Source organism: Schistocerca piceifrons, chromosome 2 (genome assembly GCF_021461385.2).
Source record: "Schistocerca piceifrons isolate TAMUIC-IGC-003096 chromosome 2, iqSchPice1.1, whole genome shotgun sequence".
Classification (NCBI taxonomy): Eukaryota; Metazoa; Arthropoda; class Insecta; order Orthoptera; family Acrididae; genus Schistocerca; species Schistocerca piceifrons.
Window position 1 is genome coordinate 575,249,611 of NC_060139.1, and position 576,716 is coordinate 575,826,326.

Genomic DNA, 576,716 nt, shown 5'->3' on the forward strand with positions numbered 1-576,716 from the left:
TACCCCGCGGCCAACCGTGCAGTTTGAACGTCCTTACGCAAACCGTTCAGAAGTTATGACGATTTTATTTCATATACTTCAATAATGTAGTCACTTCAGTACCACGATGCCTAGGTGCGTTCCTGGCCATGCCCTTCCGCACGCACCGCACGGAAGTGACGTGTGGTGCTTTCATGCAGTGGGTGGAGTGGGGTGGGAAGGGTGAAGGTGAGGAGGAGGGGGGGCGGTAGGGTGGTGGAGGTGCCTGGGGCCGAGTGACGCACATCTCTATAGCTATGCTTATCAGAACAGGCAGATACATGAGGACAGCTGACATTATCGCACATACGACAGCTTACTAGCTCCCCATCATAAAAAAGTGTTTAAAAGACGTGTACGTTGATGTTATTTACACAATAGACAATGATACAGTAGTCTCTCTTTCGTTTGTCACAGCTACCTGCACACATCTTTGCTGTGCCTCACATCCGTTGTATGATAATCTGCAGCGTAGACTACTATGTGTCTCAACTGTGAAGCGTGACCTTTTGTTCCTCTTGGCTCCTGTAGGCACAACAGTTTCTTTGACATTTCGCAGTTTATCGCAACTCATTTGATTTGCCTTTTTCTTGGCATAGAAACAGAATTTTTTATTTTAATTTCAGTGGTTTACGGATGAACTTGAACAAAGGCGACAGTCTGGAGTGAAAGTATTTATGGGATAGACACTGTCTTCTCAGGTTGAAAATCGAACCAATGCCCCTGTTGAAACTGCATTCTTATGGGCATTCCTCGGTTTTGCAAGAAAGTTATACAGAAGGTACATCAGTCTCATTAATAAAACAGAATTGGAACTATAAATATGTTACTGCACTAGTCGAAGTTTATAAGTTGTTAGCATCAGCTGCAAGGACGGCACACTGTTTTTCTGTACCAGCTGTACCATAAATATTTTGTTTCTGCAGTTCCCATCACACCGTTTTCGTGATCTTGTGTACTCTACGAAGGGCCGGCTTTTGGGAAAGTGTGTGTGTGTGTGTGTGTGTGCGTTGGGGGAGGGGGGGGAGGACACAAACAGGCCCACTGTCCAGGTGTAAATACTGTAAATTTAATTAACTTATAATGACGAATGTTTTTCTATGCCTTTAACATGTGTACATGTATTATTAAAGAAAAACGTTTTATTGTGGGATGTGATGCTACGATAAATAAATAAATAAATAACCTACAAATTTAATCATGTATTCTTCCTACTTTACTGTAATAAAATTGTAATTAAAAGTCATTATTTTCTTACCTTCCTGATGTTATAATTTTATATGCTAGCAGCGTATACTATGGCACAACCAAAAAACAATTTATAGCACCACTCCCATGTAATTTTGGTGGAGAAAGTAACTTCAAAATAACTTTCATTTTTACGGATTAGTTTACTTATACATGATGCGTAACTACATCGCACAATCACGGGAGAAACGAACTTTGTATTGCGCAACGCGAGTGAAAAGATTCAGAGGCACTGCCGTGGCTCTGGGACACCGTGCCGTCCTTCCGTCGTCCGGCGTGCATTACCCCCACCCTCGCACTCCTGTCTGCTGAGGCCGCCGCAATAACACTCAGGACGCCACGCGACAAACAAGGGCGCCGAGATGCTTTGTTTTGACAGGCGACAGTCGCCGGCGCTCAATGAACTGCGTCTGTCTGCGGCGAGAGTGTTGGCAGGGGAAGGGGGGACGTCAGTCTGTTGTCACGACCGCAGCGAGTGTTCGACAGCGCGCTATGTGGGTGCTGCGTAAGCTTTCACACGGAAATACTTTCATGTTAAATCAGTGTGCGATTTGCAGGGGGACCATCCCCTCCTCTGGCTTTAGTTTATGCATCCCACCCTGGGATGTTTGTTTCCCACGCACTGCAGTAAAACTTTACATATGATTTAAATTTGTGGAGCCGGACACGTAAAGTTCTTAATACAGTCTTACTATTTATATATTTGCCTATTAATTTTGAAAAAGTGTTATGTAGTAGTTAAGCATTTCAAAACATTTAGAACTAAATCATCATTCTCATGTTGTCATTGTTGCTTTCGTCTAAGGTGCGTCATCCGTTTACTTGCGAGGGGAGTAGTGTGGCAATCATACCGCAGCAGTCGTACTGCAGAGTTGGACAAGCTGGGGGCTGAAATTCCCACCCCGGGCCCTGACACAGGCTGGTGACCGGCCCGGTACCTGTGCGAACATTTTCCGTTAGGCCACCTTTTGGCAACGGCATGGCGCAGACTAACGCGCCTGGGAGAAAGCATACATTACTAAATAACGCACCATCGTCTGCTTCTAGTTCCTAGGATACTATTTCGTGGACCTTCTTTAAATACTCTTCTCTTCCACCATCGTTTTCTTTTCCTTTGGTTTTCATTTCCGTTGTTAGCTGCATGTGCAAGTACCAAGTGGGCCGCCGCTGCGATACTTTATCATCCTTTATACTGCAAGACTGACACACATGTGGCACAAATTCTGTTGCTTTGGTATAAATTAACTTGCCGCATGCAACATACGCCTTAAGATGTTGCCTGTTGTAGCATGCTACAAGACGACGCCCGCCACATTTCTGTAGCATGCCACAATGGTGCAAGACATCGCCCCAGCGTGGCGTGGCTTTAGAGCCAGGTCTGTATTGTATGGTGAATGTGATGTGTTGCGTACAAAACTAAAACCTGCAATCAGATCCAAACGTCGTGGAAAACTGTTGAAGAGGTGTCATCCTCGCCCACATTCTGCCAAACGGACGCAATAAAGGAGTTGAGATTCGAGGTGCTGGAACATCCACCATAGAGTGCAGACCTGCCTCCAAGTGATTTTCACATGTTTGGACCCTTAACGGAAGCACTACAGGGAAGAAGATTTGAAAGTGATGAAGACGTCATTGCTGCGGTGCAAAATTGGTTACAGATGCAACCGAAAAACGTATTTTCTGATGAAATAAAAAAAAACTCGTAAAACATCGGGAAAACTGCATTGAAGTCCAGGGAGGTTACGTAGAAAAATAACGCATGTTTCAGTTTTCTATCATCAGAATAAGTACAGCTTTTCACAAATGTGCCTTTACTTTTTGAATTCCCGTCGCATACCTGTAGTAGATGACTTTGTAAATAAGCTTTAACTATAATGTACTTTTAAAGATGTAACAAGGGATGGCTTTTCTGATAGTGTATACAAGTGAATAGTGAGTTTCGGCATTAATATCTATTTATAAATAACTGTTTAACCATGGGTAACGCCACGGTCCAAGCTAGTAACATATGTAATTGTACTAACCCCCTAAGACATCCCCCCCACTGGTAAAAGCACAAATCGCACACTGCATGTTATCGAACACTTCTGTTGATATGAGACGGTAATCACCGAAAGCCTGAAAGATGACCTTGCGATCTGCTCTGCCACTAAAGGAAACTCTTAAATGTGCAATACTGGGTACAGCATTGTTGCTTAAATGGTGCAAATGCAGCATAAAACCAACAGAACATGTATCCGTTGTAGTTATTAACAACTTGTAAGCTTGTTGACGTCCTAGCTGAATTAAATATTGTGGAATTTAATTTGATTGCCTGAATTTAAACACGCACTAAATATCTATACACTTTCTCCAAGAACTAATCATAACGTTTCAATTATGTTAAAATGTGTGTGAATTCCTAAGGGACCAAACTGCTGAGGTCATCGGTCCCTAGACTTACAAACTACTTAAACTAACTTAACGCTAAACACATCACTCACACCCATGCCCGAGTGAGGACTCTAACCTCCGGCGTGAGGAAAGTTTCAATTACCATTTCGGAAAAATAAACTAACGTCATTGTTGTTTGATTGTTTGTAAGTACATGTTTGCAGTCCTGAGACACACTGAAACCCTGGCGCCGCAGTGTAGCACGCCACCAGAGGAGCCAAAAGAAAATGGGGCGTCTCGCTAGTCTCCGACCTTCTTTATTTTATTGGCACTCGATTACGTCATACGGCTTAAAAGTGGCTGTCGCACGACAATATGAAATTCTCCTGAAGGCTGAGCGAGCGACTTCTAAACATCCCTCGTTCAATGAGAAGGTAGTTGAGGTGGATGAAGGATTGGAAAAGTGAGATAAATACACGCCTGAAAATGGAAAAAAGAACACATTGACACCGGTGTGTCAGACCCACCATACTTGCTCCGGACACTGCGAGAGGGCTGTACAAGCAATGATCACACGCACGGCACAGCGGACACACCGGGAACCGCGGTGTTGGCCGTCGAATGGCGCTAGCTGCGCAGCATTTGTGCACCGCCGCCGTCAGTGTCAGCCAGTTTGCCGTGGCATACGGAGCTCCATCGCTGTCTTTAACACTGGTAGCATGCCGCGACAGTGTGGACGTGAACCGTATGTGCAGTTGACGGACTTTGAGCAAGGGCGTATAGTGGGCATGCGGGAGGCCGGGTGGACGTACCGCCGAATTGCTCAACACGTGGGGCGTGAGGTCTCCACAGTACATCGATGTTGTCGCCAGTGGTCGGCGGAAGGTGCACGTGCCCGTCGACCTGGGACCGGACCGTAGCGACGCACGGATGCACGCCAAGACCGTAGGATCCTACGCAGTGCCGTAGGGGACCGCACCGTCACTTCCCAGCAAATTAGGGACACTGTTGCTCCTGGGGTATCGGCGAGGACCATTCGCAACCGTCTCCATGAAGCTGGGCTACGGTCCCGCACACCGTTAGGCCGTCTTCCGCTCACGCCCCAACATCGTGCAGCCCGCCTTCAGTGGTGTCGCGACAGGCGTGAATGGAGGGGCGAATGGAGACGTGTCGTCTTCAGCGATGAGAGTCGCTTCTGCCTTGGTGCCAATGATGGTCGTATGCGTGTTTGGCGCCGTGCAGGTGAGCGCCACAATCAGGACTGCATACGACCGAGGCACACAGGGCCAATACCCGGCATCATGGTGTGGGGAGCGATCTCCTACACTGGCCGTACACCACTGGTGATCGTCGAGGGGACACTGAATAGTGCACGGTACATCCAAACCGTCATCGAACCCATCGTTCTACCATTCCTAGACCGGCAAGGGAACTTGCTGTTCCAACAGGACAGTGCACGTCCGCATGTATCCCGTGCCACCCAACGTGCTCTAGAAGGTGTAAGTCAACTACCCTGGCCAGCAAGATCTCCGGATCTGTCCCCCATTGAGCATGTTTGGGACTGGATGAAGCGTCGTCTCACGCGGTCTGCACGTCCAGCACGAACGCTGGTCCAACTGAGGCGCCAGGTGGAAATGGCATGGCAAGCCGTTCCACAGGACTACATCCAGCATCTCTACGATCGTCTCCATGGGAGAATAGCAGCCTGCATTGCTGCGAAAGGTGGATATACACTGTAATAGTGCCGACATTGTGCATGCTCTGTTGCCTGTGTCTATGTGCCTGTGGTTCTGTTAGTGTGATCATGTGATGTATCTGACCCCAGGAATGTGTCAATAAAGTTTCCCCTTCCTGGGACAATGAATTCACGGTGTTCTTATTTCAATTTCCAGGAGTGTAGATTTCACCCGTGCTGAACCACCATTACGAGCACCGAGCTTTACCGCCTTCTGGGACCAGCTATTTCATGGATTCGGCCGCAGACACGTTGGTAGGAGCTGTATTAGGTAATGAATGAACGGGCTTGTAATCCATCTGCAGCTACAATGCAGGCTTTCGTTCGTCCTTCCTACCTGGAAAGATCCCCAGAACTCGATTTGATAGCAGGCTGAATGGTCCTTAAGCCATCATGGAGAGACAGGAACAAGGAAAAATCCCTTCTCCTACTCGGGCTGCTAGACAATCAAGCGTCTAATGAATAAATAAAATAGAGGCAACTGAAAATTTGTAAAATCTAGAAGTATTCATCATAGCAGCAAGGCACACTAAATGAAAGCTTTTTTACTGTTCGTATATACTTCTCGCTCAATATCCGATGAATAGTAACACTTATTGTGTCTTTATTGGTATCGGTCGTTAACTGGACCCCAATAAAGCTTGTGTGTACAGCTGTACTACTGCGTCTCGTGTCACACGACTTGCATTGTGTGTGTGTGTACGTGTGTGTGTGTGAGAGAGTGAGAGAGAGAGAGAGAGAGAGTGAATGAGTGCGTCTGAGACAGAGAGAGAGAGAGAGAGAGAGAGAGAGAGAGAGAGAGACATAGGCAGATGAAATGTCAGGAATGACTGCATAAAACTTTTACTTGCTTTTTATCTTCACATTCTCTAAAAAGGAGAACATATATCGTGGAAAGAAGCACAAAAAGCATACAATCTGCATTGAGGAGCAAACGTGTTTCGTCAAAGTTAATAGGTTGCGCTTATCATTTCAAATGGTTCAAATGGCTCTGAACACTATGGGACTTAACATCTGAGGTCATCAGTCCCCTAGACTTAGAACTACTTAAACCTAACTAATCTAAGGACATCACACACATCCATGCCCGAGGCAGGATTCGAGCCTGCGACCGTAGCAGCCGCGTGGTTCCGGACTGAAGCGCCTAGAACCGCTCAACCACAGCGGCCGGCTGCTTATCATTTTTGCCTTATTCATGATAGAATTCATTTTAGCTAAAATAACGATCTTGGTTTTTGTGACAACTTCCCTTCTCTTAAGGCACAAAGGAATTCAAGTTATTACCTGTCAGTGGCCATAGGTTTATATCATCGGGGCAGGTTGAAAACTGCTATTAGCTGCCAGTGGCCATTGGTTTATATCAACGGGGCAGGTGGAAAATTTGTGCCGCACCGCGAACTGAATGCGGGTCTCCTTCTTACTAGGAAGCTGCACCGACCACTTCGCCAGCCGGACACAGTGGCCACCACAACCGCACGGACTGCTCCAGCACGCCTCCCGTGAGACACAAGTTCTTAGCTTATTCCATACACTACTGATGTAGTGCCCCTGCTCATTAGCCTCATTACTCGCGGCGTCTTTCGGATACGTGAGGAAGAATAGACACCACACGTATATTCCATTCTCTTGCCAAAAAGTAAAAAAATACCGCAAAAAGCTCATTTCAATCCTAAGCGTACAGAGATTTGATTGACATGTAAACGTAGTGAAACCTGAGGTACCTCCACTTGCTATAATACCACTCCCAGCACAAATACAAGGGGCATTCAAATGAAAACGAGACACGGGGTAAAAGATAAGTAAACTGTTCACTACTTCAAAAGTATTCGCCATAGCTGTTAAAGCATTTATCCCACTGGGAAACAAGACGTTCAACGCCTTCATGGAAAAATGTTTACGGTTGGCTACGGAACCACCATGATTATACCCAGCCGTGAACCTCTTCGTCCGAAGCTAATCAAGTCTTTCCTCAGGGCTCTAACAATATGGAAACTGTCTTGGGAGGACTGGATAACCTTTTTCCTTGACTCCAAGAGCAAGTTGCACATTGACTTTTTGGAATATGGCGGCACAATTAATGCGCAGAGCATAAATTGAAGTACGAAATCATGTCCAAACGCCCAGGAATGTTGACGGACGGCATCATTCCTTAACAGAACAATGTCTGCCCACATGTTGCCAAGATTGTTTCGAGTACACTGTAGGAGTTTTACTCGAAAGCTCCCACACATTCTCTATACAGTCCCGATCTTGCACTAGGCGATTTCCATATTTTAGGAACCCTGAAGAAAGGCATTCGTAGCCGTCAATTTGCTTCGGACGAAGGAGTACACGGCTGGGTGCAATAATGGTTCCATAGGCAAACGCAAACCTTTTTCAGTGAAGGCATTGATCGTCTTGTCACACAGTGTCATAAATATATTTACAAGTACGGCGATTATTTGTGGATTAATAAACAATTTACTAACTTTTTCCATCTGCCTCGTTTTCATTTCACTACCCCTTATACATTTTTTTCCTTTTCCTGCTCTCTTTTCCACAAGTACTACATACACTAAGTACATATGAAACCTCAAAATTCTATACTAAGTTGCCATTTTTTAAGCAGCTGATAAGAGTGCTACAAATACCACATTGCAAGAAAACGTACAGGGTAAGTAATGAGACTGGCCGCCGCGCGGCGCCCCAGTCGCTCGCAGGGCGGTCTCCACCTGTACGTCACGTGGTGGGGGATCTGAGCTAACAATAGAACCGGTTCGCAGTCGCGTCGGAGCTCTGGTGCAGTGAGGGTCGAGCTTCGCGTATTACGTTGTTTGTGTGCCCGTGACACTTGTGAAAACGCTGAAGATGGATCGCTCGATAGAACAGCGGTATGCAATCAAATTTTGCTTTCGCTTGGGCAAAACTGCTTCGGAAACTTTTGCTATGATTACGGAGGCCTACAAAGAAGACTCCTTATCAAAAGCTCAAGTGTTCCGGTGGTTTAATGAATTTAAGAACAGGAGGGAATCCGTTGAAGACATGGAACGATCTGGACGCCCTTCAACGAGTCGTGTGGATGAAACAGTGGCCAAAGTGAAAGAACTCCTGGACTCCGACCGTCGTTTAAGTCTCAAAATGATCGCCGATGAGGTCTCCGTGAATAAATTTACGGTTCACCAAATAGTTATGCAAGATTTGATGATGAGGAAAGTTTGCGCAAAATTGGTTCCCCGAGTGCTCACTGCCGAACAAAAGCAACAACGAGTGGACGTTTGCCGTGAGATGTTGAATGATTTGGAAAATAATCCACACTTTTTAGACAACGTAGTAACAGGCGACGAATCGTGGACATTCCAGTACGACCCGGAGACGAAAGCCCAGAGCTCGGAGTGGCACACACCGGCATCCCCGCGGCCGAAGAAAGCAGGAATGTCAAAGTCCCGCATCAAGACAATGCTGATTGTGTTTTTCGACAAGCGGGGGTTAATTCACAAAGAGTTTGACCCTCAGGGGAAGACTGTCAATGCCGAATTCTACAAAGAAGTCCTTCAGCGATTGCACAGAGCCGTCAAACGGAAGCGACAGGACCTTGCTCAACGCTGGCGTCTCCACCACGACAACGCTCCGGCGCACACAGCGTTCCTCGTGACCTCCTACTTGACCCGAATTGGAGTTGAAGTTTTGCCACAGCTACCATACAGCCCTGACTTGAGTCCTCCTGATTTCTTCCTATTTCCGAAGGTCAAAAGATGCCTGAAGGGTCATCGTTTCGACGATATTCCGAACATCCAACGTGCTGTCACGAAGGCACTAACTGAGATAACTCAAACGGACTACAGTGGGGCCTATGAAGCTTGGAAAACGCGCTGGCAACGTTGTGTCGACGCCCAAAGCGAGTACTTTGAAGAATATTAACGTTTTGTACAAATTGGATCAATAAATTTGTTTTTCTAGACTGAGTCTCATTACTTATCTACCACACCCTGTATTTCACAAAATAATTTCAAACTCAATGTACCTTTGTAATAACTTTTACTCCTGTCTTTTACGCTACTAATGAAAATGCAATAACTCTATATCTGAAGTTTTCGTGAATGACACACTTCGTGCGTTTTTAAGTAGTTGCTATGAATAGTGGTGTAGTGAATCTTGGATGCACCTTAACTGAATTACGTTTACTCAGTCACCGACAAACTGTAGTTACGTACAGTCATTATGGCAGCCAGTACGCACTGGGCAGACATCGAGTTCCGCTTCAACAAGCGTATCTCATCATCTGCATAATAATATTATGCAGACTACTCGATGCCTATGTAGTTTACTAAACTTTATTACGACAGTTGTGAGGTGTACTGCATGTAACTGATCATCGTCGTTTGGGACAGTGATAATAAATATGCATAATCTTGAAAAATCTAATTCGATGGTGTCATATGAAGTCATTTAAAATTTACTCAAAGCATGTAGCTATCATCAACTGGACAATGGAAGAAGTAGAAGGCTTCTGACCACTCATCATTTGGGCAACGCCCCGTTTAATAAGAGCAATCCCCCATGTTATATATGCAACGGTAGTTGAGATCAACAGTTTTTCAGATTCTCTGATTCTGCCAACAAAATGTACTTATTTTCGAGTATTCCATCGAATACATCTAGTCCACGACGGGTCCTGCGTCTTCACCTTTAAGATCCGTGTCCTCGGAAACAGACGCGTAGCGACCTGAAAACTTTCGCAGGAGCTACTTTTCAGAGTGAGAGGTGAGACGAATGTGACGTGCAGAGCAGCTGGAATTCTATCAGTTCAGAGGTGGCATTTAAAAGTAGCATTAGAAGTCCAGTTTAAGTCGAAAAAATTCCTACCTTTTTTCTAAATTTTCCCATCTTTTATAACCTTGTTCCTCCCTACCATCTACAGCAGACCTTATTTCTCATTAGCACAGAGAGCTCTATGCAGCCTTAAATCAACTTCGAGATTTCCACGTTCTTTTTAGGAGGGGTTCTCCTGTTTCCAATTGTTTACGGTCTCGATTAAAAATACTCAGCCATGTGTGTGACGTCATTTTTCCTTTTCAAGACAGAGTCTACGCCCTATATCTCGTAGAGTCAGCTTCTGCTTTCTGGCAGCATTCAGATGGCGAGAAATCTCATTTCTTACCTTTGGCCATATTTGTTTACAAATTTGACAGTATACATGTGATGTGTTATGACAGCGAAATGAAGCTGTGACCACTGGAGACAGCGCCACAAGCTCCTCCAAAAAATCGTAACGCAACACACACACAAATGTCATACTAAATAATGTAAATCCAACTGATGATGGAGGTTTAAACCTTTGAAACGCGTCGTGACTGGTAACAGAAAACTTGTAGCTTCATTTAGTGTACAGCATTCACAATTTAAGGTCAATAGATTACACGACATCGGGACTGGTGACCTGAGAAGTTAAGTCCCATAGTGCTCAGAGCCATTTGAACCAGCCATTTCACGCCATCAACTTCTCTAAAGTTCTGTGAATTTGTACGCTGACAAGGAAAGGATATTTTCGTTAGCGTCTTCTCAGAACGTATCCTACACGAACCTAGAGGTGTCTCTTGGGTCGCTACTTATTTACTGTGGTGGAGAGTTTTCTTATGTATCACCGACTAATTTGGCGACGTTGTGCTTCACTGCTGTTTCATCTCCACAGCCTTTCACAGGAACACGCACGAGGCACCACAGAAGTATTTCAAACGTAGATCGATGACTGCTGAACATCTTCACAGCTTCATACTTTTAATGATCAAAGCCATATTGTCTATTATTACAATAGTACCAAAAGGAATCTTTTATGTACTATGTTTTATGTGAGAACAACTGCAATCTACGAGAGGCGTTCAATAAGTAATGCATCACTTTTTTTCCCCTCGAAGTAGCTTGGTTTTATTCAGGATTCCAATACACCATATTATTCCCCACTCTTCTGGCTACAAGTCCCTATTTTTTAACATAATCTCCGTTCAGTGCGACGGCCTTACGTAACCTTACTGTGAGGGCCTGTATGCCCGCATGGTACCACTCTACTGGTCGACGTCACCGTCGACGTCTTGCTACATCAATAACCTCCCCATCATCCAAACGCTGCTTCCCGTGGAGTGCATCCTTCATTGACCCAGACTGATGGATCTCGGAATGCTCGATCTTCGGGCTATAGTATGTATGAGGAAGTACGAAGTTTCGTGAGTTCCTCTCAGATGCGCAGATTTTTATGAGGCCTTGTGTCGTCGTGCTCAAGGAGAAGTTTATTTGCATTTTTGTGGCGACGAGGGTAACACAGTACACTTCAGAGCTCATTATTTTACCATGAGGGAGAACATCAAACAGAATGACCCCTTCAGAGTCCCAGAAGACCGTCGACATGACTTTACCGGCTGAAGGCACGGCTTTGAACTCTTTTTCTTCGGAGGAGAGGTGGTGTTGCGTCACTCCATGGATCACAAACAATTCCGAACAGTTGGTCTTCCGCTGCTTTTTATCGTTTTCGACAAGGTTGCGAGCAATCCAGAGGACACACACCTTTGAGTACCCCAACTGATGAACGAGTGTACCAGCAGTCCCAACAGAGACATCCAGTTGAGCAGAGAAGTGTTTGGTTGTGATTCATCGATCACCTCGAATGAGAGTGTCCGCACGTTCCAACAGTGCGGGAGTCACAGCTGTGTGCTGCTGGACGGCATGCGGAAGATGAGACGGGTTTGCGCGACCTTGTTGTGATGATGACAGACGCCTGCCCCAACGACTGAGGGTGCTTTTGTTCACTCACAGGTCCCTGTAGACATTCTGCAAGAGCATGTGAGTATCTGCGATGCTTAGGTTTACCGCCGAAAGAAACTCAGTGACAGCTCTCTTCTTGGAACGCGCCTCCGTTACAGATGCCAGTTTGAATGCTACGTACAGCGTCGTCACCTATCGCAACTTCATGAAACTGTAAGGTCTGAGGCAGGACTACGATGTCCCATAACAAACTCTGCATTCTTTAAATCGAAACTGATCGAGGAAAAAAAGGGTTGCATTACTTATTAAATGAAAAAAACTGAAGCACCAAGAAGGAGTCATGCGACGTAAACGAAAGTTGGTAGGCTTGCTTCTACATATGAAAGATGATGTAGGTTTAGATTTCATGTCAGTCACCTAAGGGTGGCGCTAGTAGCACCACCATAAGAATGCAAATCTGGTTTGCTTTAAATTCACTCTGTAACGGTCGTGAACGTTAGTTACCTTTGAGACTGAACGTTGTGAATTATTGTTAGTCAGGAGCGCGTTTAAGGCGACGAAGACTCCATTATCGCCGGCCAGAGTGGCCGAGCGGCTCTGGGCGCTGCAGTCTGGAACCGCGCGACCGCTACGGCCGCAGGTTAGAATTCTGCCTCGGGCATGAATGTGTGTGATGTCCTTAGGTTAGTTAGGTTTAGGTAGTTCTAAGTTCTAGGGGACTGATAACCTCAGAAGTTAAGTCCCATAGTGCTCAGAGCCATTTGAACCATTTGAACTCCATTATCAATACCTCTCTGAGTTTGAACGAGGTCATGTAATAGCGCTACGAGAAGCTTGATGTTTCTTCTGAGATACTGCAGAAAGAATTTGCAGGAATGTAGCCACTGTACATAGTTGCCGGTAGCGGTGGTAGGGAGAATGTACGGTTGCAAGAGGACCGGGCTCCTGGCGGCCATGTGGCGCTACCGAGAGGGAAGATAATCGTGTTCGGCGTATGGCTTTGGCCCATCGTACTGCATTTGCAGCAGCAATTTGAGCAGCAGTTGGCACCACAGTGGCAGAACGAACTGTTACAAATCGGTTACTTCAAAGATAGCTCCATGTAGTGTGCATTCCACTGTCTCCAAACTGCCACAGTTTGTGACTTCAATGGTATCAAGAAGGAGCTCACTGTAGGGCAGGGTGGAGGTCTTCTGTGTTTTCTGTTGAAAGCTGATTCTGGCTCGGTGCCAGTGATGGCCGTTTGATGGTTAGAAGGAAGCCAGTTGCAGGCACGCAACCAACATGTGTGCAAGCTAGACAAATTGGACCTACATCTGGGGTACGATAGCAAGAGCATTCGTGTGGTTATCCCCCACCCCTGACTGCAAAACGGTGCGTCAGTCTGGTGATTCGACCTGCTGTGCTGCCATTCATGAACAACTTGCCATGGGGTGTTTTCCAACAGGATAACGCATCACCCGCATACCGCTATTGTAACCCAACATACTCTAGAGGGTGTCGAGATGCTGCCTTGGCCTGCTCAATCACCAGAACTGTCTCCAATCGAGCAGATATGAGACATCATCAGGCGACATATCTAGCGTCATCCACAAACTGCATAAACCGTCCTTGTACTGACCGACCTGTGCGACAGGCATGGAACTCTGCCGCACATATCAACTACTTTCTTATTCGCTATCTGTCGAAGATGACGAGTACGAAACTCGTAAAAAAAATTGCGACAACACACCACCACATCGTCTGATAACCCGAGAAGATATCATCAACATTGCTATAATTAGTATTGAAGTAATTAAGAACGAGATTTTAATTACAATAGCAACAGAAAGATTTAGAAGTGCCATAGGACTAACGTTAATTAGGAATAAAACTGCCGGGGACCACTTTCGCCAGCTCACAGTGCCAGCGGCCCAGGAGGAGGAGGGAGTCAGACCCGATGCGGTGAGCGCCAAGACGCGGACACTGGAGCCTTCGCATTGCTCAAGAATGGACATGTTGCGAAGTGCGTACCAGATAATGAGAAGCGTGCCGAAAACAGATGGACCCTCTCAGCGTCTAGGACGTAGTGTCAAGAATGCACACGCGAAGGCAAATGAACTCTTTTGGACTGTCAGCAGCCGTTTTACCTGTCTTAGAAAGCAAGAATGTGTCGAAAATTCCAGCATCTCACAAAAACTGGGAGTGGCCTAGACAAAGCCGGAGAATTTGCACACGAGGTGTGTGAAAGAAGTCAGCCTGCTTAAAAAGCTGTTTTACGGATAGTTAAGGATGTTCCTTATAAATCACGGACGTCAGCAGCCTCTGAGATGAGGTACAGTCTGTCCATGCCTCATGCAGAGACAGCTGTTACAAAGACTTTTGCGTGGCTGCTCTCACAACTGCGCAATGCAGAGAAACATCGCAAGAATGTGCCACCAACGCCAGTTCTCGAGTCGCACATCAGCCCACGCAAGATCGGAAATTTCCAAACTGCATGGAGCGGCGTGATCATGAGCCAGCTATCAGCCATTAATTTTAAATTTATTCCGCCAACAATTACATCGAGAGGAGGAAAATTTCGAGAAATCGTTGAGCTCATAGATGGATTAGGAGTGAAGCAGAGGGTCGATGAGACAGCGCAGAAACGAGAGGACATGGGGGCTCTTCCGTCCATCGCCAACGTCCGCCTTCCGACACCGTGGCACCGTGACATCGCAGCTTTGGCCACACAACCCAAAGGTGCCGTACCTGGGCTTCGCCACAAAGCCGCGAGTACCGATGGGAACAGCCGCAGCGGCTGCCACCGACGGCACTAGACGTCGAATGATCACGAATAATGGATAATGGTAGGATGAATTATTTCGCCCTCCTTCACCTTAATAACTGAGTCGTGTCCATGTCCAGTCAAATCGGCCCTGAGGTGTGTAATTATTTTCTTCTGTGCTAAAATTACTGAAATAAATGCAGTAATTTCATGTTCCATTTATCTCAGTTCCATTCGCTTATCAATCCCCTAATCTCATTACCTTTTGTGCTTGACTGCATTTAATTATTGATGTCGCTTAATTGTTGGCTCCCAACGTGAGGTAATCTCACTGGTCATCTGACTGACATTTCATGTCAGAGAGCAGTGAAGAATTCTCAGTTCACTACATTGTGGCGCCCATCTTGCGACGATCTCACTGGTAATTTGCATGTGTCATCATAAACAGTTCTTGATTCAATACAGTTTGCTTCAAGCAAGGAAGGTCACAGGATGGGTGAACAAAAAACACTGGAAAGGGCAATTAGCAAAGGATGAAAGTGAAACACGGACCACTAAATCGTAGATGTAATAAATCAACCCTAGCCGAATGACATATAACAGCAGCAAAAGGGAAATAACTAAAGAGAACAAACATCTTCAACGAAAAGGAAGATGGAATTGTTTTCGGACAACAAGCAGCCAATGATTTAAAAAAAAGTAAAAATAAAAATAAAAAAAACAAGAAAAGAAGGAAATGTGCGCTACGAACGAATTATCTGAATGGGACGGAAATCGGTTGATGTGATGTATATGTACAGACATATTAATGATAACAATATCAGAGAAACTGGATGGTTTATTCAAAAGATAGAGCTTCACAAAAGTGAGCAAGGTAATAACGCGATGGTCCGCCTCTAGCCCTTAGGCTAGCAGCTATTCAGCTTGTCGTTGATTTAATAGAGCAGTCCTTCTGCGAGATATCTTGCCACATTCTGTCCAATTGACGCGTTAGATGGCTAAAATCCCGAGATGGTCAGAGGGTTCTTCCCACAATGCTTCAAACGGTCTCAGTTCGGGTGAGATCTAGCAAATTTGCTGGCCAAAGAAGAGTTTGGCAAGCACAAACATGAGCAGCAGAAACTCTCACTATATGCGGTCGGGTATTATTTTGCCGAAATGTAAGAACAGGATGGTTTGCCACGACGGGCAACAAAATGGGGCGTAGAATATCACTGTGCTGTGAGAGACCATTTTACGAAATGAAATGACATTCCAGATCATCACTCCCACCCACTTCTCGGGTCGTATGGCGGGAGACAGATAGGTCGGTATCCCATCGCTGTTTATTGAGTCTCCAGACACGTCTTAGGCCTGGAATCACGTTGACTGGAGTAGAATTGTCTTTAGTATTGATTCCCGCTTCGGAATCAGCAGCGATAACCAGCGAAGCCGTGTGTGGAGATGCCCTGGATAGCAATGGGACACCAATCTGATTATTACCCGCCGTATGGTTCGACAACCGGGAGTGATAGTCTGGAGTGCCATTTATTTTCGTAGCAGAACGCCTTAGGTTCTCCTCCCCAGCACAGCGGTGCGTCGACGATATTCTGCGCCTCATTTTGTTGCCCTTCACGCCATTCGTCCTGGACTTACATTTCAGCAAGATAATGACCGCCCGCACACAGCGAGAGTTTCTACAGCTTTTCTTCGCGTTTGCCAAACCCTACCTTGGCCACCAAGGTTGTCGGATGTCTTCGCAGTTGAGGATTTTGATGATCTAACACGCCATTTGGGCAGAATTTGGCACGACATCCCTCAAGAGAACATACAACAACTCTATCAGTCAATGTCAAGCCGAGTAACTGTCTGCGTAACGGCCAGTTTTTGTCTTGCTCAGTTTGTGACGCTCATTCTCTTGTATAAATCATCTAGTTTTTTTGATATTGTAATCATTTATTTGTCTGTACGCGTACATTGCATCTACCGATTTTCGACCCATTCGCATAATTCCTTTGTACTTTATCTTTTTTTGTATAAGAAGTGTGTTATTTTTGTTAATGCCACGGGGAAATATTGTTAACGTTTTGCATAGAGATACAAGTTAATTTTCTGCACAGATCATGTTGCGCACAACATGAAGACAAACCATATACTTCTTTCACACACATCAATAGGGAAAAATTGAGATTCAGCTTTTCATGTGCTCTATAAATTCTGAAACATCATTCACAATATATTTAACGTTCTACATGATTTCACGTGTTACTTCTGCACTGTATTGTCACAGGACAGACGACCTGCCCGCAGCACAGAGAAGCTCGCGCAGGCGCTGATGAGAGCCAGTACTGCGCCGCGTGATTGGCGGTGGTCCCCGGCGCGTCATGTGCGTCTCGTTCTTCATGCCCTGGATGCGCCACTCAAATAGGACGTGCAGAGCGTAGCGCAGAACCGTCGAGACAGATTTTATTGCAAGTGACTGCCTGTTAAATATTCATTGCCTTTCGTGCACTTTCTACTGAAATTAAAAATGAGCTAAATGAGTCTCCTGTGAGAGTAGCTTCACCGGGAAAAAGCCAAGATTCATAATTTTGAGACTCACATATGCTCATAGCACTATACTAACAACCGAGTGAAAGTACAGCTGACCTTTCGACACGCCACTGTGGATGTTACGATGAGCCACACCAGATGCTGGCCAACAGATCACTCCCCATTGGTTTATAGCCATTTAATAAAAAGTGTTGCGCAACGGATAAGATATGGGTGTTGCATCTCATAGAAGATAACAGGGTGGTCGTCTATAAAGCGAAAAAGTGATCTATATTAATCCCGTTTAATAGAAAGTTCCTTGCTAACGTGCATAGGAATAAGAAATTATTACAGGGTATGTACAATCACAAGAAATCTAGAGAATAAGATAATTACCAGTTATTGACATGGGATAGTACTGATCTAAAACGCGAATGTTCCAGCAAAGACCGATAGTTTAGATGAATGTGATCAAACTGTAATCTAGGAATTAGTTATGGGAAGATAAAACAGTGGTGGATTTACAGTACGATGGAAACGACACATGCTGAAACTTCTTTATTTAAATGTGTCTGTACCTAAACTGCAGAATGACTGGGGAGGCGAAACTTCTACGTTATTTGATTCTGAAACAGCTGAGTAAAACTGAACGTACAGAGCCTACAACACTGACCCACAATATTCTTGCGCAACGCAATCTGACTGCTCAAAAAATTAGAACCTGACTTCAAATAATTAATTTAAAAGCAAGGTCCTGACTAAAAAGAAATCTTAACAATAACCTTTACATGTCATTAAGCACTTACCTCACAAAAATCTTCGTTACGCGAACTACTGCAATACAGCGAGTGTCAATACTGCCAGCTAAATAAAAGATTCTAACTACTACAGTCACTAACTACTGATAGGCATGTGGTTAACAAAGGAAATATTTTGTTGGAAACCAATAATGTGTTTTTTACCTTAATAACGTGACATCCATTTCAGACACGAATATAAATCGTCATTGACATCCAGTACAAAGACATATAATCATGAAAATTTTCAATCTCCAGGTCGGATACTTCCAGGTCGTTAGCCCACGCTAACACTTCAGACCTCTACCCTCCATCAACGCTATCTTCTCACATTTAACATCCATAACTGCTGGCCTTTCACCTCCAACTGCCCAACAGTACTTCCATCACTGCTGGCGACTAACTTCCAACTGTCCAACAGAACTGTCGATTAACTTCCAACAACGAGTGCGACCAGCCACAGAGTCTCTTACAAAGAAAGCACAGTCAGATATCCAATGCATAGCGCTACACAGCGCTGCCAACACAGAAGCAACCCACTTACAATGCAAACCAAATTACTGACCGGGTCGTGAATTAGCTATCTGTCACTCAAGCACGAGATTTACAGAATGTATTTAATTCCAACAACACCCCTGCAAACACTCGACAGTTCTCCTATGCTGTTCGCCCAAGCTCCAATTTCTCACCGTATTCTGCTCTCAATTGCATGGGGAGTGCGAATGCTGTGATCCGTTGCTACACACCTGCTCTCTACGAGATCTCCAGACAAACGGTGTCATGCTGACAAAGTCTCTAGACCGAGTGTTCTCTTCACAGTCACTAAATGAAGCGCCACACCTCCAGACCAAGAGTTCTCACCAACACTGGCTTTTCTTCCTCTCTACAAGTGTATGCAACTCCCGTGCGGAAATGGAGAAAGCTCTGCAAAATGCTGCCCAATGATATTTTTGTTCACAAGACAACAATCCCCCCTCTTACAAAATGTTTTGCAACATTAACCTATCATTTCACTCCCACATATACGGTAAAAGGTTCTGAGTTACTGTCCCACTCCTCAGCTAACTTTTTTATTTCAGCCAATATGCTCATCTCGACGTCTGCATTTCCTGAATACTTTCATCCTGACTACTTCACTGCCATTTTTAATGTAATCAGTGAGGAGCCATCTTACAACTTTTTATAGCAGGGGTTGTCCACCCCCACACAAAGTAGCACCAGAAAATCAGCCCATCGCTTTACAACGAGAGAAGAATTCCTGTCCACTATACAGCTCTGTCGCTTTTCACCGAATGCCGAAATCTTTATCCGTTACTGACTTCCCCTTACCCAGTGTTCTCCGAAGCTGAATTGTCGGCACAAAATGGAGATCCTTCGAAACGTGTATACCTGGATGGCACAGATTGTAAAAACTAAGACTCTACTACGTTATACGATTCTGTGAATGTAGGCCCAGACCCAGTATTCGTCATCATCTTCGTTTCCACTCTATCCAACATCTGGTCGGGTCGGACTATCAATGATACTTCGCCACTTTCCTCGGTCTTTCCACCATTCTTCTTCCACAATTTGGTTCCATAGTAGGTTTCTCCTCCTTAAACTCATCTTTATTGTATCAATGAACCGCAACTCCGCAACTCCCAGGGGGCCTGCGACAAATGCCAAGTCACTGGCCTTGGCTTCTGTGCCCAGTCTGGATTATCATGGACCCAGATAAACTAAAGAGAATATTACGTACAAAACAGCCACTAGGGAATAGAAGGAATTGATATTAGTAATTACAAGCATTAATTATTTTACTGCGCTTGAGACGTGCTAGTCCACCAGGGGACTAATATGTATCAAGGGAACGAATTAAAGTTATTTTCCTGCCACTTACCAAAACGCATAACATTTTAGAATTGCGTCTACCGTCTTCGACTCTGCGTAATTATTCTGGATAGATGTTCTACAATACAAGCTCTCTGTCAAAATTCAACAGCGTAGTAGACTTCGTCTCATTTTTTGCACCGTAATTGTTTCCCCAAATCGAAAATTTCCGATTTGTACCTCGTCCGTTGTAGTCGCCAAAAACTATATTTCATTCGGTCTATAACTCACATGGATTCATACAAGCACAGTTTACAAGAAAGATTCACAAAGCAGCGTCCGCACTTACGACGTAAGCTAGCCTGGATGTCGTTGGGTGATGTTACTTGGGCAGCGGATAACGATTGATCACCAGCGTCATCTGGCGTTTGCAGCATCCACGCCTGTGTGGACAGCTGCTTGCAGTTTATTGGCGGAAACCTACAGGAATGGCCCGCTAGAGGCACCACTTCCTCCAGACTCTAATGTCTGCCAGTGCCACCCCGTAGAGCCAAGCTTATCGACATTGAATGCAGCACCCTCCACATCGAAGGCTTGCGTATTTCGTATACCTGCTGTAAACTAAACATCTAGAACCCCCACCTAAATCCATCTCTAAACTTCACTGCATCTTTACCATCATAACATCCTACAGATACGCCTTCACATATTCCACATACTTTCACGAAGTTCAGCTGATTCAGTCTCACTGAGTTAATTCATTATTGATGTAAGACTAAAAAAATGAAGCTCTCCTCAACTCGGTGGTTATATTGTACACCTCAACGTCTTACTATGCTAGAATCTAACGTAATTTTATGATTTTGCCTTCATCAGACTTTTGAACTGATTTAGCCAGCCACTTAATAAGAGTACCTGCCATTTGATCATTTTTCATACTACTGAACCATTGTCATAGGTCAAAGAAGTGGTAAAAGACAAAAAAAGCCCAAGAACTAACTGAGTATTGAACTCCTAACGTTTTGATTTATATTCTGACACTCCATAATTACGCAGCCAGCCAGCAAGCAAGACATATTTCATTAGATATATATTTAGATTACGAAGTTCATTTCTGCCAATGTTCACATAAACTGTTTAGTTGATATTCAACTTTCGACCGAATAGTCACTATCTAAAGCCCAAAATTGTTCTTCGTCCATTGATAATGACCAGTCTGCCGAAACTAGTGAGCTATTAAGTAGCAAAGCTCAGCAGCTGACAGTAATGTCCTCACTGACGCTCTCTGTCAACAATATGGCAATATGAACGAGGAATGTCTCGAGTTAACCTCACAGTTCATAATACATTTCACATTAAAATCGACATACTTATATCTCCCTGAACCACCGCGTGTTTCTATTACGCAGAAAGGATACGAACCATTGTTAAAGATAGACACACAAAGATGCTTAAATATTGTCAACAGTGGATGCAGTATACGGCAACATGCATGAGCTAAAGCCAGAAGTGTGTGAAACGTAACAGTCCACTTATTGTTAACCAAGTAATCACTTTTAGTGTACCTTCTAATTTGCATCTGTTCCATGCATTTGATTTGACAACATATTCATGAATCATTTAATCTGAATAGAATTAACAAACAATGTGGTTGATCAGAAATACACCTCTGATCAAAAGGATCCAGACACCGATTAGTGGGCATTAATAAGGGATATTTCCAATCTTCGCCTTTATGCCGACTTGAACTCACTGCCGGAGATACTTTCAGCGAGGTGTCTGAACCTCTGTGGAGGAATGGTAGCCCATTTTTCCTCAAGATCCGGAACCAGGGAAGGTGATGGAGTTGGGTGCTGGTGTCTGGAGCGAAGTCGACATCCTCGCTCATCACAAAAGTAGTCCACCGAGTTCACGTTGTGACTCTGGGTTGGCCATTCTATTTCAAGAATGTTGTTGTCCATGAACCATTACCACACTGGTGCTTCTTTATGTCAGGATGCATTGCGACTCTGATGGAATCGTTGTCTACGAACTGTTTCTCTATTGCACGCCGTGCTTAATGGTGTAGGAAGTGTTTATGTCCTCCGGCATTCAGCAGCATTTTGCTAAGCGCGATGTAGGGACTACGCCCTAACCAAGAAGCCCCTCCCCATACCATAACCTGCTGAATTCTTCAGTCTTAGCACTACATGTGATAGCAGGTAACGTTCTATAGGCCTTCACCAATTCCAAACCCCTCCATCGGGTTGCGACATGTTACAGCATGATTCATCATTCCAGATCAGTCGTTTCTAGTCATCCAATATCCAGAGGTGCCGTTCCTTAGATCTGCTCAAACGTCCCTCAGCACTGACTACGGATATATGTGAGCTGTGAGGAGCGGCTCGATCATAGTACTGCATTTTTTTTTCAAGCTTCATTACTAGGGCCTGGCATCTCACTACTTTATGCAGGCCATAACGCTCCACACAGACCTCTTAGCCAGTACCCATGGCCAGCACCGCGCAGCAAAGTTGTGCTACGCATTTGAGGCCACGAGCAATGTTGCCCGTGAGGCACCACGTGGAGCGGAGGCTGCGTGGATTTCTTTTGTCTGCACTTTGGTGTTATCTTTTTTTATTTATAGCAATTACACTTATTTTTTAAAGAAAAATAGAGGAATTTCGAAGTAGGAAATCATAAATTTGTGATATAATTTAAGAAGAGAGTAAAAAAAGACTGGAAAGAGTAGATACAGATATCCCTTCACCAATGCCACCTGGAGAAAGAGAGTTGGTATTGAGCTTTCAAGTCAAGCGTCCACGTGTGGTGCTACCCATTTTAGTATTAGCACATGAACACCTCTCTTTGGGATAGCTCTATTTCTTCAGTTCATACAGATCAAATCTATGTCGGCGTTGTTTGTTGGAGTGCTGTGTGAGTTGATGTTTGTTAGGTTACATAACAACTATTGCTACTAGGTTAATTAGTAAACAAATTCTGCATGGCTTTGGAACAATATTCTGTCTCAATGCAATCTAATTATGTATAGACTGTTCCTACATAGCTGTAGGAGAAATAACAAGCCATCACTAACCTATTTTTAATCTTGTAAAAACATTTTTGTAGAATAAAACTTAAGTTTTTTGATTAGTGGACCCATTAATTTTATATAATTTCGTTATATGCATGTTCTGTTTCCGTTGTGTACTTACACTGTTTGATTTTTCTTTCTTACTTTATATTAAATTTATATTACCTACATATTACTATATTTACAATGATGTGTTCGCTTATGTAACTGCTTAACAATGTTGGGTACAGGTTTAACGTGGCTTCTAGAACAACGTCTATCCACAGGCTATTCTAATTACTTGTACTTTTAATTAGATTAATTCATAATAAGACACAAATTGCCATCTTTGATTAACGTTCACGTGTGTAGTTGTGCATGTTTTATGTGTTTTTTTGTTATGTATGTTTTGTGTGTCTATGTTATGTTAGTGCTGTCACTGTCGCTGTCACTCGTCTCATCGTCAATACTGGAGCTACTCGGGCTCTCTATGTCGGCCTGTCTTTATCTTCTGTGCCTTCTGTGTTGGTGAGTCTGTTTGTATATGTCATGATCGGCTTCTGAGATGGTGGCAATTGCGTTCAACCGTGACCATGTATCAGGGTTTCTCAGTGCATCATATAGTGTTGCTTCCGTTATGTGTTCTATGCAAGTGCAAGGGATTAAGACCATGTCCAGTCACAAACTGAACCATGCCTCGGCCGGGGTTGACATTGCGCAACCATAACAGCTCCCTGAAATTGGGGAAAATGCATAGACTCGACACCCGTTATAGTTCTCATTTCTCTCTTTTTGCCGTGTGTCGACATGCCAATTTTTTAGTTGGCGCCTATTTTATATGCACTGTTCACTGACATGCAACACTCTCTCAGGTCTAACCTCCTTCGGTCAGTATGTTGCAGCTCGATATCTGATGGTAATATCAATCAGATTTATTCCAAGCGCCACATACAGCGAATCGCCTGATATGGTGCCGAACGCCCCAGATAGTCTAAGTAGCACGCTCTTCTGCCCCAACCTAACAGTGATCATGTTCATGACGAGAGGACTCTAAGCGTCCATGTACTAGCTGCATGGTACATACTTATGAGAGTCAGTGGTAGTCTACATCGTGGCGAATTTAATGTTGCTTGTTTCTGAAGTATAGTTTCGGCTTTGTTTGTGATTAGTTGTATGTGTTCATTGAAGCTACATTGTTTATCAATGTGTACCTCAAGATATCTAGTGACTACTTTGCGTCTTATGTCTGTGTTGTTTATTTTAATTGCTGGGTGTGTTTGTAGTGACCGTCTGAGCATTATGTATTCTGTTTTTTTTTGTGCTGCTAAGGATAATTTGTTTTGATTTCACCATTGTTGTATTGTGTATAGCATACAACTGGCCTTGTTCTCCAACATTGCTCTGGTTTTGGCTGACGTCACAACCAACAGGTCGTCAGTATACGGAACGATCCCGTCTGAACGTTCATCTCCTTCGATTAAATTCAAGAGCGGTCCAATTGCGATCACCCAGAAGACTAATCTGCAGATAGAGCCCTGTGGGCATCCTTTGGCAATCCTTTTTACAACCTTGCGGTTGCCCTCTTGCCATTCAGCCACTTGTTCCTACAATAGTCTAGAAGGCTATTGAACAGGGATCCGGGTACCTGCAGTTCTCAAAATCGTGCAAACATTGCTAGCCACCAAAGTTTATCAAAGGCGCCAGCAATATCTATAACAACCCCAACTGTGTACTTCTGTAATGTCTGTCCTACAATTTGGAAATCCTGATTATTTGCGTCGTCAATAGAGTTTCCCGGCCTAAAGCTAAACTGGTGCTGACTAAGGTCATGGAGTTTCCTGAGTTTGAAGACGGTTACACAGAAGCATCTTATGGGCCATAGCGAACGTATTTAACAAGTAAATTGCTCCATACGATTTTGGCTCTGGTGGATTCGTAACTGCCGATTTTTTAAGTCCATCTGTCCCGAGTGCTAACTGCCTGCTAATAGAACCTTCTCTTCCGTGTTTTGTCTTAGTCTAGACAGCTCGGAGTTCCAGGGAGCTTCTGTCTTACGCTGTTTAGTGAAAGTTGGTATGGGTTTTCGTTTGGGAGTTCGTAATATTCGGTGAAGTTTGTATACCCTTAGGTCTACACTTTCATCTACGTTTCCCACCGGGTTATCTCTTACACGAGTTCGAATCCCCTCCCAATTAGCGATGCTTAAAATATATTTGTTTTATGATGGTGTATGAAGTGCTGAAGCCTTAGTGTCAGTGATGACTGCGTATGATCACTTGTCGTTACATTCAGATACACACACCAATCTATTTATATATTTACAGCTATATGGTTAACAACATTTACGTCTATATTGACACTCCCACCAGCATGTCCTGTATATGCAGGTGATTGTCCTTCTTTGTTGGTGCGTGCAAGTTTTCGCACTTAGGATGTCGTTGACGATCTGACCTCGTTCGTCAGTCCGACACAATGCCACAAGGTGGGCCTGGCACTGACGTCCACTGAGTGATCATCTTCTTCCCTCTTGAGTAAAGTGGTGTCTGGTGAGTCAATTCTGGGTATGGCTGAATTGTATGGTAATACTGGGCATACAATGACGCCAGTACCTATGTGCCTGTACCCTTGGTGATTTTTACGGTTACAACATGTCTGTTGCACAACTGTGGGATTTTTGTAGTCTGTCACTTGATGTCCATTACCTCTATAGCAGCCATATCCTCTCAATCTCCTGGTATATGAGCTGTTCGGAGGGCGGGGGGCTAAAATATGAATGTCCCATTTCTGCAGTATCATTCTTGAATGCATGTGACATCAACGTTAAGCTACTCCTCATGGCATTGAGCTACAAAATTTTCGCGGCTGCTTTGTGTATTCGCAGCACTTCACAGCCGTCTACTCGGGGTCAGAGTACGCTCTCCCTTGAGCCCTTACTAGGTCTTCGTCCGTTTTCTTCATGTAGGGATCATCTGAACGCCGTCTGCAGACCTGTCTCAGGAGATCAGCAAGCCCATTCTCATCAGTAGGTAAGTTTTCCGTCCGAAGAATTATCCTATCCGTCCGCTCGGTCGTAGGGAAGCAAACGAAATAACCCTTCTCATATGTTAATCGTACAACTAATCTTTGTGCAGTTGACAGAATATCGGTTTTCTTGTGCTTACTGAGCTTTAAGTCTCTCAAACGCACTTAAGTCTTTTTGTATCCCGCCTGGGAGGCGGCGCGTGGGTAAGGAACAGGAATAGGAAGAGGTACTAATTTCTCGGTACTGCAGGTAAAATTAAGGCACCTTTACTAGCGGATAACATGCAAACATATTACATAACTTGCAAGGTGGTGCGAAGTTGAAGCGAAATGTCCCGGCTAGCTGCACCTGATCAAATGGGCAGAATATGTAGCGGAGCTCGTAGCGCTGCACAGCACCAGCTAGAGGGCGTTGCCGTCGGTGTCTCGTGGTAGTGCCAACCTTTGAAACTATGTGGCATCGTTACTATCGATACCACAAGTTTCCTAGTTCTTGATTATGACTATGTACTTGTTCGTCCTGTGTGTTTTTCAGTTCAGATTCAACGTAATCAGTTACTTCCTGCTTATGATTACACACTTGTTCACGCTTTATGTTGTTCACCGCTTACTTATGCACCTCTGGCTTTGTACCTTTTTTACATTCATCATTATGAGAGTTAACTTTGCTCCCCCACATTGTTTTTATGACTTTATATTTTGTCATAAACTTTTCTGCATTTCTGACCTTTTCCTCATGATTTTAGTTTTCATTATTAGTGGTTGATGCGGTTGTCACTACTTCGTCAGTACATGAAGTCTGCCTGGTCTTGGTTTAAACACACATCAAAAAAAGTTTGGCATCACCCCGGTTCCCAGAACTCATGAAGATGGACGTTGACTGAGGATATTGTATCACAGACACAGTCCCTTTGACTGTTCATAGATGTTACCAAACCCGCCCAAAGATGTAAACAACTATGCATGAGTAGCGCCTATTAGACAGAGGGTGTCTGACAGCCGATCAGTTCCAGTCATTCCACCAGGAAGGAGGTACACGGCTCGTGTTGCCTGTAGTTCAACCATGCCTAGACGGTCAATACCGCAGTTCGATCGCACCCGCATTGTTACTTTGTACTGGGAAGGGCTCTCAACAAGGGAAGTGTCCAGGCATCTCGGAGTGAATCAAAACTACATGGAGGAGATACAGAGGGACAGAAACTGTCGATGACGTGCCTCGCTCAGGCCGCCCAAGGGCTACTACTGCAACGGATGACCGCTACCTACGGATTATGGCTCGGAGGAACCCTGACAGCAACGCCACCATGTTGAATAATGCTTTTCGTGCAGCCACAGGACGTCGTGTCACGACTCAAACTGTGCGCAATAGGCTGCATGATGCGCAACTTCACTCCCGACGTCCACGGCGGGGTTCATCTTTGTAACTACGACACCATGCAGCGCGGTAGAGATGGGCCCAACAACATGCCGAATGGACCGCTCAGGATTGTTATCACGTTCTCTTCACCGATGAGTGTCACATATGCCTTCAACCAGACAATCGTCGGCAACGTGTTTGGAGACAACCCGTTCACGCTGAACGCCTTAGACACACTGTCCAGCGGGTGCAGCAAGGCGGAGGTTCCCTGTTCCTTCGCGTTTCCACTTCACAGTCGCATCACCAGCCGACGACTTGGGCAGCTTTAGAACGTCTGAAGTGTCGCTGATGGATTTGTTACTCAGCTGACGTCAAATGAGTAGTCCACGTTTGAAGCTACTGAGCTCTCCTGGCCGACCTAACGTTATGTTTCTGCTTCTCTACTGACAACATAATACTCTCTGCTCCCTTTCATACTGTCACATCTGCCTCTCATTTCATCTATTGATCAGTTCCGCATTACATAGCGCTATCCAGATAGTTTTGAGCAGATAGTGTATATGAATTATTTTTCCTCTCTTCGTCCTCCCTTCTGACCACGAAGTGTGTTCCGATGTGAACTGCCTTGTTATCGTATCTTTCATCTTTTCTCCTTCTACACATTAAGGAATTCTCCATTTTTGACGTTACCCCATCCCCACAGCGTTACACACTGCTCATTGTCGGGAAAGACGTATATGTAGTTCTACGTCCCAGTGTGCTATCAGCGTGGCATACAATTCATAACATCCGAGCGCGGACAAACCTCTCATCTCACCATCAGAGACATCATATACTCTAGCAGCACGTACATTTTTCTCCTACAATCTTCCATCTATCTCATCCATTTAACTGGTACTTCACCTCCCCCACCCCTCCCGCTTCTAAAAAAAACCATACCTAACTAACATTATTCTGGTTTTGGCTGACGTCATAACCAACAGGTCGTCAGTATACGAAACGATCCCGTCTGAAAGGTCATCTCCTTCGATTAAATTCAAGAGCGGTCCAATTGTGATATCCCAGAAGATTGATCTGCAGGTAGAGCCCTTTGGGCATCCTTTGGTAATCCTCTTTACAATCGGAAAATCATCAGGAACTACCAGATTAGCAAATCCTCAACAGCATAACACCATTTAAAACGTTTTGAGTCAACGCGTTATTTAATTTTTATCTTTTACATTTTGATACTAACACTTTTTTTATAATTTACTAGAGGCGAAGAATTAAATTTTGTATCGGCATCAGGCCATCTCGCCATTGAAGGTCAGGGAGTGAGTTAACAATAAAGAGATATGAATGACAATTAAGTCGAAATGCGTGGAAATAAGCGACTATGTAGTATAATGAAATGCATTACGCCAGTTCTTCCGGCATCGTGAGAACCAGAAATCCTTCTTACTATTTAAATAAAGTACACTACTGGCCATTATTATTGCTACACCACGAAGATGACGTGCTACAGACGCGAAATTTAACCGACAGGAAGAAGATGCTGTGATATGCAAATGATTAGCTTTTCAGAGCATTCACACAAGGTTGGCGCCGGTGGCGACACCTACAACGTGCTGACATGAGGAAAGTTTCCAACCGATTTCTCATACACAAACAGCAGTTGACCGACGTTGCCTGGTGAAACGTTGTTGTGATGCCTCGTGTAAGGAGGTGAAATGCGTGCCAACACGTTTCCGACTTTGATAAAGGTCGGATTGCAGCCTATCGCGATTGCGGTTTATCGTATCGCGACATTGCTGCTCGCGTTGGTCGAGATCCAATGACTGTTAGCAGAATATGGAATCGGTGGGTTCAGGAGGGTAATACGGAACGCCGTGCTTGATCCCAATGGCCTCGTATCACTAGCAGTCGAGATGACAGGCATCTTATCCGCATGACTGTAACGGATCGTGCAGCCACGTCTCGATTCCTGAATCAACAGATGGGGACGTTTGCAAGACAACAACCATCTGCACAAACAGTTCGACGACGTTTGCAGCAGCAGGGACTATCAGCTCGGAGTCCATGGCTGCGGTTACCCTTGACGCTGCATCACAGACAGGAGCGCCTGCGATGGTGTACTCAACGACGAACCTGGGTGCACGAGTGGCAAAACGTTCTGTTTACAGCATCATGATGGTCGCATCTCTGTTTGGTGACATCGCGGTGAACGCACATTGGAAGCGTATATTCGTCATCGCCATACTGACGTATCACCTGGCGTGATGGTATGGGGTGCCATTGGTTACACGTCTCGGTCACCTCTTGTTCGCATTGACGGCACTTTGATCAGTGGACGTTACATTTCAGATGTGTTACTATCCGTGGCTCTACCCTTCATTCGATCCCTGCGAAACCCTACATTTCAGCAGGATAACGCACGACCGCATGTTGCAGGTCCTGTACAGGCGTTTCTGGATACAGAAAATGTTCGACTGCTGCCCTGGCCAGCACATTCTCCAGACTGTGTCTTTTGGGAGAATTGGAGTCCTTTGTACGATGCACGATTACACTGGAAAAGGCAGAAACTTTTTTGAACGGCTCAGGCAAGGACTGGTGCAAAGTCGTAAGACGCATTTTTATCTGTGAGCAGTTATACGTAATTTTTAAGAGGCCTAATGAGTCCATAGAGGATTTTGTGCACATGAATAGAAAAATTAATATGATGAGGAAACGGAGGTGTTATAGGAAGCCGAGCAGAGTACACTCGATGCTTTCCTGTGACGTTTAGCACCGAAAATGTCTAGGAGGATGTGTAATGGTGCGCCTGTGGATCTCCATGCAGCAGTTAGGTATAAGAGATCGACGAAATGTGTTTGCAGCGTATATAAGGTGCTTCATCTGTGGGAGTAGAGGGAATGTACAGAGGCAGTAGCGCCAGCCATGGAATAATAAGGGAAGAACTGTAGGAGTAGTATGAACCAGCAGCAGCAGCAGTTTTAAGGGAATAATTGTAGATATGGTCTGAAACCTCCGAAAGGCGTTCCCAGTAAAAGCAAATGCAGTAAATACGAATGCAGAGGCGAAATGTACCATAAAGGGTGTAGTTGATGGTAGGAATTATAAGTTTTTTTTGGACAAGTGTCGATGGCCTCAAGATGTTTAGTGGATAGGAGGCAATGGGACCCACCAACTTATAATTGGTTTTCATTTGTAGCCGACCAAGTTTAGGCAGAGTATAGAAGTGGTGTTTCATGTAAGCGACGGCTTGAGCACGATCCTAGGGTTAGATTTTCTGCTTCAGCACCATGTTGTAACTGATCTTCGACGATGTGTGGTGGAAATTAGTGGGAAGACGTTGTTGCTAGAGCATCTGTCACCAGTGCTGATCTGTCGCGAGGAACATCTGCTACACAAAACAATGACCAGTGACGTTAAGGCTTAATTCGCAAGACTGTGTACTGAGTGGCACCGAGAAGCCGCTGTGGGTGAGAGGTGAGCCTGACTTACCAATTGGCGTATTGTGTATAGTGGAGCGGCTGGAGGGTAGAGATGTGTTAGATGCAGCGAGTTGTTTAGTGAAACGTAATATTGTACAGCTACGGAAAAAGAATGGAGGCAAGGTAATTCCCATCAGTGTGGATAATTTTGACACGGATGAGGTTCACTTATTAAAGGGAACGTTAGTGGCAATGTTAGAAATTCTGGCAGAAGGTACGAAAAGACACAGGATGCGGCTAAGACTGCTTTGCATAAGAAGATTAAACATTTGAGGGGAACAGAGGGATACAGATGGGAGAACTGTTGTTAGAGGTTCATAATGACATCACGCAGGATTGCTATGGGCAGCAAAGTACCGGTACACTGGCTGCCATACATAATAGCGTGAGTAGTATATGATAGTATTGATATACAAATTAATTAAACTGATCAGTTAATTACGCACCCAACCACCCAACACCCCCTTCTTCAGATGAAATAGTGTTTTTGTTAGTCTCCATGTGGGTCTCAGCCCCCTCCCTCCTCCTCACCCTCTCGCGCCCAATCCCCACTTACCCTACAGGCAGGAATTTCGAATTTTGGAGGGAATTTAGAATTTTGGCGGGAATTTCGAATTTTGGTGAGAATTTTTATGTTTCAGGGATGTGCTGACGTCTCACCCCAACACCCACTCGAGAATTGGCGGGAAATTAAAAATTTCTGCGCCCTTACCGGGACTCAAAACCCTGGTGCCCCTTGACAGAAAGCCTAAGGGCACCCCCCTAACACAATTATACTACCAGAGGCGCTTGGAATTGGCGGGGAATTAAAAATGACGGTGCCTTTCTGAGTCTCGAACCGTGGTCCTTGTGGACGGAAAGCCCACGTGCATCCCTCAGCACATGAAAACTGTTCAGAAACACGAGAGGAAGGTTAGGGTAGTGTACTTCATTTATTTTGGTTGGGGAACTGAAGTAAAGAGCGCTCCTAATTATATAATTAATCATACTGATCTGGTCCTAATCACACAACTGTATGTATAGCGCTACACAAGGACTGCCTCAAATCGCAATACAGCTCAAAAATTGACGACGCCATACAATTGGTTGAATCGTAGTAAAAATTGCTGTTTTGAAGAGCGCGCCGCAACCCGTATTGTGAAGCAGTCGCCCTCCGTTTCTGGCGGTGGCGCCGCTGTGGCAATCTCAGCTTTGGTGTCTCCCTCTGGTGGGAAAGGGGAAAGATTGCCTGTTCACGTGCATTTAAAGGGCGCTATGAACTCGCCAAGAGGTCAGTCGGAGTCAGTCAGGGAGTCGGTGCAGTGAGTCGAAAGAGTCAGTCGGAAGGCAGACACTCGCATGTTAGTCAGTCGGCTCTCAGTCGCTGTTGGGTTGCGGACTGTCGGGTTCGTCGTTACTCCGCTGTTGGACGAGTTGGCAGCCAGTAGCAGGCAGGTCCGCACGGTGCAAGTACGCGCTGGGACGGTGGTCGACGCAGACGGAAGGTCGTTGTCTGCTGAGCACTGACACCAGTATCAGTCGGGAAGAGTTGGCACCAGCAACAGTCGGGTCCGTATGGTGTTAGTATTCGCCGGGATCGCTGTCAGCGAAAGCGGACTGCCGTTGGTCGTTTGCTCGGCCGGTCGTCTTAGTCGACGACGTCTTGGATCCTCAGGATGAACACCATTTTCCGAGTCGGGATGTGGTTGGACCTTGTTGGTTCGTTGGAACTGAGCAGCGACGTAGTCTCCACAGCGCGAAGCCAGGCCGGGGCTTTTGGCGGCGGGCACGCGCTGTTGCATTCCGAGGCGCTAGCTGCGAGGGCAACTTTTCGCTTTCCTCCGAAGCAGGATCCTCAAGTTGAGTAATTAGTTACTTCATTTTAAATCTCGACTGTTACGATTTGTTCGTTATTTGTGGATTGTTGTTTCCTCAGCCGTTCACGCGTGTGATAACAAGTGGTGTGTGTTGTTGTTTAGAACCCGCAGCCTTCTTCTGTAGTGATTTGACAGTTGTGACTTGTTTTTTCTGTATTCTTTTAAACTTGTCTTGGGTGGTGTGTGATGCCTTGATCTAGGTGACTCCGAGTTAGAAGGTGTAGGTATCTAGGTTTACTCGACATCAGCTGATATTCTCTGTTGTTTGTGCAGTTGGATCTGACAGTTGGAAATTGCTCAGATTGTCGGTCGGAGTGCTAGTACCTCTGTCGATAGGAGCTGCCTCTGTGATGTTTGTCGGATATGGTGTGTTAACGAATTTATTGCTTGGAGCGTAACGGCCTAATTCATGAAACATGTTTTGATCTTGCCTATCATTTGAGAGGCGGTATCTGTGTACTGTAGAGCATGATAACTTGTTCGGCCAACCTTCTTTAATTTTATATAAGATTGCATTTCATGGACTTTTATTTAAATGGTCATTTTAGTATATAAGGTTGCCACCCTTCCACCTTCGGTGGCAAAGTTAATTTTTTTTATTTCATTGTTTTGTAGCATTTCCATCCCTCCTACGGGGTGCATAGTTTGTGTGCTTGTGTGAATTGTTAAAACTTTTGGTTTCAAGTAATCTGGTGTGTTGCAGATTTGCATCAATGTAGTCTTTCAGAGGTTGTTGTGACCGGTCGTAACTATGGCCATGTCAAAAGGGAGCGGCAAGGTTCTCAGCTCGAAAGGTCATACAGTCAAAAATTTGTTTCTTTCTGTCTCTGAATAAATTGTAACTTGATATTTAGTGGGTGCTTTCTGATTATAATTTTTAATTTGTTTATTTTTTTAAAAAAAAGGCTTTTAGGAATAAAATTCCCATTTGTTAAAACCAATTTGCTTATGATTTCATCAGTTACTCCCTGGCAACTACTTCCATGCTCACATAGTGTGATTAAATGATGAATTGCTAGTACGTAGAATAAATTCTTAAGAATATTCTTTGAAAATAAATTCATGGTTCACTGGTGTTATCCTGGTGCGAAAAGATTTCACAATACGACTCAAAACTAGTGGTATAAGCACTCAATCTCTACCCTACGACCACAAATGTGGTGTAAGGCAGTGGTGTAGGGTACTGTCTTTATTTTTTTATGAGAAAAATATTCAATTGACGAGATGCTGGTGTTGGACAGAGAGGAGTTTAAAAAGTGTATTAGCTGTAAGCATACATTTGAGGACTGTATTTGTCGCTGTTTAATGCCAGAGTTCGCTGCAGACGCCTGTTCGACAATCGCCTTGCACCCCACGCAAATGATTCCAATATACGCTACCGCAACTGATGGAAAATCGATCAGTGTCCTAATTACACATCGAAATTGTTGCGAAAAAACCAGCAGTCATAATGAATGGGTCATAATGCAACACAAGCACTGGGGAAAATCGTGATCCCAAAATACTGCAGTCAGGGCGGTGGTTGAACGTGCGTTCTCCTCAATGGGCGCTCACGAACTAACCAAAAAAATGGTTCAAATGGCTCTGAGCACTATGGGACTCGACATCTTAGGTCATAAGTCCCCTAGAACTTAGAACTACGTAAACCTAACTAACTTAAGGACATCACACACACCCATGCCCGAGGCAGGATTCGAACCTGCGACCGTAGCAGTCCCGCGGTTCCGGACTGCAGCGCCAGAACCGCTAGACCACCGCGGCCGGCCGAACTAACCAACTTGGAGGCAATTTCCCCCTTCTCTAATTTCTCCCTTTCATCATTGTAGGTACGGATAGAGGTCTGTTCTATTTTACTACTGACGGCCCACAAAGAGATCCTTCTGGAGGCATTGGTATACCATCTCCAGGCTGCAGAAATGTCACACATAGATAAAAGGCAAGAATAGAACGCTTCTTGCAATCTGTTAAATGTATTTCTCGGAAACAGTGGACCCCTCTGGAACAACAATGAAATTACTAGCTCTAAAGATCGTTTTTTAAACGTCCACTCAACCCGTGTTGTATCTGAGAGCAGAGTTTTCCCCAGCTGCGACCACAGGGCGTGGCACAAGCTCGCGGTCTCCTTAGGCAATGGCCATTCGCCATTACGAAAGGGAAATTTAGCGGCACTGCCCCGAATCCGAAGCTGTGTAGGGAGACCACACATTGGACCGTCCCCACAGCGCCACCACAAACGAGCCCCATTCTCCGATGGAGAACAATTGTATTTAATGTCAACGTATCTCTTATAATCGAGCACCTATTACAACGAAGACCACAATCGCGACAATAGCAAATGTTCCCTTTTCACGAAGATAGATGCAGTCCATTTTCTTTTAGTTTTATGAGAAAAATCGCTGTGGAGAGGTTGAAAAAAATCAGCCAACCAGTTGCAAAACAAAGATTTATTTCGATATTTCTAAAATACCTTCTTCATAAGAAGTGGTCCCTAAAAAATTATATATCTCGAGTTACAAAACTTACAGTACTAATAGAAAAATATTTGTGAGATAAGCGTACTCACTTGTCACATCACATGATGGTACATTGAAATGTCTGAAACAGAGCGGGTAGTGTCATATATAAAATTGACAAAAACAAGAATTGTCCCAAACAGTGGCTTTAGATAGCAGCCAGATAATATTTGGCGCACTTCAGAATGAATGCTCACTGGTAACAACTCTCGGCAACAGAAAATTATAACAGAAACCACAGCACAAAATATTTGCATGCCAGAGACTGAGGTCAACTGTTGTGAATATACAGGCTCAAGCGACCAGGAAAAATTGGGCTGCAGAAGTCGCTAAATACATGCACGTAAGAATTGCGCCTTGCTTGTGTTACATAACGGCTTTTTATATTAAAGTAAGCATGCAATTTCCTCTAAAAGGCTACTAAAATGTATTAGATTTGCTGGTATACATTACATATAAAAATTACTGATACATTTCCTGACACTAGTACTGCATATACATTCAGCATGCAGAAGGTAGAATTCTATTTACGAGATATCACTGTTACAAATGCTTGGGGAAAGGGGGAGCAAATATAAGCTAACCAACGTCACTAAAAAGAAAAACGAAAAAAGGAAAAAACTTTCGTTTAATACTATGGAAACTTAAGTGATAAGGAAAATGGGAAATCAGTGGGCGCTATGTACATGCGCGTAAGCACTGTGTCTAGCTGGTGTTAAGTAGCAAAATTTTACATTAAAGCAATGTGACAATCTCTTAAAGAAAGTCACTAATAAATACAATAATTTTAGAGATATACATTAAATATTCTAAAGGTGGCAGGGGTAAAATACAGGGAGCGAAAGGCTATTTACAATTTGTACAGAAACCAGATGGCAGTTATAAGAGTCGAGGGACATGAAAGGGAAGCAGTGGTTGGGAAGGGAGTAAGACAGGGTTGTAGCCTCTCCCCGATGTTGTTCAATCTGTATATTGAGCAAGCAGTAAAGGAAACAAAAGAAAAATTCGGAGTAGGTATTAAAATTCATGGAGAAGAAATAAAAACTTTGAGGTTCGCCGATGACATTGTAATTCTGTCAGAGACAGCAAAGGACTTGGAAGAGCAGTTGAATGGAATGGACAGTGTCTTGAAAGGAGGATATAAGATGAACATCAACAAAAGCAAAACAAGGATAATGGAATGTAGTCTAATTAAGTCGGGTGATGCTGAGGGAATTAGATTAGGAAATGAGGCACTTAAAGTAGTAAAGGAGTTTTGCTATTTGGGGAGCAAAATAACTGATGATGGTCGAAGTAGAGAGGATATAAAATGTAGGCTGGCAATGGCAAGGAAAGCGTTTCTGAAGAAGAGAAATTTGTTAACATGCAGTATTGATTTAAGTGTCAGGAAGTCATTTCTGAAAGTATTCGTATGGAGTGTAGCCATGTATGGAAGTGAAACATGGACGATAAATAGTTTGGACAAGAAGAGAATAGAAGCTTTCGAAATGTGGTGCTACAGAAGAATGCTGAAGATTAGATGGGTAGATCACATAACTAATGAGGAAGTATTGAATAGGATTGGGGAGAAGAGAAGTTTGTGGCACAACTTGACCAGAAGAAGGGATCGGTTGGTAGGACATGTTCTGAAGCATCAAGGGATCACCAATTTAGTATTGGAGGGCAGCGTGGAGGGTAAAAATCGTAGAGGGAGACCAAGAGATGAATACACTAAGCAGATTCAGAAGGATGTAGGTTGCAGTAGGTACTGGGAGATGAAAAAGCTTGCACAGGATAGAGTAGCATGGAGAGCTGCATCAAACAAGTCTCAGGACTGAAGACCACAACAACAACAACAACAACGTTAAATATAAAATTATCTGTTAAACATTTAAGTAGCAAAATGCTACTGCACGTAGCTTTGGTGTGCAGAAGGTAAATATAACAAAAAATTACTTCTGTTACAAAAAGTGTGGAGGAAAGAATGAAATGGAGAAAGCTACAACAAAACATATAAAATGAGATCCTTCTGCTTAACTGCACTAATACCATTTTTGGAATTTCAGCTGCAGAAACGTGTTGATAAGGCCACGAAAAATGAACCTTAGTGATATGAAATGTCAGTCACTTAACAGTAAAGAAACAATATTTTGTCGAAAACGGCTCATTCACGTATGTTAGATGGGTAAACACGTATTATGTCATCGTGAGCAGCGATTTAAATCCATCAAGGAAGTGCTTACTCGCGAGTTGAAACTGATCGTTGAAAATGTTACAGTCTCTCTTGGCAAGATGTTTATATATTTCAAGTTCTTCTAATAAATCCAATTTCCAGTGTTTTATTTCTTTATGTAAAATTACGGTTTCTTCTAATTCCCTCGCTGCATAGTCTGAAAAAAGTAAATTTTCAGCAAATGAAGAGTTATGCACATTTCCCTCTTTATTACCCAACAGGTGCTCCTTACATCTAGCTTTATTAGCTCTACCGGTCTACCCTATATAATAGCTAGGGCGCTCTTTAAGGAAGATTTTATAGATGCCTGAATATGTGAAAGAATCTTGTTCAGTTTTTAATGTATGTAATAAATTATTCTCCAAACTATTGTTCGTAAAAAGGTAACTTTACAACCGTATCTTCAAGTCAGAAGACGGCCAATCCCGTAGGACACGTTAGCTACAAACGGTATCGGAATAAACTTTCCATTTCCCACCTCCATTACTCTTCAGTTTGTTATCACCTGGTGTTGAAAATTTTTATATGCCCTTTTTTTGCTAAGTATCTGGTCAACTAAGTCTAGTTTGTAACCATTATTGCTAGCAATAGTCTTAAACAAATTAATTTCTTTCTGAAAATCGTATAGGGAAAGTAGTGTTATTGAAGAACGATTTATTGCTGAACGGAAAAGTGCAACTTTATGACACTGTGGGTAGGAAGAATCTGATGGAGCAATATTATCAAAGTAGGTTGTCTTACGATGAATATCAAAAGTTGCGTTACCATTCTGTATGCGCAATTTCAGGTCAAGGACGGCGGGTCAGGACAGCTCAGCCACGCAGCGGGCGAGAGCGAGAAGGAAGACAGCGGAGAGCGAGTGGTCAGCGGCAGATCGCTCCACATCGACCTGTCACTTTCAAACAGCTGGCCTTTACGTGACGTTACGCGGGCTCACCCTATTCCAGCGCACGGTGTCAATATAATGCTTTATCCACTTTCGCGTTGATTACACGCAGACGCAAATTATGAAGAGGCGAATGAAAGAGATGTTTGAGACGAATCAGGCGAGACGCTCATACGATTTATGTGGATTTTATATCAAAAGATATAACATGAACAAGTCTGCAATATGTGCAATTTACTGAATAATTTATAGCTTTTGAATCAATGCTCATTTTAAAGGCATCGCCGAAACGTAAAGACTGACATATTTGAATAATTTGTAGCATTAATACTTCACTGGTAAAATACCAATTTTATAAATTTGTTGCTAATAATTAATTGAAACTAATAATACCAGACAGATACGTTAACAGCATGGCAGTGTATGACAGCGGGTGTCACTATGCATATTTGAACATGACTGTCTATTGAACCTGGGAACAAAAAATGACGGAGAGGCTTCACACGGCTATAGTCCTCAGTGGTTCACAACCCCACAACAGGCCACAGCAGTCCACCCACCTCACCGCCACCCCACACCGAATCGAGGGTCATTGAGCTGTTTGTCCCCCCTTCCCCCCTTCTCCCCCCCCCTCCGGAACGTGTCATACCAGACGTGTGCAACCCCAATGGGTGGATTCGTGTGGGGGGGGCTTTAACATGATTAGTTTGTGATATTTGTAATTATTAAGATATGTTGTCTTTGTTTATTAATAATTTTATGTAGTTTTGCCTATATTTGTTTAAACTTTGTATATAGGTAAATTCTGATCAGTGCATCAGAAAGGGCGCTTCAAATCTGTATGGAAAGTGGAGCCTTGTAAAGAACTGTAATATTATTCAGTGCCAGAAATGGACAAGAACTATTTTCGCATTCTGCAAATATAATTGCAAAACATTGAAACATTAATTCTGGGCGAACTATTGCAGCTACAGATCTGTCTAATATATGTTTTTATGAGAATTTAAGTGCACATGGTGCAAACAGAATTAAGTTTTCTCTTCTGTGTAAAAAGCTATGCAAAGAAGTTGTGATCAATGGAAAACAGTTATGTGAAGTATCTTGGGGAATTTCGGATCGTGGAGCTGACACAAACCTCCAGGTCAGAGTTCTGCTCGCCTTTGTCGACGCCGCGCTTAAATTGCTCGACGTGACACTTCAGTGATAGTTCCTGTGGTTCCACAAATGCTGAACTCAACCGAAATTCACATTGTGCACACAAACGAAAGACAGAATTTTTCACGAAGAATCCGGATTTAGGGTATTTCGTTGTGGAACACAGTAGGGGCTTGTGTTTTTCATGCTCTATTTCTTTTGGTGATTGTTTCTGTAAGAAAACAAGATTTTGCTGCAAAATCGGAGCTATGCGGCGGTGTTTTCATTCGAGTGCCGCCACAATTGGCCGCTGATGCGCTACTGAGGGACTACGTTTATTTTTTGAGCATTTCGAACTGTGTTTTGGGATATTAATGGGACTTAGTTTCTGATACGATCAGATTGGGCTACAATTATTTGCACCATGTTTAGGTGATTGATACTGAAACAGTAACACTGGACTTTAACTGTGTTTAAAACAGGCGGAACTTTGAATATTTCGTGGCATCCGACATTTAGGAATTGGCGTTAGTGTCGAATGAACTTAAGATCATTGGGATTAGGCCGTGTTTTAGCGAACTGATCGATTTGATAAATGTCAATAGATGTTCCTCAGCTTTTAACAACTTCCATTAAAATTTATAGCGTTTTCGGTGTCACTCTAGGGGCTCGAGCAATAATTAAAACGGCACGTAACCGTCGGAAAATGTGTTTAGTAATGAATAAAAACATGTGAATTTTAAGGAACTTAACACAGACATTAGATTCGCCCTTTGACCTCAGCCTCCTAGACAGTGCCCTGGTTAACATTTGTAAATGTCGGTCAGCAGCATCGAAAGGATTTTATTTATGCACTTCAACTGGTGTTAAGCGCACGTTTCTGGCGTTACAACGGGTAGATCATCCCCGAGTTAGACGACGAGAACTGGCGAGCAGAAGCATTTGCAGCCGCATCCCATTCCGCCGACAGTCGCACAGCTGATATCATCACTTCCTGCAGTTTCCTTTCCTTTCTCCCCCCTCGAACTTAAATGTACATAATAAGCTTACAAATTACTTCGAGCAGAGTGTACGGAAAAATCTGGGTGCAGAGAGGAGAATGCAACCTGCTTCTCATAATTTGCAAGTATTGCCATAGATCTCTGATAGCGATACTTCTGTGATATTTAGCAATACACATTACTTTATATGCTACTTCAAATATGAGATACGTAGAAGAAAAGGAGACGTTTTTGATATTCTACATAGTTTATATTGCATTAGCGATACACAGTCACAAATCCGGCGGTAAGGTTAGCAGAAAAGTATTGTATAATCCCTTAATTTACTAAAAGTGGTTCTCCACAAATAATGTTCTTCCACAAGCCTTGAGAAAAAGAGCTATAAATTGCTACTGCCCCCATAAATAATGTTATTCCACACGTCTTAACAAAAATAATCAACATAAAGTACAGACTTAAGCTGGCCCCTATTAAGGAAATCATTCCTTTATGCGCTGTTAATGTGGAAAACTGGGAATGGAGGAGATCGAAGTCAAAGAAACGCAAACTGAGGTATTTGGGAAAATAATTCTCACGAAGGAAGGCTCGAAACTGCTATTGCGATTTCCTACAAATTATATTGTTCCACAGGCTTGAAGCTGCAGTGGGATGTATTGCACGGTAAATAACCGATTCCGTTACGTAACAACTATATGAAGAGTAACTCGGATATGTATAGTCAGCTATAGTTCAATTCTTTTATTATGGAGGCTCGCGCATGCCCGCCCAGACGCTGGAGATTGCTGCGTTGCCAGTTGCACACGACGCACGCGCCAATAGAAGCAGCGCCATAGTATGGCATAGTTCGCAAGCTTACGTTTAGGGGGGAGCGCGCATTTCATGAAGTAAAGCCACTACGGCCGCATTAACCCTTTCGCTGCTACAAAGACGTGCTCCCTGCATTCCGCGCTGTGCGCGATTTTCTCACTGCACAGCTCGCCTGTGCAGACACATCGTATTCCGACTGCTTTAACACTCTTATCATTCGATTCCACATAAACTATTTGGCCCAAAAATTAGATTTTTACACATCTTCTTGACTGATACCTTCCCCCCATAAATGAGTTAATTTTGTTTCGATGTTCAACGCAGTTATTATGCAGCATTAAATATAGTAAACCATTGCACGAAATTTTGATGAGTTTGCGGAGGTAAAAGTCCATAGAGTATACTTTCCGTATGGTCGATTTTAGTTGCCACAATGTTGAGAATGAAATGTGGGACAAGATACCTAAATTTCATATAAAATTTACTGTATAACAAGAGCTCATTTAAGTACCACATAGGTGTCGTATGTAATATTGAGAAATATTCCGTCTTTCGCGACTGTAACAAAAGTTTTATTTACACTGAGCACGTTTGGCTTTATTTTAAAGCACTTCAATCAATCAAAAGGAAGTAGACAAAATACATTAAACAAAACTGTGGACTTACAAAAACATTATGACTTGAATATACCGTCTATCAGTGAAGTGCTCTGAGCTATGTCAAATATAATTTTTGTGTGTGGCACACACAAACATCATTTATTTGCTAAAACACTGATCAGCCAACACAAACGTTGAATATTGTGTTACCGCAGCACAAAACTACGGAAGGTGACTTGGCAATGGAGGAGACAAAATACTGTCCACTGAAGATGCTTCAAAAGAGAGAAACGCGTCTTGTCTAAATAAGTCGCTTATTACAGTTGCAGAAGAGGAATATATTTCAGTACCATTGGTAAAACTGCGACTGTGGAACAAAAACAAGAAAGAGAACATGAGTACCATTGTGTATGTGCCATACCTTTCATTGATTGATGTGCTTTAAAATAAAGCCAAACGCGTCCGGTGTAAATAAAACTTTTATTACAGTCGCGAAAGACGGAATATTTCACAATATTATATACGACACCTTTGTGGTACTTAAATTAAATGAGATATTGTTATACAGTAAATTTTATATGAAAATTAGGTATCTTGTCCACATTTCATTCTCAATATTGTGATAACTAAAATCGACCATACAGAAAGTATCCGCTATGGACTTCTACCTCTGCAAACTCTTCAAAATTTCGTGCAATGGTTTACTACATTTAACGCTGCATAATAATTGCGTTGAACATCGAAACAAAATTAAGTCATTTATGGGGGGAAGGTATCAGTCAAGAAGACGTGTAAAAATCAAACTTTTGGGCCAAATAGTTTTTGTGAAATCGAATGATTAGTGTGTCAAAGCAGTGGGAACACTATGTGTCTGCACAGGAGAGCAGTGCAGTGATGACAAAATCGCGCACAGCGCGGAATGCGGGGAGCACGTGTCTGCAGCAGCGAAAGGGTTAATGAAGAGACAAAGCACTAGAAATCTCAAAAAATTGAATTCTAACGAAAATAATTCGTGAAGTAAGGCACTTCGATATTGTTTTTAAATAATGAAAACATTAAGTACTGCACAAGATTTGAACTCTTAACCTTTCACGTAGAAGCCCAACACCTCAACCGTTATGCTAACGCAGCTCGTCTTACTATGGAGCGCCATTAGGACTCTAACACGTCACGCAAAATATTGACAAACACTGTTGGTATGACTATGAATTACTCACGTTTCGTCGGAGTACAATAGGAAATAAACAATTACTGCTGTTCTTTATTGCGAAAAAGCAGTTCGTGAGATTGATACAAACACCTTTCCTTGCTATCGCCTGAATTAGGAGTCTTATTGCTTGTTTGGTTTAATTAATTAATAGAATATGAAGCAATTGGTATAAAGAATGCGTTTTCCAAACTTTCTATAAAAGAAAGTCTGCTATCAAGACATTGCTTTTGTTCTATTACCTTATTTATGACCGAACTTTTGTAAAACTCCCCCCAGGGGCTCAGCATTCATTTGCTGAGTACGGGCTTGGCGACCCCGGGGTCCTGAGCTGGGGACTGGATAGCGCCGCCAGTCTCCTGTCACCGTAAACCCCGGACATGCTTCAGCGACCACCGCATGGCGCAGCGGTGGAATGTTGTGTGCTGCGGGGAATGGTAATCTTGGCTTGACCGCCTGGATTGCGAGGAAGGTAAACCTCTATAAAAACCCCTCAATCTTACGGTGTGCTGCGCTCTATAAGATGCATGGCTGTTGGGGTGGAACAGTCGCAAGCGGGCAACCTCTGGGGCACCTGACGCACCCCAGTTGTATAAGGCATACTCAGGCACGCGGGGCTCTGTCTGAGCGGATCTTTAGTTCCCTAGCTGCTCGTGGGACCACAATGGACCCTTCGACCTCTACATTTGCCCCTACCAGTGGATTGGGTGGCCCACTGGTAGGAAAACACACCCAATCGAAAAAGCGACTTCGTGCTGGGAGTCCTCCAGCGCCTGGTGTTACTAGAGATTTATCAGACTGTCGTAACAGAGCACATGGTGATATCCAGAATGTGTTTTTGATTGTCAAACGGAAGGAAGGTAGCTTTGAGAGAGTTTCTCCCTTTTACATCCACAAGGGTCTTGAGGGAATTGCAGGAACACTGAAATCTGTGAAGCGTCTGCGCAATGGGACTCTGTTAGTTGAAGCTTCTAGTTCCCGTCAAGTCACTCCTCTTAGGAAAGCAACCTGTCTCGGAGAGTACGCTATCGAGACCGAGCTCCACTCCACTTTGAACTATAGTAAGGGTGTTGTGACATGTAGGGACTTGGTGGATATCCCCAAGGACGAGTTGAAATCTGAGTGGTCTGACGAAGGTATTGTCGACGTGCAGCATATTATGAAACGAGTTGATAGGGACCTAGTCAAATCCGACTCGTTTATTCTCACGTTCAATTGCCCAAGACTCCCAGAGCATGTTAAAGCGGGTTTCTTACGTTTCCCAGTACGGCCATATTTCCCCAACCCAATGCGCTGTTTTGAATGTCAGCGCTTTGGGCATACTACGTTGGGGTGCAATGGGATAGCTACTTGTGGTAAATGTGGTCAGCCTGCCCATGAAGGAGCCGATTGTTCATCGCCTGTGAAGTGCGTGAATTGCTCTGGGAGTCACCCTGTCTGGAGCCGGGTCTGCCCCATCTATGTCGAGGAATGGAAGATACAGGAGATCAAAACATCTAAGCGCATCCCCTATGGTGAGGCCAAGAAGCTCTTTAAGGCCATGCAGCCTACTGTGTTTACAACATCTTTCGCTTCCACTCTGCAGAAACCGGTACAGTTGGCCACTGTTGCTACACAAACGGAGGTTGCTAGTGTCAGCACTAATACCTGCATTTGCCAGTGCACTTGTGCTGCTGTGGTTGTTTTGCAACCTGCAGCTCTCCCCACAGCCGCTGAATATTTTGAAGTAAATTAAATAGAGATGGGGCCCCTCCACGCCCGCACCAACGTGGTGACCAAACCAAAAGTTCTACTGTCACCTCCGTAAACATGTTAGTTGTCTAGTATGTGGATCACAGGATGCTGGGCTGTGACGTTGTCCGTGCGTCTGGGTAAGTCTACGCATTAACACGGTCCATCAGGTGATAGGTAGTGGACGAAACGCGAGTGAGGGTAGCGATTTGAAGAGCAGAGGAAAAAAAGTGCCAAGGCTCGTGCCGTGGGAAAAAAACCTCTGCGACAGTGGGATGGGTAGTAAGAGCAGTAGTGGCTTACTAGCTGCGATAGTTCATGCAAGGTTGGATTTGTTAGTATAGGTATCATGCATCATTACCATGACAAGCGATGGCGATGTGTCCCAGTTGTTGCTGCTGCTGCATTCCTGGAACAATCAAGATCGTTATACAGTAGTGGGAGATCGGCCATAGATCATCTCACTGTGTGGGGGATGTGTGGAGCTTGTTTGCATGCAGTGTACGGTACGGCTTCCCTGTGTGGTGCCAGTTATTCGGCAGTGTACTCCAATCCAGCTGGATATCCAGTAATGGGTCTGATAAACAGGGGTCTGAGCCATCGGTCCTGGGGAGCAGATCGGGCGCGTCTGCTGCAGTTTTATAGGGCTTTCGTCCGGACGCGTCTTGACTATGGATGCACTGTGTATGGGTCAGCGAGGCCTTCGTATCTGAAGATTCTTGGCGCAGTACACCATGAGGGTATCAGGGTGGCTACTGGTGCCTTCCGTACCAGTCCCATCCCCAGCCTGTGTGCGGAGGCAGGGGAACCGCCCTCGCCATCCGGCGGAAACTCCTCATGGTGCGACGGGTGTGTCAATTCCTTGCCTGTCCTACCTCCCCTGCATACCCTACTGTTACCCGACCGCCTATGGAATGTCTCTTTTCCAGTCGTCCAAGGGCAACGAGACCATTTGGGATTCGTGCCAAGCATTTGCTTGAGTCCCTTGGTGTGGAGCGTGTGGCACCCCAGCTCCAGGGTTTTACCCGCCTGCCTCCGTGGTTGCTCCAGAGGCCCAGCATCCTTTTAGACTTGTCAGAGTACCGGAGGAGCTGCACTCCTGCGTTTGTTTTTACCTCCTTATTTTACGATATTTTAAACCAGCATGCCGACCATGTACCAGTATTTACGGATGGCTCTAAACAGGGGGTCTCTGTTGGTTGTGCTGTTGTTTTCCCTGATAGAGTCGTCAAGTTACGGCTTCCTGCAGCGTTTCCCATCTTTGATGCTGAATTGTTTGCGATCTTGTGGGCATTGGAGCAGATGAGATTTGTTCCCAGTCTTAAGTTTCTCATCTGTTCTGACTCCCTGAGTGCCCTTCTGACCATGCAACACTTGTACCCAGCTGATACGGTCGTCCAGAACATCCATGATGCCCTACTCCACCTGCAACGGCAGGGGAAAGAGGTTTTTTTCTGCTGGGCGCCAGGGCACGTCGGTATTAGGGGAAAGGAACTGGCGGATGTGGCTGCCAAAGATGCATGTTCCCTCCCTCACGTTGTTGAATGTGCCATCCCCCTCCATGCTGTTACCTCCCTTTTGCGTTTTCGTGCTATGCTTCAATGGGAAGAGGAGTGGCTGGCAGTCGGTTAAAATAAGCTGCGTCTGGTCAAGGCCACCACGCGGCCATGGCGTACGTCCTACCAGTCATGCAGGCGGGATGAGGTTCTCCTCACTCGCCTCCGCATCGGGCACAGTCCCTTAACGCACGGTTTTTTACTCCGGCGGGAGGACCCCCCAATCTGCAGTGCTTGTGGCGTCCAGATAACTGTCCGCCACATTTTACTTGACTGTCCTTTATTCTCTGACCAGAGGGCGGTGGTTTCCTTGCCACCGGATTTGCCCTCTATTTTACAAGATGACGCAACGACTGTAGTTAAGGTCTTACGGTTTTGTGTCCTGTCCAATTTGTTGCCTCGAATTTTAGGGAGAGGGTTTTAATGTGCTGCTGGGTGACTGGCTCACCCAGGCTTTAGATAAGAGGTCCGCCAGTCACGATTACCTACTTGTTTCACTTCGATTGCTGTTCTCTTTTCCTAGTGTTTCCTTTCCTTTTTTAGTGAATTTCTTCTCCTCTTGTTTTGCCTCTGTATGTGAGGATTTGTAACTGCGTCAGGTCTGTGTCTTTTAGCAGTTCTCCTTGTTCGCTGTCTGTCTTCGTCCCTTCACTGCATGTGTTCCTGTTTCTATCCGTTTGGGCGCTGATGACCACGCTGTTTAGCGCCCGAAAACCTCAAACCACACACACACGCCTCGTGTTTCCTTTCCTTTTTTGTGCGTTTCTTTTCCTCTTGTTTTGCCTCTGGATAAGAGGATTTGGAACTGCGTCAGGCCTGTGTCTTTTAGCTGTTGTCCTTGTTCGCTGTCCGTCTTCGTCCCTTCACTGCATGTGTTGCTGTTTCTATGCGTTTGGGCGCTGATGACCACGCTGTTTAGCGCCCGAAAACCTCAAACCACACACACACACACTTTTGTAAAACTGAAGGCACTCGTCCATGCTCTGCACTGCAGTCGAGATCTGGCAATGTCGTTCTCTGTTCATTGGCTGACTGTGTTTTGTGACGTCAGATGCGCAGAACGAACCTAAACTCGGCCGTCAACATTAATGACGCGCACTTTAGTTGGAATGAAGGAGGATAGGACATCATCCAGTTTGCGTGATCCTTTATTAGATTCATCTGCCATTAATTTAGTTACCCCATTTCTGGGTAAGTCTGTGGTGGATGTGTTATTTATAGATGACCTAGTGAGAGACACAATTCTGTGTTTCTGGACAGATGGGCAATTATTGCTGATGATCAAGATGCGTTAGACAAGAGAAGCAAAGGCATCTGTTATGTATCACAACGAGTCAAGAAATAAGTTTATATTCAATTAACAAAAGGAGGGGGTCTTGCAGTGCTATAAGATTCTTTAGGAAACTATCGCAGAGGCAAAACAAGTCAGTCAGAATATGTAGAATTAGAACAGATATATAATTGGTGACGGTGAATGATGAAGCAAAGAAAGTTATTCTCCAGGTGGCGGTACAAAGGACATAGATCCTTTGCTATAGGCACCACAACCTAATATGTCAAAGAAAGTATGGACAGGAACCGATAAGGACCTGCCTGCTGCCACCAGCTTAGCTACGGAGCTTGAGGAGTTAGATATTTACAAAATGTGGCTTGACTGAGCACCAGCAGCAACATTATGGGAAACTAAATGGGAAGTAATCAAGCGTTAAACATTAATGGTATCTCCAAAACCACTGGCAGACATTCCAAGCACATTGCAGTTGCAGCAAAAACTTTTGTAGAGGTGGAGTGTTGCTTAGTAGTCATTGTAAATGGTAGGAAGCATAAATTTTTATCTGTCACAGAGGCATATATATCAATGGCACGTCTGAACGTCTTGGTTAAACATCAGTTGAGTCCTCACATTACTGACACGTGAAATAGCGAGCAGGTTCAGCATTATCGAGTTTCCGAGTTGGTGTGGAATGGTTCTGGGAGAATGTGGAACTTATGTCCCATGTAGGATAAGAATACTTTGCAATCTTAGGTTTAGCTTTTCTGTTTAATGATCAGGCCAAAAATGACTTTCAGCGGTGCACAATAAAACTTGGGGAACTTGTTCCAGCAGGGAGGAAAACTGTCGCCAGTGATGAGACTTCTGCAGTTCTGAGTGAAGCTTTATGTGCTGTTATGCAGCATCGCATGCATTCGTTACCTTCTCGGTGTTCGTCAGGGGGCGGGCAGCACAGCTCCGCTCACCTAGCCATCTCGTAAGCAACTCTTCCTTAATTCTCCTTACTACAATTTACCGAAGTTGGTTTAAAAAAAACTATCTGGCTGTGTTTTCATCTGACCAATCAGGGTCTCAATGTTAACCTTAAGCTCCGCCTACAAAAATTCTGTCTATCCAATGACAAATGTTATACTTTTCGTGGTGGGGCAATGTTTTTAAAGTTTGCAACGTAACAGAGACGCGAAAAACTCTCACGCTAAAACTTGCAGCTGGTGTGGTCCTTTAGTGTTATCGTAAGATCTATACTGTTCATCTGGAGGGCTCTAGCTTTTAACATGGGCTGGGGGGTGGTCCTAACGTAACAGAGACGCAAAAAGTCTCACGCTAAAACTTGCGGCTGGGGGGTGGCCCTTTTTGTGTTATCGTAAGATCTATACTGTTCTTCTAGAGGGCTCTAGCTTTTAACACGGGCTGGGGGGTGGTCCTAACGTAACAGAGACGCGAAAAAGTCTCACACTAAAACTTGCAGCTGGTGTGGTCTTTTAGTGTTATCGTAAGAGCTATACTGTTCTTCTGGAGGGCTCTAGCTTTTAACATGGACTGGGGGGTGGTTCTGACATAAGAGACACGAAAAAGTCTCACGCTAAAACTTGCGGGTGGTGTGGTCCTAGCGGTTAGGTGGCGACGTGGGTGTCCGTCCATCCCTTATCGTAGGGCCTTCCAGCTTAACACGGTTCTGCTCTCGGCTTCTGTTCTCGTTTCTCCCGTCGGAACTACGTCTGTCTCACGGTGGGAAGGTATGACATGCATTTAGGGATTCTTGTGTTAGTCTGTGGTATTCCATTTGCTCACTTGTTACTTGTATTACTTTGGTTAATTTAATGTCACGATTTATTCGGAGCTATGTGACATACTACTGGATTTGCTTATCATGTCAGGGTTTTCATGGAAGGTGTTGGATTTGCCTGACACCTTACATAGCACCACCCTTCAAACTTAATTTTTGCACTGAAGTTAGGCAATGATTGAATCGTTGTCTAAGTCATTCAAAAATTATTCCTTTATCTAAATTTTGTTGCCTACTGTTCAGCCACGTTATTCTGGTTCTATGCTAGTTTGTATTACTAATTTATATTTTATATTCTTCCACATTATTCTCATAAATGACAAGAGAAGAATATTTTTATGCTATTATTAATTTTTAATTATTTTCTTTCTTTATTTAAGTGTGAAGTTTTTTTTTTTTAAGAAGTTTGTTGTCGAAAGTGAGGAGTCTTTCATATCGATTTTCTTAGAAATATATTTTTTTAAAATTAAGTAAAATCTATTCCTAACACATTTTCTAAATATCATGTACAAGTAAAATGTTTTTGTTTCTAGACACTCATTTCAACATTGTTACACTAACAAATAAGAATTATTTCCAAGAATTGCTTTGACAAAGAAATATACATACACAAGTATTGAGATATTAACCTAACAAATGGTACAAATGTTAAAAAAAGGGAAAACATCCAACAAGATAATTTTTTATTCTTTGTTTTTATAAGGAGAAAATAAGTAAAATATAGTTATTCTTTTATTTTTATGAGGAGAAAATAAGTGGCATGTAGTTTTAGTGTTTATTATGCCTTACTTTTGTTCTTTATATACTGTCCATTTCAGAACAAATGACTTATTTTTATCGATAGTCTATTTTTTACTTAAGTCCATAGTCAATGACTGTTATTTTGTAGTTTATTAGCTGTCTGGTGTGCTTAACTTATTTAGTTTTTCACATGTTTCTTTTGCACAATTCCTACATCACATAATTTAATTTTCACACAATCCAATGAAAGTTTAAGCATGAGGTCGGCGAATGTTTTTGCACAAAGGTGATGGACTTGAGCGAGATGGATATGGGCAAGTATTTGTTGTACAGCTTCGTTCGTTGTTCCTTGTTGGTCTTGCAAGTGTGTGTTGCTGTTGTGGAGGTCCCATAATGGAATGGAGCTGTGAGTGCAGAATCTCGTGGTTTACTGGCTTTGTATGCGTGAAAGTCATCGTTATGTGTCGTTTTTCATTGTAATATTTCACAGACGACTAGTTTACAATAGGGTAGGGATTTGGGAAGGTATGTCGTCTATTCTTCACCCATCTTCTTTCTTGGTCTCAATCTTACGAATCTTCAACTTCTGTTCTTCCTGCTTTTTCTCTGCTTCTTACTTGATTCTTGGTTCTTCTCTGGGCAGGATATGGAAATATTTATTGATAACTAGTCGCTTTGAAGTTCTCCTCTTAGTAACAGTTTGATAAATTGTTTGTGCATGTCATTTCTACTTTGTGGAAGTTTTCTTCAGTTTCGTGTATCAGCGTGCTGTTTAATAGCAGTATTGTGACTTTTACACATTTTTTTTTTTGCCAGTGGTGGCTTGCCCAAGCGGTCTTCTCGTCGGGCCTTTTTTTGATCGTTCTGCTGAGTGGGGGCGTTTCGGGGTTTACGAGCATTGTTGGTCTCGTTGTCCTTTCCCTTCTCTCAACGCTTCTGCCTTGTAGGAATCATGTCTTGCTAATTACGTCCTTTTCTTTCTTGATACTTCTTGCGTTGCAACTTGTGGGTCGTTGCATTGGGTCCTTGCTGGAGCTTTTACAATGGTTCTTACAAAAAGTTTTACTTATAATCATCTATCATATGTCTAGTACCTACATTGTTTTATGCCTTTTTAAAAGCTTTACAAATTTCGGCGCCCTTTCCATGTTACAATTCTAAGATATTTTGAGTCTTAACATCTACAAAAATCCTCAAATTGGTTTTCTTATTTTTTTGTGTAGTGTCGTGGTGTATAGCATTTTAGTATTTCATGCTGTTAGACTATCTACGCTTTATCCCTTCACCTTAATCTATGGTACTATTGGTGTTATTTTTTGTTTTTGTTTTTATTGAAACTACTTTCTTTTTCCCACCTTCCTCTCTCTTCATTCTTCTTGCTCCTGACGATCTTATCTGCAACATAATCTTGAAATATTGTGCTGATTATTTACCGGTAATAAAATTAATCTTCAAACTTGTACTGAAAGTGTTTAATAATGCCAGTCTTAGGTAAAAATACCTCTGCTTTATCTCGTAAAATACCCTCTAATTCTCTTTTACTGTGTTCTGAAATACCTTGAACTTCTTGCAATTTTTCGTCGATATCTTTATGGACTTCTAACATGAGTTGAGGCGATTCACCCTTTTGTGCATACCATTCTAATTCTTCATCCTCTTTATCTCACGTCATTCTTAATTGTTTGTTTATAACTGGTATTTCTTCTAATTTTAGCTTTTGCTCCAAGACAAGTGTGACATTCCCGAATGTCACGATACCTTTCCCCATATCTATTATCGCTCGTCTGTCATTTAAAAAATCTGCACCTATAATCAAATCTACAGTTAGTTTAGGTATAATCACGAAGTTGGCTTCGACCTTTTGACCTTGGCACGAAAAAGTTAACCTTGTTTGTCTCGTAACTTCGCAGCATTGTTTCTAATAGGACGTCTTACTTTAATCTTACATGTTTTCAGAACTGACAATTCCTCATTGGCATTACACTGCATGAATAAATTTTCTGAGATAGCAGTCAGTTCACTTCCGCTATCAATTACAATATTGACTGGGATATGCTTTACCATGGCCTTCACAATTGGTGGAATTTGAAAGGGTTGGTTCTGTTCTTCTTCTTCTTGCATCAATGAATCCTCTACTGAATCATACATGAATTCTTTTCAGGAATTTCCCTTGTGAATTCGAGCTTTCTGTAGGACAAGCTTCGACTGCTACTTCTCTCTCTTTTATTTCCTCTTCTCTATTTCTTCCTTCATTTAAGCTTTCTTCAACATCCTCTACTTTTTCCTCATCCTCGCCTATCCTCTCTTCTTCGTCGCTACTTCCACATAATCGCATCTAAATGCTGTAATTATTGCTTCATAACTTCCTTCATTATATACGTTAGGTTGTGTGCCCACTCGTAACTTATTTTCAACTTCTGTCGACTGCGCATTATCCTCATTGAATTCGCTTTCCCTGGTTTCCATCTCAAATAGCTCTGCAATACTCATTACTTCGTCCTTTCCTCCTACATTCGTTGTGCATGCCTCTGGTAATTCATCTTCCTCGTCAGTATTCTCCCAATTAATTTCGTCCCGACACGATATTGTTATTTTCTTGTCTTCGTTTTCATCTGGTCCCTGCGGATTTGTTTCTTCCTTCTTCTCTTCTCGTGATAAGATTTTTACTTCTCTGTTCAAGGTGCTGCAATTGTCCTGGGCCAGTGCGTCATTCTCTTTGGCATGGGCGTTAGCTGTCAATTCGAACGTTTATCGGGGTTTGGTGGTCTTACCTCCACCTCTTCTATCTGTATTCTCTTTTCTTGTTCAGCTTGTTGATAGTGGTTTCTTTGTTGATAATTTGTCTGCCTATTGGTTCTCCAGTACCCGTTCCGGTTGTCGTTATTCCCTCTGTAACAGTTGTTGCCGTTCCTGGGTGAATTATAGTTATTGCCATATTCTCTTCTAAATCCATAACCGGTTCTTTGTTGAAATCTATTGACGTTTCTTGGTGCAAAGTTATCACATGGTTCGTAATTATTGTTTTCTTCGTACTGTGTCTTGTGGATTCCACCGCTTTTTGCTTTCGTTTTCACGTGCGCTTCGTCTTTTTCTTGCGTCATCTTCCGAAAATATTAACTCTACTTCCCTTAGAATACCTTTAAATGCTTCGACGTCATTGCCTCCGCAACCTACTAATGATTGCTGGTATTTCAATGGTAGCTTCATCGCGCATAATTTAATCAATTCTCCGTCACTGTATGGTACATCTAAGCATAGATTTTTCTTTGCCATTAATTCGAAAAATTTCACGGGACTCTTCTCTCCTGAATTTTCAAAATATGGGTTCTGTAATAATTCGTACTTCACTCTGTTCTGTGCTTCGCTGGACCAATATCGTGTTTCTCTGCCTCGTGATGACTGGGTGTTGTGCGATGTCCTTAGGTTAGTTAGGTTTAAGTAGTTCTAAGTTCTAGGGGACTGATGACCATAGATGTTACGTCCCATAGTGCTCAGAGCCATTTGAACCAACCAATATCGTGAGAGAAACTTCTCTCTGAAATCTTCGTACGATCGGCATGTCGCTGCAACATTCTGCATGGTTTCTGGGACTGTTCCTGACATGTGTGCACATATAAAATCTAATTTGTGTGCTAGCGTCCAGTATTCTGGTAATCCTACTGGGAATTGATCAATAAAAGTTCGTGAATGTAATGAGTTTCCTCCTCGAAAGTGTTGAAATTTTCTGACTGTGAGGAAATGATCGTTGTCGTACTTCGTCATAGTTCCATACGAAATTCGCGATTCTTCGCCACTTTTGTTTCTGATCATTTCTCCCGTGGTTCTTTCCGGTTGTGGTAGATCCATTGGATATAGTCCACTGTAACTTTCGCCTTCCCTTGCGTAGTATCGTTGGAGTGGTACGCAATAATTTTCTTCCATCGGTTGTGAACGTGTAGCTGAAAGCATTGCACTGTACTCTTCGCGACCTGGCTTTCCATTGTCACGTATGTTACTTTCCGCCTGTGATTGGAATCACAAATGCATGATATCTTCGTTAATTGTTTGTTTTCCGGTGCTGTTACAGATACGGGTGTGTTGCAGACTCTGTGCTTGTTCGATCCTGTTCACTACGCTCTTCAATGGTTTGCAACAACTCTGTTCGCAATTTCTGAAAATGTCGCTTCGTTTGCGCTTCTATTTTGACTATGCGGTTATCATATCTTTTCAGCGCTGCTTTTGTGATACGATTGTGTAACACACTGTTTTCAACAATTTCACGCGCTGTACCTGCTGCTTGCCTATAATTTCGTTTATCTGTTTCTCTAGTTTCTTGACTTCTCCCTGGGTGTTGTTACGTAATGTTTGTACGTCCACTTGTACCTTGTCAATGTCTATTTTCAGTTGATTGTAACCTGTTATTAAGTTTCCTATCACTTCTCGAGACTCTTTTGCCTCGTCTTCAATATGACTTAGGTGTAACTGAATTTTTTTGTTTTGTTCTTTAATCTTACGCATTTGTCTCGTGGTTTCTGCATTCTGAATTTTAATTTGGTTCGCTATGTCCTTATTTTGTCTTGTCATGGTTTCCGTCATTAATTGTAATAATTCTGCCAGATTGGTGGGCCCTATTGCGTTTTCTTCCGACGCCCTATGCTCTGTGTTTTCGCCCAAGTGTTGGTTTGCAACCGATTGCATTGAACTGTGCGGTGACACGTTTCTGCTCGAATTCCTTGTACTCTGTGGTGAGGGAGCTCTGATTACTTGTACTAGGGGTTCTACGTATTCAAGACGCAAGTTAGAATCCTCATCTACTGTCTCTCTACTTTCCTGCTCCTCTGTCGTATGCTGACCTAGGTTTTCTGTGCCTTGACGTACATTATCCTCGTTATGGTGCGTTATATGTCCTATTTCTCGCGATACTGCATCGTCTGTTATACTGTCCTCTTTTCTCTGTCCATTTTCATGCAGGGTTTCTACCTCAATTCGGTCAAGGCCTCGATCTGCCATTGCTAATCTTTCCGAATCCCTTATTTTCTGTTTTAAAAGCAATTCACGCGCCCTACTTCGAGTCAACATACGCTCGTACGATGTCACGCGTTTCATAAACTTTTTGTTCACACAACTTGACAAACCATTCACTTACTTTTTGGGTCAGAACCAACTTGTCAACGATGTATCGGCCACCAGTGCGCTTGCATTGAGGAGAAAACTCAATTCTAACCATTTTAAAATTCATAACTTAATTATGCTGTTGTCTCTGCTAGAATGCCTATCTATTGAATACTTTATTACTATCTATCGCTGCAGCTACTGTTTTCGACTATGTATAGCTTTAAGAAAAAAAATTTTTACTACGAAAATTTTTCAGCAGGATATTTTTCTGACCTAGTTAGGCATGTGGGCGACCTTCAATCATGGTATTTTACCATCCTGGCAGGGTCGCCATTTTCTAACATTCTGCGTGGTGTCTGTTTGTTCTATATCGTGTCTCCCTACCACTTTCGCGCAACGACGCTATGAGCGTGTTTTTTAGGGAATTGACTAGTTTGAACCTGGGACCTGTTGATGGTAAGGAGACCCCAGACCACACATAACATGTAGAATTCAGAAGAGTTCAGTGAGACTAGCGATGATATAACCAAATACTTAATGACTTCAGCGTCAGCTCCATTGCACTCCCTGTAAAAGAATCTTAATACTAACTAAATTTAGTGGAAGGGGTTCAAGGCTTTCCTATAACGTCGAAAAAGCAGTTAAGTTTACCATTGGAAGTTTTATTCTACTCACAAAGCATTGTTTATAAATTACACTATTGATAAAAGGAAATTTTTTAATACAGGATGGTCAAAACCAACTGCGTTCAACAAAAATGTGAACGAATATTCCCTAAATGGGTTTCCAAGTTCTACAATGGATCGAAGGATGACCTATGCCATATCACATCTATAATCTAGGTTGAAATTAAGTTTCACAAAAGAGAAAACTATCAAAATGGTCTACAGTGACCCTCAATTATCTTTAATTACTTATCTAACTTGTCGTAATTTACAGTGGCTGATGTGGCTTCTCAATAACTATATAACAGAAAAATCATCGCGCTTCAGATTTTTACTTCAAGTGGCAAATGTGAACACCATGAGCTTTAATTGACGATCGACACTAGTATTACGCAAAAAGGGGGTGTAACAGATGAGACTTCTGCAGTTCTGAGTGAAGCTTTATGCATTGTTATGCGGCATCGCGTGCGTTCATTACCTTGTCGGTGTTCGTCAGGGGCGGCGGGCAGTACAGCTCCGCTCACCTCGCCATCTCGCAAGCAACTCTTTCATAACTTCTCCTTACTACAATTTACCGAAGTTGGTTTAAAAAAAATCCTACCTGGCTGTGTTTTCATCTGACCAATCAGGGTCTCAATGTTAACCTTAAGCTCCGCCTACAAAAATTCAGTCTATCCAATGAGAAACGTTATACTTTTCGTGGTGGGGCAATATTTTTAAAGTTTGCAACGTAACAGAGATGCGAAAAACTCTCACGCTAAAACTTGCAGCTGGTGTGGTCCTTTAGTGTTATCGTAAGATCTATACTGTTCATCTGGAGGGCTCTAGCTTTTAACATGGGCTGGGGGGTGGTCCTAACGTAACAGAGACGCGAAAAAGTCTCACGCTAAAACTTGCGGCTGGGGGGTGGTCCATTTTGTGTTATCGTAAGAGCTATACTGTTCTTCTGGAGGGCTCTAGCTTTTAACACGGGCTGAGGGGTGGTCCTGACGTAACAGAGACGCGAAAAAGTCTCACGCTAAAACTTGCGGGTGGTGTGGTCCTAGCAGTTAGCTGGCGACGTGGGTGTCCGTCCGTCCCTTATCGTAGGGCCTTCCAGCTTAACACGGTTCTGCTCTCGGCTTCTGTTCTCGTTTCTCCCGTCGGAACTGCGTCTGTCTCACGGTGGGAAGGTATGACATGCATTTAGGCATTCTTGTGTTAGTCTGTGGCATTCCATTTGCTCACTCGTTACTCGTATTACTTTGGTTAATTTAATGTCACGATTAATTCGGAGCTATGTGCAATACTACTGGATTTGCTTATCATGTCAGGGTTTTCATGGAAGGTGTTGGATTTGCTAGACACCTTACAAGGGATGTGTGTTAAATTAAAGAAGTACTCTCTACCATACACAATAAGATGTCATGTGGATGTTATGCATATAATAGCATCATCTGGGCAAGAAAATGTGTGGATTGTGTAACAGGTATCTATATGATAAATCCTCCGAGTTCATCTGTGTGGTACAAGGTGTAAAGGTGATACTGCATTGACTAGAGAAACCTTGTTCCATGGTATTGGAAGAAATATGTCACAGCCATCAGCCCACTACAGGTAGTTATGAGGGAAGCAGGTTCACATAGCCATACTGCTCATTTAAATTTTGTGATTAGACATCAGTTTCTAAGTATCGATATTCCTTGTCACTAGCAGGTGGCAGGAGACAACCAATTTGAATGGGGGTCTGAATGGGGCCATGTTTCACGAATGTATGAGTGGATGATGTCGTAATACCCCTCTAAAATCCACTTCCATCACAATATGCAGTAGCAGAGTGGTAGGCCTCTGTCGATATAGAATCTGTGGCCTATCAAGGCAGTGTGAGCCTCCTAGAACACAATGGCAGATTATCATTTTGTGGCTCAAACCTAGGTCGCAGTCAAACAACAAGAATACTTCGCAGAGTATATGACTGGTGTTGGTCGCACCACCTCCAGGCAACAGGATGATGCCTGCCAACTGTTCATGAATCCGGCAGCTGTGGGACAATGCGTGAGTGGCGTGCTTTTGGAAAACAGACAGACACGAGGGGCAACATTTAAACAAATAACAAATGCAAGTGCATACCTCCCCCTTTTCCTGTATTATCTTACATACACATGGCAGTCGTATTTATTTGAGAACCATAAAGCTTGCTCTAGTGAGTTACACAGTTTTTGACTTAAGTCAAATGATCTACATCTGACACCTATGTAGATTACATCAGTGGGCCTCCCATTGTTTTAAACTTAACGTAAGTAATTTTTTTTTATTTACTGGTATTTTAAAACTAGGCTGTGTGTCATAGTGCTGGACTTACCTTGGGCTGCAATGTTTGATAGTGATGTCATAGTGTGTCTGGGAAAACATGCAGCAACAGTTTTTGGATCATAAATTGTACCAATTAAGAATGATTAACACAGCTCAAAATTATAACACTTTAAATCAATGCATTAAAAATGTCAGTTATATGCAAAAAATCTTAGCACAGTGCCTGGGATGCCTCGTATGTGACCTGTAACGAATTTTTGTAACGTGAGAATGGTATAAGCTTGTCGGAAACGTTATTAAAATACGGATTCTTTTTTTTAGTTTCCCGCCGGTTTTACACTGTAACGTAGCAGGAACAGACATATATGAGAATTCATTGTGCAATTTTTGAGTCATGACTTAGACTAACTGGATAACCAATTATAAGAATAATAAATATAAATTATAATGATAGCAGCCCAAGTGCTATGGAAGAGGCATGGCTGAAAGTGATACGTCACACATCATTGGCCCAATATGCCTCGGGTAATAGGAGAACAGCCCTCCTGTTATACGTCACCGAATTGGCCTACAAGGTAGGGAGAAGTGGGTGACCTTGAAAGTGGCAGGTAGAGGAGGGAGTCATTAATCATTGGGTCACAAACTGCGAAAGGGAGGGGGAGATGGTGTCCTGAAAGTAGTAGATGGTGGGTCATGTATCATCCTGGATCCTTATGACAAAGATGTAGATAGGTGAATTTAGGCCCAGGGCCGCTTTGGCCCAACACTTGCATTTTCTTAGTTTCAGGATATATTTTTCAAAAAATTGTCTGTTTTCTGTGCTTTATTTGTCCTTGTCTTTTAAAAATGTTAGGGACTTTATGTGACAATGAGTTTATTTCTCGTTGTATACTACATTGTGTCTTCTCTTATATTATCGTGTTTACTTTGTGTTCCTCTTATGGTACGAAGAGTGGGAATTCGTGTTGGTTTATACTGTCAGTGTTATTGTTCCGTTTAATTTTTTTTTTAGCTTTGCTACTGTGTTACTACTGTACCTGTTGTTTGTGATTCTCAACGTTATGCTGTCCAGTTCTCTTTGGTAGTTTTGTTTATTGAGCCATGCTGTGTTGAGTTTATAAAGCATGTGTCAAATTGCTGTCAGCAAGACAGACAATAGACAGTGAGGGAAAAATACTCCATATTAAATTAAAAAAAAGACAAAACGCATCTGAAACAAATAAATATAGATAGCAGCAGAAAAAGGCATTTCAATTTCTAAAACTGATAATAATCTTGTGAATATTGCATTTCTTCTTATTTCCATATTTGTTACGAAAACTGGAGAGGAATATTGGCCTTATTCACGGCACCTTTGCATAAGGGTGAATTCCTCTATAATTGTTGTTGTTGTTGTCTTCAGTCCTGAGACTGGTTTGATGCAGCTCTCCATGCTACTCTATCCTGTGCAAGCTTCTTCATCTCCCAGTATCTACTGCAACCTACATCCTTTTGAATCTGCTTAGTGTATTCATCTCTTGGTCTCCATCTACGATTTTTACCCTCCACGCTGCCCTCCAATGCTAAATTTGTGATCCCTTGATGCCTCAGAACGTGTCCTACCAACTGGTCCCTTCTTCTTTTCAAGTTGTGCCACAAACTCCTCTTCTCCCCAATTCTATTCAATACCTCATCATTAGTTATGTGATCTACCCATCTAATCTTCAGCATTCTTCTGTAGCACCACATTTCGAAAGCTTCTATTCTCTTCTTGTCCAAACTATTTATCGTCCATGTTTCACTTCCATACATGGCTACACTCCATACAAATACTTTCAGAAACGACTTCCTGACACTTCAATCTATACTTGATGTTAACAAATTTCTCTTCTTCAGAAAAGCTTTCCTTGCCGTTGCCAGTATACATTTTATATCCTCTCTACTTCGACCATCATCAGTTATTTTGCTCCCCAAATAGCAAAACTCCGTTACTTCTTTAAGTGTCTCATTTCCTAATCTAATTCCCTCAGCATCACCCGACTTAATTCGACTACATTCCATTATCCTCGTTTTGGTTTTGTTGATGTTCATCTTATATCCTCCTTTCATACACTGTCCATTCCGTTCAACTGCTCTTCCAAGTCCTTTGCTGTCTCTGACAGAATTACAATGTCATCGGCGAACCTCAAAGTTTTTATTTCTTCTCCATGGACTTTAATACCTATTTCAAATTTTTCTTTCGTTTCCTTTACTGCTTGCTCAATAAACAGATTGAATACCAACGGAGACAGGCTACAACCCTGTCTCACTCCCTTCCCAACCACTGCTTCCCTTTCATGTCCCTCGACTCTTATAACTGCCATCTGGTTTCTGTACAAATTGTAAATAGCCTTTCGTTCCCTGTATTTTACCCCTGCCACCTTTTAGAATTTGAAAGAGAGTATTCCAGTCAACATTGTCAAAAGCTTTCTCTAAGTCTACAAATGCTAGAAATGTGGGTTTGCCTTTCCTTAATCTATTTTCTAAGATAAGTCGTAGGGTCAGTATCGCCTCACGTGTTCCAACATTTCTGCGGAATCCAAACTGATCTTCGCCGAGGTCGGCTTCTACCAGTTTTTCCATTCGTCTGAGAATTCGCGTTAGTATTTTGCAGCTGTGACTTATTAAACTGATAGTTCCGTAATTTTTACATCTGTCAACACCTGCTTTCTTTGGGATTGGAATTATTATATTCTTCTTGAAGTCTGAGGGTATTTCGCCTGTCTCATACATCTTGCACAGCAGATGGTAGAGTTTTGTCAGGACTGGCTCTCCCAAGGCCGTCAGTAGTTCCAATGGAATGTTGTCTACTCCCGGGGCCTTGTTTCGACTCAGGTCTTTCAGTGCTCTGTCATCAGTTATTTTGCTCCCTTATAATTATAAGACTAATAATATTTATACACTTGTTGTGGAAAATGACCATGTCAGTAAAACATAATTATAAGGCATCAAAAAAATTTGAGCATTTTTTCCCCACAAATCTCTCCAGTGAATGAGACGTTTCCGTACTAGTTGACGACTAAATACAAATTTTAAAGGAAACTCGTCACCGGTTGCTTAAGAATAAGATATTAAACTACATTCGTAATATGCAGTCACTTTCAAAACAGATACAAATTGTTTCACCTTATCTGAAAGTGTAATCGCGTAGCAAGCGACTCGTGCTTGCAGTTAAAGTTAACAGTGATAAGACTGAACCAAAAGTACGATAACCGTGTAAATGAATTTCGCCGAATTAAAGATTTTTGTACCATGAAGGACTGCCGCTTTTGCAGTATCTTGAAGAGACAATAATTTATAGTGTGTAGATATTGCTATAGGGATAGTATTCAATGAGAAGCATCATTATATTAGTGGAAAAATTGTTGTAAAGGGAAATAATCCACTCCAGGTGGTGCCTCGGAGGCTAAGACCAAATGTAGAAAAGATTTAAAGAAACGTCCTCTTCAAAACACGAATCTGTACCACGCTTCTGTCCTATGAGAACTCTCATAAAACTAAAGGAATACAAAATCATACACATACTTGTAGATAGGTAATGTTCGTTTTAAGAGGCAGAGGGCATAGCAGCGCGTTTCTCAGCAACCTCAAATGACGCCAAAGAGCAAAAACACGCACTGCTTATTCTACTATAATCTTGTTTTTCTTGTGCTAACCACTTCTGATGTTCTAAGCAGCTATTTTCATTCGTAGGAGTGCAACACTTTCTCATTCCTTTTCTAATGTTTCGCTTGGAGATAGCATGTGCGATGTTGTGAAACGGATAAACGTACTGTGTCATCGACCCAAGTAATAAAATTTCTTGTTGAGAGAAAATGAAGTTTCAGTTACTAATACTACAAGGACCCATAAAGGGCGAAAATCGTAGGGGAAGCCAGAGATAGAAATGTATATAACTAATAATCGAGGATGTTAAATGTTTGTACCATTGTGGGATGAGGAGGGTGGCGAAGAGATTGTGGCGGACAACCAAATTGGATGACTGACGACAAAGGGAGTATATAATGCACTTAAAATTATAAAAAAAATTAAAAAGACAGGTAGACTAGAAATTCCATATCCTGTGTTATTCTTATCGTATGTAGGGCACAAAACAAAGCAAACTTACAAATAACTACTCAAACCCACCTACGCCTGTCGTATAATGTAACACGTTACCGAAAATTAATTTTCACGCGCTGTGCCCAGCTGGAGTAAAATATGATCTATGATTTTAAATGAGCATGAAGACGATGACAGATGCGGCTGGTCCCGGCGGAGGTTCGAGTCCTCCCTCGGGCATGGGTGTGTGTGTTTGTCCTTAGGATAATTTAGGTTAAGTCATGTGTAAGCTTAGGGACTGATGACCTTAGCAGTTAAGTCCCATAAGATTTCACACACATTTGAACATTTTTGAACTAGCACATCGCTGGATGTTGCTCGGCCCAGAGGTACTGACACGGAAATTTTATTGACACGTTATTTGTACCGATCAGATATTACTCTCCGACTCACTAATTGTTTTTTTTTTTCTCGACTGCAAATTCTTTTTTTACTGATTGGCCTATATCTGTTCATACTGATGTAAAACATTTGTGATTATATTTTGTTATGTAACATTGTTTTTTATGCAAATGTTCCTGATATGAAAATCTATATAATGTAACACGTTATCGCAAATTAATTTTCACGCGCTGTGCCCAGCAGGAGTAAAATATGATCTGTGATTTTAAATGAGCATGAAGACGATGACAGATAACAGTGAAGAGCGAGTATTGGAAGCATGCTGGTGAGTAGTCAATGTATATCAGTATAAAAAAAAAATTAAAAAAATGGGATACTGTTAGATGGAGAGCAGTGCTAAAGGAGGTACAAGTAGCTTAACTACAGTCCGTTTAAAATTACTTGCTAGTTAATGTATGTCACTTGCCGCTACAGCGTGTCCACGTCGGCTGCCGGCCACCACTCGATTCTAGGTGACACACACACACACACACACACACACACACACACACACACACACACACACACGAACATGGCGGATCGCTTTACCAATGTTGTTAATGTGTAACGTGGAACAACGTTGGAAGTGGCCGCCGTGGTGTATACCGGAAATACGAGATCCTCTGTCGACATCTGGTTTTAAACGATGAATGACTGAACTGTGGCAGACGACGTGTTTTGTAGCCCTGATTTGAAACTCATGTCCTAAGCTAACCACAACCTAGGGATGTGCAGTATATCCACGAAAACGGCGGTCAACAACCTGCTTCAGAATTAAGATCACGATCGCTTTGTTCACGTCGATTAAAGCTAACCACAACGAGCAAACTCAAGACAGAACAACTTCAGTTTCAACGCTAAAAGCAAACTGTGATTTCTCGCTATCTTTGGTTACAAAAAAAGTCAATACAGATGAAGATGATGCCGTAAAATATTAGAAATAACAACAAATTAGATTTGTGTCAATTAATTGAATGAAAATAATTATAAAACTCTTTTGAGTAATTGAAGAAACAAAAAGTTCGCATCATTTGACGAGATTCGAACGTATAACCTTCTACACGTCACATTTACATGCTAATCATTGCACTACACCCGAACACTGAGGTGTTTAGTTATGTTTATAGCTATGGTGACCCAGTCGCTATGATGAACTGCAGTCCTCAAACATTCGGCTTCAGGAAATGTCGTGTGAAGTTTATCTAATGAAAGCCGATTTCTGTGACTATGACAACTGTAAATGTGACACTAAATCGTTTCTTGTGTGGAAGTATCAAGCAATGTTTGGTTAGTGCTGTATATCAGACGTGTGTTTTTCATTAGCATCATTGTATGTGTGTGTTGTGTTTGGTAGGGTAATCAAGTGTAATGAAATAGGAAATAAAAGTGCTAGACCCATTATTCGGGATCCAAACACATCAAGAAAGAAAGTCGGACAAGGAATTGGACGTGAACTGGCCAATTGCTGTGGCAGTTTGGCAACGCCGAACGATTCGGGTGTGACGTAGAGCGCTCTGATTGGAGGAAACCAGCTCCAACGCGTCAAGTGTCAGTCATCAAATAATTTTAGTCAGACTGTCGAAGGACATAGAGTGAAGTTAGTTGCAATATTCGGCGATGTGTAGAAGAGTTTTACTGACCTGAAGAAAAGAGCAGAAGATTCAGTTGGTATTTTAAGCTGAGAGGTTAATCATTGATGGGCACTGACTCGAGACGTTCGGATGGGGAAACCGGAACTAATAGTCATTACAAACGTCTATATCTTCGTCAGTAAAGAGCAAATGTGTATACGAACTAGGTCGAGTGAAGGAACTGCGTATATGGAAATCAGATATTACGAGGACGCTTAATTTGACAACAAATAGGACGATCGAATAAATTGTGAGGACATAGTGCGGGCTTTGTGCAATGTGAAGCTTTAAGATAGACGTGCACGCGAGCAAGCAAATAAATTTAATCTTGCATGTACTGTTGAAACTGCAATACCGTGTTCTGCTAAAACAACGAGTCGTATCTCATCCATGAGTTAGTTTCCATTGTATTACTTAAATCTTTAGTGTTTCAACTGCCGACAATCTGGAGCAAGACTTTGTCACATGATTTTCAGTGAAGTTGGTTCGTAAATGGTTGTCGAGGGTCGTCATTGTACCAGTCATCGACGACCGATTATTACAAGAGTGGAGCAATGATCACGCATCATCCGACCGCAGATGCCGGTAACGTGAACAAGGTACGTAGGTGGTGACGATAAACACGTATTTTAAATTGCATGCCAGACTGGAACTCAAACCTGCGACCTTTGTCTTTGGCGGGCAAGTGCTGTCGCCATACCAGTACCTCCTTCTTTGCCTTGCAAACTTCAAAGAGGTACACCTGCATACGTTTCGGGACTAGCACTCCTTGAAGATAGGATGTCGTGGAGACACGGCTTAGCCATTGTCTGCGTGGGTCCTGAGACGTGCTGTGATAGGTTAGCCAGATGAGCACTTGTCCCGATTCGAGTTCAGGGGCGTAGCTGGTGTTGAATGTAAGGCAGGACAGCAATGTTTATGTGTACGACGGAAGTAAAAATATTAATTGATCTGATCTGGTCGACTGATTATTGTCGTACTTGGCTTGTGATTGTGAGTGAGAGAGGTAGTACTTAATTGTCAGGAGTGGGTGGTGGATAGACAATAAAAAAAAACATTTCTTTTATTCAGGTTTATATTTTTTCTGCAAACATACTATATTATATAAAATCAGTTAAAACTGTTCATTGGACATATTAAATAACACAAACATTGTACAAACAGCAACAATGTTTTATTTAATTTTCTGATATGCAACAAAATTTTTCAACGATACAATTTTGCCTACATCGAACTTATCGAAACTTGCTAATGAATTTAGTAGATCGTCGTTTTCCGAAAATCTTCTTTGTAACTAAGCAGTTAGCATGTCCAGAGTTACGAAATGTTCAGATTTTAATTCTGAGCAGCGTGGTCTTTTATAGTTTGTCTCACAAACAAACATGAAGGGCCATACATCAAGTAATCATCCATCCGATTTGATTTTTTGACTTGCCTCTTCTGGGTCTGGGTGCCACTTTCGGAATCACCACTTGTCATAGACTTTGCATCTTCCAAAATTTGATGATACATTTTGTTCTGATCTCTGTTTCTTAATTTCAATTGGACGCACTTTATTATTGTTATGGCGTCTTTCAGTCCTGCAGTTCGAGCTTGCAAAGCTGCGTCTGCAGGCTGAAACATGGATAAGATTTTTTTTTTTGTCACAATCATGGGCATTCGGAATTCTAGACTGAGCATGACACTTTTAATGCCGACACTCCTCACCGTTAAATCTGTCATCATCATCATCATCATCATCATCATCATCATTTAAGACTGATTATGCCTTTCAGCGTTCAGTCTGGAGCATAGCCCCCCTTATAAAATTCCTCCATGATCCCCTATTCAGTACTAACATTGGTGCCTCTTCTGATGTTAAACCTATTACTTCAAAATCATTCTTAACCGAATTCAGGTACCTTCTCCTTGGTCTGCCCCGACTCCTCCTACCCTCTACTGCTGAACCCATGAGTCTCTTGGGTAACCTTGCTTCTCCCATGCGTGTAACATGACCCCACCATCTAAGCCTGTTCGCCCTGACTGCTACATCTATAGAGTTCATTCCCAGTTTTTCTTTGATTTCCTCATTGTGGACACCCTCCTGCCATTGTTCCCATCTACTAGTACATGCAATCATCCTAGTTACTTTCATATCCGTAACCTCAACCTTGTTGATAAGGTAACCTGAATCCACCCAGCTTTCGCTCCCATACAACAAAGTTGGTCGAAAGATTGAACGGTGCACAGATAACTTAGTCTTGGTACTGACTTCCTTCTTGCAGAAGAGAGTAGATCGTAGCTGAGCGCTCACTGCATTAGCCTTACTACACCTCGCTTCCAGTTCTTTCACTATGTTGCCATCCTGTGAGAATATGCATCCTAAGTACTTGAAACCGTCCACCTGTTCTAACTTTGTTCCTCCTATTTGGCACTCAATCCGTTTATATTTCTTTCCCACTGACATTACTTTCGTTTTGGAGATGCTAATCTTCATACCATAGTCCTTACATTTCTGATCTAGCTCTGAAATATTACTCTGCAAACTTTCAATCGAATCTGCCATCACAACTAAGTCATCCGGATATGCAAGACTGCTTATTTTGTGTTCACATATCTTAATCTCACCCAGCCAGTCTATTGTTTTCAACATATGATCCATAAATAATATGAACAACAGTGGAGACAGGTTGCAGCCTTGTCTTACCCCTGAAACTACTCTGAACCATGAACTCAGTTTACCGTCAACTCTAACTGCTGCCTGGCTATCCATGTAAAGACCTTTAATTGCTTGCAAAAGTTTGCCTCCTATTCCATAATCTCGTAGAACAGACAATAACTTCCTCCTAGGAACCCGGTCATATGCCTTTTCTAGATCTATAAAGCATAGATACAATTCCCTGTTCCACTCATAACACTTCTCCATTATTTGTCGTAAGCTAAAGATCTGGTCCTGACAACCTCTAAGAGGCCTAAACCCACACTGATTTTCATCCAATTGCTCCTCAACTAATACTCGCACTTTCCTTTCAACAATACCTGAGAAGATTTTACCCACAACGCTGATTAAAGAGATACCTCTGTAGTTGTTACAATCTTTTCTGTTTCCATGTTTAAAGATTGGTGTGATTACTGCTTTTGTCCAGTCTGATGGAACCTGTCCCGACTCCCAGGCCATTTCAATTATCCTGTGTAGCCATTTAAGACCTGACATTCCACTGTACTTGATAAGTTCCGACTTAATTTCATCCACCCCAGCTGCTTTATTGCACTGCAAACTATTGACCATTTTCTCCACTTCCTCAAACGTGATCCTATTTCCGTCATCATTCCTATCCCATTCTACCTCGAAATCTGAAACATTACTGATCGTATTTTCACCTACATTGAGCAACTCTTCAAAATATTCCCTCCATCTGCCCAAGGCATCCACAGGATTCACCAGCAGTTTTCCTGACCTGTCCAAAATACTTGTCATTTCCTTCTTACCTCCCTTTCGAAGACTGCTAATTACACTCCAGAATGGTTTTCCAGCAGCTTGACCCAATGTCTCCAACCTGTTTCCAAAGTCTTCCCAAGATTTCTTCTTGGATGCTGCAATTATCTGTTTGGCTTTGTTTCTTTCTTCAACATAACTTTCTCTGTCTACCTGAGTTCTAGTATGTAGCCATTTTTATACGCCTTCTTTTTCCTTTTACAGGCTGCCTTGACTGTGTCATTCCACCAAGCTGTTTGCTTCCTCCTACTTTTACACACTACTGTTCCAAGACATTCTTTAGCCACTTCTAGTACTGTGTCCCTGTACCTTGTCCATTCCTTTTCCAATGACTGTAATTGACTACATTCAACTAACTGGTACCTTTCTGAGATCGCTGTTATGTACTTGTGCCTGATTTCCTTATCCTGAAGTTTCTCCACTCTTATCCTCCTACATATGGACCTGACCTCCTGCACTTTCGGCCTCGCAATCCCAATTTCACTGCAGATTAACTAATGATCAGTGTCATCAAAGAATCCCCTGAATACACGTGTGTCCCTCACAGCCTTCCTGAATTCCTGATCTGTTATTATATAGTCAATGACAGATCTGGTTCCCCTGCTTTCCCAAGTATACCGGCGAATGTTCTTATGTTTAAAAAAGGAGTTTGTGATTACTAAGCCCATACTGGCACAGAAATCCAAGAGTTGTTGCCCGTTCCTGTTGGCCTCCATATCCTCTCCAAATTTACCCATAACCTTTTCATACCCTTCTGTTCGCTTTTCAATCCTGGCGTTAAAATCACCCATGAGCAGAACACTGTCCTTGTCCTTTACTCTAACAACTACATCACTGAGTGCCTCATAAAAACTATCCATCTTATCTTGATCAGTTCCTTCACAATGCGAATATACTGACACAATCCTAATTTTCTTGCTAGACACTGTCAAATCTATCCACATCAGTCGTTCGTTTACATACCTTATTGCAACTACGCTGGGTTCCATTTCTTTCCTGATGTAAAGCCCTACACCCCATTGTGCTATTCCTGCTTTGACTCCTGACAAGTAGACCTTGTATTCTCCCACTTCTTCTTCTTTCTCACCCCTTACCCGAATGTCACTAACAGCTAAAACGTCCAGCCCCATCTTACTTGCAGCCTCTGCCAGCTCTACCTTCTTCCAAGAGTAGCCCCCATTGATATTAATAGCTCCCCATCTCATTACCATTTGTTTGCCAAGTCGTATCTTAGGAGTCCCTGGTTTGTCAGTTAGAGGTGGGACTCCGTCACCTCCATAGGTCCGAGGCATTTTGCTCTGATTGTTGCCAGCATCATATTTAAAGTACCAGGGAAGCAGGTTGCTAGCCTTACTTGCCCCGAGTCCCATTGGGTTTTACCCCTAACGGCTGAGGGACTAACCGGTGGATTTGGTAGTCTTTGCCGTATGAGCACAAAGGTGACCACGACTCAGAATATGTCCGAGATGCCCAGCCTTATTCCAAAGTAACTGGTATCCTGACTGTCGGGACCACTTACTTGGCCACTCATACGTTGCCCGTGGTTCATGAACTAGGACATGACTACAGGAACCCACACCATGAAATTTATAATTTAATCTAAAGTCTTCAGAATCGATGAATAATTATGGTTTACAACTTTTGTAACCACCAAGCGCCCTGACCATTGCTGTTCGAGGAGCAGGCTAATCCTTTTTCCACCATACAAGGCATCTGTTTTGCATGGTAAATAGTTTATGTAACATGATACATTGACAGAAAATAAACGAATGAAAGCCATTTCCTAGATAGTCCTGATAACTATCAAATCCAGGCGATGGTTAGAGCAGTGGACGTAAGAATTTTTCGGCCCAATTTATTTTCCATTCTGGTCGCAACTCATTAGATTTGCGCCATCATAGCATTTGTCTGGTATACGAGAGAGGTCAATGTTATTCTCCGTGAGGGTATATAATGTTAATTCCGTAAAAGTGGGTGCATCAAGCTTTGCAGTAGTTGTTAACTGCCGACATCGGCTCGTTGACGATTCCATCCTTAGCGTAATACATTACTATTTCAATATTTCTACGGTTATTGCTATCTCTCGCCCCATCTTCCATTAAAGTAAACCAGTTGACATCAGATTCTTTAATATCTTCAACAACTGAACTTCGTCCTGCTTGAACCATTGCTTGAATTATTTGATTTTGAATATCAGTGAACGATACGTTGCATTTCGTTGTACATGACTGAGAACTTCCTTCAAATTCGTGTCTGTCAGCCACGTGTATTCAAACAAATTCTGAAACAATCCATGCTCTACATCTTCCTCCAAAATATAATTTCCAATCAAAACTAATTCGCTTACAACTAAAAATTGTATTACATCAATAATAACCACGTAATACCTGCTTTTTTATCTAATGCTTCTTGATGTATCAAAGTTTCAACACTGCTAGTTGTAAATATTGTCCTGCCACGTCGCCGCGGCTTGTGTATGACAAATGAATTTTTCGTGTTTTGGAAAACCAATTTTTGAATCAGTGGCATTTTTGCAGTTTCTGAATACTTTTGATGTGTACGAAGTATATTTGCTTCCACGAGGCAAAAATTTCTGGCAAGGATAGCAAAAAGCATCATCTTTCTCGGCAGAATACTGTAACCATTTGTATCCCTTGAACCAGTCCGTTAGAAAGACCCTGTTATTTTATTTTGGATACATGTCTAAAATAACTTGATTTATCGTTTCTCCGATATGTGCAGTATCAGAAGGAATATCATAGCGAACTCGTTTGCATAGGACTACAAGTAGCAATTGTATCTTATGCTTCCATCTGTTTTGAGGAATGAGGTTCTTCGTGGTTACATTGTACCTACACTACACTAACCAACACCACAGACAAATAACCTCTAATTTACTTATTTTAATTTAAAAGGGGATTCTCTGTACCATAGAGATTGCAATTCGGGCATACCTCCCAAACATACTTTAAAAAAGAAAAAAATAGTATGCACGATAGTAATAAACCAAGGTTAATTCGGAATTGCTTCGATGTCGCTACGCTAGTGATAAATATCCAGCACTTTGTTTTAATCTGCCAAGAGGATTCGAATCTGCGCTCAGTCCGCTGTAGAGTGAAAATTAGTTCTGATAACCACTTCGCTGATCACAGAAGCATAACAATAAAAATAGAAAGTACTAAACTGAGTATAAACTTGGGTATTATGATCTGACCCGGCTGCTGTATCAATTACACTATTAAAGCTTGGCAAGGGATTAGGAAGCAAGGGCAATTAGTCATACAAAATAATTCTGTGATGAAAAAGTTTACGATAGAGGTGTAGCAACTGTCCAAGCTGCAGCAGTTCGTAACAATATAGACTATGTAAAATTTCTCCTAGTCCAATATACGCAAAAATGGTATATAACCTGGATAACTTCAAGCGCCTGCAGAACAAGGTGCGCAGGTGGAGCCTGCACGTCCCGCCACTCACGAGAATTGTCACTCCCCACGAGGAAGCGGATATCGTTCCCCTAAAGACGACCAAACGCAACAACGCGCTTCGGCTCTGTGAGAAAGTGCATGCCTTGCGAGACAGTGTCCATGGGTTACGCCACGTTGGGACCACACTTCCACGCCGCTGGCATCGACATCCGGTTCCCCTAACCATCCTAGAGGAATCGGATTCCGACCATGGCTAACGATAGGCCTGGCACGAAATGGTTTTGAGCACTATGGGACTTAACATCTATGGTCATCAGTCCCCTAGAACTTAGAACTACTTATACCTAACTAACCTAAGGACATCACACAACACCCAGTCATCACGAGGCAGAGAAAATCCCTGACCCCACCGGGAATCGAACCCGGGCGCGGGAAGCGAGAACGCTACCGCACGACCACGAGCTGCGGACTAAATTTTTTTCTGCCTGACTGATGTAGTACTGTAACCGTCAGAGGGTGGTACGGGACTACAAGTCCCACCGCCATACCTCCAAAGTGAATTGCAGTGACGCAGTCACTGCCCTGAGGATAAATTTACTGCCTCACCAACACAGTTAGACCGCAATAGACCGGTGATGCTGTGTTGTAACATATCACAAAAAAAGTCATTGATCTTTTCGTTGTAGTAGAATTCCCCAAATTGGCACTGTCTTGAAAGTGAGTAGTTAAACAGGAGGAACTACGGCATTATACGAGCTTGAATTGGAGTAATAAACAAACCATAAACACAGTTCAATTCCCGCTTTCTAATGCTAGAATTCCGTGGCTTCGCTTTGCTTTCGGCAATGTACTAACTCTTCGGCAATATACGAATGCGAATTGGAGTAATAAAGGAAACGTTAACATAGTTCAATTCCCGCTTTGTGGTGCTAGAATTCCGTTATTTCCTCGTAAAAGTGAATTGTTGAACAGGAGGAACGTAAAAGTTATCTTCGGCAATATACGAACTCGAGTTGGAGTAATAAAAGAAACGTTATTATTGTTCAGTTCCCGCTTTCTAATACTAGAATTCCGTCGTTTCGCTTTGTAGTACAAGTGAATTTCGACAATATATGTATTCATGCTGGAGTGATAGAAGGCACGTTAATGTAGCTTTACATAATGTATGCAGTCGTTTTGTAGTAGTAGAATTCTGTGGTTTCGTTTTCTCGTACAGAGTTCATCAAAATTTGCTTACCATGCAATTCAGAACAGTAAGCGGCCATCTGTTACCACCATTCGTGGCTCACAGTTAACATGTGTCACAGACCGTAATTCTAACTTACTCCTAGACGCAGTTCACACTGAGAAGATACTACACACGAAGAGTGTTTTGTGTCTTAACACTATTTGCAGCTGTTGAAGCTCAAAAAAAAAAAAAAAAGAAAATACTGGGTGCACCCTGAGCCGAGGCGTCTCCTCTGGAGTCGATCCATCGCGGCTTGCGTATGTTTAGTTCACGGCGTGCCTAGGTGGCACTCAGGGGCTGAAGGGGAGCGAAGCGAAGGAGATTTGGCGTACGGGCAGTGAGGCCAGTGCAGAGAGCCTGGCGAGACCGCTTACAAGGAAGTGTGCGCTACTGGGCGTGCTGCACGGGATGTGGGGCCAGGAGGCATTACAAAGTGGTGACTAAATGACCTTGTGGATAACATTGGAAGTTCACTGAGGCTTTTTGCGGATGATGCTGTAGTATATCGAGAGGTTGTAACAATGGAAAATTGTGCTGAAATGCAGGAGGATCTGCAACGAATTGGCGCATGGTGCAGAGAATGGCAGTTGAATCTCAATGTAGACAAGTGTAATGTGCTGCGAATACACAGAAAGAAAGATCCTTTATCATTTAGCTGCAATATAGCAGGTCAGCAACTGGAAGCAGTTAATTCCATAAATTATGTGGGGGTAGGCATTAGGAGTGATTTAAAATAGAATGACCATATAAAATTAATCGTCGGTAAAGCAGATGCCAGACTGAGATCATTGGAAGAATCCTAAGGAAATGCAATCCGAAAACTAAGGAAGTAGGTTACAGTACACTTGTTCACCCACTGCTTGAATACTGCTCACCGGTGTGGGATCCGCACCAGATAGGGTTGATAGAAGAGATAGAGAAGATCCAAACGGAGAGCAGCGCGCTTCGTTACAGGAGCATTCAGTAATCGCGAAAGCGTTACGGAGATGATAGATAAACTCCAGTGGAAGACTCTGCAGGAGAGACGCTCAGTAGCTCGGTACGGGCTTTTGTTGAAGTTTCGAGAACATACCTTCACCGAGGAGTCAAGCAGTACATTGCTCCCTCCTACGTATATCTCGCGAAGAGACCATGAGGATAAAATCAGAGAGATTAGCGCCCACACAGAGGCATACCGACAATCTTTCTTTCCACGAACAATACGAGACTGGAATAGAAGGGAGAACCGATAGAGGTACTCAAAGTACCCTCCGCCACACACCGTCAGGTGGCTTGCGGAGTATGGATGTAGATGTAGATGTAGATTTTGTTTACGCGTTGGCCAAACGAGCAGAACTGATTTTGTGGGCCTTCTGTTTGTCGAGTAAGGCAGTAATTGCTGAGACAGAGCCGATCTTCTGGAAGCGATGGTACTACTGTCCCGAACTCTGGATCCAAGCATTGTAACTGAGTGTGTACTGTCAGCATGACTGAAGGCAGGCTTGAGATTGTACTTTTAAAGACTGCCTTCATCAACCTTGGCGCCTGTTATGAGCTATGTGGTAGGATTAAGCTTGCATGTGAACGATTTCTTTTAAATTCGTGTATTAATTTGTACTGAAGCCGGCCGATTTGGCCGAGCGGTTCTAGGCGCTTCAGTCTGGAAGCGCACGACCGCTACGGTCGCAGGTTCGAATCCTGCCTCGGGCATGGATGTATGTAATGTTCTTAGGTTAGTTAGGTTTAAACAGTTCTAAGTTCTAGGAGACTGATGACCTCAGATGTTAAGCCCCATAGTACTCAGCGCCATTTGAACCATTTGCTTTGTACTGAAATTGATGGAAATCTTGGTTGGCCCACGTGGACTGCTAATTTTAACCTACGGTTTCATCACTGGACTGTTGTTCTGCTGGGTTTATCCGATCTGTTATTTACTCGTGGGCTCACCGCTAGAACTGTGGTAAACTGTAAGAGATTTAAGCTTAATTTACCTTGATTTAAGCTGTTGAATTTTACGTGTAACATGTTGCGCACTATTGCAGGTCTCGTTGCTGTAAATTTGTAACCTAGTTAACAGTTTATTGCAATTATATGCCTAAGATTCCTGTGAATTTCTTGTACTGTCTAGTCAGCAGATTAATTGCATTTGTTGCGCTTGTGAGCTCATTCATGTTTTTGCGGTCTGAAGATACTAAGCCACAGGTATGTCGGGCGATTGCTTAAATTTGTGTCAGTCAAGCCTAGTGGCCTGGTGGAACGATTTAGTAATGGAAATTTAATATTTTAGTTCAAATTTCGGCTTCCCCTTTGTGCAGTAAACGCGAGTTTTTTCTGTTGCATGTCGACAAATTAGTTTTTGTATGCTACTGTGCCTCCCGTCCTAGTCGTAAGTACTTGCTTGTGTGGGGCTACCTTGCTTGCGTTAATTGGCCACGCCTGGGTCGCTGTGACAGTCGCCCTACGTACTCCACAAGTCTGCGATCCGCAAGGAACACCTAGACATCGGGCGACACACCTTGTTCTCTGTGATCATCCCACGGGCTCCGTCTATATGTTGTGCGAATTGCAATTAGTCCACACATGTAATGCACAAAATCACGTTTTTCTTCACTGTGGTGAGAAACTGGCCCAGGAGCTTCAGTATTTCATGTAATAACTGAAACTTTGGTTTTCATGTTCCATGAAGTTGATAACTGTATTATTTCACGTTCTTGTATCTGGTCTGTTACTGTGTTGGTTAATAGTTTTTCGCACCTAGTCCTTCCTTGATAATATGTTGTTCTGATTTCTCTAAGACAATATTGCTGGCCAAATGTTTATTATTCTTATAAATCTGATCTAGTTAATTTCTTAACGGCTGCCAGTTTCTATTTATTTAGTTTGCCTTAGGAGCTGGTTCCCCGTGGTAAATGAATTTGATTTGCTTTTTTTTTTTTATAAGAAAGAAATTTTAAGGTACAGTTTTAATTAACCAACCTGTGAATCCTGATTTTGATGTTCTTAATTAGTAGCATTACATCGTGTCAAGATTAGTAAAACAAATTCTACATTAATTGATGGCTTAAAGTGACCTTCTAAAAATGATTATTGTTTTACTAAATTGGTTGTTTTTGAATGATTACAATAACAATACGTTGTATGTGAAATTACACGATGAATGCCTTTGAAGAAACTTGAGGTCAAGCCCTTTCAAGTAAGTGTCTCCCCCATAAAATCTTTGGGGATGCAATTTGCCCATTCCACACCCATACAGTGCTATAAATACAAAACATTGTCCAACCGTGCTTTCTCGTGAGCTCTCCTAACACCAACACAAATTCCACGAATTCTACAGCAGGAATCCAGACAATGCCCACGTTTTCCGAGCAACTACCAGGTCCACTCACATTAATATGACCACAGCCTATGTTCGTCGTCGACGTGCAGTAACTACCCACAGTCGCCGTTGTAATGCAGAGACTTGAGTGGTTTATCTAACGCCCAAAAGTGCATGACCACGGACTTACGGGCCAAATGTGCAAACATTTCTAAATCGGCTAAGTTTGTAAACTGTTCGTGTGTCGCCGCAGTTACATTATATCGTGCAAGGCAAAATGGTGCGCCACAGAGCGTAGATGACGAGGTGGACGACGGCTGCGGAGATGTGTAGTGGCGAATAGACGAGCAACTGTTGAGCAGCTGACCACTCAGATGAACGACCGTTCAGCGAACGTTTCTGCGTCTGGACCTCGGCAACAGGCACCTGATTCATGCACCCATAGGGCTGCTGTTTATTGGCGTCGAAGGCTGGAATACGCCCGACAGTACCGCAACTGGACGTCCGCTGAGTGACGACAGGTGTCCTTCTCGGATGAATCATGCTTTATACTCCATAGAGCAGATGGCTGTTGGCATGTATGGCGTGAAACGTCTGAAAGCAAACACCCTCAGCCATGTCCGGCTCACGTTGATGCCGTTTGTTCTTTGGCATTTTGTCGCAATCGAGTGGTGTCTTATTTCTCCCTGAGTTACTACCATAACGAGTTGTTGACTTGCCTCTGTCAGTGACAGCAACAGCGCTTATCGATACTAGTACTGCTGTACCATCTTTGGTGTGACCGCTATATTTCCGTGTGGTGGTGTGTGTGGCAGTCAGTCGGTTGGGACAAAGCAGCGAGGAAGTGCCTGCGGCGCAGGGGCGGGCCGGGACTGCTGCTGGTGTACGTGCGCGGTCAGATTGTGAGGCGGTAGCTGCGAGAGCTACGAAGTTCGTTACCCCCCGAACCTGGACACTGAAGTTGAGTCATCGGTTAACCTGTTATGAAACTTCAACTGCTGTGGTATCTCTTCGTTCATTGCCGGTTGTTGCATCCTGGGCCGTTCCGGCTAGCAGGAACATATGGTGTTTCGGAGTCGGCGAAATTTTGCAGCCGTCTTCATGTATGGTGTTTAACTATTACATTGGTTGTTACTTATCAGTGAAGTGCACCAGCGGTATTTTCTGCCTTGTGGCCATTAATGCCCCAGTTATCTGCCCTGGCCATTAGCATAGTGTTCCGGCAGTGCGTTTTTCCTTACTGTATTGATGCTGTCCAGCACGGCGCGTAGTTCAACAGCCTTTTAGTTGTTTGTTCATATTTTTTCTTAAGGGTGGTTATTGTGCCTTGGCTGTTATTAGATGCCAATTTGGAAGACGTAGTGCTGGTGGTATCTTCGTCCTCAGCTGATATTTTCCGTTGTCGTACCATTGGTTGGGTGGAAGGGAATTGATTAGGTTGTTGGTCGGTCCTCCAGCCGTCCCTGGGTCGGGTTGCCATCCAATTATTTAACCTTACTCTTGGCTGCCTGTCTCACCCCACCTTACGTTAGAGCTACCTCCTCAGGACGACCCTCAGAACACTTCTGAGCACCATTGTTCTGTTAATTTTAGACTGTGATTTTCATTTTAATCTGATGTAATGCGTGAGGCCTTCACTGTCTATTAATTTAGTTTGTTTTAATTTTAAATAAGGCCTTCAGCCGACTTAAATTAAAAATTTTGAGGAATGATTTGTTTAATAACGAAAATTTTGAAAGTTTGTTCTATCTGGAATTCATGTTATCCAGGCCGTAAGCCCTGAGTTGTTCAATGTCTTGTGTGTGGCCTTCAGCCGAGTATTTACGTGTAATATTTTTTAAAAATAAGGCCTTCAGCCGCGTGTATTCTTTAAAGCAATTTTTTTATAATTTGTGTTTAGGCCTTCAGCCATTCTTGTTTTTGGTGTGGTTTTGGGCCTTCACTCCAGAAGGTATTGCAAGTTTTCTTAACTAGGCCTTCAGCTGTATTGTTTTAATTTGATCCTTTTTTAAGGCAATGTATAATTAAAAGGTTCTTAGGAAAATAAAAGTTTGTGTGTTTTGTGCAACTAACAGTAACTGATTACGGCCGCCTCCACAACCATAACCTGATGCGCTCTATCCTGCAAAACCAGATTTCACACACTCTATCGTCGGAAGGGTCGAGGCCGCAAAAAGGGTGGTCTGGGGAATATTTTCGTGGCATTCCCACCGTGATCTCGTCATACTGGAAAGCGTAGTGGATCAACACAAGTCCATCCCTACTTGCAGTTTGTTTTCCCTCGGCAGAAAAGCATCGACCAGCAGGACAATGCAACTGGTGTAATTCAGAGAGCACCAGGATGAGTTTACCAACCCCCTCCCCCCATCCCGGATTTAAATCTTTAAGAGAATCTGCAGGAGCACCTCGATCGAGCTGAACATCTCATGGATCGTCAACCGAGAAATCTAGTGCAGCTGGCGGCAGGCGTGGAGTCAGTATGGGTTCATATATTTGTCGGTACTTTCGAGAAACTCACTGAATCCTGCATGTTTTGCGGTGGTTGTTCAAGCTTTTGACAAGTGGTCCCAGTAATGTGACTGTGCGGAGCAGTATCAGTTATCTGACAAAGCGCGACACAAATTTTCGATATGCTATTTCTGTTGAGAAGCAAAAGGTAAGTTGGTGTAAATCGTACTGTCGTCAAAAATTCCACTAGGAAAAGTTTATTTTTAGTAAGAGCATCTAGTATTGTACTTTATTCGATGTGGTACATACATAAATAATGGTTGCAAATTAATAAACCTCGGACAATTTCTACAACTGTTGAATTTCGCAAAGTGGTATATAATTCAGTCTGAGGAGCATTGAGAAGAATCTTTGGTACAGACACAATAATGCATTCTATCTTCAACCATGTTCAGAGCCAGAAGATTACTGCACGTAGGCACATATTATGTACAGTACAAAGGATTCCACTCAAAAGAAATTATGAAAAAGAAAACACAAACGACTGGGAACAATGGGTTCGTCACACGTGTAGTACAGAGAACCAACTAAAGAAATTAAAACACAGATACAAAACAAACACAAGACACCAAAATACAGAGACCGCAGAAAAACTCACAAGCTCCTAACCTACAAAAACAGAAAACACCTGCACAAAATGATATCACTACGGAGGAACAATGGATCTGTCACACTATGTCTTGCGTATATAGACGAACCCACAGGGCGGCAAACATGATAAAGAACCAGGGCCTCTGTAAAACATAAAACTATGCAAACTATCCACATTAACTTAAACCAATGAGCAATGGACAGGGACAAATTCCAGGGACCAAAATAGACAAACCTGAATGTCAAAGTTGCGGTACAGTATAACTGCATCTACATCTACATCATGCTCCGCAAGCAACCTGATGGTGCGTGGTGGCGGAGGGTACTTTCGGTACCACTATCTAATGTAGCCAACACTTTTCCACTCGTGAATAGAGCGTGGGAAAAATGATTGTCGGTAAGCCTCTGTATTGGCTCTAATTTCTCGAATTTTCTCCTCGTGATCAGTACGCGAGATGTATGTGGGGGGTGGGGGTTGTAATTTGTTGTCCGACTCCTCCTGTAAAGTTCTGTCTCGAAATTTCAGTAGTAAATCTCTCCGTGATTTACAACGCCTCTCTTGTAACGTCTGCCAGTGGAGTTTGTTCACCACCTTCGTAACGCTCTCTCGCCAGCTAAACGATCCCGTGACGAAATGCGTCGCTCTTCGTTGGATCTTCTCTATCTCCTCCATCAGTCCTCACTGATAGGGATCCCAGATAGATGAACACTACTCAAGAATCTGGCGAACAAGCGCCTAATGAGCCACTTCTTTCGTGATATATATTAAGTGCTTTCAAGCTATTTCACTACCGTTCCACTTTCGAACAGCGCACGGGAAAAATGAACAATTAAATATTCCACGATAGCTCTAATTTCACTTTCTCCCTATGTAGAAAGGTGCCAACAAAATATTTTCGCACTCTGAGGAGGAAGTTGGGGATTGAAATTTCATGAGGAGATCCTGCCGCTAGGAAAACCGCCTTTGTTTAAATGATTGCCACCCGAGTTGGCGTACCATATCCGTGGTACTCTCTCCATATTTCGTCATAGAACAAAACGAACTCCCCTTCTTTGAACTTTTCCGATATCCTCCATCAAGCCTATATGAACCAGAGAATCTATAGCGCGTGGCAGTGCTTTAGAATATGATCGACAAGACTAGAGTGGGCAATCTCTTTAATAGACCTGCTGCATTTTCTCAGTGTTCTGTCAATAAGCCACAGTCTTTGAGTCGTTTTCCCCACTACTTTATGTGCGTCGAAATTTTGCTTGAGGAAACTGTGAACAGTGCCCGTTATTTGAGCATGCCCGTTCCACAGCTACTTGCTACTGCGTTGCGTTTCAGCACTCAGTGGGTCATGCAAGATGGAATTCTTACATTAGCATTTCGACATACGAGTCATTTTTCTCAGACATCCACGCCGTTTCAAAGACAGACAATATTGGCCACCCGGTGGTCCAGACCTCAACGCGCGTTTCTTCTTTCTCTGGGGTTACCTAAAAGGAAACAATTTCCCCGAAGTATCTGTATAGTTTAATGGAGCTCAGAGGCCTTATTCTTCAAGCTTGCGGTGAAATCACGGAAGACGTGTGCCGTAGGGTAATCACTAACAACAGTGTTCGTGTGAAGGAAGTTAAGAATCAAAATGACGGACACATTGAGCACGTGCGTAGTTAAAACAATTCTCCACAGAGTGTTTTCCATGGTAGTATATGTTTCTTTGAGTTTTTCTTGACAGTAGTGTTTATTCAAAAACAAAATGGTGACACATTTCGTGCACCAACCTGTATGTGGTTCGCAGGAGAGCTTCTGTAAAGTTTGGAAAGTAGGAGACGAGATACTGGCAGAAGTAAAGCTGTGAGGACCGGGCGTGAGTCATGCTTCGGTAGCTCAGATGGTAGAGCATTTGCCCACGAAAGGCAAAGGTCCCGAGTTCGAGTCTCGGTCGGGCACACAGTTTTAATCTGCCAGGAAGTTTCATATCAGCGCACACTCCGCTGCAGAGTGAAAATCTCATTCTGGAAACATCCCCCAGGCTGTGGCTAAGCCATGTCTCCGCTATATCCTTTCTTTCAGGAGTGCTAGTTCTGCAAGGTTCGCAGGAGAGCTTCTGTAAAGTTTGGAAGGTAGGAGACGAGATACTGGCAGAAGTAAAGCTGTGAGGACCGGGCGTCAGTCGTGCTTCGGTAGCTCAGATGGTAGAGCACTTGCCCGCGAAAGGCAAAGGTCCCGAGTTCGAGTCTCGGTCGGGCACACAGTTTTAATCTGCCAGGAAGTTTCATATCAGCGCACACTCCGCGGCAGAGTGAAAATCTCATTATGTATGTGGTCGTTCCAATTTAAGTTACTCATAATTATGATTCCTAAGTATTTAGTGGAATTCACAGGCTTTAGATTTGTATGATTTATCGTGTGACTGAAATTTTGCAAATTCCTTTTAGTACTCATAAGGATGACTTCACACTTTTCATTATTTAGAGTCACTTGCCACTTTCGTGTCATACAGATATCTTGTGCAAATCGCTTTGCAATTTGATTTGATCATCTGATGACTTTACAAGACGGTAAATGACAGCATCACCTGCAAGCACTTAAAGAGGGCAGCTCAGATTGCTTCTTAAATCGTTTATATAGTTTCGGAACAGCAGAGGGCCTATAACACTTGCCTCGGGAGCGCCAGATATCTCTTCTGTTTTACTCGATGACTTACCGTCGATTACTACGAACTGTGACCTTTCTGACAGGAAATGATGAATCCAGTAGCACAAGTCAGACGATACTTCATAGACACGCAGTTTTATTTGAAGTCGCTTGTGAAGAACGGTGTCAAAAGCCTTCTGGAAATCGAAAAATCTGGACTCGGTTTAACATCTCCTGTCAATGGCACTCATTACTTCGTGAGAAAGAAAGAGCAAATTGCGTTTCGTAGGAACGATATTTTTTGAATTCGTGCCGGCTATTTGACAATAAATAGCTTTCTTCGAGGTAATTCATAACGCTCGAAAACAGTATACGGTCCTACTGCAAATCGACGTTAGTGACATGGGTTTATAATTCAGTGGCTTACTCCAATTTTCTTTCGCGGGCATTGGTGTGACCTGTGCAACTTTTCCGGTCTTTAGGTACGGATCTTTCGTGGAACGAGCTGTTTATACGATTGCTAAACACGGAGCTATCGTATCAGCATATTGTGAAAGGAACCTAACTGATATACAGTCTGGACCATAGGCCTTGCATCTATTATTTTAAGCCGCTTCGCTCCCTCGAGAATATCCAATTCCAACTTACTTATGTCGGCAGTTGCTTTTGAATCGAATTCTCATATATTTATTTCGCCTTACTTGATCAAGGAATTTCGGAAAACCGTGCTTGGTAACTCTGGTTTAGTGGCAATGTCATGAGTAACATCAGCATTGGTATCGTGCAGTGTAGGTATTGATTGCGTCATGCCGCTGATGTACTTGACATACGGCCAGAATCTCTGGGTTTTCTGCCAGATTTCGAGACAGAATTTCGTTGTGGGAACTATTAAAGGCATATCGCACTGACGTTCGCTCTAAATTCCGAGCTTCTGGAAAACTTCGCCAGCCTTGGGGCTTGTGAATTCTTTTAAATTTGGCTTCCTTTTTCCGTTGCTTCTGCAACAGTGTCCTGACCTGTTTGTGTCTCATGAAGAATCAGTACCGAATTTTCATTAATTTATTTGGCATACATCCCTCAATTGCAGTCGATACGATTTCTTTGAATGTAAACTACATCTGGTCTGCGCCTTCATAGTCTGATTAGAAGTAATGGAGACTGTGTCTTAGGGAGGCGTCAAGCGAATTTTTATCTACTTTTCTTTAAATATGTATATTTTGTATTTATTTTTGTGGAGTTAGATATTTCGGTATTCTGTACGAATTCAGAAGACGTCTTATACATATCACCGGCTTTAAACGTGTATTTTACCCTATATATCGAGGGTAGATTGAGATCATCACCAGTTATAATTGTATGAGCGGGATACCTGTTTCATATGAGACTCATCTTTTCGTTAAACTGTTCAGCAGCTGTATAATCTGAGTCGGGGAATTGGTAAAATGATCCTTTTACTAATTTATTCCGGTTGTCAAATACGATACAACCTCCACATGTAGTGACTTAACAGCAACTATCTTCTTTGGTTTCACTACAAGGTAAACTATTTATGCATAGCAACATGCACCTCACCACCAACTGAACCCTCACATTCCCACGTAGTCCAACATCGGAAACCTCACAGATCTTGATATTGCACGATTCCCTCAGGGGGCCGAATGGAGACTCCTTCAAACTCTGTCAGGTGCTGATAACGCTGTTTCGCGTAAGTATGTGGCCTCTCATATGCCAGATAGTGATCACTCAACATATGACGCAGTTCACGCCCCTTATTATACTATATGAGATCTGTTAATAACACTAAACGCGAACCGCGCTAATACGCTCTGTTCGACCTGTCACCGAATTGCAACTCTAATCACTCAAATAAGCACCAATGGTGGTGTACATGTACGAAGTTGCATTCACATTTCACCATGTCTTCTGGGCGCTTCACTTTGAATGTCGGGCCGTGTATTTCCGGCCACTGCAGACGCTTTTCCAAAAAGTAAAGTCGGAACGGATATGGTATGGGAAGTTTTGTTCCATTCAGTTGTATAGAGACGGACTTAATGTGGAAATTATTAATATAGTACTGAAATAAGTTTGTGAGCAAGCATTGAGGAGTGTAAGTGAACTGCAGAATAAAAAATTCAATTTCAGGATTGGACGATTTATTCAAGAGAAAGAGCTCCACAAACTGCGCAAGTCAATGACGCGTTGGTCCACCTCTGGTCCTTATGCAACCACTTACTCAGCTTCAAATTGATAGTTTTCGGACATCCACCTGAGGATATCGTGCCAAATTCTGTCCAATTGGCGCATTAAATCGTCAGAATCCCGAGCTGGCGGGAGAGCCATAACCATAATGCTCTAAACGTTATTAATTGTGGAGAGATCTGTCAACTTTGCTGGCCAGTGTAGAGTTTGGCAAGCACGAAGACAAGCAAAGAAACTCTCACCATGTGTGGACGGGCTTATCTTGCTGAAATCTAAGCCCAGGATGACTTGCCATGAAGGGCAACAAAACGGGGAGTAGAATATCATCGACGTACTGCTGCGCTGCAAAGGTGTCGTGGATGACGACCAAAGGTTCCACCCCTCTCTGGGGCCTCTTCAGACACGTCTTCATGGTCATTGTGGCCAAGTTCGAAGCGGGGCTCATCACTGGAGACAATTCTATTCCAGTCAATGGCATTCCAGGGCGACACCACTACAATCGGTCTTGGTGGTGCACAGAGGTCAATGGTAGCCGGTACATGGGGCCTCGTGTGCTCAGCAACCTTTCTGTGAGCCAATGGTCGTTGTGGTCACTAAAGCACCAGTTTCACATCGGGTCGATGACAGTGATGAACCCGCGGCTGTGAGTGTCTCTCTGACGACTGCTCGGTCCTTACGTTTTTCGTACCTGTATGTCCACCGCTTCCTTCTTGACTATCTTAGGCCGTAGTTCACACGTTGCTGCCAACATCGTTGAAAAGTGGCATAGCTTCTATTCAAATGTTAAGGATCCGCCGATTACTCCTACAGACTTCTTTGAGTCAAACTACATGTGCACTGCTTACGTTTCTCTGTCTACGAACCATAGTTACTGTCTGCTGAGTACACTAAGTGAAATTCGTAAAGACTTTACTCCTTAGTATGAACATTCCCCTGTTGACTATCCTTGCCAGATGCGCACTGAAACTGTGCTGCAGCGTTACCGTTCATCACTTGGCCGCAAAAGTTTACAATTTTGCGTTTTCGGTCAGAACCTATACAAATATCACTTTGTGACCAATTTGCACTACTCCTCCATGCAGTGCCGTTTTCTTTTGGTCTTACAATGTATAAGGTACTATCTAAAAATAGACTTACTGTTGTCCGAAAGGGTAGACACTACGCATGCATATAACTGATTCACGTCGATGAGCTGTGAATCCACCACCTTCAGAGCGGATGGACAGCTATGTTCGACACCCTGCGGGAACCTCAAAGTAGTGAGCGTGAAGGACATGGGTGAAGATTGTGGACAGATAACGGATGGTGGGAATATGGGTCGGCCGATGAGCGTGCCGGGAGAGTCCGTGCATTTTCGATAAACATTGTCTCTGGATGGCGCAGTGGTTAACTCAACTGCCTAGCAAGCAGGAGCTCCTAGGTTCGAACCCCGGTCCGGCACTGATTTTCGCTCGTCGCCGCTGATTGCGCATTAAGTCCCGATGCAACTGGCATTAATACTTCCTGCCCTTTCATTTCCTTTCTTCTCCTCCATTTTCAATTTACCTAATTCTGGTTAATGTACTGCTGGCGGCAAAAGAACGTATGATTGATATATTTTTTATTTTGCTTCTGACCGAAAAATTATTTGGGGTGCTTTAGATAAAGTCGATACCCCGTATATAAAAGTGATTTTTGAATGATGACACTGATTCGGTGCTACAGTGTTCTCACGTGTACACGTCGCCACCTGACGTATTACCTAAGCGAGCGATACTTGAAAGGCAACGTCGTTGAATTAAAAGTAACTATATGGTTTCAGAGACATTTTAAAGTCTCAAACATCTATGAAGCGACGAATGAAAATTTGTACCGAGGATGGGATTCGAACACGGGCCACCTACACACTGGGCAGGTGCCACCCTGGCACAGCGCCTTCGTGGTAACTTCACGGACTACCCTAGCACGCGTCTCTTTTCAATTCATATTCCCATTCACGCCTCAGCTCACTTGGTATTTCCCCTATACTCCAATAGCGCTGCAGAGGCTCTCCAACTGTATTGGATTAGCACATCATCATCGAACGCAACAGAGGATCCAGTCTGAAACCTAGACAAAGGTGCTGTAATAAGACGAAACAGTATAGTTCCAGAGATCTTCTCAAGTCTCAAACATCTACGATGTAAGTTATACTTGCAGACTGAAGCAACGAATGAAAATTTGCACCAAGACTACGACTCGGAATGGGGCCTCCCGCTCACTAGACAGATGCGTTAACCAGTAAGCCACCTTGACACAGTGGCTTTGCACAGCTGCACGGACTACTCTAACACGTCTACCCAGTTCCAATCCTAGGTATAAACTTCCATTCGTCACTTCAGTCTGTATATACAGCGTTAGTGTTAGTAACGTTTAAAAAAAAAAAAAACCTAAGCGACGTAGATGACGCTGAAACAAGTAATTTAACGTAAAACACATGAGGTCACAAATGTCTGGAAATACCCCAAAAATTGATGATAAGCGTTGAACATATAACATCACCAGATCACGTAATCCACCATAGGTGCAGCGGTTGGACTTGGCGCGAAGGAATGATTGAGCAATAAAATACATCCATTCGAGCAAACGGTGCAAATTTCGAGCACCTTTCGTAAATGTGGACCGTAATACACGTAGAAGTTACTGCATTATTGTCCTCATTGTAACCGCGTAATAGCTGTTTTTATTTTGTGTTTCTTCCTTTTTCCTTTTTTTTTGTTTACTGCCATTACTTAGTAAAGAAAACGAGGAATTTGCTGGTAACGACGCAATTCGGAAGCTTATACTCATTTATTTGTGACGCAATACGATAGGTTTTTGTTGTACTGTACTTACCAATAAACCAGCAGAGACCGAGAGACCGATAAGTAAAATAATAAATACTACCACAATGTAAGCACGTAACACTCTAAAGAAATGTAAAAAATACTGCCTGCCCAACTTAAGACTCGAGCCATGAGCTGCAAGCGCTGAAGTCGCGCCCAAAGGCCTTGAACCACACCGACGTGAACACTTGACTTGGCTCGGGATGATCAGGTGCGCAACACCGATAAGTACCACCGCTGCACGTGCGGCGAGGTACGTCATCTGGTGTCGTCACGTGCTAAATATGTTCCATCTACTTTTGGAATTTTTCCCAACATTAGCAACCTGTGTGTCTTACGTTAAAGTACGAGGGTGAGTCAAATGAAAACCTTAAATATTTTTTTAAATGTTATTTACTGTGCAGAAGTGCTACACAGCTGTATCACTTTTCAACATAATCTCCCCCACGCTCAATGCAAGTCCTCCAGCGTTTACAAAGTGCGTAAATTCCTTTAGAAAAAAATTCTTTTGGTAGGCCGCGCAACCACTCTGCACTGCGTGGCGTACCTCTTCATCAGAACGGAACTTCTTTCCTCCCATTGCATCTTTGAGTGGTCCAAACATATGGAAATCACTTGGGGCAAGGTCTGGTGAGTATGGTGGATGAGGAAGACGCTCAAAATGCAGGTTTGTGATTCTTGCAACTGTTGTACGGGCAGTGTGGGGCCTTGCTTTGTCATGTTGCAAAAGGACACCTGCTGATAGCAATCCACATCACTTTGATTTGATTGCAGGCTGCATATGATTTTTTAGGAGATCTGTGTATGATGCACTGGTGACAGTGAATCCTCTAAGCATGTAATGCTCCAAAATGACGCCTTTTTCGTGGCAAAAGAGTCAGCATAACCTTCTCTGCTGATGGTTCTGTTCGAAACTTCTTTGGTTTTGGTGATGAGGAATGGCGCCATTCCTCGCTCACTCTCTTCGTTTCCGGTTGGAGGAAGTGAACCCAGGTTTCGTCCCCAGTAACGATTCTTGCAAGGAAACCACCACTTTCTCGTTCAAAGCGCCGAAGAAGTTCTTCACAAGCATCAACACGTCGTTCTCTCATTTCAGGAGTAAGTTGCCGTGGCACCCATCTTGCAGACACTTTATGAAACTGGAGCACATCATGCACAATGTGGTGTGCTGACCCATGACTAATCTGTAAATATGCTGCAATGTCATTCAGTGTCACTCGCGGGTTTTCCTTCACTATGGCTTCAACTGCTGCAATGTTCTATGGAGTCACAACTCATTGTGGCTGACCTGGACGAGGAGCATCTTCCACTAAAGTCACACCATTTGCGAACTTCCTACTCCATTCGTAGACTTGCTGCTGTGACAAACACGCATCACCGTACTGAACCCTCATTCGTCGATGAATTTCAATAGGTTTCACACCTTCACTACGCAAAAACCGAATAACAGAACGCTGTTCTTCCCTGGTGCAAGTCGCAAGTGGGGCGGCCATCTTTATACTGATACTGCGACGGTATGTGTGCGGCTGCACTATGCTGCCACCTACAGGCCATTCCGCACGCTGTTTACCAACTTACAGAATAACGGCGCGAAATTTCGATTTGTTATTACAAATTTAAGGTTTTCACTTGACTCTCCCTCCTACTTGTCTCAGCGTCATCTACGTCACTTCGGGGTATTTAAGTGCTAATAAGAATCACCGCGTACACTTCATTCCATGAACTGCAACTGCGCTAATTGTGAGTCTTACAAGAGGGACCGCCCCATTGTTAGATTAGAAGAGTTGGTGCAGTGATGTGAGCGCTGGAGGCGCAGACTGCTAGGAGAAGAGCGGCGCCTCTGAGCCCCCACGGTAATCAGCCCCGGTGCTTCATTCCGCTGGTGGCGCGCAGTTCCGGGAAAGAGCAGTAGGCAAACATGCTCCGCAGGAATCGGCCTCGCGAGGAGCGCAAAATTACGGACGACTGCAGGATGCGGAGGCTTGAATCACGGCTCGCCGTTTTCCATATCCTCCGCCCAACCCACAGCACAACGCGCTGCCGCTGCCGCTGCCGCCTCTTGCCAGTGAAGTAAAGGTCTGCTAGAGGATAATATGCTACACTGTAATCTACACTATCACATTTCACTTTCTCCTTTGTTATCATGGTAGGGGAGATTTGTGACTGTATTAACCAAGTAGTGTCATGAAATAAGATCCCAGAAATCATATGTTTCACCGTAAGTCTAAAAAGTTTCGAGAATGGATTAATGAAAAGTAGGGAAAAATTTGAGACGATCGATTTAATGCTTTAGCTGTTCTACATAGTCTCCTCCCAAGAGAGCACAATGCACAGAGCGTTCTTACGAGGGGGTCTTGAATAAGTAATACAACACTTTTATTCGAAAGCACATTGATTTTATTCAGGATTCCAATATTCAAGAAAGGTAGTAGGAGTAATCCACTACATTACAGGCCCATATCGTTAACATCGATATGCAGCAGGATTTTAGAACATATATTGTGTTCGAACATTATGAATCATCTCAAAGAAAACGGTCTATTGACACACAGTCAACATGGGTTTAGAAAACATCGTTCTTACGAAACGCAACTAGCTCTTTATTCACGTGAAGTGTTGAGTGCTTTTGACAAGGGATTTCGGATCGGTTCCGTATTTCTGGATTTCCGGAAGGCTTTTTACTCTGTACCACACAAACGGCTCGTGGTGAAATTGCGTGCTTATGGAATATCGTCTCAGTTATGTGACTGGATTTGTGATTTCCTGTCAGAGAGCTGACAGTTCGTAATAATTGACGGAAAGTCATCGAGTAAAGCAGAAGTGATTTCTGGCGTAGTGTTATAGGCCCTTTGTTGTTCCTTATCTATATAAATGATTTTGGGAGACAATCTGAGCAGCCGTCTTCAGTTGTTCGCAGATGACGCTGCCGTTTATCGACTAATAAAGTCATCAGAAGATCAAAACAAACTGCAAAACGATTTTAGAAGAAATATCGGAGTGGTGCGAAAAGTGGAAGTTGACTGTAAATAACGAAAAGTGTGAGGTCGTCCACATGAGTGTTAAAAGGAACTCGTTAAACTTCGGTTACACGATAAATCAGTCTAATCTAAAAGCCGTAAATTCAACTAAGTACCTAGGTATTACAATTACGAACAACTTAAATTGGAAGTAACACATAGAAAATGTTGTGGGGAAGGCTAACCAAAGACTGCATTTTCTTTTCAGGACACTTAGAAAATGTAACAGACCTACTAAGGAGCCTACACTACGCTTGTCGGTCCTCTTTTGAGTACTGCTGCGGGGTGTGGGATCCTTACCAGATAGGACTGACTGAGTACATCGAAAAAGTTCAAAGAAAGGTAGCACGTTTTGTGTTATCGCGAAATATGGGAGGAAGCGTCACAGAAATCATACAGGATTTGGGCTGGAAAGACAGGCGTTTTTCGTTGCGACGGAATCTTCTCAGCCGGCCGGAGTGGTCGTGCGGTTCTAGGCGCTACAGTCTGGAACCGCGAGACCGCTACGGTCGCATGTTCGAATCCTGCCACGGGCATGGCTGTGTGTGATGTCCTTAGGTTAGTTAGGTTTAAGTAGTTCTAAGTTGTAGGGGACTGATGACCTCAGCATTTGCGTCCCATAGTGCTCAGAGCCATTTGAACCATTTTTGAATCTTCTCAAGAAATTCCAATCTCCAACTTTCTCCTCCGAATGCGAAAATACTTGGTTGACACCGACGTACATAGGGAGGAACGATCATCACGATAAAATAAGGGAAACCAGAGCTCGTACGGAAAGATATAGGTGTTCATTCTTTCCGCGCGCTATACAAAATTGGAACAATAGAGAATTGGGAAGGTGGTTCGATGAACCCTCTGCCAGGCACTTAAATGTGATTTGCAGAGTATCCATGTAGATGTAGATGTACAGCATATTATTCATCACTCTTCAGGCTAGAAAAATCTGTTTTTCAACATCCGCTCAGTGCGACCACCTTACGCCAGCTTCCTTGGAGGGCCTGTATGCCCGCATGGTACCACTCCACTGGTCTACGTCGGAGGTAGCGTCTTGCTGTGGTAGTAACCTCCCCATCGTCCACGTACTGCTTCTTGCAGAGTGCATCCCTCATTGGGCCATGAAACGGAAGTCGGAAGGAGCGAGATTCGAGCTGTAGGGTGGATAAGGAAGACAGACCAGAAGAGTCTTGTGAGTACCTCTCGTGTGTGCAGACTTACGTGAGCCTCATGTTGCCATGGAGAAAGAGAAGTTCGTTTGGATTTTTGTGGTGAGGAACGGGCTGAAGTAGTTTCTTCAATTTCCTGAGGGTAGCACAATAAATTTGAAAGTTGGTCTTTGCACAGTGAGGGGTGCATTAAACGGAGTACCCCTTCAGGGAGCCAGATGACTGTCTCCATGACTTTACCGGCTGACGGTGCAGCTTTGAACTTTTCTTTCAGAAGAGAGCTGGTCTCGTGCCACTCAATCGGGTGCCGTTTTGTTTTCGGTTCGAAGTGATGAACCCATTTCTCATCGCCTGGGACGGTGTTCGGGAAAGAAACTCTCACGATCAGCCTCGTAACGCACAAGCAATTTCGCACAGATGCTACTTCGTAGCACTTTATGGTCTTCTGTTAGGTGGCGAGGAACCAACCGGTGGACGAGAGTGACAGCACTATCAACAGAGATGTTCACTTGAGCACCGAGGTGTCTGACTGTAATCCGTCGATCACTTAGAATGAGAGTGTCCTCACGTTCCAAGAATGCAGGAGTCACAGCTGTGTGCGGCCGGCGGGCATGCGGAAAATCGGACAGGTGTGCGTGACCCTGAAGATACACATCTCACCTAGCGACTCACTGTGCTTTTGTTCAATGCCAAGTGTCCGTAGACATTCTGCAAGCGCCTATGAATATCTGTGATGCTCTGGTTGCGCCAACCGAAACTCAGCGACAGCTCTCTGCTTGGAACACACCCCCTTACAGACACTATTTTGAAGACTATGCATAGCGCCGCCACTTATCGGAATTCGATGAAATAAAAGCGGCTGAAGCAGGAATATTCCACGATGTCCCACAACAAATTCCGCATTTTTCTCAACCGAAACTGGTAGAGAAAAACTGTGTTGAATTTAATACTGAATCCCCGAACTTGTCAAACAGTCACAAAAGTACTCCTACTGTTGTGTCGCTGTGATTACATAAGATATCATTAAGTCGCAACTACCATGCTTCCACTGACGCACATAAAGATGACCCTTTGTTCTGGGCCTGGAGGTCCCCGGAGTTGTATAGGCAAGAAGATTTTGCAAAGGAGCATGTTAGCTTGTCCCGTGGTGGCGTCCGACCGGGAACTTCTACTTACAGAGAAGGAACACAGTTTGGCAAGTGGTTAGAATTTGAAAATACAAAGACTACCATTCTAATGCAACGGAATAGGGACAGTTCTTGTATTTGTAGTGTCAGTAATGATCTGCCGTATTGGCTCCGCATATTTGCAACACGACATTTGTCATCAGCTGTACTGGGACTCACCTGTAATGCTGTAAACTGCGGATATAATAGACCAAGTTATTCTCAAAGAATCTTCGGTACATCTGTTCGATAGTAAACGAATCTTCTGGCGGAATCATGTATGACTGGCTGCACTCTCTCGTCAGTCACTTTCACTTGTCATTAGGGCGAAACTACCATGGAAGAATATTACACTACCTTGACACCGTGTTCTAGCCAGCTACGTTTCGTGACATGCAATTTGGATCAAGTTACCATACATGAGTTGTGTTAGAGGCACTCTGTGATAATTTGTTTTCGCTTGCCGTGATGATCTGCGGTTTGGTTCGCGACCGTGTGTCCTCGTGCTCAGAACAGACAAAGCTTCCAGGTGGACGCAATGGCAAGACTGTTCCCCCCAAATGATAACAATTTGTTTCATGGCTATCGTAAGGTAGTCTGCCTATTCTGTGTCCGGCAGATTGGCATGTCAAAATAAAAAACGTTGTGTTGTTTGGCCTGCAAGAATCATACCTTACTGCAGCTACCATAAGCGTTGGGCGTCAATTGTTTCATCTGCAATTTGTTGTCAGTGTATGCGATATGTGAGCTCTACTATGGCCATATTTAACTAATTGTGTTTATACGGCTTATGGGCAATACCTGCCACTAACTGCGTTAAATTAATTGAAGAGCTTTTGTCATAGATTCGGGTGATGAGCGTAAAGCTCTCATTTTAAGAAAGAGGGTATTTTTTTCTTTTTTTGTTAAAGCAGGTATACAGGGTGGTCCATTGATAGTGACCGAGTCAAATATCTCAAAAAATAAGCGTCAAACGAAAAAACTACAAAGAACGAAACTCGCCTAGCTTGAAGGGGGAAACCAGATGGAGCTATGGTTGGCCCGCTAGATGGCGCTGCCATAGGTCAAACGGATATCAACTGCTTTTTTAAAAATAGGAACCCCATTTTTATTACATATTCGTGTAGTACGTAAAGGACTATGAATGTTTTAGTTGGACCACTTTTTTCGCTTTGTGATAGATGGCGCTGTAATAGACGCAAACGTATAAGTACGTGGTATCATATAACATTCCGCCAGTGCGGACGGTATTTGCTTCGTGATACATTACCCGTGTTAAAATGGACCGTTTACTAATCGCGGAGAAGGTCGATATCGTGTAGATGTATGGCTATTGTGATCAAAATGCCCAACGGGCGTGTGCTATGTATGCTGCTCGGTATCCTGGACGACATCATCCAAGTGTCCGGACCGTTCGCCGGATAGTTACGCTATTTAAGGAAACAGGAAGTGTTCAGCCACATGTGAAACGCCAACCACGACCTGCAACAAATGATGATGCCCAAGTAGGTGTTTTAGCTGCTGTGGCGGCTAATCCGCACATCAGTATCAGACAAATTGCGCGAGAATCGGGAATCTCAAAAACGTCGGTGTTGAGAATGCTACATCAACATCGATTGCTTGCCATATTTCTATACACCAGGAATTCCATGGGGACGACTTTGAACGTCGTGTACAGTTCTGCCACTGGGCACAAGAGAAATTAGGGAACGATGACAGATTTTTAGCACGCGTTCTATTTAGCGATGGAGCGTCATTCACCAACAGCGGTAACGTAATATGCACTATTGGGCAACGGAAAATCCACGATGGCTGCGACAAGTGGAACATTAGCGACCTTGGCGGGTTAATGTATGGTGCGGCATTATGGGATAATTGGCCCCCATTTTATCGATGGCAATCTAAATGGTGCAATATATGCTGATTTCCTACGTAATGTTCTACCGATGTTACTACAATATATTTCACTGCATGACAGAATGGCAATGTATTTCCAACATGATGGGTGTCCGGCACATAGCTCGCGTGCGGTTGAAGCGGTATTGAGTAGCATATTTCATGACAGGTGGATTGGTCGTCGAAGCACCATACCATGGCCTGCACGTTCACCGGATCTGACGTCCCCAGATTGCTTTCTGTGGGGAAAGTTGAAGGATATTTGCTATCGTGATCCACCGACAACGCCTGACAATATGCGTCAGCGCATTGTCAATGCATGTGCGAACATTACGGAAGGCGAACTACTCGCTGTTGAGAGGAATGTCGTTACACGTATTGCCAAATGCATTGAGGTTGACGGACATCATTTTGAGCATTTATTGTATTAATGTGGTATATACAGGTAATCACGCTGTAACAGCATGCGTTCTAAGAAATGATAAGTTCACAAATATACATGTATCACATTGGAACAACCGAAATAAAATGTTCAAACGTACCTAAGTTATGTGTTTTAATTTAAAAAACCTACCTGTTACCAACTGTTTGTCTAAAATTGTGAGTCATATTTTTGTGACTATAACAGCGCCATCTATTACAAAGCGAAAAAGTTGTCCAACTAAAACATTCATATTTCTTTACGTACTACACGAATATGTAATAAAAAATGAGGGTTCCTACTTAAAAAAAACGCAGTTGATATCCGTTTGACCTATGGCAGCGCCATCTAGCGGGCCAACCATAGCTCCATCTGGTTTCCCCCTTCAAGCTAGACAAGTTTAGTTCTTTGTAGTTTTTTCTTTTGACGCTTATTTCGTGAGATATTTGGCCCAGTCGCTATCAATGGACCACCCTGTATATTAGACGTTGTCGTCTCAGAGTTTTGAAATTTAAAGTGCATTGGGCAAGATGGAGTACTTCCATCATTTGCAGCTTGTTATCTAGCATGCCTGTTGTAAATTTTTACCATCGAGCATAGAGTATAGTTTTATTAGTAATTAATGTAATTTCAATATTCATATCAAATGGGCCGGCAGGACAGTAGATAAGGCGATTCAAACACAGTCTGCATTGTTGTCATATTTCCTCCCCCCACCCCTCTGAAGTCACCGATAACATCACATATTGTTGTCAGATTTCTCTCCTACCTCTATCCCACCCTTTGACGTCACGCCAGATAGAGGCCAATCGCCCTAAGTAATAAATGGTGAGAAATTCAAGAAATGGCGGGAATTCAACGCAGACCAATTGTGTTACTGTGCTTCCCCCTCCTATCTGATGACATATTGTTAATGTGTCATTTGTCCTAAGTCTTAAATGGCCGAAAATTTAATAGCTGCCATATGGGCAATTGTCCGACTGATGAGATACTAAACAAAATTCAAGAGGGTCATTTGTTCTAAGTAAAGAATCCAAGATGCCAGGAGGACGTAGGTGTGGCCTGAAAATTGTAAGATTTCCTAGGTTTTCCCCTGCTCAAAATCTAAGATGACGATCCAAGTTATGGAACTAAGGACACAGGCGCAGTCTTCATAGTTGCCAGGTCATTTGTGCTACGTTTTGGGGGAAGAAAAACATGGTTTTGCACCACTTCTGTGACATCACAGCTCACTGGTACTGAGAGTACGCTTCCCTCCAGTTTAAAACTATGTTCTGTTTAAATAATTGTCACCAGTACCGGGATATGATAAGAATGTTTGTCTTTATTTAGGCAAAAGAGTGACACAATGAGAAGATCTCCCACTACGAATCCTGTCTACTCCACACCGTCTGCACTAGAGAGGTTCCAGCAGCACAGGTAAGAGCCACTGCCACAGATGCCGTCAAGGTACGCAAAACGCACATTCCACACAGTGCCGAAGCCACCGCTGCAGACTGGGCAGGTCAGCGCAGGCTTCCTGCACCACCAGAGATGCCTCATCCAACCCTGCATTGCTGTAAACCATAAACGTTGAGTCCAAAGTTTAAACTCCCAGAGTCCAAAAGTCGTAAATTGGAAACTATGAGAATTTCAAAATCCAAGATGGCGGAAATAGCGCAGTTGTTCTCCTTCTCCATACCACACTTGTACCGCCTCCACCTCCTCCGCAGACCACAGCCACCAACTGTCAAGTTTAGAACCTAAGACCCACTCGCTGTAATTTAAGAATTGCGGGAAATTCAAATATCGAAGATAGTAGTTCTGATAACGACCACTTGTATGTTGTTTGTGATGATGCTGCAGTCACCCCTCAATGCCCCTATCATTTCACATAAAATGGAGTAGAAATTTGAAAATGCAAGAAAGACATTTACACTTAAGCCCATATTGAAAAATGGTCGGAAACTGAAAATTGTCCTATGCTTAAATGGTGTGTTTTATGTTGTGTAATTGCACACACATAAGTTCCGCAACACTGTGTTATTTCAACTGTCCTGGAGGGAAATCAAAGGTGGGTGATGCACATTCGTCCTCTGGTAAGGACTTATGCGATTTGCAGGGAGCTGATAGGTTGGGATTCTATCTTTTTAAAATTCACCATCAAAACATCAGCGTGTGGGAATGCTTGGAGCAATTAAACGAACAGGTCCCATCAATAACCACCTCTTAGTTCCATTAAACACGCATGAAGTTTTACGCATCCAACAAGTTCCCTATTAGGTTAAGAATAAAAGAAGTTTATACTAATTTACAAGTCGATTAATGACCGTCAAAAACATTGCAAACACAGGTGACGGAGAAAGAATGATACTTGTCAAGGTATAAAAGTACGGTTCATGAGCCTACTTGTGTCCAGCAGCCGCGCCGAGTGGCCGCGCGGTTTAAGGCGCCATGTCACGGATTGCGCGGTCCCCCCCGCCAGAGGTTCGAGTCGTCCCTCGGCCATGGGTGTGTGTGTTGTTCTTAGCTTAAGTTAGTTTGACTAGTTTGTAAGCCTAGGGACCGATGACCTCAGCATTTTGGCCTCTTAGGAATCCACACACATTTGAACATTTTCTGTCCGGCATTTCGAGACGAAAAACGTGTATCATCAGCGCTGGAAGAGAACAACGCCACCTAGCACATGGATGATATGTTGTTCAGCCCATACTGCTACCAGTATGTTATTAGAACTGAATCTTGAGTGAATATACCTTACAAACGCTGAAATTGTCTTATGGTGTGATCTCAAACACCCAGCTGCTGTTTTCCTTTACTGTGCAATGTACAGAATGAGTTTGAGGCATTCTATAACCATCCTATTTGATACATTTTAAGTCTTTAGTCGAGCAATGGTTGACTAGTATAACCCAATCCGCTATACTCGAAGGCGAATATCCAATGTTCCAATATACACAACGATTTATCAGATAGTCAGCAGCACTGTGAGACTGTTGATGTCGATATTGTGTGGTGGGAAGTATCGTCAGGGTGAATGGAAGTGTTCCAGCAAAGTACAATGTGTCCGTAAGGGGAATAGGATGCAAGGTGCTAGTGCCGTCATTTCACGAATGTTTTCCATGTGTTTGGAACCCTTACCAAGAAGGCATGACGACAGACAAATTCAGAGACGCACTACTTGGATATTAACAGGACAATACAGCCCCCATACGAAACTAACAGAAATGATCAGGAAGCTCAAAAGGAATTCCGTGGAAGAGTGACGACATAGTCGTGATGGGTAAAGTGGTGTGAACATCTGAATGGAGTAAACACATTAACCACAGAGTGGCTACACTTACTCCAAACGAAACTTTCGCACACGGTATAGGGCATACATATAATGAGTTTTATTGTTTTTCGTATGTAGTGGCAGTTGTATTCTGTAGCTTAACGTAGAGAACTTTCAAACCTGGATATTATCAGTATGTACCTCACCAGCCGATCAATCATTTTCAAGGCACAAATGCAGCAAGAAAGCGCTGTGCAAGGTAATTTAAAATTTCGGTATGCAAAGCATATCTGGACGGAAAACACACACACACACACACACACACACACACACACACACACACACACATACACACACACACTTGCATACACAATTGCCACAACACAGCCAGAGATGACTGGCGACAGAAATTATTAGTAGTAAATATTAATAACGAATGGGCAATGTAGCATTACCTCAAACGGTTCAAATGGCTCTGACCACTATGGGACTCAACATCTGAGGTCATCAGTCCCCTAGAACTTAGAACTACTTAAACCTAACTAACCTAAGGACATCACACACATCCATGCCCGAGGCAGGATTCGAACCTGCGACCTTAGCAGTCACGCGGTTCCGGACTGAAGCGCCTAGAACCACTCGGCCACCGCGGCAGGCAGCATTACCTCCGTCCCTCTCTTTTTTGACAAGGAAGTGAACGGGAGTCCAGGTACAATTTAGGCAAAAACTTTCGTCTCTATTCGTCAAGTCACTTGCTAATTTAATCTCCACTATTTCCTTAATAACACTGTTTTAACAGCTGGAAGTGCATGTCAGAATCTCAGTGTTGTTATATTCCATAGGCTAACAGGTACCAAGGAGATTTTTTGCAACAGCAGATTTGCTTGGCTGTTCTAAGCATGTGTGATGATTATACGCAGTACAAAGGTGCTCCACAGTTCTGATGGACTGACTGATACATGACATGCACAACTGCAAGGAATATGGTAGACATGTACCTCATGCAAACCAAAGTTATCCTTTACGGCTCACAAAAGGGCTTTAATATTAGGTGGTGTTCTAAAGACATGTCGCATCATAATTTCCACGAAATACGACCAATCCTCCTAAAAATGCTTCTTGCATATGGGAAAAAGATCACAGACATTGCTGCCACCTCGGTATTATCATCACTCATTCACTGATCTGCCATTCGTTATTTCGTTATGACCACCCCGACTTTGAATTGAGCTAACTCAACTGAAAAACATAGGCCATGTGAACCAAGGTGCAAAGTACCCCTTCATGCTGAACCAATGGTGACAAATATCAGCCTGTAGATTCAATTCAGTGTGAGTTGGTTTCTTATAAATTGTATGTCCTAAAGTATCACCAGCCTTCCTCTTGACCAACACACAAAGGATGGGGAGGTAGCCACCCTCTCCCACCTCCATTATGAAACAGACATTTGGGTAGATTGAACTGAGATATTCTAGAAAGCTGTTTAAATTCTCACTACTATGAGGTCAAACAACAAATATGTTTCCAGAACGAGATTTTCACTCTGCAGCGGAGTGTGCGCTGATATGAAACTTCCTGGCAGATTAAAACTGTGTGCCCGACCGAGACTCGAACTCGGGACCTTTGCCTTTCGCGGGCAAGTGCTCTACCATCTGAGCTACCGAAGCACGACTCACGGCCGGTACTCACAGCTTTACTTCTGCCAGTACCTCGTCTCCTACCTTCCAAGGTAGCACTTGCCCGCGTAAGGCAAAGGTCCCGAGTTCGAGTCTTGGTCGGGCACACAGTTTTAATCTGCCAGAAAGTTTCATATCAGCGCACACTCCGCTGCAGAGTGAAAATCTCATTCTGGAAACATCCCCCAGGCTGTGGCTAAGCCATGTTTCCGCAATATCCTTTAGTTCTGCAAGGTTCGCAGGAGGGCTTCTGTAAAGTTTGGAAGGTAGGAGACGAGGTACTGGCAGAAGTAAAGCTGTGAGTACCGGGCGTGAGTCGTGCTTCGGTAGCTCAGATGGTAGAGCACTTGCCCGCGAAAGGCAAAGGTCCCGAGTTCGAGTCTCGGTCGGGCACACAGTTTTAATCTGCCAGGAAGTTTCAACAAATATGTTGTCTGTATATCTGGGGAAAAACATACAAGATTCAATCCTGCTGACTCCAAGGCACTCCTTGAAGTCTTCCAATTGTGAATAATAGGTGTCAACAGGTCTATTGCCAATCCACCTGTATGTTGATGAAATTTAAGTGGAAGTCAACAAAATTTTCGTTGGGCGTAGAACGAGTTCACATGCTTTTTCCATTACACACACAACTTCAGATTACCTTTTTTGCAACGACAGTTTCTTGTGGAAATTTTGCCAAGGTTCAAAGAAAACCTAATGAGATTTGTTGCATCCAGTATAGGCATAGCTGGATTAGGGTCACCATTTATCGACCGAATCGCTGCCGTATCATGAAATTTGCTCCATATTTAATAGCGGTCATCCTCAGCTTTTTTTCTTTTTCTGCTTTGTTGTATTTTTATTTTGGTGTAATGCCTCTGCATGTCTCCTTTTTGTAATTTCCCATTTTGCCCTCACAATGAAAATACGTAATAAGAAGCTGCACACGGTCCTGGTAGGTTGTAATGCAATGTAACAAATTGCCTATATATAGTCATTTTATATTCGTTTGGTTCAAATTGCCACATATGTTGCCATCGTTGCAGTGAAATTCTGTCAAACTGCCGTATGTTGCATAAAAGTTGTAACAAATTGCGCTGCCCCTTAGCCCCCCCCCCCCCTCCCTTCACACACGCACACACTCTTAAGTGAAATGTTGAAGCAAAATCGTAAAATAATTGCCCAATATTATGGCAAAATTGTAACGAAATGCTCCAGTTAACAGTACATTTGCAACGTATTGCCCACTCCCATGTTACAAGAAAATTACAAAAAATTACCTCTCCCATGTTACAATGAAACTGTAACAAATTACCCAATGTTACAACAAAATTGTAATAAAGTACATCATGTTATAGGAAAATTGTAGCAAATTTCCCAAATTAAATTAAACAGTAATAAATTACCTTATTTTACAGAGAAACTGTAACAAAATACCTCACGTTACTGTAAAATTGCAGCAGAATGCTTTCTTTCCGAACTTCCTGCCCCTGTTTTCATTGATGCTAATCTCTAGTAGCGTATTAAGCCTAGGTGTCCCTGTCATGGCATACTTCTTTAACTAAATTTAATTATCCTTCCTTTTTGTGTTTAGTAGATGATGTTTCCTCGTGAGCTATGTATACTTCTATAATATCAGCTACAGTATCTCTCTTTGCCTCTAGTAGATTTACGACGATTGTCCACTATTTATCCTCATTCAGAGCCTGTTAGGCCCAACGTTACATTTTATTATGGCAGTATGTGTATTGGCGGCTAAAGTTGGCTGCAAGATCAAATCTGAACCTAACGGGCAATCAAAAATTACGCTCCCGACAAGAGGTATTATTCATATCACTCCGTACCTTATCCAACCTACACAATTATGTGTGGAGCTCCCAGCTTTCTAGTTGTGGTGATTTTAAGTCTAAGACACCAATGGCGAGATTCTTTCGGCTCTTAGTGCACATTTCTCTGTCCACTTACATAGCTATAAGTGAGAGACCAGGATGAACAAATGTAAGCGATGTTAGTACAATATCTACAGCCTGCTGTTACGTTGAGATCTCAAACGTCGTTGCCTGTGCGTGTCTGTTTCTGCCCAAAAGATCAATTTCATTGTGTCAGCTAATGATATGCATATTGATAGAAGCTGATCTTGAGACCAGATACCATCACACAAAGCTGTGCAGTACTTTAGGAACTACAAATGAAAAACAATGAAATATTCTGTACGTATGTACTATACTGTGTGTAATTATGATGTTGCCCTATGGGTAATGTGTTTTCTCCGTTCTGCTTTTCACATCGCTTAGCCAACACAAGTTCACCAGAACTACAGCGGCATGCCTTCTTGGTAGGGGCTTCAAACACTTGCAAAACGGAATGAGATTTTCACTCTGCAGCGGAGTGTGCGATGATATGAAACTTCCTGGCAGATTAAAACTGTGTGCCGGACCGAGACTCTAACTCGGGACCTTTGACTTTCGCGGGCAAGTGCTTTACCACCTTCCCGCGAAAGGCAAAGGTCCAGAGTTCGAGTCTCGGTCCGGCACACAGTTTTAATCTGCCAGGAAGTTTTACTTGAAAAACACTACTGAACTGGCAGCACCAGTGCCTTGTATGCTACATCCTCTACAGCTATATTGAATTTTGCCAGAACGCTTCCATTCGCTCTCTATAATACTGGTTTTTACATGATCTTTCCGATTAATTTATTGCCGCTAAATGCTTGTATAAAGTCCGCCACTAATTTTGTAATTAGATTGTATCTGGCTCTTTCTCTGTTTTACTAATTATCATACATTTCAAGTTAGCATCGTTCATTGTACCCACAGTAAGTTTTTGTCCACAATTCCTTATAATTGTTCAATGACGAAAGTTTCTTCTGCACAACAGAAACCTCATCGAGCGATCTTATAGTGCTGCTGACCGTATCTGCTAAATCATGCATTAGTCATGCAGTATAACGGATTGTGATCTATTACATAAATATTTCTCGACTGAAGATTTGAAACGTTTCAAAAAGAATGATTTTACAATGCCTCAAACTCATTTGTACGCTGCGCAACGGCATATGAGGACAATTAGCTACTAACAAGTGGTGACGTCCTTCCAGAAAGACCTGACGTGTCCACTAACCGTTGCCACCCACATGAAGGAGACTTTGCCTTATAACGTCATGTATCGCTGCTTGCTCTGGTGTTCTAATTTTGCATTCCCAATGACTATGAATAACTCTAAATTTGTCGGGATTATTTCAGATTCTAACTACAGTCGAACATTTTTCAGCGTCCCACCACATAGCACACTTGCATAACGTCTCTGTGGTCCGCTGGTCATCAGCCCGCCCCCTCTCAGGGCTTGCTGCAGCGACTCGGAGCTCTCCCCGGCGCTCGCGGGTCCACCTGACCGAGTCGCCTCGTAATAACTTGCCAGCTATATGATGTCAACCCAACCCTCCATTCTTTTCATTAATCTGTTCATAACGGACACGCCACTCGTAACATCACTCGTTGGAGAACTTTTCTAGTGCTTTGCGATAAAAGTGTAACCAGTTTGTGTAAGGTTTTATAATGAAATTTGTGAGTTTTACATTCATGTTCCATACGTATCACTTGTATACTCGTTGAAGGGCACGGTGACAGTGAGAATCCAGAGGCAAACAGTACTGTTAGTTGTTTATGATCAGCCATCACTGATCCAATCTTGACTATCACCCTCGATTAGTTTAAAAAAGGACACCTCCTTGGTTGTGCCATTTATTGAGAGGCCAGACAAACGCATGGTTCCTGAAGAGGAGCAGCAGCCATTTCAGTAGTTGCAGAAGTAACAGTCTGGGTGATTAACTGATCTGGTTCTGTAACATTAAATAAAAAGTCCTTGGTATGCTGGTACTGTGAACGGCTGAAAGCAAGAGGAAACTACAGTAGTAATTATTCCCGAGGGCATGCAGTTAAATGATGATTGCAGCCTCTTGGGGAAAATATTCTGGTGGTGATGGGGGACTGCCTGGAACTCGATAGTAGGGAAATGAAAAGGAGGAAAAATAGTAGGTGAATATGGAATCGATTGAATGAATGAAACGGAAAAGTAGTAGATGAATATGGATTCGGGGGAAGGAATGAAACATGAAACCACCTGGTAGAATTTGGCACAAAGCATAATTTAATATTCGCTAATACTTGGTTTAAGACTCATGAAAGAAGGTTGTTTAGGTAGAAGAAACCTGGAGACATCGGAATGTTTCAAAAAGGGTATATCATAGTAAGACAGAGATTTCGGAACCAGATTTTAAATTGTGAGACATTTCCAGGTGTAGATGTGGACTCAGACCACAATTTTTTGGTAATGAAATGTAGATTAAAACTGAAGAATTGCAAAAACGTAAAACCGTAGGAAATTAAGGAGATCGGTCCTGGACGAGTAGAAAGAACCAGAGGTTGTTGAGAGTTTCAGAGGGAACATTAAGCAAAAGTTGACTAGAACGGGGGAGAGAGATACAGTAGAAGACGAATTGGTAGTTTTAAGAGATAAAATAGTGAAGGCAGCAGAGGATCAAATACATAAAAGGACAAGGCCTAGTGTAAATCCTTGGATAACAAAGGAGATATGGAGTTTAGTAGATGAAAGGAGAAAATAAGAAAATGCAGCAAATGAAGCACGCGAAAGGGAATACAAAGGTATAAACAATGATATAGTAAGAGGAAACTGGCTAAGCAGGAATGGCTAGAGGACAAATGTAGGGATTTAGAAGCCTGTTTCACTAGGAGGAAAGATAGACAGCCGATAGACACCGCCTCCAGGAAAATTAAAGAGGCTTTTGAAGATGAGAGAAGCAGCCATGTGCATGAGCTCGGATGCAAAAACAGTCCTAAGCAAAGAAAGGAAAGCTGAAAGGTAGAAGGAGTAAAACAGAGGGTCCATACAAGGCAGATGAACTTGAAGGCAATATTATGGAAAAGCAAGATGAGACTGCACGAAGGATTTGATAGAGCACTGAAAGATCTAAGTCGAAACAATGTCCATAGAATAGGCGACATTCCGTCAGAACTGCTGATAGCCTTGGGAGAGCCAGCCATGACGAAACTCTTTCATTTGGTCTACGAGATGTATGAGATAGGCGAAATACCCTCTGACTTCAAGAAGATTGTTATAATTCCAATTTCAAAGAAAGAAATTGCTGACCGGCACGAAAATTATCGAACTATCACCTTAATAAGCCATGGTTGCAAAGTATTAACACGAATTATCTACAGGAGAATGAAAAAGCTGGTAGAAGCTGACCTCGGGGAAGATCAGTTTGGGTTCCGAAGAAATGTAGGATTGTAATATAAAGGTCCACTTGTATCAATGTAGGTGTAATGAAGGTAGTCTACACCTATCGACGGTGAAGCCAGGTTTTTAAAGATATCCTCCACCATATTTTCACAGTATAGTTTCGCTGACCGTTCATTCCCTCCTTCATTGCGGGACAGACTTCGCCATATTTCGTAAGCCTGCATATCTTCAATAATTTCACACAAAAAGCATCACAGCTATTATTATGTTTCTTGTTGAGTATTTCTTTGAGTTTCAATACCTTTTGTTTAAATTGTAAGTAAACAACATTAAAGAGTTTGCTTTTAGTGTACACTCACATTCTGACACTCCCACTCGAATCACGTCCAGTGTCAGCGACACTGTGTCCATGTCGCAGTTTGTTGTGTCAGAGGCTTTTCCGCACCCATTTTGTTGGCTTTGCATAGATTTCCATAGTCTTGATGTCGTCGTCTCCACGCACAGACACACAGTGTTGCCGGACAAACCTGTAGACACAAACGTAAATGTGCACAAATTTACGCGAAGCAGTGTGAACAGTTATGTTGTGTGTTAAATGGCTAAAATTTATAACTTACGAAGTACCAGTTTGCTCTTCTGTTGGGTGTTTGCCGCTACAGCGAAGCTCGCTAATCACAGCTAGTAATTTATAGTTATTTGAACAAATGATTGACCCCCTGACACTGGTCGGATCGTAAACTCTTCATTAGACGTGTGCTGTCAGAATTTAATATTGGCACTATTAATTTAACCAAAGCCACAAAAGGAGCTATATGCGGCCTCAGACATCAGCTTCAAATACAGTTCCAGCAACAACCACAGTCAGCAAGGCATCAATCACCAATGATAATGTAGCATATAATGACTAAGTAACTAGTGATGTGCAGAGGCAAATGATCCACAAAGTGAACGTGTGTGTATCGAGTCTAAGTTCGTAGTAGACTGTTATATGGACGAAATACCGTACACAGGTATAGTCATACTCAAAAGTATCCCAACGACCTGAACTGCTTTTCGCCTGATTCGCATGCAACCGGCAAAACGCGGCTGTCTCGCAGGTTCTCTAATCGCTCCTTGGTACAGTCGTTTGACTATTGAAAATGGTTCTAGCGTGTCACCACTAGAAAACACTGCTCTGTATCGCAGGAACTCAAGATGCAGAGTAATACCACGATGCTACAAATATCAGGGAACACCTTATCACAGATAAGACTGTCCTTAAGGCTTGTAACCTCACATTTATTACGATAAATGACATACCTGAAATGTTACCACTCTCATCATTACGTCAGATAGGTAATGCGCGTAGTAAGTTCGTCGTATTCATGATTTCCTCTTCAAAGTAACATACAGTACTTATTATTTAACACAAAATGACATTAAAAATTTAAGTTATCCACGAGCAGCTAGTTGAGAATATGTATGAACTGCAAATGACACGACGAACCGTCTCGTTCTGCATATGGATTCAAACCCAGGTCAGGCAGACTAAGCAAAGATTTCGTGACTGACGCAAACTAACAGTCATTCCTGATTAGGCATACAGAGAGTGATATTCCTCGATGTTAGACAGTATCAGTTAGCAAATATCAACTGTAATTACATAAAGCAAACATTTTTAACGGACGCGAATTCCTACCCAACATCTATTGTCCCTGTTAACGAACTACGAGAGATGTGAAATATTGCTTCTTCACAAGTAACTTGCTTGAAAGGCCGTGAGGCAAAGCTTTGTGTTGGACAGGGATTCGAACCCAGAACCTAATCGGATTGATATCGGAGCACAACCACCTGTGACATATCGGATTTTCTCGGCAGTAGCTAGATGTTTTAACTGAAATGACGAGACGAAACATTAATTTTTTCCTTCCCAGGACTCCAACCCGGCACCTATCGCTGTTATATTCTAGAGAAAACGAACGTTAAATATGGGTTTGTTGCACCAGCAGCGACATGTGAGCATGTTTGAACGAGAAATAATATGACGAAGAGTTCAGTGCTCACTGGGAATAGAGCCCCAAACATACCGTTGTTGATTACACACAAAGGGACGTTAGCTACCGAATTTTTCTCCGCCAGCATCTCGGAATAACATCTTGAACTTACAGTGATCTCGAAATAGTTCTGAGTACCACTGGGAGTCAAAAACGTCAGATATCGTTAGTGTTGACAACGAATGAAAAAACATTAACAATCAAAATTATTATCCAACAGCAGATAGGTGTTCTCATGCTAGAGCTTGATAATACATAATGAAATCTTTAGTGCCGGGCCAGGATTCGAACCCATTCACGCGTAATATGTGGAGATGTTGAGGAATCTGCAATTTTGAACAAACAACAAATTGTAGCCGAGCTGTATTGTCACGAAGGGATCAAATTCCGCGCTAAGGGCGGACCGAGTTGCATTCTCAGTTCAGAACCAATTTTATCGACATACAGAAGCTCAGATAAAAGACGGAAAAAGTGTCCTGTGGCCCTACATAGCGTTTGTTTCGTCACTAGAAATAAATAACTAGTATAAGAAAGATTACTGGTGATAGAGTTTCTACATGTTGCCACTCCAGACTTTATTGTGGTTCAACCTGGCAGAGAAAGAATATCATCTTTAATGTGAATTTCAGACCACACTGCCATTGTATCTTCTTCACTTGGTGTAGCCAGAAGAGAATGGAATCTTTCTCTCCCTATCTAAAATCATTGACAAAAGTGGGAATCGAACCCAGACCATAGGTATAAGAACCTATCATCAGACCAACAGACCACCAAAACCTCTTTTCTGTGACCCTTTTTTGTATCATAACACCGTTGTGCCACACTGGAGGAGAATTCTGACACACAGGCTCCCTATAGTAAATTGCAGCATGTTCAGTAAATTCATTTACTTGGTTGACCGTATCGCCATGAACTAGCTGCCTCGGCTACCCAGTGCATACATTAGACTCTATTTTGTAATCACCGAAATAAAATCACGTAACTGCCACCTACACAGAAGTGCCAACAGTATAGTATACAGAAATTTAAATATGAAGTGTTCCTTTCCACTTGAGCTATTCTATTGCGCTATCTGTTTGTAAAAAACGTCGTGCAGCGCAAAAGAAAAGCTGTAACTGTTTCTCTCAGAAGTCTAGACCCGGCCATTTGCATTATCTCGCAGCGCTGTGATATGCAGAAGTTCTGGAGGAATTGTTGTTCAGCTCTGGAGCTGTTGTAGCTATGTGTTAGCTAGTAGTGCAATGGTAAGGGTCGCCCTCCATCGATAATATGCCGCGAGTTCGAATACATTTACTGCTAAATTTTTTAAAAACTCAATTCTGCTGTCTGCTGAAGTTACCAATCTAATTGAACTTTGAACATAATTCCCTTCACTTCTCAACCCAAAATAGTCGCATGTGGAAAAAAGGCTAACTTCTGTGACATTTTGTTCTTTTCAGGTTTAATAGACAGCCAGGCAGCAGATCCATCTCGAAGCTTTTGTATTATGTATGGGGAGAGCGCATCATGCCCAAATACGTCAGAAAATCATTTTCTACATTAGCTGTCGTGTGGTAGTGGCATTTTATTCTTCTTCAAACATTGTTTGACAGCTTTAACTGAGAACAAGTTTTCTACATGCATGTAATCAGTAAACTGCATGTGCATCGTCAGACTGTTATAGATAACATCAGAGAATTCGCATATATCGTTGATGATTAATTTCGCTCTCATGTTTATTATTGTTTCAACAACACTAAAGGAAAGCTTACCAAGATTGTGCACTGTATTACAAGAAATGAAATAAAACTACCCACGATAACCTAACGACGAAAGTCTGTTTTAATAAAACTGAGTATCTGTACACAAGCATGTCTCTATCGACACGAATTAGTAAAATGCTACTCACTTAGATTTTGTTTGGGTCTGTGTTTAATTGGTACGCTGTGTCACACTCAAGAGGTATGCAAATGTGGGATTTCATAAATATAGTTATGTATTTCTAGAAACCCAAAATTTGCTTGTCAGCAGCGGAAAGAGGCGTTACCTGTTGTGCAGCATTGTAAGTTTTCACCATTGCGCTTTGAGCTGAAAGTATTTTCTTGCGATTTCCTTATTGATGTTGGATCTGACTGCTTGTAGCTCTTTCACAGAGGGGGTAAAAACGTCGAAGTCAATGAGACTGGAACAGCCAACCATAACAGACGCTTTTTCACAGGTCAGCACGTTACTACAGAGATGGCGAAGAGGTATGTGTCTTAGCTTTCTCTTACGAGGCAATAGTGGCTAGAACTCATAAACCGTTATTTAAAGGACGAGATTGGTTGCGATTTCCACCTGCAATGGCTTTCCTGGCGCTGAAAACCGTAAGTTTACAATCTTTTGTTACACCTCAAGCGATAATAACTGAGATTATTCAATGGAAATGACAGGTAAAATCAAGTGAACTTTGAGGCATAATTCCGTGCACACAAAGAAGTAACTCGTCGATCATAGAGTTGCCAAACATACGTTGCCTTGTTGTCAAATCTCAGTTACAGTACCAGCAGGAAGAAGACGAACCGATGTGATCCTATAGCGGGCTGGGAAGTGACCATACCTGGTGTCTCCAAGTCGCAGCTGCTACAGCCTGGAATACGTAAGGCGTCTGATTCGCATTTCTGTAACTAGGTTTAGGGACTGGAGCGTAGTTACTAATAATACTCAGAATTGACTGTAAACCAAGCATCATAGATCAGTAACTCTCATAGTTGTTTTTATATTTCTTTCGTAATTGTACTCAAAACTAAGAAACTCATTCGCAGGCGTTTCCGTGCCTCACCGATAGTCGAGCACAACAAACAAATAAAAATAAAAAAAGAGAGTGTGTGTGTGTGTGTGTGTGTGTGTGTGTTTGTGTGTGTGACAGAGTGATAGAGAGAGAGAGAGGGGTGGGGGGGGGGGGGGGGAGAAGGATAAATAAAACAGCATGAGAGAGAGTGTGTGTGTAAAATATTGTTGCAAAGAAATTGAATCATGGTATGTAAAGAAATCTTTCATTTAAAATGGCATGTTCCACATCATTACGAAATGTCGTATTCATGATCTATGGAACAAGAATTAATGTAATCTAATCTAATAACATAATATTGATGACTAGCCATGAAGAGTCATGAATTACCGAAATTTTTGCCAGTACCAGTAACCAAATCTAAACTTGAAAATAAAAGACGACAATTTTTGTAATAAACTGGGACTCCTATCAAGACCCTTTCGTCCCTGTTAGCTAACCACGAAAGATGTCTGATATACCTCCATTCTGAAGTAACAAAGTGTGCATGCATTTAAAGGTGAAGTGCATGATGTGAAGTTCTGTGACGGAGATATGAACCCAACACGTAATCGGATTGTTAACTGAGGAAAATCAAATGTTACGTATCGGTTTTTCTTACGAGCTGCTAGGTGTTTGAATCTAAAATAAGGATACAAACTTTTGTGTCTAAGTGACAGTCGAACTGCACACCTACCGTGCATCCACGAATATACCTTAAGTATCAGTTGCTTACTCACCAACAGTAAGATGTGTGTGTGTTTGACCAGAAATAACGACCCCTATTTCGATTGTTGACAACACATGAACAGACATTGATAATGCACGTTAATTTTCACTAGCCGGTGGGCGCGCACTTGATAGGGCTTGAAATGAAATTATGAATATTTTTGTACTGTATCCTTTGGAGTAGACCTAGAGAAGATTGCAGTCTCGGGAAAAGGAACGAAATGATTGAACTATACTGTTCTGAGAGATTCAGATCCTCGAAAGAGGAATCACAGTCTAGCATCAAATTTTTCAACGTCTCTAGTTCAATCAAGTACAAGTAAAATAAGAGACCTGTTCCTGTAAATGGCTATCGGTTCATCAAATAGAATAAAATGTTCTAACGTAAGTAAGATTACTGGCGACTGTATTTCTGGTTGCCATGACTTAAGCTATGTCATTACACAACGTAAACCGGCTCTGCCCAGTTGGTAATGAAGGAACGTGATGTTTATTGCGGATTATGGATTATAACGCCTTTCTCTTGAGGTTACCAGTGGTGAAATAAATCTGTTCCTGCCTCTTAAAAGTATATTCCTGAACCCACGCAGTGCACCTGTGATAGTTCGTTCCACCAGACCATTGTGGCCACATTTCCCAGCCTCAAGAATGTGGTGAAACGGATGATGTGTTTAGCCTACAAAATTAGTCACTGTGGAAAAAATGCGAGTCTATTGTTCTGAGTTAAAGCTGTCAAACAATGTTTGAAGAAGAATAAAATGCCACTACCACACGACAGCTGATGTAGAAAATGCTTTTCTGACGTGTTTGGGCATGATGCGCTCTCCCCATACATAATACAAAAGCTTCGAGATGGATCTGCTGCCTGGCTGTCTATTAAACCTGAAAAGAACAAAATGTCACAGAAGTTAGCCTTTTTTCCACATGCGACTATTTTGGGTTGAGAAGTGAAGGGAATTATGTTCAAAGTTCAATTAGATTGGTAACTTCAGCAGACAGCAGAATTGAGTTTTTAAAAAATTTAGCAGTAAATGTATTCGAACTCGCGACATATTATCGATGGTGGACGACCCTTACCATTGCACTACTAGCTAACACATAGCTACAACAGCTCCAGAGCTGAACAACAATTCCTCCAGAACTTCTGCATATCACAGCGCTGCGAGATAATGCAAATGGCCGGGTCTAGACTACTGAGAGAAACAGTTACAGCTTTTCTTTTGCGCTGCACGACGTTTTTTACAAACAGATAGCGCAATAGAATAGCTCAAGTGGAAAGGAACACTTCATATTTAAATTTCTGTATACTATACTGTTGGCACTTCTGTGTAGGTGGCAGTTACGTGATTTTATTTCGGTGATTACAAAATAGAGTCTAATGTATGCACTGGGTAGCCGAGGCAGCTAGTTCATGGCGATACGGTCAACCAAGTAAATGAATTTACTGAACATGCTGCAATTTACTACAGGGAGCCTGTGTGTCAGAATTCTCCTCCAGTGTGGCACAACGGTGTTATGATACAAAAAAGGGTCACAGAAAAGAGGTTTTGGTGGTCTGTTGGTCTGATGATAGGTTCTTATACCTATGGTCTGGGTTCGATTCCCACTTTTGTCAATGATTTTAGATAGGGAGAGAAAGATTCCATTCTCTTCTGGCTACACCAAGTGAAGAAGATACAATGGCAGTGTGGTCTGAAATTCACATTAAAGATGATATTCTTTCTCTGCCAGGTTGAACCACAATAAAGTCTGGAGTGGCGACATGTAGAAACTCTATCACCAGTAATCTTTCTTATACTAGTTATTTATTTCTAGTGACGAAACAAACGCTATGTAGGGCCACAGGACACTTATTCCGTCTTTTATCTGAGCTTCTGTATGTCGATAAAATTGGTTCTGAACTGAGAATGCAACTCGGTCCGCCCTTAGCGCGGAATTTGATCCCTTCGTGACAATACAGCTCGGCTACAATTTGTTGTTTGTTCAAAATTGCAGATTCCTCAACATCTCCACATATTACGCGTGAATGGGTTCGAATCCTGGCCCGGCACTAAAGATTTCATTATGTATTATCAAGCTCTAGCATGAGAACACCTATCTGCTGTTGGATAATAATTTTGATTGTTAATGTTTTTTCATTCGTTGTCAACACTAACGATATCTGACGTTTTTGACTCCCAGTGGTACTCAGAACTATTTCGAGATCACTGTAAGTTCAAGATGTTATTCCGAGATGCTGGTGGAGAAAAATTCGGTAGCTAACGTCCCTTCGTGTGTAATCAACAACGGTATGTTTGGGGCTCTATTCCCAGTGAGCACTGAACTCTTCGTCATATTATTTCTCGTTCAAACATGCTCACATGTCGCTGCTGGTGCAACAAACCCATATTTAACGTTCGTTTTCTCTAGAATATAACAGCGATAGGTGCCGGGTTGGAGTCCTGGGAAGGAAAAAATTAATGTTTCGTCTCGTCATTTCAGTTAAAACATCTAGCTACTGCCGAGAAAATCCGATATGTCACAGGTGGTTGTGCTCCGATATCAATCCGATTAGGTTCTGGGTTCGAATCCCTGTCCAACACAAAGCTTTGCCTCACGGCCTTTCAAGCAAGTTACTTGTGAAGAAGCAATATTTCACATCTCTCGTAGTTCGTTAACAGGGACAATAGATGTTGGGTAGGAATTCGCGTCCGTTAAAAATGTTTGCTTTATGTAATTACAGTTGATATTTGCTAACTGATACTGTCTAACATCGAGGAATATCACTCTCTGTATGCCTAATCAGGAATGACTGTTAGTTTGCGTCAGTCACGAAATCTTTGCTTAGTCTGCCTGACCTGGGTTTGAATCCATATGCAGAACGAGACGGTTCGTCGTGTCATTTGCAGTTCATACATATTCTCAACTAGCTGCTCGTGGATAACTTAAATTTTTAATGTCATTTTGTGTTAAATAATAAGTACTGTATGTTACTTTGAAGAGGAAATCATGAATACGACGAACTTACTACGCGCATTACCTATCTGACGTAATAATGAGAGTGGTAACATTTCAGGTATGTCATTTATTGTAATAAATGTGAGGTTACAAGCCTTAAGGACAGTCTTATCTGTGATAAGGTGTTCCCTGATATTTGTAGCATCGTGGTATTACTCTACATCTTGAGTTCCTGCGATACAGAGCAGTGTTTTCTAGTGGTGACACGCTAGAACCATTTTCAATAGTCAAACGACTGTACCAAGGAGCGATTAGAGGACCTGCGAGACAGCCGCGTTATGCCGGTTGCGAATCAGGCGAAATGCAGTTCAGGTCGTTCGGATACTTTTGAGCACGACTGTACATATGGAAATAGCTGAGGGGTATCCCAAACTACAGATTACTCTCGAGATCAATAAACTATTTCATCACTGGATATAGGTGAGAATGAAATGCAAATCCCTGATACAGTTGACCAATTCACTGCATTTATAGAGGGCATCGACAGAAACATATGAAAACTAGACCCTATGTCAGTTGGATAGTTACTGTACTCTTGCAGTTTTCGTTTAATACATGATCTTGTAAAATGTCACCCTTCAGAGAGAAAAGTATTCAAAGTTGAATTCAAGGTCAGTGGCAGCAGCCGTTAAAATGATTGACTCATCCTGATTAAGAGACAAAAACTTAGGTGTCTGGCCTGTATTCCAAATTTTTGATGACATACATATGGAATTATCTGGAAATTTCGATAATGGTGTATGGAATATACTAGGAAGTAGAGAGTAGGTGCCCAATCACCCATATCAAACGTATAAAGGTTAAAGCGTAACATTCTGATGCCAGTATCAGTCTGCGACATGGCGTTCGGATTGCAAAGTTCGCCCTCTCACTTGTCTACACTGAGGACACATAGTCCAATCGAGCCGTACGTCACTCCAGTAGTTCGATGCAAAAATTATTTTCATTTCCATCATCACGCGAACCAATGCTGCAGATGAGGCGGACTGCAGTCAATGAACACCTGTGTGACAGCAGAACCAATTGGCTTGCACTGTCCCGGACCGTTTTTCGTCACAGGCACGTCACGTATAACATTTGGGTAGCAATGAGAGCTAGAGGATGCAAGGACTCACTCCAGATATGCATCTGTCCTTAATGGCACAGAACAAGTGATTAGTGATGCTTAGAAAGACTCGCACGCACAAGAATTTCATAAACCACGAATAGCGCCAGCATGACGCGAATACCCCACAGGAATAAATGGTTCAAATGGCTCTGAGCACTATGGGACTCAACTGCTGAGGTCATTAGTCCCCTAGAACTTAGAACTAGTTAAACCTAACTAACCTAAGGACATCACACACATCCATGCCCGAGGCAGGATTCGAACCTGCGACCGTAGCGGTCTCGCGGTTCCAGTCTGCAACGCCAGAACCGCGCGGCCACTTCGGCCGGCCCCACAGGAATAACATTGCCTCAAATAGTTTTCCATTCTCAGTAGGAGGATACCAGCAGAACACCTGTTAGGCTGAAAAGAACAGCCGTTTCAATGAATGCAGAAGAACCTCAGAGAACATATACTGCGAAAAGGTACAGTTAAGTACATGAGAATGGCATAACACTGGAAGGCTCGTGCGAAATATTCAACACTGAGCGTTTGCAAAATGTGGGTTACATGCACAGTTTATCGTTACAGGACTGTTTTGCCACTGATGCCAGCAGCATCCCGAGGCTGGTCGGTTATCATGGGCCTGAAGCTTTGCAGATGGAAACTTTTGTCCGATCGTATTTTCTTAATACATACAAGTGTCTAATCAATTTGCAGAAAGCTTGTATCTGCTTAAAATATATTACTAGATTGAATTTGACGCCACTGTGCAGTGGAGTATACGTATACTGTCGTCTACTTAACTAAATAGCCCACATTCTTCCATATACATTAAGTACCGAATTATAACTTTTCAGTTCTGTACATTTTCAGATCGCTCAGCTTCTATCTGGCTTTGAAACGCTATGTGACGAAATTAAAAATTCTAAGGTTTATTTGTAACGTACAAACATACGCAGAGCAAATTATAATTTTATTCTATTTTATTAATATCCCAAGTTTTCCGTTACACTTACATGCTTCTGTAAGTGGGCTGCCTCTGTGTTGACAGCGCTGCGTAGCGCTTTGCATTGGATCTATGACTGCGCTGTCTTTGTGGCTGGTCGGACTCTTTGGAAGTTAATCGCCAGTACTGTTAGGCAGTTGGAAGTTAGTCGCCAGCAGTGATGGAAGTACTGTTGGGCAGTTGGAGGCGAACAGCCAGCAGTGATGGATGTTACATGTGAGATGTTAGGGTAGAGGTCTGAAGTGTTAGCGTAGGCTAACGACCTGGAAGTATCCGGCTTGCACATTTAATAATATTCATGATTATATACCTTTGTACTAGATGTCAATGACGATTTATATTCGTGTTTGAACTGGATGTCACATTATTAAGGCAAAAAAAATATATTATTTGGTTTACAACAAAATCTTTCCTTTGCTAACCACATGCCTATTAGTAGTTAGTGGCTTTAGTAGGTAGAATCTTTTATTTACCTGGTATTATTGAAGCTCGCTGTATTGCAGTAGTTCGCGCAATGAAGATTTTCGTGAGGTCAGTGCTTAATGAAATCTTACTGTTAAGATTTCTTTTTAGTCAGGGCCATTCTTTTGAAGTCAGCTTGTAATTTTTTTGAGCAGTCAGATTGCATTGCGCTAGAATATTGTGGGTCAGTGTTGACATGACAAGAGAAAGTAAAGAGAAAGTAGGCTCAGCACGTTCAGTTTTACTCAGCTGTTTCAGAATCAAATAACGTAGAAGTTTCATCCTCTCAGTCAGTCTGCAATTTAAGTACAGACACACTCATTTAAATAAAGAAGTTTCACTTCTAAATACAGGATTCAAAGCTTGGAACAGATAAGAGGGGAGCCGTCATGAAGTCGCTTCCCTCGCGTGGCTCCCAGAGCATCCGCTGACGGCAGGCTGTCGCAGGAGGGCAGCAGAGCGGAGTGTACGTCACGCTACTACAGCCTGCTGTGGAGTGAAGGGCGCGCTGTTTACGAAACTTCCCAGGAGGTCTCCATTCTCTGTCTCTCGTTGAGACGTCAAACCTAAAGTGAAATACCTTGCCCTGTGAAACTAAAAACAGATTGTTTCAGGCCTCTTTGGAACATTTTTAATTCTGCTTCCAAGCACCTTGAAAGGTGGCTACACTGTGCCACTGCGCCAGAGATTGCCCCAAAGAGTACTATTAAGCCGCCTCCACAGTGCGTGTTAAGAGCTCATGGCAGTCAGTGCTTGTTGAGAACTCGTGGCAGTGCGTGTTGGAGTTCGTAGTAGTCAGTGCTTGTGAAGAGATCGTAGAGGTGTGTGTGTTGAGAGTTCGTAGCAGTCAGTGCCTGTTGTGAAGTCGGAGTAAGATGTTGTAGTAAAGAGTGTTGTTCCATGTTTTATGCAGTTATTTGATGGGAGAGATAGCAGATGTTATTGTGTGCATTTCGTCAATATATATGAAGGTAAAAACCACAATGTTCGTTTATTATTTGTGTATCTGAAATAATGCGTCATTACAGGTTCAGTCAACAAAGCATCTGGCTTGTGTTCTTGGATTAGAGTGTAATTGTGATTCTCTTGAGTAATTATGGTATTTTTACTTTCTTTAATTAATTCAGTATAAATGTTAATTAAAAATTCTTGTGTTATTGAAGAAGAACCATGCCAGATGCGTACGTTGAGTCACACTCCCACATACAGAACAGTTACTTTTGTGCTTATTGGTTTCGTAGATTTTATAGTTGCTGGGGACTTAATTAATTAACTGTGTTCATGAAAATTTTCGTACATTGTTTGTTGCAGTCAGATTGCGTAATAATTCTAGTCAGGGCCAACCGATTACGAGACACAGCGTAATCGGACATACAGCAACGAAAAATAAAAAACATTTTCAATTATAAATTTAATTAAGCCCCCATGCACGTGGCGACCCTGCCAGGATCGTCCCTTGGATTCTTCTGATTGTAAAAGTAGTAGACAGTAGTATTGTTGTAGTAATTTGAGTTTAGTAATTGTAGTTTATATTGCATGTGTAGATTTGGTAATTGGCATTCTTCTAATGGTATTTTTCAAAATTTATTTTTTGTTGTTGTCTTGTCTACGGGTTTGACAATCTAGTGCAATTATGTCAATTGCTTGTTAATCGTGTTTGAGGGAAACATTTCATGTGAACGGTATTGTTGGAGATAAGGAGTCCTTGTGTGTAATTTTCGTACAGTGACGAATTTTTTGTATATTTTGTAAACGATTACGCGATCAATGAAAAAGGCGGAAATGATGAATAGTGAGAATGACGAAGTTGTTAACATGGCGAACTCGCCAACACAGGACAACAGTATGATGAATAATGGTGTTGAAAACAATTTAATAAGTCGGGAAAATAGTCCGGAAACAGTTCAAAATTTTTCACAATCGAAAAATTCTCAGATTGCGTGGTTAACGACAGAAGAAATGGAGCAGTTGATGAGTGCAATATTAAATTTGGGATCTGAATTAAAAACAGAAATGGAAGCAATGACAACACGGTTATGCTCACAAATACGATCAATTAAAACAGAGATGGGAACTTTACGATCTGAATTAAAAACTGCTATGGGAACAATGGAAACACAGTTTGGATCTGAATTAAAAACAGAGATGGGAACTTTGGAAACGCGGTTAGATTCACGAACAGGGACATGTTTCAAAAACATGAAAGACGAATCAAATAAAGAAATTAGAGAGGAGGCGCAACCGATTTTGAATGCTCACAATAATAGTTTAATTTCAACAGAAATCAGACAAGAGGAACAGGACAGAGAAGAGGAAGAAAAAGATCGCGTGATAGTACAAAAATTTTCAGAATCAAATTTACAGCGTGCACACGATAAGGAAGAAATAATTAAAAGAATCGAGGAATCCGTACCAAATGACAGAATAAATAACTTAACGCAACAGTGTGAACAGTTAACTACTAAATGTGACAACACCGAAACCCGAGTCGCGACACTTACGGAAGACGTAAATAAACAGAAAGAACAAATAGGTGACTTATCGGAAAGAGTTGAGGAAATTTCAGATAAACTCACAAATCTTAGTTTACATGGGGACAGAGATACGGATGATACAGCACCATTGCCATTTGCAGAAACCGAAGAGTATCAGAACATAAATAAGCATGTTGAAAATCAGGGAAAATTTAATGAACGCGTGAAAAGGGAATTTGAGGCTTTAAAAAAGCAAGTCAAACAAATAGAAGGCGAAATCGTAGGAAAAGACGGCAAGGGAAATTTAGAATCACAGATACCAGAAGGGTTTGAAGAAAATAATTTGTTTCATTTACGGGATGCGACAAGAGAGCGCCAGGCGCGCGAACTTGACAATAATCGTCATTGGGAATGGGACAGACGCGGTAGGTCTTTGTCGCCACGAGGCGAAAATTTTGACTATAAACACTTTTTGACTGTTCGGAAATTTAAGATCTTCCGCAATTCTAAGAATGACATACATCCATGTGCATGGCTAGATCAATTTACGTACGCACTACCGCCAAATGTGCCACAAGGTCACAAACTAGAAATTATGTGCAGTTATTAGAGTCCTCAGGGGATTCACTACTCTAAGTGAATATGTGCCGTAGCGAGCATAGGGCCCCGAGCTGTAGTGGTGCTATTTCTCTTTTAGTTTTCTGTACCGCTGCCTACTCTTTTACTATTCTTTGCATCTGTCAAACCAACTCTTCGACTATCAATCTATCTAGTGAGTAAGTAAACAATAACCGGATATGACTAATTTACCCAAAAGTGATTTCGGAAATTACCGTTTGGACTTACTGTACCTTCAGCAGCATTCATTCCTAGTTTAAACGAAATTTTACCCGTTTATCTTCGTGACAATATTACTTCATATGTTGACGACTTTCTTATTGCTAAACGTTCTTGGAGTGAGCACAACAAAATTTTGGACTCATTATTATGTATCTTTGCAAGAGTTGGCATTACAGTGAACTTGGAAAAATCTGAATTTGGTCGTTCTCAGGTGAAATTTCTCGGTCACATTATTTCTACAGAAGGTATTCTTCCTGATCCAGAAAAATTAAACGCTGTTCGTAATTATGCTGTTTCTACCACAAAACGTGAGGTTCGTAGTTTCCAAAATTTTTGTGGAATGATATACTTTTAAAAAAAATTTTTATGGAATGACATACTTTGGAGAACTAACAGCTACATGTAAACACGCAGAGAGTACAAGGATACCGCGCTGTGTTTTGGCGGCGGCACATACTCAAAGCAACAATCAAGTCTGCGCGCCGCACAAGGCAGTCGTTGACCGCAAACAATTGCTTCCTACGTCACGCGCCTACAGCTGATCGAGCGCTCAGTGCGAATGCACTGACAGCCGTAAACAAATACACAGTCTAATTTCTCCGACTAAATTCTGTATAAAGCTATAAGGACTTGTTGAATTGTGATATTAACATTCAGTATTTTGCAGGATACGGTTGTATAAAGTATTTAAGAACTTCAGGTAAATTCTGTGCGTGTCCGACTTTAAGACGACCTGCTATCGAGAAATTTTCAGGAAGAATGTAATTTCGAAGAAGAAACTAATAAACTAAAAAGGGTAACTATTAATTGAGTTTATTTTTCAGGTAACATAAATTCACTTAGGTACGTACTTTAGACGTAATTTGCTGCTCGCGATTACGTGATTCATACTTTGTGCTAATTTCATGTTCTATGAATTTACGTGTGAAGCGACGTGCTTGCGTGCGTTGGCTGAATTTGACAATGATTATTAATGAACTGGGTTGTGACTTGTGTATATTGTGCATCGCTTGGCTGCACTTTGTTTTCACTGATGTCATGTTTTTTTATTAATTATGTGCCTGCTGTGCTTATTTATTTAAATTATAATTGTCATCTGATTAATTGTGCTGACTGTGGTTATGTATGTAGGTTATACTTTGTGATTTATCTGCTTGCGCCTTCATGTTTACTTATTAAGATTACATATGAACATTTAATTGCTTATGCTGATATGATGCTAATGACCTGTTTATTACGTAAGATATATGTTTACTGCTATGCGTATGGATTACATATTTATACATTTCTGTTTTGTTGTCATAACTACTCTTCAATTTAGAATATAGCAATGCTGATGTACAGTACGAACATAGAGTTTAGGTCACACTATTGTATTAATTATAGATTGTTCGCTTGGCAGAGCCTCGTTGTAGGAATTGTGCTGCATCCACTTGTTGACATTCTGTTCTCTACTGGTATATTTACTCGCTATTGCTTGTTTTGCTTACGCTCAGTGCCTTATATTTTTAAGATAAGAAAATTAACTGCTATAATTCGACGAACGACATTAGTACAAGAAAGTCATAGAAGTCACATGAGCTGAGGTTTTATGGAAGCTGTATAAATTTATGCTAATAGGAAGGAAGCTAACGACATGACATACCAATACTAGGTTTAGACCATTAACAGTTATTACATTGCATTTTTCGTGAGCAATTGAAATAGGAAGTGACACTTGACACAAAAAATACTCCACATGTTTGCTTCTGCTATGATTCTTGAAGTGGTGTACACACTGTGAAACATTATGATTATTCACACTCCGTAATCGTACTTAATTACTGAGAGTTATTCGAACTAAGTCTGTTAGAGGTCAGGTATGCATTTCTTTTATTTAATGATGGACAAGGAACCAAAATGTATCTTATAATTTATAATGAGTAGAAAATTTGGGTTAGATGGATTACACAGAGGTTGTGTGTGGACACTGTGTCTTCGGATTGTATGGGATGCTGAATTGAAGTTGCATTAGGATTTTATCTGTACTTGTTCAAGGAGACTGACTAGAGGAAAGAGTTGTTATGGAAGTGAAATGATATTGGTGCTGAGGTTTATATTTATCGACGTATTATTATAGGTATTGAGAGTATATGAAGTTGATGATTATTGGAGTTTTTGTGGACAAGAGGTAAGGTAAATGATATTGATGATAAGAGTTATATGTATCGACGTATTGAAGAAGTATTAGTGACGTATTGAGATTATGTGATGCTGATGATTATTGGAGTTTTGGTGTATAAGAGGTAAAGTAAGTGAGGAGCATATTCTTTTTTTGTTGGTCTTATGGAACAAGGAGGATGAAGATACCAGACTAGAACACTAAAATAGAAGGAAGATAGTCTATACACACACTTTGTTAAATAACTAAGCAGTATATACTTTTTTTGGAGAGAGGAAGTAATTGCATATCTTGGCTCACTGACAGTTGTTCAACAACAGTACATTTTGATCTGGCTTGGCAAACATTGGTCTTGACATGATGACTATGACGTTGACTTAACTATTATTGACTGTTATACATTGCTGCCAGTACTACTTGATACACATGATGAACATCAGATTTAGACAGAATTTCATTTACACAATTAACACTATTCAGTTACACAGTAGTACTTAATGTGGATGAGAGATGAGTGAGTGTGTTTTGTGTGTTTTCCTTTCCTAATCCTACCCACCTATCTCCTAAATATTATTTTATTTGTTTGTAGTGGCTTGCACTGACACCCATAAATATTATAGGTTTACTGGTATTTGAGTATTTGTAATAGTTAATAGGACAATTATCTGACATCATTTGTGTGTTTGTTATGATTTGTATGTGACTGTAAAAGCATTTGTATGTGCATTCAAACTATTGTTCATGCCTGAACTGTCTGATTAGTGAAGATAAATATTCTGAACTGTTACTTGCACTTTTTCAACATGATGTGTGACATTTGGTCGTGTTTAATTTCTGCTGATGAACTGTGTGATCAGTGATTGTAAAAAAATTATTATGGACTGTTACCTGTACCTTTTCTACATGATTGGTGCCACTAGGACATGTTCAATTTCTGCTCATAAACTCTGATGAACAGTGTGATCAGTGCTAGTGAATTTTGTGGAACTGCTTCTGCTGAGAGATGTGACTTTTTGCTGTCTGCACCTACTCAACATTGCTGGGTGCAACTGATGAACTGTTTTTACTGAAATGATGTCACTTGTTGGTGTCTGCACCTGCTCTCAATATTGCTGGGTGCCACTGATGGTCTGCTTCTACTGAAATGGTGTCACTTGTTGGTGTCTGCACCTGCACTCAACATTGCTGGGTGCAACTGATGAACTGTTTCTACTGAAATGAAGTCACTTGTTGCTGTCTGCACCTACTCAACATTGCTGGGTGCAACTGATGAACTGTTTTTACTGAAATGATGTCACTTGTTGGTGTCTGCACCTACTCAACATTGCTGGGTGCAACTGATGAACTGTTTTTACTGAAATGATGTCACTTGTTGGTGTCTGCACCTGCTCAACATTGCTGGGTGCAACTGATGGACTGCTTCTGCTGAAATGATGTCACTTGTTGGTGTCTGCACCTGCTCAACATTGATGGGTGCAACTGATGGACTACTTCTACTGAAATGATGTCACTTGTTGGTGTCTGCACCTACTCAACATTGCTGGGTGCAACTGATGAACTGTTTCTACTGAAATGATGTCACTTGTTGGTGTCTGCACCTGCTCAACATTGCTGGGTGCAACTGATGAACTGCTTCTACTGAACTAATGTGACTTGTTGCTGGGTGTACCTGCTAAACTTTACTGGGTGCACTGATGGACTGCTTTTACTGAAAAGATGTTACCTGTTGGTGTCTTTTTTTTGTATAAACTAATCATTGAAAGCATTTTATGTGAACATTTGTATAAACTGATTTTTTGTATATTGTGTAAACTATTATGTAAAGTCACATGTATGAAAAGAAGTTGTATTGCTTACTGTATTTCATATGTTAGGTTAGTGAAAGGTCAGTGCAAAGCCAAAATTTTTAACTAATTATGTGATATTTAGGTATTAATATTATCTTTTATTTTTGTCTGTATTTTTGTGGACGAATTTGGTGGTATTTTCACCACCAATGCTGGCAAAAATACCATCAAATTCTGGCCTGTGGAGGAGGGGCATATGAAAGGTGGCTACACTGTGCCACTGCGCCAGAGATTGCGCCAAAGAGTACTATTAAGCCGCCTCCACAGTGCGTGTTAAGAGCTCATGGCAGTCAGTGCTTGTTGAGAACTCGTGGCAGTGCGTGTTGGAGTTCGTAGTAGTCAGTGCTTGTGAAGAGATCGTAGAGGTGTGTGTGTTGAGAGTTCGTAGCAGTCAGTGCCTGTTGTGAAGTCGGAGTAAGATGTTGTAGTAAAGAGTGTTGTTCCATGTTTTATGCAGTTATTTGATGGGAGAGATAGCAGATGTTATTGTGTGCATTTCGTCAATATATATGAAGGTAAAAACCACAATGTTCGTTTATTATTTGTGTATCTGAAATAATGCGTCATTACAGGTTCAGTCAACAAAGCATCTGGCTTGTGTTCTTGGATTAGAGTGTAATTGTGATTCTCTTGAGTAATTATGGTATTTTTACTTTCTTTAATTAATTTAGTATAAATGTTAATTAAAAATTCTTGTGTTATTGAAGAAGAACCATGCCAGATGCGTACGTTGAGTCACACTCCCACATACAGAACAGTTACTTTTGTGCTTATTGGTTTCGTAGATTTTATAGTTGCTGGGGACTTAATTAATTAACTGTGTTCACGAAAATTTTCGTACATTGTTTGTTGCAGTCAGATTGCGTAATAATTCTAGTCAGGGCCAACCGATTACGAGACACAGCGTAATCGGACATACAGCAACGAAAAATAAAAAACATTTTCAATTATAAATTTAATTAAGCCCCCATGCAACCTTTAACTGCATTTCTTAATGTTTCACTTTATGAGCTTGTTTTTCCATTTATATTCCGTTTCTGAACGAGAAAATTTGAAGAGACTGCGTCGAATGAGCAATTAGAATAGAGCTGTATAGAAGATAACTGTTCTCATTTCTTCCCATTAATTCGCCATATTACGGATTGAGCACTGCAGATGTCTAACTCTGTGAAAACAGTTTCGTTTCTGCCTCTTTTCCAACAATGTACACCGTGAGGCACATCATTGAGGTGTTTCAGTCACCTGGCAATGCCATGTTGGACAATCAAGTATTCACGTTTGGCAGCGTCTTATTAAAGATTTAATATTACCATATACCGAGGTAGAATTGCGACTACTTCGTATGGACAACACTGTGGAGTAATGACACATATGAACTACCCCATATTTGAAGTCTTCTGGAACATCCACATCACTCCGAATAAAACTGGCGGCCTTCCTACTTCTTGAAAACACGAATCCCTGTCCTAGGTCACTGCAGTCACTGTATTCCACCTGTCACTACGTCCAAAGAATATTGTGGTTTATATTTACTGAATTCAGTGAGGAGATTATTAACCACTACGACACTTTGCTCGGTATTATGTGCTCCAGAAGGCGGTGTGAAGTAATTATTAATTGTCTATTAGTGCCTCAAGCAGCCTTCTAGTTCTCATAAACTGCCTCCGAGGAGTTCACACCCAACACTAGCCAATACTTTGAGGTATTTCCTGTGAAAGAATGATTTACGTAATTAAAAGAGCACATTCCGATTGTAACTGTTCATGTGTCGATAGTTTTCAGTGCCATCTACTTCATAAATGCCGTTGTTTATACAAAATATTCCCCAAACAAAGACCATTTTTCGCGTCAGAAGGAGACTGCACCATGAACCTCTGCTAACTTTTACACCATTCTATTAAGAGGATGCTATAGAACTGAGGAAGAAATTTAAAAATCGCACCTTTCAAAACGAAAGTATTGCATGTTTGAACAAGTATCTACATAAATATGAATCTGGACAGGACTATGATGGGGTGTAGTCAAATCGAGTCGACGTGTCGTTTTATCCAAAGACGTTCTGAAAATGAGATATTTATGCGCAAATGGCTAAATACTCTCTCTCTCTCTCTCTCTCTCTCTCTCTCTCTCTCTCTCCCTCTCACTCTCTCTCTCTCTCCCCTTCTTTCGCCCTCTTCCCCCTTCCCTCATAACTCAGGTGAAAACAACGTAGAGCTGGATTAAAATACATGATAACGCGAGTCTAGATCAGACCAGAAACAAAAGCATTTGATTGTACTCTTTACATGTAAGATTCGATGCACTGCCTTGCATACAACTCTTTGTTTCTTTGTTTAGAATAGTTGTTCCTGAACTCTGAAGATCCTCAATAGCCTAACCACATAAAAGTTGCTTAATAGTTGGGAGAGAACGTCTGTGACAGCCCAGCGACTGACTTTACCGGTAGAAAATTGATGGCCTTCCTACTTCTTAAAAACACGAATCACATGAAAGTCACAGAGTCACATAATAGGGATTAACGATGAATATCGAAATGTGTCCATTAGAGTATCTTTGGAGAGCACATCGTCCCTTCCGTCGTATCACTAGTGTTTTGCGGGAGACGTGAAACGCAGAACCACCGTGTTCTTTGTTGGACTTCTTCCTAATGTAATGCGTATAAGGATTCTCCACCAAGTCTCTAATTCGTGTGGCGGATAACTAATGACGGGGAGAGCAATAAGATCAACTAAAAATGATGTTAAAAGAAATGGTGAAATCACATTCGTGGTATTTAAATGAAGATGGCAACCGGATCTACTGCTCTAAATGTTACTTCCTTCCTCTACCTTCAGGTAAGTATTTGCTTACCTTGGCCGTGGTAGTACAGGAAACTGGAGCCTATAGAAGGTGTTTCAGTCGAGAAGTGTATAAACAAGTAGGGACAGCGAAAGGCCACAGGCACGAAATAGATGGCCAAAATTCATTTAATTTTTGCATATCGTCCCATTAGGATAAAAAATTTAAGTAGCCTTCACAATGTGGGAAAAAAACTGATCTACAATGTCAGATTATCAGTGGTGATAACTGCTCTCGATGGAAAAAGAAGTTACACGTGTAAAAGAATGTAATAAATGAACAAGTACGGGGCAGCCTCTGTAAAATTCATATTGAAGAAACAGTGAGTAAAGTCACTATGATGACAGGGGAGGCACTGGTTGGCGGTGTGAGTAATCTGAACTCGTAAAAGGCAGCGTGTGTGGCGAGCTTCACTAATTCACCTCAGAATGCTGTTTGCTGTCGGCTCGGTGCAAAGGAACAGTGTTGCTTGACATTGCTCGCAGTGTGTTGTGAATACATGATTTCATTGATTTACGAATATTTAATGACGCTCGTATAGACAGAGATGTAATCAACACCAATTTTCAGCAGGTCATATTGAAAATCGATACTGTCTTCTTGCATCGCTACTTTCTTATATATAACTAATCTCTCGATTATGTCCCATGCCGGCCGACCAGGGCAGTTAAATCAATCACTCGAATTGTCCAGAACGTTGTTAAAATCAATCGCGAACGATCTTACAGAGCATCCTACTCTTTCTAATGGCTCATTTATATACAAACAGTATCAGTTCTGTCACACTTCCTTGGGGTGCTCCGGAAATTACCATTACATCTGTCGATTTTGTTCCGTTAAGAGCGATGTGTTAAGTTCCTGCACTGAAGTCCTGAATCCAGTCGCAAATCCGGTCCGATACTCGGTAAGCCCGTAATTTTTCCAGTAGACGGTAGTGCGGACGGTCTCAGATGCTTTCCTGAAGTTACGGAACACGACACCAACTTCAACGCCATTATCTTTAGCGCTATGGGTCTCATTGAGGAACAGAGCGAGCTGAGTTTTGTAAGATCTCTGTTTGTTGAATCCATGTTGATTTATATGGAGGAAACTTTCCTTCTTCAAAAACGTCATAATTCTTGAGCATAAAAATGTTTCATAATTCTGCAACAGATTCGCGTTACTGACATAGGAGAGTATCCTAGTACTGTTCAACACATACCGCTCCAAATTCTTGAGTTGCGTTGCGTGCCATTTCACTGCAGTCTTAACACTTCCCAGCGTGCGTTCCACCTAACAACCGACACGTTCAGTTCCTGCACATCGTCTTCATTTCATGTCCTAAACAAGGACTTTAACAAGCTCCTTCCTGCATTTATCCCTCCCTTTTTCTCTCCATAACGTTGCTACAGCACCACATCTGTTATCTGCAACAACGATACTCTTAGTTTCTCGTAAGACATTTCCAATTCAAGATACTCGCCACTAATTTCTGAGGAAATGGTCCCATTTCTCGCCTGCTCAGGTAAACATTTGAATCTGTCTTGTAGCCTGCGGATCTCGTACCTAACTTTCCATTTAGTCTGTTATTAAGACCGTGGTCTGGTTGTAAGTAGGCTGTTTATGTTTTCTTATTGGCAACGTTACGTAGCGCTCTGTATGAAAATCACTGGCTGTGCTGTGTGCAGTCTGTGGCTATTTTGCATTGTTATCTGCCATTGTAGTGTTGGGCAGCTGGATGTTAACAGCGCGTAGCGTTGCGCAGTTGGAGGTGAGCCGCCAGCAGTGGTGGATGTGGGGAGAGAGATAGCAGAGATTGTAAATTTGTAAGACTGGATGTCATGAACTGCTATATATATTATGACTATTAAGGTAAATACATCATTTGTTCTCTATCAAAATCTTTCATTTGCTAACTATGCCTATCAGTAGTTAGTGCCTTCCGTAGTTTGAATCTTTTATTTAGCTGGCAGTAGTGGCGCTCGCTGTATTGCAGTAGTTCGAGTAACCAAGATTTTTGTGAGGTAAGCGATTTGTGAAACGCATAGGTTAATGTTAGTCAGGGCCATTTTTTTTTGTAGGGATTTTTGAAAGTCAGATTGCGTTGCGCTAAAAATATTGTGTGTCAGTTTAAACACAGTCATGTATAATTTTTCAAAAGGGGACTTTTCATGGTAAGTCAGTAGAAAAAACATATACATACATCATGTATGAACAAAAGAAAATGCAATTACAATTAACAATACATCCAGTCACCCGCAGCATTGATAATTGCTTGGCATCTCCGAGGCCTACTTGAAAGCAAAATTTCCACGTATTCATATGCATCAAATCTCAACATGCGTGAATTTGCGTTGGCAGCTGTTTCAAAGGGATGATATTTTTTCCTTGGAACATTTTTTGATGTAATGTCAGACATTTTGAATAGGATTAGCATCAGGCGACTGCGAGGGTCAGTCTAGTACCTGTACACCTTTGCCCTTTATCCAGCCGCTGTAAAGCCCGCTGCGGTTCATTAGATAATTGTTCTTCTGCAGATCGAATCTTCATTTTTGTCGATGAACCAAAATTTAGCAGCTGGCATCAAACATCTTTGATAAATTTCAAACATCTTCTGTGCATTTAAATTGTCGATTAACACGTGCAAATTGCCGAAACCTGGTTTTGAGAAACACTAGCAAAACATTTCATGAAGGACAAAGGTTCCCTGTATTGGGCCATGAAAGAACTAAGGCGATATCTTTTACCACTTGTGTGTAATGCCGGCAACGCTTTAATTAACAGACTGTACCATGAAAGTTAGTTCCAGTGTTCAATGGTGGTTTCTGAATAAAACGTCCGGTTGCTTGGAAAACAATACTACGGAGCTGAATGGCTGGTTCAGGATCGTACATCTTACTACTCTCTTGATGACGAGCAGTAGCGTCAAAACTATGATTATTTTTTGACGTGTCCATGCCGTTACTCCACCCGGGAGGAAGAACTTTTATAAACATTCAATTCTCCAAAAAAACATACCCATACAGTAATACAAATGAGTGAATGATTTTCACGAATGGCGTGCTAAACCTAACACCTAGCATATGTGTAATAGTTAAAAAAAAAATTAACGCAAGAAGGAAAATGCGTCGCAACCATGCCTCATTATGTACAACTAGTTTCGTGACATCAGTGCATATTGTACCTCGTGTACAGCACAAGTGTTGTGTTGTGTGGTGCATTCCTCTTAGCCTTCCTTGGTTTTCTGTTCTGCTGTGACAATGGTACGGGTAACCGCTGTAAGGCGTCGAATGCATCATCGAAGGGCTTTACTCTGCTAGTGTGTACAACAGAAGTATTAGATGGTAACTAGATTTTAATATTGACCGGGGAGGTCATTTCTATGACTTGATATGGACTATCGAATTTCGTTAGAAATTTTTGGTCTCCCTTTTTGGTGTATGATGATCGGTAATCAACGCTCATTGACCCTTCTCTGAAATGTGGAAGTTGACTCGCATGCTGTCCCATACTTCTTACCTTTCCTGAGCCCTTGTATTTGCTCGTCTGACTCTTTGTCAATCTTCACGTACCTTTGCCGTAAAATCATCTGCCGACTGGACGTAGAAACCTACGTAGTTCGTAACGCATTGAAGCGAGATAGCATTTTCCTTTCACAGACGACTTTGGGCGTTGAGAGACCAGTACTAACACGGACTTCTGAGTTGCATACGCCAATCATAAATTGGACATATCTGTCCAAGCCTGATTGCTGGCTGTTAATTTAATAACTTATCATCTTCGAAAAAGTCCGATGAGTGCATTCCATCGCTCATTTGTTTGCATATGGAGGGGACTTGCCCGTAACTTACGGACGTGAAGTACACGGCAGAGGTGTTTCATCAAGTCAAGACTAGAAATTCTTAACTTGATCAGTCCATAAAATTTCTGGTACTCCAAACTTAACCCTCAAGTGCGCCAACCACAAACAAAGTTGTCTTGTACCGTTCCATTATTGTTTTACACTTGTAAGCCCGTACCTATTTCTTCATCAATGCTTCAGCTAACTCATTGGTAAGATCTACTGTCGTACATTCAAATGAGCAGTAGCAATATACAATAAACAGCGAGCTAGGTGAGAAAAAATTAGGACCTGTGTCAAAAGAGATGACCTACTTTCCGAGCTAGCAGCACAATCCCACAATGAGGCAGTTGTCTATGGGATTATTAGCAATCGAATAAGCGGCTGGCTGTGATCTGAAGCAGCTGCGCTCTTTAATTCTTCAAGAGTGACATCATTGTGGAGTAACACTTGTCTGCAGCAACAGAGTGATATGATGAAAGTTTATTTATTATTGTTTAATAAAACAGTGATTTATCTCGTATAACGTAAGTTATTTTATCGTTGTTTAGATAAACTAAGACTGAACTGTGATTTCGATCACGTATGTTTACCTTGGCAACATAAAGGCAGCTATTCCTTACATGTGTACAAACGATGCTGCGCACCCACTTGTGTTATAAAAAATGGTGCACCTATTCGAGAGTTACAAACCCAGTTATTCACTAATGCCTACGCAACTGTAGCAGTCTGCTGGTCAGGAATTTCTGTCATCGATATAAACCGTAAAAAAGATCGATGGCCAACGGTATCTACTTATTATCAGCGGGGTTCTGTTAAATGGACCAAAAATATTAAGCCCTTTTGCTTGAAAAGGTTTGGATGCCTCTGTAAACCTTTGAAGAGGAGATTTTTATAGCTAAGACTAGTCTATTGCACGCATGGTATGCAATTTCGTACATACTGCTCCACATCACGTTTTCTTGTGTGCCACAAAAGTCTTTTACCTATGTTTCCATCTGTCACTCTTTGCTGCCATGACTAGCAACACATGGTCATGTGATTCTTAAATGCCTTGTTCCTCAGTGACAAGAGAACCACTACGCACTGCCCGCATTTTGTTGATTTGTATACTGAGCCCTCACGCATTATGAACTGCAGCAGTGAAATAAATTCCTGACAGTCTGCATCATCTGTCTCCACTGTCTGCCAGTCACTCGCACTTTCCCAAGCTCTTTTAGCACTTTTACCCTGCAGGTCAAAGTATCCATATTTGTATATTTTCCCAAGTGTATGAATGACTTCACAGTCAAACTCCATCCATCTAGTCAGTATGCCAGAGAGTTCCTTCAAACCCAATAGTCATTTCAGTGAAGTGTGATCTGTTGCAACTTTCAATTTCTGCCCATACTGGTAACGCTGAAAATAAGTAATTCAGTAGCTCAATAGTAGTACTTCATTCTCTGTGGTAGAGCGATTGTGTTACATTCTCTTTAGCTGTGTTATAGTCTCTTTACTGTCTATGTTCTGACTGAGAATGTAACCAAGAGCACTATTACCTGCATCACAGGAAACGATAAATTCCTTGCCAAAATCAGGACAATTAATATCAGATCTTCGATCAATGCTTTCTTCAATGCCTGGAAGACACATTCACATTCCAGTGACCATTGAAATTTGTCACTTTTCCTCAGAAAATGTTTTAGTGGTTGTGCAACCGGTGCCAAACTTTTAACGAATTTTCGGTAGTAGTTACGGGTTTCCAGAAATGTCTGTAACTATTTTGATGTTTGAAATTTTGAATTCAGAAACTGTTGACACCAAATGGGAATTGGTTTGGACATTTTCGTCACAAATAACATGGCCCTAGTACTTGACCTGAATCTGTGCAAAATTACATTTTTGAATATCTAGTGCATGATGAATGCTCTGTAGTCTATTGAATTATTTCCCCAAAAGTTTTACATGTTGATTCGTGTCTTCCAGAAAACCATAATATCATCGGGATATATAATGCCTTTCCTAGGTTTTAGGCCAGTAAAATCCCATCTAACTATTTTTTGGAATGTGGCTGGTGCATTTTGAAGCCCAAATGGCATCCTGAAATGTTGAAAATGCTTCCATGGGACCATAAAAGGATTTTGAGATCTATTTTGTAACACTACCTCCATCTGATGGTAACCACTCCGCAAACCCATTGTGGAGAAGTACTTGCATCTCTGCAAATTATCAAGCATCTCCGTGATATTAGGTACAGGATAGGTGCTGGTGGTGGCCTGAGCATTCAAGTATGTATAGTCGCAACAAAAGCGAGCCTTCTTGGTGCCATCTGTTGATGTTTTTATGCCAGGACTACAGGTGTTTCCCAAGCAATGTCATTGATGTTCATTGATGAAGGCGTCCATGAGTGGTTGAAATAGCTTAGGTATACGATATAGCTTCCTATAAACTGAAGCCTTATTCCCTGTCGGTATGCGATGTTGAGTAATCAGGATTGTGGGAAGTGGTGCTCGTGCATTAAACAAATCCTTAATCTGTAACAGTAGCACTTCCATAGCTCCCCAGTCACTGCACTGCAGACGACAAACTTTGCCTCATAATGCAGACATGTCAATGGTATGCTTATGGTCGTGGTCAGTACGCGACCTATCTATATCTTCCTCATCCAAAATATTAGCAATCATTAAGCTCTTCAGTATACCCACATGGTCCATTTAGAAATTGTTTAGGCTAACTGAAACTGTACATTCCTAATCCACATTAGCTAAATGCGCTACGCATCTGTGTAAAACAGAGTGCATAGCATCCAAACGATCATTATCTTCAACATAATCAACCAACTCCTGTGGCAGATGCTGCAAGAAAGGTGTTTTGCGTCACAGTATGAGTTATTGTTAATGTTCCAAGAGCGTAGCTTCCTAGAAGAGTTAACAAATAAATTCTCTTATTCCCACGTAAATATCATAAAAAGACCACGAAGATAAAATTAGAGAGATTCCAGCCCACACAGAGGTTCAACGTCACGTAACATCACCTTTGGTAAGTCTGTACCTACAGAGACCCAAACTAATTACCTTGCACCTCATGGTACGTTATCATAGGAACCCATCTTTAGCATGCATGTACACAGTGCAGACAGCAACATCTTCATGATCGATGCACCTTGCAACATTGCCTCGCTTGTGGCGATATCACCCATCATAAACACTCCAAGCTCAACTGTATGCTGTGAAAGACCGGTTTTAGCATGATGTTTAGTTAGGAAATCAAGCCTGAGAAATGCAGAATACACCTCACCAACGAGTAGCAGCACTTCCATGCACTCAGAAATTTTTTTAGCTCCAATGCTAAACTTGAGCATTGTTGTCCCCAGTGAACTTGTATCATTACTTCTGACTCCTTTGTACCCAAGAGGTCTAGTATGACTACCAATACATGTGCCCCTGAATCTACCGAAAACCTATGTTCCTTTCCACCAATGAAACTCCACTAACAGCATTCCGTCTCTATATCAGTTTATGCAGAACTACTCTTTATTGGGAACGTTTCCGACGGCCGACACTTTGCCATTTGTGTTCCCGACTGCTGCATTTGTAAGGTGGCTGTAATTTCGCACCTTACTAACACTCATCTACATACTTTTCCGTGAGTTGCAACCGGAATTAGGTATCATTTGTTAGGTTGTACATCGTATATATGCGTACTTCAAGAAGACTAACATTGTCACATACACCTTGTAAATAGTTGTTCACACTTATTGCGTGAAAGGTGACGGAGTGTCTTTATTATCAAATCGGCGTAATGAATGATTGCCTGTACTAGTAGAGGTTGGAACGCCAGTGGAAATAAACCGGCAGGCGTAACTCAAGCCCTGGGTGGAAAAGCCCGCACAGGTGTGTTGGTCATACTTAACACAGGAAGTAAACATGACGGACGGTCGGGGCACCTGAGCGCTGAGCCGGCCGGTGTGGCCGTGCGGTTAAAGGCGCTTCAGTCTGGAACCGCGTGACCGCTACGGTCGCAGGTTCGAATCCTGCCTCGGGCATGGATGTGTGTGATGTCCTTAGGTTAGTCAGGTTTACTTAGTTCTAAGTTCTAGGCGACTGATGACCTCAGACGTTGAGTCGCATAGTGCTCAGAGCCATTTGAACCATTTTTGAACCTGAGCGCTGAAGCACAATAGAGTGGCGGCTGGCCGGTATGATAGCTAGGCCGGAAGGATAACCGGAAACTCTGAAAATCTTGGACGCAGCAGAGAGGAACAAGGATATGTTACCTCTGAAATCACACAGGGCGGGTTATTTCCGAGGATTTTTGCTCTGAGAAGCGTACCATTGTATGGATTCGTAATTAACAGGGGTAGGTATTTCCTCGCAAACTTTCCGCACTGGACGACAAAAGACTAAAATATGGTTGGACAGTGTTTGGAAGAATCTGTAGAGAGGAAGAATATTTCGTGGTTTTGAGAATATGGTTCGCCTTCTGCACTAACGAGGGAGGGGAGCCGAGCTTTGCTGGGAAACCAACGGTGGAGAGAATGAGGTCTTCCGTTTTGACCGCCCATGTTTGATGGTCGCTCAGTATCAGCTTCTGTTGGTACAGATGGACTTGCTATCTTTGCTCTTAGGAGATGTTTTAGTTAGAATGGTTAGGTACTGTACTATTGCGAACTTGTGTGATTCTGGTCTTTACTTACTATGTGGTAGAGGCGTCGTTAGTGCATTTGTTCCACTTTACTGCAGCCGCTCACGACGGACCCGTATTCCCTATTTCTAGGAGACTAGTCTAGGGTACAGAGAGGTATACGAAGCATCTGCTGACAAAGAATGATTTTTTTGTAATGTGAATGAATCCTTTCGCTGTAGCTAAAGGTTCTGTTTCATTTGCTATCGATTTTGGCGCTATGGTGCACCATCTTCAGTCCCCTGGATGACAAAACAGGTAATCATGCGGATAACTGGGTAATCACCATCAACACCTGGACTGAGTGCACATTACTGTGACCACCATCTATGTTCGACATCAACACGCAAGAAAAACCCACAGGCGATAGGTGGAAGCCCTAGCAGTTTATACACTCCTGGAAATGGAAAAAAGAACACATTGACACCGGTGTGTCAGACCCACCATACTTGCTCCGGACACTGCGAGAGGGCTGTACAAGCAATGATCACACGCACGGCACAGCGGACACACCAGGAACCGCGGTGTTGGCCGTCGAATGGCGCTAGCTGCGCAGCATTTGTGCACCGCCGCCGTCAGTGTCAGCCAGTTTGCCGTGGCATACGGAACTCCATCGCAGTCTTTAACACTGGTAGCATGCCGCGACAGCGTGGACGTGAACCGTATGTGCAGTTGACGGACTTTGAACGAGGGCGTATAGTGGGCATGCGGGAGGCCGGGTGGACGTACCGCCGTATTGCTCAACACGTGGGGCGTGAGGTCTCCACAGTACATCGATGTTGTCGCCAGTGGTCGGCGGAAGGTACACGTGCCCGTCGACCTGCGACCGGACCGCAGCGACGCACGGATGCACGCCAAGACCGTAGGATCCTACGCAGTGCCGTAGGGGACCGCACCGCCACTTCCCAGCAAATTAGGGACACTGTTGCTCCTGGGGTATCGGCGAGGACCATTCGCAACCGTCTCCATGAAGCTGGGCTACGGTCCCGCACACCGTCAGGCCGTCTTCCGCTCACGCCCCAACATCGTGGCCGGCCGGTGTGGCCGTGCGGTTCTGGCGCTTCAGTCTGTAACCGCGTGACCGCTACGGTCGCAGGTTCGAATCCTGCCTCGGGCATGGATGTGTGTGATGTCCTTAGGTTAGTTAGGTTTAAATAGTTCTAAGTTCTAGGGGACTGATGACCACAGATGTTAAGTCCCATAGTGCTCAGAGCCATTTGAACCAGCCAACATCGTGCAGCCCGCCTCCAGTGGTGTCGCGACAGGCGTGAATGGAGGGACGAATGGAGACGTGTCGTCTTCAGCGATGAGAGTCGCTTCTGCCTTGGTGCCAATGATGGTCGTATGCGTGTTTGGCACCGTGCAGGTGAGCGCCACAATCAGGACTGCATACGACCGAGGCACACAGGGCCAACACCCGGCATCATGGTGTGGGGAGCGATCTCCTACACTGGCCATACACCACTGGTGATCGTCGAGGGGACACTGAATAGTGCACGGTACATCCAAACCGTCATCGAACCCATCGTTCTACCATTCCTAGACCGGCAAGGGAACTTGCTGTTCCATCAGGACAATGCACGTCCGCATGTATCCCGTGTCACCCACCGTGCTCTAGAAGGTGTAAGTCAACTACCCTGGCCAGCAAGATCTCCGGATCTGTCCCCCATTGAGCATGTTTGGGACTGGATGAAGCGTCGTCTCACGCGGTCTGCACGTCCAGCACGAACGCTGGTCCAACTGAGGCGCCAGGTGGAAATGGCATGGCAAGCCGTTCCACAGGACTACATCCAGCATCTCTACGATCGTCTCCATGGGAGAATAGCAGCCTGCATTGCTGCGAAAGGTGGATATACACTGTACTAGTGCCGACATTGTGCATGCTCTGTTGCCTGTGTCTATGTGCCTGTGGTTCTGTCAGTGTGATCATGTGATGTATCTGACCCCAGGAATGTGTCAATAAAGTTTCTCCTTCCTGGGACAATGAATTCACGGTGTTCTTATTTCAATTTCCAGGAGTGTATATCAGATATAAACCGTACTGCTGCGAAGCGGAAAACAATGCGGAGTATGGGCATGGTAATTAACTTTCGCACCAAAAGGTGCAAACATTTCTGAAAAGGCTAAGTCTGTTAGCTGTCCGCATGCCGCTGTGGCTGCACTGTAATTTCCGTGGTAACATGACACCACTCAAAACCGTCGCCGAGACAATTGTGGTACACCACGGGCCACAGATGACAGGGGTGAACGATGGCTGCTGTTCGCCCTATGAGGTAACGGGCGAGTTGTGGCGCTCTGAAAATATTCTAAGTTCGGAATTGGCGTGGCAGCGCTGGGGCCTCTCGGCGGGCCGCAGCTCGTCGGCGGCCGCATGGTGCCAAACGTTAGCCAGGGTCCAGGGACTGCGTGGCTGGGAATTCCATGGTGATGCTGTGTCGATGAAGAAGGCATGCCGGGAGTGCCAAAGATGGCGGACTTTGTGAAACCTTAATGGCAGCTATTTCACAGTTAATATAGAAATTAATAGTAGCCAGATGAATCATGATACGTCAAAAAGAAACATTTACCTTACCATTATTTGCACGAAGATTCTGATGGTGTAATCAGATTTTTAATACCTTTATTAGTTTTAAGTTTGGTATCCGACGATAAATTATACACCCTGCAATGAATTTCCAAAATCTAAACGGTTCATCCGATTTTGTCGATCGACATATCTCTAGAAAGCTATTAGTGTAGACCTAAATTGGTATGAATTACAGGTATGTAACTTGAATAGTACATAAGTTACTGGAGGTCAAAGTGGTCTATTACCATCTATCGTGTCAGGCTATAAATACTCCGCAGTTACACGAAAAAAACGGTAGCAGCATGTTATGTCTTTGTCTATATCCGATATTCATGAAGAAAATAGTCAACTATTTACTGTGTTTTGGAAAGCACAGAGACACTAGGCTACTGGCTTACTGCTGATCCATTCCTTTGATAAATGATTATTTAATTTGTTTATGTACTTATTAATGTGAGTTGGAACGTGTTTATGGTCCAGCCACAGGAATATTTATTTAATTTCAAGTTATTTAAATGTAAATCCAGTACTTCATGTGTTTGTGAGGGTGTGTTGGCTTGGGGACAGGGCAGGAGAGCTCTAGCCAGTCACAGCGATCTTCCAAAAAGGACACGTGGAGAGACTATATGGAAGTGGGGGATGAGAATCGTTTGGAAAGAGGACACGGGGCAGTTCTGAACAGTGCGGCGCAAAGGACAGTCACACAGGGCACGGGAAGTGCTGGACAGTACGGCGCGACGGACGCACGGTCGCGGTAAAGACTTGGAGAGTGGAGTAGTTTGCGCGTGGTTGTGAGAGATAGAAATATTTCGTAGTGTCGACTTGTGCACTTGTGAGACTTCCGTAACTTCTGCAGTGAAAACATAATATGCGGTTAGAAGTGAATAACTCGCGAGATATGTTGTTGTTCATAACTAATTACATGAAGTAGGAATCTATTGTTTCTCTGTTATGCCACTTATATTTTATTTAATTGCTGGACCATCGACACCAATACGTATTTGCAGTAATAAACGGCGTTTTAAAGGTACTACTATTATCGTACTCATAATTTAAAGGCGTTAAAAATAGTACCTGCAGATTTTATTTCATTGAAATCCTTCAATTATAAATGTTACATTCAAAATTCGCAAATACCGAGTAATAGGAACCTTCGACCATTCGATTCGTGTCTATATTGATATTCTATACTGTAGATTTCCCCCCCCCCTCCCCCCATGAACCATGGACCTTGCCGTTGGTGGGGAGGCTTGCGTGCCTCAACGACACAGATAGCTGTACCGTAGGCGCAACCGCAACGAAGGGGTATCTGTTGAGAGTCCAGACAAACATGTGGTTCCTGAAGAGGGTCAGAAGCCTTTTCAGTAGTTTCAGGGGCAACAGTCTGGATGATTGACTGATCTGGCCGTGTAACACTAACCAAAACGGCCTTGCTGTGCTGGTACTGCGAACTGCTAAAAGCAAGGGGAAATTACAGCCGTAATTTTTCCTGAGAGCATGCAGCTTTACTGTATGGTTAAGTGATGATGGCGTCCTCTTGGGTTAAATATTCCGGAGGTAAAATATTCCCCCATTCGGGTCGCCGGGCGGGGACTACTCAAGAGGACGTCGTTATCAGGAAAAAGAAAACTGGCGTTCTATGGATCGGAGCGTGGAATGTCAGATCCCTTAATCGGGCAGGTAGGTTAGAAAATTTAAAAAGGGAAATGGATAGGTTAGAGTTAGATATAGTGGGAATTACTGAAGTTCGGTGGCAGGAGGAACAAGATTTTTGGTCAGGTGAATACAGGGTTATAAATACAAAATCAAAAAGGGCTAATGCAGGAGTCGGTTTAATAATGAATAAAAAAATAGGAGTGCGGGTAAGCTACTACAAACAGCATAATGAACGCATTATTGTGGCCAAGATAGACACAAAACCCACGCCTACTACAGTAGTACAAGTTTATATGCCAACTGGATCTGCAGATGATGAATTAATTGATGAAATGTATGATGAGATAAAAAAAATTATTCAGGTAGTGATGGAAGACGAAAATTTAATAGTTATGGATGACTGGAATTCGACAGTAGGAAAAGGAAGAGAAGGAAACATAGTAGGTGAATATGGACTGGGGGTAATAAATGAAAGAGGAAGCCGCCTGGTAGAATTCTGCACAGAGCATAACTTAATCATAGCTAACACTTGGTTCAAGAATCATGAAAGAAGGTTGTATACATGGAAGAACCCTGGAGATACTAAAAGGTTTCAGATAGATTATGTAATGGTAAGACAGAGATTTAGAAACCAGGTTTTAAATTGTAAGACATTTTCAGGGGCAGATGTGGACTCTCGCCACAATCTATTGGTTATAACCTGTAGATTAAAACTGAAGAAACTGCGAAAAGGTGGGAATTTAAGGAGATGGGATCTGGAGAAATTGACAGAACGAGAGGGTGTAGAGAGTTTCAGGGAGAACATCAGGGAATGATTGACAGGAATGCGGGAAAGAGATATTATAGAAGAAGAATGGATAGGTTTGAGGGATGAAATAGTGAAGGCAGCAGCGGATCAAGTCGGCAAAAAGACGAGGGCTAGTAGAAATCCCTGGGTAACAGAAGAGATACTAAATTTAATTGATGAAAGGAGAAAATACAAAAATGCAGCAAGTGAAGCAGGCAAAAAGGAATACAAACGTCTCAAAAATGAGATTTAGGAAGTGCAAAATGGCTAAGCAGGGATGGCTAGAGGGCAAATGTAAGGATGTAGAGGCTTATCTCGCGAGGGGTAAGATAGGTACTGCCTACAGGAAAATTACAGAGACCTTTGGAGAAAAAGAACCACTTGCATGAATATCAAGAGCTCAGATGGAAACCCAGTTCTAAGCAAAGAAGGGAAAGCAGAAAGGTGGAAGGAGTATATAGAGGGTCTATACAGGGGCGATGTTATTGAGGGCAATATCATGGAAGAGGATGTAGATGAAGATGAAATGGGAGATATTATACTGCGTGCAGAGTTTGACAGAGCACTGAAAGACCTGAGTCGAAACAAGGCCCCAGGAGTAGACAACATTCCATTAGAACTACTGGCAGCTTTGGGAGAGCCAGTGCTGACAAAACTCTACCATCTGGTGAGCAAGATGTATGAGACAGGCGAAATTCCCTCATACTTCAAGAACAATATAATAATTCCAATCCCAAAGAAAGCAGGTGTTGACAGATGTGACAATGACCGAACCATCAGTTTAATAAGTCACAGCTGCAAAATACTAACGCGAATTCTTTACAGACGAATGGAAAAACTGGTAGAAGCCGACCTCGGGGAAGATCAGTTTGGATTCCGTAGAAATGTTGGAACACGTGGGGCAATACTGACCCTACGACTTATCTTAGAAGAATGATTAAGGAAAGGCAAACCTACGTTTCTAGCATTTGTAGACTTAAAGAAAGCTTTTGAAAATGTCGACTGGAATACTCTCTTTCAAATTCTGAAGGTTGCAGGGGTTAAATACAGGGAGCGAAAGGCTATTTACAATTTGTACAGAAACCAGATGGCAGTTATAAGAGTTGAGGGACATGAAAGGGAAGCAGTGGTTGGGAAGGGAGTGAGACAGGGTTGTAGCCTCTCCCAGATGCTATTCAATCTGTATATTGAGAAAGCAGTAAAGGATACAAAAGAAAAGTTCGAAGTAGGTATTAAAATCCATGGAGAAGAAATTATGAGAGGCACCCACATGCCTTGCTCATACTGTGGCATCAAGCAGTCAGGCCTGCAAGATGAGCGGTCTGCCAAGCGGGTGGATTCATTCTTATTTGTCGAGTAACATGAACTCTAGTACTCACAATTAAGTTACAAATTATTCTCCTGTATGAATATTACGCAACGCAAACGCAACTCTGACTATTAGTAATTTACACAACAGTGACTGTTCACTACGCACTGGCAATACCACATTTTCTTTCTTATTTAACGGCTTTTATCAACACGTGGCCATCGCGCAGAATATGAATGGCGCACACATTATAAATTCTGGATATCATGACAACATACAATTCCAAGGAAAAGGCCACCAATCTTTTTCTTTTCACTATCTTATTTATTCCGATAAATTCTATAACCTAAACACAGAAATTCCATAACCTACAACAATAACACTTTAGAAATTCCGCCCAGTGGGCATGGCTTTACATTGATGATTCTCTATCTTATGGTCTCGTAATTATTTAATGCTACAGTGCACTTTCTGGATAGGATGGTGGATCTTTTGCTATATCTCACACTTCGACTCTCACAACCATCATCACGAAACTTTCCTCCAGACCGAGCGGTACAAAAGGAACATGCATAACCCACTACCCCTGAAACTACCTTGCTATTCTCCCATGCAAACCACACATACTTCAATTACATGACATACACCACACTGCAACATGGAATACAACACAAGGAATAGTCACAACATTATAATCACATCACTTTCAGCTTTCCCACTTCAATTAGTATTTATCCCAGTTTCACACGACACTGCCCCACTTCGTAATTTTTCTTTCCTACTATGAACTCTGGAGGATATATGCACGTCTTCCTGTGCAATGCAAGCCAAGTGGCGTTGCTGGATAGACGGCTGACTCACCTTGCTTCTCTCTCAGAGTATTATAGTTTGAATCAAGCGTCACACGGAAACATAACGCGCAAAGTAATATTAAGTACATATTCATCATACACGCGAGTCCTCAACTGATACCATGAACGAGTACTTCTCTTTATCCTTTGTCTCATACACAGATTGAGACTCACACAGTACTCACCACGTGGAAGTACTCGTCTCTAATTTCAAGTCCTGCACACGCCATTTCTTAAATATTTTCGACTTATAGTACACTCGCTAGTAATTCAGCTTAACTTAACCACTCGGAAGTATTTCGACTTATTGCTACACGTGGTTTCATTGTGACCGTTGGTCACTTCCGAAGATTACTATGATCCCCTTAATATTACCTGCCTGACATTTAATTCTCCCCACAAAAGTTCTTGAAATAGAGAAATTATTATTCCAAACTACTCTTAAGTATTTCACATGCGTACCGTGTCTCCACTCTTTTGTCTTTACGGAGCACGCCTACGACAGGTCTTACCAACACTAGATACAGCGGCAGAGTGCTGAAACATGGCCGTTCTTCAGGTCATCTCGCACCTCTGTCGAGGTGGGGGAAGACCATGCTACCGTATTGGTCAGCCACATTTCAGCCGCTCAAAGCTCCGGTAAGTTTCATCTCTTTGGCTCCACCAAAGGTGGCCAAAGGATCGTCTCAAAGATGATCATATATTCACATTCACTATCTGCGGTTAGCAGACGACCATACATTGATTCATTTCACAGATCTCACCAAACTGGATGTAGGGATTTATTTTGTGGGAGTGCACATGTGATCAATTAAATAAATAAATTGTCATTCTTTCCCACACTGGTATCCGGCTTCACTGTATTAATTGAAATTGAGTTGTTTTTACAAAAAATATGTTGTTCTGACAAGAATAATGAAGTATGTTATACCTATTTTCAATGTCGGGCGGTACTGTACCCTTTCAATAAAGACTTTGAGGATCGCCGATGACATTGTAATTCTGTCAGAAACAGCGAAGGACTTGGAAGAGCAGTTGAATGGAATGAACAGTGTCTTGAAAGGAGGGTATAAGATGAACATCAACAAAAGCAAAACAAAGATAATGGAATGTAGTCGAATTAAGTCGGGTGATGCTGAGGGAATTAGATTAGGAAATGAGACACCTAAAGTAGTAAAGGAGTATTGCTATCTGGGGAGAAAAATAACTGATGATGGTCGAAATAGAGAGGATATAAAATGTAGACCGGCAATGGCAAGGAAAGCGTTCCTGAAGAAGAGAAATTTGTTAACATCGAGTATTGATTTAAGTGTTAGGAAGTCGTTTCTGAAAGTATTTGTATGGAGTGTAGCCATATATTGAAGTGAAACGTGGACGATAAATAGTTCAGACAAGAAGAGAATAGAAGCTTTCGAAATGTGGTGCTACAGAAGAATGCTGAAGATTAGATGGGTAGATCACATAACTAATGAGGAGGTATTGAATAGAATTGGGGAGAAGAGGAGCTTGTGGCACAACTTGACTAGAAGAAGGGCTCAGTTGGTAGGACATGTTCTGAGGCATCTAGGGATCACCAATTTAGTATTGGAGGACAGCGTGGAGGGTAAAAATCGTAGAGGGAGACCAAGAGATGAGTACACTAAGCAGATTCAGAAGGATGTAAGCTGCAGTAGGTACTGGGAGATGAAGAAGCTTGCACAGGATAGAGTAGCATGGAGAGCTGCATCAAACCAGTCTCAGGACTGAAGACCACAACAACAATAACATACTGTAGATTCAGCAGTATTTTGCTTGTAATGCGGGAACTACGTATCCCAGCCCATAGACAACGAAACCAGCCAAAACTTTTGATATTTCAACTCTGAATCGGAGGGTACGTAGTTGAGGGCCATCACCACATTTCATTTTCTATTTGAAAGCCCGCAACCCAGACGAACCAATAGGCTATCAATAGTGTCTCCTAAACGACCTGCGGCCAATATTGCAGCATATAGGACTGCACAGCGGGCATCTGGTTCAAACACCCATACTGACTGCTGTTCATCCGCGACGAAGGCTGGAATTTGCACGCCAGTACCACAACTGGACGTCCACCTCTGTAAGTAAACACCGTCCAACAATTGTTGGAAGAGTCCCCGCTGGAAGAGAGAGCGTTACGATCAGTGGTTGTTTTCGTGGGCGATCTCGTCATTTTGAAGGGCACAGTGGATCAACAGAAGTATGTACCCGTGGGGACCGTGTCCATTCCTACATGCACCTTTTGTTTCCTCGGCACGATGGCATCCGACGTATCATACAGTTCGCAGTGTACGTGTGTGGCTCAAGGAGCACCAGGATGGGTTTACAACACTCCCCCGGACACAAAACTCTACGGATTGAAACCCAACCGCGAATCTGTAGGCCACCTCGATTAAGCTGTTCGTGACATGGATCCTCAACCGAGAAGCCAAGTACAACTGGCTGCGGCACTGGGCACGGCTCCACATCACTTTCGGTAGCTTTCAGAACCTCACTGACCCTCTTCCTGCACGTCTTCGCTGCAAAGGTGGTTATTCAGGTTTTTGACAGATGGTCACATTAGTGTGACTGGACCGTGTATAAACCTGTGTCCATGACGATTTATAACTTCCTTCCTACTTTCTCAGTGTCGGCAGTGCCAGCGCATCAATAAGACTATTCTAGAACGGGAAGGAAGGAAATCGTAGTCAGCGACCTCGATTTCGATGTGCCGCCTGTCTACTTGTATCATGACCATTACCCAATTATCCGCATGATTACCGGTTTCATCATAGAGTTTCGTGAAGATGGTTCAATGTAGTGTCGAAATCTATAACAAATAAAGCGAGATCTTTAAATATAGGTAAAAGATTCCTTCACACTCGAAAACAACGTAGCAACAGCTGGCATCACCCGATCTGTCTGAAGATGTAACAGTTAATGGGGTATTTCTGGTGAGAATCCCATTTATAGTAGCGGTATGCCTTCCAATCTCACAGACAGCTCTCGTTCACTGAGTTGTACCCAGTGCCTACAGTAGCCTATGGAATTAAATACCAGCGACGTCCGAAAGTGACTTTCCTCCTTTTATATAAAAAAATAACGTTACACACAATTTATGATTTTGAAATAATTTTGCTAACATTTTAGAATGCTTCTGCTACTTTTCCACATAATCACCATTTTTACAAGCATTTTTGGTAACGTGACACGAGTTTTACCAAACCAGTTTTGTACCAGGTCGGGTCCTGTGTTCGTAACCAGACGTTCACTGTTGCTGTGACTTTATTATAAATGTTGAAATGCTCATCTCCAAGATCACATTTGAATAGGGGTAGCATATGGAAATCACTTGGGCCAAGACTGGTGAATATGGACTGCGGGAACACTTCCCCGTTGAACCTTCCGACATACGCCTAGGTCATTCGTGCTGCATGAGGCCGAGCATTATCATGAAGGAAGAGAGAAGTTCGTGAGACAAAAGTCCAGGACGTATTATTTTGACGGCAGATTGCATATTCCTCAAGACATTACAATAGCTATCTTCATTGTGGTGTTGCGAGGCAGATAGTGAACGAGTAGTGATCACTGCCTGTCCCGAAAGATGATTGTCAATTAGCTTTCCCTGCCGAAGGTGAGACCCTTGAATTTTTTGGGGTACTTTCGCCAGGATTCTTTCACAGCATACTTTGATGTTTTGTCTTAGCCTTCCCCACAGACAAAGGTTAACCCCTGCTGGATATCGGTAGCAGATTGTTTTTTGCTGCGAAAAAAAAAAAACGAAGGACAGAGCGCAGCTCATAAGTGGACACACTTTGTAGTGGTAGCTCCAAGTTGTCAGCATACTGGCAAGATACTGCGGTATGCATCGTAGCCCGCTGTGAGCGTTTCGAACATATACCAGTCGAACTGACCAGCACTCACATGTCACGGGCACAGTTTGTTTTGCAACGAAATAAAATAGAAAATCTTAATTTTAGACGACCTGTAACATTACCGCCTGCAATTACCTGAAGTTTACTAATTAAGAACATTAAATGTTACGTAAAACTCTGTCTTTGGTTGTAACTTCATAAGAAAACTGGGGCTAAATTATATCTTTGGTTTAATCTGAATTACTTTCGTAAAAATCAAGAACGATATTAATACTGTTAACTGTCCTTTAACTTAAAACTGTAAAATAGCTGCGGCCCACACTTAGCTTGGAAACAATTCGTTTGATATTGTACTAATCGTGAAAAGAATTCTACTCAGAAAAGGTATCGCACCCCGAGAAAAATAAATGACTGCAGTTTCTGATGAATGTGATATGTAAATAGTAATTACACAGAAAATGGCTTTTGAAACAATAGCTTACCAAACGAAAAACTGTCGTATTTGATTTCCTCACTTTTTATGAATGAAATCCTTTTTTTTTTCTTTTTATCCAAAATGAAAAAGGCTCTTCAAATAACTTATTCGTAACACGCAGTTATTTTTTATGCTTTGAGGAACATCATACTATACACGTGAATACAACTCACATTTAGCAATACGGCTCAGCGACAGTGATAAAGGAAAACCTAACTCCCAACAAGACCTTGAACGCAAGAGACAATAAAATGTGTGTGAATTCCTAAGGGACCAAACTGCTGGGGTCGTCGGTCCCTAGTCTTACACACTACTTAAATTAAGTTAAATTAACTTATGCTAAGAACAACACTTTCACCCATGCCCGAGGGAGGACTCGAAAGTCCAACGGGAAGGGAACGCAAGAGAACAAGAGCGCAAGAGAGTTAGACAATAAGAGAGCTAAAGAACAAGAAGACTTTCCACACTCTTATATGTCGTTTTACATTTTAACAGTGTTATCTTTGCGTAATTTTTTTATCGGTACTAGTTACAAGGTTCATTCATCGCTATTTTACATAGCTGTTTTATTCAGTAAAACTAAATACTGTTTCAATTTAGCGGACCAGACGCTGTCATTTAGAAATTATTTCCCTTCATATGGGAGAAAAGTAGTAAAATCCATTTGTGACACTACAGACCCTCGTATCACGCAAATGGTATCATTCGCATGTAAAGTCACTTCAATCCTACGTTAAGCACCACATATATATGTATTTCTCTTGTTGCAGCACAGAATACCTGCAAACTCGACACCCGAACTGGCTCATAGTTGATAAGGCATAAGAATGATAGTTGAAAATATACACTGAAGAGCCAAAGAAACTGGTACATCTGCCTAATATCGTGTAGGGAGCCCGCGAGCATGCATAAGTGCCGCAACACGACGTGGCATGGGCCCGACTAATGTATATAATAGTGCTGGTGGGAATGGGCACCATGAATCCTGCAAGGCTGTCTATAATTCCGTAAGAGTGCGAGGGGTGAAGATCCTTTGCAAGGCATCCCAGATAGGCTGATGTTGGGAGAGTTTGGGGGCCAGCGGATGTGTTTAAACTCAGAAGAGTGTTCAAGGAGCCACTCTGTAGCAATTCGGGACGTGTGGGGTGTCGTATAGTCCCGCTGGAATTGCCCATGCCCGTCGGAATGCACAATGGACATGAATGGATGCAGTTGGTCAGACAGGATACTTACGGACGTATCACCTGTCAGAGTCGTATCTAGACGTATCAGGGGTCCCATATCATTCCAACTGCGCGCGCCGCACACTATTACAGAGCCTCCACCAGCTGATACGCAGAGTCCACAGATTCATGAGCTTGTCTCTATACCCTTATACTTCCATCCGCTCAATGCAATTTGAAACGGGACTCGTCCGACCAGGCAATATGTTTCCAGTCATCAACGCCCAATGTCGGTGTTGAGAGGCCCAGGCAAGGCGTAAAACTTTCTTTCCTGCAGGCATCAAGAGTATACGAGTGGGCCTTCGGCTCCGAACCCCTGTATCGATGATGTTTCTTTGAGTGGTTCGCACGTTGACATTTGTTGATGGTCCAGCATTGAAATCTGCAGCAAATTTCGGAAGGGTTGCACTTCTGTCACCCTGAAAGATTCTCTTCAGTCATCGTTGGTCCCGTTCTTGCAGAATCTTTTTCCGGCCGCAGCGATGTCGGAGATTTGATGTTTTACGGGATTCCTGATATTCACGGTATACTCGTGAGATGGTCGTGCGGGAAAATCCCCCCACTTCATCGCTACCTCGGAGATGCTGTCTCGCATTGCTCGTGCGCCGACTATAACACCACGTTGAAACTCATTTAAATGCGATAACTTGCCATTGTAGAAGCAGAGCCGATCTAATAACTGCGCCAGACACTTGTCTCATATAGGCAGCGCCGTATTCTGCCTGTTTACATATCTCTGTATTTGAATAGGCGTGCCTATACCAGTTTCCTTTGCGCTTCAGTGTATCATGTTGATTGAAAGGTGCAGGTTAGAGATGTTGGAAGGACAGCGGGAACTGCCGTGGGCTACTGCACCGCGGCCTGCTCTGCTGTGCAGATGTGCTCGCGGAGGAGCGGTGGTGTGCAGACAGTGCGCGCAGCGTGGCCAGGAATAGCGCCGCTGTCTGTGCCGCTGCCGCCGCCGCCGCCGCCTGACGCCTTGTGGCGGCCCCTCGTGTTGTGTCTCGGCCTGTGACGCAACACAACACAGGGAGCGTCCAGTTGGCGAACCGCGCTGGCCGCCCGCCAGCCGCGTCACACGAGGGGACGCCCGGGGGAGCCCCTGCTACCTGTTCCACGCCAGGGCTCCGCGTGTACACAACTTTGCAAATAACGTCTGTTCTCTTACCACACGCACGTTCCTAACAAGGAAACGACAAGAAAACGACAAGACATTTGGACATTGGATTTGATACACCAGGGAGAATGGTAAATTGCCTAATTTCATCTTTTGTCTGTAGACAGTACAGTAGGAAGAATAAATCAAATTTGTAGGTAATTGGCATTATACAGGGTGCTAAATTCAGTACACTGAGTTTCACTCTGGGAGCAACAATGGCTCTAACCCAGGTGGACATCAAATCGAAATGACAAGCGGAGACTGTGGCGTCAGTATCAAGGATTTACTTAGAACTTTCTACACTTTTAATAGCCCATTAGGACAACATGATGTGCAGGTAGTAAGGCGTTCCACGAGGAACTTTTCATAAATAATGCACAGGTTGGTATTACTGTGGATTGTTTGATGCAACAACAATGAAAATGACATCAGATGCAGTTGGGAGCTTGAGAAGAAGGACGTGTATTTCTCTTTTCACCGTGCATAACATGAAATTGACTAGAGGCAGAAACGGATCCTGAGGTGGTCTCGGGTACAGTGACTGTTGAAGGCCAGACGTCGTATATCAAGATTGAAACTTTATGGGGCAAAAATCCTACAGAAATCCACAGTGCGTTAAGTGAAGTTTGTGGTGAGATTACAGAGGATCGTATTGCAGTGTCACGTTTTATTGGTGGTCGAATCAGCATAGACGATAATCCAAGACCCAGAGGGCAAAAAACGTCAGCAGATGAACGAAGTGTGAAACTCGTGGCAGACGCTCTTGAAGAAGATCGCAGTGCGACTTGTGAGGAGCTCTCTCAAGCTCCGGCAATTCCCTCAATATCTGTATTCCGTATTCTAACGAACGACTTGAAGGAGGGAAAAATTACTCCGATATGGGTCCCACACTCTTTGACTGCTGAAGTGAAGCAGGTGAAATCACAGTTCAATAAGTAAAGAGCTTCAGATTCTCAACATCCAAAAAAAAATTTCGACGCGTTCAATGAAAGCGCAAACAAATTGCTTATGATCACCAAGGAATCATCATAACAGAGTACCATGTGGAACAAGTGTCACAGCAATATTATCGTAACTTCATGCAAAACCTGCACTGTAAAACGCATAAAACCCGACTTCAGTTGCTCGAGGCTGGGCCACTCATTCTCCACGATAACGCACACCCGCGTATCGGCACTGCTGTACGCCAAAAACTGCGCGACTACGGATGGAGAGTGTTGCAGCGTGCTCCGTGCAGTCCGGACATGTGTTCACCAGACTTCGACTTGTTCCCGAAATTGAAAAAAACCTAAGCATGGACGTCGTTATTTTTTCTCTGGAAGAGGCTCTGAGCACTATGGGACTTAACTGCTGAGGTCTTCAGTCCCCTAGAACTTAGAACTACTTAAACCTAACTAACCTAAGGACATCACACACATCCATGCCCGAGGCAGGATTCGAACCTGCGACCGTAGCGGTCGCGTGGTTCCAGACTGTAGCGCCTAGAACCGCTCGGCCACTCCGGCCGGCTTCTCTGGAAGAGCTTTCTACCACCGCTACCCGAGCCATTCGACAGACGAACGGAAGTGGTGTCCTGGATGGAATAATAGAGGTACCGAGACATTGGGGTTCAATCATAGAGAAGCAGGGAGACTGCGAGACTTGCCCAGAAAGTAATGCACAGCATTTTTTTTCTTCAACAATTCTTTATTGAACATAATGGGAATTACACACGAAAAAATGGTGTTTTATCTACACACCCTATTTTCCAAGTAATCTCCATCCCTTCAGCGCGAAACAAGGGCGTGTATGCCCTGTCGGTACCAACCTTGTCCTGGTGGCGGAGCCAGTGCTTCACTGTGTGAATCACCTCCTCATCGTCCTCAAAATGTGTTCCACGAATGGCATCCTTTAATGGCCTAATCAAGTGGAAGTCCGAGGGGGCTAGGTCAGGTGTGACAGCCGTGGATGGTTCCCCCCGACCACTGCAAATCGTGGAGCTCAGCCGAACCGCCTTCCGATGACCTCACCCTCCGTGCCCAGCGACTAACTGTACTGATGTCGGGAGCAGATGCTCCACAGACTTTGCACAAGCGTTTGTCAAAATTCCCCAGAGTTTCCTTCTCTGCAGTGGCAAATTTAATGACGGCACAGACACCTACAGACACTATTTTGAAACTGTCCTCCAGCTACGCTATCTGTCGGAAGTGACAGAAACTTGGCCCAGTCACTGAGGAGACTTCAAGTAACACATACGTAACGTTTAGCATTCGTAGCATTGTTTTCGGCTGAGAGAGAAAAAAAAAAGTGCATTAGTTTCTGGGAAACCCTCGTATATTGAAGGACTGTAAAGATATATTGAAAAAAAGTGTAAATAATAAAAATTTGTGTGCATTATTTATGAAATGTCCATCGTTCTTAGGCGATTTCGAGAAAATCGGAAAAGAAGTTTTATGCGTCACTGATGTACGGAGCCTTGCGACGACGAGCGCGATCTGGCGGCGTCATGTGTTAGAGGTCAAGCTTCGTACCCGGTGCATCGCTAGATCGAACCCACCCATGTTTTCTTTTATTTATATTTTTTTCAACACTAGTCATATTATATCATACATAGTACATTAGGAGGGTAATATGATGAAAAGACACGCATATTTGCATGAACTTTTATTGAATTTCTAACTATGCTTCGCTGTTTACTAATTTTTATTATTACAACAGCTGATTCCTCAAACAGGGGGGCTAACAAGTACGGGGTCCCACAGGGTTCAGTCTTAGGTCCTTTACTGTTCTTGATATACATTAATGACTTACCATTCCACATTGATGAAGATGCAAAGTTAGTTATTTTTGCTGATGATACAAGTACAGTAATAACATCCAAAAACCAAGAACTAAGTGATGTAATTGTAAATGATGTTTTTCACAAAATTATTAAGTGGTTCTCAGCAAACGGACTCTCTTTAAATTTTGATAAAACACAGTATATACAGTTCTGTACAGTAAATGGCACAACTCCAGTAATAAATATAGACTTTGAACAGAAGTCTGTAGCTAAGGTAGAATTTTCAAAATTTTTAGGTGTGTCCATTAATGAGAGGTTAAACTGGAAGCAACACATTGATGGTCTGCTGAAACGTCTGAGTTCAGCTACGTATGCTATTAGGGTTATTGCAAATTTTGGTGATAAGAATCTCAGTAAATTAGCTTACAATGCCTACTTTCATTCACTGCTTTCGTATGGCATCATATTCTGAGGTAATTCATCATTGAGTAGAAAAGTATTCATTGCTCAAAAACGTGTAATCAGAATAATTGCTGGAGTCCACCCACGGTCATCCTGCAGACATCTATTTAAGGATCTAGGGATCCTCACAGTAACCTCACAGTATATATATTCACTTATGAAATTTGTTGTTAATAATCCAACCCAGTTCAAAAGTAATAGCAGTATGCATAGCTATAACACCAGGAGAAAGGATGACCTTCACTATGCAGGGTTAAATCTGACTTTGGCACAGAAAGGGGTAAATTATGCTGCCACAAAAGTCTTTGGTCACCTACCAAACAGCATCAAAAGCCTGACAGATAGTTAACCAACATTTAAAAATAAATTAAAAGAATTTGTAGATTACAACTCCTTCTACTCATTGGCTGAATTTTTAGATATAAATTAAGGGAGGGGAAAAAAAGACTAACTTAAACATTAGTGTCATGCAATATTTTGTGTAATGTAATATCTTGTACAGACATCTTTTATTAACCTGACACGTTCCACATCATTACGAAGTGTCGTATTCATGATCTATGGAACAAGTATTAATCTAATCTAATCTAATCTAATCTACAACAAATATTACACGACTATTATGTCTACATGCAAGTTAAAAACTTGTGCCTACTCATTTTTGATTGATAACGAAAGACAGTTGTTTCTCATGAAGATGCTATTAAACATGTTCAATCGTACATCGCCAATTTTCGGCACCGACGCTTAGGAAGCTATGGCATTACGCATGGTTTGTCTCCAAATTATGGGAAGAAAGGAAAATTTTTTCGAAATGTCAAACAGCTTCATTTTCCTTAGAAACTCTGAAGAATCCTTGTGCACACGGGAAAACTGCATTCATTCAGTGTAGTAGATGCCGTTTTAATTTATGTTTTCCGTGTCTGTCTGAAACACAACCGGCCGTTGTGGACGAGCGGTTCTAGGCGCTTCAGTCCGGAACTGCGCGACTGCTACGGTCGCAGGTTCGATTCCTGCCTAGGGTATGGATGTGTGTGATGTCCTACGGTTAGTTAGGTTTACATAGTTCTAAGTCCTGCGGGCCTCCCCCCATAAACCATGGACATTGCCGTTGGTGGGGAGGCTTGCGTGCCTCAGCGATACAGATGGCCGTACCGTAGGTGCAACCACAATGGAGGGGTATCTGTTGAGAGGCCAGACAAACGTGTGGTTCCTGAAGAGGAGCAGCAGCCTTCTCAGTAGTTGCAGGGGCAACAGTCTGGATGATTGGCTGATCTGGCCTTGTAACACTAACCAAAACGGCCTTGCTGTGCTGGTACTGCGAACTGCTAAAAGCAAGGGGAAACTACAGCCGTAATTTTTCCTGAGGGCATGCAGCTTTACTGTATGGTTAAATGATGATGGCGTCCTCTTGGGTAAAATATTCCAGAGGTAAAATATTCCCCCATTCGGGTCGCCGGGCGGGGACTACTCAAGAGGACGTCGTTATCAGGAAAAAGAAAACTGGCGTTCTATGGATCGGAGCGTGGAATGCCAGATCCCTTAATCGGGCAGGTAGGTTAGAAAATTTAAAAAGGGAAATGGATAGGTTAAAGTTAGATATAGTGGGAATTACTGAAGTTCGGTGGCAGGAGGAACAAGATTTTTGGTCAGGTGAATACAGGGTTATAAATACAAAATCAAATAGGGGTAATGCAGGAGTAGGTTTAATAATGAATTAAAAAATAGGAATGCGGGTAAGCTACTACAAACAGCATAATGAACGCATTATTGTGGGCAAGATAGACACGAAGCCCATGCCTACTATAGTAGTACAAGTTAATATGCCAACTAGCGTTGCAGATGATGAATTAATTGATGAAATGTATGATGAGATAAAAGAAATTATTCAGGTAGTGAAGGGAGACGAAAATTTAATAGTCATGGGTGACTGGAATTCGAGAGTAGGAAAAGGCAGAGAAGGAAACATAGCAGGTGAATATGGATTGGGGGTAAGAAATGAAAGAGGAAGCCGCCTGGTAGAATTCTGCACAGAGCATAACTTAATCATAGCTAACACTTGGTTCAAGAATCGTGAAAGAAGGTTGTATACATGGAAGAACCCTGGAGATACTAAAAGGTATCAGATAGATTATATAATGGTAAGACAGAGATTTAGGAACCAGGTTTTAAATTGTAAGACATTTCCAGGGGCAGATGTGGACTCTGACCACAATCTATTGGTTATGACCTGTAGATTAAAACTGAAGAAACTGCAAAAAGGTGGGAATTTAAGGAGATGGGATCCGGAGAAATTGACAGAACGAGAGGGTGTAGAGAGTTTCAGGGAGAACATCAGGGAATGATTGACAGGAATGAGGGAAAGAAATATTATAGAAGAAGAATGGATAGGTTTGAGGGATGAAATAGTGAAGGCAGCAGCGGATCAAGTCGGCAAAAAGACGAGGGCTAGTAGAAATTCCTGGGTAACAGAAGAGATACTGAATTTAATTGATGAAAGGAGAAAATACAAAAATGCAGCAAGTGAAGCAGGCAAAAAGGAATACAAACGTCTCAAAAATGAGATTTACAGGAAGTGCAAAATGGCTAAGCAGGGATGGCTAGAGGACAAATGTAAGGATGTAGAGGCTTATCTCGCGAGGGGTAAGATAGGTACTGCCTACAGGAAAATTAAAGAGACCTTTGGAGAAAAAGAACCACTTGCATGAATCTCAAGAGCTCAGATGGAAACCCAGTTCTGAACAAAGAAGGGAAGGCAGAGAGATGGAGCCAGACGGAGTGGTCGAGCGGTTCTAGGCGCTACAGTCTGGAACCGAGCCACGGTTCCGGTCGCAGGTTCGAATCCTGCCTCGGGCATGGGTGTGTGTGATGTCCTTAGTTTAGTTAGGTTTAATTAATTAGGTCTAAGTTCTAGGGGACTGATGACCTCAGATGTTAAGTCCCATAGTGCTCAGAACCATTTGGATTATTTTTTTTTTGTTTTTTTTTTTTGGCAGAAAGGTGGAAGGAGTATATAGAGACTCTATACAAGGGCGATGTACTTGAGGACAATTTTATGGAATTAGAAGAGGATGCAGATGAAGATGAAATGGCAGATACGATACTGCCTGAAGAAAGTGACAGAGCACTGAACGACCTGAGTCGAAACAAGGCCCCGAGAGTAGACAACATTCCATTACAACTACTGACGGCCTTGGGAGAGCCAGTCCTGACAAAACTCTACCATCTGGTGAGCAAGATGTATGAGACAGGTGAAATACCCTCAGACTTCAAAAAGAATATAACAGTTCCAATCCCAAAGAAAGCAGGTGTTGACAGATGTGAAAATTACCGTACTATCAGTTTAATAAGTCACAGCTGCAAAATACTAACGCGAATTGTTTACAGACGAATGGAGAAACTGATAGAAGCCGTCCTTGGGAAAGAGCAGTTTGCATTCCGTAGAAATGTTGTAACACGTGAGGCAATACTGACCTTTCGGTTTATCTCAGAAGAAAGATTAAGGAATGGCAAACCTACGTTTCTAGCATTTGTAGACTTAGAGAAAGCTTTTGACAATGTTAACTGGAATACTCTCTTTCAAATTCTGAAGGTGGCAGGGGTAAAATACTGGGAGCGAAAGGCTATTCACAATTTGTACAGAAACCAGATGGCAGTTATAAGAGTCGAGGGGCATGAAAGGGAAGCAGTGGTTGGGAAGGGAGTGAGACAGAGTTGTAACTTCTCCCCGATTATATTCACTATGTATATTGAACAAGCAGTAAAGGAAACAAAAGAAAAATTCGGAGTAGGTATTAAAGTCCATGGAGAAGAAATAAAAACTTTGAGGTTCGTCGATGACATTGTAATTCTGTCAGAGACAGCAAAGGATCTGGAAGAGCAGTTGAACGGGATGGACAGTGTCTTGAAAGGAGGATATAAGATGAACATCAACGAAACCAAAACGAGGATAATGGAATGTTGTCGAATTAAGTCGGGTGACGCTGAGGGAATTGGATTAGCAAATGAGACACTTAAAGTAGTAAAGGAGTTTTGCTCTTTGGGGAGCAAAATAACTGATGATGGTCGAAGTAGAGAGGATATAAAATGTAGACTGGCAATGGCAAGGAAAGCGTTTCTGAAGAAGAGAAATTTGTTAACATCGAGTATAGATTTAAGTGTCAGGAAGTCGTTTATGCAAGTATTTGTATGGAGTGTAGCCATGTATGGAAGTGAAACATGGACGATAAACAGTTTGGACAAGAAGAGAATAGAAGCTTTCGAAATGTGGTGCTACAGAAGAATGCTGAAGATTAGATGGGTAGGTCACATAACTAATGAGGAGGTATTGAATAGAATTGGGGAGAAGAGGATTTTGTGGCACAACTTGACAAGAAAAAGGGACCGGTAGGTAGGACATGTTTTGAGGCATCAAGGGATCACAAATTTAGCATTGGAGGGCAGCGTGGAGGGTAAAAATCGTAGAGGGAGACCAAGAGATGAATACACTAAACAGATTCAGAAGGATGTAGGTTGCAGTAAGTACTGGGAGATGAAGCAGCTTGCACAGGAAAGAGTAGTATGGAGAGCTGCATAAAACCAGTCTCAGGACTGAAGACCACAACAGCAACAACAACAACAAGTCCTTGGGGACTAATGACCTCAGATGTTAAATCCCATTGTGCTCAGAGCCATTTGAACCATTTTTTTCTGAAATATATCATCCTGAAATTTGTAATGTCGAAAGTAATCCGCCGATTAATCGTACATCACTGTCATAGCCTGGCATATTATAACTCTTTATCCTACTAAACAAAGTTATTTACGCCTTTATTTATCGATGTACAACTAGGGATTTCCAAGGCCGCCCCTGGTCCTTCTGTGACTACAGATCGAAGCGTCTAGGTGCAAAGCAGTTCTCGGTATCTTATCCGACTGCAGATATAAAGGATTTCAGAAATCACGACAGACATACATTTTCAGAAAAACTTAGTGCGTTTTGTCGTTTATTTGCCAATAGCTGTAAATATATTTTTTGTGATAATAAATATTAGCGAACAACCAAGCAACTCTGGAAATACAAGAAAAATTCATGCAAATACACGTGTCTTTTCATCAGATTACCTTAAACGTAATATGTATGAAATTGTATTACTACAGTTCAAAAAATATAAATTAAAAAAGGCAAGACTTGGCCTCGATCCAGCGATCCACCAATTACAGAGATTGAACGCTAATCATGTGTCCGCCGCCAGTTCGTGCTCGGCGTCGCAACACACCGGTAAATCACTGACGTGTAAGCTTTTCTTGTGTTTATCTCGAAATCGCCTAAGCAGTACACATTACTGCTTGGGCATTAAGTTGTCCAAAGGGATTACTAAAAGTGTGCAAAGTTTGAAGTAAATCTATGACGCAAACACTGTATCCTCCCCTTGTGTGCTTGGATGACAGACACTGGTGTTTCATGCTGCTTCAACTATACGCCAGCATTCATAAATCTTTGCGGTTGGCGAATGGTGACGTGCCAGTCTGTCGGCAGTGGGTGAGAGGTCTGTAGAATATGCTGAATAGTCGAACGCATCTGTATCGAAGTAGATCAGCACAGTAAGGATAACATGCGGTCTTGTGATATGTATGATAGATGACATCACAGAGACCTCGAAAATGCACAGACATCAGAAATACAAAACCAGCAGTCCAAATTACCGTCCATGCGGATCAAAGGTCATCGTATTGTGCTAACCATCGGTACCCTACAACGTTACGCCAGTTTCTCCACCGAACACCTAATATCAGAAGCGCAAGCCCCATGTCACGATGTGGGAACAGAGACCGACTGCATCGCCCCGAGAGGCGGGCAGTGAACTCCGAATTCGGAAAAATATGGTGCGATAATCTGTATTCTTGCTTTGCTAAACACAAGTACTGTAGTCCGATTAAAGTTACTTGATAGTTGACGTCCGTCACTTGCAGCTATAGTGTTGCCACATCGGCTGCTGGCTACTGCTCGGTTATAGGTGACACACAAGCATGGCCGGTCACTTCACAGATGCTGTTAATGTGTATCGCGGATCGATGTTGGAAGCGTGAGATATGGCGGAGATGCGAAATGCAGATTTTGTGCGTGCAATGACTCAACTGCGGCAGAAGTTGCATTTTGTGGCCCTGAATATAAACTTACATCCTAACCGAACAACAACGTCGTGACGTGCAATATAGCCTAGAAAACGCCGGTCAACAATCAGAGGCAGAACTAAAGTCACTATCACTTTGCTCACGGCTATTAAAGCTAACCTCTACGAGCAGACACAAGACAGAAAAATCGCAGTTTCATTGTTACAAATAAACCGTAATTTTTCGCTACCATTCATTGGTTACCTGAAACTACCCTCACACTGGCTACACGAACGGAGCAGTGCTGAGCAGTGCTGGTTAGCACTTGGTTGTAGATTATAGACGATAAGGGCAGATTCCAAATGAAAAAGAATGATGCAAAGAAAAATAAGGGCTAATAGAAATGTCAGTATGATAAGGAAAATGAAGATGCAAAAAAAATTAATTTATTGATTAAAAATGATAATGAAAGTCTTTTTATTAAAATTTGAAATAAAATCATTTCGCTAGAGATCACGAGTTTCGGACCCAGTATCATCAAAATGGCTCTGAGCACTATGGGACTAAACATCTGTCGTCATCAGTCCCTAGTATCATCTACACGACACTACGACACGACGATGCATAAAGTTGCTATATTTATGTCTCTCTTATTCCAGTAGCAACGATGAATTGTAGCCTTCAAAATTTTGGCTTCACGTAATGTTGCGCAAATCTTTTCTAACGTAAGCCGATCAATGTGATTATAATAACTATATACGTGACACAGAATCGTGTCTAGAGTGGAAGATGTAGTACTGTCTTGTTAATGCTGCGTATGAAAAGTGTGTATATCGTTATCATCGTTGTGTGTGTGCGTGCGTTCGTATGTGTGTGTGTGTGTGTGTGTGTGTGTGTGTGTGTCTGTGTGTGTGTGTGTGTGTGTGTGTGTGTGTGTGTGTGTGTGTGTGTCTGTGTGTGTTTGTGTGTTTGTAAGTGTTGTTTTGTGATAATCAAGTGTGATGAAATGAGAGATTACGGGGCCAGATCCAGGATTCGGGACCGAAACACAACAAGAAAGAAAGCCAGAAAAATTGAGCTGATCAATTTTTGTGGCAGTTTGGCGAGGGCGAAGGGTTCGGGCGTGAGGTTGAGCGCTCTCATTGGAGGAAAGCATCTCCAGCCCATGAAGTGTCAACTATGAGGTAATTTTAATCGCACTATAGAAGATAATATATGTCATTTATACTTCAGAGGTGGGTCTGGTAAGCCGGCCGGTGTGGCCATTCAGTTCTAGGCGCTTCAGCCCGGAACCGCGCGACCGTTACGGTCGCAGGTTCGAATCCTGCGTCGGGCATGGGTGTGTGTGACGTCCTTAGGTTAGTTAGGTTTAAGTAGTTCTAAGTTCTAGGGGACTGATGACCTCAGATGTTAAGTCCCATAGTGCTCAGAGCCATTTGAATCTTTGTAGTAGCTGCTAATAACGTGCGGAAACATTTGCGTAACTCTAGTCGCATTTTTAGCATTTGCAAGGAAGACTGCTCTACTCACGAATAATACATAGCGTACTCATCTACATCTACAGATAGACGTAAGTCCGCAGAACACCATGCAACGAAAGCAGCTTCTGTTTTATACAAATCAAGAGCATACACGGAATTATTTGCCCCAATCAATACAACGAATGTGACAAGAACGCAAGCAGAATACGAGCAACATATTAACAATGCTGTTCAAAGACTGCAATACACACGAGAAGTCTTAATCAGAAGCACAATGTGATGAAATCAATCCTGTTAACTATGAAACGAAAAAAACCACAGGAGACTAAAAATCATCCAGTAAGAAAGCGAGATAATGGAGTGATAAGCTTGCAGCGCTTCACGTGGCATGGCAGCGAACCGAGGCTGAGTTTCCAGAAGTCCCTATGCGAGTTTCACTCCAGTGAATTGCTCATCCCTGATGACCATGACGAATGTAATCTGGCAACCGTTCGTTAACCTCCCAGGCCCAGCGCTCGCATACGTCCATCGTGATGCATGCAGAACCAGGAATGTTTGGTGTGGTGGCACTCCAGTGTGCCCTGTTATTTTTGCGCTAACCACTCCCGGAGCGCCACACTCTATCGACACGTTAAGGGACACCGCAGCAAAGGTCGCCCTGACTGTCCTTCGTGCTCTAGATGTCGTCACACTGTCCAAGTGGATGCTTGACTTGCAGCAAACCCATTTCCTGCACGAAGATAGGTGAAGTGGCTGTACGATCCTCCGTCTCTGAGTGAACAATATGTCTCTCCTCTCAGGTGCTAGTTGCATAGGGGTGCTGAGATGCAACATAGTTTTAACTATGACTTTCCTAAACCCACTGATTCCATATTTGTAAGAGAGCAATGGAATATAGCAATGATAAATTGCAGTTTCGATAAGCAACTATCCTGCCACGCCGGCCGGGGTGGCCGAGCGGTTCTAGACGCTACAGTCTGGAACCGCGCGACCGCTACGGTCGCAGGTTGGAATCCTGTCTCGGGCATGGATGTGTGTGATGTACTTAGGTTAGTTAGGTAAGTCCCATAGTGCTCAGAGCCATTTGAACCATTTATCCTGCCACTTTCGTAACCCGGTGTGGTTCTCCCACTAATACTATGCAAAACACAAATTTCTCACTAACAATCAATTTTCAAATGCGATTTATGAACGAGAAACTCGTTGCGCAGTCTTTCCTTATATACGAAATGCAGATGGCGTGATTGCCACTTACTTTGCGCCTTTGCACTGAAATGCTAATCATTTGTATTTCGAAGCACGTTGGTAAAATTTTTGTAATTTTTTTTATTTCATTATGTTTCTCCCTGCGTTAGTAATGTGCTGTTGAATTTGACGTCATTCTGAGCAATGGTTTCTTTTCTACAGTGTTTTGAAACTGGAGCTTTGATTACAGACACACATTTGATATTTCTTGCACGCTGTCTTAATGGAGATAAAAATTAAAGGCCAGCTGTTTGTAAGCCGTTTGACGATTCATTACTGCTCTGTATTGTGTACACTAATATTTATTGATATACGAGATGTCTGTAATCAAAGTCCCAGTTTCAAAACGCTGTAGAAAAGGAACCATTACTCAGAATGACGTCAAATTTGACAGCATAATATTAGCGCAAGGAGAAACATAATGAAATTAAAAAAATTAACGAAAATTTTACCAATAGATGGCGCTGTAAGCGTCTTTACATAAATTGGGTTGGCTACAAATGATATTACACTTTCGGTGCTGATGTTCAATGTGAATGACTGCACAGATTCGGCAGCAAAAAGTTGTAGGAATGTTAGTACACCACGGCAAGGTCGTACCACACCCAACGAGAAAATCGGTTTTGATTGTCATGAGGCCAAAAACGGCATACAAAGCAAAAAGGCGTACGTGCCAAACTGTCGTGAGGCTGATGCAAGACATATTCAATATGCTGTGCACTGTTTTCTGCGACAAGTTGAAATCGAGGAACAGCATGTTTCACAACAGATCGGGGTGTCTATGGTATCACTTTCGGAATGCGATGCGCAATGCACGTCTTCAGTTCAGCTGCGTCTTAAATGGAGCAATGAACCAACGTCTGTGACGTAACCCCACAGTCAGAAGCCACACAGATTAAGATCAGGTGATCTGGATGGCCAGGCTGTACGAAAGTGACGGCTGATAGCACTAGCATTTCCGAAGTGCCACTGCAGCAGCCGCTTCGCTGGCTGTGGAACGTGCGCAGTAGGCCATCTGGCATAAAAAAGATCCTACCCACACATCCACGCTGTTGAAGGGTTGGCTGCACGCTCAGAGACCGTGAACAGTTACAATTGAGATAAAACAGCCCTCGGTCACTATTTTTAACAAATTAACCGGGTTTCAACACTGCTAGGAGTGTCTTCCTCAAAATTAAAATCAAAGAATGTTCTATAACATGGTCACAGAATTATGACTAAAAACGTATGATAATGTGTATCGCGGATCGATGTTGGAAGCGTGAGATATGGCGGAGATGCGAAATGCAGATTTTGTGCGTGCAATGACTCAACTGCGGCAGAAGTTGCATTTTGTGGCCCTGAATATAAACTTACATCCTAACCGAACAACAACGTCGTGACGTGCAATATAGCCTAGAAAACGCCGGTCAACAATCAGAGGCAGAACTAAAGTCACTATCACTTTGCTCACGGCTATTAAAGCTAACCTCTACGAGCAGACACAAGACAGAAAAATCGCAGTTTCATTGTTACAAATAAACCGTAATTTTTCGCTACCATTCATTGGTTACCTGAAACTACCCTCACACTGGCTACACGAACGGAGCAGTGCTGAGCAGTGCTGGTTAGCACTTGGTTGTAGATTATAGACGATAAGGGCAGATTCCAAATGAAAAAGAATGATGCAAAGAAAAATAAGGGCTAATAGAAATGTCAGTATGATAAGGAAAATGAAGATGCAAAAAAAATTAATTTATTGATTAAAAATGATAATGAAAGTCTTTTTATTAAAATTTGAAATAAAATCATTTCGCTAGAGATCACGAGTTTCGGACCCAGTATCATCAAAATGGCTCTGAGCACTATGGGACTAAACATCTGTCGTCATCAGTCCCTAGTATCATCTACACGACACTACGACACGACGATGCATAAAGTTGCTATATTTATGTCTCTCTTATTCCAGTAGCAACGATGAATTGTAGCCTTCAAAATTTTGGCTTCACGTAATGTTGCGCAAATCTTTTCTAACGTAAGCCGATCAATGTGATTATAATAACTATATACGTGACACAGAATCGTGTCTAGAGTGGAAGATGTAGTACTGTCTTGTTAATGCTGCGTATGAAAAGTGTGTATATCGTTATCATCGTTGTGTGTGTGCGTGCGTTCGTATGTGTGTGTGTGTGTGTGTGTGTGTGTGTCTGTGTGTGTGTGTGTGTGTGTGTGTGTCTGTGTGTGTTTGTGTGTTTGTAAGTGTTGTTTTGTGATAATCAAGTGTGATGAAATGAGAGATTACGGGGCCAGATCCAGGATTCGGGACCGAAACACAACAAGAAAGAAAGCCAGAAAAATTGAGCTGATCAATTTTTGTGGCAGTTTGGCGAGGGCGAAGGGTTCGGGCGTGAGGTTGAGCGCTCTCATTGGAGGAAAGCATCTCCAGCCCATGAAGTGTCAACTATGAGGTAATTTTAATCGCACTATAGAAGATAATATATGTCATTTATACTTCAGAGGTGGGTCTGGTAAGCCGGCCGGTGTGGCCATTCAGTTCTAGGCGCTTCAGCCCGGAACCGCGCGACCGTTACGGTCGCAGGTTCGAATCCTGCGTCGGGCATGGGTGTGTGTGACGTCCTTAGGTTAGTTAGGTTTAAGTAGTTCTAAGTTCTAGGGGACTGATGACCTCAGATGTTAAGTCCCATAGTGCTCAGAGCCATTTGAATCTTTGTAGTAGCTGCTAATAACGTGCGGAAACATTTGCGTAACTCTAGTCGCATTTTTAGCATTTGCAAGGAAGACTGCTCTACTCACGAATAATACATAGCGTACTCATCTACATCTACAGATAGACGTAAGTCCGCAGAACACCATGCAACGAAAGCAGCTTCTGTTTTATACAAATCAAGAGCATACACGGAATTATTTGCCCCAATCAATACAACGAATGTGACAAGAACGCAAGCAGAATACGAGCAACATATTAACAATGCTGTTCAAAGACTGCAATACACACGAGAAGTCTTAATCAGAAGCACAATGTGATGAAATCAATCCTGTTAACTATGAAACGAAAAAAACCACAGGAGACTAAAAATCATCCAGTAAGAAAGCGAGATAATGGAGTGATAAGCTTGCAGCGCTTCACGTGGCATGGCAGCGAACCGAGGCTGAGTTTCCAGAAGTCCCTATGCGAGTTTCACTCCAGTGAATTGCTCATCCCTGATGACCATGACGAATGTAATCTGGCAACCGTTCGTTAACCTCCCAGGCCCAGCGCTCGCATACGTCCATCGTGATGCATGCAGAACCAGGAATGTTTGGTGTGGTGGCACTCCAGCGTGCCCTGTTATTTTTGCGCTAACCACTCCCGGAGCGCCACACTCTATCGACACGTTAAGGGACACCGCAGCAAAGGTCGCCCTGACTGTCCTTCGTGCTCTAGATGTCGTCACACTGTCCAAGTGGATGCTTGACTTGCAGCAAACCCATTTCCTGCACGAAGATAGGTGAAGTGGCTGTACGATCCTCCGTCTCTGAGTGAACAATATGTCTCTCCTCTCAGGTGCTAGTTGCATAGGGGTGCTGAGATGCAACATAGTTTTAACTATGACTTTCCTAAACCCACTGATTCCATATTTGTAAGAGAGCAATGGAATATAGCAATGATAAATTGCAGTTTCGATAAGCAACTATCCTGCCACGCCGGCCGGGGTGGCCGAGCGGTTCTAGACGCTACAGTCTGGAACCGCGCGACCGCTACGGTCGCAGGTTGGAATCCTGTCTCGGGCATGGATGTGTGTGATGTACTTAGGTTAGTTAGGTAAGTCCCATAGTGCTCAGAGCCATTTGAACCATTTATCCTGCCACTTTCGTAACCCGGTGTGGTTCTCCCACTAATACTATGCAAAACACAAATTTCTCACTAACAATCAATTTTCAAATGCGATTTATGAACGAGAAACTCGTTGCGCAGTCTTTCCTTATATACGAAATGCAGATGGCGTGATTGCCACTTACTTTGCGCCTTTGCACTGAAATGCTAATCATTTGTATTTCGAAGCACGTTGGTAAAATTTTTGTAATTTTTTTTATTTCATTATGTTTCTCCCTGCGTTAGTAATGTGCTGTTGAATTTGACGTCATTCTGAGCAATGGTTTCTTTTCTACAGTGTTTTGAAACTGGAGCTTTGATTACAGACACACATTTGATATTTCTTGCACGCTGTCTTAATGGAGATAAAAATTAAAGGCCAGCTGTTTGTAAGCCGTTTGACGATTCATTACTGCTCTGTATTGTGTACACTAATATTTATTGATATACGAGATGTCTGTAATCAAAGTCCCAGTTTCAAAACGCTGTAGAAAAGGAACCATTACTCAGAATGACGTCAAATTTGACAGCATAATATTAGCGCAAGGAGAAACATAATGAAATTAAAAAAATTAACGAAAATTTTACCAATAGATGGCGCTGTAAGCGTCTTTACATAAATTGGGTTGGCTACAAATGATATTACACTTTCGGTGCTGATGTTCAATGTGAATGACTGCACAGATTCGGCAGCAAAAAGTTGTAGGAATGTTAGTACACCACGGCAAGGTCGTACCACACCCAACGAGAAAATCGGTTTTGATTGTCATGAGGCCAAAAACGGCATACAAAGCAAAAAGGCGTACGTGCCAAACTGTCGTGAGGCTGATGCAAGACATATTCAATATGCTGTGCACTGTTTTCTGCGACAAGTTGAAATCGAGGAACAGCATGTTTCACAACAGATCGGGGTGTCTATGGTATCACTTTCGGAATGCGATGCGCAATGCACGTCTTCAGTTCAGCTGCGTCTTAAATGGAGCAATGAACCAACGTCTGTGACGTAACCCCACAGTCAGAAGCCACACAGATTAAGATCAGGTGATCTGGATGGCCAGGCTGTACGAAAGTGACGGCTGATAGCACTAGCATTTCCGAAGTGCCACTGCAGCAGCCGCTTCGCTGGCTGTGGAACGTGCGCAGTAGGCCATCTGGCATAAAAAAGATCCTACCCACACATCCACGCTGTTGAAGGGTTGGCTGCACGCTCAGAGACCGTGAACAGTTACAATTGAGATAAAACAGCCCTCGGTCACTATTTTTAACAAATTAACCGGGTTTCAACACTGCTAGGAGTGTCTTCCTCAAAATTAAAATCAAAGAATGTTCTATAACATGGTCACAGAATTATGACTAAAAACGTATGATAAAGTACGGAATCATAGTGAAAGACTGGCAGTACTTATATGTTATTTAAAAAATAATAATTATGCCAAAAGGGCATTAGTCACAAAGATATTTAAGACAAAGAAAAGTGTGTTGGCGAGCCACTAAGGGCCGCTCGTTACTTGCGTGGTGCAGGTTGCAGTGTCCGTTTTACAAGTACACGTTAACAGACATGTTTTCGCGGTTTTTCTCAAATATTTCCACCTCCTTCAGATAGGTAGGAAACGAGTTTACAAAGTTTAATGCTTCTGAATAGGGATCATGATTAGAGATATAGCTCACATTGTCATTTGAAGCAATAATTATGATTATTGAATCAATATTTGTCATAGCATGTTTGTTTTCCATCTATTGTCATAAGTTTCTGTGGGTTCTTCATAAAATCACATATTTATATTTACATTAATATAAAGTTTCAAAATTTCTTTTAATGCCCAACTGGAATCACCAACTTGGATAGTTCAACATTAGCTGAGTACCATACACTGATATCCTCAGGCAGCATTATGGACGCATTCTCGTTGTTCTGTATACATTTCTGTAACCTCACCTGACTTGGAAGTAGGAATTTACAGATTAAGGGGACATTTATCTCAAGCAGCTGACTGAAATCGTGTGCGCTGTTGGTGAGAACTGGAGTCTTGCATCAAGAAGTGTATGGAATCCTTATACCGAATATGATTGGCTTTTATGCCAGTGCACATTGACTTCTAGAAGCAGAATCCGTACAAATTGATTCACGAGTATCTCACTGATTTTAACACGCTTTCCAGACGGTTCAGTCATTATTTATAATACACACTACCAAACAATCCGTAGCAACTCATTTCCTTCATCAACAGCTTGCAAATGGATATGTCACAGTATTCTGTAATTTCGTGATTACGTTTTGTAGCTGAAAGAAGACGATCCACGTGAGCAATACGAACACTCTAGTACAAAAATTATAAAAATTGAGACTATTGGTAGTAACGTCCTTACACTCACATGTTGAGGCTGAAGAAAGTTATGTATGTGTGTGCTCAAAATCTCTTGATAACGCACGCAGATAGGACGTATATGTGTAAGTGGATCAGCATCAGACTTCCTGCAGTGGCTGCCTTGTTTTAATATCTGTCTTCTTGTTTAGTCAGCAAGGTCTGAGACAAGTCGAGACTTGCTGTCATCTGCACAAGTGCATTCAAGAAATTGTTGAACAATCTTCAAACGCCGGCCGTTGTGGCCGAGCGGTTCTAGGCGCTTCAGTCTGGAGCCGCGCAACCGCTACGGTCGCGGGTTCGAATCCCGCCTCGGGCATGTATGTGTGTGATGTCCTTAGGTTAGTTAGGTTTAAGTAGTTCTAAGTTCTAGGGGACTGATGACCTCAGAAATTAAGTCCCATAGCGCTCAGAGCCATTTGGACCAATCTTCAAACATGTCACACTCCATCAAGCTGCATGTGCAACAAGTGTTTGTCACGCCACCTGTGAGCTGCGTAGCTTCGTGCAACAAATATGTTTCAATGAACTCAGAAACTGCGATTATAGTTCCACATCAGCTGTAGAATCTTTCAGAAAAAATGAAAATTTGAACCGGACCGAGACTCGAATACAGGTTTCCAGCTTGTTGCGGGCAGTCGCATTAACAGCTTCTACTATCCGAGCACGATTCCAGGAGTGGCCAAAACTCCATCTGATTGGTGTCTCTATTCCGTTGTGCTCGCACTATACCGTGATTCCCGCATCCAGAACACACACAAGCACCACGACAGATGGAGATTTGGGCCACCCCTGGAAGTGTGCTCGTATAGCCGAGGTGAATAAAGTGACCGCTCGCGATAATCAAGAAGTATGGATTCTAGTCCCTCACAAATTTTCATTTGTTCTGAAAGATTCTACAGCTGATGCTGACCCATAACCGCAGTTTGTGAGTTCATTCTTAATTGAATGTAGCTGCCGGTAGTCAACGCAATGTCTCAGACACTGCACTGCAGTAAATATGCTTGGGAAGTTGGTAATAATTTTCCGATTCTTTCGATACTTTCCAGTCCTTTCTGATAGTTTGAATAACTTGATATTCATAATACTTATTCGAAACTTTTAGAGCTTCTCATAGTTTCGATATTTTTCTATACTTATATTCCCTCATTGTTTCAACTATTTTTCGATATTTCTGTAACGTTTCGATAGTTTTCTATATTTTTCGATGCTTTCCACGATGTTTTATAGCAAAAAAAACAAGAAAAAACAGCTTTGTAAATATCAGCTGCCTTTACAGCAACAACTTTAGACTTTAGAGAAATATCAATGGGAACCACGTCTGACAAATTTTGGTGTGTTTGGAAGTTTTCTGAGATTCTTACGTCGTAAAATTTACAGAGTGTTGTTAGGGCTGTGAGTGGAAGCGCTAAGCTGCAGTACATCTGTGAAGGTATTGTTAGCTCACTGTTAAATAGCAGCTGTTACTAGCTGAGCCAAGTCGTGCGGTCGCCTGTTTATTGCCTCTTGTAAACTCCCCCCTCCTGCCCTTGCTATGTCCTTAAGTCAAGGTAGCCACGTGTAAACGGCTCGCCACAGAATTCTGATGCCACGGAAACTGACTTTGCGTCTTGGATGCACATTTGCAAACTGCCAGGAATTTTAACGGAGATGTAACCCAGTTCCGACTGAGGAAGGCAGTCAGCGCGAGATCTCTGAGAAAAGTGTCATTTGTTGTGTACATCATTATCTTTGTACCTCATTTTATGTAACGCTATGAATTCAAAAGACTGTACTACGATTCGAGATATCATTTGCGGCAAACTTTATCTTTGATTGTGACCCCAGGCTGCTAGTAAGATGACTGAGATTGACCGTTATCTGTTTTAAGCTAGTTGCGCATCTAAATCATCTATCACTTCATAAATTAACGTTTGTCGTTAAAACTGGAGGAAAGACAAGAGAAACAGGAGAGAGACAACCTTACCCGCAAGTGAAAATGAAACGCTGTTTAAAATAATTACAAATTGATCGGTGAGATCGTAGAGTCGAGAGGCTTTGATGAAGATAGATATTTTTATTAGGACCGGACTATGACGAATCCGATGAGACAAAGTTGTTGTTGTTGTTGTTTTCACTTTGTAGACAGGTTTGATGCAGCTCTGCACGCTAGTCTACCCCGTGCCAGCCTCTTCATCTTTGCGTAACTACTGCAGCCTACATCCATCTGCACCTGCTTACCATACTCCTGCCTGCGTCTCTCTCAACAACTTCTACGCGCACACTTCCCCCCTTTAACAGACTGACGATTCCCTCTTATCCCAGGGTGTTTCCTATCAATTGATCCTTTTTTTAAAAGCAAATTGTGACGTAAAATGCTTTCCCTCGCAATTCTATTCAGTACCTCCTCATTAATTACTCGTTGTACCAATATAAACTTCAGCATTCTTCCGGAGCAGCACATTTCAAAAGCTATTCTTTTCTTGTCTGAACTGCTCATCGTCCACGTTTCAATTCCATAAAAGCCAACACTTCGACAAATATTTCCAGAAGAGACTTACTGAGACTTCAATTTATATTCATTGATAACAAATTCATCTTTTTCAGAAATGCATTTCATGCTACGGCCAGTCTGCAATTTGTATCCTTTCTATTTCGGCCACGACCAGTTACTTCTCTGAGAAAATAGCAAAAAACACATCTTCTACTATTAGTGTCTCATTTCCTAATCTAATTCCTTCAGCACCGCCTAACTTAATTCGACTGCGTTCCATTATCCTTGTTTTATTCTTGTAGATGTTTATCTCGTAATCTATATTCAAGATACTATCCGTTCCATCCTCTGCTATTTCAAGCCTGTGACAGAAGTACAATGTCATCGGCGAAAGTCAAAATTTTTATTTCTTCTCTCTGAACTAATTCCATTAAGAAATTTCACATTGGTTTCCCTTTGTGGTTGCCCACAAGGGAAATTCCTCATCGTACTCAACTCAGATTTAGTGATAAGAGAGACCAGTGGACGGCCCGTCAAAAACTGAACGCAGGTCAAGCATGAAAACAGGAAGAAGGTCTACTGAAATGCGAGAAAAGGACAAAATAGAAACAGTGAACGGTCCAAGGACAAGAAGTACAGTAGCCCGGAAGAGACATGACGTAGATAAGTGGTAATGGTGTTCGCCTGCCAAGCGGGCGCTCCGTGTTCAAGCCTACATGGCGCTACTGTTCGCTGTATTCAAATTTGTGTCTGTGCCGCGGTGTAACGGCCGTTTGCAACAGCGAGTTGTAAGGTAGGGACCTATAACGACAGCTGATTCTGCACAACTACTCTATTAGCAAGCGAAAGGGCTTTCGATTGGGATCTGCAAACTTTTGATGAAAAGGCGACAAGTCAACCGAATCCTCCACCAGAAAACGCTTTTGGTGTCTCATACACGGCATTAGTGACATTACGTGTGTAGTGTGACAGGAACCTCTTATCGACGCACCTAATTTGTGCGCCTGGTAAGTGACTGAGATATGCCTCCTTGCCCGATTTATGTTTTCTTATGACAGTGAATGTGATCACTCCCAAGGAAGTGGTGAAAACATAATAGTTTATCACATAACTTGCAACAAATGAACGCAACAGTTTCACAATTACACAGTTTCTGTGTGCTCTGTCAAAACATGTTTTTAACGTAGCGTTTCGTTTTGGAAGTTTTGACTCTAGAATTGCTTTGTTGTAACGTAGTTCACACCCGTTTTATCGTTTTTTCCACTTGTGTGACATGTCTATGTGATATCTTGCCTGTTCTCACTATTCATCACGTTTACTTGCGACGGTAACACAATCTTACCATATAAGTCGTATTCTATAAGCAATGTATAGTGTGACAACTGCCAAGACTACAGAAAGAGAACAAACATTTCAGTGACCGGACGGACTGTTCACAATGTTGTGAAAAAAAAAAATGGCACAAGGGAGTTCCAAACAAAGCTCGTCCGATTTATAATCCACTATCTTGACCACTTAACCATTACACCACAGCTGGGCAATTTTTCTCGATCTTGGGCTTGTTGAGCTTGGACCATCCACTGTTTTTATTTTGATTTCTTTCACAGTTCGGTTTCCTGTTTTCATCCTTGATCTGTGTTCAGTTTTTGACGGGCTATCCACTGCCCATATTATCACCAAATCTGAGGAGGATGCGATGAGTAGTTTCGCTTGTCAGAGTACAGACTGACTACCCCTCAACAACGTTAGAGGTAATCTACGTCACTTTCTCATTTCCATCTCAATCATTGCTTCTCTTTCATGTCCTTAGACTCTTTATAACTGAGTTGTATTTTCTGTACAAGTTGCAAACAATCTCCCGCTTCACGTATTTTATTCCTGCTATCTTCTGAATTTCAAAGAGAGTATTTCAGGCATCATTGTCAAAAACTTTCTCTATATTTACAAATGTTGTAAATGTGGCTTTGTCTTTTCTAAAATATATCGTATAGTTTGTATTGCCGCACTCGTTCTACATTTTCCGGAACCCAAATTGATCTTCCACGACGTCAGCTTCTACCTGTTTTTCCACTCTGCCGTAAACAATTGATGTCAATATATTGCAAGCATGACGTACTCGTATTAAGCTGATAGCTTGATAATATTAACACCTCTCAGCACCTACCTTCTTTCGAGCTGAAATTATTACATTCGTCTGAAGCCTGAGTCTATTCCAGCTATCTCGTGCGTTTTACACATCAGAAGGAATTATGTTGTCATGGCTGGCTCCTCTCCCAAGGATCCCAATAATTCTGAGGGAATGCCGTTTATTCTAGCGGCCTTCTTTCCAGTTAGGTCTTTCAGTGCGCGTCGATTTCTTATCGCAGTGTACAGGGTGGTCCATTGATAGTGACCGGGCAAAATATCTCTCTAAATAAGCGTCAAACGAAAAAACTACAAAGAACGAAACTCGTCTCGCTTGAAGGGGGAAACCAGATAGCGCTATGGTTGGTCTGCTAGATGGCGTTGCCATAGGCCAAACAGATATCAACAGCATTTTTTTAAAATAGGAACCCCCATTTTTATTACATATTCGTATAGTACGTAAAGAAATATGAATGTTTTAGTTGGACCACTTTTTTCGCTTTGTGATAGATGGCGCTGTAATAGTCACAAACGTATAAGTACGTGGTATCACGTAACATTCCGCCAGTGCGGACGGGATTTGCTTCGTGATACATTACCCGTGTTAAAATGGACAGTTTACCAATTGCGGAAAAGGTCGATATCGTGTTGACGTATGGCTATTGTCATCAAAATGCCCAACGGAGGTGTGCTATGTATGCTGCTCGGTATCCTGGACGACATTATCCAAGTGTCCGGACGGTTTGCCGGATGGTTACGTTATTTAAGAAAACAGGAAGTGTTTAGCCACATATGAAACGTCAACCACGACCTGCAACAAATGATCATGCCCAAGTAGGTGTTTTAGTGCTCTCGCGGCTAATCCGCACATCAGTAGCAGACAAACTGCGCGAGAATCGGGAATTTCAAAAACGTCGGTGTTCAGAATGCTACAACATACTTCGATTGCACCCGTACCATATTTCTATGCACCAGGAATTGCATGGCGACGACTTTGAACGTCGTGTACAGTTCTGTAACTGGGCACAAGAGAAATTATGGGACGATGACAGATCTTTTGCACGGGTTCTATTTAGCGATCAAGTGTCATTCACCAACAGCGGTAACGTAAACCGGCATAATATGTGCTATTGGGTAACGGAAAATCCACGATGGCTGCGACAAGTGGAACATCAGCGAGATTGGAGGGTTAATGTATGGTGCGGCATTATGGGAGGAAGGATAACTGGCCCCCGTTTTATCGTTGGCAATCTAAATGGTGCAATGTATGCTGATTTCCTATGTAATGTTCTACCGATGTTACTACAAGATGTTTCACTGCATGACAGAATGGCGATGTACATCCAACATGATGGATGGTTCAAATGGCCCTGAGCACTATGGGACTTAACATCTGAGGTCATCAATCCCCTAGAACTTAGAACTACTTAAACCTAACTAACCTAAGGACATCACATGCGTCCATGCCCGAGGCAGGATTCGAACCTGCGGCCGTAGCGGTCGCGCGGTTCCATACTTATGCGCCTAGAACCGCTCGGCCACATCGGCCGGCCATGATGGATGTCCGGCACATAGCTCGCGTGTTGTTGAAGCGGTATTGAATAGCATATTTCATGACAGATGGATTGGTCGTCGAAGCACCATACCATGGCCCGCCCGTTCACCGGATCTGACGTCCCCGGATTTCTTTCTGTGGGGAATGTTGGAGGATATTTGCTCTCGTGATCCAACGGCAACGCCTCACAACATGCATCAGCGCATTGTCAATGCATGTGCAAACATTACGGAAGACGAACTACTCGCTGTTGAGAGGAATGTCGTTACACGTATTGCCAAATGCATTGAGGTTGATGGACATCATTTTGAGCATTTATTGCATTAATGTGGTATTTACAGGTAATCACGCTGTAACAGCATGCGTTCTGAGAAATGATAATCTCACAAAGGTACATGTATCACATTGGAACAACCAAAATAAAATGTTCAAACGTATTTTTTTTCTTTATTGTTATTTTAAACACCTTGTACAAAGGTGGGCTGTCAGCAGCATAGTACGCTGCTCTTCAGCCTCGAGTGGTACAATATAAGACATAAGGGAGGTACAGATGATACAATACAAATGGCGGGCAAAAAACCGTAGACACAGAAAACAATATACACGAAGCCGTTCACACTGGACAAGAAAAAACACTAACACCTGTTGACATGGCGCACAAACACGGACGACTGCGACGGCACAGGTGAACGTTGAGGCGTGACGGCGAAAGAACACTAAACACAAACACAAAGGCACACACACGAGACACTGATGTCGATGATCTCCGGCACGTGAATGTCCACTGAGCGTGTACGAGTCCAGGGACATGCCAAGAGAGGAGGAGGGGGGTGGGAGAGGGAGAGGGGAGAGCATAGATGCCAAGGGTAGGGGAGATAGGGGGGAGGAAGGAAGAAAGGAGGGGGTTAGGGGAAGCCCGGGGGTAGAGGGGTGGAGGATGGGGGGATGGAGGGAAAAGGAGAGAGAAGGGAGGAAGGGTGCCCAAAGGAAAAAACACAAGAAGTGGGAGGGGAGGATCAAAGTTGGTAGGAGGGGTAGATGGAGGGGAGGAGTACATCATCAGGGAGGGGGAGCTGGCGGAAGCCACCTTGGGAGAGGGTAAAGAGGGTGGAGAAATGGAGAACAGGTGGGACGTGGAGATACAGGCGTGGCAGCAGACGGGGGTGGGAGAGGATGGGTGAGACAAGTGGGTGAGGAGGATCGAGTTTACGGGAGGTGTAGAGGATCAATATCCGTTCAAGGAAAAGGAGGAGGTGGGGAAACGGAATGAGGTCGTATAGGATCCACATGGGAGAGGGGAGACGGATGCAATAGGCGAGGCAAAGAGCATGGCGTTCAAGGATCTGAAGGGATTTGTAAAAGGTAGGGGGGGCAGAGATCCAGGCAGGATGGGCGTAACAGAGGATGTTCAAACATAACTACGTTCTGTATTTTAATTTAAAAAACCTACATGTTACCAACTGTTCGTCTAAAATTGTGAGCCACACGTTTGTGATTATTACAGTGCCATATATCAAAAAGCGAAAAAAGTGGTCCAACTAAAATGTTCATATTTCTTTACGTACTGCACGAATATGTAATAAAAATGGGGGTTCCTATTTAAAAAAACGCAGTTGATATTCGTTTGACCTATGGCAGCGCCATCTAGCGGGCCAACCATGGCGCCATCTGGTTTCCCCCTTCAAGCTAGACAAGTTTCGTTCTTTGTAGTTTTTTCGTTTGACGCTTATTTCGTGAGATATTTGGCCTGGTCTCGATCAATGGACCACCCTGTGTTATCTACCGACTCATCGTCATCGAATTTCTCTTCCCTTCCTATAATATTCAATTTCGTTTCCTTTTTACGCATCTTCTGTATATTCCAACCACCTTTCCACTCTTGATCTTGATATTTATAGTGCTGTTTCTTTTTTCCCCGGAGGTCTCTTTAATTTTCATATAGGTGGTATCTACCTTTTCCCTAGTAATGAATGCTTCTGAATCCTTTAATTTCTCGAATTGGCATTTCTGATTTTCCATTTTCCACATCCTGTTGATCTCATGTTTTAATCTTCTGTATTCGCTTTTGCCTGCCTCATTTGCTGCATTTTATATTTTCAACTCCCGCCACTAACAGTCAGTATCTCCTGTGTTATCCAAAGCTTTCTGTTGAGCCTTTTGCCCTTTTGATACTTTGCTGCCTTTACTATTTCATCTGTCCTATCCGTTGGTCTTCTGTTCTGTTCCTCACCTCTGTTTTGGACGATCGTTGCCTACTGCTCCCTTTAAAACTCTCAGTAACCTCTGGTTCTTTCAACCTATCGATGGTCTTTTACCGTCATTTCCTATCATCTCGTCAACTTTAATCTGCGATTCATAACCAATAAATTATGGTCAGAGCACATATCTACCACTGAAAAAGTTTTGCAATTTATAATCTGATATCGAAATTTCTGCCATACCATTAAGTGGTCTGTTTCAAAACTCTCGATTCCCATAGATCTCTTCTATATAAATGCTACTGAGTGGATTCCACTCCTGGTCCTTTCCTCCAGTCCATGTTCTCCTGTTATTTTCTTTTCTCTTCTTTTTTCTACTACGGAATTCCAGTCACTCATCAACATTAAATTTTCGTGACTCTTAACACTGAAATAATTTTTTTATCATGTATTCTTTCAATCTCCTCAGAATCTGTGGAGCTAGTTGGCACATAAATTTATAATATTGTGATGGTGTTGACGTTGTGTCTAATTGGTTACGATTATGCATTCCCCATGCTGTTAGCAGAAATTTACCCCCATTCCTGTTTAATTTTTATTAGGCTTACCCCTGCATTATCGCTATTCGATTTTGTATTTATAACCTTGCAGTCACCAAAACACTGTCCTTCCTGCCACCGGATGTAACTGATTCGTTAGTGTACCTAAATTCAACCAATCCATTTATCTTTTTAAATTATCTAGCCTACCCACCACATTAAGGGATCTAACACTACACGCTCCGACCTGTAGAAAGCCAGTTTCCTTTTTCCTGATGATGACATTCTCCTGAATATTGCCCGTCCAGAGATCAGAATCGGATGGAGAGGCTGTTTTACCATCATTATTTAAGAATACGGCAGTGCTGCAGACCCTTGGGAAAAATAACGACTGTAGTTTCCCCTTATGTTTAACCGTTTCCAGTACCAGCACAGCAAATTTATGTTGGCTGATGTTACAAGGACAGATCAGTCAATCATGCAGACTGTAGCCTCTGCAAGTACTCTTCAGGAACCATAGATTAGTCTGGCCCATGGCTGATACCCCTCCGTTGTGTTTGCACCTACGTGCGGCTATCCGTATCGTTGAGGCATTCAAGCCATCCATCTCGGGAAGGAAGGGGATGAAGTGGTAACCGGTAGTATAGCAGTAAAAGGGTAACTGGCTTCCATCGTGCTTCGATCACTATTATAAAAGCGGTATAACACATTATTATCATGTCAAGTAAAGGTGAAGGACATGTTTGACTTACTTACCTCCTAACAGCAACAAATTAATGTTTTGTAGAAGACAGGTGGTAAGAATTCGGTTTAATACGATAATTCTATTATTTGTTTCTACAACAGTTTCGTGCTAATTTGTATGTGAATGAGTGAGTGTATGTACACGCACACGCGCTCGGGTGTGTGTGTGTGTGTGTGTGTGTGTGTGTTTGTGTGTGTATGTGAGGGCTGGGGGATTCTTTGTGTAACAGAAAGAAAACGAAGGAATATAATGCTTCTGTGTAGGTTGCGTTAAACTGTATCCATAACACGTTGAAAAATTAGACATTTTTATATATTACAGAGAACTGGGACCACTTTGTCGATAACCGTTATTATTTAGCAGTCTGAGATAAAAAAGTATGTTTAGATATTGCCAATTACCGATTGCAAGCAATCCACAGTCAAGTCTGTTTAAAAAAGGGCGCTCAATACCAAAAGCCAAACTCGCTGCTTTAATGTAAAACGTAATGTTGAAAGTACTCATGCTTGTTACGAAGTAATCCGTCAGTTTAGGAGGTAAGCAACCTCCACATGTCATAGGACGTAATTGGTACCAGGTGGTTACAATTAAGGTCCAGCTATTTACTGACGTACAATGTGAGCTGTAATTATGGTATGGCAGCGAAATTTGGTAGATATATTAATGCGTTAATGTTGATCCGATTTAAGCTGAAAAATAAATGGTTCCAATTTTGGCCACCTGCTGCAAATATAATGCTGTGAGTGCCAGAAAAAGGTACAGGAACCTTTCCATATGTAATGGGTTAGGAACGGAACGTGAGCAGAAAAGTTCAAGCAAATGTGAAAGGGATAATGTTGATTTTATTATTAATCGCCTTTTACACAATTCGTTCAGCATGAGCACCGGAGACGTCGATGAGATGCTGCATCCGTAAAACGATGTGATCAACAGTTGCTCTCATCAGTTTCGGTGAAATCTGAGCAACGTGTTCCTGTATGATGGTCTTCAGATGAGGGTACAAACCGAACATGTCTCTCTTCTAGATAACCCAGAGCCTTAAGTCACATGGATTCAGACCAGACTTTGAGGCCATGGATCAGGAAAACCTCTGGAGATACTACGTTCGTGAAAGGTTGCATTAAGCAGATCCCACACTGGGTGAGCAACGTGAGGTGTTGCCCCAGCTTGCATGAAAACAGTAGTATCCAGAAAGTTGCGTTCTCCCGAAGCAGGGAACACATGTTGTTCAAGGAAGTCTCGATAACTTGCAGACGCCACGGTACACCTCACAGGTTCCCTGGGTGTAATCTCTTCAAAGAAGAGCGGACCGAGAATAATGATGGTTATGAATCCACACCACAGACTCACGTGTGACGAGTGCAATAACTCTTCGAGCACGACACGCAGCTTAACAGCACTCCAAATTCGGCGGTTCTGTGTATTCACTGCACCCTGTAGTGTAAAATGTGCCTGGTCACTCCACAGAATATTGCCTTACCAAATATCATCAACTTTGATCCATGCCAGAAACCGAAAAGCAAATTCGGAACGTTTCTGCGAATCATAAGGCTTCAGTTGCTGCAGCGTCTTGATCTTGTACGGGCACCTGTGTAGAACAAGCCACAGAACTTTACGTATCATTGACCACAGGATGAACAACTCTCGTGGCACTGCACGAGCTCTGGCACTACACGGGGTATGTGCTGCGTGGTCAATTAGTTCAACACAGTTCTCGTCAGTAACTTCCACCGTGATAGGACGCCTTCCTTTCCCAGGTGCCAGACCAAGCACACTCGTGTTTTCGAATTTCGTTATCATCTTCTTTAAACTATTTAATGACATCAGGCCTCTCCACAAGCCTTTCAGTCGGCGATACTCCCTGAATACAGCACTGTTATTGCAGTTGTTCACATAAAACGGTTTCACTAACAGCGGACGGTCTCTCTTCTTGACAGATATACTGGTCACTCACATTATGGCTCGTCCAATGACAGCTTGGATGTCATACCGACATACAAACATTGTACAGCGCCATATTTGCACCTGGCGGCAAAAACTGGAACTAATTCCTTTCCAGCGTAAATCGGTTCCGCCTTGACGCATTAGCGTATCTACCAAGTCTCGCTGTCATATGATAATCACAGCCCACGCTGGACGTCACTGAATAGCTGCACTTTAATTGTAACTACCCCGTAGTACTTGAGCCAAGGCGGTAGAAAGTGACTTACAGTAATGAGATCAGGAAATGTCAGCCAACAGGCATAGATCATAAGAGGAATGTAATGGTGGGGCAGGAAAGACTTACTGTATACGCGGAACACAGTAGGTCTGTTCTACGTTATGTAAAGTTACCTGAGATATAATTCTCTTTGGAATATGTACTCAAGCCGCAGCTATAATATTTGTAGATTTTGCCAATAAATTGAAAAATCACCCATACTTGCGCTGTCCCTATAGAGGTCGGTCACAGTTGTGACTTACAGCCTTCTCTCTTCGGTAACGGAACCAAGACCTGTCGGTGTGGGCCATGCTTCCACACGCCTCTCTCCTGACGTAGCCAAGTCCAGGTAAGGTAAATACTATCACTCAAAGAGAACAATCATAAATGAAGCGAAGCAGATACCGCACTAAAGCTCTCTCTGTCCATTTAATAGCTTGTCTAGATTCTTTCGGCGACAAGTACCGTCTGCATTTCGAGCTCTTGCAAAATATTGAGGCAATGATCTTTCGGTGCTATGGATACAGAATGTTATCCACAGCACCTTTGTATCATTTCATAAGTCAAAGTAGCTGTTTCCATAAACTGTATTTAGCGATGCAGAATGGTTACACCTGTATTGTGTGACAGAATGTTAGTTTTTAGACTTTATAGGAAGTGGACAGAGCGTTACGTCGTAAGTATGCTGTGAGACTTCGAGGAGACTTAAACAAGTCATACAACACAAACAACAGTCGAACATTATTTGCCGTACTTTTATAAGCCAATAATTGACTTTTATCTCTTCGGCAAACACGAGCATAGGAGCATAATTAGAAAAGTGATATTTTTAGTCAGCTTCCCTACACTATACCCAGATTTTGCTGCAAGCCATTACCATTCTCTCAGCCATATGAAAAAGTGGCTTGAGCCCAAATCCTTTGGTACGGACAAAGAACATGGAGCTAACCTCGCTGCCTGGCTTACTTTCCAGGCAGCAGATGACTTAAAGACATAACCAATTCAAAAATTATACAAACCATGGGGGCGAAAGGTATTGATATCGCTAACATGAAATACTCACAGGCGAGGGAAATGGAACATTAACACTTATGACTTATCTGTTTATCGGATGTGATCCATTAGAAATGGTTTTTGAGAGGCTGTGACTGTTAAAACAATGGGCTTATTATGAATAATTTTTCCGCTACCAGTCACAATTTTCTCTTACTTGTGTTTTTTTTTTTAACAAAAATTATGTAACAGTCAAGAACACAACCTAAAGAAAATTGAATTTTGTAGGACATTTGTAAATCATACATTAGTGAAACGGGATGCCAAATACATTATAGTCACTCTAAACTGCTTCAATAGCCCACATGAGAAAAAACATTTAGAGTGAAACATGATCAAGAAGAAAAGCAATAATTTGTTTTTTGAGTCATCAGTCTTCTGACTGTTTTGATGAGGCCCGCCACGAATTCCTCAAAATGGTTCAAATGACTCTGAGCACTAGGGGATTCAACTGCTGTGGTCATCAGTCCCCTAGAACTTAGAACTACTTAAACCTAACTAACCTAAGGACATCACACACACCCATGCCCGAGGCAGGATTCGAACCTGCGACCGTAGCAGCAGCGCGGCTCCGGACTGGAGCGCCTAGAACCGCACGAATTCCTCTCCTGTGCCAATCTTCTCTTCTCAGAGTAGCACTTGCAGCCTACGTCCTCAATTATTTGCTGGGTATTTCCCAGTCTCTGTCTTCCTCTGCAGTTTTTACTCTCTACAGCTCCCTCTAATACCATGGAAGCTACTTCCTGATGTCTTAACAGATGTCCTATCATCCTGGCCCTTCTTGACCGAGTTTTCCAGTACCACTTCCCTCACCGATTCTGCGTAGAACCTGCTCATTCCTTACCTACTAGTCTACCTGATTTTCAACATTTTTCTGTAGTACTACATCTCAAATGCTTCTATTCTCTTTCGTTCCGGTTTTCCCACAGTCCACGTCTCCCTACCATACAATACTGTGCTCTAAACATACTAGTCTACCTGATTTTCAACATTTTTCTGTAGTACTACATCTCAAATGCTTCTATTCTCTTTCGTTCCGGTTTTCCCACAGTCCACGTCTCCCTACCATACAATACTGTGCTCCAAACATACTAGTCTACCTGATTTTCAACATTTTTCTGTAGTACTACATCTCAAATGCTTCTAATCTCTTTCGTTCCGGTTTTCCCACAGTCCACGTCTCCCTACCATACAATACTGTGCTCCAAACATACATTCTCAGAAATGTCTTCCTCAGATTAACACCTACGTTGAATACTAGTAGACTTTTATTAGCCAGAAATGCCCTTTTTACTAGTGCTAGTCTCCTTATTATGTCCTCCTTCCAACGTCCATCATGGGTTATTTTGTTGCCTAGGTAGCAGAATTCCTTAACTTCACCTAGTTCGTGATTATCAACTATGATGTTAAGTTTCTCGCTGTTCTCATTTCTGCTACTTCTTGTTACCTTCATCTTTCTTCGGTTTGGTCTCTGTCCATATTCTGTACTTATTTGATTGTTCATTCCACTCAAGGGGTCTTGTAATTCTTCTTCCCTTTCATTAAGGATAGCAATGACATCAGAGAATCTTATCGCTGATATCCTTTCACCTTTCATTTTAAACCCACTCTTTAACCTTTATTGTATTTTCCTGATTTCTTCTTCTACGTATAGGTTGAAAAGCAGGGGAGAAAGACTATTTCTCTGTATTACTCCCTCTTTAACCCGAACACTTCGTTCTTGGTCTTTCAGTCTTATTGTTCCCTCTTGCTTCTTGTACGTACTATATATTGCCCGTCTTTGCCTATCGCTTACTCTAATTTTTAACGATTTGGAACAAGGTCCATTATTTTAAATTTTACATTTTTCCAGGTCTACAAATTCGATGAACGTGTCTTGATTTTTCTTCAGTCTTGTTTCCATTACCAACAGCAACGTGAGAACTGCCTCTCTCGTGGCTTTGCCGTTGCTGAAGGCAAACTGATCGTCTTGTAACAGATCCCAAATTTTGTTTTCCATTCTCGTGTTTATTATTCTTATCAGCAGCTTGGATACATGAACTATTAAGTTGATTGTGTGAGAATTCTCTGACTTGTCGGGTCTTGCAGTCTTGACAGTTGTGTGGATGATGCTTTCCGAGTCTGATGATATCTCGCCAGTCTCACACATTCTACACACCGATGTGGATAATAGCTTTGTTGTCATTTCCCTCAATGATAGATAATATTCCATCGGAATTTCTAAAATCATTTTCTGCCTTATTTGATTTTAAGTTTTCCATAGCTCTCCTATGGAAAACAAAAGGATTTCAACAGAAGTATTTCTTTTGTTGCCCATGGTTTCTTCACAGTTATCTTTATTGTAGCTACGATTTTCTCTCCAACTTCTGCGACTGTACTTTTCAGCGGTGTCCAGTCCTCTTCAGCTGAATTTCCCGCTGAGCTACTAGTTATCGCAGTATCTATAGCCGCAGAGAACTTCGAGAGTATCTCTTCTTTCCTTAGTATCTGTATCCCACCTCTTTGAGCGTTGATTTTTCATGACTAGCCTCTTAAACGATAGCCTACTCTTCATCCTTACCAAACTGTGATCTGAGTCTATATATGCCCCTGGGTACACCTAACAATCCAATATCTGATTCCGGAATCTATGCCTCACCATAATGTAATGTAAAATGTAACTGGAGTCTTTCCGTATCTCCTTGCATTTTCCAAGTATATCTTCTCTTTCTGTGATCCATGAGCAGAGTACTCGCTATTACCTTCTCAAACGTATTGCAGCACTGTATAAGTCTTTCTCCTTCTCATTCGTACCACCAAGCCAATATTGTCCCATAATCGTTTTTTCTATGCCTTCCCCTACAACTGCATTCCAATCCCCCACGGCAATTAGATTTTCATCTCCCCTTACATACTGAATTAACCTGTAACGCCGGAAATGCATATCCTCATATTTCCATCTGTTGTAATATAAATTTTTTTCTTATTTTGTTACCTGAAGATTTGACATTTCTGTGTCTTTATATGTTGTAATTGTTTTACTATTTGTATATATATATATATATATATATATATATATATATATATATATATATACACAAATATATATATATATATATATGTGTGTGTGTGTGTGTGTGTGTCGATGTATAATTGGTTTGTTTTGTAAATATCATTTGTATTTTTACGCTGGGTCTGGCCTAGGGAAACGTATGCTATCGAACGATTACATCGATAGGTCGTGTGGAGAACCAAAGTGTTTAGGATCTTTGGTAGTGTTAACTCTGCCGCATGGAGCGTGGGCAAAGAGCAGAGTCTGGCTGGAGTAGGGCGGTGGAGCAGGTGTGTTGTGTAATACTCCCGCGAGCTGCCGCACTTTTGGGGTTTGGCAGCATGTGATTGCGCTCGTCTTGCTATGATAGTTTCTGACACGGTGTCGCGGACGGGAAGCATTAGCAGGCGCCCATCAAGAGCCCGTTTTGCCTGGTGACAGTGTCGAGAAGAAGGTGCGCCAACATCCAGCTTCTGCAACAGCGACGGCCGACAATGAGAGACTGTCGCCACCTCCTCGAGCGACGACTTCAAATCTTCAATCAATCAACAAGGAAGACTAAAGGCACGTAAAGTTTTAGAACTGTATGGTAGACCTCAGCTTTTCAAACTGTTGCAAAAAAAAAAAAATACAGCAACTTAGCATGAACCTTTGTTGCTCATTGTCCCAATTGCATTACCAAGCAGGGTCCCTTCCTTTTCCAGAATGAACCCGAGTGTCGTTGAAAATCAAACGCCAGCATTAAAGTAATATCATTCCATATCACGGCTGTAATTTCAAAGTTCAGTTAAAGTATTCATAGCTGGCTTCAATATTTGGATTACACAAGCACAAATTAAGAGTGCGAGTTATGTTACCATATTTTAGCTTACTTGTGACTGCAGCTCAGCTTGGTACATACCAAATTTTACTATTGTTAGTTGTTCAGAATCATTTAATTCAAGTTCAAAGTTAAATCTCTTATTTCTAAATTGCGTAGGTTCAAGTAGCTTTTGAAATGATTGTTGAGGTAGCCCAAGACTAACCTTATTTTATTGAATTTCGTAGTGCTTCAGAAACAAAGTTCACTATTAATTTCAGTCACTAAATTAACTTTCAATTTTCCGCTTTTATTAATTCTTTTGCTAAATTAAGTCAGAGTGTAGCGAAATTTATTACTTCAGACAAACATTCAGTTTTCACACAACACGTGTCAACCTTCAGTTGCCACGCTTTTAGTGCTAATTATATGTGCATTAATCTTTCATTTTCAGTTGTTATAGTAGTTGTCCATAGGACTGGCGACCGTAATTTTCCCCAAATCTCAAATATCTAATTAACGCCAATTAATTGTTAACGTAATGACCGCAAATTTACTTTCTTTATTAATTTTACCCTTTTCTCAAAATTAATTTCCACCAATTTCATTTGCATTTTTCCTCCCTCTTTACCGGCAAATTAACTTTGGTGACTATTGCTTTTCCCAAATTTCCATTAGGTGCACGCAGTTTAATTTTTCACTGTCATTAAGGTCGATAAGTGAGGGGGAGGTCACAACCCGTTAAATATCCTCATATACTTTTTCTATCTCTTCATCTTCTGCTTGCAACGTCCACATGTGCACATGAACTATTGTTGTTGACGTTCGTTAGCTGTCGATTCTGATGATAACAGTCCTATCACTGAACTGTTCACAGTAATTCACTCTCTGTCCTACCTTCCTATCCATAACGAATCCTACTCCTGTTATACCATTTTCTGCTACTGTTGATATTACCCTGTACTTTCCTGACCAGATCAGGACGTAAATATTACAAGATACAACAACACACAAACATTCAAAATATATAGAAAACATACTATGACCGACACCACGAGCCTTGGAACATTATGCCACCCAAACATCCATAAATAGGCAGCATAGAGGTGAATGCTACATAGTGCAATTAAAATATCTTTAAAAGAAGAAAATATGCAACAGGAATTAAACATAGTGAAACAGATTGCAATTGGCAGCGATTATACTGGTTGCTTGGTTGATACAATCCTAGAGGAAGAAAGATCTAGACACAAATCACACAACATAAGAAAAAGACAAAAACGAAAGTATATCTAGCATCCCATACATTGGCAATGTATCACAGTAGATTGCAAACATTTTCAAAAACCATAAAATAAAAATTGGGTTTTCTACATGTAATAAACTACGCCAAAAGTAATATATAACTTTAAGTGTAATCCTGACCCACACACTGGCACTCGACATGTCGGGACAAAAAGTCCGACATTTCAATGCCAGGATATACAGAGCACATTAAAGCCTATGCACACAAAAGACACACAATGTCAGCAACAGTCACACACATACACAATACAGGACACCCATCTGTAAAAGTACACCAAATGTCAAAGCACTCCACCAACTAAATGAATGGCATAAAATGGGCTGTTAGAAGAACTGGAGATATATTCACGTTACAGAAAACATGAAGATAAAATATTAAACGATAAAAAATGAAAGTGGATCAGTGAATTTCCTCAGGTGCTTGAAGTATACTTAAATAAAAATTGTAACACATAAAAATGAGGATCATTGTAAATAGATTTAAGCAAATTATGAGCAAGATTTTTAAGATAAATACCCTGGTACCAAAGTATATCATACTCAGTGGAAGACCTATAACATCATCTCTATTGACTACGTCTAAAACATCTTTGTAACTGTTTGTTTACATACGTTTTTTATTCTCATTGTATACTGTGCACAGAAAACAACGTGTCATATTTGACATGTGTGAAACGCTACACAAATGGACCCCACGAAAACTTTAAGTACAAGGTCTTCCAGATTTCGCTGTTAACTGTATATAAAGATCGGTAACCAACTAAAACTTGCGCATTTTTTTATATACTAAGTGCATTCAAGTTCTAAGACCTCCAATTTTTTTTTCTCCAGACTGGAAAGAGATAGAAACATGCGCATTGTTTTTAAATGAGGCCGCGTTCATTGTCAATACGTCCCAGAGATGGCAGCACCGTATCGCAGATGGAATTTTACCACCAGCGGCGAGAATGAGAACTATTTTAAATACTTAAAATGGCGACGTTTTCATTACTTAAACAGCATGCAATCATTCGTTTTCTGAATTTGCGTGGTGTGAAACCAATTGAAATTCAAAACTGAAGGAGACATGTAGTGATGGAGTTATGGATGTGTCCGAAGTGCGTTCGTGGGTGCGACAGTTTAATGAAGGTGAACATCGTGTGACAACAAACCGAAACAACCTCGGGCTCGCACAAGCTGGTCTGACGACATGATCGAGAAAGTGGAGAGAATTGTTTTGGGGGATCGCCGAATGACTGTTGAACAGATCGCCTCCAGAGTTGGCATTTCTGTGGGTTCTGTGCACACAATCCTGCATGACGACCTGAAAATGTGAAAAGTGTCATCCAGGTGGGTGCCATGAATGCTGACGGACGACCATATGGCTGCCCGTGTGGCATGTTGCCAAGCAATGTTGACGCGCAACGACAGCATGAATGGGACTTTCTTTTCGTCGGTTGTGACAATGGATGAGACGTGGATGCCATTTTTCAATCCAGAAACAAAGCGCCAGTCAGCTCAATGCAAGCACACAGATTCACCGCCACCAAAAAATTTCGGGTAACCGCCAGTGCTGAAAAAATGATGGTGTCCATGTCCTGGGACAGCGAGGGCGTAATCCTTACCCATTGCGTTCCAAAGGGCACTACGGTAACAGGTGCATCCTACGAAAATGTTTTGAAGAATAAATTCCTTCCTGCGCTGCAACAAAAACGTCCGGGAAGGGCTGCGCGTGTGCTGTTTCACCAAGACAACACATCCGCACATCGAGCTAACGTCACGCAACAGTTTCTTCGTGATAACAACTTTGAAGTGATTCCTCATGCTCCCTACTCACCTGACCTGGCTCCTAGTGACTTTTGGCTTTTTCCAACAATGAAAGAAAGACACTCTCCGTGGCCGCACATTCACCAGCCGTGCTGCTATTGCCTCAGCGATTTTTCAGTGGTCAAAACAGACTCCTAAAGAAGCCTTCGCCGCTGCCATGGAATCATGGCGTCAGCGTTGTGAAAAATGTGTACGTCTGCAGGGCGATTACGTCGAGAAGTAACGCCAGTTTCATCGATTTCGGGTGAGTAGTTAATTAGAAAAAAAATCGGAGGCCTTAGAACTTGAATGCATCTCGTATTGCAATAAATTGAACGGAACAGTGCAGAAACTCAGACATCAAAAACATTATGAAAACAGGGAATAGTACACAGCGAAAAACGCACTTGAAAATGGAAATCATTTTCCGAAAAGGGTTGTGTAACATATAAGTAAAAGACAATCGTGAATGGTAGCAGGAAAGTTATTTATAAACAAACTCAAATGTTGACGCGACAACGTCTTTAAGATGTGTGCTGAAGTAATTCTTCGTACTGGGTCTGTATTCTTACAGCTCATTCGCTTTTTCTTGTAAACTCTGGGCTACACAAATACTGATCTAGATCAAAATTACTGTCTGAAACTGATTAGTTTCAATGGTTATACCATGTGTTGATTTATGTTCCATCCCTAGATACGATAGTACAGACAGGTATGAAGAGAACAAATAAATTAGAATTTCATTCCAAACAAGGCACGTGTTGCAGAAAAAGTTCGCAACTCGAACACAAGCCAATAGAAACAATGTATTGATCAAACCAAAGCACTCGGAAATGTGTTCTAGACATTGTTAGAATGTTAAATCAAAATTTAACAAAAAAAAGGGGTGACAACAGAACAGGAATTAATGCTCGCTAAATAAAATTTAGATGGCGAGTGAGTTTGCGAGTATCAAAATATCTGACATAAATGGCCGTATGCTTTGACCGCATTAACGAACGGACCATACACCTTAGTAAGATACATAAATTTTAACTTGATACACGTTCCAGAGAAAAAGGGTTTCAACAGATGACTCGTAATTGACTAATAGAAAATTTTGCAAGAAGTTGAATATTTCTTTAAATGTGTGTACAGTCTGAGAAGCTCAGATAATTAATAACGAAAATAATGACATTTTAGAATTAGGCCTAGATGAGATAGGGAAAATGATTCAGGATATAAAGGAAGGAGCGGCGCCTGGGGAAGATAATTTTTCAATAGGAGTAAAAGCTGGAGACAAAGAAATAGGAAAGAATCTTGCAAAATTGTTTGCGGATGTCTGACGAGGAAGACATTCCTCCAGATTGGTACAACCCTTTAATTACTGTACTTTGTAAGAAATGAGACAGTCAAGACATAAATAATTATAGATCTATAAGCATTCTCTGAGAAATATACAATCTATTCACTAATATTATCACCAGCTGCGCAGATAAGAACATTAGACTTTAATCCAGCAACGGAACAAAGTGGCTGAGGTGTACATAGGGTGATTTATCATTTACAAACTATGGAGGACATTATAAAACAGGGAAATGAGTATTAATTTTTAAGTGTTGTATCTGCGAATATTTCTGTTCTGTTATTTCCACTACAAGTTGCTGGCCAATACATTCTCCCATTAACAGTTGTAAACGCTTGCGAACACGTTATGGTTTGATATAGGCTGAAGTATTGATACCTGTGGGTGTACGATGTTGTGTAATAGGTGTCTCTAGTAAAGGACCGTTTGTATGAAACAAATCTAACAGGAGTAACAAAGCTTCCATCGCTTGTCGATTATTTCTTTCCATGTGATTCACTTTTTCACGTAATGCAGATGCGCTAACGGTTTGCTTGCGGCTCTGATCGTCACACGGCCTGTCAACGTCTTTGTACTAGTGGTACGCAAGAATGCACGTGGTCCGCTTACAAATAAGCGAAACAGATACTGATGTAAGTAAAATTATTCCCTACGTTGCTTTATTTTTAAAGTAAAATGACTGAGAAAACAGATTGCTAAAAGCAGTAACTGAATAATCTTAAAGATAACGGATTTACAGCAGATTGTTTGTTATGGACTGTACGCACGGACACAGGGAGGTCGGATGGCTCCCTCCCCGTTCCTTACTTCATCAGCCTCCGCTGCCATGGCTTTTGACGTTGACGACATTCTGATCGGGTCTTATCGGTGGTTATTCGAAAGTATGTGACGCTGCAGCAGTCATTACGTAGCGAACGATTTGTTGTTATTATTGTCGCTTGGTGGCACTTTACGTTAAATGACATCGTCATACGAAGAAAGCTTGCGCCTGAACCAATGAGTGCGTATTGCAACGATCTGATTCTTGACTGCTATGATTGTGATGTGAAGTTTAACCATTGTGTGACTTATACGCGATGGTGTTTTAAGTTGATCATGAAGCGATTCTTAAGCTAGAAAGCTCCTTCACACTCCAAGGATGCAGTTATAAAACGTACATCGATATCTAACCGCAAGTATGATGAAAGCTACTTACAATTTAACTTTACGCAGTAAAGGCCGATACAGAAACCAGCGATAACGCAGCTCCCCAATGCATTCCATGCTTAGTAACGCTTTTAAATCGAAGCATGAAGCCTGCTTTATTAAACATAATAAAGTTTTAAGTTCCTTGAATCATTCCTCGACGGCGATTCGGTGTAGATCCCTCAGAGTAGTTGGTGAATCACGTCGTCCATAAACAGCCCTTTACAATCTATCCCAGGCATGTTCGATAGGGTTCATGTCTGGAGAACATGCTGGCCACTCTAGTTGAGCGATGTCGTTATCCTGAAGGACGTCATTCACAAGATGTGCACGATGGAGGCGCGAATTGTCGTCCATGAAGACGAATGCCTCATCAATATGCTGCCGATGTGGTTGCACTATCGGTCGGAGGATGGCTTTCAAGTATTGTACAGCTGTTATGGCACCTTCCATGACCACCAGCGGCGTACGTCGGCTGCACATAATGCCACCCCAAAACAGCAGGGAACCTCCACCTTGCTGCACTCGCTGTACAGTAAGTCGTTCAGCCTGACCGGGTTGCCTCCAAACACGTCTCCGACGATTGTCTGGTTGAAGGCATATGCCACGCCATATCGGTGACGAGAATGTGATGCATATCCTGAGCGGTCCATTGGGCCCATCTGCACCACTCTGCATGGTGTCGTGGTTGCGAAGATGGACCTCGCATGGACATCGCGAGTGAAGTTGCGCATCATGCAGCCTATTACGCACAGTTTGAGTCGTAACAAGACGTCCTGTTGCAGTACGAAAAGCATTATTCAACATGGTGGCGTTGCTGTCAGGGTTCCTCCGAGCCATAATCCATAGGTAGCAGTCATCCACGGCAGTAGTAGCCCTTAGGCGGCCTTATCGAGGCATGTCATCGACAGTTCTTGTCTTTCTGTATCTCCTCCATGTCCGAAAACATCGATTTGGTTCACTCCGAGACGCCTGGACATTTCCCTTGTCGAGAGGCCTTCCTGTCACAAAGTAACAATGCGGACGCGATCCAACCGCGGTATTGACCGTCTAGACATGGTTGAAGTACAGACAACACGATTCACGTACCTCCTTCCTCGTGGAACGACCGGAACTGATCGTCTATCGGACCCTATCCGTCTAATAGGCAGTTCTCTTTGGGCGGGTTTAGTGACATCTCTGAACAGTGAAAGGAACTGTGTCTGTGGTTCAGTACCCATAGTCAACGTCTGTCCTCAGTACTTCTGGGAACCGGGGTGATGCAAAACGTTTTTTGATGTGTGTACAAACAAACATTCCTTGTTTGTATAATTTGCTTAAAGGGAGGGAAAGGTGGAGAAAAAGGGGGAGAGGCGTTCGAAATGTTTCGTAGACAGTGACCTTCCTCGATTTTCTAAGAGTCAAGTGTACAAAATTTCATCAAGTAACAACCTAACACGCTCTTTTGCATATGCGTATGTAAATTAGGGTTGCGAAACGTAGTGTGGCTCTCCTTTTTGATGTGGACATGGTGCATTACGAGACGACGGTGGTGTTGTGAAAGGTTTGCTGCAATAATGCCTTGTGCAATCATTTCCACTATACAGAGTGTGCTGTCTGCGTCATTGTCGTGTTGTCTCTGATAAATACAGTTTTATTCGCTGTCAGTGACACTTTAGTATCGACTATCCAAATTAGTAACTGGAAGTGAGGGCTAGCTACAGACTTGCTTTTCAGTTTCCATCAGACTAAGCAAAGAGCATGTAAAAAGGACCTATCGCTGGCAACGAAAGCATTCCTGGCCGACAGACATCTACTAGTATCAAACATCGGCCTTAGATTGAGGAAGAAATGACTGAGAATATACGTTTCGAGCAGAGCACTGCGTAGAAGTAAATCCTGGACAGTGAGGAAACCAGGAAAAGAAGAGAACAGAATTGTCTGAGATGCGGTGCTACAGTAAGACTTTGAAAATTAGATGGAGTGATAAGATAAGGAACGAGGAGCTCCTCACACAATCGGCGAGGAAAGGAAGATACAGAGAACACTGACAAAAAGAAGGGATAGAACATGTGTTAAGACATCAGGGAATAACTTGCATGATAAGAGAGGCAGATGTCGACGGTAAAAGTTATGGGGGAAGCAGATATTGGAACATATCGAACAAATAATAGAGGACGTAGGGTGCAAGTGCTACTCTGAGATGAAGAGGCTGGTGCTGGAACTGGGGGGGGGGGGGGGGGGGAGGGGGGAAGTCCTGAGGGGCCGCATCAAACCACCTCAAACCACTTGAATGAGTGATGACTATTAATTTTTTTTAAATTGCTTTCATGAAGTTTACTTTTTCGTTAATAATACGGCTTCTGCTCCATTTCCAGAGTGAACACATCTAGACGGTTGTCAGTGGATAAGGCGCCCGCAAATGAAGATATGAGGTGACAGAACAAGAAGGTGATGCCAATTCAAAGATAGGTGTAGGTGCAGGAAAATGGCTGTGGAATCTGCACTAGGCATGTGTAGGGCGCTTATAATTAAAGTGCAACTACCCACGGAAGTCTAGCGTGATCTGTAATTATCGTATGACACTGAAACTTGATATTTATTCTAAGGCGTTAATGCGGAACCAATTTACGCTGGAAAAAAATTGATTCCAGTTATAGCTACCAGGAGCAAATCTGGCGCTGTACACTGTTTGTATGACGTTATGACATCCACACTGTCACTTGACAAGCCATAACGTGAGTGTTCGCGATATGGCTGTCGAGAAGAGAGACCGTGCGCTGTTAGTGAAATTTTTTTATGTGAATGGCAGCTATTACAGTGCTGCACTGAGAGAGTATCGCAAACGGAAAGGTCAGAGGAGAGGCCTAATGTCATTAAATGGTTTAAACAAGGTGATACTGAAATTCGAAAACACGCGTGAGCTTGGTGTGGCACCTGGAAATGGAAGGCATCCCACCCCGGTCGAAGCTATCGCAGAGGTTGCTGTTGCTGTAACTGACCATGCAGCACGTGCCCCGGGTGGCGCTAGTGCTCGTGCGGTGCCACGAGAGTTGTCAGACCTATGGTCAACAATACGGAAAGCTCTGTGGTTTGTTTTACCCTGGAACCCGTACAAGATCCAGACGGTGCAGCAACTGAAGCCTTATGATTCGCAGAAACGCTCTGAATTTGCTCTTCTGTTTCTGGCATGGTTCAAAGTTTATGACATTTCAAAAATGGTTCAAATGGCTCTGAGCACTATGGGACTTAACATCTGAGGTCATCAGTCCCCTAAACTTAGAACTACTTAAACCTAACTAATCTGAGGACATCACACACATCCATGGCCGAGGCAGGATTCGAACCTGCCACCATAGCAGCAGCGCGGTTCCGGGCTGAAGTGCCTAAAACCGCTCGGCCACAGCGGCGGGCCTATGACATTTCGCCAGGCAATATTACGTGGGGTGACCAGGCACACTTTACACCACAGGGTGCAGTGAATAAACGGAACTGCCGAATTTGAGGTATTGTTAAAGTAGTTGTTGTCCACGATGAGTCACGTCACTCGCTGTATGTCACTCAGTGATGTGGATTAAAAAGCACTTTCATTCTACGTCCCTTCTTTGAAGTGAATACACCAAGAGGGCTTGTCAGTTGAACCGTGACATCTGCACGTTATCGAGACCTCATGGTAAAGCATGTGATTTCTGCTTTGTAAGAGCGCAACTTTGTGGATATGAATGTTGTCATGCAAGATGGGGTACACTTCATGTCTCTCGTCTAGTGGAAGATGTGCTTAAAGAAATCTTCCACGAACGTTTATCTCCAGAGATTTTCCAGTTGCATGCCCTGCAAGAACACCTGATTTTAATCCACGAGACTTTTGGCTCTGGGGCTATGTAGAAGATCGCTTTTACCAGGGACAAGGCTGGCCTCTACCTGATCTGAAAGTCAATGTACAGGAACAAGTTACTCATATTCGACAAGAACTGCTGCGAGAAATTATTTATCACTTCGTTTTAAGTATGCCCTATCTCCGGTGCTCATAGTAAACAGACTGTGTAGGAGGTGATAAACAATAAAATTGACATTACGCCTTTCTCACTTTTTTGAGCTTTTCTGCCCACGTACCGTTACTAATCCATTACATATCTAAACATTGTTACACGCCTTTCTTGCTTTCGCAGTATAGGATTTACACCTGGCGACCAAAGTTTTAACTAATTGTTTCTCCAACGTAAATAGTTTCCGCATCAACATTAGCATATCATTTCCCTGTCACACGGTGGTTAAAGCACACAATTGACCTCTGTGAGTAGCTGCACTTTAATTATAACCATTTTGTACTAGAGATAACCTACACTGTGACTTTCTACCTTCCTTGTCTGTGTTGTGGCTTAGCTTAATGGTTGTTTTCCCCAATTCGCAACACGTATCCTCACACTATACTGATCTTGTATTTCATTGTAATTGGTGAACCAACCTAGCAACAATGCGCCTATTTTAGCCTGGAAGCGATCCAGAATCATTGAAGATTACTGATAATTACTCCTAGTTGCGACAAAGGAACTGCTGTTGATGAAATAGAATACGGAGTTCATTTTACAAGCGTCGGTACGTCCGGGCAGGAGACCGTTTGACACATAGCGGCGCCTACGCACTACGCTAAGTGCCATTTGGTTCGGCAGCGGATGGCTCGACCGCCTGACATTCCCGTCGAGAGCGAGCTCTGGTCGGCCCCTACTTGTCCCGTTAGTGCCTTCACTTCACGTCACTTCACGCGGCCCTCCGGCGTTGCGACAATCGATTGGCGCCCTCAGCGCGCTCACCACGCGTGGGTGGCCTGCAGTCCTCCTGCCTTTCGCTGCTGCTGCCAGAAAGTAGAAGGAAATTGAGCAACTAGAGACAGAAATTGAGGTACTGAGGGAAGTGCAGGTCACATTCTCAGATTTACTTTTGTCTCCAGAATACAGCTACGGCTCCCTTCCCAGCGATAAGGTGATAATAAATGACGATATGAAGTGACACAACTTTTAAATTTTGCCAGTTCAAAAGTAACCACAGCTGCAGGAAAATCACTGTGAAGTCTGCGTGACGCATGTACTAGAGATAACTTATAATCGGTCCGTACATGATAGTGCGTAGTACCAAAATGTTCCAAAAAGTCGCCCGCGAAAATGCTGTTTTTGAGGTCATATCTCGGGTTCTCTTGGTCACAGAAATAAGGGATCAAGTGTTACTGATGGCCTTTGGCCTAGCGACCATTTGTATACATAAAGGAAGAAGGAGCATACTGTAGCTAACCTACAGTAAAATTTAAACATTACATACTTCACGGAGACAGGTGGCGCAGTGGTTAAGCCATTGGAATCGCATTCGGGACGACGGCGGTTCGAGCCCGCGTCCGGCCATCCTGATTATGATTTCGAGATTTCCCTAATTCGCTTCAGGCAAATGTCGAGATGGTTCCTCTGAAAGGGCATCCGGTGGGACACATGACATTACTGTTTAGTCTCCTCCCCCAAATCAGTGCCACCCAATGACTGATCGCTGTTTCATAACCACGCCTCCTAGTGCAGGGTGAAAATTTTCTACTTTGTGTGAACTGGTGTGTGACTCGAGAATTACCGTCTTTCTCACGTTTTCGTGGTCAAGGATGTTCCCAGCGTTGGTGGCACATTGTTTCAATGATTTTCTTCATTTCCTAGTTGCTGTGAATGTAGCCACACAACATTTCATTGTATCAGCTATCTGCGTGAGGCCTACAGAATCTCAAGATTGTGCTTCTTCTAAGAATTTGTCAGCGTTCATGACTTATAAGCAAATATCTTTACTGTCCAGTAAACGTTTTTCTTTAATCAGGCTGCCCTCTTCCGCAGTTGTTTACTTTCGACACGCCTCCCTGTGCCAATTTTTGGCGTTTTGTGTTTACTATCCGTCCCAGTGCCTGTAGGGGTACGTGGCAGGTTTCTCGCTTTTCATAAAGTAATCCTGAACGTCCGCTACCAGCCAGACGTTTCACATGCTCCAGGTGTGCGTTGCTGTCACTTTTCTGTCCACGCTTTACGTTAGTTAACGCTCGATCCTCAGTTACGTGCACACTTCTAGTTGTCTGCCTGGCTCTTCGCAAGGTGTCCACTCCACAGCAAGGAGAGGGCATCCTCCACCGTGCCCCCTGTGTTGTTGCCGAATAACACCAATGTACATGTATGGGAGGGGTCCAGCTCTCCCCTCGTCCTGGGCTGAGTTTCTGGAAGTGGCGACTGTCGGACTTTTAAGCTTTTGATACAGAAAACTGAGAGTCATGGCAAAGTGGTCCATATATTTTAACTTGGTCCGTCGCACAAACACTTTAAAAAAAAAATCGAAAATCTTCACTCCTTAATAGTAACACTAATACGTAACTCACGAATGTGGGATTTTGTGGGGATATTACATTCTCAGTTGTGCCCTAGCGTGTCAAGCCCAGTCGACTATTTACGCTAATGGTTGCCTTTGATAGCTCGATAGAAGACAAGCACAAATAAACATAGATGAAAACAAGTAAACAGTACATGACGAACGTGGTGATAACGTCACAAATGTAAAAAAAAAAGTACACAACAATGGAAGCAGGATGTGCAAAAACAAAATAAATCACACGCAATAAAATACTGTTCATCTGGGAGATATATATCACAAATGAAAGAAAAAAAACTGTGCGCATGCAAGACACATGGAATGAATACACATGAAACAAAAAATAACTTTACAGTTTAATGAAGTTCATCAAAGAGTTGTATGTCACAAATGCCAACAGGGGAAACACATAAGACACTATGAATTAAGACATGTGACACAAATGTTGTCCTTCTACAGTAGTAATGTTCTCAGACAATTGGTCACGCAAGACAGTACATTTTTGATGGCATACATTACTCGACTGCCGTGGTCTAAGCCGGATAACACCTTAAAGTCTTTACCAACAGCGCACTATATTCCTTCTCAGTGAGTTTGTTTCCTATCTTATAACACATCCAAAAGTATGATTGGTATCTTCTCGATTACCACAAAAAGTACAATTATCGTGCATAATGTACGCATCACTGATCTTTGGGAGGCCTCGTTCTTATTTACTAGGTTTGTTTAGTGTCAGCTACATGAGGCACGTGAACGGACTCGACCGTTAAAAAGAAATCGCGCCAGTACCTAATTTTGTATTCTCGAGTCCTGTTAGCCTACCCTTAGATTCTAACATCCTAAATAAACTTATTCACTAAGTTTAATGGTGTCAGCAGCGCGAATAGCCTCGACTGAAGAAAAAGAAAAGAAAACAGATCATGCATGTAACTAACTTTGTATACCCTCAACTTCTAACATTCTATTGTTCACTAAGTGTATTAGTGTCAGCTGTGTGAGGCCTTCGAACGAACTCGAATGTCAACAATACAAAAACAAATCATGTGCGCACTTAACTTTGTACTCTCGACTGTTTTTATCATTTCTTTAAAATCTAACTTGTAAAATAATCCTAACATTCTTCAATCCACGTCTCATGCACTACTTTGCACAGGTAAAAGTCCTCACCGCCGAACGCGAGGTACTTCCTGCGCCTGTGTCAACTGCAACAGAAATCTCATCAAATATTGGTGTGTGTGTGTGTGTGTGTGTGTGTGTGTGTGAGAGAGAGAGAGAGAGAGAGAGAGAGAGAGAGAGATTCCTAGTATCCACGCTAGTATCATTCCATTCTTCTGATTATGATATAATGAAGCAATATGATGAAAAAATGAACACATAATATTACAATTAAGTACACACAAAAAAACAATAACCTACACGGAAAAGGCAAATCATTGTTGTAATCTCGCTCTACGGGAAGTCTCATATTGTCAAGTGCAGGCGGCTGCTCTCAGCCTCGCGCTGCGCGTAGTGTTGGCGCACGGAACCCGTGCTCACATACATGCGACCGACCGTTGCATCACCTCGCCACATTCACACCAAGTTCCCACATTTCACGCAGGCACAAAAATGACTATTTAAGCGTAATAAGTACTTACTAACTACTATGACAGAAAATATGTTCAGAAAATACGAGGGGCTGTCAACTATCATCCACAATTTTCTTCAGCAGTACTGCTATTTCCTACTCTATTGAGTCACATTATGCTCTCAGGATGCACGCGTTAAATACCACAACCTCGCATTCGATGTGTAGGCATTCGGCTTTGTCTGCAGTGTTCCTTGCTTCCAAGTGAGACATCAACTTTTCTCGCCACTTCGACACAACCGAGCGAGGTGGCGCAGTGGTTAGACACTGGACTCGCATTCGGGAGGACGTGGTTTCAATCCCGCGTCCGGCCATCCTGATTTAGGTTTTCCGTGATTTCCCTAAATCATTCCAGGCAAATGCCGGGATGGTTCCTTTGAAAGGGCACGGCCGACTTCCTTCCCAATCCTTCCCTAAACCCATGAGACCGATGACCTCGCTGTCTGGTCTCCTTCCCCAAACAACCCCAACCCAACCCCAACTTCGACACATATGAAATCACCTGCGATCCTGCGAAATCAGTCTCACACATTTTTTTCGACCATGGACGGAGCAACATTATCTTCTACAACTGGCGAGTGGGTGTATACTGGAGGAGCAGGTTATTAGTATTTAACTTCCCGTCGACAAAGAGGTCATTAGAGACGGAGCATAAGCTCGGATTAGGGAAGGATGGGGAAGGAAATCGGCAGTGCCCTTTCAAAGGAACCATCCCAGAATTTTCCTGAAGCGATCTAGGGAAATCACAGAAATCCTAAATCAGGATGACTGGACGCGGATTTGAACCATCGTCCTTCCGAATGCGAGTCCACCGTGCTAACCACTGCACCATGTCGATCGGAGGGCGTATACTGTACGTGTACTTTGTTGGCGACCTCACAGTCCTTCACAGATACTTTGCTGTGTCTTCCGCATTCTCTGTTCCGCATGAGATTCTTTCTTTCAGGAGTGCTAGTCCTGCATGGTTCTCAGGAGAGCTTCTGTAAAGTTTGGAAGGTAGGAGACGAGGTACTGGCAGAAGTGAAACTGTGAGGACGGGGCGTGAGTCGTGCTTCGGTAGCTCAGTTGATAGAGCATTTTCCCGCGAATGGCAAAGTTCCTGAGTTTGAGTCTCGGTTCGACACATAGTTTTAATCTGTCAGGAAGTACTAACGATATTGTCACACGCTGAGCATCAGAATATAGTGAATCCTTCAAAAACCCGGTGATATGACGTCGTATGCGAATTACCAATGAGATCGCCCCTAGGAGTAAATAACTGACATCACTAATTCAATGAATTCAATCAGCAAAGTGTTATTAGATCAGGGGACTTAACATGCGAGTGGAACAGATTAGTTATAGCATAAAACATGAAATGTACACAGAGAAATAAATTACAAATCTCAGGGCCGATTAGACTGGACGTGGACACGATATAGTTGTTAAGGGGAAGGAGGAAGAAACAAATCGTCTCTCCATACCTCGTGTTTATCCGTCGTGTGGTGATGTCGACGGCGAGGGTGAGTCGGCAGCACTCACCGGCGACCCGCGGCTGTGCGGCGGAGGCCCGGACCGGCCTCCACGCTGACAGCTCGTTGTGGGTTGCGAGGCCGAAGCTGGGATATCAAGGTGTCGAGAGGCGGGTGTAGGTGACTTGCTTCTGAGCTGTCTCATCCACTGTCCTTCTCTTCTCCGCTCTCTGCTAAGCTCAACGACTCCTCGAATTTTGCTGACACTGCGTCGTCATTGGCGGGCTAAGTTTGCAGTGCCGCCCAGTGACTAATCCCTGTTTCGTGACCACGCCTCCCAGTACAGGGCGAAAATTTTCTACCTTATGTGGACTGGTGTGTGACTCGATAATTAGCATTTTCATCACGTTTTCACTGTCAAGGCTGTTTCCAGCGTTGGTGGCACATTGCTTCGATGGTTTTCGGCATTCCTAAGTTGCTATGCGTATAGCCACACAACACTTCTTTGTATCAGCTGTCTGCGTTAGGCCTGGAGAGTCTAATGTTTGTGCTTCATCTAAGAATCTGCTGGCGTTCGTGACTTATACGCAACTTCCTTTGAGCCGTGCGCGGCTCGAGTTTATCCCATTTACTGTTTGCCGCCTCGTTTTCTTATTCCATTCACTGGCGTCACTAACTTCCTGCCTTACTTGCCCATGAATGGCAGCAGCAGCAGCGCGTATCAATAAGTGCACTGTCGTACCATCTCTGGAGCGATCGATAGTATTTCCGGGTTGTCCTGTGTCTCAGTTCGGGACGGACCAGCAATGCAGTCAGGATGCAGCAGGAGTGAAGTAGGGGACGGAGCGCCGGTGAGGCACCGACAGCCAGTGCTCGCCGACCGCTGGCGACACACATCAACTGTCCGACGGAGGGAGATTGGAGCGGGACGACCGCTTGTTGGTCGTTCGGTTGGTCGTCTTATCGGCCGACGTATATTTGGTCCTTTCACCGTTTCCAGGCCTGCAAGTTGGTCGGTTGGCGTGGAGCAGCGAGGAAATCTCCGGGGAGCGTCGTTTGGCCGAGGCTGCTGGCGACGTCCACGCGCGATCGGAGTGTATGGTGCTGTTGTACCAATTGCTACGACGTCCGTGGCTCGCCAATCCTGGACACGAAAGTTGAGTTTTGACTTAATCTACCAGCAAGTCACGACTGTTCACATTGTGTCGTTTGGATTTCGTTGTCGGCTGTTGGGACATTCCCGCGAGCAACAACGTGTGTTTTCAAGTTGCCAATTCTAGCCACCCTCTGGTGGAGTTCAACTGTTCTTGGTTATTTTGAATTGAAGTGCACCAGCGGAATCTTCTGCCTTGTGCCCGTTAACGTTCAGGTCACCTGCCCTGACCGTTGACGTAAATTCAGGCAGTGTATTTTCCTCATCATGTTGTTGCTGTCCAGCACAGTGTGTACTTTGACAGCTCAATGTATAATGGGTTGTGGGCACCAATACCTTCTACGTTGTTCCATTGAACTCCCTGTTGTGTGCTGGGCGTGTGGAGCGGAAGTTATCTTGTCGGTCGGTTGGGTTGACGTCGGATCGAGAATGGTTGGGCCGACAGCTTGTCTCAACTAAGCGAGCGTTAAGCCGCTTTCACACTATACGGTTTTGACCGTACGGCAAAAAGCCGTACGAGTTTTAGCCGTGCCTGTGTTGCTTTCACATTACACGGCTTTTTGACGTGACCAGTTGTTGGTGTCTATTCAGTTTGCTTAATGTGTGTATCAAGATGAACCGTAAACGAGTTGTTGCTTTGTGGTTGCTTCATCGTCGCCGCAAAAGAAAAGGTCGTCTTTTGTGGGTACACCCCATTAACCAGAGAAGAGACGAAGTGGGTTTATTTTATACACTCTTTGAAGATTTGAGGAACGACGGAAATAAATTCTTTAACTATTTCCGAATGTCTATTACCTCGTTTGACGAATTACATAGAAAACTAAAGGATGTGTTACAACGACAAAACACACAATTCCGCAATTGCATCCAACCTGTTCAAATGCTGGCTATCACGTTAAGGTAATTTAATACATAAAAACTAGTTCTGTTTATTTACTTATTTATTTGTGTTTTACATTTTTATTACGCTCAGATTATGAAGTAGAAAAGTCAATATCAATATCAGCAGTTGAAACCAAAGAGTTTGTAGCAGGACTGACTGTACTGTCACTTTGTGGCGACAGGCTCTCTGCAAAAACGTTGTAGAACTGCGTTGTTGATGGTGGGCCTTCATGGCTACTTGTGGAAGGCGAAGGGTATGGTGGTGGCACTTTATTAATTCGTTGATAAGAACTGCGACCTTGAGAAGTCTGTAATGGTTGTTCGAGAAAAGTAGTTGGGTTTGGTGCAGCTGGAGGAGGACGAATCTGATGCGTATGGTAAGAGGATATTGGAGCAGCATTTTCCATAGGTGAATAAGAATAAGCTTGAAATCTATTATTATAGGGCATGGGAGGTGTGTAATGGGTAAATGGAGGAGGTTGAGCTGTCAATATATTTCTCCTTTCATATATATTTTCTATAACTTTGAGGACTCCCATCTGAAACTGAAGATAATCCTGTTCATCAAATTTTTCCAGATGAGGCTTCAGACTAAGTAAAAATGACATTTTGCTGCAAGGTTTGTCTTCTTCCAGAGCTCGTAATATTTTCATTTCGATTGCATCAGGTTTTCTATGTTTTCTGTTTGTATGGCACTCGCTTTTGGATGTTTGTTGTGTGGGTGCTGTATCAAATGGCCCAGAAACATTCTCAGTATTTTCGACGGAGCCCTGCGTTTCTATATCTTCTTCCAGTCTGGCGGTGCGTTCCGATTGAAAACTGTCCTCCGTCTCTCGAGCATCATACAGCTTTTTTAGAAACTGCAGCTGATCAGAATATACATACTTTTTCATTTTCTTTGCTGCTGAGCCACTTTTTTTCGCAGCTTGAATTTTTATGTTTGACTTCACAAAGGAGTCTCGTAGATTGGTCCACCTCCGTATTACTTCTATACCTACATCAAAAGAAAACAAAACTGTATGAAAACATTTTAATTTTGTATAGAAAAAAGCAAAACTGTAACAAAAAATGTCCACTGCAAACTAAATGTCACTGATTTTTTTTCGTTTTGTTCAGGTATCTGGCAAGCGGTTGTTCCTTCACTGACTTACATTTCCAGTACAGAATTGGGATTTCTACAGCAAGTAAAGTGGTTAATGATGTATGCACAGCAATTTGGTCATCACTGCGGGAAGAATGTATACAAAGACCGACCAAAGAGGTATGGGAATCAATAGCGGCTGGATTTGAACGTACTGCTAATTTCCCCCACTGCTTAGGAGCGGTGGATGGAAAACATATCCGTCTTACTGCCCCATTTAATAGCGGATCAATGTACTTCAATTACAAAGAATACTTTTCTGTGGTTCTGATGGCTGTAGCGGATTCCAACTACAGGTTCATTTATGTCGACGTAGGAAGTTATGGCAAAGACTGTGACTCTTCAGTGTTCAGACGGTCCAGTTTATGGAAGTCAATAGAAAGTAATTCCCTGGAATTTCCAGACGTCCAATGTCTGCCTGGTACGGAAGGTCCAAAAGTACCCTACTTCTTCGTGGGAGACGCAGCATTTGGCCTACACACGCATTTGCTCCGGCCTTTTGGGGGAACAAACTTGACAGTTGAGAAACGTGTATTTAATTACCGTTTGTGCAGAGCAAGGAGGTATGTGGAATGTGCTTTTGGCATCCTCACCAATAAGTGGCGGTTGTTTCACCGACCTTTAAATGTTCATCCAGATTTTGCAGTAAAAATGGTTAAAGCTTGCATTGTTTTACACAATTTTGTACGTCAGAGAGATGGATTTATAATTGAAGACACCACATCCTTCACTGGTTTGGAAGACTTAGCCCAAGATGCCAACATAAGAGGAGGACTGACAGCCAACGCCATAAGGAACACTCTTTGTAAATATTTTATGACAAATGCTGGAAGCGTGTCATGGCAGATGTCAAAGATATAAATTAACAAGCCTTTTCCTTTTTGTAGATTGTTTGTGAAAGCCTGCGACTGTATAGTAAATAGTTTTCTTTATAAATAAATTACTGCTACCACTCACGTTTTTAATCGTTTTGTTTATATTTTGTACGACGCGTTTCGGGAAATAATTCCGATCTTCAAGTGCGTTTTTTTCTCTAAGTTTTCATTATGTGTAGTGTTTTTTTATTTGTGAGGTCTTGTGCGTGTTTCTCTTATAAATTACAGTAAAGAAAACAGAATGCAAGACCTGACACATAAAAAGACACCACACATGATGAAAACTTAGAGAAAAACGCACTTAAGGATGGGAATTATTTCCCGAAACGCGTCGTGCAAAATATAAACAAAACAAAAAAAACGTGACTGGTAGCAGTAATTTACTTATAAACAAACGATTTACTTTTAGAATAAAATTTATAACGTTAAATAAAAACTGTTTAAAACGTATTAAATGTAATATTAATATATTAAATAAATACTTACCAAACGCATTTTTATCTTTGTCTTCCATCTCATCAAAATCTTGCTTCAGTGCTACGCAAACTTCCCGCCAAGCATTCTTTGTAGCAATACGATCTCTATACGCATCTAGAGTTTTGTCCCACAGAACAGGTCTTACTTCCACCAAGGTTATCAAAAGTTCAGTATCAATTTCATCCATTCTTCTACACTTTTCAGTAAACAAGAATAAACACAAATGAATAAAACGACACTACAACGAACTAGTCGACGCCGTACGGCTCAAAACCGTCCAGTGTGAAAGCATGCACTTAGTCACGTAGGCCACTGTTGTCGAACTTGCCGTACGGCGACCGTCTGTTGTAGTGGCAAGACACGGCTGCAGCACGGCACGGCAGCGGCATTTTGCCGTCGCCGTATAATGTGAAAGGCGCCATACATTTCTTCACACCTACAGCCGTACGGCTTTTTGCCGTACGGTCAAAACCGTATAGTGTGAAAGCGGCGTTAGTGTTTGAATTCCAGGCCGACCATGGGAAACTTCTGAGCGCCGTTGGGTGTATTGCCTTTTCTTATTTGTTCTTGTTGTTGGTATTTGTATGGCTTCTAGCCGATTTTTAAATTAAGGTTGTTTTGCCCTTAAGGCATAAGATTGTTTGGCCTTCAGCCTAATTTAAAGGACTGTTTTAAGGTATGGCCTTGACCTCTTAAAAATTTATTTTGATTTGAATCTTAAATGATGGGCCTTCAGCCGATTTTTAAATCGAAGTTGTTCTGCTCTTAAGGTGTCAGGTTGTTTGGATCTTCAGCGTAATGGAAAGAACTGGTTTAAGATAAGGCCTTTTGCCTTTTACATTTCTTATTTTGGTTTGAGTCTTAAGTTATTGGCTTTCAGCCGATTTTAAATTAAAGTGGTCTTGTCCTTAAGGCATGAGATTGAATGGCGCAATCAGCCTGTAAATTAATGCTTTCTTTGTTTTTTTTTAATTTTCTTGGCTCGTGTAACATTTGGTCTAACAAATAAAGTTGTATGTTCGAGTGTAACTGACAGCCGCTTATTTTGGCCTCTTTCCACAATTTAAACCACCTGTCCTGCCCTGCGGGTTTAGCAGGGCGTCTCATTCTTACTGTTCAGAAAACTTTTTCTTTACGCAGGCTGACCTCTTCCGCAGTTTCGCCTCCCTGTGCGAATACTTGGTGTTTTGCGTCTACGCTCCATCCCAGTGCCTGCATCGTTTTATGGCACGTTTATCGCATTTGTAAGGCACTCCTGAAAAGGTGCTGACAACCAGATGTTTCACACGTCTCCAGATGTGCATTTCTCTAGCTTTCCTGTGAACTATTTACGTCAGTGAATGCAGAGTCCACAGTTACCTGCTCCCTTCTCATTGCCCGCCAAGCTCTTCGCGAAGTGCCAATTCTTAAGTGAAGCACGGGCATCCTCAGGTCTACCTCTGTGTGGTTGCAAAATCATTCCAATGTCCATGTCTCGGGCACACGATGTATGAGGTCCGGTTCTCCCTCGACCCGGGCCCTAGCGGTGTGAACTGGTGTAAGTGTCCATTGCCGAAAGTACTACAACATAGTGTGAAGGTATGGAAACGTTTTAGGTTTCTGCATTGTGTAACTGAGACAGAACCTGGGTACCAGCCTGGTATTTACCTAATCTGATGAGAGGAACCGCCCAAAAACTACATTCATCCTCAGAGACATACCGGCCTTCGTTAATACGCCAGGTGGACTCAGTAGGGAACTGGGGCGTCTCTCAGAACTCTGAATGCGTTGTGCTAACTCGCGCGGCTATCCAGGCGGGTTCGAAATTGTAATGTTAGTAAAAGAATTCAGAACTGCCACCACAACTATACGCTGTTCTTGAAGTGCTGACCACCAACTGAGTCGAACTTTTATGTACCAATCGACGTATGTGAGAGTGTATCCTTTGGTCCGAGCAACCACATTGCCCGAGCTGGAATCCACACGTGAACTTCGACGCTTCTCACAAATGAGACCCAAATTTGGTGCCGCCCTACTTTCGTCACAGTACTGTGTGCGTCGCCCATTTGACTATGAAGCGATTGAGAGTTCCTGAAAAGCTCCTCATTCAGAAGGGCAACACCATCAAGGCGGCATGCAACTTTTGTCAAACTGCCAAGAAGTGTACCGCATGCATGGACAAACAAGTGACCAGTTTTCCTGAGTAGCCTCACAAAGTAGGTCGCAGTAACACCATCTACGTTCTATGTACAAGAAAAGATCACGCAACTGAATGTTCGTTGTTTGTGAGAAGATCGTGTTAAGCCTCATATAAGATACAGAAAAAGCCACAAGCACACGTCGGACCTGTTTACCTGAAGGATCGTTGACTACCGAGACGTCATTTTGTTTTTTAATTGTCCCTCAATATTACTGATCCCATTGATCGGGCTCCTACGACTGTTATCCTAACGTGGAATCGCTGGATTCAGGTGACGCATACTCAACGTCACGGAGGATTTCACCGGCCCAACGCATCTTGCACTCGAAAGGACAGATATATTGTTCGTTCGTCACTTACTTTGATTCAGGAAACGAGATCTTTTGCAATGAGACAGGTACCTACTTCCGTAGCGCTATGGCAGCGTGGTCAGGAATGCGACCATTGGAGCAGCATTCCATAATGTGGCAGTAGGAAGAAGCTTGCCGACAGTAGTTCGCCCATCTACCACTTAACCGACCGAGAAAATGATATTTTAGTAAAGTAAAACATAAATTAGAAGATTTATGTCGTAAGACGAATAGCGCCTCATGTGTGAATTAATTGTTACTTAGCACTCTGACATTGCCAGGTTCCACACGTGACCTGTAGTGTCTGATCTAGAAACTATCCATCCGCATATCTGTTTAAGAAAATGGAATTTTAGTAGCCTGGTAAGTTACTATCATATAAAACTATAGGGCGTGTGACGTAGGAAGGCACCTCTATGCAGGGAGGGAAGCGAGGAAGAGTAGGTCTCAGTAGCTACTAAGGATCAGCAGAGGGGGACGTGCAGAACGTCTCATAACTGAGCTCCTTCCGACGTGACACACACTGTAAGAAACGCAACTGCCCTGTCAGACTTCATTTTTAAGATTGAAATATGCGCTACGTATCGAAGGAAATAACAGCAGCACCTGAAACAAGGATCCATAAAGTTGACTTCTTGTCATTTGATTGGAGAACATTAAGCAACAGAAGAAACGAGAAGAGAGGACAAGCACTGCATCTTGCGTTTGCGTTACGTGTACATAAACCTCTTTTTCGTATGTAATTTTATAGCTGATTCTCTTCTCTTTCTGTTATTCTAGGCAGATACTCTCAAAGCAACATATCACATAAATTTTCTCGGCATGTTATAGTCTTAGGTGGAGATTTCAATTTACCAGATATAGACTGGGACACTCAGATGTTTAGGACGGGTGGTAGGGACAGAGCATCGAGTGACATTATACTGAGTGCACATCCGAAAATTACCTCGTGCAATTAAACAGAGAACCGACTCGTGGAGATAACATCTTGGACCTACTGATAGCAAACAGACCCGAACTTTTCGACTCTGTATGTACAGAACAGGGAATCAGTGATCATAAGGCCGTTGCAGCATCCCTGAATATGGAAGTTAGTAGGAATATAAAAAAAGGGAGGAAGGTTTATCTGTTTAGCAAGAGTAATAGAAGGAGATTTCAGACTACCTAACAGATCAAAACGAAAATTTCTGTTCCGACACTGACAATGTTGAGTGTTTATGGAAAAAGTTCAAGGCAATCGTAAAATGCGTCTTAGACAGGTACGTGCCGAGTAAAACTGTGAGGGACGGGAAAAACCCACCGTGGTACAACAACAAAGTTAGGAAACTACTGCGAAAGCAAAGAGAGCTTCACTCTAAGTTTAAACGCAGCCAAAACCTCTCAGACAAACAGAAGCTAAACGATGTCAAAGTTAGCGTAAGGAGGGCTATGCGTGAAGCGTTCAGTGAATTCGAAAGTAAAATTCTATGTACCGACTTGACAGAAAATCCTAGGAAGTTCTGGTCTTACGTTAAATCAGTAAGTGGCTCGAAACAGCATATCCAGACACTCCGGGATGATGATGGCATTGAAACAGAGGATGACACGCGTAAAGCTGAAATACTAAACACCTTTTTCCAAAGCTGTTTCACAGAGGAAGACCACACTGCAGTTCCTTCTCTAAATCCTCGCACAAACGAAAAAATGGCTGACATCGAAATAAGTGTCCAAGGAATAGAAAAGCAACTGGAATCACTCAACAGAGGAAAGTCCACTGGACCTGATGGGATACCAATTCGATTCTACACAGAGTACGCGAAAGAACTTGCCCCCCTTCTAACAGCCGTGTACCGCAAGTCTCTAGAGGAACGGAAGGTTCCAAATGATTGGAAAAGAGCACAGGTAGTCCCAGTCTTCAAGAAGGGTCGTCGAGCAGATGCGCAAAACTATAGACCTATATCTCTTACGTCGATCTCTTGTAGAATTTTAGAACGTTTTTTGCTCGCGTATCATGTCATTTCTGGAAACCCAGAATCTACTATGTAGGAATCAACATGGATTCCGGAAACAGCGATCGTGTGAGACCCAACTCGCTTTATTTGTTCCTGAGACCCAGAAAATATTAGATACAGGCTCCCAGGTAGATGCTATTTTTCTTGACTTCCGGAAGGCGTTCGATGCAGTTCCGCACTGTCGCCTGATAAACAAAGTAAGAGCCTATGGAATATCAGACCAGCTGTGTGGCTGGATTGAAGAGTTTTTAGCAAACGGAACACAGCATGTTGTTATCAATGTAGAGACGTCTACGTGGCGTGCCACAGGGCGTGCCACAGGGGAGTGTTATGGGACCATTGCTTTTCACAATATATGTAAATGACCTAGCAGATAGTGTCGGAAGTCCCATGCGGCTTTTCGCGGATGATGCTGTAGTATACAGAGAAGTTGCACCATTAGAAAATTGTAGCGAAATGCAGGAAGATCTGCAGCGGATAGGCACTTGGTGCAGGGAGTGGCAACTGACCCTTAACATAGACAAATGTAATGTATTGCGAATACATAGAAAGAAGGATCCTTTATTGTATGATTATATGATAGCGGAACAAACACTGGTAGCAGTTACTTCTGTAAAATATCTGGGAGTATGCGTGCGGAACGATTTGAAGTGGAACGATAATATAAAATTAATTGTTGTAAGGCGGGTACCAGGTTGAGATTCATCGGGAGAGTCCTTAGAAAATGTAGTCCATCAACAAAGGAGGTGGCTTACAAAACACTCGTTCGACCTATAATTGAGTATTGCTCATCAGTGTGGGATTCGTACCAGGTCGGGTTGACGGAGGAGATAGAGAAGACCCAAAGAAGAGCGGCGCGTTTCGTCACAGGGTTATTTGGTAACCGTGATAGCGTTACGGAGATGTTTAACAAACTCAAGTGGCAGACTCTGCAAGAGAGGCGCTCTGCTTCGCGGTGTAGCTTGCTCGCCAGGTTTCGAGAGGGTGCGTTTCTGGATGAGGTATCGAATATATTGCTTCCCCCTACTTATACCTCCCGAGGAGATCACGAATGTAAAATTAGAGAGATTAGAGTGCGCACGGAGGCTTTCAGACAGTCGTTCTTCCCGCGAACCATACGCGACTGGAACAGGAAAGAGAGGTAATGACAGTGGCACGTTAAGTGCCCTCCGCCACACACCGTTGGGTGGCTTGCGGAGTATAAATGTAGATGTAGATGTAGATCAGAAAATGTAGTTTAGATCTATTTACGTAATGTTTCAATGGACTTCGCATCTTTAAATATATTACCTAAGAACACTTCGGGCCTCAGTTTTAGCTGACAGACTTCTTGTGCGGTATCTGGTTGGCTAAAAATAATAAACTTCTCTACATCTGTGAATTTCCTTGTGCAATACCGACCCACACTATCTGAAAGTCCTAGTATTTTTGTAATGAGTATTATGTATTTTTCAGTTACTTATAAGCACTTCTTTCTCTTCTATTTTTCTTATTATTTTCCCGTACTTGGAACATTGCTTCTTCAGACTGAGAAACACGCACTATTGTTTACGGAAGAATACCAATCACATACAGTTTTGAGTTGCTCATTACTTGAGTTTTCACTTTTTGAGCGTAGTCTATTTTTTATTATTAATGCACATTACACCAACCCGTTACTCATTTTAATTAAATAAGATCTATCTTCCCCGAATTTTCTTTTTGTCGGAATTACTGGCGAAGTCATTTGTCTTGGAATGAGCAGTTATTCCCATTATCATCTCTCCCTTTCTGAAACACAATTTTAGATTTACCCGCCTCCGGTTAACACAGCATACGGTGTTGTCAAAGATAATCGAAATGTATTATACTGAAATAAATAAATTCAACCATTAGAGTTCCTGACACCCTAAAGGGGAAGTTGTTATCAACGTCTCTGTGCTTTGCCCTTGGCTTCGGCGCTTGTTTTTCCGGAGTTTCGCTTGCAATCATACCGTGACTACTGGAGCACACAAATCAGTGGCTCATGTCAAAAAAGACCGAAAAAAAGTTACTTCTGTCAAATACCTACAGGGTGGGGCTTCCAGCTGAAGAATTGACTACTGCATAACGATGGCTCAAAACAGTATAATTAGAACCGGTTTGACTGACCTAATGAGGCTATCTTCTCTACAGAACGAACGTTAAGTCTACAGTCTTAAGTTCAAAGCTTACATGGGAAGACTTCTTCCTCCAGTGTCTCAGATTGTAATGCACTTTACAGACACATATATAAGATTTGTCTCCGAATCTTTTATAAGTCGAGTCGAACATCAATAAACCCTTTCAATAGAAGGATATTCTTTCCATTTTTATCTGCCATATGTGCCTGATACCTGTAACCACTATCAGTTCTTTTGCCTCGCACGCAGGAGTACGTGAGTATATATATTTTTCACTCTGTGTCTTGACACTTCTATGAATAATCATTGGTTTTAATTTTCACCGCCTCCGTCGATGAACGTCAGTGATAGCCACATCTCATCCTCCATAATGTGACTTTACATCGTTCTCTGACCTACATTAGACTTTCTTTTACATTTCATACCTACCTGCTGATTGTGAGGTTTTACCAACTTGACTGACAGAACACATATTCTGAGACGTGTAACCGGAGTGATGACGCCATATTCTCCACAATATTTTGACATCTGACAAAGTTTTGCTCTTCGACACTTCGTACAGCCACCATACGTTTCTGTATAACTAACCGTTTCATCGTGAGGGTACTAGATCGCCATTGCTGAACTGATACTTAAGAACAGAAAATATGTCAACATGTCAACATTTGTATTGTTAAGATGGAGAGCAACTATTTTTCCTGCTTTGTAAAATACGCCAATACTTCTTCTTCTTTTTTTTTTTTTCTTTTTTTTTTCTGTTACATTTTGAAACATCTGTGAGCAATTCAATATAGTGTTTCTTAACGTAACGTGTAATCGTAACTTAACGTTTATGTGCATCCAAAACAAAAATTTTAGTGTTGATTTACCAAATTGGTCCCATACTGAACGCTGAGCTGCGATGGCGTAGCAGGAATAATTTTCAACATATTTCCATTAAACCATATTTTAAACGCTGCCTCCTCTTCTGTTCTAGTTTTACTACATTCCATGATTGTTTCTATACAATGCTGGGCTCCAGACAATTCTTGGAAATGTTTTCGTTTATTAAGACCTATGTCTGATACTAGCAGACTTCTGAGGCTGAGGAATGCCCTCTTTACCTGTGCTAGTCTGCTTCTTATGTCCTCCTAGCTTCGACCGTTAAGGTAGCATAATTTATCCAGTTCGTCTGTGTTCCCCAGTTTTTACCTTAAGTTTGTCGCTAATCCCATTTCAATTGCTTCTCAATACTTTCGTCTTTCTTTGGTTTACTCTCAGTCCAATTTCTGTGATCGGTACATTATTCGTTCTCAGCAACATCCCGTATTGCTTTCTTCTTCGCTTTCAATGAGGATGTAATCAAAGACTATCCTTCCACCATGAGTTTTAATACGGTTTCTAACCTTTGTTATACTTTCTTAATTGCGTCTTCCACATATAGGTTGAAAAGTAGAAGAGATGAAATCCTTTCCTGTCGTACCTACTTTTTAATCCGCGCGCATCTACGTTGTTCCTTCATTCTTAATGTTCCCTCTTTCTTGGTTTTCGTACATATCACATATTGCCCATCTTCCGTTAATCAGCTTCACTTTCTTCACTTTCTCGAACGTCTTCTTCTGGGTCTTCAAACCCTGTCAAAGTGTCAGTCTTTTTCTTAAGTCTGTCTTCCAAGTGAAATTTCAGACCTGTATCTCTGGTGCCTTGCCATGTGTAAAGCCAAACAGTTTGTCATCGAACACCTCCTCAGTTATCTTCTCCTTGCTTCTTAATCCTATTCTGGTCCGTAACTAGTACGCATGAGTTGTAAAACTAATTGAGCCATGGTATCCCTCCAGACTCGTCGAGGCTGTCGGAGTAGTCTTTTCACCTATCTGCTCTCTCTCTCTCTCTCCCTCTCTCTCTCTCTCTCTCTACCTCACACACACACACGCGCACACACACACACACAACACGCGCGCGTGCGCACCCGCGTTTAACAGTAGAATTCCCAGCTTCACTATTAATGTCGACGACGCTTTCATTTCAATGAGGTTGGGCGGGGTAGCCGTGCGGTCTGAGGCGTCTTGTCACGTTCCACGCGGCTTCCCCCCGTCGGAGGTTGGAGTCCTCCCTCGGGCATGGGTGTGTGTGTGTGTGTGTGTGTGTGTGTGTGTGTGTGTGTGTGTGTGTGTCGTCCTTAGTGTAAGTTAGTTTAAGTTAGATTAAATAGTGTGTGAGCTTAGGGACCGATGACCCCAGAAGTTTGGTCCCATAAGACCTTACCACAAATTTCCAATTTCCATTTCAACGAAAGTTGTTCCGTGCATTTTTGAATGCCGAATATGTCTTTCCAACGATCATTTCCTTTACTATTTTCTTAAATTTTTCCTGCAGCCATTTCGTTTTACTTTCCCTGCACTTCCTACTGGTTTCATATCTAAGTGAGCTACATTGTTGTGTCCCTTTCATTTTCTAAATATTATTATACTGTCTTTCTTCATAGATCAAGTGAAGTATTTCTTCTGTGAGCTAATGCTTCTTCGCAGATATTCCTTGTACGTATATTCGTCTGGTAAACGTCTATGATTGCCGTCTTTAGGAATGTCCATTCCTCTTCAACGGAACTGCATAGTACGATATTATCCCGGTATCTACATACTCAGAGAACTTCAAATGCACGTCATCGTGCCTCAGTTTAAGTATTATCTCTTCCTAACGATTCTCTTAAAGTTCAGCGTAGTCTTCATCATTACTGGAGGAGATGAGATTAGTGTTTAACATCCCGTCGACAATGAGATCATTAGAGACGGAGCACAAGCTCGGGTTAGGGAAGGATGGAGAAGGAAAGCGGCCGTGCCCTCTCGAAGGAACCACCCAGGAACATTTGTCTGAAGCCATATAGGGAAATCGCGGAAAACCTAAATCAAGATGGCGGGACACGGGTTTGAACCGTCGTCCTCCCGAATACGATTACAGTTTGCTCACCACTGAGCTGCTCCCTCTGTTTCATCGTCACTAAACTGTGATCCGAATACATATGCTCCTACATAAGTCTTCCAATCCAGTATCTTATTCCAAAATCTCTATCTCATTGTGATCTAATCCTGGTGGTATTTTCCGTGCCTCTTGGTATTTTCCAAGTACACCATCTCCTCTTGTTACTTTTGAATAATTTATTTAAAAGTTCCTGATTTTAGACACCTTCCAGGCCGCGTGTTAGCGCGCCACTAAACATCCGTGGTCCCGAATTCGAAACTCCTCCCCCCCTCACCACACATAAATTTTCAATAAAAGTTATTAGCATTGGAGGCAGAAGACTTTCGGCATAAGGAGTCAGCCTCATTCTGCCAACGGTCTTGTCAAAGAGGGCGGAGGGTCGGGCAGAGATTCAAGGCACTCTTTTGCACTAGGGATGAGAAACTGCCCCTACAGGCGGAAGAATCAGCAATGATCAACGGCGTGAGGATGCAGATGCCAATGGAAACCCTCCCGTGACCTGTAACTGAAAACTTGTCATGATGATCTTTCCATTGACAAAAGATTCCGGAAAAGCCCCATTCGGATCTCCGGGAAAGGGCTGTCAAGGAGCAGGTGACCATCAGAAAAAGATTGAATAATGTTCTAAGAGTCGGGGAGAAGGATATCAAAAGTTTGAACGTGATAGAGAAGACAGAAAACCGAAAAAGATAAATTCAGAGACTCAATTTAAATATAGGGTGAGGAGGGGGGGGGTGTCAGTGAAGTTAAATGGAAAGAAGACAAACATTTCTGGTCAGATGAGTATAGGGCGATACCAGCAGCAGCAGAAAATGGTACTACGGTAGTGTGAGTAGGATTCGTTATCAATAGGAAGATGTGGACGGGAGTGTGTTACAGTGACAGGGCTGTTCTCATCAGAATCGCCAACAAACCAAGGTCGACAACGATAGTTCAGGTATACCTGCGGACGTCGAAGGCAGAAGTTGAAGAGATAGAGAAAGTGTATGAGGATATTGAACAGTTCCTAAAGAGAAGTGAAAATCTCTTAGCCATGGGATACTGGAATGCGGTTTTAGGGAAAGGAGTAGAAGAAAGGGTTATTGAAGAATATGGGCTTGGTACTAGAAATGGGATAGGAGAAAGACTAATTGAATTCTGCAACAAATTTCAGCTAGTAATAAAAAATGCTCTGTTCAAGAGAAGTCCGGTACGTACGGGAAGATTTCGTTAGATTAGATCATGGTCAGACAGAGATTCCGAAATCCGGTACTGGACTGTAAGGCTTACCCAGGAGCAGATATGCACTCAGACCACAATTTAGTAGTGATGAGGAGTAGGCCGAAGCTTAAGAGACTAGTCAGGAAGATTCAGTACGCAAAGAAGTGTAATAATGAAGAACTAAGGAATGAATACATATGATGCTCGAAGTGCTTTAAGGCTATAGATATTGCGATAAGGAGTAGCTCAATAGGCAGTTCAGTAAAAGGAGAACGGACATTTCTACAAAGGGAAATCACAGAAGCTGAAAAGAAAAACAGATATATGGAAGGTAGCTGCGGAGAAACAGAAAAAAATATCTCAGTTGATCAATGAAAGAAGGAAGTACAAAAATGTTTAGGGAAATTCTGGAGTAAAGAAATACAAGTCGCTGATGAATGAAATAAACAGGAAGCACAGGGAATCTAAGGGGAAATGGCCCCATAAAAAATGTGACGAAATCGAAAAACAAACGGACGGACTCAGAAAAAGTCGAAACAACCGTTGGCAAAATTGAGAGTGAGGGAGGGGGGGGGGGGGGGGGGAACATTAAAGAGTGCAACGGGAGAGAGCGGAAAGGTGGAAAGATTACGTTGAAGGCCTCTACGAGGGGGAAGTTTTGTCTGATGTCATAGAAGAAGAAACAGGAGTCGATAGAGAAGAAATTGGGGATGCAGCATTAGAATCAGAATTTAAAAGAGCTTTGGAGGACTTGAAGATTGACTAAGGCAGAAGGAATAGATAACATTTCTGAAACTATTGGGAAATGTGGCAACATATCTTAATGAAACGGGACGTGTTGATCTTAAAGTCCACTCGTACTTGTACAAGCGTGCCCAGACGACAGTCTCTTATTTTGCTAGAGTTTATCTGTTTGGGTTTCAGGACAGCCATACCTTCAATAAACCTGCTGCACCTGGTCGGTCAATATAGGGACAGTTAAAGCTGGTTGTGGATGTCGCTACGATGCCCCATATACGCTCGACTGGAACAGACCTAGTGACTGAACAAGCCAAGGCAACATGTCGACATTCTGTAGAGCATGTTGGGTTACAACAATGTACGTGTGCGAGCTTTATCCTGCTGGAAAACACCCCATGGAACAGGCCGAATCACCAGACTGACGTACAATTTTGCAGTCAGGATGTGTTGGATAATCACATTAGTGCTTCTGCTGTCACACGAAGTCGCACTAAAGACCATAACTCCGGGTGTAGTTCCAGTGTGCCTAGCTTGTAGACTGGTTGGTTGCAGGCTCGCAGTTGGCCTACTTGAAATCAATCCACGGCCATAACTGACACCGAGGCAGAACCAGCTTTCAACAGAAAACACGACAGTCCTCCGCCTTTCCCTCCAAAGAGCTTTTGCTTGACACCACTGAAGTCGAAAATGGTGGGGTTTGGGTCAGTGGAACGCCCGGTGCCTCGAAGATGCCCTTGAAGTAAGCGATTTGTAACAGTTCATTGTGCCATTGTGGTGCCAACCGCTGCTCACATTGCTCCTGCACATGCATTATGATGTTCCAGAGCCATATACCGAACACGATGGTCTTCGTTCTCGGTAGTGCCACGTGGCGTCCGGATCCCGTACATTCTCGTGATCACTACTGCCAGCAGTCATGTACAGTGGTTTTATTCTTGCCCAGCCTTTCTGCCGTATCACAGAGGGAACATTCAGTTCTCGTAGCTCTATTACACGCCCTCGTTCAAACTCAGTGAGCTGTTGATAATGGTGTCTTCGTTGTCTTAAAGGTATTCCTGACTAACCTCAATTCACCACGTCCAACCTCAAAGGTAACTAACCCTCACGACCGTTACAGCGCACGCTTAAAGCAAACATGATTTACATCCTCATAGTGGCGCTATTAACACCAGTCTATATGTTTGACCTCTGCTTAGGACAATGTTACTACTCAGGACACATATTCGTTGAAAGCACCGATGATGGCTGTTAATCAGTTGAAATCGATTTGCAAAAGTCAATAAAGAAAATATGATTTTGCGACTGGTTGCTGCTTATTTGGTAATTTTATGGTTTACGGTCGCTGCACAACTTGGTAACCACATGGAGCCCACCATTCATGAATGAAAAACGTGGCAACTTGGACATTTTATATGAGTCAGTCTTTCACATAATTTGTGTCCGCACTCCACTCAGTTTCTAATCAGTCACATTTGTGTTAATATTCATTCCAGATGCGACAGGTGTAGCAATTTCTATGCTTCTGTATGAAAGAGTACGTTTTTCTAAATCGATTAATTGTAATCATTAGCGATTTGCCCAACTTCGGGCGTTTAGGATTAAGTATCTACGGCCAGTCGACTTGACTGGCGTAGCGTATTTTGTTTGGGGGTCACGAATACAATTCAGAGAACGCTCATACAACGTACGCAATGTAAGGAGTGCACGCCAGGAAAATTGTCAAACGGCATCAATGTTGCATGTTCCATATGAAATTGGCGTTTGGAGTGACATCTCATGGCAATAATGGGAGCACATCGTGATATAAGTAACATGTTTACAGCCAATGTAAATATTGTACGTGAATCGTAGATATAAATCTTTCTGTGTCTGTGATTAAATATGTGTAGAGAGCTGGCTGACGTTGCGCCGATAAAACAAGAAAAGAAAAGGAAAAACACGCATGATCCACATGTTTAGCTCGTGTTACAGCACCTCTTGTGTGACTTAGCGCGCACTATGACGCATTGTTGTGACTCATCACCGCCATTCCAAGTCGTGGGCTCTTTATGACAAACTTCTTCGCCGTGCCACACAAACAATCGTGCCTGCATGTAGGTTTCATCCAAGAAAAGCAGAAGCTGAAACTTGTGCCATGTACTGCGCTCGTGAGAGAACGTCCCGTATGTAAACGAAGCGAAGTTGTTGAAGTACGTTTTACATGAGGCATAAAAAATAAAACACCACATATTTTGGATTTGTATGTTTTTCGCTATGCAGTTATTCGCAACAGATTACAGGGAAACAATTGGTTAAAATATTTTATTATTTCAAATTGAAAGTCTCAAATCACAGCCCGATGATAAGATGGTTATCTTTTCTTTATTGGTCATATTTATTACGATACTTCGAAGATCAGTAACTCACTGCCTGATTTTTCCAAGAAATTGCAGCGAATTAACAATGAGAACTACCATTTCTAGTCTGAGGGAAGCAGAAATTGACAGCGTGAAATTGTCAGTCTGTAGTAGTATTTCGAAATCTCGTGTATTCATCTGAAATAAGATTTGTCCTTATGACCTTTAAAACGCCTAAATCTCTATCTCACCAGTGGAGATTTGTTTTCCTGTATTCGGTATAATTTCAAATCGTCCAAACAAATAATATCCTTCGGCCAACCACTTACAGAAACGTGTTAGCATCTATTTATGAATCAAGAAAGAAGGAACCGGGAAGTCATTTGCTTCGCTACTGAAAAACTGTGTTTTATATGAACGGAGGAAAGCCACATCCCGTGTTGCGTTTTACTCCATGCATAAACAATTGAAAACCATAGATTTGGAACTTTGATCTGATGCGACTGCAATCAACTGTCACGTAGGTGATTTTCCAGTTATCCATTTGGGAAAAACTGGAGGTACAGTGTAACGTGGAGTCCAACCATGTTTCGTTTGTCGTAAATGTGCACACGATCGGATGGTGAATGCTATGTTAAAAGACAAAGAAAACAAAAAAGAAAAGAAAATAAAAGAAAAATCTAATCCGGCCTGGATTCGATCTTACAGCCTAGCCAAATGCTCTACCACGACACCATAACAACAAATGCGAATTTGGTCACGCTCTCTGCTTACTCATGAAACTCCTGCTCTCTGGTTTTATGGCGATAGTTGCGGCACACTTTTCTCAATCTAAATTTAATTCATCGTAATTCATACAACTTTTACGAAATGCGTATAATTTATATACAAAATCCTTCCTCGTTGATCAGTGTCTGTACGTATCTATTAGTGATATCTGGATCAAAATTCCTACAGCAGTTCCTGAGATTAGCATGCACATACAGACGGATGCTTGCAGTCGACTTTATATAGAGTAGAGAAGAAGATATGTGTAACAACAATGGTAGTCGGGGAATTAACTTCAAGTAAATTCGCAAGATGCCTTAACGCAAGAAAGCGCGCGGGAAGCCCTTTTTATATTCATTTTGACCAGTGTGACAGAGTTCAGAGAATGACGTGAGAGGCGCTCGCTTGGAGGAGAGAGAGACACACAGGCAGTGCGTGATAGGACAGGTGGTAACTTGGAACGCCTGTAACAGCTTCGGGAATTTCCCATCACATTTTAATTAGGCAGTCTTCCGGACTACAGAAGTAGTGGGATGTAGTGTACCAGTGATAACACCCCTCAATGAACTGAATGGACTTGGGTGGGAATAAGAGTAGAAGGAAAAATTATGCAGAAGAAAATTCTAGTTTTGTCAGTAGCTTGACATCAGATAAGATCCTGTGACAACTTCATGTCGAAGTTCGGCATGTGGAAGAGTTGTTAGAACCATTTCAAGTTCTGTCAGGGGGGATAATGCAGAATCGAGGAAGACGTGACTGGAGGTGGCTCGGGGTAACAGAGACAGGGCGACGACGCGTTCGGAGCGGGCTCGATCGAGGTCAGCCAAATCGCTGCACAAATTATGCAGCAGCTGTTTCAGCGGAAGTGCTCTGCAACTGCCCAAGCTCGAAGGACGAATAGCGGTTAGTTTTCACATTGAGGTCAGGAGTTTAATTTTGTTTAAACTGTAGTCTGAAACAATGAGTAATATAACTGGAAATGGAGCTGCAAGTTGAAGACTTCGTGTCCCCCCCCCCCCCTGATCAAGTAACTAGGCCTATGCTAAGCACCTTGGCTTGCATTGTTCAGTTTTCCATTGTTCGTGTTTTTACTGATAGTGACCAAATTGATGCGGTCAGTGCGCCCTGTGAATCCATATTATTATTCCCTTGCTGTACAGCTGCCTTCAGTGCTAGGTCCAGGGTTCAAATTGCTGTATTTCAGCACCCACGTGGCAGAGAAAACGTATTTACAGTGCGTTTCTGGTACGAGTCAGTTCAAGCTATCGTTTGCTGTAAAGACAAAGTTACTGTGGGTTTCACGATGGATACGTAGGAAATGCGCGTGCAATTTTATGGTTTGCCGTCTTGGCTCTTTGCTCTATGATGCCAGGCAGAGACTACGACGAAATTTTAATATTATATGTCACGCAAAAATTTTAATGGCCGCCATCTTTCCACTATCAATTGTTTAAAACTATACGTGGTACTCTTCTTGAAGTTATGTTAAACAATCCCCTTGCCACGCCTAAACTCTCCTTATCATTTAAATGCATGGTGTTGGACAAAAATATGGAAACATTGCGAAAAATGCACGGATGAACATGAATGCAAGTGCTAGCCAAGCCTGCGTGATGCACTGTTGTATTTGACTAGGAATGGTACCGATGCAGTTTTCTTAATACATTGCACTCATATCCGCACAGATGAGTGGACTATGTCAGATCTAAGTGAATTCGAATGTGTGGAAATTGTTGTTGCTCAAGCGGTGGATGCTTGCATAACCAAGACAGACCAAGTGTTTGATACTTAAAGAGGCACTGTATCGAAGATTATACAGCATACGGAAACAACGGAAAAGAATCATACGTCAAGTCACAACGCGAACGATATTGTGTGTAGAGTGATCATGTCAGACGATCACTGAAGAGGTTTGTGATGAAAAATAAGAGGAAGAATATCAACAGTTTTTAGTCGTACATTTTCTACCATCAGTTTGCGCAGCGTTAGTATTCTAAAGACAATCTCGAATGCAGCGAACTATGAACATTGAGCCGGCCGCTGTGGCCGAGCGGTTCTAGGCGCTTCAGTCTGGAACTGTGCTGCTGCTACGGTCACAGGTTCGAATCCTGCCTCGGGCATGGATGTGTGTGATGTCCTTAGGTTAGTTAGGTTTAAGTAGTTCTAAGTTCTAGGGGACTGATGACCGCAGATGTTAAGTCCCATAGTGCTTAGAGCCATTTGAACCATTTTATGAACATTGTTTGTATCTACTGTATTTTAGTTCAGAGGTCCTGCAGGCATGCTGGCGTGATATGGAACACAGTCCACTCTCTGTACAGGTTCACAGCGACACAATTATGCATATATCTGCTGTATTATAGTGTAGAGAAAGTGCGCACACGATATGTACTCTCTAAGGCAAAGAAAACGACGCACCACGAAGGAATTATGTGAATTGGAGGGAAATCGGTAGATATGATGTAAATTTACAGACAAACAAATCATTACAATTTCAGAAAAAAGAATTGGATGATTTATTCAAGAGAAACAGCCTCACAAACCGAGCAAGAAAGTAAGGCGTTGGTCCACCTTTGGCCCTCATGCAGATAGTTATTCGGCATGATACTGATTAGCACAGTTGTTAGATGTCTTCCTGGGTGCTATCGTGCCAGATTCTGTTCAATTGGAGGGTTATATCGTCAAAATATAGAGCTGGTTCGAGAGTCCTTCCCATAATGCTCCAAACGTTCTCAGTTCGGGAGAAATCCGGCTACACTGGAGACCAAAGTAGTGTTTGAAAGCACGAACACAAGCAGTAGAAATTATAGCTCTGTGGGGTGGGCATTATTTAGCGAAGTGTAAGCAGGATGACTTGCCATGAAGGGCAACAAACCGGGCGGTAAATATCGTCGACTTTCCACTGTAGTCTAAGGGTCCTGCGGATGACAGCCAAAGGGGTCCTGCTATGAAATGAAATGGCATCTCAGACCATCATTCGTGGTTGTCGGCCCGTACGGTGGGCGGCGTTCAAGTTGGTACCCAACCGCTGACCATTGCGTCTCCAGGCGCGTTTTACCTGGTCATCGGGGATAAATTCGAAGAGAACTCTACACCATACAGTCAGATTCCAGGCCGAAGACTTATCTAGAGACACCACAGTCAGCGATGGGATACCAACGTGATTGTCGTCCGTCGTAGCGGCCGACAGACAGGAGTGATGACCTGGGGTTTCATTTCATTTCATAGCAGGACAGCTTTGGTTATTATCTGCGGCACCCTTAAAGCACAGCCGTACATCTACGATATTCCACGCCCCGTTTTGTTGCCCTTCACGGCAAGCCATCCTGAGCTTAAATTTCAGCAAGCTTATGCCCACTCGTGCACATCGACAATTTCTGCCGCTTCTCTTCGTTCTTGCTAAACCCTACTTTGGCCAACAAGTTCACAGGGTCTCTCCCCAATTGACAACGTTTGGAGCGTTATGGGAGCGGCACTCCAACCAGCCCAAAACATTGACGATATAAACCCACCAGTTGGTCAGAATTTGGCACGATATCACCCAGGAGGTCATCCAACAGTTCTTATCTATCAATCTCAAGCCTAATAACCTCTTGCATAAGGTCCAGAGGCGGACCAACAAGTTATTGACTTGTTCAATTTGTGGACTCTTTCTCTTGAATAAATCAGCCAATTTTTCTGAAATTGTAATCATCTGTTTGTCTGTAAATATGCATCACATATCCTGATTTCCTTCCCATTGGGATAATTCCTTCGTGGTCTTAAAGTGTATGTTTCCACTGTGATACTGAATCGCTGACAGTCGCAAATGAATTCCCCATTGAACTTTGCTCAAAAATGGTTCAAATGGCTCTGAGCACTACGGGACTTAACATCGGAGGTCATCAGTCCACTAGAACTTAGAACTACTCAAACCTAACTAACCTAAGGACATCACCCACATCCATGCCCGAGGCAGTATTCGAACCTGCGACCGTAGCGGTCGCGCGGTTCCAGACTGAAGCGCCTAGAACCGCTCGGCCACAACGGCTGGCTAAACTCTGTTGTGACTGCCTGGTTGAACATAAAATTGAAGTAAGGTCAGTACAAAAGTGGATGTTTACGTCGTATGTTGTAAAACGTGAGAGCCAGTAGTAGTTCAGTTGACTCGAAGTCTCTATTAACGGCATTTAAATCAAACTGAATGCCTATCTGGCGATCTGAATTTATGTTTCCCGTGGATTATTTGGACCACTTAAGACGAATGCTGGGATCGTTCCTTTCCAAAAGATGCAGCAATTTCCTTGCCCTTACCTATCCCTGTACAGTCCGTGGTCGATGGTCGTCAAGGTCTAACAATTCCGTCCTTTTGTAATTCCTGCGCAGTCTTTCTGATGGACTTTAATTTTTCATTTTTCATTCCCAACTCGACTTTGCCCTTTTCATCTAAATATCCAAATCGTGCGGGAGTGGGGCATGTCATTACTGAGAGGAATGCCGTTGAAGGACATTGGCAGCGACGTGGATCTAAATTGTAACATGCTCCAGGACAGAACAGTACGTGCCATTCCAAAAATATTTTCATGAATACAATAGTTATATCAACATCATAACTGTGACTGACGTTTGAGGTTCGAGTAGCGTAAATCTATTAAAACCTCTTCAGCAATGTGTTTACTGTTCTGTTCTTGTCTGGACTGCTTATCTCCAACTAACATCCGCACAAGACCACGAACAGACAAAGACACCAATGTGCAAAACTTTAGAACGAAAGGATCTTCCACATGATATGTCACTATCAAGTAACATAGGTGGACGAAACCATACATATAAAGAACTGCTACGGTGTGGTACAGAAGGTAAGTGAAATAAATAAGTAATGAGACGAAAATAAGTGGAACTTTAATTCAAAGAGAATAATTACACTGAAGTCACCACCATTTGTGATGGTTCCCTGAACATTACAAAAGACAGATCATTGTTCTTAAGACACAGATGACCACCATGGACGGCAGTGCATGCTTTCCGCCGAACCCCCATGTTGTTGCCACGAGGTTGGTAAGTTGTTATTGTGAAGGGCGTTCCATTCCTTCACCACCGCGGTTGGCAGTTGCTGGATGGTCTCTGGTGCATATAGACGTGCTGCAAAATATCTCCGCAACGAATCCCACATGTTCGTGGCGGGACTTAAGTCAGTGGAACAGACAGGCCAATGAATATTGTTTTGGTGCCCAAATAATAAGACTTAAACTCATCTACTGCTTTTAGTTTCTCATTTCCTAGCCTAACTCCCCCAGCACCGCCTGATGTAAATCTACATCCCATTACCCTTGTGTTTGTTTTGTTGCTGCTCGCCCTATAACCTCTTTTCAAGAGACCATTCAGTAGAACTGCTCTTCCAGATCCTTTGCGTATCTAACAGAATTACCACGTCATCGGCAAACCTAGAAGCTATTTTTTCTTCGTCTTGAAATTTAGTTCCTGCTACACATTTTTCCGTTTCCTTTGCAGTTTGCTCAGCGTACAGACTGAATAACATCGGGGATAGGCATACTGAGGCATGCTGATCCTCACGGAATAATATTAGTTAAATTTATGATTACATGTTACCACTAGCTCCTGTGTAAACATTTTATTAATACTGGCACTGGTACGCAAATACAGTGATTTTTTTTTGTCAAGATGTGCATATCATTTTATTCAGTTGAAACATCGTCACTGATAAGATTTTCTAAACTATTTACTTACACATAAAAGGAACTGTCTTGACTAACTGACTCGTCATCTGCCAGCACAGATAGCTAAGGAAAGAAACTTGAAATTTGGAGAAGGTGTTGATCTTATCTTGTAGGTATCGTTGAAAAGGGGTTTTTCACAATTAGACCCGTAAGTTCTGAAGCTAGAACTACGAAAACTGGTTTAAGGTTTCTTGGTCAGAAATTTAAAAAAAAGAAAAGAAACGTGTTTCAGCATTTTTGAAATTCACCCAGTAAGAGGATGAAATAGTGAATAAAATAGTGGATAATTTTTTTAAAATAAATCATTAAAATACTACTAAAGCATTTTTAAACCCATATCTACGAGCGCTGGTATTTGACTTCTCGGTTAGAAATGAAAAATACATGTTTAAGTGTTTTTGGAAATTCTACACTTACGGGAGTGAAACAGGGGATGAAAACTTTTATGAAAATATTTCGTTATGAAAGTTTTTTTAAAGCTAAACCTGAGAAAATTTATTTTTGTCTTCTCGGATAGAAATGGAAAACATACGTGTTTCAGTGTTTTTGAAAATATTTCGTTATATTAAAACATTTTTCAAGCTAAAACTATGAAAAGTGGTATTTAACTTGTTAATAAATATTTATCAGGGAATGAAAGTCTGTATGGAAATATCACCAAAAGAACTCAAAAGACGGGATTAACAAAGACTTCCCACTCCAACTACTAGAATGCTACCAGGATCGCTATCCGCTCAGAAGTACATTCGGAAAGGGCCATCCTTCTACGTTCTTAAATACCGTGAAAGGCTTAGAAGATGTTTCAATTTGTGAACAACATAAAAATTATATGAAGATAAAAAATCTATGCAGACCATACAATCTACGCAAGCGAAGCAGAGGGCGCTAAGCTAACCTTACACAAAATGGGGATATGATGGCTGCATGCACGTTTCACTAGAATTATACCCTTTGTGCTGGCGGAGTACACACACAAAAAAAAAGAAAACAGTATCGGAGACCATTAACGGCGAACAATCAAACACAACAAGGCTGACAACGAATTCGGACAAATTTTTTCTTTGGTCGATAACACACACCATGGATGCGAGGGAGTGGCGGGCTGTTTCCCAAATCCCCGCTACATTCTTCGCAGACCTCCTGATGAGCTGCCTACTGCGGGCCGTGCTAGGATCATGTCACACAAGTCACTCCTCTCTCCCGACAGGTTCACTGTGACGAGTCTATGACGCAGACATATTGAGCCAGACTTTGTATGCACAATAAATGCATAATAAATAGTGTGTACTGGATACTTCAGAAGAAATACACCGACGTGTAGACAACCTCCAAGATGGTGCTCCCCGGGCAACGCTGCAGTAAAATGCAACGGCAAAAAGTCTACACAATTCCGGCGACCGGACACTCAAATGCCTCCCGGCCCACAAGAAGGCAAACGATTCAGAAGCGGAATTACTCCACGAAGATGGTGAGAGTGTGCCACTTCAATATAGAAGGCTACACAAGGACGAAAGGAGAAATCCTTGAAAAAATTGTAACAAGAGAAAGAGTAAGTGTCGTACTCTTGCAGGAGACACACCTGACGGATGAAAACATCGAACGATTATGCATACCAGGATTCACCAATGTGGGATACTCAGGACACGACAAACATGGTATGGCGACCCTGGTGAAAAATGAGCTTTTAGGAAACCTCGAGAACAATGTGGAATCGGTTCCACACGCAATAGGCATTAAACTGGCAGAGATGACAATCTACAATGTCTACAAACCACCTTCGCAGCAATGGCCTATAGGAATCTTACCGCAGGCTAATCATCCAGCAATCTATGCCGGCGACTTTAATTCCCAGCACACCAGATGGGGATATCAGAGATCCACTCCGGAAGGCGTTGGACTAAGTGACTGGGCTGACAACCGGGACCTACACCTCCTGTTTGATCCCAAGGACAGAGCGTCCATTAATTCAAAAGTATGGGGCACAAAGACGACACCAGACCTGACCTTTGTCACACGCGGCGCAACGGGCGTACCAATGCAAGCTACCAGAAGAGTCCTCGAAGCTTTCCCGCAGAGCCAACACCTCCTGATTATTGTGGAGATCGCCCTTTCCATCCCAATCATAAAGAGCCCCCCGATTCCACGGTGGAATCTGAGAAAAGCAGACTGGGGGAAATATAAATCTTTTATTGACAAGACAATAAATCGAATACCACCAAGTCCAGAGAACTACCAAAGGTTTGTAAACCTGATATATAAAGGGGCCCTAAAGGCTACCCCGAGGGGCCCGGAGGGAATACATTCCTTGCTGTTCAGAGGAGTACGAGTCATTGTTAGAGCAGTATGAGAGGAGTGGGGAGGACGAGACTGCAGAACAACTGATCAACACTATGAACGAGGAATGTAGGAACAGGTTGAAGATGGCAATGGAGAATCTGGACTTTACCCATTCTAGCAGGAAGAGCTGGGGTCTACTACGGAAACTGGGTGGTGCCACAACACCACGAAGATCGGCCGCGGGTGTGGGCCCATCCGAAATAGCGACTGCCATGAAACAGACCTCCAAAATACGCCTGAAGACTGAGGAGAAGAAAAGGATCTCCAGGAACCTAACCAAGGAATTAGCCTATAATCCAACTAATCCAGATATTGTCAAAGCAGTAGACGTCGAGGAGATTACCCAGGCCCTAACACTAATGAAAACAGGGAAAGCAGCCGGACCCGACGAAATCCTCCCAGAATTTCTGAGGGAGCTGGGACCCATTGGGAGGAAATGGATGGCCAAGCTCTTCACAGAATGCATTAAATCAGGTGCACTCCTGAAGTTATGGAAAGAAGCTAAGGTAATAGCGGTACTGAAACCAGGGAAGGATGGAGATAATCCAAAGAACTATAGACCGATCTCACTGCTTTGTACCTCTTACAAACTATTTGAGAGAATATTACTGGCCAGACTAGCACCATACATTGAGGCGAACCTCCGGACTATCAAGCAGGTTTCCGTGTGGGAAGGAACTGCTGTGAACAAGTTTTGTCCCTTACAGCATATATAGAGAAAGGCTATCAGAACAAGCTGAAAACGGGCCTGGTATTAATAGATCTTACATCAGCCTATGATACAGTCTGGACCGAAGGACTACTGCTCAAGCTTACTCGAATTATCAAATGCAATCAGACGTTCACATTACTAAAAAATATGCTGACAGGCAGGAAGATCAAGGTCTATCTCCATGGAAAGAGCAGCAAAAGCATGGTCATAAACAACGGCCTGCCGCAGGGGTCAGCCCTGGCACCGACCCTTTTTAATTTATACATATCTGATATGCCGAGCACCAGGTCGCGTAAATTTGCGTATGCGGGTGATCTGGCCATCGCAAACCAAAGTAAAAATTTCGAAAATCTTGAAAAAACATTGAATGCGGACCTTGAAGCGCTGATCACCTACTACCTTAAGTGGCATTTGCATCCCAACCCCAATAAAACGACCAGTACCATAATGCACCTTAATAACAGAGCTTCAACCAGGAAACTACAGCTTTCCCTGAATGACCGGCATATCAGACATGAAGACAAGCCCAAATATCTGGGAGTAAAATTAGACCGTACACTAACGTTTAGCTCCCATCTGGAAGACACCAAACAGAAATTAAAATCTCGAAATGCCATTATGTCTAAACTGGCCGGAACATCATGGGGGTGCGGAGCTAATACACTAAGGACGTCAGCATTAGCCCTCGTGTACAGCGTGGCTGAATATTGTTCACCAGTCTGGGCGAAAAGTGCGCATGTAAATAAAGTAGACACCCAATTGAAAGAGACGATGAGAATTATCTCAGGCACACTTAGGGCTACCCCATGTGACTGGCTCCCAGTACTTGCCAACATAGAACCCCCTGATATAAGGCGCTCCATGGCGACCTCAAGAATATATAGGAAGATCGTACACAATCCAGAACTCCCTATACACCAAGACTTATCACCCATCAATAGGCTAAAATCTAGGTCCCCCTTTTGGAAGATTGGCAGGGAATTACAGGACTTCGACCCAAAGCTAGCCTGGGGGGAATCATGGCGCAAAGGGATACACAAGAACCAAAATCTTATCGATGACACCAGCAAGAAGATAAATGGTTTTGATCTCCCTCGGAAGCTCTGGGTTGCCTTAAATCGCCTTAGAACAAGCGTGGGAAGATGCAAACATCTAATGAATAAGTGGGGACTTGCGGAGAGTCCCGTGTGTGAATGTGGTGAAATCCAGACAATGGACCACCTACTGGTGTGTGAAGTGGTAGGATATAGTGGTGAACTGAAGGACATACATTACTTGCCTGACCTAGCCATAGATTGGCTCAAAACTATAAGTAGCATAGTGTAGTGCTGTAATTTCCTGGTGGATTGTAATGACACTGTAATATTTGCCTTGTATATGCCGAACGAATAAATAAAAAAACACCGACGTGACAAAAGTCATGGGGTAGCTCCTAACATCGTGTCGAACCTTCTTTTGCCCGGCGTAGTGCGACAATTCGGCGTGGCATGGACCCAACAAATAGCTGGAAGCCTCCTGCAGAAATACTGAGCCTCTGTAGCTGCGGAAGAGTTGGCGGTGCATCAGTTTGTGCACGAACTGACATCTCCATTATGTCCCATAAAGGTTCCGTGCAATTCATGTTCGGCTGTCTGGGTGACCTAATCATTCACTCGAACCGTCCAGAATCTTCTTCAAACCGAGTGCTAATAATTGTGGCCCGGTGATATTGGCGCATTGTCGTCCATAACAATTCAATCGTTGTTTGGGAACAAGAAGTCCATGAATGGCTGCAAATGGCCTCAAGGTAGCCGAACATAACCATTTCTAGTCTATGATCGGTTCAGTTGGTCCAAAGGACTTAGTCTATTCCATGTTAAAGCAGCCCAAACCATTACGCAGCAATCACTGGCTTGCACAATGCCTTGTTGACAACTTGGGTCCATGTCTTTGTGTGGTCTGCACCACGCTCGAATCCGCCCATCATCTTTTACCAAGTGAAATCGGGACTCAACTGACCAGGCCAAGGTTTTCCAGTCGTCTATGGTCCAGTGGAAATGGTCAGGAGCGCAGGAGAGGCGCTGCAGGCGATGCCGTGTTTTTAGCAAAGGCACTCAAGGCGTTCGTCTACTACCATAGCCGATTAACACCACATTTCGCCGCACTGTCCAAATGGATACGCTCGTCGTATGTCCCACATTGGTATTGCTTGTCTGTTAGCACTTACAACTCTACACAAACCACTGACAAGAAAAAGATACAGAAAAACAATGCAATAAGTAACTTACTCTAAAAATGCATGATTGTTGCCTAGTGAATGCAATTTCAATTGAAAATACTGTAACTTACAATAATACAGTAACAGATAGTAATACAGAAAAGACCGCAATACAGTAAAGCAAGTATAGTACTGAAACTCAAGGTTGTTTCCTTTTATTTTATTTTATTTTTTATCCGCTTCATAAACAATGTTCTCAAACGTAGGGCCACTAAAGTGAGGAATGAAATTCTTTGTGGTTTTCCACAATTCGATTGGAATCTAGACTAAGTTTTATCACCGTCAATTTTAGGTCCCAGTCCACATTGAGGTGATGTCGCTTTAAGGTTTTAATACTGCAAAGAGCAGAAAAGGTCTGCTGACATAAGTAAGTGGGAAGGAAAGGCTTCAATTGTTCCAATGATCTTTTAGACAACTCTTCGTACTCACAGAGCACGCGAAACCAAAAGCTACAAAGTTCATTTTCTTTGAAAACATTTTTCTATGAAAGATCGCAGGATAGTTCCAGTAGCTGTTCTTGTTCTGTATCAGAGAGGTTCATACCTTGTATGTCATCGATTTCTATATTACTGGAAGGATTTTCAGTCCAACAGTTACCAGGTTGTGGGACAGGGAAATATTCCCGAAAACATGCAACTAATGCTCTCAAGTGTCCTACAACTGTATTGTGCACTTCAGCAGAAAGTTTTTCAACTGAAGAATCAGTGTAGTCCTTGACCACTGGAAGTGAGGAATATTATTGTTTTGTACTCTGGAATTTCATAACTGTAGCTTCACCTTTACTCTCAACCTGGAATATATTAACACTTCTTCCTTGGAGGTCTAAACTGAGATCGTTGAGAAAGGAGAAAATATCCACCAAATAGGGCACTTTACACAACCAACTAAAATCACACAATTTCTCGTTTGAAGAAGAATGTTGCTTGTCTAAAACAAACAATCGCACTTCATCACGCAGCTCAAATAAACGACATAGAACCTTCCCTCATGACAACCAAAGTATTTCAGTACTGCTGACATAAAACTATGAAAAGATGGGAATTTAGAGAACGTGAATGAAATGAACAAGTTTTGTGACTTTATCCACAATACATTTCAAATCCTCAGGCATTTTCTCACTGATGGCTTCTCTGTGTATGAAGCTATGAGTACACTTCACATTTCACTGAGCCATTAGGCCTATGTTCAGACTTGTAAAAGCACGTGCTCCGTCCGTAGTGACAGCCACAAATTTATCCCGCCTAATATCATTGTTTATAATGAACTCATTAAGTGCACGAAACACAGCTGCCATTGTTTGAAGAATCTTCGTACAGAACAAAAGCTCCTCACAAATTGTCTCTTTACAGTCAAAACGGGTGAAAATTAACAGATTTGTTTTCCTTCTGTGTCTGTGCTTTCATCAAGTTATAAGAAATAAAATAAACTACTCTGAATTTTTTAAATTAATTGTTCTTTCACAATGAAAGACGTGTTGTCAATTCTTCTTTTAACTGTATCATTGCAAAGGGGAACTGAGTTTATTTCCTTAGCACCATAATTTCACGAATAACTTTCGCAGCTGGTAGGATTAAATTTTCCGCAAATGCGCGGGGTTTCCCAGATTTAGCAATTAGTAATGACACATGGTATGACTCTAAAGTAGCTTTCGTGTTATTACTAACAATCCTTGCAGCCTTTGGCATTACACTTTTACTGCGTTTTTCCTCTCTTAGTTTGTTTATAAAAAATCTGTCGACTAACCAACGTGTCCCTCATGTTTTTTCTCCAAATGTCTTTTGTTGCTCAAGAGTTCATAACACAAGAAACACAGGCAGCTGGCAGTCATCACTGCCTGTGTATGGAAATCCGTAACGAAGGTAGTGATCACAATATCTGCGTAAATTTCTTTCCTTTTCTTCACGTTGACTTGTAGCATCTCGTGCACATGAAAGCTCACTTTCAGAAGCATCCCCAACTTAACTTCACCAATAGCATTTCGTTTTACTGCAGACGAATGCAGCCACCCATCCATTGCTACACAAAAGAACATTTAGCAGCTCAGAAAACTAATGGCTGACGACAGATGAGTGCGCATTCATTTACTATTTATCCTTGTCCACTCACATAGCATGTGTCATGCCATGAACACATGCCACCTATACCTATTTTCTCCAGTATAACGTTTTCCATAATTTATGATTTGATCAAATCTTGAAGGGGGAAAGCATGAGTAACGCCATTCGTTGAGGCTGGAGGTGTATTGTGACATACTTAAATCCCACTCGGCTTAAACTGACAAGGAAAATGCGCATATAAACCTTATTAATCTATCCATCTTGGAAACTACAAGGAGTTAAAACTATAAAGTGGTCGTAAAAACTTGAAACGGTGAGGAGCAGTCAAATCATGTTTTTCTTACCTAGTCACACTATCTTGCTGCTGAAGAAAAAGAAACATCGAGTGTAGTTTCTCTTTGCTGCTTAACAATACAGCAAGTCCCAAGTTTAATTTTTTTTTATTTTTGATTGATCACTCGTGGAAAATTAAAGAAGAAGAAAATTTTTGCTTCAACAGTAATCAGATCGCAGAGCATTATTATTGTTTCTGGATTGTTCTTACGTTTGCTAGAAAGAAAGCGGTTAAAAACCAATGTCGTGTGAGTCATTTTGATACTTTTAGTCTTTCCAAAAATTCACATAATTAAAGCAGCGTTCTTATTTCTCTGTTGCAATCTATCTCCCAAGACAATTTCACATTAACTGCACCGAATTTGAGTCAAGAGTTACTAGCAGTAGCGGATTTGCAGCATATTTAGGGAGAGGTTTCTCGTCATTTTTTTAGAAAACAAAGAATTTGGAAGCGGGGGTGGAGGCTTGATGTTTATAAGCATAGGAATGACTAGCATTTACTATTTTATTTTTTATGTTTTTAAACTGGAATTTGTGGTAGTGGTGGGAGTTTTTCCCCACATGAAGATGAAATGCGCAAAATTCCGAGGCGTTGTGCAATTAACGTACAACTGCTTTTGAAAAAGTGTCCTAGCAAAGAAGCAATTTCTCTCACTTGAACATGTGCTATATAACGGTTTACAGGCTTCAGGGCAGAAATTTAGTAAATTAGAAATACATCTGAATTTACAAACATAGGTGTAATTTCTAATTGCTTTTTTTTAGTAATTGAAAAAATGATTCTTGGATAACAGTTGTACGTTGCATTTGAGTGCAACACATTTCAATTTTTAGGTGGTGCGGACTTCTTGGCTACATGAATCGCACCCCCAGGGATCGATCCACGGACCCCACTTTGGTAAACATGCTCTATATGCAGACTGATTATACGTATGTCACATCTGTGAAGGAAGTAACGAACCCGGTAACGTGGTTCACCGATCATACAAGCAAGAGCTATAGATATTTTCTTCTGCCCGAGAAATACATAGAGATCCAAAACAGTTAGAACTAAGAACTAACTCCTGCAAACTTAGTTTTGTTTCCCAGAATCTCTTTACAACGTTTCAATATAAACAACATGCTTCAATGACAAATTTTAACATACGTGGAGCCAAGAACTGCCCCGTTGATTCACCGAATGAATATTGTAACGGAGTGCCGAAAGCTCTTCTAGAAAAGGAAAAAAGACTTTTTTGCCTAAATTGTTTCAACTTCTGAAATAACCAGGTGGGGCCACTCACGAGCTATAAGGGGCATGAGGTGTTTCCCATTCGTAATAGCGCAGCTTCAGCGTTACAAAATTGCTATGTGTTGACGCGTGTTGACAAGGAGAACTAGTGGCCAACACACGACTAACAGAGGTCACGTTTTGTGCAAATCTTGTGCGCTGTTACGATACTGAACTGAGGGTACAGTTATTGGAGATGGAACTCTGTCTGCCATGATGTGTCCTCGATGTTCCTAGGAAAAGATCATAATTTCTTCAACCCCTGATCGAGCTCGCTCATATCTTTCTAGTAGCAGAGAACCCGACACCTTTATTGGTTGGACTGTGATTTCAACGTTTCACCAATACCGTGAATTATATAAAATAATGCTTGGTCCTTAACGTTAGATATGTGTTCGAGGAAAACTGCAGTGTCCATCTGTTTCCGATTTTGTTCAGCAATCAAGCAGTGAGCACCCAATGTGCAGAAAAATTTCATTTGTGTAATCATTTGTCAACTTCGGAATATTGACCTGTGTTCTCAAAGAGTTCTAAACACTTCAGTAGGCGATATCTTTCAGGATCTCTGTCACAAGATTCAAAATTTGATCATGTGTTTCTGTTTTCAGCCTGACAACAAAGAAAGCTATAAGACATGTGAGAAATAGTACTACAATTTCTGTCGGCGTTTTTACCATGCAAAGTTTCGATCTTAAGGTAATAACTTTAATGAAGTGATTTCACTGTGCTTAAGACCCGCGCAGCCTCGATTTCGAAACACGTCCCCTTAAGAACAGCTTGGAGAATCAAAACATAGCCTTCTTCTCGAAGTTTTCAATTACAATTTTTGTAATATTTACAATTACGACGTTCAGTCCTCAAATGTTTCCAGTACTGCAGTGTTCATGAAACTACCTTCAGATTTACGCAGTATTACCTTACCCCTTCGAAACACGGACAATTAAGTACACAAATACAGCGAAAACTGGTGTGCTCGAAACAAGAATATTCAAACCTGTGAAATACGGAGTACAGACAGGAAATAAAAGCGTAAGATGTAAAAATATAGTAAAAATGCCCCCTTATTTAATTGAATGATTCATTTCTATGCACTGCACCATTTTCGCGAAGCGTCTTTAAAGTATAACATTAAAGCAAAGCAGTTCTACACCGACTACGAATTGTACAAAGGTTCAGACAAACATTTCAGATCGTAATTGTTCCTTCCTGGAACCTACATCATTCCTCCTGAAATATCAAGTACTTCTTTGCCACTGTACAGAGTCCAATTTTAGCGAAGTGCGGTGATCGATGAAAATAATTCCAAGTATCGCTCTGTAGATTTCCTTTGGAACGTTCGTTGGCAGACCCAGATTAATCCTCTGCCCGGATAAGCTTCCAACCGTTCTAATGAAGGCAGGAAGCCTCACTTTGTCTTGCGAAACAGGGTTAAAATAGTCGCTCACGATACACAATTAGTCAATATCTTGTAACATCATACTACTTTCCAACAACATTTCAACTCCGACCACGGGTTTGGAAAACGAGCATCGCACACAGTCACTTCAGCGTCTCCAATGAGTTATTAGCATCTTTTCTATAAATAACACAGGATAAGTCTGAAATCAAAAATGATGAGGACATACACATGACCTCCACATCTCAGGGTTCCATTGGAGCAAAACGGAATTTATTATCTTGTAAGTATCCTCGCCGACTCCGCCTCACTGTTACCAGAAAACAATTCCAGCTAGCTACTTTCTCTGGGCTCTTAGGGGCAGCGTGTTCCTACTGACTCAGCGTGCCCTCACTTAACAACAACGCTTGTCTTGAAAACAGATAATTCAATAAGATGGTACCCACACCTGCACTCAGGAACGCATTTTCAAACACTTTGTAAACCTTCCACGCAGAGAGAACAACTTTATTGATCACTGTGTCTACCGACTTCCGAAATACACAGCGCAGCACTACCTCCTCCCTAGAGAGCTCGAGACCTGTACCCTGCATCAGACAAGGGCTGACGGCCGGCTCCTCGATTTCATCCGCTTCAAACTGCTACCCAACATTATTTTAACATGCAGAATATAGGCACTTCGGTTGGTCATTTCCTGTTGATGGCCACAGTGTTGCTGTAAAGTGCTGCTTCCTGCTGACACTTCCAACAGTTTGTTTCCAGTAAACACTAGCCATTCTGTGGAATTCACTCGCTTTTGAAAACAGTGGGGTTAGCTGGATCACCACCATTTAGCCGGATTTAGAGAAGACCAGGCCACTATCTGAAGGCTGGCGAATAGTCCACGTGATTTAGAAGCCAAAACTAGCGACAAGCCCTAGCTGACGAGTACCATTCGTAACTGCGATGTGTTACAAAACTTCTATTGAATATTTGTCAAAGGAGAGATAGAAAGGCATAAATGGTTACAGAAATGATAGCTTTGACAAGAGTAATATGTACGCCATGATGAAAAAGTTTGTGAAAGTGGAAACCAGAATTAGACGCAAACAGTCCAGTGGCAGACCATCAGCTGTGGCCAACGCTACGAATCACCAGACTCAGCTGACTAGTGTGGTTCAACGTGTCACAACCAGTTAGTTTACTCCACAACTTCACTGTGGCTGCAATGCTATGTACAAGATAGTCGGAAGCTGGTACCATGTGGAAGTGTGTGCAAGATGCGTATCTCGGTTGCTGAGGAGAGAATTGTAAAAATCTGTTACATTGGAAACTTTAAAAGACAGTGTAGATACATTTTTCACATCTAGTGACACATGACTAAATGTGTGTTGCTTGCTCCAAAGCCTGTATGTATTTTACAAATGGCACTGCATTTTTACCATGAGCTGCACTTGAAATCATTTTTGTCAGCCCATCATCAGCCGAATCTGATACAGAGAACGAACAAAAAAATGTACGCACACCGATACTATATACACTAAAGCAGAAACATAATATTACCTACTGTGCACCTCTAAGTCAAATGGCATGTCTGCAAGTGTATGATCCAGAAAGAATTAATCAGTTGACGCAATGTTCTTACACCTGTTTTCCAAGACCTAAGCTAATGAAAAACCGGCGACTAGCACAGAAAGGTATGGTGACTCCTCGGCAGTTTCCTTGCTCTTCTGGTACTCATACGTTCCATTTGTAGCGAAAACTCTATTTAAATATTCGAGAAGCTTATAGAAGGCGTTGTGAGAAGTAGACCTTGACAGTAATCTGAATATAATTAAATCACTTTGGCAATGAGCCACCACACACCTATTTGGCAACAAATCGTGTGAATGGCGAACTGAATTGATCCGAGAACCCTTATCCACCGTACAACTCAGATTTGCTGTGCTCCACTTGTATACTGAAGGGAAATATTCAAGGAAAGTGATATGATTATCGACAAGCTACAAATATCTGAGAAAATGCAGATATGGCTGTGAGCAACAGCTCTCTCTCTCTCTCTCTCTCTCTCTCTCTCTCTCTCTCTCTCTCTCTCTCTCTCTGCCTTTTTCGAAAGACGACAAGGCAAATGAATAGCTTTTAATGGAGACTATGATGAATAGCAACATGGAAACAGGAAAATCATTTCAACTCCATGAGCAATTTGACCGATCTGTATCAGTTAATAATAAGTTATGAACGCTTTTGCATGATTTTCAGCGTATATAATTAGAAACACATATATGAAATCTCTGACACTGTTTCAGCAACAAGTGAGGATTAACCGAAAGAAGCAACACGTTTGTAACTGAAATACACCCTCTTGATGATACGATTTTACACGGTATGCTCTGCGTCTCAGACGCAGCCCGCCTATGCTACAGAGATCGGCAAGGACTTCCATCTAGGAGATACACCGATGAGCCAAAACATTACGGCCACTGCCCACCACGACACTAAATGCAGCCTGATGTCACTGTGGGCGCGCAATGTGGTAAGGAAAATATACACGGAGGTGACAAAAGTCATGGAACAGCTATGTGCACTTGTACAGATAGCTTTAGTATCACGTATACAAGGTATAAAAGGGCATTTGTACTCGGCTGATTCATGTGAAAAGGTTTCTGACGAGATTATGACCGCACGACGAGAATTAACAGACTATGAACGAGGAATGGTACTTCGAGCTAGACGTATGGGACATTCCATTTCGAAAATCGTTAGGGATTTCGGTGTTCCGAAATCCACAGTGTCAAGAGGGTACCGAGAACACCAGATTACATGCATTTCCTCTCACCACTGATGACGCTATGGCTGACGGCCTTCACTTAACGACCGAGAGCAGCGGCGTTTGCGTAGAGTTGTCAGTGCTAACAGACAACAAGAACAGCGTGAAATAACCACAGAAATCAATGTGGGACGTACGGCGAACGTATCCGTTAGGACAATGCGACGACATATGGAGTTAATGGGCTTGGGCAGCAGAGGACTGACTCGAGTGCGTTTGTTAACAACACGACATCGCCTACAGTGCCTCTCCTGGGCTCGTGACAATATCGCTTGGATCCTAGACGACTGGAAAACCGTGGTGTGGTCAAATTAGTTGGTAAGAACTGATGGTAGGGGTCGAGTGTGGCGCAGACCCTACGAAGCCATGGACTCAAATTATCAACAGTACACTGTGCAAGCTGGTGGTGGCTCCATAATGGTGTTGGCTGTGTTTACTTGGAATGGACCGGATCCTATGGTCAAGTTGAACCGATCATTGACTGGAAATGGTTATTTGATTACATGGGGACCATTTTCAGCCATACCTGGATTTCATGTCTCCCAACAACGATGTCATGTCACCAGGCTACAGTTGTTCGCGGCTGGTTTGAAGAACATTCTGGACAATTCGAGTGAATGATTTGGCCACCAGACCGCCCGACATGAATCCCATGGAACATTTATGGGACATAATCGAGATAACCCTCAGACTTCAAGAAGAATATAATAATTCAAATCCCAAAGAAAGCAGGTGTTGACAGATGTGAAAATTACCGAACGATCAGTTTAATAAGTCACGGTTGCAAAATACTAACGCGAATTCTTTACAGACGAATGGAAAAACTGGTAGAAGCCGACCTCGGGGAAGATCAGTTTGGATTCCGTAGAAATGTTGGAACAAGTGACACAATACTGACCCTACGACTTACCTTAGAATATAGATTAAGGAAAGGCAAACCTACATTTCTAGCATTTGTAGACTTAGAGAAAGCTTTTGACAATGTTGACTGGAATATTCTCTTTGAAATTCTAAAGGTGGCAGGGGTAAAATACAGGGAGCGAAAGGCTATTTACAATTTGTACAGAAACCAGATGGCAGTTATAAGAGTCGAGGGGCATGAAAGGGAAGCAGCAGTTGGGAAGGGAGTGAGACAGCGTTGTAGCTCTCCCCGATGTTATTCAATCTGTATATTCAGCAAGCAGTAAAGGAAACAAAAGAAAAATTCGAAGTAGGTATTAAAATCCATGGAGAAGAAACAAAAACTTTGAGGTTCGTCGATGACATTGTAATTCTGTCAGAGACAGCAAACGATCTGGAAGAACAGCTGAACGGAATGGACAGTGTCTTGAAAGGATATAAGATGAACATCAACAGAAGCAAAACGAGGATAATGGAATGTAGTCGAATTAAATCGGGCGATGCTGCGGGAATTAGATTAGGAAATGAGACACTTAAAGTAGTAAAGGAGTTTTGCTATTTGGGGAGCAAAATAACTGATGATGGTGGAAGTAGAGAGGGTGTAAAATATAGACTGGCAATGGCAAGGAAAGCGTTTCTGAGGAAGAGAAATTTGTTATCGTCAAGTATAGATTTAATTGTCAGGAAGTCATTTCTGAAAGTTTTTGTTTGGAGTGTTGCCATGTATGGAAATGAAACATGGACGATAAATAGTTTGGACAAGAAGAGTATAGAAGCATTCGAAATGTGGTGCTACAGAAGAATGCTGAAGATTAGATGGGTAGATCACATAACTAATGAGGAGGTAGTGAACATAATTGGGAAGAAGAGGAATTTGTGGCCCAACATGACTAGAAGAAGGGATTGGTTGGTAAGACATGTTCTGGGGCTTCAAGGAATCACCAATTGGAAGGCAGTGTGGAGGGTAAAAATCGTAGAGGGAGACCAAGAGATGAATACACTAAGCAGATTCAGAAGAATGTAGGTTGCAGTAGGTACTGGGAGATGAAGTAGCTTGCACAGGATAGAGTAACATGGAGAGCTGTATCAAACCAGTGTCTGGACTGAAGACCACACCAATCGAGAGGTCAGTTCGTGTGCAAACTCCTGCGCCGGAAACACTTACGGACGGCTATAGAGGCAGCATGGCTCCGTGTTTCTGCAGGGAACTTCCTACAACTTGTTGAGTCCATACCTCGAAAATGAGGCCCGACACGATTTTAGGAGGTAAGGTATCCCATGACATTTTTTTATCTCAGTGGATAAACGGACCATAGACCAATGGGGAACCATTGTTGCAACCGTACAAGATGAAAAGGCGGAAATCCTCTGACATAAGCAAATTTGAGGAATGATACATTCTAATCGCCGGCGACTGGGAGCAAGCATCTCAATAACGGCAAAGCTGGTCGGCTGATGACGTGCTACTGTCGTGAGCATCTGTGTAAAGTTGTCGCAGAGTGTGGCCGTCGAAGCCTAGCACGCTCTGCAAAGAGGCGATCTGTGGCAGATACGACAGCAGAGTGCGGTGCTGGTGCAAGCAGAAGTGTTTTAGTTACGTCAACCACAGGTTAGATTACAAATTGTTCCTGTAAGGAAATTATCAAAAATTCTTCAAAACAATCATAAAAATCTTTCAAAGTTTTTGAAAATGATGCAAATTCTTCGACGTCACATTAGTTGATACAGGTTCTTTTATTAGGCAACACAACTGGTTTCACATCAGCATCGGTGCGTCTTCAAGTGATAAAGTGTACTGAATCCCAAAATGTTTTTACGAAGTACTGTTAATACAAAGTTTATAAGAGCGAGAAAAAGGATCAGATTTTTACTCGCGACTTTCACTTCGTAAGGAATGTACGATCAAGTTGTAAGCCGATTAATTGCGTAACGTCCTAAGAGGTTGATCGTCGAATGGCTCAGCCTGGAATTAAACACCTTAAGGTGAAAGTCGAAAGCGTCAAAACTTATGGTCCTTGTCTGTAGGTGATCTACATGAACTACTGTTTTACCCACCTAGCGAATATCTTGTGTGTGCTAACTGCTTTTCTCTTTCGATGTAGACTGCATTTTAGGCCTACGTTTAACAAGGAGATAACTTTTTAGACATTCAGTCTACTATAACTCAGTTTTGGTGACTGACGTCTTTCACTACACGGTGTCCATCACTACTGTCCCTGCCTATATTGTTTAATTTACAGTTATTTGCTCTCGTTCCGTAAGTATTTTATTGGGGAATAACTTTTGACGTTTTCGAATTTTTTGCGCTTTCGATGTTCACGTCACGGTGTGTAAATTCCAAGTGGTGCCATTCGATGATCAACATTTTAAGAGATTACGCAATTAATCAGTTATGGCTTGAAAGCTGGGACATTGTACATTTCCTGTAGCCGTATGAAGTGAAAAGTTGTGAGTAAAAACCTGCTTCTTTTTTTCGCTTTTGTGCACTATATATTATCAACATTTTGGCACTTAGTACAGATTATCACCCGAAGATACATCTATAATGGTGTGAAACCAGTTATGTTGCGTGATAAAGAAACGTGTATACAGCTAATACAGCGCTGAAGAATTTTCATTCAGTTTCAAAAAATTAAAATAAAGTAAAACAAAAAATAAAGCATTTTAAGATTATTTTGGAGATTTTAAAAAAATTTCTTTACAGTAACAAACGGTGTTTAAGAAGCACATTGTTCGGCACACACTGTTGCACAAGAGGCTCCATAGCAGACGACATGTAAGTGTTCCCACGTTGACCCAGCGACATCATCAGTAACGCTTGCATTGGCCACGAGGTCATGAAAATTCGGCCTCGGATCAGTGAAAACGAGTCGTCTGGTCGGATGAATCACGTTTCTTGTCACACCATGTCGGTAATATGCGTTCATCCGTGCTAACAGCTGTTCGAAACATGCTGTGTGCTGGTCGGGTAGAAATGCTGTGCTTCCACGTTATAGGTCTGCAAGTAGGGCGTTTCGATCGCTCGTAATCGCTCGAACCCACCGCGCCCGGTCGCGGCTTGCCCGAGTGCGAACGCGCGAAGCGGCAGGCTGCGGTCCCGCGTGGGCGCCGCGGGCAGGGCAGGGCAGAGGGCTGCGCGTCGCTGCTGCGGCCGTTGCCACGCAGTGGCAGCAGTGTGCGTCTGCTGGCTGGCTGGCTGCTGTCCCTTCTGACAGACTCCCAGCAGCTGCTGTCTAACAGCGACGCCGTTATGATCCAGTACAGAAAATAGCGTGCTCCGCACAATGATGAAAATTTGTAAACAGTTTGGAACTTCACAGGAAAACTATCAAACTGCCAACTTTCGTCGGTCTCATAATGAAAAATCACATTTTTTACAACAACATCTACTGCGCCATTGATTCATTTGTGCATTTGCGAACTTGACCACGTAAAAAATCAGAAATCGTCTCCAAATTATTCCCCGTTGGCGTAATTACAATGAATACAAGTGGCAATTGACCTTCAATAAAGAAAAGTGTGAAGTTATTCACGTGATGAGAACTAAAAGAAATCTGCTAAATTTCTATTACGCGATAAGTCACACAAATCCGAGGGCTGTAAATTCAACTAAATACTTAGGGATTACAATTACAAACAACTTAAACTGGAACGATCTCATAGATAATGCGGTGGGTAGAGAAAAATCAAAGATTGCGATTCACTGGCAGAACACTTAGAAGGTGCAACAGGTCTACTAAAGAGACTGCTTACACCACGCTTGTTCACCCTATTCTGGAGTATTGCTGTGCGGTGTGGGATCCGCATCAGGTGGGACTGACGGATGACACTGAAAAAGTTCAAAGAAGAGCGGCTCGTTTTGTATTATCGCGAAATAGAGGAGATAGTGCCAGAGACATGATACATGAGATGGAGTAGCAAACATTAAAACAAAGGCGTTTTTTGTTGCGACGGGATCTTCTAATGAAATTACAATCACCAGTTTTCTCCTCCGATTGCGAAAATGTTCTGTTGGCATCCACCTACACAGGGAGAAATGATCACCACGATAAAATAACAGAAATCAGGGTTCGCACAGAAAAATTTAAGTGCTCGTTTTTCCCGCGCGCTGTTCGAGAGTGAACGGTAGAGAGCCAGCTTGAAGGTGGTTCAATGAACCCTCCGCCAGGCACTTTAATGTGAATAGCAGAGTAATCACATAGATGAAGATGTAGATGAACCAACTCGTTTCTGATCAAGTTTGCTTCGTCCATCCGAGGTAACGTTCCAAACCGCACTGAAATTTCTTTCTCTGTTTAAATTTGAGGTTGGAATACAAAACATTCTTCTCGCTACATTTGATAATTTGGCACAGAGACTACGGTTACTCTTTAACCTGTCAAGCGGATCTCCGTCGTCACGACTATACATGAAGTTAAATACAGGTCAACTTCATCAGTTGATTAAGTCTGAATTTAGTCACACCGTAAACAGGGGGTTCATTTTTTTTTTTTTTGGCTTCTGAGTGTAGCTGACATTCTGTCAACGGTCATTAATAAATATTTACAGATATAACAAAAAGAGAGTAAGATTTTACTCTGTGGGGCTGGTCCCGGTGGAGGTTCGAGTCCTCTCTCGGGCATGGGTGTGTGTGTTTGTCCTTAGGGTAATGTAGGTTAAGTATTGTGTAAGCTTAGCGACTGATGACCTTAGCACTTAAGTCCCATAAGATTTCACACACATCTGAACATTTGAAGATTTTACTTCTAAATTATAATTTTGTTCTAGCTTACCAGAAACTGACATTTCATCACACATTTGACGCACAATGTTTAACGGCTCATCTCTTGCAGAAACAGACGTCATTTCCAATAACCGGAAGGTCGACTACAGAATTGCTACTATTCTGTGCAACGCCGGAATTTCCACTATGTCATCTGCGAGGCAGAGACAGCGATGTTTCAGTACTCGTAGTACCTACAGTTAACAGATGATAATACGACCGTTGTACTGTACTATCAAAATACCGGTGGCACTGAAACCAGCGTTTTGCAATTAAGCGCATTTTACTTTGCTGGAAACGCAGCATGTAAACAGTAATCTAAATGTAAGTACCTCTGTATCTTAGGGTCCTGTATTACAATGACTTTCCAGTTTTTGCACCCATAACATAACCATATGAATTGGTGGAAACGTGTCGCATTCCAGCATTTGCATCTTTGAATGGCTCTATAAAGGTCACGAGTTCTTTTGCAGTGTTGTTGTCGTAACCAGAAAGTTTTTCACAGACGCCTCTCTCCGGAAGCAGTTGATGATTTTGCCGTACTGCCTTACTACACACTGTAGCATTCTAAATAAGTTGTTCCACTCACTCTCCGTTTCTTGCTTCAAGCTTGTCTGCATCGAATTCACGTCACCAGTTTTCTTCGTGAAACGGACACTATCTTTAGCAGCACAAGTCGTGGAATAAGCCAACCCCATGCCCGTTATCAAATAATCGTCTTCCGGCATGTGTTTCAAGAATGTGTTCAACACAAGTATGACGCATGCACAATGCTGAAAGCATTTCAGTGGCTTCGACAGTGGCAAATGAAATCTTATCGGTATCCAGGGGATTTATTCCTAACTATCTGAATCCCGATGTGGCCCTTAATGAAGTGGCCATTTTTTCCTTCTCAGAAAAGTGAGATATCACCAATAACACATTTCGCAGTGTCTCACCTTGATAAGCAAAGTGCACAGTACTAGATAGGTAATACATCTGCCGACATGTATCGGTCCGTATATCCGCTGAACATCATCATGTATTCATTCCTATGGCCTATATAATGCTGCGTGTCATATTCGCTCATATTTCATCGTCTTGCATTTCAGAGTTTCGTGCTGCCATCATACGACGAAGCTAAGTCGCAATTCTGGACCGACATTTACAATTTCCTGACATAAAGTGCGAGATTCTGCACCTAACGTATTATGTACTGACACGTTCCAGGACCTAACGTATTATGTTCGAGTATAATGACTTTTCTGGAAACTAGAAATCTATTCTGTAGGAATCAGCATGGGTTTCGAAAAAGACGATCGTGTGAAACCCAGCTCGCGCTATTCGTCCACGAGACTCAGAGGGCCATAGGTACGGGTTCCCAGGTAGAGGCCGTGTTTCTTGACTTCCGCAAGGCGTTCGGTACAGTTCCCCACAGTCGCTTAATGAACAAAGTAAGAGCATACGGACTATCAGGCCAATTGTGTGATTGGATTGAGGGGTTCCTAGATAGCAGAACGCAGCATGTCATTCTCAATGGAGAGACGTCTTCCGAAGTAAGAGTGATTTCAGGTGTGCCGCAGGGGAGTGTCGTAGGACCGTTGCTACTCACAATATACATAAATGACCTTGTGGATGACATCGGAAGTTCACTGAGGCTTTTTGCGGATGATGCTGTGGTATATCGAGAGGTTGTAACAATGGAAAATTGTACTGAAATACAGGAGGATCTGCAGCGAATTGGCGCATGGTGCAGGGAATGGCAATTGAATCTCAATGTAGACAAGTGTAATGTGCTGCGAATACATAAAAAGAAAGATCCCTTATCATTTAGCTACAATATAGCAAGTCGGCAACTGGAAGTAGTTAATTCCATAAATTATCTGGGAGTACGCATTAGGAGTGATTTAAAATGGAATGATCATATAAAGTTGATCGTCGGTAAAGCAGATGCCAGACTGAGATTCATTGGAAGATTCCTAAGGAAATGCAATCCGAAAACTAAGGAAGTAGGTTACAGTACGCTTGTTCGCCCACTGCTTGAATACTGCTCAGCAGTGTGGGATCCGTACCAGATAGGCTTGATAAAAGAGATAGAGAAGATCCAACGGAGAGCAGCGCGCTTCGTTACACGATCATTTAGTAATCGCGAAAACGTTACGGAGATGATAGATAAACTCCAGTGGAAGTCTCTGCAGCAGAGACGCTCAGTAGCTTGGTACGGGCTTCTGTTGAAGTTTCGAGAACATACCTTCACCGAGGAGTCAAGCAGTATATTGCTCCCTCCTACGTATATCTCGCGAAGAGACCATGAGGATAAAATCAAAGAGATTAGAGCCCACACAGAGGCATACCGACAATCCTTCTTTCCACGAACAATACGAGACTGGAATAGAAGGGAGAACCGATAGAGGTGCTCAAGGTACCCTCCGCCACACACCGTCAGGTGGCTTGCGGAATATGGATGTAGGTGTAGATGTAATGTTAATATAAACGGACCAAGGTCCACGGCACATATTTCTACTCACCTTTTTACTTACTGTAGCTTCCACTGAAACTGCTAATGCTCAGAACATACACGTCTTCGTTTTCTGCATACATGTGCCTTCAGATGTGTGGTGGCGGACCTGCAAGACAGGAGAGCAGAGCACTTGCTACAGTGCATTTTGCCGACATCCTTGTCAGTCATTAACGAAAATCTCTCCCAAACATAGTTACAACCACCGTCTTTCGCACTCAGGACATATTACTTTGAATCAAGTTTCGCTTTCGCGCTCTCCTTCATCTCAAGCTCACGCGCCGTGGTCCTACAGTGGACGACTGAGCGACGCTCGGACGACACTAGTATTCGGCCGGGCAATTCGAGAGTGCGAGGGTCGAACGAGCGTCATGAAGTACAGTGCGGATGCCCCTCAGTTCAAAGCGGCTGTATTGACATCTGACGGACTTAGCGGAACTACATGCACCTAGCAAATTCGAGCGAGCATAAATGTCCGAAGGCTTCACCTACAGTGATAGCATCTTCCAAAAGGATAAGTATCCGTGTCAAAAGGACAGACTCGTGCTACAGTGGGCCACAAAATTCTCCTGATCTGAACTCGCTGGAACACACCTGGGATGCTGTCGGTGATCAGCTCCGCGGCCGCAAACCACTGGCTCGTGACGTACGGGAATTGTGTGACCTGTGAGGCAGACATCTGGTTCCAGAAACCTACGAAGGACTTCCCGAGTCCGTCCCAAGGAGAATTGCTGCTGTTTTGCGTTCCAAAGATGAACCAACACGCTGATAAGGAGGAGGTCGTTGTGTTTTGGCTCCTTTTGGTTATGGACCATTACTTCGGAGTGAACCATTATTTTTCGCAGTGTATATAAATGACTGAGTGGATAACGTCAGAAGGTCTGTGATACGTTTTGTGGATAATGCTGTTGTACACAGGGAAGTCGTAAGCCAGGAAGACCTGCAGAGAATAGACTCTTGGAGGAGGGATTGGAAATTGACCCTCAACGTAAACAAAAGTTACATACCACGCATAAAAATACACAGAGATTCATTATTGTATGATTACACGATTGTAGAGTAATCGTTGGAAGCAATCACACCCATAAATTATATAGTAGTATGGGAACGGAGCGATTTAAGTAATCACAGATAAGACAGATGCCAGACTCTAAGATTCTTTGGAAGAATCGGCAGGAAACGTAGTGCGCCCACAAAGGAGGCAGCTTACAAAACCCTCGTTCGACCAATGCTTGAATATTGCAACTCAGTGTGGGATATGTACCAGACAGGGTTGATAGATAAACTATAGAAGACCCTACGAAGGGCGGCACATTTCGTTACTAATTAATTTAGTAAGTGCAAACAGTGTTGAGAGACTGCTGAGCCAAATCTGGTGGCAGGCGCTGCAAGAGAGGCATTCTGCATCACTGTGTCACCTTCCCTGCAGCTTCTCCTGCAAATTATTTCAGCACATATAGTGAACATACCTCCTCCTCTTCCTTACCTTCCTCATCTGCCCATGTCAATTACCTCTGTCTGTCTATCTCCTTCTTTCCACTCTCTATGACTCTCCATCTCCTCCTCCCCCTCTCTTTGTCCATTTGATCCATCCCTTCTCCAATCTTCCAGTCCTCTGTATCATTCTGCCCCTCCCCTCTATACATATCACCTGCTTCGTGCATGCCCCCTCCTCCTCTCTCTTTGTCCATCTGTTCCCACAAAATATTCTCATCCTGCATGGTAACCTATACGCCAGGCGCTGGAAAAAAAACCATTCTTGCCTGTGTCTCTGGTCCTATTGCAACTAGGAGGTTAGAAACCTCTCACTGCTGATACTCATGAGGGCTGATGTTTCTGTAGCAAATTTGGTTGAAATCGATCCAGCTGTTTGGGAGGACATCCCAGACATCCACACATACACTCTCAGAGTTATATACAATGATGTAAAATATTTCAGCACCAAGATCGAGTTGTGGAACACTAACGAAATTTTGTAGGTGTATTTCCACATCTTAAAGATGACGTCTATTCAGACTTCGCACTGACAGCATAAGAGTGGTGCTAGTAGTGTGCAAATCAGGTTTGTTTTAAATACGTGCTATAACGGTCGTGAGGGTTAGTTGCCTTTGAAATTGGGCTTGATAAGTTTATGTTAGTCAAGAATGCCTTTAAGGCAACAATGATGCCAAATGCCCTGAAGGCAACAATGATGCCATTATCATCACCTCAACGAGTTTGAATGGCGTCGTGTAATAGGGCTATGAGAAACTGGGTGTTCCCTCTGTGATACTGCAGAAGGACTTGACAGACCTGTTGCCACTCTATATAATTGCTTACAGCTTTGCTCACGAAAATGTATGGTCACAGTAAGTCTGGGCTCCGGACGGGTCCATGGAATCGCCGAGAGGGTAGATCATCATGTATCATGCTGCATCTGCAGCAGCAGTTTGAGTGCCAGTTGGCACCACAGTGACAAAGTGACCTGTTAGAAATCGAATACTTCAAGGACAGTTCTGATGCCGGTGCCCTGCAGCGTACATCCCACTGACCGCAAACCACTGTCATTTGCAACTTCAGCAATGTCAAGTAAGAGCTCATTGATGAAACCTGCTTCTGCGTCTGTGCCAGTGATAGCCGTGTGTTGGTTAGGAGGATGGCAGTTGAGGGCCTGCAACCAACCTGTTTGCTTGTTAGTACACTAGACTTACATGTGGATTTATGGTCTTTGGTGCAATTTCGTATGATAGCAGGAGCACTGTCGTGGTTATCTCACGCACTCTGAATTCCAGTTTGTACGTCAGTCTGGTGGTTCTACCTGTAGTGCAGTCATTCATGAACAGCATTCCAGGGGGTGTTTTCCAACGGGATAACGCTCGCCCACATACCGCTGTTGTACGCGAACACTCCCTACAGAGTGTCGACACGCTGCCTTGGCCTGCTCGATCACAAGATCTGCCCCCAATGGAGCACATATGGGACCTCATCGGACGACAACTCCAGCTGCATCCTCAAACTGTATTAACGGTCCCTATATTGCCCAACCAACAGTATGGAACTAGCCGGCAGCTGTGGCCGAGTGGTTCTAGGCGTTTCAGTCCGGAACCGCGCTGCTGATACGGTCGCAGGTTCGAATCCTACCTCGGGCATGGATGTGTCTTATGTCCTTAGGTTAGTTAGGTTTAAGTAGTTCTAAGTCTAGGGGACTGATGATCTCAGAAGCTAAGTCCCATAGTGCTTAGAGCCATTTGAACCATTTGAACCAGCATGGAACTCCATACTGCAAACTGACATCTGGCACCAGCACAGTACAGTGCATGCACGTCTGCGTGCTTGCATTCAGGATTCTAGCGGTTACACCAGTTATTAATGTATGAGCATTTACATTTGCAGTAGCCTATCTCGCACTTAAATTAACCCGTAATCTTGCAATGTTAATCACTTAAATATGTTAGCTAGACAAATGCATTCGTGAAATTTCATTGTCCTGTATTAACTGTTGTCTGCTGTTTGGTGTTGCGACACACACACACACACACACACACACACACACACACACACAGGAATGCATTTGTCTAGCTAACATATTTAAGTGATTAACATTGCAAGATTACAGGTTAATTTAAGTGCGAGATAAGCCACTGCAAATATGTGAAATTCTCGTATATATATATATATATATATATATATATATATAAGATGTTACAAAAAGGTACGGCCAAACTTTCAGGAAACATTCCTCACACACAAAGAAAGAAAATATGTTATGTGGACATGAGGGGTGAGGTACACGTACACACGTGGTTTCCGTTTTCAATTACGGAGTGGAATAAAGTGTAGATGTTCAATGTGGTGGCCATCATTTGATGCACACAACTGCAATCTCTGGCGTAATGAATGTCGTACACGCCGCAGTACATCTGGTGTAATGTCGCCGCAGGCTGCCACAATACGTTGTTTCATATCCTCTGGGGTTGTAGGCACATCACCGGTACACATTCTCCTTTAACGTACCCCACAGAAAGAAGTCCAGAGGTGTAAGATCAGGAGAACGGGCTGGCCAATTTATGCGTCCTCCACGTCCTATGAAACGCCCGTCGAGCGTGTACCTCACCCCTCATGGTAATGTACATGTGCGTCAGTGAAAAAGACCAAACAAAAGGTGTTAGCATGTGGACGTAATGTGCTGTTCCAGTCTCTTCTGTACCTAAGGTCCATCACCGTTCCCTTTGGATCCCTACGTAATTCGGTGCTCTCCGATACACACGATCGAACAGCGGAGGAGTGGTACTCAAGCGTCAACTTTAGGTTACAATATCTCAGGATGTAATTAACATTTTACAATGCAACAAACGGCACTGATTACGTATTTGTTTATATGTTCAGATGTGCTAACAAAACTGACGGGGTTCCATTTAAAGAAACGTAGGTTTGTGTTAAAAAACATAGTTCCGTCAATTTTTTATGGTTTGTATTAACCAACTACACTAGCCCCTCTCCTCACGTTCGGTCTGTGGGATCGATTCGTCAGTATTTGATGTGGTTTACGAAATATATCCATCGGTAATGTTAGGTGACTCACCCTGTATATATCTATATCCGAGTGTACACGTGTGCATTCATAGAAGAGTCAATCAATGATTGCTTGTCTATCTGAAGCAAAAAGACCATAAAGGTAATATTATAGATATTCGAGTTCACAAGGAGGCTTACCAGCAATCGTTCTTCCCGCGAACCAGTTGTGGCAGGAGCGGGAAAGTGAGCAAGTTACCACGAGACACTAAGTACCGTCCGCCACACACTTTAAGGTGACATGCACGGTACAGATGTGGATGGATATTAAGTGTGTAATGTTCCGCGGCAGTATGACTCCATGTGCAAGTTCCGCGGAAGGTGGCGCCTATGTGAGCCCAGGGGTGACATAATGACGGTCCCGCCGAACGGTTAGTCCACACGCGACGGCTATAACAATAAGGAGGCACGGCCGAGAGGGAGGCACGGCACGGCGTGCGCTCGGACGACGCGGCTGGCGAGGCGCAGGCGCGAACGCGACGCCGCGCGCCGGGAGGGGGGGGGGGGGGGGGGGAGCCACCTGCGCGAGGGCCGCCGCGGCGCCGGCAGACGCTCCACCGGCGTCCGCGACAATAGGCGCCGCGGCAGCTGCGCTCCACCGGCCCGCGGACCGCCGGTATTTTTACGCACTCCACTCCGCGCTCTGCCAGCTGGCGGGACCCCTCGCATATTCGCCGGCATTAATCTCCGCGGAGAAAGAAATATTCTAGTTCGCGGCGACCTCTTTACTATTTCTGCGCCGGCGCTCGGGTTCCGCGTTATTACAGTAGAATATATTCGGGCAGCTGGCGCGCAGTTTCCGCGCCGTGTCGCGCAGTTGCGGGGACGCGAGCGGCGGAGGAGGCGACGGGCGCGCGGCAGCTGTCACGCCGGCGATGGACGCGTGCTGAGCCGCGACGCGACGCGGGATGCCCGGCCTGCTGCTGCCGCCGCTGCTGCTGCTGGTGCTGGTGCTGGCCGCGGACGCCGCGCTCGGCTCGCCAGCAGGTGAGGTCTCGGCTGCGTCACCTGTTGCTGCGCCCGAGCACTGCACTGCAGCCAAGGTCGCACGTTACACGGTTACCTAACGAATCACATAGAACAAAGGCGATAATTTTAGGATTGTATTAATGTTTCTATTACTATTTTATTTATTTATTGTTCAGCTAATTCAATCTATACAAGATGTAGCCTCTTTAAGTTATTAAATACCTTTTTAAGTTTTTCCCTGCACCTCTGTACGCTGCTGTCTTCTGCCAGTTGAAGCCCGCAACTTTCCTGAGTTCCTTATCCCAGCGATTAGGTGGTCACCCTGGTGGTCTTTGTTTTTCTCTGGGACTCCACTCTAAAACTGATTTAGTCCATCTTCCATCCTTCGTTCTTGCAATATACCCTGCCCACTGCCATTTTAGAGTCTTAACCCGCTCTACAACATCTTTTACTCCTTTTTTTGCTCGAATGTCTTCACTTTTCTGTCGATCTTTCCTAGTGAGACCTAACATTGACCTTTCCATAGTTCTCTGAGCAGTTCTAAGTTTCTTTTTTAAAAATTCATTTTCAGTCCAAGTTTCACACCCATACGTTAAAACCGGTAGGACACACTGATCAAAAACTGTCTTCTTTAAGTAGACTGGCATGCTAGATTTGAAAACTGTTGCATTCCTTCCGTAAGCCCTCCAACCCAGTTTAATTCGACGAAAGATTTCAGGTTTCACATCCCCTTTTGTGTCAATTAATTGCCCCAGATAAACGTATTCTGTAATATTATTTAGGATTTTGCTGTTCAGTGTTCTTGTCCTCCAGCTACCCACTTATTATGCATAAACTTAGTTTTAGAGTGATTTATTTTAAGTCCAACTTCCTGACAACGATCTGTTAAGACTTTTATAGAGGACTACATTTGCAACTTACTGTTAGCTAGGACCACAATATCGTCAGCAAATCTCAGGTTGGTGAGCCTTTTACCATTTATCCTTATTCCTCTGTTGTTCCAAACAATTTTGGACATAGCCATCTCAAGAACTGCTATAAATAACTTCGGGGATATAGGATAGCCCTGCATTACTCCTTTTCCAGTGGGAAATTCGCACTTGTTTTTTCCTATGTTGATAGATGCTACAGACGTGTCATAGATGTTGCACAATATGTTTATATATTTTGCTTCGACTCCTTGCTCCTATTATTATTGTTATAATTATTACTAGCTGACCTGTCACATACTGCCCTGTCCAGATTTCAATAAATCCCTTTATGGTCTTTTAATCTCTTTATTGTCTTTTGTGTATTTATCAAAAACTATTGGAAATGCGTAGACTAAAAGTGAGGGAGAAAAAACGTATTTTTGAGTGGAGGTTGCATCTGTTAACTATTGCGGGCGTGGATACTCAGTCTGAGGAGGAGTACATTCACAACCACGTCAGTGGGAAATTTTACGTGCGCGATGAATTCCATACGCATTACAACGCTGAAATGTGCCTGGAATGCGTTCGACTTGGATCCACGTGGATTTGTTTCAAGATTTAAGCATCAGTTGAAATAAGTCAGATGTTAACCAAATGCTTTACTTTCTTCCATTAAATTTGAAAGTACAATGAATTTCAAGCTGATGAAGTTACAACAGAATTATAATTCAACTGGAAATAAATAATTAGATCCATTTTTCGCTCAATGTAAATGATTGGCTTGATTCATAATTTGTCAATCATCTGACACATCACACTTGTGAATGTAGTAGCGAAATAAATTGGAATTGCTATAAAAATAAAGTAACAACATTTGTTGAATAGATCGCGAAACAACACAAAAGTAAAAACAAATGTACTTTTATTTCAGTTTAAACTGATAATGCGTTTTTCCAGATTTTTATCGAGAACTTCCAGACTTTTTTTCAGTTGAATACATTCAATTTAGATATTTCCATTCTCGGAGCATAACGAACAAAACAAAAAAAGAATCAATAAAATCTGTCGTTCATATCGTGAGTTATGATCGAGACTGCAAACAAAAAGTGTGATTTTTGCAATTTGTCCGAATTTTCCGTGTAATTGTCCCAACTTTCTTTCCTGGAAACTTTTACAGGACCGCAAAAAACTGATTTCTATGATTTATTTATTTAACATGGCAAGATTAGAGCTGCCAAGCAATTTCTTTATGTTTAACCAGGCATTATACATATTTTTCAGTCCACTCACATCCAGTCGCAAGTTATAAACGAAATTCGTTCTGGCAGTGGAATACATGTACCGCTACTGTTCTTGCTAAGATTCTAGGGTAGGCAAGTTTCAAAGGTTTTAGTGTGGACCAAAACAATAAAAGAGGTCCAATAAAAATGGGCTCTTGTTCAGTACAGAAACTCTGAAGTTGCGCAAGTCACACGAATATGCAACATGTAATCTGCTTAGTTACAGGCCCATAGCACTATTGTCGATTTGCAGTAGGATTTTGTAACGTGTAATGTCCTGGATATTATGAATCACCTCAAAGAAAACGAATTCAAAAAATATCGCTCTTGTGAAACACAACTAGCTCCTTATTCCCACGTAGTATTGAATGCTATCGACAAGGGACGTCAGATTGATTCCATATATTTAGGTTTCCAGGAGACTTTCGGCAACCTTCCTCACAGGCGACTTCTAATCAAATTACGCGCCTATGGAGTTAGTCTCACTCTTGAGACTAGTTTCGTGATTTCTTGTCAGGAAGGTCAGAGTTCGTAATAACTGACGGAAAGTCATCGAGTAAAACAGAAGTAAAATCTGACGTTCTCCAACGAAGTGTTATAGGAAATTTTTTCTTCCCGATCTACACAACGATTTAGGAGACAATCTGAGCAGTCCTCTTACATTGTTTGCAGACGATGCTGCTATATACCGTCATGTACAGACATCATATAATCAAAACTCATTGGAAAATGATTTAAACAAGATATCTCTATGGCGCGAAAAGTGGCAATAGACTCTAAATAATGACAAGTGTAGAGTCATACACATGTGCACTAAAACGAATCAGCTAAATTTCAGTTACACAGTAAATTACATAAATTTTAAGCCTGTAATCTCAATTAAATACTTAGGGATTACAATTACCAATAACTTAAATTGGAAAACTCAATAGATGATGTTGTGAGGGAAAGAAAACCAAAGAGTGCGATTTATTGGCAGGACACAGAAAGGGCAACAGGTCTACTAAAGAGACTGCTTACACTACGCTTGTCGCCCTCTTCTGGAGTACTGCTGTGTGGTGTGGGGTCGCATCAGATAGGACTGACAGAGGAAGTCGGAAAAGTTCAAAGAGGGGCAGGTCGTTTTGTATTATCGCGAAATAGGGGAGAGAGTGCCACGGATATGATACACGAATTGGGGCGGATATCATTAAAACAATGGCGTTTTTCATTGCAGCAGGACCTTCTCGTGACATTTCAACAACCAACTTTCTCCTCAGAGTGTGAAAATATTTTGTCGGGACCACGTGCACAGGGAAAAATGACAATTATAATAAAATAACAGAAATTGGACCTGGCACGGAAAGATTTAATTGTTCGCTTCTCCCGCGCGTTCTTCGAGAGTGGTACGTTAGACAAGTAGCTTGAAGGTGGTTCGATGAACCTCTGTCAGGCACTTGCAGAGTAATCATGTAGGTCTATATGTAACTTACTTGCTGTCCTATTCAAATTTCAATAAATTTCTTTGTGGTCGGTTTGTGAATTTGTGATAGTTGTATCTGTTAACGAATGTGGCCATGGATATTCAGTTTGAATAAGAGTACGTTCGGAAGCATCTATATGCGGAATTTTACATGCGAGATGAATTTTGTTCGCATTACAACGCTGAAATGCTGGAAATGTTTATGTGCCTGGTTCAAAAATGGTTCAAATGGCTCTGAGCACTATGGGACTTAACATCTATGGCCATCAGTCCCCTAGAACTTAGAACTACTTAAACCTAACTAACCTAAGGACATCACACACATCCATGCCCGAGGCAGGATTCGAACCTGCGACCGCAGCGGTCACGCGGTTCCAGACTGAAGTGCCTAGAACCGCTCGGCCACTTCGGCCGGCGATATGCCTGGAATGTGATAAGACGGTACCATGCGCGTTTGTTCCAAAATTTAAGTCTCAGTTGAATTAATTCACAGGTCCATGTCAACAAATGATTTATTTTATTCCATTAAATTTGGAATCATTATGTATCTCACGGTGGTAAACTTACGACAGAGTCACAATTGAACTGGAAATAAATAAAAAGGTCAATATTTCGTCACTATGTAACCAACTGGCTCGTTTCACAATTGGACAATCATTGGACGACATTTGCGCACGTAGTAGCGATATAAAATCATTACATTTGTCGGACAGTTCACGAAACAATACAAAAATAAATGAAAAAGTAATTTCAGATTTTTCTCCAGAGCTTACAGATTTTATTTTTCAATTAAAAACATGCAATTGAGTCATTTCCATCCCGGGAGAATAGCTAACAAAATAAAAATAGAGTCAACCAAATATGACGTTTCTATCGTCGGTTATGATCGAAAGTGCATACAAAAATTACAACTTTTGCAGTCTTCCCGAATTTTCCAACTTTCCATTGTAATTGTTCAAACATTTTTGTGCTGAAAACTTTTCCGGCACTACAGTGAACAAAGCAAAAATGAATTAGCATATCCATCGTTCGAAACGTTAGTTATGGTGTTGATTTAATGAAAAAAATCCCATAGAAAATGTTCTGCTAAATATAGAGCTTGTAGAGTAACTAATTAGGGCATAGTGATCGTGGCTATCTTTGGGAAACACACACTACATTCATTTCTATGATTTGTTTATTTAATCGAACAAGATCAGGACCATCAAGTTCTTTCATTATGTCTAACCAGGCAGTCTACCTATTTTGCATTATATTCACTGGGGTAGGTGTATTGTAAATTACGTACAGACTGATTCCGTGATGATGTTACAAACGTTCAGGGATTACGGAAAAGGAGAAATGTATCAATTTGAGGTACCGAATCGTTCTTATGCTTTTGACAGTGGAAATCTTGTACTGGTACTGTTTTTGCTAAGAAAGTAGGGCAGACAACTTTCAAAGATGGTAGTTTGGACCAAAACATGAAAACAGTCCAGTAAATATGGGCTCTTGTTCAATACAGAAAATGATTTACTGTAGCGAAGATGCTCATACCTCTTGACGTATGCATTTTAGAGCCCATGTTTCCTAGACACTTTTTTTTGTTTTTGTCCAAAATACCGCCTCCGAAACTTGCCTAACCTTATCAACAATTGTGCTTGTATTCCACTGTCCGAAGTATCAGAAAGATTTTCGCTAATAGCTTTCGACTTGGTGGTTTCCGGACCAGCGTCCCTTACCACAAATTGTCACATCACCGTCCTCCTCATCCCTGAAATATACAACATTATGAAAGAATTAGTAATTACTATAGTAAAGAAAGATTTTAAAAAGCAAACACACTACATTCGCCCGTGAGTACAATAATATGGACAATTTAGAGGAATGCACGTTTTAAACTATGAAGGCTAGCAGTAGTGGGGCTTGAGATAAGATTTTAAAAAAAGGGAGACAAAAGGGAATGGAGACAGGGGAAAAGGAAGTTACGTCACTGATTGCGAAATTAAAGCAGCAAGATGAGTAACTAGGGAAAGGTGGAAGCATTTGCTTTACTTTTTGACACTGGGAAGAACATATACGTTCAGTTTCGGGGAAATGTTATAATTAATGTAATACTTTAGCAGAAACGTGCTCATTTAAATACCACGTGTTTGCCTAAAGTGGGTTTCAAACGATTGATCTATGATTTTACAAGACAGTGACACTGTCTTGTAACGCAGATTGGTGTTCTTGTAAGTCGTCAGAGATGTCTTGGAAATAGTAGCACCCTGGGCATTCTGTTCAATATAGCCATGTGGAAATAGGGGCGCAACGTTGTAAATCTGTTTTCACTGCGTTGTCCATTTCTGCTCAGTATTATAACAGTTTAGTACAGTGACAAGTATGGAAGATTTAAGAAGGTATTTTCTGTGACAACTCTTATTTATCATCTGTTATGAAACGATATCTCGTACATACAAACATTTTCACAGACGTACGGACGCAAAATAGCAGAAAATCCCAACTGAAAACTTAAGTTTCAACACGCATCTCGAAAAATGTATTATTCTGAAAGCGACTCGTGAATGATTCTTGTAAAATAACATGTAAAATGCATGTTTGTTTTACCTGATTTAATTTATCCTTTCTAGTCGCTGACTTTTGCATGCAAGAAATTGTTGACGTTAGAAGCCTTCAACAATGAAGTCTTACTTTTGTTTGAAAAAATAGTCGTATACTCTGCCATGATAGACCTTAATTTCTTGAAGCCAAAGAGCGAATTAACACCATAAATTAGCAGGTAAGTTGGTACTGAACACACTGGTACCCATTTGAATTACTACAAACAACAAAGTTACAGCTGATCGGTACGGTACTAGACCATTTCCCTGGAGTTCACTCTTTAGATCATTGTAGACTTAATATTTGTTGGCATTTACAACTTATAATAATGAGACGTTATTCTGTCGTTTCTTGTCGTCATTGTCATTGTAACCCGTAATTCACTCTGCATTCCGAATAATTACACAGGTCTAATGCCTTTACATTAAGTTAATTATTTTGAAGCTTTTGTAGTTACACACTTCGGTCTGCTAAGGTCAGATATGTGATTAATTAGTTACTAGTAATAGAAATGCAGACGAAACTGATGATACAATACGGAAAAACATTATCGTAATGACATCTGAACGTGGATATTAAGCGGATTTCTTGTTATTTTTCGTTAGTGAGAGTTTCAAAGGGTGCACAAATTATTAGAGTGGTTTTTTGTTTTCTCTTTGCCCAAATAAGTAGAGTGGACTGCTTGTGCGTATTGCGTTTGTTATTTTCTTTTGAATGTTCCTCGTAAAATGACAGCCAGTATGAAACGAGGAGTGTTCGTGAGGTCGTTTAAAAAGTAAATATTTTCAAACGCGTACGTGTCAAGTGACGTAAAAATATTCCAGACACGGCGTGCACTAAAGATGTGGACAGAAACCAGTTCTCTGTGACGTGTGCTAGAGTTTCTAATGTTTTTGAATTACATCTGGTTTGGCTTGTTACTGAACATTACGCTTGATGTTGTATTTTGGATGCACATATTTGCATTCATATTGTTGTTTTACGAGGGCGCTATAGGTGATAGGTAAATGTGACTTTAATGGTAAGAAGACACAAAGCTTAATACAAGTTACAAGTTATATCGTCATTTATTGATTGAGTGCCTGTGTCTGCAACTGATCCACTGCCCTCGCCATAAAATTGTGCCAACACTTCCACGGCACGGGAAGTCATGTGCACTTTCCTGGGAACATACGTGGAGATACGTAGAGGTGTTCTAGGTTATTCTTTTTGATGGTTGTAGGCTCATTCGTAATGCCTGAATAAAGGCGAGTTGTTAAGGGGAACAGAGATCGACGTAACATACAAAGTAGATTTTCCTCATTAGTGTCTCTGAAGAAGAGAACAAGGATGATGATGATGTTTGCTTTGCGGGGCGCTGAACTGCGCGGTCATCAGCGCCCGTAAAAAGTCCAGATTTTTATGCAGTCCAATTTTGTTCACAGTCCAATCTAGCCACTGTCACAAATGATGATGATGATGATGAAATGATGAGGACAACACAAACACCCATTCGCTGGGCAGAGAAAGTCCTAAACCTGGCCGGGAATCGAACATGGGACCCAGTGATCCAGAGGCAGCAACGCTAGCCACTGGACTACGAGCTGCGACGAAGAGAACAAGGAACAAGCGGTATCGGTTAACGTCTTACCGCCGATATCATTAGAGATGGAGTCGACAGGAAAGCTGCCATGATCTCAAAGGTTCCATCTGCGTTAAAAAATGCAACAAAACACCAGAAAGCTTGTATCATTACAGCTGAACGGAGGTTTAAAGACCACTCGTATGAAATGTGACTCAGTCCGTATCCCCTGGCTCAGTTCGAAGGCTGGGGATCAAGCTCGGTGAACTTATGCACACGCTCTTTCTCTGACATTGTGGGTTTGTCTATCATCTTATTATTAAGAAGAACGAAGAATTTCTCGATTTGTTGCGTTTAAGACGGTGACGGCGACTGAGCAAAGGCGTCGGGAGCCGATGTTGACTTTCCTGTAGACGTTTTATGTCAATAAAATCGATACAGGGAGTGAGGGATGACGCGCGTAATCTCCCCGGCCGCAGTAAACAAATGGAGTCCCGGCGTCACCCCGGCGCACAGGGGTGAGTGGGGATCGGGAACCACTTGCTGTGACGTCGGTCCCTCTGGCAGCCTTCCAGGCCGGCTGCTCGCGCTTCATTACTCTGCTGTCTTCGGCTGCGCGGCATACGTCCAATTTCCTTCTCGAGATACATGTTACACTTGCACAAACTGAGGAAGAGCACTGCCTGACAGTTTTGTCGTTGATCATTCTGTCATCGATTACTGTTCAGTGACGATTTATTATGAAGATGGGTCGCCACAGATGGGGGTTCTGGGTGGTGAGGGGGAATAGGGGACATGTTAGGTAGGCTCATTCCAAAAGCTTACCGAGGTAGGTTAAATGTTGTATGACATTGCTGGCTGGGATATCCTACGGGGTACGCTTAGCTGCCTAGCGAAAAAGATGTCCTTCCTCAGCGCGCACAGACACCATTCCTTGAAGTGTGTGAGAGTTGTGTGAGTATTTGTGGAGTGTAGGTGAGAGTAATGAAACCATATGTGGTGTAGTGCTATGTCTGTGTTCTGTAATGATAGTGATGATGATGATGTTGATGATGATGATGAGAGAAACGAGAAGATGCTATACACAACCAAATCCTTTCGAACAGTACCAAGGAGCTGCCAGGATTAACATCCCCATCAGTAAATGGTGTCGCATAGCTTCTGTTCATGTGACACTGCGGAGAGGTTTGGAAATTAATACAGGGCATTAGCGCAAAGACTGGTAATCAGGAACTTTAAGCCGCCACCTCTCCTCCCGATGCCGGCCAAACAATGGCAGTGAAAATTTCATCCACCACCAGGATTCTAACCGGCTTGCCTCCGAGTCGATCGCCACCGCACATGCGGCTGCGGAGTTGGGTGCTCACCGAGGTGACCTTTCGGAACTGCCGAACCTTATTTGCTTCAGTATCATCTCACCGAACTATGAGATCCCCTCAGTATAGTGGCAAAGTAGCAGCAAGAACTCCATTGTTGAACATAATTGAAGCACGTCAACGAAGCGCACTGTCGCTCCATCTGTAAATAAAAGAGCGTAAAGTTCCACATTCTGGCCCCACATGGGCCAATTGGATCTGACGCCGTGTCATCCACTGCCAGTGGCATCGTTGGATACGATATGAGCGGCATGTGGTCAGCACACCGCTTTCTCGGTCATTGTCCGGTTTCTCGACGTTGGATGCGCTACTTATCGATCGAGTGGCTCCTCAGTTGGCATTACGAGGCTCAGTGCACCCCGCACCAGACCTCCCACCAAGCAAGATGACCAGGCAGTACCTGGTATCGAATCCGAACCCTCTCCCAATGCTGACCACTCAGCGAAGCAGGGGGACGCCGCATCTGTAGAGCAAACGGAAATTAGTGTGGCTAGAATTTCAGGTAAATATTATTTATGACGCTGAGAAGAAAACTAGTTCCATCAGCAACAGAGTAGCGCTACATAATAGCCACTTCACGAAATTGAGCAGCGTGGTACAGTGTTAAGACTCTGAACTCTCATTCGGAATGCAATTCAAATCCCTGTACGGCCATCGGGATTAAGCTTTTCCGTGAATTCTCTAAATTCATTAAGGTGAACGCTGATTATTTTTAAAGGGAACGGTCGTTTTCCTTTCGTATCGTTCCCCAAACTGGGCTTATCCTGCGCCACTAATGACCTTGTCGTCGACGGACTTTAGAAGCTAACCTTCCCTCCCCTTCACGAAGCTGCCACACACCTTCGCATGAAGATTCTGAATTAGTAATTAGGCAATTGAATTTCTTATATTTGTAATCGACGACAGAATCACTGAGACAATTCTCTGTATGTCATATACACTCCTGGAAATGGAAAAAAGAACACATTGACACCGGTGTGTCAGACCCACCATACTTGCTCCGGACACTGCGAGAGGGCTGTACAAGCAATGATCACACGCACGGCACAGCGGACACACCAGGAACCGCGGTGTTGGCCGTCGAATGGCGCTAGCTGCGCAGCATTTGTGCACCGCCGCCGTCAGTGTCAGCCAGTTTGCCGTGGCATACGGAGCTCCATCGCAGTCTTTAACACTGGTAGCATGCCGCGACAGCGTGGACGTGAACCGTATGTGCAGTTGACGGACTTTGAGCGAGGGCGTATAGTGGGCATGCGGGAGGCCGGGTGGACGTACCGCCGAATTGTTCAACACGTGGGGCGTGAGGTCTCCACAGTACATCGATGTTGTCGCCAGTGGTCGGCGGAAGGTGCACGTGCCCGTCGACCTGGGACCGGACCGCAGCGACGCACGGATGCACGCCAAGACCGTAGGATCCTACGCAGTGCCGTAGGGGACCGCACCTCCACTTCCCAGCAAATTAGGGACACTGTTGCTCCTGGGGTATCGGCGAGGACCATTCGCAACCGTCTCCATGAAGCTGGGCTACGGTCCCGCACACCGTTAGGCCGTCTTCCGCTCACGCCCCAACATCGTGCAGCCCGCCTCCAGTGGTGTCGCGACAGGCGTGAATGGAGGGACGAATGGAGACGTGTCGTCTTCAGCGATGAGAGTCGCTTCTGCCTTGGTGCCAATGATGGTCGTATGCGTGTTTGGCGCCGTGCAGGTGAGCGCCACAATCAGGACTGCATACGACCGAGGCACACAGGGCCAACACCCGGCATCATGGTGTGGGGAGCGATCTCCTACACTGGCCGTACATCACTGGTGATCGTCGAGGGGACACTGAATAGTGCACGGTACATCCAAACCGTCATCGAACCCATCGTTCTACCATGCCTAGACCGGCAAGGGAACTTGCTGTTCCAACAGGACAATGCACGTCCGCATGTATCCCGTGCCACCCAACGTGCTCTAGAAGGTGTAAGTCAACTACCCTGGCCAGCAAGATCGCCGGATCTGTCCCCCATTGAGCATGTTTGGGACTGGATGAAGCGTCGTCTCACGTGGTCTGCACGTCCAGCACGAACGCTGGTCCAACTGAGGCGCCAGGTGTAAATGGCATGGCAAGCCGTTCCACAGGACTACATCCAGCATCTCTACGATCGTCTCCATGGGAGAATAGCAGCCTGCATTGCTGCGAAAGGTGGATATACACTGTACTAGTGCCGACATTGTGCATGCTCTGTTGCCTGTGTCTATGTGCCTGTGGTTCTGTCAGTGTGATCATGTGATGTATCTGACCCCAGGAATGTGTCAATAAAGTTTCCCCTTCCTGGGACAATGAATTCACGGTGTTCTTATTTCAATTTCCATGAGTGTATACACAGGGTGGGGCAAATAAAAATGGCCCGGAGAACAGGGTTTCAGGGTACAAAGAAATAAAGCAGAGGAAAGGAAATGCAGTATTAACTTGACTATAGCAATTGTTGAAAGTGACCACCATTCATCTCTTGGGCCTGTCAGCGAGTTACTGCAGGCGGATCGAAGCTGGACTACTGGAATTGCTGCAGTCTCATCCGAAATGTTCTGCTGCAGTTGTTGAAGACTATGAGGGTTATTACGACACACCTTAGACTTTCAGGGCTCCCCACACAAAGTAATAACACCCTGACAGATCAGGTGACCTGGGAGGCCAGCTAGGGCCGCGAACAGACTGACCTCTGATAACAAGTCTGCCAGGCGTGGAGATTGTGCGAATGTGCTCCAAGGTTCAGCCGGCTGTATGGGCAGACACTGCACACCAAACCCCAACCTTCTGATCATGCAGTGGTGTTTCGCGGAAGTTATGCGGATTCTCCGCTGTCCAGAATCTATGAATCTGTGAGTTGACATAACAACTCAGGCGAGACTAGGCTACACTAGGAAAATAGAACAGATCCATGCCCAAGTCAGTCATTGTTATCTCGATGAATAGTCGCTCACAAAACTGGAGGCGCTGAGGAGCATCTGCTGGTTTTAATGCATGAACAACAGACACTCGGTAGGGATGAATGTGCAGGTCCAATTGGAGTATTCGTCTGCATCATCCGCGTGATATACCGGTCTCTTGCGACAGGCGTCGGGTTAATTTGCCGGACTCTGAAGCTTTTTTTGGTGAAATACAGCCACACATTCTGGTGTGTGGGCATGTTTCAAAATGTTTTTTGACTTTTTCAGAACAGATCCTGTTTGTCGCCATTTTCGGACTAAATGTTGGATGGCAATCTATGCTGAGACTTTGGCACCATTAATCTTCTCAGCAAACAACTGACCACGCCGTTTCCACGACTTTACTGTCACGTAGGTTTCCACAATGAACACCGGCTGCTCCACAGTGTCATCGTCTCCTTTGCATTGCCCCACTCGCACTTACACAGCACGCACTATGCTCTGAACCGGCTTTGATCATGTGACGGCCGTACAGATGGTGTGCGCGCCACGGGGTGTTGTTATCGTATATGCATACATTCATATGCAATCGTATCCACTCGTCCGGGCCACTTTTATTTGCCCTAAACTATATTAATTAGAATGAGGTTTTCACTCTGCAGCCGAGTGTACGCTGATATGAAACTTCCTGGCAGATATAAACTGTGTGCCGGACGAGACTCGAACTCGGGACCTTTGCCTTTCGCGGGCAAGTGCTCTACCAAAGTTTGGAAAGTAGGAGACGAGATACTGGCAGAAGTACAGCTGTGAGGACGGGGCGTGAGTCGTGCTTGGGTAGGTCAGATGGTAGAGCATTTGCCCGTGAAAGGCAAAGGTCCCGAGTTCGAGTCTCGGTCCGGCACACAGATTTAATCTGCCAGGAAGTTTTATATTAATTAGCATTAAGTGAAATTTAAACTGGTACTGAATGCCATCCCAAACAGTGGGCCGTTGTTTGGTAGGAGCCTGACAAACGTATTTTTGTAAAAAAAAAAAAAAATAAAATAATGTTCAAATGTGTGTGAAATCTTATGGGACTTAACTGCTAAGGTCATCAGTCCCTAAACGAACACACTACTTAACTTCAATTATCCTAAGGACAAACACACACACCCATGCCCGAGGGAGGACTCGAACCTCCGCCGGGACCAGCCTCACAGTCCACGACTGCAGCGGCTGAGACCGCTCAGCTAATCCCGCACGGCGTATTTTTGTAAATGGCACTTAGAGTGACGGTATCGAATGTAAATAAAGGAATTAGGATTAAATGTAAAATTCTGGTGACGAGTAAGTAAAATGGAGATAAAGTACGAAACTGTATTGGACAAGACTGAGCAAACTGTTCCACTGAATGAGTTATGTGCAGTACTCGAACCCTACATTTGGATGTCGGGATGGGAACTAGCTGACCTTTCCTCTTGAATGCAAGTCTCTTAATCACAGTACCACTTCTCTCTGTTAGTGGAACTCGTATATGATCATAGCAGTTCGATAATCTGGAGTGAGACTCATCCAGAGAGACCAGGAGGTACTACGTTTATTTTCTTAATTAATTAAATTGTAAATCAAAATAAAAGGCCTTGCCTCCCGATTTCATGTGTGTCCCCTGGACGAGAGCAGTCTCTGCAATGGCGGTGACCGTCAGAGGAGCTGCTTCTCGTGAGGGACGACGAGATCTCAGGGACACCTTTTTGAGAGGTATTTGGTTGTTATGACCAGTCAGATAATCGCAGCTTAACAAATCTCGTTCCCTCAGAACCCACTTGTCAGATGGACATAACCTTCTGTAGCGGCGGCCGTTCAGCAGGGCAACAGAAAACAATGCCTACCGTTTTCTTGCTCGAAACGAGTGTTTAAATGTTACTGGATAATTAAATGATTAACAACAGTATTTGTACTTACGTTTAAATGCATTATGCATTATAAGACATAATCACAAATGTTTACTGAAAGTTATGAATGTCATTTTTCTTACATTCATTGCGCTGTACTGCAACATTCTTAACTTAATTTCATATTCCTTGTTACAAATACGTATCAGATTTCAAGATAACAGTCTCTATAATGCGCATTCACGATTCCATGCTGCATCAGGTTCAAAATGTATACCGTAGTAGCTGAGCGGTACGAACCACACACGCACGTGAGTCGTCGGTACCGGAAGACATCTACATATACATCTACAAACAACAAAACATTCTGTAAATTGTGGCATAGTCTCGAAAAAGTTTTTAGCGATCCAGGAAAATATTTCGTTGATCATAATTCCAGTCTTCGATCACCATGTTTATTTGTAATCTGCTTATTAATTTTGGTCGGTAATGACCGTCTTCAGACCTTAACAGAAACAACACGTTTTCTACTAAGGTCGCGAACGGTAATTACCGACCGAACTTAAAAACTTGTTTTCAAACATACATTGTGATACAAGACTGGAATTATAATAAAGCAGTAAAACTTCTCACCTGCCACATCTTGTAACCCCACAGTGGTCGCGCTACTTACACCTCTGCCCCTGAGGTAAGCGACCAGCTTTGTTCATCTCACGGCCTGCTTCAACAAACGACAATAAAAATTAAGCACGTCTTAAAATATTTCTACCTCTGTGATTATTTTTGTTACTGAGAGGAGAACTCCATTCTTAAGCTCTTAACGTTAGCTGATGCTTTTGGATTCGGCTGTTTGTTTGTAGATCCATATTATTATAAAATATGGCTGAGAACAGCAGTCCACAGTTTGAAGACTAATAGGTTAAGCAATACGCCATTATGCTCCGCTGTTGCTCCTTATTGCTAGTATTTCTCTCTCTCGCTCGTGTCAACCCCATACATGCTTCCTTGGGTTTTTTAACTTTTATTTTTAGTAGACGCTCCATCACATGCGAAACCTGATATCGAATAATAGTGCACTTTTTCCTTGAATTTCATTTCAGTTAATTACTCGAGTTTGGACACCTCCCGTAGTTATGACTGTGCTACGGCCATTCCTGTTCACCGATATCCCAATGATGATCTTCGATCAGTCGTTGTTCAAATTGACTGCTTGATTCATGTCTGTTAGTAGATCGAATCAGATGCTTCCAAGGCAACAAGGTACGGAACACATTCATTGGGTTCCACCCGTCCTGACGGTAGGGTTATGCAGCCTAGCGACCATTCGCAACGCATTCGAATTTCCTCACTCCTTTCTAGTGATCTTTTTGCTTCACTTTCAGAGTAACCACTTATAGATTTAACATTCGCAGGCGCACTCCGTCCACATGCAAATTTCACCGACGGCAATGTATTCGTTTCCTTGCCAGTTCCTTTCCATGCACATTAAGACGCGCTCGTCGTTTTGCAATAGCTCTCTGGAACGAGACCAACATTGGAAAACTGGTTAGTTGTGACGTATATATTGCCTCTGTTTTATCTTTTTTATTATTTGCAGCATTTTTTTTCAAATTTATTATTTCCTTCAGTTTGTTATTAGACTTCTGTCACAAATTATTTACCAATCGAATAATTAAATACTAGTATCAACAACAGCACGGCTGTAGGACAGATATTTCTTTGCACGTACGCTGTAATAAGAGGATCCAACGTAAATTACTTCAGACTTTTTAATCAAACTCTGAAACTGATTACTAATCGTATTCAACTCACGAGTGGTGCAGTGAATACATTATTAACAACAACCTTCTTTGAAAGGTGAATTCAGGAGAAGTTTTAATAAGTTTCAAGAGCCTTTCAGGTGCTGAAATTCCTGTTATGGGAGCGGAACAAAAATAAGGAGTGATAGATCAGATGGTCCCTACATTATACCAAAGACGTTAGGTTTACGTCTACATACCCATTTCCCTCGTGCCCGACGAATATTGTGAGTCACAACAGGAACACGAGAAACATCCAGCCACGTTTATAGCCGGACTCCCACCTGTAACGGTAGAGCATTGCTATAAAAATGCAGAGATAAATATGCAGTTTTTATACAGAACAGTGACAATAGCTTGAGCCACTGCACAGCAGTTCAGGACGTTGGTTTTGGTATGTAAAAATCGACAAAAACGCTAACGTTATTTGACATCGTTTTCGTGTCATTAAGATGACTTACAAAATGGTAAAACTTTGTCGTTGGAGAAATCAGTGACCTTTTATATCGTTTAACTAACATAACAGTGTAAATCATGTTTTATTAACTTGCACCGCCGGTTTTGGCCGAATTTTGCCATCTTCAAATTTAACAACGAAACACTGGACTGGCGTCGGCTGATGTGCGACTCTTTATGAGAGGTTAGTACACACAAAAACTCCGAGTTGCTATGAAACTTCCTGGCAGATTAAAACTGTGTGCCCGACCGAGACTCGAACTCGGGACCTTTGCCTTTCGCGGGCACACAGTTTTAATCTGCCAGGAAGTTTCATATCAGCGCACACTCCACTGCAGAGTGAAAATCTCATTCCGAGTACCGAGCGAGGTGGCGCAGTGGTTAGACACCGGACTCGCATTCGGAAGGACGAAGGTTCAATCCCGCGTCCGGCCACCCTGATTTAGGTTTTCCGTGATTTCCCTAAATCACTCCAGGCAAATGCCGGGATGGTTCCTCTGAAAGGGCACGGCCGACTTCCTTCCCCATCCTTCCCTATTCCGATGAGACCGATGACCACGCTGTCTGGTTTCCTTCCCCACACCAACCAACCAACCATCATTCCGAGTTGCTAATTTACTTTAGGTTTGCCGCCAACGAGATTACGTTTATTTTAAATACGATGAGTACTGGCTAATGACCATGTTTTAGTCTTAAAATAAGAAGTGAATACAACCCCTTAGCGTTTTAATGTATATTGAATCTTTAATTGACATGTGAGTTCAGTTGTAGCCTTTGGAATGAAATACTTGCGGATGTATAAGATCACTAAGATCTCTTTGCTTCATGGGCAGAATTTTTTCTCATGACACGATAATGCTGGTAGTCCTCTACTCTTATAATCGTTGTTCTTATCTGTCTCCATAAGAATATCATAACACGAAGTTTATGTCTTCTAACATTTAATAAATATCGAAGATCTACCGAATACTCCATATGAAGTCCACCGGCCTTACCATGATATAAATTCAGATGATGACGATCTAGTATATTATTTTTTTCCTTGTACTTTTTCCCGATAAACAGTTGCAGGCAAATGTATATCTCACTACTAATTAACAGCACTGGCTGGAATTTGTCGTTGAATTATAATTTTCTAATTTTCCAGATTTTGCTTAACTCAGTCAATCTCTAAGATATCCATTTAAAGCCCTAAATTACTGAATGTTTAAACTGCAGTAGACTCGACTGTAAATTACGACTCGTCAAATAACAAAAACCTGTCTCCATTCGGTAAACTTCTGTCAGTGATGTCCCGGCGTCTACTGTCTTCGGGCTTTACATTTTCGTGTAGCTACGAAGACAATTACTGATTGTATGAGTTTTTATGTTCTGCTCTGTTGATACTTCCAAGGCTCGCTGTAGTTAATCTACCATCTGTCTCAAAATGGGATAGCAAGAGGCGGTCTCGTCTCTGACTGTAGTTTACGATCTTGCACTAATGCTCTTTACTTTTGGGTCACCCCTGCGGGATCTCATACCTCACGCAATGACTGGCGGTTTTCTGTGATAATAATGTCCTGCAAGCCACAGATGCTGAAAAATCATGTTGCTGGCACACTGGACCGCTTTTACTAGTAGCAAAGAGATCACTAACATCGAACATTGACAAATCTTGGACATCTAGGCTTTAAAAAAAAAACCACTTACCGAAACGTTTACACTGATGTCTAGCTATTACTCAAACATTCGAAGATGACTTGCGTTCTCTTTAGCATTCGGTGAATGCCAATAGAAGGACGTGTACTTGGCACTTACACAGTTGTAACAGCAATGTTACTTTCGATATTTATTTTACTTGAAGCAATATGAAGCTGTTGTCCTCCATGCTGTTACAGTATCTTCACTCTATCTGGGTGTTAAAGTAGCGTTCATTCATCACTTCTTCTCTTGATCAGAAATAGAAGTAAAAGTATGTATAAAACAATACTTAAGGCGACATGCTCCATTAGTGCCTGTTAAGCATTTTTTGCTCCCCAAATGTCTCACAGGAGTAGACGGATTTAGAAATACAATATGCTTCTGTTTCGGGTTGACTCGTCTAATATATAGTTTTACGTTTACAGAATGAATTCGGTATTTCCATTTCTATAAATGAACTGTTCCTGTTCTGCCATGTACAGTTTGTTTTCTGGTTGCTAAGCCTCCATATTTGATCATAACCTGCTAGGAATTTAACATATCATGACTAACAGATATTTGTGCGTCACCGAGACCCGAATTCAGATTTTCTGCTTTTCATGAACCATAGGCTCAATTAAAAGGCTATCTGAGACGTGACTCAAAATTTCATTACCACAGTATTCCGCCCATTACATTATCCTTACAATGAAGTTCAGCACTTTTGAGCCACGCTGCAGCCACCTCACATTAATTTACTTCATTTCCATTACCACCATTCATTTCATATCAGTTAAATTAACTCAATACACATTTATTTCTCGTTTCAGGATAAGCCACAGTCGTTCTTGATATCCGCCCCTCCGGCGGTTCTGTTCTGGAATAGAGAACCGAAATTAACAGGAATAAAATGACGAACAATGAAAATTTGAGTCATGCCTGGTAACCTGCTAAATGCTAAGGCGCAAATTTTTATTGATTCACAAATTTTTATGACTTATAACACGTTTATTATACGGGGGTATAGCATTTCTGCACATTACTTCACTTGATCTCACTGCACAGATTTTATCCCCTTCATATCGATTTAGTGAAATTCATTCAACTGAGAGATATTGGTACGCGTGTGGCAGCATGCCTAGCAAATATGCGAAAAACCACTGTACAGAAAACAGGATTTTTCGGAGGCACATACCTCGGGTCCCATTGGTGATAGAAAGGTACAGGCAAGTATTTTGGATACCCCTTGGGCTGGAGATCATTTTTTACCCAACTGACAGATCATCTTACTGTAACTATCCCTCAGTAGAAACTAAAACTTTGAAGATTACACACTTCCTCTAGCTTAGGCAAATGGAACAAATCAGTTGGTTCATTTTGTATTAGATGTGGTCTGTGATGCACCTCAAGGGGCACATGAACGCACCATTTAGTTCGCAGACAGTTCCTCAGAAAATTCGAAAACAGCGTTTTTCACAATTTTTTCATCGCCAGCAGCGGATATCTAAATAACTAATCGCAACAAACTGCACAAATGTTACGTGTATTCTGTAGATATTTATCTAGAAGTTCTACCTGCCTAGTTTTAAAAATCTATATCCGTTGTCGAGAAATATCCCAATAATAGGGTGCTGGGGTATCAAAATCAAGCCGCAGGTTCTAAGACGACTGTGCACAGAAAGTGGCTGTATTTTGTACGATATATTCCTAAGGTCAATATCTCGAAGAACCTTCAAAATTTTCTTGATATGTTTAGCCGTTCCCGAGATACAGAAGTTCAAAGTTTCCCTACTTGTACAAGTAAAATACACACGTAAAATCCGATGTGAGGCGAGAACGTAGGTCATAAAGTGAAGCGGCACAAAGAAATATGCTGTAAAATGTCTCCGTTATCATTAGGATGATTCAGTGAAACCAATGTTGGGGTACTACAACATCTTTATCATTTCTATTATTCGCCGAATGTCAACAAAAGGACGTATACTGGGTAGTTGCACAGTAGTTCCAGCAACGTTATTTTCGATATTAATTTTATTTTGAAGGATTAGACATATGTGATCCTTTTTTATCTGTAATTAGTTGTAAAAGTACTATGTTGAAGAAGATTAGGAAAATGCTTTAAAAATAAAGGGTACGAAGTGCTTTTCATTACAAGAGTAGTTCCTAGAGTGGTTTATTTTCCGTGTATATATTCCGCACATTAATTCAGATTATAATCTTTGATCGAGTTATCCCGACAGTAATTATTACCTCAGTTCAGAAACGCGCTGAGTAGGCCTCTAGGAGCCAAGGAATGCGGGACAGGCTGCCGTATTTGGCTCTGGCGCTGCCGCGACCGCCGTCTTGGCCACTTATTGACTATCAACGTCAGAATGTCAAAGGCCGTGTTCCTAGCAACAAGTTCCGTAGTCAGCCACGTGCCTCTCAAGTGCGTGCTAGGCGTACGTCCGTAAACCACTAGCACCCAACGTCAGGCTCTGTGCAGCGCTTTAGGGAGTACTCGTCGATAGTCCGAAGTGCTTTCAGACTTCATCAAGGCTTTCGCCTCTGTCCCGCTGTAATACTTGTTATCTTTCGGGATTTAGTTATTTGCTTCTTTATTTTATTCCACTTCGATTTCACTGGGTTAAACATAATCTGTTAATCATTTTAATGACGCCTAGAATTAATCTAATTATTTATTAGCTAGTTGTAGATTTCTACTTTCTTCTATTCTCTTTTTAGTCTTGTAATTTTCAGTCACCTGCTCACCACCGCATTATAATATGGGACCTGCTTTGCTATCAACAATATGATTTAGAAAGATGATACTTTTCTTGGGTACGCACCCCGACAATATAGTATCTTAACACAGTGTTTCAACGGATCAACTGGCTGCCATCTTCAAGTGAATTTGCTGATGAAAAATTCCATCGGAAATGAGTTTCCAACAGAATCGGCGGATTCTCTATATACCGTAGCTGGTCCACTGTGGGCGTGCGAGCAGCAGCCCTGCTGCCCTCAAACGCAAGTAAACCAATAGTGCTACGGTGGAAGAAATTGGCAAAACGATGTATCTCTACTAGAACACTAGTTAAAACAATCCACTGATTGAAATGAAAACGATTGTTGTTTAATATCAGACAAAATTCCACATCTTACTTAAACGGAAACCGTTATCCCTATTTGGCAATATTATCAGATAATCGAATTTCAGAAAATTCCTTTGAACATATTCCCAGTAGCGGGAAGCAGGAGAGATCATTTGCGTGTCATTACACATCTTATGTTCCTCATTGAGACAGTGTTCTGCCATCACGGATTTCTGTCACTGGAGCAAATGACTGTGATGATGGTGTTCTACACATCAGTCCCGATTAGTTGGAATATTTTGGCCAATGGAAGCTATCCCTCAACGACTAGGAATTTTGTATACTCCGGATTTCCTCCGTTCCAAGTCGTCTTTTATTGATCTTGGCGGGTCGTAAAAAAGGACTTTTAATGTCAATCTTATTAAAATTCTTGAAGGTTTCGAGGATATACTCCCAGGAAGAGGTAAACAGCAACAGATTTGCAAGTATTCTCTGATGGCTTCCCTGGCGATCCGAAATGAAGAGCACGACATATTTGTCGGTCAATATAACTATTCCGCTTAAAAACAACTTTAAGATGATCCAGTCTCTGTATCAAATTTTCTGCATCGTGTGGTGGATGACAGCTGGTCGTAGGAAGATAAGGATCGGTATGCATGGGTTTACGACATACACTATGCACCAAAGTTCCAATCATTTCTGTGAACCAAAAGGTTAGGGAAAAGAAGTTTTCCATCGTTTCTAACTACCATCCTAAATTGTATGCAAGAATGGAGACAATTAAAATTATGTAAAAACGATTCAAAGCATCATTCCCATGATGCCAGACCATAAAAGCGTCAACAAACTATCTTCAAAAACATGTGGATGTAAGAAACGAAGTAAGATTGATGACTATGGGGAAAAGAGACTCCCAATAGCCACTCCGTATGTATCATTGAGTTAGAAATACGTCGATAACAGCACATTACTATATAACTTAGTTGTTTCATCGTCGAATAGGTAGGAGCAGCCACCTGTTGTGACAATTGAACGACACGGTGTATGTGCCAAAACATCTCACACGATCCGAAAACAAAGGAAGTAGGTTACAGTACGCTTGTTCGCCCACTGCTTGAATACTGCTCAGCAGTGTGGGATCCGTACCAGATAGGGTTGATAGAAGATATAGAGAAGATCCAACGGAGAGCAGCGCGCTTCGTTACAGGATCATTTAGTAATCGCGAAAGCGTTACGGAGATGATAGATAAACTCCAGTGGAAGACTCTGCAGGAGAGACGCTCAGTAGCTCGGTAGGGGCTTTTGTCAAAGTTTCGAGAACATACCTTCACCGAGGAGTCAAGCAGTATATTGCTCCCTCCTACATATATCTCGCGAAGAGACCATGAGGATAAAATCAGAGAGATTAGAGCCCACACAGAGGCATACCGACAATCCTTCTTTCCACGAACAATACGAGAATGGAATAGAAGAGAGAACCGATAGAGGTACTCAAGGTACCCTCCGCCACACACCGTCAGGTGGCTTGCGGAGTATTGATGTAGATGTAGATAGATGTAGAACGGAATCATTTATTGCGATCCACGCGTAATGTGTGCAACTGTGCTGCGTGTAGATTCCTCTCTGCTCTTTGCTTATGATTACACATATTTTTTGTAACGTATACAAATAGACAACAGAATTAACCGAGTTCATTTTAAAACAAGTGGTGACCTATCTTACTTTCATCGAGTCTCAAATTCCAATCAAAATCGTCTCTTAATCTTCATAATTCGCGATAAATATCTGTGCTGCAGTTACTTTGTTTCTGATCTCCAGTTGGTATTCTTGGCAAATAGAGTGCGTACACTTTTGCTTAACTTACACCGTCTGTAACAGTTCCAAGAAGGATACCTTTCCTGAGTTCTAGCTATTACATATGAAACTCACTGGCGGTTATACGCCTATCAATAGGGATATTAACTTGTATCTTTCGGAAAATTTCGTGGTTATTCCTGGTCCTGTATACCGTCTCTCGTGAAATGAAGGAAAACATTTTTCCGTATTTTCATATCATCAGCTGCCCATCAATCGCAGCACTTGCTTCTACTTTTGCTATCAGAGCATAAATCACTAACCACACATTTTAAGGATCAGTGAATCCTCGTGGATGTTGTAAACTTGTGTATAGAAAAATTCTGTAACTGAGGCCAGTGAACTGTATTACGTCTAGAAACAAACAACAATGACCCCTCTACATATATATCCACCTCCGAGAACTAGTGTTAAGTATATGAGTGAGGGTACTTCGGACTCTACCATGTATCGGGAGTTATTTCTGTTCCATTCGTGTATGGAGCGCGGGAGGACTGTTTAAATGCCTCTGTGCACGCAGTAATTAATCATACCTCATCTTCGGACTCCACACGGGAGCTATACGCAGAGGATTGTAATATATTCCAAGATTCGTCACATAATTATCGTTCTTGAAATTTAGAACATAGACTTTAGCAGGGTAATTGGCGAGCGTCAGGTCATGTTTTTCAGCATTTCGCGAAGCACCGTCACAGGTAAAAGAAAAAAAAACCAGTGACTGTTAGTATTGCGCTTTGTAGTGTACGTTAAATGTCCTGTGTTAGTCCTACTTGGTATGAGTCGCACACAACTGAGCTATATTGCAGGATGTGTCACACGAGTGTTTTGTAAGCAGTCTGCTTTGTAGGCTGACTCTACTCTTCCAGTTCCCTACCAATGAACCTAAATGTGTCACCTGCTTTACTTACCTCTGAGCTTACGTAATCATCCCATTTCAGATCACCAGAAATTGTTTCACACATGTGTTTGTGTGAGTTGACTGATACCAACTGTGACTCATACGTATTGTAGTCCTGGGATACGACGTTTCCGCGTTTTTCAAAATGCGTTGTTTTATTTATGCTTCAGAACATCTAAATGTTTGCCAGTCTTGGCACCACTTTGAAAAGTTATCAAGATCTGACTGAATAAGCAGTTTTTTCTGATAGCTGGAAAACATCTGTGGATTCTATTAATATTGTACGGTAGATCATTAACAAACAATCGGAGTAGCAAGTATGCGAATCTTTCCTTTCGCGGGTAAGTGCTCTACCATCTGAGGTACCCAAGCACGAATCACGCCCCGTCCTCACAGCTTAACTTCTGCCAGTATCTTATCTCCTACCTTCCAAACTTTGGTAGAGCACTTGCCCGCGAAAGGCAAAGGTCCCGAGTTCGAGTCTCGGCCCATTACACAGTTTTAATCTGCCAGGAAGTTTCATATCAGCGCACACTCCGCTGCAGAGTGAAAATTTCATTCTTCTGCATGTATTGACTATTCATCAGAAATAAATCCACAATCGCATTTTGGTGCTTCATATTGTCATACTTTCGTTAATAAGCATTGTTGTGGTTCTGAGTAAAATGTTTTCACTGTGAAAAATACCTTCAGCTCCTTCACTTTCATCTTCACTTCCCACAATACTCCCCCATTCTGTTCCTCAGCTCGATGCTGTAAAGGCCTGAATATCTGTATTATTTCCATTGATTACAATGCTGATGGCAGTTCTGAAACTGAGATAATCCCTTGCACAGATATCCAGCATGCTCCGATGACATTAGCGCGAGGTCCTCGGTAATGACACAAGCTCCGTACGGCGCCAGTAGGGGCCACCGCACTGCGTTGTGTTAACAAGAGGTACAAAGCGAACCAGCGAATTATTCGGGCGGTTAAGCCGCAGAATGGCAATGAAGGGCGAGTGCGGACTCTAGTGGCGCCCTGAGGGCACTCGGCGCCTCGGAGCCGGAGAGACGGCAGGGTCCCGCGTGAGGTGGGGCGCCGACGGGGGGCCGCGCGCTGCACGAAGGGGAACAGCTCCCAGGCGCCCTCCTTCACTCTCCCTGCACAAGACTGTGGAAAGAAAGTCACCCATTGCCATTAACAGTCGAAAGCTAGAGCTGACTGACCCAATGAATCATCGGCTGAACAGCTTAGATCTTGTTAGAACACCAATTTGACAGGAATTACTGGATGGCTATAATTAAAACACAGCTACTCACGAAAGTTCAGTGTGGGCTGTAATCGTATAGCAGCGAAACTTGGTAGATATGCTAATGCGTTAATGCGGAACCGCTTTACACTGGAAAAAAAATTAGTTCTAATTTTGGCCACCAGGAGAAAATTTGGCGATGTATGTTGTTTTTACTACGGTCTACATCTACGCTGTCATTTGACAAGCCATAACGTGAAAAGGGCGTGAGACAGGGTTGTAGCCTATCCCCATGGAGAAGAAATAAAAACCTTGAGGTTCGCCGATGACATTGTTATTCTGTCAGAGACAGCAAAGGACCTGCAAGAGCAGCTGAGCCGAATGGACAGTGTCTTGAAAGGAGGATATAAGATGAACATCAACAAAAGCAAAACGAGGATAATGGAATGTAGTCGAATTAAATCAGGTGATGCTGAGGGAATTAGATTAGGAAATGAGACGCTTAAAGTAGTAAATGAGTTTTGCTATTCGGGGAGCAAAATAACTGATGATGGTCGAAGTAGAGAGGATATAAAATGTAGACTGGCATTGCAAGGAAAGAGTTTCTGAAGAAGAGAAATTTGTCAACATCGAGTATAGATTTAAGTGTCAGGAAGTCGTTTCTGAAAGTATTTGTATGGAGTGTAGCCATGTATGGAAGTGAAACATTGACGATAAATAGTTTAGACAAGAAGAGAATAGAATCTTTCAAAATGTGGTGCTACAGAAGAATGCTAAGATTAGATGGGTAGATCACATAACTAATGAGGAGGTATTGAATAGGATTGGGGAGAAGAGAAATTTGTGACACAACTTGACTGGAAGTTTGGGATCACTTGGTAGGATATATTCTGAGGCATCAAGGAATCACCAATTTAGTATTGGAGGGCTGCGTAGAGGGTAAAAATCGTAGAGGGAGACCAAGGGATGAATATACTAAACAGATTCAGAAGGATGTAGGTTGCAGTAGGTACGGGGAGATGAAGAAGCTTGCACAGGATAGATTAGCATGGAGAGCTGCACCAAACCAGTCTCTGAAGACCACAACAATAACAACGTGAGTGAAAAGTATGGCTGCCGACAAGAGAGATCTTGCGTTGTTAGTGAAACTGTCTTATGTGAATGGCAGCAATTACAGCGCTGCATTGAGAGAGTATCACCGATTGAAAGGTCTGGAGAAAGACCCAATGTCATTAAATGGTTTAAAGAAAATGATAAAAAAACTAGAAAACACGGTTGAGTTTGGTGCTCAGAACCGCTGCGTGCAACTGTTGATCACGTCGTTTTACTGATGCAGCACCTCGTCGATGCCTCCGATGCTCATACTGAACAAAATATGTAAGCGGCTGTTAATAATAAAATAAAATTATGATATTCTTACTTGTTTGACCTTTTCTGCCCACGTCCCGTTCCTGTTCTATCACATGGGAAGATTTCTGTACGTCTTTCTTTCATTCACGTCAGATTTGCAGCTGGTAGCCAAAATTGGAGCTAATTTTCTTCCAGTGTAAACCGGTTCCGCATTAACGCTTTAGAGTAACAACCAAGTTTCGCTGGCTGGCACACGACAGTTACATCCTACACTGGACCTCTGTGAGTAGCTGCACTTTGATCGCCCGGTAGTTGGTGACGGTATGATTAGTGATGTACAAAGTGCATTTATCTACCACTATAGATAACAAAACAGGATCTCGTCCCGCTCTATCCCTTGAGGAAAATACTCTGGTGATGTCAGAGAGCCGGCCGTGGTGGCCGAGCGGTTCTAGGCGCTCAGTCCGGAACCGCGCGGCTAATACGGTCGCAGGTTCGAATTCTGCCTCGGGCACGTATGTGTGTGATGTCCGGCCGCCGTGTCATCCTCAGCGTCATGCGGATGCGGTGTGAAGAGACATAACGTCAGCTTATTTGTCTCCTGGGTGTTGTCGACGTTTAGACCTCTCAATCGGGTAGCTCTCAATGAGCAACACGAGGCTGAATCCCGTCCAGTTATCCTTTTTGTCTTAGTCATCAGTCTCTTGTGCCAATCTCTTCAACTCATAGCAGCATTTTTGCAGGATGTACTCCAATCTCTGTCTTCCTCTACAGTTTTTACTCTCTACAGATCGCTCTAGTGCCACGGAAGCTATTCCCAGATGTATTAACAGATGCCCTACCATCCTGTCCCTTCGTCTTGTCAGTGCTTTCCATACATTCCTTTCGACGCCGATTCTGTGGCGAACCTCCTCATTCCTTACCTTATCAATCCACCTAATTTTCAACATTCTTCCGTAGTACCACTGTCAAATTCTTCGATTCTCTTCCGTTCCGGTTTTCCCACAGTCCATGTTTCACTACACTACAATGCTGTGCTCCAAACGTACATTTTTAGAAATCTCTTCCTCAAACTAAGGCCTATGTTGGATACTAGTAGACTTCTCTTAGTCAGGGTTGCTTTTTTAGCCATTGATAGTCTACTTTTTATAATATCTTTGCTCCCTCCGTAATGGGTTATTTTGCTGCCATTAAGAAGAATTCCTTAATTTCGTCTGTTTCAGCATCCCCGATTCTAATGTTAAGTTTCTCGTTGTTCTTATTTCTGCTACTTCTCATTACTTTCGCTTTTCTTCTTTCTCTCAGTTTAATTACTCTGTACAGATTCTACATTAATTCAACACATCCTGTAATTGTTCTTCACTGTCATTGAGGACAGCAATGTCATCGGCCAATCCTATCAGTGATATTCTTTCAGCCTGAATTTTTTCGAGCGCTTCGTTGTTGTTCTTCAAGTCTTTTTATTCCCTCTTGATTCTTGTCCATATTGTATTTCAGCCGTCTTCCTTTATAGCTTCCCCCTATTTTTTTCAGAATGTCGAACATCCTGCCCCATTTGACATTGTGGAGCGCTTTTTCCAGGTCGACAAATCGGATGTACGTGCCTTGATTTTTCTGAAGTTTTGCTTCCATTATAAAACGCTACATCAGAGTCTCAATATTACCACCCTTGGTTGTAATTTCTTAGAAGGTCGTTTTGATGCATCTATCTGTTGAGTCTGTCCTTCCGGCTATCATTTCTTTTTTGATTTATTCGCATTTTTCATGCAGCCATTTTACCTTACCTTCCCTGCACCTCCTATTTATCTCCGTCGTATTTGACTTGTATTTAGAATCGCTAAATTCCTCTGCACATTTTCTTATTTCCCTCTTTCCTAGACCATCCAAAGTATTTCATCTGATACTCATGGTTTCTTCCTTGTATTTCCCTTTTTCTTCCAAACATCTGTGACTGCCCTTTTCTGAGATGTCCATTCCTCTTCTACTGAACTGGCTAGTGAGCGATTCATTATCGCCGTCTCTATAGTCTGAGAGAACTTCAAGCACATTCTTCATTCCTTAGTACATCCATATGCCATATTTTTGAACATTGATTCTTTCTGACTAATGTATTAAACTTCAGCCTCAGTCCTCCAACCAAGGAAAAATATTTGGTAGTAAAAGGAATCGAACCCGCGTCCCCCACGTGTCACGCACCTTTACTGACCACTCAGCTACGGAAGCGGACTCTAACAGCATTCCGTAAGTGCACTGCAAGATCCATCCCAAATCCATCCACTTTCTCTCATTGACTTAATGTTTTTTGTCCTGTCTTTTACAGTCAATTTGGAAAATCATTTCAGAACAGGAAAGAGTGCTTTAGCTTTTTACTGTAAACACAAGCGCTTACTGATATAAAATGTTATTTCAGTATTCTATCTGTACATTTTTTGTACATGGTTGGTATTGGAAACCTAATGTGGTACAAAGTGCTAATAGGTTTTCGATCAGAAACTACCTTGACATGTGTGGTAGAGAGTACAAATAAAACATCAGCCGCTAATAAATGCTACTCTCCACCAGCAGGCGCGCAATTGCACACCATGTTCGTGGGTAGTAGCTGCTGAACACCGACGTATCGACTTAAAATGAGGTAAACAAATACATCGAACATGAAAAGTTAAAACTATAAGCTGGCCTCGGAATAAAACCCGGATCTGCAGTTCGAGTTTAATACTCCACCGATTCAGCTATCGTAAAAACTTGAGTCCGGACGTGCTTTTTCTTGTATCTACTGCAAGTCCACCCGCACTGCTGTCAGTTTTGTTGCGCTAGGCGAATGTACGCGGTAGAAAATAGCTTACTCCAAGTATTAGGGAACTATGTGGTCATGGACGAGCATTTCACCAGCTGAAAATTCATGCCAGGTGCACCATGTCGTTCTGTTTTTATTAACGGTAGTTACTTGGAATTTAGATGCAATTTGTGAAACAGGAATATAAATGCACTGTAACGTAACAGCTTACATACTTTCAACAGAAACCTGAAAGATGAAAATTTTACAAAGCACAATTATTTATTTTGTCATTAATGATAGCAGTTAATCTTTATGCCATATTTCCTCATCCTTATTTCTCCACGTTGTTAATTCCATTGCATTCTTTCTGCGTCAGAGTATCGGATTCCTGACCATTAAAGATGGTTTGTCTTGGGGTGGTGTGATCTCCCGTTGTCCAAACTTTTACGAAGTGTCACCATTATCTCAGTTAGTGGCAGTGTTGCTTTCACATACTGAGTACGAGACATTATAGACAGAGCGAATGTTCTTCCTAATCATAAACGTTAAGAGGGGCAGCGAGCGAGAAAAATTCAAAATACATCTATAGCTAATATCGAAAGTATGCCTCTGGCGCCTGATAAAGATTTGCAACTCTTTATATTCCTGTTATAGTTATTTCTAGGCAATGTAATGTGCCATGACGTTTCTGAGTTGGGAGATCAGTATTATGCTGAGGAACATTTAAAAGTACCTCTAGGATTTCAGATGATGGCTGCACAAGAACAAGCCATACAGAAATTTTCCATCTCTGTAAAACAGGATGAACGGCTATTTGTGACAAAGCGGTCGACAAAGTACAATGCTGATACAGGCACAATTATTTTGGAGCACGCGGGTCAGCGCACATTGTTGAACATGGGAGTCCACAGCACAGGACACGTACCAGTTCCTGTATTGATTCAACAACACCGTAAATTACGAATGCAGTGGCCACAGGGCCGTCGAGAATGGTCCGTGGCTCTGTGGAAACGTGACGCCCGTTCGGATGAATCTCGTTTCTCGTTACACCAGATCGATGATCGTGTTCGTATAGTCCGTGATAGAGGCGAACGGCTACTCGAAATACAGCGCTGCATGGACACTGGCCGACGGAGACATTATTATGTTATGGGGGGCATTAGTTGGGCTTATGTGACACCTGTGGTAACAATAGAAAGGATGACGACAGCTGTGGGCTGTATAAGTCATTGAGGCTCACGTTTATCCTTCCATGCCTAATGTCTTTCCCGATGGCATCTTTCAGCGTGATAACTATCCATGTCACAAGGCCAAATTCGCGCTACAGTGGTTTGACTGACGTGATAGTAATGCCACGTTGATGTCTTAGCCACCAAATTCGCCTTATCTGAACACAATGGGACACTTCTGCGACATTATCGGGCGCCAGCTCAGCGGCCGTAAACCATCGCCCCGTAATTTCCAGTAATTGCATGACGTGCCAGTAGACATATAATGCCATTAGAATTACGAAGTAAATGCTATGATTACCGGTAGTATTACTAGCATTGGTAGGGCAAGAAACAGAAATGAATGCGTGAGAGAGACTGGGAGCCGACAATCTCTCTTTGCTTTTTGTTTGTTTTGGACTTAATTAGAGCGGCATATCATTCAGTGTTAGTTACTTGAGTGTATTTTATCCTCCAAAAATAGGTAACAAAAATTAGGTGAGCGCCTAACGTCTGCACTTTTATGTAAACAAAACAATTACTCTTGATGCAAGTACAGTTTACATGCACAAACATAAAAGAATCTCAATAATTATTGTTCTTATTTTGTAATCGACAGAACATTCATCATGATCAAAGGCAAGAGTTTGTTGTTATTATCGTTAAGTGCGAAAGTTGTTTACGAACAACGGATGATGGTTTATATAAGCTCGACGAAGTCTTCAAGCGATGTTTGATATATCTTCTGGTAAACCTTCCGGGATGTAAGGTCGTGGTCCATGAAACTCTTCAGCTCCTAACGTTTCGTCCAGAGCTGCGCTGGACATCTTCAGAGGGGTGTTTCTCCTCCGGTGAGTCTTGCCGACTGACGGGTCGGACGTCTGAGAGCGACTTATATATCGTAGAAAGTGGGCGTGACCAGAGTTGCACGTGATATGCAGAGATAATCTTTGTCAGAGATTTAGTGAAGACTGAAGCAATGTGTCCTAGACTCTATGGCCTACCCAAGGTACATAAGAGGGACCTTCCTCTGAGACCAATTGTTAGTGCTATCAATTCTCATACGTATGAAATAGCAAGAAATCTAGCAACTCGTTTACAACCATATATTGGAAAAACTGACTCATATATAAAGGACTCACGTCATTTTATAGAGAAAATTGAAGGTTTAATTCTGACTCCTGAAGATATTTTAGTAAGTTTTGACATAGTATCTTTATTTACTATGATTCCAGTTAACGAAGTTATGGATTTTATAACGGATATTTTTCCAGAAGATCTGACTGCTCTTTTCAGACATTGTCTTACTTCCAGTCAGTTCCAGCGGAATAATGAATTTTATGAGCAACTTAATGGCGTAGCAATGGGTAACCCATTGGGTCCTGCAGTAGCTAGTTTCTACATGGAGAAATTCGAACAGTCAGCCTTGGAAAAAGCAGATAAGAAACCATCTCGCTGGTATCGGTATGTAGACGATACATTTGTGGTCTGGCCACATGGTAGAGAAGCCTTAGACGAATTTTTTGATTACCTTAATAATATAAATCCAAGAATCCATTTTACCATGGAGAGAAAAAATGATAACAAAATACCGTTTTTAGATGTTTTAGTTATGAGACAGACAGATGGAAGATTATAACAACAGATGTTTAGAAAAATAACGCACACAGACAGATACTTACATAAAAACTCTAACCACCATCCACAACAAAAGAGGGGTGTGATTAAAAGTCTCGTTGACAGAGCCAGACGGATTTGCACGCCGGAGTATCTAGACGTCGAATTAAAACATCTGAAGCACGCTTTTGTGAAAAATGGCTACTCAAAGAAAGAAGTAAGCAGAATTCTGCACCCAAACAACAAAAAGCCTATGGACAAGCCCGAAAAACGATGGAAGAATACAGTCTCTCTCCCTTTTATAAACAAAGTAACGGATCAGATTGGAAAGATTTTAAGTAAACATGATATTAGACCTGTTTTTAGACCAACGAAGAAAATTTGTCATGTTCTCCGGTCTGTAAAAGATAAACGCGCTCCTCTATCAGCCAGCGGCGTATATAAAATTCCGTGTATGTTTATATTGGAACAACAAAAAGAAGCGTAAATACACGGTTAAAAGAACACAGAAGTCTTTGCCGATTAGGAAAAACAGATAAATCGGCTGTAGCAGAACACGCTATTCAGTCAGGAAACCATCAAGTGAAGTTTCTCGAAACAAAAATTTTATCTACGACGACAAACTATTCCCCACGGCTTTGTAGAAAAGCAATTGAAATATATAAACATAGGGATAATTTTAATCGGAAAGAAGAGACCATGAAACTTAGTGATATTTGGACAGTAGCACTACAGAATTGCTAGACAGTTTTATCCGTGACGAGATTACGATCGATAGTTAAGTTTTATCTCTGACAAAGATTATCTCTGCATATCAAGTGCAACTCTGGTCACGCCCACTTTCTACGATATATAAGTCGTTCTCAGACGTCCGACCCGTCAGTCGGCAAGACTCACCAGAGGAGAAACACCCCTCTGAAGATGTCCAGCGCAGCTCTGGACGAAACGTTAGGAGCTGAAGAGTTTCATGGATCACGACCTTACATCCCGGAAGGTTTACCAGAAGATATGTAATCCGGTCGTGAAAACGTTCATACTATGATGTTTGATATGTTTTTGTTTTTTGGAGTTTCTTATTTTACCTTTTTTCGAGGAATTGCGTTTTCTAGAGCTATATGACAAATCTTTATTTTTTATTTATTTTTTTATTTTACTATAACATCCCTCTGTTTCAGGTTACGAATCAACAAGTTTCGAATAAAGCCACAATTGAATACACAGGTTCAATTCATCCATAAATACTGATTATTTTTAAATAAAATACAGGAATACACTCCTGGAAATTGAAATAAGAACACCGTGAATTCATTGTCCCAGGAAGGGGAAACTTTATTGACACATTCCTGGGGTCAGATACATCACATGATCATACTGACAGAACCACAGGCACATAGACACAGGCAACAGAGCATGCACAATGTCGGCACTAGTGCAGTGTATATCCACCTTTCGCAGCAATGCAGGCTGCTATTCTCCCATGGAGACGATCGTAGAGATGCTGGATGTAGTCCTGTGGAACGGCTTGCCATGCCATTTCCACCTGGCGCCTCAGTTGGACCAGCGTTCGTGCTGGACGTGCAGACCGCGTGAGACGACGCTTCATCCAGTCCCAAACATGCTCAATGGGGGACAGATCCGGCGATCTTGCTGGCCAGGGTAGTTGACTTACACCTTCTAGAGCACGTTGGGTGGCACGGGATACATGCGGACGTGCATTGTCCTGTTGGAACAGCAAGTTCCCTTGCCGGTCTAGGAATGGTAGAACGATGGGTTCGATGACGGTTTGGATGTACCGTGCACTATTCAGTGTCCCTTCGACGATCACCAGTGGTGTACGGCCAGTGTAGGAGATCGCTACCCACACCATGATGCCGGGTGTTGGCCCTGTGTGCCTCGGTCGTATGCAGTCCTGTTTGTGGCGCTCACCTGCACGGCGCCAAACACGCATACGACCATCATTGGCACCAAGGCAGAAGCGACTCTCATCGCTGATGACGACACGTCTCCATTCGTCCCTCCATTCACGCCTGTCGCGACACCACTGGAGGCGGGCTGCACGATGTTGGGGCGCGAGCGGAAGACGGCCTAACGGTGTGCGGGACCGTAGCCCAGCTTCATGGAGACGGTTGCGAATGGTCCTCGCCGATACCCCAGGAGCAACAGTGTCCCTAATTTGCTGGGAAGTGGCGGTGCGGTCCCCTACGGCACTGCGTAGGATCCTACGGTCTTGGCGTGCATCCGTGCGTCGCTGCGGTCCGGTCCCAGGTCGACGGGCAGGTGCACCTTCCGCCGACCACTGGCGACAACATCGATGTACTGTGGAGACCTCACGCCCCACGTGTTGAGCAATTCGGCGGTACGTCCACCCGGCCTCCCGCATGCCCACTATACGCCCTCGCTCAAAGTCCGTCAACTGCACATACGGTTCACGTCCACGCTGTCGCGGCATGCTACCAGTGTTAAAGACTACGATGGAGCTCCGTATGCCACGGCAAACTGGCTGACACTGACGGCGGCGGTGCACAAATGCTGCGCAGCTAGCGCCATTCGACGGCCAACACCGCGGTTCCTGGTGTGTCCGCTGTGCCGTGCGTGTGATCATTGCTTGTACAGCCCTCTCGCAGTGTCCGGAGCAAGTATGGTGGGTCTGACACACCGGTGTCAATGTGTTCTTTTTTCCATTTCCAGGAGTGTATAAGAACATAGATCAAAAATGTTTCGTAAGTTACGCAGTCCTTTATATATCCTCATTTAGTTTCTATACATCCTCATTCAGTTTCTAAAGTGCTCACGGCTGCTGGTTTCAAGGGGAATAGGGGAACATAGTAAGAGACCGATCGCACATACAAACAAGGCGATCGAACGGAGGTAACGTCCGATAGGTATGCAAAACACCAAACGTACAGGTAACGTGGTTGTGATCTTAACTGACCAAAGCTACTAGGAAAACTACCGTAGTCTACGCTTACTTACAACAGTCTGGTTAGCCTATAGCAGTCTTACGACTCTTAATTGTCGCATACCTCTGGAAGCCTACGAAGGACTTGTCGAATCCATACCATACAGACTCGCTACTGTATTGCGTCCGTAGGTCCACCAACACGTTACTAATCAGGTAATTGTAATGTTTTGGCTCATTAGTGTTAATACGTCAACGTCAACATTGACGTGTAGACAACAATGCTCGACTTACGCACGCACGGCGCTATGTGACTCACATTGTCTCACATCCTACCTACTCTATTCTCTAAGCCGATTTTGGAGAAACAGTTGTAAGAGAGGAAAAAAAAGGCACCACCAAGGTATTATGTCCAGACCATCATTCCTGGTTGCTGAGCCGTATGGCGGGTGACAGTCATGTTGATATCCCGCCGTTGTCCGGGGCGTTTCCAGATACGTCTTCGTTGATCATCGGGCCTCAGTTCAAAGCGGAAATCATCACTGAAGACGCGGAAGGCGCGTCTGCAGATGCCCAGGACAGCGGTGGGGTATCATCATCACTGTCGCCTGCTATGCGGCCCCTACAACAGGTGGTGATGGTGAGTGATGTCATTTTATTTCATAGCAGAACCCCTTTGGTCGTCATCTGCGGCACCACTACAGCACAGCGGAACCTCGACCCATTTTGTTACCCCTCATAGCAAGCCAACCTGGTCTTACATTTTGGCGAGATAAGGCCCGCTCGCATATGGTGAGGGTTTCTACAGTTATCTTTGTGCTTGCCAAACGGTGCCTTGGCCAGAAAGGTCGCCGGATCTCTCCCCAACTGAGAACGTTAGGAGCACCATCTCGGGAGTTTGACAATCTAATACGCCAGTTAGACAGATTTTGGCACGATATCCCTGAGGAGGACATCCAACAAATATGTCAATTAATGACAAGGCGTATAGTTGCTCAATAAGGGCCAGAGGTGGACAACATGTTACTGACTCGCTTGATCTGTGAAACACTTTCTCTTTAATAAATCATCCAATTTCAAAACTGTAACCACTTGTTTGTCTGTACATGTACAACACAACTACCGGTTTCCGCTCCATTAGCATAATTACTTCGTGGTGTGTCTTTTTTTTGTCTTTCTTTTCTTTACTGACATCAGCAGAATACAATGATTAAGAAAACCATTTCAGTTACTAATGTTGGACAAATCATTTTGCTTGGTGACAGAATTACCACTAAGGGCCGTGGTTATTTTACACTAGAGGCACTCATCTCTAGTATTGATGATTGAAATCGGGATTAATCTGCGACCTTCAATTGTAGGATGACAATTTATGAAGTAGTTCCTTTGTCATGATTTATCATCCTGTCAGGCAAAGTTAAAGGTTCAAGGAGAGTAACATCAGATCTCCTGCAGGATGATGCACATAATGTGGGCGCTTTCTGCCTCAGCACTGGAGTGAATAGAAATATATTTATCAAACATGTCAGATACTTGTAAACATGCGTATATTCCTTCGAGGTAGCAAATGGTTCAAAGGGCTCTGAGCACTATGGGATTTAACTTCTGATGTCATCAGTCCCCTAGAACTTAGAACTACTTAAAACTAACTAACCTAAGGACATCACACACATCCATACCCGAGGCAGGATTCGAACCTGCGACCGCAGCGGTCGCGCGGTTCCAGACTGTAGCGCCTAGAACCGCTCGGCCACTCCGGCCGGTTCGAGGTAGCAAAGGAGTGGTATTTAAGTATGGGATCATTATTTTTCATAGCATTTGAGAAATGTTACGCAAGAAATTTGGAGTTTTCTGTTTTTGTCTTAGAGTGCACCACGTGCCTCTGTCTGGATACCACGGAAGCCTCGAGGAAAAATCTGAAGCCATCCTCTTGCGTTCTGTCCATTATAAGCTTCACTGATGACCATGTACCGACTTTGAAAGGAAGATGATATTAAAAGATAAACAATCGTAGTGACCGATGTTTCATGTGTAATTTCATTCTACAACGTAGAGATCCCACGGTCGTAGCTATCGAAACAGACTTAGTGGGGGTGGTAATCACACCTCTCGCCTGTCTCAGTGCCCTGTGGATGAAAGGACCTGCACGTGCGCATCGATTCTCGTCCTGCTTTTGGGCACGCCCTTCAGTGCTATCAGCACAACACCTCCACTTCATGTGAAAGAACTGTACTTCCTTTCTTCCTTTGATCAGTTCTGTAAAGCAACCTGGTTATATCCATCGTTTCTCCCTCTTCTCTTTCCTCTTCATCTCCTTGTGCACTTCCGAATAATATTGTAAGCCCGCATTGTCTTAAGGATTTGATTTTCATGTAGAACAGTCGGTAGGAAATGTACAAATCCTGCGCGCCCCATTAACGACTCTAACGACTACTGATCCGAGACGGTTCGCTAACAGAGACGGTTTTCCGAAGATGCTGCCAGCCGCTGTGGCCGTGCGCTTCTAAGCACTTCAGTCTGGAACCGCGCTGCTACTACGGTCGTAGGTTCGAATCCTGCCTCGGGCGTGGATATGTGTGATGTCCTTAGCTTAGTTAGGTTTAAGTAGTTATAAGTTCTAGAGGACCGATGACCTCCGATGTTAAGTCCCATAGTGCTCAGAGCAATTTGAACCATTTGAACCGAAGATGCCTATGCGACTGTCAGGCTATTTCTCTCTACCGCTCCACAGACTGGCACATCGAGCGTATGAAGCAAACCATCTCAAACGCCAAGTAAATATACATGGGTTTCGATAAGATTGTGTGTGAGCTTGTCAGCAGGGTGAGGGAGAAGAAGAGAAATGACTGTTTGAACATCATTTCTTTGTGGACACAAGGTCATTAACGTGTACAACATTCAAATTTCCTAAAAAATTGTAGTTGTACACGGTATAGTGTCTCGAAGCAGTCTCGAACCTTCTCTTATCGTATGAACTAGTCATAGATGCCTCATCATCAGCCACATTTGGTAACAGCACACTGCTTTAATCTCAGTAAGTTTCATTCAAACGTATACTCTGTTGTAGTATGATAGTTTCTTTACGGAAACAACCCTTATGGTGTGACCAAGGCGTTCTCTATCATATCCGTTGTTTCAACGATGCTTCTTCAGCCATACATTCAGAGAAGGCGCCAATGATGTTTGCACGGTAAGAAAGTGATACTGGCAGATCGAAGGGTGAGCCATCAGCGGACGATTAGGAAAACGCAAACTATTGTGGCAAAAAGTAGTGGTAACTTGTAGCAGTTTGCCAGAATCTGGTGCAGCGACTAGGGCGGAGACAATGGGGCACACAGCGAGTACCAGCGCTCGCCACACAGAGAAATAATTGTCTTGGAATACGGGACGAACATCCTGCCACACCCAACAGGCAAACAGACAATCGGTCCAGCACAAATTTGAAGAGAGCAACATGGGATTCATTTTCAGTGGTATCGAATATATCCGGACTCACATAATTTCGAAACTATTTCGCCATTCACGACCGATTAACAACAGTTGTCCCGACATGAAAAGATTTCTCCAGAAATATTTAGACATTTTAGAAGAATTTCTAGTAAATATAAAATGAAGGTTTCCAGGGCCGCTTGCCGTAGTTGGTGGTGAATCTTCCGGGTTGTATGGTCGTGGTCTATGGAACATTTTATGCCTGACTTTTGTCCAAATCCGTTTTGGACATCTTAAGAGATGCTCATAGTTTCGTTGACAGTTGCAAGATTCAACGGAACCAGGAGAAGTTCAAAAGATAGCCAAAGGAACTCTGATCGAATGGTTAGGAAAAAAAAAGAAGTTTCACTGCACATGGCCATACAACCAGGAAGATTCACCAATAAATCATGGTAGGAATATTCAAACTTAACAAATATTTACTTGCTGTTCATGCTTTAATGATTATAAATTCGAATAAAACAAACTGATGACGGCAGGATGACCAGATGACTAGCAACAGCGAGGCAGAGATATTGAATGAATGAGACCATGTTGTCTAGGTGAGTATATTTCAGGCATCGAGTAGGGAAGAACGGTGTGTTCACATATATGACGAAAATTTACAAACAACTGCACTGCAGGAAGTTACTTTAAAAAAAAAAAACATAAAGAGAATACCGGTTCAAATAATTACCTTTCATTCAGACAATAAGCCGTAAACATATACTTGATAGGAAGAAATCATTGCAGATGATATCCTCTTCTGTCTATAGAACACGCTACTTGATCAGTGTAGACCGGAGATCGTATTATACAAGTACAATGAATCAACCCAAATGCTGTTACTATAAGCTGTGTCAGCTATTTATTTCGTTGCTACAGTGAAGCAGCTGTGTCAATTTTTGCAGACATTTTGCCTGACAGGAAACTTCAGTGTACTGGAGATACACAGGCAGATAACATTAAAACAGCACAACAGAAAACGCCGGTGCCTGACATTTACACCCACTGCTGTCGCAATGGAACTCTTTTTACCGGAAAACTGTGACCCTGTTGATTAAATATAACAGTAGATAAATTTAGTAGACAACTCTTATTCAAAATAACTGAATGAAAAATTATCTGCGGCAGAAAGATCATGCATTGAAGCAGCGCTCACAATAGCTTCAGTCTCAGTTATCCCGTTATAACTGCATGTTCCTGGAAGCAAAACCCGGACAGATCGCATAGCATAGATAATTTAAGTACGGATGCCATATTTACAATTTCCCAAGACGGAAGGCAATTATCTGGCCAACATCAATTCTACATTGTAGGAATGAAGCGGTGGGAAAATTCGTGAAAGCTAAAAAGATTCGAAAAACATAGATATTTCCTTAGGAAGAGAGAAAATTTGTGCTTATAGGCAATAATTATTCATGACGCAACCGAACTCTAATAGACGCGCAGTGTGTAACAAAAACTTAACTACGGCAATCCTTGGCGTTATTTTAAGCCTCCTCACGTTACCAAGGTAATACAAGCGAGGTAACAGTCAAATAGTATTCGGTTAGTAGTATCGTGTTCTCAGCTGCAAGAAAAATTTACTGATGTTGTCGGATCAATCGCGATTGTCCGCAGATCGTGGTAGTGCGGTAGCGTTCTCGCTTCCCGCGCCCGGGTTCAACTCCCGGCGGGGTTAGGGATTTTCTCTGCCTCGTGATGATTGGGTATTGTGTGATGTCCTTAGGTTTAAGTAGTTGTAAGTTCTAGCGGACTGATGACCATAGATGTTAAGTCCCCTAGTGCTCAGAGCCATTTGAACCATTTCAACCATCAATCGCGATTAGTTTCAAAAATAATAGAGAAAATTAGTGTTAGTAAAATTCGGCCAACAGCATACGCACATGGAACTATGCAGGCTCTCACTGACAAACGGATCCCATAACAACAGAATATACTTTTGATTAATCAATTTTATTCATACTCCTGCTACCCAAGCTGGAATATTGCTCTAATGTGAGGGACTAATAGCAAATACACTATCCACTGAGATTAATGTTACCACCTGTCAGAAGAGTGAATAACCAAAATAACAAACTTTAGCAGCGCGAGACTCGCAGGTAGAGGGTCAGTGAGGTCCAGGGAGGTAGGGACAGGGACTTGGAGTCATGCCGACTCAAGTGCATGACCAGTTGCGCTATGTTTCTCGACTGATGATTCGCGGCGCGAGCAGCCCAGTCAACTTGGTCCCTCAGATTCTAGACTGGGTTTAATCCCGCGAAATTTGGTGTCGAGGGGAGTACCATTAACTCATCCTGCTACTCTTCGAATCACACACATACACACGTTGCATTATCCTGTTGGTAGATGCCATCTTTCCGAGGAAAAATAAACGGCAGATAGGGGTTGACACGCTCCCTAAGGATCGATGCTTACTTCGGTTCATCCACTGCGCCTTCCATAATGACGAGGTGACATAGGGAATGCCCCGAAAACATTCACCAGACCATAACGATTCCTCCTGCCTGCAGGGTGTTTGCTGGCCGACCTCTCACGCCCTACACGCCAACTGCCATCTGTCCGATGGCGGATAAAACTTGATTCATCTGAAAAGGCTACCTGTGCCACTCATTGGGCCTCCAGTAGCGGTAGTAGCGTGCATATTCCACCATTCGTCGCCGATTTGCGGCAGTCACGGCAGTCAGCATGGCCGAATGAACCAGACACCTGCTGTGGAGGCCCACACGCAGCAACGTTCGCTGAACGGTCGTTGAGGAGACGCTGTTGGTAGCCCCTTGGTTAACCTGCACGGTCAGTTGCTCAACTACTGCACGTGTATTCGCCCCAACATATCCTCGCAGCTGTCGTTCATCCCTGTCATCTATAGCCTGTTGCACAACACTGTTGCCTCGGTACCCGTTGTGGGTAGCTCTATTTTTGCCATACATGGTGTACTTTAGCCACAGTGGCACTCGTACAGTTTACCAACTTAACCTTTTAGGAATGCTTCCACACTTGGCCCGAAAGCCAATGATCATTCCCTTTTGGATGTCAGCTAAATCCCTTTATTTCCGCATTCTGACAGCGACTGCACTGTTATCCACGTCCTCCCCACACGTTTTATATACCATGCACTGCTAGTGCTGCCGCGAGCAGTCTGTTAGTGATTTTTGCACGCTGACGTCGGACATAGGCGGTGGTTACATTACTGTGAATGGAACATGTAGGTCTAAATACAGCGTGTAGTGAAAATGTATAGAGAAGGGCAACACGAATGGTGATAAGTTTCTTAGGCTAACGGAAGGAAGTCATGGTCATACTAAAGAACTGGAGCATTGCCTCCTACGTGTAGCCCACATAAAGGCTTTGGAGACAAGGTTATCTAACTGTCCCGAGAACAGAGTCATTTAGCAGTAATTTTCGCCGTCGCATGGAAGGGGAAGAATGCCTAGTAACCGTTACGATGGGGAGTACCCTCTGCCACGCACTTCACAGTGGATCGCAGAATACCGATGTACATGTAGATGAATTATGCAAAACAGACTAGATCTTTATTTTGTTGAAGACCTCGGAACTGGTTCAAAATGGTACAAATGGCTCTGAGCACTATGGGAAGTCATCATTCCCCTAGAACTTAGAACTACTTAAACCTAACTAACCTAAGGACATCACACACATCCATGCCCGAGGCAGAATTCGAACCTGCGACCGCAACCAGAGATTATCTCAGTTCGTCACAAGAGTAACTATAAACAGTTTACCACTAGGTTACAGTCGATGATATCACCAGAGATTATAAACTGTATCAACTCACATTAATGGTACCCAGCTATTCAACATTCGTACAGTCCTGAGGCATGATACACGCTTCTCTGCACTGAGTGAGTGTTTTTGTCATAACACTTCAGTCGATCCCGTAAAATTCGTATCCCGTGAGTAAAGTATTAGTTCCGATACAGGCATACGCAAATATCAACAAGTTAAGCATAATCCGGAAATGAGAGGTGTGTCATGAAATGAAAGGCCTAACGGCTACACAACTAAGTTATCCCAGTTCGCAGGACGTTTGGCACAAAGCAGTGTCAAAACATATAAAAAGGAAAGCTGTATAACGGAATATAAGCATTCTACATACACACATCTACTCTGTAACTCACACTTAAGTGCACGGTACAGAGTTCATCGAACCAGCTTCATACTTTTCCTACCGTTCCACTCTCGAACAACGCGGGAGAAACGAACACTTAAATATTTCCCTGCGGGCTCTGATTTCTCTTATTTTATTGCGATCGTCATTCCTCCCTACGAATGTTGGCGTCAACAAAATATTTTCGCATTCGCACAAGAAAGTTGATGATTCAAATTAAGTAAAAACATCTCTCCACAACGGAAAACGCTTGTTTAAATGATTGCCACCCCAACCTGCGTATCATCCCCGTGACACTGGCTCCCAGATTTCACGTATTAGAAAACGAGCTGCCCTTCTTTGAACTTATTCCATGTCGTCCGTCAATCCCATCTGATACGGATCTCACACCCCACGGAAATACTTCGGAAGAGGTCGAAGAACCGTGGTGCAGGCAGTCTCTATCACTTCTGTTCCATCTTCTTCGGTTCGCATTTACCACAACATTATCTATATGATCTTTCCAGTGAAAGTTGTTCAAAATTGTAAATCCTACGTATTCAGTTGAAGTGACAACGCTACATTTGTGTGATTTATTATACTTAAAAAGTAGGGAAGCAACAAAATCTGTTCCATTACACTAAAGTTGCAAATAGCAAATATCGTTACCTATAGCTGTACCATACGTTTACCTCTTACTTAATTCTGTTGACCGTCAGTGTCACTGTTTCTTCCAGTATTTTTAGTCCAGTTGGCACTTTGGTTTTATTTTGTTCCAGTTGTTTAATAAATTTACGCACACAGCCATCATCAGATACAAATTGAAAACAATGCTCACTACATTGTCTGACGTCAAAACAACACCATTTACTGTACGTGTCATAAAAAAGCTACAGCAGCTAGATAACTCTGGGCATTAAAAGAAATTCTTAACAAAATGTTAAGGCGCTCAGATGGGTGCAGAGTTTCGTATCTGCACTCTCGGGGTTAACATCATTCATCCGGCCTCCAAAGGAGATGTGAAATTCCCTACGTACACTTACCGAAAAAAACCACCACACCAAGAAGGAGTTGTGCTACATAAACGAAAGCTGATAACCGTAATTCTACATCTGAAAGATGTTTATTCAAATTTCGCACCAGTCACATAACAGTGGCGCTAGCTGCTCTGCTATGAGGATGCAAATCAGATTTGCTTTAACTACACGCTGTAACGGTCGTGAGTGCTAGTTACCTTTGAGATTGGACGTGGTGAGTTGATATTAGTCGAGAGTGCCTTTAACGCTCAAAGACGCCTTTATCAACACCACACTAAATCCGAACAAGGTCGTATAATAGGGCTACGAGAAGCTTTATGTTCCTTTTGAGATATTGCAGAAAGACTTGGCTGGAATCTATGCTACGTACATGTCTACTTACAGCGGAGATCACGAGAACGTACCGTCGCAAAAAGACCGGGCTCCGGACGGCCACGTGGCACTGCCGAGAGGAAAGACCATCGTGTTCGGCGTATGGCTCTGGCTCATGTTACTGCATCTGCAGCAGCAATTGCAGTTGGCACCACACTGACACAACGAACTGTTACAAATCGGTTACTTCAATGACAGCTCCGAGCCAGGCGGCCTGTAGCGTACACTGACTCCTCCTAGCAGCTTTGGTCAATTACAGTCGTCCCCCATTACCTGTACGTTGGGTGTATTGCATACCTATCAGGCGTTACCTCTTAACGATCGCTTTCTATACCTACGTGATCATTTTCTTACTAGATTCCCATAAAAAAAGGAAGTGGTTAGCTATCTAGAAACTGAGTGAGGATATAAATGGGTGGGTAATCTACCAATATATTTTTGTTCTACACAGTCATCCTCTACATCTACATCTATACTCTGCAAACCTCCGTGAGGTGCGTGGCAGAGGGTACTTCCCATTATTAGGATCTCTTCCTGTAAATTTACGTACGGGGTTCTAGTACATTCCTAGAGTAATCATTTAAAGCCAGTTCTTGAAACTTTGCTAATAGACTTACTCAGGATAGTTTACTTCTATATCCTGTCTGTTACTTAATAATAAACAGTATTTATAGCACAACTGTAATTGTCAATGTTTAATTCAGATATTATTCGAAAATTGTTGATTTGTAATGTGAAAAACAGGGATCCTGTATTGAAAGTAAGTAAACCAATAAAGATGTAATATATATCGCTAGAAAACGCGATATCTTCAAAAAAAGTTAAACAAAAAACCGTAGGTCAAAAATACATCAAACATAGCTTCACTGCTTCATCGAACTAATATCAAACATGTTTCTCTTATTCATAAAGAACTTTCACATTTATCAGTGATAACAGGAAATTCTTGCTTTTGATCGTGATGAAGAACGTTTCACTGAGTACAAAGTAACAATAATAATTATGTATAATTTTTATGTCTGTGAATGGAAACTGTACTTACAACAGAAGTAATTGCTTTGATTACACAAAAATGCAGAAATTACGCGATCAATAAATTGTTATTACTTATAATATATAATTCATATTCTATAAGGACTAACACCGAATGATGTTCGGTTCTAATTATTTGCAAAACAAACAAACAAAAACTAAATGTAAGGAATAGCACCGAATGGCGTTCGGTTCTAATTATTTGCAGAACAAACAAATAAACAAACAAAAAATCTGAAAGAACTCATCTCCCACTTTGTCTCATACACATTCACTTATGTTTCTTTTCCTACTTATTGTACCAATACTACCCGTAATCTTACAATTGACTACGCCATTTATAGAGCGTACCAAAACTACCAAACCATAGTTTTGGTAAAGCGTAACCCTGAACACAACCTTAAGTGAGGCGTGATTTTTAAAGAAAAGTAACTGTTGCAGTGTTAGGCCTCTGCAGCCAGCGACTGCAGCAATAGCCTCGTCCGTCTTTTCGTCCCTGCGGAATGCGCTCATTCTTCACTTGTGTAGAACAGAAAGCCATAGCTGCCTCATTTTCAAAGCAGCTATGAAGCGTTTTTGTTCGAAAGAAAACAGTACGTGACAGGCCTCAAAATTAATCAGAGATATCGCACCTATATATTTGTACAAGTAAATTCAGTTGCATTGCTTTATTGTGTCATCATTCTAGAGAGACTCTGCACTCATAACGGGGCAGAATGAATCACTATGTTACAGATCTGCAAAACCAATAATGTTCTGCTTCTGACATTTTATTTAGAAACCAACAGCAGGTTTTGCCAGAATCGGATCATCTCGTGCAAAATAGTAAAGCCCAGTACTAACGGTTACAACATAAATTTTGAGAATAATAATATTTAGGACCGCACAGGTAGCGTCTAAGGCGCTATGAGTGAAAAAGCCTGCAAAATTGCAAAATTCATATATGTAGTAATGGAAATGGAAATTCCGTGTGGCTAGGGCCTCCCGTCGGGTAGACCGTTCGTCTGGCGCAAGTCTTTCGAGTTAACGCCACTGCTGCGACTTGCGTGTCGATGGGGATGAAATGATGATGATTAGGACAACACAACAGCCAGTCCCTGAGCGGAGAAAATCTCCCACCCAGCCGGGAATCGACCCCGGGCCGTTAGGTGTGACATTCCGTCGCGCTGACCACTCAGCTAATCTGTAGCAATGATTTTAGTAGAGGTCGGGGATACTTAGTGAATGTGTCGTTGAAATAAGAATAGTGAAAGAAAGAAAAAGTATTAAAAGGAATCAGTTTTTAATCTTTCACGATAATCGTGCTATATGGGAACATTTTCGATCTTCTCCCGAAATGCATTAGCTATCGAATTTATTTCTGTGAGATATACTATGCAAAAATTCTGTGGTTTGACATATTTTGTTTTCAGGCTTAGAAAATTGTTCGTATTAATTTCGCTAGAAATGAAGGCTCCCTGACTATTAGCGACAACAAATACGGAACAGAAAATTATTACGTGTGTCATAAAGCTCCAAATTTTTTGTGTAACTTTTCTGAAATGCTATAAAAGATAATGGACCCATAGCTAAATAGCTCTCATTCCACTCCTTTCCTATATCGAAGAAATGTTCACGTGTTTCCAAAGATCTGACATGTTTTAGAAATATATTTGAAGTCACTGCAGTGCTGAGGCTTGAAACGCCCACATTATGGACATCATCCTGGAGGAAATTTGGCATTGCTCTCCACCAACCTTTATGTGTATCGAGTAGGATGATAAACCATGACAAAGATACTACATCATGAACTGTCTCCCTACACCTGCAGCTCCAACTTGCATAGTCGGGATTCGAACCACCAGCGTTTGCAGTGAGGTTTTTGGTATACAGTATCTGTGGCTCTTGGTGTAAATTCTGCCATCAAGCAGAATTTTTTATCCCGCACTAACAATGAAATGGTTTTCTTAATCATTACATTCTGTTGATGCCAGCAAAGAAAAATTACAGAGAGAAAGCCAACAAAAGGAATGAAAACACTTTATTTCGTTGATATAGACCTGAATGGTTTACATGGTTCCTTTACATGCTCTCTCAGATGTCAGTAGTCCATGGTTATTCAGGTCTCTACCTAATTGTTTTTCCCTTTTAGGATGAAGAAATTTGCACGAGCATCAGGTAAGATGTAGTCTCTACAGGAAGCTGACACGTTATCTCTGGAGTCTGATGAACAGCAAAATAAGTTTTGCCTATCAATGTGAACATGGAAAATAAGAGTTAAATCCCAAAATACTAGTATCCCTTCTGAGAAGACAATATACGTAAATTTTATTATAATTGTTTCGTCAGTTATTTAAACAAGCTCTTCAGACGACCAACGTCAAATTAGATTCTTTTCTAACAGTAGCACTTGTCGACAAACAGATTACGTCAACACAGTTCACGAACATGTTGTCCACATAAATAAGTCGTTACATTAGATTTGTAAACTGAGATTTATATCTCTGCAAACCAAGATGTGCATTGATCAGAGTAATAGTGTCGCAAGTCTAATGTTTAGCTGTTGCTTTCCAGGTGAACATAACTAATGTGTGTACATTCTTTTTGATGTTGATATATGTGATAATGTTACGGTACTAAATATCATACTCCTTCAATTATTTCCCTGTCTTTCTTCACTGAGATGGACTTATATCCTGCATAGCATGTTCACTCCATTGTTCCAAAGTCTACAGTAACGTGAGTGCGGATCTTTCTCTCATCTGCTGCATTCTGAATTAGAACGGATTTCATCACGTACGAACTTATTGATGTACTACCATCGGCCACCCTGTGTTGCAAAATTTCATGCATGCCCTACACTAGCAACAACTCTGCACCATTAGCCACTGTCAAGGACGCAATGCAATGACGTCTCAGTAAGTGGATCCCGAGAAACTGTTCCAGGATGTAGGAAATTACTGTCTGTGGGGTCCGTGTGAAAATTTCCTTTATTGAAGTTTGTATAGTTAAGCAACTTACCTACCAAGACTTCAAGCACCATATATTTCGTTACTTCTACTTACAAATTTAAGAGTGATACTAAGGTAGTGTATTCTTTCTGTGAAATATTCACAGAAATGAGTACGAACAAGTGGTATTTTAGAAGAATTTGATGCTAGAGGTTGTTGTCAGCACAGAAACGGAGATTAACGATCATGATATCATTATAGCAACTATGATAACGAAAGTTAATAAATCAGTCAAGAAGCCTAGGAGAGTGTTTCTGCTAGACAGAGCAGAAAAGCAGTAGCTAGCATCTCGCTTAGACAATAAACTGGATTCGCTTATTTCTACTAAGATGGACGCAGAGGAATTATGGGCAAAATTTAAGCAGATTGTTAATTTGATCTTGAGAGTTATGTGCCTAGTAAGTGGATAAAGGATGGAAAAGCTCCACCACGGTTTAATAACGAATGTCGGATGATGTTGAGGAAGTAGAGGCTGTCGCACTCTCGGTTCAAAAGAGAACACACCAATGAAGACAAGCAAAGGTTGGCAGAGATTGGTGCGTCTTTGAAAATATCTATGCGTGAAGCATACAGCAACTACCACCGTCACACTTTAGCAAAAGATCTGGTAGAGAACCCGAGAAAATTCTGTTACTGTGTAAAATCGCTAAGCGGGTCTGAGGCTTCCATTCAGTCCCTTCTTGACTAGTCCGGAGTGGCAGTTGAAGGTAGCAAAACAAAAGCGGAAGTATTAAATTTCACACTCAAGAAATCGATCACACAGGAGAATCATACAAATATTCTGTCATTCAACACTGGACAGACTCCCTACGGACGACATAGTAATAAGCATCTCCGGCGTAGAGAAACAGCTGAAAGATTTGAAAGCAAATAAATCACTGGGCCCGAATGGAACACCATTTCGGCTTTGTAGAGAGTGCCCTACGGCAATGGCCCCGTACCTAGCTTGCATTTATCGTGAATCTCTCGCCCAGCACAAAGACCCAAGCGACTGTAAAAAAGCGCAGGTGACTCCAGTATATAATAGGGGCAAAAGAAAGGACCGCCAAAATTACACACCAATATCCCCGAAGTCGGTTTCCTTCAGGATGTTTGAAAACATTCTCAATTCGAATATAATGAACTTTCTTGAGACTGAGAAACTTTTGTCCAAGAATCAGTATGGTTTTAGAAAGTATCGCTAGTGGGAAAGTGGGCTTTCCCTTCCTCACATGACATACTGCGAACCATGGATGAAGGGCAACAGGCAGATTCCATATTTCTAGATTTCCGGAAAGCATTTGACACGGTGACACATTGCAGGTTGTAAACGAAGGTACGAACATATGGAATAAATTCACAGATTTGTGAGCTCCAAGACTTCTTAAGTGATAGAATCCAGTACCTTATACTCGACGGCGAGTGTTCATCAGAGACAAGGGTATCGTCAGGAGTCCTCCAGGGAAGCGTGATAGGACTGTATACATAAATGATTTGGCGGACAGGGTGGGCAGCAATCTGCGGTTGTTTGCTGATGATATTGTGGTGTACGGTAAGGAGTCTAAGTTGAGTGACTGTAGGAAGATACAAGACGACATAGACGAAATTTCTAGTTGATGTGAAGAGTGACACCTAGCTCTAAGTACGGAAAAATGTAAGCTAATGCGGATGAGTAGGAAAAGCAAACACGTAATGTTCGAATTCAGTGTTAGCAGTGTCCTGGTTGTCATAGTCAAGGCGTTTATATATCTGGGAGTAACGTTGCAAAGTGATATGAAATGGAACGAGGATGTGACGATTGTGGAAGGGGTGGCGAATTGTCGATTTCGGATTATTTGGAGACTTTTAGGAATCTGTGATTCATCTGTAAAGGGTGCCGCATATAGGACGCTGGTGCGACCTGTTCTTGAGTACTGTTCTAGTGTTTGGGATCCGTATCAGGACAGATTGATGGATGGCATCGAAAAATTCAGACGCGGGCTGCTAGATTTGTTACAGGTAGGATCGAACAACACGTAAGTGTTACGGAGATGCCTCGGGAACTCTAATGGAAATCCCTGGAGGGAAGGTGATGTTCTTTTCGATAAAAAGACCTATTGAGAAAATTTAGAGAACCGACATTTGAAGCTGACCTGTGAATTATTCTACTGCCGCCAACATACTCGCGCGTGAGGACCACGAAGATAAGATATGATAAATTAGGGCTCATACGAAGAGATGCAGACAGTTGTTTTTCCCTCGTTCTATTCGCAAGTGGAACAGGAAAGGAAACGACTAGCAGTGGTACGGGGTACCCTCCGCCATGCACTGTTAAGTCGCTTGCGGAGTATCTATGTAGATGTACATATAGATTATAATTTTCTTAGTAATAAATTACATTTCTGTATCCAAGCAATGATAATATTCAAAACTGAAATGGATGAAAGTCGTATTACAGTTTATAAAAGTTTGTGTAAGCCTTATTAAATAAATAAAATAAAAGTGTTCAAGTTACTAAATTATAAACAGTATTTAATCTGAAATAAATGTATTGTGTTTGATACTTAATTGTTTCTTTTAAATTTGATATTAAATTTTGAATACTTCAGTAGATGTACTACTTAAATCAAAATTCAATCTGTTCACGATATAATGTGTTGCTAAAGTTAATATTCATAGTGATTTATACCCAAATAAAATTAATACAGTTGAAAATGACAAAAATTTGAAAGTGTGTAACATGCGCACTGGTAAATACACACATCAAAAAAAGTTTTGCATCACCTTGGTTCCGAGAGTTCCGGAACCTGTACAGAAAATTGGAATAGAGATCAACATAAAAATCATTTCCACCATTTTTATTGCTCATGAAAACCACACATTGCATGTTGTACCACCATACAGCGAGATTTTCAGAAGAGGTGGTCCAGATTGCTGTACACACCGGTACCTCTAATACACGCCCTCTTGCACTGATGCATGCCTGTATTCGTCGTGGCATACTATCCACAAATTCATCGAGGCACTATTGGTCCAGATTGTCCCACTCCTCAACGGCGATTCGGCGTAGATCCGTCAGAGTGGTTGGTGGGTCACGTCGTCCATTAATAGCCCTTTTCAATCAATCCCAGGCATGTTCGATAGGGTTCATATCTGGAGAACATGCTGGTCACTCTAGTCGAGCGACTTCGTTATCATGCAGGAAATCATTCACAAGATGTGCACGATGGGGGCGCGAATTGTTGTCCATGAAGACGAATGCCTCGCCAATATACTGCCGATAAGGTTGCACTATCGGTCGTAGGATGGCATTCACGTATCGTACAGCCGTTAAGGCGCCTTACGTGACCACCAGCGGCGTACGTCGGCCGCACATAATGCGACCCCAAAACATCAGGCAACCTCCACCTTGCTGCACTCGCTGTACAGTGTGTCTAAGGCGTTCAGCCTGACCGGGTTGCCTCCATACACGCCTCCGACGAGTGTCTGGTTGAAGGCATATGCGACACTCGTGGGTGAAGAGAACACGATGCCAATCCTGAGCTGTCCATTCCGCATGTTGTTGGGCCCATCTGTTCCGCGCTGGATGGTGTCGTGGCTCCAAAGATGGACCTCGCCATGGACATCAGGAGTGAAGTTGCGCATCATACAGCCTATTGTGCACAGTTTGAGTCGTAACACGACGTCCTGTGTCTGCACGAAAAGCATTACTCAACATGGTGGCGTTGCTGTCAGGGTTCCTCCGAGCCATAATCCGTAGGTAGCCGTCATTCACTGCAGCAGTAGCCCTTGGGCGGCGTCCTGAGCGAGGCATGTCATCGACAGTTCCTGTCTCTCTGTAGCTCCTCTATGTCCGAACAACATCGCTTTGGTTCACTCCGACGCTTCCCTTGTTGAGAGCCCTTCCTGGCACAAAGTAACAATGCGGACGCGATCGAACCGCGGTATTGACCATCTAGGCATGGTTGAACTACAAACAACACGAGCCGAGTACCTCCTTCTTGGTGGAATGACTGGAACTGATCGGCTGTCGGAACCCTTCCAACAGGCTCTGTTCATGCATAGTTGTTTACATCTTTAGGCGGGTTTAGTAACATGTCTGAACAGTGAAAGGGACTGTGTCTGTGATACAATATTCACGGTCTACGTCTATCTTCAGGCGATCTGGGAACCGGGGTGACGCAAAACTTTTTTTGATGTGTGTATTAATTTTGGTGATGCTTGTTTACACCTAGAACATTCTCTACAGTAGAATGAAATTTTCAGTCTGCAGTGGAGTGTGCGATGATACGAAACTTCCTGGCAGATTAAAACTGTGTGCCGTACCGAAACTCGAAATCGGGACCTTTGCCTTTCGTGGGCAAGTGCTCTATCAACTGAGCTCCCCAGGCACGACTCATCACCCGTTCTCACAGCTTTATTCCCTCCTGCACCACGACTCATGTGTCTGCAATATTCTTACTTCCAGAAGTGTTAGTCCCGCAAGTTTCGCAGGAGAACTTCTCTGAAGTTTCAAAGGTAGGAGACGAGGCACTGGCGCAAGTAAAGCTATGAGAACGAGTCGTGCTTGGGTAGCTCAGTTGGTAGAGCACTTTCCCGCAAAAGGCAAAGGTCCCGAGTCGTGACTCGGTCCGGCACAGTTTTAATCAGCCACAGAGTTACATACACAGTAGTATATGACTAAACACATTTGCAAACATAACTAAACTCTGTATATTTCAAATTATTTTTGTGATTACAAATGTATCTGGCAAACTATTACTCAGTTTATGTAATTATTGTAGCATAAAACATTATGGTATAGAAGTTGATCACAAAAATTTCTTTTTCACAAAACATCCACATAACAGACTCATATCAAATTAGACTAAAATAACTATTTGAATGAGTAAAAATATAGATCTTTTGCAGTTATATTAAAATTAGAATTATTTATTCTATAAATGAACTACATACTTTGATAAGAAATTGATTCCTTACGCAAGAATGTGCGTGAGTCTCGTAAAAATGAATGTCACATTTTTAAAGTTTCAAAAATAGGCTGTAGATAGTAATGTTCTTTTAAGAAATCTACCTAATAGTGAAATAACAGACGAGAAACAGTCAGGCCAAGAACTAAAATATTTTTGCAAAGCGTTTTGAAGAAAATCAAACAATTGGTTCTCATTTACAATGTATTGGCATAAAAGATATTTCAGCTGTAAACTGCTAGTAATGGCCTGTTCTGCATAAACGAGCATTGTCTTGCTTCATAACTGCTAACTATATGCTTATTTGGGCTTAAATTTTTTGAGTGCTAATTACTGTATTTCTGATCAACTTACTAAAGTGATAACAAACCCTACCCAAAAGGACAAACTAAATGCATACTGGGTACTTGTCACATTCTGCACCCAATATCTCTTCTTCCATAAATGGTCTGCATCTTTTTTCTCTACTACACTATCGTTTAACACAGTTACTTGGTTTGCTGATCCTATAATTTAAGGTTCACCATCGCCAATATCGCACTTGGATCTTTCTAATTTAGATAAGTTATTCTTAGTCAACAAAACCATAGCCTTTCTAGATAGATTATTCTGTTGCCATGTATAGCTCTCAACGTTCCAGATGCCTATTAGTCCAAGATTCCTTATATTAGCTGTTGATTTTCTACTGTTTGAAGTTAGTGACATACAGTCAGTTGGATTTTTCTGCATGAACTAACTCCTGACAGCAATAAATGCTTATACAATACGTTTGTAAAACAACTTGCTGGTGTAATTTCCATCATTTCATTGTATAAACAGCCACTCATTGAGATGAAATGCGTCAGCGCAAAGTAGCGTATAGTCCTCTGGCGATGACATCTGTTCATTTTATACAACGCAGTTCTTTGTGTGTCTAGAAACCGTTCAAATATTCGCTTTGCTAAAACGTGTGTAAATGTCAGTAGTGTTAATAGGAAAATAACTGTCTGTACCGGTAGCTTTTGTCGTATTTATAATGTGTAATGAGATACCAAAGGGCCACGTGTCTCTCCTTAACAAACACGACTTGTGCAGCAATTCAAGCACATTCTTCTCGCTGTAGTGACATCGATAGTACAGTGTGAATAAAACTGGTGGTAGCTGAAAAAGACATTAAGTTCTTATTACAAATGAAACTATTCTTTCTCCCAGGAGCACTAGAGCAGTACGGTAAACAGGAGCATATTTGCGGAAAATAGGACAGATAGTGACAGGTTGAGGGCGTATCAAGATGAGCAAGATGAGTCGGTTAGGGCGTTGCCCGCAGAAACTAAAGGTCTGTCTACGAATTCCGGCGCAACAGGCAGTTTTAATTTGGAAGTGCGTTTTGATAAATAGTTACCAGCTTTTAATTTATTTGTTAATGACGAAATCTTCTGACACCTAATGTGTACCACATAAAAGTTGAAAATATTTTTAGCAAGTAATTCACTCAGTTTCGGAAGATTAAGTCTAAAATTCCTTAGCCGCTTTTTGCGTTCCATCGAAGTGTGCAGAGCTAACTTACTACTCAGACAAAGAGTATGTAGTGAATTAAAGACCAAAAGTACGGAAGAAAACAGAAAAGATCATATGCCAGGATATTCAGCAGAAAAATGTAGCTTCTCTCGTTCAATGTGTATAAATCATCATTTTTTGTGATAGCCTATAAATTACAGTATCCGAATTTGGGTCGCAGTGTTACACGTTTCAAATAGACCAACTGCAAAACTAGTTTATCTTCCAGTGGGCAATTTAGATCAGGTACGAGCTGCAACAGACCGATAAACTTTCCTCAGCACGCACGTACAGCTCACGAATCGAAGGCTCCTGCCGCCTCCGTACATTGGACCTCCTCATTTGCATAACAGCCTGTGCAGATGAAACCCGTGCTCCTCTGTCCACGTGGGAGGATTAGTGCGCGCTACGGAAGCCTGCTGCGGTCTGGAACACTTGTTTCCGAAACTAATTAGGGCGCCGGCAGCTGCAGATACGCTACGCCACCCACGCCGTTCTGCGTACCGTATGCCCGAGCCTGTCGCGATTAACGCAGTGGTGAGTCACCTGTGGGCTGTTCCAATCCCAACAAGCTCCTTAGGGTTTATCTTAAAAAATAATGTCACGTCAATTCATTGTTCATTGTTTCCGAATCTCGCTTAGAGCTTAGGTCAGCGTCACTCAACGAACGAGAGGATTAACGATTGCCGAGGCTGCAGCTGGATATCATTTGTGGCCGGCGAACTGATCAGTACGAGGACGTGTCTTACAATTTTGACTACCAACTCAAAAAAATCAAGCTGCGAACATGGAACGTGGTCGTAGTGTTGGTCATGTTGTTGGTCATTCTTTACAAATTCACTCTCAAAGACGGCCGGTGTGGCCGACCGGTTCTAGGCGCTACAGTCTGGAACCGCGCGACCGATGCCTCGGGTATGGATGTGTGTGATGTCCTTAGGTTAGTTAGGTTTAAGTAGTTCTAAGTTCTAGGGGACTGATGACCTGAGAAGTTAAGTCCCATAGTTCTCAGAGCCATTTGAACCATTTGAACCATTTGAACCATCACTCTCAAATGCGACACATATTTCCGAACGGTGAATGACTTGGTAGAGTAATAGGTTGCATAAGTTGCCATTTTGGTAGTTCAGTAAATATTCCACCTAGAAAATCAGCTAATCGTAATTCTGGAATACACAATGTTTTCATCATCCAAGGTAAAAGGAAAAAAAATTGCTGCCATGTCAGAAGAATAAGGGGGTGAGGTAAAATTTCATAGCCCAGAATAGTAGCATGTGTGTCCTGGGCTGAATGATCTAAGGCTTTGTTGTGAAGCACCCCTTCCTTCCCCCCCCCCCCCCCCCCCAAACAGTATTTCCCGCCGCTTCCTCTTGACAGCTTCCCGAAATCTCCTCAGGAAACACTGCTGTCAGTTTGCCCCATACGAGCATACTACATTAAGACAACTCCATAGTAGTCCCAAAAGACACTCTGCACCACCTCGTCCGATGACGGTTTTTGTGGTATTGTCCAAACGCCGTGCCATAACGAAGTCAGCACCTCGCATCGATACCACAAAAGATAATAATGTCCCGCTGCATACTGCAACGATGAATGGAAAGCGCTGGCGAAGCCATATTCTCTATCAGCTTCGCAGCGCCACCGCACCGAGATGCCGATATATAGCCGAGCAGAGCAATGCTCGCCCAGTTCGTGATCAACGATTAAGACGACAGCATCGTCCTGGACAGGGCACAAACGCATGTTAGGTCTTACGTTGAACTTCAAGTCAGTTTACTGCAACTGAAGAGTTTTGTAAAATTATCAGTCTCACGTGACACTTTAATATTCAGAGACAGTTTTAAATACACAGAACACTTCTGTGGAATCAGTAATAAAGTGAACTAAAACCGGTGTTACACGACACACCTATCGTATAAAAGTCTGCACCATCGCCTCGAGGATACAAATCTGAAACTGCCAACGTTTTCGTTAGACCTGTTCAACGATCCACCTAACGGGTACACTTTAGGAATTGCAGGCTTTATGTCGTTCAGTGTAGAAGTTGATATTTTTGTAAAGGCTCTTTTTACTTATACTGAAACTTCTGAGAGGTCTAGATTCGAATTTACAGTGTGTCCAGAAAAGGACTCCCTGATTTCAAAATTAAATATCTCGAAAACAAAGATCGATAGAGGAATGCAGTAAACGGTATGTTTATTGTGAAAGCTGTAAGAAGTTTATACAGCAGTTTGAAATAATAGTTACAAAAGCTGCTAACAGATGGCGCTGTAATCGCCATATGTAATGCCTAGTATAAATAGTGATCCGAAGCTCAGAGCGATCAGTTCCACTATTGAAACGTGAAAGGAGGTTAGCGTACCGAAGGAAGAGATTAAAACCATGTACTCCTTTGAACAACGCGTTTTTCTGGTGCTAGAGTACCACAGGTTAGAAGAGAGTCTGACGGCAACAAGGCGAAGTTTTCAAGCACGATTTAATGTTCCAAAAGGACCCGATGCGAAAACCATTCGTACGCTCTTCGCAAAATTTCAACAAACAGGCAGCATAACTGATGATCTAGTGGGGCATGTTGGCCGCAAGCAAACCGCAGTTACGCCTGAAAATATCGCCACAGTTTCTGGAATTATTCAGCGAAATCCAATGTCATCCGTCCGTAGAATTGCATCTGAGACTGGTTTGAAGTGTTCCAGCTCGCAGAAAATACTGAGAAAGAGGCTACACATGTTTCCATTGAAAATTCAAACTCACTAGGCCATACCAGTACGAGCTGTGCAACAAAGTGTTGCCTGTGCTAATCAGATGCTCGCAATGATTGATAGTGAAGGATTTGATGTTGGCTGCATCTGGTTTACAGATGAAGCACACTTCCACCTGAATGTATACGTGAATAAGCAGAACTGGCGATTTTGGGGTTCCGAAAAGCCATATTGGTGTGAAGTGAAACCCTTGTATTCTCCTAAAGTTATTGTGTGGGCTGCAGTATGCAGCAGAGGCATTTTTGGCCCTTTTCTCATTCGAGAAACAGTCACTGGTGCACGTTACGTTGCAATTTTGGAACAATTTGTCGCCACAAAGCAAGCGTTAGAGGATCGATCAGGTACTGAATGGTTTATGCAAGATGGAGCCCGACCACATCGGACCGAACAAGTGTTTCGATTTATTGAGGAATACTTCGGGAATCGAGTCATTGCTTTCGAATATCCCAAATTTACTGGTGCAGGCATGGATTGGCCTCCATATTCGCCGGATTTGACTCCCTGTGACTTTTTTTTGTGGGGCACAGTGAAAGACATGGTCTACCCGAAGCATCCCGCCACGCTGGACGAGCTTGACTCGGCGATCTCTGTGGCATGTGAATCCATTTCGGTTGAGACACTACGAAATGTGATGGCGAATTTCATTCTTCGTTTGCGCCACCTCTGTAGTGCCAATGTTGAACATTTTGAAAACATTGTGATGTGATTGTTTGCAAAGATTATTTTCATACGATTATTTCACTTATGTATGCTGATATGAGCTGTACAGCGTACAGCCCCATCTGCTAGCAGCTTTTGTAACTATTATTTCAAACTGCTGTATAAACTTCTTACAGGTTTGACAATAAACATACCGTTTACTGCATTCCTCTATCGATCTTTGTTTTCGAGATATTTAATTTTGAAATCAGGGAGCCCTTTTCTGGACACCCTGTATTAAGCAGCTTATCTTTAGCAGCCAGAATGAAATAACGTTATTTTTGTACTGAATGATGGACTGTTCAGTTCGCTTTACGTCATGCTGCTACCAGTAAATGATTAAGTTTACGTTCCACGGCGCTTTGTGCATGGAGGACGAAATTATGTGTGCAGTGTTTGCCGTGACAGTGTCCGCCAAAGTCGTTAGGAGATGGGCGGAACGACGACATAATGCCAGGAGTAGGAATTGGATTCAACCCTGGCTGAGAAGAACGGGTGAAAGCAAGTACGTTTACCCTCTGTTAACGAAGGGGTTGAGGCTTCAAGATCCACAGGAATCTAGGAACTGTGTCAGAATGGATGTGCCTTGTTTTGACGAGCTGCTGTCGATCGTGTCACACTGCAGTGAGGGAAGCTATTTCGCAACGGTGCGACCAGAATGACGCCAAACGGCTTTTGCAGTCTTCACAGGTCGGGACCGGCACATCTGCTCACTCTTGTGACTAGTTTCTCAGCATTATAGTTCCTGGCATGCTGAAACAATACAAAAGATGCAATCAAATCGAACACGTGCATTACTTTCTCCAATTACGGTGATAGTACACACATTGAAAACGAAATTATATGAACCTTTACGTAAAGCATAAAAATGCAGAGTTAAACATTTGTAGACCTACTTTATTTTGGTAAAGCGTATCTAGTGGGATGATGTAGACATTTCGTCTTGCTATATACCTCAATAAGCACGCTTATAGTTTCTTTGTTTCTTTTCTTTTCTACGATAAGAAGCTATGGTTATAGATAAAGCTTTTCGCAACAGCAATACAGAAAAGAGAATTTTCATTTGTATTACTACTGTATTTATAAAGATTACACACTGAAAAACGTGTGGAATATCTCGCACAATAACCAACAAGAGCTCACTTATATGTCGTCTACTGACGACACATAAAAACAGCAAGAAGCAGAAAGATCGCTCGAAACGATGTGTCCTTCTCATGCCCTCAAAGACCTCTTCTATTGTGCATGGGCAGATCCACAGCAGAATAGAACGGTTAGTATTTCACTCCGCCGGATAAACCGTCTGTTGAAAACGCAGTTTCACCCGTTCTGCCGTTAGGTGATAAGCAGCGTACCCATAATTTTTACACATTAGACGTGTCGTGTAATACAGGCTTAACTTTTTACGTGTTCTAGTTTCCACTCGTTCTTCTCTTGGAGCAAGTAAAAAACCCACCGTTGTACTGACGATTGTATTTACTTCATATACAGCTATTGGGTCTTTGTATCGGCGATGGTAAAACCACATGTTACTACTGCTTGTCTCGGGGTCAAAGTGATGCACCCAGCACTTGTTCACGGTGATTAAGCGACTAGAAACGTCACTGCATTGGCTTGATACAATTCTCCTGTTGCTTAGGTTTTCCGGGCTTTCTGAATGGCTGCGAGCAGTCCCGGAACCTTTGCCACGTTCAAAGCATCGCGCAAGCCCTTGAAAACTGATCCATAACTGATTTTCCACTATTGCCTCGTTTGTGATACACCTATCTTTGAGTTGCAGGGCCTCCATTTGCCTTGAGTTTCTCGGTTCTTCAGAGAGAGATGGTTTACCACTTCGTTCCTAGTCATTCAGACTTGTCTGACCACACTGGAAGCGTCTGCACCACCTTAATCACTGTGTCACAGGATAGTGACGTGCATTTCCACTAGCTCAACATGGGTCGCTGCAGCTTGTGCACTGTCAAAACCAGAAAACGAATTACGGAACGATAAGTACATGGTATAGCACCTCCAACGAGGTTAGGTTTGGTTAGTAAAGCAGTGATGTGTTGCAAGCAGTCTTGGGACTGCTGACTGCGTTGCATCTTACTGCACTTTATTGGTAGGGTGCAGGCTACTATTTTATTTTGGCTCTTCTAGCGGCGTACTGCGGTTCTGTGGTGCGGAGATTTCAGTGTATACCAGGACTGCAGACGTCTACCTGATATTGCCTGATAACACGACAGATAGAGCACACTACCCTTTCCTAATAAATTTACGTTCTTCACTTTGTGGCATAATGCGAGTTTAAATATTCCGTAGCACTGACCGCTTAGACGTTCACGAGTCATGTATGGTTGTGTGCAGTAAAATTGTGTGCAAAATTTCACCAATGTGCTACAATGTGGTGGCCTGTAGCCTTTTGACTTACGAGGGTGGTAATCGTAGCTGTATTGGATTATTAATTTTGCGTATACAAATTGAACTGTTTAAGTATATTTAAATTTGATAATTAATCACTTAACATTTGGAGGAATAAAATGAAATAAAAAAATGTGGAATCAGCAGGAATCGATCCCAGGCCGCCGAATAACTAGTTTGCGAGTTTATTTTATTAACCACTTTTTTCAATAAAATACTGTTCTTTGTGCATCATTAAACTAAAAATTTGCTTCTTTTTCATCTATTGTGTCCTCAGTTGCGTAATTAAAACTTACATTCTTTAGAAGGTATTGAATTGCCTTTATTTAATAACTAATCTTTTTCAGTTACTTCAAAAACTATTATAACATGTTATTGTGACATTAATGTAATAAAATGAAATTCAATCAAATTAATTTCTTTAATTTGTAGAAAAAAGTTATTTTTTTCTTTCGATACGATAATTTTAAACAGAAATAAAATCGTCAAGAGAATGCAAACTAAAAATTGCTTCTTCATAACTTATATATGTATCATTTATTGAATTCTTCAACCCCTAATTCGAGCTTTAATTTCTTTCTCAGTACTTTATGACACTTGTATGAGGGATGGCACTTCAGGGATACGTTGAGCTTTCACGCTTACCGTAGTCACTTTAGAACCCACGAAGACGCCACCGTACGCTTCCATACTTGTTGCCATTACCTCTATTCTGTTTAACAACAAAAAACTGTACAGCTGCATGTTTCTTTTGTCGCACCCGTCTTTTGAAACGGGGTGTGTATCATATTCTCAAAATGTGTTTTGTGATCTTTTAACGAGTGGGCTCGTTAATACCCTTTTTCGATATACTTTTGGAATTCTTGGAGGCTGTTATCTTCTTTGTCGTTAATGATATAGTTATACCAGCAAAGCCAAACTACGGCATTGTTTTTCATTCAGGGATATGCAACTCGCCTGTCTGACATGTTACACGAATTTTTCTCATACTCCCCATGAAAGTCTTTACAGAGCGTTTTACCTTTTCCTATGGCCCAATATGACGAAATATTCACTATGATAAGATACTTCTGATTGTTGATGTTGTTTCTGGTGTAATTTCCTCGAATAATTTTCCTAGAAATTGTGAAAAATTTCTTCTGTTTCTTGAATTCCATTCATTATTAAAAAATCGCCCGTGAAAAGTAGGCCTACTTTCTCATTTTGCCGTTATCACCGCTACATTCTAGATATTTCTGTGTATTTCTTCAGTTCCAAAATAGTATTTTATTTCCGTTGCTCACTGTTTTTCATGTAACTATTTTCGTAAAATACTTGTTAAACATTAACTATCAGTTACTTGGTTTCGTTTTTCTAGAGATGTTTTGGTATATTTTCGTAAGCTGTGTGGTCTTTTCGGTTCAACACGCCTCTATCTATTGAAAAAGTCTATTTATCATTGGCTAGGTCTATATTTCCATAAACACCGAAATCGTCGAAACTGTTTCGTTTGGTCTCCGATGGGTGAGTGACAGATCCGTGACGGTGATCTGATCTGATGGTAGGGAACTGCGGGACGATGAATAAATTCGGTTCCTCTCGAAAATAAGTGAAATGGTGTATGTATGTCTGCGTCGTCTCTTTCTGACAGCGACTGCTGACGCGGTTCCCTGCGCCTGCAGACTCCGTAAGTCGTATTAAGTCGCGTACCAACGTTAATGAAGTCTCTTTATGCTTCATTTCGGTCCGAGTCTGCTTTGCAAACGTAAAATGTGCCAAGAACGTGAACTGCGTCGACTGCAGACGCTCCTCTCTTAAAATGGCGGTCGTAACGAAAAAGTCGTCGCGAGGAGCACGCTGTAGTGTGCTGCAGCGAGGTCGCACGGAAGGCTGCAGACAGCGGCGTCCTGATGCACGTTAAACAGTGATGCTAGTGGTTTCGTGAAGTACAGGGTGTCCACGAAGCTCTGCTCTCATTGCAGAATAGTGTAACTTGGAAACTACACATGTGTCTCAGATCCTTTAGGACTATGGCTATAAAAAAGGAAATTCATCGATAATGTTCACAAAATCACTGTACGTATTCAAAATAGTCTCCCCCCCCCCCCCCCCGAATCATTACACAGCTGAAGTCGTTTTAAAAGTGATTTGAAACAGTCACCCGCAGGCCTTTTTTGGAGTTGCATTTAATGCTGCAGTACAATTTTCTTGGATGTCCGTAAGTGCGTAATAACAGTCTTTTATCAATGACAACTTCAGTTTGGCGAACAATCAGCAGTCGGCTGGCGAATACGGTGAGTGATCCAGGGCTGTGGTCCGTTTGTGACGCAAGAGTTCTCCCATGATCTCTTGAAGGAACAGCCAGGAACCTGCCTCTCGGTATTCGGTTCGAATTCGACTAACTCTCGCCCACAAACGCTGGAGGACTCAAAAAACTTGATCTCGCCTCGCTGCTCCACCGGCGTTTTCCGACAGGTGTCAGGCGCATACTGTTATATTCGCGGCCAGGACGCCGGCTGCAGCAGTGCTCGCTAGCACTTTGACCTTCCACGTGAGAGTTACTGAAACTTCAAGGATCGTAACACCGCAAGTTGCCACGACGTAGCACTGCAGTTTGGAATTTCACATAACTAGCTCTAACGGAATTGGGACACACAGTGTATTAGAGACACACCATCGCGGTTTGTTGTAAAACGTTTAGCAACACTCAGATCTTTATCTTATACCGGAATTTAATTTTGTGCTCCATCGTCGTTCGTAGAACATAAAAGCTGTTTTCGAATGCCGTCCACGTACGCATCAGCATTGCAGCAACAACAACTCTGATTGCTTCATTGATTTATGCACGAAGGATAACAATGTCTTTCATTGGTATTGTGAACAACGATCGTTGACGTAACCCCACAAAAATAAGTCTAATGCCTTGGCAACGGGAGAGCGCCCGGACCATGCACTGCGGTCATCGCCAGGAAATGTGTCTTTCAGCACACCCTGCGCGTTCGAACGTGCTGACTTCTAGCGGCTGCGTTGTAATGCAGCTTGCGCTCTGTTAACATTTGCTAGAGACACACGGGGACGTCTAATTCGAGGAAGGTCTTTGATATTGTCTGTCTCTTTAAACTTCTCGAACCGCCCCAATGCGCTTGTTTTTACCAACCATCCCATATTGACGACGATAACTCAGCAGTACGTTTGTCACAGATTTGCATCCTCCATACTAGATGAAACACATTGCGCGTTATCCTGGCCTGTCGCCATTTTGATGCAGTCCAAATCAAATCTGCAGCAAAGGATAAGGGAAAAATGGTCTGAGTTTTACAACAAACCACCATTCTTTATGTGTAAGAGTTTCCACGTCATAATTTTTTCGATATTATAGTCGGACTATATGTCAATCAGACACCGATCTGACCTTTCTGGTTGCCGCTTTGTGATGTTTCTCTAAATTAGTTTCCATTTGGCTCACTTGTCTGTAGGTGCATGCTACATAGAGCACACTCATTTGACTTTCACTGAAGAGCCAAAGGAAGTGCTACACCTGCCTAATATCGTGTAGGGCCCCCACGAACACGCAGAAGTGCTGCAACACGACGCGGCGTGGACTCCACTGAAGTCTCAAGTAGTTCTGGAGGGAACAGACACCATGAATCCTCTACGGCTGTCCATAAATCCATTGCTATTTAGTAATTTTAAACGCTTGTTTTAAAATTTATTCCTTATATGTCTCAACTCCTCAAAACTCATATTTCTGATGCTGTGTGATAAACTTCATCGCCGGCCGGAGTGGCCGAGCGGTTCTAGGCGCTACAGTACGGAACCGCGCGACTGCTACGGTCGCAGGTTCGAATCCTGCCTCGGGCATGGATGTGTGTGATGTCCTTAGGTTAGTTAGGTTTAAGTAGTTCCAAGTTCTAGGGGACTGATGACCTCACATGTTAAGTCCCATAGTGCTCAGAGCCATTTGAAACATTTGATACACTTCATCCCCGTAAATAAATGCGCGCCTTGAGTGACGTGATGTGCAACGACTGTATGAATAACCCAACTTATGCTGACTTAAAAAAGTTGAAAATGTTCTTCTTTCTATGTTCGGTAAGTTTTTCCCACTGTTTCTCACAGATCTCTCGAAATACGAAACCTAAAATATAATTTTCCTATAACAAGAAAATGTGTTACACCCCACTTAGGAATAAAGGTAAATTATATAGTATATTAGCCTATTTGCATCTGAAGATGAACCCACAAGAACTGCAATGCATCGTTTAATTTAAAAATGCGAATAAATTTGACTGAAGGCGTTTTTATTCAAACTTCCTGTGTACCTTTCGAGGAGTGTGTGTGGCGGGCGTATCAGACATTTGAGTATTCAATGTCGTTTCGAGTGTAGTGACTTCTTAAGCTTTAATTGTTGCTGACGATGATAATGGTGATGATGATGAGAGAAGGAAGGGAATGTAATCTGATGGCGGCACAAATCCTGCGCTTCTCATGCGCCAAGAAGCTAACAACTGTACTACAAGTGCATACGCTAAAAGCACTGCAGCGAGCTTTCAAGTTTAACACAATGCATTGATGCAACGTCTACTTTTACAACGCAGCGCTTTAACAGATAATGAGAGTCAATTTCTTATGGGTTGCGTGTTGATATTAAACTTCCATATAAAGAATTTCATATCTGTCAAGCATCGAAAATAGTGACCAAGTGGCAATATCAAAGAAACATGTCAAAACGCATTTGTTGAAGGAACTATGCAGACGTATTATGTTCAATGCCGATCAGAACTTAGTTTAAAAATTGTAATTTCTGAAAGCGAACCATAACAATATTTTGCAATATGAGATGGTTCAAAATGGTTCAAATGGCTCTCAGCACTATGGGACTTAAATTCTGAGGTCATCAGCCCCCTAGAACTTAGAACTACTTAAACCTAACTAACCTAAGGACATCACACACATCCATGCCCGAGGCAGGATTCGAACCTGCGACCGTAGCGGTCGCGTGGTTCCGGACTGTAGCGCTTAGAACTGCTCAGCCACCCCGGCCGGCCCTACAACCTGGTTTACTTACTAATGAATGTTGTTGCATGACTACAGCTAACGATGCTTTCCAATGCTCACTCACCGCCTTTCCATATTTTGAACGATCTGAAGATGGTTTCAGATAGCAACCGAAACTAGTTACCGAACTTTAATATGTTGATAGTAAAATTGCGGTGAAGGTATTAGAAGTTCTTATTTTTAAATTTTTTTTTCATTCAATAAGCCACATAAAGACCGCCGTCCTTCTCCCGTCCCCCTCTCCGACCCCCCGCCCACCACCAACTATGTCGGGCTTCACTGTTAAAAATATAATGTAACCCACTTTAAACATAAAAAGGCTAATTTTAATGTGCAGCAGTCAATAAAAAAGCCGAGTGACTCTAAAGTCTTATAGACCAAAAATACACTGAAGAACCAAAGAAACTGGCACACCTGCCTACCGGAAACCCGCGAACACGCAGAAGTGCCGCAACACGACGTGGCATGGGCTCGACTGAGTGAAAATTTCCATGCTAACGTAGCTTGTCGTGTTCTGTTAGAAAGTGCTAATAGCAAATATTACAAGTACAATGTATCATATCTAAGTTACAGTGTAGAAATGTTTTCACTGAAGAGTTCAGTAAGGGAGTGGAAAGAGTTTTCTAGAAGATAATCACTTAATTTAGTTTTATCCTGTGGAATTACCCTGGTAAGATATTTTATGTCCAATGGAAGAGCATTAAACACCTTTGTGCTTGAGTAGTGTACCCCTTTCGTACTAAACTCAAGACTCAAGTTTTTTTCTGTCAACATGCTAGTTGTATTTTGATCTAGTGTCGTACACTGAAGAGCCAAAGAAACTGGTACACCTGCCTAATATCATGTAGGGCCCCCACGAGCACGCAGAAGTGCCGCAACACGACGTGGCATGGATTCGACTATTGTCTGAAGTAGTGCTGGAGGGAATTGACACCATGAACGCTGCAAGGCTGCCCATAAATACGTATGAGGGGGTGGAGATCTCTTCTGAACAGCACGTTGCAAGGCATCCCGGATATGCTTAATGATGTTCATGTCTGGGGAATCTCGTGGCAGACGAAAGTGCTCAAACTCAGAAGAGCGTTCCTGCAGCCACTCTGTACCAATTCTGAACGTGTGGAGAGTCGCATTGTCCTGTTGGAATTGCCCAAGTCCGTGGAATGCACAATGGACATGAATGGATGCAGGTGATAAGACAGGATGCTTGCACACGCGTGACGTGTCAGAGTCGTATGTAGACGTATCAGGGTTGTCATATCACTCCAACTGCACACGCCCCTCACCTATACAGAGCCTTCACCAGTTTGAACAGTCTCCTGCTACCATGCAGGGTCCATGGATTCATGAAGTTGTCTCCATACCCGTATTCGTCCACCCGCTAGATGCAATTTGAAACGAGACTAGTCCGACCAGGTAACATGTTTCCAGTCATCAACAGTCGAGTGTCGGTGTTGACGGACTCAGGCGCGGCGTAAGGCCTTGTGTCGTCAAGGGTACACGAGCGGGCCTTCTGCTCTGAAAGCCCATTTCGATGATGTTTCGTTGAATGGTTCGCACGCTGACACTTGTTGATGGCCCGGCACTGAAATCTGCAGCAATCTGCAGAAGGTTTGTACTTGTGTCACGTTGAACGATTCTCTTCAGTAGCCGTTGGTTCTGTTCTTGCAAGATCTTTTTCCGGCCGCAGCAGTGTCGCAGATTTGCTGTTTTACCGGATTCCTGACATTGAAGGTACACTCGTGAAATGGTCGTACGGGAAAAATCCGAACTTCATCGCTACCTCGGAGATACTGTGTCCCACCTCTAGAGCGCCGACTATAACACCACGTTCAAACTCACTTAAATCTTGATAACCTGCCATTGTAGCAGTAGTAATCAATCTATCAATTACGTGAGACACTTGTTGTCTTAATAGGCGTTGCCGACTGGAGCGTCGTAATCTGCGTGTTTGAATACGCATGCTTATACCAGTTTCTTTGGTGCTTCAGTGTAAGAAACAAAACAAAGCAAGTCTCCTCCATCTGACGAGTCCACAGCTCGTGGTCTGGCTCAAATGGCTCTGAGCACTATGGGACTTAACTGCTGAGGTCATTAGTCCCCTAGAACTTAGAACTACTTAAACCTAACTAACCTAAGGACATCACACACATCCATGCCAGAGGCACGATTCGAACCTGCGACTGTGGCGGTCGCGCGGTTCCAGACTGTAGCGCTTAAGAACCGCTCGGCCATCCCTCCCGGCGCTCGTGGTCTCGCGGTTGCCTCCTCGCTTCCCGAGCACTGCGTCCCGGGTTCGATTCCCGGCGGGTTCAGGGATTTTCACCTACCTCGAGATGACTGGGTGTTTGTGTTGTCCTCATCATTTCACCATCATTCATAAAAATGGCGGGATTGTCCCGAGCAAAGGTTGGGAATTTGTACGGGCGCTCATAACCGCGCAGTTGAGCGCCCCAGAAACGAAATATCATCATCATCATCCACTTGAAACCAAACCGATGCTAATGGAATTTTCTCCCACCATGAGAGTTCTAATCGATTCCCCCTCCATACTTACACGTTATTAGCTTCGAATAAGTAGATTTTTTCGTCGAGTTTCCTAGTTCACATTCCTTGGTGAGTCAAACAAACATGTCATTTTGCTTTCTTCTTCTATATACTTTCGATTTCCTGTTGGTCCGACGTGACCAGTATTGAGCGAATTCGAGCAGAATTTAAATATAGGTCGGACACTTTTTGTGGGCAACGTTTTCAGTGGAAAAAACTGTAGTTTCCTAGCACTTCCCCGAAGGAAGGAACGAAGATTAAGGGCCGGCAGGAGTGGTCGTGTGGTTCTAGGCGCTACAGTCTGGAACCGAGCGACCGCTACGGGCGCAGATTCGAATCCTGCCTCGGGCATGGATGTGTGCGATGTCCTTAGGTTACTTAGGTTTAATTAGTTCCAAGTTCTAGGCGACTGATGACCTGAGAAGTTAAGTCCATAGTGCTCAGAGCCATTTGAACCATTTTTTTTTTTAAGATAAAGGTTTAAAAACACAACGGTTGGAGATCTTTAGTGTAATGATGGAAAACCTAAACCAAGACCGCCGAACCGCCGATAAAAGATCTGTAGCCCGTTCCGAACAAATACAGAGAGAGCAGTGGTGCAATGACAAGATACTGGGTTCTTATTCGGAAAGATGGCAGTTCATTTCAACTCCACTGGCTCTAAGCACTATGGGACTTAACATCTGGGGTCATCAGTCCCCTAGCCTTAGAACTACTTAAACCTGTCTAACCTAAGGAAATTACACACAGCCATGCCCGAGGCAGGATTCGAACCTGCATCCATAGCAGGCGCGCGGTTCCGGACTGGAGCGCCTAGAACCGCTCGGCCACGGCGGCCGGAGGGGGCAATTCAAATCCCTGTCCAGCCATCCTGGTTTATGTTTTCCGTGGTTTTCCTAAGTCGACCCAGGCCAATAGTGAGACAGTGCCTTTTAAAAGGGTACGACCTATTTCCATCCCCACCCTTCCCCAATCAGAGCTAATGCTCCGTCTCTATTGATTTCCTTCTTCCAGCCAAGTACGAGTGCACTATTCGACCAGTTGTGCAATCTTTCCCAATCAGTAATCGTTATTAACCCATCTGACTGTAGGGAAGGAGGTGCAGATGCTCGGTTTCAGCTTCCCCCCCACAGAGCGACGACGCACTAGCCTGCAGTAGCCCCACCCCCGCCGTGCTGCCGTGCTGTGGCAGGTGGCCGTGCAGGGAGCGCGGCGTGTTTGTTTGCAGCGGTGGCGAGCGCGGGAAGGCGACACTGCGAGTATCCAGTGCAGTGCCGTAAACACGGCAGCCTCCGGGCGCAGCTGGGCACAGTTGGTGCCGGAACTTCCGGCCCGCACAAGTACGCCGCCAGGTCGCCGGAAGTACAAGAAGCCAGGCCCGCTTGTTTGTTGTTCTGCTGGTAAATTCTGTTGCATCTCGCATTATACGAGTATAGAATTACTACACAATGACTATACACAAACGACGAAGGAATACACACATACACCTTCGTATACAGGATGAGGCATATAACGCGCACGCCCCCGCATACATGAAGAGTGGCGCAAAAGTCACTGCATTCTTATTTAATTTACTTAACTTACACTAATTTTTAAACATTTGAACATGATGCTGGCTTACTAACAACTGTACATATCACTCTTTTTTATATTCTAACAGTTTCACTTCTTCATTGATACAGGTATCTACTTGTGCAAGCCACCATATGGTGCATGTGGTATCGATAGTTCCGATGCCACAGCGTAGGTGCACTCTCGTTAGTTGGCACTACGAGAGCGGCGAACTGCGCCGACCACAGCGCCCTCTAGCAGACTCGGTGGAGCTCAACGAGCGCCGCTCTACTTTCTGCCCGGTTGATGAAGAGCAGACGACCTAGCAACTTAGCTTCTACTTGTAGGGGGGGGGGGGGGGGGGGCTAGCCATTACAGACTTTGCCTTTGTAACTTCTAGAAACTGTTAGCTTTGATACATGAACGGATTCGCACCTACGTGCTCATCTGTGTTAAGTAATCTGTTTGTATATGTTTATAAACCAGTGAAGGTGCTTTAACTTTACTTGCAGTACCGAAGTGCTTTATCTCGCCTGTTCCTACTCGATTCCTCCACTCGACCTATTTTACAGATCTCAGGAGCAGACCCACGCGCCGCCTTCCAGGCGGGATACAAAAGAGTGCATGGTGGAGAGCAACTTCCATACAGTTATTTCGTTTCCTGTTCCACACGCAAGAAAGCTAGGGAAAAACAGCTGTATATAATGAATCCGTACGAACCCTATTTTCTCTTATCTTCGTGACCCTTACGCGAAATCTGCGTTGGTGGAAGTACAATCGTTCTGCAGTCAATTTCAAATGGCAGTTTTCTATATTTCCTCAATAGTGTCTCTTGAAAAGAACGTCGTCTTCCCTCCAGGGACTGTTATTTGGATTCACGAAGTATCTCCATAATAGTCACTTGTTTATTGAAGCTACTGGTAACCAGTCTAGCAGCCCACCTCTGAATTTCTTCGATATCTTTCTTTTAGGGGATCCCAAACACTCGAGAAGTATAAAATCTTCTGGGTTCTAAAGCAGCGTCATTTCGAGCAAAACACCCGAACTTTCGACAGCTATCTTGACCATCGTCGTCAGGAGTAAAAATCACTAAGCGCCAGGGATGGCACGGTTTACCGCTTACATAGGTGCGATTGCAGCGTTCCGGATCAATGAGAGAGGGCCGAAACGATGCATAACTGGAAGGTGTGCTGGGCAGCTCATAGCGTCTCCGGCTCGCCACGGGACAGTGACGTCAAGTGGGGCGTGGGTCTGGTGGCACGTTTGAAACTACTACTGCCGCCTCACAACAAGCGACAAGCGCTTTGGTTTGTTTCGATATCCAAAGCCTGCCATCACTCCCCACTAACAATGGAAACTCCTCATCGCACCCCACTGAGATATAGTGCTAAGAGGTCCCAGTAGACAGCCCGTCCAAAAATGAACACCGATCAAGCATGAAAACAGGAAGAAGGTGTATTTAACTCTGAAAACAAAAGATCAAATCAGAAACAATGAACATTCCGAGGACAAGAAGTGCAATATAGAACAGCCTCAAAGAGCAACGGCGTCGTGGTTAAGTAGTCACGCTGCAGGAGTGTCCAGCGGGCGAGGCGAGTTCTAATCACTGTACTTTTTTTTTTTTTTTTTTTTCTTTCGCTGTATTTAAATTTGTTTCTGTGTCGCGCTGCAACGTCCGTTTGCAACAGCTAGGTGTAGGGTAGGGATCTATAATGACACCTGATTCTACAAAACTACTCTATTAGCAGCCGAAAGGAAGTGGCTTTCGAATGGGAATCACAAAAGCTTGATGACAAGGCGACACGTCAACCGAATTCCCCACAAGAAAACACATCTGGTGTGTTATACACGGTATTATTGACGGTACCTGTGTCATATGACAGGAATCTCTTACCGACGCACCTGACTTGTAAGCCTGGTAAGTGATTGAGATGTGCCTCCTTGTCCGATTTAGGTATTCGTATGAATGTGAATGAGACCACTCTCAAGGAAATGATGAAAACATAATTTTGTCACATAAGCTGCAAAAAATGAACGCAAACGTTTTGCAGTCACACAGTTCACAGTCACACGGTTTCTCTGTGCTCTGTCAAAACATGTGTTTTTAAAGTTTCTGAAGTTGCATTCCACTTAGGAAGTTTTCACTGTCGAATTCCTTTGTTGTACCATAGTTCACACCTGTTTATTTGTTGCTTTTATTTCTGTGAGACGTCTATGTGGCATATCGCCTACTTTCACTATTCATCACCTTTACTTGCGATGGTAACGTATTCTTACCACATGACTCATATTTCTATAACCAAGGTACAACATGACAACTGCCACGACTACAGAAGGAGAACAAACATTACAATGACCGGACGGACAGTTCATAATGTTGTCAAAAAATGAAATAAAAATAAATGGCACGAGTGAGTTCTGAACACGGTTCGCCAGCTAGGCAGTCCAACACCGTGGCTTCTTAAGCACGACGCCGTTGCTGTTTTAGGTTGCTCTATATTGCACTTTTTGTCCTTGGAGCATTCATTGTTATTATTTTGCTTTTCTTCTCAGTTCAGCACACCTTCTTCCTGTTTTCATGCTTGATCTGTGTTCAATTTTTGACGGGTTATCTATTGGGCCATCTTACCACTAAATCTGAGGGGGAGGGGGGGGGGGTGCCATGGGATTGTTTATTCTAATCTCGGCCGTCTGTTTTACAACGGAACCACAATATACTGACGCATGAACCAAGACTCTCGTCTTTTCAGACTGTGTTTTGTGTCCGTTTTCCAGGCAATGCTCGGCTACCGCCGACTTGTTAAGCCCCCTTAGAGTCAACATGTTTTGAGAATAAAAACATGGTCTAAGTAGCCTGCATTCTTTTCTTGCAATTGATCGATTTCATCGGGGGTCATTTTTAAGCATATATCTAAGCTGGAGGATAAGACATGTACTTGAAAATGACCTACGGTTGAACCTGGCCAATAGCACGAAAATAACAAAAAATTACAGCCAACTTCTTGCCGCAATGGTAACACCGGTTCCCGTCAGATCACCAAAATTAAGCGCTGTCGGTCTGGGCTGCCGAGCGCTGTTGGCAAGCGGGATGCACTCAGCCCTTGTGAGGCAAACTGAGAAGCTGCGTTACTGAGAAGTAGCGGCTCCGTTCTCGGAACTGACATACGGCCGGAAGAGCGGTGTAGCGGTGTGCTGACCACAGGCCCCTCCATATCCGCATCTAGTGACGCCTGTGGGCTGAGGCTGACGCGGCGGCAGGTAGGAGCCGTTGGGCCTTCCAAGGCCTGTTCGGACAGAGTTTTTTTTTTTTGTCATTAGTCTACTGACTGGTTTGATGCGGCCCGCCACGAATTCCTTTCCTGTGCTAACGTCTACATCTCAGAGTAGCACTTGCAACCTACGTCCTCAATTATTTGCTTGACGTATTCCAATCTCTGTCTTCCTCTACAGTTTTTGCCCTCTACAGCTCCCTCTAATACCATGGAAGTCATTCCCTCATGTCTTAGCAGATGTCCTATAATCCTGTCCCTTCTCCTTATCAGTGTTTTCCGCATATTCCTTTCCTCTCCGATTCTGCGTAGAACCTCTTCATTCCTTACCTTATCAGTCCACCTAATTTTCAACATTCGTCTATAGCACCACATCTCAAATGCTTCGATTCTCTTCTGTTCCGGTTTTCCCACAGTCCATGTTTCACTACCATACAATGCTGCACTCCAGACGTACATCCTCAGAAATTTCTTCCTCAAATTAAGGCCGGTATTTCATATTAGTAGACTTCTCTTGGCCAGAAATGCCTTTTTTGCCATAGCGAGTCTGCTTTTGATGTCCTCCTTGCTCCGTCCGTCATTGGTTATTTTACTGCCTAGGTAGCAGAATTCCTTAACTTCATTGACTTCGTGACCATCAATCCTGATGTTAAGTTTCTCGCTGTTCTCATTCTACTACTTCTCATTACCTTCGGCTTTCTCCGATTTACTCTCAAACCATACTGTGTACTCATTAGACTGTTCATTCCGTTCAGCAGATCATTTAATTCTTCTTCACTTTCACTCAGGATAGCAATGTCATCAGCGAATCGTATCATTGATATCCTTTCACCTTGTATTTTAATTCCACTCCTGAACCTTTCTTTTATTTCCATCATTGCTTCCTCGATGTACAGATTGAAGAGTAGGGTCGAAAGGCTACAGCCTTGTCTCACACCCTTCTTAATACGAGCACTTCGTTCTTGATCGTCCACTCTTATTATTCCCTCTTGGTTGTTGTACATATTGTATATGACCCGTCTCTCCCTATAGCTTACCCCTACTTTTTTCAGAATCTCGAACAGCTTGCACCACTCGTATATTGTCGAACGCTTTTTCCAAGTCGACAAATCCTATGAAAGTGTCTTGATTTTTCTTTAGCCTTGCATCCATTATTAGCCGTAACGTCAGAATTGCCTCTCTCGTCCCTTTACTTTTCCTAAAGCCAAACTGATCGTCACCTAGCGCATTCTCAATTTTCTTTTCCATTCTTCTGTATATTATTCTTGTAAGCAGCTTCGATGCATGAGCTGTTAAGCTGATTGTGCGATAATTCTCGCACTTGTCAGCTCTTGCCGTCTTCGGAATTGTGTGGATGATGCTTTTCCGAAAGTCAGATGGTATGTCGCCAGACTCATATAGTCTACACACCAACGTGAATAGTCGTTTTGTTGCCACTTCCCCCAGTGATTTTAGAAATTCTAATGGAATGTTATCTATCCCTTCTACCTTATTTGACCGTAAGTCCTCCAAAGCTCTTTTAAATCCCGATTCTAATACTGGATCCCCTATCTCTTCTAAATCGACTCCTGTTTCTTCTATCACATCAGACAAATCTTCACCCTCATAGAGACTTTCAATGTATTCTTTCCACCTATCTGCTCTCTCCTCTGCATTTAACAGTGGAATTCTCATTGCACTCTTAATGTTACCACCGTTGCTTTTAATGTCACCAAAGGTTGTTTTGACTTTCCTGTATGCTGAGTCTGTCCTTACGACAATCATATCTTTTTCGATGTCTTCACATTTTTCCTGCAGCCATTTCGTCTTAGCTTCCCTGCACTTCCTATTTATTTCATTCCTCAGCGACTTGTATTTCTGTAATCCTGATTTTCCCGGAACATGTTTGTACTTCCTCCTTTCATCAATCAACTGAAGTATTTCTTCTGTTACCCATGGTTTCTTAGCAGCTACCTTCTTTATACCTATGTTTTCCTTCCCAACTTCTGTGATGGACCTTTTTAGAGATGTCCATTCCTCTTCAACTGTACTGCCTACTGCGCTATTCCTTATTGCTGTATCTATAGCGTTAGAGAACTTCAAACGTATCTCGTCATTCCTTAGTACTTCTGTATCCCACTTCTTTGCGTATTGATTCTTCCTGACTAATGTCTTGAACTTCAGCCTACTCTTCATCACTACTATATTGTGATCTGAGTCTATATCTGCTCCTGGGTACGCCTTACAATACAGTATCTGATTTCGGAATCTCTGTCTGACCATGATGTAATCTAATTGAAATCTTCCCGTATCTCCTGGCCTTTTCCAAGTATACCTCCCCCTCTTGTGATTCTTGAACAGGGTATTCGCTATTACTAGCTGAAACTTGTTACAGAACTCAATTAGTCTTTCTCCTCTTTCATTCCTTGTCCCAAGCCCATATTCTCCTGTAACCGTTTCTTCTCTTCCTATTCATAACGATTCATACACCTGTTATACCATTTTCTGCTACTGTTGATATTACCCGATACTCATCTGACCAGAAATCCTTGTCTTCTTTCCACTTCATTTCACTGACCCCTACTATATCTAGACTGAGCCTTTGCATTTCCCTTTTCAGATTTTCCAGTTTCCCTACCACGTTCAAGCTTCTGACATTCGACGCCCCGACTCGTAGAACATTATCCTTTCGTTGTTTATTTAATCCTTTTCTCATGGTAACCTCCCCCTTGGCAGTCCCCTCCCGGAGATCCGAATGGGGCACTATTCCGGAATCTTTTGCCAATGGAGAGATCATCATGACACTTTTTCAATTACAGGCCACATGTCCTGTGGATACACGTTACGTGTCTTTAATGCCGTGGTTTCCATTGCCTTCTGCACCCTCATGTCGTTGATCATTGCTGATTCTTCTGCCTTTAGGGGCAATTTCCCACCCCTAGGACAAGAGAGTGCCCTGAACCTCTAACCGCTCCTCCGCCCTCTTTGACAAGGTCGTTGGTAGAATGAGGCTGACTTCTTATGCCGGAAGTCTTCGGCCGGCAATGCTGATTATTTATCAAAATTTAGACAGTGGTGGGGATCGAACCCGGGACTGAAGACTTTTTTTGATTATGAATCAAAAACGCTACACCTAGACCACGGGTACCGATACTCGGACGGAGTAGAGAGTTAGTTACAGCCGTCTTGGACCACGTGTTCATTCCCAGCTTTAACAGAGACAAGTACACACTTAGTAGGTGCTGGGAGCTATGCCGCGACGGACCGCAGATGCTATGAGCTGCCCAATTCACCTTCCGGGCACGCATCGTTTCGGCTGTCTTTGATTAGAGCCAAATGCCTAGATAAGGGAAAAATCATGCCAGCCCCAGCAATCAATGGCTTTTATTCCGGACGATGATGGTGGAGATGGCTGGCGAAAAAGCTCGAGTGTTTTATTCGAAATGACACTGCTTGAAAACCAAGTAGATTTTATTTAGACATGCCCCTGCGAAAAACTCCGTGGACACTAGTGTTCTATACAGACTTTCTTTACAGATAACCCACACATTACTAAAATTCTCCCAATAAACGGAATACGATCATTCGCCTTCCTACTACCTCCCTTACGTGGCCGTTCCATTTCATACCGCTTTGCAGCGTTACACATAGATTTTTAATCTACGTGACCGTGTCAAGCAACACTCTACTAAAGTTGTATTCGAAAATTACTGGATTTTTTTCCTGCTCGTGAGCATTACCTAATATTTTTGTACATTTAGATCAAGTTGCTACTCATCATATCAACTAGAAATTTTGTCTAAGTCATCTTTTATCCCTGTACAGTCGCTCAACGACGTCAACTTCCCGTACACCACAGCATCATCAGCAAACAGCCAACGATTGCTCCTCACCCTGTGCGTAAGGTCACTGATGTGTACAGACAGCCGGCCGGAGTGGTCGAGCGGTTCTAGGCGCTACAGTCTGGAACCGCGCGACTGCTACGGTCGCAGGTTCGAATCCTGCCTCGGACATGGATGTGTGTGATGTCCTTAGGTTAGTTAGGTTTAAGTAGTTCTAAGTTCTAGGGGACTGATGACCTCAGCAGTTAAGTCCCATAGTGCTCTGAGCCATTTGAACCATTTTTGTGTAGAGACATTAAGAACGGTCTCATAACATTTCCCTCGGGCACTCCTGACAATAACCATTATTGATGTTTATCTGAAACACTGTGGTACACATCTCGGTCCTCACTGTAAACGGTCAGTTCTTCAAGAGTTCGAGCATTAACATTACAATGACTGTTATTCATTTCACAAACCTGTGACCGTTCACGTTTTACCTTTATTATTGTTCTACTGTAGTATGCATAGAACGCTTTTCCAACGTTAAGCTGTTTTCTCGCCACATGAACATGGAACTGCCGTTGTGCAGCCCAAGGCAGCGGTCGTCGCGTAACAACCGACGCCACGAGAATACGCTGGCTTGTCTGCAGTATTAAAAGACATCGTTGGCGCTGCCGTCGCTTAGCAACGTTATGCCGCCTAGCTGACATAGATATGACGTCTGCTGCGATCAATCGATACTAGCTGCGTTCGCTGAATACATCGCTGACATCTTTAGGGTCCTACACACGCTCCACATCGACATACGTAGTACCAATCTAGATACAGGGTCAATTCTAATGTCCGATACCACCCGTCGGCTTTGACCAATGACGTAATGTGTAATGTTATTTTGTTTGTGCCGCAGATTGCTGTCGATTAACGTTAAATGATATCTCTGGATTTCCTCATTATAGCACGTATATTAAAAATTCGATGTACATTGTTTTGTTTTCAAATCTTAATTTGTTTTCGGCATCTTTTGGCGAAAGTAGTCGTGATTTATAAGTAGTCGTGATTTATAAGGTCGTGATTTCCTACGCTGTTCGTTATGGATGATTCAGCTGTTTTTACTGCGAAAATTCTGCTTTAGAAAATGAGTGACCGTAAATCAACTATTAATTTTTTTGCAATAATTGGGCGTCATTGCTGAATTTTGCAAGTGCAGTGTCTGTGGAAATTATTTGGTTTTGTCGAAGGTTGCGTTATCACGAATTTCCGACGAATACATGTGGAGATGCAGAAAAAATAACATATGGGGATCCATACGCAGGAGGACGTGGTTCGAAAGATCGAGGCTGAATTTAGAAGTAATTGTCATGCTAATCTACTATTTTTGCTATGCAATTGCAAATCTTTCATGCACGAAGCAGGAGTTTCGTGTGGCACTGTAATCGACTGGTTCTCGTTTTGTAGAGAAGTCTACGGGGAATTTGTGAAGTATAAGGAGTCATTGGGGGGGGGGGGGGGGGCAGGGGTTATAGTTGAAGAAGATGGGTAGAGAGAGACTACAAAAAGGGCCACGAGGTTGTTGAGCTTTGGGTTTTTGGAGTAGTAGTTTCTGGAGGAGATTGTGCTGATGTTGTATTTAGGGTTGTACCAAATCGGACAAAGGAAGTCTTGTCATCTTTAATAGAAGCTTATGTGGAAGAAGGTTCTGTAGTCATGTCGGATGGGTTTGCTTCATACAAGCGGTTTGGTCGTGAATCACAACATTCAGTTTAAAGATTATAAGACGGGGGCATGTACTAATACTATCGAGGGGTACTGAGGGGGGGGAGGGGGCTGTAAAATCTGTTGTCGTGCGGGGAAAGAGGTTTCAGTGTTGCAAGCCCATGTAGATGAATACTGTTGGAGGAAGAGGATTTATAAAGGTTATTGTTTATTTCTTGCATTTATGAAAGTAGTCAGCAAAATGCACAAGCCTCGTTTTGTTAGTTAGGTGTTGGTGGATACTTTTTTCTTGTTTTACGTTGCGTTTTGTTATGTTACTGTATTGTGCGAGTGCTACTTTTTTGGTTTCTCTGGAGGGAGGTGTTTCGTCGTTTTAATATCTTCTGGCTACAATGGTGGGCCGAGGGGTATTGTCGTATCTTTGCCGGAGGATTTATGTGATTGATTCTTGGTTTCATTTTTTTTATTTTAAAATTTTGCGTCTGATTGAGGGCGGGTGGTAGGGAGAAACTGATTTGAGTGGTACCTCTTTCGTGCCTGGCAATTTGTGTTCCTTATTTTGTGTTGCTTCTTTCGTTACAGTTTGACTTTCTAACGTTATTATTTCTTGTTATGTCCTTATGTCGTTCTTGTCAACCTCGATCTTTGACTTTGGAATTTCATATGCGGTAAGTTTCTTCTTATGTGGCCACTTTTATGTTTCCATTTTCGATGTTTCTGCTACACTTGTCTTATTTTCACTGTCACTCCTGGTGTATCGATTTTACTGAGTGTCATTTGGAGCTAGTGCAGCTTGTGTGACTTTCATGTAGTATTAGTTATCGGTTGCAAGGTTTGGTCTTTTTTGCGTTTTATTTCTTTGCGTGTGCAGTAACGTGTGTGAAGATTTTCATTTTTAGAAAGTCTAGTCGTATTCTGTAGTTCACTACCAAGATCATTTTTAAGCACGTTTCTGATATTCTAAACATTCTGCGTGGTTTCTGTTCGTTCTATATCGTGTCTCCCTACCACTTTCGCGCAACGACGCTCTGAGCGTGTTTTTTAGGGAATTGACTAGTTTGAACGTGGGACCTGTCGCTGGTAAGGAGACGCCAGACCACACATGACATGTAGAATTCAGAAGAGTTCAGTGAGACTAGCGATGATATAACCAAATACTTAATGATTTCAGCGTCAGCTCCACTGCACTCCCTGTAAAAGAATCTTAATACTAAATAAACTTAGTGGAAGGGGTTCAAGGCTTTCCTATATTTAGTTAGCTGGTAAAATAACGTCGAAAAAGCAGTTAAGTTTACCATTGGAAATTTCATTCTACTCACAAAACATTGTTTATAAATTGCACTATTGATAAAAGGAAATATTTTAATACAGGATGGTAAAAACCAACTGCGTCCAACAAAAATGTGAACGAATATTCCCTGAATGGGTTTCCAAGTTCTACAATGGATCGAAGGATGACCTATGCCATATCACATTTATAATCTAGGTTTAAATTAAGTTTCACAAAAAAGCAAATTATCAAAATGGTCTACAGTGACCCCCAATTATCTTTAATTACTTATCTAACTTGTCATAAATTACAGTGGCTGATGTGACTTCTCAATAACTATATGACAGAAAAATCATCGCGTTTCTGATTTTTACTTCAAGTGGCAAATGTGAACACCATGAGTTTTAATTGACGATCGACACTAGTATTACACAAAAAGGGAATGTAACAGATGAGACTTCTGCAGTTCTGAGTGAAGCTTTATGCGCTGTTATGCGGCATCGCGTGCGTTCATTACCTTGTCGGTGTTCGTCAGGGGACGGCAGGCAGTACAGCTCCGCTCACCTCGCCGTCTCCAAAGCAACTCTCCCCTAACTTCTCCTTACTACAATTTTACCGAAGTTGGTTTAAAAAAAACTATCTGGCTGTGTTTTCATCTGACCAATCAGGGTCTCAATGTTAACCTTATGCTCCGCCTACAGAAATTCTGTCTATCCAATGAGAAACGTTATACTTTTCGTTGTGGGGCAATGTTTTTAAAGTTTGCAACGTAACAGAGAAGCGAAAAAGTCTCACGCTAAAACTTGCGGGTGGTGTAGCCCTTTTTGTGTTATCGTAAGATCTATACTGTTCTTCTGGAGGGATCTATCTTTTAACATGGGCTGGGGGGTGGTCCTAACGTAAAAGAGACGCGAAAAAGTCTCACGCTAAAACTTGCAGGTTGTGTAGTCGTAGCGGTTAGCTGGCGATGTGGGTGTCCGTCCCTCCCTTATCGTAGGGCCTTCTCGCTTAACACGGTTCTGCTCTCGGCTTCTGTTCTCGTTTCTCCCCTCGGAACTGCGTCTGTTTCACGCTGGGGAAGGTATGACATGCATTTCGGCATTCTTGTGTTAGTCTGTCGTATTCCATTTGCTCACTCGTTACTCGTATTACTTTGGTTAATTTAATGTCACGATTTATTTGGAGCTATGTGACATACTACTGGATTTACTTATCATGTCAAGGTTTTCATGGAAGGTGTTGGATTTGCCTGACACCTTACTTATCACCACCCTTCGAACTTAATTTTTGCACAGAATTTAGGCAATGACTGAATCGTTGTCTAAGTTCAGTCAAAAATTATTCTGTTCTCTAAATTTTGTTGCCTAGTGTTCAGCCATGATATTCTGTTCTATGCTAGTTTGCATTATTAATTTATATTTTTATATTCTTCCACATAGTAATTAAAAATGACAAGAGAAGAATATTTTTATGCTATTATTAATTTTTAATTATTTTCTTTCTTTATTTAAGTGTGAAGTTTTTTTTTTTTAAGAAGTTTGTTATTGAAAGTGAGGAGTCTTTCACATCGATTTTCTTAGAAATATTGTTTTTATAAATGTAGTAATTAAGTAAAATCTATTCCTAACACATTTTCTAAATATCATGTACAAGTAAAATGTTTTTTGACAAAGAAATATACATACACAAGTATTGAGATCTTATCCTAACAAATGGTACAAACGTTAAAAAAAGGGAAAACATCCAACAAGATAATTTATTATTCTTTGTTTTTATAAGAAGAAAATAAGTAAAATATAGTTGTCCTTTTATTTTTATGAGGAGAAAATGAGTGGCATATGGTTTTAGTGTTTATTATGCCTTACTTTTGTTCTTTATATACTGTCCATTTCAGAACTAATGACTTATTTTTATCGATAGTCTATTTTTTACTTAAGTCCATAGTCAATGACTGTTATTTTGTAGTTTATTAGCTGTCTGGTGTGCTTAACTTATTTAATTTTTCACACATTTCTTTTGCACAATTCATACATCACATAATTTGATTTCACACAATCCTATGAATGTTTAAACATGAGGTTGGCGAATGTTTTTGCACGAAGGTGATGGACTTGAGCGAGATGGATGTGGGTAAGAATTTGATGTACAGTTTCGTTCGTCATTCCTTGTTGGCTTTGCAAGTGTGTGTTGCTGTTGTGGAGGTCCCATAATGGAATGGAGCTGTGAGTGCAGAATCTCGTGGTTTACTGGCTTTGTATGCGTGAAAGTCATCGTTATGTGTCGCTGAAAGCGGTCGTTTTTCGTTGTAATACTTCGCAGACGACTAGTTTACAATAGGGTAGGGATTTGGGAAGGTATGTCGTCTATTCTTCACCCATCTTCTTTCTTGGTCTCAATCTTGCGAATCTTCAACTTCTGTTCTTCCTGCCTTTTCTCTGCTTCTTACTTGATTCTTGGTTCTTCTCTGGGCAGAATATGGAAATACTTATTGATAACTAGTCGCTTTGAAGTTCTCCTCTTAGTAACAGTTTGATAAATTGTTTGGGCACGTCATTTTTACTTTGTGGACATTTTCTTCAGTTTCGTGCATCAGCGTGCTGTTTAATAACGGAAGTGTGACTTTTACTCATATTTTTTGCCAGTGGTGGCTTGCCCAAGCGGTCTTCTCGTCGGGCCGTTTTTTGCTCACTCCGCTGAGTGGGGGCGCTCGGAGACCTTTCCGGCGTTTGGCGTTCGCTGTCCTGTCACGTCACTGCAGGGTTCCGCTACTGTGCAGGTCCGTGTTCGTTCCAGCAGGGATCCGCCTAGCGGTTAAATTTATTGCCCACTTCAGTTACAAGGGCGTTCTGTTGGTCTCGCTGTCCTTTCCCTTCTCTCGACGCTTCTGCCTTGTAGGAATCATGTCTTGCTAATTACGTCCTTTTCTTTCTTGATACTTCTCGCGTTGCAACTTGTGGGTCGTTGCATCTCGTCCTTGCTAGAGTTTTTACAATGGTTCTTGCAAAAAGTTTTACTTATAATCATCTAACATATGTCTAGTACCTACATTATTTTGTGCCTTCTTAAAAAGCTTTACAAATTTCGGCGCCCTTTCCATGTTACAATTCTAAGATATTTTGAATCTTAACTTCTGCAAAAATCCTCAAATTCGTTTCATTTTTATTTTTTGTGTAGTGTCGTGGTGTATAGCATTTTAGTATTTCATGCTGTTAGACTATCTACGTTTTATCCCTTCACCTTAATCTATGGTACTATTGGTGTTATCAATGAAACTACTTTCTTTTTCCCACCTTCCTCTCTCTTCATTCTTCTTTCTCCTGACGATCTTATCTGCAACATAATCTTGAAATATTGTGCTGATTATTTACCAGTAATAAAATTAATCTTCAAACTTGTACTGAAAGTGTTTAATACTGCCAGTCTTGGGTAAAAATACCTCTGCTTTATGTCGTAAAATACCCTCTAATTCTCTTTTACTGTGTTCTGAAATACCTTGAACTTCTTGCAATTTTTCGTCGATTTCTTTATGGACTTCTAACATGAGCTGAGGCGATTCCGCCTTTTGTGCATACCATTCTAATTCTTCATCCTCTTTATCTCGCATCATTCTTAATTGTTTGATTATAACTGGTATTTCTTCTAATTTTAGCTTTTGCTCAAAGAGAAGTGTGACATTCCCGAATGTTACGCTACCTTTCCCCATATCTATTATCGCTTGTCTCTCATTTAAAAAATCTGCACCTATAATCAAATCTACAGTTAGTTTAGGTATAATCACGAAGTTGGCTTCGATCTTTTGACCTTGGCACGAAAGAGTTAACCTTGTTTGTCTCGTAACTTCCGCAGCATTGTTTCTAATAGGACCTCTTACTTTAATCTTACATGTTTTCAGAACTGGCAATTCCTCATTGGCATTACACTGCATGAATAAGTGTTCTGAGATCGCAGTCAGATCACTTCCGCTATCAATTACAATATTGACTGGGATATGCTTTACGTTTGCCTTCACAATTGGTTGAATTTGAAAGCGTTGGTTCTGCTCTTCTTCTTCTTGCATCAACGAATCCTCTACACCGAGCGAGGTGGCGCAGTGGTTAGCACACTGGACTCGCATTCGGGAGGACGACGGTTCAATCCCGCAATCCCGTCTCCAGCCATCCTGATTTAGGTTTTCCGTGATTTCCCTAAATCGTTTCAGGCAAATGCCGGGATGGTTCCTTTGAAAGGGCACGGCCGATTTCCTTCCCAATCATTCCCTAACCCGAGCTTGCGCTCCGTCTCTAATGACCTCGTTGTCGACGGGACGTTAAACGCTAACCACCACCACCACCACCACGAATCCTCTACTGAGTCATACATGAGTCTTTTTAGGAATTTCCCTTGTGAATTCGAACTTTCTGTAGGATCAGCTTCGACTACTACTTCTCTCTCTTTTATTTCCTCTTCTCTATTTCTTCCTTCATTTACGCTTTCTTCAACATCCTCTACTTTTTCCTCATCCTCGTCTATCTTCTTCTTCTTCGTCGCTACTTCCACATAATCGCATCTAAATGCTCTAATGATCGCTTCATAACTTCCTTCTTTATATACGTTTGGTCGTGTGCCCACTCGTAACTTATTTTCAACTTCTGTTGACTGCGCATTATCCTCATTAAATTCGCTTTCCCTGGTTTCCATCTCAAATAGCCCTACAATACTCATTACTTCGTCCTTTCCTCCTACATTCGTTGTGCATGCCTCTGGTAATTCATGTTCCTCGTCAGTATTCTCCCAATTAATTTCGTCCCAACACGATATTGTTATTTTCTTGTCTTTGTTTTCATCTGGTCCCTGCGGATTTGTTTCTTCCTTCTTCTCTTCTCGTGATAAGATTTTTACTTCTCTGTTCAAGGTGCTGCAATTGTCCTGGGTCAGTGCTTCATTCTCTTTGGCATGGGTGCTTAGCCGTCAATTCGAACATTTATCGGGGTTTGGTGGTCTTACCTCCATCTCTTCTATCTTTAAATGATTCAAATGGCTCTGAGCACTATGGGACTCAACAGCTGAGGTCATTAGTCCCCTAGAACTTAGAACTACTTAAACCTAACTAACCTAAGGACATCACAAACATCCATGCCCGAGGCAGGATTCGAACCTGCGACCGTAGCGGTCTTGCGGTTCCAGACTGCAGCGCCTTTAACCGCACGGCCACTTCGGCCGGCTCTTCTATCTTTATTCTCTTTTCTTGTTCAGCCTGTTGATAGTGGTTTCTTTGTTGATAATTTGTCGGTCTATTGGTTCTCCAGTACCCGTTCCGGTTGTCGTTATTCCCTCTGTAATATTTGTTGCCGTTCCTGGGTGAATTATAGTTATTGCCATATTCTCTTCTAAATCCATAACTGGTTCTTTGTTGAAATCTATTGTCTTTTCTTGGTGCGAAGTTATCACATGGTTCGTAATTATTGTTTCTTCGTATCATGTCTTGTGGATTCCACCGCTTTTTGCTTTCGTTTCCACGTGCGCTTCGTCTTTCTCTTGCGTCATCTTCCGAAAATATGAAATCTAGTCCCCTTAGAATACCTTTAAATGCTTCGACGTCTTTGCCTCCGCGACCTACTAATGATGGCTGGTTTTCAATGGTAGCTTCATCGCGCATAATTTAATCAACTCTCCGTCACTGTATGATACATCTAAGCATTGATTTTTCTTTGCCATTAATCCGAAAAATTTCACGGGACTCTTCTCTCCTCAATTTTCAAAATATGGGTTCTGTAATAATTCGTACTTCACTCTGTTCTGTGCCTAGATGGACCAATATCGTGAGAGAAACTTCTCTCTGAAATCTTCGTACGATCGGCATGTCGTTGCAACATTCTGCATGGTTTCTGCGACTGTTCCTGACATGTGTGCACATATAAAGTCTAATTTGTGTGCTAGCGTCCAGTGTTCTGGTAATCCTACTCGGAATTGATCAATAAAAGTTCGTGGATGTAATGAGTTTCCTTCCCGAAAGTGTTGAAATTTTCTGACTGTGAGGAAATGATCGTTGTCGTACTTCGTCATAGTTCCATACGAAATTCGCGATTCTTCGCCACTTTTGTTTCTGATCATTTCTCCCGTCGTTCTTTCCGGTTGTGGTAGATCCATTGGATATTGTCCACTGTAACTTTCGCCTACCCTTGCGTAGTATCGTTGGAGTGGTACGCAATAATTTTCTTCCATCGGTTGTGAACGTGTAGCTGAGGGCATTGCACTGTACTCTTCGCGACCTGGCTTTCCATTGTCACGTATGTTACTTTCCGCCTGCGATTGGAATCGCAAATGTGTAATATCTTCGTTAATTGCTTATTTTTCCGGTGCTGTTACAGATACGGATGTGGTTGCAGACTCTGTGCTTGTTCGATCCTGTTCACTACGCTCTTCAATGGTTTGCAACAACTCTGTTCGCAATTTCTGAAATTGTCGCTTCGTTTGCGCTTCTATTTTGACTATGCGGTTATCATATCTTTTCAGCGCTGCTTTCGTGATACGTTTGTGTAACACACTGTTTTCAACAATTTCACGCGCTCTACCTGCTGCTTGTCTAGTAATTTCGTTTATCTGTTTCTCTAGTTTCTTGACTTCTCCCTGGATGTTGTTACGTAATGTTTTGATCTCGTCCTGAATGTCATTACGCAAAGATTGTACGTCCGCTTGTACCTTGCGCTTGTACCTTGTCATTGTCTGTTCTCAATTGATTGTGACCTGTTATTAAGTTTCCTATCACTTCTCGAGATTCTTTTGCCTCGTCTTCAATAGGACTTAGGTGTAACTGAATTTTTTTTGTTTTGTTCTTTAATCTCACGCATTTGTTTCGTGGTTTCCGCAATTTGTTTCGTCGTTTCTGCATTTTGTTTCGTCATATCTGCATTCTGAATTTTAATTTGGTTCGCAATTTCTTTATTTTGTCTTGTCATGGTTTCCGTCATTAATTGTAACAATTCTGTCAGATTGGCGGGTCCTGTTGCGTTTTCTTCCGTCGTTCTACGCTCTGTGTTTTCGCCCAAGTGTTGGTTTGCAACCGATTGCATTGAACTGTGCTGTGACACGTTTCTGCTCGCATTCCTTGTACTCTGTGGTGAGGGAGCTCTGATTACTTGTACAATGGGTTCTACGTATTCAAGACGCAAGTTAGAATCCTCATCGACTGTCTCTCTACCTTCCTGCTCCTCTGTCGTATGCTGACTTATGTTTTCTCTGCCTTGACGTACATTATCCTCGTTATGGTGCGTTATCTGTCCTATTTCTCGCGATACTGCATCGTCTGCTGTACTGTCCTCTATTCTCTGTCCATTTTCATGCTGGGTCTCTACCTCAATTTGGTCAAGGTCTCGATCTGCCATTGCTAATCTTTCCAAATCCCTTATTTTCTGTTTTAAAAGCAATTCACGCGCCCTACTTCGCGTCAACGTGCGCTCATGCGATCTCACGCGTTTCATAACCTTTTTGTTCACACGACTTGACAAACCATTCACTTACTTGTTGGGTCAGAACTAACTTGTCAACGATGTATCCGCCACCTGTGCGCTTGCATTGAGGAGAAAACGTAATTCTAACAATTTTTAAAATTCACAACTTAATTATGCTATTGTCTCTGACACTTTCTTACTATCTATCGCTGGAGCTACTGTTTTCGAGTATTTAAAACTTTAGGAAAAAAAATTTTTACTACGAAAATTCTTCAACAGGATATTTTTCTTATCTAGTTAGGCATGTGGTCGACCTTCAATCATGGTATTTCACCATCCTGGCAGGGTCGCCATTTTCTAAACATTCTGCATGGTGTCTGTTCGTTCTATATCGTGTCTCCCTACCACTTTCGCGCAACGATGCTCTGAGCATGTTTTTTAGGGAATTGACTAGTTTGAACGTGGGACCTGTTGCTGTTAAGGAGACGCCAGACCACACATGACATGTAGAATTCAGAAGTGTTCAGTGAGACTAGCGATGATATAACCAAATACTTAATGATTTCAGCGTCAGCTCCACTGCACTCCCTGTAAAAGAATCTTAATACTAAATAAATTTAGTGGAAGGGGTTCAAGTCTTTCCTATATTTATTTAGCTGGTAAAATAACGTCGAAAAAGCAGTTAAGTTTACCATTGGAAATGTTATTCTACTCACAAAACATTGTTTATAAATTGCACTATTGATAAAAGAAATATTTTAATACAGGATGGTAAAAACCAACTGCGTCCAACAAAAATGTGAAAGAATATTCCCTGAATGGGTTTCCAAGTTCTACAATGGATCGAAGGATGACCTATGTCATATCACATCTATAATCTAGGTTTAAATTAAGTTTCACAAAAAAGCAAATTATCAAAATGGTCTACAGTGACCCTCAATTATCTTTAATTACTTATCTAACTTGTCGTAAATTACAGTGGCTGATGTGGCTTCTCAATAACTACACTCCTGGAAATGGAAAAAAGAACACATTGACACCGGTGTGTCAGACCCACCATACTTGCTCCGGACACTGCGAGAGGGCTGTACAAGCAATGATCACATGCACGGCACAGCGGACACACCAGGAACCGCGGTGTTGGCCGTCGAATGGCGCTAGCTGCGCAGCATTTGTGCACCGCCGCCATCAGTGTCAGCCAGTTTGCCGTGGCATACGGAGCTCCATCGCAGTCTTTAACACTGGTAGCATGCCGCGACAGCGTGGACGTGAACCGTATGTGCAGTTGACGGACTTTGAGCGAGGGCGTATAGTGGGCATGCGGGAGACCGGGTGGACGTACCGCCGAATTGCTCAACACGTGGGGCGTGAGGTCTCCACAGTACATCGGTGTTGTCGCCAGTGGTCGGCGGAAGGTGCACGTGCCCGTCGACCTGGGACCGGACCGCAGCGACGCACGGATGCACGCCAGGACCGTAGGATCCAACGCAGTGCCGTAGGGGACCGCACCGCCACTTCCCAGCAAATTAGGGACACTGTTGCTCCTGGGGTATCGGCGAGGACCATTCGCAACCGTCTCCATGAAGCTGGGCTACGGTCCCGCACACCGTTAGGCCGTCTTCCGCTCGCGCCCCAACATCGTGCAGCCCGCCTCCAGTGGTGTCGCGACAGGCGTGAATGGAGGGACGAATGGAGACGTGTCGTCTTCAGCGATGAGAGTCGCTTCTGCCTTGGTGCCAATGATGGTCGTATGCGTGTTTGGCGCCGTGCAGGTGAGCGCCACAATCAGGACTGCATACGGCCGAGGCACACAGGGCCACCACCCGGCATCATGGTGTGGGGAGCGATCTCCTACACTGGCCATACATCACTGGTGATCGTCGAGGGGACACTGAATAGTGCACGGTACATCCAAACCGTCATCGAACCCATCGTTCTACCATTCCTAGACCGGCAAGGGAACTTGCTGTTCCAACAGGACAATGCACGTCCGCATGTATCCCGTGCCACCCAACGTGCTCTAGAAGGTGTAAGTCAACTACCCTGGTCAGCAAGATCTCCGGATCTGTCCCCCATTGAGCATGTTTGGGACTGGATGAAGCGTCGTCTCACGCGGTCTGCACGTCCAGCACGAACGCTGGTCCAACTGAGTCGCCAGGTGGAAATGGCATGGCAAGCCGTTCCACAGGACTACATCCAGCATCTCTACGATCGTCTCCATGGGAGAATAGCAGCCTGCATTGCTGCGAAAGGTGGATATACACTGTACTAGTGCCGACATTGTGCATGCGCTGTTGCCTGTGTCTATGTGCCTGTGGTTCTGTCAGTGTGATCATGTGATGTATCTGACCCCAGGAATGAGTCAATAAAGTTTCCCCTTCCTGGGACAATGAATTCACGGTGTACTTATTTCAATTTCCAGGAGTGTATATGACAGAAAAATCATCGCGTTTCAGATTTTTACTTCAAGTGGCAAATGTGAACACCATGAGTTTTAATTGACGATCGACACTAGTATTACACAAAAAGGGGATGTAACAGATGAGACTTCTGCAGTTCTGAGTGAAGCTTTATGCGCTGTTATGCGGCATCGCGTGCGTTCATTACCTTGTCGGTGTTCGTCAGGGGGCGGCGGGCAGCACAGCTCCGCTCACCTCGCCGTCTCCAAAGCAACTCTCCCCTAACTTCTCCTTAATACAATTTTACCGAAGTTGGTTTAAAAAAAAACTATCTGGCTGTGTTTTCAACTGACCAATCAGGGTCTCAATGTTAACATTATGCTCCGCCTACTGAAATTCTGTCTATCCAATGAGAAACGTTATACTTTCCGTTGTGGGGCAATGTTTTTAAAGTTTGCAACGTAACAGAGAAGCGAAAAAGTCTCACGCTAAAACTTGCGGGTGGTGTAGCCCTTTTTGTGTTATCGTAAGATCTATACTGTTCTTCTGGAGGGCTCTAGCTTTTAACATGGGCTGGGGGGTGGGCCTAACATAACAGAGACGCGATAAAGTCTCACGTTAAAAACTTGTGGGTGGTGTAGCCCTTTTGTGTTATCATAAGATCTATACTGTTCTTCTGGAGGGCTCTAGCTTTTAACATGGGCTGGGGGGTGGTCCTAACGTAAAAGAGACGCGGAAAAGTCTCACGCTAAAACTTGCGGGTGGCGTAGTCGTAGCGGTTAGCTGGCGACGTGGGCGTCCCTCCCTCCCTTATCGTAGGGCCTTCTCGCTTAACACGGTTCTGCTCTCGGCGTCTGTTCTCGTTTCTCCCCTCGGAACTGCGTCTGTCTCACGGTGGGAAGGTATGACATGCTTTTAGGCATTCTTGTGTTAGTCTGTGGTATTCCATTTGCTCACTCGTTACTCGTATTACTTTGGTTAATTTAATGTCACGATTTATTCGGAGCTATGTGACATACTACTGGATTTGCTTATCATGTCAGGGTTTTCATGGAATGTGTTGGATTTGTCTGACACCTTACAATATGCTATAAGATTTTTGCGCAACAAACAGTAATATTGGAATTGGTAACTAGAAATGACCTCCTACATAGGTTGCTTCTAGTTACCGATTCCAACTATTCGACGGTTCATTATTTAGATCATTTTTGCAGTACGTGTGGAAAATATAATATATCCACGCGTAATTGCTCTAATGTTCTTATTTATTTCAGTCATCTTCAACTAGTTTAAATGAAATTGGCGCATAAATAATAGTCGCGTTAAATGTATTTTATGGCATGCTACAATCGTTTGTTTACGAGTATGATCCGTTCCATTCATAGATTATCCATTGCAGCATCTTTGCCTTTAGTATGACGCCATTGGAAAGCCGACGGACGGTATCGGACACTAGAATTTATCCTAGATACATACATTCTCTAAGTTTGTAACGACTTTTGCGCCATCCTGTGTATCCAAAACGACTAAATATATCGAGGAGTGGCTTTGCTAAGTTATAGCGGGAAACGTGAGCTATCTGTTGATATACGTAAGTAATTCCTAAGTTTATATCTGCGGAAACATGAAACAATCTTTGTTTAATTTAACTATATACTTTTTTATGTTGCATTGGAAACAGCCTTCGAAGAGAACTTCAGTGACATAACATGTGTGTAACTTGATCAAACAGTAACAAGATAGCTGAACTGCAAACCAGTGTACCGCTGCAGCAGAAGAGGTCTTCCAAAAGTCTGCGCCCCTTGTACGAAATGTGAGCGGACCCGTAACTCAGGTACGGTTCGTGTGTTTACTATCATGATTGACACAGCAAGTGCACAAAATGTGACGTTGACCGATTAAACAAACTATAAAGCGATTACATGTAGACAATACAGCAATAAGAATTTCAGCTGGACATATCTTAGCTCAGCTCTGTGACTTACGTCGTTTCATGTGTTCGACAGTCGTCAATGTTTCCTTGCAAACTTCTTAAAACTATGTTATTCGCAGATAGAAGTCAGATGTCATAAGGCTGGCGAATCTGCTAACCATTTCATGTTTCCCCTCATGACCCACCATATCTCCAAATGAAACTTCCTGGCAGATTAAAACTGTGTGACGGTCCGAGATCTGAACTCGGGACCTGTAATGCACAAAGAAGCTTCTGTGAGGTTTGGAAGGTAGGAAACGAGACACTGGCGGAATTGAAGCTGTAAGGCCGGGTCGTGATTCACGCTTGGGTAGCTCAGTTGGTAGAGCACTTGCCCGTAAAAGGCGAAGATCCCGAGTTTGAGTCTCGGTCAGGCACACAGTTTTAATCTGCAGAGTGAAAATTTCATTCTGGGTACCTCAAAATGTTCTGTTAAGAAGGTCTATAACTATTTAAGTAGAATGGCCGGCACGTCCATCGTGTTGGTACGCTTTTTGACCAGTTGGATGTATTCCATAGCTGTTAGGAGCAGTAGGTACGTGTGACTACTTAGAGGCGCATCAATGAAGCAAAGATCTGCGTTGGGATTCTTGAGAAGCCCGCACCACATTTTGTCAGATGAAGGTTCGTGTTTATTTAGTTCTCTTAGCCAACATGAGTTTTCGACTAACCAGTAGTGCGTATTGCGTAGTTGGATTTGTTCATGTTTTGCAGGGGACACTTCACCTGAAAACAAAAGCTCTGCAGTTTTCTTAGAATTGGAACTCATTTTGAACGTAACTGCAGTGGAGATGTTGACAGAGAGAAATTTAGAAAGGATTGAATGCGAAGGGATGTAATATTTCCAGATTACTCTTCCCTTCAGAAGTGCCTCGAGTGCTGTACAGATTGCGTGCTGCCACTGTTAAAATGTTGGTTGCATTTCTTTCACCAGCTGCTGTTCTTCTTCGTTAGCGACAGGAAGGGCATCCAGCCACCCTCTAAAACTAACATTACCAAATCCAAAACCTAACACGCCGACCCCGTCAAGATACGGAATAAAGGCCAAGAAGAAGATGAATGTCAGCAAAAAGAGCAAGTAATAAATATCAAGAACGCCGTAATCTGTAAGTTCATCTCTAGTTTACTTTATCGGCTACCTTCTTCGGCGATATAATACACTATCGTCAGGCCTCCTACTCTTCATAGTGGCTGGATTTTTCAATGACCAAGTAGCAGAACTGACATGAAACCTAAAGAACTATTACAGTTGCCACATTAATACTTGAAACTTAGGAAATAATCATAAATAATATATATTACTGATTACGTAATAGTAATAAAATGTGTGGTAAACAGAAGGACAAGTTCTGAAAGTCAATCTACATATTTCAACGAGTGAAAAGTGGTTGAAGAGTGATGTACTTCCTATTGCAGAATCAAAACAGCGAATACACAAACTTTGATGGTCTCGTATCATGCTTGCAATTATATCTCTTCTTTATTCTCGCTTGACCGAGTGAGGTGACACGATGCTTAGCACACTCCACTCCCATCTGGGAGGACGATAGCTCAAACCCGCAACAGGCCATCCAGATTTAGGTTTTCCGGGATTTTCTTAAATCACTCGAGGCAAAAGCCAGGATGGTTCCCTTGAACGGGTACGGTTGATTTCCTTGCCATCCTTGACACAATCCGAGTTTGCGCTCCTTCTCTAATGACCTCTATGTCGACGGGATGTTAAATCCAACTTTTCTTCCGTCCTTCTTTATTCCCACTTGTGTCCGACAGGGTTTGCGTCCTGCAACCCAAGCGCTGGTGCATTTTTCTCCTCGTCATCCATTCTTTCCTGACTTCCGAAATCTTCATCGTTAATATGTTTAGGGTCCATATACAGAATTCTGCTCTACAAAACAACAGAATGCACTTCCCCCTGTCACCAATAGTGTTTCTGATTTGAGGATAGGATAACGCTGTTTCACTTGCTCGAAATGGTGTTCAGTTACAGTACGTTCCTTTGTGATGTATTTCTTGTAATCCGGTTGTTTTATAGCTGTAGGACAATTGAAAAGGAGATTTAAGCTGGGGTCAAGCGCAAGGTGCGATTTAGCCCGTCCGCTTTGATCAGTGACGTCTTGTGTGACGTCATGAATTAACGACGAGAAGGATGTAAGCGGTCTGTTACTAAATTGTATCTGTGCTTATCTCAGTAAATCGTGTAAAATATGTCGTGATTTATAAGGGTTTTGTTAACCAGAAACCTGAGGGCATACATTAAATTTCTTATAGAGGAACAAGTAACGATCACGTTTATAATTTTCTTTTTATTTATGTGGCTCCATTTCCGAGGATAGGGTTAGGTAGGAACCAATGAGCACAGCTTAAGTTGTCGAGAGTGAAACGATTAGTGATTATATTTATAATCTTCTTGCTCACAAATATTTGGCTGTTTTCCGAGTGAAGCGAATAGTGATCACATCTGTAATCTTAGTTCTTACAAATATTTGGCTGATTTATCGAATAAACCATCGTGGAGCGGACGCGTACATGAAATGGATTATTTTTGTAGGAGATGTGTTGTTGTCATGTTAAATATGCGATGCTGGTTATTATGGTTCTGTGGGTGGTGGATGTGGGGGGGGGGGGGGTGGGGGGGTAGTGAGGGTGTCTTGGAATTATGTTAGTTTCATCATCGTATTTTTAGCCTGTCCTCGCCAAAAAATCCCGCGGTTGTCCCGTTTGTTTGGTGACTGGAATATTTCACGTGTTTCTAAGTTAGTTTGCGCAGTTGTTTACCTTGTGGTCGTCATCTTGAAAGGCGTTAGTGGCCTGTTATTAAATGTTAATTCGTTTAAACTCTGCTGTTTATTCCAAATATGACGTCATGGAATAGTGCAGACGGGTGGAATCGGACCGTGTGGTAATCCCATAAGATATGGTGCAATTCCATAACCGTGTAACAATCCCGTAAGACATGGTGCAATTCCATAACCCCCATGTCGGAGTAGGCATGCAGCCGCTGAAGGAATTAAAGACATTGTTCGCGGCCGATTTCCGTAAGAGCCGAGCTTGGTGTGCATCTGCACTGAAGGGATCATTGGTCGTCGTCGCCTTAATTACATGTATGCGGTGTCTGTTCTTTCTGACATGTTCGAAATAACAAATACCACATATACATACATGCGCTGTATTTCGAGCCATAACTCTGCGTCATCGGAATTTCTCCACAACCTCGACACATGTACCGATTGAGGCCAGTTTACACGAACAGTAGTGAATGATTCTGCTGCACTATGAGTAGCATAAATGTTAAGATTGTCAGCACATTTCCTGCTGATGTAGGCACCGCTATCTGATGCCGCATTTTAGTTAATAGACATGTGCTGTCGACTGGTCTATAGCATGGAGAATTCGTAGCTTTCTTGCCGTGTGGCTTGGGCTGGTTGGAGGACAATCGTAGTTGTAGCTAATTTTGTCCGGTACGACCTTTCTTTTAAGCTGCGGTTGCTACAACCGAAAAGTCGTTTGATACTGTATTCTGACCAACACAGATATATTCTGCAACACCATATTGAAAATCTGGGTCTCGCACTTATCGGAACATCCCCACCTTCTATTCAGCACTTAGGTCTCTACCGCTTGTTTCGATTGTATCAACAAAGAACTAATAACTAAGCCATTTTAGAGGTTATTCTGATTCTGTGCAGTTCTTTACAGTTTTAACTTCCATAACAATACATACCGTGTAGCTCTTTCTGCTTTTGTGAAGGAAAACCAATAGAAAGTCTACAATGAACTGAGGAACCTAAAGGAACTGCGAGACACGCGTCACTTCCGACAGTCGGTGTTTGGTGTTACAAATTACAAACCCGACTCGGCTCTCAGCCGGTGTAGGGGGATGAGTCGCCGCTGAAGTCGCGGATCGCGTGTTGGTTGACAAACGCGTGTTTATTGCTACGGAACTGGACTGCGTCCGTGAAAAGGCGATTTTTGTTGATACTACACTATTCCTGCCCTTACGCAGTATTTACCGGACTGTTAGCGACGGCGGCTGTTAACAGCTTCCGTACAAGTGTAGGTTAGATACAGGTTATCATGCGGTTCAATGCTCGCCTTTCTGTTATCTAATCTGCGATAACCAAATCCGAATATGGTTTCCACAACTAGAAGTTCCAAGAATGAATGGTCGGGGGCTACAATTATCGATATTTGCTCATATGTACACGAGAGATAGGATTGCAAAGTTACCGCATTTATTCTAGCCTCCAGCAGCGTGACGCTACCGACTGTAGGGGCCAGAATCTCACATAAAGGCACTGTGTATGCCAGGTAGCTCGCCACGTGCGTGTCGCTAGCCGCTCTTCACAAGAGGGAGCAACAATACTGTACCCAAGGTCTGAGCTGGGTGGCAGGAGAAGCGAGCAGGCTGGTCTTAGCTTCGCAGTGATGCCCAATTTTGACATTTCATAATAAAAGAATCTGGGTACATTTACTACTGTATACTACCTAATAAATATCCTGGTTTTCTACAAACCTACTGAACTGATACATCTCTTTGTTCGACGAGACTGGCAGTGAGTTCAGTTGAAGGTTTTTTGTAGGGGCGAGGTGAATAATAGCGGACGTATTTTGCCTACGCGACAAGCGGAGACCCGTAATCAGCCATCAAAGGAACACCTGTCAAAGGGATGCCTTCGCACGAGGCAGTCTCTGCGTCTATCCTACGGTGGACGCTCATACACCACCGTCTTCCCGGATGGGACTGCGACTAACCAAGTCTATAAAGACGATATCCTTGATGTTCAGGTGCGACTGTATGCCAGTACAGAAAATCGTGATTCCATCCTACAACAGAGCACGATCACACAGGGTTTCTCGTTCACGAATACTTTAAAATAACCTACAGCCCAGCACACCAAGTGGTAAGCCATATTTTTCTGTCTAAAATCCCTACATAATGTCCTGAGTAATTTCAGATGTATTGTTTGTAGTCTTTCCGTGAAATGTCTTGTCACGATGATAGCAGTTGCGGAAGTATAATGATGTTCACTTCCCATCGACGACATGCAGGAGTTGGACAAAAATGTAAAAACACAGCGAGAAATGCATACGTGAACATAAAAGCAACCGCTAGCAAAGTCTGCAGGCTGTACTGTTGAATTTGACCACGAAACCTGTGCGAAGTCCTCAATAGAAGGCAAGTGTCAGTCATGATCAGAGCAGTGTTTTGTATAGTTGTTAGTACATTACATCCGAGTTATGTGAATGCGGACGTGGACAAATTGTTGGTGCTCATATGGAGGGTGGTATCGTAACCAATGGAGCCGAAGTGTTTGCTGTTTCAAGAGGCACCGTATCGAACATTTATACTGGGTACTGGGAAAGCGAAAAAAATTCATCCGCAAAGTTACAACGCGTACGAGAGTGTGTTTTGAGTAATCATGACAGGCGGTCATTGAAAAGGAATGGTGCGGCCGGGTTGGCCGAGCGGTGCTAGGCGCTACAGTCTGGAACCGCGCGACCGCTACGGTCGCAGGTTCGAATCCTGCCTCTGGCATGGATGTGTGTGATGTCGTTAGGTTAGTTAGGTTTAAGTAGTTCTAAGTTCTAGGGGACTGATTACCTCAGAAGTTAAGTCCCATAGTCCTCAGAGCCATTTGAACCATTTTTTGAAAAGGAATGTGACGAAAACTGAGAGGACGACAACTGCGAAAGTCACTGCAGAACCGAACGTTGCACTCGCGAATCCTGTCAGCATCAGAACAACACGAAAGGAGCTCCATAAGAGGGGAACTGCAGTGTGAGCTGGAATTACAAAGCCACTTATCAGTGATGCAAATGCCCATAACAGGAAAACATGGAACCGAAGTCATAAAACGTGGACTTTGGAGCGATGGAGGACTGTCAGTTGGTCGGAGAGTCTTGTTTCACAGTGTTTCCAACTTCTGGCTGAGATGACGTCACAAGAGTGAAAGAAGGCGGGGTTCAGGTGATAATTTGGGCAGCCATATCGTGAAGTTCCATAGACCCCTATGATTACTCTGCAAGGACTATGTGACCATCTTAGCTGATCAGGTCCGTACCATAGTACAACGTATGTTCATCAATGGTGACAATGTGTTCCTAGACGACATGTCGCTTCGCACAGGACTGGTTTTGTGGCACGAGGATGAACTGTCACGTCTCCCAAGGCTACCAAATCACCAGCTCATAATAATATCGAGCCTTTGTGGGCTATTTTGGAGAGAACCTTGCATGGTCACTATCTACCTCCATCACTGTTAGCTGGATTTGCCGCTATTCTGCAGGAAGAAAGATATAATAGCACCTTGAAAACCAAACAGGACCTATATATATCGATTCCGAGACTACCGGAAGCTGTTTTGAATAACAACGGATCTCCTGCACCGCAATGTAATGTGTTGTGCTTTGTGGTTTCCATATTTTTGTCCAACCACCACACTATTGTTCGTTGTATCGCGCATTGCTAATTTTAGTAATACCTACTATCACGAGGGACGCTGTTTGTGCTATGTTAAATGGACAGTCATTTCAGATATTTCTTAGCGCGTTTAAATTTCCAACATATATAACTACTGGCCACTAAAATTGCTACACGAAGAAGAAATGCAGATGATAAACGGGTATTCATTGGAAAAATATATTATACTAGAACTGACATGTGATTACATTTTCACGCAATTTGTGTGCATAGATCAGGAGAAATCAGTACCCAGAACAACCACCTCTGGCCGTAATAACGGCCTTGATACGACTGGGCATTGAGTCAAACAGAGCTTGGATGGCGTGTACAGGTACAACTGCCCATGCAGCTTCAACACGATACAACAGTTGACCAAGTGTAGTGACTGGCGTATTGTGACGAGCCAGTTGCTCGGCCACCATTGACCAGACGTTTTCAGTTGGTGAGAGATCTGGAGAATGTGCTGGCCAAGGCAGCAGTCGAACATATTCTGTATCCAGAAAGGCCCATACAGGACATACAAAGTGCGGTCGTGCATTCTCCTGCTGAAATGTACGGTTTCGCAGAGATCGAATGAAGGGTAGAGCCACAGGTCGTAGCACATCTGAAATGTAACGTCCACTGTTCAAAGCGCCGTCAATGCGAACAAGACGCGACCGAGACGTGCAACCAATGGCGAATACACGCTTCCAATGTGCGTTCACCGCGATGTCGCCAAACACGGATGCGACCATCATGGTGCTGTAAACAGAACCTGGAGTCATCAAAAAAAAATTACTCTTTGACATTCGTGCACCCAGGTTCGTCGTTGAGTACACCATCGCAGGCGCTCCTGTCTGTGATGCAGCGTCAAGGGTAACCGCGCCCATGGTCTCCGAGCTGATAGTCCATGCTGCTGCAAACGTCGTCGAACTGTTCGTGAAGAAGGTTGTTGTCTTGCAAACGTCCCCATCTGCTGACTCAGGGATCGAGACGTGGCTACACGATCCTTTACAGCCATGCGGATAAGATGCCTGTCATCTCGACTGCTAGTGATACGAGGCCGTTGGGATCCAGCACGGCGTTCCGTATTACCCTCCTGATCCCACCGATTCCATATTCTGCTGACAGTCATTGGATCTCGACCAACACGAGCAGCAATGTCGCGATACGATAAACGGCAATCGTGATAGGCTGCAATCCGACCTTTATCAAAGTCGGAAACGTGATGGTACGCATTTCTCCTCCTTACACGAGGCATCACAACGACGTTTCACCAGGCAACGCCGGTCAACTGCTGTTTGTGTATGAGAAATCTGTTGGAAACTTTCCTCATGTCAGCACGTTGTAGGTGTCGCCACCGGCGCCAACCTTGTGTGAATGCTCTGAAAAGATAATCATTTGCATATCACAGCATCTTCTTCCTGTCGCTTAAATTTCGCGCCTGTAGCATGTTGTCTTAGTGGTGTAGCAATTTTAATGGCCAGTAGCGTATTTCTCTGGAACCGTGTTTTAGTTTTTCTCGAGAATTTTTGCAATGGCGTCTGTTCTACGCTTTGGCTAACTTTCACAACGTTCGACACGGCTGCCGTTACTTCCTTGATTGTTCTGTATGCACGAAAACCAATACACAGGGCATCAAAGATGAAAACCTCAGAGTGACATGGCATCCACGCATCTACTTTGGAAACAAGTAACAATTTGGATACGTGGTAAGGGTTTCTCGTAAAATCACGTCGCCGCCTGCCCTTCGGCTGCAACATTTCTGCTGGTTTATGTGAACTGTTACCACTGTTGCGTTAAGCTTTTGCAGAATGTTTCGAATGTTTTGTGAGAGTCATACACCTCCATACATCGCATTGTTCGGAAGTTGTTCCACATTGTGTGTCGTGATGCCGTGAACGTTGTCCTTCTCGTTTTAGGAAACAAATAAGTACGATGTAGAAAGTTACACCACTTGCGCAAGGCGGCGAACACCGCCGTCCCCGGCCGCGGGTCTTGCGCGGCGCGATATTGCTTTCGGCTCCCACGAGGAACACAGCTGCGATCCTGCGCGATAGCGCCGGCAGAAGGCAGCTTCCTGCTGTTGTCTCGGCGGCGTTGAGAACTGATTATTGCGACTCACGGCGTTGTTTCCATTTGAATGACTGCCTCCTCAAGCAATAAACGCAAAGCTCTGCTGACTCGTCTGCCGTTCCTCTGGCCGTGACAGCTTCTGTCATTTTCTTTTTTAATCAGAAAAGAAAGATTAAAATCTAACGTTCCATCGACGCCATATGAAACGCAGCACAGGCTCAGATAAGACAAATATGCGACAAGGAGTAGGCGTGTCTTTTCCAAAGAGCTATCTTCAATTTCGTCATAACTGATTTAAAGAAAGCAAAGAGAACCCAAATATCTATGACCATAGGGGTATTTAAACCGCATTGGTCCGAAATGTGAGTCCATTCCGTTAATCAGTGCACCATGTCTCTCATTTTTAGCGTTCCGTACATCAGTCGATAAAAACGGAACACTTGTAGGATCAATTTGTTGTCCATGTGTCTGTCTGCCTGTTAAAAACGCTTTTCCTCAGGAACGAGTTGAGGTATCAAGTTGAAATTTGTGCCACATACCAAGTTCTGCAGTCCGTAGACAGTGTAAAAAAATGAATTTTCTAAGCCAATGCACACGAAAGATACAACCATTTATGTCACATGTTTTGATACTCGCAAAAGCACTCATCAAAACCAATAGGGTACTTCCCGTTGACGTAGAATCATGAAATTTGGCAAGAAGCAATGTTTCATAGTACAACTAAAGGAATAAAATCTGAAAAATGTTAGTTTGTAATCATATCACGCGAAAAATTTTTTGTCATGTGCAATCTGACTGTATGTCTATTTCAAGAGTTCAAAAAAAAGTTCAAATGTGTGTGAAATCTTTTGGGACTTAACTGCTAAGGTCTTTAGTCCCTATTCGAGAGTTCAGTTAATTTATAAATGACGTCGTCGCTGGTCTTCAGCTCCGAAAAGTCTGCGAACCCCCGACTCGCTTTTAATTCTTCTTACATCTGTACAAGAATTCAACTTCTACCAAAACCAGGGCTCATCAACTCTGATGGATAGGAAGGCTTTTATTATGTCTTTAATCACAAAACATGATCAGGGGTTAATCAACTGATATGGTTTGTTTTTAATGAAACTCCCAGTTTAAAAATAAAAAAAGCTATTAATACAGCAGTATTTACATTATTATACTTATCTTCCGGTCGTTGCAGAAGATTCTTTGCCGCCTCCAGTCACTTTGCACGCCATGATACAACCTACAGCGTTAATGTTCTTGGGACGGCACAGAGCTTCAGACAAAAATAATAAAACCATACTACAGAAGAAGCGCTCTTTGACCAACCCTCTGACATAACAAACTTTTAAGTTCTGGACGATTTTTTCTCATAAACAAACAGACAGAGCTTCTGCTAATAAAGCTTGTTCATTTATATTCCTGCAGTCTGGAAATGTGAGACCGCTACGGTCGCAGGTTCGAATCCTGCCTCGGTCATGTATGTGTGTGACGTCCTTAGGTTAGTTAGGTTTAACTAGTTCTAAGTTCTAGGGGACTAATGACCTCAGAAGTTGAGTCCCATAGTAAATTGGTACGAGATTTCACCCTCAGTCCACGAAATGATTTATTTCTAAGAAACTGTAGCTATAAAACATCAGGGAAATCTCCTACTTTCACACTGCCGGTCGGTCTGTTAAGACCCCGTTTGCTCAGGAACGGGTAGACGTCTCTACTTGAAATTTATGTCACATCCTAAGGTCTGTGCTTCCTTGGCGAAGGTGAACAATGTAAGTCTAAGTCAATACAATCAAAGGTACGGCCGATTATGTCACCTGTTTTGATATGCGCAAACGCACTCCTCAAAACCTGTAGGACACTTCTCGTTGACATAGAATCATGTAATTTGGCAAGAAGCAAAGTTTAACAGTACAAGGAAAAATCGGGGAAGTATTAATTTGTAATTACATAAAACGAATTTTTTTTCGTTTGTTATCCAGCTTCAAACTTAAAACATTCCCGAAAGTCTTGGAATTCCCATGCCCTATACATTAATCAATATCAATGTCGACACCAGGCAAAAAACTTCGAGTGTCTCTGTTTCCGTCAAGTATGAACTGTCTATATACGTAATTCAGTTTGTACAGAACTCTCGGAGCGCGAGTGCCACTCGCACCTGAGCAGTTTTTTCTTGGTCAGCCCTCCTGTGGCTGGTGCGATACAATTTTTCGTTCCTGTCTACTCCTGTATCATTTCTTTGTCTGCACACACAGCATCATCAATAAGGTGTTTTATATTTAGAAAGTTACTTGTTAAATTGTAACTTCCGTTTTTTGCCCACATTTTTTTTATTTTCTTTTAGAAAGTAAAAAAAAAAATGTGGGCAAAAAACGGAAGTTACAATTTAACAAGTAACGAAATATCTTTCCAGTATTCTGCAAGCATATCCAATGACTGGCTTCGCTTAGCCGTGCAAACTCTTTGAGTTATGTCTTCGTGGCACCACTGAAGTGTGGTGTATCCGTGGTGTGCTGCTCTAGCCTTCGGCCAATGAGAAACGTTGGCGTTTGCTGACGCAACGAAGCCATGTAGATAATAATGAACACTACACTGTACTGTGTTTTCTGGAGTCGACGCGAGGCGGAATGGTAATCTGTATTTTTGAGATTTTTCCAATTATTTTGCTGCGGTGGTTAACAGACAACGTCTAATTCATTTCAGCCGTGTGACATAAATATTCACCAGGTTAATTTACAGTCATTGCGAGTTAAGTACTTGCAGTGAGTTGTAACATAAAGTGGTATTCAGGCTCGTTATAACAAAGGCTCAGGTCGCTGGTTTTTTGTAACTGGAAGCTGATCTACGGGATCGAGTAGTAGCCATCAAATTCGTCGCATTATTTATTTATTCTTATCAATGTGTCCTGGATTATGGGTAGTTTATTGACGCTCTGGAAGTTTTATTTAGAAATTATATATTTTCTCATTTTTTACTAGTACTTCAATTCTTGTTACACATACTGGGAATCCATGAGATGTTTCTTATCTGTCTCCAGTAATCCTCTTCCTGAGCCAGTCATTTATTCTCGAACTTAGGGTAGCTACACTATGTGATCAAATGTATCCGGACACCTGGCTGAAAATGACTTACAAGTTCGTGGCGCCCTCTATCGGTAATGCTGGAATTCAGTATGGTATTCGCCCACCCTTCGTCTCGATGACAACTTCCACTCTCGCAGGCATATGTTCAATCAGGTGCTGGAAGGTTTCTTGGGGAATGGCAGCTCATTCTTCACGGAGTGCTGCACTGAGGAGAGGTATTGATGCCGGTTGGTGAGTCCTGGCACGAAGTCGGCGTTCCAAAACGTCCCAAAGGTGTTCTATAGAATTCAGGTCCGGACTCTGTGCAGGCCAGTCCATTACAGGGATGTTATTGTCGTGTAACCACTCAGCCACAGGCCGTGCATTATGAACAGGTGCTCGATCGTGTTAACAGATGCAATCGCCATCCCCGAAATGCCCTTCAACAGTGGGAAGCAGGAAGGTGCTTAAAACATCAATGTAGTCCTGTGCTGTGCTAATGTCACGCAAAACAACAAGTGGTGCAAGCCCCTTCCATGAAAAACACGACCACACCATAACACCACCGCCTCCGAATTTTACTCTTGGCACTACACACGCTGGCAGATGACGTTCACGAGGCATTCGCCATACCCATACCCTGCCATCGGATCGCTACATTGTGTAGCGTGATTCACCACTTCACACAACATTTTTCTGCTGTTCAATCGACCAATGTTTACGCTCCTTATACCAAGCGAGGCGTCGTTTGGCATTTAACGGTGTGATGTGTGGCTTATGAGCAGCCGCTCGAGACCATGAAATCTAAATCTCATGGAAGTAGATTAATCACTACACTGCACACAATTTTCTACTCTTTGCCTCCTTGTACTGTTTTCATCGTCTGCTGTTCCGTCTGTCTTTAAAAAGTTTAGAATGAATTATGTCATGGTGACAATCCTATGTGCTCTCAGGGTGCCCACCATATTTTTAGTAGGTACTATCTTCTGATTATCTGTTGAAGCCGTTGCGAGAATTACAAAGGAAATGGTCAAATGGTCACACATTAACCAAATTACAACATATGCGCCGTATCAGTATTAGTTCCTCATGCCATTTTTTATCAGACTATACAAATCATGTCTTTGGATCACACTAGTTATGTCCACCCTGATCATATACTACTTGTCTTATTTCGCTTCTTGATGGAATAGCAACGGTGGTCAAACTGATCGTCGATAAATTTCTCAAATAAACCTCACATTCTTAAGTGCCGTTACGTGGTTATTGCCAAGAATCTTCTTTCAAGTCAACTGTGTGCCACGAATTTTCAAAATGCTAAAACCTCGACGTGGAATGGATTCTGGCCCTACTGAATCTGAGGTCCAGCAGAGCGCATTTAATTTGTGCAGTTCCTATTCAAATCTCGACTGAAATAAACCTACCATTTATCTTATAACGAGATATCGGAAAGGCGAGATTTTTATTGGCTGTGATTAAAGGCTGGTCAGGAAAAATAAGCAGATATCCTTTCCAAACTACTTGTGCAACGCTTTCCCAATGCAAAACAGGTCAGCGTCGGAAAGGCGACGAACAGCAAAGAGCTGCTTTGGCTCACACGTAAATGGCTAATGTATCTTCGCTAATCCTCCACCTACTCTCCGCATCAGACACGTAGAACAACCTTTGTAACTGAAGGTGAGAAATGGAGCACACTGATCGTAAATCGAAAAGATTTAGTAATTAAATAGATTCAGCTACATGTTTCGACCTATTACCCATTTATGTCAAGAGTGAATCCCCTGGATAAACGGTTGCAGCTATAGAGGGATTAGTACATCCTGCACTAATCCGCCATCAATTCAGCGCCTGCATTTACTCGTACGTCGATGGGTACTATTTAACGTTTAATTTTTTTTCTTTGTTTGCTTTGCTACACAGCCATCTTCCTGCTTGAGATCTAAATGTGTGACCAACAATACCTCGTAAGCTGAGCAAACAGATTCGCCCAGTCGACAGTATTTATCTGGGGATACAACAAGACGCGGATTATATTTTCATTCATCATATGGTGTTCACTTCAGGGCGCGCACATGTACGCTATCAAATTTAATTTATGTTGAAAGTTAATAGGGAACTAATAACACTGCGTTTTTCTTGAGTATGCACACGTAAAACAGAAAGGTCAGATAGTGGCTGAAATCAAAACAGTGTGATCAGATGAACGGATGGTATTATCCTTGTGACTAACAGCATGCAAAGAATATTCACAGATACATCGAAAAGACTCTGTTTAAAGCAGCGAAGGTCAAATGAATGAAAAACACATATGACAATCGACGTTTCACGTCACTTGTTAACGAGGTAATGAAAGTGCTAATGCACGAACCCCCTGTGATTATTCGTCTAGGTGGATATAGAACATCAATATGCTCAAAGTCTTAGTAGATATTTTAGATGAAGGGATGAAGGAGTTAAATGACACGTCCTGTACATCGTCAAGTGAAATTAAACATATTTATTTGAATTCTCACATTTGTAGACCGAGAAGACTATGCAAAGCTTCTTACTCTCCAGGCAGTCTCCCTTAATATTAAATACAGTCACTTCTGGAGACATAAGAGCACCACAAGAACTTGTCATATACATTTGAAAAGTTGTTTGAATAGAATATGTTATTCCCCCTACATAACATTTCGGAAATGACTTGGTTCTGTATTATGTTACTCAACTTCATTATGTACATCTACGTATTTTGTCATCAAAAGCTGTTGCCTTGGCATACGGTTAAAGGCAAACACTTTCCAAAATATTAGCTGTTTTTGGCGTCCATCTTGTAAATTAAAACTAACCTTCACAACTAGGCCCCTACAACAATACTGTAATGTGAAAATAAGTAAGTCGTGTAGTTAGACTGATAATAGATCTAATCCCGTACATACCGCAACAAAATGTGTCAGATATTCTCTGTGGGCCAGTCACGGAATTACCACAACGACATTCATCATTACTACGCAACGTCTTCAGGTAGACTTTTCCTCAGACTTGCAGTTCTTCGTCTCTCGATACCGGTTCCAACGGCGCAGGTGACACCACGACACCAATATTCGGTTGCCAGATGACGTAATCAACAAACAGGTACTTAAAAGTGTATTCTTGTATGCCTGCGTGCCGATACGATGCAGGAGTAATAAAACTCTACGTGTGGAAACTAGTTCGTTTAGTTTCATTTTAATTCAGCTAGGTCTGCAATAGTTTTCCCGTTGCACCTGATACGTGTCGCATGAGAGGTAACGCACGATGACGCAGAATGTCCGTGACGTGTCGCTGAGCCGTCAGTGTTGCCTCAGTTACTGTCAGCCGTAAACCTGAACTTAAACCCGATGGATTTCCGCACCATAACGCCAGGAGTAACATCGCTGTGTTTCTGCTATCAGTGGAAGAGTGACACCTCTCCGCAGGTCGCCATTGTACTCGTCAATGGGTCAGCACAGAACCGCGATTCTTTAGAAGTCTCTTCCTGTTTGCAGCACCAATCCAAACATAGTGGTTTGTATTGTGGCGTTATGGGTAGCCTTCGAATTGGAAGGTAATACCTTAGTCCAGTTGCTGCTTGTCCCCCATCTATGATACGGGATGACACAGAATGTTGCAGGAAGTCTGTCACTTCTACACCTTTAAACGTTTATTTTTTTCCTGAGGAATCGAATCTATAATAGTACAAACAGCTGACAAACTACAACATGGTGCCAAATAATTATTTTAATAATACCTGTGTACTAGTAACACTATATCATATTATCTTCTGTGAAACAAGAAAATCGATTATATTTAGAAGTAGAACATCTGTATGAACGAGAATCTTTGGCATGTTTACGTTCTGCTACTGCAATGTGCGAAAAAATGTGTGACTATAAATATATCCCAGTATGTACTGCAAAATTAAAGATGTGTATACCAACTGCACAACAGAAGCAGACATCATACAATGTTAAACTGTAAGTTAGTTTCATATTATTAACACTGTTAAACTTATATCTACAATATACCATGTTATAACACAAAAATGTAATATCAACAGGCAAACAACTAAAACACCTGATGTAAATCACTAAAAAGCACCTGAAGATGAGCACCCAGGGCTCGAAATGCATAGTGCAGTAAATAAACGCAACTTGTGACTGAAGGCCGTTTGTTCTTCATTTTACGAAAGTAAAACGGTCGCGGACGAAACACGAAAAACAATGGATGAAATTAAGTCTGTCACTTGTTCTATCACATCCGAATGCCCCATAAATATGGAAAATGGAGACCCACAGGAAGGCCCCTTTCAAACTTCGAGGGTTGCTCAGAAAGTAATGCACCGCATTCTTTTTTTTTTTTTTTTTTCTCACCGGAAAACATTGCAACAAATGCGAAACGTTACGCCGATAAGATCATGATCACCTGAGCGAGCGCGCCAAGTTTCCGTCACTTCCGACAGATAGCGTAGCTGCAGAACAATTTCAAAATGGCGTCTGTAGCTGATGTACGTTACAAGCAACATGCTGTCATTGAATTTCGTACTGCAGAAAAAGAAACTGTGGGGAATATTCACAAACGCTTGTGCAGTCTATGGAGCATCTGCTGTCGACAGAAGTACAATTAGACGCTAGGGACGGAGGGGGAGTCATCAGAAGGCTCCACGATTTGCAGAGGGTTGAGGAGACCATCCACAGCTGTCCCACTTGACATGTTGCGAGCTGATGTTGTCACTCGCGAGGACACACGCATTACGACTCGTCAGTTGGCGCTGGATTTGTCAATCGGCAAAGGAAGAGTGGATGCAATTTTCCGAACTCTTGGATATTCAAAAGTGCGTGAAAGATGCGTCCCGCGGTGTCTAATGATAGATCACAATACGCACAGAAAAAACGTTTGTCTTGATTTGTTGTAACGTTTTGTAGCTGAGGTGATGACTTTCTTGTCCCAGATTGTGACAGATGATGAAACCTGGGTTCCCCATTTTGAGCCTGAAACAAAACGTCGATAGAATGGCGCCATTCTCATTCCCCACAGAAAAATATTCGAAGCAACTGATTACGCCGATAAGATCATGATCACCGTGTTCTGAGACTGCGAAGGTGTGATTGTCACTGATGTGATGCCAAGAGGCGGTACCATTAATTCAGAAGCATATGTCAACACACTAACAAAACTCGAGACGTGCCTCCGGCGACTTCTGCGCCACAGAAACCCAAGAGACGTTTTGCTGCAACACGATAACGCTCGGCCCCCCACAAGTGTGAGGACTGCTGAACACACCTCAAAACAGCGTTGGACACTGTTACAGCCCTGACCTAACCCCCTCGGACATCCGCTTGGTGATTTCCCTAAATCACTCCAGGCAAATGCCGGGATGGTTCCTCTGAAAGGGCACGGCCGACTTCCTTCCCCATCCTTCCCTAATCTGATGAGACCGATGACCACGCTGTCTGGTCTCCTTCCCCAAACCAACCAACCAACCAACCAACATCCGCTTGTTTGGGCCAGTAAAGGAAGCCATTCGTGGAAGACATTTTGAGGACGATGATGAGGTGATTCACACAGTGAAGCAATGGCTCCGCCAGCAGGACAAGGATTCGCACCGTCAGGGCACACGCCCTTGTTTCACGCTGGAGGAAGGCCATAGAATGGGATGGAGATTACGTGGAAAAATACGGTGCGTAGATAAAACGCCATTCTTTCTTGTGTTTAATTCTCATTATCGTCAATAAAGAACTGTTGAAGAAAAAATGCGGTGCATTACTTTCTGGGCAAGCCTCGTATGTCTAGTAGTGATAACGCTGTCTCTCACGAGTGCGCTGCACCTTCGAGTCCTTCACAGTGATGGTTCAACATCTAAAGCTGCTGACGCTGCTTGTTTACACTACAACACCAAACACGAATAACATTAATGCAGTCTGGTGGCCCTCCTACCTGTCACAGAGTTTTGCAACTCTTTAATCATTTACATACCCGCCGACGGTGTGTACGCGTCCGAAGCTACATTGACATCCGACCATGTTTTCCGGGTGCTTCACTTTTTTTGCCAGACAGTGTACTACAGGAAGGTTGGTTGGTTGGTTGTTTTGGGGAAGGAGACCAGACAGCGAGGTCATCGGTCTCATCGGATTAGGGACGGACGGGGAAGGAAGTCGGCCGTGCCCTTTGAAAGGAACCATCCCGGCATTTGCCTGGAGTGATTTAGGGAAATCACGGAAAACCTAAATCAGGATGGCCGGACGCGGGATTGAACCGTCGTCCTCCCGAATGCGAGTCCAGTGTCTAACCATTGCGCCACCTCGCTCGGTTACAGGAAGGGATCGTGGATGTAGTTAAAATGCTCGTTTCCGGTATCTTGTTTTAAGACATGTGGTATATTTATTTCAAGGCATGTTTGCATAGGAACTGCCCAAATGAAACGCGCTCGACTTGGCGTGAGCTTTATTTACAGTAGGAAAAAATGGCTCTGAGCACTATGGGACTTAACTTCTGAGGTCATCAGTCCCCTAGAACTTAGAACTACTTAAACGTAACTAATCTAAGGACATCACACACATCCATACCCGAGGCAGGGTTCGAACCTGCCACCGTAGCGGTCGCGCGGTTACAGACTGTAGCGCCTAGAACCGCTCGGCCATTTCGGCCGACCCACAGCAGGAAAAGACGAGATAATTGATTGTTATATTTAACTCGTTCTTTGGGATTGTTTGTGAACGTGATCGATGGTGCGGGGTGACTGAGGCGATGAAGTCCCGCTCAGTCCAGGATCGCAAATGAGGCAATGAGTCCACACACCTCTCCACTGCGTGCACATGTTCTCATGCTTTCACGTAGTAGTATTGGTTGCTGGGCTGTGCAAACTCAACCAAACCTTTTTGGCGTAGAAAGCTGTTCAGTAAGTGGCCGGTGTGCTGTCCTAACCAGTGGAATTATTGCGCAATATAACCTCACAGTATTATATTGGTCACGACTCACGTACATAATATTATTGATTTGATAAGTATAGAAACACTGTACATTTGTATCGTGATTGTTGCTATCTCTGTTATTATTATTCTTGATCAACTGAAATGAGTAAAAAAATAGTCGAATATTTTCATATACTTTACTGCGACTGGAATGAGTACGTTGTACAGTCGGCAACCACAGGCAAGTGAACGCTGCACTGCCAAACAAACGCGTTACGCCTACTCCCGTTCGCACTTAACGACCCCAGGACACCTGCTGTCTGGAGCGTATTTATTGCACTTCAAAGATAATGGCACTCCATCAGATCAAAAACGTGGCTGGTCGGCGCTGTCAGAGTGACGGATACATATTGCTGCATTGGCGTTCCGCATGATCCATGCGTCTGACACGTGTGCTGCTGCTGTCCACTTCGTTGAACGTGTCGATTTCACGTTGACGGATCTACTGCTCACGGCTATCACGGTAGGTAGCCCGGACCATCCATTTATCTTCTTCCAATGTATTTTAACAGGGAAGTTAAATGATTCACAGAAACAGTTTTTTGGAAGCGGTACAGGAACATTAACCTATACTGTTACCGAGAGTGCTCAGAAACCATACGCTGCTGGACACAACTTTTTTTTCTTTGCTTAGAAAGGGTGAGGAATCAAGATAAGGCGTACTTTTGAGGTTTTACTGCTTCGCAGCGTATACACAAAAAGGGGCTTGGTCGACTTTGGGAATCGAGCCATGGTATAAAGAGAAACATGTTCATCATTTTCCTGATAAATATTCTTGCCACCCGTCATTAATACCAAACATCAGAAATTGTTCCCTCCTCCAAATACCACTTTACATCATTTTATCCTCCATTTGTGTTTGTCACTACATAATCCGAGGTCTGCTGGCATCGTTATGTGTGAGACAAAGAAGGGCGTCACCTTTAGTCGTAGCCCAACTACAACTACCGTTCCTGATGACCCTATTTGATTCTTTTACTGGCACACTGCTCTGATTTCTGCTACGGTCGCTCAGCGGTCAGAAATGGCAGTTCATCTTTGTTGTCTTGGTACTCCCAAACGAGGATGAAAAACACCTTAAGCCACCAGCCCAAACTCTAAACCACATTTCCCAGTATCGCCCTACGCGTTGGAAAAAAATTACACCTCCCGTAGGTCCACAATGCGACCTCGTTCATGCTCAGACAACTGGATTAGATTCAGTTTTATTTCCATAGACCAACAATTGAGAGGATCTCGTTGGTGTGGATTATGTCAAAAAGTATAGAATAAAAAACACAAAACATTTGAATGCAATACTTACTACCCTGGTCATTTGTCAGAAGCTTGTCAAAATAGGTGATTACAAAAAGTACCTAATCTCGACTGTTGTAACCAGGTTCTGTCAAACCTGAAATCTAAGAAACATTTTAACTTAAGCTGATCTAACTGTCCCTTTTACGATATTCATCTATAGAGTAGGAGTTGCCTGTCAAAAAGCCTTTCAAACTCTGTTTAAACCGTGTTTAATCTGGAACCAAGCTTTTAATGGTTGCTGGCAATTTATTGAAAATGTGTGTTCCTGAGTATTGGACTCCTTTTTGCAACAAGGTAAGTAATTTTAGGTCTTTTGTAGATTGTTTTTATTCCTAGTATTGATACTATGTATTGAGCTATTGGATGGAAATAGATATATATTACTTGCAACAAATTTCATTAAGGAATAAATATACTGAGAGGCAGTGGTTACGATACAATATTCCTTGAACAGATTTCTACATTATGTTCTTGAATTTACGCCACAAATGGTTCTTATAACACGCTTTTGCACGCAAACATTTTTTCTCGGTTTGATGAGTTACCCCAGAATATGATTAATGACAGTGAATTGGCTCTAAATCATTTATTAATGTCAGTGAAAATTAGATTAGCAGCTATTTCTAAGTCTGTACTTGACTTGCTACTTATTGCAATGTTTGTATCATCTGCACACAACACAAACTTAGCATCTGGTAATGCAACAGACGAGGAGTCATTAACGTACGCAAGGAAAAGCAATGGACTCAAGACGGAGCCTTGAGGAACACCACATGTCATTATTTCCAATCAGATGAAGACTGAATGCTTACTGCACAGGTATTTCGCAATGACACCCTTTGTTTCCTGTTAGTTAAATAAGACTCAAACCATTTCGCGGCATTGCCGGTGCCACCACAATATTCTAATGTACTTTAGAGAATGCTGTGGTTCACACAGTCAAAGGCTTTGGACAGGTCATAGAAAACGCCAATGGCCTCAAATTTATTACCTAATGAATTAATTACGTTCTGACTGTAAGTGTAAATAGCTTCCTCTATATCAGATCCCTTAACAAACACAAACTGTGACTTCGATAAAGTATTACCTCTAGTCAGATGCTCGAGGAGACGCTTGAACACAACCTTTTCATATATTTTTGAGAAAGACGACAAAAGGGATTGTTCTCGTCGACAAAGTCGTAGCAAGGTCTACGCCGTTTAATCATCCAGTTCTACGCTGCAAATTACACTCTTTCAACAACCAGAATAGTCATTAAGGACGCAGTAATTTCACGCTCAGTAAGTGTTTTCTTTTCCTTCCGCGGCACGTTGCTTAGAACCATTGTCTTTGCTGCTCACGCAAGTATGACGTTTGTATGTCATGCCATTTAGAGTATTTTTTTCATTTTCCACTAACATATAACTTGCAGTTTAGTTCAGTCTTCTTAGTTTTTCGAGAGAACAAACTACGCGGACGCTATTGGAAAACTAAATAGGATATAAATCGTTCTGAAGTATAGTGCTGTTGAGTCGTGGTTACTATAGACTCAGAAAAAGGTTCGAGGATGGACTTACCGTTTGCAAAATGGGTATTTGAACTCCACTTCGGACAACAGTTTTTTTTAACGGTCTGATTTACTTTCAAAACAGACTTTTGGTTTATTGAATAAATGTCAAATCGAAAGCAAGATGTGTCATTCGGAAACGTATTCAAATTGATGTTAAGTTTCGAACATGAATGACTGACTAACTACTTCAACAATGATCTTATGAATAACAAGTCTCTTGAATTGAAAGTCTTATCAAAATAACAGATACTGCTCAGGAACACAAATTCCCAGTAATTAAAAAACTATAGAATTTTTCCTGCAGTAACATTTTCGCAAACTGTGACAATCATATATGTAAAAGAATTGGTGTGGTCACTTCCGATGTAAAGTTTAGCTCAGTACGCCTTCTTCCTCTTTTCGAAGATAGAGTGTTTCACAGATCTTACTTTTTTTTCATTCTACAACAATTCTACTATGTAGTAAGAAGAGATGGCCAATAATGTCAAAATATTGTGATATCTTGTTTTATCATTAACAGTTAGTTAAACCTATATACTATGGCCAGTCATTCATAAAAAAGGTGGAGATTGTTCACTCCAGGAGCTATATATACAAGGGGCAGTCAAACGACAACGAGACTTAATTATGTGTATAGACAGTCAGTCCATCCTGGGACTCGATCACGACGATTTTTGCCTGTTATCGATATTCGTATTGGCATGATGTCGGTCCCAGGAATTCCAAGACTTTTGAGAATATTCTAATTTTAAGTTTGGATAACAAAGAAAAAAATTCTTGTTATACAATTACGAAATAAACTTTCTGGGTTTTCTCTTTACTTTTACTGTTAAACCTTGCTGCTTTGCCAAATTTCATGAACCTAGATCAGCGAGAAGAGCACTATATGTTTTGATGAGAGAGTTGGCGAATATCAAAATACGTCACATGAATGACCGAATCTTTTGACTGCATTGACTAAGATGCTTAAGTATTTTACACCGCCAATGGTCTGTCGACCTTAGTGTGTAACATAAACTTCAACGTGAAACGTCTACTCGTCTCTGAGATAAAGGGCTCAACAGACAGACAGACGGACGTACAAGAAAGTGATCCATAAGGGTTATGTTTTTACCGATTGAGCTACAGATTCCTGAGATGTAAATAAACTGTTTATTATTTCCAAAGCATCCGTCATAACTGTTAAAACATTTATCCCACTATGAGACAAAACGGTCAGTACCTTCACGGAAAGTGTCTGCGATTGTCTACAGAACCATGATTGTAACAAGGCGTGCAGCTCTTCGGCTGAAGCAAATCGACGGCCAGAGAGAGCTTCCACCTGGAGCGTCAGTAGGAGACTCATACTGTTCCAACCATTAAGGTGCTGGCCTGTCGTACTGGTATAATTACATCTACAGCTACGTCATACTCCGCAAGCTACCTAGTGGTATGTGGCAGAGGGTACTTTCGGTACCACTATCTGATCTCTCCAACCCTGTTCCGCTCGCGAATAATGTGTGGGAAGAACGATGGTCGATAAGCCTCTGTATTGGCTCTAATTTCTCAATTTTCTCCTTGTGATCAATACGCGAGATGTTTGTGTGGGGAAGTAATGTGTCGCCCGACTCCTCCTGAAAAGTGCTGTCCCGAAATTTCAATAGTAAATCTCTCCGTGATGCACAACGCCTCTCTTGTAACATCTGCCAGTGGAGTTTGTTTAACATCTCAGTAACGCTCTCGCCAGCTAAACGATCCCGTGACGAAACGCTCCGCTCTTCGTTGGATCTTCTCTATCTCCTCTATCAGTCCTACCTGACAGGGATCCCAGATATATGAACAATACTCAAGAATTTGGCGAACAAGCGCCTTAAAGCACTTCTTTCGTGGATGAGCTACATTTCCTTAAGATTCTTCCGATGAATCTGAGTCTGGTGTCTGCTTTTCCCACTATATGTTTTACGTGGTCATGCCACTTAAGGTCGCTCTGGATAGTTACGCCTATATATTTTACGGCAGACGCTGTCTCTAGCTGTTTGTTATGAATAGTGTAACTGTAAAGTATTGGATTTCTTTTCCTATGTATGCGCAATATGTTACATTGATTTGCCAGAGTCTGCACTATTCATCAATTCTCTTGAAGGTCGTTCTGCAAATTCTTATTATCTTCTGGCGCTGCTACTTTGGTACAGGGAACTGCATCATCTGCGAATATACTTAAAGAGCATCCGACGCATTCTACTAGATCATTTCCATATTTTGCAAACAGAAACGGTCCTATCACACTTCCCTCTGGTACTCCGGATATTGCCTTTACATCTGTCGACTTTGTTCCGTTAAGAGCGACTTGTTGACTTTTATCTGCAAGAAAGTCTTGAATGCAATAGCAAGTCTGCTCCGATACTCCGTAAGATAGTGTTATTTTCGTTAAACGGTAATGCGGGACGGTGTCAAATGCCTTTCTGAAATCAAGGAACCCGTCATCAGCCTGAGCGCCGTTGTCCACTCCGCTGTGCATCTCATGGAGGAACAGAGCGAACTGAGTTTCGCAGGCTCTCTGTTTGCGAAACCCATGTTGATTTTTATAGAGGAGATGTTCACTTTCTAAAAAGTCATAATTCCTGAGCATGAAACATGTTCCATAATTCTACAGCAGATTTACGTCAACGATGTAGGTCTATAAATGTGTGGATCTGTCTTACGGCCTTCTTAAAAACAGGAATGACCTGCGCTTTTCTCAAGTCGTTAGGTACTTTTCGTTGCTCAAGCAATCTACGAGAAATATTACTGCTAGAAGGGGAGCAAGTTCTTTCGCATATCTTTATAAAGTCTTATAGGTATCTCATCTGGTCCTGACGCCTTTCCACTACTAAGCGTTAGTATTAATGAAGAATACTTTCCATGCTTTGCGTGAAGTAGACCTAAAGCTGTGACTGCAACAGCACTTCCCATTCCATTGACATTTTCTTGGCTTTAAATGATGGCACACAACTACTAATAACAGCAGCTTTTGTATTCGTCTTTGGAGCTCCTTCATTGATAATTGTCTCAAATGTGTGCTTCTGACATCTACGATCAGACAGACTCTGATACTGTGTTAATGAATGTAGTGCCGCGTAAGACTTTCCGTTTGGCAGTGTTCAAGGCTTTGAGAAACATATGTGCAGCTGGGTGGCTGGGCGTCTTTGTGCTGGGGGCATGCTCACGCTTCTCTGTGAATCTGGAAACTAGAGGGTATCTACTTGGAGTACATATCGGAGCGACTTTTCACATCCGTGCTTACAGATCAGTTAAGTATTGTTCAACGTCCCCTAATTCGGACAGTCCAGTGTCTCATGTCATCGTGGACGATGACTGTTTCTTCCCTGTAATAAGTGACGACGCTGCCTAAAACACTTTTATTTCTGTCGTTTTATCTTTTTAAATTGGTAACAAGCTTGGCCTTCAGCTAAGCATTGTCAAAACGCAAAACACTGATTCCTCTCCCAACCATTTCTCATGCCGGCTATGAAACGATAATCTATAGGTTCAATGTGTGAAGTGAAAAACCTGCAAAAATTACTTTGAAATATCTGGAAAATCTCTGATTCTGAACAAACAATTTAAAGGCCATCCACCACAAGTGAAATTAGGGCAGTTGCCTACTCATATTACCTTATTGATACCAGTACGTATTTCTGAGAACATACACAGTTTTTGAGGCTAGGCTCATTGCGTCGTATATACACGAAGCTAAGTTTCATTCGTTTCACCATGAACTTCAATCTGAAATCCACTGGTCGACAAACGCCGCCTACAGACCTCTCCTTGACATACAGCCATCAGCCATTTGCATATTGTCGTATCTGCATTTTTATGACGTCATCAACGCATCAACGCACTTTCGATTCGGGGAGACCCAAAGCGCGGCGCCGCTACACGCTCCTTGACTTCTGGAAGGCATTCTATACGGTTCCGCAGTGTCGTTTAGTGAACAAACTAGAGCTAACGCAACACCGCATCTGATTTGTGACTGGACTCAGGAGTTTCTGACTGACAGAACTCATCACGTTGTTCGTAACAGAAAAAGGCAGATAAATGTAATGCTAATTTTAGGATAACCATAACGGAGTGTACAGGGCCGTTTTGTTTACACTGGATACAGGTGTTTTAAAGCCTATGCATCAGACGTCTAAGGGCGATAGATCACGCCATGGTGCACAACTTTTGTTACAGACAGAATTTTCGATGACGCTTCTCAGCGTCGCTAGACGTCTGTATCCGAATTCATCGGTCGCTAGACGACGAGATTTCACCGAACTAACAGGGTCTGCTAACCAGGTGTGCTGCAAGCCACCTACCCTAACGAACTGATAGAGTGATTTTCTACAAGAAGACGTTAGGAGTGACTGTCTCTAAATGGAGAAAGATGTTTTAGAAGTGAATCAGGAACTTTCACGTGGAGTACATGACCGAATTTTAGGCAACACGCATTGCATACGCACTTTGCAGAGTGCCTACGTCCTTCCGCGTATCAGGTGTATAAGCGATAGTAAAAGAAGCTTAACGTTGCCGGGAAGCATTTTGTCTCAAACAAAAATTTTTGCCCATGACACGATCACCTAGACGTTTGATTCAAATACTTTAAAACACCCTGTTTATGAATGGTATAGTGGATAACGTTTGGAACTTAAATGTTAGTGTATTCGAGCATGGACCGTGAAAACATGCAGTAAACGTGGAATAATCACGAAGAAAATATTAATCTAGTTTTGAACAGTGGATCAAATACGCAAAGAAGAAACTAAGGTGGGCACTTATTGTATTTTCGAAAGAAGAAGCGAGACTAATAAACAATAGAATAGAAACTTCCTGGCAGATTAAAACTGTGTGCCGGACCGAGACTCGAACTCGGGACCTTTGCCTTTCGCGGGTAAGTTCTGCAAGGTTCGCAGGAGAGCTTCTGTGAAGTTTGGAAGGTAGGAGACGATTTACTGGCGGAATTAAAGCTGTGAGGACGGGGCGTGAGTCGTGCTTGGGTAGCTCAGTTGGTAGAGCACTTTCCCGCGAAAGGCAAAGGTCCCGAGTTCGAGTCTCGGTCCAGCACACAGTTTTAATCTGTCAAGAAGTTTCATAACAGCGCACACTCCGGTGTAGAGTGAAAATTTCAAACATCCTCCAGGCTGTGGCTAAGCCATGTCTCCGTAATATCCTTTCTTCCAGGAGTGCTAGTTCTGCAAGGTTCGCTGGAGAGCTTCTGTGAAGTCTGGAAGGTAAGAGACGAGGTACTAGCGGAATTAAAGCTGTGAGGACGGGGCGTGAGTCGTGCTTGGGTAGCTCAGTTGGTTGACCACCTGTCCGCTAAAACCAAAGGTCCCGAGTTCGAGTCTCGGTCCGGCACACAGTTTAATCTGCCAAGAGTGAAAATTTCATTCTAGAGTAGAACAGAAATTTGCTATTCGTGTTTGAGAGAACTGTATAATAGCCCAATTTGAGTAGTAGTTATGAAGAAAATAAAAGCTCTCCTAACAAAGTTAGGAACGAAGATGTTCGAAGATTTGCAGATAAAAGATAGAAATCAAACGCAGAAAACGAAAATTCCTCTCTATATCATTTACTCAAACAAATAAAGAACAGAAGGAAACTCCTGTGAATAAACCGCTTGCTGCAAACGGATAAATTATTACAGAAAAAAAGAAATAGCCAATGAAATTCATCACATATACAAGTAAGTATGTACTGGAACATTTTACAAGGAACAGTCGATAGATCTGTTACTTGAAGGTACAGATTGTGTGTTTACCGAGGATGACAATATACCATTGCTGAGAACTTTTCTAGTGAGAAGCTGACTGACATTGTTAAAACGTCTTTGTTCAGTTAGATCCCAGAGCCACATAGAATACCGGCGGAATTTTATTAAGATTTGCAATCTAATCGGAGAAAAGCTGTCCGGTTTGATAAATGAGGTAGTCGATAGTACTTTTATACCACATCCGTTCAAAAAAGGAGTCATGTTATCCGTAATTAAAGAAAGAAAAACAAAGGAACTGAGACACTTGTTGGTTTCAGTTTACAAAAGAACAGCACCAACATGAAAGACTGCATGACCACAATAATGCGGAATGTGTTACGAAGCGATAAAACTGCCCTACCTCGGCTCATGTAATATTATCAAAATTTTCAACGAATACAGACACGTGATTTTTGAGCGGCTAGAGCTAACTGTTCCTTAGCGTTTATCGACACTGCACAAAACATTCTACCCCGTCAGTCTGGAGAACAATTTTTTAAAATACTAAGAGACTTGATCACAGTTAAGAAAATTCGAATAACCGCTAATGCACCAGTGACATCGAATTTCTAAAGAACGGCCCCCAAATTAGCCCACTCTCCATGTTGCGGTATGTGACAGTGATGGAACCATTGATTGACAGTCTCAGAACTGAAAGATCTTAAGAAGACGACCATGAAAAGGTATCCAATTTATATGCATACAACTTAGAAGCTATAATTAGAAATGATGACGCTCTTATACAATTAAATAATAGATTCCATTTTTAAATGCACTGCTGTAGATGTTGATGTAAACAGAAGAGAAATGTTGCTCTTCGGTATGAATTATTTTCAAAACTCAGGATCAGAATGGCCTAACGCTACGTATCTCCATAAATCAGTGGAAACAGCTTTTCATAAACGTTCTCCCAAGGCGTTCGGAACAAGCTGGAAGTAAATTCTTGGGTAAAACAGAGGTATAACGAAAGGAAACAAAAACTGTATATTGTCGAAGGAATTCTGTCTAAGTCAGTGTCTCCCTATACCTTTACTAATTGCCTAGAATATTAGAATAGTTATTTAACACATACCGATAAGAATAAAGTCAAAATGTGCTCTAGTACAACAGCCTTGTAGTACAATGAAGGAGGTTTGCATTAGGCCTCGTGGAGATTCAACGGAAGGCTGTGGACGAATTCATCTACAGGGCTCGTAAAATTCTCCAGGGATACCCTGGTAATACTACCACATTATTATTCAATACAACATAGTCTAGGAGACATGATTCTCCTTATACATTGGGGCTGCAAATTTTATCTTGAAACGTGCCGGTAGGTATATTTATTTTGTTGAAAAATATTATACTCAGAAAACAAATAAGAATAAAAGGAATATAATCAAGGTATCTATCCATAAAGCATCATAAACTAACGAAACAAAGAACAGAATGGAGACAAATAATCTGCAAACAAATGTGAAAATGTATTGAATAACGTTAACAACAAAATTTAAACTACACTCCTGGAAATTGAAATAAGAACACCGTGAATTCATTGTCCCAGGAAGGGGAAACTTTATTGACACATTCCTGGGGTCAGATACATCACATGATCACACTGACAGAACCACAGGCACATAGACACAGGCAACAGAGCATGCACAATGTCGGCACTAGTACAGTGTATATCCACCTTTCGCAGCAATGCAGGCTGCTATTCTCCCATGGAGACGATCGTAGAGATGCTGGATGTAGTCCTGTGGAACGGCTTGCCATGCCATTTCCACCCGGCGCCTCAGTTGGACCAGCGTTCGTGCTGGACGTGCAGACCGCGTGAGACGACGCTTCATCCAGTCCCAAACATGCTCAATGAGGGACAGATCCGGAGATCTTGCTGGCCAGGGTAGTTGACTTACACCTTCTAGAGCACGTTGGGTGGCACGGGATACATGTGGACGTGCATTGTCCTGTTGGAACAGCAAGTTCCCTTGACGGTCTAGGAATGGTAGAACGATGGGTTCGATGACGGTTTGGATGTACCGTGCACTATTCAGTGTCCCCTCGACGATCACCAGTGGTGTACGGCCAGTGTAGGAGATCGCTCCCCACACCATGATGCCGGGTGTTGGCCCTGTGTGCCTCGGTCGTATGCAGTCCTGATTGTGGCGCTCACCTGCACGGCGCCAAACACGCATACGACCATCATTGGCACCAAGGCAGAAGCGACTCTCATCGCTGAAGACGACACGTCTCCATTCGTCCCTCCATTCACGCCTGTCGCGACACCACTGGGGCGTGAGCGGAAGACGGCCTAACGGTGTGCGGGACCGTAGCCCAGCTTCATGGAGACGGTTGCGAGTGGTCCTCGCCGATACCCCAGGAGCAACAGTGTCCCTAATTTGCTGGGAAGTGGCGGTGCGGTCCCCTACGGCACTGCGTAGGATCCTACGGTCTTGGCGTGCATCCGTGCGTCGCTGCGGTCCGGTCCCAGGTCGACGGGCACGTGCACCTTCCGCCGACCACTGGCGACAACATCGATGTACTGTGGAGACCTCACGCCCCACGTGTTGAACAATTCGGCAGTACGTCCACCCGGCCTCCCGCATGCCAACTATACGCCCTCGCTCAAAGTCCGTCAACTGCACATACGGTTCACGTCCACGCTGTCGCGGCATGCTACCAGTGTTAAAGACTGCGATGGAGCTCCGTATGCCACGGCAAACTGGCTGACACTGACGGCGGCGGTGCACAAATGCTGCGCAGCTAGCGCCATTCGACGGCCAACACCGCGGTTCCTGGTGTGTCCGCTGTGCCGTGCGTGTGATCATTGCTTGTACAGCCCTCTCGCAGTGTCCGGAGCAAGTATGGTGGGTGTGACACACCGGTGTCAATGTGTTCTTTTTTCCATTTCCAGGAGTGTATATCAATAAGGTCGAATTGATACAAGGTGGCACAGTAATGTGGTCAATAAATGACAGGTTGTATTCCAGAATACGAAATGCAAGCGATACCGTCATGTATCTCAGATGTTAATTCGTTCATTCTCCAATATATATCGATATGCGTGGAATTATTACACCAGTTAATGTATAAGAGTTATAGCATAGTATGGAACGATATGAAGGAACACATACATTTATAACAAAAAATGACAGGAGACACTTCACTTCGGCGGAAATGATTGGACCAAAAAGAACAACGTTGTTACGGCTCTACAGCAACAGTGTTAATCATTTGAACTATAAATGACTGTTAAAAATAATATTTCATGAACAAGGAAGATCTCCAACTGAAGTAATAGGAAGCTACCATTACTGTTGAACAATGAAGGACACCACGTGCTAATTAATTTTATGTGAATTTTGGCTGATAAATGTGTAAGTTACATGCAGTAGCATTGAAACCAACCACTAAAAAGCTCAATCGAAAATAGATCTAAAATGCATAGAATTTGTGAAATAACTTAGTTCTTGTGTAAATTATTTGTTTATTAATTAAAATGAGTTTCAAAATGTTGTTAAGTTGCCGACTACTGATCCCCGACCAGTTTCGGCATTTTTATCTGTCACTCATAGTTTCGTTCACACCTGGCAGTGTTTGTTAATGTGAAAACTGCCGAGTGTTGCTGTGGCTCTGACTCTACATTAAGCCATAAATCTCCCTACAACATGCTGCGTAAGAATGTCGGAGCAAGGCAGGCGCAGAGCACCTTCAACAAGCAGGAGAGCTCCACCGTGGTGGCCCCAGACGACTTAAATGGCGTTAATCGGACCAGGCGACAGCAGCATCACCCTCTGCCGGTGGCGTCATTTGGATGCGGTATGGAGGGGCATGGGGGCGTCACACCGCTCTCCCTGTTGTCGTCGCCTTTCTTGACCTTGCAGCCGCTACTTCTCATTCAAAGTCGCTCCTCAGCTGGCATCACGAGGCTGAGCGGACCTTCGAAATGAACACACTACGTATGCCGCGGTAGCAGTGTATACACTTTCATTGTTCCAAGGTTACCGGTTTCAACAGTATGCTGCCATCATCTCCTCTTATGGAACTTGATATAAAACTGCCACGTTACCTTGCATGAAGTCAAAGCATAGAAGGCACTCGTCACATATGCATATCTTTATAAAATAAATTTGATAAAATACTCGTACCATCCAAGCATGGTGGCGGCGGACATGACTCTCACAATCATGCTACACACCAGTGGAGCTTGTTCCAGTCCACTCAACGAAGCAAAATCCCTCGCAGAAAAGGGAATTGAAGCCAACATGGCAGTTGTTCAGATGGTTCAAATTGCTCTAAGCACTATGGGCCTTAACATCTGAGGTCATCAGTCCCCTAGACTTAGAACTAGGTAAACCTAAGTAACCTAAGGACATCACACACGTCCATGCCCGAGGCAGGATTCGAATCTGCGACCGTAGCAGCAGCGCGGTTCCGGACTGAAGCGCCTAGAACCGCTCGGCCACACCGGCCGGCATGGTAGTTGTGCCCCCTGACGGCTCAGCTACGTAGGCACAGCCAGACACCTTTAATAAGACCATGACCACTAAAGCACTAAAGTTTGTAAACCAACCATCGGTAGATGGCAGTTAAAAAAAAAGAAGGCGCCTGACAATAGCGCTACCAGAAGTAGCTTCCACCAGGGCCCGTAGCCCGCAACGTGGCTTCGGGAGTATAGATGTAAATGTTGGTCGTCGTCTCTGCCCTTTCTTTAACTGATCCATCCACTGATCCATCAACCATCCATTCACATAGCTAGTTGTTCCTCGGTATCGGAAGGCCATCGGTAGCTTCGAGAACATTTCATCATCATATCACAAGAATGAAATACTTACAACAGTGCAGTAACCTGGATTTCTTAACCAGTAATAGTGCTACACACTAAGGCGATAAGTCGTGGGGTAGCGATATGCACATATGCACATGGTGGTAGTATCACGTACACAAGGTATAAAAGGGCAGTGCATTGGTGGAGCTGTCATTTGTGCTCAGGTGATACACGTGAAAAGATTTCCGACGTGATTATAACCGCGCGACGGGAATTAACCTACTTTGAATGCGGAATGGTATTTGGAGCTGCACGCATGGGACATTCCATTTTCGGCAGTCGCTAGGTAAATGAATATTCCGAGGTCCACAGTGACAAAGAGTGTGCTGAGAACACCTTATTTCAGGCATTATTGTCATCATGGACAACGCAGTGGCTGACGGCCTTCACTAAACGACCGAGAGCAGCGGTGTTTGCTTAGAGACGTCAGTGTTAACAGACAAGCAGCACTGCATGGCATAGCTGCAGAAATTAATGTGGGACGTACGACGGACGTATCTGTTACAAGTGTGCGGCGAAATTTGGCCTTAATGGGCTATGGCAGCAGGCGACCGACGCGAATGTCTTTGCTAACGCGACATCACCTGCAGCTCCTCTCCTGGGCTTGTGACCATATCACTTGAACACTGGACGACTGGAAAACTGTGGCCTCATCAAATGAGTCCCGGTGTCAGTTGGTAAGAGCTGACGGTAAGGTTCGAGAGTGGCGCCATGCACCCAAGTTGTAAAGAAGGTACTGTGCAAGTTGGTTGTGTCTCCATAATGGTGTGGGCAGTTCTTGCGTGGAATTAACTGGGTCCTCTGGTCCATCGGCTAGTTGGAGACTATTTGCAACCATTCATGAACTTCATGTTTCCAAACGTTGATGCAATTTTTATGGATGACAATGCGCCATGTCATCGGGCCACAGTTGTTGGCGATTGGTTTCAGGAAAATTCTGGACATTTCGAGCGAATGATTTGGCCACCAGATGGTCCGAATGAATCGCACAGAAGATTTATGGAACATAATCGAGAGGTCCGCTGTGCACAAAATACTGCACCAGCAACACTTTCGCAGTTATGGACGGCTATAGAGGCAGCATGGCTCAATATTTCTGCAGGAGATTTCCAAAGACTTGTTGAATCCAATCCATGCCACGTCTAACTGCTGCACTATACCGGGAAAAAGGTGGGCCCACACGATATTAGGAGCTATCCCGTGACTTTTGTCACCACAGAGTAATTTTACCGTTTATTTGTTTCACTCTAAGAAATTAAAAATTAATGCCATTTAGTGTTAAGAATCAGCACGTTCTATGAACAGTAGCATCTTGACTTCAATTTGTGATATCATTTCGACCTTCGATCTGGGTGGCTGCATTGAAATTCCGAAAAGATTCGACGAGTGTCAATCTGATCATGTGTCGAGACAACGCGGGAGTCCATTAGATATTTATACATGGGTCGCCCCTGCAATCTCGACACTTCGCCAGAAGATGATGAGATTAACATTCATCGAAATGTTTCGGAATTTTAGCGTAGTCAACTGGATGGATGCCCGAGAAGATGCCGTCAGCAGTATACGACGGGAAAGTCTACAATCACGATTCACATGTTCGCTTGAATTAGCTTTCTACAAGGTTTTCTTCCTCACTTGGGCTGTGGACGCTACGACATTCACTCTTCGCATGCTCGTGGGTTGCTGACTCCTGCTTCACTTTGGTGCAGTCTCAAAGTCAGAGGCCAAGCCCCTGGAAGTTTCCAAGCGCTTCACAGAGTTCTCCTTATGAGGCATTTCCTACCGGCTAGCTCACACAGCACCCCACACGGACTATTACATGAAGAAAGGAGACAAGACAAGAGATCATTCAGTGGAAACGAATAGGGTAGAGAATCAACTCTGATCTTGTTGACCAACTCATTCCAACATTCACCCGGAAACAAAGAAAACTGTAACGAGACTTTCAACTTTCAAATAAGTATCTAGTATCTAAGACCATTTTGCCTCTTCGCTCGGTAGCTGTACAAGACACCTGACGTACGTCACAACCATTTCAAACCAAAGGTAGCGGTTGCCTATCACAAGAAGATAAATAGGAAGACTATCTTATTAGCAACAATGAATACGAATGTCCGACCACCTAATTATGATTACACTATTTAGATCTTTTTGTACCATTAAATAATGTAAGCATAAAGGTCGCTTAAACATAACAGTTACATTGCCAGTAAGTAAATTAAATGTAAATCTATATGATTGAATTCTGATTGTTTTGTAAGACACACTTATTCCATCTAGTGTTAAATCCATGCTACCTTGTGTGGTGCTTCCGCATAGGGGCTTACTTTCGTCACTATGGCAGTCTGAAAATCTCGTACCAACTGAGAACCACGGCCATTGGCTATTTACAGCATCAACCATAATTTTCCTGCCACCCCATTCCACAAGTTCTGCATAAGTGAAAACATTCGCTCTAGTCGTTTTTGCCATGAATAACTTTCAAAAGAGATTAAAATAATACCAAACAGGTCGCTGGGACAGTTGCGAAAGCCTTTTTCGCGTTTTTTTCTGTGAGACAATAAATTATTGCATGTTTGTTCGTTCTGCAGTGCCCATAACCGCTGCTCTCCGCCACTTTCTCCCCTCTATCTACTCCCGTAAAAAAAGAAAAAGACTCCGCGCTTCACCAATGTATCCACCACAGCGTCCATAAAAATAAAATCAACAGTCGGTTTATTATTAATTTATAAAACACGTCCTACGAATACGCTTTACATAGACAGTGAGATCCATATACTTAAGACGTCGACTGATAGTAATCTATTTCATTACAATACCAAAAATTAATGTAAATTACCGGAGCACATCAAACAAAGGAAGTATATGAGTCTGGGAAACTGCATTAGAAGCCGAAAGGTTTCTCCGTAACACAATTATACGCTATCAATTCTGAAACGTTCTGTTTTCGTAAAACGAAAGCTACAACAGACAACGTTTCACTTCTGTTGCAAAGCTGCATACGCAGGTGTTACAGAAAAGATAATTGTAAAATATTTAAAAGACAGTCCTGATGAAACGGACTTACGGCTTCTGTTTTTCTGTTATAATTTTGACAGGTTTTATTCTGAAATCCATGCTGGTATGTCTTAAAGGCTGTACGTATTCATCAGTAACATGGACTACGAACTAAGTTGTGGAAGAATACTGTTGACAACAAAACAAGTCTCATATAGTAATCTCTGAAAAATTGAAAGTAAAGCGAGCGGGATTCCGGAAATCATACAAATGAAGTTCTTTGTTAACAAACTGGTGACTGTCAATGTAATTATCAGTGAAACACGGTATTAGAGATTATTGTACCTGCAAAAACAGGAGGAAGTGATAGATTAACAGAATACAGAAACATATTACAGTAGTAAGGTGTTAGATCATATGCTGTGTGGGGCTGAGGATAGGTCAGCAAACAACACGTGTATATTTCATCGTCGGAAGCTACAGAATATGGTTGCTGTAAATTAAAACGTACTGCACCGTTATTGGCATTCGCTGTTGAGGCAGTCAGTCCGAGTTTCATTGGTGTAAGTGATTTTTGTCTCACTTGCTGTACCATCGGTCTAGGAGAAAAGATAACGTACAGTTTCCAAGAGCTTGCGTATGTACAAATAACTCTTATTAAATCCGTAATCTGTCCACAGTGTTTATGATTTGCAGACCTCACACAATACTGAAAATGGCTTTTCTACGATGCGGCAACATCAAGTTCGTCTGCCACTTTTTGGATTCGGAACAAGAGTAGGCTTCATCTAGCACCTTATTCTTTAAGTTGTTTTTCATTCTTAACCAGAATAATAAGTGCACAATGCGTAGAGCATTGCTGCTTTCTACTCCCTATACCAACAATTTTAAGTTAATATACGCAAAACTGAAACACATAATGGCAAGGTACGAGAATCTTTGGCTCTACGAAAGTCCCTTCTGAATCAAAGGCCCTGATCAACAACGATGCGGACTGTAGTACCCTATGTATTTTAAGAGCTTAAAGAGTTAAGAGAGTAAACAGTAGTTCAATAATCTCTATATAAATTCCTATTCGACAAAAGTAAATTTTCCATTTTCTTTGAAATGAATTCATCTATACCAAAAGTTTTGTGTGTGTGGACATGTGGTAGCTCGTTGATTCAGATTCCATGTTAAACCGTTGAGTTCCCATAATCGTCTAGGGCAGTGTTTTTCAATCTGTGGGTCGCGACCCCCTGGAGTGTTGCAAAGCCTTGCTCAGGGGGTCGCGGTCACAGGAAAAGCAGTTGCAGCATGGGTTCTAACGTATGTTTCATTACGATCATCTGCTATGGTATAAATGTCACACGTAAGGTTTTGTGAAAGCTCCCTGCAAATTCGCTCACGTTCAGATCTGGTATTATTTATAATAATGAATAAGAATTTAATTTAAACCCGTTGGAGGAGTTCAAATACGCAAACACTTGCAGCAGCGAGAAGCAACACGACGTCTATCGATCTCATTCCACTTCTGCAGAATGGAACTACAGCGGCGAGAGTCGCTAAATCTTGTACGGACAGTATTTATCTCTGAGAGATTTGCAGGGAGAGGGAAAGGGCCACATCGTCATAAAGTCTATTTCTTTCGATTCTGATTTGCCTCCGCCACTGCCACTTGTACCAGACGTAGAGGGCTGCACAGATCTTTTAAGAAACTTGGCAATTTTATGTTCACTAGCAACAATATTTGGAACTTACAGCTACTCACATTTCTCCGAAATAGACAAGAAATTCCACAGCCAATGCACTTGTTGAGTATACGCGATAATTAGCTACAGAGCTTGAAAATATAGTAAAACTGGCCCATACGTGTACTTGGCTTCTGTATCCGAATAGGATGTGATGCACGTCAAGGAAGGACAACTTGGAGACCACTGTTTAAGTATTTGTGTAGGAATTTTGAACGCGTGTACATTTGTGTGTGGGGGGGGGGGGGGCGGAGGGAGGGGGTATGGAGAGGGAGGATGGACAGTAGGGAAGGGTGAAAGGTAGATGACCAAGTGATGAACGGACGAAGGATTTCCCATCCTCTCCCCCTTTGGAGTGTGAGTGTGGGAGGCGGAGAGGACTGTTAAGAGTATAATATACCGTGTTATCGGGGCCATTAACCACGTGATATCTACCAAACACTCGCAATGTGATCGTAATCCTCTGCATAGAGTGCGATCTACGTAGTCTGCTATTGCTTCCATAAAAGTAAAAATCAGCTTACGTAGTGAACTTTAGTGTTTCCCTGGTGATTGACGAGCTTTCAGAACCATAACCGGCTTTTGTTACCACTGATATTTTCGGCTGCATTCCTTTCAGTCATCTTCAGAATGAGTCGAAGATTATGACTATGAAGCAGAAGTTAATATATAATATGCGGGAAAAAGTGCATTCAGTTGCCTAGTAACAGTCGTTATTTGGATGTTACTAGCGAAATTCGCTGCCCTAATCTTCGGAATTATTTAGGGTTACTTCTGCGTAGAAGTAATCGAGTACGCATCGTTTGCAGGCACAGTCCCCTAGTCAGTTCTCATCAATTCCGAAAAAGTGAACGATGTTGCTTCAATAAGCGGCATTTCATCACTCGTACCCAAGTTTTGGGATTTTAGGATTTCGATCCCGTCAGTAACACACGGTGTATGGTAGGATACGTGCCGAGGGTGGAATATCGGAGTCGGGGTGCCAACCCTATATGAACGTTTCTGCAATCCCACAACTATCACTGGCACGAACTTTTAGAAATTCGTACCGGAAGAATTTCACGAAACTGGACAGGCTGTCAGTGAACCAGTGTTCGTCGCACAGGTCAGTGTCACGCCATGTGATTCTACGCTCGGCAAGATCGGCCCAAGCCGAAAAGAACAACTGCGCTAAACCGCTGCTCCGTACGATGCTCACCAGTCATCCATGATTTTGCCAATTTCTGAGACACGGAGATACCGTTAATATCCAGCTCCTAGACTGGATTCTTAAGATTCGACATAATTCTGTCAATGAAATTATAGCGTACCATCTGTTAATGATTCTGCATGCGCCACGATCACCATCCGAGCTGATGGATCACTTACAGTCACACCATTTCACTGCTTCCCGAGATCAGACATATCATTTTAATTTTATGCGTAGGGCTCGATGGCCGTAAGGTGCGATTGTAATCTAGCAATTCAAAGAGTGTACTGAGCTGGCCTATATTTATAACGTTAAACCCATTAACATGGCCTATCCTTATATCGTTAATCACATTAAAATCTGATCATCTTAAAACTGACCGGAGATCAAAGTTCAGTCTTCAGGATCAAAGAATTACCAATAATCAGAACATGAACTATAAGGCGTCCATTTAGTCTTTTTTGAACCGCTAAGAGTGGAGAAAGTATCGTTATAACCTGATTCAACTGAGTCAATGTCGTGTGAAATCTTAAAAAGAATACGACCCACAAAGTTTTGTCAAGTGTGCAATGGAAATTTATCTAATGATTCAGACATGGCGGTCCAGGTAATGGATTATATCAAACCTTCAAATAATAATTTCTCATATAAGGAGTGCTGTTGTTAGTGACCGCGCTGCGGATCTAGGAAGGTGGCAGAGGGCACATGAGGGAAAACGAAAATCGTATTATGTTCTATGACAAACATTTATTACCTCGGTAGGCTCTCTTTCTTAAATTTCTCGTCATGTACCAAAAACAAATAAATTTGTTGATACGGTTCCTTAAAGCAGAGTGGTTTTACTAGAAAATATCATCGTCAGCAAGGGATCTTTACCCAGAGGAAATGATTCGTGGATGCACTTTGGGAGTAATAAGTTTTAACATCTATAAAACAGCCAAGCATTTATACCAGCTAAAAGGAACTGCAGGAGGAAGACACATACGATATTGCAACAATAAGCGACATCATTACAGGTGGATCAAAAGGAGGTCAGAAACTAAGTTCAGAATGCTGGATAAAATTCCGACAATTCTGACAAATCCTAAACTACTAACATTTCCCCTGGCTTTCAAGAATTCGTTATGATCAAGAATTTGCGTGAAAGACAATGGTATGGCATTATTGTGGATGATCCGTCGCTTTAAGTTCGATCCTTCAAAATCATAGAAAAACTGGTAAAAATCGGCACACACTAACGTGGATATCGATCCAGATGTTCGTTTAACGCAGCTACGAATGCTCTGATTAATTGTTATCATGAGTATTTGGTCGATGAGATCATCCTCATACTTTGCAGATAGAAACGCAAGAGATCTTAGAAAAATCATGGCTTTATACGTCACGAAAGACCGTTTATTCTCTTGGTGGTTCAATTTAAATGACGCAATGATTACCTACATTGAATTACGAAATAACTAATGGATCCTACCGAAAAGTACACTGTATGAGCTCGTACATTCAAGCCTTAAACACAACGCCGACACAGTAAGAGCACTGTGTTCCAAATTTTTATAAGTCTACGTTAGCCGCCGTGTGGCCAGCTCGTTTCAACAGAGTGGCGACTTTAGCCACCCATTCAACGAAACGCTCATGAGGCGCCAGCCGCTTACCCAATGGGGTGGGGGCCAGCAAACGGCCTTGTTCCCAATGAAGTTTGCTGGAGAAAGTCTGAAGACAGAAAGCAGTGAAAACTTCCTCGGCTTCCTGCGTTGGTTTTTCCGTGACCAGCCGTAAGCCGTACTTCTAAAATAAGCAGGAGGCATGTTGTCCCTGGCCGCCTCATACCACAAGCCAGGTTTTAAAATAAAACTACGCTGATTCTCCAGTTACAAGTGCACATCGAATTACTTGCACATCCACACGTTATAGAGCTTATCCATTATGGGGACTAAGGAGAGAGAACCGCACAGGTTGCTGATGTGAACTAGAGAAAAATAAAATATGTAAACGATGGTTCCCAACGCAATCCTCTTACTATGGAGAGAGAATTGCACAGGTTGCTGATGTGAACTAGAGAAAAATAAAATATATAAACGATGGTTCCCTACGCAGTCCTCTTCGTAGCTGTCTAGAGTAATTTAGAAGAACAACTGAAAGTAAATTAATTATTCCAGATAAAAATTACATGGAAGGGGCTTAGACACGACCCTTTCACAACAAACAAACATAAAAAGCAGTTCGTACAAGATGGTGAGCTTTATATAGATTAATTTCTCTTCATTGGTTCAAAAAATGGTTCACATGGCTCTGAGCACTATGGGACTTAACATCTGAGGTCATCAGTCCCCTAGAACTTAGAACTACTTAAACCTAACTAACCTAAGGACATCACACACATCCATGCCCGAGGCATGATTCGAACCTGCGACCGTAGCGGTCGCGCGGTTCCAAACTGAAGCGCCTAGAACCACTCGGTCACATCGGCCGGCTCTTTATTGGTGGCTCGGCTGAACTGCAGATGTTAAATCAGTCGTATTAAATTATGTACGGCAGGAATTGAAAATACCCAGCCAACTTACACAGTTTTCGATGACATAAATGCTCTTGCTATAGCAATGTACAGCTATTCTTAATCCTATCGGAGACCGAAACCCGATTTTGTTGAACGATATTTCACCCACGATAGAACCTTCTCCTTACCGAATAACCTCAACTGGTCATCTGTCCGCCCTTCATCTTTCACTCCGATATGTGACTGGAAAGACAGCACAAACTCCATGGGATGATATCGTTATCCCATTTTGATCACTTTGACAACAAGAGCTTGTTCACGCACTAGATATTATAGGTCAATTGCGCTAAGCTCTTTATTGAGCAAAACTCTGGAATGGATTGTTAAATAACAACTGGAATGGAGGCTAGAACACATTTACTTACTGCCAGGCACCGAAAATGGCTTCAGAAAAGAAACAGGAATTTATGACAATCACGTGACATTAACGACTGACATTTTGCTCTCATCTTGTGCCACAAAGGCAAAGTCTTCTTCCTTATTGGGTATGATAACATCCGAAAGTCACATACTAACGCGTAAGTTTCGTGCTTTTATAAATCCACATACCTTGGAACGCAGATATATGTGGGCTGCGTCGCAACCATTGGGACTGCATTTATTTGAACACTTTAATGGCGGCCCCACGCCATATATAAAAGTGGCAGCCCTTAGCCAAATATTGTGTACCATACATATGTTTCCTGAAGTTTGCTATTTACGCAAAAACTTGTACAATAGCTTGCTCTACGGGAAAAAGTTCGGAGACATACAACGTAAGTAAACTGGACTGCGCGACGGCTGACGTGGTACGTCTACATCGACCATCCTCTTCAATACGTTGGCCCATTCTTGATGTGGCATACAATCCGCTATAACGCTTATCGTATCGATGGATAATTAGATTGGGATGCTGTGTTTTACCTCAGTGCCACCTAGTAAGCAATAAATTAGACAAAATACGTCCATTCATCCTCTCTGTGGGTCGTGGAAGCATTTGCAGCGCACAGAGGTCACAATTCGTCTTTTTTGCCTCTTAAAGTTGGTAAGTTCTCGTACCAACGGAAGGTGATATGTCAGTGATGGGACAGGATTAGGCATGCACCTGAGCGATGCAATCATCCTGTCCCAAGCGAAACCACATACTTTATTTACTTGAGTGACCTCGTGAGTTCGTTACCAGCTTACATTTTTCACTTCCCTGCTGACTTTGCCAGTAAGTTGCTAGCAACTGTTTAATTATACTGATTTCACGCTGCGGTTTGTACTGATCTCCAATCTGTGAGTGAACTTTTAGGTTTGTTTGTCATGTACTGTTCCTCGAGTGGAATATTTTGTAATAAACGATGGTCTAAGTTACCGCCGCCTCACTTCGGCATTTAGAGATGAAGTCCTCCTGTTTCTCGAGTGGATCATTTTGTAATAAACGACGGTCTAAGTTACCGCCCCTTCACTTCGGTATTTAGAGATGAAGCCCTTGATCCTACTTATCACTATTAACTTCAACAAGAATCACACCCTCGATTGATTTGTCAGGGCCACCCATTCTCTTTCCGTTTCCTTTGGGTGCAATCTATTACATAAACCTGAGCCGTAGGAGGGGGGGGGGGGGGAGAGGTAAGCTACAGTCGAATGGGTTCATTCGATACAGATTAAAGCCACTATTTGTGTTTAGCAGTAACCCAGTGGCGTCTTACATAGTCTTTGAACCGAGCAGAAGTAATTTCTTTGTAAGTTTACAGGCAGCGTGGTTTACATCCTCTGCAGAGGTTATACGTCTCAGAGTTTCTCTCTAAAGGACGCAGACCACTGGCTTGATTCTTGAACAACACAGTTCTTACTCCCGTGTGTATTCTTAAACTGTTGGACTGCACTATAACTTTCTGTGATATCCGGCAAAAAAGCAGAGAATAAAGTCGATAACCAAAGCAGCGAGGAACACAAAAGCGCACTTTTGCACTAACGTATAAAACCAGCATCTAACTTTACGGATTACCGTTGAGAAAGAGGTGTCCACTGGAAACCACGACAAAGACTGCTAAACGGCACTCAAGCCGCGTTCCTCTCTGCACTGTTATGACCGCCTTATATGCGTTATCCTTTATTGCAGATGATTTTCTTCGATACGATATTTTTATGTCTACTTTGTTATCCGTCAGTTCAGTACGTATTCAGAAACTTTATTTGACAATAAAGTACATTGAAAAATCTGTTAATAACGAAATTTAATTCAATGAAATTTAATATAATTTCAATTTTCTATGGAGTATAACAATGAATAGGATAGCAAAATCGCCGTATTCGAATGGAAGACCCTTAAGTGAAATTCTGAGTTTTCCGAGGACAACAAGTTTCTGGGATGGACTTTCATTAGTTATGGTTTGTTGGTTGATTCAGGGGAAGGGACCACACAGCGAGGTCATCAAAAAGTTTAAATGTGTGTGAATTCCTAAGGGACGTAACTGCCGAGGTCATCGGTCCCTAGACTTACTTACTATTTAAACTAACTTATGCTAAGAACAACGCACTCACCCATGCCCGAGGGAGGACTTGAACCTCCGGCGGGAGGGGCCGAGCAATCCGTGATATGGCGCCTCAAACCGCGCGGCCACTCCGCGCGGTGAGAGGTCATCGGTCCCATTGTACTAGCGAAGGATGGGGAAGGAAGTCGACCGTGCCCTTTCACAGGAACCATCTCGGCATTTGCCCGAAGCGATTTAGAGAAATCACGGAAAATTCAAACCAGGATGGCCGGACGCGGGTTTGAACCGTTGTCCCCCCGAGTGCGAGTTCAATGTGCTAACCACTGCGCCACCTCGCTCGGTCATTAGTTATTAACTGCCGTGTGGACGCATAATGAACACCACAATAAGGCCTTTGACATGTCAGTGGCAGATAAATTTCATTGTACAGAACGCCTAACAATACTGAACACTTCGAACAACACTTCATTGTGTATCTGTCCGGAAAGGCACTTCAACATAAATTAATGCATAGAAAGCAGCTGCGAGTAAGGTATGACACATCCCCAGTGAAAATGCACAGTAAGAACCAAAACTGCCTGAACGGCAGAGGAAACTACTGCTGTCATGAGGTTCCGAACTTAAGTGAAGCGCAAGTTAGCAGCGACTACAAGTATTGTAGACTTAATCACAGATCATCCTCCACATTCTCTCTAATCACAAAATTCAAAGCAGGCTGGCAGTCGATTTGCCGCCGTGAAGAAACACTTCTCACAATTTAATTCGTTAAAGTATATGAGCTAATACTGAAGCTCAAACTGATATACAGGGTGACTCAAAAAAAGCGCAGATTTAAGTTGTTAATTACAGACAGACAGTAGAAGATAGAAGCACATTGCGCATGTCACTGGATAGAGAAAGGTTCAAAGTTTTGACACCTCTGCGCTGTTGTTCGTTTCCAACAACATGGTGACTACGCCACAAGAGAAATCATTTTGTGAGTTAGAATTTGCGCGAAGTCAATCCACTGAATCAAGTTCGACGTGCATTCTGCCGCCGATTCAGCAAAAAGCCGCCTCTGCACAAACAGATTTATGACGGCATAAAAATTCCTTGGAAGCTGGTCGCATGCGAAAAGCGAAGAGCACTGCTCGACGAAGCGCTTCTGACGAAAATGTCGAGCGTATCAGAGATGCCTTCACACGGAGCTCTCTGAATCCCACAAGACGGCCAGGCCAGGAACTTCAACCTCCTCAGTCAACGGTTTGATGTGTTCTGAAACGACGCCTGCGTATGGAGCCTAACAGGATGCAGTTAAGAAGCAACTTCGTCCCGATGACCATAACAGAAGATACGAATGTTGGATCTCAACTGTCCAGGATACGGAAGAACACATTTTTTTCCGAACGACTCGTCTATTCAGACGAGTCACGTTTCATCTAAAGGGTAATGTAAACCGCTATAATGTAAGAATTTGGGAGGTCACAAAATCCTGGCGTCGTTGTCGAACATGATGAGACTTACCGAAACTAAATGTGTTTTGTGCCGTTCCTGTCCACAAAGTTTATGGGCCTTCCTTTTTTGAGGAGGAAACTGTGACAGGAATGTCTTATCTGGACATGCTGCAAATGCTCGTATTATTCAGTCAGCCTCAAGCAACACCAAAAAGCACTATCAGTTTTTAATGGCTTATGAAGCGGAATTAGCAAGTTCAGTTCACATGCTTCTATGGATAGAACGCTTCAACAGTTACTTCGAGTTCATTAAGAATATTCATAATCTTTTAAAGTTTATGGGCCTTCCGTTTTAGAGGAGGAAACTGTGACAGGAATGTCATATCTAGACATGCTGCAAAACTGGTTGTTTCCTCAACATTTTTATGTGTGGCAGCGTCCCGTCTCACTCTCAGCTTGCGTTGCGGTGTTATTTTAACACCATCCCACAACGCTGATTTGGAAGGGGTGGGCAACAAGACACAGTTTATTGTTTTTGACCTCACATGTTATGAAACGTCCCCTTAGAAAAATTATGAATTACTGCGCTAGTAAACCTCTTACGTTATTTGATTTACAAACAGCTGAGCAAAACTCAACATACTCAGACAGTTTTCTCTTTACTTATTCTGATCATCACTAAACTGACACACAATATTTTAGCGCAACGCAATCTGACTTTCAATAATCCCTGCAAAAGAATGGCCCTGACTAACAATAATCTTTACCTTTCATGAATCACTTGCCTCACAAAAATCTTCGTTACTCGAACTACTGCAATACAGCGAGCGCCAATACTGCCAGCCAAATAAAAGATTCTTACTGATAGGCATAGTTAGCAAATGAAAGATTTTGATAGAGAACAAACAATGTATTTACTTAAATAGTGTTCCACGTCCACCACTGCTGGGCGCCTCACCTCCAATTGCGCAACGCTACGCGATGTTCACATCCAACTGCCCAACAATACACAAGCGAATATTCCAACAATGAGTCCAACCACCCACAGACTGCACACAGCACAGTCAGTGATTTCATACAGAGCGCTACGTGGCGTTACCAACATAAAAACCTAAACAGCCTACTTACAGTGTCACCAAACGTCACTGCTTGTGATTTTTATTTCTGGGGTTATTATAAAACGATGTTTGTCCCTCCTATTGCAGCTACTTTTCAAGATCTGAGAAATCGAATTGTTGAAGCTTTCAATTCAATAAACAGGGACCTATTGATTCGTGTGCGTAATGATATGTAGTATCGTTTCGATGTTTCTCGGGCAACGCGTGGTACTCACGTTGAGTGTGTGGTACATGTCTGTACAAACACAGAACTATGAAGCTTCCTCTGACCAGTGACATACGCAGTGTGTCTCTACCTTTCAAAGTCTGTGTGTAATAAACAATTGAAATCTGTTCTTTCTTTTTGAATCAGTCTTTATAATGAATCAGCTGATCATTTACCATCCGTTTCAATCCAGAGGTTTACGTGAAAAGTTACAATAGTTGATTAACCATAATTTTTAAACAGAATATACGTCTATAGATCAAATTTCCCAGTCCATAAAGAAATAACTCTTACCAAGCACATTAGTCTAGGTCTGAAAACAATTAACGACACTTTCATTTTTAAATGTGACGCTTAAAGAAAAACATACCGCATGAGAGCAAATAATATAGTAAAAATGATGCAAAATTCAAACTTACACGAGCATAAAATCAACTTGAAGATCTGTTTCCTACGAGATCTGTAACTGTATTCAAAACGTGTGTGAGAAGAATTCGAGGAGCCTAACGTGTCTGAGAACTTCTACAGAGACTGTAAGGAAAAATGGTTTCTGGAAAAGATCACGAGAAATATTCGAATAATAAGCATTTGCGGGAAAATTTACCCTCAGATTTGCATGATAGGCATTCGTATTACCAGCATAAACAGGTTATATGTTGTTCATCGACATCGCCCACTTCTTTCGGTTGGCTGAGGAATACTGCGACAGTTGCTGCCATCAGAATATTCCTGTGAATTCGTTTACACCTTTCAGTTCCATTTCCGTTACTGTTGACATCTTTATTTCTAAGTCTCATGTGTCATCTACATCAAAACCTCCTCCACTATGCTCTTACTTCTGGATTGGACAATTTCTGTTTCCAGTACATTCACAAGCTTGCAGAAGAAGCTAACAACAGGTATCTATGATCGATATTCTGTTTATTTCAGAAACATAAACCTAAAAATTTGGAAAGCTGAAACAGTCACTCATGCGTTTAATAGCGATGCAAATGAAAGCTCATATTTTAGCACCAATAAAACTGAGCTATAGGTACCACATTAAAAGGACTCGACTTGCTTCGCCAACAGCGTATCTACGTCATTAGGTCGCGTCATAGTACACTGCGGACGACGCTGTTTTGCACACAGTGAACGTTGCATCTAGACTCACTGTTGAATAATTCGGCAGAGTTGTGAATACACCACCTACACGTATTCAGCCAGCCTGGACGGAGACCCCGTAGAAATAGTGGATCCTGTTTTGCCGTGGAAGAAGCTGCACCGTCATGGGAAACATTGCCATTTCTGTGCAATATCATAGTAAACAGAATGAAAAGCTATGATTTGTTGTCCTTACGACTACCTTGATACTGCGTCCTGATGTTGCCATCCACAGCTCATATTATTGTCACAATATCTCATCCATCATCCGTCCTACATTGACGGAAAAAATCGCAACACAAAAAATAATTAATGTCTAGTAATGAAATTTCGGAATACATTTGTCTAGGTAACATGTAAGTGATTAACATTGCAAAATCACAGGTTAATGTAATCGCGAGATAAGTCATGGCACATGCGAAATACTAGTAACCGGTATAACAGCCAGAATGTTGAATTCAAACGTACAAAGATACATGCATTGCGTTGTGCAGGTGTCGGATGTCAGCCAGTTTGTGGGTTGGAGTTCCGCGCCTGTTGCGCTTGGTCGATCAATAAAAGGACGTTTACTTCTGTTTGTGTATGATTTGTCGGCCGATACTGTCCCCTATGTACTCGAGTGAAGAAACACCTAGTGGTAGAGCAGACCAACGCAACACGTCGAAACTCTGTAGAGCATATTGGATTACAATAGCGGTATGTGGGCGAGCGTTGTTCTGTTGGAAAACATCCCCTGGAATGCTGTTCTTGAATGGCAGCACAACAGGTCCATTCACCAAACTGACGTACAAGTTTGCATTTAGGGTGCGTGGAACAACCAAGAGAGCGCTCTTGCTGTCACACCAAATCACACCCCAGGTGCAAGATCAGTGCGTCTAGCACGCAGACAGGTTGGTTGCATGGTCCCCAAGGGCCTCCTTCTAACCAACACACGGCCAACACTGGCAGCTAGGCAGAATCAGCTTTCATCAGAAAACACAACATACCACCATCCTGCCGTCCAATGAGCCCTCGCTTGACACCACTGAAGTCGCAAATGGTTGTGGTTTGGGGCCAATGGAAGCACGCTACAGATCGTCTGGCTCAGAGTTGTCCTTGAAGTAACCGATTTGCAACAGTTCGTTGTATTACTGTGGTGCCAAGTGCTGTTCAGATTGCTGCTGCAGATGCAGTACGATGCGCCCGAGCCATACGTCGAACACGATGGTCATCCCTCTCGGTAATGCCACCTGGCCGCCTGGGGCCCGGTACATTCTCGTGGCCACCGTTACGGCATCGTGTGCAGTGGTTACATTCCTGTGAACTCTTCCAGGAGTATCGCAGAAGGAACATCCAGCTTCTCGCAGCCCTATTGCACGGCCTCGTTCAAACTCAGTGCGGTCCTGATAATGGCGTCTTTGTCACTTTAAATGCATTCTTGACTAGCATCAACTCACCACATCCACTGTCAAACGTAACTAACGCTCATGCCCGTTACATCGTGTATTTGATGCACTCTGATTTGCATCTTCGTAGTGGTGCTACTAACGCCCTATGTTTCAGAAGTAGAAACACCCCTACCAACTTTCGTTTATCTCGCCCAACTTCTTCTTGGTGTTGCGATTTTTTTCCCATCAGCATTTGTAAAGATTTTAAACTATGGAACGTTACCCAAAGCTGATCACTCTTCACGCTACATCAAATGACTGGCATGTCTGGCTTCAGTACAAGAAGTATTTATTTGTGTTTCTGATATTTTCTCTTCCTGACATCCACGTTTCAGCATACAGCCTGGAGCGTGAATGAACTGTAGACTAGCAACCATAATCATATGATACTAATAATATGGCCGTGTAAAAGAATTATTGCGATGTACTACGTCCAACTGATAGCATTGGGAGAGTCAGTCATGACAAAATTATTCCATTTGGAGTGAAAGATTTATAAGACAGTCAAGCCTTCCCGCCTCCTCTATATCTCTTTTGTTACGCAAGATTCCCTTTTACAATAACCTATGAAACCTTCCCTTAGGATTTCTATCTCTTTCTTAATAATAACAAATGAAATCTTCCCTTTGAAACTTATTCTCTTTCTCAATCTTCGCATACAAATTTAATTGCTGCTTATTAAAAGTGATTTTCTGATTATTTCTACGAAACATAGAATGTGTCATCGTGGCCCTCAGTCGTTATCTGCAATAACCCAAAACTGTTCCTTACCTTTTTTACTGTTACTGGATCGCCATCTGACTGCGACATGAATATATTTACTCTGGTTTACTATACTCTATCAGCTGCTGGTGGGCTGTCATAATAAGTGGCTGTATTTATTACCAAAGCTGACGTTATTCTTTAATAGCAAAGCTGACGTTATTCTTTAATTAATTTGACTGAAGTTACGTAATTCATAGTTAAACTACTTTTTGACAACAGTAAAATTTTGCAAAGTTTAACGTTGATGATTTTTGGGATGGATTATAATCAGTAATGCAATATTGCTGGGAAAAATTAATTATATTCTGAAAACGATTCTTCAAATATTTACTGTTGGTAATGAAATGATTGTACAAACGTTCAAATGGGACTTACTTTTTACAATAATCTTACAACTAGCATTGCGCAAACATACCTTCCGTAGTCTTGAGTTTCTCAAAAAAATAATTCAATAATATTAGTTCCTCTTATGAGAATAGTTAGCTGATGTCTCTGTACATCCGTTTATAATCTCTTGTAAATCATAGCTGATGGCTGGCAGGCACACCGCTTCTCTCAACCTCCCGCTTCAGACCAGCTACCGACTCGCTTCACATCTCGCTTACTACTGACTTCCTACAAACGCTTAAGTGCGGTCTCTCCCGCCAACAATGCTTTCTGTTGCAGACAATCCCTGCTACCATTACAAAATGTATCAATGCGCGCTCTTTCCCGCTCTTTTCATAAAATGTATCCATACGCGGTCTCTCCCGCCCTTTTCAAAATTATATCAATGTGCGGTCTCTCCTGCGAATAATACTTTGGTGCAGACATTCCCTGCCACCACAATTATTTCCAACATGACAAATATTAATTATTCCTACTTAATCCTATTAATAAACTATAAACATCTTTCATAAATTGTGGTTTGACAATAGACAATAGAAATATACACGTCTTACAACAGGCGAAATATCATCAGACTTCAAGAAGAATGTAATAGCTACATTCCAAAGAGCGCGAGTGCTAACAGGTGTGAATAGTTTACAGAAGAATGGAAAAATTGGCAGAATCCGATCTCGGGGAAGATCACTTTGGATTTCAGAGGGATGTAGGAATACGCGAAACGATAGACGCTACGACTTACTTTAGAGGATAGGTTAACGGAAGGCAAACCTACGTTTATAGCATTTGTAGACTTAGAGAAAGCTTTTGACAATGTTGACTGGAATGCTTTCTTTGAATTTATGAAAGTAGGCTGGGTAAAGGAAGGCTAGCGAAAGGCTATTTACAACTTGCACAGAAGCCAGACGGCAGATATAATAGTCGAGGGGCACGAAAGGGAAACAGTTGTTAAGAACCGAGTGAGATAGGATTATAGCCTATCCCCGATGATATTTAATCTGTACATTGAGCAAGCAGTAAAGAACCAAAGAAAAATTTGTAGTAAGAAATAAAATTCAGGGGAAGGAAATAAAAACTTTGAGGTTTGCGGATAACATTGTAATTCTGTCACAGACAGATGAGTTTTGCTATTTGGGCAGCAAAATAACTGATGAAGGCCGAAGTAGAGGAGGTATAAAATGTGGATGGGCAATGGCAAGAAAATCGTTTCTGAAGAAGAGAAATTTATTAACGTCGATTATAGATTTAAGTATTATGAAGTCTTTTCTGAAGGTATTTGTATAGAGTGTACCATGTATGGAAGTGAAACGTGGACGATAAACAATTTAGACAAGAAGAGAATAGGAGCTTTCTAAATGTGGTGCTACAGAAGAATGCTGAGGATTAGATGGGTAGAACACATTACTGATGAGGAGGTACTGAATAGAACTGACGAGAAAAGAAATTTGTGGCACAGCCTGACTAGAAGAAGGGATCGGTTGACAGGACACATTCTGAGACAGCAAGGGATCACGAATTTAGTATTGGCGGGAAGTGTTCGGGGTGAAAATCGTAGAGGGTGATCAAGAAATGAATACAGAAAGCAAATTCAAAAGGATGTAGGTTTCAGTAGTTACTGGAGATGCAGAAGCTTACACAGTATAGAGCAGCCTGGAGAGCTGCATCAAACATGTGTTTGGACTGAAGACCACAAAAACAGTATCCGCCACATGAGAAGTAAACTTTGAGGCAAGGAGGTCCACCTCCCTAGCTCTCAGGAGAAGGAAAAAAATATAATGTAGCCAAATGTTTTTCTTTCAATACAAAATTTAAAAGTCAGTATTACACAGGTTTTTAGCAGGGCGGAACTGGAACTCTTTTGCAGCTACTCAAAAGTCGTCATTCGTTTTCCAAAATATTAAAATTCTCCGTACCCTGAAATCTTGTCTCCACGCTACGAGGTTTCGTATGGGCGCCCTTGCTTGTGGTTAACACAGTGCAACAGTTTTAATATTTTCTCTGTTGAACATATATTTAAGAACTAACTTATTGTAAACTTCTATATGGTGACTTAGTATCGTGCTTTACAAACGATGACTCATATTATTCAATCAGCCTCAAGCAACACCAAACATAACTATCAGTTTTCAACTGGTTATGAAGCGGAAGTAGCGAGTTCTGTTCACATGCTTCTACGGAAGGGACGCTTTAACAATTAAGAAAATTCATAACCTTTTCAATAATACTATCCATTCCGGTGCTAATAATTTATCATCAACGACATATACCGACTTTATTTTTGTAACTATCGCCTAGTCAGGGTACCAACAGCCTACTGAGAAGATCTGTAATGGGCCAGCCGTGTTGCAACAAACCTTCCAACACAACTTAGAGCAACCACGTCTCCCACAGCCAGTATCGTGTCCTGTGGACATTTTTGCGAAGCACGCAAGCACACACTAGCTCAAGGACAAATGGGAAGTTTTCGAGCTCAGCATCTTGTCGCAAGCATTGACTTATGGCATCTCCTCTTGGCTTAAGAAAGTATTTGCTTTGTGTCTGTAATCTGCTATTACTACAGTAATAGCGTAGTTTTGCACGGCAGTCTCTCGTTTCATTTATACCTTGTAAGTGACGGACACTGACTTGTCGAAATATCAGTGGTTGTCGAGAATGTTATCAGGTAGCATTCACCTAAATCATTCGAATATTTGAACCTCGGGAGGTTAAGATTCAGAGCAAAGGTACTGTATAGAGCAGTAGTTCCGAACGTGGGGGTAATCACCCCTGAGGGATAAAACCAAAGGATTTGGTTGTGTTTCGTTCACAAATCTAAATAATTTTCAAAAGACCATTGCTACTACCACTGTTTCAAAACACTGTAATACTGATTACATAGATTAGCAATAACAGAATTTTTTCAGATAGTAGCATTACCGCCTGACGCAGTATAGTAGAGATTAGAAACAGATGTATGAACAACATCTTCCTTCTTCCTTATATAGTCCGCCCACTATAAATTTACTTTGTACCGTGTAACCTGCAAATGCGACTGACAGTCAAAGCGAAAAATCTTATGAAAATGCCTTCTTGCCTTCTCCGAGTTACAGCTAGATCTCGCAATGGACCAGAAACTGTTTCATTATTCATTTCGCACCTGATAAACGAAGTAACTGACAGCACAACACAACAGGAACTACTTAATTGCTAGTACATTGTTGCAGAACCTCACAGTATTATTATTATCATTATCATTATTATTATTATTATTTGTGACAGTGGTCATACTCAGTACATTGGCAGCCAGAAATCTTGTCACTTCTGCCATTTCACAAGTAAGGAGACCAGCGATCAAGTGATTTACAAACAGCGAAGGCTGTGCACGCATTTTCACTTGGTTGATTTTAAATGCGGAAGCAAGTTGTGGGTGAAGCAAGAGTCGCTAGAGAGAGGAGTGGTGCAGAGGAAGAATGTTTTGTAACACGTGTCTACGCTCTATGTGGGTAGCTAACTCGCTTTTCTGACGAACGTTTGTAAGTAGCACTTGCGATTCACTAAGAATTGCTTCGTCAGACTATGAAAAAAAGGTTATTAGAAATATGTAGTACCAATTGTCTCATTGACTAGTTATTTAGTGGTTTAATATAACGCCTACAAAAATTAAAGATCATTTATCTTTCTTTAAAAATACAAGTGTTTAAAGAAAATTCTTTTTCCTTCTAGCGTTTAGGTGGGTTCTTATGTCGATGATAGTGAGGGAAGGGGAAGGAGGAGATGGGGGACTAGCCACTATCTGACTGCACTCTGGAGTAATGGTCTCAGAACGGTTGGGAGGCACTCGCCTAGAGGGTCTGGGAACAGGCTGGTCAGACGTCACACTTTCGACGGGACAGTTCCGGCTTTCACATAAATGTCCTGATGTCCCCAGAAAATCATTCGGGATATGTAACTGCCCCGGTTTTTTTTAATGAGAAACAAAATGAGTGCAATAATATTACTCATTTAATTAAATATTTGTGAGAAACAAGTCTCATAGAAGTATAAGGTCAAAGAAATATATCTTTTCACAATATATAGGCCTACCGCATTTAGTTTAACTTGTCTTTTGCCTAAAGATATGTTGAAGAGAAAGCAGATATTACCTACCCCGACTTTAACTTGCGAACTTCCACTTTATAGCCCTCGACACAAGTAAAACCATAACCAGAGGAGCTGCAAAGGAGCGTCACTTAGACCATTTCTCCTAACGGGACTGCAGCCATATGGACGCAATTTTGTGAAGAATGTTGTAAAGAATCTGTTAACAGTGCTTGTTGAATACTGTTTGGCATGTATGCACTCTTGTTCTAACTGTTTGCAGTCAAAAAAATCTTAAATTTTAGTATGAAACGTTTAATTTGTATCTGATACCTGATTGGTAACAGTACATAGTCTTTAGGATTAACAAATTGTCCCCATGTACCTAGCAAGCAACTAAACATTGCAGAAAATATATCCAGTCTGTTACAATAAAAAGTATATATCAGTCTTTTATTTCTGAAGAAAATAATTTTATTTATGTGTAATTTACCTATATTTTTCTTCCCAATTCATAAAATTAAGATACATTTATCAGCAGCTGCATCATCATAGGTGTAGTATGGATTACAGAATATCACGATAATTGACAAGAAAGGTAAGCATAAGTCTAGTAATGAAGTTATGCATAAAATATAAAAGCAAGTGTCCCTGTTTTTTCTCTTTGAAATGTGGTCAGTCTATCTAGGAACTACATATGCCCTCCAACTTTTTCTGCTTGCTTCCTTCTATGTCGCCTCTCTCTCTAATTACCTGTCGGCAGAAATCGGAGCCCTTCGATCAAACAGCGTATTGCCTTGTCATCCGCCTGCGGACCTTTGAGATACTGTAATTCCGTAATGGGTAACAGAAGAAATACTTCAATTGATCGGTGAGAGGAGGAAGTACAAAAATGTTCCGGGAGACTCAGCAATACAGAAATACAAGTCGCTGAGGAATGAAATAAACAGGAAGTCTAGGGAAGCTAAGACGAAATGGCTGCATGAAAAATGTGAAGAAATCGAAAAAGAATTTTTTTTTAAGTTTTTCTTTTTAAAATTCAGTCTTGATCGCACAACGTATGCTACAAGAACATAGGTGACCGGTTTCGGTCATATCACATGACCATCATCAGACCTGTAATTTAATTTAGAAAGTAATAGAAACCTTACTAGATTGACAATAATATATGACAAAATGCTTGTAAGGATAAAATACAATAAGACTTGTTGTACCCATGGCATCCTTCGAAGATGGTAAGTGGAACACTCTTCTCAGCTGCTGTGATGTCAACTGGTGCTAGCAAGTGACGGGCATACGCTTAAATACGAACATGCTCCGGCTACCTCACGTTAACCAATCAATGTAAATTGGGTTCACATAATCGTCAAAACTTTAAAAAAATGAAGTACAATAATAACATAAAAATAGTTATGTATAAAATATCTCTTTCCAACCATGGAACTACTTAAATATTGTATAAAATCAATTAAAGGCTTTAAAATAACTGTACAGACGATGTATACTCAGTGTGCCCTCTATGGACTAAAGTGGTACTACCACAATGGTTTCAAAGTTAACGATGTTGAGAAGGTCTTAGACATTGCGGTATCATATCGATATGTGAGTTGTGACTCGACTGCAAGTATACACCTATGCTAGATTCAGTCTGTCTGTCTTATATTAACTTTATTTGCCACAAGTGATATATAAATATTTATATAAATATTTACGTACTGTTCTAAGGTACATTTCTGCCATGGGTACAAGTGTGTCCTATGATTTTCTGAACAAAAGAGTACATACGTGTTCATAAAATTTCGTCAAAGAGATCATAAAAATGTTTATTGTCAATCTAGTAAGGTTTCTATTACTTTCTAAATTAAATTACAGGTCTGATGATGGTCATGTGATATGACCGAAACCGGTCACCTATGTTCTTGTAGCATATATGGTGCGATCAAGACTGAATTTTAAAAAGAAAAAATTAAAAAAAAATTTTTGATCGCGGTTCCAAAAATGTTTATTAAAATTGTTCGAAAAAGAAATGATTGTCCGTAGGACTGACTCAGCATACAGGAAAGTCAAACCAACCTTCGGTGACATTAAAAGCAATAGTGATAACATTAAGAATGCATGGGAATTCCACTGTTAAATGCAGACGAGAGAGTGGATGGGTGGAAGGAATACACTGAAAGCCTCCACGAGGAGAAAGATTTGTCTGATGTGATAGAATAAGAAACAGGAGTCGATTTAGAAGAGATAGAGGATCCAGTATTACAATCAGAATTTAAAAGAAATTATGAGGACTTAAGATCAATTAAGGCAGAAGGGACAGATAACATTTCATCAGAATTTCTAAAATCATTGGGGGAAGTGGCAACAAAACGACTGTACACGTTGGTGTGTATTTTGTATGAGTCTGGCGACATACCATCTGACTTTCGGAAAAACATCATTCACACAATTCCGAAGACGGCAAGAGCTGAGAAGTGCGAGAATTATTGCACAGCTCATGCATCCAAGTTGCTGACAAGAATAATATACAGAAGAATGGAAAAGAAAATTGAGGATGAGTTAGATGACAATCAGTTTGGCTTTAGGAAAGGTAAAGGCATGAGAAAGGCAACTCTGATGTTGAGGTTAATAATGGAGGCAAAACTAAAGAAAAATCAAGACACGTTTATAGGATTTGTCGACCTGAAAAAAGCGCTCCACAACGTAAAATGGGGCAAGATGTTCGAAATTCTGAGAAAAATAGGAGTAGCTATATGGAGAGACGGTTCATATATAATATTTATAACAGTCAAGAGGGAATAATAAAAGTGGACTACTAAGAACGAAGTGCTCGTATTAAAATGGGTGTAAGACAGACGATGTAGTCTTTCGCCCGTACTGTTCAATCTGTACATCGAGGAAACAATGATGGAAATAAAAGAAAGGTTCAGGAGTGGAATTAAAGTTCAAGGTGAAAGGAAATCAATGATACGATTCGCTGATGACATTGCTATCCTGAGTGAAAGTGAAGAAGAATTACATGACCTGCTGAATGGAATGAACAGTCTAATGAGTACAAATTATGGATTGAGAGTAAATCGAAGAAAGACGAAGGTAATGAGAAGAAGTTGAAATGAGAACAGCAAGAAAATTAATATCAGGATCGATGGTCTCGAAGTAGAAGAAATTAAGGAATTCTGCTACCTAGGCAGTAAAATACCGAGTGACAGGCGGGTAAAGGATGACACCAAAAGGAGAATAGCACTGGCAGAAAGGGCATTCCTGGCCAAGAGAAGTCTAAAAAATAGTTCAAATGGCTCTGAGCACTATGGGACTTAACATCTGTGGTCATCAGTCCCCTAGACTTAGAGCTACTTAAACCTCAGGAAATCACACAAAGCCATGCCCGAGGCAGGATTCGAACCTGCGACCGTAGCAGTCGTGCGGCTCCGGACTGAAGCGCCTAGAACCGCTTGGCCACCGCGGCCGGCACAGAAGTCTACTAATATCATATATCAGCCTTGATTTGAGGACGAAATGTCTGAGAATATACGTCTGGAGTACAGCATTGTACGGTAGTGAAACATAAACTATGAGAAAACCGGAACAGAAGAGAATCGAAGCATTTGAGAAGTGGGGCTACAGGCGAATGTCGAAAATTAGGTGTGCAGAATCGGAGAGGAAATAATATGTGGAAAACACTGACAAGGAGAAGGGACAGGATGATATGAGATCTGTTAAGACATGAGGGAATGACTTCCATGGTACTAGAGGGAGCTGTAGAAGGCAAAAACTGTAGAGGAAGACAGAGATTTGAATATACCCTGCAAGTAATAGAGGACGTAGGTTTCAAGTGCTATTCTGACATAAAGAGGTTAGCACAGGACAGGAATTCGTGGCGGGCCGCATCAAACCAGTAGAAGACTGATGACCCCGCCCCCCCCCCCCCAAAAAAAATATATATGACGTAGCAGCAAAAACTCCATTGTTGGATACCAATGAACTGCGTAAACGATAATTGTGTGAACGAAACGCACTGCTTACACCTATACTATTTCCAGCGATAGACGGCTGTTCGGTAGTAGGCACTTCTTCGTGATAATCTGTGGACTTCCTGGTTATTTCTTAAATTGGATTTCTTTCTTAGATCTTTTTGTTCCGATTAGTTTTGCGCCCCCTCTATGTCTGCCCCCTTAGCGGGCGCCTATTTCGTCATATCCTCGATGCACTTGAGTTATAGTAATCAGAGCTGATAGTTTCTCTCTAGTGCAGGCTCAGATTTGCATAGACTGTCTCTATACTTACACGGGGCGATTCTGTGATGTAACCAACATTCAGAGATAATGGAGAAGGGTAAATGTACCAATTAGAGGTAAGAAACCTCCAGGTTCGGAAACGACCGAGTCGAAATTCATTACCGAAAAACGTTCTGATACCTCTGACAGTGGAATACATGTACCGGTACTATTGCTGCTAAATTTGTAGGGTAGACATGTTTCAGGGGTGGCAGCATGAAAAAAAAAACAAGAGGAAAGTGTAGTAAACATGGACTCTAAGATGCAGCTCTCTTCATCTTCGATTCCGTGAAACACATCTCTTCCACAGCAAGCTCTTCGGTTTCCATATTTTGGAATGACTTATTCCAGAGAAAGAACTTCACAAATTGAGCTATTCAATAACGCGTTGGTCCATTCTGACCATTATGTAAGTGATTATTCGGCTTGGAATTGATTGATGGAGTTGTTGGATGACCTCCTGAGGGATACCCTACCAAGTTCTGTCCAACTGGCACGTTATATGGTCAAAATCCCGAGCTGCTAGTTAAGCCCTGCCCATTATGCTCCAAACGTTCTCAATTGGGGAGACATCCGGGATCTTGTTCGCCAAGGTAGGGTTTGACAAGCACGAACACAAGCAATAGAAACTCTCGCCGCGTGCGGGAGGGCATTACTTTGCTGATGGCTTGCCATGAAAGGCAAGAAACAAGACATAGAATATCGTCAACGTACCGCTGAGCTGCATGGTTGGCGCGGATGACAGACACTATCAAATGAAATAGCACCCCAGACCACCTCTCCTCATTGCCGGACAGTATGACGGTGAGGTTGTTATCCCACCGCTGTCCAGGGTGACGTCAGCCACGTATTCAGCCTGGAATCTCACTGACTCTAGTAGAATTGTGTTCAGTGATGAGTCCCATTTCGAGCTGAGCCCTGATGACCAGCGAGGAGGTGTCTGGAGATGGCCCAGACAGTGGACTTGACTGTCGTCCGCCATAGAGCCAGACAACCAGGAGTGATGGTCTGGGGTGTCATTTCATTTCATAGCTTGCATAAGGGCCAGAGGTGGACCAATGCGTTATTAACTCACTCAGTTCGTGAAGCTCTCTCTCTTGAATAAATTATCCATTTTTTTCTGAAATTGTCATCATTTGTCAATCGATTTCCTTCCCATTCCGATAATTCATTAGTTTCATGCCGTCCTTTCTTTTCTTTGGGTGTGTTTAAGAGTGGCAGTAGTAACAGACACTCATTTATAGAGACTATTACAGTGAAAAGTATACCTCGTAAGTAATTTATCCCGTAATAATGTCTACAAGTAGCCCGACGCCGTAGCAGTACGACATCGAACAACCGAAGCAAATGAAGTTTATAAAAATCGTCCAAACGATGGGGCAGCAATTAATTTTTACCCATAAAACTGGGCAGTACAATTGAGGACCTCATGACAGCTGTTTGACAAACAGCCCCTCCCCATAAGTCACCGACACTGCGTTTGAGTGACACAACGAAGAGTTGAAGCAGCCTCAGCTGAGATACTTGTACTAGTTTTCCTAGAAAACATATAAATGCGAACTGATGTACAGTGCAAGACACGATAACATTTTATTTTTACACCAACGCCTCCTGTGTTACATTGTAGTAAGCGCAGAGTCTATGATGCAAAGCAAGCTAGCTATCAGAAACTGTGTTGCTGATTCAGTAAACAGCATTGTTGGCAGGCGCCAGCAGTCTTATTGTCGGATGAATCAGCAACTGTGAACGAGTCAGAGTAATTGCGAGAGGCCTTCCTTTCGGGGATACAGCGGACAGTGATTCATGGATCAGCAAACGATCGGCGAACAAATACACAGGCGGCTACGCGCCGCAGACCAAACAGCCGCCAATCACAGACCAGCCGCTGAGTAACGGCCCAGTAGAGTTCCACGCGTTCGGGTCTGCAAAACGCAGCGAGGGACGCGTCTTCCCCCCCGGGGCCCCGTGACGCAAGCTCTCGCGCGCACGGAGAGGAAACAATTTCGCTGCGGTACACACGCCACACAGCAACTCTAAGAGCTCGCGCTGACCGTTTGTTGTCCCGACCACAGCGCCCAGCAGTGATGGATTAATCCAGTTGTCGCTGCTGGAGCAAGTGCTCTGTTGAAACTTCAGGCAGGCATGTCAGTCTTAACGAACAGCAAATTTATTAAACGTTTGTACAGGAATGTTTTCAGAAACTATATATTTCAGTCAAGGACGAAATACGGTGATAAGCCTTTCTTGCATTTTATGATGCTCCCCGTTTTTAAGTATTTCTTTAATTATATTTTGTCTTCTGACCTTCTGTGGCGCTTCATTGTTTCCTCAGTTCTTCCAAATATATCTTACTATTATCCAATATAATAATCATTTTCATTCAACTTGCGTCTACACTTGCGATAAATCGTTTAAATGATTACGTCCCACTTGCAACTATCTGTTTTACTTTGTTTATTGTACAATTGTACAAGTTATTTTCAAGTATCAGAAAATCTGTAGACAATACATTTGTGAATAATTAGCTATGGCACATCATCCAAGCAAATTGGTATAATGAGTCATGGCTGATGTTTATCAACAGTCTATCTACGCGTTTCTGAGCCTTTTTTGCTTTGGGACCCACGAAAGAACGTTTCACACTTTCGCGACACCCTCCATGTGATTTTTTTTCCTAGATGCAAAAAAGCAAACATGCAAAGTACATACAACGCAGTTTTATTATTATGAATATAATAACGTCTAATCATGGAAATTACAGGCGATTTCTTGCAAAATGAGCTACTCCAAGAAACAATTTGGCGATAAATTTAAGTTACAGAAATTTTGTCTGCGAAGATTAAAAGACATTAAAAATCTCGCGACACAACTGGCACGTATTTGCAACATACCAATGTGTCGCAACACGGCGCTTGAGAAACTCACCGTCTGTTTCTTAATTAGTTCCACTTTTTCATGACGTAACTATGGTTTAATATCATAAGATACCCAATCTTTCCATTACACAGTGTTCTCCATAGTAACAGGCGCGGTAGTGGAAAAGGCAATTTGGGGATCCTTGAAACAGCACATTTTGTTAGGAATCATAAAATGGGAGTGATGCCATCGGCATACCAAAACCTATTATATTGACCCAGATATCGATGTTCAATCTGGATGGCGTCGTGCAACGGTAAACAACGCGCTTTTGACGCGAAGGCGTTTTACAAAAACAGCGACAGCTACGTGGCCGCGCAGCGTTTATCTCCTGCTCATTACACTCACTCACTTCAGAAGCTATCAAAGTTTGGGTACAAAACTTCGAGGAAACGGGTGGTGCGGTGCGAAAAAAAAGGGCGAGTGCAAAATGCGTGAGCACACCAGGGAATGTTGCAAGGATGGAAGAAATCTTCAGCCGAAGTCCCAGGCGTTCTGTACGGAAGTATGCGCTGCTACTTGGCTTATCGCATTCGCCACGGACAAAGCAGTGGCCGACGGACTTCACTTAACGACCCAGAGAAGCAGCTTCTGCGTAGAGATGTCAGTGTTAACAGACAAGTAACACTATGTGAAATAACAGCAGAAATCAATGTGGGACGTACTGTGAACGTATCCGTTACGAGTGTGCGGCGAAATTTGGCGTGTCAGCAGAATACCGACGCGGGTGCGTTTGCTAACAACACATAGCCTGCAGCGCCTCTCCTGGGCTGGTGATCGTATCAGTTGGACCCTTGACGACTGGAAAACCGTGCTCTGGTCATAAAAGCCCCATTTTCTACTGGTAAGAGCTGATGGTAGGGTAGAGTTAGAGTGTTACGCAGACCTATCGAAGCTATGGACTCAAGTTTTCAAGGAGGCACTGTGCAAGCTGGTTCAGGCTCCATAATGCTGTGCGTTGTGTTTACATTGAATGGTCATGGACTGGGTTCTCTGGTCCAACTGAACCAGTCATTGACTGTAAATAGTTACTTTCGCCTAGATGGAGGACCATTTGCAGCCTTTCGTGGACTTCACTTTCCCAAACAACAGTGAAATTGTCACCAGGCCGCAGCTGTTCGCCATTGGTTTGAAGAATATTCTAGGCAATTCAAGCGAATGTTTGGCCACCAAGATCGCTTGACATGAATCCCATGGAAGATTAATGAGACATAATCGGGAGATCAGTTCGTGCACAGTATCCTGCACCGTCAACACTTTCGCAATTATGGACGACTATAGAAGCAGCATGGCTCCATATTTCTGCTTTGGACTTCCAATGTCTTTCTGAGTCCATGCCACGTCGATTGGATGCATTACACCGGGCAAGAGGAGGTACGACGCGATATTGGAGATATACGACGACTTTTGGCACCTCAGTGTAAGTTGAGTGTTATTATGCAGAGTACTGTGTTCGTGGGAGAGAAAAGCGAAAAGCATTTGGCCCAACACACCGATGGTGTTTGTCCTAAATTTCTTTAACAATGTGGTTTAAGGCGTGCGGATTGTAAGTCCACATTCCGAGTGCTTGATAGGGATGCCACCTTTGGCCTAAGGACACACTTTTTTTTTCTAGACGATCAGTAGTCTCTTCCCTTCGTACCTAAGGTGTGGGACACATTTCGTCAGGGTCCTATGCTAAAACCAGTCTCGTTTGGTTGGCCCTATCAATAGCTACGCTATCGGCGGCATAGCCCTCAGATTCACTGAGGATCGCAAACCCCTAACCCCTCAGATCCCTTCGGTTCTGAAAGTGACTACGTAAGGCAGTGTCCCCCGGGAGGTAGACATGGCGTTGACATTGGAGCAATTATTGTTGTTATGCCGGTTCGTATTGCACAACAATGTAGGTCAATTGTTAACTTGCTTTATAAAACAGTTTCGCCTTTACGGCTTTCAAGTTGTCGTGTTGTGAATACTTCGTTTAAATGGGTTAACTAAAATGCCGTGCCATCAAATTTTTCCTATTTCTTACGAACAGTATATCACCAATAGCAATTAAACCAAAGTTTGCAAATCTCTTACGAAGTTTTCTCCTTCATAAGCTGCTGAATTTAAAAGTAGCCGTATTGCTTTCAAGGTGTCGCCCTGAAGGAAGTCTCAAAATTGCAATTTCAGATGAAATCACCGAGACAGCACAAGTATGGTAATGGGCGATCAGCTGATAAAGATGTATTAAATACCTGAAGGTGTGACATATCGGCGAAACGAAGAATTCGCAATGAGACAGTTTTGTCCATTTGTCGGATTACGACAGTAATAATACTACGGAACCGAATTTTTCAGTAATACCTGGGCCTTTTAAGAAAAAAAGTCCGGCATTCTTGAGCTAATTTGTAATAGAAGAAGGGGTGTCTAAAACGAAACCGCAGTCAGTCGTCTGACTCAAATGGCTCTGAGCACTATCAGACTTAACTTGTGAGGTCATCAGTCCCCTAGAACTTAGAACTACTTAAACCGAAGTAACCTAAGGACATCACACACGTCCATGCCCGAGGCAGGATTCGAACCTGCGGTCGCAGCGGTCACGCGGTTCCAGACTGAAGCGCCTAGAACCGCTCGGCCACTCCGGTCGGCCGTCTGGCTCTACACCAAGGAATATCCACTGGATAGATTGTGAGACAAGCATCTTTGGGATGCAAAAAAGATTATTCTTATCGGTTGCATTGCAAAGAGAGGAACAGTAATTGACAAATACCATGCATGTCTTCTGGAGCATTTAAAAAAATGATAAAAATACATTTGAAAATAAAAATATCACAATAGCTTACTAGGTCCAAAATAGTGTTAGGCAGTAGGCAGTTGAAAGGTCCAGAAACTGTAATATTCAGTTAACAAATTTTGCGCGTTCTCACTTGCTCATGTACCGACATCTAATGAAACTGGTGGTTGATGTACGTTCCGCGTGTAATGAAGGGATATGGCAGTCGTAGATGATTATTTTGAAGTTGGCCAGAACTGCACATCACGAATGTAAACTGCAAAAACGTTGCAGATGGTGCAGTGACCTAAAGGGGGGCCTACGGAACCCATTGTCCGACTGCTAGGCCGAGAGCTCTGTTCCCCTTGTGGTGGTATTGTGGTGTTGACGGTAAACTGCCCGCTCTGGCACTCACGGGAGCCGGACGGCGAGTGCTGGGAGGGGCGGCTGTTGACTCTGCTAATTGGAGGGCAGCTCGCTTACACCTCGGCTCAGGTCGGCCTTTCACTGTTGCCACCTCCCCTCCCAACGCTTGTCCCCCCCCTTTCCTCTCTCTTTATCGTCTCTTCTCCTGAACTTCAGTTATCTTTCTGGTCTGGCAACAGATTCACGCACTACCACAGAGCAGTTTCGTTAGTATGTCATCGACCTTTAGGCCATAACCGAAATAAATGCCACAGACTAGAACGTCTATTTTCCTTTCACAGAAGCGTCACCGGTACGTATTCGCCTCAATTGCAAACTGGTCTGACGAATTTATAAGGTGGCTAGTTGAAAGGTCTCAGTGACAGTGTTTACAGGGTCAAACATCACTCCATCGACAAAATTTCGAAAGCTAATTGGAGGGCAGCTCGCTTACACCTCGGCACAGGTCAGCCTTTCAGTACTGCCACCTCCCCTCACAACGCTCCCCTCCCCCCTCCCCCCCCCCGCCCCCCCCCCCCTCGTATTGTGATACAAGGGACCCTTGATCTCCGGTGGCTCGCTACAGAATAGACGTAATTATAACTTTTTCGGACTGTTACGCTAATATGTTTGTTGCTTTGAAAATATCTTCACATCAGTGAAATAAACTGAAACTTTCTGGCAGATTAAAACTCTGTATCGTATAGGGGAACTCTCGCGTGACTGGAACCTTTGCCTTTCGCGTCAAGTGATCGACTGACTTTTTTTCGATCTGTTTCTTCGGCATTTTTTCGTCGGCGGTTCTGTGCGGATGTCACATGACATTTTTCAAATTCCACCATTTACGACAAACGGTTGCCAGACCCATGACCGAAGACGCTGAGCTACCGTGCCTGCACAGGCTCCGCTCTTCCGTTGCATTCAGTGAATCCAGACGCGATGTGCACATTGGCCAACTCTTAATCGATTCAGGGCTTTTAAAAAGATGTTGTGTATTTTGAGAGATGATAGTATGGACCGAAACAAGAAAAATACGCCCAGTAGAAATGGTCTCTAAAATGCGTATCTTAAGAGCAATGAGCACTTGTTCACCGTCGTTACTATGAAAACCTTACTTCCACAGCAAGCTCTACGAACGACCTACATACTATCAAACAGGTTGCTTGGTTCAAGGCATCTACATTTCCTATCAAACAACTTGTCTGTCATGCTAGACAAGGTACCAAGCCAACGACAGCTGGAGATGTGGTTCGTGCGCTATGCAGCACCAACCCATTTAATGGTCAATACTTCTGGCAATTGCCCCCTCCCCCCCCCCCCCCCCCCATATTAATCCCATGGATTTTTTGTTGTGGGGAGTTGGGGATTCTTGACATTTTTGGTCTGAGCAAGCGCTATTATAATGATGAAAAAAACTAGAGCAAAGCGTCATCAGTGCCTAACAGCACATCTACGATAAACTTGAAGTTTTTCAGAAAATGCATGGTTCCCTGAGACGTCGGATACACGCAAGCCTTACAACGAATGGACACCATATTGAGCATCTCCTCTGGAGATGGCTAACAAATGCAGATTCTATGTAATTAAAGGAGACTACACTAAAAACTTTCCTGTTTCACAATAACTGAATAATGTTACTGTCATTTATTTATTCGTTTGTGAATTGCGTTCTGTAGGTCGTTCGCAATAGCAAAGAGCATGCAGTAAAAGCGATGCGTTCCACAGAAGTGAAGATGAACAAGTGCTCATAGCTCATAAGGTATGGATTTTAGAGCCCATGTTTATTAGATACGTACATTTTCCTTGTTTTGGTCCATACTACCACCTTTCAAAATTTGGAATGTCGTTTTCCAAAACCCTGTTTATCACTGTTGACGTATAATCAACATTCCAGGGAAAACAAACTTGAGACACAACCGAGTAGTACTGATTGTGAGCTTGAGGGCGAAGAGTAAAGTCGCTGTCACTCTCAGCAACGGTGATGGAATGGAATACGTTTGCTCTCAAGAAATACAAACAGCACATACCATCGACATTTGCACTCTTGTTCAGATACGTTCAGTTCAGTACACATAGAAAGATACTTGGGAATAAGAAATCAAATTAAATTACTCTGTAACGAGTCACTGGGGACAACTGGTCCCTAGTATCAAACTACCCATAAAATGATCCTGAAGAATTTCCGAAATGTATGGCTTGTCTGTATCCTGTTGTGTACTAAAATGAGACAAACAGCGTCGGGGTACTGCGTACCTAACAAATACGTAAGTCTGTGAGGTCAAGAGGTAGCATTCTCATAGAGGTCTATTGATATGCTTTCTATCTGATGAGTGTGACTGTGAAATCCACATTCAACTTCCTATAACCGGCTCGCTGACTAACCACAATCCACATATACATACAGAGATATAAAAAAAAGAGAGCAGAACAAAAGCAGTCATTACGTTTTCGTCTAGTACTTCGTTAGGTTGGTAACACGAACTAAGAAGAGAGACATCAAGTGAACACACACAGTTACGACGAAAATCACAGTTCTCCTAAGAAAACTTGCGGTCAGTGGCAGACTAGTAATGGTTTTCTACAGCAGTCAGCATACAAAGTATGAAAACTATGAAACCTAAAGATCGTGACGTGAAAATGCGTCGATGTTTCAGAAGTGAAATGACAGTGGGATCTCTAAACTATAGACCAGATGGGAGGAAACGCAGGTTTTAGCTAGAAAAATGAGTAACTGTAAGCAGTAATTTATTTATGTAAAAAGGAGAACGTTAACTGTTTTCTAACCCATAAATAACGCACCCACCCCCATGAACCATGGACCTTGCCGTTGGTGGGGAGGCTTGCGTGCCTCAGTGATACAGATAGCCGTACCGTAGGTGCAACCACAACGGAGGGGTATCTGTTGAGAGGCCAGACAAACGTGTGGTTCCTGAAGAGGGGCAGCAGCCTTTTCAGTAGTTGCAAGGGCAACAGTCTGGATGATTGACTGATCTGGCCTTGTAACAATAACCAAAACGGCCTTGCTGTGCTGGTACTGCGAACGGCTGAAAGCAAGGGGAAACTACAGCCGTAATTTTTCCCGAGGGCATGCAGCTTTACTGTATGATTACATGATGATGGCGTCCTCTTGGGTAAAATATTCCGGAGGTAAAATAGTCCCCCATTCGGATCTCCGGGCGGGGACTACTCAAGAGGATGTCGTTATCAGGAGAAAGAAAACTGGCGTTCTACGGATCGGAGCGTGGAATGTCAGATCCCTTAATCGGGCAGGTAGGTTAGAAAATTTAAAAAGGGAAATGGATAGGTTGAAGTTAGATATAGTGGGAATTAGTGAAGTTCGGTGGCAGGAGGAACAAGACTTCTGGTCAGGTGACTACAGGGTTATAAACACAAAATCAAATAGGGGTAATGCAGGAGTAGGTTTAATAATGAATAGGAAAATAGGAATGCGGGTAAGCTACTACAAACAGCATAGTGAACGAATTATTGTGGCCAAGATAGATACGAAGCCCACACCTACTACAGTAGTACAAGTTTATATGCCAACTAGCTCTGCAGATGACGAAGAAATTGAAGAAATGTATGATGAAATAAAAGAAATTATTCAGATTGTGAAGGGAGACGAAAATTTAATAGTCATGGGTGACTGGAATTCGAGTGTAGGAAAAGGGAGAGAAGGAAACATAGTAGGTGAATATGGATTGGGGGACAGAAATGAAAGAGGAAGCCGCCTGGTAGAATTTTGCACAGAGCACAACATAATCATAACTAACACTTGGTTTAAGAATCATGAAAGAAGGTTGTATACATGGAAGAACCCTGGAGATACTAAAAGGTATCAGATAGATTATATAATGGTAAGACAGAGATTTAGGAACCAGGTTTTAAATTGTAAGACATTTCCAGGGGCAGATGTGGACTCTGACCACAATATTGGTTATGACCTGTAGATTAAAACTGAAGAAACTGCAAAAAGGTGGGAATTTAAGGAGATGGGACCTGGATAAACTAAAAGAACCAGAGGTTGTACAGAGATTCAGGGAGAGCATAAGGGAGCAATTGACAGGAATGGGGGAAATAAATACAGTAGAAGAAGAATGGGTAGCTTTGAGGGATGAAGTAGTGAAGGCAGCAGAGGATCAAGTAGGTAAAAAAACCAGGGCTAGTAGAAATCCTTGGGTAACAGAAGAAATATTGAATTTAATTGATGAAAGGAGAAAATATAAAAATGCAGTAAGTGAAACAGGCAAAAAGGAATACAAACGTCTCAAAAATGAGATCGACAGGAAGTGCAAAATGGCTAAGCAGGGATGGCTAGAGGACAAATGTAAGGATGTAGAGGCCTATCTCACTAGAGGTAAGATAGATACCGCCTACAGGAAAATTAAAGAGACCTTTGGAGATAAGAGAACGACTTGTATGAATATCAAGAGCTCAGATGGAAACCCAGTTCTAAGCAAAGAAGGGAAAGCAGAAAGGTGGAAGGAGTATATAGAGGGTCTATACAAGGGCGATGTACTTGAGGACAATATTATGGAAATGGAAGAGGATGTAGATGAAGATGAAATGGGAGATATGATACTGCGTGAAGAGTTTGACAGAGCACTGAAAGACCTGAGTCGAAACAAGGCCCCCGGAGTAGACAATATTCCATTGGAACTACTGACGGCCGTGGGAGAGCCAGTCCTGACAAAACTCTACCATCTGGTGAGCAAGATGTATGAAACAGGCGAAATACCCACAGACTTCAAGAAGAATATAATAATTCCAATCCCAAAGAAAGCAGGTGTTGACAGATGTGAAAATTACCGAACTATCAGTTTAATAAGTCACAGCTGCAAAATACTAACACGAATTCTTTACAGACGAATGGAAAAACTAGTAGAAGCCAACCTCGGGGAAGATCAGTTTGGATTCCGTAGAAACACTGGAACACGTGAGGCAATACTGACCTTACGACTTATCTTAGAAGAAAGATTAAGGAAAGGCAAACCTACGTTTCTAGCATTTGTAGACTTAGAGAAAGCTTTTGACAATGTTGACTGGAATACTCTCTTTCAAATTCTAAAGGTGGCAGGGGTAAAATACAGGGAGCGAAAGGCTATTTACAATTTGTACAGAAACCAGATGGCAGTTATAAGAGTCGAGGGACATGAAAGGGAAGCAGTGGTTGGGAAGGGAGTAAGACAGGGTTGTAGCCTCTCCCCGATGTTGTTCAATCTGTATATTAAGCAAGCAGTAAAGGAAACAAAAGAAAAATTCGGAGTAGGTATTAAAATTCATGGAGAAGAAATAAAAACTTTGAGGTTCGCCGATGACATTGTAATTCTGTCAGAGACAGCAAAGGACTTGGAAGAGCAGTTGAATGGAATGGACAGTGTCTTGAAAGGAGGATATAAGATGAACATCAACAAAAGCAAAACAAGGATAATGAAATGTAGTCTAATTAAGTCGGGTGATGCTGAGGGAATTAGATTAGGAAATGAGGCACTTAAAGTAGTAAAGGAGTTTTGCTATTTGGGGAGCAAAATAACTGATGATGGTCGAAGTAGAGAGGATATAAAATGTAGGCTGGCAATGGCAAGGAAAGCGTTTCTGAAGAAGAGAAATTTGTTAACATCCAGTATTGATTTAAGTGTCAGGAAGTCGTTTCTGAAAGTATTTGTATGGAGTGTAGCCATGTATGGAAGTGAAACATGGACGATAAATAGTTTGGACAAGAAGAGAATAGAAGCTTTTGAAATGTGGTGCTACAGAAGAATGCTGAAGATTAGATGGGTAGATCACATAACTAATGAGGAAGTATTGAATAGGATTGGGGAGAAGAGAAGTTTGTGGCACAATTTGACCAGAAGAAGGGATCGGTTGGTAGGACATGTTCTGAGGCATCAAGGGATCACCAATTTAGTATTGGAGTGCAGCGTGGAGGGTAAAAATCGTAGAGGGAGACCAAGAGATGAATACACTAAGCAGATTCAGAAGGATGTAGGTTGCAGTAGGTACTGGGAGATGAAAAAGCTTGCACAGGATAGAGTAGCATGGAGGGCTGCATCAAACCAGTCTCAGGACTGAAGACCACAACAACAACAACAAATAACGCACATAAAAAACTGTATTATTCCGGATTAAATACACTGAAGACGCCTTAGTGTAAAAGGCAAGATACGTCTGGAGCAAGTAAAATACATGTCACTAAGAAAAAGGCGTTTAAATGTGTAAAACGAATATTTATATACATGCTGTGGACGATGACCACGCAAACAAACCTGTCACGTGTAGTGTCTTCTGTAACAATTTACGTTTGGTCCTGGCTTGTGTGACTTAATGATTTTTATTGTACTTTCAATAAAGGCCGGCCGCTGTGGCCGAGCGGTTCTAGGCGCTTCAGTCCGGAACCGCGCTGCTGCTACAGTCGCAGGTTCCAATCTTGCCTCGGTCATGGACGTGTGTGATATCCTTAGGTTAGTTAGGTTTCAGTAGTTCTAAGTTTTGGGGACTGATGACCTCAGATGTTAAGTTCCATAGTGCTTAGAGCTATTTGAACCATTTTTCAATAAAGAAAGTAAACAAAAACTGAGCAGCCGCCAAGTGCACATCAGAGAACTTCATCAGGTTCATCACGTCATGTGAGACGGTTTACGTATATGTCGATCACTATAATTAAAGTCCACCGTGATCGGAAAGGAATTATTATCAGTTTGTGCAATAATTTGCAGCTACCTATCACCTAAATTCTTATGTAAAATTGTTATAACAGGTACAGAACATTTTCAGCACTGCCTTCCGCATGTGCTGTTCTCGTACGGCAAGCATACTCTGTCACACGACGGCGATTCCCAATCGCAGCAACAACACTACGTTGAGCGCACGGGATTGTAGAAGCCTGGATTATTTAATGCCATGTACGATGTTTCCTGTAAAGTGTTAATTTCAAAAGATTACAAACGTGAACCTGACGAACAGAAAGGTCATATAAAATCGTCTCAAATATTTATTTTTGATAAGGAAGTTTCTAGTAATTATGTTTCCTTTGCCTCAGATAGATTTACGGATTACAGGAGTACGGTTTTGGTATGTGTTTAGTCCTGTGATACTGTCTACTTTACCTTCATTGCTACACTGCCAAATAGAAATAAATAAATATTCGTTAAACAACAGATGTATGGCGAATGTAGAGCATACCTCATACAGTTCTTACGCAAAGAGGGTACTGAACTACTGATGGAGATACCTGAATTTATGGGATAATTATGTTTCTTACTCTTTATCTTACCAGCGAGTATACTTAGAAATAAACGACGGAAAACAAAACTTTCACACATTCATCAAACAAAAATAAGTTATTAATTTCATTCGTTTCCTTATAAAACTTACATGAAACTTTCTGGAGGAGGATTTCATTTCCATAGATCATTTGTTTTTCTACACATATTTATGCGTATATTTACTGATTCTAGCCCCACTGTATCGTTTTCAATCCGTCGGTACTCTCACAACAGTTTCTACTTCTTTTCCGAATTAAACCCCATCACCCATCTGACAAGTGTAACATTGCTTTCTGGTTCTGTCATTTTGCTCACATTTTGTCATTCGTTGCATTCTTTCATTTTTTATCCACTTGCCTGACGTTACGTCCTTCTGCCTACCATAGCTTTAGTTCTGAATTAATTTTCCCTAGTTCACATCTTGCTTGACGTTACCTCCTTCTGCCTATCATAGCCTTTGTTCTAAATTAATTTTCCCCATTTCACCATAAGAGCTTTCCTCTGAAGTTCTAAGGTCTTTACACGCCTACAATTACTTGCTGTTCTGTCATTTATATGCCTGGGATTTTATAATTCGTCCATATTACAACATTTTCAGACACTTTCATGAATTTCTGCATTTACAATACTGGTATATGTAAAAAACTAAATTATTCCCTGGCTCATATTCCACATTAAACTGCAGTTCACTGTATAAGTGAGTTACTAGTCAAGTTCGAAGAAAGAAAAGACACATAACCTCCAGTAGCACAATACATATCAAGAAAGCGTCGGGTAAAAACCAAGCTTCAGGTTTTCTTGCGTTGTTTTGATTCAGTCGTGTTTCTTACAACACGTTTATTGAAAACAGCCGAGCCGCGTTCATTCTGTGCAAGATTTGTGTGCAGCCTTAGAGATTTGATTGTGGTCAGTTTTAGTATCCACCAGTATTTTGCAGAGTAACGATACATTCTGAGGATTACTCGCACACGGCCTAAAAGTAATTGTCACCGGTTTGGAACGTAGTGGAAATCAAAGCACAAAGTAGACGAGAGTGCGCTGCTTCCGCTCGATTGCTGTGTCAATGGCAAGCGACGGCCATCAGAGACGTCCTCAAACGGTCTGTAGTAATTACCGCTCTTCAGTGTGAAATGGGCCGATGTTATAGATGTAAATGAGATTCTGCGGTTCACGGGTTAAACAGCGGGGAATACTGAGAGCCAGCTGGCAGCGCTCTGCTCTGCTGGCCTGCTGGCAGCAGCGGCTCACCTCCGTTGTGAGGGCGGCTGGGACAGACGTGTCGCATATATATCGTGAAGACTTCGCTGCCTGTTTCATAAAAAAAACAGTATTTGAATGATAATCCCCGAAGCTGTTCCTTTATAACTATCTGTCCTGTACAGTCTAAGACAAAAAAATAAAAATAAAAATAAAACGAAAGTAACGTCGCACCACGAAGGAATTACTCAACAGCAACGGAAATCGGTAAATGTAATGCGCATGTAAAAAGAAGCAAATTTTTTACAGTTTCAGAGAAAAATGAATGATTTATTCACAAATTGAGCAATTAAATAACGCGTTTGCAGCGCGGAGTGGCCGCGCGGCTAAAGGCGCCATGCATGGATTGCGCGTCCCCTCCCGCCGGAGGTACGAGTCCTCCCTCGGGCTTGGGTGTGTGTGTTGTTCTTAGCATAAGTTAGTTTAAGTAGTGTGTATGTCTAGGGACCGATGACCTCAGCAGTTTGGTCCCTTAGGAATTCACACACATTTATTTTTGTAATGTCCGCCCCCAGTACATAGGAAGATACTCAAGATAGTTCGTGAGATAGGGTGCTACCGAAATTTGTATGTAGTATGTAAACAAAACCCGCCGGCACGTTAGCTCAGCGTGTTCGGTCAGAGGGTTAGCTGCCCTCTGTAATAAAAAAAACTGTGTTAATGGATCAACAACAAACTTAAACGGATGTCTTACGACGTCCACCCCGAGCAGATCCAACGAACAAAAGCGAACAAAATGAGATTAAAAAAACAAAACAAAAAAAAGTAGCTGAGTGGTCAGCGCGACAGACTGTCAATCCTAAGGGCCCGGGTTCGATTCTCGGCTGGGTCGGAGATTTTCTCCGCTCAGGGACTGGGTGTTGCGTTGTCCTAATCATCATCATTTCATCCCCATCGACGCCAAAGTCTCCGAAGTGGCGTCAAATCGTCACACGCCATTATTATTATATTTTTATAATAACGCGTTGGTCCATCTCTTGCCCTTATGCGAGCAGTTATTCTTCTTGGCATTGATTGCTGGAGTTGTAGGATATCCTCCTGTGGGCTAACGTGCCAAATTCTGTCCAACTGGCTCGTTAGATCGTCAAAATCCGTGGATCGTTGGAGCGCCCTACCAATAGCGTTCCAAACGTCCTCGACTGTAAAGAGATCCGACGAGCTCTCCGGCCACGGTAGGGTTGGAAAGCAAGCAGGCAAGCAGTGGAAACTCTCGTCGTGTGCGGGCGGGCTTACCTTGCTGGAACATAAGCCCAGAACCTTTTGCCATGAACGGCAATCAAGCTGGGCATACAGTGTCATAGTACTGCTGTGCTGTAAGGGGGCCGCGGATGACAACCAAAAGGGTCCTTCTAAGAATACAACCAGACAACCTCTCATGGTTCTCAGGCCGTAAGGCGAGCGACAGTCAGGTTGGTGTGCCATCGCTGTCTGGGGCGCCTCTGGTCACGTCTTCACTGGTCGTCGAAGCTCAGTCTGAAGCGGGACTCATCGCTAAAGACAGTTCTACTCGATTCAATGAGAATACAGGCCGAAGACGTGTCTGGAGACTATCCGGACAGCTTTGGGATACCAACCTGTCTCTAGTCCGTCATACGGTCCGGCAATCAGGAGTGATGGTCTTAGCTGCCATTGCATTTCATGGCAGGATCTCTTTGGTTGTCATCTACGGCACATTTACAGCACAGCGGTACGTCGACGATATTCTGGCCTTTCATGGCAAGCCACTCTGGGCTTACATTTCAGCAAGACAACGTCCGCCCACAGACGCCGAGAGTTTTTGTTGCTTGTCTTCTCGTTCACCAAACCCTACCTTGGCCAGAAACGTCGCCGAATTTCTCCCAAATCGAGAAAGTTGGGAGCATTATGGGAAAGGCCCTTCAAGAAGCTCGAGAGTTTGACAAACGCGCTAATTGGACAGAATTTGGCGCGATATCCCTCAGAAGGACATCCAAAAACTCTATCAGTCAATGATAAGGTGAATAATTGTTTGCATAAGTGCCAGAGGTGGACCAATGCGTTCCTGACTTGATCAATTTGCGAAGATCTTTCTCTTGAATAAATGATGATGATGTTTGGTTTGTGGGGCGCTCAACTGCGCGGTTATCCGCGCCCGTACAAATTCCCAACCTTTGCTCAGTCCAGTCTCGCCACTTCCATGAATGATGATGAAACACAAACACCCAGTCATCTCGAGGCAGGTGAAAATCCTTGGCCCCGTCGGGAATCGAACCCGGGACCCCGTGATTGGGAAGTGAGACCGCACCGCGAGACCACGAGCTGTGGACATCTTGAATAAATCATCCAACTTATTCTGAAATTGTAACAATTTATTTTTCTGTACATGTACATCACATCTACCGATTTCCGTCCTATTCGGGTAATTCCTTCGTGGTGCATCGTATTTTTTCTGTCGCAGACTTTATCTCATTTTGTAGTCAGATGATGTTTTACGAGTAACTATAAAAAAATATAAGAAAATACTCTTTTTTCCTCTTCAGAAGGTGATAAAATAGAAATATTGCTTATAAAATGATGAGACACTAAAAGAAAAGAAGGAAGGAAGATTTAGGTTTTGCGTCTCGTGTACGACTAGGTCATTAGAGACGCTGTTCAAGCCGGGATAGGAGAAGGATGGGGAAGCAAATCGACCATGTTATTTGAATAGTCCTTCTTTGTATTTTCCTTTAGCGATTTAGTGAAACCACAGAGAAGCTAAGTCTGGATGGCCAGAGGGGATTTGAACTACCAATCTTCCGAATGCAAGTCCGCTGACTTACACATTGTTCTGCCTCGCTAGGTGTTCAGATGCTAAATGAAATTTAGTTTCTTATCCTTTTTTGTATACTCTTTGTAATGAATGGTAACACTGATTTGCTCTTAAATACACAGAGTTAATCTGTCCTAGATTACGACAGTTTAGCGCACGTTCAGATGTCATCCATTTTATGTGCTTTGTTTCTCTACGCGCTAGTGGATGATCTACATCTACATCAATGCTCCGCAAGGCACTTGACGGTGTGTGGTGGAGGGTACTTCTGGTACTACGATCTGATCTTCCCTTTTCTGTTCTACTCGCGTATGGCATGTGGGGAAGAATGATTGTCGATAAGCCTCTATATTAGCACTAATTTCTCAAATTGTTTCTTCTTGGCTGTTTCGTGGGATGTGTGTGGGGGGAAGTTATATGTTGTACGACTCTCTCCGGAAAGTGATTGTCCCAACATAAACAGAGAGTTCACTTCACCTCCTCCATGTGAATTCATGTTGTTCAAGTTTCACCCTTCCCTTAGTCGTTTTAATCTCGACCGTTTATGCTCATTAAGACTTGCAAAAATCTTCTGGGTGTAAAACAATTTTCGCGTATGTGACATTCCCAGTACCATGGTCTCACTGAACTAATATTTCTCGACTGGTGTAAGACATATGAACAAGTCTTGGAGAAGGGAGAGTGCGCGAACTGGGCCATCATACAACTTTGGTATGTGCCTAGGCATCGTAGCTACTATGTTTGATATTGACACGACTTAGTTTTTAAGGCATTCGCTAGTTCTTGAAAGCAATAATACTGTTGCCATAACACATGCCAGTAAAACATTTCAAAATAGTTTGAAAATGTTCAAACCTTGAAGACTGTACAGTGTAGTTCCAGTGCCCGTAGGCTAACCTAAACCAACTCTACACTCAAGCTTTCAGCGGGCACATTTTCAACAAGACGGACGAAACTGCGATATATACATTGTCATACAGCTGTATACACTAATGAGATGCATTGATTTAACTAGCGAGTTTCCAATTGGAAGAGTACAGCTCGCTAAACAAATCCTTCAGTGTGAATTATGTCGGCATGAAACCAAAAAATGCTACTATGCAGAGAATACTCTTGACTGATAAGTAAATTCGAGCAACCCGTTTTCAGTGCTGTTGTCTTCTCGGTACTCCGTTGCATGTCCTTAGACTAGATCTAGGTGCCAGGCCATGAATGAAGTCATTCAAACATGCGTTAGGAGATGGTGCGTGGTCTTTGTGCCAAACCGTGCTTCCCTCTGGAGTTACAAAATTGAAAAGATTTGAGGAGTTGTTTTTGTTGTCTATAGTTCTACTGGTTAAATACATAATGCTGTATTGCATTGTGTTATTACAAATAAAATGTAATGTCTCACGAACCTTGGAATAAAAACTTTCTTCCTACTCTTATACTGAAAACTATCTTGAGAGCGTGGCTATCTACAAAATACAAATTGGTTCTCGCAAAGAAGAAAACAAAACCAGCCACTGTTAGTAATGTTGTTTGTTTACACAAATAGCGCCGTTATCTGTTTCGAACCGACAGGTTCATCTTCACACGGCTGTTGACATTTGTATTACATTTCTTGTTGTTAACATAAATTTTTTTCTGTTTTCCTTTCCAGTAACTAACGTAAACAGCAATGTAAAGCTCAACCTGTCGGTTCGAAACTGGTAACGGCGCTATTTGTGTAAAGTAACAACATTATTAATAGTGTCTGGCTGTTGTTTCCTTCTTTGCAAGAATCAGTTTGTAAAGCCTTTCTTACTGGCGCGTACAACCAGACAGCTTCCCTGTACAGCTTTTAGACCTTTGTTAGTAAAAGAGAAATCAGTACCCAGAACAACCACCTCTGGCCGTAATAACGGCCTTGATACGCCTGGGTACTGGGTCAAACAGACCTTGGATGGCGTGTACAGGTACAGCTGCCCATGCAGCTTCAACTCGATACCACAGTTCATCGAGAGTAGTGACTGGTGTATTGTGACGAACCAGTTGCTCTGCCACCATTGACCAGACCTTTTCAATTGGTGAGAGATCTGGAGAATGTGCTGGCCAGGGCAGCAGTCAAACACTTTCTGTATGCAGAAAGGCCCGTACAAAACCTGCAACATGCGGTCGTGCATTATCCTGCTGAAATGTAGGGTTTCGCAGGGATCGAATGAAGGGTAGAGCCACGGGTCGTGACGCATCTGAAATATAACGTCCACTGTTCAAAGTGCCGTCAATGCGAACAAGAGGTGACCGAGACGTGTAACCAATGGCAGCCCATACCATCACGCCGGGTGATACGCCAGTATGTCGATGACGAATACACGCTTCCAATGTGCGTTCACCACGATGTCGCCAAACACGGATGCGACCATCATGATGCTGTAAACAGAACCTGGATTCATCCGAAAAAATCACGTTTTGCCATTCGTGCACCCAGGTTCGTCGTTGAGCACACCATCGCAGGGCTCCTGTCTGTGATGCAGCGTCAAGGGTAACCGCACCCAAGGTCTCCGAGCTGATAGTCCGTGCTGCTGCAAACGTCGTCGAACTGTTCGTGCAGGTGGTTGTTGTCTTGCAAACGTCCCCATCTGTTGACTCAGGGATCGAGACGTGGCTGCCCGATCCGTTACAGCCATGCGGATAAGATGCCTATCATCTCGACTGCTAGTGATACGAGGCCGTTGGGATCCAGCACGGCGTTCCGTATTATCCTCCTGAACCCACCGATTCCATATTCTGCTAACAGTCACTGGGTCTCGACCAACGCGAGCAGCAATGACACGATACGATAAACCGCAATCGCGATGGGCTACAATCCGACCTTTATCATAGTCGGAATCGTGATGGTACGCATTTCTCCTCCTCACACGAGGCATCACAACAACGTTTCACCAGGCAACGCCGGTCAACTGCTGTTTGTGTATGAGAAACCGGTTGGAAACTTTCCTCATGTCAGCACGTTGTAGGTGTCGCCACCGGCGCCAATCTTGTGTGAATGCTCTGAAAATCTATTCATTTGCATATCACAGCATCTTCTTCCTGTCGGTTAAATTTCGCGTCTGTGGCACGTCGTCTTCGTGGTGTAGCAATTTTAATGGCCAGTAGTGTATTTTGATACTCGCTAACTCACTCATCAAAACCTATAAGGTACTTCCCATTAATCTACATTAATCTAGAATCATGACATTTACCAAGAAGCAAGGTTTCACACTACAACCAACGGAAAAAAAATCCGAAAAATGTTTAATTTTTAATTATATCACACAAAAAACATTTCTTTTGTCGTTTACTATTTGACTCAGAACTTGACATTAAAGCATCCTGGAAAGTCTTGGAGTCCCTGGGACCAATATCACTGTCGGTAACAGGGAAAAATCCTCGAGATCCTCGATTCCCAGATGAACTGTTCTATACATAACTAAGTTTGTACGGAAACCCCAGCTCGCGAGCCCTACTCGGACCTAGCCAACTTTTCTCATTTTCCTGACAAATGTCAGAATTGCCACTACAGCGTTTCCCACATCCACTCCTCATTTTTAGCCTGAATAACTGGGGATATTCTAGTGACAGCTTTCTGCTGTACCATCGGCGCCTTGAAAACGTTGTCGGCTCCCCCTCTTTAAGTTAGGGCTTCCATCCATACAACAAGAGGCGTCGCGACGACCTTTTTTCACTGCTGTAGCCGTTTGGCAGGCACAAGGTGGGGGTGCGTGCGTATTGTTCCCTGCCCTTTTGTCATGAGTAATGGCATGGCCGGCCTTCGCCACTAGGGCCTTTGAAATCCCACTTCCCTCGTTAGCGGTAACCTCGCTTTCTTCCGTCGCCACTGCTGTTTCCGTCAACAAGCAGCGTGTTGTCAAGACTCAAAACACTCTCCTCGCCTTCACTCTCGCTTTCCGCAAGCTACAATACCGGAAAAAAAGGAAGCATCTTTAATATGTTGTTACTTTCCTCAACACTGAAGGTACACTTATGAATGACTCCAATTTTAGTTCTATGTGGGAACTACTTCCATAACGTAATGGTGTAGTGCAGGGGTGGCCTAGAATTCAGCTCGAGAGCCATGCTTTGTCCCCCGTGCTGCAGTCAGACCGCCACGCCACGCTCTCTGAGTTGGAAGAGGGAGAAGAGGGAGGGGGGTGCGAACGCACAGGATTTAAATAGCAATGTAATCGTACTTGGTTACATATTTCAAATTTCTCAGCAATATAGGTCACAGACGAAACAAACTGTCAGTTCTACATAATTATTTTTCATGCACTGAAGACACAACTTTCATCGGGCACAAACTGTCGGCATACAGACAGACAGAGAAAGTTTCACAAATTTTCCCAATCAGGCTACGACGTAATCATGACTTATTTGGTTCAATCATCGAAAATACACTTTCACGCACGTATCTGATCGGAATATTTTGCTACGTTTCCAAACTCATTATCGAGATGTGGATCTGAGGAAAACAATGTAGACGACCTAGACAGTTTTGACGTAAAAGGATTTGCATTTAAAATGGGAATTACACAGTAGTTCTATCAGTTACATCTGCACATACACAGGGGCGCCTTCAACTGAAACGGCGAACGGTCTCAAAAACAGTCCAAAAACTGCTGTAAGACTGGCAGTGTCCCCAAAAACGTGTAGAGGACTGTCCTTTTCGTTATTTCAAGGCCACAATTAATTCTTCAAACCCCATGATTCCTTTAACGCTTGTGAGCGTATGGAAAAGGACTTGCATCAAATGAGATATAAGTTGTTTCTCACATTGCAATGTCAGACTGTGGGCAATGGGCCGTCAAGCCTACTTAAAATGCAAGGTGTGCAAACCATTCCGGATGTTCCAATTTTCGTTCCTGCACTCCTTTTTCTCTCTTAAATTCGAAAAATCGTTCCAGGCTAGCTCCTTGATTTAAGCAACGTACTTTGCAGTAATGTATGAAGTCAGCGCATTATTCATTCCATTCCATTGTTAGCTGTTGCAACAGGAAGCGGAATAACTCATGCAACCGAAGAAATTCAGTTAGGTTTCTTTAAATGCTCCATGCCAGCTAATTTAGCACAAAGTGCTTCTTGTGTACAAAGCAACGAACTCCGTCTGTCGATCTTTGTAATTTTCTGCTTTGTCATTGTCAAATAAGTTTTCAAATGGTTCAAATGGCTCTGAGCACTATGGTACTCAACTGCTGTGGTCATAAGTCCCCTAGAACTGAGAACTACTTAAACCTGACTAACCTAAGGACATCACACACATCCATGCCCGAGGCAGGATTCGAACCTGCGACCGTAGCGGTCGTGCGGTTCCAGACTGGAGCGCCTATAACCGCTCGGCCACTCCGGCCGGCGTCAAATATGTCTTTTAATCTTTTCTGCGCGGTGTTCCAACGTCGTTTCGTAGCAAATTTGCAGTACCCATCGATAACGCAACTGCATATAAGATACTAAGAATTCTCACCCATCTCTTCCGTCATTCACATTGATTTTTAAAGAATTGTGGCAATAGATCGCTAGACTGCCTCTTTTTGTGCGAAAAGCTACTGGACTTGTGAACATCTGTCATTCCACGAACAAATAGCGAAAGCTAAACAGCGTGACACAGGGATTCCACTAAACTGAAGACAGTCGTGCCGACCAAAGAATGCCACATCCCAATGCTAAATAAAATGTTGGGCTGCACCGAGTACTTCCCGGAAGGACCGAGCACAGCTGAGACAGGCCGACGTCGCGTCCGCTCGCGGCTCGCACATCGCACTCGCGTGCCGCTCGGCGTGGTATGGTACTTGTGTTGACCACTACGTTGGTATCACACTTGTATGGTGACCAGTTCTACCCACAGAATGGCATGTGATGGGAAGCTGTGGGGTTGGAAGCTTCCAGTTCTGTGGCTAGTGCGGAATCAAGAATGCTGGTCCAATAAAACATTCTTTGTCACTCGACATTGCTCGCACTGTAGGTGGACAGTTGCAGCCCAGGTGCTTACTGCGGCCAGCGGGAGCGAGTGAATCCGCCGAGACAGCATAATAGCAGCTGGCGGCGGTCGCGCTGTGCCGGCCGGAGTGGCCATGCGGTTCTAGGCGCTACAGTCTGGAACCGCGCGACTGCTACGGTCGCAAGTTCGAATCCTGCCTCGGACATGGATGTGTGTGATGTCCTTAGGTTTAAGCAGTTCTAAGTCTAGGGGACTGATGACCTCAGATGTTAAGTCCCATTGTGCTTAGAGCCATTTGAACCACTTGAATTGACGCATGTCCATCAAACTAGGCTCTCGAAATGTTGAAGGTTCCAAAATGATTAAACGTATTATTTTATCTCCTACACGATGAGCTAAATACAGACAACCATTAGATCGGAGTCGCAGAGACTTCCAATCACAAAAACTACTTTCATACATGTCTATCTTTGTGGAAGCCTCCCCGACAAGGAAACAATGCAGAATAATAGGAACATATGATAAGAAGGTCCGTACCTGTTACAGTATCCTTCAAGACACAAAAAGCAGTGCTAATATATGACTGAGTCCTATCAGGTGACTGCCACATGTGCGGAGATTCGACTTCAAGCCTTGCTTAATCAAACATTTGAGCGATTAATATTATATTTGGAAAAGGTTTTAAATGATCTCCGATATGACGACATAAACTTATTGAAACTTAACTATAAACGGATTGTGATCGTTCAGAACGAATTCAGTTTAAACCAAAATCTGAAAACAGTCATGATTCTGATGCGAATATATTTCAGCCATGTCTAGTGTCTCTCCAACTAACTAGTTGCACGAATAAAGGCCTAATTGTTTGTAGAAATCGTACATCATATCCACGGTATTGCAAATCGCTAAGAATTAGATATATTCATGAAACAGCTGAAGTTACTAATGAGAAATCGGTTATATCAACAGACAAATTGAAAAATTGCGAAAAACAAAAATTGCAAGAGCAGAGGGTGATTTATCCATAAAACACAAATTGCTGATGACTGTCATAGATGCAAAGGTCTGCAATGGAGCAAGAGAGACAGCATCGACAATGAGATGCTATATTTGCAAGTCTACCTCAAAAGACTTCAATGGCTTGTCCAAAACCAAAGCAGTAAATACAGAAACTGTTCAGTTCGGCCTGTCTACGCTCCTCCCCAGAATCACATATTTCGAATTTTTGTTGCTTTTTCACATGGACTTAACAACATGAAGCCGCAAACCCGTTCAAAAGAGGAAAAGGAATTTGTTCAAGAGAGGAAAAAAGTGACACAAGAAATGTTTAGAAATCGATTCACATTAATTTTAGATATTTCCAAACAAGGCTGTGGAAAGATAGGTGAAACGAAAGATTTTTTCCAGATCCTAAAACATCAGCTGAAATAACAGGTGTAGGTAGGTCTGCAACTCATCTGTTCTGGATTATTCTAGAAGCTATTTCCAGTGATCATAAGATAGACATAGACAATTTTGCTGCTTATACTGGTGAAACAGTAAAACTGTATATTGATTTATATCTGTGACATCCTGTGTCACCGTCTGCACACAAAATTTTCGTGCATGGCCAAACTGACATTGAACATATTCTCTTACCCATAGGCAGTTTATCAGAAGAGCAGCCGAGGCTCGCAATAACCACTTTTGTCTGTGCAGAGAAACGTTTTCCAGCAAATTCTCACAAGAAGAGTACAATTTGGACGTAATAAACAGGGTATTACTGACATCCGATCCATTAATAACAGGTATGAAACGGAAGCAAAAGAAAACCAGCAAATCTTTGCTAAAGGAGGTATTTTCTTTTACTGCTCTCAAGCAAAGGATGGATTAGCTGAGAAAGCTAATCCATCATGCTGAAAAAGACGATGAAGAGAAGTCCCTAATAGAACAGACTGCTCAGGTGAACCAGACCGTGAGATGTCATCAGTATAATATTGTAGCTAAGATACAAAGAATCTATTAAGAATACGTTAATTTTGTTTTATTTCATGTTATAAAGTATATATACATGCAGTTTTACCCCGAAAATATATTCTCTACCGTCCCATAGTACAGAAAATACCAAACACTAATTTTGGCCAGCTTTTTGAATTAAATACCTCAATGTGCGTTGGAAGCCCCAGGCAGAAAAATCGAGTTACATTGCCTCTATAAGCGTCCATGATTGCGAAACTGTTGCCGGAACAAGATTTTGTGCACGAACTGACCTCTAAGTTACGTCCCATAGATGTTCGATGGGATTCATGTCGGAAGATCTGGGTGGCCATATCATTTGCTCGAACTGTCCAGAATATTCTACAAACCAACCACGAACAGCTGTGTCCAGGTGACATGGCAAATTGTCATCCATAAAAATGAAGTCCATGAATGGCTGCCAAAGATCTCCAAGTAGTAGAACGTAACTATTTCCCGTCAATGATCGGTTCAGTTGGACCGAGGACCCAGTTCATTGCACGTAAAAACAGACCACACCCTTATGGAGCTACCCCTAGCTTGCACAATACCTTGTTGACATCTTGGGTCGATGGCTTCGTGGGATGGCACCACAGTCGAAACCTAGCATCAGCTCTTATCAACTGAAATCTGAATTCATCTGATCAGGCCACGGTTTTTTGGTCGTATAGGGTCCAGCCGATATGGTCACCAGCCCAGGAGAGGTGCTGCAAGCGATGTGTAGTTAGCGAAGGCACTCGCGTCAGTCGTCTGCTGCCAAGCCCACTAACGCCAAATTTCGCCTCACTTATCTAACGGATACGATCGTCGTATTTCCCACATCGATTCTTTATGGTAATTTCACCCAGAGCTGCTTGGCTGTTAGCACAGACAACTCTAGGCAAACGCCGCTGCTCTCTGTCGTTAAGTGAAGGCCGTCGGCCACAGCGTCGCCCGTGGTGAGAGGGAATGCACGAAATTTGGTGCTCTCGATACCCTTTTGACGCTGGGGATTTAGGAATATTGAATTCTCTAACGATTTCCGAAATGCAGTGTCCCATGAGTCCAGCTCCAACCACCATTCCGCATTCAAAGTCTGTTAATTCCCTTCGTGCGGCCATAATCACGTCGGAAACCCTTCCACACGCATCCTCTCAGTACAAATGACAGCTCCACCGAGGCACTTCCCTTTTATACCTCGCATACGCGGTACTGCCGCTATCTGTATGTATGCATATTACTATTACATGACTTTAGTTACCTCAGTGTACTTACCCAGGCCAGGTTTGTTGTGGCAGAATATCGGTTCACGTCTCGTGGCCAGCAGTTAAAAGTTGCTTTGCGCTACAACACGTAGCAAATCCAGCCCGCCGCTACGGCTGTTACTGTACATCGCTGCACTATAGAATGCTACGCCAGCATTACTGCAGCGCCCAGCTGCAAAGTCACGCCGGTGTTTAGCCCACATACCCCGTTGATGTCTGAGTGGGCTGCCTGAGACTGGTGCCGCATCAATGAGAGGAGTGGGAACAGCACTTGCAATCCTCCCCTATGTTAGTATGACGTGCTAGGGTGTCTGTTTCTGCTAGACTGAGCGTAAGTGTACAAGTCCGTCACACTTCCCATAAGGTGTATCTGTATAAGCTCCTACCAGTTGTCCCTCCGTCGCAGTAGGTAGCGCAAGCCATTGACTCGTGGCACTAAAGGTCCTGCAGATTATGAAATCGAACAAAGAGGAACGGACTACTCGCTGCGATGTAACGAAACAAATCATTTTAGGGATGCCACACATCTAATGTTGGGTGCTAACCCAGATGTACTGCAGATCTGACTGCACAAAGACGTTGCACCATTTGCCACAATCCAGCACATAAATTAAACACTACATTAAGATCGTACAGTCATTGATACACACTCGTAATAGATTCTCTCGACATTATCGCGATTCGATTGCAATTTACCGCGTCGTCTTTTAATATTTAACTGCTACTTAGAAGTCTGTGAAGACCGCGTTCGTCATGCGCCCATAAGGATCGGGCGCCCCCCATTCGGCTCACTGTGGCCATACAACCGAGTTCTTTGGCTGATAGCCGCAAAAAATTCTCTAGACCAATCATGGTCTGGCATTAGCTTCGTTTCAATATATGGTAGGGCTCCTCTCAGCCAATGAGACATAAACGCTCAATTTCACGTCACCTGCCTGTAACATGCACAGTACGACATCACCGAAAATTATATCAAACCCTTCTGCAGTAAGCCAAGTCGCTACCACTGCGCCACATTAAACGACCTTATGTATAGGATATTGTGTGCTTTATATGTCATATGGCATATATTACACATTCTGAAACCATATTAATATTGTTCATTGCCTTTTCAGGAGGAAGACACTCATTCTGTTCTGGAGTTTTGTAGGTTGCGAATGTTATCCATGGATATCTTACCCCACTCCGATTGTTGAACATTCTGTCCACCTCTGAAATTGGTATGTCACTGAGCTGAGTGGCTGGGTGTATAGTATCATGTACCGCACACATTATACTAAGGACATAGCCCCAACAGCAACGGGAGTCTTCCACATAGCCCAAGGGCTGGTGAATGGTGCTCTGTTGCGACAGCACATCACCGTCCCGTGGTGTAAACAATAAAAGGATTGGTCAGTAGTATTATAGATAAATCCAGAGCTGGAAAGAAAAGAAAATGTAAGGCCAGCCTTCAGGACACATACTCACACATAGAAGAAGAAAAACACGGGCTCTAAAAATCTTCATTCCTATGTTTGTATTTCTTTTTATACAGCTCTTCATAGTAATTATTCGCATACGATATGAATCTTCTCTATTATGTAATGTTCAAAATATTAGCTTGCTTACGGTTCGTTCAGATTGTACTTATTACTTGCACCGCCAGTGTTTCGTGTCCCATTGGACCAAAGGCGGTATTTCCACGCGACTCATTTCGCTGCCTTATTTACATGTAGCACCAAAGGTTTTAAGATTTTTGAGTTATTTGTTGACCTTTGGGTACACCCATACATCCCACCGGAGGTTCGAGTCCTCCCTTGGGCATGGGTGTGTGCGTTGTTCTTAGCATAAGTTAGTTTAAGTAGTGTGAAACTCAAGGGACCGATGACCTAAGCAGTTTGGTCCCTTAGGAGTTCACACACGTTTGAACATTTGAACACCCATACAGCCAGTCCAAACTCACGTTCCGGCTTACACTTTAAACCCATCAGTCTATCGTAGCTGCAGCTCCTGAGAAATTTAAAAGAAACTTCAGTGACACGGTGAGCAACATATAAAAAAATACGTTGGTCTCTAAGATTAACAGTTGTCTAGTAAATCGAAGTAAACACACACACACACACACTTAATGGTTAAAATTAAATTCCAACGTCTAACATGAATTCTACGAGCAGTTTGTATATATTCATTGTAACAGAGTGTTAACATATGCGAAGGAAATACTAGACGCATGTGGACCATTTTCATAAGCAACCATTCTGATTCTCTTTTGTGTCAAGAGCCAAAGTAGAGGTGGCTGACGTCCTGGTTCTCCACACAGTGGCAGTATGGCGATGGGATCGTATGATGTGGAGTCTATGGAACTGTTGTCTGTAAAAGCCGTGGTTGAATTTCAAACTGGAAATAATTCTTCCAAACTGTCTTTTGTTAACTGTGTCAGTTGAATTACGTTTCAGAGACCATTTTTCAGCATACTATTGGGCCTTCAGTCAATTCAGGTGGATTTGTTTGTATCAGGTACCCTTGTGCAGATCTTTAGTCTCCCATGCCTTGTTCCATTCGCTTTTCACCATGTCTCTAACTACAGTAATTAGATCATCCGATGGAATGCATTACTCTTGTATGCCAATCGTCGTGCCGTTAGGCAATTGGCTAGCTTTCTCATTACCCACCATCCATGCACGGCCCTTGATCCACACAAATGGTTATTCTATGCTAGTTCTGTGCAGCTGTGATACAGCAGCAGCTATTCAGTATAGTAGACAATGTATGTCTTTGTGCTTACCAACTGATATCAGTTTTTACGTCATGGAGAGCGAGTCTTTGAGCTGTACAGGTGTGAAGAGAGTTATGTTGGTACACCCCATTTTTGACGACAATAAACATGTAGTCGAGCGGTCCGGACTTATTAGGTGGGTGTCCAGAGCTGATATTAAATGATGGAACAGGAAATTAATCCAAATAAATGGGATAACACAGGGCGCGCCTAGGGTAGGAAGTTACCAAGTGCCAGTTTAGGAGACGGAACAACTGAAAAACGTGGGCAGTAGGCGAGGTTGTTCGCTGGTCTTGAGGCCTCCCGAGAAAGACGTCTGTTTTACTCGAAGTCTCGATCACAAGAGATAGAGGCAGCTGTGTTCTGCACCCCAGAATCATCCAGAGGCTACACAAGTGACCTGCCTCCCACGCACGCTATTGCCTAATCCGATGACGAGAATTCGCTAACAATTTCTGCAGAGGGCTGGAGATGCCTCTTATTAGTAACTTTAACCGAACAGAACTGCCTCAGTTCTGAAAGACATGCAGCTTGTGTCGTGTAGGCACAGCCGAAGCTACTGTGGGAGAAAACTTGTAAAAACCTGACTGGCCACCACCTTGTATAGAGTGCTATGATACGGTTAGCCATTGTAGTCATGTCGTATGATAGTGCACTTTCAGTGGCTAGCAGTTCATCCATGGAATCTAATGGCTTTAAAGACAGCAAGTAATGAAGGTATGTCTCCTACTGTTATTAATTAATTAAAGGATTGCTACCTTTCATTTTTAATTAATTCAGTCACGACTATGTATACATTTAATGCATGATTATCTGCTGTCGCTCAGTATAGAAACAATGAGACAGCGTTGCAGTTGATCTTCAAAAAAGGCTGAAAGTGTTCCTCTTCTTAATGCCAGTTGGGTCAACGTCATTAGTACATATACAAATTTGACATACTGGTGTTTCAACTCCATCTGTGCCTTTTTTTTTTCACAATCAATTACTATACGGGTTTCGCAGATAGAGCGTTTTTTGTCACTGTCTTCTCAGAAAATAAATGTTTTATTACGGTATATTGATAATTTTTACTTATGGACCGTCTGACAGCAACTGAATAAAACACAGTTTTGGTGCCATACGCGTTTCGCCTTTATTTTCTGCAAGGCATCATCAGTGGCAAGTTGCGTGGACAATTTCTTACATATTACGCTCCTGTTGCATTGTTGGTGTTGTTCTTCTTCTTATGAGTGCCAATTTGCGGTTTTTTCCCACATTCCACAGCACTATGAACTGAACGCTTGTTTCAATGCAATGTTTTGGCTTCTGTTGAACTGCGGGATCGGTAATGCCAAAACATTGCATTGAAACAAGCGTTCAGTTCATAGTGCTGTGGAATGTGGGAAAAAACCGCAAATTGGCATTCATAAGAAGAAGAACAACACAAAAAATGAAACAGGAGCGTAATATGTAAGAAATTGTCCACGCAACTTGCCACTGATGATACCTTGCAGAAAATAAAGGCGAAACGCGTATGGCACTAAAACTGTGTTTTATTCAGTTGCTGTCAGGCGGTCCATAAGTAAAAATTATCAGTATACCCTAATATTACACGCAACTGAGGAAGACAGGACTACAAAAGTTGAAGATAAATGTTTTACTTTCCTACTAGAATACTGCTTCAAGCTGCTCCAAATTTCAGTCTATATTACAGATACCAAATGCATTTAGGGACACAAACGAATAGTTTACTATCGATAACTTACTACTATACCAGAAAACATGTACTGTATGTTAAATCTCCGCACTAATTTGAGTCTAGATGGATATATATGACAGAAAGCAATTGATTTGCCAGCGCTGTTTAGTGCAGTTCGCTTGTCTGAAGTCAGCAACTACTCTGTACCTTGTTACTCGTTTGTTTGCGGCGGCCGGTGTTGGTCGAGCGGTTCTAGGAGCTTCAGTCTGGAACCGCACGACCGCTACTGTCGCAGGTTTGAATCCTGCCTCGGGCATGGATGTGTGTGATGTCCTTAAATTAGTTAGGTTTAAGTAGTTCTAAGTTCTAGGGGACTGATGACCTCAGCTGTTAAGTCCCATAGTGCTCAGAGCTATTTGAACCAACTCGTTTGTTTCATCCCTCAACAGACGGATAACAACTTAACTGCCAATCCAAGACAAGGTCGTTTGTTAGCTATCCATGTTTCAGATAGCACAGTTTCTCTGAACCGACAACCTCCGAGGTGATACCCGTAACTTTTCAATCAACGACAAAACGAGCACTTACAGCGGTTATACGGCCTGTGCTGCGGGCTGTGAGGCGCTGTAACGTAACGTAACGAGTCGTGAGTCAGCCGAGGTGTTACGCCGGCGTAATTCGCGGCAGGACGGGGCGGGGCGGGGCGCCGTCTGTTTGCAGAGTGACGCGAGCCGAGCCGAGCCGAGCCGAGCCGCAACGCACTTTAATCAGGGCACCGCCACGGCGCGCTCTGCCATTACGTTTCGCTGACAGGTACCGACAACCGTCACTAGTAGGCTAGGTACATTTCGTTACTACCCATGTGTCTACTGTCTACTATAAAAGAATCATTACAGTGCTGTTCAAGTGTGTGGGACCCATACCAAACAGAACTAATAGGTGATATTGTATTGTATGTACGGGACTGATGGCCTCAGATGTTAAGACGCATAGTGCTCAGAGCCATTTGAACCATTTTATTGTATGTATACTGAGAAGGGCAGCACGAATGGAGACAGGTGTGCTTCATTCACGGGGTAGCGTCACGTAAACGTTGAAAAAACAGAATTAGCAGACGCTTGAAAATGGAAACAAATTATTGTGAGGAAGCATATTATTAAAAATTCAAAAACTAAGTTAACACTCTGCAGATGTATTCTTCTGCCTACTACACATGGCTCGCGTAGGGACCATGAAGACGAAATTATACTAAATTAAACTGAAAGAATAAAAAATAAAAAGCACTCACAGAGACACCTAAACAGTCATTCTTCCCGTGTACCATGCATCTGGAACCAGAACAAACGCTGACGAGTGGTACCATCATACATCAGATCTACCGACTTTTTTTTTAGAGCGTATGTGTACTATGTGTGACTGAAACCGATCCAGGGGTTATGAGTAAAATCTTCTCCGTGGCCTTGCCCCCTTACGCACATGTCACATATATTTCACAAGTTTTTAACATATTTCACCACATTTTTACACATTATTCACTTGTATGTCTACGAAATTTCGCCCTGCAGTTTCATTTTCACGCAGCTCAATGTTTATTACATCGTATCTCCTGAACTATGTGCTGTACAATGATATAATTTTGCAGGTACATCCAGTGGTATATGTGTCGAATATGTGTCTACCGTCTGGAAAATGTGTTCCAAATACATTTAGTAGTAAAGAAGTCAGAAATTAAAACGTCATGCATGATGCCGCAGTTTCTCACGCATGTCACTGTTTATGACGTCATACCTCCCGATCTATGTGTAGAACTATATATATATATATATATATATATATATATATATATATATATATATATATATATATATATATATAAAATACTAGTACTTTCAGTGGTATACGTGATTAACGTCTGCGGAATGTGTTGCAAACATACCGGGTGGTTATAATTTAACTTTCCCTTTTTAACACTTTATAACACTGAATCTTATTACCGTATGATGACCAAAAATTGTAGCATTAATACCAAAAACATGGGGAAGAGAAATACTGCAGAATCAATTCAATTAAAACACTATTAATGCGCTGCTACAGTATATCATACCATTGCATACCGGTACCATTACTGCTACAAAAGGGGCTCAATATCGCGCCCATCAGTGTCTACAAGAGTCTGAAAATTCAGTACTGCATCCTGCTTTTCGGAACGAAGCATGTTCGTAGGTATGCTGGCTACCTCTCTTGACATGCTGCGCTTCAGATCAGCACGTGTGTGAATGTTCCCCTAGTAAACCCTGTCCTTCAGGCAGCCTCACAACCAGAAATCGTAAGAAGTGAGATCAGGTGATTGTGCTGGCCAAGCATTTGGAAACGATCGGCTGATAATTCGATCGTTTCCAGGTGTGTTTCGGAGAAGCAGGTAAACTTCACGAGCGATGTGCGGTGGGGCCCCGTCTTACATGAAAACTATTGAGTTCAGTGCGTCTCTCTACTGTAAGGCGGGTATGACATGCTGGCGAAGCTTATCGCAGTAACGCTGGCCAGACATACTGCACGTCTTTGCTCCTTGAAAGCCGTCCTGTTCATAAGAGAATGGGCCAATGATGAACGTAGTCGTGAAGCCACACCACACGCTGACATGTTCAACATACAAAAGAACTTCATGCATAGTGACTGGAGGTAAAGTTCCCCACACTCGGCAGTTCTGTGTGTTCACCTCACCCGTCAGAGAAAAATGAGCTTCGTCTGTCCATAGGATGGTCTAGGGCCAGCCCTTGTCAACTTCAATCCTTGTGAGGAAGTGGAGAGCGAAGTCAACATGTCGCTGTGCGCCCTGGGATTCAAGTTGCTCTACGATATGGATCTTGTACAAATACCATTTGAGAATGGTCCGAAGCACGTTGTGTACAGTGTACCACAGGATGTTCAACTGTGGTCACACAGCACGCGCATTGCCTGACGATCTGCCATAGCAACAGCGATTTCATCAATTCCCTGTGGTGCAAATGGTCGTCGGCCTCTTTCCGGAGGGAGGTCCAGTTCTCCAGTTGATTCGAACTTCTTCATCATGCTCCGTGCAGCAGGTGGAGAGAGAGGACCCTCTGTAATCCTTTCAGCCGGCGATATTTTCTAAGTGCAACTGCAGCATTACTGTTGTTTTGATAACAGAGCTTACCTGCTCCTTTTGTCCAAGCTCATATTGACACGTCAATATGTGCACTACGACTGGCCAGGTGCGCGAGACTATGAATCACGATGACTGAACACGGACGGTGGCGCTGTGACGTATGGAAATCATGCACACCATACTCTGGACATGAATGCTACCAAGTTTGGTACTCGTACGGCAATTATTTTCCGTGCTATAACGTGTTAAATAGGGAAAGGTTCATTATAACTACCCGGTATTTGCAGTGAAGAACTAACAAGTGCAAATGCCATGCCATATCCGGCGTTTTTACTGCAGGAACATCAAAATGTAGTAAGCGATAAGCTTAATTATTTTGTATGGGTGTGCGTGTGTGCGTGTGTGTGTATGTGTATGTGTGTGTGTGTGTGTGCGTGTGTGTGTGTGTTTGGGGGTGGGGTGCTGTCGCCGAGAAGAGGTCTTCCAAAGATTTTAAATTATGTGCATTGTTTGTTGCAAGTCACTCAGTGCTCTCATTCTCAGACACTGGATGAATAAACCTGGCTATTTACGCATCGTGAGTTACGCTTCTTTCTCACCACCGCTCCTACCCATTTCAGAGTAGGTTTTTTGTCTAACCCTACACTAGTTCTTTCCAGTCAGGAAGTGATATGTGTACCACGTTTGGTTGAAATCGATCCAGTGGTATTGGAGGAGTTTTTTTTCTTTATTGTCATTTAATTCCCCAGCCCCATATGGACAGTGGAGGGCTGTCAGCGGCACAATCCCGCCGCTCTTCAGCCGAGTGACATGACAGCTAATACAAGAAGAAAATGTTACATATAAGGCGATAAAAAAGGGGGACATAAAACAGAGTAAGGGGAGATAATTGTAAAAATACACTGACATGGAGATGTTCATGGGGGGACAATTAAAAAAGTCGACATAAAGTTAAAAAACACTGTTGGCGATTTGTAGAACACAAAAAAGACACTGAAGTCACATGCACAGGTTAAAAGTTGGCCACAGTATTAAAAACACTCCAGAACAACACACTTTAAACCCACTTGAAGCACACACGATGAAGAATAAAACTGTCAGGTGGGACCTGCCGAGGGAGAGGTCTGAGAGGATGGAAAAGGATGGGAGAGCAAGGTGCAGCAGGGGAGGGGGCGGACGAAAAGAGAAGGAGGCGTCAGCAGGTGCACCAAGAGGCAGGAGGCGGTGGGGCAGGAGATGAAGAGGGAAGACAAGGCAGGAGGGAGTGCAGAGACACTGAAGGGGAGCACAGGGGAGGGAGGGGGAGTAGGAGGGGAAAGCCACTCAGGAGAAAGGAGGGGGAGGAGAGGGAGCCATGAGGAAGAGGCAGGTGAATGGTGGGGTTAGAGTTGGTAGGAAGGGTAGAAGTCAGGGCGAAGCTCATCATCAGAGAGGGGTAGATGTTGGAAGTTGCGTTGGGAAAGGAGACGGTGGGTGTGGAGGTGGAGAGAGGGGGAGACACAATGGTAAGGGCGTGGCAACGGGCTAGGGGTGGAGAGGAAGGGAAACACCAGGGGGAGAGGGGGATCAAGGCGGTGGACAATATATAGGGTGCAGATGTGGTCAAGGAAAAGATAAGGTATGGGAAGGGGATGAGGTCATAGAGGATGCGCGTGGGAGATGGAAGGTGGATGTGGAAGGCGAGGTAGAGTGCATGGTGTTGGAGAATTTGAGGGGATTTATAGAAGATGGGAGGGGCGGAAATCCAAACAACGCTGGCATAACAAAGGATGGGGCAGATCAAGGATTTGTAGGTGTGAAGGATGGTGGAAGGATGCAGACCCCACAACCGGCTGGACAGGAGTTTCAGGAGGTGGAGTCTGTTGTGAGCTTTGTGGTGGATGGTAAGGAGATAGGGAGTCAAGGTAAGGTGGCCGTCGAGTGTGAGGCCAAGGTATTTGAGGGTAGGAGTGGATTGGATAGGACGGCCGTAAATGGTGAGGTAGAAATCATGGAGACGGAGAGAGCCGTTGGTGTGGCCTATGATGATCGCCTGTTTCGGAGGACATGCACAACGTGTGTATATACAGGGTGATTCAAAAAGAATACCACAACTTTAAAAATGTGTATTTAATGAAAGAAACATAATATAACCTTCTGTTATACATCATTACAAAGAGTATTTAAAAACGTTTTTTTTTCACTCAAAAACAAGTTCAGAGATGTTCAATATGGCCCCCTCCAGACACACGAGCAATATCAGAGGTTGCCCCTCAGTCTGCAAGATCCGGGCAGTCGCAGAGGGTGGGCTTACTGGTAGTTGGGAGCTCCAACGTCAGGCGCGTAATGGGGCCCCTTAGGGAAATGGCAGCAAGAGAGGGGAAGAAAACCAATGTGCACTCCGTGTGCATACCGGGGGGAGTCATTCCAGATGTGGAAAGGGTCCTTCCGGATGCCATGAAGGGTACAGGGTGCACCCATCTGCAAGTGGTCGCTCATGTCGGCACCAATGATGTGTGTCGCTATGGATCGGAGGAAATCCTCTCTGGCTTCCGGCGGCTATCTGATTTGGTGAAGACTGCCAGTCTCGCTAGCGGGATGAAAGCAGAGCTCACCATCTGCAGCATCGTCGACAGGACTGACTGCGGACCTTTGGTACAGAGCCGAGTGGAGGGTCTGAATCAGAGGCTGAGACGGTTCTGCGACCGTGTGGGCTGCAGATTCCTCGACTTGCGCCATAGGGTGGTGGGGTTTCGGGTTCCGCTGGATAGGTCAGGAGTCCACTACACGCAACAAGCGGCTACACGGGTAGCAGGGGTTGTGTGGCGTGGGCTGGGCGGTTTTTTAGGTTAGATGGCCTTGGGCAAGTACAGAAAGGGCAACAGCCTCAACGGGTGCGGGGCAAAGTCAGGACATGCGGGGACCAAGCAGCAATCGGTATTGTAATTGTCAACTGTCGAAGCTGCGTTGGTAAAGTACCGGAACTTCAAGCGCTGATAGAAAGCACCGAAGCTGAAATCGTTATAGGTACAGAAAGCTGGCTTAAGCCAGAGATAAATTCTGCCGAAATTTTTACAAAGGTACAGACGGTGTTTAGAAAGGATAGATTGCATGCAACCGGTGGTGGAGTGTTCATCGCTGTTAGTAGTAGTTTATCCTGTAGTGAAGTAGAAGTGGATAGTTCCTGTGAATTATTATGGGTGGAGGTTACACTAAACAACCGAGCTAGGTTAATAATTGGCTCCTTTTACCGACCTCCCGACTCAGCAGCATTAGTGGCAGAACAACTGAGAGAAAATTTGGAATACATTTCACATAAATTTTCTCAGCATGTTATAGTCTTAGGTGGAGATTTCAATTTACCAGATATAGACTGGGACACTCAGATGTTTAGGACGGGTGGTAGGGACAGAGCATCGAGTGACATTATACTGAGTGCACTATCCGAAAATTACCTCGAGCAATTAAACAGAGAACCGACTCGTGGAGATAACATATTGGACCTACTGATAACAAACAGACCCGAACTTTTCGAATCTGTATGTACAGAACAGGGAATCAGTGATCATAAGGCCGTTGCAGCATCCCTGAATGTGGAAGTTAATAGGAATATAAAAAAAGGGAGGAAGGTTTATCTGTTTAGCAAGAGTAATAGAAGGCAGATTTCAGACTACCTAACAGATCAAAACGAAAATTTCTGTTCCGACACTGACAATGTTGAGTGTTTATGGAAAAAGTTCAAGGCAATCGTAAAATGCGTTTTAGACAGGTACGTGCCGAGTAAAACTGTGAGGGACGGGAAAAACCCACCGTGGTACAACAACAAAGTTAGGAAACTACTGCGAAAGCAAAGAGAGCTCCACTCCAAGTTTAAACGCAGCCAAAACCTCTCAGACAAACAGAAGCTAAACGATGTCAAAGTTAGCGTAAGGAGGGCTATGCGTGAAGCGTTCATTGAATTCGAAAGTAAAATTCTATGTACCGACTTGACAGAAAATCCTAGGAAGTTCTGGTCTTACGTTAAATCAGTAAGTGGCTCGAAACAGCATATCCAGACACTACGGGATGATGATGGCATTGAAACAGAGGATGACACGCGTAAAGCTGAAATACTAAACACCTTTTTCCAAAGCTGTTTCACAGAGGAAGACCGCACTGCAGTTCCTTCTCTAAATCCCCGCACAATCGAAAAAATGGCTGACATCGAAATAAGTGTCCAAGGAATAGAAAAGCAACTGGAATCACTCAATAGAGGAAAGTCCACTGGACCTGACGGGATACCAATTCGATTCTACACAGAGTACGCGAAAGAACTTGCCCCCCTTCTAACAGCCATGTACCGCAAGTCTCTAGAGGAACGGAGGGTTCCAAATGATTGGAAAAGAGCACAGATAGTCCCAGTCTTTAAGAAGGGTCGTCGAGCAGATGCGCAAAACTATAGACCTATATCTCTTACGTCGATCTCTTGTAGAATTTTAGAACATGTTTTTTGCTCGCGTATCATGTCATTTCTGGAAACCCAGAATCTACTATGTAGGAATCAACATGGATTCCGGAAACAGCGATCGTGTGAGACCCAACTCGCCTTATTTGTTCATGAGACCCAGAAAATATTAGATACAGGCTCCCAGGTAGATGCTATTTTTCTTGACTTCCGGAAGGCGTTCGATACAGTTCCGCACTGTCGCCTGATAAACAAAGTAAGAGCCTACGGAATATCAGACCAGCTGTGTGGCTGGATTGAAGAGTTTTTAGCAAACAGAACACAGCATGTTGTTATCAATGGAGAGACGTCTACAGACGTTAAAGTAACCTCTGGCGTGCCACAGGGGAGTGTTATGGGACCATTGCTTTTCACAATATACATAAATGACTTAGTAGATAGTGTCGGAAGTTCCATGCGGCTTTTCGCGGATGATGCTGTAGTATACAGAGAAGTTGCTGCATTAGAAAATTGTAGCGAAATACAGGAAGATCTGCAGCGGATAGGCACTTGGTGCAGGGAGTGGCAACTGACCCTTAACATAGACAAATGTAATGTATTGCGAATACATAGAAAGAAGGATCCTTTATTGTATGATTATATGATAGCGGAACAAACACTGGTAGCAGTTACTTCTGTAAAATATCTGGGAGTATGCGTACGGAACGATTTGAAGTGGAATGATCATATAAAACTAGTTGTTGGTAAGGCGGGTACCAGGTTGAGATTCATTGGGAGAGTGCTTAGAAAATGTAGTCCATCAACAAAGGAGGTGGCTTACAAAACACTCGTTCGACCTATACTTGAGTATTGCTCATCAGTGTGGGATCCGTACCAGGTCGGGTTGACGGAGGAGATAGAGAAGATCCAAAGAAGAGCGGCGCGTTTCGTCACTGGGTTATTTGGTAACCGTGATAGCGTTACGGAGATGTTTAATAAACTCAAGTGGCAGACTCTGCAAGAGAGGCGCTCTGCATCGCGGTGTAGCTTGCTCGCCAGGTTTCGAGAGGGTGCGTTTCTGGATGAGGTATCGAATATATTGCTTCCCCCTACTTATACCTCCCGAGGAGATCACGAATGTAAAATTAGAGAGATTAGAGCGCGCACGGAGGCTTTCAGACAGTCGTTCTTCCCGCGAACCATACGCGACTGGAACAGGAAAGGGAGGTAATGACAGTGGCACGTAAAGTGCCCTCCGCCACACACCGTTGGGTGGCTTGCGGAATATCAATGTAGATGTAGATGTAGATACTCCAACTCGTTCCACACTCTCTGTAGCATATCAGGCGTAACAGTTTGGATAGCTGCTGTTATTTCTCGTTTCAAATCATCAATGGTGGCTGGGAGAGGTGGCCGAAACACCATATCCTTAACATACCCCCATAAGAAAAAATCGCAGGGGGTAAGATCAGGGCTTCTTGGAGGCCAGTGATGAAGTGCTCTGTCACGGGCTGCCTGGCGGCCGATCCATCGCCTCGGGTAGTTGACGTTCAGGTAGTTACGGACAGATAAGTGCCAATGTGATGGCGCTCCATCCTGCTGAAATATGAATTGTTGTGCTTCTTGTTCGAGCTGAGGGAACAGCCAATTCTCTAACATCTCCAGATACTGTAGTCCAGTTACAGTAGCACCTTCGAAGAAAATGGGATCAAAAACTTTATTGGCTGAAATGGCACAGAAAACGTTCACCTTAGGCGAGTCACGTTCATACTGAGTTGTTTCCCGCGGATTCTCAGTGCCCCATATACAGACATTGTGACGGTTGACTTTCCCGTTAGTGTGGAAAGTTGCTTCATCACTAAACACAAGCTTTGAAACGAAAGATTCATCTGTTTCCATTTGAGCAAGGATAAAATCACAGAAATCGATTCTTTTAATCTTATCAGCTGCAGACAGTGCTTGAACCAATTTCAGACGATAAGGTTTCATAACTAACCTTTTTCGTAGGACTCTCCATACAGTTGATTGTGGAATTTGCAGCTCTCTGCTAGCTCTGCGAGTCGATTTTCCTGGGCTGCGAACAAATGCTTGCTGGATGCGTGCTACATTTTCATCACTCGTTCTCGGTCGTCCAGAACTTTTCCCTTTGCACAAACACCCATTCTCTGTAAACTGTTTATACCAACGTTTAGTACACCACCTATCAGGAGGTTTAACACCATACTTCGTTCGAAATGCACGCTGAACAACTGTCGTCGATTGACTTCTGCCGTACTCAATAACACAAAAAGCTTTCTGTTGAGCGGTCGCCATCTTAGCATCAACTGACGCTGACGCCTAGTCAACAGCGCCTCAAGCGAACAAATGTACAACTAAATGAAACTTTATAGCTCCCTTAATTCTCCGACAGATAGTGCTCAGCTCTGCCTTTTGTCGTTGCAGAGTTTTAAATTCCTAAAGTTGTGGTATTCTTTTTGAATCACACTGTACTTCCATTTTGGTAATATGTAATGATTTAGACGTAGCAACGCTGGAAAAGGGAAATACTTTTGTCCTGTGTTTCATTTGCAATCGTTCGTCTAACCGCAAACTGTCCTTGGTTCGGCTTTCTAGACGCTTGTAGTAACTAGTGGCTGAGGCTCAGGTGTCAGGGTTTGTCGTGCACTCTGTCAAATCTATCTGTGGCGCCATCTCATAAAGGGACAGGGAAGGATGTAATTTGTAACAAGTTTGACGTGAAGTCACGAAAGCCGTATGTGCCCATTTTTCCGCAATTTGAAGTTTTAATCAGTACCATAATAGACGCTATAAAAATTACATGGAAATCACAGATTGTGTGGTGACTACTTTCTTCAACGACACGTTTCGATTTATATTCATCAGATTTATCATGGTTTTATGAGCACGTCATACATATGTAGGGAGACACCTATCTCGTCCATAAGACAATACTATTTCGTATAATGGAAGTCACAGGTTACGTGATGACTACTTTCTGTAAGTACATATTTCGATTTATACATGTTCATCAGATTATTCAGGGTTTGGAAGAATGCGTCATACATATGGAGTCATCTATCTGATCCATAATTCAGTACGATTTCGTATTGTCTTATGGATCAGATAGATGACTCCATATGTATGTATAACGCGTTCCTGCAAACCTTAATTAACCTGATGATGATGTATAAATCAAAACGCGTAATTAAAGAAAGTAGTCACCACACAACCTGTGACTTCCATGTATTTTTAAAGCACTTACATAACCTTATAATTACAGGATACAGTTTGTTCAGTTGAGGTGGTGGCTACTAGCGGCTACTTCTACGTGCATATGTAGTGCTACCCGTCGGTCTTGCAGCGAGCGACGGGAATTCCGGGTCTAGGGGAGCGCCCGCTGGTGGGCAGCCTGGAGTTAGTTACCGTGTTCGGCTGACATGGGCTGGCACGATTGCAGAATCGTTTGCGATAGATGTATACGAGTGCACGAGTAAACTGCCGATCCCGCAGTTTGCATAATGTGGTCGTTGAGCAGCTTGGCGAAGCTGTTTCGCCGGTAGTCACTGATCGTAGCAGCAAAATTTCAATAGTCACTGTAGTATCCCCCCGATCCACATGAGCGGTTGTTAAATTGGCGCAAAGATAAACGAATTGGGCCGAAAACTGTACCAGATGAAATTAAGCGAAATCCATAACATCAGTTGTCAAGTGCGTGAACATAACGAGGAAGAGAGTGCCGGGTCATTATACAGACACTAGGCTGTCGCGCTGTTGTGCGGTGTGCTTCATTACTGCACTACAGTTCGTGTCGGCGAGCCTGCTTTTCAGAGAGAGTGACCAAAACTGCTGCGCTTAGCGCGCCTCGAGAGGACGCGGATGGAAAACGCCGATCCTCTTGACATTGGAGTCGGTGTCGGAGTCGCATGATTCGAAATCGAGAAGATAAATAGCATTGAGTACAGAGGAAACAAAAAAGGGAGAGGACACGGTTTATGAAGGTAAAGGTAACTAAATCGCCGTCCTTCTCTTCCCTCAGTTATTTATGAGGTAATTCGTTCCCATGCACTGGGTGTGCTATCTTGGTGTTAAATTCCTACACTACTAGCTACGTCTATACGTAAACTCCATCCACAAGCCCTGACGTACCATTCGGAGCCGAGCGACCGTCGTGGCATCCTCTTCCATTGGTGTCATTGGAAGTTTTTGTGAACTGGGACCGCTACTACTCCTCAGTTGGCCTAATGAGGGTGAGTGCACCCCATTCCAGTACTCGCACCAAGGAAATATTCCTGACAATACGGGGGGTTAAACGCGGTGCCACCGCAAGTTACATCCATACAGGGTTATTACAAGTTCGTTCTTTCTCCGTAGCCGGGTGGTCAGTGTGGCTATTTGCTATGCAGAGAACCCGGCTTCAGTTTCTGAAACCTTCAGAGATTTTTCTTGGGGTCAGTTCAGCCTAGCGATGTCAATTGGGGAGCTACTTGAGTGATAAGTAGCGGCGTAACGGCTCCAAGGTCTCCAAAGCCCGGGAGAGGGGCGTGTTGAACCCTCGCCTCTCCATACCGTATCCAAATGAAGTCATTGGCGGTAATGACACGGCAGTCAGTCGGTACGGGTTGGCCCATCTCAGGCCAAAAGGGGGGAAGAATTATAAAACCCATGAATCGTTTCAAAACATTGATACACATAAATAGCCAAGAACAACGTATCGAATGATACTGTATATGAAGGACATTCTCTGTTTTATTTGTAATGTTCCATTTGTCTACCCTTCGTCACACGGCAGACATCCAATCGCTAGTCCAGTTCGCCCATAGCTGACTCACCATACTAGGAGTGACCCGTAAGAACAGTTGCTGCGATACGGTGTTGCAAATCTTTGATGTTATTTGGTAGAGGTGGAAGACAAACACTACCCTTGACGTAACCCCACAAGAGAAAATCTGAAGACGTCAAGTCCGGCGGCCGTTGTGCCCACTTGGATAGCGCAGTTCATTGGCTGCAATACGGCCAATCCACCGACGTCTCTTTCTGGCTATCTCATACACATCTATGGAAAGTAATAGAGGTTCCATCTTATTGAAAGATGAAACCCCTGCTGTCAATTTGAAGTTGTGGCACGAACCACAACTATAGCACATCGAGACAGGTGACATCATGGATAATTCTCTCAATGAAGAAGAAAGGTCTGTCTTGTTGGATACGCCACAAAACAAGCTCTTGAAGATTACTTTGTTTGCGAAGTCGTCCTTTTCGAGATGGTTCTGCATATAAATGCAGAACTGCAGATTATGCAATTTGTTGTCGTGGCTTATGATCTGCAGAAGCTGCATTTTTAAGGCTTCACTCTCAATCGCTTTCGACGGATTTTTCAAGGTGTTGGCTGAGGGATGTTCCGTTCTGCACTAACTCCATAGGTAGACATTGTTGCACTTGGGAACATCACGTCTTTCACACAGTCCACTGTCTGCTCTGATACGCCCTTTCTGCCCAAATATTTTGCATCGCACAAACAACCATATTTCTCCAGTTTATTGTATCACTTCAATCTGCTGTAGTATGCTGGTGGTGTCTTGCGAAACTTGTCAGGGAAAGCTCTTTGTACAATCATTGCCGATTGGCAACGAACAAATTCTGTCGTACAAAACTCTTTTTGTGCCTGGTTCTTCCACATGCGCAATACATAAACAGTGTGATCGTCACACACTAACTGCGAGCAGGATGCTTTTAAACTGAAGTGCTTTGGTGCGAATCTCGAAGTATATATAAGACACTATTGCTTCCAGAAGTTTTTCGAAGCTTTAGTACATCAGACTGGAGAGTGACATAAATCCGGTTTTTGTATTATTAACGGTTTTATGCAAACACATCTCTTTTCACTGTTGTAAAAATTAAAGGAATAGAATAACGTGAAAGCTATTTTATAAAGGTCCCAAATAGAAATTTAGGGATTCTAAAGCATGCCACGTGTAAAGGATAGTAACATTTAGTTTTAACAACACATTGGATTATTTAGGAAAACGTTAAGTGTATTTTTACAACGTAACACCGTTTTCTGTTTAGCAAATGATATTTAGAAAAATATTCGATCCAGGTGGCATTAGCTATAGCTCATATAAAGTGAAATCTATTGGATGACTAATTTTTATGAACAAAACTTTTTCATTGAAAGATACAAATAGAGTTTCAATATGTTTCGAAATCATTTGGAGAAGTAATGAATTTTCGTAAATAGTTTAGCAAAACGTATTAGTCCAATAGACATGAATCCTGTACTTTGTAACTGCAATTTAGAATGAACATTACCGAAAACATGAGATAAGATCGTAGTTTTTGGAAACTAAGGATTCTTTAGCCATCACAAGAATCCCATAATCTTGGTTTGTTATCATTATCAAGCGGATATTCGTGCAGGCCACGTCTGCCAATCTATATACCGGGAAAATGATTATTTAAACATTCGCGAATTGTGGAGGTGCTCAATGCTGCGTGAAGTAGATGTCCCATCGAGCGACATGCGATCTTTCTCGGTATATTTAGTTGTGACTGGAAGTCAAATAAAGTGAAAAAAGAATCAGCAATCGATTATGCTGTAACCCCACAAACGAGTGCTACCTCCGGATGTCCTTGCTTGTTTTCAGTAGAAATTCGCAGATTTTCGGTCACCCAACAATGGCAGTTATGTGTACCGAAAACACCGCCAACGCGAGACGTAACCTCATCTGACTATAATATCCCGACATGCTTTCTCCACCGTGTCAGTCCACAATAAGCTTCATCCTGCAGTCACAGCCATCTGACAACAATACTTGGAAGTAATGTGAATACACGGGACAAAACATTAGTCATTTGCAGGATACCGATTCACGGTACAGTGTAACACCGCCGGTAACCTTGGCAACAGCCTCAGTTCAGTGAGAGTCCCCTGCCTCCTTCATGTACGCCTCGACCAGCTAAAGCCACTGTTTATGATTAGATCCTGTAGAGCTATCAAATCACGAGGATGTCGAGTGGTACGGTTCATCCACTGTTCCAAATGGTAGCAGACATTTTTTGTGGTATTACGGTCGAGTGATTTAGCGAGGTGCGATAGGGTGACTGGGTGGTCATGGAACCGGGATCGCACGCATGTAGCGCTGTGGATACGGCTGTTACCCTTTTTGCGGACAGGAGCACAGACGATAGGGCAGCACTTGGTCACCGAGAGTGTCGAAATAAACATCTTTGTTCATACTTACGCTGACTTGAATGATTGGACTCAAATGGTAGAACGAAAAGCAACCTTAAAATACCACAAAATCACCATTTCATCTGTCACTCACTGTTGGTCAAACGCTTAATTGAGGCGCTGGAGAACTCGACGCATTGCATCACTTGAAAAGAGGCAAAACCTCGATACGTCTTCATTCAGGTGCTTTCCGCTTTTGCATTGTTTGGCTCATTGAAGACGTGATGCATTAAATGGCACGCTGAGGATTGGCCTTGTGCGAGGTAACTGTTTATAAGTGCCCATTTCATGTAGTTCGACGTAATGGCTGCTCGGAAACTGAACTGCATCAACTGATAAGAGCAATCCCTTTCAAACCTGTTAACAAGTTGTGACACTCGTCACCAGTCGTGCTCAGTTAGGATCTTTTTATAACTCCTGTTCTTACACCGTATTACATGACTGTGAGTGGCACACCATTCCTTGTAGGCTCTTTGGACAGTGTGTGTCGATACACAGACAAATCGAACAGCTTCGTTCATCCTGCAGTCGAGAATACTGATATATCCGAGACCTTCGCCCGTGACCACAGCTAACCGCATTAAAGGCACGGTCTGCTAGTGGCCTGTGCTCCGGCCCCATAGGAGACGCTTCTTTGGCAGACCCACACAGCCTCCTGCATTTTCTTACTGACAGCCCTAACTGTCTCTTGCTTTTGAGCGCCAGCCTCGAGACCAGCAGCACTTGCATCCCTACCAACAGTGTCACGATCAGAAGCACTAGTTCGCCTCTGCGATTCACGTGTTAGCCAAGCATCGGACGTGTATTTACGATGGTACTTGGCCACTGTCCGCAGTTCAGTCCGCTGACAGCAATTTCCAAGTAGAGCGACCACCAGTGACTACACCAAGCGGTTCCGGCAGCAGCCTGATCTGGCGAATACTGCACTGCAGCAGCTACGACTTGCCAGCAGTCACCCAGCGAACTTGTCATCCTCCGACTTGGCCTCCTGTGGACTTGTCACTCCAAGACTGGTGCTCTTCCGTGGAACCTACACTGTCAACTGTGCTCCGTCACTGCCGTCCCTCCACTACCAAACGGACACTGACTTTCTCGCACTACCTGAGTAGCAACTAGCGCCAACTGTACGTCATAAAATGGTTCAAATGGCTCTGAGCACTATGGGACTTAACTGCTGAGGTCATCAGTCCTCTAGAACTTAGAACTACTTAAACCTAACCAACCTAAGGGCGTCACTCACATCCATGCCCGAGGCAGTATTCGAACCTGCGACCGTAGTGTTCGCGCGGTTCCAGACTGTAGCGCCTAGGAACGTAACCCATCATCGTGATTCACTCTGCGGAACTTTTAGCCTTTCGAGCACGTTCGTGGACAGAGACTAAATAATATTTATCGTTTATCAGTCATTAATTTGTGATTAAGTCCGGTCTGTACATTAAGTCAATGCTGAAAAAGTTCGTTTGTACTTTTGCATTTTTGTGTGGACTGAGAATAAAATCTAATTGACTAAGACTTGTGGCAATCAGTTATTCAATGTGTGCTACCAGGTAGGACACATCAGATACATCCAAACGCGGTAGTTCATGACTCCACGTCGATCCGTCTTACTGCACGAATTCCATGCCGCAGTCTGGCAGATACACGAGGACGGGAAGGTCACACGACTGCCTGGTGGCAGTTCCACGGTGCTGCAAAGCGAATAGGGTGCTCTTTTAAGTGGCTGACAGACATTTTGTACGGTGACCTTAGTTTCCATTTCTTAAAGGAGAGATCATTTTTCGAAATGGTTCAAACCGTTAAATTGTCGATCCACGTTCGTGAAACTCTTGACGGAAGGATGTCTGTTGACTCTCGACAAGTACGTTATTACTGGACTTATATTGCAATTCTTTATCGACGTTTGAAGAGGAAATACATATAAAATGATCACTGGATATTAGAAGTATCAAGAGAGTTATATCAAGATCAACTAACATCACTGCCCTAACACATTCGTATACAATTATGCCGACTGCTAATCTGTATGGTAAATTGGCTGGGAAATTATTTATTCTGCTGTGAGACGTGGGTGGTGCTCTTCCTCCTACGATTCTTGTGTGATCTTGCAAGGTCAATTAGGAATATTTACCTCACAGCAAGTAAGAGAGGGACAAAGGATATAAGAGCTGGTCAAAATAACTTGCTTTCGCTTGATTGCAAGTGCGTATACAAATCATACTCTTTTAGAGTATGTGGCATTGCAATTCATACTACTTGCAACCGCTGCACAAATTCAGCCTCTGGATGTTTGTGTTTTCCGTGCCTTCAATACATATCATCGCACTACCTGCAGTTACGCCTTAAAGGATAGCTGTTTCACGATAAGCTCTACAACAGACTGTTTAGCATTCGGTTGCATACCATCACATTTCACCAGTTCTTATTAGCCCATTACACCAACATGATTCAGTATGCATTCTTTAATAGTGGATACCAACCTGAACGTCCTGCATGCTGCATGGCTTGTAGCTCGCAAGGAGTTCGCCTTCAATCTTGATGGTGCGAACCTTTGAAATCACTAAGGGTCGCCATTTTTCATTCAGTGTTCATGGTGCAAGTTAACGGTTTCTTTTGAACATTTCTTGAATGTTGACGATGTACATTTTGTGAAATATAGTATATACATCTCATAGAATGTCGATCTCTGCACCTCCTGGACACTCATTTTCTGTTGCCCTCCTGATGCTAATATTTTTCCTGTCGTAGTTGTTAACATAACACTTTCAAATGAACCTTACTAAAGATTACACATGCTACTTCACACTCAAGGGGTTCCTTGAGAGATCACATATACAAGGTGCAACAATAAAGTAATGAGACTGATTTTCTTTGCAAGATGTGGCAACCCTGCAGGCTTGCGTAGGCACAATATCTTTGACCTTGGTCTATAAGCCGCTTCTAGTCCAAGTGGCACATCGATGCAACTGCTCAGTCGTGTGTTGTGCTGTAATAAGTAAACACGTATTTGTGTCTCGTCACGGAAATGGTACAGCATAATATTGCGCACCGGTATGCCATTTCTTTTTGTGTTAAATTGGGTGAAAACGCGACGACAACTTATGGTAAGCTTCAGAAGGCTTTTGAAGAGGAGATTATGTCAAGAGCTCAAGTTGTTCGTTGTCATAAAATGTTTAGTGAAGGCAGAACGAATGTTGAAGATGAAGACCGCAGTGGACGATCATCAACATTACAGACGGATGTCAACTTGGCCAGAGTGCGTGAACATAACGATCTGATCGAAGATTATCCGTGAAAATGATTGCAGAAGAACTGAACATCAATCGAGAAACGGTTCGTCTAATAATTCTGAAGATCTTAGTATGAGAAAGATTTGTGCAAAAATCAGGATAATGCGTCATCCCATACTGTTCTGTCAGTACAACAATTTTTAACCTCAAAACAAATTTCAGTACTACCACAGCCACCTTATTCACCAGATAATCACTCCATGCGACTTTTTTCTATTTCCAAGAGTCGAAACGGCCGTCAAGGGACACCATTTTCAAACAACACAAGATGTTCAAAAAGCTGTGACCAGGGTCTTTGAGGATATTACAGAAGTTGAGTTCCACAAATGTTACCATCAAGGGCAGAAGCGCTGGAAAAAGTGTGTGCAATCAGAAGGGAACTACTTTGAAGGAGAGAACACTAAACTTGACTAAAACGGTAAGCAACATTTTTTTTTCACATCAGTCTCATTGCTTTGTCACACCTTGTACGTCATGTTCAACACTGTTACCATACATCACCAAATATCATATTGTCCCTTTACGTTGACTACCTCTGCCAAGATTAGGACGTTCTGTGTTCAACGACAAAGCTTCAGTGCAGTCGCTTACTTCATAATATAATTAGAATAACATCAATATAGTCATTTATCAGACCTTCTGCGTATCGCCGCACGCTCATAATCCATGGTCAAAAATTTGTTGTATCCTGTTTTCAGTAGCTACAGACATGCCTCGGAGTTCCTCCTTCTTAAAGCCGGCGCTGGCTGCTCTGAAATCTCTGGAGTAAAATCAAATTAATGTGGATAGTTCGCATTCCCTCCAGATTGCCTGGCAACGCTTTATGGCCTTTCCAGCCGCGTGTACTGTAGGACTCACACGATTCTAAAGCCTCTTGATTTTTCTCTATCTGTCTCTAATGCACTTGTACCTCAACGCTCCAAAATATGCCATAGCGTTACAGTAATCAATCATTCTAATAAAACGCCTACCTCTTGATACGAACATCAAACTGCATTTTATGTGTTACTTGATGTCTGTATGGGATGCATAGGAATTTCTGTCATAGGACCATTCTTGCTATTTTGTTAGTACCAAAAACTTATAAATGCATCTCTGCACTGATTTCTTTTTATTAAGCTTTGACGCACTCATTCTGACTCCATTTTCTGTCCCGCAATCGACCAAACAACTTTCCAGGACAAACACGACGCTTTATTTACACATGGGTGCACATCAAAATGGCATAACACATTTTCCTGCTAATTTAAGCACAACTCCGCTATGGTCTTTCGGTATCGTTCCTATATTCAAGAAGAAAGAACGAAGACACTTGCGACTACTGCGTTCTGTACGACGAGAGAAGGTCCATGACAACTGATGGTGGTGTTGTGTGACGGCCACATTTGCCTAAAGCTGCACCAAGCGAGGTGGCGCAGTGGTTAGACACTGGACTCAGTTTCGGGAGGACGACGTTTCAATCCCGCGTCTGGCCATCCTGATTCAGGTTTTCCGTGATTTCCCTAAATCGCTCCAGGCAAATGCCGGAATGGTTCCTTTGAAAGGGCACGGCCGACTTCCTTCCCCATCCTTCCCTAATCCGATGAGACCGATGACCTCGGTGTCTGGTCTCCTTCCCCAAACAACCCAACCCATCCCAACCCTGAATTCACCTGACCAGAAGTCTTGTTCCTCCTGCCATCGGACTTCACTAATTCCCACTAATTCCCCTATAGCTGCGTCAGCATTGAGATATTGCCATGGAAAGGTAAACAAATTCGCGGTGGGTAATTGGTCGTGGTTAAAGTTGTAAAACTACCGTAGCCTGCGGTAGACCAACACAATTAATCGTAGACTATGTTAGTTCTCCTAATAGTCTTGGTCAGTTAAGATGGTATCTGCATTACAGCACGTTAGGTGTGTTGCATATATATCGAGCGTTGCCTCATTCCGATCACTTTGTTTGCATATGCAGTCAGTGCCGTACTAGATTCGCCTAGAAACCGGAAGTGTTAAATTGTCTAGAAACTGAATGAGGATATACGAACAGCCGCGTAACTTACGGAACATCTTTGTTGTACATAGTTAGCCTTCTATTTATCACTTAAAAATAAACAGAATTTAAAACAAACTTGAAATTAATGTATTCAGTTCAGGTTTTATTCGAAAATTGTACAGATGGATGCTGCAGTAAAAATAGAAAAAAAACCTACAGATTTATCATATAGCGCTAACGGACGCAATTTCCACAAAAAAAGGTAAAATTTTAAAAAAGCCGCGGAGGAAAAACACATCAAACATCATTTCAGTACTTCATCGAGCTTATATAAAACATGTTTCTGTTAATCATAAACAACTTTAGTACTTATCAACTGTAACAGGAAACTTGCCTTTGACTCTGATCAAGAATGTCCTATTGAGTACAAAATAACAACAGTTACACAGATGTTTTTATGTTTGAGCACGTAAACTGTACTTGCATCAAAAGTAACTGCTTTGATTAGACAAAAGTGCAGAGGTTACCTGGTTAACTAATTTTTACTGCTTATAAAATTCAGATGGTATTTTGTAAGGATATAAAATACACAATGGACTAACACTGAATCCTTTCTAATTATATGCTAAACAAACTAGAAACAACGAGAAGTCGTCGGCTCGCAGTTTCTCTCACACAGACTCGTTACTGTACTGTGCCAAACTACCGAACCATCGTTTTGGTAGAGCGCAGCTCTAGCCGTGGTAGACACGCTAAGCGTCCGCTCAAGGTACATTTTTAAATGTCAGGAATCTTGTCTCGCTGTAAAGACTATAGACGGCATGTGCCATCAAATGCCAGAATCAAAACAACAAACTTGCCTCACTGATACATAGGCAACTATATAAGTACTTTGCGTCAGTGTTGGTGAAAATGCATCTTTATTCGATATCAACCAATAATTTGTAATGATTTTATAAGCTTACAAAATTTTCAGGAATGAATCACACAGTAACAGAGTTTGAATCATGTAGTTTATAGCTGTTTCCATAAGAATTCCGTGATTTTTTACTCTTTGAGTATTTTTTCGGCTGGTTGGAATGACAATGATCCAATTTGAAGACTATCGATTCATGGTTTCTTTATTTAGTCAGCATTGAGAAAGATAATTCCTTACCCCCTGTGTATTCTTGGAACGAAACAGAGGTAATATTAAGGAACCACAGTAGCTGCCGAAAGAGCAACCAGGTAAAAACAGTCCATTGTGTTATTTCTTTTCTACACACGCAAAGAAAATAATGTAATTGTTCCCCGAATACAGTTCCTCAAAACAAGGACCGCTGACCAGCCGATAGTGTTACAGAATGAAAATAGGTAGAAGTACTTCTGGGAAGAGACTGGGCAAAACTCAGCAGTATTTTCTCGTCGGTTTTGTGATGCAACGTCAGGATAAGAAAGTAGATATGGTATCGCTGCAGTGTTCACAAGAAGCAGGCTAACTACAGCTATTCCCGCGCCGAAGCAAATTAATTCCGGGCCCGAGGAACACGCAGACCTGGCTTTATTTTGGGCTATCGTGACCAGCCAGGGTCTCACTGAAGGGGCGGCCAGAAACGCGAGAACAGCGGCGAGTCACGGAACGTCCACCAAGCCGCCGTGACGTCAGCAGCGCTGCGCTTCTGTCCCGCTGCATGCGCAGGCAGGCACCCCGGGAGACTGGCGTCACGGAAAAAATTGCCGTTTAACCAAATCCGTAACGGCTTGCAGCATTACGTATCTATTAAAACTGAGACATTTACACCTAAAATTGCGTTTCATAGGTAGTGTGGCCCGGCGCTGAAACTAAAGATATATCTGCCTGCAACGATTTATTTGCGAAAATTTAGTACACGTATTGAAAGTACTTAAAATATTTGGGTTGATGTCTTATTAATTCTATTTAATTTATTTAATATTACGACCATACTAACCTTATTTTTTAACAATGACATGTAATTTTCATTTCAAATGCTTGTGGGATTGGAGCTGAAACTGCTTGAAATGTGGAAGAAGCGTTTCCAAACAGTAGATTTTCAATGTTAGAGACCTGATTCATCTTTGGAGTCAGACTGTGGTGTGAAGTAGAAGAAAAAAGTCATGCAGAAATTGCTTCCATGGGGATTCACAGCTTCTAAATGGTTCAAATGGCTCTGAGCACTATGCGACTTACTTCTGAGGTCATCAGTCGCCTAGAACTTAGAACTAATTAAACCTAACTAACCTAAGGACATCACACACATCCATGCCCGAGGCAGAAAAAAGTGCAGTTTACACGTTGCTTAACGTATTAAAATTTTTATACGTCTTCAATTAATGTGTGTAGTGAATTAAAATATCTTCGGAACCGCTGAGTAGTGCTTCTGACAGATGAAAGAAGCAGTATATATATTCAGATAAACTGCGCCAAAAATATCCTTGCTTTAAAGGAAGTCTTTGCCAAAAAATTGAAAGAATTTAAATGTTTACGGTGGATGACATTTGAAAACATAAGAAACATTTAAGCTGTCGTACATGGAATACTTACAATCATACAGTATAAGCACTGAGAATTCTTAGCTGTTTGATCAATTCTATAATTTACAGCATTACGTCAGCTCTGGTACTTATGGCACAAAGCAGATTTAACATTAGACAAAAATGGTGTAATTTATTAACTAAAAAAGTCTACGTGACTGAATCTTTTGAATGTTTGCTATTTCTGTTTCCCTATTCGAAGTCACAAAGCAAACATTCAAATGTTTTTTTCTCAGTGGGCTAAAAAACGAAACCGCTTTTTTTAACAGACGGCTTAAGGGCCAGTAATGGTGAAATGCTATTTCAAAGACATACTTGTGAAGAGTTTTGTGATTACATATTACTAGAAACAAATTCAATACTTACTACCAAAGTGGGCGCCAATGATGGATATGCAAGTAAATGTAACATCGCACCAGCTGTCAGTGGGGATCTCGAGTGACACTAGGAGTGCAGTTTTTCTTCTAAGCTGATAAGCTAATTAGAATTTGGATTCATCCACCTAGTATTAGAACGTCCCCCTTTTTAAAAATTGTCCTCCTTTTCATTAATGAATGTACTGCTTTAAAAATTTAACATCTGGTAACCTTACAAAAATGAGAATATTGCAATTGAATGCAGGCTGTATCGCTAGAGATGGGTAGAGTCACATTTTGATACCTAAGGTACAAGCATGGCTAAATCGATAACGACACATGTCGACTGTTGTCATGGTAAGAGCGACTCCTTTGGTAACTTACGTGTCGCTGTAAGCACATAAGAGATATTATAAATGATTTACATAAAAACAGCGCAAGAATGGGTACTTCAAGTGAAAGGCTGGCTGGTGGATGTGGTTCTCCTCTTCTCGGCTATAAACACTGCAGGGAATTGCAATGTATATTTTAGTCTCTTCCCATATCGTACCGGTGTTCAAAAAAGTGGTTAGTCGAGACTCAATGCGTTACGGGTTCGATTTCTCCTTGAATATAGCAATTGATATTAATCCATGTGGTGTGCTGTTTTACAGCGGTGGCTAGGAGTAAGGAAGATTGATGCTGACCTGTTGCTTGTATCCGTGGTAATTTTTCCATGTTCCGCTGTTTGAGATTCTCCCGACGTAAGAACTGCTAAACTGGCTCACTGGCGTCGCGTCGAATAATGTGCTTAAGATTGGCAGGCTGCTCAAGAAATATGAAATAAAATTTGTCTTCCACCCTCCAGAGCGATTGAAAAGCAAGCATGGTTTCGTTAAAGACAACTCGGGCCTAAGGAGACCACGGATATATACACAACTGGCCATTAAAATTGCTACACCAAGAAGAAATGCAGATGATAAACGGGTATTCAATTGACAAATATATGATACTAGAACTGACATGTGATTACATTTTCACACAATTTGGGTGCATAGATCCTGAGAAATCAGTACCCAGAACAATGACCTCTGGCCGTAATAACGGCCTTGATACGCCTGGTCATTGAGTCAAACAGAGCTTGGATGGCGTGTACAGGTACAGCTGCCCATGCAGCTTCAACACGATACCACAATTCATCAAGAGTAGTGACTGGCGTATTGTGACGAGACAGTTGCTCGGCCACCATTGACCAGACGTTTTCAATTGGTTAGAGATCTGGAGAATGTGCTGGCCAGGGCAGCAGTCGAACATTTTCTGTATCCAGAAAGACCCATACTGGACGTGCAACATGCGGTCGTGCATTATCCTTCTGAAATGTAGGGTTTCGCAGGGATCGAATGAAGGGTAGAACCACGGGTCGTAACACATCTGAAATGTAACGTCCACTGTTCAAAATGCCGTCAATGCGAACAAGAGGTGACCGAGACGTGTAACCATTGGCACCCCACACCATCACGACGAATACACGCTTCCAATGTGCGTTCACCGCGATGACGCCAAACACGAATGCGACCATCATGATTAAACAGAACCTGGATTCATCCGAAAAAATGACGTTTTGCCACTCGTGCACCCAGGTTGTCGTTGAGTACACCATCGCAGGCGCTCCTGTCTATAATGCAGCGTCAGCCATGGTCTCCGAGCTGATAGTCCATGCTGCTGCAAACGTCGTCGAACTGTTCGTGCAGATGGTTGTTGTTTTGCAAACGTCCCCATCTGTTGACTCATTGATCGAGATGTGGCTGCACGATCCGTTACAGCTATGTGGGTAAGATGCCTGTGATCGCGACTGCTAGTGATACGAGGGATCCAGCCTTGTGTGAATGCTCTGAAAAGCTAATCATTTGCACATGACAGCATCTCCTTCTGTCGGTTAAATTTCGCGTCTGTAACACGTCATCTTCGTGGTGTAGCAATTTTAATGGCCAGTAGTGTAGTACTTATTTCCACAGAGTAAAGCAATCAGAAACGCTGCAATTTAGGACTGTTACATCTATGTTTCGTAACGTACAACCGTAATTGTGCTAAGAGCTGACACAAATTTACCGGAAAATATGTTCTTGGAAAAGTTAAATATATCAAAGCAAGAAATTGTTTTATAAATTCAGTTCACTTGTAAAATATTCCACAGCATCAAATACTCTATCATAACGAACTGCATATGCAATTATGGCACATTTCACACAAACCTGTTTGGAAACCGATTCTCGCGCAAGAACGATATAGATTTTCAGGAGAGTGTGTGACGTGCTGATTGATTTCCTAATCTCGCTTAAAACTTTATGTGACAATCAGAACTTAGTTCTTCAATATCGCCAACTTAGCTGCCACTTGCCAATTTCGCTCTTTTGATCGCAACAGATATCTAGTACACTTGATTGTCGATCATTCCACCTGAGTTCAATGTAACACTAAGAAGGACATGAAACGGAGGATACAAAAAATAATTTCCTGTCACATAAATTCAAGAATGATTACAACAAAATGTATGTTCCTCCACAAGAGAAAAAAACTGACTTCTAACTAGGTTAGAGATAATGCAGTAGGAGGAAGATAAGGCTTAAATGTCCCGTTTACGAAGACTTCATAAGGGATGAAGCACAAGATCGATGTGGAAGCGCACAAGGAAGGAATTCGTCCATGACTAGTTAGAAAGGAACCATCCCGGTATTTGCATTCAGTAATTTAGGAACACCACAAAAAACCTAAATGTGGGCGACTGAAAGAAGATCCGAAACGTGGTCCTCCCAAAAACGATTCACGTGCCTTGACCTCAAGGACTCTTCACTCGGTACGATGAGAGGACGTTATAATTCAGTGGTGGGAAAACATTATCTGAGCCGTTCTGTTGCGGAATAACTTTTAAAAATTAATTGGGCACGAGAAGTAAAAACTAAAAAGGTATGATATAGAACAGACGAATAAAAAAAGGCAACGAAAGAGAAAAGTCGTGTTCAACTCTCGATCTGGCACAGAGTTTTAATCTGAAAGAAATTTCAACACACCCTCTTCATCGTTGCAAAGCATCGTTTTGCAAACGAAGTTGAAAATAATTAGCTCAATCGTAAAGTGCTGTTTTACACCAGTTTCATGGTTCCAAGACCACCGTTAGACATAAGACGCCACTAAATGTTCCCTGAAATTGCTGCAAAAGTTCCTAATAGGGAAGTAAATTTCCCTTTTGTTCCTGTAATGGATTATATTGATTATATTCTGGGTGGCTCCTGTCTCTGCCTCCCCGTCAATTAAAGCTAAGGGAGAAGGCTGTAAGCCTTTTGTGCAGTCACAAAGCGGATACGCTAATTAAATTTTGAAATTTCTTACAGTCTCTTTGGTTCAAGGTAACCGTTATTCGGCGTTTCCAAGAATTCTGCGGACAGAAGACAATCCTTCCCTTTACCTGAGCGAAAGGCACAGCTAGTATTACTGTCTTTCGAGGCGTGACGGACTTTCGGTATCCAGCCCAGGGTTGGATGCTTCTTTATTCCGTCAAAGATGGTACTGTGAGTGAAAATACCACGTATACGTTCAGTATTACAACAATTTACCCGCTCTCCATGGTGACAGAAAACCTTCCAGGCTGTCAGAAAAGCGATTTAAAAAAGAGTTTTCTTACTTCATCCGGTAATAATGCAAAAGACTATTGATGTATTGTTTCCATAGTTCGGTTTGTTATGCGTATCTCCACCTATATTTGTCTAGTTTTTTCTTAACTTTAAGAAAAGAATCAGCAATAAGAATAGGAAATTCAGTGCGTGTGCTGTTATGCGCAGAATAGTTTTGTTGTCATCTCGTTTCATTTCTTGAATTGGTTATAGTGTGTCCGCGAATATGTCGGACTTACTCCCTATTTGATTCTAGTATCGGACTCCATCAGTGCGGGGTCCATTTATTTTGTAGGTATTCGTGGGATATCCTACAATGAAGAGCCAAAGAAACTGGTAGACCTGCCTAATATGGTGTAGGGCCCCTGCGAGGACGCAGATGTGCCGACACCATGAATCCTGCAGGTCTCTCCATAAATCCGTAAGAGTATGAGGGGTAGAACAGCGTTCTGCAAGGCATCCCAGATATGCTCAACAATGTTCATGTCTGGGGAGTTTGGTGGCCAGCGTAAGTGTTTAAACTCAGATGACTGTTCCTGGAGCCTCTATGTAGAAATTCTGGACGTGTGAAGTGTCACATTGTCTTGCTGGAAATGCCCAAGTCCGTCGGAATGCACAGTGAACATGAATGGCTGCAAGTGATGAGACAGGAAGCTTACGTGCGTGTCACCTGTCACAGTCGTATCTAGACGTTCCAGGGGCCCCACAGCATTACAGAGCCTCCACCAGCTTGAACACTCCCCTGCTGACATGCAGAGTCCATGCGATCGGTACAATATGAAACGAGACTCGTCCGACCAGGCAACATGTTTCCAGTCATCAACAGTCCTATGTCGGTGTTGACGGGCCCAGGGAGCACAAAGCTTTGTGTCGTGCGGTCATCAAGGGTATACGAATGGGCCTTCGACTCCGAAAGCCCAAATCGATGATGTTTCGTTGAATGGTTCGCGCGCTGGCACTTGCAGATAGCCCAGCATTGAAATCTGCAACAGTCTGCGGAAGTGTTGCACTTCTGTCACGTTGAACGATTCTCTTCAGTCTTCGTTAGTCCCATTCTTGCAGGACCTTTTTCCAGCCACAACGATGTGGGAGATGTGATATTTTACCGGATTCTTGATATTCACGGTACACTCGTGAAATGGTCGTACGGGAAAATCTGCACTTCATCGCTACCTCGGAGATGGTGTGTCCCATCGCTCGTGCACCGGATATACACCACGTTCAGACTCACTTAAATGTTGATGAAACTGCCATTGTAGCAGCAGTAACGTATCTAACCACTGCGCCAGATGCTTGTCGTCCTATATAGGCTTCGCCGACCGCAGCGCCGTATTCTACCTGTTTACATATCTCTGTATTAGAATACGCATGTCTATTCCAGTTTCTTTGGCGCTTTAATGTATAAGGGGCGATCAAAAAGTTTCCCTTCGAATGACACACTAACTCCTTGCCTACATGTCTCGCTGGGTTGCATATATGCTGCAGCAACGCCTGCAAACAGAAACCTTTTGGTAGCCCGTTAGAAAAAGATCCTCCTCATTGTGTTGTCTAGACGCTGCGGTGAGTACTTTTGCAGTCTAATGTTACGTTTTTGTTGTTGTAAATGATAAGAGAAATGAAACTGAAGGACACAATGAAAAGCGGTTCCGGATCTCAATCTCCTCTTCCTGAAAACCAGCAGCAAATGGCCGAGGGCAAGGTGTCCGTACGGCAGACAGTCACTATCAACGATCGCACGATAACTGTGAGAAAGTCGGATGCAGGTCATGACACTCGACCGCAGTCTGATGGTAAGAAAATATATGAGTATTCCGACCACTCCTGCTCCTCAGGGGCAAACATTGGAGAAAACTATAAACACGGTGGACAAAAAGTTGGCACCCCCAGGAGATACCACGCTAATACCATACGGCGCCGACTCTAGTATGTAAGCTCGTTCATGCATGCCGTATACGGCTGAAGCCACTCATTGATGGTTATACCGCCATAGAGCAGCCAAACTGCAAGTACGAAATTACAGTGAAATCCAGGCCGTTAGCTGCTTACAGGCGTTGATAAATATCAACGGGGACAGTTGAAAATGTGTGTCCCAACCGGCACTCGAACCCAGGATCACCTGCTTACATGAGAGACGCTATATCCGACTGAGCCACCGAGGACACAGAGGGTAGTGCGACTGCAAGGACTTACCTCTGGCACACTCCTCGTCAGTCCCACACTTCCAACTTACTGTCCACACACTACATTCGTAGTGCCCCTGCCCACTATACTCATTACTCGCGGCAGTCAATGTAAGAGTTTGAACAATGTGAGTGCATCCGCACTGAAGAATATCATTGTCCGGTAAGCCTAATCTATATGAAGATGGTATCTTCTTATAGATTTACCATCTTCATATATTCATATAAACTGCAAGTATGTTGACTTCTGCGTCACAACCGCTGCTTCAAATTATCCCAGAGATTTTGTGGGGGGAAGGGGAGTTGAGATCGGGTGATTTAAGAAGACAGCCAGGATGCGACAGGGCGCCTGAATGTTAGTCAAATCAATAACTAATGTGTACAGCTCTGTGAACAGAACTATTGTTATCCTTGGAAGGTAGAGTATTAGTAGCATAATCATCATAAAGATGTAGAACGACGGGCAACACTTGGTCACAGACAATGCTGACCGCCGGCCGTTGTGGCCGAGCGGTTCTAGGCGCTTCAGTCTGAAACCGCGCGAAGTCACAGGTTCGAATCCTGCCTCGGGCATGGATGTGCGTGATGTCCTTAGGTTAGTTAGGTTTAAGTAGTTCTAAGTTCTAGGGGGCTGATGACCTCAGATGTAAAGTACCATAGTGCTCAGACCCATTTGAACCATTTTAACAATGCTGACCGTTCATGTTCAAGGTGATCTGAATGAGTGAGGAATAGCCACGGTACGTAAAAAATCCCAAAAATACCGTAGAATCTCATCGGGTCTGACTTACACCCTCCACGCACTGTGGGTTAAACACATCATGGCGCCGTCGGTGAACTCGATACCCTGTATCATCCGAAAGGAGGAAAAATTGCGACTTGTCGGACCTCATGCCTCCAGTCAGTCACTTTCTGTCTCGTTTGGCTCACTGAAGACGTGCAGTTTCATGTTCCACTGTCAAATGACTCAAAATACTGTACTACATGCAGTTCACTACGGAATGTTTGCTCGGAGATGTTACATGGACCTTCATTTACAGACAGCAGCATGTCTGGTCTGAAACCGATTGTTATTGATAGGGCGAGACACTTGTGTCTGTTCCCTGTCGGCTAGAATGTTTTTACAGTCACTGTTCTTACGCCATGTTACATAGCTGCATGTTGTACAACAATCTTTGTAGAGAGGTTGGGCAGTCCGCGATGATACAACAAAAAATCAGGCAATTTCATTGAGGATATGATCCTGGGCACGTCCATATACGATAGCTCCCTTCTGACATTCTGTCACGTCTTCAGACCGCCGGCCGGAGTGGCCGAGCGGTTCTAGGCGCTACAGTCTGGAACCGTGCGACCGCTACGGTCGCAGGTTCGAATCCTGCCTCGGGCATGGATGTGTGTGCTGTCCTTAGGTTAGTTAGGTTTAAGTAGTTCTAAGTTCTAGGGGACTGATGACCTCAGCAGTTAAGTCCCATAGTGCTCAGAGCCATTTGAGCCCTCTTCAGACCGACTCTTCTGCTGAGTGTTCTGATTCCATACAACGAGGAAGTCAATAATATTTTATCTTCGAACGTGAGGAACTGGGCTAGGTAGCGGCGTGTCGATCTCCTACTCGGTATCGTGCCATAAGAGAGCTCGACTACGGAGGCAGACTGAGATACTTAACAAGACGATGTTATGCCAACAATACCGAATCGATAGCCGTCTAGAAAACTAAGGCTACGATTTTTCGCTTCAAAAGTGGAAAGAGAGACGAAGCGTATTCTTTACTCTTCGTTTATTACCTAAATATTAATCTCTTAAAGAATATTTTCTTTCTGAATTCTGAATTCCTGAACGGCTGATAGACTTTGAAATCGTCTCTACGCTCTCACATTCAGTATATACACCACTTATCGCTACATGTTTCGTACATTGTGAAAAAAAGTCTTCTTAAGGTGAAATTGCAGCATAAAACATTCTTTTCTAGATGAGGTCTCTATTGCTGAATGTGTTCCAGATCAACGTAGGAGCTCATCTTATATTTCAAGCAACTGTTCTAAAGTTACGTTAAATTCATGTCTGGTTACTTTTCCTAACTATCCTCGGAAAAAGAAAGATGTAAAAATTTTAAAAACTATACTTGTCCAGTGTTCCGTATACAGTCACAAAAAACGAGACTACGGTATGCAAATGTGTTGAAGTATACAAATTAACCGTCAAAATTTTACAGACCTACAGAATTCGTTTTACGTAAGCAGCACACTCCGATGCAAAAGGTTACCAAAGGGAACCAGTTGAAAAATGTGACAAAAAAGGCGAATAAGCTGCTCTTTAAAAGTCTGACAGAAAAAATGGGGAACCATCTGCCTCAATTCTCGTTCCACATATCTCACTAAATGTTTTGCTATGAGATCTGATTCACGTACTTTTGTGCTGAAAGAGAGCAGCAGAGATAAAGTGACTCTGGAAAAGAGAGGAGACGGTGCCAGTGGGAGAGAAAGAGAGAGGAGGCAAAAGAGATGGATTTAGACAATAGCAACTGCCAAAGAGAGAGGAGATAGTGCTGACCAGTGACAGACAGTGACAGTAAACGAGAGAGAGAGATTGATGGAGACGCTAGTAGTGGGAGCAAAGGATCGAGGAGACAGTGGAAATGAAAAATAAAGATGATTGGAGACCATGCATAGGGTTTTTTTTTGGGTGGGGGGGGGGGGAGGGTACGTCGTCTGGACTCTACCCCACCTCCTCCCTCTCCCCGACTCGCTTCCCAGACAGGCGAATCTTAACAAGAAAAAAATTTAATAAATGAAAAGCACCAGTTTGCTTTTGTAGAACAAAAGCAAACTGGTGCTTTTCATTTATTATGATGTTGTTCTACCAAGAATCGACGGAAGATTCTGTTAATATAAGAAAAAAATTGCCCACTTTCTCTCATCCTCAATACCAACGTGTTAAATTTTCAAGGTCTAGGGGTAAAAAATCCGAGAAATCCATCCTCAGGGACATATGTGGAGAGGACACAATGGTAGTTTAACAGAAAGACAGCAGACTGAAAACGAGAGGAAAACAGAGACAGTTGCAATGGGAGGGAAAAAGAATGAGAGAGGTACTGTCAGTGGGACAGAGAGACAGTAAAAGTTGTAGAAAAGCAGACTGTGGTAAGGAAAAGCGAGAAATCCATGAAGACAGTAACAATGAAAGAGAGAGAGGAGGAGAATGTGCCAATGGGAGAAAAAGGAGAAAGTAGGAGTGAGAGGGAGATGCTAAGCATGAAGGCTTTAGCTCAAAGAAAGACAGGGAAAAAAGGAATTGGAATGTTCTGCGGAGAGCTAGAATATGCTCGCAGGAGGTCGGAATGAGGAGAGAGGCATCTGGTTCCTCATTTTTCTGTCCGAGTCCTTTAAAGAGGGGCGTATACGACATTTTTTTGCGCCTGCAGAAGTATTTTTCAGCTGCTATAAAGATGTGTATATACTCTGGGATGACTTCAGAGCACATTACCGTTCTATCTTTCCCGTAACAGTCAGTTTTTTTGTATTTGAAAAGAGTATCGCAAAAGCATTGGGGCTGTTTGCGGCACTGTATTGCACTTCATGTGTTAAGCACCTCCCTCCTTCGCGCACCTCCTCGGTCTCCATCGTTGAAGTGGAATCATGCTGTGCCGACGTGGTGCTGATATTGTACTGTGGGTTCTATCTCCTGTGGTGTTGTGATCTTAGTTGCACTCGCACATTCTGCAGCGCAAAACTCGAAATCACATCCTTCACGACACTCATTAGGATTTCGTTATTGTCACTTACGTTCTTATAGTGATGCCGTGTGGGACTGGAGAGAATTTTAATTGCCTTACAGTGGCAAATTTGCCTTGTTCATGCCGGGAAATGGCGTTATAAACGTTGTATACACTGTCCAGTCACATTAATGCGACCACCACCATTGTTCGACGTCATCGTGCAATGACCACTCACAGACGGTGGGTGGTAGCGCTAACAGTGGGGGGTAGGAAAGCGTGTCTGGGGCCGCGGAAAATAGTGCAGTGGTTGTCGTGATGAGGAAACGGAGCGATTTTGCCAACGTACAAAAGACTTGATCATTGCTTCCGAGCCACGGATGGAAGCGTTTCCGAAACGGCTGCCTTTGTAAACTGTTGGCCTGCCGCCGTAGTTTAAGTATATCATGCGTGGGAAAACGGTGCTATCGAAAACCGGCGCCGAAGAAACTACGGTGCACCACAGGCCATGATGAGTGGTGTGAACTACGGTTGCGGAGATTTTTACGGGCTGATAGACGTGCGACTGAATCCCCAGATGAACCAAGGGGCTACCAACAGTGTCTCGTCAATCACCGTTCAGCGAATGTTGCTGCGTATGAGCGTCCGCAGCAGGCGCCTGGTTCATGCACCCCTACTCACTGCTGTTCATCGGCGACGAATGTCGGTTTGCACGGCGATACCGCAACTGGAAGCGCAGTGAGTGCCGACAGATGGCATTTCCAGATGTGTCACGTTTTATGCCCCACCGAACTGATGGCCGTTGGCGGGCACGGCGTTAAACGTCTGAAAGCAAACACTCTGCAACCAGCCTGGAGAATGCACTCGTGGCATTTCCTGGATGATCTCGTCATTCTAGAAGGTACAATGGATTATCACAAGTATGTCTCTATCTTTAAGGACCATGTCCATCCCTACATACAGTGTGTTTCTCCTGGGCACGATTATATATACCAGCAGACAATGTAATGTGTCACACAGCTCGCACTTAATGTGCGTTGTTCGAATAGCACAGGAGAGTTGAGCGCGAGTCTCCCTGGCCACGAAACTCCTCGGATTTAAAGCCAGTCGAGAATCTGTAGATCCACCTCGATCGGGCTGTTCACACTATGGCTCCTCATCCGAGAGACCTAATGCAGCTGGCCACGACACCGTCGTCGACATAGCTCCGCATCCCTGTTGGTAACGTCCAAACCTTCATTCACTCGGCCGGCCTGGGTGGCCGAGCGGTTCTAGGCGCTACAGTCTGGAACCGCGCGACCGCTACGGGCGCATGTTCGAATCCTGCCTCGGGCATGGATGTGTGTAATGTCCTTAGGTTAGTTAGGTTTAAGTAGTTCTAAGTTCTAGGGGACTGATGAACTCTGGAGTCCCATAGTGCTCAGAGCCATTTGAACCATTTCATTGACTCGCTTCCTGCACGTCTCGCGCTGCAAAAGGTGGTTATCCAGGCTCTTGACAGGTATTCATGTGACTGGATAGTGTGTTATTTTCCACTGCTCGTAATATATTAAAAGTTCCTATAGTGGTTGGCCAGTTTCTTACCGTAATATCTACTCGGTAGATTTCGAGAATCAGCAGTAAAACATCGATTGGCTTGGTGCCAAAGACCCAGTCAGTCTGAGGAACATGCCCCTCTGCGCACGTCCCAATCTCGGGAAGCCGACTGTGGTACTGTGAATTGTAGTTACAGTTGTTAACTTGCAGCGAGATAAGGGGTCACGCGGATATGTAGCTCTCTTGTCTGACCACGACGTCCATGGCAGCGTTTGGAGGTGAAATGAGACCGTTATGGGTACGGCGACGATATGTCAGCGTTATCCTCGCGAGTCAGCGGACAGGGCCAGAAACAGTACCGGGTGGCCGTCTGTACTGATAGGCGCCACACGTCAGGCCTGTTCTGCAGCTGCGCTACAGCTTCCTGGCGCCTGCAGCGGGCAATGGTCGCCACTGCGGGTCGCCACACGACGGACACTCGCAACACTAAACTTAATTTTATGAGTCGTCAGCGGTTCCAAGACTTTGATGGAATCCGTGGTTGACATGGTAACATCCAATGTCAAGAAAAGTCGGGGAAAAAGGTCGCACTTTTTTAAGCAAAAATTATTTTCTTGAAACTTTCATAAATAACCTAAAACCAATTGGATGTAAAATTGTTGTAATTTTTCTGAGGCTACTGTACGAAACAAATTCATTGCCAAAAAAAAACAGCGTAATAAAGTTTAAATGCGAATATCACAAAGATGTAATAGTGAAGGATTCTCCACCCCATGTGGCAAGTATCTGCAGTGGTTTGCGAAATGTGTACTTGACAAGGGAAGCTTATTGCTGTGCATACGACATCATGAGCTACCTAATATATTCCAAACCGGCGCGCACAAAAACGGGATTTTTCCAGTGTTTCTATTGGTGACGGAAAGGCAGGATTAGGTGTTTTGGACAGCCCGTGGGCTAGGGACCATTTATATACCCAACAGAAGGATCGTATTACTGTAACTATCTCACAGTACAGCATCAAAGTTTGAATATTACACACTTCCTGCAGCTTAGGCAAATGGTACAAGTCGGTTGTTTCTTTCTGCATTGTATGTGGTCTATGGTGCGTTGGGCTCTGAGCGCTATGGGACTTAACTTCTGAGGTCATCACACACCTAGGGACGTCACGCTCATCCATGCCCGAGGCAGGATTCGAACCTGCGATCGTAGCGGTCGCGCGGTTCCAGACTGTAGCGCCTAGAACCGCTCGGCCACTCCGGCCGGCGGTCTATGGTGCGTCTTAAGGGGCTTATAGAAGTAACATTTAGTTCATGGTTTACTGGGTACCAAAGCGAGCTGCAGGTTCCAAGTCGGCTATGCACAATAAATGGAATTTTTACGATGTGTTCCTAAGTTCCCAGTTTCCTTGAAAATTGTCTTGATACCTTTATCCGTTTGTGAGATACAGAGGTTCAAAGTTATCCTACTTTTACACGTAAAATACACACGTAATATCCGATGTGAGGCGAAGATGTGGTTTATAAGGTGACGTAGCACCGAGAAATACGCAGCAAAGTGTCTCAGTTATCATCAGAAGGGAACTCCATATTTTTTGCAAAATTTTTGTGCACGTAAAATCCAGTCTGAGATGTGAAATTAATTTTGCGTTATTTCAATTCCACATAAATGAACTATCAAAAATTCACTGACCCGTAAAGTTCTTTTCATGTGAGTGACATGCCCTGCTGGGAAAGGAAGGGAACCAGCAGAAAAATGCTCCAATCGGAGCACAAACAAGGCTAATATGTTTCTTTTTCAAATATTCTGACTGAAAAGCACGGTACCAGCTGCTTCATTCTACCTTTCTCAGCATCTTTGAAAATTTTCGCAAAACGTTTTGTATGCGAACGTATTTGCGCTTTTTTATGTTGAGAGAAAAGGAAACAATGGCATTGGGAGAGAGACGGAAAAGAAATAAGCAATGGAAGATGGTGGACAATCGTTGTGATACAGAAAGAGCGAAAATGGCAATGCGAGAGAAAGGCCAGCAAAACATAGCTGACACTGACAGAACAGTGCTAGAAAAAAAGAGGAAGGACGCAGTGTAGTAGGACAGAACAAAGGAAACTGTGGCTGTGAGACAGGAGATGGTGACAGAGAGACACTAAGACCTAATGACAGTGAGTTGGGCTGATGAGTGAGTGAGAAAGGGCAACTGAGAGTGGATCGGTATGACCGACTTACAGGTATGGGCTAGTGAGTGTGAGCGAGTTACAGTCAACGGGAGTTTTTGGGAGTGAGATGTGAGTTGCATGTTGTAAAGTGCGCAGTATGTCCGCATGCCAAAATTTTTTCGAAAATTTTCAAAGGTGCTGCGGAAGCCAGACTGAGGGAGCTGGAACCCCAGTTTTCAGTCAGTGCCTTTGAAACAGGATCATATAAGCCTTTTTGTTCTCCAAATGGTGGATTTTTCTACTAGTATTAAATATGCTTCAGTTAAAATAATCAACACTTAAACTATCTGCCAGTTCATGTTAGTAAAACAGAATACTGCAGTGTGTTGAAATAGTAACATTAAATGTGTAATCACCTTCATTTTCACATTCCACTAACTTTCAGAATGTTAATTTCTTGGCTAAGTCGTCATCACAAACATCTGAGACGTCTTCTGCAGTATATGCAACATATCTCCAAAGCGCCCAACTTACCTGTGCCACAGTCCAGCGCCTCTAACTGCTACTGAAGAGAAGCAGCTTAACTCGTCAGATCCTTTACTACGTATACGTAGTGATTTTAACGAGTCAGTAAACAGGTGGTAGTAATCGTCGTCATCGTCATCATCACAAGTATTGGAAACATTCGATGACTCTAATTACTCTGGTGTTTCCTCCTTACTTCTGGTTTTCTTTTCCAGCTTTTCTGTTTGCTCAGTAAATCTCCTTCGTACAGCTTTTCCATTCTTGCTCTTCAGTCCAGTCTGCTTTTATTTTTCATTCAATAGATTCGTCTTTGCTTCAGCTTCTTCCAGCTTCTTATTTACAGGAGTGTACATGGGATCTCTGTTGGTGACAATGTATCGGTACTATTTCGCTGCTTTCAGCAGTGGTCTGTGCAACATTGCATGGGGGCTTAATTATTATAGATTTTTATATTTTTTGGTGGCTGTTTGTCCGATTACGCTGTGTCTCGTAAACGGTTGGCCCTGACTAGTATTATTACGCAATCTGACTGCATAGAACAACAACAAAGATTGAAATGAAAATTTTCGTCAACACAATTAATTAATTAAGTCCCCAGCAACTATAAAACCTACGAAACCAAAACACAAGTGTAACTGTTCTGTGTGTGGAAGTATGACTCAACGTACACATCTGGCACGGTTCTTCTTCAATAAGACAAGAAATTTCAGATACCATTTATACTGAAGTAATTAAAAAATAGAAATACTATAATTGCGTAAGGAAAGCAGAATTACACTCTAATACAAGAACACAAGCCAGATGCTTTGTTGACTGAACCTGTAATGACACATTATTTAAGACATTGAGATAATAAAAAGAAAAGGAAAATTTTATTTTTTTTTACCTTCATATATTGACGAAAAGCACTCTAACCATTACAATATATCCACACCTACTCGCTACTACCACATCTCAACAAGAACTTTTCAGTATCACATCTCAGCAAGCACTGCCTACTACGAGTTCTCGACCAGCACTTTTCACTAGCACATCTCAACAAGCACTGACTACCACGAGTTCTCCCCAAGCACTGCCAGTGGAGGATAATACTCTTTGGCGCAATCTCTGGCGCTGTGGCTCAGTGTAGCCACCTTTCAACATTCCCACAGCTGTAGACTAGGTTCTGGGCGTCTACGTAGTAGAGACACTCATGAATGTCGACGCATTGTGCGAGCAGCGGTGGCCGGCCGAACGTCATCCAGGGACGAAATTCGGAATGATGTCGTGCCTGCTGTGTCATCAGATACCTTAGGAAACCGTCTGATTCCAGAGGATGTGTGTGTCTGCTCACGATACCACTGACATCACGACGTCGCGACCCATGGCTAATCTGGTGTCGTGAAAGATTGACTGGAGAATGGAAAAGCGCTCTTTTGTCTTCAGTGATGGGAGTAGGTTTTGTCTATATGCAAATAATGTACGTACACGTATAAGGTGTAGATGTGGTAAGTAGCTATTCCAGACTGCATTCGCCCACGACACAGAGTTCCCATCCCACGCATCATGATGTGGGGTGCCATTTGTTACAACTCGCTGTTCCATCCGCTGTTTCTGCAGGGTACAGTAATCAGTCTCCGCTACGTTGCAGAGGCTGTTATCCCTATGCTACTGCCTTTTCCTTCGACAGGAAAGTGACGTGCTTTTTCAGACGACAACGCGCGTCAACATACGGCTGCTGCCACGCAATGTGCTCTTCCTGGTGTACCACAATTTCCCTGGACAGCAAGGTTATCAGATCCCTCGCTAATAAAACACGTATGGAACTTGATGAAGGGAGACCTTATTCGTTCCCCAGGTCTCGCAAGAACCTTCACTGAATTACAGTAAAAGGCGGAAGATGCTTGGGACAGTCTATGGCGGGATGCCATTTGGCATCTTTCTACTCACTTGCATGCGAGAGTACAAGGGGGCGGGGGGGGGGGGGGGGGGGGGGTTACACCATGTATTCAGCTGGACTATCTGTCACTTCCCTTGTTGTTGATGGTATTACGTTTTTTTCCGACAGTGCATAACAGAATATCGCGTCTGCATTTCCGAAATTGAATAAAAGGACTCCATTTCATTGCTTATGTCATTCGAACTGTACGGAATTAGCCATTTTCTTCTGGTGCCAGCACAGTGTTACCAGGGTATGGATTGGCTGATAAAGGAGTGTTACATCTGAGAGGGAACTGAGAACAGAGAGAGAGTATGTGTGGGAGAGAAGGAGACGCAAACAGTATGAAAACAGCGTTGAACGTCAACAGGCAGACAGCCCACACCACTGGCTACTGACCGTTCTCGCCACAAGTAATATGGTCCATATCTCAACAAGTATTCTTTTCCGGATGCATGTTTATAAGGATTTTTTCTAGTTTTGATAATATGGGAGACTGAAGATAGTTGTGCAATGAAATCCAGGGCCAGATTAAGTGTGAATGGTGGACTGATACTCGAATCCGTAATGGTTGCATCATTTGGTAAACATTAAACACAGGACCATGCCTGCCTATCGCCGTCCAGTATTCCGAAGGCACTCCATGTCAGTTCCACAGATAAATGAGGCTTGACATCATTTGTCTAGGATGGCTATACCAGGTGCCTTAAAAAATTCTCGCACTTGCAACAGCTGTCTCATCCTCAAACGTGAATTAGTGTATATTTAGAAACTAGTCTTTCCTACACAGTTTTGCCTGTATGCATTCAACACATATATTGAACACACCTCTTCCTCCTCTCCGTCCCTGTGTCCACCTCATCGTCTCACCTTTATCCATCTCCTCCTCCTCACTCTCTCTGTCTCGTTATCTCCTCTTCCCCTCCCACTGTCAATTTATTCCACTCCTCTCTCTGACCATATATTCCTCCCCAGTCCCTCTGACCATATTGTCCTCCCCATATCCACGTCCCCCTATTCCGTTTCCTCCTACTCACTATCCCTCTACAGCTTCCACATGACTCTTGCATCTCTACCTCATCCTCTATGTCTATTTCCTCCTCCCCCTTGCTCTACCCATCCCCTCCTGTGTACATCTCAACCTGTCCCCAGATATTCTCATCAGCACATGTAGCCCCTGCAATACAGCCAGTAAAGAAGGCTGATACTACACCAGCATAACGTCTGTCATGCAGGGCAGGCTACACATTAGGGCTTGATAATCATTTATTTGCCCCTGCAATGCAAATCGGGTCGCTAAAATGGGACCGATACTACTCCAACACGACACACTTGTCATGGAGGGCAGCCTACACGTCGGTCTTTGCCTCTCATATGTGAAGCAGGTTTATTTGGCTGGCTTATAGTGTTCCCACACTACATGCCTGTCGAGCAGGGCAGCCGTTACGTCAGGGTCGGGAGAGAGCTCATTTTTGTCCTTATATCTGTCTGTACGGGATCTAGAAGGTTATAAACATCACAGTCCTCAAACTTCTGAGGTCTGCTGTTTATGTGCAATTGGTAGAAATCGATCTACGGCTTTGAGCAGGTCCCAGACGCACACACATACTCTGCTTTGTTTGTATAACATATGACCAAAGTGGGTCAATGCTCCTGCTTCAGGCTAATTTATAAAAACTAGTACAAGCATTTTCCCTAGCCTTATGCCATATCTCCCAGGGATCAATATATTAACCTGGATTTGGCAATGTTAGAGGTCATGGCTGCATGCTCTTCCTGTCGCTACCCGTTCCCTCTTCAGGACCGAATTTGTGTGCCCCATTTGTCTCTGTCTAGGTTTTATCCATGGGAAAGCCTGAGAACATTTTAGAAGTGACTGCGAGTCGTGTAACTGTAGAAGGGCACGGGTAAAAACCCTGTATTGACCTACTCGGACGTGGGAAACCGCCTGTAAACTACATGAAAGATGGCTGCCACACTGGCCCTCGTCATTAATCTGCTGGACTGATTCGATCCGAGGTCGCAGCGCCTCCCCGAATCCCGGAAACGGCGTGGTAACGAGCGCGGATCATATAAACTAGTGTAATAATTAAGTAAACTGAAAGTCCTAATCGCTAATAATTTCTTAAACGCTTCCAAAAATTCTAATACAAAGGCAGGGAACCCAGAAATACAGCAGTACGGAAGTCTTTTACTGAAAAGACCATTAAACATTCAAGGATTGCGTTCTCCGTGAAATAAATACCGGAATTTCTGGGAAACACGTTTCTACAAACGTTTGATAACATTCTAATGTGAGAAACTGGGTAATGGGATTCACATAAGGGGAAAGCAGGCGAGGTCGTGAATGAATCAGCTGTTCCGTTCCAGACAGCGCAAACGCGGCGGTGCGCTGGCGTGCGGCAGGCGCCGCCGCTTCCGGCTGAGGAGGCGGCCCGCCGTGTTGATAATACGAGTAGGATCGGCCGGCGTGGCGGCGGCTGACCTTTGCCACGGCAGCGCGCGGCCGCCGCACGCCATCCGTCACGCCCACGCCGCAGGCGGCGCGTGACTCAGCGCCCGCCGCCGCCCCTGCCGACGTACTCGCGGAACCACCCCCCGTCTCCTTGCGTCAGGCGCCGACGCTCGTGCCAACGTCATGCACGATGCAACAATGTCGTCGCAGCAGCAGTCCTCATTCTCTTACACGTATTCTGTTACGGCCTTCTAAGGTAAGTACTTCACTGATGCCAACCTGACACGGATGACAAACTCCGTGTGCTGTTTTCCTTTCATTTCATACATTAAACACTCCAACTACGAAAATACTTTCGTAATGACAGTGGTTTATTCTTGTGCTTTTTGGAGTGCTGAGCTACAATACGACAACAAAAAATTGCGTCACCCACTATTTTGTAGTAATTAACACTCAATACGAAAGATAAAAATATTATGATATATATGCAAACTGAAGCGACGAATGAAAATTTGTACCAAGATTGGGATTCGAATCTGGGCCTCCTGTTCACTTTTTTTCAGATTTGTATGGCCAGCGGTTTTTTTTTCTGTTTAATCTACCATCACAACCACTACACTATTATTTTATCCTACCCCTTTTCTTTTTTTACGAGGTCCAAAATGTGACAAAAAGAGAAAAAAATACAGTTGGAAGGGAATACGCGACTGTAAGTTTAGAATTCGCGACGATTACCACCTTTTTCTTCTCGCTGACCACTTTTTTTTTACTTTTTTCTTTTTTTATCACCATCTACAAGATTGGGCTAACTGGGTAGTAACGTAACTAAATTGAATAACTAATTGAACTGTTTATATGTATTTTAATTTTGTAGTTAACCGTTAAATAACATGAGGAATAAAATGAAATGAAAAAGAGTGTTGGCAGGCGTGGCAATCGAACAGGAGCCAGCAGTCCCCCAGCTGATCACCTTGACCACTTTTTCTAAAAAATTTTATGTCTTTTTCATTTCATTTATTAATTTTTTTTTTTTTTACACAAATGGATAATGGAATGCCGTTCCTCTTCAGCGACATAACAAGAATAATAAAGGTCGTCCCGTTACGACATAAGGAGGCTCCATGCTACAGCCCGCTGCGGATTTTCCGATGGCTGTCGTCTCGTCACTGTGTTGTTTCCGTTGTTTGTTCAATGTCATTAATAAAAGGAACTGGAAAGAGGTTCGAAGGTTATCTTCTCATGTCCTCAATAATCCAGCTGCGAGGTGAGTTATGGAATGCGCTCCAAAGAAAATTAGAAAAATGTTGTCTGTATTTAGGGTTCTTGACGATCACACAATGTCGTTAGTTGAGGTACTACCAAAAATCGGGTACTGTCTTGTCGCCATTGCCGAATAGGTAGTGAACAGGGTGGCCGCTAATCCACGTCACAGAGTCCGTTTTTGCTCTTGGAAAATACACCCCATCTGCGAAAAGAAGTGATCTTGTAGTTATCCTGTCGGGAACCGTGCGTGTGATAACAGCCAATATCTGACGCACCAAATACCAAACGTCCTTCGCCGACCCGCATTCGAAACGATGTTCATCCGTGTCAGTCACTTGGCATGTCCCACACAAGGGTGAAACGGCGAGGTGGATGTGATGTAGGCGGGACTGGCACAACTGTTTCCCATTAACAGTTGTATACCATGTAGATTGCACGTCAGTATCAAGGGTGATGGCATTCACTGCCTGCCACACAGCACGCCACTTTGCAGTGGGGTGATTGCTTTGAATCACATTCGGCGTCCTGTTCAGTTGCAAGGCAGTATATATCGCCCTCGTCGTCATCAAGCTTGTGGGTAGTAGTGCGATGTGGATGTAGCTTATTTCAAGGAAGAATTGGTTATTTTAGAAGAAAGGTGCTGGGATGTCCGATATCATCACAGGGGATGTGAGTGATGTTGGTCGTAAGGCTTCCAGTAAGACTTGTGAGGCATGTCGGGCTTCGTCGTCAGAAGTGCAAGTGACCGCTGACCAACAGGGCCTTCGCTCTGTTCTGAACATGACAAAGGCATAAACCCCCTCTGCTCCTTGGGAGGTTTGGGGACTCGTAACGATTCTTAAATATCGTGCCCGTATTAACAAAGTATCCCAAAACTGTCAACATGCGGTGAGCCACAGTAGGTAGTATCGGGAGTCTCTGTGCAAAATGGGGGATACGTGACGCCAAATAGACGTTATCATATAGCGTCCGTTGCAGGACGTCTAGATTTCTAAGACGGTGGTCACTTATTCCTGCTCTCATCTGATTCAATAAACGCCTGTAGTTAAGGGCTGTCGAGCGCTTCATGTCGTATGAGAAATCAATGCCAAGACAGCGGATTGTATCACTGATTCGTAGCGGTGCGACGTTTTCGTTGGATAGACCTCTGCCTGTCGACAGGGCGTGCGATTTGTGGACATTGAGATTGCTCCCCGATGCCGCGCCGTAGGTCGCCACCCACGCCAGTACTGCAGTAACATCGTCATTATTGCGAAGAAGGAGTACCAGATCATCAGCATAGGCTGTGCAGCAAAAAGTGTGTAAGTGTGTCCACCAAGGGACATTCCAGTTAGGTTGTCGGAGGCCATAGAGTAGTGGTTCCAGGACGAGGGCGTACAATATCGCCGAAAGAGGGCAGCCTTGACGCACCGAGCGCTGGATCTGTACCGGCGGTGTGAGACGGCAATTATATAACACCTTGGACGTCGCGCCGCGTAGGAGAAGCATCACCACCGCAACTATGATGTCCGGATACCCCATGTGTCGCAGTACCTCTATCAAAAATGTGTGGTCGACTCTGTCAAAGGCCTGGCTGAAGTCGAGTGAGGCCAAAACTCCTGGCATTTGGTGATCGTTGGCTAGCGTGAGCATATCTCGATATCGGCACAAGCAGTGCGAATATTGTGTTCACCTCCTAACGATGCCTGGTCCTGCGACACAACACAATGGACCGATCGCTTTAGGCGTGCTGCCAGAAGCCGGGTAACAATCTTCATGTCACTGTTGAGGTAACGTCAAGAGGTGATGATCACTGATCCTGGATCCGCCTCGTGGTTTATGTATGGGCACAATCAGTCCTTCTAGAAACGCCCCAGTGATCTGCGTCGTGGGAGACATAAAATTGCGGCAAATATCAGTCAATATTATTGCCAGCAATTGCTGATATGTCCGATAAAATTCCAGAGGAAGGTCATCAGGTCCCGGGGACTTATGAGCAGCCCCCGCCTGTATCGCATCTATGATTTCCTCCTCCGTTACATCTGCAGTCAAATCCACTGGCGCTGTCGGAGAGACCGTGCCATAAGTGAGTTGAGAGACAGCGGCGATCACCTCTGGGGGATGTCGGTGTTCCGAGTACAGCCTAGTGTAGTGAGCAGGAAGGGCGTTACCTATATCCCGGCTCACTGGGCATATGTGCTAACCACTACACCACACTAGCACAGTGGCTTTGCACGGCTCCACGGATTACTCTAGCGTCCCTCCTTCATCCAAATTCCCATTGTGGTGGGAGGCATGTTAGGATAATCCGTGCAGCCATGCAAAGCCACTGTGACATTGTGGTGTAGTGGTTAGCACATCTGCCTAGTGAGCAGGAGGGCTGGGTTCGAATCCCAACCCCGGTACAAATTTTCATTCGTTACTTCAGTTTGGATGTATGCTTCATAGATGTGTGAGACCTGAAAAGGTCTTTGGAACCATACAGTTTCATTTGACAAAAGTCAGTGTTAGTGATTTTAACGAAACAAAGTGTTTCGTGTAAGACACAAGAACAGCGTCAGGTGGGAACTATTAGCGGGGCGGAAGGCTTCGATAGCCGCATACACTGCCTCCCGTTCCTGGGAGCGGTTCTAGGCGCTACAGTCTGGAACCACGCGACCGCTACGGTCGCAGGTTCGAATCCTGCCTCGGGCATGGATGTGTGTGATGTCCTTAGGTTAGTTAGGTTTAAGTAGTTCTAAGTTCTAGGGGACTGATGACCTCATAACTTAAGTCCCATAGTGCTCAGAGCCATTTGAACTTTTTTTTTTAACTCCCTGTTTTTCTGAAGAACCTTGGCTTAACAGTTTTAGCACTCCACTTTAGGCGATCGCCAAGATTGTCGAATAAAATAGAGCGGAGGCCATTTTATTTCCCGATTGTCAATGTCAACTTATCGTTTATCGCCTAGTTGCCAAGGAGATAATTTTGCTTCCTCAAAATGGCTTTCATGTAACAATTTTAAAAGCAAACACCAGGCAGCAACGAAAGTCCTTCAGAAATAAACACCTTCGTTTTTATTTGAAAATAAACTTACAGAAAACGGTCCTTCTTCTGTGGATGTTATGTAAGACTTCATGTTACACCTTGCAACTGAAGATGAGCTATCTTGAAATATTGGAAATTAATAAACATACGTCCACTTTTCCCAGGCTTAGTACGGAATGATCAGTCAGTCTCCTTCTTCGCCGCTTCTAAATGCAGAATACTGCTAACAGTCCTATCCAGACTACTTTGTAAATTATCCCTCCTGCTCACAAGCCCTATTGTTTCCTTCATTTAAAAAAAGTTATTGCGTGAGCATCCGCAATTGAAGAATACATTTGTAGAATAAAATCGGCTTCAGTTGCCAGCTATGTCTCCATTTATTCCACGACCGGTTTCGAAGCATAAGGCTTCATCTTCAGGCCCCACCAAATGAATATCGGAACATAAATGTGTCAGTCAAGGGAGTCACATTCAGATCGAACAAACGCATGGGGGCGTAGAACCAGCAACCACAGCGCCCGCCAGGACACTACGGCACGGAAGTGACTAATCACTGCTGTGACCCATATGGGTGACTGTCCCAACCGTCTCACATTCGTGTTCCCATAATTATTTGGTGGCACCAGAAAGTAAGCTTTATGCTTTGAAACCGGTAGTGGAGTAAATTAAGAAATTACTGGTAACTGAAGTGGATTTTTGTTTCAGTTACTCTACTTTCACATGCCCTGTTCAAAGTTTACTTTATGTAACTACAGTTCCGTTTCATCTGATTTTTCATATTGTACCAGTTTGTAATTTTGGACCTTTTCAGGGCAGAGATTATCTTGTCCAGTCGCCCACTCGGTAAATGTCAGCAAATTTTATTATATATTGCTCATTGCTCGACTAATTTTTTCCTCTCAGAAATTTTTTATAATTTATAGTGCAGTTCATTATTGAGTGGGTACTTGTTTCACCAAGCTAAATAATTTTTGATAACATTTTTACTAAAATAATCACTCTCGTTTCAATCCTAAGTCAAACACTTACAACTGTAAACTTTGGTAACTAACTGAGATCCTATATTAAATTCTTTGATCGTACAAAAGCTTCACCTGACGACAGCGTAACAGTGAAAAACCGGTTGTAAAATAATAAATGTTATAGAATATTACACTCGTGTCAAATATTTTTTCATTCGTAATGTATAAAAGATACCATCAAAAATTACGGAATAGTCAATTAATATTGAAAAATCTGAATGTGTTATTTTGGAACACCGTTTTCAACTACAACAGGTGTCCGTTTGAGGCAATGACCAATTGTCTTCCTTGAAGAAAAATTACTCGACGAAACATTAATCTACACAAAAGTAAATCGTCACATTGCACAATTACACCAAAATTGTTGGAAGCTAGACAATGTCAGGCCAAAAATGCTACAGAATCTGGCACTAATATTACTCTGTTCTCAATATGGGTTGAGATGATATGGCAAGTCACCCGTATTACATATTAGTTTCCCGCTTCGCTGACGCAGGATGCAATTAACTGCTACTAGAGGGCTCCGAATTGTAGCGTGTAACGTGGTGGTGTTTTTTTGTTCTTTATTTACAACATGCTCCATTACAACATTTGTGTGTGTGTGTGTGTGTGTGTGTGTGTGTGTGTGTGTGTGTGTGTGTGTGTAGTGTAATGCTTGTCCTGTGTGATGACGATTATGATGATAATGATGATGATTATGAGAGCAGGGAGAGAACGAAACCAAAGGCCGACTCGTAGCCTACTTCTTGCGAACAGCTCCAAGGGAACCGTCGAGTTTAACGACCCCATCCAACGGACAGACCACCATCAACATTGTCAATCGCCCTCACTTCATGAGATACTACCACCACCAGGATTCGAACTGACTTACCCCTGGAACATGGCAGTGTGTAATGTACGTAACTACGTCAGTGCGTGAGAAACAGCGTATGCTGACCACAGAAAAGTTCGTACACACGTGGAGCTATCTCTCCTTCAGCTTGACAATGCCAGACCACGTAAGAGCGACGAGACAAAAAAAATGGCTCTGAGCACTATGGGACTTAACTTCTGAGGTCATCAGTCCCCTAGAACTTAGAACTACTTAAACCTAACTAACCTAATGACATCACACACCTGTATGCCCGAGGCAGGATTCGAAATTGCGACCGTAGCGGTCGCGCGGTTCCAGACTGTACCTCGGCCACTCCGCCCGGCAGCGACGAGACATCTGCAACAATCAGACAGCTTAGGTTCACTGTCACAGATCATCTTCATACCATCTCTAATTGGCCCCATCCGATTTTCATCTGTTCCCAAAACTTAAAGAACATCTTCAAGGACTTCACTTTGATAGTGACGAAGCGGCGCACGCAGAGGCGAGACTACGGCTCCGTCAACAAAGCCAAACATTCTACAATGACGATATCAACAAACTGGTCTCTCGTTGGGAGAAATGTGTTCTTCGCCAGAGTGACTGTTGAGAATATGTAAACATGTAGAATTTTAATAAAGTTTTATTTAAAATGCTTTAAGAGTTTTCACGTAAAAAATTCGGTTTCATTATTTTTCAGTGTGTTCTCGTACATGCGAAGCAGTGTATACAGGAAATGAATGGAAGGGTTTCCCAATATTCCCTTTCTGCACTTGTATAACATCCACATAAACAAATAGATCGAAAGTAATTAATCACCGAGTATCATGAAAACACAGCAAACATTTCTGTAGCCTAAATGGGCAAGCTTATTGCAGAACTTCCACCCAAAATGCTTCGCTCGTCCTAATTCCAAAAGAATTATCATGACAACTTTAACTTGAAGTTAATGGTGCTATAAATTTGTCTGATGCACCCGAAATCCATAGTAGAGGGAAGGAGTACACTTAATCGTGGAAAATGGGCTTTGTTCCAGATTATGGTGAATAAAATGTTCTTGAACATTTACCGTTTCTAAGAAATCAAACTGTACAGCTTTAAAAACAACGGGTATATGTGGTAAGGAAGGTAAATGTATAAGAGTTTATGTTAACATGAGGTTCACACGATAGCGACAGTTAAGATTTTATGAGAAGAAATATTTTTGTAATACGTTCCAACACACGACATCAGTTGGCTGGATATTTGCTTTATTATGTTCATTTCGTTGTTCTGTCCGTCATTAAGAAAGCGAAATAAGCAAGTGCAAAAAACTATGTGGGGGTCTGTTCACTTTATCTCATAAATACCATATATTTTGTTCTTTTTAAAGTTTTTTCGTTTTCTGTCTCTGTGAACAGAAAGCACCCGGTTAATATCACATCACTAATACAACAAGCAATAAATTTCACGCAATATTCTTAATCATAAACCTGGATACACAGTCTTTCTATGTAGTTAGCGTTCAGTAGGTGTGAATTCCTTTCTTAATATTTTCGATTTCTTACTTTTATTTTGAGTTTCTAAAGAGATCGTCAAATCGAAACGTTACACCACAACAGATCAACCAGAGAAACAGATGAAGAGGGGCGTAAATGGTTGAAGACGCTGTGAAGTTGTACCAATAGGAGACTGTCTCTTGGATTTTCATTTCGAATTTAAGAAAAAATCATAAATGAAAAAAGAGCCATTGGAAGCATATTATTTATAAGTAGACTATAATATAAACATTATCAACTAATATAAGCGGAATATGTAGTACAACGAAGTCGAAAGGAGTCAGATATCCATCTTATATCGCCGACAAGGAGGAATCTCGCGATGCCGCTAAGGGAATGCGACGCAGAAGGCATGTGGAACAAAGGAACTACCGTAACACTTGAAAATTTCAGGATCGGCGAGGTAGCGATCAATTGTTTCTAGGCTGTTGCCAGCAGCTGTTACTTACCTGTATTTTAGGAAGCGCATCACACGCAGCAGATTATGTTTATTATTAAAACCAATTTCAGTTATCAACTGCCTTCACGGTGTCTGTAAATGGCAAAAACTGGCAAAAAACGAACAGAAGTGCACAGAAATCATTCAGCTCAAATTTGGGGTTGCATAACGAATACTTCCAACAAATCATATGTTAATTACGTATCATGTCAGTCTCCGGCATGTCAAGGTTATTAATACTACTTTGTAACTCATCAGAACTTATGAACATGGAAGCGGCAAAACTCATTATTACGTTTTAACTTACAAAGTGATCATAAGACGTTCATACTTTATTACAGGTCATCTGGCACACTCACAAAAAGAGGGATATCCAACAGTCAATCCGTAATCAAGGGGTAGGATAATGGTAGTGTATTAGGTGTAAAGGAAGAGTTCGTCGGATAAATCGTAAACAAGCCAACGAGTGTCAGACCAGAGATGTATGTCATGAAATGACCCAGTGCAAAGAAAACACATGTAAATAGAGATAACTTAATGCAGCTCCACGGTATCAGTGTCAAAAATTCACATGGTGGTTCAGGCACAGGACTTGTATTTAAGAGTTGCATGACTAAATTCCAGTGCAGCCACACTGATAATAATTTTCTTGGGTTTCCAAATCACTTTAGGCTGGTTTTGTATCTTATAAAAGCTTCGACCCATAAATGCTCTATACTTGCCCAGTTGAGTTAGGGCGTCTCTAATAAGGTAGACAGCGATGGTATGTTGTACTCTAACCGTCCAAAGCCTCCGGCTCGATGTCAGTTTAGTTTGTAATTAGGACTTTCATTTATTCCCAGAGTGGTAGCGAGCGTGTGTGGTGACGTGAGTGCGTGCGTGCTGCCACCTATAAAGAGACTTCGCGGAGCGCAGCATGCAGACTGGTGATAAGGGACCGGGGACACACTGTGGCCATCTTGATGTCATTGTTCTTGCTGGAACAAGATCAATAGTAATTACGTTGTGTCGTTGTAACGTTACACTCATATTTGCCATTATTGAGGAATGCGAATCCGAACGAAATGAAGCGTGCTCATATAGTGTGGCATAAACTGGCAGGATGTAACGAAATAAATCTCGTCGTCAACATGTAAACTACCAGGTGGTTACAATTACAATACAATTAAAAGGTTCAGTGTGGTCTGTAATTATCATATGCAGCGTAACTAGGTAGATATTGTTATTCGTTAATACGGAACCAATAACGCTGTAAAAACAATTAGTTTTAGTTTTGACGTCCAGGAGCAAATCTGGTGCTTGGAATGCAAGAGGGACGTATATAAATGTTAATATCGACGAGATGCCGCGTGCGTAAAACAACTTGATCAACAGTTGCTCGCATCAGTTCTGGTGGAAATTGAGCAGTTACAGTATACTGGCCTTCAGATCAGGTAGAGACGGAAGGTGTCCCTGGTAAATAAGTTCTTTTAAATATCATCAGAGCCAAGAGTCACTTGTATTCAGATCAGGTGATCTGGCAGGCCATGCATCTGGTAAACCTCAGGAGATAACATGCTAAGGATGCATTAAGCAGATCTTTCACTGTATGAGCAACATGAGATATTGCACGATCTTGCATGAAAACAGTAGTAACCAGAAAGTTGTGCCCTTCCGAAGCAGGAATCACATGCTGTACAAGGTGGTGTCGGTAACGTGCAGACATCGCAGTATATGTGACAGGCCCTCTGGGTGTATTGTCTCCAAAGAAGATTGTACCGAGAATAAAGATGCTTGTGAATCCATACTACACAATCAAATACGGCGAGTACAGTGGCTCATCGTGCACAATACGCGGTTTAACAGCACCACAAATTCAGCAGTTTTGTATATTCACTGCACCCTATAGTGTAAAAAGTGTTTCATCATTCCATAGAATACTGCCCGGCCACATGTCATTAATTTTGAATCGGTTAGAAACCGAAGAGAAAATTCAGGACGTTGTTATAGATCATCAGGTTTGAGTTGCTGCGCCGTTTGGATCCTATACCAGTGTAAAATAGATGGCAGATCTTCCCGTACTATTGACCATGGGATGGACAATTCTCGTGGCATTGCACGAGCACTAGAGCTAACCCGGGACGCATGCTGCACACGGTCAATTACAACAACAGCAACCTCGTCTATAGCCTCCACTGGGATAGGACGTTTTCCTATACCACATGTCGCACCAAGTTCACCCATGTAATTGCTGCCGTTCACGTAACAGGTTCACTAACAGCGCATTGTCTCTCTTCCCGATAGCCATATTGTTCAGTCACGTAATGGCTTCTCAAGTGACAGCGTGAATGTCATACCGTCTTACAAACAGTGTACAGCGCCAAATTTGCACCTGATGACCACAATTGAAACTAATTTTTTTCCGGCTTAAATCAGCTCCGCAGTAACGCATTAGCGTATCTACCAAGTTTCGCTGCCCTATGATAATTACAACCCACACTGGATCTCCGTAAGTAGATCCACATTAATTATAACCACCCGGTACCTGACAATAAAAGTGAAGCCCACAGGTGGGGAGGATGAAACGAAATGAAACCCTACGGTTTGAAGAGGTACGTAGCGTTATTTCACTCATTACAAAATCGAGTCAAATTGATAAAGATCTTGGCAGTATGCCTCTATTTATCACTATGACCTTACATAGACTCTGTTCTGGATGCATCAAATGATTCCGTTTGTAACGGTGTCATAAACGCGTTGTACCCAATCCTGAAGCAACTGGCCCACAACTGTTTTAACTGGTCCTAGATATTCTGGATAGTGGCACTGGGACGTAGTTGATATCCCAGCTGGTCTCTCTTACTTTTATCGGGAACAGATCTGGTGATCGTGCTGGCTACGGAAGTAAATAGAAATCACGCAGACAGTTCGTGGAGATAGTTCCCATGTCGAAAAATTAGCACGATACTGTCGCATAAAGGTAAGACTTGCAGACGCACGATGTGCCGACGAACCATTGTGCTGTCAAAGTTCTCTCAATCACCGTCAGCCTACCGTCCATGCTTCACAGAATACTCCTGCGTAACTTCCAGTACTAGCCCTCCTGTAAGGAAGGAAGCCACAGCCTGGGAGATGGTTTCCAGAATGAATTTACACTTTGCAGCGGAGTGTGCGCTTATGTTAATTATGCTCTTATAAGTGCGTATTAATCAGCGTCAGCAGCATCATCATGAGCAGCACGTGCTTCATAAAGGCCGCCAGTAGTAACATCGCTGTGCCTTTCCAAAATACTGGAAGAATAGGATCATTCCCCAGGTTTCTGAGACACCTGTCGACGGTGGTCATTCGAGAAAGTGTGACGTCATTCATCAGCAGTCCGTGCTTGCCGTTAGTATGGTTCAGGGAGTGATTTACTTGATCTCGGGTGGCAGGTGTCGGGGTTAGGGTGTGCGTGATGCACAGTGAAGTGGCCCTCCCTTGTGGTGGTCACGTGTGGTATACACGAGTACCCAACATTTCCCTGTGCTCCACAGCGATCGCTCAATACTGGACGCTGTTCATGCTCCTTGCATGCCTTTCCTTGCCTAGTAACAACCCTAAACACCAACAACACTCAACAAGAACAACACTAACGCATTCTGGGGGTCTTCCTACCTATCACAGAGAATTACAGTTATAATCATTTACGTCCCGTCGATGGTGCGTACGTGTCCAAAGATACATATGTTCTAGGCGCTTCAGCACTTTTTTTTTCAGACATTGTGTTTTGATTTTGTTGCGTAAAGAACTGCATGATATTATTATTTGCAAATATTCTACCGCAGCTGCCATTTTAATTACATTTATCATGTAGGTAGTAACAAACGTACTCCGCAAAAGACGGATGACATTTATTGTTCTCTACACGACAAACATAACAGACATGAATGATGATTCTCCAGTAGGCAGACCACGTGGAAAATTTTAGAAACAAAGAACACGAAAACTGCGAAGAAAAAAGTTCGTAACGTGAACATGAGGCCGGCCGAGGTGGCCGAGCGGTTCTAGGCACTACAGTCCGGAACCGCGCGACCGCTACGGTCGCAGGTTCGAATCCTGCCTCGGGCATGGATTTGTGTGATGTCCTTAGGTTAGATAGGTTTAAGTAGTAAGTTCTAGGGGACTGATAACCTCAGACGTTAAGACCCATAGTGCTCAGAGCCATTTGAACCATTTTGAACTTGAGCTAAAGTTTTCGTAAGTGAATTCATAATGCGACCTATAGCATGTGACTAAACGACAGCAAACGCAGTTGCCAGCCAAAAACTCGAATAACTGTAAGTAATCACTTACTTATTTACGTGGAATGTAAGACGTGATATTTTTTATATCCTACAAATATCGCATATCAAAACAAAAGGCGAAACACGTCCAGAGTAAGTAAAATACATTGCAGCAAGAAAATGATGGTTTTTATTTACAGAACGAATATTTTACAAAGGACTTCGTGCAGACACTTGTTCTTTCGCATAGCGATAGCAAATGTGGATCCATTTATCGATTAACTTTTACAGTCAATTGCGAGAGGGCCCGACGCGGTGGATGTTACTGGCAATTGTATGGGGGACTATCCTAGCGGCAACAGCAAAGGACGTGCTTGCCGAAGTCTGAGCTGTGACGGTGCGCGTGAAGTATCCATGTGTCAGGGCAAGATTTTTGTGATTACCTACTTGTTGTCACTGCGTTCCGGGTAGTTACGCTCAAGTGGTGTAACTGAGGGACCTATGTTGCTTCCGTTTCTGTTTATGTGGCTATTGATGTAACCTGGTGTAAGAACTTTTATAATTTTCTTTTGGTTAAGTATGTGTTCAAAGAATGCTTGTTGACCAGAGACATTGAACTCTGAGAAGCGGTTGTTATTTTGTAATAAAAACAATCAATGTTAAAAGCTTAATTTTGAATAAGTGTTGTTATGTTATTATATCTAGGATGTGATTTTGAAGTGTTTAATAAGTGTCAGTAAGCATTCGGTTCCCTGGTTTGAAATGTAGAGTACATTTACTTCCATGGCACCAATTTAAAAAGTATGTTATTCAACATCATTGAAAAAATGATTCATTTACTCTTCATTAGTACCCTCTGTAATAGAGTGGTTAAAGATATGCTGCAGCATATTTTATGTTAACTGACGAATAAACAGCGATGTTAAATGTATAAATGTATAAAATGGAAATGATTCACTACGATTAGTGTCCAGTGCAGCAGGCAATACATAGCTGACTTTCGGCGTCTAGTACACAGCGGCACTGCTCAAGGATTTGGAACCAGCTGTCCGAGTGCAGCTGCTGAGAAGACGATTAAGGTTTACCGTCCCGCGCGGGAGCAAACATGAATTTGTACAGCTAAGGGCGGCCTTTCTGAAGCAAGTGCTGCTCATGATGATGCTGCTGACGTTGATTAATACGCACTTATAAGATCATAATTAACATCGGCGCACACTCCGCTGCAAAGTGAAAATTCATTCTGGAAACCATTTCCCAGCCTATGGCTTCCTTTCTTCCGGGAGGGCTAGTCCTGGAAGTTACGCAGGAGTATTCCGGGAAGCATGGAAGGTAGGACACGAGGTCCAGACGGAAGGAAAGCTATGAGGACAGATCGGACTTTTGTTTCGGTATGTCAGTTGGTGAAGCACCTGCCTGTAAAAGGCAAAGGTCTTAGGTTCGGGGCCAGGGCCGGTTCAGGGTTTTAACCTGCCAGGAAGTTTCACACCAGCGCGCATTGCTCTGTAGAGAGAAAATTCATTGTGGAAGGCGTGACAAACCTTTATCACATGATTTATCTGTGCGTTTGCCATTAGGAAATGAAGATGGCGTTTCTAACGGAAATCGAAGACCCCACATGGTTTTCCTTTGAGAAACAGGGGACGGCCTGTGGACCAGTCATTTGAACACATTGATCAGCGGCCAGTTCCTTCCACCAGAGTCCTCCCCTGCGTTACACTGGTATCCTTGCTGTACTTCGTGTAGACGGTGCAGTGGATCTTCAGTGCAGTGGATCTTCAGTTTGGACAAATGGACAGTGGATAGTGACTCAGAAAAAAATGTCGAGAGTGCAGTTAGGAACTGCTGGTTTGTGCTGAAACGGTCTTTCCTTCGCTCTTCTTAGTGCCGTGGCGTTTCCCGCAGTCCCGCGCCTCTCATTCGCTGCCTTACAACACGTCCCTAGCACTTGTGGGGCGTGGCGCGAACCACCCAATGCCACGTACTACACCACTAATTAATTAAGGTAATTTTTAGCACCGATATTCTCAAAATTCGTACTTCTGTAAAAGAGACTTGATTCAATCGCAGGCTCCCTTTCACCCCGAGACAATTTTCAACTAGTTGTCACCCGCGGTATAAGTCTCCTAGTAATCTAAATGCATTTAGAAGGATTCTAAGATAACTGGATTAAAAAATTCACACTGCTATCATTGAGCACGCCACCTTCAACTTCTTCCTTGTAACTGCTGCAGGACTCTCCTCGTATTTAGAATAGGTTTACAATTAAAGCTATGTAGACAACGAATCACAAGAAAATCGAAAGACTTCAAATTTGCTACGGCAACAAATACAGTATATTTACTTTAACTGAATCTCATCAAGTCCGTCTACTTCCCTATGCACTTCGTCAAGCTAGCTAAAATATTCACTGTCTAATGCAAAGCTCCCGTCGATCAGACCAGTGAGCACGTACTAAGCATCAAATTCTCTTACAAAAACCGGGGCAAACCGATAGGATCACTATTCCCGAGCAGAATGCACATGCCAATTCATGTAAGCTTTTCATAATGGCAGAATAGCGTGTCGTCCTTCACTCATCCCTATGATACATTACAAGTGAACATGACGTCCATCGCAAAGGGTCCCCCACATTTCTCCTATACCTAGGATAGCCTCAGATTTCACGAGCTCAACACTTTTTTGTGTGTTTGTGTGTGTGTTTGCGTGTGTGTGTGTGTGTGTGTGTGTGTGTGTGTGTGTGCGTGTGTGTGTGTGTGTGTGTGTGTGTGTGTGTGTGTGTGCGTGTGTGTGTGTGTGTGTGTGAGAGAGAGAGAGAGAGATTGTGTGTACACATGCGTGTGTGAGGTGTTTTCGAAGTACCACTATCCGTGTGGCTGGACTTCCCAGGTGAAGGTAACTGGTTCAAGTTCATCTTTACTAATATCAAGCAGTCTTTTGCGCCTGGGTCCTTAGACCGTACTAAAGTGGTAGTTCCTTATTTATTTGCTTTTTATTTTGTTTTCTTTGTCTCAACTTGATTTCAAGTCGACGTCATTATGGAGGACCTTCCACGATTACTGCGGGTACATTGACCCTGCACCACCATGCGCGTGCTACAGAGCCTCCATCCTCAAGTTGTCTGGATGTCTCACATAAAGCATCAATCTTGCTGGGGAGTTTCATAATGGATAACCGAATCTGCTCATTGAGAAGCGGCATGCTTTCACGCTGTAGGTCCTGGATCGGTGCCCACCGAGGCGCGTGGAGTATCCCGCTAAAGAACCGATCCTGCACTACGTAGAGGATACCTAAGGTTGAGGGGCAAACAGTGGCCCGTGTAGAGCAGCTGCAAAGTAGCGCCGGGAGGATTGTTGCAGAATATACACGGAGCTGGTCCGTAATTCTGTGCTGGAAAGCATACAGTACGTCTGGTGAACGTGATTCGCTTCTCTCGTCCATGTGTGTTACACAGTAGCTTATTGTCCAGGATAATCCCAAGATATTAAACTCTGTTTGTCCAGTGGAGTGGTCGATTGTGCAGAATTAGTTGATTACAGGGATGGGAGTGTCGACATGTAAACATTGTGGCCTTCGTCTTCTCTGCATTGAGTTGAATACAGTTTTGCGCCGTCTATTGTTCAGTTAACGTGAGTTGTCGCTGCAGGCAGTCGATGACGTCATTGGCTGGTCCGCTACTGGTCAACAAAGCCGTATGATGAGCAAACAGAGCAAGCACCACTCGCGGCAGAACAGAAAGGTCGTCTCATATATGACAAACAGAATTGGTGAAAAAAAATCGATAACTGTAGAATGAATTCCGAAACGTGTTTAGAACTGGAGTGCTGTCTTTTTAACTTGACTATTATCTTCCTGTCCTGGAAAAAGCTGATGATCGAGTTGATGCATAGTCAGGAAGGACGAGAAAGTCTTGCAGCTCGGTGACGTACTTGTCACGTCAGAGCAGGTCGTGCGCCTTTTCTGTATCCAAAAAACCGGCGGTGGTGTAGTTAAACTCATTCATATTGTAGGCGATATACTTCGAGATGCGTAGAAGCTATAATTCCGCGAAAGCCGAAGTTGAAAGGCGAACTATCGCCGGCCTTGTTGCGTCCTGGTCGCAGATTAAAGTTCGTATCCTGTAGAGTAACAGACATTAAAGAATTTTGGACATTGTCGGCAAGAGACTAATTGGTCGATAATTGGAGGGCTGGCTTAGATCTTATCCACCCTTAGGAACAGATACCGCCTGAGCAATCTTCCAAGATTGTGAGGAGTACCCCACCGACATGTAGCCGTTGTAGACGAATCTGAGCAAAACTAATGGCTTCCACGGGATGTGCATCACTTTGGTCATGAGTGATTCCATCTAGTCCCAAGCAGAGTGAACGTCAAGGTTGAAAATTATTCGGTGGGTTTCCTCTGTAGTTGTGAGAAGTTTTCTGCTTGCTGGATACTCTCCCTGATTATCCAATCTCTCTGGCTTATCCCATTTGCGCCACCATCACCTTCTGGGGTATCCAAAACGTTCTGCTTCGGCGAGCAGGTCGTACATCGGTCATGTGGGAGCCTGAAGTGCCGGATTGGCTTTGAGCACTATGCGACTTAACTTTTGAGGTCATCAGTCGCCTAGAACAGAACTAATTAAACCTAACTAACCTAAGGACATCACACACATCCATGCCCGAGGCAGGATTGGAACCTGCGACCGTAGCAGTCGCGCGGTTCCAGACTGAAGCGACTAGAACCGCACGACCACTCCGGCCGGCGAAGCGCCGGATTCAGTGGTCGTGGATTCCGTACGGTGCGGACAAGACTCCACTAGTTCTGGGAATGGAGCAAGAAGGTGGACATTTTATCTTCCCACACCTCAGTTCAATGTTCTAAGGCACATCGTTGAAGTTCACTTGTGAAGCGTCTCATTTTCCTCCAATCTTCTGGGCTGTCATTGCGCTGTCAGCAATGCCCCTCTCTGTTCTTTAGAGTTTTGAAATCATGGATGAGTGGAGAGAGGTACTCTGGATAAGGCACACGATATTTGGTGGTGAGTGGTGCCTGTTTGTATGCTCGTCGAATTTTCCCAGTTAGTCTGTCAATAGATTCATCAATACGGGCTGCAGACGAAATGTCTGCAGTGGTTCGGACATTGTTATGTACCACTCAAATTGATCCCAGTGTGTGGATATTTTCGAAGGATGTCACATCGTGTGCAAAGCCTCTGTGATCACGCCCAGGACGGGTTGGTGGTTGGAGGTCAAGTCGTTAAATTGTCCCCATTTGCAAATCCAGTCTCAGATGCTTAAGCATCGCGACGTCTAGGACATCTGGTGTATGATGTGAGTTCGACGGAATGTGCGTTGAATCCTCAAGTGCGAACGTTATAGCATCAAGTCTTCCTTACAAAGCAGAGAGCCTCTTACCCACGGGTTGATGAGTCGAGCGTGCCAAGCGAAGTGCTTTCCGTTGAGATCACCATACATCAAGATTTTCTGATATCGGTCAAATATCTCCAGAAAATTCTCTTCAGCAAATTGCCTATTTGGACTGAAGTATGTAAAGATAAGTGTGATGGTGCAGCAGCCAGTAGAAATGGTGATGGCTGTGGCTTCAAGGGTTCCTGTTCTGGGAGAGTCGTCTGTGCACGCGTGATGGAATTCTTTATAAAAATAACCGCGACCGTTGGCTCGGTTTGTCCTATAGCAGAAATGTTGCATAACTTGAATGGTTTTGTGGGGCACATGTGTGTTTCAGTGAGACATAGAAAGTCCACGAGATAATGGAGGATAAATTAATCCAACTCACTCCTCTTATTTAAAACTCCAGTGGCTCAAATGGCGTTAAATATACAAAGTGAAAGGTCTGTTAGTATGGTGGGCCTACGGACCATAGCTACGTGCAAACAATGCCATGGTTCCTTCGTAGAATAGCATCAGTTTGGAGATAATGGTTGATGCTTCGTTAAATTTATTCAACACAGTTGGAACTATGTTAAAGACGTTCCGTTGTTGTAACTTAGAGAGGAAGTAAGAAATGCTTGAGAAAGCCTTCAGAAGTTCTGTGTAGTCGGGATGAGGAGGCCAACGGAGCCTGTCGGTTGAGGAGTCCTGAGAAGACCTTTGTACTATTGGGAGCTAGTGGTGGAGTTGCGTTCGCCACTTGCTGTCCTCGCACCCGTGCGTGTTGGCCTTGGGCCGCGTAGACGTGCAGAGCTTATTGAAACGTGCTGCAACCTCTCCAAGTGACTGGGTTTTCATCGCTGCAATCTGTGCATGTTGGTTTTCATCGCTGCAATCTGTGCATGATGATTTTTGAGTTGGATATTTCGTGCAATTCTGTGCCTGCTGAGGGGCCTCCACATTTGACGCTCTTGGCGTGATGTGAACAGTAATTTGCAGTATGAAAATAATGCTGACAGCGTTTTCATTATGGAGGACCCTCCTTAGGTCTGTAAGTTTACATCTTCACCTTTCCATGATATGACGGATATCGTAAATGGATGCGCTTGTTGGACCAGCAGTGACTGACACTCAGTAGATTGGTTGGGCTATTAAGCTATTCGTCTTGACGTCCTTCGTCTTGTCTGGGTGCATCACAGCTTGCGTGAAACCAGTAGCATGTAACTGTGTCTCCACTTGGCCCGCCGTAATTTCGGTATGGAGGTATCTGAAGACGACCTTGAGTATCTTCTCACTTGGAGGTTGGTGTGCAAAACGGAATTTTTACGTTATGGAGGAACTGCAGTGCCTAACTTAGTTAAATTACTTCCCTCAACTTGCAACGGGGCGAATAGGTTAGAAGTGGGCAGTGGAGTTTGGCACTTGGTGGCGTCAGAGATGTCTTGTGAGTTCTTCCTCTTTCATCAGGTTCGTTTGTTTCGCACAAGTTGAATTCCATCGTGTTCGACGATGGCCGACAGCTGGCGAAGTTTCGAATCAGGTGCAGTAGCTGGTATTGGTTCGTGATCAGAATCAGGAGATTCATCATCGTGGCGTCATGTCGTGATTTTGTCTTGCCATATTACGCTCCAGTTGACCTCGTGTTCTTCGATCCTTGTTTGTTACTTCCTGTTCTCGCTGGCTTACAGTCCGTGTAATGTTGGCAGATGGTGTGGTGTGTGTTCCTAGTGTGACTGTCTTTCCTGTGGAACTGTGTAACATTCCAGACCTCGATTGTAAATGTAGGGGAATTGGGCTTACCAGCCACGGCCAGGGCCCAGGTCCTACCCTTTTTTTTCCGTTTGCCTCATTCCGTAAGTTGCCGTGTCCGTAGCCTGGGTCGTTGTCACCGAATTTCCTTCGTCCATGGTCATGGTCATGGTCAAATTAGATGGCGTGGCCGATGGGGATATTTTCCTGGTGGATTATGTAGACCGTACAGTCACATTTGCTGTATGAAGAATACTCAGTATTGTATAACACTCAGTATAATGTCGTTTACTGAAACTGAACTACACTTCTCGAGCAATCAGTAATACACACAAAGAAAACAAATAACATGTAGACGACTATTCATCAAGAGCGTCGGTGAGGCCCGTCGGAGATGGTCCTAGGTGGGCGAGGGAGTGGCTGTACTGCTGCTGCGCCGGCCTTATAAAGCCGGCGGAGGTCGGCGGAGTACTCCAACTTTCCCTGTGTCTGTAAGGCGACCTCTCCAGAAAAAATGTTCGCATTAGTCTCTAGCAAGTTCTGTTTATTTTGAAGAATTGTTTTTCCACTTGGTTGCGCCTGCAAGTGCCTGTGTATGTTATATGGTACACAGGGGTGTCTTGAGTGTAGTCTGCCTGGCAGGGTCCGTCTGCGCCAGACTTAACACTGTACATGATTTCGAGCATCATTCAAAGGCACGTCAAAACTGACTCTATTCTATTTTTTGCTTTTACACAAACCAATTCCCAAACATTTGACCAATTTTTTTTCTTTCTTGAAAAATTTTCCTCCAGATCCAGAGGGAAGGAGAAATACACTGCTGAAAACAAATTAGTACACCCTTTTAGAGATTCCCAGTTCACGCAAGATTCATTGTTGCAACAGTACATATGGAATACATGAAATGATTACATTTACAGATCAATAGCACAAGTGGTTCTGAGGTACCAGGCATTGAGCGATGCTGAGGCACACTCAGTGGTACGCGGCGCAGCCTCCATGGGCGGCAATGCAGCCGCTGACCCTGTATCCAGTCGAGTAAATACGAGTAGACGTCGAATACTATTCTGTGACACGTTATGTCACGGCTGCTCGACCAGTTCAAGTATTTCTGTACGAACCACAGGAGTCACTTCTTGTCCCATCATATCCCACAAGTCCATAAATCAAGCTGGCCAGGGGAGTTTCTGCACATCTTGCAGAGCGCGTTGAGTTTCACGGGCAGTGTGTGGGCGAGCATTATCCTGTTGGAACAACACATCGCCTTCCTGTTGCAAGTATTGCAAAAGAATGGAACTAACAACATTTTGCATGTACCGAGGGCTAGTCAGTGTCCCCTACAGAAACACCAAAGATGAACGAGGGTTGCAGCTTATCACACCCCACACCATGAGGCCTTGGGCGGGGCCAGGGGCCAGTATGTCTTGGACGAATGCATTCTATGAGATAGCACTCACCATGTCTACATTGTAGACGGAAATGCCTATCACTTGCGCTCAGGCAGAATCTGCTTTTATCGCTGAAGACCACAGCTCACCATTTTGTCTAACTGATCTGATGACACCAGACGAGCCGTGCACGTCGATGTTCTGGCGTGAGTGGGAGACGGGCTAAAGGTGTGCGTGCCCGTAGTCCCACTGCTAATTACCGGTTCTCAACGGTTTGCGTTGACACGTCTGGGCCCATAAGCCCTCTTATTTCTGCTGTGGTAGCTGTACGATCTGTCACTGCTGCCCTTAAAATACGACCATCCTGGCGGGCGTCTGCGTTGCGTGGACGTCCGGAACTTCGTCTACGGGTGTGAGCATATTTACGTGACCACTGATACCAGCATATTGCACAACTGACGCAACACGTCCCTCTTGTGTGGCAAATCTCCAAAGGACCATCCCGTCACCCGGAAGGCTACAATTCGACTCCTTTTAGACTCGCTCAGTTGGCTGTAGGAAACACGAGTGCGCCTGTGTGTCACGGTTGCATGCATGCTTCACACGTCTGCACCACACTGAGCCTTGTACCTGCGAGCATTCCCTATTAAAGGGCAGACACATATGGCGCTCTGGTCTATGCCACTAAGCTATCTGTTGGTGGACGACATTGAAACCACGTTCAGTAATTACATCTTCTAGCCCCCGGCAGCCATATGCCGTCATAGGATCCAAACCGACGGCGTCTTTCCTGGTGTACTAATTTTTTTCCCGGCGGAAAATGTGACAGCTCAACGTCTGACACAGCAGGTAAGACGGTAGGCGACGCTGTTTGCGGCAAACCGGACAGCTAGCGCGGCACGTCGTTTATCGGTGAGTGGCGCGAGTCATTTAGGCGGGCAGTCGATAGGCGGGGCGGCACAGCCGCTTTGTTTGCGCCGCGTGACGCAAGCCAGCCGCTGCTTCCCACGCGGCCGGGGCTGCTCTGCAAACAGTGACCCACTGCGGGCCGCGTTGCGCCACGTGCTGCACCCCGCTGCAACTCTCACAAGCGAGACAAGAGATTTGCTCTCTTAAGCTGTGTAGTGTTAATTTCAAAAATTCACGATCCGCAGCTATAAAGTCGCACGGTACGAGCCTCACGCCAACACACAACACTAAAACAGGGTAAAGAAGGAAATTCATATCTGTATAACCAGAAGGTGGAAAAAATGGAAACACGGGAACAAATCCATGCTTGACATACACTGAACTGACAAAAGTCGCGGGATACCTCCTTTTAGCCGGCATAGTGAAGCAGCTCGACGTGGCGTGGACTAAACAAGTCAGTGGAAGTCCTGAGCAGAATTATTGAGCCATGTTACCTCTATAGGCGTCCAGAATCGCGAAAGTGTTTCCAGTGCAGAATTTTATGCACGAACTCATCTCGCGATTATGTCCCATAAATATTTAAAATGGTTCAAATGGCCCTGAGGACTATGGGACTTAACTTCTAAGGTCATCAGTCCCCTAGACTTTAGAACTACTTAAACCGAACTAACTTAAGGACATCACACACATCCATGCCCGAGGCAAGATTCGAACCAGCGACCATAGGGGTCACGCGGCTCCAGACTGTAGCGCCAAGAACCGCTCGGCCATCCCGGCCGGCCATAAATATTCGATGGAATTCATGTTGGGCGATCTGGGAGGCTAAATCAGTCGCTCGAAAGGTCCAGAACGCTCTTAAAATCAATCGCGAATAAGTGTGTCGTGTCCCGATGAAATCGCGCATTGTTAGCCATTAAAATTCCATCGTCGTTTGGGAACATGGAGTTCATGAAAGGCTGCAAATGGTTTCCAAGTAGCCTAACATCCAGAGGACCCCGCCCATTGCAAGTAAACACAGCCCATGCCATTACATAGTCACCGAGAGCTTGCACACTGCCTTGTTGACAACTCGGGTCTGCGCCACACTCGAACCCTACCATCAGCTCTTACCAACTAAAATGGGGACTCGTCTGACCAGGCCTCTATTTCCCAGTCGTCTAGGGTCCAAGTGATACCGTCACGAGCCGAGGAAAGGCGCTGTAGGCGATGTGTAGTTAGGAAAGGCACTCGCATCGACCATGTGCTTCCATTGCTCATTAACGCCAAATTTCTTTGCAGTGTCCTGAAGAACACGTTCGTCGTACGTACCACATTGATTTCAACAGCTATTTCACGTAGTGTTGCTTGTCTGTTAGTACTGACAACTCTGCACAACCGCTGCTTCTCACGGCAGTTAAGTGAAGGTCGTCGGCATCTGCGTTCTCCGTGGTGAGAGATAATTCCGGAAATTTGGTGTTCTCGGGATGCTGAGACACTGTGGATCTCGGAATATTGAATACTCTAATGATATCCGAAATCGAATGTCCCATGCGTCTACCTCCAATTACCATTCCGTGTTCAAACTCTGTTAATTCCAGTAGTGCAGCCATAGTCGGGAACCTTTTCACGTGAATCAGCTGACCATAAATGACAGCTCCGCCAATGCACTGTCTTTCTATACATTGTGTATGCGATACTACCGCCATCTGCATATGTGGATGTCTCTATCCCACGACTTTTGTGACCCTAGAGTAAATGCAGGTGCTAGCCTGGCTTGGCGACTGTGCTGTTGTGTCTGACCAGGAAGGAAACTGTGCATTGTCCCCAGTACAAGTTCAGAACCGTGCTTTGTATAGTTGTCATTATGTTTGAGCTAACGAATTTGATCGTGGCAAACTGTTGGCGCTCGTACGACGGGTACTTCCGCAACCAAGGGAGCCGAAGTATGCAGTCTTGAAGTCAAATATTAAAGGTGACAAACTGGTGAAGTTATTTGCAGTGTGATACATGTGTAACGAAAACTGGAAGTAATAAATCCAGCGAAATGGAATTACTCTGTAACAAGCGTCCGGTGACTCCTGCTGTTCTATACCAAAATACTCAAAAAATGTCGCTGAATAACCACAGAAATCTTGTTAATGGGGTTGAGGTGGCCCCTGTATGCTCCACAAGTTACTTTACACTACGTAGCAGAGAATACTTCGTACAAATAACGAATTAACGAATAACAAATCAATGAATTTCTGTCACGTTCCATTCATCTATCCAGCGGGGACAGCGTTCGTATGTGTGCCTCTGAAAGTGCCCTATTCTCTTCTGTCTTATAATCCAACGCTAGGTATATCATGGTTGGAACAGAAGTGTCGCGTAGTATTGCTTTAATCGGTTCTCTAAGTTTCTCCAACAAGCTTTCACGAAAATACGTCGCTTTTCTACTAATAACCGTTATTAAATTGGCCGAGTGTTTCTGTTACTTTTACATATGGGCTCCGTCGATCTTTCACTATCCATGCACCGTGCCTTAGATTTCAACGATGTCTGCTGCATTGTCTACTTGACAGGAACAGTACTCTAGAACCGGTGCACTAGCGTTCACCAGAACCGTTCCACTGACGTCCCTCAGTACTGAATTTAAGTATCATCGCATTTCGTATCGCTTCTTAGTATCGCTCCTGAACGGTTAGCCGATGTGTCGTGCTGCAGATGTTTGTCACTATCAATTTAATGGTTCAAATGGCTCTAAGCACTGTGCGACTTAACATCTGTGGTCATCAGTCCCCTAGACTTAGAACTACTTAAACCTAACTAACCTAAGGACATCACAGACATCCATACCCGAGGCAGGATCCGAACCTGCGACCGTAGCAGCAGCGCGGTTCCGGACTGAAGCGCCTAGAAACGCTCGGCCACAGCGGCCGGCACTATTCTTTTAACGGTATACTGTCGGGTTCTTTCTTTTCTGTTCTTGGCATTATCCTGCATTTGACGGAACTGCTATTCATTATACCAAATGGAAATTCTGTTCTAGTTTTTGTGCATTTCCTTCCGTTTACTCAAGGATGAGATTTTCCTCCAGCCAACAGCGCTGCCTCCGAGCAGTCCTTGAAAGGGCGTAAAGATGAAATCGCTGAGTCCATAAAAATTTAAAAAAGTAGCTGAAAGAGTCGCTTGCAGTTGCGAGCCCTGAACTGGACTAATGGTCGCTGTAGATACGCCATAATGGTATCGTCTAGCACTGTTTCTACATATAATTTAATTTCAGCGTAAATAGTATTGTGCATCTACCAACTATTGAATGGTCTATTTGAAGAACTGCCATACAAACTGCAAATGAATAACTGTACTGTGTATCCACGTTGCTGACGTTGGTCCAAAGAATGCGCACATGTACATCGTCTTGGTTCCGGGCTGCAGCGGCTCGTACACTGAGGCCTGGACCCCTGCATCAAAAGAGTAGCCGCTGCTGATCGTTATTTGACCGCAACATTAATGTAGCAGCCGGGATGTCGGCTTGGAGCATCAGGAGCTGTTCGTTGTAATCTCAGCTTCCTTCCCATCTACTCACTTCTTTACCCACCTCCGTTGGTGTAACGAAGGAATAAAGTATAAGGGTTAATGGCGCAAAAGTGTCCTCGATGATAAGACTAGATTCTGCCGTCAATCAGGAGAGGCGTATGTTTTGAGAGTGGAGTATTTTGGAGTGTATCAGACAGCAACACTCATGACCAGGTCCTGGCACGTTACACAATAATGTCTGCGTTACAGCTTGCATCTCGTGGGCAGTTGGTGAAGAGGTTAATCGCAACTGCCTAAGTAGCAGCAAGAAAAAAGTTTTGGCTAGAATAGTTAGAGATCCATTGAGTATGGTGTACAAAATGGTGGAGTGTGATTGAATAAGAGAAAAATTAATGAACTGTGTCTTGCGTTATGTGGAAATTGTATCTAAGTATACGTCACCAGCTTTGTCCGAAAAAACTGTCCCAAATGCCACACGAAAGGAAGTGGTGTAAAAGAGTGTTAAATGATTCCGTAATAGCAAACGCTCCTCTCATTTTATTGCTACGACCATTGCACAAAACGTGTGAAAAGATGTACAGCAGTTTTTAGTTTCTTACCTAAGTTGTGTCCAGAAAATTCTGGGGGTAATTTCCTTCATCAGATCCTATACAAGAAATATTTGTTACTGTCCCTCCTAAATGGTTTGTGTGCCGTCAGGAGTGGTCATTCAACCGTGGCAGTTTGAAAACCCGCGCGAACAGAGTTGGAGCTGCGGCTGCGGCAGCGCGACTCCGTGAGGGCGCTGCCAGCCAGAGCACCGAGACACCAGTGCTGGCAAGAGTCCGCGTGCGAGACCGGCTGGACACGCCAGGTACGACTGGGAGTGCTACTGAGCGAGTGACCTGAGAGGGAAGCCTGGAGTACCCAAGAGCAGCCGAACAGGACGGCTGTGAGCGGACGCCCGGGTAGCCGTGGTCTAGAGTGCGCTGCTCGAACTGTGGAAGCACGGCACGCCCAGTGCTGTTCGCCATAGAGCAGTCTGCTTTAGAGCAGTCCTGGCAGTTCCTAGAAAGCGCAACGTAGGTCAGCGTCTTGACCTTGTAACGTGCCGGGCTGTATCCTTGTATTAGTGCCTCTGTAAGTGCACGTCACAACTGGATGTAGTGAAACATTTCCTAATCCAGTAGATAGGGCGCAGTGTTCCTGACCTACCTTGCTTTGCTTGTTCAATATTGTCTTCTCGATAGCTGCGTCCGTCTCACCTAAATCACACTGCAATTAAGACCCCAGGATCCTAGATTATGTTTTCCAAAATCTAAAGTCAAGACCTTATTCATTGTTGAACACTTATGACAACCACAGTGCGATTTATTTGATATCACTCACACACACAATATTCATGTGACCAGGCCTCTTATACTTAATCGTCACATTGGGTAGGTCAAAAACTTCCAGTCTTTAACAATGTTTACAATTACACTTTTTCGGTAACGACCGGAAAAATTAACCGACTAGCCGCACTATTGCTCCATGAGAATCTGACCGAGAACTAACTATAACTGCTCCTGCTCGAACCTTATTTAGACAAGTGCTTGAATATTTGACTATTTCTGCTAATATATTATAGTTTATAATTTCCCAAGGTTAAAATGAAGCCGGCCGGTGTGGCCGTGCGGTTAAAGGCGCTTCAGCCTGGAACCGCGTGACCGCTACGGTCGCAGGTTCGAATCCTGCCTCGGGCATGGATGTGTGTGATGTCCTTAGGTTAGTTAGGTTTAAGTAGTTCTAAGTTCTAGGGGACTTATGACCACAGATGTTGAGTCGCATAGTGCTCAGAGCCATTTGAACCATTTTTTTTAAATGATCCTTTCTAACTGGTTTTGAAGTTAACTATTGAATTTTATTACTTAAATAACATGAGTGAGCTGTATCAATTTAAATACGCGGAACTAACTTATGCATCCACAGTGGGAATTCACGACTTATAACCATGGCCACCCTCTTGAACAATAATTTTTAGTTACTCAAATTTACTTAATTCTTAATTAATTCACTTACAAGGTTGAGACTGGAGTCATTTTACGTAGAAAAATAAAGGTAGCAAAAGTATCGAAACAGATCTCGGAATTATTTAGTAGTTTGGTCACAATTGGCACTGAAAGTCATACAGGCTACAGATTTTATGTCTTAATATCTATTTAACTATCAGACTTTAGGTTAATTTAAACACTTTGCTGGAATCAGTAAAATTTTGGATTTCTTTTGGATGCAGTCTTATAGCTGAATTCGATCTATTAACTCACTCGAATTTTACTTAATATGTATTGCACAATATACGTCATTGTTCATGACTTTTAATAGTATGCATTTCCAATAAAACTGATTAGCTCATTACTTTCAGAATAGACATTAGAATGTACTGAAATAACAGATTTTACTAGGGGAATTTTATTTAAACTATTTCTGAATTCTGTACTATGAGGCTGAAGGCCACAGAATCTGTAGTCGGAATCTGAGTAGTGAAAATGAAAAATAAAAAATAAAAGTTCATTGCTTAATTAAGTTACTGAAGGAGTGGTAAAACCAAAACAGGATAGCAGTGGGCAACCCTGCTTCGTTACAACCTGTGGGAGTGTTTTATCATACAGTGCTTCTCTTATGTCGTGCAAGGTGTTGTCAACTCTCACCCTTATACGACCGGTATCATGCTTATAGGAAAGAGCAGACAGTGTTATTTACCCCAATTCTGAGTAATAGCACTGTAATCATTTGTGACCAGTTGTGCAGTGGTTCACAGTGGACCACCGTGTTATGTTATTGTACCTTTTGCCAGGTGATACAAGCATGTCCAAGTAAAGCAAACCCTTGGCATATTTTGGTCCTTCAACATAGTATTGCTATAATTACTGCTGTAGTTCCTTTGGCAATGTGTGTGTCTATTCTTATGTTGTACCTCATAACGCCGGTTTGGAGTACAAGGTCTAAAACTATTTTGGGAAGTTATTTGGAAGCATTCTTTCAGCTTGTTGTAACTTTTAATTGTAACGAATTTCCTTACATCTTGCCTGGTTTTTTGTCCTGTGTTTTTGTCAGAGATTGTGGACACTATTATTGAAACCAAACACCCGTTTATATGTTCTCTCTGTTATCATAAGCTTGTATTTCTCGTTTTGACCCATGTGCAGGCGATTCACTTTTGAATCTTTTACGCGTGTTTAAATTGTTCTCCTTCTGTGTATTGCCCCAGTGTAATTTCATTACATTGTTTGTTTTGATATTATAGTTAGCATAAGGAGGTTGTTTGTGTTGTTAACCCTGGATGATAATTACACGAAATATTTGTCAGGATTCGTAAGCAGTGGGTCCCTGAGGTACAGAATACGCGAACACCGAGAAGTAAGTTTAAACAGTTTATTAACAAGAGACTGATTATAAAACACGCACGCTACGCGCACCCATCATCGCTGTGTCTGACATCCTAACACCGGCTAATTACGGTCGTATCGAAAGGCTCCATGGTGAGCTAAGAAAAGACACATATTCGCCCCCGAGGCCGCGCTGGTTATACGGCGCGCTGCGCAGAGCGGCCAGTGGCTTACTCTACTGTGGCGCACTGCGGCCGGCCGCACGTCTACTGACCAAGCAAATTGTCAGCGTTCCAAGATAGGTCGGCTGGCGAGCGCTTGTTACGTACTGTACGGCTACGTGCAAACCCGTAGTATCTTTGGGGCTTGCTACCTATTTTTGATTTCAATTAATTCTTACGGTTTTTGCATATTGTCTTAATTTAGAGAATATGAGTTTATTACTGAACATTTATTGTTATGCGGCCACTTTTGTTTTGCTCTTATAAATTCTTTTAATATTGCTTTAAATATAAATTCTCTGCCATGTTATTAAATAAAAGCTTAAAAGTTGTGATCACTCAGCGCTCAACGCAGCCTTACTACTTCCTGTTACGTCACAGCACGCGAGAGTCATCCCAAAACACAGACAGGTTTCCCAGTAGGTGTCAACAACATCGCGATGCTGATTTGAGTATGGAAGTGGGGCAATCAGTAACAGAAGTGCAAGCCTGGATGGCCGGGCGGTGCTTCGAATTGCCGCCCTTCCGCATAGGAGTGCTGTATCTTACCACTGCGCCACCTAACGCAGCTACACAAGAAAGCTACCATCAGCAGCCTACTGCTATCGTCAGCAGCAACGGCAATAATCTGACATCTGACGTTTGATAACGGCCTCTTGTAGACTTTCCTTTGCATTACTATCCTCAGGTTGTGGCACAAGGGACCGTGGGAAAGGAAAGTGGGTGGAGACTGTGTGGGCTTAAATCCTTGACATTATTTAATTATATTTATTAACAAATTTCTACAAATCTGAGTGCGTACACAAGATGCGTCTGATAAGGGGTTCAGGGCTCTTTCACCAACATTTAATACTTAATATTTAACACAGCAGAACAAGTGATCAAATAAACCGCCATTTTGAATTTCACCAAAATTACAAAAAACGCGACAAGAAATATTATACCAAAAATACTAGTTCAGCAGTAAAAAGAGAACAGGAAAACACACAGTAAGCAATATAAAATCCAAAAATATAGCAACTAAACACCGATACCCTATTTAACACTAAACAACAATTAACAGGAGAGTGATAATCAACAGTAGGATACATCAGCTCAAGCTACACTCTGCAGGGCACAATACATCAAAACAACAAAATATTGAATGTCAGCAAGAATGAGAAATGGCTCTGAGAACTATGGGACTTAACTTCTGAGGTCATCAGTCCCCTAGAACTTAAAACTACTTAAACCTAACTAACGTAAGGACATCACACATATCCATGCCCGAGGCAGGATTCGAACCTCCGACCGTAGCGGTCGCACGGTTTCAGACTGGAGCGCCCAGAACCGCTCGGCCACTGCGGCCGGCAATGAGAGATAAAGTTTCACGGAAAACGACAATAATAAAATAAACTTTTGCATCTTCAATACACTAGATCCTACAGCAGCCTCGTCGTAGTTAAAAATTGTGATCTCTTGGTAAGTCAATTTAGCCAACCCAGATACATTCGTCTGCACTCCAAGGCTGCACTGACCACAACCGGCACAATTTCCTGTAACTGTGTAGCCAGAATCACATGACGCCTAGCAACATTTGAATTTTGGCTGTGCTGCATTCCGTGAGTCAACGAAGCGAAGCATCATAAGCTGCTCGAGACTAGAGCGGTGCCCCGTATTGATTGCAAACCACCTCCAGCCCCACCTAAAAGTCCACCAGGCTGCCTCGATGCTTTGCTACATGACTTCCCTCTTCACCACCTCTAGTAGGCGGCTCTCTTCGGAACTCGGTGGCTGTGTTGCCTTCTAATTCGCCGTCTTGAAACTCTTCATGTGGCCCACCTAAACTCCATGACTTACGATGTCAGTGACTGCCTCGTCCGCCATTAACACAGAGCTGTGCTATCACTGGTACACAAACAAACTCGTCCGGCGCGCCATGCCCGGCCTGACACTGAACACGAAAACTTGTCTGCCGCAGTCCACGATCGCAACGGCGCTTGCACCAGTTTGATGTCGCCAGTTCACTTCCTTTCACTAGACTGCTATTTGTTGCAACAGCACACCGCTCCATGCCTTGCTGTGGCGCTGTTAGCGGCTACTTTGCTATTACAAGCGCGCTCTGCTGTAATTGAAGACAACACTAGCTAGTGTTTGTGCCAATAGCCAAGCGAGGCAGGAAAATGACTATACCATGAATCGCTAATTCAGAGCATGAGCTGTAAGCTTCAGTGCTGCCCGTTCGCCTGGCTACAGTTCCAGCACTCCATTTTATTGTCAGCTCAGTCCAGTTTGTCGCTTGATCCATTTGCTTGCCGCCGTCTGTATTCTCGTAATTCTCAACACGCATCTCCTGACTTCTTGCTGAGCAAGCCTCAGGTTTTAAATGGATTTCGCATTTAAAGTCCATGTCTCATTGCCGTTAGTCAAACCTGTTGAAACACACCGATTTAAACTTTCTGCCTCAGGTACACTACCATCTCGGTTTTAAAATCGTCTTAGTTAACGAAAAGAAACTGTTTATTTGACAAACTGCGGACCGCCACCAGCAAGGAACGAAGGAGCTTTGACAATGCTAGCCGCTGGAGCTGGCGAAACGTCATAAAAATCATCAAACAAACATCAGCTAAAGAATCCGCGACAGAAGCCAAAAGGCAATGCCAACAAATGACGACGAAAGCCTTAACAATTTCGTACTGATTTCTTTTTCTGTGCGTCCAATCGTTGTCTTCAACGTTCACAAATTCAAAAAGTTGTCAGCTTGCTCTATGAATGCGTTGTTGGTGTTTACTATTTTATTTTCGATGCGTTGAGCGTACATTATTTTGATTTCCAGTCCTATTTGCAAAATTGCTGTGTTCAGTTTGTCCATTGATTATAGAAATTTAGTTATAGAAGAGACAAGCACTTCTTTGTGATTAGCAGGACCACTTTGGTTAAGATCCGCTCAGTTGACACATATTTCTCTGCTTTTCTTGTTTAAAGCTCTAAAAACCACTTCTAGATCTGTATAGTTTTGGAGCGACGTAATTTGTGTGTCACAGAACTGATCTCCTGTTTTTCCAGTCAGGTGCACCGCTAAATTTTTACAGAGGAGAGTGATGAACAGCGGTTCCTAGAGAAACGAATTCTTTTGCATGTGGGAGAAAATTACTTACTTTAGAGAACGTAGCTGTTATTTACGGCCGTGCACAATTTGTCACCTCGTTAATGCTTGTTTCTCCCTTTTATTGTTCACGTAAGTTCGTACGTAAAAAGGCGGAGTCTTAATAATTTCATTACGTTTAGATGATTTTCAAAATTCCGAATTTCTCTCCTATTATAATGTTTTCAGTTTCTGTATCCATATGGCTGTAAGTTACTTTTCAGTAAAATAAAATAATCCTTTTCCGACCGAGTTGCATATGAAAGTATTACCTTTTCGCTAGTGGTTGTTCTATGTAGCTACTCGAAAAACACAAGCTCCTGATGTGGTCCGTCGTGATTTAGAATGCGGTTAATGGAAATAACAAATCCGACACGATAATCGTTCATTTCTGTAATAATAGTGATACGTGTTCGAAGTCCGTCTAAAGATGCAGGTTCAGCTATACAATGAAAATAGAATTTGTAACAAGTTGATAAATCTCGCCAGAAGCGGATCGGAAGCCACATCAATCCTTTTCGTATTCACAACTGATCTGAAAAATATTCTGAAACTGATAAATCAATACATCAAAATTTAGGAGACAATGACTAGATCGGTAACGTATTGAGTAAACAAAAATTGCCTTCAAATATTATTATTAAGCCCGAAATGACATCAGCGAAAGAAAGATATGTTTAGTCATGGCTGATCAGATGCAGAAGAGGAAGAAGGACAGCAAACTCTTGTTTTGCTGCCTCGAAAAAAATGTGATGGCAGAGCCTTCTTTTATTTATTATCCTGCTCACCTCATACTTGATTTGATTAACCTTGCACCTCACAGAGGGATTCACTGGACCCCAGTAAAATATTGTCATATACCTAATGTTGTAAGCTAATTAATATGTAAAATAAACTTTCTTATGTATATGGGAGATTTTAAATAACTATATGGTTTTCCGTAATGGTTTTTTGTTATTACAGCAGTGAGTAACACAGTACATTTACATAATGCCCATTGTATTATTTATAAATAAAGTTTTATATATTTTAATATTTAGTTTTCTTATGTTTGAATGTAGATAATGCAGTAGTATGCCTTACTTGACTTTATTTAGTTACTACAATGAGTAACATAGGGCGTTTACAAATTTTTTGGATGTCACACTTCAACACCATACTAGATTTTAGTTTTCTATTTGTTTCATTGCATATATTCAACACGAGTCTGAACTTGAATGTGTAAAGTAATATAATGTAATATAATATGATGGACTATTTGATTTTTACAGTATGCTTCGGCATATGATGTTTACAAGATTAGTTACTATTATATTACATTTGTGCAAAAAAGCATAAAAAGATTGATCTTATGTATATTCGAATAAAGTGAAAAAATGTAATCACTGGCGTTGGTAGTAATACTATTAAAGAGAATGAGACCATTTTAACCAACAGTATTCAAGAAGCTAATGTATTTAACAACCATTTATTAAGTGTAGGTGAAAAAATTGGCGAGAGTAGTTCAAAGAAAAAGCCAAGCAGTACATGGAAGAGACAGTTTTCAGAAATCCTAGTCAGATTAATTTTCACCTAACAAACTCTTGTGAAATAAGGTAAAAAATCATCAAATCTTTGAAAAATAAATGTTTTGTTGAAGTAGATGACATCTCTAACAAGATATGGAAACAGTGTGGAGCAGTTGCAACTGATGTTCTGAGTCAAATATGTAATGCATCACTAACTCAAGGTATTTTCCCAGACAGGTTAAAATATGCCATTATCAAGACACTCCACAGAAAAGGGCCACCGCAGGTGTCTCTAACTACCGACCAGTATCCTTGCTTACAGCATTTTCAAAAATCGTCGAGGCAATAAAGTACCTAAGAGTGGTTAGCCATCTCAACAGTAACGGGATGCTTAGTAAATCACAGTTCGTATTTCAAAAATGCTGTTCCTCTGAGACAGCAATATACAATTTTACGGCGGACATAACAGAGTCTTTAAACTGTAAAATGTCACCAATAGGAATGTTCTGTGACTTATCCAAAGCACTTGATTGTGTGTACCATGAAATCATGTTACAGAAATTACAATTCTACGGTATAAATGGAACAGCATATGAGTGATTTAAGTCATATCTACAGAACAGCAAGCAAAAAGTTTCTTTATATGGTTTAAGTGATTTAAGGAAGTTTCCCCACTTCATCCAACTAGGGTGAAATTACATTAGGTTATCCACAGGGTTCGATCATGAGTTCCCTTCTGTTCTTGATATAAGTGAAGGACCTCCCTTCTATCTGAAACAAGAAGCTAAACTGACACGTTTACTGTTGATACAAGCATCATTATTAATCCAGTAAAAGAAAGTCCACTAGAAAATGATACAAATAATGTCTTTGGAAAACTTATTGATTGGTTTTCTGCAAATGGGCCTGCTTTGAACTTTCAAAAAGCACAGTACACCAATTATTCTACTGCAAGGAGTAAAATTCCTTCAATAAATATAACACATCGACAGAAGTCAGTACCCAGGGTAGAGCATACTCATTTTTTTGGAAAATTCATTTTCTGGCTCTCCTAAAGCCACTAGGTTCAGCAACTTTTGTAATACGAATAATTGCCAATTTTGAGGATATAGAAATTAGTAAATTAATATACTTTGCATACTCTCACTCTCTGATGTCACAAGGAATAATATTTTGGGGTAACTCAACACTTGGGCAAAAAGTATTCACTGCTCAAAAGAAAGTGGTAGAATAATTGGTGGAACTCATAGTCGCTCATCTTGCAGGTATCTGTATAAAAGGCTATGAATTCCCGCAACAGTCTCACAGTACATTTACTCAGTAATGAAATTTGTTCTCAACAACATGAACCAGTTTAAAAACGTGAACAGGAATAAATAAATCAATAGGTATAATATATACATTTTGTGCCGTTTAAGGTAATGGGGTTGGTAATAAAAATTTTAAGCTAAAAAAACCTTTATTCATGTGTGCATTTCTTATGCACTTGACGTGTTTCACATCATAACGATTAGCGTGAGACTGATCAATGGAACACGTGACTAATTTACTAACTAACTAACTATCAGTCACTATTCTATTGTCAGCGAGCACACTCGGTGAAAAATAGTGCTCTACCTTCATCACAGATCACGCTTTATCGGTGAAAAATAGTGCTCTATCTTCATCACAGATCACGCTTTATCAATTATGGAAATAGATTTTTATTTTTCTGTTCCTTTTTCTTGAACATAGTGAACATCTCACTTTGCTGGTCAGAGATTCTTGCTTGTCTGCATTTTTCAACAAAATCAGGAATATCATCAGAATTTGGGCCTCCAAATAAATCGTCTTCCTAGTCCAACTCGTCCATAACTGCATTATCTATATCTTCATCCGTTCCGAATCGTTTGGTCATTGTAATTGAAGAATGAAATAAAATATGTAGGCTACACTGAAATAAAACAGTTATGAGCTACTTACAATATACAATGAAGAGCCAATGAAACAGGTACGCCGTATTCTGCCTAATATCGTATAAGGTCTCCGCGAGCACGCAGAATTGCCTCAACGCGACGTGGCATCGACTCGACTAAGTCTGAAGTAGCTCTAGAAGGCATTGACACAATGAATTCTGCTGGACTGTCCATAAATTCGTAAGAGTACGAGGGGGTGGAGATCTCTTCTGAACAGCACGTTACAAGGCATCCCATAATGTTCATGTCTGGGGAGTTTGGGTGCCATGTGAAGTGTTTAAACTCAGAAGAGTGTTCCTGGAGCCAATCGGTAGCAATTCTGGAAGTGTGGGGTGTCGCATTGTCCTACTGGAACTGCCCAAGTTAGTCGGAATGCACAGTGTACATGAATGGATGCTGAAGATCAGACAGGATGCTTACGTACGTCACCTGCCAGAGTTGTATCTAGACGTGTCAGGGGTCCCATATAATTCCAACTGCAGCACACGCCGCACACCATACAGAGCCTCCACCAGCTTGGTCAGTTGCCTCTATACCCGTACACATCCATCCGCTCGATACAATTTGAAACGAGACTCGTCCAACCAGCCAACATGTTTCCAGTCATCAACAGTCCAATGTCGATGTTGACGGACCCAGGCGACGTGTAAAGCTTTGTATCGTGCAGTCATCAAGGCTACACGTCTTCGTCTCCAAAAGCCCCCATCGATGATGTTTCGTTGACTGGTTCGCACGCTGACACTTGTTGATGGCCCAGCATTGAAATCTGCAACAATTTGCGGAAGGGCTGCACTTCTGTCACATTGAACGATTCTCTTCAATCGTCGTTGGTCCCGTTCTTGCAGGATCTTTTCCCAGCCGCAGCGATGTGAGAGATTTGATGTTTTACCGCATTCCTGATATTCACGGTACACTCGTGAAATGGTCGTACGGGAAAATTCCCCCTTCATCGCTACCTCGGAGATACTATCGCTCGTGCACCGACTATAACGCCACGTTCAAACTCACTTAAATCTTGATAAGCTGCTACTGTAGCGGTAGTAACCGATCTAACAACTGCTCCAGACCCTTGTCTTATACAGGCGTTGCCGACCACAGCGCCGTATGCTGCCTGTTTTCATATCTGTGTATTTGAATTCGCATGGCTGTATCCGTTTCTTTGGTGCTTCAGTGTATATTTAAATTTTGTATAATTACCAGATTGTAAATATTCCAATCTGAACAAATCTGTAATATGGACTTCACAGTGGACTACCACTCTACAATAGATTTTAACTGAAAAGCATAATTTACAATAGCATTTTTAGTCTGAAATTGGGAAGAAATATCATATTGTGTAATACATATCTAATGCACAAACTGCGTATGTATTTCAATGTTGTATTACTTCCTAAATTATATTTTTTCAATGTGCATAATGGAACTCACACTGGGGATATCAAGACCCTACAGACGTTCAATAGTCTTTACAACTTGAGACTACCGCAGCAACAATGTAAATATTTGAGTTAACATCGCACACATGTAGGTGCTATTACCAACATAACGTGCACTAAGTTTTAGTAAATTGGAGCCAACATACTCTTTTTAAAACACAATAAAAAATACACCATGTGTTCCTAGGACTCCAGTGTGAGGTGCCAGATTAGCAAAAAAGAAGAGCTTTTTTACGGTTTCACATGGCAAAGAACCAGCTATACAACGAAGGCTTTCGTGAACGGTTTTCTTAGTTGAGGTGTATCTTTCGTGTTGTTTGGTCGTGGCTCAAGAAACGTTTACGTTTCTCACGTTTCATCCAGAGTTGTGTTGTGCAATATTATGGTTCAAAAGAAGAAATTAATGTTTTTAAGCTGGTAATATAAACTCATTGTTACTGAACTAGTGTGTGTAGTGTCTCTGTTTGTATGTCTGTGAAGGACAATATCAATTTCCAGAGAGGCGCCGACTGCTTCCACAGCGTGCGTAATTTTGTACATGTGGACAAGTTAGTCTCGTGGAGTGGAAGCAGCTGCCGACTCGGACGGTCGCCCATTCACATTTGGTCATCCGATGATTGTCTGCAAGTGAAATGAGTTCGTTTTAGAAGAGAAAACTTTTTCTATGCTTTTGACCGTGTTATTGAAGCAGGTTCTACAACGAACATCGATCACCAAATGTTCGAAGGCGTATACAAGCTTGTCGTACATTACAGTTCATCACAGAATCTTTTGATCAAAAATAAATACGCGAATTACCTTTGAAATGCACCAGACTGTATTATGCCTGTTAGTTAACTCCACATTAACGATCCATATCGCTTGTGAATCTCAAAAACACAAATTATACAATATGGTGACTAACAATGGCTGTTTCATTGCACACCCTTCATACACGTCCTCTCGCAACGAAGTCGGGTCACATACGGATTTTCTTACATTTCTTCGCTCGCCATGGAGCAACGCGAAGTCAAGGAATAAATATTTCGCTCGCGCAGGCGAAACATGCCGGCTCGTGATATATATTTTAACACATAGCAATTATCGGCAAAGCGCAAATACACGGACCACCATCAACAAGCAGCGCGGTTTTGCCAGGAACTATACAAAGCGACTGATGTAATTATATTGAGACGCAATTGTTATCATATGCTATCGATTCCTCCCCATGCCCTTCATCACATTCTTATGAGGTAGCTTTACTGTCTGTTTGCGCAGTGCAAATTTTTCAGTTGGCTTTAAACTAATTTCGCAATGACTTGAATCGTTCAACATACCAGAGATCTGGATGGCAATACAAAACTTCCTTTCTTTTCTGGTCTGTGGCGAAGGGTATCCTGCTTACTACTGTCAGTCCTCGATGAGCTAGAAACTTCGAAGTTTCAACATAGCTCAGAACTCGTTGACGAAGCAGTACTAATCAGCTTTCGTGTCTGGTGTATGGTGGAGGGTGCTTTGTGTACCACTGCAGTCTCCCCGTTTCCCTGTTCCACTTGCAAATGTTTCGTGTTAAGAACGGTTGCTGGTAAATATCCGTGTAAGCTCAATTCTCTCTAATTTTTACCTTCGAGGCGGGAGGACGGTGCGGATTTGCCAGGAACTAAACAAAGCGACTGATGTAATTATATTGAGACCCAATTGTTATCATATGCTATCGATTCCTCCCTATGCCCTTCATCACATTCTTATGAGGTAGCTTTACTGTCTGTTTGCGCAGTGCAAATTTTTCAGTTGGCTTTAAACTAATTTCGCAATGACTTGAATCGTTCAACATACCAGAGATCTGGATGGCAATACAAAACTTCCTTTCTTTTCTGGTCTGTGGCGAAGGGTATCCTGCTTACTACTGTCAGTCCTCGATGAGCTAGAAACTTCGAAGTTTCAACATAGCTCAGAACTCGTTGACGAAGCAGTACTAATCAGCTTTCGTGTCTGGTGTATGGCGGAGGGTGCTTTGTGTACCACTGCAGTCTCCCCGTTTCCCTGTTCCACTTGCAAATGTTTCGTGTTAAGAACGGTTGCTGGTAAATATCCGTGTAAGCTCAATTCTCTCTAATTTTTACCTTCGAGGCGGGAGGACGGTGCGGATTTGCCAGGAACTAAACAAAGCGACTGATGTAATTATATTGAGACCCAATTGTTATCATATGCTATCGATTCCTCCCTATGCCCTTCATCACATTCTTATGAGGTAGCTTTACTGTCTGTGTGCGCAGTGCAAATTTTTCAGTTGGCTTTAAACTAATTTCGCAATGACTTGAATCGTTCAACATACCAGAGATCTGGATGGCAATACAAAACTTCCTTTCTTTTCTGGTCTGTGGCGAAGGGTATCCTGCTTACTACTGTCAGTCCTCGATGAGCTAGAAACTTCGAAGTTTCAACATAGCTCAGAACTCGTTGACGAAGCAGTACTAATCAGCTTTCGTGTCTGGTGTATGGCGGAGGGTGCTTTGAGTACCACTGCAGTCTCCCCGTTTCCCTGTTCCACTTGCAAATGTTTCGTGTTAAGAACGGTTGCTGGTAAATATCCGTGTAAGCTCAATTCTCTCTAATTTTTACCTTCGAGGCGGGAGGACGGTGCGGATTTGCCAGGAACTAAACAAAGCGACTGATGTAATTATATTGAGACCCAATTGTTATCATATGCTATCGATTCCTCCCTATGCCCTTCATCACATTCTTATGAGGTAGCTTTACTGTCTGTTTGCGCAGTGCAAATTTTTCAGTTGGCTTTAAACTAATTTCGCAATGACTTGAATCGTTCAACATACCTGAGATCTGGATGGCAATACAAAACTTCCTTTCTTTTCTGGTCTGTGGCGAAGAGTATCCTGCTTACTACTGTCAGTCCTCGATGAGCTAGAAACTTCGAAGTTTCAACATAGCTCAGAACTCGTTGACGAAGCAGTACTAATCAGCTTTCGTGTCTGGTGTATGGCGGAGGGTGCTTTGTGTACCACTGCAGTCTCCCCGTTTTCCTGTTCCACTTGCAAATGTTTCGTGTTAAGAACGGTTGCTGGTAAATATCCGTGTAAGCTCAATTCTCTCTAATTTTTACCTTCGAGGCGGGAGGAACCAATGTATTGGTTGACTCAAGTGGAGAGCAACTGAAGTAACTCTGAAATTTGTCACATGTCTCCGCTGCAATCTCATAAAAATGTTTGAAATCTTCTAATAATTTCCGGGTATGCAGCCGGATCCCGTCGACGTGATCCAGCTGCATACCCGGAAATTATTAGAAGAAGGAATACGCCGGGAAAATTTCAGAAGTCACATGTTTGAAATCGATTGAAAAATTTGACATGCACCAGACTAAAAATCAGAAAATAATTATTTAATTAAAAAGTTTTTACAACACGTTTTTAAATCGGATGAAAAAGTATAAAATAATTTCTCCTGTCACTATACAGATTCCTAACCCCGTACATACGCTCCTGAAAATTTGTGGTTTTTGATAGATATGGAAATATTTGTATAATTTAAACCGAAAAACGTGGGGCGCATGCAATACCTGACGGAAGCTTGAAAGTTCACTTCTTTACTATCACCTGTTTCATGCGCTCCAAGGTTTTCGTTTTAAATTCTACAAGTATTTTCATAGTTACTAAAAATGCACAAGCACAAATGTTCAGGACTATCTGTATGCTGTTCGGAATCTGTATAGAACTGGGAGAAATTATTTTCTGCTTTTTAGTCCGTTTTAAAAACGTGTCATATTAAAAAGTTTTTTATATGAATAATTATTATACTTTTGCTAAACTATATTTATTTCGGTGTTGTGGTTCACTTGAAGTAGCAAAAATAATTATTTCTCACTGTGCAATGATTTGTCTGTCTGCGTGCAGTTTCCTTTCCATTTTTTTTTTTTTACAAGAATTCAGTCTTCACAACTCTATTACACTGCAGTGTGTTCTTCATTGCTACCTCAAAATCAGTTTTGTACGAATTTGGAATCAGTTTATCGCCAGGTAATCTAAAATCTACATTTTTTGTTTTGTGTAGTTGCTCCATATAACATTCCTGAATTGCGCGGAATACGTTTTAACAAGTTTATTAACGTCCAACAGCTGTAGAAAATGAGTGATTCTAAAAGCGAACAGTGAGGAACACTGAAATCACACTTTCTTACACAAAAACTTTGGGATTTTCCTCAAACGTAAAACAACTTCGGAGCCGGGACAGCTAGCACAATGCTAAAAACAGGGCTCGTTCAGGGCAACCTTGTTTACACCTTAGAATAATGGTTTCTCGAGATGTTAACCTCTATACTTATTCCTTTCATCCTTTTTCGTTATTCTTTCTTCGTGATACCACTGGCACTTGTCGATAGTGTCCCATCGGAACTTTTCATGGAGGTGTTTTCATTCAATTTGCTTGATTGCGTAACGCATCAAACACAAGTGATTTACTGACGACATATCTATTTCGCACTTTCTTTGTTGTTTTATTTTCTTCCTTTATTGAAAAATTCATTTTGTATCACTAGATTACTGATGAGAGGCGCTGAGTGAATCCGTAGGTGGGGAGTACGGCAGGGCCGCGGTATCGTAGTCCGACGCTGGCCCCGGGCTGCTGATAACGATAAGCCCTGCACTCGTGCGAGAGGGGCGGCTCTGGTGGGCCACCTTGCGATAGGCGCTGTTTCTGCACAGCGTGCTTCAGCGCTGGAATAATATAATAATTAACGTACACTAGATTATCTTCATTTCGCTGTAGACGGAATATCGCTCTCTGAAGTACGGTGCAGGCGATTAAAGCTACAACACTATTAAGGCGGCATGCAACAAACGTGAAATTAATGGATGCGCAAATGAGCAATGACATCTACATTTTGTATACACTATAAGTAAAAAACGACGCATCACGAAGGAATTATCCGAATGAGACGGAAACCGGTAGATGCGATGTACGTGTACAGACAAACAAATGACTACAGCTTCGGAAAAATTGGACGATTTATTCAAGATAATGAGCTTCACTAATTCAGCAAGTTAATAACGCGTTGATACTCTCTGGACCACATGCAAGCAGTTATACGACTTGGCACTAGTTGACAGAGTTGTTGGATGTGCTCCGTAGGAATATCGTGACAAAATCTGTCGAATTGCAATGTTAGATCGGCAAAATCGCGAGATGGTTGGAGGACTCTTCCCATAACACTCCAAACGTAGCCAGTTGGTGATAGATCTGGCGACCTTCCTGGTCAGTGTAGGGTTTGGCAAGCACGAAGACAAGCAGTAGAAGCTCTCGCCGTGTGCGGGCGAGCCTTGTCTTGCTTAAATGTAAGCCAAGGATGGTTTCGCATGAAGGGCAACTAAACGGCACCTAGAATGTCGTCGACGTACCTCTGTTCTGTGAGAGTGCCTCGGATGACCACTAAAGGAGATCTGCTATGAAATGCAAAGACACTTCCGACCATCATTCCTGGTTGTCGGACAGTATGGCGGGCGACTGTCAGGTTGGTATCCCACCAACGTCGGGGGTATCGCCAGGCGCGTCTTTGCCGGCCATCGGGACTGAGTTCGAAGTGGGACTCATCGCTGAAGGCAATTCTACTCCAGTCAATGAGATTCCAGGCCAAAGACGTCTTTAGAAACGCCCCGGACAGCGATGAGATACTAACCTGATTGTCGCCCACCATACGGATAGACAACAATCAGTAATGGTCTGGGGTACCGTTTCTTTTCATAGCAAAACCTCTTCGGTTGTCATTCGCAGGACACTCACAGCACATCTACAACTACATCTACATGGTTACTCTGCAGTTCACACTTTAGTGCTTGGCAGAGGGTTCATCGAACCATTTTCATACTACTTCTCTACCATTCCACTCTCGAATGGCGCGTGGGAGAAATGAACACCCAAATCTTTCCGTCCGAACTCTGATTTTTCTTGTTTTATTATGGTGATCATTTCTACCTACGTAGGTGGGTGTCAAAATATTTTCCCATTCGGAAGAGAAAGTTGGTGATTGAAATTTCGTAAATAGATCTCGCCGCAAAGAAAACCGCCTTTGTTTCAGTGACTGCCACCCCAACTCGCGTATCATATCAGTGACACTCTCACCCTTATTGCGCGATAACACGAAAGCAGCTGCTCTTCTTTGCACTTTTTCGATGTCCTCCGTGAATCCTACCTGGTAAGGATCGCACAACGTGCAGCAATATTACAGCAGAGGACGGACAAGTGTAATGTAGGCTGTCTCTTTAGTGGATTTGTCGCATCTTCTAAGTGTTCTGCCAACAAAGGGCAGTCTTTGTTTCGCCTTCCCCACAATATTATCTATGTGGTCTTCCCAATTTAAGTTGCTAGCAACTGTAATTCCTAGGCATTTAGTCGAATTGACAGTCCTTAGATTTGCGCGATTTATCGTATACCCAAGATTTATCGGATTTCTTTTGGTAGCCATATGGATGACCTTGCACTTTTCTTTGTTTACCCTTCACGGTAAGCCATCTTGGGCTTACATTTGAAGAATATAATGCCCTCCCTTACACAGCGAGAGTTTCTACTGCTTGTCTTCGTGCTTGCCAAAACCTTCCTTGACCAGCAAGGTCGTCGAATCTCTCCCCAGGTGAGAACGTTTGGGGCATATTGGGTGGGCTCTCCAATCATCTCGAGATTTTGATGAGCTAACCAGCCAATTCGGCACGATATCCTCCAGGAGGAAATCCAGCAACTCCATCAATCAATGCCAAGCCGTATAATTGCTTGCATAAGGGCCAGAGGTGGACCAACGCGTCAGGACCTGCTCAATTTGTGAAGCTCTTCCTCATAAATCATCAAATTCTTCTGAAATTGTAATCATTCGGATAATTATTCCTTCGTGGTGCGTCTTTCTTTCCGTAGAGTATGTAATCGTCCGATTTAGTAGGTCTATACTAAATGTCATGTGGGATTCCAAAGACCCCAAGGTCTAGTGCCCGAGAGAACATACATATTGCCTGCACGACCGTGCTTAAGTGGGCTTAAGTGCAAAAATACTAGCAGCCAAAGTGACAGTGTGGCAACATCTGGAACATTGAGGATGTCAGCGCGGGGATCACTGTTGCGGATTTCCTTAAGGCGGCAGCGGATGGAGGCACGCTGAAAATCCGCCCAATGACATCAATGGATGCAGAAACGACCCCATGTTTTCTTTTCAGAGGAGTTCCGGTTCAAAATAAAGCATCACGATGAACGTATCCGTTTGTGGAGGCTCCGAGAGAGAACGGTGTCACGTCGAAATCGTTATTGTGATACGGCACTTGGCACGTTGGGATGGTGCTCCGTTGGGTCACACAAGGGTACTGGCTCTCATAACCGGTACATGAGATTGCAGGCATTACATTTCTCACGTCTTAAGGTTAAGGGCTATGCTTCAAGATATCTATGACGTTATCTTTCAACAAAAGAACGCAAGAACAGAGGTACTTCGGTATAGAGGGTGTTTGGTTGTTGCCCTTCCTAACTCGTTCTCTAGGTTTCTCTAGGTCATTGTATAGATCAGGTCGTGGGTTGATGAGTTACTAGAACGACACCAGCCGTCAGTCACTAGGACTGATAAACCTTAGCACAGGGCAGAAGCATCATAGACTGACATCCAAGGTCAGTTTGACTCGAAACCCAGCCAGACTGGCGCGGCGGCTGCTGCCACAGGTGGCAGCATTGTGTACTGTATTTCACATCTTGTATAGCACCACATCACTCACGACTTTAATCATGTATTCCTCCTACTATGCTGAACCCGTATCCGAACGATAAGTAAAATTTTGTAATTTTATAATCTTCGTGGCATTGTAATTTTAACGACCAGCAAGACATACAGACTTACTGGCACTTACATAAAGGCTTTGCATAACCACAGAGAAAGTTTCTTTTGAAGTTTCATTTCCTTTGTTCATAACTCTTCGAATCTCTGCAATAAATAACGGCTTTGCACATGTAGTAGTCAGTGAGTCTAAATTTGAAGAACAAACAGCGTGACTGATAATAATATCGACGTTGTTCACAACAAGAGTTCTGTGACAACTGCTTGTTCTATGCTTTGTCGCCAATACATAAACCAACCGCATTTCGTCTGTTCAAAGCGTGCCTTCCTGTACATCAGCGGTTGAGTTCATTGTCGTTTGCGTTGTCAGGTTGTAACTGCTTCTGTCTTGACATTAACGATCATAGCAAAGTACCTGCTAACAACGGGTTTTTAATTGACAAAATATATGTTTTTCGCGCGAGTCTCGCAGACAGCTTTCCTTTTGAAGCGCAAATGTAACTAAATGCAATTTCTTGGCAGTATCTTAAGCATCAAATAGAGAATCACAACTAGTTGTAACCTATACCGAGTCTGTAGGAGATATTTTAATGAAATCTTCCCAATTACAATTTCTTTTTCTTCGTCAGGTACTGGTATACGCAGAACTTGGTTTCCTTCGAACGTTGGTGACAGTTGCGCATACTGTATCATTCTTCGTATCTATATTGTAACTGCAGATTTAAGGTTGTCGATAATTGTCTCTTGCAACTCTACATCTACATCCATATGATTACTCTGCAATTCACAATTAAGTGCCCGGCAGACGGTTCATCAAATCGCCTTCAAGCTATTTCACTACCGTTCCACTCTCGAGCAGAGCGCAGGAAAAACAAACATTTCAGTCTTTCTGAGCGAGCTCTGATTTCTCTTGTTTTATTGTGATGATCATTCCTCCTTATGTAGGTGGGTGCCAGCAAGATATTTTCACACTCTGAGGAGAAAGTTGGTGATTGAAATTTCACAAGAAGATCCTGCTGCAGTGAAAGACCCTTTTCTTTTTAATGATTGCCACACTAATTCATGTATCATATCCGTGGCACTCCATCCCCTATACCGCTTTAATACAAAATGAGCTGCCCTTCTTTGAACTGTTTCGTTTTTCTTCGTCGATTGTCTCTGATGCGGATCCCACACCGCTCAACAAAACTCCAGAAGACGTATAAGCGCAGTGTAAGCAGTCTCTTGAGTAGATATGTTGCATTTTCTCAGTGTTCTGCCAATAAATCGTAGTCTTTGATTTGCTTTAGCCACAACATTATCTATGAGATCGATCCAATTTAAGTTACTCGTAATTGTAATCTCTAAGTATTTAGTTGAATCTCCATGTAACCGTGATTTAGCGTATTGCTTTTAGCACTCATGTCGATGACTTCACACTTTTCATTAATTTAGAATCAATTGCCACTTATCACACCAGACCGATATCTTTTGCAATTTGTTTTGATCATCTGATGACTTTATGAGACGGTAAATGACAGCAGCATCTGCAAACAATCTAAGACGGCTACACAGACCGTCTTTTAAATGATTTATGTAGATCAGGAACAGGCCAGTTCTGCGTCTGCTACTTCCTAGTCATATTTGGCAAGTTACCTACAAAAGAGATATCAGTGGTCTGAGTAGCATTATCTGTAATGATATTGCTATTATTTACTGCCAGTTTGAAATACCTTTTGTTATTTCGTTTAAAGGTCAGACTCGATGCTTCTTGAAGATTACTTCCATGTCAAGTAATAAAATTGCAGTTTCTCTGTAAAACTGTAGAACAAGCACAATTTCATTTAAAACTCACACATCCCCAAATGTACAGGACTTTTTATAGTTGCTATTTTAGTACGCCTACTCCTCTCGTGTTTGGTGCTCGCACAACAGTATTTGTCGCAGTACTATTCACCTCCGTACAATCTCCACGTTTGGATTTAAATATTATGCTGACAGATAATGTTTCCGGAACACACTCGTCACACAGCAAAACCTTCGCTTTCATATTTAGTAACTTCAGTGACTGTGTCGTTTGAACCAGCGTGACTATACTAAATTTCATCCACATAGCGGTGCAACTACTTTTCGACTCTCCCGAATGAATCATTTGTCATTCCAAAACTGACTTCCTTATAAACGATCCATAGTATTGGTGGACTCACGAAAAACTTTTTATTGGTATTGATTTCTTTTCGAAATAATGTAACAGTTTTGGACGATTAATTTCTTAGTATATATAAGATTAATTTCGCCTATAAAACAATATTGTAAGTAGTTAAAATCGGTATCTACAAGTAGTTGCCCTACGTGTCAATAAACGTGGCACCACCAACATTTCTGTATACGCTGGTGTGCATAACTAAAGTACGAAAGTAACTTTCGTTTGATGTGTCACTGCCAAGAAACACAGCTCAATGAAAGCTGTACCATACATAGAGAGAAATGCTACAGGATAGTAACAGGACTACGCAATCAGAAGAACAGAAAGACATCACTTACACTTAAGTCACAGGGGTTTACAATGGTCCCTTGGACACACTCGAAAAGACGTACACGGGGAAGCAGTACAGTGTCACAACAACATTGATCGGTGAGTGTACCGTATTCAAAGATTTGGTCAGTATGCGTTTACAATATTACGCCTGCGCACGCCATAGCACATGGGTCACCAAAAGTATCATGGACGTATTACGTACCCTTCAATGGCGAGATGTGGGAACACAAATGCATCCCGGAACACCGTCGAAAATGAAAGTTTGGGGGCCACATGAGGCATGAAGTTTTAATTTGTAGTTAGAGAAGGGAGGAGGGACAGATACATAGAAGAGGGAAGAGGAGATAGAAGGAAGTAGGAGATGGACAGAGAGAGGGGAGAGGAGGAGACTGATGAGTGAGGCGGGAGGAAATGCAAAGAGGGGAAGGAGAAGATGGCTAAAGACAGGGGGAATGGATAGAGAGAAGGGAGGAGGAGGGCTAAATAGAGGGCGAGCAGAAGATTGACAGAGAGAGGGGAGAAGAGAAGATGGACATAGAAAGGAAGGAGGAGCAGATGGAGTGATAGAATGTTGCTATAAATACACTGATGTTCAGAAAAAAATGAAAACAGGACACCGTGATTTACTAGAGACAGGACATTCATATTCCGATAGTAAGATTAGACCAGGGTAAGGGAGTGTCAAATCGAACAAAACTGATCAGATAACCGTAGGGCAGATCTGCATGTATATGGAGCTATGGCCATACAACGGTAGGCAGTCAGTGACGAGCGTGAGAAAGTGTGAGCATTTAACGTAATCTGACTCATTTAAGACATGAGGTGTGAAAGAGCACAGATACTAATTAGTTTAGTAGAGGTAACTACACTCATGTTCAGGATAAACAGAACACCTTGAAAGACTAGAGATAGGGTGTTCATAGTCACAAGACATGTACATTAGCGTGTTGTATAGAAATGATTAGCATTTGAACCATGTCGGCCCTCAGGTTCAAAGTCAACATCAATATCACGGCTCAACACCACCTACCGGTAAAATGTGCCTGCGGCTCTCGATGTCGTTTTAAATCGAAGATGATGGATCAGTGTGACTTGAGCAGAGGTGTAGGACGCCTCGCACACGTATGCGCGAACCGTACTGTCAAGTCAGTGACTTTGAAAGACGGCAGTTATTGGCATAAGAGAATGTGATGCATCCCTATGGGAAATTACTACACATGTGGGACGAAGTGTTTCGGTAGTGCAACTCCCGCGTGCAGAATGGTTCACAGAATGGCACAGAACACGACGAGATGGGCTACGTCGCACCACCCAGACAACTTCCCGAGAAGATCGACATCTCATCCAAATGGCTTTGCAGGGCAGATCTGCATCCACCTTGGTTCTGGCGCAACAGTGGAACACATCTTACATTGTCATGGGTGTCAGTTTGCCGCCATTAAGTAACTGCGTGTCGTCCAATTTTCCGCCTACTTTCGACGAACATGCTAGACGGCAATTGTGTATGGAACGACATCACTGGGGATAGGAATGGCATCAGATAGTGTTTCCGGACGAATCCAAGCTCTGGTTGTTTGAAAAGAAATTCCTAACATTGGTTCGCTCCAGACAGAGGGAGCGGGCTCACAGTGACTGCATTCGCACTAGTCGTTCAGCGCCAATTCAAGGCCTTATGGGGTGGAGTGCCACTGGGTATAACACAAATCGGAGTGCCAGCCATTGTGACCGAGCGGTTCTAGGCGCTACAGTCTGGAACTGCGCGACCGCTACGGTCGCAGGTTCGAATCCTGCCTTGGGCATGGATGTGTGTGATGTCCTTAGGTTAGTTAGGTTTAAGTAGTTCTACGTTACAGGGGACTGATGACCTCAGATGTTAAGCCCCATAGTGCTCAGAGCCATTTGAAGAAATCACAGTTGGTGAGTGTCCATGGCACTGTGACCAGTGTGACCTACGTGAATGACATCCTGCGACCCGTAGCCGTACCCTTTCTGCACACCACACCAGACGCCATTTTTCAGCAAGACAATGCACGACCAAATGTTGCTGCACGTTTACATGCCTTCTTGGTGTCACAGTATGTCAGCTTTTTCCCTGGCCTGCCATATGACTAGACTTGTCGCCAATCAAAAATGTGTGATGATATGAGGAACGACGGGTGCAGTGCTGTGACCCAATGCCAACTAACCACCACAGATAAACTTTTTGTGAATGGAGTATGGATGGCTATACGACAGGACGCCATTCGCGCCATACGCGTTGATGCCGTCATGCATGCAACACGTTATCAGGGCCCATGGGGAACCCTGTGCCTACTAGGCAACATGAAACATGCTGAATCGAGGTGTCTGAAATGCTAATCATTTTTGCAGAACATACTAATGTACATGTGCTGCGAATGTGAACATCCTATCTCTAGTCGTCCAAAGTGTTCTGTTTTTTCTGAACATGAGCGTAAATATCATGGCAGCGCTGGGTTTCTCAGCTAGACTCGAATATACAAGAAGAAAAAGAGGAAAAATAGACAGAGCAGTAGATTGTCTTGCATAGCTATTTTTAGCTTTTCCCCTTATAAAGTAATACGTCAGTTCACTCCTTTTCAGCTATGAGGATTTTCAGAGAAGTCGGTCTCGTAACCTGACATAGGCCGGGAGAGCGGTGTGCTGACTAGATGCGCCTCTGTATCCACATCCAGTGGCGCCTGTGGGCTGAGAATGACACGGCGGCCGTTCGGTACCGTTGGGCCTTCACGGCCTGTTCGGGCAGAGTTTTTCTTTTTGCAGAAAACTGAAGATACTGACTGGAGCAAAGTTTTACGTCCACCGCCATAGGGTTGATTCTTTTGGTACCCCTTAACACCCTTTTACGTGTCACCAAGTGGAAAATACTGTTTGTCGTAATTTTTCGCCGTCAAAACTAACCTCTAAGGAAACACCGCTGATTTGTTCTTTGTTAGTAAAAAACATATATCGACAAAATTAAATGATTTAGGCACAGTGATTTTTTTGGAGTGTGAGATATATTCGTAACAGACATGTATTGATTTTTTTATTGTGTTATGGGAGATTTTCGTAGAACTGACAGTTTCTGCAGAGCTGCCAATCGTTACTGAACGTGAGGAAACATGTTACTGGAAAGGACGAGATAACAGTGCCAACTTAAAAAAAATCAGAGTTAAAATTTTGACTACGAATCTGGCAACAGGATATCGTGTATCATAAAAACTGATAGGCAAATTTATAGTTAGCGTTCAGGTGCGTGAATGTTAGTCAAATAAAGGGGAACTTCTGGTCGGGAGACACGAAAAATGGGTAAAGTTTAGACTTTTTTCCATACAAGGCTAGTTTTAATTAAGATTAAGGTTTTGCCACTATATTATGCATACATTCATATACATTTTTGTATCTCAGAACAAATTAAAAATGACGGCTGAAGACGTTGTCAAATTATATGACTCGCGGTGCGTCCTGGTTTGCGCGAAGCCTTGTACAGACTCTTGGCTATTTCTGAAACCCAAAAAAATAGAAAATTCTTCAAGCAGCATGAATTTGGGGGGGCCATCAGGATGGGGTTTTGAATGATACCTAAAAAAATGGTAGCTATTTCAAATGTTTAAAAACATACAGGCATAATAAAAATGCTCTCGGTAAGGCTCGTTAAACTTAATTATCTTTCATCTAAAAAAAAGGTCAATTGAATCGGTTAATCTGTCGAGGCTCTAGACAGCTTCGCGCAGTGGAAGTGTTGTTTCGAGAAAAACACGTTTAAAGTTAGGAGTAACAAATGAAAACATTCTTTCAAAACTTACCCTTAAGCAGCGATCCCAGGACCACGGAGGCATCCTTTCTCTTCCTCAACCATGCTCTGGTTCTGATGCTTAACAGTTAATAATAAAAACAGCTAGCAAATGAATAAAAGACCTGAATTAATTAGGCATGCAATTAGACGGCTCCAGGCCACGTTAAGTGAAAGACCAATTATTTGAATTGCACCTCAAGAGATATGCAGTTACTTACAATCGAAACACATGTTTTAAATCAACAGGGATAGGAAAAATCGAGTGGCTAAAACAGATACCGGTATTTAATTCTGAGTAACCTGTATTTTTGGGTGTTTCTTTGGTCTCGGTTATAACAAGATTTTATTTTTATTGTTTACTAAAATCCGAGTAAAAAACGGAAATAACATTTAGCTATCCTAATCCTTTAAAATATTATAATAACAATAAAAATAATAATTTTATTCGTAAATAGAAAATAGGAAAAGCTGTTAGTGCTGCTTTAACATCAATGCCGACAAATACGAGGAACAAATATGTGGCTTAAGAATTTGTACAACACTACTGAGACAATAAAGTGCCTGGTGCAATGTGCAGGGCTTGTCTCCTCCTGGCCTATACGGTAGTTCCTCGCTGCCATCGTCGGCCAGCCGTTGTACTGCAGAATGGCACCAGCCCTGGTCTGGAAATATTTTTTACGAAATGAAGTAGCGATGAAGCACAACAAGGCTTAATTTGCTTTGAAACATTAAAGATTTGCCTGCCTCTTCCGTCAAATAATAAAAGAGGAAGGAAATTGCGGTAACAGTAATAAATTAAAAACTTAACAACAATTCATCCATAGTATACGATAAAAATAGAAAGTAGCTTATCTGCTACCTGTGTCTATATAATAGGCATAATAGACAAATAAACCCGAAAGAAAGCCTTCTTCAACCTGAGTTTTCACCCTTTAGCATTGACTATTCGTAATACCCAAATAGTTGCATGATTCCCTATTACAACACGATTTTTGAGTAGAGTTTCAAAAAGTTAGTCAGTAGGAGAACACCGGTGATTTTTTGTGGTATTCAACCACTTAAGTTTTCCAGAAAAGTAGCGGACGGTGGACGGATTAAGTTCTCTGTTATCTGCCTTTTAATGTTTTGATTCTGCGTATTTTGACACTGACAGAGTCAAAATTTTTCAGTCTGTGATCGATTTCTAATTTTGCTACAGGAAATAGCAGGAATAAAAAATTGAACATTGATTATTTCAGAAACCTGTTATTTTGATCGGTTTTAACAGTCAGGTTAACTGGAGTGGAAAAAAAATTATATAACAGAAAACCTGTGATTTCACTGATAACCGCCATCCTTGCTCACTAGAGAACTTACAGCAATGGTCCATGGTCCGCGGCCACGCTTTACTTCCCATTATTTAACCAAATTTTGCCAGTTAACAGATTAGATATTAACCTAAAGCTCTGGTAAATAACAACATTAATAAAAAACAATAACAGAATAACAACAACATTCATAAATACAATATGTTGCTGAATTGACATCCAACACTGCGTTTTACGCGGCTGAACAAATAATCATTCAGGGGCACACGTTCAGGAAAATGGCGTCTGCACTGTCAAGACTAGCCAAAGTAACATTTTCCGACAACCGCTTGCGTCTTCCACCAGTGTGTCATGCGCCGTCCCAAATTAATTTAATGTTCACAAATACTAGAGGGCTTCTGAAACTGAAAGAGAAGCACAGTTAAATTACACATAATAAAACAAGTTAATTACGCGAGGGTTAACACTATCGGCTCGCCCAGGCGAGCAAATGGCTGCAGCCGGCTGCGAGAACGATTGACAATGAAACAAATCACGATCGCATTGGTCAACAGCTCGTCAATAGAAATGGAATGAGTATTTATAGCTCAATGCTCACAGAGCGCACACTGATACCTAAATATTCACTGGACGCAATCTGTAAGACCGTGCTTAAATCAAAGGCTCAGAATAATTGCCTGTCTTTCGTCACTAACATGCAGCGATCTAACAGCCAAGTGAGTTTAAGTGTCAAGTAAATTTTGAAACCTTAACTTGACTGCTATTTACAGCGCAGTCCTTTCGTTGAACAGAGGTAGGGCACCAGAGCGAAAATTCGGCTTTCACTCCAATGCGTCTTACACTCCTTGCGCCAGGGCCCGTTGGACCAGAGACAAGAGACAACCCGCTGAGCTCTCTCTCTCTCTCTCTCTCTCTCTCTCTCTTATTCTCTCTCGTGTATCCTCCGCACAGAGGCCACTCTAAGACCGCATGACACACTAACTATCGGCCTCGAGCGTCGACTGTAGAGTATGTGTGTGTACCGAGTGAGCATTCGGAAGCGCAGGACAATTCTGTCCGCAACATCTTTGCAGCTCAAGACACGTGATTTTCGGACGGCGCATTTTAGCCCGTGTAGAGCTTAGTGCTTTTTGGCAGATCATCTTCAGAAGTACCACGAAACTCTGTGTACGGGTTTTACAGAAATTTTGGTAATTTGGTTCCAGGAACAAAAGTTGGCTTAAAGATGTGAAGAGCAGTGGTACTGTGATTTTTTGCCACATTATCGTAGCTCAAATTCCACTTTATTTACTATTTTTCGGTAACGGGTAAGAAATGACAGCCAACAATGTTATTTTTTTACCTTTTCTATTACACTCATACTCTAGAATTTGTATTCCAATTCATTACGATACAATGACATTGCAGACGACGCCGAAGTGCCACGAGAAATAACGCATTTGGATCTATGAAGATGTTACAGAAAATGTGGTAAGCGATTTGCACCACCTGCTTGTCCATTATTATTTTCAATCTTTCTTTATTTACCCTTCTACTTTTCAATGGACAAGTAAAATATGTATAACATTTTTTCGACATCTCATTGGGAAAGTAAAACCATGCACCATACATGAAAAAATAAAAAATACAAGATCAAATTGAAGTAATAAAAGAAGTGAAAGCCAAAAATATTTTTCAGACGTTTTCTATTAGGACTGGTTCATATTGCCGAAACTGTTCTAATTAATTGGGTTACACTGACACTTTATAGGAAATTGTCCCATGTAGAAATTCCTAGATACACACAAGAATTTGAGAACCTGCGTACCTTGGAAGAAATTAATCAAACTGTCATATATAAATTTTATCTGCATATTAATGTAGCACCATTACGTATACACTGACTGGTAGCTTGCTCAAACATACTTGCAAATTTATCTAGCAATTGTCTCGTGAAACAGCAGAAGTTATCTCTAAAATACAAGACTTTATAATACTGTGATTCAATGTTTTTCAACGTATAAAATGCCTCTTTTCAATATGACATTTACAATTATACATTTGTTGTACGTACCTATGAAAAGCAACTACCTTTACACCCGTAACAACGACAATACTGCACCATAGCTGTTACTTAAAATCAAACCAAGGCAAATACGTATAATATTCAAGTTTCGCAGTTATCGCAAATTGTAGACGAGCAGCGTCGTTCCAGAATCACGTGACTGGCCCGGTTTGATGTTGAGAACATGCGCAGTAGACTATGCTCACTCCGTACATGTACGTACTCTATAGCGTGGACGCGACCACAGGACCGTGAGCACCGGTTTCATCACCACACAGGCGAGACCTCGTTTCGGACTTGCGTGAAGCTTAAAATTCTGCCAAATCGGCGCTCGGGCCTCTCACCACGAGGAGAACAACCTACTCCTTGCGCCGATGAAATCGACTCGGGTAGAAATCAATACACACATATCAAAAGTCAATAACAAAAAACAAATTTCTCCACAAGTTAACACGAAGGACGCTGGCACATGAGCACTGCATATAATGAAATGTGGTGTATTGCTCCTTTATGGAGAATCTTTCCACGTGTTAAACACTTTCTTGTTGTACCGCACAAACAGAATCAGAATGAGAATGTTTGCTGCTTAGCGTCCTGGCGAAATTTCTGTTATTAGGAACGGAAAATCTAGCCGAGTTGCTGAAGTATATTGGAAGTAGTCATTCGTACATTCACGTGATGTGATTTACATCTACGGAAGACGTAGGTATTTCAAGCCCGTTCCTCACGAATTACAAGGTGTTACATTGTTGCATGTGATACGCCATTCCTTGAAGACAAACATACCAGGCAACCTGACCGTTGCAAGGCAAAACTGTAGCTTTGGTTCATTGTCGTGCCTAATAGTGCCTTCTCTATTAATAACGGAAACCAGTTACCTGTAAATGAGTTGCTGTAGAGCTTGTTCGAACAAGAAGCAGAGATCTGAAAGAAACAACACGCATGAAACAATAACAAACGAATGCATGCATATGTATGAGAGACGAATGAACAGCTGTCCGCCAATATGGAGGTATGCAGACCTGCCTACAACGGAAACTTTCTGGAAGATTAAAAAGGTGTGCTGTAACAGAACCCGGGACCTTTGCCTTTCGCCGGCAACTAGCTGAGCAATCCAGGTACATCTCACGATCCGACGTCACCGTTTTTTTTTTTTTCCACAAGTACTTCTTCCTCACCTTCCAAATTTTACAGGACTTCTCATGCACAGCTCGCTGGACTGGCACTCCCGAAAGTACGGGTATAAGGAGATATTAAAGAATATATGTGTGTAAGTATGTATGTATGTATGTATGTATGTATGTTCTATATCTCCTAAACCACTGTGCCAATTTCAGCAAAACTTGGTACACGTGCCACTTGCGGTCTGCAAATCACTGTGGAGGTAACAACCACCTATCTATCAAAAGGGTGGTGCGGGGGAGGAAAAGTAGTATAGTCCATGACGTGGCAATATCAGTGCTTCATTCGTTCTATACTTGATAGCGCTAGCACTTAGTGACTCACAACGAACTTTACGCCTAATTTCAAACCTTTACCAAACTTTTTCTCCCTGGCAATCCCCACAAAACGATGAAAGGAAAAAAAAGTTTGTCTCCTACAGTAAAACTACCATATGAAGCATGACGTTTTCATTTATTACTTCTCTTCTACGTACTGTACTCGCGACACATTTTGCACTCAGTATTCGTGTACACCACTGAACGTGTGAGCAAATTGTACGGCACATCGTTCAGGGAGATATGAGGTCATAATCACTGAGATGTGTGAAAAACTGCCGCATCACCAATTTATTACGTCATTGCCACTAACTCCATTCGCAACACATTTAACACACAGTATCCAAACATGTCGATGAAAGTACCTACAAAAATATATCATTGTAAGAATACATAGTGCAGGAGATATGACGTCATAGACATTGAGCAGCGTGAAAATGAAATTGCAGGACGAAATTGGTTGCAGATGCAGGTGAAATATCAGTAGAAATGCTTGTCAAATACAATAAATAGGAGTGTATGTGGAATACAATTAACATGTTAGTACGCGGGCAGAATCACTGGCAAGAAGCTCATCCTAAACTCTTGGAACGATATCAACCAAATTCGGGATAAACATTAGTTACGATCTGGAAAAGAAGATGTGTACGATCGTGGTCACACGTGAAGAACCAAGGAGCCGCCACGACCAGCCATTGGGGGTCTAAAAGTCTGAGGATGGCTTCAACATAAGCGAAAACTGGTAATAATAAACAGATGTTATTGCGATCTCGACTGTTGTTTTAGTCGCATGAAAAAAATACTTCGGGGGACGAATCACCAGCCACGTAGTGGGGTAGGAGTGATAATGTGCAGAACGAAGGGCAGAGCAGGAGATGGGCAAAGAGAGGGGGAGGAGTAGATGGAATTAGAAAGAGGTTGAGGAGATGGACAGAGGGGAAGGAGCATGTGGAGAGAGAGAATGATATGAGGAGGCGGACAAAGCGCGGAGGGGGTGGAGGAGATGAACAGAGAGAGGGGTGGGGGAAAGTGGTGATAGACAGACAAGAGGGAAGGAGGAGATGGACTAATTGAATATTGGAACAAATACATACCCGAGCAACGGGCCGGATACTCAGCTAGTTGCAGTTAAATGTCTTAGCGATAACCGAGGGCACTGTTTCCAGAATGTAATTCTAGAACGATTCACACCGTATGCATATAGATTTTATGTCCTAGTTTTGTAAACAAACGTTACCAGCCATTGAGTGACTAGAGCATCCTCAGTGTTCTTGGAATAATTTAAATGAGAAAGTTTACTCACCACGAACGGAAAACGCCGAGTTGCGCGGTACTAGTCGTCTCTCTCCATCTCCGCCTGTTCCCCCCCTGACACGTGCAGAGTCACTATCAGCTGCCCGGGCTTAGGCCATCAGCTGCCGCACCGAGCACTCAGGGAGTAGAGTGCTCGGTTGCTACAAGGAGAGTGAGCGCTAAAAGAATCGTTGTCTGTCGTCGTCGGCGCCTGAGAAGCATTAAAAAATCGAAGAAGCAAGGCGAAACATGTGTACTAGTTACAGGCAGTGCTTGAGAAATATGAGTTTTCAATTGTTTACATTTCATAAAAGAAGTATTATATCTGAAATTTAAAGGCATAAGGCGAAATGAACTTAGCAGAAACCTCTAATTTTTGAGTTCGCAGTAATGAATTTTCTGTGAACGTTCGGTTCACTATTGTGTGTAGTGTATAAAAAATATCTCGTGGAATTAAAATATTGATTCATTAATGCGACGTGCCTTCAAAAGATGTAGTTCAACCTACGTATCAGGAAAAGTGCGGCATAGAAGCAAAGCTAAATAAAACATAGAGAATCTCATAATACGGTGTGACATGACCTCCGGCTCTGGGTCCAGGACTGTTCTTGTCGTACATAACTGGTCATTGAAAGACGATAAAGGGCTACCGGAGAAAATCTACACGCTGCCGAAGATATGAAATTCAAATAAATATGAGAGCTATCGCGTAATCAGCTTGCCAGCTCATACATGTAACTTTCTAACCGGAATAGTATACAGAAGAATGGAAAAGAAAATTAAAGGTCTGTCAGATAACGGTCAGTTTTGCTTTAGATCAGACAAAGGCAACAGAGAGTCATTTCTGACGTTGCAGTTGATAAAGTACAGAAGTGTTACGGAGAATAAAAGACACTTTCATTGTGTTTGCTGATCTTGAAGAGTCACTCGACAACGTAATATGGTGCATTATATTTGAAATTTTCAGAAAAATAGTGGTAAGTTGTAGAGAAAAACCGGTAATATACAGTATGTACAATAAACAATATAGACCAATAAACGTGGAAGAACAAGAGAGAAGTGTTTCGGATAAAAATATCGTAAGGCAAGGGTGCGGTCTTTCCCACCCACACTGTTCAATATGTACATCGAAGAAGGAATAAGCTCTGCGCGATATTTTCTCGAGTGTTTTGTTGATCTGCAAACACAAATGTTCATTTGACATGTTTCACTTTCCCTGGATATTGGTGTATACAGGGTGAGTCACCTAACATTACCGCTGGATATATTTCGTAAACCACATCAAATACTGACGAATCGATTCCACAGATCGAACGTGAGGAGAGGGGCTAGTGTAATTGGTTAATACAAACCATAAAAAAAATGCACGGAAGTATGTTTTTTAACACAAACCTACGTTTTTCAAATGGAACCCCGTTAGTTTTGTTAGCACATCTGAACATATAAACAAGTACGTAATCAGTGCCGTTTGTTGCATTGTAAAATGTTAATTAAATCCGGAGATATTGTAACCTAAAGTTGACGCTTGAGTACCACTCCTCTGCTGTTCGATCGTGTGTATCGGAGAGCACCGAATTACGTAGGGATCCAAAGGGAACGGTGATGGACCTTAGGTACAGAAGAGACTGTAACAGCACATTACGTCCACATGCTAACACCTTTTTATTGGTCTTTTTCACTGACGCACATGTACATTACCATGAGGGGTGAGGTACACGTTCGACAGGCATTTCATAGGACGTGGAGAACGCATAAACTGGCCAGCCCGTTCTCCTGATCTTACACCTCCGGACCTCTTTCTGTGGGGTACGTTAAAAGAGAATGTGTACCGTGATGTGCCTACAACCCCAGAAGGATATGAAACGACGTATTGGGGCAGCCTGCGGCGACATTACACCAGATGTACTGCGGCGTGTACGAGATTCATTATGCCAGAGATTGCAATTGTGTGCAGCAAATGATGACCACCACATTGAACATCTATTGGCCTGACATGTCGGGACACACTCTATTCCACTCCGTAATTCAAAACGGAAACCACGTGTGTACGTGTACCTCACCCCTCATGGGAATGTACATGTGCGTCAGTGAAAAAGACGAATAAAAAGGTGTTAGCATGTGGACGTAATGTGCTGTTACAGTCTCTTCTGTACCTAAGGTCCATCGCTGTTCCCTTTGGATCCCTACGTAATTCGGTGCTCTCCGATACACACGATCGAACAGCGGAGGAGTGGTACTCAAGCGTCAAATATAGGTTACAATATCTCCGGATGTAATTAACATTTTACAATGCAACAAACGGCACTGATTACGTATTTGTTTATATGTTCAGATGTGCTAACAAAACTAACGGGGTTCCATTTAAAAAAACGTAGGTTTATGTTAAAAAACATACTTCCATGCATTTTTTTATGGTTTGTATTAACCAATTACACTAGCCCCTCTCCTCACGTTCGGTCTGTGGAATCGATTCGTCAGTATTTGATGTGGTTTACGAAATACATCCAGCGGTAACGTTAGGTGACTCACCCTGTATAAGGTGTTTATTAGGAATAATCGAACAATAACAAATATTTTTATAAAAAAGTCCCTGCTTAAATATATTAAAATATTACTCTCTTACACTCGCTTCTCAGTTCTTGTACTCGTTATTGGTATCTGTGGTTAGTAATAAATGTCTGTTTCACACAGTCTGAGATCCCCTGCACGAGGCACATAAATGGTGTACACATAGACTTTGCGTGTTTGTCTTGGGTCATTCTAGGGTTCCCTATTCTGGCGTAACATTCTGTAAACACACTGGCTACAGACAATAGGTAGGATACTGGGAATCATTACAAATTCAGAAGAAAAGAAAATTTCCTATTTCCTTAGATTCAAGAAATAAAAATTATCTGCTAATGATAACATAGTTAACAATGATGATGGCAAATAGACCTCGAAGTCTAGATCATGTAGTCAATGGTAACAATTATCAGTGTGTTCAAGTATGTTAAGCAAACAGTAGTAAGTGAGCGACTTAATACACTGATTAGTAAATAAGGAACAGAATACTCTCACTGTTAAGTGATAAACTTCCGCGACGTTTTAGCGCGCAAATATTTTTCGACTTTGTAGCTGTGTCAAATGGTTCAAATGGCTCTGATCACTATGGGACTCAACATCTTAGGTCATAAGTCCCCTAGAACTTAGAACTACTTAAACCTAACTAACCTAAGGACATCACACACACCCATGCCCGAGGCAGGATTCGAACCTGCGACCGTAGCAGTCCCGCGGATCCGGACTGCGGCCGGCTGTAGCTGTGTCTTTACGCTGACAAGTTTCTTCAAAACCGATAACCTCAGTGGCAGTGGTGAAACAGTTTAAAATTAAAGAACACTAATATTGAAAATTTGTATACGTATCGAATATATTTATTCGCATAATATCTCCATTCTAAAGCTAAACTGATCGTTTTCTTTCGCATTGTTTGTATATTACGTAAATCACAAATTGATGTAGACATATCAGTACCGTACTGACATATATTCTGGGTATAAAGAGGTGGGATTTACAAGCGAGAGATGATGGTAATTTATCACAGCTTTTGTTCAAGGCTTCCTGAAAATGAATTCGTAATTTTAAAGACACCGAAATGTTTCAAGGAAAATCAATAATGACAATAGGTGCTGGAGCTGACACATATCATATGTGGATGTGCATACAATGATATAGATAAATGCATCTTTTGAATACCACTTCATCATATACGGATGAATTTGGTTTTAACGATGTCATACATTTTGCTGTTAGATGTCGAAATGAAAAACAAAATTTTTGCGGAGAGGGAATTTAAAAAAAATTGATATTTTCGGTAAATCTAGGTGCAGCGTTGTAACGTACAGTCAGTTAAAACTAAGAGCCGGGAAGTGGATAAAGAGGAGAACGTGCCTGCTATGTCCCTAGTGGATTGGGACAAAGCATTAATTTTGACCACAGCAACATTTTTTTGAACTCCATTATAAAAGTATCCGTAGAAATACGCTTCGCGGAAAATCTACTGAACCATGACAGCGGCTACCAGCTTGATAATGCATGGAATTCCGTCATCTCCGAGATTTGTTCCCGACGAAGACATCAGAATATTCCGATGACTGAGGCGAGAGGCAACCCCGAAGACAGCTGATCCTTGCAGTTCCACCAGCGAAGGCGCTGCCACAGGGCGGTGCGGTACTTCTGTCACGTGACTCTGACGAATGCGTGGCAATACTACCAGCACGGTTTATAAGATGGAGTGGAGAAAGTCTTCGTCAGTCTTCGATCGCTTACGTGAAGATGACCGGCAGGTGTCCATTTGAAATATCGTGGAGTAAAATTTACGACGATCTGCTGCAATCCCGAAATCTCTTCGAACAATAAACACTGTGTCAAGCACGAATCATTTAGTCGGCAGTGCAACATTGGTTGTAAATAAATTTTCTCATTGAGAAAAACTATCAGCAACACTGAAATTTTAAACAGAATCCTTTCCTTTAGCGTGCCACTCGTTAGCCAACTGACTAGTCGAAGAACCACCTAATTCAGGGTACCAATTGTAGGTACGTACAGTCTACTGTTGTTGTTGTGGTCTTCAGTCCTGAGACTGGTTTGATGCAGCTCTCCATGCTACTCTATCCTGTGCACGCTTCTTCATCTCACAGTACCTACTACAACCTACATCCTTCTGAATCTGTTTAGTGTATTCATCTCTTGGTCTCCCTCTACGATTTTTACCCTCCACGCTGCCCTCCAATACTAAATTGGTGATCCCTTGATGCCTCAGAACATGTCCTACCAACCGATCCCTTCTTCTTGTCAAGTTGTGCCACAAACTCCTCTTCTCCCCAATTCTATTAAATACCTCCTCATTAGTTATATGATCCACCCATCTAATCTTCAGCATTCTTCTGTAGCACCACATTTCGAAAGCTTCTATTCTCTTCTTGTCCAAACTAGTTATCGCCCATGTTTCACTTCCATACATGGCTACGCTCCATACAAATACTTTCAGAAACGACTTCCTGACACTTAAATCTATACTCGATGTTACCAAATTTCTCTTCTTCAGAAATGCTTTCCTTGCCATTGCCAGTCTACATTTGAGATCCTCTCTACTTCGACCATCATCAGTTATTTTGCTCCTCAGATAGCAAAACACCTTTACTATTTTAAGTGTCTCATTTCCTAATCTAATTCCCTCAGCATCACCCGACTTAATTCGACTACATTCCATTATCCTCGTTTTGCTTTTGTCGATGTTCATCTTATACCCTACTTTCAAGACACTGTCCATTCCGTTCAACTGATCTTCCAAGTCCTTTGCTGTCTCTGACAGAATTACAATGTCATCGGCGAACCTCAAAGTTTTTATTTCTTCTCCATGGATTTTAATACCTACTCCTAATTTTTCTTTTGTTTCCTTCACTGCTTGCTCAATAAACAGATTGAATAACATCGGGGCCAGGCTACAACCCTGTCTTACTCCCTTCTCAACCATTGCTTCCCTTTAATGCGCCTCGACTATTATAACTGCCATCTGGTTTCTGTACAAATTGTAAATAGCCTTTAGCTCCCTGTATTTTGCCCCTGCCAACTCCAGAATTTGAAAGACAGTATTCCAGTCAACATTGTCAAAAGTTTTCTCTAAGTCTACAAATGCTAGAAACGTGGGTTTGCCTTTCCTTAATCTAGCTTCTAAGATAAGTCGTAGAGTCAGTATTGCCTCACGTGTTCCATTATTTCTACGGAATCCAAACTTATCTTCCCCGAGATCGGCTTCTACCAGTTTTTCCATTCGTCTATAAAGAATTCGCGTTAGTATTTTGCAATCGTGACTTATTAAACTGATTGTTCGATAATTTTCACATCTGTCAGCACCTGCTTTTTTGTGATTGGAATTATTATATTCTTCTTGAAGTCTGAGGGTATTTCGCCTGTCTCATACATCTTGCTCACTAGATGGTAGAGTTTTGTCAGGACTGGCTCTCCCAAGGCTGTCAGTAGTTCTAATGGAATGTTGTCTACTCCCGGGGCCTTGTTTCGACTCAGGTCTTTCAGTGCTCTGTCAAACTCTTTACGCAGTATCGTATCTCCCATTTCATCTTCATCTACACCCTCTTCCATTTCCATAATATTGTCCTCAAGTACATTGCCCTTGTATAGACCCTCTATATATTCCTTCCACCTTTCTGCTTTCCCTTCTTTGCTTAGAACTGGGTTTCCATCTGAGTTCTTGATATTCATACAAGTGGTTCTCTTTTCTCCAAAGGTCTCTTTAATTTTCCTGTAGGCAGTATCTATCTCACCCCTAGTGAGATAAGCCTCTACATCCTTACATTTGTCCTCTAGCCATCCCTGCTTAGCCATTTTGCACTTCCTGTCGATCTCATTTTACAGACGTTTGTATTCCTTTTTGCCTGCTTCATTTACTGCATTTTTATATTTTCTCCTTTCATCAAATAAATTCAATATTTCTTCTGTTACCCAAGGATTTCAACTAGCCCTCGTCTTTTTACCTGATCCTTTGCTGCCTTCACTACTTCGTCTCTCAAAGCTACCCATTCTTCTTCTACTGTATTTCTTTCATCTACTGCTGTCAATTATTCCCTTATGCTCTCCCTGAAAGTCTGTACAACCTCTGGTTTAGTCAGTTTATCCAGGTCCCATCTCCTTAAATTCCCACCTTTATGCAGTTTCTTGAGTTTTAATCTACAGTTAATAACCAATAGATTGTGGTCAGAGTCCACATCTGCCCCTGGAAATGTCTTACAATTTAAAACCTGGTTCCTAAATCTCTGTCTTATCATTATATAATATATCTGAAACCTGTCAGTATCTCCAGGCTTCTTCCATGTATACAACCTTCTTTTATGATTCTTGAACCAAGTGTTAGCTATGATTAAGTTGTGCTCTGTGCAAAATTCTATCAGGCGGCTTCCTCTTTCATTTCTGAGCCCCAATCCATATTCACTTACTACGTTTGCTTCTCTCCCTTTTCCTACTACGAAATTCCAGTCACCCATGACTATTAAATTTTCGTCTCCCTTCACTGTCTGAATAATTTCTTTTATTTCATCATACATTTCTTCAATTTCTTCGTCATCTGAAGAGCTAGGTGGCATATAAACTTGTACTAATGTAGTGGGCGTGGGCTTCGTGTCTATCTTAGCCACAATAATGCGTTCACTATGCTGTTTGTAGCAGCTTAACCGCACTCCTATTTTTTTATTCATTATTAAACCTACTCCTGCATTACCCCTATTTGATTTTGTATTTATAACCCTGTATTCGCCTGACCAAAAGTCTTGTTCCTCCTGCCAGCGAACTTCACTAATTCCTACTATATCTAACTTTAACCTATCCATTTCCCTTTTCAAATTTTCTAACCTACCTGCCCGATTAAGGGATCTGACATTCCACGCTCCGATCCGTAGATCTCCTGATAACGACGTCCTCCTGAGTAGTCCCCGCCCGGAGATCCGAATGGGGGAGTATTTTACCTCCGGAATATTTTACCCAAGAGGACGCCATCATCATTTAACCATACAGCAAAGCTGCATGCCCTCGGGAAAAATTACGGCTGTAGTTTCCCCTTGCTTTCAGCCGTTCGCAGTACCAGCACAGCAAGGCCGTTTTGGTTAGTGTTACAAGGCCAGATCAGTCAATCATCCAGACTGTTGCCCTTGCAACTACTGAAAAGGCTGCTGCCCCTCTTCAGGAACCACGCGTTTGTCTGGCCTCTCAACAGATACACCTCCGTTGTGGTTGCACCTACGGTATGGCTATCTGTATCGCTGAGGCACGCAAGCCTCCCCACCAACGGCAAGGTCCATGGTTCTTGGGGGGGGGGAGTCTACTGTTAAACTCTCCAAAGGCTCTCGTGGAGTCTTTGCTGGACAACCAACTACAGACGTTCACACATTACTCAGGTGGTGGGCTCACTGCCCCTGAAACGCTCCTGGCCCGAGTCTCCAACTCACAGTGTTAACCCACCAGGAAGTTTCTGTACGACTTGCAGTCGTCCGACGGGGCAGCACAGACCGTACATCCGTACGGCATGCATTCAGTGCGAACGATAATGTTTGCTCAGGCGACTGCACCACTAGGAACTCACCGGTTCTAGAACTCGTACGGGTTCTACCTATGTTAGTATGATAAACAACATGTGCAATTATGCTACAGCTGCCTTTAGACTACACCAGAAGTGTAGGAAATTCACAAGCAAATGAAAAACAGCGGAAAGGAAGAAATAATAAATGTTTGTGGAGCACATACGAACCATTTTCGTTTCCACGATGCTGGAATATTTTACAACTTCGTAGATAATGCTTCGAATGCTCTACATGTATGTCATCTAACATCATCAAGCTTCTTCTAGCGACGTACATTTCTGTTGGGAGTAGCATACACGTACCGGCGGTGTGACGTTTAAATCTTGTTAAACAACAAAGGAGATTGCTAATAGCAAATGCATTTTCACTCCATAATACACTGCAAAAGAAATTAGTATCTCTGGAAACACGACGTCAATTTTGAATCCGATGACGGCATGTGCCACCTAGGGGATAGTATATGCTCGTAATGGTTTCAACGTCTTACGCCAATAAATGGCTTAGCTACCATAGCGCTATCTGTGTCTACCTTGTAATAGGATATGTTCACAGCCAGAAGTATCAGTATGGTGCAGACGTGTGAAGGAGGCAGGCAACCATGCCATGGAGGCTTACTCGTGCTTCGTTCAGCTATCTGAGAGAGTCTGGTCTTCAGCGGTGAGAGCAGATTCTGCCTTCACGTAAGTGATGGTCATTTGCGCCTACGCCGTAGACCTGCTGAGCGCTGTCCCGTAGAGTGCATTCGTCCATGTCACACTGCCCCACCCCAGGCCTTACGGTCTGGGGTAAGATAAGCTACAACTCTAGTTTACCTTTGGTGTTTCTGGAAGGGACGCTAACTTGCGCTCGGTACGAGCAGAATATTGTTAGACCCGTTCTTTTGCCGTTCTTGTAACAGGAAGGGGATGTGTTGTTTCAACAGGATAATGACTGCCCACACACCGCCCATGAAAGTCAACGAGCTCTAACAGATGTGCAGCTGCTTCCCTGGCCAGCACGATCTCTGGACTTGTCTCCAATCGAGCACGTGTGGGATATGGTGGGATGAGAAATGACTCGTGCAACTGTCATGGATGTGAACAGGTCGAGCAGGCGTCGCATAACGTATCCCAGAACAATATTCGCCATCTGTACCATCGACTGGATATCAGAGTCAGCGCTGCATTGCTGTCCGTGGAGGCTACATCACGTGTTAATATGGGTGCCTCAATGTTGGTCGACACCAGGTACCTCACAACCACCCGTGCTACTGATCTATAAACGTAATCATTTCATGTACTCCATGTGCACTGCTGCAACAATAGATCTTGAGTGCATTGGAAACCTCTAAAACGATATACTAACTTTCTTTCATCGGGAGTATAGGATGGAAGACGTACTACTTTGTTATGTCTCGAAATTCACCTAATCGAGAACGGAATCATTGGACTGTTAAGAACACCATAGTTCCACGGATAAAGCGGAACTGATGTTTTTTCTCGGTGGCCAATGAGGTTACCGAAACATGGTGGTCATTATTTTATAAGCGTCTACAGATTACCGATATCTGTGAAACTGCTAGGTATCATACGATGCACACTGTCGCATTGCGTTAGTACTGCATGCCGACTCTTGGCTCCGAGCACTACGGGACTTAACTTCTGAGGTCATCAGTCGCCTAGAACTTAGAACTACTTAAACCTAACTAACCTAAGGAACCTGCGACCGTAGCGGTCGTGCGGCTCCAGACTGTAGCGCCTAGAACCGCTCGGCCACTCCGGCCGGCAATGCCGACTCTGTCTTCAGACTAAAGACAACCACATGGTTTAAGGAATCGTCTGAGCCTGTAGAATGGGAAAGCTGATGAGGAATGGGAAGGGGGCATCAGGACATATTTTCGGAATTTCGACATTTTTTTCGGACTTCTTCATATTCTGTTATGCTGGAGAAATAAGGTCGTACCCACAACGAAGAGTTCACAGCTTCCGTCCAGTAAAAGGCAAAGGGATTTATATTATCAAAGAGCACAAGAAGCAAGTGCAAGAGACCGGGAGTTGACCTACTCCCGCACAGCGGAAAATCCTTGATTGTTTTGATAAACTGATAGGGAGGTCGCATAAAGGTGACTGTGGTGAACAACAGTTATTTTCTGATGGCAACTGCGCCCAACTGCACCAAAGAATAACAAAAGAACTTTCATTCATTTTCTAAGGTTCCGCTCCTTTTATTTATCGACGGCTGAAGAAAAGGCAGTCATAGTCAAGAGCTGTTTCCGTAATGTGTATCACACAGGAGCTGCTTTGAGAAGGGCGCCAGCTGTTCACATACAACGCCGTTGCTGCGAATATCGGCGTTTTAAGAAAAGCTCTGTGATGAGTCGGACATCAATGCGCCGCTGTTCGCTCATTCTCCATCCAAATCTCACTAATGTATTCCCAGGGAAAAAAGACAGCACCAAAACCTCCCTATTCTCGTATTCTCGGAAATGTTAGTGGCGGTGGGAAATTAAATAACTCACTTCTGTAGCTGACATCCTTTTCGTGGAACGTATTATTTATTACTCAAAACAACAACAAAAAGAGAAAAGAAGAAAAGTCGATAAGCTGGCGTTTACGTCAGGCGTGCACAGAAAGAGAAATTACAATCAGAAAAAGTTCTGAGTCATTGCCACGAACGGCGATACAAATTTCAAACCGGCATGATTTTTGTAACCGAAGAACGTACAGTTTGAATAAATTAATTTCTTGTCTAAAACTGATACTTACATAACAAAGACTTCCTACATGGATACAGAAAGTGCAGAAGCTTAAAATCCGTTAAGGACTTGAGAAAAGAAATTATTTCTGCATATTCTAAGATATCAGAATTACTTTACTGATTCCTTTCTTTTAATTTTTTGTGAGTATGCAGAGCGTGGGAATTTTGGTAGTCAGACTTGCTGTGAGATGGCGATTCTAGAGCCTTTGAACACGTATAACAAAAAAGTGGTTTCATTCGTGATTATCAACAGAAATAAACTAAATGTAATGAAATATCAACGACATGTTATAGCTTACCTGTTGTCAGGACACTGCTTTCCGAATAACCAGGTCTAAAATAAGTTGAATTCGCAGGGAAAATAAAACAAACATATTTTACACTGTTTGAATTAGATTAACTGAAATGAAATGAATGTGTCGAAGTGGATTTAATCAATGAAAATTCAATGTGTAATGAAATAACATCAATGAAGCTTCGCTCATGGATGCGGGATTCAAACACGGATTTTCTTTTTGTCACGGGAAGTAGTCAGACTTTTTTTCCTTAGTGTTGCTCACCGCGTCTTATACGGCGGAGTTGTTTTTATGGTCTATTTTCTTCCCCTTCCATCCCTTAATTTCGTTCACCAAAATGCCTTATGCGTCGATCTTTTAATGGTATGCTTATCTTCCTGTCCTGCTCTCTTTCTACACGGTGTCACATCGTAGTTTGCTAGTGTCTGCATTCCTCCTGCACATAAAATAACAAAAAATAAATAACGCGTTACTCTGCGAACGGGTAACAAATTGCTCCTCTAACATATGGTTTGGCTCAGTGTTCCTCATGGTTAAATATTCGAAATCTATAACTATTAAAATAATCATTTTCCTTGGAATATTTCATGACGTTCTCCATTATTTATAAACAAAGTACTATTTGCAAGACTGTCGTCGGTGAAGTATTTTTTCGGTATAGAAGCTCAACAACTGTACTTCATTGTTTTCATTTTATTTATTTATACTTCATTTCTTTGCAACTAGTTAAGTTCAAATTCTTATAATCAGTCGAACTGGAATTTGGCATCAACACTGGTCACAATGAGTATCTGTGACGTGATATGATGTCCTGTTCCAGCTCGATACCTTAGCTGATTAGAAGAACGAGCGCTTGAAATGGGGCTGCGACTTCGAAACAAGTCGCGAAGAAATGAAATACAAATAAAAAAATTTGTTGTTGCATTCGGTACGAAAACTGCTTTGATGTAACTCTCCACGATAACAAATCATTTGCAGGCCTCTATGAATAGCTGCTGCAAGCTACATCCATTTGAAGCTGCTTAGTTGTATTCATGGCCTGACCCCCTCCTCCCCTTCCTGTGGTTTTGCCCTCCATTACCAAATTTATGATCCCCTGATGCCTCAGGATGTGTCCTATCAACCGATCTCTTCTTTTATTCAGGTTGTGCTATAAAATTTATTTTTCCCCCAATTCTATGCAGTAGATCCTCGTTAGTTACTAGATCTAGCCATCTAGTGCTTAGCATTCTACTGCAGCTTAACATTTTAAGAGCTTCTGGTCTCTTCTTATCTGAACTGCTTAGCAGAGTCCACGTTTTCCTCCCGTTCAAGGCATTACTCGGACAAATATCTTCAGAAAAGACTTCATAACGCTTAAATTTATGTTCACTGTTAACAACTTACTCTTTTTCGTAAATGCTTTTCTTGCTATAGCCAAACTACATTTATAATTTCTTACTTTGGCCATCATAGTTCATTTTGCTGCACAAACAGAAAAACTCATCTACTACTTTTAATGTCTCATCTCCTTACCCAAATCCCTAACCATCGCTTAGTTTAATTCGACTGCATTCCAAGAAAAAAGATAAGTGTGAAATTCTATTTCCAAAATATGGTGAGCAGAACATAATTATCACTAGCTTGCGCCCGACCTCTGAAACAAAATAAAATTAACACTTCCATGTTTTGGAGTGGCTTAGCTATCTCTGCTGATACACCGCAGAACCTGTCCTATATTTCATGTCATGCTGCGGGTCCAAAACAAGAAGGCAACTTTTAGTCAGGTCCGTTTTGCAGGTGATTTCTATTTCAAGCGTACCATGACGCTTTGGTACGTGACGTAGTTTGCCAAAGTTTATACGTAGTTTGCCAAATATTTCTCCAGTCCTGTGCAGGATACTTCTTTTATGTTTGCTTGTGTACGTATTCGCGTTGACAGATGTCGTAATCGCATGGGATGGTACATATCATGTCTTCTTGTCTTATTTGGTTACCTTCCTGTAGTCTCTCTTGCACTTCTACTCGGGCCTCTGGCGTTCTTCGTCACGGTATAGCTACAAGTCGTAGAGTAATTGTTGGTTACTGTGTACTAGAGAAAATATAAGACCGGCCCAGTGCGGCGCGAACGCGACGGTCGCAGGTTCGAATCCTGCCTCGGGCATGGATGTGTGTGATGTCCTTAGGTTGGTTAGGTTTAAGTAGTTCTAAGTTCTAGGGGACTGATGACCTCAGATGTTAAGTCCCATAGTGCTCAGAGCCATTTTTGAACCGGCCCAGTGTAACTGTTGTACTTTGCTATTGGAAACATACGCTACGCGCTCTATGTCTGTGAGTCTGACAGTAAGCTGAGTGGTTCTGTTCTGGACTGCAAGTTTTTTACGCGTTCATTCCAAACCCGGACTAACCCTTTGTAGGCAAAGGCGTTAAGCAAGGAATATGATTGATCTGGGCTACTTCGTTGTTCGATAATGGGAAGTCTTTCGCCTGTGTGAATTGTTTTCTAGTAATACGTCTTATCGAGTCACTCTGACATGGCTCGTTAACGCCTGTTATACGTAGTTTGCCAAATATTTCTCCAGTCCTGTCCAGGATACTTCTTTTATGTTTGCTTGTGTACGTATTCGCGTTGACAGATGTCGTAATCGCATGGGATGGTACATATCATGTCTTCTTTCTTTATGTAGCTACTTCTGGATAACACTGCACAAGTATGTGATCTGCCTGCTAGGCAGTGCTGAACTGCCCGGACGTCCCATGGCCAGTGGCCTGAGTTCTTTAACAATTCTTCTAATGGTGCAGTCTCGGGTTCTACTGTGATCTTACCTGTGAACTTGATATATAGGATGACTCAAAATCAAAATGCACTAATTCACAGAATAATGTAGGCAAAGATATAAAAATTGACACACATTCCTGAAATGACATGGGGTTTCATTGAGACCGCAATCGAGTGCAAAAAGTCAGCGTGACGAGCCCGAGGTACACCGGTACATCGAAATGTTACAGGATGGCATCATCCCTAGCCTGGCTGATAAACACCTGCAGCAAGGTACGATTTTTATGCAGGATGGCGCTCCACCCCGTATTCCCACATGTGAGAAAGACCTCTTGTGCAGGTCGTTTGGTGAAGATCGCGTGCTGAGCCGACACTTTTGTCATGCTGGCCCCCCACGTCCCGAGACCTCAGGCCTCGTAATTATTGGTTGTGGTGTTACCTGAAATCGCAATTCTACCACGATCGTCAAACCTCATTAGGGATACTGAAAGATAATATCCGACGCTAATTTCTCACCACATCTACTGATAGTGCTGTTCGCAGCATTGCCTCTCGACTACAGATATTGCCGATGTATGACAGCCGACATGTTGAGCATTTATTAAGGTACATCGTCTTTGCTAAAAACCAATTGTTACGCCAATTATTACCTTTGTATCATATGGAACGCCATCTGTTGGTCATTTTGTGCACTTTTTTGTTTCAATAAAACCACATGACATTTCATCTATGATTGTCAATTTGTACTTCTCTACCTACATTATTCCTCGAAGTATTGAATCTTAAAATGATAACGGGCCGTTGGGTGACGCTGAACGCGGCCCGACGGTGTCGGAGCCCCACGCCTGCTCACTGCGTGCTATATGGGCACGCCTCCAAGGCGTACTCAATCTTTCGATGTCACTTATGTTTGCACCTATGCTATCCCATCACTAGAACCAGAGGTATGTGGGACTAGCACCACTGGGGGAACAGCACTGGTGACTGGCGTTCCTGTGTCTACCACAGGGATGTGTATCAGCTGAATTAGTTACTCTGAAATGAAATGAATGGATCGATCGGAATAAAATAAGTGAAGATACGGAACTATTTAAAGTGGGACGACAACACGAAACTACACTACTGGCCATTAGAATTGCTATACCACGAAGATGACGTGATACAGACGCGAATTTTAACCGACAGAAAGAAGATGCTGTGATATGCAAATGATTAGCTTTTCAGGGCATTCACACAAGGTTGGCGCCGGTGGCGACACCTACAACGTGCTGACATGAGGAAAGTTCCCAACCCATTTCTCATACACAAACAGCAGTTGACCGGCGTTGCCTGGTGAAACGTTGTTGTGATGCCTCGTGTAAGGAGGAGAAATGCGTACCATCACGTTTCTGACTTTGATGAAGGTCGGATTGTAGCCTATCACGATTGCGGTTTATCGTATCGCGACATTGCTGCTCGCGTTGGTCGAGATCCAGTGACTGTTAGCAGAATATGGAATCGGTGGGTTCAGGAGGGTAATACGAAACGCCGTGCTGGATCCCAACGGCCTTGTATCACTAGCAGTCGAGATGACAGGCATCTTATCCGCATTGCTGTAACGGATCGTGCAGCCGCGTCTCGATCCCTGAGTAAACAGATGGGGAAGTTTGCAAGACAACAACCATCTGCACGAACAGTTCGACGACGTTTGCAGCAGCATGGACTATCAGCTCGGAGACCGTGGCTGCGGTTACCCTTGACGCTGCATCACAGACAGGAGCGCCTGCGATGGTGTACTCAACGACGAACCTGGGTGCACCAATGCAAAACGTCATTTTTTCGGATGAAACCAGGTTCTGTTTACAGCAACATGATGGTCGCATCCGTGTTTGGCGACATCGCGGTGAACGCACATTGCAAGCGTGTATTCGTCATCGCCATAATGGCGTATCACCCGGCGTGATGGTATGGGGTGCCATTGGTTACACGTCTCGGTCACCTCTTGTTCGCATTGACGGCACTTTGAACAGTGGACGTTACATTTCAGATGTGTTACGATCCGTGGTTCTACCCTTCATTCGATCCCTGCGAAATCCTACATTTCAGCAGACTAATGTACGACCGCGAGTTGCAGGTCCTGTACGGGCCTTTCTGGATACAGAAAATGTACGACTGCTGCCCTGACCAGCACATTCTCCAGATCTCTGACCGACTGAAAACGTCTGGTCAATGGTGACCGAGCAACTGGCTCGTCACAATACGCCAGCCACTACTCTTGATGAACTGTGGTATCGTGTTGAAGCTGCATGGGCACCTGTACCTGTGCACGCCATCCAAGCTCTGTTTGACTCATTGCCCAGGCGTATCAAGGCCGTTATTACGGCCAGAGGTGGTTGTTCTCGGTACTGATTTCTCAGGATCTATGCACCCAAATTGCATCAAAATGTAATCACATGTCAGGTCTAGTATAATATATTTGTCCAATGAATACCCGTTTATCATCTGCATTTCTTCTTGGTTTAGCAATTTTAATGGCCAGTATTGTAATTTTAGGAAAGACGTCTGACAGACTGAGATTCGTTGGAAAAATCTACAGGAATTTTTATGAAAAGACGTTTGACAGACTGAGATTCGTTGGAAAAATCTACAGGAAATTTAGTCTGTCAACAAAGAAGGTACCTTACAAAACCCTCATCCGTCCAATACTCGAAAATTACTCGTCAGTATGGAATCCGTACCACTTAGTATTGATGGAGGATCTAGAGAATATCCGAAGAAGAGCAGCGCGTGTCGTTACAGTATCACTTAGTAAGCACGAAAGCGACACAGGGATGACCAACCAACTCCAGTGGGAGAGGTTGCAAGGGAGGCGTACTGCAAGGCGGTATGGTTTACTCACAGATCGCTAAGAGCGTACGTCCCTAGAAGGGCCAACCAATATGTCGTTTCCTCCTACGAAAATCTCGCGTAAAGATCGTGAAGAAAAAATTAGAGAGTATATCCCATGCCCATTCAGCACTCGGCCAGGGAAGGGGGAGAGTGACAGAGGTACACAAAGGACCCTCCGCAACACACCTCAAGATGGAGATGGAGATGCAGATGTCGCAGATTCAGTGACATGAAGCGATGTCGGTATCGGTCAGAAATGCTGAACTCGTAGTGTTGCAAATATATTGTGACAATGCAATGTACTGAACAGGTCTGACATATATCTTTATTCACGACATATTCATCACATTTAAGCTTCACTTATACATCTGACAAATACGTCCATTAGTCACAAGATATTCGTGAAAATTTCATTGCTGAAAAAAGTTACACAGCCACTTCTTCCAGAAATAATTCAAAATTTCTAAATGGTTCCTGTAAAAATCGAAGACATTCGCATGAATTAATGTTCTTTTAGTGACATTTAAGTCTGAAATTTATTTAAATTGCCTAAAACCATTACTATTTTGTGGCCAAGTAAGGAGCATTAAGTATTGAAAACACTGGGAAGGTATCATCGTCAGAGCCTGTCGCTCTAAGCCTGGAATCCAGTGCGGAACTGACTGCTTAGAGAGCCTGGCTTAACACGCATCCATATTCTCAGATGCGAAGATTAGATGCTGGGTCACTGGGGCGCTAATAGCGGTCGTTATCTCAGACACTCTGGCTCAGCGACTGAATAAAACATGAAGGCGTGTCTGCCTCGCAGCTCATCCGCTACTCGTGTGGCACACCTTTTATCACTCTTGATCTGCCTGTCGCTGTCGACCTCCAATGTGACAGGCCACCATAAATTCGCTCCATTGCACTCTTTGTTCCAGATGGGTAAGTCATCCATTATAGGTCGTCGCCATGCTGCAGTGCGATACGCAGTGCCCTTTCTAAGTTGTGCGGAGAGAACTCTGGTCTTTTCGACACCTCGCGTAGTATGGACCTCACTACTGTACTCCTCAAACTATACTCTGTCAAATTTTTTATTGTGCCCCTATTTATGGTGTATGAACTGCAGTGATAAAATATCTAGTTTTTTATTTGTGGTGCGTTAGAGTTTGATTTCAGTGGACGCCACCACTTGGAACAGAATAGTAGTACCGTTGCACAAGCACTGAGCGGAAACGTGACGAAGCCTCAGTGAAGAATCCACATGAATCGTCTCGGAAAAATCACAGGGAAACCTAAAGCTGAATCGCTGAGCATTCGTTTGAAGTTAATCTCCCGAATACGAGTCCACTGATATAATCCTTGTGTCACTTCTCTCGATCATTTTTTAATCATTCCTACTTGTGAAGTGTTCATCGGAGGTGAGGGTATCATCTGGAGTGCCCCAGGGAAGTGTGGTAGGTCCGCTGTTGTTTTCTATCTACATAAATGATCTTTTGGTTGGGGTGGATAGCAACGTGCGGCTGTTTGCTGATGATGCTGTGGTGTACGGGAAGGTGTCGTCGTTGAGTGACTGTGGGAGGATACAAGATGACTTGGACATGATTTGTGATTGGCGTAAAGAATGGCAGCTAACTCTAAATACAGATAAATGTAAATTAATGCAGATGAATAGGAAAAAGAATCCTGTAATGTTCGAATACTTCATTAGTAGTGTAGCGTTTGACACAGTCACGTCGATTAAATATTTAGGCGTAACATTGCAGAGCGGTATGAGGTGGGACAAGCATGTAATGGCAGTTGTGGGGAAGGCGGATAGTCGCCTCCGGTTCATTGGTAGAATTTTGGGAAGATGTGGTTCATCTGTAAAGGAGACCGCTTATAAAACACTAATACGACCCATTCTTGAGTACTGCTCGAGTGTTTGGGATCCCTATCAGATCGGATTGAGGGAGGACATAGAAGCAATACAGAGGCAGGTTTGCTAGATTTGTTACTGGTAGGTTTGATCATCAAGCGAGTGTTACGGAAATGCTTCAGGAACTCGGGTGGGAGTCTCTAGAGGAAAGGAGGTGTTCTTTTCGTGAATCGCTACTGAGGAAATTTAGAGAACCAGCATTTGAAGCTGACTGCACTACTATTTTACTGCCGCCAACTTACATTTCGCGGAAAGACCACAAAGATAAGATAAGAGAGATTAGGGCTCGTACAGAGGCATATAGGCAGTCACTTTTCCCTCGTTCTGTTTGGGAGTGGAACAGGGAGAGAAGATGCTAGTTGTGGTACGAGGTACCCTCCGCCACGCACCTTATGATAGATTGCGGAGTATGTATGTAGATGTAGATGAATATTCCAAGTACATTTAATTCTACTTAATTTACTTCTTCTTTCAGTAAATCAAAGACAGTACAGAATGACACCATAGGAGGTGATAAGTTATTAGCTGACAACTGCATCTGTCGCAACAGTTGTTTATTGGTAAAAGTCCCTATAGTTTAACCCGAAACAATGTACTGAGTTAGTGCATTAACGTTCTCAAAAAAGACATATTATTTGTTCTTTTCATTTATCACAACTGAGTGTCGCATATGGAGGTTAGGGTTCCGTGAAACGCATGTTACGCGACTCTCGCGTATTTTACACACATTGGCTCACTTTTTAGAGTTCCGTAGCTCAATCTGTAAAACAGAACCCTTATAGGATAGCACTGAAGTCAGTCGGTCTATCTGCCTGTCCGTCCAACTGTTAAAAACACTTTTCCTCAGGAATTGCTGAACGTATCGAGGTGAAATTTATATCACATACTGAATACTACGGTCTCTTGGTGGTGTAAGAAATTGAAGTTTGTAAGTCAATACAGTCAAAAGATACGGCCACCTATTTTGATACTCCAAACCTCGCTCATAGGGTATTTTCTGTTGACCTATAATCGTGGAAGAAGCAAGATTCCATTGTACAAGTAAAGGAAAATATCCGAAATTTGTTAATTTGTAGTTATATCACACGAAAACAAATATTTCTTTTGTCATTTGCTATTCGAGGTCAAACTTGAAATTAAAACGGTCAGTAGTTCTGCATTCTGACTGACTAGGTCGCAATGGAAAAAGCCAAACATCAGGTAAGGAATGACTTTATTGCTCATATCAAGCGTATCCATCATCAGATTCCCAGGAGCAGACTAGTTTGCGAATCTTTGTTTGCTGCACGTATATCTGATGATGATGGTCATCGGTCCCCAGGCTTACACAACACTTATCTGACTTAGCTATCTTACGCTAAGGACAACACGCACACCCGTGCCCGAGGAAGGACTCGAACCTTCGACGGACGGAACCGCGCGAACCGTGGCAAGGCGCCCTTAGACCACGCGACTACCCCGCGAGGTGTAGATATCGTCTCTGAAGCTGTATGCGAAACAAATATTCGCAGATTAATCTGCGAATGTTCGTTTCCCATACATCTTGAAACACCATATCTACGCGCAGCAGTCGCTCCCGGAAATCCGATGATGGATAAATTCCGAAACGCTTCATGTGCATTTTGGCGTTCGACTTTTACCACTGTGACCCATTTCGCCTCAATGTAGGACTATTGATAAATAAAATAATGGTCGTTTTCTCCTGTATGACTATGTCACCTATATTATTGAAATTATGACATTCTTGAAAGTCTTGTGATCTCTGGGAACAATATCTCACCAGTATCTATGTCGATGACAGACAAAAATGGTCGAGATGCTCGATTCCCGGATTGAATGAACCGTCTATATACATAATTAAGTTTGTACAGAACCCTCTGTGGGCCATTCCTATTTGAACTTGGCCAATTTTTTTAAAGTGCCGCCACAAATGAGGTGTCTAAAACATTAGCAGGTAGCACAAATAAAGAAAAAATACAGAGACGGTTGCCTATATCGTACTGGCTCCTAAAGTGTACCGCGACTACAAAATTCGTTTCTTGAGCTATCCGAAGTTTAGTGAGCTCAGTTTCAACTACGTGCTTCTTGGAGCCAAACTGTCTGCTGTTAGTTCTGTGTGTTGAGAAACATGCTGGAGATACCGTTGATTTTGTTGTAATTTTCATCTAACGTTTTGGGTGCATGGCGAAGAGAATTATTGTTATGAACTAAGTTGCAATTTAATGTTGTTTTATGGGCGAATATACATGAAAATAACTTTAGCTATCAGACAGTCATAAGTCTGTATTCTTTGTTGTTCTCTTGTACGAAAATCACAAAGATAAAATGACGACGTTTGCTCATAATGTACCGTTGTAAATTTCCGGTACTGCACCGGAACAACTCAAGAAATTTGCTCGATTGTGGGCTTTAAAAGGCTTTTAGCGTTATTAGGGCAACTTAATGTTTAGAAACGATGTGACGGAATTTCTAATGTGTTCTTTTTCCTAAATTATTGATTAAATAATTATTTTATATTAGAGAGAGGCCTCAGAAAGGCGCTACGGAAAGCGGAGCACAGGTGAATTTCATTCAGCTGAAACAGTACACCTAAATGGAGATCATTGATGGAACATGTGCACGTATATACCATGTGCCTAAGCTGACAACTTAGAGGCAAGCTGAAAATAAAAGAATTCAAACGGAGATATAAAAACTTTCAGCAGAATAAAATGTTTTCCAACGAAGCGCATGTTCTTACACTTTAACAGAAGATGTTCGATTTAAGTGTTTCGAACCATGAGAACTTGCGTGAGACACTGCGAAACGAAACGGATTGCCCTATAATCTGAATGCAGGAAAGTCCATGGCAGGCACATAGTGGGCTGAAGTTGTTCATCCAAGAAATGTCGCCGAGTTGGCGGAAACGGTGGCGGTTCCAACCAAGAGGTCAAGGCCAAACCAAGGAGACTGTGAGATGACGAGCAACCCATGCAAAGAAAATAAAATCGAAGGAAAGGAAAATAAACCTACAGTTCCATCTCCATCTGTGAAAATGGAGTGTTTCAGAACTGTTACAAAAATAGGTTAGAGGTATAGAAAGTTGTGCGAGGAAGGTCCACTGGGACTAATTATCAGTTGCATGAACTGTGGATTCATGCAAAGTGTGCAGGTATGGAAAAATAAGTCAAAAAATTATACTTAAATGCCTGTGGATAGTGATATAAGATCTAAAACAAGGAACATTTCGTTAAACTTTGACTATTATTTTTTACATAATGATTGTCCCCTGACTTTGAGCTCATATTCTCGTCACATTGCATTACGAACATCGATATGTTATACCTCGCCGGAATCATGGAAAGCTTTACTTTTATTTAGTGTATGAATATTACATCTTAGTTGAAATGGAAGCGATAAACGCGGTAATACTTACGAGAAACTGTGCTTGTTCTAGCTTTTTCCGGCGAGTGTCTACCTCAAGAACGCATAAAAATCAGACCGTAATTAGGAGAAAAATTTCCTTTGACGGGTAAAAAATACAACCTTGTTCTATTTACAGCTGGATTTTCGTTATTTTCTGATTACTCGTTTCATCTCTATAATGTCAAAAGCAAGAGGCGACGATTGAGCGTATCATTGTAGCTGTTGTGACGGAGAAGGCACTGGTGTTAAGCTTGAACTTTTGTTGGTTACTTCATATGTCTTTACTAATGAATACTTCTCGTGTTTGTTAGTTAAGAGTTTCTGAAGCAGTTGTGTTGGTAGCTGCAATATATGCGAGGCTGTGGTGGGACGTAGTTCTCACACCAGCGTGCCAGCGCCTGTTCACCAGCGAAGAACGGCAGCTTCGTAGTCGCATTCCAGTAAAGCACTGCTGCGTTCCGTTTTTGTTGTGCTCAGAGAGAAACAATGTGGGAAATTGCAAATAATGCTCGATATGCAAGCAACTAACAATAAATGAACATTTTTACAGCACATTTCAACAGTAAATGGAAAAGTCAACTAGCTCGAAAAAATTTTACAGTAAAGAATGATGACTGAAATAAAACCTATCCTAATCGATTTCGCCGCTGGCTGAGGTCTCGCTATTTGGATCAGAAACCGTTCTATTGCTATGTCAATACAGTGGGCTCTTTGAGCATAACTGTTTTCAAGCTTGTGTACGTGACTCACTGAATTCCTCCAGACACTTTGAAGAACACATTCCAGAGCAGAGTGACACAACTGTAAAGTATTATTTATTTAAAAATTCTTGTTCTGCTTTGCTACCTTGTTCTTGACAAATGCTCAAATAAGTTCAATGGCGTTGAATTCGCAGTGCGCAACGGGCAATCACAGAAGTTTAATTTCCTTGTCCACTGATCGCATTATACTTTCCGAAAGGTATTTCTGCGACCTAAAGTGCGGCCACTCGTGCTCCAGTAGACCACCTTTAGTAATTCCTCATATGATGTGCCATTAGATGGAAGCTCTACATTACTGCTTTTGATTCATTCAATAATGGAATCCTTTCTCCATGTCTTTAATGGATATCGTCATAGTGGATTTATCATCGTGTGACTGGAGCCTGATCTCAAACAATCGCAGACCTGTTTGGCGATTTTTCGAGAACGCTCCTAAACAACTTTTTGTAATATCTGGCGTTCCTTTCAGAACGATAACCTGCAACTCCTTATTGCCCAATAAAACATAAGCCAGCATTTTGTATGAAACCGTCTTCGTTCCCAGTGTGGCATATTATAATCTTTTTTCCAGAACCGGTCTTTGTTTAATTCCTCCTTTCCAGCCATTCCGCTCTTGAACACTTCCTCTGCGATAATCGTACACATTTTCTGATGTATAAGACATTTTTCGTTCCTGCCAACCAATGTTTCCGGAATGATCTGCACCACCCCAACTCTCATCATTGTAATAAATAGTACATCGAGTGGTGTGCAAGTGTCTTATTTCCCGCAAGAACTTGTCTCTTTTTTTCTGCTACTTGGTTCTTTTCCATCATTACAGGTTTTTTGTTGAACTTTTGTAAATGAAGCCCAATTTTCGAATAGCACGACGAAACGTTTTTTCACTTACACAAGGAAAATTTTACACTTAGATCTTCAACTTTCCGAACATGGAAACTGCTTTTCCATACAGAAGTCGTGGATTGTTTCTCCTGTGTAAACTCGCCCAATACAAACGTCTGTCACCTGCCACAACTCTTTTATGGTGATACAAGACATGAAGTTTCTTCATATTCTCTTCAATTCGCTTAACTGTAAGTTCATTAATATCGAGACATTCAGAAGTTGTCTATTAGTGGCTGTGATTCGGAACTGTTCGCGCCCTATTCTTCTCCAGCCTCAACATAAGCATACGCGCTGATCACCATATATTTTTCACAACTCCGTAAATGATGCATGCTTTCACACAAGCACAAGCCAACCAATTATGTTACAGGCACTGTCTCACACGAATACAAAACAACGAATGGAACCACAATTGTTTCCTATCTGACGGGAAGCCGCGATGTAAGTACTGCAGCAATGAGCAATGAAGTGGAAGTACTGTTCAGGGGTGCGGCAACAAAGGACACTCGAGCACGCGGCGCATCGAAACGCAAAGCAGGTAAAGATGTGCTATTAGCGCTTTATGTAGATAAAAACATAAGAGGTGAAAGGCAACAACAGAACCTGCATTTACACTTTTCGTCTTTTTAATATTATGTATCACCATTAGGACAATTAAAGAAATCTACACCCACCATGATTAGGACAAAACGGATAATTGGAAAGCAACGACAATTCGTCTGGAAGTTGCGTATGGCTATAGCTTTAAACTGTGCAAAGGAAATTTTTCTCCTAATTGTGGTCCGACTTCTATGACAGCGTCAAGCGATGTAACAGAATATGAGCTCGAAGTCAGGGGTCAAGTATTATGAAATGGATAATAGTACATATCTTTAAGCTCTGGGATATAGTTTGTAAGAGTGAGCACGATTTATTTACGCGCTGGTTCAAGTTAGGGAACTATATTCTTAATTTTTACCACTTACAGATGTTTAGAAAATTAAGTATAGTCTGTTTATTTTTCTCAGAAATCCGGCTCTTGAAATCAGATACCAAGAAAAATATACTGCAGTTGAGGACGGCTTTGTTGAAATAATTACGTGACTGACTGTTAAGAGTATAACTGAAATCCCAAATCTGGTATCTTCCCGAAACTCTGGATGATACGGCTTACGGCTTTATTGCTGCAACGTTAATGTATAACATTATGTATATAACGAGGGCGTGTGATCGTGAAACATAATCAGTATTCCAATAACCGTTAGACAAAGGAAAACGCTTAAATTTCTCTTTTGGTTTCTTCGAAACAAACAATGAAACGTTAAAGTATAATCTTTCTTTCTCATTTTTTCGAGATAAGAGCCAGAAGTGACTGCACGTTCGTAGAAACTACCAGAAGGCTAAATCTCTCTGACTGTTACTGTCAAATATAGACGTGGTAGCGTGTGTTCAGAAAGGGAGTTAATAATTCCGTCTGACTGGGTGTCTACGGTTGCACGGACCTCGTGAGACGTTATTTTAGGGAGTCACGCGAGTCTACAGTTACGACGATCAGAAATCGATTCGCTTTGTTAAGCTGCTACCCTACTGCGGCACCAAGCAAACATCCGTCTTGCTGTCACTCTCCGGAAAGCCATTATTGTTAGTGTTTTATGGCTCTCTTTGTACAGCAGTCGGCATATTTCTACTGGGAGATACAGGACAATTCCGAATTGCCACAGCACAAGCGACAATATTCCTTGTGAAGTGAATACAAAGCATACTGCTCTGACCAACTGAATTTCACCTGCATTGTATCCTGATATGTGATTTTTAACTCATGATCCTTCGCAGACTCGTAGTACAAGTTTAAGACAAGGTTAAAGCTTGGTTGTAGGCTTGTAAAGCCTAGACATCTAAACGCTCTATTTTTGAACTAAACTAACGAGTAGAAATACTTGTACCATCTGTAGGAAATCTTATCTCTACCGAATATATTGTGTATTGCTACACCAAGAAACCAATTTAAAGAAGAGGACGTACGAAAAGTATTTAACTCTGAAAGCTCAAACGTAGTTATACAGGTCATTTAACACTACATATATGTAGAACATAAACCAGCGTACAAAACTTAATGACGAAAGTAACTATAGTATGATGTGTCATTACCAAGTAACATACAGGTAGTTCTATAAAACTAGGACTGTACATAGAAAGAACTGCTACAGTATAGTACACAAGGTGACTGAAAGAAATACACAATGAGACGAACAGAAATGACACTTTTATTGAAAGACGATAATTTCACTAAAGTCACCGAGATTCATCATGGTCTCCTGTACAGCACAAAAGTCGGGACGACGTTCTTAGTAGTGTGTGTGATCACCACAAACGGCAGTGTATGCTCTGGAACATGCTCCGACGCTGGCCACAAGGTTGGCAAACAGTGTGTGCCGGACCTAGACTCGAACTCGGGACCTTTGCCTTTCGCGGGCAAGTGCTCTACCAGCTGAGCTACCCAAGCACGACTCACCACCCGCCCCCACAACTTTGCCTCCGCCGTTACCTCGTCTCCTATCTTCCAAACTTCACAGAAGTTCTCCTGCGAAACTTGCAGAACTAGCATTACTGGAAGAAAGGATGTTGCGGAGACATGGCTTAGACACAGCCTGGGGGATGTTTCCAGAGTGAAATTTTTACTCTGTAGTGGAGAGTGCGCTGATTTGAAACTTGCTGGCAGATTAAAACTGACTGCTGGACCGAGACTCGAACTAGGGACCTTTGCCTTTCGCGGGCAAGTTGGTAGATCACAAAATTTCAGTTTGGTAAAGAGATCGAGTGCTGTGGCGTTCCGTCCCTTCGCCAGCGTGTATGACAACTGCTGGATGGTCGTCGATGCATGTGGACTTGCAGCAATACATCTCCCTAACACGTTCCATAGGGACTTCGATGGAATTTAAGTCGGGGGAACGGGCAGGCCACTCCATTGGTCGAATATCTTCTCATTGCGAGACTCTTCCATCTCCACTGTTTGATGCGGTCGCGCATTGTCGTCTATAAAAATGAAGCAAGGGCCGAATGCACCGCTAAAAAGCCGCACATGAGGAAGGATTACAGCGCACAATAAAGCTGACAGCTGAGTAAACCGTGGTTAAGGCACACTCATGCAGTATTATGACTTCTCACATCATAACAACTAAACAACCAGAACGATAATGTTGACTATGTTCCAATGTGTTATTACATGTTCCCACCTTTCGCCATATGAGGGTATCTCCAGAATTGCCGAATATGATCGGTTTGGTGACCCAGGTTTATGGTGTGGAGACCTCCAGATCTCTAAACACGCTACGTTCACCAGTCAGCGTTATTGTGACACTGCAGTCTTTCCCCCTGTGCGTCTTTTCAGGGGTGCATTCGGCCCCGACTTCATTTTTATGGACGATAATGCGCGACCGCATCGCACAACGCAAGTGGAGGAGAGGATATTCGGCGATTGGACTGGCTTTCCCGTTCCCCCAACCTAAGTTCCATTGAGCCCTTGCAAGATGTATTGGAGAGACGTATTTCAGCACGTCCACATGTCCAACTTGTGGTATCAGGAGACCACATTGCAGAGTATGCGTTGCCGTCGGTGGTAACCACACACCCTATTAAGAACCATGTCCCGACTTTTCCCATGTCCAGGAGACCATTATGAATCGCAGTGAATTCCGTGTAATTATTTTCTTTGAGTAAAAATGTCATTTCTGTTCGTTTCATTGCGTATTGTTTTTAGTTTATCTCTGTACTATAGTGTAGCAGATGTTGCTATCTATGCTCCAAGTTTCATCAACCCATGTGACTTCGCAGTGACATATCTTTTGAACGTTGTTGTTATTCGTTACTACGTATGGAGTGACCTTGGTAGTCCATCGTTAGAGCAGCAGACTTCAGCCCTGGAGGTCGCGTGTTGAATCTCGAATGGGGGTGGGAATTTTTTCTCGTACCACTACCTCCAGGGCGATCCCAGGTCCACTCAGCCTGTTCTGGTGATCATTCCTGGGGATAAAAAGCTGCCGGGGTGATGTGCCCTACACCCTCTCCCTCGAAGTGCTGTGGCGAAGAAAGGCTGCGCTATACGTGCAGTCAGACAACAGCCTGGTCACAGGCTTGCACCAAGAACTTCACCTTTTTACCACATATGGAATTACGAAACAAGTTATCCGAAAAATATTTATCTAAATATAACCATTTCACGGACCAGTCCATATTGCAAGTATGTCTTACCGAAAATGAGTTACCCGCGACCGACTTCGCCGAACACTGTAGTTACTGTCTTGAAACTATCGAAAAGTTAAGGTTTTATATATTACATCAGAATACTTATGCATCTCGAACTGCGACAGGTGTGGAGGCTTTTCTGCAGCTTCAAAATGTAGCTGTAGCAAGCATTCTGTTTTGAAAGAATCCAAAATAACAGAAGAGCCCCACAAAATACTTAAGAACACACAGAAAAGTAAGATTAGCTTATTGCATCAAAATATTACAAGACCGAGTAATAAAGTAGAAGAGCTTTTCGCTGTTTGGAAAATTGAGAGAACTTTGAAAAGATAGATGTCCTGTGTCTGAGGACCACTTAACTGTACGGTTAGATAAGTTACGTATAAAGAATTACACTCTAGCAGCTTACTCATGCAGAACTAATATGGGGAAAGGAGGAGTTGTTACATATATTGGGACAAGTTTAAAAATGTTGAGGCATGTATGTTTTGTAGTGATCAGCACATTCTGAAATGTTTATGAGGAATTTGGATTCCTTACTATGGTATCTTTCAGTCTTCAGCGAGCAGTTAGTAGTCTTTGGTGACTTTAGTATAGCTTTTCTAGAGGATTCTGATAGGAAAAAGGATCTTTAAACCTTATTTTGCTACTGCAGTTTGATCTCAGCGATTAACTTTCCGACATGAGTGAATACAGTAGGATCCTAATTCGTAATGTTTTATTTGGTGAAGCTCGAAGCAAGTAGAGGTTCTGCGGTAGTTGTACGCTACAAAACCTAATCAAAATTACTAATAATGGTCATTAAAAATCAAGCAAAATGCACATTATGCCAGAAATCAGTAATTCCAACAACAGACTTGAGGCTGTATGGAATGTAGTGAAACGAAAGACGGGACAACCAGCCACAGGACAGGATAACATCACTACCGAACTGAATGGAATGGCTCTAAATGATGAGCTACAGGTAACAAATATCAATAATAAGCATTTCTTAAATGTAGTGGAAAATTTAGGGACAAACAGTTCAAGAATATTCAATTAAGAATCAAAACTCATCTGGGTTTGATGGTGTTTCCAGTAGAGTACTAAAGATTTGTTCCCATACAGTAAGCCTGTTCTTACCTGAAGAAAGTAATGCGTCACTAGCTAAATACCTTTTTCCAGAGACACTGAAATGTGCCGTTGTCAAACTTCTATTCACGAAAGGTGATAGAGAGATATCAATAATTACCGACCCGTTTCACAGTTATCATTTGACAAAATTTTTGAGAAGAGTACGTACTCTAGAATAGTATATCACCTGAGAAACAATAATATCCTCAGCAAATCAGAGTTTGCATTTCAGAAGGGTTTCTCTACTTAGGACATCTTTGCATGTTCACTCACCAAAGTTTATAAGCATTAAATAATGAAATAGTACAAATTGGTATTTTCTGCGTCGTATCTAAGGCATTTGACTGTGTGAATCACAGTATTCTCTTAGATAAATTGAAGTTTTATGGGGCTCATAGTGTAGCCAACCAATGGATAATGTCATACCTAACAAAACGAATGCAGAATGTTGTACTTAGTAATGCAAATAATACAGTTCGGTAATGTTATTCTGACTGTGGAAAAATCATGTACCGGTTTCCCCAAGGCTCAATCATATGTTCGCTATTGTTCCTCACATGTGTAAATATATACAGCAAGTAGAATTGGTTCATTTTGCAGATGACACTAGTATTGCAATCGATTCAAGCGTACATACAGAAACAGAAGAAATGGTAAACAATTTTCTTGAAATTATCGTTGGTTTTCTGCGAATGGTCTCACTCTCAGTTCTAAAAAGACACGAGATTCAATTACGCACATCTAGGCGCTCATATTGACGAGAGTATAAACTGGAAAAGTACATTTTGGAACTCCTAAAACTCCTTAGTTCAGCTACATTTTCGCTTAGAGTCACTGTAAATCTCGAGGAGAGAGAAATCAGTAAGGATATAGAATAATGTTCTGGGGCAACTTATCTTTAAGAAAGTCTTCGTAGCACAAAAACATGCTGTAAGAATAATATAATGTTGTACACATCTATTTAAGGAGTTGGGCATTCTGATTACTGCTTCACAATATATTTATTCCCTCATGAATTTTGTTGTGGATCATCCACTGCGACGCAAAAGTAACAACTATGTACATAATTACAATACCAGAAGGAAAAATGACATTCATTACTCCACATTACGTTTGTCATTAGCACTAAAAGGAGCGCATAATGCTGCAAACAATAATTTTTGGTTACACACCAAGTGATATAAAATTTCTGATAGACAGCATTGTAAAATTTGAAAAAAGAAGAAAAAGTTTCTAGTTAATAACTCATTCTATGCCGCAGACGAATTTCTGATATTGTAGTGTCTATAAGGTGGCGGGTAGGAATTACTAACAGACATAGGTATGTTTATTCCAAAAAAAAAAAATTGTAGATGTTTCGCATGTAGCCATATTTACAAATTATGTAGCTGCACCCATGCCCAAGCAAATGAAAATTGAGGAAGCTGTTCGTTTAGTTTTACTGTTGTGCTGAGTATGTCCAAATAGGTAGTTGGCTACATAGCAAGTACTCTATTAAATAATGTGCTGATATAACGTTATGTATTCGACGAACATAGCCTTATGCATGTGTTGACAACGATGCAACGACCGTTCGCGTGTGTGGTGGGTTTCGGCGAGAGTTACGGTGGGAGCGTGACTTCGAAACGAGGTACAAGTTTCAAAGACTTAGGCGGAGGGCCTCGGCTCCGTCACTTATCGCGTGTGACGCAGGAAGTCTGCCCACCAGGCGCCGCTGCTGACGGCAGACGTTAAGGCGACAGGCTTTGCACGAAACGACCAACTTCACGACGTTCCACGGCAGCTCACCGAAAAGAACTTCACGGCGCCACGTTTAGGTATCTACAGGGTGTTTCAAAAATGACCGGTATATTTGAAACGGCAATAAAAACGAAACGAGCAGCGATAGAAATACACCATCTGTTGCAATATGCTTAGGACAACAGTACATTTTCAGGCAGACAAACTTTCGAAATTACAGTAGTTACAATTTTCAACAACAGATGGCGCTGCAAGTGATGTGAAAGATATAGAAGACAACGCAGTCTGTGGGTGCGCCATTCTGTACGTCGTCTTTCTGCTGTAAGCGTGTGCTGTTCACAACGTGCAAGTGTGCTGTAGACAACATGGTTTATTCCTTAGAACAGACGATTTTTCTGGTGTTGGAATTCCACCGCCTAGAACACAGTGTTGTTGCAACAAGACGAAGTTTTCAATGGAGGTTTAATGTAACCAAAGGACCGAAAAGCGATACAATAAAGGATCTGTTTGAAAAATTTCAACGGACTGGGAACGTGACGGATGAACGTGCTGGAAAGGTAGGGCGACCGCGTACGGCAACCACAGAGGGCAACGCGCAGCTAGTGCAGCAGGTGATCCAACAGCGGCCTCGGGTTTCCGTTCGCCGTGTTGCAGCTGCGGTCCAAATGACGCCAACGTCCACGTATCGTCTCATGCGCCAGAGTTTACACCTCTATCCATACAAAATTCAAACGTGGCAACCCCTCAGCGCTGCTACCATTGCTGCACGAGAGACATTCGCTAACGATATAGTGCACAGGATTGATGACGGCGATATGCATGTGGGCAGCATTTGGTTTACTGACGAAGCTTATTTTTACCTGGACGGCTTCGTCAATAAACAGAACTGGCGCATATGGGGAACCGAAAAGCCCCATGTTGCAGTCCCATCGTCCCTGCATCCTGGTCTGGGCCGCCATTTCTTCCAAAGGAATCATTGGCCCATTTTTCAGATCCGAAACGATTACTGCATCACGCTATCTGGACATTCTTCGTGAATTTGTGGCGGTACAAACTGCCTTAGACGACACTGCGAACACCTCGTGGTTTATGCAAGATGGTGCCCGGCCACATCGCACGGCCGACGTCTTTAATTTCCTGAATGAATATTTCGATGATCGTGTGATTGCTTTGGGCTATCCGAAACATACAGGAGGCGGCGTGGATTGGCCTCCCTATTCGCCAGACATGAACCCCTGTGACTTCTTTCTGTGGGGACACTTGAAAGACCAGGTGTACCGCCAGAATCCAGAAACAATTGAACAGCTGAAGCAGTACATCTCATCTGCATGTGAAGCCATTCCGCCAGACACGTTGTCAAAGGTTTCGGGTAATTTCATTCAGAGACTACGCCATATTATTGCTACGCATGGTGGATATGTGGAAAATATCGTACTATAGAGTTTCCCAGACCGCAGCGCCATCTGTTGTTGAAAATTGTAACTACTGTAATTTCGAAAGTTTGTCTGCCTGAAAATGTACTGTTGTCCCAAGCATATTGCAACAAACGATGTATTTCTATCGCTGCTCGTTTACTTTTTATTGCCGTTTCAAATATACCGGTCATTTTTGAAACACCCTGTAGTTCCACGTATGCGGAAGGGAAACAATGTTTGGAAGTTGAGAACCTCTGCAATATAAAATAATTTTTCGCAAAATCTCATCATCGTCGTTCATAGTTTTCCAGTTAATACGGAACGGCATCAGTTCATTTCAGCACTGCCTTTTTTGTTACTCTTACACATCTTCACAATCTTCCGCCAGCACCGCATTTCGACATTATTTTGGAAGCATCAGGTATTCTTTTTTTCTGATGTCTTCAACATCTAGATTTATTTGTTGTAGGTATTTCTCAATTACGGCTGTATCTACTGTAATTCTGTTGTCGAATGTAGCACCCCCGATAACAGAAAGCGGCGACTGATGTTAACTTTTCCACCTTCGAGATACACACTGAGTTTTAGTTTTCCGTTACGTACTCTCCTTATTGCTTCTACTTCTATTAAGCCTCACATCATCGCTTTTCTTTATTAGGTAAAGGGACTGTACAGTAGTTTCTAGTAAATGTAAACGTAGGCTTCCGCGGCCGTTGTCACAGTCAATAAAATTCTTCTAGGTTTGAGGGCGCATTGTCATCTGTAAAATTCCGACGTTTCGGCGACTGTTGCAAGGCGCCTTCCTCAGGGTGTGTTGTATAGTTAGCAATATACCCTGAGGAAGGCGCCTTGCAACAGTCGCCGAAATGTCAGAATTTTATAGATGACACTGCGGCCTCAAACCCAGAAGAATTTTATTGACAGTCGTTTCTAGTCTTTACCCGGCAGAGCGACTCTGTATAATCCTTGGTTTCCTAAATGATTATTGCAGGAGGTAGTTCAAGAACTTATCATTCACTGATAACTAATAGAAATTAAAATCAAAACGTTTTAAAGACGAAATTACTTGGCCTTCCAGCTCTCCGATTCTTTCAGCGAATTATACAAGCTGTGAAGTTGAGCCTTTCGCATGATAACTAGATAGACAGGAGCCTTGTACATGGCTGCAGTCGCACGCCATAAACACCTGCCCCTCCATAGGCTGCCTGTAACAACAGCAGACACGTGTGCATACACTACATCTTTACACTGTCACAAGTGAATACGTTACTGATCACAGTTTTGCAGCTTAGTTACGAAATTTGCATTCGGAGGAACATAATACAACTGCTTAACTGGACTACGATAATTATTTTCTAGCTGGAGAATAGTTTCTCCAAACAGCTGACTCCAAAATTTAGATGTACATGTGAGCCCCCAAACACAAACACGTCCCTACCGGATGCATTCGCTCACTTTATACTGTGCGATGCTTTGATATTCTGCGACCACTTGGTGATAGACGACCAAAAGAGAAGAATCTTAGCTTCATCTCCCACGAGAAAGCTGCGACCTGAAACGACAGAAACGGTTTAATGATAGGCGTTACTACATTCCTTCACAGGTATCATAAATTTTCAAAATTTTCATATTATGATTGCTCATATTTGTATGTATAATGAGAGATAATATTGAAATAGTATAACGTCATTTTATGTAATCAACAATTGAATTTTGTCTTCGTACATCCATAGTTGAAATGAAGGACAGTGGAACGTCAGCTGGTATAAATTTATATTAAAAATGAAGAAATTCCTCCAGCTGTATTTAAGGTGTCGATTTTATTCTGGTACCTAGTTTCAACGTTGTAACAACGTCATCTTCAGGCCCATACACTTGTTGACGTCAACTGCGTGCAGCTGATACTGGAAGTCAGTGGTGAGTTACGGACGTGCTCCGTGTGGAAGGTGGATAGCAACCATCTTCCACACGGAGCACGTGTGTGTCTCACCACTGACTTCTAGTATCAGCCGCAAACAGTTGACGTCAACAAGTGTATGGGCCTGAAGATGACGTTGCTACAACGTTGAAACTACACTCCTGGAAATTGAAATAAGAACACCGTGAATTCATTGTCCCAGGAAGGGGAAACTTTATTGACACATTCCTGGGGTCAGATACATCACATGATCACACTGACAGAACCACAGGCACATAGACACAGGCAACAGAGCATGCACAATGTCGACACTAGTACAGTGTATATCCACCTTTCGCAGCAATGCAGGCTGCTATTCTCCCATGGAGACGATCGTAGAGATGCTGGATGTAGTCCTGTGGAACGGCTTGCCATGCCATTTCCACCTGGCGCCTCAGTTGGACCAGCGTTCGTGCTGGACGTGCAGACCGCGTGAGACGACGCTTCATCCAGTCCCAAACATGCTCAATGGGGGACAGATCCGGAGATCTTGCTGGCCAGGGTAGTTGACTTACACCTTCTAGAGCACGTTGGGTGGCACGGGATACATGCGGACGTGCATTGTCCTGTTGGAACAGCAAGTTCCCTTGCCGGTCTAGGAATGGTATAACGATGGGTTCGATGACGGTTTGGATGTACCGTGCACTATTCAGTGTCCCCTCGACGATCACCAGTGGTGTACGGCCAGTGTAGGAGACCGCTCCCCACACCGTGATACCGGGTGTTGGCCCTGTGTGCCTCGGTCGTATGCAGTCCTGATTGTGGCGCTCACCTGCACGGCGCCAAACACGCATACGACCATCATTGGCACCAAGGCAGAAGCGACTCTCATCGCTGAAGACGACACGTCTCCATTCGTCCCTCCATTCACGGCTGTCGCGACACCACTGGAGGCGGGCTGCACGATGTTGGGGCGTGAGCGGAAGACGGCCTAACGGTGTGCGGGACCGTAGCCCAGCTTCATGGAGACGGTTGCGAATGGTCCTCGCCGATTCCCCAGGAGCAACAGTGTCCCTAATTTGCTGGGAAGTGGCGGTGCGGTCCCCTACGGCACTGCGTAGGATCCTACGGTCTTGGCGTGCATCCGTGCGTCGCTGCGGTCCGGTCCCAGGTCGACGGGCACGTGCACCTTCCGCCGACCACTGGCGACAACATCGATGTACTGTGGAGACCTCACGCCCCACGTGTTGAGCAATTCGGCGGTACGTCCACCCGGCCTCCCGCATGCCCACTATACGCCCTCGCTCAAAGTCCGTCAACTGCACATACGGTTCACGTCCACGCTGTCGCGGCATGCTACCAGTGTTAAAGACTGCGATGGAGCTCCGTATGCCACGGCAAACTGGCTGACACTGACGGCGGCGGTGCACAAATGCTGCGCAGCTAGCGCCATTCGACGGCCAACACCGCGGTTCCTGGTGTGTTCGCTGTGCCGTGCGTGTGATCATTGCTTGTACAGCCTTCTCGCAGTGTCCGGAGCAAGTATGTTGGGTCTGACACACCGGTGTCAATGTGTTCTTTTTTCCATTTCCAGGAGTGTAGTTGCCCGAATAAAATCGACACCTTAAATACAGCCGGGGGAATTTCTTCATTTTTAATATAAATTGAATTTTGAGTTGCACAGTTGGCGTATGTAGACTGACAGATAAAATATCCCAACATCAAGAAGGAATTGCGCGAGATAAATGAAAGCAGGTAGGCGTTTCTACATCTGAAAGATGACGTCTCTTCGGATTTCACTCCAATCGCATTAGACTGGCGCTAGCAGCGCCACTATGACGATGCAAATCAGGTCTGCTTTAAATACGCGGTATAGCAGTCCTGAACGTTAGATAAGTTTGAGATGGGACATAGTGAATTGACGTTAGTCAAGAACGCCTTTTTAGACGACGAAGATGCCATTATCAGCAGCTCATTCAGTTTGGACGAGGTCGTGTAATAGGGCTACGAAAAGCTGGAATTCCGGGATATAGCAGAATATTTGGCAAGAATGTAGCGACTATACATGATCGCTGACAGCTTGGTCACAGGAAGATACGGTCGCAAGACGACCGGGCTCTGTGCAGACACGTGGCACTGCCGAGAGTGAAGATCGTCAAGTTTGGCGTATGGCTGTGGCACGTCGTATTGTGTCTGCAGCAGTAATTCGAGCAACTGTTTTCACTACAGTGACATAGCGAACCGTTACAAAACGGTTATTTCAAGGACAGCTCCGATCCAAACGCCCTACAGCCTGCATTCCACAGCTCCCAAACCACCGGCGTTTTCGACTGCAGTGGTATCAAGCGAGAGTTCATTAGGGGGGTGGAGTGTATGTTTGTCGTTTTTTCTGATGAAAGCCAGTTGCCTCGGTGCCAGTGATGGATGTGTGTTGGTTAAAAGGAGGCCAGATGAACGCCTGCAACCAACGTATCTGTAGCCTAGACACACTTGACCTACAACTTGAGTTATGGTCTGGGATGCGATTTCATATGACAGCAGGAGCACTTTCGTCCTTATCCCATGCACTCTGACTGCAAATCTGTACGTCAATCGGGTGATGTCACCTGTTGTGCTACCATTCATGTACAGCATTCCATGGGGTGTTTTCCACCACGATAACGCTCGCCCGCAAACCGCTGTTGTGATCCAACATGCTCTACAGAGCGTCGACATATTGTCTTGTACTGCGCAATAGCAAGATCTATCTCTAATAAAGCAAGTATGGAATATCGTTGGATAACAGCTGCAGGGTCATCCTCAACCACTTTTAACTGTTCCTGTATTGACAGACCAAGCGCAACAGGTATAGAACTGCATTTCATTAACTTACGCCCTGCGCCTGTACGACACAATGCATGCACATTTGCATGCTTGCATTCGACATTCTGGAAGTTACGTCTGTTATTAATTACCACCATTTCACATTTCAGTGGCTTTTCTCGCGCTTGTATTAACTTATGAAATTGCAACGTTAATCAGTTATATATTTTATTGAGACAAACATATTCCCGAAATTTCACTACTCTACATTAATTATTTCTAGGCTTCGAATTCCTTTTTTTTTTTTTTTTTTCATTCAGTATGCAAGCGTCCAAATCTCTGGGTAAAAACCACTTGCGAGTCATTGTTAGAAAGGTATTGTTCAGATGTTTCTTTATAGACTACATCAGGTAAGTGTTGTTTAGCGATTGAGACTATTATTTGATCGCGTTACATGGTTGTTTTTCAGCTAGGCTGGTGCCGTACCGCAATCCAGTCTTCAAGCCGCTCTACCTGTACAACTATTTTTTTGAAATTTCTCTTTCCTTGATGGCTTCTAAAATTCCTACAATCCGGTGCATCCTGGGTTTTTGTTGCCTTTCAGAACGTCTCAATTAGCACGTTTTTATTTGTATTCTATTGCAATCCGTACGTCTCATACGAGCATGCCATTCTACTTGTTTTCTATCCGTCCAATATACCAATGTTGTATCCGCCCTCATCAGTTCCTTCATCTCTTTGTTACATTCCCCGACGATTTTTATAGTTTTCCAACACTTTGTCCAATATGTCACTTCCAATGTGTGGATTTTTCCCCATAATTTTATTTGTCAGTGGCCACATTTCTACCCCCATATGACGTCGTTTTCCATAAATTGTCTCATGCTCCTTCTTCTTTGTATTCAAAACTCTGAAGGTACTACCATTCCATAAAACTCGATGGAGCTTTTCGTATAGCAGGTATTCAGTGAGCTTGACACTCAACACTGTTGCCTGCATCAGACCGCAGGCACGTTCTTCGGCTCAAAACACCACCTCGTCGCTGCTAGCTCCCAGTAGGTGGAGCGCTCTCCACTACGTTTACTCGGCATCGTAACTAGCTGCCACAATCTTAGTTCAATGTCCGCTCTTAAAACAAGCTGTATCTGTGTAATAATTTTTACCGTTTTCCGTGCAGAATTTTATCCATAATTTCTGTTTTTTGACTTGAGCGTCTTAGCTTATAATGTATTCGGAAAGCAAGGAACGATAGGTCGCGAAATGGAAACCACAGTGAAAATCAAAACTGTTTTATTTGCAACAGCTAGCTTCAACTTCCAGCTACTTATTTGCGTACTCGCCGATCCGACTTAGGCGTTTGTCGTAGCGTTGTGCCAACTTTCCAATACCCTCGTTATAGAAGGCAGCCGCCAGTGCTTTCCGCAAATTCCTAACGCTGTTCAACAGCTCCTTGTCTGTGCAAAATGTTGTCTTCATAGTCTGCGGTTCATGTGAGCAGAGATGAAACTCAGAGGGAGACAATTACGGGCTGTGTCGAGGGTAATCAAACGTTTCCAACTGAAAACGATGCAGGAGCATCTTCAATGCCCCTGCAGAATGCGGCTGAGAATTGTCTAGAAGAAAACGCACGACAGTTATGTAATGTTGACTGCATATCTTCAGTCGAAATCTCTCACGAGGCCCTCGTACTTGGCGGGAGACACTATTGTTCTAGGTATCTTTATTGCTCCCTGTGTGCTCAGAACTATAAAGAACGACGTAACGCGATCGACGGGCATACTAGAGACACTGCCCCACACACCTGTGCAAAACGTCATCGGATTTTCACCGTAGTTTCCATTTCATGACCGATCGTTCCTTACTTTCCGAATAACTCTCGTATGCTCACATTTCTAACGTAATGTAATTATGTACGTACCAGTTTTAGTCCATGAAATCCATTTCATATTGTTATGTATTCGGTATTTTAGATGTTTCTTTTATAATATGTTTAAAATATTATATGGTTCAAATGGCTCTGAGCACTATGGGACTCAACTTCTGAGGTCATCAGTCCCCTATAACTTAGAACTACTTAAACCTGACTAACCTAAGGACATCACACACATCCATGCCCGAGGCAGGATGTGTGTGGTCTCGTGGTTCCAGACTGTAGCGCCTAGAACCGCACGGCCACTCCGCCCGGCTAAAATATTATAGATGACTTTATTTTCTTCTGAAGGAGCTACCCTTTGTCGAACTGAAAACTGGTCAAGGCTTTTTACATCCTAAATTTTATGCTATCATTTAACTGTATACATCACTTACTGAAAGTTTGTATACGGTTGCTGCCGTCAGCCATGCTTAAAATTGTAATATCATGTAGCTTGCAGGGCTCACGAATGACAGAAAATTCCTTGTTTCAATTGTGGGTCTTTTCCGTCATGATTGAGGTCAACTTTCATCACTCTAACATTCAGTGCGCACGATTATGCATCAAATTTAATTTGTTTATATCAGCAAGAATTAAAGAAATCATTATTCCTGCCGTTGCTGTAGAAATTGATCAGTTAACCAATTAGACAGTGTGCCGATCCATAACACATCTTACTAATTGTTACATGTAAGCTGCTCCTCCTTTTTAACTGAAAATGCTTGCAGTAATTTGGCTGTCTGAAATCCATGGGCGTCGGACAACCTGACAGCATATGAGGACGAACTTACATCCACGGTACACGTGCCAGATCATGAAAGTGCCTGACAGTGAGTCTCCAGGCATGTATCCTATCTCTCTCTCCTAAAACTCTGACCAGAATCATGGCCAAAATACGAGCATTAAAATGGTGTGTTAAGTGATCTTAACATTGATTTAAAAAACACTCGATTTCTCGTATTTTTGTCGCGTGTAATATGCCCCTAGGTATTAATTCTCACTCGCTCTACAGCCACAGTCAGTCTGTTCGGTACTTTACGGTCGCCGTTAAATTAAATGTGATTTCTGGAGTAATGTAATACGGTCAGTTCTGGAAATTATGAAATTTTCCTGGGCAATTAAACCCTACTCACTCTCGAATGGCTCAGTCGCCCACCCGGAAGTCTAGAGGCGCCAAAACCACCAATGTCGGTGTAATGGGGCTTTCCCGTCAGCGACGATACCTCAGTAGAGCAAAGATGCGTAATGGTAGAGTCGACCATCTAGGAACAGGACTGGTATCTGTTCCCTTGCGTTGTATAGTATTATAAGTTATCCGGAGGCGTCGAAACGACGGAGAGGCTCCGTCCCCGCCGCAGCCGCAGTGGTCCACAACACCACGACGACTACCGCAGTCCACTTCACCCCTCCGCCGCCCCAAACCGAACCACTCTTCCAAGGTTTACTGTGCGGTTCGGCCGCCGGTAGACCCCCACAGGGAACGTCTCACACCCCAATGTTTGCGTGATAGAGAAATGGTGGTGTACGCATACGTAGAGAATGTGTTTGCGCAGCAATCGCCGACATAGTGTATTTGAGACGTAATAAGGGGAACCAGCCCGCATTCACCGAGGCAGATGGAAAACCGTCTAAAAGCCATCCACAGACTGACCGGCTCACCGGACCTCGACACAAGTCCGCCGGGCGGATTCGTGCCGCGGACCAGGCGTTCCTTTCCAGTCCGGAAAGCCGTGCGTTAGACCGCACGGCTAACCGGGCGGGCATCTGTTCCCTTACTACAGGGCTTATCAACTCGCAGATTTTGAGTGTGATCGCTCACGCCTGCTGACGCTCTTTAACTCGCGAGCGGAGCAGCTACGGCTAGTCGAAAGTGGGGGGAATGCGCGCGCAACGTTTAGTCGCGACAACACGGAAGAAGCGCCAACAGAAGCGCAAACAGCGAATATTGGAAATATTCGTCCTGAACTACAACTAGAAATTATTGACGTACGGTGTGACAGAGAATACAATGATAAATGTCAGTACAAGAGAAACATTTTGGAAATCTACAGACGTGTCCCTCAGGACGTGATTTCTTCGCTTCTGCAAACAAGCGGCTACAATAATAATGTTTCGTTCTACGTGTGCTTGTGAACAATTGTTCAATGAAAAGTAATAAGACACACCTGAGAAACTCGCTGTCTCGTTGCGATTTAAACTGATCGCTGCATCTACAGTGCACGAGAACAATTACTCCGAACAAAGAAGCAGTTGTTAAAGGGAAGGAGTGCAAGAGAACTGAAAACTTCATACTTAAAGGACTTCATTTTTGAAAAACAACTAAGAAAGTAAATTAAGAAAATCGTATAAGTATACGTTAATAAGATAATGTGGTATGTGTGCATTTTATGTATTTGTTCATTTGTAACAATAGTATTTCATATAATGATTTCTATGCTGCTGTTGTGTGCTCCACTCGAGTCTCCATTCGTCGCCCACTCTCCGCCGTGTGCAGACAGTAGGGGAACCATGCTCCGTGCCCGTACCTTGCAGCTCACAGCTTGCTCCGCGAGTCCGTTTATTGAGAACCCCTGCCTTACGACTATCGACGACTACTTTTAAAACATCTGTACTCCTCCACGTAGTTAATGAGGTTAGGACGGAAGGTCTTGTACAAGTTCTTGTTCTGGTCAGTGCCCAGTCTAGTTCTGTGGCAGACGTTCAAACTTTGGTAACAGTGGACGCCGTTTCGAAAAGAATGCGAGCTCTTGCGTCGTTCGAGCGCAGAACAGGACTACTAGGGTGTCGGTACATCGCTAGCTTCCTTGTCTCAGCAGTACATGGAAGGAGCCGCTTTGTGCGCTAAACGCTTTCCACCAGCCTGTCGCGTTGGAAAACTTTGGAGCTCTTCGTATAGCATGTATTCAATGAGCTGGACACTCAACACTGTTGCCTGCAGCAGACCGTAGGCACGTTCTTCGGCTCAAAACACCACCTCGCCGCCCGCTCACTCAGCTTTAATCGTGCCATTTACTCGACCTAGGAAAGATTCCTTCTCAAATGCGAGACCTCGCCACTTCGCCAGAAGATGGAAGGAGAGTATGAGTCTTGAAAAAAGTAGCGAACACACTGCGAATCGTCGTAGGCAGAAGCCCGAGCAGGTTTTATTGCAACTAGCCAGTGCTCGTCGTCTATCTGTAAGAGCTATATTTCGAATGAGCTGCGTACTGAGGACCCAGCGGCGGAACAGAAGCGCGAGTCACGCTCTGGAGCGAGTTGATCGCTCACTGGCTCACATTGGATGCAATCCCGGAAAAATGGCCGTAATTTTTGGAGATAAGAAGTTTCGTTTAATAGGTTGGCTAGCGTAAAGTTGGGACAATTGAACCTCGGTCTTAGATGCGTACAGCTGTTTCTTCCGAAGGTTGAATTTTGTGCGGATGAAATATTTTTGTTCAGAGAAATCAGGCCGGATTTTTTTTAAATGGACACTTTTCCAGAAAGCATGTACTTAATAGAGGTCACTTATTTCATTATTTAAATCGTTAATTATCAAGTGTTTTTTGTTAATTACTTTCATACAGAAACTCGAGCTATAAATGAGATACATTTTACGTACCACAGAAGTCCGCCTCTATTTTCATTCCCTTCTTAAGTATGTACTATTATCTTCGCAAATCAGCCTCAAAATCCAGCTACTACCCGCAACTCCGGCTTTGAGCCATTTTTTTAAGCGACAAGTTCAAAATGCCGTTGTTTATACCGAGAAAATATTATTGAAATTTTTACTAAAAGACGAATGAAACACACATACACATATAATCATACGACTGATATGTCTACACAGTTGCTAAAAAGCTATTATACAATAAAAATATAATTACTAAATACAAAGATATATGTGCAATATATTAAAAATATAAAAAGTACTCTTTATAAAATAATTGCATTATTTCATAACCATAAGCTTTTTCTTGATAAACTTGATTTTGTTACATTACATTTTATTACTATATATTTCTTCTTTGCGGAAACCATCTCTGAGAGAAGAGAAGACTTTGTCGTCTGAAGCTGTTGCCCTCTTGGTTCCTGATGCAGAGAATTACAAGGAATCCAATACTGGGAATGGTGAAGAAGATACGAATGTCGGTGAAGTAGAAGTAAAGAAAGCAATGAAGATGAAGAACAAGAAGCACAAGAGGAAGAAGATAGTACTTACAAAACTTCCAATTTTTGTCATTAATATATATTTTCTCTCATAAAAACAGTAGTAGAGGCAGTTTTGTAATAAAGTTTCCATCAAAATTATGAATGTTCGTCGAAAATATTTATCTGCGTACTTAATTAATATTTTCCAGATTCTTTTCGTCATATTGGATCCGACATTTTGAATATTTCAGTTTTATTATAAAAATCGTTATCAGAAGGGTCATGCCCTTAAGTGTGAATTGTAGACTAGCCATGTAGATACAGAAGTCATGTGGATACAGTAGTCATGTGGATACAGAAACGTTATCATGTCCATTTTTGGCCATATTGGAGCAGATTTTGCAATTTTTGTCACTTTTTCAATATTCTGGCCCACTGTGCGGCGTATTTTTCGGGCAGCTGACGGACTTCCCCTCCCAGCAGCGCATCGCCTGACTCCTCCGGCACAGTTTTCGCTGTCTTAACATTAGCGGCCGTGGCAAATGGGTTTGCTTCGCATTGTAAACGTCGCTAATTGATTCCTTCTCCTACATATTTTACCGTAATACTGATAAAATAGCTCACTGTCCTAATGACGTCGAGCAGCCGAAAACTGGTCTAAGAAAAGAGGGCAGGCGTGAGTTCTAAGAACGGCCACGCCGCGAAGGTGCAGAACGCGTCCGGCTGTGGCCACGTGGGGGGATCGATGAGGCGTGCGTCGCACGTGGCGGACAGACCTCTCGCACTCGCGTGACCCCGTATCGACCGCCAACGCGTCTCTCGTGGACACCAAATCTGCCTTGACCGCGGCACTTCCGAAACAAACTGCAGCAGGGCCATGTTTAGTCTGCTCCCCCCGCCCCCCCCCCCCCTCGCTCCATCGGCGCCACGTGACACGCTCAGAGGTGGGACTTGTAATCAACATTAAATGCACTAGAGGAGATCGATAGCTGACTTCGCGATGAACGACAACTTCTTACCGAAGTACCAACCTCACAAGTAACCATGCCTCGATACCACAAATACATCTCTTGCTGAGGAAACATAGCGTCACGTGGTACCGGTCTAATACAAAGCTCAACATTATCGTTTCTCAGAAAGAATTTTACGATTTTAACATGTCGTGTTTATTCTCTCGCTGGAAACTGATAACAGAAACTTTGTTGTAAATTCGCATAATTACGCAGTACACTACTAGAAACATACAGATATTTAACCGCTTCACGAACAGAGGGCCATATGAGTCCCATATACAAATTTATTTCCCTGAGTCCACAGGAATATGAAACTCCACATCTGGTTGGAACTGCGATCCAGCGTATCAACTGTTTGGAATCGGCGGGCTCATTGTTTGGCACCTAATGTGCGAGATATCATGTTTTGTTTTATGACATTTTTTTCCTGTCATCAATAGATAAGCTTAGTATGGGTATTTAATGCCTTCTTTACATTGTTTGCTTCAAATATACAGGTTTGTCCACATATTTATTAATTAAACGACTTAAATTCGTTTAATGGTTTTGTCTTACGGCCAGTGTATGTAGAGAATTTCTATCTGTGCCTTTCGTTCATTTTTGTGTCAGAGCTTTTACAATTATGCATATTATTCGGCGCTGTAATCTTATTTTAGTTCCCTTGATTTGATACGAAACAGAGAACTCCATAAACTGGTGGTTTGTTTTTTGCGATGAGTGCTTGCCTTCCCCTTTCCTTAATGTTACTCCCAGTTGAAAGCTGCCTTACAAAAGCAAAGTGAAGAGAAAGTTGGTCACATTTTCCTTCTTTGTTACAGTTCCGCATGATAAAACTGTTTGCTACTGCGACGTGTAAAAGAAACTAAAAGACGATGCCATCATTTGGGTGACCTTCTACCAATAGCATATCTTTCTCTCTGCAGATCGGACCGGTCTACAGCTCCCACTACAGCTCTGTGCTATACTGTGAATACAGGGCACTATATAGCTCCGGTTGAACAATCTCTATTTTTTCCTTGTGACGAACCTTATATATTTCGGGTGATGAGCAGTCGACAAAACTATAACTGGCTTATTATCTGGTCATTTTAGTGCAGACGTACGAATGATGATGTGCGCTTGTATGCCGTTGAATAACATTTTCCAGCAAGGTGCACAAGGATGCTATAGCTGCTGGGGAGTAGCACCACTATATATTGAGCCATGTTTCGAAAGGTTTCATGAAAATGTTAAGCTGTGTGTAAATAAATTTTTTGACATAATAATTGTATTTACTTTCCTCTTTTTACAGATCCAAATCGCTGGTCGGAAAATTATTTTAGGGGGACATAATGTCCCGCTTTACTCGAGGAGGAATAAATTTAGAGAACCATTTATTCTTCCTCGAGTCCAGAGGAACATACAAACCCCAAAAAATGGTTCAAATGGCTCTGAGCACTATGGGACTTAACATCTGAGGTCATCAGTCCCCTAGAACTTAGAACTACTTAAACCTAGCTAACCTAAGGACATCACACACATCCATGCCCGAGGCAGGATTCGAACCTGCGACCGTAGCAGTCGCGCGGTTCCGGACTGAAGCGCATAGAACCGCATGGCCACAAAGGCCGGCACAAACCCCACTTAAAATAATTATAAAAGTATAAACAAGAATCAAAATTTAGAAACCTGGCCTGACTGAGTATTCATTTCAAAATCAGGAAACAAATTTTTACACTAAAACGCCAAATTTTAATCAATTCACTCACGAAAGGATTAAATCAGCAACTATTATAAAACGTTTCACGTGCTCTACATAGGCCCATCCCGCTACCCCCCCCCCCCCCCCCCCCCCGTCTTGAGTGACGTTCATTCAACCGTGTAATAAGCTGTAAGAAAAGTCGTTTTTTTTTGGTAGTTCATCTAGTGCCTCACATTTGCTTAAATGTGGGTTACGTCGTAAAGCGTTGACCCTTCGTATGTATCTATGCACTTCGTCGATTTGTAATAGCTTCACATTGATAACATCGAATCTCGTACCCGGGACGATGTTTTCTGGAAAAGAATTGTCCGCGTTTTGCTTTTCAAACTAGTCACGGCAGGTGTCCAAGCTCCCTGCTTTTGTTCTGGAGTCAAGGTGTGCGGGACAAACTTTGCACACACTTTTCTCTTCTTCAAAATATTGTGGAGAATGTCTTTAACACTTGATATAGAGATGTAGCTCCATTGCAATCAGTGACACAACAGTGGCGGCAGGCTACGTCCGCACGTCTACTACTTACAGTCAGTTCCACAAGAAAGTGTACACCATAATTTTAAATGTAACGTCCACAGCGACATCTCTGGTAGTGGTCTCGAATCTGTACTCAATGCGCTTTTGCACAATGTATAGTTAAACAGTGTGAGAGTTGAATGTTTTGTTCTGTCGGTTGCAGTTTTGGCTATTGCACTTATCTACAGCCAATTTAAAAGATGAAAATATGTGCAATATTCATTAAAGTGCCTTATGAGGTCCGTTAAGAAGCTATTAGGTTCGAACGAGGCAAACTGTGTGCTTGAAGAGGATAATGATCCGAAACATCGCAGTCTTCTATGTGGAAACAAGTCAATGGTGTGTCCACGATGGATTGGCCTGCAGTGTATCCAGATGCAAATCTGATCGAAAATGTTTGGTAATATATTAGGATCCAGCTTACAGGAAAGCCAATACTTTTGAGCGGCTGTCATATAAAATCAGGACCTAAAGAATATGTAGAAAATCTCATAAAAAGCATGCCAAAAAGGTGCCAAGCTTTAATCGACAATGGTGGCGATTGGATTAACTATCAGATGATTGTGCAATTCGTAATAACAGTATTTTCATGTAAACGTAGATTTATAATAGTGTCTTTTATTTCATACAGATAACGGCGCACTGTCTTGTGGAACTGACTGTACCACTGCCTGCACACAATTTACTTGTCGAATACAAATACGTTGTTTACAGTTGTTAGTTCAAGCTACCTCCGTAGTTACTGAGATGAAGTCGCTTATGCGCCTGGAATAAAATCAGTCTGGGAACTTTTGGTCGGACGGTGTAAGATTTCAGATGAAACGCTTTACTCGTGCTTTGGTGGATATCTATCACTTCCCACGTTTCGAAGTACACGATTTGTGCAGTACTACTGAGCTCCATAAATTCGTGTATTAACCTATTAAGCTCACGTAAAAAACGAACACTTCACAGTTGACATCAATTCTTTTGCACTATCCTTACCAGCCACTTCTAACTCCACGACTCACGAAAATTTGAGTAAAGTTATTAATTACAAAATTTAAAAGCAATGTAGAATATCTAAGCGAGTAACAATCGAAATATCAGAGTCACTGAGAAAAAAGAGACTTCTTAAAAACAAACCAATTCATTTTGAAGGTACATACCGCATTAAAAATGTTCTCTCTTCCAAGAAATCATCGTGAATTTATGAAAATTCCTTTCGTAAGCGTTCTGCCAATACATCGATTTTGTTTTTATTCTCTCAGAACACACTTTTAAATCTATATAACTTATCTATATCTATATAACACACTTCCTGGCAAATTAAAACCCAGTGGAGACACGTGTCTTTAACACGCGACCTTGGCCTTTGGCGGATAAGTGCTTTACCGACGGGGCTCAACTCTTTCGAAGTCCCGTTTTCATTTTTCCATCGCAAACGGCAATGTGTCACCAGGTGCACAACATTCGTGCAAGAGCTGTTTCCTAGGTGTTAATCTTGATCGCTTCTAAATCAGCTTCCGAAGTAATGATCCACAAATGTTGCGTAAGAAGGTACATTTGCAGTTTTCGAAAACTCAGTCGTAATTATGCCCCATGGATCCAAACTAACGGTCATATTCACTACTGCCGAAATATTCATTGCGAAGATACTACAGCTGTGTTTTTATTTTAAGTTTATTGTTTATTTTGTCATATCAGTTGCACGTGTATTTTTATGATATGACTAGTTTCGATCAGAGATGATCATCTTCGTATCTGTGTAGTTCCGTAAGAAATACGATGTATCCAGATGGAAACACACATCATAAAATTGTATTTCGACGTGTAGGTCCAGAAGGATAGGACGGGTTGCTTGCGCAACTACATAAATCTGAAACTGATCAACTCTAATTGAAACTAGTCATATCACGAATGCACACGTGCAACTTAAACAGGAAAACAAACTATAAATTTTAAATAACAGTGATCTTTTCTCACACAAAACGCCTTCGCTATTTCGGTACACTCTCTTTCGTCAGTCCACTGGTCTGATTAGTTTTGTTGCTGGGGTATATTTGCTTGTCTACGATTACATAAATAAGTAACAAGTATAGACTATGGTTAAGCTTTGGTCTGGATTCAACACACGCAACCAGTGAGTACGACAACATTTGACTTGCAGAACATCACACGGGATATTTTGCACCTCTAACATACGAGATGCCTACCATCTCAAAATTCTCATGAATCTTAAACTGAGGGATTTAAGATCACAGTAGTATTAATGACATCGATATTTCCTCAGAGAAAACTTCGTTCTAGCTACCAGGACGCGATGTACACTGCCAGAAAAAAGCAAGGTCATTTTATTGACAAGTGAGGTAGCAGGTAGTTCGTCAGTGTGGGAGTATATCATAAAGAATTCAGACCAAATGCAAAATACATTTCACAGTAAAGTATGACCAAACAGTCGCATTAATACATAGTGCGCGCACGCCCCCCCCCCCCCCCTTCTCAAGGGAACGTAGGCGTATATTCTCATATGAAAACGATACTAAAGGTGCCGAAAGACATCCTGCGATAGATTGTCCAAAGCGCCTTGCAGCTTGTTACGATTCGGCAGTGGTTCTGACAAAGACCTGGAGAACAAGTTAGTTACCGTACATCATGAGCCACATGTGTTCAATATGCGAGAGATTTGGTGATCTTGCTGATCGGAGCAGGAAGTACACGTTGTGTCGCCGCAACCGTATGAGAACGTGCACTGTTCTGTTGAAAAGGAACATTCCCTTCCCTCGAAGCAATGGTCATGGCACGCGGATAAAAGCCTGAGCGATGAAGCGG